The sequence below is a fragment of the Ovis canadensis genome, chromosome 10 (assembly GCF_042477335.2).
Source record: "Ovis canadensis isolate MfBH-ARS-UI-01 breed Bighorn chromosome 10, ARS-UI_OviCan_v2, whole genome shotgun sequence".
NCBI lineage: Eukaryota > Metazoa > Chordata > Mammalia > Artiodactyla > Bovidae > Ovis > Ovis canadensis.
Genome location: NC_091254.1, coordinates 64,894,176 through 65,470,891, shown reverse-complemented (window position 1 = coordinate 65,470,891; position 576,716 = coordinate 64,894,176). Strand labels below are relative to the sequence as shown.

At 39.6% G+C, this 576,716-nt stretch overlaps 5 protein-coding genes, 1 non-coding gene and 1 pseudogene across 70 annotated transcripts in view; 4 read left to right on the top strand and 3 right to left on the bottom strand.

Annotated features, from left to right (window-relative positions):
• The window catches only part of LMO7 (LIM domain 7), a 219,173-nt gene extending 15,519 nt beyond the window's left edge, over positions 1 to 203,654 (bottom strand). The window contains exons 1-25 of one of the 50 annotated variants that reach the window (XM_069601802.1): positions 203,606 to 203,654; positions 128,630 to 128,700; positions 114,700 to 114,769; positions 88,075 to 88,181; positions 53,813 to 53,843; positions 52,708 to 52,821; positions 50,401 to 50,460; positions 48,540 to 48,738; positions 42,599 to 42,851; positions 41,974 to 42,207; positions 41,361 to 41,639; positions 40,637 to 40,837; positions 39,054 to 39,776; positions 38,008 to 38,037; positions 29,099 to 29,216; positions 25,899 to 26,041; positions 24,193 to 24,619; positions 21,562 to 21,870; positions 11,290 to 11,404; positions 10,039 to 10,200; positions 9,073 to 9,260; positions 8,012 to 8,072; positions 6,357 to 6,413; positions 4,456 to 4,481; positions 3,496 to 3,600 (exon numbers count right to left, since the gene is read on the bottom strand). In XM_069601802.1, coding sequence (XP_069457903.1) covers positions 3,496 to 3,600; positions 4,456 to 4,481; positions 6,357 to 6,413; positions 8,012 to 8,072; positions 9,073 to 9,260; positions 10,039 to 10,200; positions 11,290 to 11,404; positions 21,562 to 21,870; positions 24,193 to 24,619; positions 25,899 to 26,041; positions 29,099 to 29,216; positions 38,008 to 38,037; positions 39,054 to 39,776; positions 40,637 to 40,837; positions 41,361 to 41,639; positions 41,974 to 42,207; positions 42,599 to 42,813 — 3,393 coding nt within the window. In that variant the 5' untranslated portion in view covers positions 42,814 to 42,851; positions 48,540 to 48,738; positions 50,401 to 50,460; ... (4 more) ...; positions 128,630 to 128,700; positions 203,606 to 203,654. The other 49 variants (XM_069601778.1, XM_069601785.1, XM_069601780.1 and 46 more) reach the window with 49 other exon arrangements.
• Positions 203,655 to 223,152: 19,498 nt separating this feature from the next.
• LOC138931601 (large ribosomal subunit protein uL11-like) lies at positions 223,153 to 226,806 on the top strand (annotated as a pseudogene).
• Positions 226,807 to 235,197: 8,391 nt separating this feature from the next.
• On the bottom strand, positions 235,198 to 347,611 carry UCHL3 (ubiquitin C-terminal hydrolase L3). 2 transcript variants are annotated; one of them, XM_069601772.1, is made up of 9 exons: positions 346,730 to 347,611; positions 287,771 to 287,943; positions 273,472 to 273,600; positions 270,841 to 270,997; positions 270,407 to 270,492; positions 268,557 to 268,604; positions 241,058 to 241,133; positions 236,033 to 236,091; positions 235,198 to 235,408 (listed from the first exon to the last, which is right to left on the bottom strand). In XM_069601772.1, exons 2-9 carry the CDS (start codon positions 287,825 to 287,827, stop codon positions 235,325 to 235,327), a joined length of 696 nt encoding a protein of 231 aa, XP_069457873.1. In that variant the 5' UTR covers positions 287,828 to 287,943; positions 346,730 to 347,611; the 3' UTR covers positions 235,198 to 235,324. The 2 variants fall into 2 exon arrangements, with proteins under 2 accessions (XP_069457873.1, XP_069457872.1); XM_069601771.1 differs by lacking the exon at positions 346,730 to 347,611 and having other exon boundaries at positions 287,771 to 288,232.
• Positions 288,214 to 316,055, top strand: COMMD6 (COMM domain containing 6). Of its 4 annotated transcripts, none has more exons than XM_069601777.1 (5): positions 288,214 to 288,343; positions 290,960 to 291,000; positions 306,660 to 306,812; positions 310,789 to 310,869; positions 313,406 to 315,615. In XM_069601777.1, the coding sequence occupies exons 3-5, from the start codon at positions 306,687 to 306,689 to the stop codon at positions 313,454 to 313,456; spliced, it is 258 nt and encodes an 85-aa protein (XP_069457878.1). In that variant the 5' UTR covers positions 288,214 to 288,343; positions 290,960 to 291,000; positions 306,660 to 306,686; the 3' UTR covers positions 313,457 to 315,615. The 4 variants fall into 4 exon arrangements, with proteins under 4 accessions (XP_069457878.1, XP_069457875.1, XP_069457876.1 ...); XM_069601774.1 differs by lacking the exons at positions 288,214 to 288,343; positions 290,960 to 291,000 and adding exons at positions 293,136 to 293,912; positions 294,001 to 294,012; XM_069601775.1 differs by lacking the exons at positions 288,214 to 288,343; positions 290,960 to 291,000; positions 310,789 to 310,869 and adding exons at positions 293,136 to 293,912; positions 294,001 to 294,012 and having other exon boundaries at positions 313,406 to 316,055.
• On the top strand, positions 328,202 to 331,009 carry LOC138446636 (2-iminobutanoate/2-iminopropanoate deaminase). The gene has a single exon (XM_069601773.1). The coding sequence runs from the start codon at positions 330,098 to 330,100 to the stop codon at positions 330,509 to 330,511; it is 414 nt and encodes a 137-aa protein (XP_069457874.1). The 5' UTR covers positions 328,202 to 330,097; the 3' UTR covers positions 330,512 to 331,009.
• Positions 345,491 to 566,675, top strand: TBC1D4 (TBC1 domain family member 4). 12 transcript variants are annotated; one of them, XM_069601756.1, is made up of 20 exons: positions 345,491 to 346,804; positions 473,491 to 474,078; positions 476,461 to 476,550; positions 480,117 to 480,221; positions 490,816 to 490,948; positions 497,328 to 497,419; positions 497,690 to 497,800; positions 502,179 to 502,298; positions 512,506 to 512,580; positions 515,260 to 515,486; positions 517,228 to 517,392; positions 527,491 to 527,648; positions 529,908 to 530,117; positions 533,594 to 533,752; positions 537,963 to 538,121; positions 543,848 to 544,092; positions 549,694 to 549,853; positions 552,549 to 552,718; positions 558,363 to 558,539; positions 564,199 to 566,675. In XM_069601756.1, exons 1-20 carry the CDS (start codon positions 346,307 to 346,309, stop codon positions 564,430 to 564,432), a joined length of 3,876 nt encoding a protein of 1,291 aa, XP_069457857.1. In that variant the 5' UTR covers positions 345,491 to 346,306; the 3' UTR covers positions 564,433 to 566,675. The 12 variants fall into 12 exon arrangements, with proteins under 12 accessions (XP_069457857.1, XP_069457858.1, XP_069457860.1 ...); XM_069601759.1 differs by having other exon boundaries at positions 345,904 to 347,186; XM_069601763.1 differs by lacking the exon at positions 345,491 to 346,804 and adding an exon at positions 414,853 to 414,872.
• Positions 398,730 to 398,801, bottom strand: TRNAC-GCA (transfer RNA cysteine (anticodon GCA)). The gene has a single exon. It is a non-coding gene; the product is annotated as a tRNA-Cys (tRNA).
• Positions 566,676 to 576,716: the final 10,041 nt, after the last annotated feature.

Below are 576,716 nucleotides of genomic sequence, written 5' to 3'. Positions count from 1 at the left end.
TTCTCCCGGCAATCTTGATTCCAACTTGTGATTTATCCAGCCCAGCATTTTGCATGATATACTCTACATATAAGTGAAATAAGAAGGGTGACAATATATAGCCTTTTTGCGCTCCTTTCCCAATTTTGAACCAGTCCGTTGTTCCATGTATGGTTCTAAATGTCGCTTCTTGGTCTGCACACAGGTTTCTCAGGAGACAGGTATGGTGGTTTGGTATCCCCATCTCTTTAAGAATTTTCCACAGTTTGTTGTGATCCATGTAGTCAAAGGCTTTCATGTAGTTGATGAAGCAGTAGATGTTTTTGTGGGACTCCCTTGCTTTCTCCATGATCCAATGAATGTTGGCAATTTGATCTCTGGTTCCTCTGCCTCTTTGAAACTGAGCTTGTACATTGGAAAGTTATTGGTTCACATACTGCTGAAGCCTATCTTGATGGATTTTGAGCATAACCTTGCTAGAATGTCAAATAAGCACAATTGTACAGTAGTTTGAACATTCTTTGGCATTGCCCTTATTTGAGATTGGAATGAAAACTGATCTTTTCTAGTTCTGTGGTGCTGCTGAATTTTCCAAATTTGCTGGCATACTGACTGCAGCATTTTTACAGCATCATCTTTTAGGATTTGAAAGCTCAGCTGGAATTCTGTCACCTCCACTAGCTTTGCTTGTAGTAATGTTTCCTAAGGCCCACCTAACTTCACACTCTAGAATGTCTGGCTCTAGGTGAGTAACACCATCACGGTCATCTGGTCATTAAGATCTTTTTTGCATAGTTCTGTTCTGCTTCTGTTAGGTCCATATTGTTTCTGTCCTTTAATATGCCCATCTTTGCATGAAATGTTCCCTTGGTATCTTCAATTTTCTTGAAAAGATCTCTAGCCTTTCCCATTCCATTGTTTCCTCTATTTCTCTGCACTGTTCACTAATGAAGGCCTTCTTATCGCTCCCTGCTATTCTCTGGAACTCTGTATCCAGTTGGATGTATCTTTCTCTTTCTCCCTTGCCTTTCACTTTTCTTTTCTCAGCTATTTGTGAAGCCTCCTCAGACAACCTGTTTGCCTTCTTACATTTCTTTCTCTTTAGGATGGTTTTGGTCACTGCCTCCCTCCTCCACAATGTTATGAACCTCTGTTCACAGTTCTTCAGGCACTCTGTCTGTCAGATCTAATCCCTTGAATCTATCTGTCACCTCCACTATATCATCTTAAGGGATTTGATTAAGGTCATACCTGAATGGCCCAGTGGTTTTCCCTACTTTCTTCAACTTAAGTCTGAATTTTGCAATAAACAGCTCATGATCTGTGAGCCACACTCAGCTCCCAGTCTTGTTTTTGCTGACTATATAGAGCTTCTCCATCTTTGGCTGCAAAGAATATAACCAATCTGATTTCAGTATTAACCAACTAGTGATGTCCATGTGTAGAGTCACCTCTTGGTTTATTGGAAGAGGATGTTTGCTATGACCAGTGTGTTCTCTTGACAAAACTCTGTAATCCTTTGCCTTGCTTCATTTTGTATTCCAAACTTGCCTGTTACTCCAGGTATCTCTTGACTTCCTACTTTTGCATTATAATCCTCTATGATGAAAAGGACATCTGTTTTTTTGTGTTAGTTGTAAAAGGTCTTGTAGGTCTTCATACAAATGGTCAACTTCAGCTTCTTTGGCCTCAATGGTTGGGGCACAGACTTGAAATACTATAATGTTGAATGGTGTGCCTTAGAGACGAATCAAGATCATTCTGTCATTCTGTCATTGCCTCCAAGCACTGCATTTTAGACTCTTTTGTTGACTATGAGAGCTACTCCATTTCTTCTAAGGGATTCTTGCCCACAGTAGTAGATATAATGCTCATCTGAATTAAATTCACCCATTCCCATCCATTTCAGTTCACTGATTCTTAAGATGTCAAAGTTCACTCTTACCGTCTCTTACTTGACCACATCCAACTTAATTTGATTCATGAATCTAACATACCAGGTTCCTATGCAATATTGTTCTTTACAGCATTGGACTTTACTTTCACCACCAAACATATCCACAACTGAGCGCTGGTTCCACTTTGGCCCAGCCGCGTCATTCTTTCCTGTTCAGTTCAGTTCAGTCGCTCAGTCGTGTCTGACTCTTTGCGACCCCATGAATCGCAGCACGCCAGGCCTCCCTGTCCATCACTAACTCCCAGAGTTCACTCAGACTCACGTCCATCGAGTCAGTGATGCCATCCAGCCATCTCATCCTCTGTCGTCCCCTTCTCCTCCCGCCCCCAATCCCTCCCAGCATCAGAGTCCTTTCCAATGAGTCAACTCTTCACATCAGGTCGCCAAAATACTAGAGTTTCAGCTTTAGCATCATTCCTTCCAAAGAAATCCCAGGGCTGATCTCCTTCAGAATGGACTGGTTGGATCTCCTTGCAGTCCAAGGGACTCTCAAGAGTCTTCTCCAACACCACACTTCAAAAGCATCAACTCTTCGGCACTCAGCCTTCTTCACAGTCCAACTCTCACATCCATATGTGACTACTGGAAAAACCATAGCCTTGACTAGACGGACCTTTGTTGGCAAAGTAGTATCTCTGCTTTTGAATATTCTATCTAGGTTGGTCATAACTTTCCTTCCAAGGAGTAAGCGTCTTTTAATTTCACGGCTGCAATCACAATCTGCAATGATTTTGGAGCCCCAAAAATATAAAGTCTGACACTGTTTTCACTGTTTCCCCATCTATTTCCTATGAAGTGATGGGACCAGATGCTATGATCTTCGTTTTCTGAATGTTGAGGTTTAGGCCAACTTTGTCACTCTCCTCTTTCATTTTCATCAAGAGGCTTTTTAGTTCCTCTTCACTTTCTGCCATAAGGGTGGTGTCATCTGCATATCTGAGGTTATTGATATTTCTCCCGGCAATCTTGATTCCAGCTTGTATTTCTTCCAGTCCAGCGTTTCTCATGATGTACTCTGCATATAAGTTAAATAAGCAGGGTAACAATATATAGCCTAGTAATTGTCCTCAGCTCTTCCCCAGTAGCATATTGAACACCTTCCAACCTGGGGAGCTCATCTTCTGCCATCATATCTTTTTGCCTTTTCATACTGTCCATGGGATTCTCCAGGCAAGAACAGTGGAGTGGGTTGCCATTTTCTTCCCCAGTGGACCAGATTTTGTCAGAACTCTTCATTGTGACCCCTCCACCTTGGGTGGCCCTACGCAGCATGACTCATAGCTTCATTGAGTTATGCAAGCCTCTTCAGGCACGGTGATCCATGAAGGTGGCTAAAAATATACCCAGGGACTAATAAATAATTTAAAAAGGATGACTCTAGAAATTTTCAAAAACAGAAAAGTATTTCATACAAAACATGCTACATATCAAAACATTTGTTAATTATGTGGTTACCGGCTTTTCGTTTTTCAAGCTGCTTCTTAATACCAGTTGCCACTGAGCAGGAGACGCTCTTGGGGCAAATGTAGTTCCTGCTGATCCACCCTACTTTGCTCTACCTGCAGCAGTCGGTCTTGCTCCTTCTGCCATCTCTCCTGCCGCCTCCGTTCCTCCTCTGGATCCCAGGCCCAGCGACTTGGGGCACTAATGGTTGGGACTGGAAGCTGCCAGGTTATAAGAGAAGAGGTGCAAACCAAGAAGAATATGTTATTTCATGAAGTCATCTACTGAAGTACTTTTGCATACATGAATTATTCAGATCACCCTTGGCCTATGCTGTACCAAAGGAGAATGGGCTTTATATTTCAAAGTATGTCTCTTAACACAAATGGAACTCACCTAAGAAACAGAAAGAGATTCACCAACATAGACAACAGACTCCTGGCTGCCAACGGGGAGGGGGATGGGGGAATGGGTGAGTACTGGATTGGGAGTTTGGGATTAGAAGATGCAAAGTGTTTTATATAGAATGGATAAACGACAAGGTCTCAATGTATAGCACAGAGAACTATATTCAATATCCTGTAATAAATCATAATGGAAAAAATATAAAAAAGAACATATATATATATAACTGAATCACTTTGCTGTACACTGGAAAGGAACACAATATTATAAGTCAACTATACTTCAATTACAGAGAAAGCAATGGCACCCCACCCCTGGTGGGCTGCAGTCGTGTCCGACTCTAAGCAACTTCACTTTCACTTTTCACTTTCATGCACTGGAAAGGAAGGAAATGGCAACCCACTCCAGTGTTCTTGCCTGGAGAATCCCAGGGACTGGGGAGCGTGATGGGCTGCCATCTATAGGGTCACACAGAGTCAGACATGACTGAAAATGACTTAGCAGCAGCAGCAGCATACTTCAATTTAAAAAAAGGTCTTTTCATGTTGGAAAAGTCATTCCTGGATAAACTCTCACGCAGCTTAAAGTAAAAATAAGTGATGCTACTGTGCACTAGTTCAGTCCCACCCAAGCCTCCTAGTTTATTCCAAAGCCAAACAAAGACTACTTACATCAGGAACCACAGAATCGGAGCTTCCTGTGTTACAGCATGTGGGCAAGGAAAGAATAAAAAAACAATGTAAGTCTTCATTTCTATGAAATAATTCCCTTCAGAAAATCGTATCACTAAGCTGGTTCTATGCCAGTATACTAAGTGACATCAGTTGTTTTCAAACAACAGTAAGCTTCTCTCTTTAGTTCCATCTGCTTGTCACTTATCTTCAGAATTCAAAGCCAGTGAAAAAGATCAACAGTGAATGCCCAAGTTACAGCCCAGCTTGAGGTGCTAGGGCAGAGATACAGGTATATTTCTAAGGGGCTTCAGGGTTCTTTTATTAATAGGGTGAATAATATTCTCATAGCCTAATAGAAAACATTGAATTTCAAATATTACAACATCTATAGAACCCAACTTTTTACTTGTTGCTATTAATTACTCTGTGACAGGTGTAAGTCACATTTTTCAGGGCTTATTGCCAATGAGCTACTTTTCTGAAATAAGTCACCAACAAACATGTTCATGAAATATTTCCCTTTCCTTGCCTATTATTTGAAACACAAAGATTCAGACTTCACATGTAAACTTATGAGCAGAAGGTCGTTCTTTTTATTCTTAGGGAACCTACATAACTGTGTTTGCCTGAATATAGTACAATGATTATAAACATGTAAGCAAATTTCATGAAATACATTCTCGTATTATAATTTTTCATTTTTCCTGAACCCTCAGCTGTCAGATTATTCACTTACACAACAAAATTTTACAGAAAACCGCTTTGAGATTTAGGAAAATACTCTTCCCTAAAATAGTCTGTTGAAGAAAAGGGAGTGAAAATTACCATGGAGAAAGAAAAGGAATTGCTTTATTTTAGCCAATCTGAACTAGGAGTATCATATGGTTTCAATTAAATTACCACAGAAAAATCAGAGTTGAACAAAAAATGTCAAACCCACTAAGGATACTGACACAAATAGACCCTTGCACGTGCATAGCTGGTAAGCTAGTTCTATTTATGATTGAAAAGAGATCTTAACTCATCAAAAGTGCCTACGAGGAGATTAACACAAAATACACAGATCCAGTAAGTATCATGTTATAAGGCATGTTTGTAAATATTATGGACAATCTTAAAAGTAAGAAACAATGACATTTTAGATACCAACAGCACACTCCCTATTGACTGTGCCATTGCATCTCAAATGTTGGATATTACTTTTAAGTTCTCGATTGCAAAACGCAGAGTTCAAACTGCATCCATGAGACAGAGCAGGAGAGAAATGTGAACGGGGAGGAAAAGCCACATGCAAAGCACCCTGTGAAGCAGCACTGCCCGACTACACCAACACAGGGAATGTCAAAGCACACTCGCTGACAGGCGTGTCCAAAATTTACTTTTAATTTACTTCAACGTCAACATAGCAGTCCTAGTAACACTCCAAAGTCATCATCCTAATAGCACTCAACGATTCTGCTCTTTATTCAGAGCATTCTCCATAACCCCAAATTTGATGTTTTAGGAGTTGGCCAGTTGCATGTTGGTGTAATCCAATAGTACGCAATTTGTAGGAAGCAGTAAAGCATACATGACATTTCTCATTTTTCACTGTCACCCAGTGGCAAGAAGTGTGTGTTTAAACAGCATCTCAATTTTTTTTTAATTAAAAAAAAAAAACAAACAAACTTCAGAGGTATACAAAGGACACGCAAAGACCCATTACCACAGAGGTAGACCCATGAACTGTAAGAAAAGCCTGATGACCCTAGGGAAAGAATGGAAATGGGTTATGTTGCTTGGTCATAATGATGGCCGAATTGAAGAGGCTCAGTGCCGAGCACCACAGACTATCAGGAGAGAGTGGAGAGTGGGAACAATTCCATGAAAGTACATGAATTGTTAGCGTGGCAGTTTACCTTGTTCAAAAAACTGTGATCGCCTTTTTAAGTTTTTCAAAGAAATAGGTTCAGAGGCTAGTTGAAAAATACAAAAAACAAAAAAGTACATCAATATCATGTCATTCATTTTAATCTCTCACCACTGGAAAACTAAATGATACTTGATACATTTTTCCAATCTGTAGCAATATTATTTTTCAAGTGACAAAACTGATAGCCATAGAAGATAGGGGTTATTTCAATGCACAAAGACACACATAGTTTTAGTAGTCTATAACTATGTTCAAATTAGTAACAGGAACTAATATTTTGATTAATAAATTTTAGCAGCTAGCATAGTTTCATAGAAGCCGAAGTACTATCTTCCACGCCAGATCACACAGCTTTAGAGAAATGGAAATTAAAATTTTTTGCTTAAGCTTATCAATTAAATTCTCAAGTACAAGAAGAATTGCTTGTAACTAAGAGTTGCATAATACGTAGAAGTTTTTAAAAAGGAACTAAAAAAATGGATAGAACAAGAAAATAAATATCCAGAGAACAGTTTTTTTTTAAGCTATAATTAAAACATTCTTCTTAACTAGGCTTCTCTGGTAGCTCAGACAGTAAACAATCTGCCTGCAGAGCGGGAGACCTGGGTTCAATCCCTGGGTCAAGATCTCCTGGAGAAGGGAATGGAAACCCACTCCAGTATTCTTGCCAGGAGAATTCTATGGACAGAAAAGCCTGGTGGGCTAAGTCCACTGGGTGGCAAAGAGTCGGATACAACTGAGCAACAGACTAACTATTTTGCTCTAATTTCCAAGATCTTATAGCCATAACTTTAAAAAGGAAAAAAGCAAATGGAGTCACTTCCAGATATCATAAATTAAATACAAAGATAATCAATAAAGGAAGGGAAATTCATAAACTTGGTTTGACTTTGACATCAGATATTATGAATTGACAAATGCAGACTCAAAATCACCAAACCACTGAGAAAACCCAGCCCTGTGCCTGGCAGCCTAATTTCATGCTAAGAGAAGCTTCAACTTCTTTGGGTTTCTCCCTGCCTATATGGACTAGATCTTTCTTATTTCCTTTGTCTGCCTAAGGCACAGCACACAGAATGTGGTGGCTCAGCTATTTGCAGATAACTGAACAGGAGAGGAGAAGGAAAGGAGTGGTAACTCCATACTACAAAGTTTCCCTAGATGCTGTATGGCTGCTTTTTCATTACAAATGGGTATTTTTTTTTCCTAACAATCGTTATTTCCACTGGCATTTCCCTATTTCTAGGAGCTTCCAAGCTTAACCCCTTGACAACAATTAAGGGGGAAAGGAAACCTCATGCATTATTTCATATTTAACTAAGACTCCTCTTGCCAGCACACCGTAGCAAGAAGGTTGACGGCCTCCAGAAAACCAGTCTTTCTTATTTGGATTAGACACATAGGTGCTCAGAGCTCCTGCAGAGGCTGCCAAAGCTTTGTTTGCAGTTCCTGGACTATTCAACATTGGAACTCAACGCCCTTCCACCTGGCTGCAATTGGATCTGTATGCTACCCTTTGAGTTTCAACTTGCACTGGATCAGTTTTGCTTTCACTCACAGATATTAATTTTTATAATAGCAGGACTTGAGTGTAGTGACTTTTCCTATATTTTAAATGTAAGTTATAACGGTAATGTTTACCTTTTGATTCAAAAGTACTGCTTTCATCACGAATTCCATTGATTTCTTTTGATTCAGTATTCTAGGAAGGATAAAAATGGCAGTTAACATTCTCTCCAGTTGGACACTGGGCTTAAATAATCCATTTCTCATCAGTAGACATATCTGCTAACAAGATGAACTGTTCAGGATATTAATATATTTCTTATAGCCTTTTACATATAATAGAAATGTAATTTTTTCATTGTTTTTTAGGAGCTGTGGAAAATTAATGACTAACTGCAAGCATGAATAGCTTCAAATTCGACCAGTCATTAATTTTCCAAGAAACATGATGGGCTAAATAACCATTTGTCCATTTGCTTTATGTTTGTAAATAAGCAACACAGTCATATAGAACCCTCTAACATTTAAACCTTTCTTATACAGGTTGCAGAATCTCCTTATTAGACAAAAGGAAGCATCTTGGGATGACAACAATTATATCTAGGGAGTCAATGTACACACATTTATTTGAAAATTTAAATTTAATTATTACTTTGATACTTAGAAAAATGCTTACATTCTAATTAATCAATTTTAATCAATTAATGTAACTATGCATCTCTTAACTACATATGTAATTCTACCCATCAAATTCACCCATACAACAACTAAAACTGCTTCATGAGGTTTTTAAATTGCACACAATTACTATACTTATTTTACCAATAAAGACTAAGGAAAGCATAGAAAAGTTATAGCATATAATTCTACATAATTAACTTCTTCACATTCACAATGATCTAAGAGATGGGTATAATGATGAACGGTTGGTAAGAAACACCTACAAAAGATCACTGTGGGATCTTTAGATTATTTTCATTATATAACTCACTATTACTCATAATTATTCATGAGTAATGCCTTATGATTTTCAAAGATATATTTTACTCTCATTACTATAAATTACCTTATTAATTATCTATGTTTTTAAAATAGCATCAAAATTGTTCAAAGAAAGTAAACTCCTCCCCCACCTCCAACACACTTCCTATAGTTGCTTTGGTCTACCCAATACTAACACTTCTCAAAATACTTACAGAACTCTGAAGGCTTTCTGAGAAATCGGTTGTTATTGACAGATTTGAAGCTTTGTCTGAGCTGTAAATTCCGGAAGTGGCATCAATCCACTTTGTTTCAGGTGAACCTATAATTTTGGTAGCCATACTGGTGAGATTGAGGGTTTTATGCCGTGTAAATGGCAGGGAAGTCTGGTCTTTGCCCCAATCTGATTGTCACATGAAGATCAAGAAATGAGTACACATAAATGTAGAAGTGGAGAGAACAAAGTTACTGAAATGTACACACAAAACATACACACACACAAGACAAATAAATCAGACAGTATGTGAAAGAAATGAAGAGTTTAAGGCCTTTTACCACCAGATAGCCTTCCAAAACCAGGGGGTTAGAGCATGTTAATAATGAAAAGACTGGCAAATTTGCTGAATCTTTCTGTAAAGCAGGACTGGATATTATATTTTGATAACCTAAGTTGGTAGGTCTGGGAAAGCTTAATGCCCTTCCCCATCTAACCTCAACAATTAAGAAACGCAGTGATGAAATGTACATGGAAACTTCCTTGAGAGTCAACAACTGGGATACTGACCTACTGTGTTCTTTCTTACACCAGTTACAGTCAGGATGCTGTAGAGGAAGTGAAACCACGGTGTAATTCTTAATATTCAACATCAACATATAACTCCCAAATGCAGACACAATTACAAGAGCCTTCAGTTGCTATCTGCATTCAAAGCCAGTTCAGCACATCGATCAGTCAATAAATCATGTAGAATTCAGTAAATTTGCTAGTGAAGTTTTCAGACAGAACATCCAAAGAAATATCATTCAAGACATTTCAACATAACCACAAATATCTTTCAGCCAAAAAACAAAAAAGTGAAATGGAGAGAGAAAAAAATGTTATTGAAGCAAGCTGTTATAACCACTTGCCAAAGACCAGCTCCCAGTTTAGAAAGCCAAACACAGTGGGATAACCAACTCACCAGACTTTCCATAGCGCCTGATATCCATAACTAGGCTCCCAGTTTCCTGGGCCTTAGCCATGGTTTCCTCCCACTCTTTTGTGTCCTTATATGAAAACCTGGTGTTGTTGATAGCAATAATTTCATCATCTACCTGTAGCTGAGAAAATTCTGCTGGGCTACCTAAATAAAGCAAAATAAATGAAACCACCAATGAAAAATAAAAACATGTTTTACTAGTCACTGCTCATTTAAATTAAGGAAAACAATGACTTCTTAACCTCATCTAAGCATTTCTCATATCTTTCAGTTGCAGAAGAGTCACAGAATTTCTTAAAGTTATCAAATATTTGAGTAGCTACAAAATTACAAGGCAACCAAAGGCATTTTTTTTATTCTATGGTATGTATCTTTCTAAGCATTTAAAGGAGAAATGATAAAGTCATCTGTTCAATAAAATTGCTTTATTAACCTAAGAAGAAAAAATTTAATTATGTTTAAATTAAAAACATAAAGTATATATTGTACTTTAGCTGAGCTTCCAAAGCCAGATGCGCTCTGGAATGGGGATGGAAAAAAAAAGGTCACTTAAAATGGCTTAAAATTACTACCTATCAGTATCTAATTAAATCAGCCTTGGAATCTCAAAGAAATAACCAGAGTGAGTATGCATTTTTATATAGCTAAAACATTCAAATGAGGAACTTTTGTATTGAGGAACATATTGTATATACAATAGCTTTCATTTTAATTTCAGGTCTTGTAATATTTTGCCAAGAGTTCCTGGGCCTAATTTGGAATAATCCTGGGTGGAGGAGGGGCAATCCTTTTTGTAAAAGTCCTGAAACATCCTCCGGGGTCCATGGGCAACAGATCCATTAGATGCTCAGAAAATACTGATGATATATAGCACCTATGTACCCACCACAAACACAAGGACAGTTCTTTCTGGATCTTCAATTTAGTAGTTTGCTAGTATTTCCAAATATTAAGTCTAAAATTTTGATACATGAATTCTGTAACACTCACAAAATTACGACTCAACACTAAAATCAACTAGGCAAGATCAACCAATATGTAATTCATAACTCCTTCAGTCTCCAGGAAGAAGACATATCTCTTCACTTTACTGCTGCATTTTGCATGCGTGTTTTCTCCTCCCCTTTCAAATAAGCACATTTCTGGGCAGGGGGAGGGCGTGGGAGGGGGACACTGAACAGCAAAAGACAACAAACAAGAAAACACCACAGTAGAGCAAAATCTATGATTTACCTGCTTCAACTGATGCTACGAAGATCCTGGAAAAAGCCCATTTTACTGTAAACCCAAAGTCAAGACTGCTCCCAGGCGTCTGGTTTATGCTGATTCTCATATCACTGAACTGATCCTGAAACAAACATGAAACGGTGGGATCAAGTGTCCCTGGCACCCACATGGAGGAAAGTCTATCTGCCAAAGAAGGGAGGCTGTGTGCAGGGCACGCTGGAGTTATTTCATGATAAACCAGAAACACCATTCTTCTCCCCCTTGGGTTTGGTAAAACTTTCATTTATATAAATATTTCTCAGTTTATTATTTTCTGCTAAAATAAGGGAAAGCTTCATATCTATGGCTATTGTTCTTTGCATGAATACTATATGTCAGTTGATTTATATGATAAAGCTTAGGCTTTTGCTCATCATACACTTAAAGCCTCAGTTATAGACCATTTGTTGTTACCCAGGAATGGAGTTGACTGAGAAGATATGGCATATATATACATACACACATATATACACTACACACACACACACACATATATACACACACACATATATACACACACACACAATGGAATATTATTCAGCCATGAGGAAAAGGATATCCTGCCATCTGGAACAATATGGAAGAAACTTGAGGACATTATGCTAAAGTGAAGTAAGTCAGACAAAGGAAGACAAGTACATGTGATATCACTTATATGTTGAATCTCAAAGCCAAACTCATAAAACAGGGAGTAAAGTGGTGGTTACAAGGGGATGGGGGTGAGAGGAAAGAACAGATGGTGTTTAAGGGTACAAACTTGTAATGAACAGTAAAATGAGCCCTAGAGATCTAATACACGGTATTGTGACTATAAATAATATCTTATTATAATCAAACTTGCTAAGAGACTAGAATTTCCAGCCATAAAGAGAAAAGCTAATTATGTAATGTGAGAGATGTTAATTATCACTACAATGGCAATCACATTACAATATATAAATGTATCAAATTAACATGCCGTTCTTTCAAAATTTACCTATTCTATCTCAAATACAAGGCAACAAAATGCCATCTTTGAAAACGCAAAAAAGATTTAAATCACTTATTTTTAAAATTCCACCATACTTTAAAAAACCACCTCCAGCATTTAACATATTTAGCTGAATAATTTTGAGGGTTTGTAGACCCAAATTCAGCAACCAGAATCACTTTTCTAGGAGTGGTACCGTTCCCTAATAGGCATCTCTAAGTCTGCCAAGACATTTTTGCTTCCCCGACTGCTTCATGACGATGTAGTGGTAAAAGCTACTTATGCTGCAAAATGCAGAACTAGGTCAACCCCAAGAAACCACTAGTAAGATGCCAAGAGGGCCCCTGAGACAGCATGAGCTCCAGGCCACAACCTCCTTGAAGTAACAGCAGCTCATAAGCACAAGAGCCTCTTGGACAGCTGGTAGACCTTTATTCCCATCTCCACTACAGTCCACAGCAACAAATTCTCAGTTTCACGGACTTCAAGCCATTTTCCAAAAGAAATGCTTTCAGTTTTACAGTATACTCTGTTCGTGAAAAATTTAATTAACTTCCATAATTTATATTTTTTGTTTGGGGTAAAGACCAGACATAAATTTGAGCGTTTGCTTCCCAGATCAGTGTTTCCAGGTCTTTGATTCACAATTATCAAGAACTTAGACTCAATTGTTTAAAAAGAAAAATTCCTCTTAAAGTTGCTTTATTTTCCAGGAAAAACCTATAACTTCTCAATTTTAATTTGGCAGTTAAACCCAGACCTAGGACCAGTGGGCAATTCACAAATTTTTGTGCCTTTAAAATAAGTTTAATAGTCAAGTGACTACATTCTAAGGAAAACTGTGATATTACATATGAATTAGAAGGAAGACAAGAGAGGCACTGAATAAAGGATCAAGAATTTACTGTATTATATAGACATGAGAAGTAAGTGCTATAACAATATACACTTACTCATTTGTTCAACATACATTTATTATGCATCTATTCTGATTAAAACACTTAGGAAATAAAGACGAATTAGGCATAGTCCTGCTGTTGCTGCTGCTGCTACGTTACTTCCGTCGTGTCCAACCCTCAGCGACCCCATGGACTGCAGCTTTCCAGGCTCCTCTGTCCATGGGATTTTCCAGGCAAGAGTACTGGAGTGGGATGTCATTGCCTTCTCCGAGGCATAGTCCTAGGTCTCAAGAAATAATTACTGACTTTTCAAGAGTGGGTACAGAATTTTTTAAGAAAAAAAAAAACAGTGTAGCTAATAATATAGAAACTTTTTTTTCATCAGACATCATATAAAGCGGTTGAAATTTGGGAACTGAGATGTAGGTAGTAAGAATACTCATTAATGATCAGCCTGATGGAAACCAATCTCTGGAATATAATAAAACTCTGCTATGAATAGAAAAACTTACTGGTTAGTTCTACTTCTTAACCAAAACTACCACACACTTAAATTAGAGATGACTCAATGAAAATAAGTGGTCATCTTCACCACTCTTACCCCACTCCACTCCATATTCTGACCTAAAGCCAATTAGAGTGCAGAATCTATTGCTATATAAGGCCACAGAGACAAACCATGGATTAGAAATTCCAAGATACTAACTCAGGTTTTTTACATCTTGAAGAATAAGAGACAGGACAGAGATTCAATAAATAGCTCCAAACTACAATAAAGAATTCTTTGTGGGCAAGAATAAGTGAATAGTATCCTGTTTGGTGGAACAGGATAAAAGAGAATGAGCTTAAGCCATAGATGGAAGAGCCTCACAATCCTATTAGACCAGAAGAATTGTCTTCTAAAGGACTGCTCTTACCCTGGAGCTAAATCTCTACTTGAACATAATAAAAGGGCAAATGACCACCTCTCTGAAACAGTTAACAGAGGAGTCAGCCTCATTGTGGCCACAGTCTGGCAGCCTGTTCTGTGGGTCCTGGAGATACACACAAAGGAGAGAGAACCAATTATAGGTCTATTTCTGTCAACAGCCAGGTAGCCTCAGGCATTTCACTGAGTCTGACAGAGACTTTCCTCTCACAATGGCATTAATTTTTAAGCTTTCTGTTTCCAAAACCCTATTTTCCCATGCAGACCATCTTCCTCTCAAAACCTATACAGAAAGGATTAAAGTGGGTGGTCGCGGTTCGAGGAAAGGGCCCCATAGTCCCCTCTTGCATGGCTTCCTCCTATGACAGTCACTGTGGCATGTCTGTGGAATCCTGGGTTCTTGAATTAGATTATCCTTGAGACTTTTTGTAGGTAAGGTGGCTTTCCCTGGTGGCTCAGATGGTAAAGAATACGCCTGCAATGTGGGAGACCCGGCTTTGATCCTTGGGTCAGGAAGATCCACAGGAGAAACGAATGGCTACCTACTCTCTATTCTTGCCTGGAAAATCCCATGGACAGAGGGGCCTGGACGGTTATAGTCCATGGAGTTGCAAAAAGTCAGGCATGATTGTGCAACTAACATACCTCTATAATTACAGTCAAGCATAATCCATTCAACTCTGATTTCACTTAGGATTTGTGCCTCCTGGTTTTTCTCATGAGAAATATGCCATGTGAGGATTCTACAAAGGGTCCAAGTTTCGCAAGATGATGTGGGAATTTCCTTTTGAACTGGATGGAACCAGGAATATACATTATTGGGGGAAATCTAGAGTGTTGATGACTGATAAAGAACCACGCCAACTGGTGACAGTTGCCTATTTTGGAAAAGATAGAGTACAATTACCAACATATCAGCATCTAAAATAAAAATAACTGTCCTCAATTTAAACAGAAATATACACTTTTTAATTTCTCCTCATTCTTCTCAACCTCTTAGTCGTCTGACATTCTCTAGAATTTTTTATTCACTATTTTTATTTTTGCCTGTGCTGGGTCTCCATTGCTGTGTGGGCTTTGCTCTAGTTGCTGCAAGCAGGGGCTGCTTGAGTTTCTCTTATTGTGGAGCATGGGCTCTAGGGTTCCCGGATTTCACTAGTTTTGTCACATGGGCTCAGCAGTTGCAGCTTGCAAGCTCTAGAGCACAGGCTCAACAGCTGCAGCGCACGGGTTGCTCTGGGACCAGGTCGAACCCATGTCTCCTGCACTGGCAGGAGCCACCAGCAATGCCCAGAAATACAGACTTCAAGCTGAGATTTGTAAACAAAAATATGATTACCTGGCATAGCTATGAGCAGATTTTTATGAAATCTAATAAATTAACAGGGCTTCCCTGATAGCTCAGTTGGTAAAGAATCCGCCTGCAATGCAGGAGACCCTGGTTTGATTCCTGGGTTGGAAGATCTGCTGGAGAAGGGGTAGGCTACCTACTCCACTATTCTTGGGCTTCCCTTGAGGCTCAGGTAGTACAGAACCCACCTGCAACACGGGAGACCTTGATTCGATCCCTGGGTTGGATTCTAGTATCACCACAGATGGAAAGTAATGAACAGCAGGGTCAACCTTATATACTAACAAGTCAGATGGGCATTCTCAAACTTTTCTGATCAGATAAACATGTTCACTTAAAGAGAGCTTACTTAAATCGATAAAATAAAAATACACTAAAAGTAGATTTAGGCTGTAAAATCATAAATGACAAAGGAAATAAACAATCTTTGATGTTGGCTACACGGTTCTTTCATGTCTTTTTTCAGGGTCTTAGTGGATGAGAACATAGTGAAAGTCGCTCAGTCGTGTCATGGACTATACAGTCCGTGGAATTCTCCAAGCCAGAATATTGGAGTGGGTAGCCTTTCCCTTCTCCAGGGAATCTTCCCAACCCAGGTCCCCCACATTGCAGGCAGATTCCTTACCAGCTGAGCCACAAGGGAAGCCATAGTGAGTAGCCCTCAAATCATGGCACAGCTCCTCCTTCACTGAAGATGAGTCTATATCTACCTTCTCCCCTTCTCCATGACCCACTCCAAGGAAGCAGGTGATCCTGCCAGCTCTACCACGTGACTCAGCCCATTCCCAAGCTTCTCTCTTATTACCTACCAAATCCATTTTCGGCCCTCATCCCATCAGGCACTGCCAACTCCTCTTGCTTTCAGGAAACAACCTTCCATGTCGCCCTCTTGCCTTTCTCCTCCACCCCTCTGGCCCCCTCCTGCTTTCATTAGCGTGCTCCTCTCCTTTCCAGTTTCCTTTGGTTGCTGCTCCTCCTCCCTAGTCAGTCTCCCACTTTCTTGACCACTTGTTTTCCTGAGTAAACCTCATGCGTCGTCATCAACTATTACCTAAGTCCAACACAGTCAAAATTATATTTATTCTCTTCCTCCCTAAACTTGCTCTTCTACCTCTTGTTTTTCACATATGGGTTAATTACATCACTATTCAACCAGATGCCCAAGTTAGAAATAGCAGGTTCTTTCTGGGCCTCTTCCTCCTTCCTCCCCCTAACTGCTCCCCAGGCTACCTCTACACAATGGGCCCCCCACAATCCATCACACACATGCACTTAATAAAGTGTTAGCAAGTCCACAAGCCATAAATCTACCTTGAATATCCCATCCTTCCATCCTCCTTTAAGCTCATCTTAACTCAGGTCATAGTTTCCCTCTAAACTGCCATGGGTAACCTTCTAATTGGCTCTCCTGCCTCCAGCCTTTCCTTCCTCCCATCTTCCCCACAGCTGCCTGAACTTTAGTTACAGAAAATACCAATTATTAGATCACACTCTATTTAAAATTTTCTGGTAGCTCCTTATAACCTACTGTGTAGATTTCAAAGTCTGCATCTCAGAATTACATTCAATTGGGCTAAGTTTTAATAAACATCTACCTTCTTTCAAAGTAATTTTAAGAATGATTTTCTGTTTATGAACCAGAAGATATTTCAGTCCACACTGGCTCTAAATTCTAAACACATGGCGATGTTAAAATAAGTCAACATTTGGTGTTTTAACTAGAAACAAGGTTCTTTTCCAATTTAAGCATGTCACATTTCAAAAAAATAAATTAGGGTCAGAGAAATTGCAACTGTGGCCTAAGAATCTAACCAGCCTGGGGCATGTTATATAACTTTCAAATCTCAAGTATTTCACTGGTAAAAGTGAGGATAATACCACATACTTTGCTAAATTATTGAGGGGATTAAATGAAACATTTAAAAGGTGCTAAGGCACATAGGTGATGCCTATTAATCATCTTCTTTTTCCCATGGAAACAATGCTATACATGGTAATATACGCTGCTTAGGCAGTTTCCAGAACAACAAAAGAAATTCCTATTTAACTCTCGCACACATGGCTCCAAAGCTACTATGATAGAACTCAGTCAGCATTCAGCAAATACTTACAGGTACAGGCACTGCACTAACAGTGAGCAAAATAGACTCGCTTCCCACCTTTAGATAGATTAGGGTCCAGTGAAGGTGACAAGCAGGTAAGATGAACAGGAGGAAGCTGTAAGAAGGTTAAAACCTGGGTACTCTTAAAAGAGGCACTATTGTAGACTTGGGCATCAGAAGTGTAAAAAGCTTCCTTCCCTCCACATGTATTTATCATCCTGATTCTGGGTTCTGATCTAATAATCTGGAGCAAAGGTCCTGAAACAAGGATTTGGTTGAGATTTGAGAGCAGAGGGCCAGGACAAGACAGAAAACAAAACAAAAACCCGGGCAACACCCTTTTGCGGGGGAAAGGCACATATGCAAGGCAGTCGGAGCAGGCCGGAGGACTCTGGGAGCCGCACTGCTTCCTCTTGCCCTGGGTTCCCTTGAGAATTGCCCTGGCAGCCTGGATTGGCAGGGAAGAAGGAAAAGGAAGCAACCCCTAACAGAAGTAGAGGAGAAAGGGAAAGAGAGCGAAATACAACTCCAGATCAGCAATGGAGATGAGAAAGAAATTCCTGAGCAGATTTTTAAAAAGGTCACTACGTTCTTCCTTTGTTAAGTCTTTGCTCTTTATGCTATGAATTCCCTTCTTACCATAATTCTGTGACAGGCTACTAGCCCATTTCTGCCCTTAGATTTCACCTCCTTAAAATAATTTTCTAGAACATCACAGTGCTCACAATCCTATAATATCACTTAATCCTAAAAGTCCCACATTAAAGAACCTATAAGGACCTAAATTACCTGCTGGATCAAATTCATACTTCAGTCTAGTCATCAAGGCCTTGAATGCAATTCAACTCAGTAAACACTTAAGTGACAACTATGGGTAAAAGCCGAAAAGTGAAAAAAATGAAAGTGTTAGTCACTTAGTCACGTCTGACTCTTTGCGACACTGTGGACTGTAGTCTGCCAGGCTCTCTGTCCATGGAATTCTCCAGCCAAGAATACTGGAGTGGGTAACCATTCTCTTCTTCAAGGAATCTTCCCAACCCAGGGATCAAACCAGGGTATCCTGCATTGCAGGCAGTCTGAGCCACCGGGGAAGAATACCAGTGAAGAAGAAAACACATGGACAAGAAAAAATTCAGTGAATGAAACTTTCAAGGGGGAAAAATTCAGTGAATGAAACTTTCAAGGGTGAAAAATTCAGTTCCAACAAGGGGGAGGAAACAGACATCTTGACCCACGAAGGAACCAACCCTCTGGGCTTTGAAGGAACAAAAGGACTTCAAAACACGGAGATGACTGAAATGAACATTTTAAAATAGGGCAACAATAAGAACAAAAATATATGTGATGTGTTCATGAAAGTAAATGGTGTGTTTCAGAGAAGTCAAGCAGTCTCATGTGAAGAGCTTTCAGCTACTTCCCCTCTCTTTCTCATAACACAAAGTGGTGTAGGCAACCTTGAGTCAAATGGCCTAAGTTCAAATCCTGACTCCATCACTCCATACCCTGTGTGGACGTGGAGAAATGTCACGACCACTTCATGCCTCAATTTCCACAGCTACAAAACAGCAATAAGAGCTTCATTGTGAAGATTTAATAAATCATTCCGTGCTAAGCCTACTGACATGACAAGCATTCAGTAAACATGAGCTGTGCCAGGGCTACAAAGAGAATTTGGGACCAGTCATGAGGGACCCCAGTGTTCTCCAGTGCTCTGAACTTCACAGAAGGAACCACAGCATGCCACTGGGGGCTTTCAAGCAGAGAAATTAGCCAGTCCAGCCTGGCATCGTGCAAATTAATCTGGGGCCAGCCTTGTGTAGGATGCATAAAGATCTGTGACTATTTTACAAAGTGTTTGCATTAATGAGGGAAAGGGCCGGAACTAGGGTAGCAGAAGCAAGGATAGAAAAGGGTAACAACATCGAGAGAGATGCTGTAGAAAGACAGGAAAGGATACTGCCCGCACACGTGTAGTAAAGAAAGAAGACCTGAAGAACACTCTTTTACAAAGCTACCAAGGTGTCTACCTGAAACCAATAGAATACTGCAAATTAACTACACTTCAGTTAAAAGAGAAAGACATCTCAATGTTCAGCCAGACACTACTTTTTATTTTTCTCTACTCTGAACTCCTAGAACTGGATAATTTGCAGGCATGTTGCATACACCCATACCATACTGGTCCTAGGCTGTTCTGTGCATTCCCCACCCTTTGCCCAGGTCAGCAAGTGCCTTCTGAGTGATAAGAGCAGGGCAATGCTACACAAGTCACTTTCCTCGGAATGTGGAAGTGGACACACCAAGCATCTCTACAACAGGCAAGTAAGTGATAGTATAACATAGACATCTGGTCAAGAATTCCAATTGCTCCACTTATTCATTCAAGCCTAATTTTGCCTGGTAGCATTCCACTTCAAGTTGGGTGACTAAAAGGCATAAACACGCTAATGATGAAACCTGAAACCATGCCATGGTAACTCAGGTTCCTCTGAACTGCTCTGACCTGGAACACACACCCACACTTTTTTCTTAATCCATGGATGCAGCTAGTCACCTGTTACCCTGAGGGAGCTGCCATCACTAAGCACACAGGACAATAATCAGGCTGCTTCATGGGATTTGCTATTTGAAAAGAGGAAGGCAAACAGGCAAGTCCATAAAACAAAAGGCACCTTGCTCTCTCTATTATTCACCCACTGGCACCTTATGATCCCCAAGTATAACAGAGGCTATTCTTCTCATCCATTGAGACTTATGATGCTAATTACATATTCCCAGTTCTTTAAAATGGAAGTTAAAACATAACAACCAGTCATTTTTTAGCAACCTGAAGAAATTGCTTTAGATACTTTTATAAATACGGATAGAAAAACTGGAAGAGATATACCTAAGTGTCAAAGAATCTCTCTAAATGACGGGATTACCAAACCATTTTTATTGTGTATATTTTCCAACATTTCCAAATTTTCTCAAGCACAGAGTTTTTTATAATCATGAAGAGATAAGCTTACTCTAAACTTGTAAAGCTTTGCTGTAGTGATAAAAATGAATGATACTAAAATACACTATGTCATATTTTACACAAAGATATTTCATTAATATAACTTAGGCCACGTTATATACTTGATGTTGTGCCTTGGAAAATATACACTCTAGTAAGGTACCTTTAGGCTAGACTAAGTCACAGAGCCATAAAAGCACCTCCACACTAAAGGCTTCATACAACTCTCAAATTGCTTAATGAAGGCTTTTTCCAAAAGAGAAAAGTTTCTTTCGGTTCTCTAGACAAGCAACAGGGCCTCCCAGGTGGCGCTACTGGTAAAGAACCTGCCTACCAATGCAGGAGACCTAAGAGAATTGGGTTGGATCCCTGGGTCAGGAAGATCCCCTGGAGGAGGCAATCCACTCCAGTATTCTTGCCTGGAGAATCCCATGGACAAAGGAGCCTGGCAGGCTACAGTCCATGGGGTTACAAGAGTCAGACACGACTTAGCAACTAAACCACCACCACCACACTTTTCATATGGTAGAAAAAGAAGTGCCATGTCCTTACAGGCCAGTCCCTCTCATACGTATCAATTTCTCCTTGTGGTTAAGTTCACTTTCCTGAGAAGTGGCTTTTATTACCCATTTAACTACTAGACCTGCATCTAAAACCGCCTGAGTAACCCTTGCACCTGAACCTGGACTGATGAGCACCAGCAGTGCAAGTCAACAGCTGCTGAAGTGGGGAGTAGGGAGCGAACCCAGCCTAACCAGAGGGAGACTGGTCCTAAAAGTCTCCATACACCCATATCAGAAGGGTCTTCTGGATCCATCACAGAGCTGGAAGAGATCTACCTCCTCCAAGATCTGTTAAAAAGAAAATGCAACATCAATTTCTACATTATCAGTCAAGACTGTCATGCCCAGAGGTGAGAAATATGGTTTTCTGATTTAAATCCTTTAGTTTTTAGCAGCAGGTTATTAAAAGGCCTTTCCAAACTCACCTGTGACCTGGGGACCTCTGCCTGTGGCGAGCTTCTCCCTTCTCCAAGCTCAGATGTTAAATCAGGGCTAGATATTGAAGACAATGTGTCTTTAGAAGTGGCAGCCTGATCCTGGGAAAGAGATGAGTAGGGGGGTGTAGGAGAGGGCAACCGCATCACACTTTCTCTGGGCGCTTCGGCCTCTCTTTCACTGGATGAGCCGGACGCAAGCTGGCTTGTGTCAGGTCTTTGCACAGAGATGCTGATCGAACTGCTCTGGGTTCTCTTAACGCCTTCTATGTCTCCATTATACTTCCAAGAATCATCCATCTAAATAAGAAACATCATTGTAAACTTGCTGTTCTGTTAGATTTCTATTTTAAAGTATATACATTAGATTAATATTTTAAGGTAACAAAAGTAACATATAGCTCCCACAGCAAAGTAGCTATTACTAAAAGGCTGGAAGAGCATGTTCTTTGACACTAACAGATATGCACATATGAAGTGGGAGGAACAGCTGATTTTATGGAAGTGTTTCTATTATAAACAGACCTTTAAAACATGCTTTGCTCATTTATATTACTCCCAGTCAAAAGACAGAAATCTAAACTAGTTCAGTTGAATACTCCACACTATGGATATCTATAATTTATTCACTTGATTATGCTTCAATGTCATTTAAAGTGTGCCCAAGATATTACATATACCAGCATGTTTATTTTTATAGCATAAATTCCTAAAGGTAAACTTAACCAAAGAATATATGTGTAATATAACTTTTGTATACACACACACACACACATATATATATTTTTTAAAACTGTAACAATGCACTCCCAAATTAACGTGTAAGAATGTCAGTATCTCTGCATCTTTGTCAACACCACACATTTTGAACGTTTTAAATCTTTGTCATCTCATGGGTAAAAAGCTGTACAGTTCATGCTTGCTCTAATAAGACTACACAAGCTTCTATGTGCTTTATGTAACCAACCTTTCAAAGTCCCTCTCCCTTGAACTGGCCATTCATTTATATATCCACTTTTCTACTATTTATCTTTTCCTTATCAATTTGTAGGAACATTTTAAATCTTAGGGATATTAAACCTATATATCAAATACATTTTACTAATATTTTTCTGAGCCTATATAAATGTAGTCTTTTGAATACATTAACGGTGTCTATCATATAAATTTAATGTTTATGTTGTCAAATATGTCTGTGTTTACTTAATATAATGGTCAGGGGTTTTTCTGGTTAGTTTAGGCAGGCTTTGCTCACTTTGAATTTTTTTAATCAAATCTTTTCTCTTAGATTTTTAGGATTCTACTTGGCAGAGGTAAAAGGAATTTGAAAACCAAAGCGCTCAAGACCGTCCTGCTTCCTTTCACATAATTCAAATTAATACAGTCACTTTCAGGTACATGGCACTGCTTCATTCTCAGAGTAAATGATTCTATATTCTTTAAAACCCCAATAAAATATGTATTTTTTGAACCATGAGATACATTTTAATAAATACATTTAAATGTATCAAGTTCTAATGAAGTGGGAAATGAGGATACACAGAAAATTTGGGCATAATCACCTAAGAATATTTAGGTTAAACCGCATGAAATTGCTGTTTTATAGGTCAAAAAGAACTAACTACTGGCAACTTCATATAGTACAACCTAACACTTCACAATGGGGTTCCCAGGTGGTACAGTGGTAAAGAATCTGCCTGCCAATGCAGGGGGTACAAGAGACTCTGGGTGGGGAAGATCCCCTAGAGAAAGAATTGGCAACCCACTCCAGTATTCTTGCCTGGAGAATTTCACAGACGGGCTACAGCCCATGGGATCACAAAGAATTGGAAGCAACTGAGCACACACAGTATTCAAAATAGATACATCTGAGAAAATATGACACTAAAAAGTAAATGCTCCAATGCATTCCTTTTTATAGCTGAGTAATATTCCACTGTGTGTGTACCACAGGTGGATGGAACTGGAGCCTATTTACAGAATGAAGTAAGTCAGACAGAGAAACTCCAATACTGTTTCCATATATGTTAATGCATATATATGGGATTTAGAAAGACGATAACAATGATTCTATATGCAAGGCAGCAAAAGAGACAGATGTAAAGAACAAATTTTTGGATTCTGTGGCAGAAGGTGAGGGTGCAATGATTTGAGAAAATAGCATTGAAACACATATATTACCATATGTAAACAGATGAACAGGGCAAGTTCGATGCATGAAGCAAGGCACTCAAAGTCGGTGCTCTGGGAGGACGGGGAAGGAGGTGGGAGTGGAGTTCAGGATCGGGGGACACATGTACACTGCGGCCAATTCATGTTGATGTATGGCAAAAACCATCACAATATTGTAATTACCCTCCAATTAAAATAAATTCTAAAAACTGAAAAAAAAATTTTTTAAGTAAATGCTCTGCCTTAGGATGTAGTTTATTTTTTAAAATGTGTCAGTTCTCCTTTCACTGAATTTGAAATTTAAACAGTTCTGCATTGTTGCTGTATTTTAAGTATTAAGTGTCTACTGAATCTAAAACACTTTACATATCTAATATCTCTAACAGAAACCTCCGCACAAATTCACCAGTGTTTTGCACTTGAGAACAGACCAAGGGAACACACGTTTACCGTGTACGATCTCGGGAGTGATGAGATTCCCCTTGACTGAGAGCCAAAAGGTCTCGGTGTGACCACAGAGGTTAACCTGGCCGCATCGGTTTTCTGGTAACTTCTGGGGAGAGTTGCTGAAACTCGAGTCAACTCCATCTGTGTATTCAGTGAATGCTGAGACGACAAAGAGGCTGGGCGCTGTTCTTCCACAGGGCTTCTAGAAGGAAACCGAACTTCAGCTGTGACCTCCCTTTTTGCAAAAGTTGTAGAATCCTGCTTAGGAATTTCTGTCGGATAAGCCGTTCCTTTCTCCTCTGCTCTCTCACTCTGGGAATAGGCTTCTGGCATAGGCAGCAGAGGGGGAAGCTTTTCTTCATTCAATCCATCATCAAAAGAATACAGCCTCCTTCTCGATGTAACTGTAGACATCTGATTTTGGGATTCCCTTAGCAGAAAGAAACACCATAACCACAAAATTATGCTTTTGACACCCAGAGGTGGAGAGACATGTTATTTTGGTCATAACATAAAAAAAGGATAGGAATAAAAAGATGGCTGACTTAGTATAATAATGTAATAAACAGAATGTGAGAAAAAATACTCGTGAATTTTTCAACATCACACAAAGAAGGATTAAGAGCTTGATTTTTTTTTTTTCCCTTAAAGAGGCTAAGAAAAATCTCTGAAGTATTTGCAATTGTAAAAGGATTTTCACAGGAAAATAAGAAAATTTTAAATAAGAGATTATTCAAAGTTCCATAACACACTTTAAAGATAACTGACAACCAATTTGAACCCTCCAAAGATGCAGATTTCTTAACAGAGTTGAGAGAGTTCCTGTATACAATTTACAATAGTTTTGTAAAAATAGAAGGCCACAAAAGATTCAGACTTTCAATAAGATCAAGTTAGAAATCAAGCTGATTTCATACAGCTTGGTAGAATCTGCATAGACAGTTATGGCAGATTAAAAGTCACCATTTCTATTTTCAGAGAAATTGATCAAACAGTCTCTTGGCTATTATTCAGTAAGGAGTACATCCCAAGCCAACTGCATTGCATTCAAGTGAATGAAACTGTGTTTACCATTGTCTTCTAGGGACAAAGGAGCTTTGTTTAATTCTACCTGACAGCACCTTTCCTTTTTGACATCCTCCTTAAAGCATATTTGCCTTCTCCCTGACCCATAAATATCTCAAGGTTTCATGGAGCAACTGCTCCACAGGCAAGTTTAACTGGACCTTTATCCTGTTATGTTGCAAAGCAAAAGATAAACCCCTACAGTGATGTTTATATAGTCTTCCTTTAAAAATACAATTTTAATTGCACCATGCCAACATGAAAAAGAACTTTGTTACATTTTACACAATTTAGTTAAGAATGAGAGCCATTTTTTTAACCATTCCATTCTTAAATTTACTTTAAAAGGAGGAAAAAATTGTTTATTTTTGCAAAGATAGCCAACATCAGCCAATTCTGCATGTGAATATACAATGTATAAGGAAGGCACAACGAATGCCACTTTTAAGTACACCTTTCTTTCATTAATTCAAATCAGTACTTATTACAGCAGTACTTTGCTTTTTCACTGCAGAGCAAAACGCTCAAAGGTTTATGCATATTTGATGACAGTCTAATACTGGTGCATAAGTACAGCTCACAATACTTACACAAAATATCTAACACTGGTTTCCCCAACCCTGAGATGCATTTGGTCTCATTACCTGTCCTGCAGCATTTCGTTAAATGTCTTAGATCTTCTCTCAGACTTCTCAAGAGCCTGCTTCTCAATCTCCTCCCTCTCCTCCTTTTTCTTCTGCAGATCCGAAGTGTAGCTTTTCCGACGATCTTTCCATTTTGCAAGGTCCTGACAGAGAAAAATCACGTTAGCCCAGGCACACCTGAATTTCTACACACCCTTTCCAGCAGTGAGCGCGCGCCAGAGGATCCCATTACGTCGCTAAAACTATTCACTCCAACTTGATACCAAGGTGCCCTAATTTTGCTTTTTATAGCCAGCGTTTCTGTACTGAGCCTTTATCTCACACTTCTGTCTGAAAGCCCTGACCTAGTAAGATAGACCCCATTTTTGTTTTCCCAGGTAGTGCCTGCCTTGTTGCCCATTTCACAAAGAATGCTAAACGCTTGTAATTAGATGCCAGGTCAGAAAGGTCGGGAACTGTTGCAAATTTATTTTCATCTCACTCCAATCATCTGGTTTTTACGTGAAATGATGTGTTTCATTAGTCAAACTAGAACGGAAACATGACTGTAACATGGCTAAGTATAGAGACACACATTAAACAAATACAGAGGTCGGTCTCTACTTGGAGGCAACAGGGCCACAAACACACAGACGAATAAAATGTGCTTCCTCTAGAGGAACTCTTAGTCCAGAAGGGAAAGACAGACAGGTAAATAAAGTTCAACAATGAACGTGAAGAGATTGCATGAGAGAGTCAGGGGTGTATGGAGAGAGTGGTCAATTCTACCCTGGGAAGGGAGGGCCAGGTGTGGAAAGGCTTTAATGGGGAAGCCAGACAGAGGATGACATGGCTGGATGGCATCACTGACTCAAAAGACATGAGTTTGAGCAAACTCTAGGAGATACTGAAGAACAGGGAAGCCTGGCGTGCTGCAGTCTATGGGGTCACAAAGAGTCGGACACGACAGAACAATTGAACAATAAAGACTCAAGAATATGATTTCGAAGCAGTTCAACTCCCCGTAAGCACAGGGCGATAAGGAAGATCACACAGGAAGCAGTGGCCATCTTTTCCCATCCATCCATCCAGGACGCATCCTGGGAGTGACCCCCGGGACACTCAACCTGATTCATCTTTAAAATTAGTCCCGGTGGCCTAAGCTGGTTCTGACATTCAGGGGGTTAGGACAGTTTGGATGGTACCAACTTCACTGTGCCACCCAGAGAAGTCCCACGCTGAGAACTGCTAGCGGTACTGCAGCCTTATGCAAAGTTCCAGACTTAAAAAAAAAAAAAAAAAAAAACCTCACCCCCCAGGCACACAAAACAGGTTTGGTTTACACCCTTTGGGAGCAGGCAGGGCCATTCCTGCTTAGAAAAAAAAAAAAAAAGGCCTGAAATCAATATGAACTGTTTCCAGAAAGAACAAAAGCAGTGCACATCAGTCCCGAAGGACTGAAGCAGAACTAGCGTGAATTTTCATCTGACTTAACCTAAGGGATAACCCCTCCATATCTCTCACTTTCATCTCCAGTTACCATGTATTTTGGCAAACTGCCACTGAATTTCTGTTTCTTGACAATGACATTGAGATCCCCAATAAAAGAAGTGGAATTTCGAAACATAGCTAAGGCAGGGGTTTCATCTTTGTTACTTAATATTTAATTCCTTTGAAAATTAAGATTTACTATCTCTGACCCTTCTGTTCATACTACCACTCAACCCTCTTACCATTAAAGTTGTGCTCAGATTTCTTTGGGTCTGCTATATGTAATTTATCTATCATAATTGTTTACACTCCTTTGCTGGGTGCTGTGCTCAGTCGCTCAGTTATGTCCGACTCTTTGTGGCCCATGGACTGTAGCCTGCCAGGGTCCTCTACCCACAGAACTCTCCAGGAAAGGATACTGGAGTGGGGTGCCATTTCTTACTCCGTGGGATCTTCCTGACTTAGGAGATTGAACCAAATCTTTGTATCTCCCGTGACTCCTGCATTGGCAGGCAGATTCTTGACCACTAGCGCCACCTAGGAAGCCCCTTAGACTCCTTTGAGAGTGAATTATGAAAGTGAAAATCACTCAGTAGTGTCCAACTCTGCGATCCCATGGACTGTAGCCCACCAGGCTCCTCTGACCATGGGATTCTCCAGGCAAGAGTACTGGCGTGGGACATGTCTCCTGCACTGGCAGGGAGGTTCTTTACCACCAGCGCCAGCAGGGAAGCCCGTAAATATATACAGTGTATATGTGTGAGTGAAAGTGAAAGTCACTCAGTCGTGTCTGACTTTTTGTGACCCCATGGACTGTAGCCCACCAGGCTCCTCTGTCCATGGAATTCTTCAGGCCAGAATCCTGGAGTACCATGCCCTCCTCCAGGGGATCTTCCCAACCCAGGGATCGAACCCAGGTCTTCCACATTGTGGGCAGATTCTCTACCATCTGAGATACCAGGGAAGCCCAAGAATACTGGAGTGGGCAGCCTATCCCTTCTCCCAGGGGATCTTCCTGACCCAGGAATCGAACTGAGGTTTCCTGTATTGCAGGCAGATTCTTTACCAGCTGAGCTACCAAGGAAGTCCTACACTCCTTTGGCCTGTAACAGTTGATCCTTTGAAAAAAGGCACAGCTCTCTTCTGCCAGGGACAAAACTAAAGATTAAATCTTTATCCAAACAGACATCTGGATATACATCAGCTCTGTGAAAACATCTTATTTTGATTCACATTCAATAACTCCTTTTTTAACCAAAATAGTACTGAATTATCATTCACATTTTCCCCCAAACCATCTCTATTAACTCTAAGAACACTTTCATCTCTCCCTGCTGATCCCCAGTCTCTGTGCTCGTCCCCTGCTCCCCCTAAACCATAAGCAAAGTCTTCCCTTTCATGAGCATCACTAACAGTCATACCCCAGATGCAACCACCAGAGCAAGTAAACAAGACCTACACTGCAATGAAGCAGCTTCTCATTTTTGAGAACCCACAGAAAATATCAGAAGATAAGGAGCTTCTGTGTTTCACAATGGCCTTTAAGATACAACAAATGGAGCAGAAGGGTTTAAAACTCTTTTTTAAAGGGAGTTTGCTCATATTTTCTATGGAACTGTAATCCGCCATCAAGAAAAATCGTCCCTTGAGTATACTGACTGTCTTCTTGGAGAAGAAAGAAGAGTCCAATAAACATATCCTCCCCATCTCCCAATAAGCAGCATACTCACATCCTGCCATTTCTGGTCCTGTTCTTTTAACTGGGACTTGATTCTCTGCATCTCCTCGTAACGTAGCTGACGCAAGCTCTGGATATCCTCTGCGCTGACATCACTCAAGGACTTACTCCTACGACAAAAATACTCATAGTAATCAAGGTTCGTGGGACCGGATTCAAGGTTAAAACTGGAAGGTTGGGCTTATATTTGGAAATTCCATCTACAGTTCTGCGGTACTACCTAGATGCTTTCGTGATATCACAGAAATAGCACTACAGAGATAAATGGTGTTTTTCCAAAACGCAGAAACAAGAGCCTAGCACTCCAGCGAAATGTGAATTCTTTCACAGAATGGCTAAATGAACCCTGAACCATGCTGAAAAAAATAATCTGACGTTCATATTTAGGGGAGTCGATGCAAAAAAAGATTACATTAGAGAAAAAAAATTATTAGTCCCTAGATTCACCTGTCTTTATCTCCTCCAGAGATAATCTCTTAAGGTTTGGCTGCCTTTTCTGAGTACTTATTAAATTATTTAAAGATTACCTGATATTTTCTCCTCAAGTTCAATGTCATGAAGACATGTGCTGCTGCGGCTGCTTCTCAAGGGTTCTATAAAGACCTGCCCCACCACTGCACCGTGCCTGGTCTCAAAGACCACAGTGGTTTCCAACAGCCAGTTACTATATAACCTTTATTATAGTCTTCTTTGGTATTAAGGCAGTTTTTGTTTTGTCCACGTGTGACTGCTGCCATGAGGATGTAACGTGGATTAGGTCTCAAAGAGCTCAAACCAGAGTACTTTGTTTGAGTAGAGTGGGGTGTTGCCCAGAAATGTGTGCTATACACACATCAAAGGAGGGGGAACTAAAGCAGACCTCCTGGAAAGAGAGGTCAGATCTGCATACTAAGGAGTGAAGAGACACGAAGCCTGAGTGTGAGGTACCCAAAATGTTCTTTCCTACCACTTCTGCTTATATTTCATTGTAACTGACTCACCTTTTAGTTGTTTAAATAGCTTTGCATCTCTTTCTTGGGCCTCTAAATTTGCCTTCCCCAAGATTTTGCCATCACCACACTTTTTTAATAATACACTTGCCCAGCTAGCTCAGGAATTCAATAACGATCTCTATGCCAGTGACTCCCAAATCCATAGCCTAGGACCAGTCTCTCTGAATCAATCCCAATTGCTTGTTAAATAAACATCTCTGCACGGATGTCCCCTAGGAATCTTCACTGTAAAAGGATCAATAGGAACAGTATCTAGAAAGAATTTTGTTAAGTGATAAGTCATATGACTATAAACACATGGTTATTTGGCTACATGATATAGCCAAAAATTTTATCTCCAAACCTGCTTTTCCTCTTGTTAATAGTGTTACTTGCCCTCCAGTCATTCACATTTAAAATCAGAGAGCCATTTTTCACCTTTGTCTCTCCCTTCTTTAAATGTTCAATTAGTTACCAGGTCCTCTTACTCAGTGTCTTTTTCTTTCCATTTCTGTTGCCAATACCCTAGATCAGAGCACAATCAACTCTTACTCAGACTTTTAAAAAAGCTTCTTAAATTATCACTCAGCCTCCAGATGCAGTGAAGGTCTTTCCTGAACTCTCCCCTTCAACTTAAAAGCCCTTTCAACAGTATATATTCCTTTTTAAATGCCACTCATTCTTCAGGATCCCTGTGAGACCATAGTCTGGTTGTGTGTGTCTGTGCGTGCTCAGCTGATCCAGCTCTTTGCACTTCCATGGACTGTAGCCCACCAGGCTCCTCTGTCCACAGGATTCTCCAGGCCAGAATACTGGAGTGGGTTGCCATTCCCTTCTCCAGGAGATCTTCCCATCTCAGGGATCGAACCTGGGATTCCAGCATTGCCAGCAGATTTTTTTTTACCATAGTCTGGTTGGATGTATGCAACTATTCTCTCTGCCTGGAAGTCTAATGGGCAACTCAAACTTCACTGAACAGACCAAGACCACGACTACTTATCCTACAATCCACGTTCATCCCATAATCCATGCATCTCCCATCTTCCTCATTTCAATAAAAGCCAACTCCATCCTTCCAGTACACAGGCCAGAAATCTTGGAGCCTTCCCAGATTCCTTCTTCTCTCACATGTAACTGATCCCATTGGGAAATTCTGCCCCTCTACCTTCTAAATGTATCTAGGGGGTAACCACTTCTCACCACCTCCATCTTCACTACCCTGATCCAAATCATCCTATCTCCTGCCTGGATTATTAGAATCATCAGCCCCCTTGCTTCCACCAGGGTGTATTCTCAACACAGCTCCTCTGTCCATGGGATTCTCCAGGCAAGAATACTGGAGTGGGTTGCCATTCCATCTTCCAGGGGATCTTCCCGACTTAGGGATTGAACCTGCATCTTCTGCGTGGCAGGTGGATTCTTTATCACTGAGTCACCAGGGAAGCCCACTTAACGGGGTATGACTATATAAAAACCTGATTTGAGACTATAAATTCACTTAAGTTGTAACTGCAAAGAATCAGGCTATATGAGCTAATACAAGACAAGACACTAAAAAGATTTTTTTCAGCTCTAAGATATGAGGGGAATCTGGATGCCCAACACATGAGGTTACAGAAATTCCAGAACAAAATTGGAAACATCAGTATTTTAAGTAATATTTTGGTGGGAGGAAGGCCGACCAGTCTCAGCAGGTCCAGACCCTTTCAGTCCTCACCCTCCTTCACTGGGAAACTTTAACATGTGTCTTTTCAGAAAACACCGTCATTATGGGGTAGAGGCTCATCACCCTCCTGGGGAGCCCACAGCACAGCCTGGCACATAGAAAGTGTTAGGTGCTCAGTTGTGTCTGATTCTCTGTCATCCCATGAACTGTAGCCCGCCAGGCTCCTCTGTCCACGCATTTTCCAGGCAAGAATACTGGCATGGGTTGCCATTTCCCTCTCCAGGGGATCTTCTTGACCCAGAGATGCAACCTTCCTGCATTGCAGCAGATTCTTTACCATCTGAGCCACCAGGAAAGCCCTCAGTGGTCCCCTATATAAATAAACGAGCCAAACATTGGCCGGAGTAGACAGGTCCCTGTGGAAGGCAGGAATGTGAGCCCCCTGTGTTCCCTGGGATCAAGTTACCTCAAGAAAGCCTGGCACATTCCAAACAGGCTGTGGCAGGCACCAGAATGAGACAGGAAGTGAGACCCAGCAGAGGGATCTAATTTTCACCGCTCCCTCTCTCCCCACCCCTACCACCCTCTGAACATCATTTAACTCTTCATCTCAGTTCCTCATCTGGCTAAACCAGGAAGGAGTTGCTGGGAAAAACGGGTCAGTTTATGTTGATGGCATTTCAAAAACCCATCTGGTGCTACACACCAACTGTTCTTATTAAGGCAAATATGATCATGAAAGATCTACTGAAAACTGACTCCCAAAGCAGTTTCAAATTAGAGAGGTCACCCCAGGCCCCACTGATAAAATCGAGAACGTTTTGAGTGTAGAAGCCTTTCAGCCAGATCATGAAGAATTCTTTCCTTCCTTATCAGAGTTAACAGCATAATAGCAAACTTCTGAGGGCTTACTATGTGCCAACAAGACTGCCCAGCAGTCTCCATCGATCACCTCATTATACAAAGCCCTAGTCTGATTTTACCAACTCAGGAGCTGAAGATCCTTGGGAAAACTACAGAGTCTATTTCTCTTTCTCCACGTCTCTAAAATGCAACCTAATACATACCTGACTACCTCCCCAAAATAAGTCCCATGGATATTCCCAGGAAGATTGTTTGGGAAAACTATAAAGGACTACACAGCCCTAGTATGTTTTATATCAGTAGAATGAATTACTATTCACTGGCAAATCACAATTCTCTTGCAATTCATTTACCTCTGTATTTCCTTATTTGGAAAGACTCTGATTTAGAACTGCATTTGGACTTCTTCCAAAATATACAGGTCTAACATGCTGCATTTTCAGGTGAATAATTTTTTTAAAAAAATAGCATAGGGTGAAGAGAGAAAGAAGGGGAAGTTTACAAAAAAGGGGAGTAGATTATAAAACAAAGTCACTGAACCTTACTCTTTTTTCCCCACAATGCTGGGACTAGGGTTACAATGAGCATTTTTCTAAAGAAGTCTCAGGAAATTTACAGATGAATATCTAAGAACTAAGGGATCAAAAAGGACTGACATGTAGCAAAATTTCCTAAATATAAAATCACTGATAATCTTATATTGTAAACAGCAATTCCATGATACTTAGTTTTGGGTCCTCCACTTTCAAGCAAAGATATGAATATATCTATTTATGTACCTCTAAATATATTTCCATTAACTGTTGCAGGAATTCTCTGAACACAAATCAATAGTAAAACCTGGGAAAGAGACTTTAGAATTATCATAAATTATACTGATAAGACAGGAGCAGGAAATGGCAACCCACTCCAGTATTCTTGCCTAGAGAATCCCATGGACGGAGGAACCTGGTGGGCTACAGTCCATGGGGTCGCAAAGAGTTAGACACGACTGAGTGACTTAACTTATACTGATAAGACAACATACAAGACTTTTCCTTTATAGGTGTAGAGTCTATTATCAATGTTTCTCTACAGCAGTACTACTGACATTTTGGGGCAGAAAATCATTTGTCGTAGGGGGCAGTCTTGTGTATTGTTGAACATACAGCAGTGCATCAGTAGCAACCTTGCCCCAACCCATCCCACGTGACAATCAAAAATGCCTGCAAACATTGCTGAATGTCTCCTGGTGGCAAAATCTTCAGAAAGTAACTCACATTGACTAGGTTTTCCCTTCCTGCTTGTTGTCTTAAGCGCCTTTATTGCTGTTTGGCTGCTCAGTCGTGTCTGACTCTCTGCAACCCCATGGACTGTAGCCCACCAGGCTTCTCTGTCCATGGGATTTCCCAGGCAAGAATACTGGAGCGGGCTGCCATGCCCTTCTCCAGGGGATCTGCCCAATGCAGGGGTCGAACCCAGGTCCCCTGCATTGCAGGCAGATTCTTTCACTGCTCAGCCATCAGGGAAGTCCAGGTACCCTTACAGTTCTCCAGAATTTTTTTTTTTTTTGGCCAAAACCCGTAAGTAAAATACACATGTCTTAGTTGTCTTTGATTATAACTTCACCTTGAATCACTGTTCATTTCCTGTTGATACTGGCAGTAGATGCCATGGCTTAATTAATGACATTACAAAATTACAGCTATATACCATTACGAATTTCTTTGTCGTTAACAGCTTCTGCCAAGAGGCATCATAACCAAATTTTCAAATGTCATGGAACCATATGACAAGTCATGCAACACAAAAGCATACGTGAGAAAATGACAGCCACATACAAAGCATCTTACTAAAAATAAAGTGACAAGTGTTCAATGCCAAATAAAAAAGCAAGCCAGAAATAAACAATCTAAGGCTGGAAAGGGTGATGCACATTCTCTTTAACTCTTTGGTTCTCAACAAAAAGAAAGCGTTCATGTTACAGGCAGTTATTTTCCATCACAGGATATGGAGCAATAATGATTTTTCCAGGTAAGTATTCCACGCTGGAAAACATGCAAGCTGTCCAGAGAAATATCACCCAGAAATATCACTTGTTTCATGTCTATAATCATTTACAAACATATTTATAAACATGAGACAAATTCTAGGCTAAAAGTCTATCAGTTGAGTTCAGTCACTCAGTCGTGTCTGACTCTTTGCGACCCCATGAATCGCAGCACACCAGGCCTCCCTGTCCATCACCATCTCCTGGAGTTCACTCAAACTCACATCCATCGAGTCAGTGATACCATTCAGCCATCTCATCCTCTGTCGTCCCCTTCTCCTCCTGCCTCCAATCCCTCCCAGCATCAGAGTCTTTTCCAATGAGTCAGCTCTTTGCATGAGGTGGCCAAAGTACTGGAGTTTCCGCTTTAGCATCATTCCTTCCAAAGAAATCCCAGGGCTGATCTCCTTCAGAATGGACTGGCTGGATCTCCTTGCAGTCCAAGGGACTCTCAAGAGTCTTCTCCAACACCACAGTTCAAAAGCATCAATTCTTTGACGCTCAGCTTTCTTCACAGTCCAACTCTCACATCCATACATGACTACTGGAAAAACCATAGCCTTGACTAAATGGACCTTTGTTGACAAAGTAATGTCTCTGCTTTTGAACATGCTATCTAGGTTGGTCATAACTTTCCTTCCAAGGAGGAAGCGTCTTTTAATTTCATGGCTGAAATCACCATCTGCAGCGATTTTGGAGCCCCGAAAAATAAAGTCTGACACTGTTTCCACTGTTTCCCCATTTATTTCCCATGAAGTGATGGGATTGGATGCCATGATCTTCGTTTTCTGAATGTTGAGCTTTAAGCCAACTTTTTCCACCCTCCTCTTTCATTTTCATCAAGAGGCTTTTTAGTTCCTCTTCACTTTCTGCCATAACGGTGGTGTCATCTGCATATTTGAGATGATTGATATTTCTCCCAGCAATCTTGATTCCAGCCTGTGCTTCTTCCAGCCCAGCATTTCTCATGATTTCTCTGCATATAAGTTAAATAAGCAGGGTGACAATATACAGCCCTGACGTACTCCTTTTCCTATCTGGAACCAGTCTGTTGTTCCATGTCCAGTTCAGTTCAATTTAAATTTTTGTTTTCATCGCAGATCAACTTAAGAAAAAACTTGTAACAGAGAAAACTTTTTAATCCCGAATAATAGATTTTTTATTGCAAGTGGTTTAAAATGCACCTGAGTTTTCTGAAGACCTATCTGTATTACTTTTCCATTATTCGACAAGTCATGCATTATTCATTGGTCTCCATTTATAGACAACCTCACTTTATTTGTGTTATCCTGGCAGTTAGCTGCATGGGGAACAGCATTTAAAACAAATAGTGTACTATGCAAGCAGCAGTCTTGAAACAGTCTACAGAAGGCATTTGCTGCTGCTGGCTAGGGCCCAGAAAAATCCTTAAAGCTTGCTGAGCTTCGGCATTTGGATTTCTCTCTTCTTTTCTTAAACCAGTCGCACAATGTGTCCCTAACGGGGAGCATGTACAGTCACTGGAATAGCTGTACAGGTTTACATTTCCATCAAGTACTTGAACTCAGTGTATTCACATTTCCTTCAAAAAAAAGCAACCTGCTTACATTATAAAGTCTTATTTACCAATGAAAATTCTTCTGAAAGTTATCACTCAAAGTGCTTGATGCTGTAAAGATTTTTTTATCTGTTACAGCTTTCCCATGATGAATTGAGATTAGCAGATGCTTCAGTGTCATGCTAAAAATTGCCTCGTACACCCTCCTGATGGAGATGTTTTAAGCACACATGAGGAATCAGATAGGAGATAATGTATCTTTGCAAGGCATACTGAAAACATGCTTGGAGCCTGATTTTCAACATCAGTGGCTGAGAATTACTGGCAATTAGTTGCTCATTGCTCCATTATGTCCTTGACATCTAGAATGGCTATACTGCTTTGTATAGTGATTTTAGCTGATTTAGTTGATTTTAGCTCCTTATCATAAAGGAAATCAACCCCAAATATTCATTGGAAGGACTGATGCTAAAGCTGAAGCTCCAATAATTCAGCCACCTGATGCAAAGAGCTGACTCTTAGAAAAGACCCTAATGCTGGGAAAGATTGAGGACAGGAAGAGAAGGGGATGACAGAGGATGAGATAGTTGGACATGAGTTTGAGCAAACTCTGGGAGATGCTGAGGGACAGAGAGGACTGGCATGTTGCAGTCCATGGGGTCACAAAGAGTCAGACACGACTGAGCTACTCAACAAGTGATTTTGGTAACTTCTAAGATCTCTATCAAAATTATCCAAAACTATCAAAATTAGAGAACCTTTGAGATGAAGTAAGCTCCAGTAGGGGAAGATACTTAGCTCCTAAGGCTTAGGCAGATTAAAATATTTGTCATACTTCAATTTTCTTCTTGATCAAAAACTATTAGCAGTTGGGTTCACAAAGTTACAGAAAGTTGATATAAAATATTAAGATATAGTCACCTGGGTATTCTGCCCTAACAGTGAATGAGTCTACATTGGTAGTGCATGTGAAAAGTTAAAAAGTATTTGTTTTAATTCTGCTATTCAAAAAATGGGAAATATTTTCAGAAGGTTGTTTGTATAATATTTTATGTCTGCCAGGTGACAGAGTCAAATGATACAACAGTCAACCCCTTTATATCCAAGAGGACTGGTTCTGGGAGCTGCATTCCCAGATATAGAGGGTCAACTATAGAAAAAAAACTGGGAACAGCTTTAAGTATCATCCTTGTAGCTTACATGGAAACTACCAATATTTTAACTTTTGCAGCTTTGGAAGTCTGATTTGGCTTTATAACACAGCTATATTATAAAATTTTACCCTAGTCAGGAATCTTGAAAATGTTTGCAAATCCTGGAAAATAATGCCACTCAGCATCCCAACTAAGGAGGCTCTCCTTGAACTAAGAGTACACAGATAATGCCAACCACATGCCTTCTAACTCAAAGTGAATACCAATACATTTTTTCCATTCAAGATTTTCTAAAATATAGTTATGTGGGCTTCAATATCCAGAAATGAGAGGTTTGGCCTATGTAGCTATCAGATACCAAAATAAATAAACCTAATCTCAGGTATGTGTTTTTATGACTTTTAATCAACTCTTTAGAGGAGAAAAAAACAAACAAACAGGATTTGAATTTTCAACTTCTAATAAACAAAATATTGCTGGCATACAGCATTGCATGCACTGGGTACTCAGGCAGAAATATGACCATTCAGTTGCAGAATTAGGAAAAATTTCCCTGCTTTAGGTCTCATGCACAGCACAGACATTCCCATTTAGCGTCATGCCAGGATAGAAGTGAAACGACATACCACACAAAGGACAAACAATATGTAGATTTTTTTACTGTGAACCGCAAAACTTACCCGTTCTCACCATAAATCTTTTGAAAGAGTCTAAGAAATCAGAAAACCAAAAATTAAGTCATGTTTTTCTAGTTGTGTTAGTTTCTAAATATTCAACATCTTCAAGAGTCTAATTAGAGATGGACAAATCTCAAAAGGTTGCTTCTTCAGTCACATTCTTGATCATGCCTCAAATTCTCATTGATCTCATATCTCAAGGAATTCAGATCAAGGTAAAGAATTTCCTGTTTTCCTTTGAACCAAATGAACAAATTCATCTAGGAAACAAACAAAAACCTTCCTGTGCCAGGAACTAATAAGAAGTTAGATTTAGGTCTACCAATTTCATTTAACCCATTATTTGTCCATCCCAAAGTTCCACAAACTGAACATTCATCAAAACTTGGCAAGTTGCATAACATATAAATGCAGACTCATTATCAAAATGGCCATAATTACATACATGTAAAGTGTAGCAGACAGCAAATGACATTCATGCACTGTAATAAAATTTGCACTGAACTTTAAACCATCAATGTAAAAAGTCGCACGTCAATAGTCTAAGAAGCTTGGGTCAAAATCAGACATCAAAATCAAGTTAAATGAAACTTGCAATGCCATATTTTAAGGGAAATTTTTACACCAAAAATCATGTAGTCTGAAATACAAGAAACAGATAAAACCAAACTACAACCAGAGTGTTTCAGAAATGCCCGGACATGAGAATAAAAGTCTTGTAAACATAATCAGAAAACAGCTTTGTGAAATGTCATATGGCAGAAGCATATCATAGTCTTCCCTCAAGGCCAAGGGCACTGTTTGCGGATACACACCTTCTTAAACAGGTCTCAGAGAAGTGATTTTGAGACGTGCAAATATGGAATTGCACTTTTTCCACACAACGACTAGATCTGATTTTTCTCAAAGCAATATCAACGCTTTAACAGGATGCTTCAAAACAGCTCATGACATGCAGACTTGGGCAATCTGATGCTACTTTATCACACAAGGAAAGTCACACAAGACCATCCACGACAAGCATAATCCTTGCAGAAACACACTCTGACCTCTCCACCATCAGCCGCTTCCTGTGCCTAAGCCTGCTGGCCTCTCGGATGGACTCCCACTTCTGTAAGTCCGCCTCGCTGCAGGGACCAGGGGTGAAACTGACGGGAGGGACAGTGGTTCCCAGCTTCCAAGACTGGATCTTACGAGCCAACATGTCGTCTTTCTTCTGCCTACAGGAAGGAACTAACACTCTACAGCTAGTACTTTTTTCTTTCGAGGGGCATGTCCTTTCAAGCACACAGAGAAATTTTGCTTGAATTTCTGGAGGAAGCATCCAGGGTTCAGGCAATGGGACTGGCTGGTATCTATCAGGGCCTCCTGACAGAGGCACCTCTGTCTTCTGTGCTGGAATGCGGCGAACAATCATATCATCTTTTTCGAGGTCCGGAAGGACAAGTTCCCCTTCCCTACACTGCAGGATTATATCTCGCTCTACAGGATCGTCTTGCCCAGACAGACTTCTTAAGTCTTCGAAAGCCCGGAGAATACATGGGTTTGCATGGAAAGCCCTAGTCTTTCTGACAAAGAAGTCATCATTCTCTAAGTCGGGATCCAGGACTGGCATCTCCAGGGCATCTCCCGGTCCACACCCTGGTGCATAAGAGAGGTTCCTTCTGCGTGTTATGAGCCGGGGGCCAGCCGTGGGGTCGATTTTGGTATTTGTTTCAGAAGACAAGATGTCATCAGAATATGTCTGGAGGGCCTGAAGTAATAAAAACTGACTAAAGCATAGGAAAGAAAAAGGAAGGGAGAATCTTATTAAGTTTGGGGAGAAAAGGTAATTAGCAGCAAACCAAAAACTAGCTAGTCCCTGTGGGTGAATTATTTAAGGGGGCCATGGGAGGGATTCTAGCTGTGAAGTAAGACCAGCATTTAACGCCATCACCCATGATACCATTTAATGAAATCAGAGCAGAGTCTACTTCTCAGAAAAGGTGGATATCATTGAGGCCAAGGGATGGCGCTAGAATGGGAAGAGAGTGAACCTGCCTGAAACACACAGTGCTCCATCCACCCCTTCCTCATCCCATCGGCCACAATGGTCTGACTCCCTTCCCAGAGAAGCAGCGACGATCCTGAAAGGTTTCCAGAGCTGAGCAATGAATGCTTTATGCAAGAGGCACTGGTGGTCAGCTGAAATTAAATTCAATGCTCTGAAGCTTTGTTTAAAAAAAATCTGTTGAATTTCTTCTTTGCATTTTCTCATCAGTCTTGCCTGCCCCAGTGTCTGCCTACAGGTTATTTCCTTTCTCCACAACTTCACACATAGCATAGCTGTATAATTAGGTCAGCAGTCTAAAAGGCCTTTTTAAATGGTTTTCAACAAGAACTGATGATGCCATATGTAACTCTGTACTATTAACATGATTGTGCTAAAGAACATTTAATCCTATTAGACGTTCAAGCTCACACACTCGCACAGAAAGCATGATGTTATATGTTACGCTTTCATAACTCAGTATTAAGTGAGTGAGCGTCCATGATTCAGCTCATTACGGTCAGTGGTTAATGGGGCAGTGCAAGCTGGCACAGGTGTCACAGGCTGGACTCTAAGCAGGCGGGCTCATGCAGGCAGGTACACCTGGGCTCATCTGAAACACCACGGGTTCTCCTGGCTGCCTGGGGGTCCCAGGAGTTTCTGGCCCGTTTGGTAGCCAGTTCCAGCAAGGGTGAAGGTCTTTGACAGTTGCTGTCTAGCCTATGGTCTGCTTTTTGTATTCTACTAAAAATGGTGGAGCTTCTGTCAGAGCCTGAGTCCTCATCATCAGAGTCTGAATTCCTTCTACTTGGAGTAACACAGAGAAAGGAAAAAGAAAAGACAACAAAGAGTGATGTAACTAAAAATACTGTCCAGCTCTGGCTGTTTAGAAGACTTTTTAAAATCTAGATCCTTAAATCTAAATTTAAACCGGTTTTTTTTCCCCTCAGTGAACACGTTTATAGATGTTGCTGCTAAGTCATTTCAGTCGTGTCCAACTCTGTGTGACCCCATAGACAGCAGCCCACCAGGCTCCCCTGTCCCTGGGATTCTCCAGGCAAGAACACTAGAGTGGGTTGCCATTTCCTTTTCCAATGCATTAAAGTGAAAAGTGAAAGTGAAGTCGCTCAGTCATATCCAACTCTTAGCGACCCCATGGACTGCAGCCCACCAGGCTCCTCCATCCATAGGATTTTCGAGGCAAGAGTACTGGAGTGGGGTGCCATTGGAGGGAAATTAATCTCTTTCGTAAAATACGCACATAGAATGCACCCTGTCAGGGTACCGAATGGACACTGGAATGAAAGAAACATGCACAAAGACAAACCTGAATCCCTGAAATTCTTTATACCACGGTTTGTAAGTTTCCCTTTTTATACGTTTCCAGTTCACATCCTCTGGGATCCAGCATTTGGGGAGAAACTGATCAAAAGCATTCCCTGGGCTTGGCATGACTGGGCTTAGCTTTCGCACATAAAGATCATCCTTTACAGTGTTGGGAACGCTTGTCTTGTTTTCGTTCTCTTCCAAATAACAAGAGGAGTCTGAAGTTTCTTGTACTGTTGGCCAATTCTCCACGTTCGTGCCCCAAGTTCTCCTCTCGTTACTGTTCAAAACATCCAACCAGTTAAGACACTGCGTGAGCAATTTGTGACACAGAACACAAGAGGCATGCTTTCTGTCTCACAAAGTTCACACTGTGAATGCAGCCAATTCGTTTCCATTCTCATCATTCTCATCATTCCAGCCCCTACAACAAAGTTAAGGCATTATAACAGCATCTCATTTTAATTAGAGAAGAGCTTGATATACAAGGGCCAGAGACACTTATAAAATGTGTTAAAAAAGAGAGAGAAATCACAAACCATCTGGGGTGTTACTTTATGTATTAAAAATCAACAGCACAACAGGCATTCCAATCCAGGAGAAATTTTTCTGACCTCGTCAGTTTGTACAGCCCAGTGGTTAATGGGTCAGGAGGAGAAAAGATGGGTGAACAAGATTTAGGAGAGATGAAACTCTCAGGCCTCTTTTTCACTTGGAATCTACGGTTGGCTAAGTCATCCCAAACTACATCCGGCAGCCTCCGTTCCTCCTCCGAGTCCGATCCACTTTCAGAACCATACACCTCCTTCGGATAGGAAGCTGGATTCGAAAAATCACGCTCTGCTCTGCTGATTTGATGGGAAATTAAAGAATACTTTTTGTGTTCACTGAGCTCCATCAACACAGATTTTTTAAAAAATGGAAACAAGCAACACAGCAGAGTTCACAATGAACAATGTAAGTCATCCAGGAAGCTGAAAGATAACCAGTGAGTCAAAGGCAAGCATCTAAAAAAAGAACCAGCAAATCATATGCTGACATTCTAAAACGGAAGAAATCTCTTCAAGATATGGATGACTAAAAACACAGGTAAGAAAAAGAAAGATTTTCATTAATGAAGTTTTATGTTATCTATGAAATACATTTTAAGGATTATTCCTTTTACCAAATTAAACATCCCAGCAAATTCCCCAAGCCAAATGAATTTTCAAACTCAGTAATCAGCTCACATCCCAGTACCTTGGAAATGTTCCATCTGCTTCTGTGTAGACGGCACTTGCCCAGCTTCGTCTGTTATCCTCATTTTTGTCCAGCTTTTTCTTCCTCAAAGGTGCCGGCACGTACGATGGCTGTTTACTCTTGCTGGGTAAAAAGCGATTGAAGGGTAAGGCAGACTTGGGTTCAATAGCCGAAATCCTTCTATAGGACATATCATCTTTATTATGGTCCTGCATTTTGAATGTAAATTCAGAATCTGTGTCACTTTCACAACCTATTAACAACAACAACAAAAAAAAAGGCACAGGAATTTGCTTTAGTCTCCAGATTTTTCATCTAACTGAAACCCACACAGCCTGCCTGCTTTGTCTTTCCCTTGGAAACCCAGGGCTCTACTGCTCACTGTGGGGAATATTTTTAGAAATTTGTCACGAAGTTGTGATAAGACCCATTAGGAGGAACTTGCTTTGCATACTGGAGGTACGCACAGTACATTCTTCCACTGGTACACATTCTAAGTAGAAAAAGTTCCAGTTTATGGCTGAACCCCTTTTCTACTCAATCTTCTCATGATTTTTTGTTAAAGTTGTTGATGGAATATATGTAGATATCGTGTAGCCACAGAATCAAAGATGCCTAACATGAGATCTGAACAGAATTCAAGGGAACCTCAGTCATTTAAAATAAATTGTGCCATCATCCAAAATTTCTGTGAGGCAAGAGACCAGCAAAGACAAAGAAAAGATACAAAAAGCACATGATCACAAAGAAGATTGACAGATACATATGAGACCCTTACGAGCAAGAATCACACATAACATACATGGTTGGACCAAATGACTCCTGAAGTCCTAAAGGAGTATTAAGAGACCAACCACAGAACTCAAGGCATCTTCTGACAGTGGTCACCAAAATATTGGGAACCTTCTATTTTGACTCCTTATCATTTATGCACATATCTGAAAGAATACAGTTTGATACACCTCAAGGTCAGATAACTACAAACACTACTCTGTTCTCAAAAAAAAAAAAAGCCAGTCTGTCCTTTTAAATACATGGGAAGAAATGAAGGTACAAAACATTATAGATACAGCTGAGCTGTCTCCCTTCCTGCCCTTTTTTTCCTGCCTCTGTGTGTTTTGTGAAGGAAATTTGCAAATGCTATGGTCTTCGGTAGATTGGTAGCTGAGTACCTGGGAGCCACCTGCTCTTAGCAAAAGAACACTTCCAGGCTAACCTGAGCCAAAGGCAGTCTGTCCTCTCTTCCCTGGCTGGCAGGAGTCTGCAGTGAGCAACACTGAGAGAACCCTACAGGAAGCAGTTGAACACATAGCTAAGAGACCTTGAGACCAGAACAGGGAAAGGAGAGCCATGGCAAAAAGGGAGGAAGTATAACCAGGTGTCACCAGAAAGATTAACAGTCAATAATCTGGTGCTTTGTTTTTACTGCCTCCTAAATGAATACATTTTTTTCTAAGTAAGAGAGAAATGTCAAGATTCTTACTAAAATTTTCAACATGTAAAATTTTAAGTATAAAGATAGTTCTACTTTGGAAATTTTTTAAGTTAATTTTTTTTTTTTAGTCCACTACAGTATGCTGGAGAGTAGGCAAATATTCTTGATATGGTAAGAGATATGGATGAAAACTATCACCTGTCCCATCAATAAACAAAGGATGTTTCAGCCATCAAGCTCTCAGCACTGCAGCCATCCAGGACTGTGTGCCCTGAGGGCCTTCAGGGTGGATTAAAAACAGGATACTAACCCTAGGTCGGAGAAGGCAATGGCACCCCACTCCAGTACTCTTGCCTGGAAAATCCCATGGGCGGAGGAGCCTGGTGGGCTGCAGTCCATGGGGTCACGAACAGTCTGACACAGCTGAACGACTTCACTTTTACTTTTCACATTCATGCATTGGAGAAGGAAATGGCAACCCACTCCAGGGTTCTTGCCTGGAGAATCCCAGGGACGAGGGAGCCTGGTGGGCTGCCATCTCTGGGGTTGCACAGAGTCAGACACGACTGAAGCAACTTAGCAGCAGCAGCAGCAGCAGCCCTAGGTAGTTAAGTGCTAGTGTTGAAGGTGTTAGTCACTCTATTGTATCTGACTCTTTGTGACTCCATGGACTGTAGCCCGCCAGGTTCCTCCGTCCATTGAATTCTCCAGACAAAAATACTGGAGTGAATAGGCATTTTCTTCTCCTGGGGATCTTCCAGAACCAGGGATTGAACCTGGGTCTCCTGCATTGCAGGTGGACTCTTTGCCATCTTAGCCACTAGGGAAAGTGCATATAAAAGAAACGATTACAATGAGCTCAGTCTCCAGTATCTTCCTATACATAGAAAACCTTGAAATTCATTAACCTGAGATGTCTGGTTTTTCTTTAATTAATAGTAATCTTTTGATGTTCTGACTACCTGGGTGTTTTGGGGCTTTTTTGTTTTGTGATTGCTGCTGCTGCTAACTCGCTTCAGTCATGACCGACTCTGTGCGACCCCATAGATGGCAGCCAACCAGGCTCCTCCATCCCCGGGACTCTCCAGGCAAGAATACTGGAGTGGGTTGCCATTTCCTTCTCCAATGCATGAAAGTGAAAAGTCAAAGTGAAGTCGCTCAGTTGTGTCCGACTCTTAGCAGAAACTCCTCTATATCATGGCTCTTCCCTTACCTCTTCAGAGCAGTCCCTCAGAGCTATCTGAGAGGCTGTCTTCAGGGCTAAGTCCTCAACAAGTCTGCTAAATAAAACATAATTCTCAACCTTTAGATTGCCCTTTTTTTAATCTGTCAACAGAGGCTTCCTATACTATAACTTAGGAATATGACTTTGTAATTCATTAACCTAAAAATATCAATCTTATCATCAATATCATTGATCATCAATTTGGGACTACAATCTGGTGTAGGTAGCAGAATTTCAACAGACTGATCAAAAAAAAAAAAAAAACAAACTTTTATCATCCTGGAGGGCTCACAAGATTTGTTTTCTTCCTTCCTTAGTTGTAATTACCAAGTCTTCACGTCCACCCTCTTCAAACAAGGTTTGCAACTCCTTTCCCATGATCAGGAAGCAATGTGACAGTAACCCTCTGCTTTTCGTCACAGGGAGCAGGCACCCAGCCCAACAAGTGTCTGAGGAGAAGGCTCACACCACTGAGCCACTACATGTGAACTGACCAGAGGCTATAAACTCCCACACGCCTTCGATGCATGTCCCTTTTATTATTGTTGTGAAGTGAAAGTCGCTCAGTTGTGTCCCACTCTTTGTGACCGCGTGGACTACATATACACAGTCCATGGACTTCTCCAGGCCAGAATACTGGAGTGGGTAGCCTTTCCCTTCTCCAGGGTTTATTATTGTTGGCCAGATATAAATCCAAACAAAGCATGTGTTAGGTTCTTCAGTTCAGACAAAGTAATATAGTAGGTTGATAATTTCAACCTCTGCATTCACAGCTTTACTCACTCAGATGAATTATGAACTCAGATTTATTTCCTTTAAACTATCTTAAGAGTCATCTGGGCTACGAAAATGTTACACCAAGATCACAAACAGCCAACAAATACAGCAGTAATTTAAAAAGTTCACTTAAATAGCTATTCACTTTTCTTTGTTGTTAACATTTTTTGAATTTTAATATATTTTTATTTTTTATTTTTAATAGAAAGATAATTGCTTTATAGTGTTATGTTAGTTTCTGCTGTAGAACAACAGGAATCAACCATAAGTATATATCCGTGCATGCTCAGTCCTATCAGTTGTGTCCGACACTTTGAGGCCCTATGGACTGTGGCCCGCCAGGCTCCTCTTTCCATGGACTTCTCCAGGCAAGAATACTGGAACGGGACGTGTCTCCTGCATTGCCAGGTAGGTTTTTTACCACCAGCGCCACCTGGGAAGCCCATGCACGTGAAGTCGCTTCAGTCATGTGGGAAGCCCATGAGAGAGAGAGAGAGTGTGTGTATGTGTGTGTGTGTGTGTACATACATATATCCCCTCCCTCTTGAGCATCCCTCCTACCCCGCTTTCCACCCCTCTAGGTCATCACAGAACATGGAGCCGAGTTCCCTGTGCTATTCAGAAGCTTCCCACTAGCTATTTATTTTACACATGGGAGTGTATCTATGTTAATGCTACTCTCTCAATTTGTCCCATCCTCTCCTTCCCCCATCCCATTCACTTTTCAAACTTTTAAAAGCTATCACTATTCAAAAAGCTAAATAATTTGGAGTTACAATATCTGCTGATTCATTTTACTTTGGAAAAACAAATTCAGTGTATACTGCTTTTATGTAAATTTAAATTAAGTAAACAGTAGTAATAAAAGGTGAATTCTAGCTCATGATTGCATGCTGAAGCATTTAGAAACAAGTGTAATGTATTCTGAAGTGCCTTGAAAAATAAAATGGATAATTAATGCCTAGAGAACAAGAGCTTGGTGTGTAATAAAGGCAAGCATGGTAAATGTTATGATAGAACTAGGTGGCAGGTAGGAGCATGCTAAGTCATTTCAGTCCTGTCCAATCTTTGGGACCCTATGGACAGTAGCCTACTAGGCTGCTCTGTCCATGGGATTCTCCAGGCATTGCCATGCCCTCCTCCAAGGGATCTTCCCGAACCAGGGATTAAATCCATGTCTCTATGTTTCCTGCATTGGCAGGCAGGTTCTTTACCACTAGTGCCACTGAAAAAGCCTGGCAGGTACATAGGTAGGCATGTAAAATTCTTCCAACTTTGCTGATGTTTGAAAATGTTCTATAATAAAAGCAGGAAAACATTTAAAATAAAAATATAATCAAAATAAACAAGCAAAGTGAAATCTCTAACAATCCAGCACAAACTCACAACCAGAACTCTCAAAAGTTTCATGTTGCTGGTGGAAGCACAGAAATAGTTCAAGACACTTCACTTATGGTTTCAATCTAGTCAAATCTGAATCACAAAAGGTTTACAGTCAGGAATTTCTGATGCCACCCAACAGCCATAGGAAAAAGACTTGTATTTAAATAACAGATTTTACATTGGGATTTTGAAAGAAAACTCCTTCCCACAACAGAACGACTTTCATTAACACGTTCCTTTCATACTTATTCTGGGTTGACTCTGACCATGACAGAAGCAAAGGATGCTTTCTAACACAATGCCAGTGTTGCTCCTTAATCAACCAAAGTTTAGCATAATATTCTATCAAGACAGACATCAATCACTTCGTTTCTCGGGTAGAGATAATTATTAAAATAGTTTCCTGTTTTTTCTTAGAAGCTTTTTCTTTTTATCTTTTGCCAAAAAGAAAAGGGAAGAAAGAAGCTTATTCAGGAACTAAAACACACTTCTACAGAATCTTATTTACTTTCTTTTCTATGTCTAGATATATCAGTTATTAGGCTTCAGAGGCAGAGATTGTTAACCCTGAATACGGAGGAAAAAGAATTAGGATAGACTGTCACTTATAAAACAGGTCATAGTTAACTGTCTCTTCCCTTTTGTTTAGTCGCTCAGTTGTGTCTGACTCCTTTGGGACCCAGGGACTGGAGCCCTCCAGGCTCCTCTGTCCATGGGATTTTCCAGGCAAGAATCCTGGAGTGGGTTGCCATTTCTTCTCCAGGGATCTTCCTGTTCCGGGGACTGAACCCACATCTCCTGAATTGGCAGGCAGATTCTTTACTGCTGCCCTAATCCCCTCCAAAAACAGATTTTGAAAAAACGAAACTATCACCCCTCAAGTGGCAATATAGTGAGGAAGGAACAAGAGAGAGAGAGAGAAAAGGAAGGAAGGAGAGACCTAAGGAAGAAAGGAAAGACAAGACACTCTCAATTCTATTCCAGTCTCCACGATATATACTTCCTGGTGAAGTGACTGTCTCAATAATTTTCCCTCCATTTTTCTACTCTCTCCCATTCCCATTTTTATCTCAATACAGTAAGAAATAAAAATAACCTCTCCAGTCCAAAATGCAACTCACCTTCACGTGCTCCCCTCAACGTGATATCAGAGGAGCAGCTTGTGAATGACCTTGATCCCAAAGAGTCCAAGCTCTCAAACGAGTCCTCCCTCTTACAGTTGTCTGGAGAAGCCAGAAGCTCCCCGCGCTCAGGGCCCCAGATGTCGCTGTAACCACTGTCCCTACCACTCCTCTTCAGGCAGCTGGACTCTTCAAGTGCCTACAGGGCATTTGTTCAGGAATAGTAAGTGAGCAAAACTTCCAAAAATGTCATCAGTTATGGCGTCTTTGTTTGCATAGCTCAAGTCATGCTATCTCTGATTAGATGAGGCAATGAGATTTCCCAGTGAAATGTCAGAAAAAAATTTGATAGAAATCAGAATATAAATCTGTAAATGTTTTCCCATGACTTAATACTTTAGCACTCATGTGACAACATGGAGGTAACCAATATTATTTAGTAAGGTAATAGAATCTATTTAATAATGAGGAAATTTTCAGTCAAAGAACAGCTAATAAGTAGAGTAACATTCAAGAGCTAAAATCAATTCCTGTTTAGTTTTCTAGCAATAAACATAAAAGGAGGCAAAGAGAAAAGTCAACCTTAATTTTGATATTCAAAAGGAGAAAAGAATAAGATTGTATTCAGCCTACCTCCAGGAAATATTAGGGGTCATTTCTATTGAACAAATAAAAAATACATAACAAAGTTCTTCCACAAAAAGAAAAGTTTTAAAAGAGAGAGGGGTAAGAATAACAGCTATGCACTTCACAAACTTGTCTATTTTCACAGATTATAAAACTAGATTTGAACCAAGGAAAGCTCACTGGTTACAAAACTAGATCTGAAGAAAGCAGGCTTGTTTGTTGATATATAAAACATTTCCCCTGTATCTAGATGAAATATTTGGCTCCTGTATCAGTTATATAGAAATAAAGTAAATGTTATTAACCATAGGTTTGTAAATCATATAGAACTTACTAAATAAGCATTTTTAACTAACTTTCCTCTAAGAAAGTTAATAGCAAAATACAATTGGACTTTTAAAAATTAGCATTTCAGTAGAATTTATAAAGCCTTTAGCATAGTAAAGGCTTAATAAACATATATATATATATATATCAGTGAATAGTTAGCAACTCTATAATTTTTTAATACAGCAGAGGTAATTTTGTTACTACAGTAACAAAATTATTTTTTATTTATTATTATTTTAAATATTTATTTTAAATAATTATTTTTTAATTTAATTATTATTTTCAGATAATGATACTAATACAGAGATAAGAATTCCTAGGTTCTTTAACAATCAAATGTAATATGTGAACCTTTCATTAAATCATTATATAGACAAGAAGCTATGAAACAGAGTTGGGAAACAATTGGGATGTTTTGAATATAGACTGGACATTAAATAATGGGGAATATTCATGATTGTTCTTTGGTCTAGGAGACACTATAGATATACAGAAAAATATTCTTACTGTTAAGAACAGCATACCGAGTATTTAGGAGTAAGCAACCTGAAATCTATATGAAATAATGGATAGATACCTAAATAAAGCCAATGTGGGACATGCTTAATGATTAAATCTGGTGGAAAATAGGTGGGTATTTGTTACACTACTCTTTCAATTTTGAATTATGAAAATTTTCAACATGTGGAAAAAGTTGAAGAAAAAAGGTTTGTAATGAATAATTAGCAGCTGTCTAGGGCATACTTTTGGCTAAGACTGAATGTCAATTTGTGGTTGAACTGTGTGACAAGTGTTTAAGTGCCAATAAGGTCCAATAGATTTATTTGAGATTTTATATATTTTATCTGCCACACACACCCTGGAATTAGACTTGACATCTTGTCATGCAAATGCAAGCGCCTACCTTGTACTCTATCTCCAAGCAGATGAAGAAGCTGGGACCACCGTTGGTGTCACCATAATACTTTTCAAAAAATATAAAATTTAAAATTCTAAGTAAATCTTTAGATTCATCAGGTTTCTTAAACACATATTTGTTGAAGCCTTTGAGTGCAACACACAGGAAATGATTTTTGACCTAGTAAGTGTTAAAAGTTAATGATGATGTGCCACCATAGTTGTAAAAGAACTGGCGTTTGGCCCTGTTGCCTGGTTCCTACCCCTATCCCCACACCAAGGACTTTTCTCTGACAAGTCACCTAAAGTGAGTCACCTACAACTTATAGGATGACTCAAGGTCAACAGTTTACTGCAAGAATTTAAAAAAAAAAAAAAAAAAAACCACACACTTAATTTTTTTTGGCTGCACTGGGTCTTCATTGCTGCACTCAGGCTTTCCCTAGTTGTGGCGAGTGGGAGCTATTCTCTAGTTGCAGTGTACAGGCTTCTCAATGTGGTGGCTTCTTCTGTTGTGGAGCATGGGCTCCAGGGTGCAGGGGCTCAGTAATTATGGCACATGGGCTTACGTGCTCCATGGCACGTAGAATCTTCCCAGACCAGGGATCGAACTTGTGTCCCCTGCATTGGCAGTGGATTCTTAACCACTGGACCACCACAGAAGTCTCTGCAAGTATTTTTCTTTATTCATATTTTAGATTGGACATTAAGCATAACTATTTAAGGGAGAAAAGTTTGATGAACACAACAATTTTAACAGAACAGATGCAAAACATATACTGACATATCTCTTAGGGCTCTCCACCCGCCATAATAATGGAATGGAACCACAGCTTTAGCTTTGCCTATGAAAACTTCTTTGTATATCTACTCTGGTTTTGACACTGGTGGCAGGAAACAAACTCAAGTAAAGCATTCCCAGCACACTCTACGAAGGTTACTGAACCTGAGTCACACTGCCATAAAAAGAACCAAAGGCTGTAAAGAGAACACTAATGCAAGGGCCAAAGTCCCATGTTATTTTTAACTGGATGTTTTCTTAGCTGAAATAACTGTAAGGCAGACTCTGCTCATGCTCGAAGCCCCGCCACATTCATCCTTCTGAGCCCTGCCCTCCACCATTGCACTGACCTACTTGTTCATCTGTCTGCATCAAACAATTGTGCTCTAAGGATGGTTCATCTCCCTTGTGTGAGTGCTTTCTCAACACCTCATATCAGGCATGATATTATCTCAACAATTATCTGAATTAACTGTTTTAAGAATTTTAAATAGGATATTATCAACTCCTTACGATTTAAAAATAAAAATCCAGAAGGAATACACTAATCTTCAAGACCATAAATTCATCTCTCTATAATATATATGGCTGGCCTCAGGCAAAACTAAAGACAAGAGTAGTTATAAGGCAAAGACATCATTTTCATCCTGGCCTAGAATGTCTATTTTCCAATCATAGTAACTAGCATTTATTATATCCTTACAATGTACCAGAGACTAAGGCTAAATGCCTGATGGGTACAGAATCATTTACTGATCATAAAGACCCATCAAGCAACTACTATTAATTAGATGGTGACAAATTATTTTGATGACATATTTTCTTCTGAATACTGAAGATTCTCCTACAGAAATACCCCCATGGCGATTAGTTCTCCCATTTGATCTTATGAATGAAGATCTGGCCAACTCTGGTTAGCCTTGGCACTTGACTCTCTTCAAACAGTCTTTAAACACTCAATATTTGCAACACTGATTCCAAACTATGAAGGACTAGAAATGGGTTTAAAACCGAAGATTCTAACTTAAAAATCTTATCAAGTTTCATGTAACAGCATTTACTACTCTTTAGAAAACAGACGTAGCATGGTAGAATTGTGAAGATATTGGAATAAGTACATTAGAGATATAGTGACCCATGGCAAGACAATAAGATAAAGAAACTGAGTAACATACACACATTTTAATAGCCTGAAGCAGTTACAGGTCAAGTTCATAATTAATATAGAAACAGTTGGGTTATATAAAGTGTTGAAGAAAGAAAGTTAATGAGTATCTCACTGAGTTACCTAAAATTAAGAAATAAATACCTGTACCTATATTATATATCCTGGAAACTGGTCTGAAATACTCACTCCTTGGTGGTGATTTATGAAGTCAGCAGATAAGTAACAATCCTCTCTAGGCATCCCCATCAGAGCCACCATATTTTGTAGAAAAAGTAAAAGAAGGCAGAGGGCATGAAAACAAGAGAAGAAGGGGAAGATAAGAACTATTAGTTACAGTAAGTGTCTCATATAGATAGTTTCCTTACCTTAGTCAGAGCTTGTCCTAAAAGATTCTCAAACGCTTTCAAATTAAGACAGGGACCATTATAGTAGGGGTTACTTTGTGCTTTTCTCCCCAGCCAGTACAAAGTTATCAAAACCTTAAAAAAAAAATAATGCCATGAAACAATAGATGAGTCAATTTAGTAATTAACAGCAAGCTCAAATGCAAGTGAGCACTAGATAAAAGACCATACGTAGCTATCATTGAAAAATAGATTTCCTTTTAAATTACATGAAGGAGAAGGGTCATCAAAAATGTTATTCTTCTCTGAGCACATTCTCACACCAAAAGCTTAGACCCTCCAACAGGTATTTGTACATTCTACCAATACACACGAAGCAGGAAAAAATTCACAGGAAGAAAACATAAATTAAACTTTTCAGACAATATTTTTCCAACAAACTTACAGACTAAACACTTAAAACCAATAATTCTCAACTTCACATTTTTAAATAAAGCTGTCACATTTTTAGAAATTCTTCTAATATGCAGCATACTATAGACATGTCTACACTGGCTAATTCCTCAGAGTTCTTAAACATTTGTGTTTTTCCTTAAAGTCTGATTTTGGTGGCTTCTGACTTACTCTCCTAAAAATCCTATAGCCTGTTTATCTGCCTTTGCGTGCATGCTAAGTCGCTTCAGTAATGTCCAACTCTTTGCAACCCTATGGACCACAGCCTGCCAGGCTCCTTTCTATACAGGATTCTCTAGGCGAGAATACTGGAGTGGGTCCCCATGCCCTCCTCCAGTGGATCTTCCTGACTCAGGAATCAAACCCACATCTCTTGCATCTCCTGATTTCACAGGCAAGTTCTTTGCTACTAGCGCCACCTGGGAAGCCTTTATCTGCCTTTACCACATTACTAACAAGTTAGGACTCACTTCCTAAATTTAACCCACCTTCTTGTACTATGAGGTCAGAGAATACACATTTCAATCATATTTAAGCGTATTTAGAATTTGTTTCTAACAAAAATTCCATTAGAAAAAGGATAGAGAATATATCAGATATTTTTAGTTCTCACTACCTTATTACAGAACATGTAAGAAACCATTTATAATGTTCCATTAAATATGTATCTTACATTTTTCACTCTCCTATCAGTCTCTTCTTGCCTGTAAAGAAGAAAAAAGAAAATATTCATTAAGTAATATCTGTGAACCTGAAATTGTTAATTATTAACTAGAAAAAAACTCATTTGTATTATAAAGTTCTATGAATATTAATATCATCTGGAAGTTCAGAAACTTTACAGAGTGTATTATCCATCAGAGGATTTTTCCATATTCATTTATTTCACGGAGTATAATGGTCAGTTTTCTATTAAAAGCAAGGTTGTCTTTTTTTATTTCATTTATTACAGCTTGATTTATAAAATGTACTATTTGCATTTTTAAAATTTTCATTTTAAACAATGTTTAAATTCAACCAAAAGGGAAAAAACATCAACATATGGTCATGGCAGAAAACGATCAGGAAAGGCAAAACATGTAAACAGGAAAAAACAGAAGTAATTTTGCATGGAGTTCTCTTTTCCATTGTGCCTGGTGGTTTTTCACTGAAGTTCCCCAGAGAAAATTGCTGAGAGACCAAACCCCTGCAGATGCTAAAAAGTGCAATTTTTAAAATGCCATAAATCTCTGCCTGTATTATAAGCATCATGAGCTTACCTGGTGGCTCAGAGGGTAAAGTGTCTGCCTGCAATGAGGGAGACCCAGGTTTGATCCCTGGGTCAGGAAGATCCCCTGGAGAAGGAAATGGCAACCCACTCCAGTACTCTTGCCTGGAAAATGCCATGGACAGAGAAGCCTGGTGGGCTACAGTCCATGGGGTCGCAAAGAGTCAGAAACGACTGCGCGACTTCACTTTCACTTTTCATAAGCATCATGAGTCCTCCCCCCCACTCCTATAAAAAGGCATGATATTTATGGGAAAAGTTAAAGAAACAGATGTCAGCACAGTGTGGAAGACAAATACACATGAGTTCATTAACAAACGGGTCACTCTAAACTACTTTCCAGAGACTTAAGCAGGATCATTGCTGGTTCAGGAGAGATACAAGACCCTGAGCTAGATACCCTTCAATGTCACTTTCCAGTCTAAGAGTCATAGTAGTATACTTACAAGAAAAAAAAATACACACACACACACACACACACACACACACGCACGCACACGCACACAGGCTTTCTTGGTGTCTCAGAGGTAAAGATTCTGCCTGCAATGCAGGAGACATGGAAACGTGGGTTCAATCCCTGGGTTGGGAAGATCCGCTGGAGGAGGAAATGGCAACCCACTCTAGTATTCTTGCCCAGAAAATCTCATGGAGAAAAGAACCTGGGGGGCTGCAGTCCATGGGGTTGCAAAGAGCTGGACATAACTGAAGGACTGAGCACATACACACACACAGTGTGTGTGTAAGACATAGAAAACACACACACATAACATATATACACAGGGAAACAAAGGGGAAGAGAATGAGCTCATCAGTAGAGACAAACATTTAACTTAGCTTTCAAAGAATCCATGAAGACAACTACGACCATTCCTTCCCATACAACAAACATGAACTGAAGTGAACCTAAGAACAACATGCCACTCCTGTCTACCACCAGAACAGCGTCACAAAAATAAAACTCATGAGCTCTCACCCTACTGTGGAAACATAAATTCGTATAACTACTTGAATACACTTGGTAGCATCTATTCAAGCTGAATATATATGCATATTCTATGATCTAGTAATTCCACTCCTCAGTATATATCCAGCAGAAATACTTACAGATATTCAGCAAAAGTCACATATGAGAACCTTTGTAGAAGCACCATTCATAATAGAATGAGCTGGAGCTACACTTAACATGTTTAAGAGCCGAATGGATCGATTATGGAATATTCGCACAATGAAATATTCTGTAGCATTGAGAACAAACAACCTGCAGCCATACGGTTCAATCTCACAAACAACTGGGAATCAAATGAAGCCAGATAGAGCACAGACTGTATTATCCATTCACGTCAAGTACAAAAACAGGCAAAACAAAGATAAGATGTTAAGATTCAGTATAGTGTTCACCACAGTAGGGAGGATGGAAGTGACTGGGAAAAGGTGACGCACTTCTGGGAGCCAATTATTTCTTATATTTTGATCTGTTTGATCTAGTTCTTATATTTTGAACGCACTGCCCACCTATGTGCATTCCATCTCTAAAGTTTGGAAACTGTACACTCAAAATACACATATAGAAATAGATACATATTTCAAAAAAGCAAATACATTTCACAGCCCAAGTACTTAAACCAGAGCTTATCTCTTCAGTAAAAAGAAAATTATAGTGTAAAAAAAAAAAAAAATCAACATTTCCAAAGAAGTAGGGGGAAAAAAAAATCACCAGAAAGCAATAATAAAAATAACAAAGGTATAAAATATATAGCCTCCTTTTCTATTAATGGCCAACATACACACCTTAGACATTAATCAACGCACAAAGAACCACCAACACTCAACACAAAGCATATACTAGGCTGAAAACCACCACACTATTAACATTCAATGCAAAGCACCCCACTTTTCTCATAAGCACCCTGAGGGCAGAAGGAACAACAGAGCTCTCTCGAACCCCTGACCTCCTTTCCACACAGCCTTCAGCTTTCTAATCCAACACACTCGTTGGCTTTTTATTATGATAAAGCAATAATTGTAAACACAGGGTATGGCCTATTTGGGAATAAACACAATAAACCGTGACCTTGGCACTACAACCTTTCCCTCATTTCACATTCCTGTCTGAACATGAGCATTTATAACATGCTCTTGAACACGGTGACACACAGGCCGGCCAAATTGCTATTCTATCACTGAAATGTAATGCCAGGAATTCAAGTAGTCAATGATTTGCAGGAGTCAATAGAGGCCAGCTTCTGATACACAACAAACACATCCCACTGCTTGGAAGTCGAAAACTAGGCAGCTCCTTTTGCCTGCTGTGGCCACAGGGCACAACCCCAAAGCCTTTCAAAGAGAACAAGCGTGAGAGCTGAGGGGAAGCTTGTGGTATCAGCCTCTCCATGCACCATCCAAGATGCTGCCAGCCCAACAGAACCAAAAATTAGACAAATCCGATCTACAAATAGACTAATCCCTTATAACAGATATTTCAACTGTTGACATGGTATATATATATAACATGGATAGACCTAGAGTCTGTCATACACAGTGAAGTAAGTCAGAAAGAGAAAAATGTCATATATGAACGCATATATGTGGAATCTAGAAGCACAGTAGAGATGACCTATTTGCAGGGCAGGACTAGAGATGAAGACATAGAGAATAGACAGGTAGACGCAGGGCGGGAAGGGAGAGTGGGACAAATTGGGAGATTATGATTGACATATATACACTTCCATGTAGCTAGTGGGAACCTGCTGTCAGGCACAGGGAGCTCAGCTCAGTGCTCTGTGATGACCTACAGGGGTGAGATGGACGAGGGGGCAGGAGGGAGGTCCAAGAGGGAGGGGATATATGTATACAAAGAGCTGATTCATCTCACTGAAGTGAACACATTGTGTTACTTTCATAGCAGAAACTAACAAAGCAATGTGAAGCAATTATATTCCAATTAAAAAAAAAAAAAAAAGGAGGATGGTCTTTGGGTCAGATGTAAGTCCCAAGAGCTATGTTCATCTTGGCAATTTAACTCTTGATGCTTCAGTTTCCTTCTGGAGAATCTGGAAATAATGGCCAGTATTTCAGGAATTCATCAGAAAAGTACCCGGGTACTCAGCAGAGTCCCTAGCCGTATGCTAAGTGCTCACTGAACACCAGTTATCACCAGTCTATAAGCTGTGTGAGGGAAGGGATCATCTTACTTACCAAGCTACCCACAAAGGCTTCCTAATGAAGCCATGCTGGACCGCAACCTTTAAGTTGCAACCAGCCTGCCTGACATTCCCCATCTCTCATCCCTGCTTAATTTTTGTATTATAACCATCAACTGCATGCATTCATTTATTATCTGTCTCTTTATCATCCAAAAGGGTTTTTTGTGATTTTATTTATCATCATACCCCAAGTGTCTTAAGACAGGGTCTACCACCTGACAAGGACATTAAAATACTTTTATTAAAAATGTCTAGCACGGTGCATGGCACACAGTGCTTAGCAGCAGTAATCTGAACACATCTTTTTAGGTTACAGAAATGTAAGTTAGCAAGAGAAAGCCTGAAATGATAAAAGCTCAGGAAAATTCCTATGTGATGTTAACAGTTAAATTGCATTAGCTTACTTACAATACCCAATTTTGACTCCAATTGCCCTGATGTTCATAACTGTGCTTCTTTGTAAAGTTACTTTCTTTAAAACTTCAATAAAAGGAATTATTTATAATCATAGATCAGTAACCTTAAAAAGGCACCGATTCAAAAACAAAGAGGAGCTGCAAAGTGCGGAGTGCAGAGATTAAGCGCTAATCTCTGTGATATAAAAGCTTTCCAGCAAAATTCTGAAAGACAAAGGCCAAAGAACCTAAACCTTCCCTGACACCCAAATTTACCATAAAAAGGGACAGAGATGAAACATTAATAGTTTGAAAAATTACTATGTTGAATACTTCTCTGTGTATTATATACTAATTTAAATATTGTGTTTAATACTCTAGAAATGGCCAAGTATAACATAGATACCATCTTCCACACTGTTAATGGAACAGCTCTCATCATTGCCTCACTACCCAGCAAACGACCAGAAGACATGTGCTAATCACAGAGCTCTGAATTTTCTGCCAGAGGCCAGGGAGAAGAGAGCCACAAAAGCTCAAGAATGCCCATCTATGAACAAGATCCATCAGTAACCACCTTATCCTAACAGTTTCAAGGTAAATATAGAACTAGGAAGCTCTAGGTCTGATGTTTTCTTTACTCAAGGCTATTTTAAGATGGAGGAGCCTAGTAGGCTGCAGTCCATGGGGTCACTAGGAGTTGGACACGACTGAGAGACTTCACTTTCACTTTTCACTTTCATGCATTGGAGAAGGAAATGGCAACCCACTCCAGTGTTCTTGCCTGGAGAATCCCAGGGACAGGGGAGCCTGGTGGGCTGCCATCTCTGGGGTTGCACAGAGTTGGACACGACTGAAGCGACTTAGCAGTAGCAGTACAAATCATCAATCAAGAAGTATCCTATCTGGGGCCTCCCTGGTGGCTCAGTGGTAAAGAGTCTGCCTGCCAATGCAGGAGACACGGGTTCGATCCCATATCTGGGAAGATCCCCTAGGCATGGACCAACTAAGCCTGTGTGCCACACCTATTGAGCCCTCCTGGTGCAGCTACTGAAGCCTGTGTGCCCTAGAACCCAAGCGCTGCAACAAGAGAAACCACTGCAATGAGAAGCCTGCTCACTGCAACGAGAGCATGGTCCCCACACGCCACAGCTGGAGAAAAGCCCATGCATAGCAACAAAGACCCAGCACAGCCAAAAGTTTAATACATTTTTTAAAAAGGAAGAAGTACCATATCTAAGGAAAAGACTAGGGAAATAAAATTCCTTTGGATGCTCTGGCTTCCATCAGGAGACCCCATGCCAGGCAGCTCACCTAGGAGGGCAGGCTCTGGGGTCAGACCTCCTGCTGTGATTTCTGGCTCCACTTGTAGGAGCTATGAGAATGTGGTCAAGGTATTTAACACTGTGTCTCCATAACCTCACCTGGAAACCACACGCCCGTCTCACTGGGCTGAAAAGAGACATCTGGGAAGTATTTAACCCGAGCAGATCAAGGAAAGGAGACACTTCAAGCCTACCCTCCAGTCATCCATCTCAACCACACAGTGTGGTGGGGGGGAAGTGACTGGGGGACAGGCACGTTCCCCACACGTTTTTCCCCTAGAAGAGACATTTCTGTGAAGCACAATTCAAGACACTCTTTCATGATCTGCTTTCCTTTCCCTGTTTCTCTGAAAGCGTTGAACAAGAAAGTATTTCAAGTATAAGGTCAAATAAAGAGCAAGGCAAACTAGCGTGGCATTACTGCTGTTGGCCAAACATCCACACTGGCCCCAAGCCAGCCCTACTCACCCGCCCTCTATCTACCAGGGACTGCCCAGGCCAACACCCTTCCATTTTCCAAAAGGTCAAAAATCTGAGGGGGAAAAATGTGTGTATGTGGCCAAAATATATTTCCCTCATATCTGATACCAAAGTTTGGGGACAGAGTGTTAAAAGGTGAGATTCTCCTTTTATTATAATTTGGTACAGCCAGCTATACTCTAGGACTTCATTAAAAATATTTTCAATACGTTCTGTTTCCCCAACAAGCCCACAAGCATGCACCCACCTCAGTCTCTCCAGACATCTCTCCTGCGGGACTGTAGAGAGCTAGGACCATATCTGACTCATGGCTGTACCCCGGAGGGGTCAACCACAGGCCTGGCTGAGAGCCGCCCAGCATTCAAATGTTCACATATAAGTCACCTAAGCTTCCTTGGTGACTCAGTGGTAAAGAATCCACCTGCAATACAGGATATACTGGTTCAATCCCTGGATCAGGAAGATCCCCTGGAGAAGGAAATGGTAACCCACTCCAGTATTCTTGCCTGGGGAATCCCATGGACAGAGGAGTAGGCTACAGTCCATGACTCTGCAAAGAGTCAGACACAACTGAGCAATTAAACAACAACAAAAAGTCACCCAAAGCCACTCACAGAGCCAGTCCAGCAGATCAAGGACAGACAGGTGGAAGAAACTGTCAGCCCCAATGAGATAAAGCTTCACAGAGCTTACAACCAAATCCCATCTTCCATATTTTGCTGCATCTTTTCTTCAAGGTACTGACTTCTCACTGGTAGCACTGCAAGACTCACTCTTCTCATATTCTGCCCCAATCTCAATCTCAAAACCTCCTAAACCCTGAATTCTCTGTGCCCCAAAACCATCCCTCCTCTCAAATCCCAGCCCCCTCCCTGCCCACCTCAACCTCAAACACAGCTGTCTTACTGAACCATCACACACAGAAGCGTGTGATTGAAACCTCGTGCTGGAATTTCTGATAGAAGATCTTTGCTTCTGGTACGATGGGAGATTTCCCTACATCCTGACAGGAGAGATGAGCAGTGTGGTACCACCATCCACTACCTCCAGCTTCTCTGACCACAAGGATTCAACAGGAGACACATGTATAATTTCCTACCCGACCAGGTCTCCTCCCTGCCACACACATCCCCCGCTCTTTCTCTCCCTAGTCCTACAGTCCTGATGATCCCCTTTTCTAAGCCTCAGATAAGCCTCTACCTTTGTTCCTCAGAACAACTGCAACTCACTGGGGTGATTATGCCCCCAGGCATCCACTTCCTGAGGCCACTTCCCAGGGAAGGGCGTGGACCCAACCCTTAGAGTCAGCACTAGCCCTGCCCTGCCCTGCCCTGCCCTGGGCAGCACCAGCTGACCTGGTATGCTGCTGGGGAAACGGGGCTGACAGAGAGAAGCTGGCCTCGCATGATACTTGGTCCTCCTCCAAGCCACCAAGTTATCCGTGCCCTCCAGCTGTTGCTTATGAAGTCTGGCCACCTGTTCACAACTTTTTTAAAAATGGCAAGAAATGAGGCCCTGAATCATGATTTCCTAAGTGGTCACCAGTAGAAAAAGTGTGTAGGCTGTATCTGCTTTCAATCTGTCAGATATGTGTGCGGCGAGGCAGCAAGCATGTGTGTGGCTGGGGGAGATGGCTGAGACCATTCAAAGCAGATGCTCTTCTCATAATCGTGGTGGCATCGTTTTCTATAACAGGACAGGCTGCCTCCAAATGGAGGGGAAAGACGGACTTCTTCGGGTTGTTCAGGATACTGAGTGAAATCTGAAGAAGCATAGTGAGAAAATGGGCTTCCCGGGTGGCTTAAATAGTAAAGAATCTGCCTCAATGAGGGAGACCTGGATTCGATCCCTGAGTCAGGAAGATCCCCTGGAGAAGGAAATAGCAACCCACTCCATTATTCTTACCTGGAGAATTCCATGGACAGAGAAGCCTGATGGGCTACAGTCCATGGGATTGCAAAGAGTAATTTCTAACACAGCTGTATCTGAGGGAAGAGCCTGTTTTTATTCCAAATGAAGGTTTTTAGGAATGTACCAGGTAATGGCTCCTTTTTGTATTAACAGACATTTTTATTTATGGGAGCTCATCCACCGCATCCCATAAAATCTTTCTCTAGTGACCGGCAAATACAAGGAGGAAGAGATGTGTGGACAAAAGTTAGAGATGAATTCTTAGAATACTGTATTCTTTCCTTCTCTCTGAAAGTAAGCTGCATTTTTAAAAGTGAAGTTGAAACTCTTCCTTTCCTCCCACCTTCATCCCTAAAACTGAAACTGTATTCCATTTGACAATCTTCCAGTAAGGTGACACACACGTGACTCATAGCTTTTGACCTGCATGGCTACAGAATGAGCTCTACCTGACTGTGGCAACTATAGAAATGGCACTTGAGAAAATAACACCAAATCTGGAGATAATTAGTGAGCACGAATAGATAAACTTGATGATTTCTGTACTTACCTATGTGAGAACAAACTCTTGGAAATTCAACAGTTTTTGCCCTAGCAACTGTAATGCTTATTCCAAACATGACAAATGAGTAAGTACCAGCTCGTTAAAAATAATTTGTTATTAAATTTCATGCCCCTCCCACATGCTACTAAGAATAGCTATGTTTCACTTAAAGAGAAAGAGGGAAAAGAAAAAAACGTGCATTCGAAGACACCGGCACACATTCCCCCTGAGAACATGAAACTGAACAGTGCTGCTGCAGGAGCTGAAGGGGGCGGGGGTTTGCTTCTCTCTCAACCACAGACTGTTTGCAAATCTTCATTTCTACTGTTTTGGAATATGTTTGCTATTATATAAAACTGATTTCACAATTGAGACTCACACATGCATATCTCCAGTTAGATGGTAACCCAGAAACAGACAATTCCTGAATACAGAATTTAGTGTCCATGATGCATGCTCTTTTTACTAAATGGAGTTATGTCCTTCAACTATATCGAAGAATTATATCAAATGCATTCAATTATACCAAATATATATCAATACTGATACTTATCAATTATAGCAGAGGCTAGAGCTGGGTATCAATTACAGACCTACCCATCATTTTACTTTTGCAGGTAACAATGCCAGGTAGCAGCAGTAATGGAAACAGTGGGTTTGGTTTTTAGACATGGGAGGTCTGAGACACATTACAGACAAAACAGAAATGGGAAGCAACTGGTAATTAGACATACAAGGAGGATGTTCAAGCTAGAAATCTAAGTTGGAGATATTAATATAATCTGGGGAGTTGTCAGTATAAAGTATAAAGTCATAAAGCTACAATGAGACAAGTATAGCTAGACAAGAGGTCTAAGATTGATTGAGGTCTGAGAAACCTAATGCATAAGGGCTAGAGGCAGAGGAGAAACCAGCAAAGCAAAGAGAAGGACTAACCAATGTGATGGGAGCGAATGCCAGAGGGAAGGATAGACAGACAGAGGGAATAGTCCAAAATGTTATTGAGAGGGAAATGAGGATGAGTGTTAGGGAATTACTGCTATATTATTTTCTTAACCCTTATAATATCTTACACACATATACACAATTATGAAATTACTAATTATTTCATTCCAAAGGAAGAAAAAGAATGAAGTATTAACATCAACAAAAATCGCATCAAAACCACTAACATTTCTAACGAGACAATTTAAGAGAATACTGAGCTACATGGCTCAGGTGCCCTTGCAGACTTTTAAGTTCATGCTCTGTAGAGCCAATAAGAAAAGTTCACTATTGTTATAAATCTTCTATACTGGAACAATAATGTGCCAAGTGAAGAACTTTTCAAGTCAGTATTTCTCAAACTGTGTACCATGAAGCAGGAGAAACTAGCAGACTGAATGGAGCATAAGGTCAAAACTTTTTGCCAAGTGTTGCATATTCTCTTCTTAAATGTACATAATAGAAAACTGAAGTTCTGGTAAGTCCTATAACAAGAGATCCATTTTACTTACACTAAGAAAAATTTACTCTGTCACATTTTTTGGCACAAATCTTAAGGGACTCTGATATTGATGAACTATTTCCCAACTGTGTTCTGTTTAACTCCACTTCATGCTTAATTACATCATCTATATTAATAATAATTGCCTTATTAAGCACTTTATACTAATCATTATCTTGACCATACTGCATTATCTCCTTTAATCCGCACAATACTCTGATGATTTACAGAGTAGAAAACTTGGACTCCAAAGGCTTAAAGACTTTCCTAAAGTCACAAAGCTATGTAAGACTTGATGTGATCCATCATTTTCATAGACTGAGAGCCATGAACTAAGATCCCTGACTTAGCATTAGTATAGTCACCTTTTCTACCTTAATATATTTTTAATAGCTTGCTTCTTTCTTAATCCTAAAAAATAAGTCTCTCTGTAATACCCTGAAATATAAATGTCTCTCAATATTCTCTCCAAGTGTTGGCTCAAAATCTATCTACTGCATTAACACTTTCTTGCCTAAATCTGTCCCTCAAAGACAATGGCAAAAGCTCCCCAGCTTTTCTGGCAAAATCTAGATAGGTATTGTACTATCTTGAATATACAAGCCATTATGGGATTCTGCAGATAGAAAATTGTCAAAGCATTTTCTAAAATTCTTCTAAGTTAATGAAATATATCACAATAATTCTCAGAGAAATGCAAGGCACAGATTACCTGTTCTTACCACAGCTAAGCCTTTATGAGTATGGTTTCTATAAGGCAAGTATCCATCAAATATAAATAAAAAGATTATAAATTAAGCATAAACAAGATTAAGTGGGAAAACATTTTGGTTAATTTCCTGAGGTATATTTTCTGACCTAAAAAAAAAAAAGCAAAAAAGAGAACTATATCTACCTTCAAATTTGTGAAAATTAAACAAAAATATTTGAAGTGCTTAACACGCAAATACTTATTTTCTTTCTGATGAACATAAAAGCATAAGGTGTAAATTCTTATTAGTAAGTTATTACATCATTACACCAATTCCTTAGCTGTAGTTTATATTAAATGTGCTATATGTATATAACACAAACCCACATTGTCAAGGAAGTGTATTCCAAACTACTGATTCAACTACACATTCAAAAGTCTCCATGTTGCTTATATGTAGATTATTCTCACCCCTATAGGTGAGACTTGTTTCAAAACTTTAATTTCCACCATGGGAAAAACCAGTACCAGGCCCCCCCCCTCAAAAAAATCTGTAGCCCAAGTTCATCATAAATCACTTTTTTAAAAATATGTTTATTTATTTTAATCGGAGGCTAATTACTTTACAATATTGTATTGGTTTTGCCATACATCAACATGAATCCGCCACGGGTGTACACGTGTTCCCCATCCTGAACCCCCCTCCCACCTCCCTCCCCGAACCATAAATCTCTTTTGAACTAAATTTTGCTTGTCCTAGATAAGCCTCTTTTATCTTAGGGTTTAAAAAAAAAAAAATCACCAAATTTCTCACAATTTTATCTAACCCAAAGGTTCATAGGGGCAACATAAATTTAAAACAGTTTCTTGACAATATTACCCTTTTGAACCTTACAATTCTTCTTTGTGGGGGATTATCCTGGGCATTGTAGGATGTTAAACATTTTTGGCTTTATTCACTAGATACCTCCCCTCACCCTAGTCAGTACAATCGGAAATGTCTAAGATGTTACCAAATATTCCCCCCAGGGGAGGGAGGAAGCAAAACTGCCCACAGTTGAGAACCACAGTTCCACAGATCCACAGTTTCAGAGGATCTAAGAATTTAATGAATTCCTCTTCATAAAGTATACTTAAGGTTCCATAGGCCTTAAATTAGCTGAAACCAAAACCAATCTATCTCACTGGTAGACGTAAATGAAGTATAAGGAATGGACTAATTGTCTGAGACAGATAAAATATTAAATTGAAAACATATTACGATTCTTCCTTGCAATTTGTATAAAGCTGCCTTTCATTAGAGAGTTAATACCGTGCATTATTTTAAATTTTCCATTTACACCTTCCATTGATGTGCCATTTCCTTCTTAGTCTTCCATATAACACTTCAAATTTCAGATTATCAAACTATCACCAATCACTCTGTATGAGTCACCGAGAAAGAATGGACATGCTTCAAAGGAATACTATAATTACTTCCAAATTCAGATTAATATAACCCTGCCTTCTTCAATTAACTTTCAAGTTCGATACACATTCAATCCCGATGTCCTTCAGAGCAGTTTACATTTCTTACAATCAGTTTCAATTTTCCCACTTTATTTGTGAATACCTTTCGAAACTTCCAAGATTAATGAATCTAATGAGTTTTTTCTTGCTCTCTCTGCTTTCCACTACATTCAGTCTGAACCAAATTCAAATAATACTTCCCAGGCAACTTTTCTCAGATATGCCCTTTATATTCTCACTGGCATTATCTCAGCCCAGAATTTAAATTTAATGTCTTTTTGAGTGCCTGTATCATCTAGTCCCCAAGCCTATTCATCCTTTCACGTGCTCTGCACTGATGAAGGGTACCAAATTTCAGAGCCAGAAACCTAAGACCTAAGCCAAACAACATCTCCCCCAAACTCTCACTTCCCCACCAACCAAATCCTATCAATTCTAGCTCCTAAACCTCTCTGTGGTGGTTGAGTCACTAAGTTGTGTCTCATTCTTGAGACCCCATAGACTGTAGCCTGCCAAGCTCCTCTATCCATGGGATTCTCCAAGCAAGACTACTGGAGTTGGTTGCCATTTCCTTCTGTAGGAGATCTTCCCACCTCAGGGATCATACCCAGGTCTCCTGCATTTCAGGCAGATTCTTTACTGACTGAGCTAGGAGGGAACCCCTCTGGAATTCACCTTTTCTCACTCAGGTGTATTTCTCTTTGGTCTTCACCCACCGCTCCTCCTCCTCCCCAGAGATTCCCGAAAAACCCTCTTAAAATAGAATCCTCTCTCTGTCTCCTATTGTGAAATTCTTTTTTCTTATGGTTTATTTCCTCAAGTAAAGTTCAAAATATGGCATTCACATTCTTCGTCTGCCCTCTCTCAGCCAGCACATTTATTGACCTGCCCCAGCATAAGCCCAACACTCTTTCTATAAAACGACCCTGGCACTCTCTCAGCCATAAACTCTCCCACCTCCACATAAGAGATAATAGGAGGTTTCGCTACCTGGAAGGCCCTTGACTGTTCTCCATTTGTGAACTGATCGTTCTTTCAGATTAAACTCAAATGTCACCAGTCTCAGAAGCTTTCCTATCTTCTAGAGGCTTCTCTCATGTGAGCCTGTGGGTACTTCCATAACTCTAAAAGTGTCAGTTGCTCAGTCAGGTCTAACTCTTTGCAACCCCATGGACAATAGCCTACTAGTCTCCTCTGTCCATGGAATTTTCCAGGCAAGAATACTGGGGGAGGAGAGAGGGGTGGGGAGGGATGGGGGTTGCCATTCCCTTCTCCCAGAGATCTTCCTGACCCAGGGATCAAACCCACGGTTCTTTATCCAAGAATGCAGGTGGATTCTTTACCATCTGAGCCACCAGGGAAGCCCAAAGTAAAAGTGCTAGTCGATCAGTCGAGTTTGATTCTATGCGGCCCCATGGACTGTAGCCCACAAGGCTCCTCTGTCCAGGGAATCCGCCAATCAAGAATACTGGAGTGGGTAGCCAGTCTCTTTTCCAGGGGATCTTCCTGACCAAGAGATTGAACCAAGCCTCCTGCACTGAAGGCAGATACTTTACCATCTGAACCACCATGGAAGCTCTTAAAGCACTCCATTAAATTCTCTTCCCAGTCTCTCCCACAAGACTGTGATCTTCATGGATTGTGAACTTCATGAATTCAGAGACAGAATTCTGTTCATCTCTGGCTAAGTACTTAAAATACAGGCACTAAAATACCACTAGGAAGAAAAGACTAATCTTCAGCCTCTTCTAAAAATCTACCCTACCATCACCTAGAATCCTATCTAAGGGGCCATTTTTGACCACAACGTTTACTCCCTCTCATTCCCACTAAATCCTAGGGCTCTCCAGGCTTTATCTTGAATTAATTTTAGTTACATCTCCATTTCCATCTTTCAGTCATTTCCTATTGCATCCTGTTCTGACTTTAGTCAAACAAGTCTAACACAGCAGGACCAGTTTACCCTCACTCCAGAGCTAAATATATTCTATTCCTTCAACCTCAAATGCCCAGAAATTGTCACATATTTAACTCTTAAATGTCAAATTCCAGGAAACTCCCATAGGACAATGCCATGTCTCTGAAACACTTTAGAGATCCAATAGCTCCTACAAATATAGAGCCATACCATTATTCATCCACTTATATCCATTACTGACATTAATATACTTTGTATATTTGTCTCACTGCCTTCAAAGTTACCTTTGAGGACTATTTTCCCTGCATAAACATCATTCATATACAGCTGACCCTTGAACAACACTGAATATGTAGTACTGCTCAGTTCAGTTGCTCAGTCGTGTCGGACTCTTTGTGACCCCATGGACTGCAGCACACCAGGCCTCCCTGTCCATCACCAGCTCCCAGAGTTTACACAAACTTATGTCCATTGAGTCAATGATGCCATCCAACCATCTCATCCTCTGTCATCCCCTTCTCCTCCTGCCTTTAATCCTTCCCAGCATCAGGGTCTTTTCAAATGAATCAGCTGTTTGCATCAGGTGGCCGAAGTATCACATGTTAATTTCCTGGTTTTTTTTTTTACAACATAAAATTTCTTTATATACTCAGAATTGGATTAGATGTTTCAAGCCTCATTTAATTTTTTTAATCACTCATAATTTATTTCTTATATTTTATAATTTTATTTTTCCTTTGTATTATAATCATTATCTACCTCTCTTTTTTATAATCTAAGTGTCAAAATGAACCTGGCAGTTATCATATTAAAACACAATAACTATATATTACTTTTCGGAGAAGGCAATGGCACCCCACTCCAGTACTCTTGCCTGGAAAATCCCATGGATGGAGGAGCCTGGTAGGCTGCAGTCCATGGGGTCGCTAGGAGTCAGACACAACTGAACGACTTCCCTTTCACTTTTCACTTTCATGCATTGGAGAAGGAAATGGCAACCCACTCCAGTGTTCTTGCCTGGAGAACCCCAGGGACGGGGGAGCCTGGTGGGCTGCCGTCTATGGGGTCTCACGGAGTCGGACACGACTGAAGCAACTTAGCAGCAGCAGCAGGATATATTACTTTCCTTTAGTATGCAAAATCCTTGGATGGTACGGAAGTTGCATTCTGAGGTATATCTACGCCATTTTGTTTTTGATGCATGGGAAAAGTTGCTCCAAAAACTGATATTTTTCTAGTCATTCCCTATATCTTCCCTTTATGATACATTCTTTTAGGTTAACAAGCGAAGTCTCTTAAAATGTAAGTACTCCAGAAGGAATAATATATTGAGATGCCTATTTACTAATTTAGTAATGAGCCTGACAGCTGATTTAGAATAAAGCTGACAGTGTCTAGTTCTCTGATGGACCCCGAGGGTCTCTAAGACAACAGGTATATACCCAGAGGTAGTTGTGGGAATCAGTAGGAGTGGGTTGAAGAAAAAATGTTTTTTGTCCAGGGCTGGTATCATATGTTATATTTTCCCCATGCTCATCTGTATTATCTACTCCATACCTAATGAATCAGCAACTCTGGGGTTAGGAATCCAGGAATCTAGGTTCTCCAGGTGATTCTGATGCATACAAGTGATTGAGAGTCACTGCCCCAGAAATATACCAAAGTTAAAACTACAGCTTAACTGAAACTATAGCTTCAACTAGTTAAGCTACTTCTCTGAAAAAGGAAGTTCAACGGAAACATAATTCCTCTAGCCTCACCCAACTAGAATTAAAGACAAACAAAAGCACAAAGAAACTCAGAGTTAAGTGAAAAGCCTGGAACTACTGCCAATGATTTTTCAAGTGTTGACTGAAAAACCTCAGTGTGCTTCACTGGGCTTGGGTGGGCTTAAGAGAGCACCATGAAAAGGCATTCAATTTCCTGCTGTCACTGCTCACTAAGTTTGGGTCTTAGGATGTCTTGGTCCAGGGATCTAAAGAACAGGCAAGATCCCTGAGTTCACTACTTAACACTTCATGAGCACAAACATTCCATGGGATCCAGAAGAGAACACCCAAACATAAAAACACATCATGACCACAGAACGGAATGTTTCAAGAAGCACAGAAGTGATTTCTTCTGTAAGTTTTCTGAAAAGTCAGCCACTGCCACTTTAAAGGAATGAATGCTATTCAGAAAGTTAAAATAAGTTAACTTTGTTACAGTCATCTTATAATTTCCTTATAGTTTCATGCATTTCTGTTGTATGTCTCTGAAGAAGGGTAATTGATGAGAAACTAGCCTAAATGTTATTTTTTTTAATCACCTAATCTCTAATTTGTTTTCCCCAGTTAACAAGGAGGTCTGGATTAAGTATCATTGGAATAATTCATCTGGTGAAAGATTAAATGACCATGACTCTAAAGTCACCTTATTAGAAAATCCTACACACAAAATTATAATACCAAAATAGCTTCCATAAAAATAGCTATGTATATTAGACTTGTAACACACCACCAGCAAACATCAACACCAACCAATTTGTTGAAAACAGGCACAAAATATAGATTAAAAATGAGGAAAGGCTGCACAGACAAATTGCCACTGGTAAATTTCCTTCTCTATTTCTAAATATGAAAATCTGATTCTAAATATGAATTCTATTCTAAATGTGAAATACCGTGAACATATTGAGGTCTGCTAATTAAAAGAAGGTAGTTGTCCTTAAAAATATAAGTATATCTGTTATTTTATTCAAGTTACTAATTCTGAAGTAGAATAATAGGCTAAAATATAGATAAAGTATCAACTTAGTAAAGAAAATAACTCACTGAAATAAGAAAAGGTTAAAGCTAGGTGAAATTACTTTTTATTAACTTTTAATTTTATACTGGAGTAGAGGATAGCTCAGTTATTAAAAATGTCAGTCAGTCTAGAGATCTGCTGGTACATTATGCCTATGGTGATGATTGAGTCACTCAGTTATGTCAAACTCTTTGAGACCCCATGGACTATAGCCCACCAGGTTCCTCTGTCCATGCCTATAGTTAACACTGTCTTGGGGATTCCTTGGTGGCTCAGTGGTAAAGAATCCTCTGGTCGATGCACAAGGCGTAGGTTCAATCCCTGGGTTGGGAAGATTCCCTGGAGGAATCATGGCAACCCACTCCAGGAATCTTGCCTGGGAAATCCCATGGACAGAAGAGCCTGGCATCCTACAGTCCACATGTTCACAAAGCGTTGGACATGACTGTGCAACTGAACACACACGCATGCATGGAAGCATTTAATCATCTGATCAAAGCAACCTACTTTGAATTCAAAACCATATAAAACCTTAAGAACAAAAACTAAATCATCAATTCATTTGTGAGGGTGAAATCTAAATGCAAAGACACAAGCTGCGCCAGCCAGCAGCCTGTCAGATGGGGGGCAGATGCAGAAGAGGGGAGGCCTCACGTGCACAGACACAGAAGCACCCCAACCTTCAAAGGTCAATACGCCTCCCTTCTGACACCTTACTGTGAAATACACTAAAGCTTCAATCACTGAACGTGTTTCAGGAGATAAGCTTACCACAACAGTTTCTGAGTCTAATAGAATGTAACATTAATCCCAACAGCTAGTTTTATTAGATTTAAAATCTACCAAACATAGAACTTTATCTAAAAATATGCTTAAAATACCGTATCAAAGAGAACCTTCCAAAGATGATCTCTCTACACCCTGACTTATTTTGTCTGATAATCCTATCACATCTCCCGTTACCTTACATTTCTATGCATTACTGTCCTTGCTATTAGAATTTATGCCGAAGGTGGGCAAGACTTTGTCCTTTTAACCACAAAACTAGATCCTGAATCCCTAGAACAGTGCCATGTCCACAGTAAGAAGTCAATAAATACTTGTTAAACTCATTCATTTATCCATCCATTTACTGAATCAACTTCCCTGGTGTTGAACCTGTCCTAAAATACTGATAATTTTCCAACCTTGATGAAGAGAAGTGAAAACAGTTTGGTTATAAAATCTTGTCAAGCTGAATCAGATGTTTTGTAGACTATGTGGGTTTGTTTTCCAATGCTGTTGTTTGGGAATAGGGTTTGCATTGGTGGGGGAAAAAACAGGGAGGTAAGTACATGTTGTTATATGAATTTGGATGCAGTGTACCTGAAATAATCTTTTCTAAGGGGGTTGCAGATATTTTTGTCTGGAAGAGTTGCTTATAAGAGATGCAGAGCTTAGATTTAAAAGATATTGAACAGATAGAAAAGGGACAACTTTTGCTCATGTTGTAGGAGAATGTACAGAACAAGTGAGTGGAGTTAGTTGTGGCCAACACCGGGCCCAGACTGTGACCACCACACAAACAGGGTTATTTACGATTTATCCCAAGCCCTGGACACACAGTGATGCTCGACTGTCTAAACTGATTTGAATATGCAACTGGCTCCAGAGGCCAAGCCCATGATGTTTATCTTGCGGGCATGACATTCCCACTGCCCTTACTCCAAAGTAGTTCCTAAGGCAAAAAATCAGCCTAACATTTCTGGAAGGCGCTAGAGAAAAGAGATTTTGGAATTCAAACAAAATTCCCTCTTCTTGCTGGAGTTTAAAATAAGGAAAAAAGACCATAATTTCTGATTAAATGCATTAACAACTCTTACATTTCCATTTGGATGCTCCACTATCACGCCCAACGCAATGTGTTAAAACTTCATTATCATCTTGTCCCCAAACTGCCTGCCTTTCTGCTAATAGCTGCACAAGCTCAAAAACTGGTCCTTCTTTTTCTTTCGCTCTAATCAGCCCCATCATGTCTACTTCAAATATCTACTCCTCATTTACATTTTCAGTTTTCAGCAGTTGGCATCCTTATGAAACAGCCATGTATGCTAAGTCGCTTCAATCATGTCTGCCTCTTTGTCATCCTACGGACTGCAGCCCGCCAGCTCCTCTGTCCGTGGGATTCTCCAGGCAAGAATACTGGAGTGGGTTGCCGTGCCCTTCTCCATGGGATCTTCCCGACCCAACCTGTGCCCCTTAAGTCTCCTGCATTGGCAGGCAGGTTCTTTACAACTAGCGCCACCCGGGGAAGCCCCAAAATACCCATAACCACTGAACTCCCAGGAAAGTCCCAGAAGCAGAGATTCAGAAAGATGGGGTAATGGTGTACAGATAAAATGGACTGCCTGAGAACTGACTAGCTTGGAGGCTGGGATAGATGTCAGGAAACTGTTGCAGTTCATGGGTGTTCTGCAACAATGTCCTGACATCTCCCCCAACCTCCATGCTAGTCAGTTCACAGTCAATCCACTTTACATTCTACTTCACTACCCCATCTTTCTAAATCTCTGCTTCTGGGACTTCCCTGGTGGTCCAGTGGTTAAGACTCCATGATTCCAACACAGGGGGCGTGGATTCAATCCTTGATTGGAGAAATATTAATAGGGTCCCACATATCAAGTGGCATGCCCCAATTTTTTAATTAAATAAATAAATCTCTGCTTCTGACATCGTAACCTTCTGCACCAAGCTTTTGTTAATAATCCCACTAAGAGTTCAAGCTTTCCCAGCCACAATAGTCGAAGTACCACTCAAGCTAGTCCCAATGGACTTGTCATCCTGCCTCCAATCAGCCAACCTAGATTAGAAATTCATGCCTCACACTCCCAACTCTCCCCCTAAACAAGTACAGACCTCAAGAGTGGACGTCTTATTTAACTTTACTCATTCCTTTGCATCTAAAAGGCTCTCTGAAATGACGGATTAGAACTCTTCTCTGCCTTTGGATTAACAAACCTTTTGCAGCCTTCTCCCACCTCTCTTATCTTCCAGATCCACACTCAAGCCTTATATCTCCCCTGCTATCTTTATTAAACCCTCACTCCAATATGCTATCACTATCATTCATTGCATAAATCCTTTGTTACTCAGAGTGTGGTCTTCATTGGCATGGCCTGGGAGTTTGCTAAAAATGCAGAATCCCAGCCCTGTCCCAACCTAATGAATCAGAATCTGCATTTGACTCCAAGGTGTTTTATACACACACTGAAATTTGAGAAGCACCAGTTTAAAGCACTGTAACTCATTCAAGTCTAGGTAATTTTTCACACATATCTTCTAAAAATTACAAATTCTTCTGTATCCACTGAACTTCCTTCCTATCCAACCAACTTAATAGACCTTGTGTCTGACAGATACATATTAACACATTAAAAATTCACTTGTGTGATCATCCTCTGTCTTTCATTAGGACACATTTAGAGGTGTGTGTGTTAGTCACTTAGTCGCGTATGACTCTTTGTGACCCCATGGACTGTAGCCCATCAGGCTCCTCTGTTCATGAGATTTCCCAGGCAAGAATACTGGAGTGGGTTGCCATTTCCTTCTCCAACATTTAGAGGTAGAATTATTACAATTCTGGGTTTGAATCCTAATGAAGTTTCCTACTCGTGCTAAGGATGTGACCTCGAATGAGCCACCAAACCTCTCAGATTTCATTCTGTAAACTCAGGCAATGACTCTTTATACACAAGGCATTAAGCCAAGCATTCAGGTGCTATTTTCTTTCCACTCTCCTCCACTCCCTCTCTTATAAAGCAGTACTTTATCTCCTTTCACATAGTCAGTAGTCTTAAAACAAGTGCTTTCTATTATTGCAACTAACTCATTCCACTAGTTATTTAAAAGGAAATACTCCTATATTACCATATGTAAAACAGACAGCTAACTGGAATTTGCTGTATGATTCAGGGAACTCAAACCAGAGCTCACTAACAACCTAGAGGGTGGGAGGGATGTTCAAGAGGGAGGGGACATGGGTAAACCTATGGCTGATTCATACTGATGTTTGGCAGATACCAACACAATACTGTAAAGCAATTATCCTTCAAATAAAATAAATATTTTTTAAAAAAAGGAAATGTATCCTTGTTTTCATTCTACTCCTGTATCTCTATCTCGGGTTACTATGACTTTCATCTATCTTTGGCCCTCTAAAACATCACAATATAAAAGTTTAATAAATATTTCTCCTTATGAATGAAAGGTTTACATTCAACAACTAGCAACAAATAACTTCTAATGACTTGGTATAAGAAGTGACCCCTCCATTTGTTGTAAGTCTTAGTAAAGGAATTCTGAAAGTGTCTCGGTGCTTGAGTCATCTCTTGGACTTTACTTTTTTGAGTCACTATCTGATCCTCCAGGAGTTTCATCTTACTGGAATTAGCCTGTGCTATTTATTGTAACACTTGGTGCTCTGTCTACCACCTGTTTCAAACCCTCCAATCACCACACTGATAGCATGACTTTTGGCAATGTACTCAAGTAATTCTTCTTTAATTCAGTAAGCTAGGTAATATGACTGTGGTTGATCTTTTTTGCTTACAGTTTGAGCTTTCAAACAAGAGTTTCAATTATCACTAAGGTTTTGTATGAGATTTAATATAAAATGACCTAAGCTCTAATAAAAAATGTATATGTAAACAAGCACACACACATACACACACACATATATATATACACACACACATATATAAATAATTTATAAGCACTTATTCCCAGCCAAAGATGTTTGGATGAGGGAGTTGTGGCTTAGTTTGGTTTGAACAAGTAAAATGAAGTATCAAAAACTGGTGAATAAATAATTTTCTTTTAATTTTGTTTTTACTTTATTTTACTTTACAATACTGTATTGGTTTTGCCATACATTGACATGAATCCACCACTATTTATAATAATTTCCTGCCAGTTGTATTTTAAAGATAGGCCTCATGCCACTGCTATAAAGGTCAAAGTGTGGTAGTATGATCCCAAGCAATTGAGATTAGTAAGGTTCTACAATCCACAATCTTTGACAAGAATGTTCCACTACCACGGCAAATACAATTGAACATTTATAACTATTCGTGTCCTTGGAAGGAAAGCTAGGACAAACCTAGAAAGTATATTATAAAAGCAAAGCCATCACTTTGTCAAATCAATGGTTTTTCAAGTAGTCATGTATGGATGTGAGAGCTGGACCATAAAGAAGGCTGAGTGCCCAAGAATTGATGCTTTTGAATTATGTGCTGGAGAAGACTCTTGAGAGTCCCTTGGACTGCAAGGAGATCAAACCAATCAATCCTAAAGGAAATCAACCCTGAATATTCACTGGGAGGAGACTGATGATGAAACTGAAACTCCAAAACTTTGGCCACCTGATGCAAAGAATTAATTCACTGGAAAACACCGTGATGCTGGGAAAGATTGAGGAGAAGAGGGCAACACAAGATGAGATGGTTAGATAACATCACTGACTCAATGGACATGAGTTTGAGCAGAATTTGGAAGACAGTGAAGGACATGGAAACCTGGCGTGCTGCAGTCCATGGGGTCACAAGAGTCGGACACGACTGAGCGACTGAACAACTACCACCTGTGTGACAATCATAAAGCCTATAAAGGCATTTATGTGTACCTATCAATAAAATTCAAATACTCCATTATTTCTCTACTAGCCAGGGTGTAAAGACCATACATGTAGCATATTTCTTCTTTTCTAAAGCACACATGAGTCCATTCAACATTCCTAAATTATATGAATTCCTAAATATCACTGATTTTAGATTTGATGGCATATAGCAATATATTTATTTGAAGTTACTTAATTACAAACTTGGGGAAATTTTTAAATTATAAATATATTTGCCATGTATCAAACAAGATAATATCAATCATACACACAAATCCATCTGGGGTATAGCCCCCCTGGTTAAACAGCAACTCAATTCCAGTCCCATAACACTAGAAAGAATATCAGTAAGTTTTTAAAGGCTGTTGAAGTCTGTTTCAACAATAGAGAGGAAGCAGTCCAAGCATTGTAGGCTAAGACACCCCCTGAATTTAAATCCTAGCTCTGTTATATGTCCAGGACAAGCTAACCAACTTACTCTTCTGACTCTTCATTTCATGTACCTGAAGCAAAATGGAAATAGCTGGCTAAGCTGTTACTAGGTTAGAAATAACTAATGTAAAACACCTGACAGACAGATATCATCCTCCAGTATGTCTAAACCTAGACCTAATGGAGTAATCTGGAAATATTCTGGATACTCTAGTAGAGTGATACTCCCACTTAGGTGATATTCATCAGTCCAAATCCATTGTTCCCTCAGAGTTGTACACTGTAGATCATTGCAATGCTCCTTAAGACACAAAAGCAAACGTTAAGACTGAATGAGGCTTTTGTCATCGTCCCCATTTATGGTTCTAAGAATGAGGTAGTAGGTCTTGCTTCTCTTCTAGCCAGCCAGGACTCAGGGTTCATACACAGTGCCTATTAAATAGCCAATGGATGCTGCTGACAAGCCACAGATACAAGGCATACAGATGAGGCCTCGATACCCCTAGGCTAAGCCCCATACACCTGCCCACCCACCACCTTCAGCCCATCAGGATGGCACTTCTAGCTACCCAGCAGCAGACAAGTCTGATTCAAGGCTTACATCAATGGGTGTCATTCTTTAACGGAATGTTTCCCCCATGCCTCTTTCTGATAAGCAGAATGAAAGAGAATGGAAAATATAAGAAAGGACATAGAGTTCTATTTTTTAATCTGGGGTTGGCATGACAATGGAAACGCCATTGGACACCTATATTTAATCCCACTATTCCTATTTCTCCTCCAAGACAGGGACCAAGCCCTTCTGATGAAATGAATTCTTCACCAAAATAAGCAAGGGTCTAGGGACCCTCATGGTCTGGTGCCTCACTCTTCAAAGCCTTTTACAAATGTTCACATATGTTCTTAGTGTGTGTGTACATGTGTGCTCTGTCGTACACTTTTGAGATGAATACACATTATACACAAACTAAAGCTACCCACCTAATAGAGAATTCTTCTTCTCAATATTCAGTCAAAAGAAGTCTAGTAGCATGTCAACCAAACTGTCTACCCAGACAAAGATTCTCTTGAAGATTATTTCCACATCTCAATAAATGTAATAAAAAGTACAGAATAAAAGCATTGCAAAGTCTAGCAGCCATCAACATTATTATAAAGCAATGAAATGGTGAAATGTAATAACAGGGATACTTGATATTTAGAGATTTCTCCCCAAATTGCTCAAAATACACAGCACAAACCCTTATTAAACTAATGGTGGCTGATGCAAACAGAGCTAATTCAAAGCAGCTGCTTTTCCCAGGCCACCAAGATCTCCCACTTTTTCCATTTTTAACTTAAGAAAAACTGGTTTACCTGAAGTGTGTTCATTCAAACTATGTTTTTAATCTACTTCTCTTTGAATGGAATATTATTACACTATCATATGCATTGAAAGTGGCAGGTGCACTTAAATTTACACAGCAGGTGTGTGCTGTTTCCTTAAAGGTTTCTCAGTAACACTTTATGGCAAATAGGGAAAAAATGGAAACAGTGACAGTCTTTATTTTCTTGGGCTCCAAAATCACTGCGGACAGTGACTGCAGCCATGAAATTAAAAGACAATTGCTCCTTGGAAGAAAAGCTATGATAAACATGGATGGAACGCTAAAAAGCAGAGACACCACTTTGTCAGCAAAGTTAAAGCTATGGTTTTTCCAGTAGTCATGGACAGGTGTGAGAGTTGGACCATAAAGAAGGCTGAGAGCCAAAGAACTGATGCCTTTGAAGTGTGGTGCTGAAGAAGACTCTTGAGAGTCCCCTGGACTGCAAGGAGACCAAGCCAATCAATCCTAAAGGAAATCGACCCTAAATATTCACTGGGAGGACTGATGCTGATGCTGAAGCTCCAATACTTTGGCCACCTGATGTTAAGACCCAACTTACTGGAAAGGACAGATTGAGGGCAGGAGGAGAATGGGTCGACAGAGAATAAGATGGTTGGATGGCATCAATGACTCAATGGACATGAGTTTGAGCAAACTGGGATACAGTGAAAAACAGGGAAGCCTGGCATGGGAAGGCAGGGAAGCCTGGGGCAGTCCATGGAGTCTCAGAGTCAGACATAGTTGAGCAACTGAATAACAACAGCAACAGTTTTGGAACATGTTAAGTTTACTGCAAATATTTGGTCAATAGTGTCTAAAGCGATGCTATTAAGCTCTTAAGAGAAAGTGACCATCACCCTGCCTCCCAGTTCAGTAGGGATCCTCAGAAGGTGTATCTCTGAAAAACGGAAATACAGTCCATCAGAAGCCAATCCCACCTGGGATGTCTGCTCAGCATGACAAATTATACCAGGGCAATTACCCCTAAAATGTAACTACTCCATTTACCTAAACTCTTTAAAATAACCAGTAAGTGGTCAATATACAACTTTTATACCCATTCAACATTTGATAGCAACAGTCTTCATTTTAAAAAAAATCAAGTTATAACATTTATGTTAAAGCCTCAGCATAAAGGTATACTTCCTACTTTCTTGACACATTTCACCATGTACGACTGGGAGTAAATAGTAACCAAGGTTTAACCTCACGGGGCTTTCCTGATAGCTCAGTTGGTAAAGAATCCACCTGCAAAACAGCAGACCCCAGTTCGATTCCTGGGTTGGGAAGATACACCGGAGAAGGGATAGGCAACCCATTCCAGTATTCTGGCCTGGAGAATTCCATGGACAGAGGAGCCTGGCAGGCTACAGTCCATGGGGTTGCAAAGAGTCAGACACGACTAAGTGACTTCACTTTACTTCATGACCTCACAAATAGTGGCTATTGCTATTTATGACTTTTTTGTGCCCAGGTTAAAACTATAAATATTTTAGATAATATAATCAAGACCTTTAGCTATTAGTACAGTAGCCTTTTCATGGACAGATGGGAGAGGCCGAAAAGGAGCAACCAAGATTTCTGAGTGAAAACATGACTGCAGTGTGCATTTGAGTTCTGTAAACAGTATAAACACTTATCTTCCCCCCTAAGAATTTCATAAACCCAACAAAATTTTAGAGAATTAAAGAATTTTAAAAATTTAGAGAATTAAAGAGATTTACACAAAATCTCTTTTAGAGAATAGCATCTGATCTTGCCTATCCAAACGATAACCACCTCTCTTCTCCCAATGACCAAAACATAATTTTCACAGAAAAAAAGGAAAAATGGGATGAAAAAATTAAACTGGTAAATAAAGTAAAATTTTGGACTTGGATTTGTGTTATAGACAGCTTGTGGTTTTATCATTTTTTTGTTTAAATATGAAAACACAAACTTTTTAAGAAAAATCCAAATCAAACTAAGACATTTTAATATTTCAAAATATACACAGAAAACTTTTTGAAGTCTCAGAAAGTTAATAAAATTATGTCGATTCCATATAAACAGGAGCAAGAATAAATAACTTAGATATATTGTTCTCTGCTTTCCAGCTTTGCTATTCTAACAAAACAGACTGTACAAAGTTGACTAAACATAAATGTCAGAAAAACATCTGTTTTAACATCTACTAATTGAAAGAAAAGTCTAAAATGGCCAAAACTCTCATTAAAAAAGCAAAGAACCTACAGCTAGTCATCACAATTTAAGTACCTGAAGACCAGATTTTTCCCTCTATGTTCTTTTACAAGGCACACATATCTTCATCGGATCAAGAATCCGAATTATGAAAATGATCACAATTGATAATTCAATACCGTTTACTGACTACTACTATGTGTGAAGCACTGTACACTTTACATACGTGATTTATGAAAATCACTACAGTGTCCTTGCGGGATAGGACTATTCCCCAAACAGTATTATTTGGTAAGCTCCAGGATGTTAGCAATTTCATTTGTCTTGTTCACTAAGAAGCAAAGTGATCACAGGGAGGAAAAGTAACCTGTCTAAGGTCATTCAGCCACCAGGTGACTAAATGTGCTGTGTGCTTAGTCGCATCTGACTCTTTGCAACCCCAAGGACTGCAGCCCGCCAGGCTCCTCTCTCCATGGGGGTTCTCCAGGCAAGAATACTGGAGCAGGTTCCCATGCCCTCCTCCAGGGGATCTTCCCAACCCAGGGATCAAACCCAGGTCTCCCGCCCTGCAGGTGGATTCTTTACCATCTGAGCCACCAGGGAAGCCCTGGTGACTGAATGGGATGGGATTAAAACCATGGCAGGCACCTAAATTCCTGCTTTTGTCTAAGATGATTATCTATTCATGAGAACTGATGCACATCAACTGAACTTCTGTTCCTTCCGGGGTAAGAAAGAAACTCAGCCTGGGGTATATTAGAAACAATTCAAATGAACTGCCAAGAAATCTTCATGTTTCTGTGTGCTCCTATTCTTCAGATGGTTTTTTCTTATGCCAGAGTCAAAGGTAATTTGTGACGTTTTTCACATTGGCCTTGACGTTAAATGCTAGGCAAAGGTAAGAGGTACCAAGGCAGATAGCTTGACTTTGGAAGAAACAAGGTTTATTGCAAACTCGGTGGTAAAGCTTCTCATTAAATTAACTTCAATGACTTCTCATAAGTTACCTCCACTATTGATTTCTGCTTTTAAAAATTTCTATTCCTGACCCTTGAACTTCCATAAGATATCAAAACTACCTATGTAACCATTATCTTTTTCCACCAAGTCTTAAGCACGCATTTAGAGTGGTGATGATATGAAAACATTAAAATGTTTCTAAACCTTCATATAAATATAAGCATGGAACAGCTCTCAAATGTCAGAAAAAACAATATTAGTATTTATCATTTGACATCAGCATAAGAATTAAAATTCCACCAAATACTTTGGAAAGCACATGGTCCAAAATCCCAATTGTGGTTTTACTCACACAACTGAGAGGAAATACATATACTTCTTTTAAACTATATAAGTTTGAAATTATGTTGTAATATTCTGGAATGATAAATAAAAGGTAATTCATCTCAAAAGTTTAGTGACGGCTTTGCCAGATCTGCTTTGCAATTTTGAAAGATGAGGAAGACTTAGCTAAGGACAATTCAGTTCTCATCATCAAAGCCTGGTTTTAAGATTTCCAGGACGTGTCCATAATTAAAATCTGATTCTCAAATAAGCATTAAGCATTCAAATAAGAACCTGAAGGAACTAAGGAGATTAAAGGGAGTAAGTAAGGCATTATCTCTGCCCTCAAATAGTCTCAAGTCTAAGGAAAACTAGATCTAGGTAAAAACAAAAAATACTTTGAAAGCCCAGATTAGAAATCAACATCAGCTTCAATGAGATGTGTTTCTTGATTGAAAAGTGGAAATAACTATTCATCTCTATAGTTCCAGGGAGCCCTGTGCATTCAACACAATGTATTCTAACTGAACTCATGAGGACATTCCCTTGCTTATAATGTGAACCCCTCTAAGGGCATGTCTCCACTTTATTTATGTCTGTATAAGTACCGGCCAGGCTTCTCAGGTGACTCAGTGGGTAAAGAATGCACCTGCAATGTAGGAGACGTAGGAGATGCAGGTTCGATCCCTGGGTCGGAAGGTTCCCTGGAGGAAGGCACGGTAACCTGCTCCAGTATTCTTGCCTAGAGACTCCCATGGACAGAGGAGCCTGGCGGGCTACAGCCCATGGAGCCACAAAGACTCAGACAGGACTGAGCAACTGAGCATGCACACAAGTACCAGCCACAGAGAAGATACTGAATCAATGCTTGTTGTAGGACTGGCAAGAGAATGAAACCAAAATTTCCCCTTACTGGAGTAACTGCTACTTTCTCCTCTGTAGCTCCAGAAAGTGTGTAAGCACACGTACCTTTCATGTACATACTTCACTCCAATCATCAGTTAAATCAGACCAGGTTATAGCATGAAAACTGGGGGAAACACGCACTTAACATTTCTAGTGACTGGTGAAGCTCTCATTTTCAAAAATGACTGACAGGACTACAGATATTACAGTGCATGTTGCTGTAAACATTTGATTAATTCTATACAGGCAGTCCTACAGATAATTAGGTGAAAGAAGAATCTCTTCAACAAAAATATATCTTTGGTCTAACCCTTTGGAGGACCAGGTTATAAAACAAATGTGATCTGATTGTGGAAGCAAATTTGACCATCCTCCCATGAACTGACTCAAGACAACTGCTAATCAAGATGAGCTACCAAGTGAGATTCTTTGGAGCCATGAATTTAGGATGGGTTACTTTTGAAGATAAAGATCCTAGCCATAAAATTCTACAACATGAAGTCTCATACAGCAAGCCAAGACAGAATCAAGCTCCATGGCTTTCTGGATTTGAGGGAGTGAGGAGCTGAGGGAGGAGAGTTGAAATCCAGAAGATATGTTGATCTATCAAAGGAATAAATTAAGAACCAGAAATGGAAAGAAACAAATAACAGATAAAACTTCCGTTATTCTACCATTTGCCCCTGCAACTCATATTCCAGCATCGTCTCTGTGACTAAACAGAATATTAGATATTCAAACTTTGCAATCAAAGATCATTTGAAAATGTGACTATGTATTTTTGCTGCTAGCCTTAAACAGGACATTGGCAATACAAAAGAATCAATGTCCCCCTTTCAGAAACTACCTAACACCAGAGAATGAATGGGATAGAGATGTGTACACTGCAGTAAACTTCCTTTCTGTTTTATTCTAACTACTTGGTAGGAAGAGAGGGAACATTTTTAAATAGTGACATGAATCGACAGGTGGAAGTCTCCATGCTCAAGTTACAGATCCAAGTTTGGATACCATTAAGGTTGCTTTTTTCCTTTTTGTTTCTTTTTTTTTTTTAATAGATTAAGATATTGAGACACTCATTTGAAAGACACAGCCCCGGAAAAGTAGTAAAACCAGGTTTAAATCAGAAAAAGTTGAGAATTTTACAATTCAAAGTAGGTATATTTTTACTTACATGAATAAAAACTTTAAATAAATACACATACACATTCATCTCAAGTCCAATTTGGCAGACTATAAAAGAGAGACATCTGGGAACTTGATTCCTAAGACATGACTTTATAGTATTGCTGCAAAATCAAGCACCCTTTTGAAGCTTTAGAGAACAGTTAAATCCCTAAAATATCATTCTGAGCCTCCTCTATTTTCACAAGGGAAATATGCTAACACTAATCTTGCTTCCAGCTACTGTTCCTTTGGCAACTAGCACATGTAAAAATAACAGATTCTTGATTTCTCCACCCTCCACTTGATAAACAGGTCTTCAAAAAAAAAAAAAAAAAACTCAGTAACATTTCAAGTCACATTTTAGACCTAACATATCAATGTCCTAAATAAGAGTGCATACCAAAATATACTTTTTTTTTTTGCATGACTAAAATATTATGTTCCAAAGCTTCGCCATCTTCTAACTGTATTATGAACAGAATGTATCTAAGGAAGTGTGAAAAACTGGGTTGGAATGGTAAGGGGGGCAGAAAGGAAAAAAAAAAACATTTATAATCTGTTCCAATTCTCAGTTTTAAAAATTTCAATATGGAATTTGGTTAGACCAATGGTTTAGATACAGGACATAGTTGGAGTCAAACTGCTAGACACAAAATTAAAACCTTTAATGTTCAACCCTACCTTTCTGACAGCTTCAGCTCCTACAATCTAGGACGTCGGGGCTACGGTGCTGAGGTGCTTTCCACAACGAGTGATCTCTCTTTGGCTCTTAATGTCCAGATGCTACCACACAGCCCACGGCATCTGCTGTAGGCACTCTCCAGTGTGTGTGGCATGCCTCCTGTCACTGTGCTTGCCCTTCAGGAGGCCTTTTATAGAAAGTGTGCAGAGATGGCTCTGTGGGGGTCATACCCTCTCTTCTCTGCAGATTATGTGTGTTTCTAAGCTCAGTATGGATAGCTTGGAAATGGTTAACAACACAACGCAGTTAATCATTGGTGGAGAAGCTAAATTTCATGGCCTCACTACACATATCAGCTAGGATAGGTTCAACCTCCATCTACCATCACGGATAAGTCATCAGTTTGCCTACAATACTTTTGGGGAGAAAAAGAAGTGAAGACAGACCCTATCCATCCAAGTCAGTAACGTCAAAATTAAAAGTATCAACTGACTTTTGCATATATGTTGCCCCAAAATAAGTGGAGTAATTCAAACATATTTGGAAAATTCAAACTATTACTTCCTTCAAATAAGATAATTCAATTCAAAAATTAATGAGTATGATTAAAGAAATATAGAGTACCCTAGCTTGTTTGACTAGTGAGAATTATTACAAATTAAACACTAAATCTCAAATTATGGGAAAATAAGATTTGTAGTTAGGTTCAGATTATTGAAGTGAAGTTATTTAACAGCAATGAGTCTTCAATTGCTTCTGTTCCTGCCACTCATTCTTACTACACACAACTCTCCTAGGCTCTGTACATCATCTATGCTGTTAATCACTATTGTCCACTAACACAAAAAAAAACTCTCACCTTTGCCAACATGTAGGTATGGACTGTCCTTTCCTATCTGCTCTCAGTATGTCCTGCAAACATGTATCTTAGATTATACTTGCAGCAAGACCGACAACAGGTCTGTGAACTGTGAATGCAGTATCTTAGGGGTTGAATTTTGATAGAGCATTTAAAATAATAAATAGTTTGCCACATTTTTGTTAATTTTAATGTATGCAGAAGAGCAAGATAATGTCCAAGTACTGCATGGTCCAATTTCAACAAACCTTTCCTTTAAATAAACAAACGTACTAACACAGAAATACCTGTCATTATATTCATAAGTAAAGTAATATTTCAGCTGAATTGAAAGTTTATCCTTCCTGCCATACAATTACCTTACTGGCAGAGTAGAAATCTACAAATTCTAAATCAGGGCCTCTCAACCTCAGCACTACTGATATTTGGGATCAGAAATTCTTTGTTATGGGGCCTGTCTTGTTAACTAAAGGGTATTTAGCAGTATCTCTGACCCCCTAGGTGGCAGTAGCACCCCCCTCACAGCTATAACAACCAGAAGTATCCCCTGTGCCATGCTTAGTCGTTCAGTCGTGTCCTACTCTTTGTTACCTTATGGACTATAGCCCACCAGGCTCCTCTGTCCATGGGATTCTCCAGACAAGAATCCTAAATTGGGTTGCCATGCCCCCTTCCAGGGGATCTTCCCAAACCTGGGATCGAACCCAGGTCTCCTGCACTGCAGGCGGCTTCTTTACCATGTGAACCATCAGGGAAGCCCAAACGTCATCAAACGTCCCCTGGGGAGCAAAAATGCCCCCAGTTGAGCACCACTAGTCTAACCAACACCAAGTCCTTTAATCTACAGTCAGTATAGGACAAGATCTTTGACTTACAGAAGCTGCCACGTTACATAAGAACTGAAACTAAAGAGAAACACATTAATTACTGTTTCGTAAGGAATTATTTGCTTTCCTACACACATGCTTCCTTTTATACAAATGCTATCTCAGGGCATAGGAGCTCTGACCAACACGTTTAGATGAGCCATTCGCCAGCTTTCTCAGGTCTCCACCCTTCGCTTCCTTTGCAGCAGCCCCGTGGTTGACCCTTGTGCTCTTCGGTCCAATAGCACGGCACTGTCAGGGGCGATGCTCCTAATTCGAAGTCGAGCTCCCCACATAGGCCTTCTCGCTAGGACTCCTTGGACACCTCTTGCTTTTATGGACTTGCAGTTTCCACTGAAACAAGTTGTGCTGCATACTTCCTACTACGGCTGTAACTATGTGACCTCTCGGTTTCAGTTTGTCAGTAATTTAATTTCACTGAAGGCTGAGCCCAGATACTGATTTTGCCTTAACACTTTAGAGGTGGCGTCTCATGAGACAGGCTGCAGGCAAGTCTTGCTCAGGGCACTTTTGAAATTAGAAGCCAACAAACATGTTTGACTTAGTCCCACAGCCTACTTGAACATTGGCTACAGAGGTTCAAAACAGTATGATTTTGAGAGGGAAAGACATTTCTTCTTCATGGACGGCAACAACGGAAGAAAAACACTTTCAGAATCAAAAATGTCTCTGCCCATCTGATAGGTGTTATGACAGAAAGGCGATTAGGAAAAATAAATTCATCTATATAGTTATTGTTCACGGAAATTAAACAAGACCTCAAATACTGCAGAAGTAAACGTGCCAGTTTGACGATGAAACTTAGGATCTCTCCACAGTCTTCGAGTTAGTGAGAAATCCTGACAGACTTCCCTGCTATGTACATTACTGCTGTGCCGTTTAGAAATGCTTATTCAACAGAACTAGAAGCACATAGATGCAAAATGGCCTGTTCATTTAAAAAATATATGGTTGCTTTTAAAAGATTAATCCTACCCGGATTTTTAGCTTATACTGCTAAGAGACAATATATACTATAAAAGATACTTATAGATGGCGTTATTCTTCTTTAGGAAAAAAAATTGGTCATATTTAATATTTTGCAGACAATTTTTTAATAACTTTAAAGCTCTCACAACAGGGCTACTAACCATTCAAACTCAACTCTGAATTGGTAAAAGCTAATTTTTCCATTTCTATGATTTCTATAGATAGAATAAAGGTGTTTGTTTTTCCCCTTGGAAAAAATGCTAATGAGATTTAAGAGCCACGATAAGGAGGAAGTCATTATTACAGAATTAAATCATTTTCCTGTCACACTTATCTAGTAACACAAGCTTATTCTGATTCACTGAAAGCAAATTTAGATTTATAAGAAAAAAATCTTACAAGAGTTTAAAACCAGATTCCTGAAACCATATACTCACACATAAACAGCATTTTCCATCTAAAACACAACACAAACACCTGCACACGTTTTCACACACATCCCCACTTTCACTTTCTCATCCATACTATTAAAACAGTGGGAAAAAAAGTTCATTTTTAGAAATCAGACACAATTGACAAAATTCTTCAGTGTTGCATGTTGGTCCCAGGCGCTGCTGCTTTCCAAATATTGTCTCTTTTCTAACTATCCCACTCTCATTTTTATGTTAGCAATTATGTCTTAATTTCAAATAATTATTTTCACTCTGTAAACTAGACTATAACCTCTCCATTTTCTTTATAAATATAATAAGCCTCCTCACCATTAGCAACCAAACACAACCATGTTAGACAGGCATTAAAATACAAACTACCATTTCAGTTAATATAGAGATTTAAAATAATAACATATCATGGTCTCAATTACAGACAGCTTCACACTCACAAAGCTATTTCTTAAATAGTTTGTTTTGGAATACAAACAGAGGAAGACAAGGAGGTGATTTTTCAGTAAGAAGAACTCTCAGAAATTATTCACACCAGCTACAAGCCCTAAAAAATAAAAACAACATATAATAAACCAGTGAAACTTACTTGACAGTGACTCGATTTGATAAATCCTGTAGATCCCCAGGATGGAAAAGCTGGGCTTCTTTCAATCCAATCTGTTCACAAGCTTTCAAAAAAACGTTTATATTATCCTGTGAAAAGAAGTGGAAAGTGACTGCTTAGCTGAGCTCTCTCTCAGACAAAGGTTACCAATTTTTATGATATAACTTCCCAGCGTCAAAGTCCAATTATAGCTGGCAAAAAAAAGGAGGAAGAAAGGCCAATGCATTCACGTATTTAAAAAAAAATTATACTAATCTGTGGGCATGTACAGCCTTTCAGTTTTCCGGAGCATAAACGGCAGTGTTCTCTGATGCCAGGCATATGCCGTTCCTGTGATCTTTGTGACTGGCACGTTAAACATTACCTGTTAGAGGACAAGTGCCTGGCCACCGAGCAGTAACCTACACTTTGATGTCAGGTCTGCTCTGCAAACAAACGCCCTCTTCCCAGCTTTGCACGACAAGCTTCACCACTCCTCTTTAAAAATAACTCCAGCTACTGACATTCACCCACCCAGAAACTGTTGGCAGGGAGGAAGGGAGAGGAGGAACATTCTGTTTCTATGATTACAAATTACAGAACGACTGTGGAATACCACACCTGGAGTCTGGGTTTGGTTGCTGAGCCGGCTCTTGACAGACAGCGAAACCGCACTCTAGGACCCGGGAGAAGCCTAGTGTTCATTGGCTGAGCCGCAGGGTCGAGGTGTGGTCCTTCCTCACGCCCTGCACCTGCCTCAGGAGTTGCCTCCGCAACCTGAAAATCTCGGTGGCCCTCCTATCTAATTTCAAAACTCAAATCCTCCATTCACAGACCCAGGCTTCTGGTTCACGTCAACGGCCACACCCACACTAACAACAGGGACACACGCTGGTCGAGCAGAACTGGCTGGAGCTTCTGTCTGTACTCCGCATCGGGAAAGAAAACCCTTGATGGGGTTGAACTTGGGCTGTGGCCATGGGACTCTCCACCTCGGATTTGTTAGGTTCTCAGGCAGCAAGAGACTGGCCTCCTAAGACCTCTCTGCCCTCCCTGACAGGTGGTCATGAGGGAACTGTAAGGGAGGCAGCTCCCAAGAGGAGCTGCGACGTGGAGACCGGCAGTTACTCTTTCCCATGTTGGGAACTCAGGCCAGGATGGCAGAGGAGGGGGGAATCATAGACAGGGAATGGAGGACAGTGAAGAGGCTAAATTCAATAGCTTGGATTCTTGAAGAGTGAGGGGATTTAGGGAAAGGGGAACAAACGTATGGCAGAGGAAGGCAGTGCTGTTAGGGAACTCAGGGACAGTATTAAAAAAAAAAAACAACCCTGTTTGTAATGGCAGGAAATTATTCTAGTGTATTATCAGTAAAAGGCAGCGTGAATGACCTAGCTGAAGGCTGCAATCCATGATTCATTTTAAATAAGAGGTCAAAGATTAAAGGAACTTAATTCAAAAGTTGAACAGCTCAATGGAAGGCATTCAATCTGACTTTGGCCAGGGCAGGGGGGTGGGAAAGGTTGTTAATAGTAATGTATTGGCAACATACCAAGGGGGCAAAAGTGATTATTACATTACATTCACATAACTTTTAAAACCTATACAATCTAATTACCAAACAATTCAAATTAATGGTTCTAAAACTGATCCTCAGAGAAGCAGACAAGAACAAATGATTTGGGGGGGGTGGGGGGGGGGGGTGTTAGTGTCTCAGTCTTGTCTGACTCTTTGTGACTCTATGAACTGTAGCCTGCCAGGCTCCTCTATCCATGGAATTCCCCAGACAAGAATATTGGAGTGGGTAGCCATTCCCTTCTCCAGGGGAGCGTCCCAACCCAGGGATCAAACCCAGGTCTCCTGCATTGCAGGCAGATTCTTTACTATCTGAGTCACACAGGAAAGCCCCTACAGAAGTAAATCTCACTTCAAAAAGGAAAAATAATTCACTAGGAGTCTTCCCACAAATTCAATTTGCTTCTGAATGTTATAAAAAAAAATAAGTTAAATTGGAAGTAAACACATTGAGCTGACAGCCAAAACAATTCTTCACATATTTTATAAAAACATAATAGCATTCATCCAGTTGACAGAGTGGTAAAAAACAGATAAAGCCACACATACCTCAAAACCCACCCAAATATTTAGAAAGAAACCACTTAAAAACAAAAGGGACTATATTTCGTTGGAGACAAAGAAAAAACATATAATAAATATGATCAAATTCTGGTTCTAAGTAAAGCCTTTACATTAAAAAGCAGAATCTTTTAAACAGTTCAGTGATGCTCACGTTTTAAAAAACAATTTTTTTTATGAACAAAGTCTCAAATGGCCTATGCAGCAGGAACAGGTTGTACGAAGATCAGAATTGTAACCTACATTGTGCTTGCTGGACTTGAGCCCGCTGGTAATTTAGTTTTTGTAATTTCAAAGGACCTAGGCAGAGAGTTGCCTAAGGGGAGAGAGAAAATTATTAAATAAAATTTTCATGTCTGTTGAAACATCAAGAAGCCACACCCAGCTCAACATATTAAAAGAGAAGGATTTAGTCATTATTTAGTGGAATCATTTTCCCTTGAAACTAGTAAAGATAAATGCAAGTTAAAACAAAGGGCAAGCCTAAAATGAATCTTATCTCATTGAACTGGTGGCCAGCACAAGTTAGCTCTGCCACTCACCAACTGTGTGGCTTTCAGAAACCTTAGTCAATCTTTCTGGCCCCATTCACTTCATCGGTGAAATGAGTGAGTTGTGAATCTGTAACCCACTACACCAAAGGCTTCCCAGGTGGCTCAGTGGTAAAAAATCTTCCTGCCACTGCAGGAGATGTAGGAGAGATGAGTTCGATCCCTGGGTTAGGAAGATCCCCTGGAGAAAAGCATGGCAACCCACTCCATATTCTTGCCTGGTAAACCTCATTGACAGAGAAGCCTGGTGGGCCATAGTTCATGGGGCCACAAAGACAGGCATGACTGAACCACTGAGCATACATCCAACCCATTACCAAGGAAAACACCTCTCTTGCAAGGGGAGGGAAGCCCAGCTCTCCCCTAGCCCAATCATGCATGCAAATATCTCACAGTGTAACTTGCATAAAAATCTCAAGTCAAAAGCCTGAACTAAATAACTGCAATTCCTACCCTATGAGGACCCAAAGTAGCTTCACAAAAATAGAAACAAATAAATGATCCCTGAAAATCTGCAATAGCTCGTCTTAGTTTAAAATTTTTCTATGACATGAATAAAACCAGACAGTATATAAACAGAAAAGGTTATTTTCCTAAAGATTTTCATATTCTCTTCAATCCCTTTTCCACCCCCTTAGTCCTAAATTATAAGGGCAGTCATAACAGACATCGGGTGAAGGGAGTCCAGGCAAATGGGAGATTAATGAATTAGGAATGGTACTCACTAACAACTGAGGCAGGAGGCGTACTCAGTCACTTCAGTTGTCTGACTCTTTGCAAGCTATAGACTGTAGCCCAATAGGCTCCTCTGTCCATGGAGTTCTCCAGGCAAGAATATTGGAGTGGGTTGCCCTGCCCTCCTGCAGCGGATCTTCCTGAACCAGGAATTGAACCTGTATCTCCTGCACTGCACGAAGGTTCCTAACCCATTGAGCCAGCTGGGAAGCCTGAGGCAGGCAAGATGATGAAGCTACAAAAATTTACCAAGATTCCTAGGTTTCTATGAGTCCAGTGTAATACCTCTGTTGGTTATCTACTGCTTCACGGCAGATTATCCTAAAACTTAGCAGCTTAAAATCACAGATATTTATGATTTCACATAGTTTCTGAAGGTCAGGAATTTGGGGGTGGCTTAAGTTGCTTCCCTGATGGTTCAAAAGGTAAAGAATCCACCTGCCTATGCAGGAGACACAAGAGACATGGGTTCCATCCCTGGCTTGGAAAGATCCCCTGGAGGAGAGCATGGCAACCCACTTCAGTGTTCTTGCCTGGAGAATCCCAGCAAGGACAGAGGAACCTGGTGGGCTACAGTCCACAGGGTCACAAAGAGTCAACACAACTGAGCGACTAACACTAATTTGCATGGTTCTGGCTTGGAGGTCTGTCATCAGGTTGACAATAAGGTCAGCTGGGGCTACAAACTGAAGACCTTCTGGGGCTTGAAGGAGCCACTTACAAGGCAGTAAATCAAGGCTGGCTGTTGGCAGGAAGCCTCAGCTCTTAACCAAATGGAAAGCTCCAGAGAGCTGCATGACCGAGTGATCCCAGAGAAAGCAAGACGGAAGCTGTAGGTTTTCATGACCAAACTTCTTATACTTCAGATCAGGTTACATCAGTTCAATTCAGTTGCTCAGTCATTTCTGACTCTTTGCAACGCCATGGACTACAATGCACCAGGCTTCCCTGTCAATCACCAACTCCTGGAGCTTACTTAAACTCATGTCTATCAAGTCGGTGATGCCATCCAACCATCTCATCCTCTGTCATCCCCATCTCATCCTGCCTTCAATCTTTCCCAGCATCAGGATCTTTTCCAATGAGTCAGTTCTTCGCATCAGGTGGCCAAAGTATTGGAGTTTCAGCTTCAGCATCAGTCCTTCCAATGAATATTTAGGACTGATTTCCTTTAGGATGGACTGGTTGGATCTCCTTGCAGTCCAAGGGACTCTCAAAGAGTCTTCACCAACACCACAGTTCAAAAGCATCAATTCTTCAGTGTTCAGCTTTCTTTATGGTCCAACTCTCACATCCATACATGACTACTGGAAAAACCATAGCTTAGACTAGATGGACCTTTGTGGGCAAGGTAATGTCTCTGCTTTTTAATATGCTGTCTAGGTTACATAGGTCAGCCCTAGTTAAGGTAGGAAGGACTATACAAGGCCATCAATAGCAGGTGGTGAGAATCACCGGAGACCACCTTGTGGATTTGATAACACAGCTCACATTCTGGCCCCAAGATTCATGTTCTTCTCACATCCAAATACACCAACTCTCTCTCAAGGACCTAAACATTCTCATCCTTTGATAAGGTGACCTCAGAGTCCAGAATCTCATCATACAAGTCAGATCCAGGTATAAAGGAGGCTCCTCAGGTGTAGTTCCTTCAAAACAGCCCTTGAATATAGTTCTCTCAACTTGAATGCCAGGAAACTAAAGCAACAAAGTTACTGCCCCACACACCCAACACACAATGGTGGGACAGGTGTAGGATAACCAGTAAACTCTCTAGTTTAATGTGTGCCAAAATGAAAGGCACACTGATCCACAGAAATTCTGAAATCCTGCAAAGCATAGGTTGGTGGTGCTTCCTTAGAATTCAAGGCTGTGGAATATTTCCTTCATGGTTTTTTGCTTCACTCTCTGCACACTTTGTTCCACCTTAAAAATTATCTTTTCCTTTCCTTGGAAAGTAGCTCATGTTTGCAGATAGGAATTTTCTCAGTCTGCTCCCCGACTGTAGAAGTTTGGGGGATCAAATGTCCCTGTATTTTGTAACCTTTTGTCCCTTTCTAAGTCTGTAAAGTTCCTGCAAATACAATTCCATCAAAAATACTATATGTCTTCTGTGAATCTTACTGGATTTCGCTCCATTAGTCAAAAGCACACAACCACAAATCCTTACACGAGAAGCCCTTTCGTATCTTAGTCTGCTGAGATGACTAAGGGACACCACCCCTTAAGCTTCTTAGAAGTCCTACTGCTAGACTGAATAGATTTCCAAGGCTCCATGTGGGATCTTTCTAAGATCTTAAAGGATTTAACAGCCACACTCTCTCAGCTTCACTTTTAGAATACCTTATTTTCCCACCAGTGTTCTGAATTTGATCTTTGCTGAAATTAATTTCTCAATTTTTTCTGAAAAAAATCATGATTTATAACATAAAAAGCCTGATAATTCTCAAAACTAGCAATTCCTGTGGCCCCTAATGTTTATCATTCCACCCTCACTTTCTCTCTTACATTTTACTATAATCAGGAACAGAAGGCCAGGCAGCACCTTAACACTCCACTTGGAAATCATTTCAGCTGAAGGACCTAGTTGATTAGGCACAATTTATAGATATAAGGGACTATCAGGTGAGAATCATTAGAACCACTTTAGAAGCTGGTGACAATACTCTTATAATAAAGCGCACAGACTAGACATTAATCTGGAGCAGAAAGATAAACTGTTTTAAAGATGGTAACTTTGAGATATCCCTATCAAGATTCCCAGCTAATAGTAAATTGGGTTTGGAGGTCATGGGAAGTTTGAGCTTAAAACATGGCTTGGGGAAATCAAGCACACATTAGTAGTAGCTGAAATTAAGGATATGAATGAGCCGTCTTAGGAAAGCAAATGAGGATTCATAGTCAGACACCAATATTTTTAAAAGTTTAGAAAAGGAAAAAAAAAAAAGCAATCAGAGAAATCAGAGGAAAAGCAGAAGTAAACAGAAGAAAGGACTTCCCTAGCCATCCAGTGGTTAAAATTCTGTGCTTCCACTGCACAGGGCATGGGTTCAATCCCTGGCCAGGGAACTAAGATCCCACATGCTATACACAGTGCAGGCAAAAAAAGAAAGGAAGAGAGAGTTTCAAGATGAAAGAGTCATATGGTCAAATGGAGCTACGAAAAGTTTCAACAAGGCAAGAATGGAAACTATCCAAAGACTTTGACCATCAAATGGAGGATCCTCAGTCAACATAAACTCCAGACGTTTAAGGAATAAATAAGTGAAACTGAAGATTAGCCTGATGCAAAGACGGACTCATTTGAAAAGACTCTGATGCTGGGAAAGGTTTAAGGTGGGAGCAGAAGGGGACAACAGAGGATCAGATGGTTGGATGGCATCACCGACTCAATGGACATGAGTTTGAGTAAACTCTGGGATTTGGTGATGGACAGGGAGGCCTGGTGTGCTTCAGTCCATGGGGTTGCAAAGAGTTGGACACGACTGAGAAACTGAACTGAAGATTAGCCATTTACTATAGAGCAAGAATCATCCAAAATCTCCCCTTTTCAGTGCCAGCAGACAGTCTTGTCTTTCATTCAAGTTTCCCATCACCCCTCCCAAAGCTACCATCTCCCAACCCTCCAATTTAGGACCCTCCAGTGCTCTGTTTCTGAAAGGAGATGAGTGGGAAAAGCAGTTCTCACGCTTCTTCTCCTGGACCCAAATATAGGACCATGTTGTACTTCCTCCCAGCATTTTCCAGGCTTAAACATGAACACAATTAGACATTTCTGTAGAGTCTATAGATCAGATCAAATCAAAGGAGATCAAATTCCTTTCTAACTGCATTATAAATCCTGAAAAGAGAGTTATGAGAAAGTAACATGAGGCCAACATGAATTTTCTAACAGCGGATCCAAGGGTAACACAGGACTTTGTAACACTTCCCCTTAGAACCTTTCATCTCCTTTTCCTTCAAAAAGCACTTATCCAGTAACATATTCTCATGTCATCTAAGGACGTTCCTGTGTTCTTTTATCAGAGGTAATGGCAGCTGGGGAGCATGTCAGGAGCCCAGAGTTAAATCAATCATATTTTAGCAAGTTCTTATCAGTCAATATTTTGCTATTTTACTGTTTTCCTCCTCATCCCACACCTCCACTCCTCACTCCCAGTCCTCCCCATTAAAAGATAATTTCTCTCTAGGTACATACCCTAAATAACTGATTTTCAAACAAGTACAGTATATGTACATACACACTGATAGCAGCACTAGTCACAACAGTCAAAAGGTGGAAACAGCTAAAATGTCAATGAACAAATAGATGGATAAACAAATTGTGATACATCCATACAATGGATTATTCAGACATAAAAAAAAAATAAAAGTACTTACACATGCTATAGGGTGGGTGAACCTCCAGAATACTGCACTAAATAAACCAAAGAAGCTAGACACACAAGGATCACATGGTCCATTTATATGAGGTACCCAGAATTGATAGAGCCAAACAGAACAGAGATAGAATGTAGATTATTGGTTTCTGGGGGTAGAGAGGAGGGAAAGTGAAATGGAGAAGAAACAATTAAAAAGTAAGAGAGTAATGGAAAGTCTTGGTGGTTGTGCAACACTATGAATTTACTAAATGCCACTGAATTGGTAACGTTAAAATGACTAATTTTATATCATGGGAATTTCACCACCATAAACCAAGGTGTAAAAGGTGCTTCTGCAAACTCTACCCAATACTCTGCAATGGCCTATATGAGAAAAGAATCTTTAAAAATGTGGATACGTGTATATGTATTAACTGATTCACTTTGCTGTACACCTGAAACTAATGCAACACTGTAATCCAACTATACACCAATAAAAATATAAAAATAAAATAAAAAGGTGTATTAGCATTTATATCTGAATTTTAGAATCACCTTGTTAATTTCTGACACTTGTTAACAATGCCAGAATGTTACCAGGTATGTGCCAAGAAGAAGTTGTAACCATTGCTGGAAATTGAAATTTATTCATTCTAAAGTCTATGCTTTAGAATAACAGTCTCCTATCACTCACATCAGAATCACCAGAGAGGCAGGCAGAAAGTAACCCCTCAAGTTATGCTGTGCTAAGTCACCTACCGTCACGTCAGACTCTTTGCAACCCTATGAACCATAGCCCAACAGGCTCCTCTGTCCATGGGATTCTCCAGGCAAGGATACTGGAGGGGGTTGCCATTTCCTTCTCCAGGGGATCTTCCCAACCCAGGGATCGAACCCAGGTCTCCTGCATTGCAGGCAGAGTCTTTACTGTCTGAGGCACCAGGGAAGTCAAGTGATGCTGAGGCACCAACAAATTGAAGAAGAGCTGACCTAGACTGTAGATACTCAATATGAAGTCCACAAACCATAAGCCTTGGCATCACTTGGGAACCTGTTAGAAATGCAGAAATGCTGTATCTCCACCCCAGCTCTGAATCAGATTCCATATTCTAAGACACTCCTCCAGGTGATTAGAGCCTTTGTAGACAAGTTTTCTGGCAAATAACAAGGAAGCAACTTCCAAATATGATCTAAAACAGTTTTTCCTTAGTGTGGACATGAATCACCTAGTGATTATAGAGATCACCATTAGACTGCCACCAAAGTGCCTGAATTCCATTTTTATGATACTCTAATCATCTCATGCGCTAGTAAAGTAATGCTCAAAATTCTCCAAGCCAGGCTTCAGCAGTACGTGAACCGTGAACTTGAACCGTGTTCAAGCTGGTTTTAGAAAAGGCAGAGGAACCAGAGATCAAATTGCCAACATCTGCTGGATCATTGAAAAAGCAAGAGAGTTCCAGAAAAACATGTACTTCTGCTTTATTGACTATGCCAAAGCCTTTGACTGTGTGGATCACAATAAACTGTGGAAAATTCTGAAAGAGATGGGAATACCAGACCACCTGACCTCCCTCTTGAGAAACCTGTATGCAGGTCAGGAAGCAACAGTTAGAACTGGACATGGAACTACAGACTGGTTCCAAATAGGAAAAGGAGTACATCAAGGCTGTATATTGTCACCCTGCTTATTTAACTTATACGCAGAGTACGTCATGAGAAACGCTGGACTGGAAGAAACACAAGCTGGAATCAAGATTGCCTGGAGAAATCTCAATAATCTCAGATATGCAGATGACACCACCCTTATGGCAGAAAGTGAAGAGGAGCTAAAAAGCCTCTTGATGAAAGTGAAAGAAGAGAGTGAAAAAGTTGGCTTAAAGCTCAACATTCAGAAAACGAAGATCATGGCATCTAGTCCCATCAGTTCATGGGAAATAGATGGGGAAACAGTGGAAACAGTGTCAGACTTTATTTTGGGGGGCTCCAAAAATCACTGCAGATGGTGACTGCAGCCATGAAATTAAAAGACGCTCCCTTCTTGGAAGGAAAGTTAAGACCAACCTAGATAGCATATTCAAAAGCAGAGACTTTACTTTGCCAACAAAGGTCCGTCTAGTCAAGGCTATGGTTTTTCCTGTGGTCATGTATGGATGCAAGAGTTGGACTGTGAAGAAAGCTGAGTGCCGAAGAATTGATGCTTTTGAACTGCGGTGTTGGAGAAGACTCTTGAGAGTCCCTTGGACTGCAGGGAGATCCAACCAGTCCATTCTGAAGAAGATCAGCCCTGGGTGTTCTTTGGAAAGACCAATGCTAAAGCTGAAATTTCAATACTTTGACCATCTCATGCGAAGAGGTGACTCATTGGAAAAGACTCTGATGCTGAGAGGGATTGGGGGCAGGAGGAGAAGGGGACGACAGAGGATGAGATGGCTGGATGGCATCACCGACTCGATGGATGTGAGTTTGAGTGAACTCCGGGAGTTGGTGATGAACAGGGAGGCCTGGCGTGCTGCAATTCATGGGGTCACAAAGAGTCGGACATGACTGAGCGGCTGAACTGAACTGAACTGAATCATGATCAAAATTATTTTAAAGAAACTCCCAAGAAGCACAGTGACAACAGTGTATCCAAATTTGCATTTTAAGTATGGTTTCCATTAAGAAAGTAGTTTAGTCAAAATTTTGATCAGCTGGCCCGAGCTTTTTTACATTGTTATGGAAAACTCATCCTGTAGTTTATGGCTTTGTTAATAAACATAAGCAGTGAAGTAGCACATCTACAATTTCTGTCTTTAACATGTAGGTAAATACACAGAGATCCAGCTTCCATACTTATTTGTAAAGAAAGTAAGCAGCTGGTCTTTTAAACTCTCCTTGGGACTTTACTTCTCTACAATGAAAAAGGCTCAGTCCTTTGCTGATAAGAAAGGAATTGAGGACAAGGAGAGCAGTAGTCTTGTCACATGTGAAAATAGGACCCAACCAGGAATGCTTAATAGGAACTGCCGAGGGACACTGAAGGCCCAGGAGATGATTTACGATAACTATGTCAGCAGCTTGGTGAATTGATTTTGCTTCAGCACTGCTTGGAGGCACAGGAGCAAAGCCAGACTGAGAGAGACAGAACTAAGAGATGTAAGTTAGGGCTGCACCAGGTTAGAGGGATAGAGGGATAGAGGGCTGAGTGCTTTAGGAAAATACTATTTATTGAAATGCTTAATCTACTCGGGGTATGATTAACTACACAGGAGCAATAATAGGCTTTGTCAAACTTCAGCATGAATTAAGATATAGTCCTGCATATTACCCAAACTAAATTTTACACCAAAAATGAAGTAATTCTAAGACTTACCTACATTTAGGAAAAAAAAAACAAACTGTTGACATGGATGCTTAAGAAGTTCTGTCAGCAGCTCATACCAGTCAATACCAGAAAAAAAAAACTTAAAAAGTGGGAAAAAGACCTTGTATTACTGTTCATCATGCTCACAGCACCAACTGTCTCACTGTTCACACTGTGCCCACTGTTCGCAGAAGCTAGGGTAGGTAAGGCAAGAGGTAAGCGGCTGGAAGAAAACTCAAGGAGTCGTAGGAATTGCAGACACATTTATTCTCTCCTGGCTGGTGCAGCAGCCGTAGCACAGACACGCTGTATTCTCTCCTCTCATGGTTGACCCAGTGGACGCAGCCACGAAACAGCCACATGCGGCCTCAGTGTGGCCACAACGCAACCTAACCACAATGCAGCCCACCAGGGCCTTCAGGCGAAGCTTATGTATGCTTACAGACCAACAGGAGCCGGTAGCCAAGCAAGCACCTTGTGACACACACATATGGAGTGCTGTAAGTGATCCCAGCTAGTGAGAGCGAGAGATCATGAGGCAAGAGGGCCTGACCACGCCATCTTGGCTAATTTGCTCTTTTGCTCCAGACCTAAACAGACGTTTCTCCAAAGAAGACATGCAGATGGAATACAAACACATGGGAAGATGCTCAGCATCACTCATTATCAGAACAATGCAAGTCAAAAATACAATGAGATATCAACTCACAATGGTCAGAAAGGCCATCATCAGAAAGTCTACAAACAAAAAATGCTAGAGAGAGTATGGAGTAAAGGGAACCCTCTTGCACTATTGATGGGAATGTAAATTGATACAGCCACTATGGAAGAAGAGTATGGAGATTCCTTAGAAGTTTAGGAATAAAACCACCATGTGACCCAGCAATCCCACTCCTAGGCATATACCCTGAGGAAACCAAAATTGGAAAAGACACATGTATCTCAATGTTCAGTGCAGCACTATTTACAATAGAACACGGAAGCAACCTAGATGTCCATCAACAGATGAATGGATAAGGAAGCTGTGGTATGTATATACAATGGAATATTACTCAGTTATAAAGCGAAACACAGTTGAGTCAGTTCTAAGGAGGTGGATGAACCTAAAGCCCATTATACAGAATGAAGAAAGTCAGAAAGAGAAAAACAAATAACATATACTAACACATATGTATGGAATCTAGAAAGATGGTACTGATGAAATTACTTGCAGGGCATCAGTGGAGACACAGAAATAGAGAACAGACTTATGGACATGGGTTGGGAGGGGAGGAAGGAGAGGGTAGGATGTATGGCAAGAATAACATGGAAACTTACATTACCTTATATAAAAGAGATAGCCAATGGGAATTTGCTGTATGACTCAGCGAACTCAAACCAGGGCTCTGTAACAACCTAGAAGGGTGGGATGGGGAGGGAGGCTCAAGAGCGAGGAGACATATGTGTACCTATGGCTGATTCATGCTTATGTTTGGCAGAAACCAACACAATTCTGTACAGCAAGTATCCTTCAATTAAAAAATAAAGACATTCAGATTTATTAAAAAAAAAAAAGTTCTGTCAGAGAACAGACTGGTGGAAAGAAGAGGGACAAAATGGGAATAGAAGAAACCAGTTCTGCCTGCAAGTTATCCATGTTGTATGTTTCAAGCAAAACAAGTAATTGCTTACAGAAGCCTGTCATAATGATGCCAAAACACAGATTTTATAAATCAATAAAGCACATTTAATGGAGGAAAACTACACAGTAACACTTTAGAGGCTGCTGGGGAAGAATTGGTGTTCCTTCACTGCAGCTGACCCACCCCCTTCAGGGACTCTCTTACAGGGGATGCGTCTGGATCATTAGCCCTTGTTGAAGTCTCTCCAGCCTCAGGGACTCCCTGCTTTATTAGGCTGACTCACTTTTAGTCATTTCTATGTCAAAAATGCCCAAAGACTTCCTTGCTGTAATTGTAAAATATTGATCCTAACTCTGCCTACATAATGCAATATAAATTTCATCTTGCTTCCCCACAATAGCCCTTGAGCTCTCCTGCCTCATAAGTCCACATGGTCCCCCCAACTCACATTTTCTTATTAAATATCCCTGGTTTCCTCAACATCTCTGGTCCCTCACATGACATTTTTCAGTTCTCTTATTATCCCAACTGGCCCTTCACTAATAGCTTATTTCCCCAACAACCTCAACTTCTCATGAAAAGAAGCTTACATCTTATTGTTCCCATTTTACACATGGTGAAACTGAGGTTTAAGAGATATGTGACTTACCTAGGTCATCCAGTAAGTGGTAGAGTTGAGATTCAAACCAAGCGGTTCAACTTAAGTCCATACTCTTAACCACTGTATTAAGTTCCCACTAATGCTGTGACAAATTACCATAATTTAATGGCTTAAAACAAGACAAGTCTATGATTTAACAATAGCAAAGGCTAGAAATTCAAAATCCGTCTCCCTGGACTAAAATCAAGGTGTCAGCAGGGCTGTGTTCCTTTTAGAAGCTCTGGGAGAAAATTATTTTCTTTTCCTTTCTGAAGCCCATTTCCTCCATCTTCAAAACCAGAAGCATTGGGCTAAGGCTCTCTTCCGCGACCACCTATCTGCTTCTCACTCCACATTCCACTTAAAGGACCCTGGTGACTACAATGCTCCCCCCTACCCCTGGCTAATCCGGGCTCCTCTCCTGCAACCCTAATTTCACCCTAATCCCCCCTCGTCTTGCAGTGTATTCACAGATGCAATGGACTAGACTGTGAACACCTTTGGGAGCTGGTCTGCCTACAACTACCATGCCTCCTTAAAGACAGGTTCCTGCGTGCTCCGACCTCCCTTCTCAGCATGAAGCATCTGCAACTCAAAACGAGACTCCAAGTGTGGTTAATTATGACCAGAAGCCATCACTTGAAAGGTCATTAATAACGGTCATCTGGTAAAAGGAAGATAACAGAGTGATTGTGAGGATGGAGAGAGGAAGTAGACATGGATTGTCACAGTTCCTAGCACTGAGGAAGTGCTCAGTGAATAGAGAGAAATTATCCAATTTCTCTTGCTACATACAGGCCGTGGCTACTTTGTATTGTGGCTTCTATAGTATACTGTCAGCTAACTGAGATCATGGGAGTTCAATGAAGATCCCCTGGAGAAGGAAATGGCAATCCACTCCAGTATTCTTGCCTAAAGAGCTCCAGGGACAGAGGAGTCTGGCAGGTTAGAGTCCACAGGGTCGAAAAAGAGTCAGACACGACTTAGTGACTGAACAACAGGAACAAAACTGAGACCACGCTGTGTTGGCCAAGAAGTTCATTCAGGTTTTTCCAAACGATCTTACAGAAAGATCAGAACAAACTTTCTGGCCAACCCAATACAATGGCAACAGCCAGCTGATAATGACATCACAGTTCACAGGAAGATGATTTGTGAATTTTAACAGATCAGGAGGCTAGTCTAATTTAGAATAAAAATGAGGTGGATGTAAAGAATCTGAATCGAAAATCATGTGACACTATTAGTGATGTGTCATGGCTAAAAGAATAAAAAGGATGATTCTATTTGTAGATAAAATGAAATCACTGGATTTATGATCGATTTTCTTCAACTAAAATAGTTGAAATGTATTCCTGACAAAATATCCTTTTGGCGACTGAAACTCATCTGAATTGTTTTTAGTTTTAGATTTTGATACCCAGTACATGATCTATGTGTTATTGCTCCAACATCTATAAACTAGACTAAATAAATTTCCCATGTTTTCATCCCACATTTAAAAATAAAAAGAGGACAAGTATAAGCTCTAAGGCAAGCTGCCAGAAACCTCTGTCCAAGTTTACATGGATTTACATCTTGGTCCTTAAAATTGAGCATTTTTTTCTCAACTATTTAAGATTTTGCCTACAGATATTATTATCTTGTCTGCTTTTCCATCAACTCTACTGAGGCCACAACAACAGACACACTGCAGGAATTAAGACAGATATCTGAAAGGAAAAGGATGGTATGCTGCTGCTAAGTCGCTTCAGTCGTGTCCGACTCTGTGCTACCCCGTAGACTGCAGCCCACCAGGCTCCCCTGTCCCTGGGATTCTCCAGGCAAGAACACTGGAGTGGGCTGCCACCTCCTTCTCCAATGCATGAAAGTATGAATAAGCAAAATATAAATGACTAAAATAGGCATAATGTCAAGGAGATGGCAAAAGAGAAGAAGGAAACCAGAGATTCTTATCCTGTCTACAGGTTACCCCATATAAAGGTTGCCTTGGGGAAATGCAAGCCTGTTACCAGATTCATTGAAAAACCAGAGACTGAGGGTTTTATCTAAAATCTGAAGGTATGCAAATGTTGGTTTAAATTTTTAAAACAAGCAGAAACTGTGAAAGTAAAACAACACCCATCATGGGCTACTGTATGACCTCTAGTGAGTCTCCTGGACCCCCTCCCATGGGACCAGTTCAGTGACCTGTTGCTTTAGAACATTTGTTTATGGTGGACAAGGCTGGCTTCTAGTGATGATCTTCCTTCTTATTAAATAATCACAAACTATCCCTTTAGTTATCTTTTCTATGATGTTGCTAGGGAATATTTGTAGCTGTGTCCCAAGTTCCTAGAACAGTACCTGGCACAGAGTAGGTGTTCACTAAGCATTTTTAGGAAAGGAGGGATAAGTCATGGGCCTAAACCCCATCAAGTAACCAATGCCCTGATACCAGTCTTACACCTGGGTTCCAGTTCTTATCGTCATCATTGGTTCTTCCCTTTCCAATTTCTATATTTAGAAGGTGCCTAAAGAGAAATGTTTGAAGTGTTTTGTGTCTGAATAAAACTGTCATGTATGACATAATCTTACTCTGAATCAATTTTTTTTTTTAACTCTACAAGTTAATTACAGGGCTGCTTTAGGAATTCTAATTCATTAATGTTTTGAAAAAAGTTGCCCTCAAGGCTGAAAGTTGGCACATAAATGTTCATCTTAGACTTAAAAACAAGAAAGTTTTGGAACTCAAGGGAAGTGTTCCTAAACTTGTGCCAATGCCATGACTAAGAGATTATGGCTAGAAAGAAAACCGGAGTTTCCTGACTTACAGAGCTGCATCATTGTGAGGGCATTGTAACCAACTTCAATGTTGACACTATGTTTCTACTCTTGGTGGTAATTATCCTCAACTAGGAGTAAGAGAGAAGTAGAGTGGCAAGGAAACTTAAGGAAATCTCCTAAAAATACTTTATAACTAACTTAAAATCATCACTGACTTAATTACATGCCATTTACAAGGAGGTATTAAGGCATCTGGATAAAAAGTGAAAAATGTGAAAGTGTTAGTCTCTCAGTCATGTCCAACTCTTTGCAACCCCATGGGCTGTGTAGCTCACCAGGCTCCTCTGTCCATGGGACTCTATAGGCAAGAATACTGGAGTGGGTAGCCATTCCCTTCTCTGGGGGATCTTCCTGATCCAGGGATCTAACCCAGGTCTCCTTCATTGCAGGGAGATGCTTGAGCCACCCAGGAAGCCCAGGAAGCATCTGGATATTTAATATCTAGTATTTGTTACCTTGAAGACATCCAATACAATCAGTCTGTTTTCTCAGACCTGATAATTGGATAAACCATTTCAAAATACCAATGGTGATACAGAGAAATTCCAGTAAAAGACACATTAGAAAAAAATATTTACATTAAAATACAGCCACAGGAAAGATCATTTTAAAGGTACAAAGTGATCTTATTTTCAGTAAACAGCTAACATTTATGCTATGATTTCTTACACAAGTGTAACAGTAAAATAAAAATGGTAACACTATGGTACGCTTCTACATCTTTCTTAAGAAGTAAGAAAAAGTACTTTGTTATTGGTGCTTTGTTTTTAAAGAAAATAGTGAGGCTAGCATGCTAGTAAAATAAGAACAGTTTAAATATTGGTGTTTGAGACATAATCACACAGCTTGGAACAGCAGTTCAAATTCCCTTTGAAATAAAAACAAATGTTTAAAGTAGATTTAATCAGGAGACTACAACTGAGCAGTTGTAGTCAAGCTTATTGATATAGTTTAACCTTCACTGTCCCTATTAGGAAATGAAAGTAAAAAATCTTTTAACTCAATAAAACCGCAAGGTCTGATCCAACATATATGCAGTTGTTCCAAAAAAGTAATAGGCAAGAAACGGCAATTCTTAGAAACATCTAGCCTTCGTTATTTATCAACTGTGTAAAAACTAAGAGTGGAGGGAAGAGTTAGGGTTACAGGAGGGGACCCTCTTGTTCACCCTTATCCACTTAAAGATGGGGATCATGGCGATTAGAATTAGCTCAGCATGAATGCTGCTCTTATTGGCTAAATCATCAAATTAGCAAGGATGAGTGACTCAAAAAGAATTTGCTTGCTGGAAGCCTTTCCCAAATTCACTAGGTGGAAGATCTCCTTCAACAAATCTACAAAATCAGCAATAAAATTCAAGACCAGAAAATAGACACTACAGATGTTACCATGAAATAGTTACTTTATACTGGCTTCCCTGGCAGCTCAGACAGCAAAGAATCCGCCTGCATCTCGGGAGACCTGGGTTCAATCCCTGGGTTGGGAATATCCCCTGGGGAAAGGAACAGCTACCCACTCCAGTACTCTGGCCTGAAGAATTCCAAGGACAGAGGAGCCTGGCAAGCTACAGTCCATGGGGTCGAAAAGAGTTGGACACGACTGAGAAACTTTCCCTTTCACACTATCTTCCCCTCTTCCCATGCTACAGCTTGTTATCACTGTTTTGCATATCAACATCCAAATATTTTCACCAATGGTCCTTATTACCAACTAGAGAGATATTCCCTCTGAGATGCAAATTGGGTTTGACCTAGTACAGAGCAACCCTCAATAACCATCTTTCAAGCAAGGCATATATTTACACTGGCTACTCATCCAAGTCACATTCTAATATTCCTTGAGTACTTTCTCTTCAACCATACAAAATGTATTCTTCCCTCTTACCCAGAAAAGTACCACACTTGAATGAAAATAGTAATTATATTTGTACTTTTTACATTATTTCAACTTGGAAAAGAAACAGAAAAAAAGCTTTTTTTCTCCTGAAAATACTCTGTCTTGAGGTCTCACATTTTGGTCTTATTTGTAGAAGGAGCTCACAAACTCAGAGTCTCACAAGCCTCCTCTCTCCCAATTCTTGGGCTTATTTTACTAAAAATTATTTTAAATGGGATAAATATAGTAGTCATTGCTTGAGAGTAGTTTTTAGAAAAGTACATGATAAAACCTGGATAGGAATATTTTAATTTTATAGCTGATTCCTCAGGTGAATTTTATATTATACCTGGAAGAGAATAACTAGATGTTTCAATAGTGACTTTGGCATAGACTAAGCTGTACTACTTTGCTGACACCCAGGTACAGGAGAGTGAAGATGAATGAATCAGAACTAATGTTACACAGGTATAAGAGCAATAACCAGTAATAACCTTCCAATAAATGGCGGTAAGAACAGACCCATAGATTTGTCTTATTTCTTAAAATAACCATTATGAAGGCGGGAGAAAATGACACGTCTAATAGCTTAAGCTAGCTGGCATCTTTGCTCATGTGCTATGGCACCCCACTCCAGTACTCTTGCCTGGAAAATCCCATGAACGGAGGAGCCTGGAAGGCTGCAGTCCATGGGGTCACTAAGAGTCGGACACGACTGAGCGACTTCACTTTCACTTTTCACCTTCATGCACTGGAGAAGGAAATGGCAACCCACTCCAGTGTTCTTGCCTGGAGAATCCCAGGGACGGGGAGCCTGGTGGGCTGCCGTCTATGAGGTCGCACAGAGTCAGACACGACTGAAGTGACTTAGCAGCAGCAGCAGCAGCAGCTGGCATCTTTGCTCATGTGCTGTATTCTATGGCGTTCCTAAACGAGGAGACAATTTTCCCCAGCCTCTATAATCAACCTTACACATTTCTACTCTTCAAGAAACCTGAAAGAATAACCCTTTAGAGCAAAGACGTTCAAACTGAACCCATATTTTTCATGCAAGCCTAGATATACTGAGAATTTCTCTACTAAGTCCACTGATGGACAGAAACATTCAAACAAACAAACGATTCATAGTAAAGTTTTCTAGGATACTATTGCTTTCAAAGGGAAACCTCAACTGAAATGGCAAGTGCAAGATCAATTCAATCTACAGTCAGCCAGCAAGCTAGCCCATGTAAAAAGGGTAGAGTTTACTTTCTTGATTCTTTACTTAAGTGATTCTCAACCAGGACAAATTTACCCTATAGGGGTTACTGGCAATGTCAGGAGTCACTTTTAATTGTCATAACTGGGGGGTGGAGGGCACAGTAATGCTGCTCAACATTCTACAACGCACAGGACAGATGTCTACAACAAAGAACTGCCCAGCCCCAAATGTCAATAATGCCGAGGCTGAGAAACCTTGCTTTAGAAAATACTAACAAATCATCAGGCGTCCAAGATGACCAGAAGTCTTATGGTTAATAACTTGCTTGATGTTTTCTACACATATTGTATTTCATGCACACTAATGCAACCCATAGTAAAATATTATTCTGGTTCAATGGTTCTTTTCACTGTCAGAATATCTTGCCTGTTTTTCAGGGTTTTCTTTTGAGGTGGAGTTTTTTAACTCTCAAAGTTTTTGTTTTGAGTTTCATTGATTTGAACACTCCCACATTTAACACCAGCTAACTTTTTGGAAGGCTGAAACTCTGGGGTTAGAATTTTTAGCATGGCTTTGTAAAGAACAAAGAGAATTTAAATGATAGGAGGAAATTTATTTCTTTACAAAACTCAGTCAAGCAAGAAAAGCCATTATCTCTAGAAGATGTATGAGACTATAATTACTGCCTTCCTCAAGAAAAAAGAAATAATCATCTAATCACATGACTGTTTTAAGCAAAGCAGTTGATATATTTCTACATCATCTTAACATCTCCCTCTGTTGTCATTACTCAGGAGATATTCCATGTGTTCTGCACAGGTCCATCTGCCATGAACGAATCCACTGCCTGAGCTTCATAGCTAAATACATATGGCAGTGGACATGGAACGGATAAAAGTCACAGCTGAAGAAAGGAGAGTAAAAAAGAAGTCATGGAAGGAGGGGGCTTGAATACTACACTCACACAGCGTAACAAACCCTTACATAGAAATTGTGTAATTATTTCTGTATTTGACTTAACTTGGTATCTACCCCACACAAATCTCATTTACAGAAATCACCTCAACCCATACACCTGAACTGAAAAAAAAACAAAGGAAATGAATACTCTTGACCACAGCCTAGTTAGCCAAGACCACTCTCTCACTCAAGGAACTCATCTACCAGTCGGCCACTAACCCATGATATCTGTAGCCAGGAAAGAAAAGGTAATTGTGGACTCACAGATTCCAAAATAAAACTTAAGGTTACCAACGGGAAAGTGTGAAGGGAAGGGATAAATTATGAGACTGAGCAACATACAACACTATTATGTACCAGAACATGAATAAGGACCTACTGTATAGCGGAGGGAGCTCCACTCAATACTCTGTAATGACCTATAATGGGAAAAGAGTATAACTGGGTCACTTCGCTCTACACCTGAAAGGAATCAACGGTGTACGTGTACTCTGCTCCAATGAAAAGAAAACAAAAGGTAATCTGATCCATTCAGACTCTTCTCTTAGGAAATGCAACTAAGGGATGCCATTTGCTGTCAGAAAAGAAACAGAAAAAAGTAATCATGTGGAATGCAGCTGCCGTGGTTATGCCTGAGCACTAGATTAATAAGAGTCCTTTGGAAAATCCTTAAAATAAAACACTCTTCATCTCACTTAGCTTGAAAGTATCTCTGCTCTTAGTTACTAAAAGAAACATTAGCTACATATAAAACTGGTGAATCTGATTAAAGTCTTGGGATGTATCAGTGTGAAATCCTGGTTTCAATATTACACCACTTATACAAGATGTCACCATGGGGGAAATGGGGTGAAAGGCACAGAGGACTTTCCTGTACTGCTTTTCTGGCAACTTCCTTTGAATTTCAAATTTTTTTTAAAAATCTCAAAATTTGTTTAAAAAAGCAAGTATTGACTAAAACATTTATCTATCTGTATTAGTTTCCTAAGGCTGTCATAACGAAGTACCACAAACCAAGTGACTTAAAAAAAGAGATTTACTGTCTCACAGTTCTGGAGACTGCCGCTAAGTTGCTTCAGTCGTGTCTGACTCTGCAACCCCATAGACGGCGGCCTACCAGGCTCCCCCGTCCCTGGGATTCTCCAGGCAAGAACACTGGAGTGGGTTGCCATTTCCTTCTCCAATGCATGAAAGTGAAAAGTGAAAGTGAAGTCGCTCAGTCATGTCCGACTCTTCGCAATCCCACGGACTGCAGCCTACCAGGCTCCTCCATCCGTGGGATTTTCCAGGCAAGAGTACTGGAGTGGGGTGCCATTGCCTTCTCAGGTTCTGGAGACTGGAAGTGGAAAATCAAGGTATTCACAAAGACATGATCCCATGAAACCTGTAGGAGAATCCTTTGCCTCCTGCAGCTTCTGGCGGTTTGCTGGCAATATCTGCTCCTCCTTCACTCCAATCCTCAGTTGCCACACGGCTTTCTTCCTGTATGTATCTGCCTACATAAGGTCATCTTCATAAAAGGATGCCAGTCATATTAGGTTAGGGTAATGCCTACCCTGATTCACTATGACCTCTGTCCCTATACTCCACGTAACAACTCTATTCTCAAATCAGGTCACATTCTGAGGTACTGCAGCTTAGGACTTCAATATATAAACATACCATAGAGATATTGTGGGTCAGGTTCCAGACCACCACAATAAAGCAAGTCATATGAATTGTTTTCTTTCCCAGTGCATATAAAAGTTATGTTTATGTAGTCTATTGTAGTCTATTAAGTGTGCAATAGCAATACGTCTAATAAAACAGCCTACATGCCGTAATTAACAAGTGTCATATCGCTAAAGCATGCTACCCATTATTTGAGCCTTCAGAGTCATAGAATGTAACATCAGGGATCACAGGTCACAGATCACCAGAACAAATATAATAATAGTAACAAAAAAGTTTGAAATACTGCAAGAATTACCCAAACATGACCTAGAAACATGGAGTGAACAAATGCTGTTAAAAAACGGTGCTGATAAAACTTGTACTATTCAGGGTTGCCATAAGCCTTCAATTTATTTAAAAAAAAAAAAACAAAACTGCAGTATCTGCCAAGTGCACTAAAGCAAAGCACAGTGAAATGAAGTTTCCCTGTAATGTGTCTTTCTTTGGAGGACACAATTCAACCTATAACACTATTCCATCAAAGACCTAATTCTAGGGACTTCCTTGATGATCCAGTGGTTAAGAAACCACCTTGCAATGCAAGGAACATGGGCTCGATACCCGGTCGGGGAACAAAGTCCCCACATGCACGGAGCAACTAAGCCTGCATGCCACAAGTACCGAGCCCGTGTGCCCTGGAGCCCATGCACCACAACTAGAGTGTCCAGGCACCATAACAGAAGATCCCACGTGACACGACAAAGATCCCACACGATGCAACTGAGACCTGTTGCAGCCAAATACATTGTTTTTGAGAAAGACCTAATTCTAGAGCCTATTACTTCTCACAATGGATATCTTGTTCATTTACTCATTCAAAAGAATTGTTGATCTGCTGTATGTACTAAAATTACTAGTATGTAGACTCTGGCCCAAATTTTATACCCTTCTTCTATAAGTGTCCAAAACTAAGGCTTCTGACATACTATTTTTGAGGAATTATTAGAGGTCAAGCCTCCTAGTCCAAACACAACTGCTCATAGGTGTTTAGCAAATGTAACTCTACTATAATTCTCTGCAGCATGTTCATTATCTGGTGCTTCCTTGCTCATTTGTTAACTCATTTGCCCAATCCCAACTCCCACACCGGAACATAAGCTCTTTGGGGGTAATGTCTTTGTCTTTGTTTCTCCCATATATCCCTATGAAAGGGAAAGTTGCTCAGCTGTGTCCAACTCTTTGCAACCCCATAGACTATATAGTCCATGGAATTCTCCAGGCCAGAATACTGGAGTGGTAGCCGTTCTATTCTCCAGAGGAGCTTCCCAACCCAGGGATTGAACCCAGGTCTCCCGCTTTGCAGGTGGATTCTTTGCCAGCTGAGCTACCAGGGAAGCCAATATATTTCCCTATACACTAGAAAAATTCTTACCTAATAGGCACCCAAGTATTTACTGAAAGAATGAATGTGATACTAAAGAACATTCACAGACCAGACTATCTATATATCATCCCTTCCCATCCTCATAACAACCCTAGTAGGTAGATGCAGGGACTCTAATTTACACTTGAAATTAAGGCTTTAAGAAGCTGTGACAGGAAAAAAGCATCCTGACACATAAGTCTGAGAAAGAGTTAAATGATGCATGATAATGACTTCAAACCAAATGCGCTTAGCTCAGTTCTATGGCTCTGGTCACTCTTTATGCTCCTAAACCCAATTAAAAATACTCAGTGTCCTGTAGTTGTGAAATTACTCTATTAAGTGTACCAGAAATACATTTTGCTTTAGTTCCTAGAGATAAAATCCAAAGTAGATAGAATTTCTCATACTTGAAATAGAAATACTTGGCGAGATCTTCAGATTTAAATGTAAAATACATTGGTGCTTTCATCTAACCCTAGACTCAGAAGACGGCATAAAACTTCTAGTGGCCAACCATAATAAACCACCACCGCAATTCAAGTGTTCCAAATATTTGAGGTGTTTGGAATCAAAGGTTAATTTTATTGAAAATGCATGTAATTGATCCAAGAAATGACAATTTAAAAATCTAAGCATTGAACCATCTGAGAATAACTCAAACCATCTGAAAAGAAAGAGTACTTTCAATACAATTCACACTTTAAATTTTCATAGAAGTTATTTCATAAAAGTTATTTCCATATAAAACATTTTATTAAACAATCTTTCTTTCTGGAAAGACTTCAGAAATCAAAGCTCTTTTTTCCCTTAAATAACATCTCTGACTTGCTATATTACTAGAAGTAATTCATGCATATATGTATATTGCAATATATGCATATATATTACAGTATTATACCAAACTTGAAACCAATAAAAATACCCTATCAATTGCCTAGTCATGACAGAAGTGGAATAGCTACAACTTGGTAAGAAGAAAGGAATTAATATTTAGCCCAACTGCTCTGGGAACTTTACATATAGACAGCTGACATTTGAACAACCCAGGATTGAACAGCAGAGGTCCACTTACACCTGGATTTTTCCAGTATATTAGAAAATTGTTTGGAGATTTGTGACAATTTGGAAAAACTCAGACAAACCATGTAGCCTACAAATATCAAAAGAGAAAGAGAAAAGCATATCAAGAGTGCATAAAGTATACATAGACACTGTCCTTACATAGGCATAAGGTGAGTGGTATTTAACATAAAATTATGTGTTAGTTTTCTTACTGTTTTATAACTTTGCTTTCAAGGAATTACATTACAGTACAATATGGCGCTCTCTCTCTCTCTCATGATTGGAGAAACTGCATATCAGACTATCACAAGTAAGTAGATTTTTTAATGTAACAATGTTTCTAATACTATATCATGAATATGACTGTAATACTGTATGTCATAAAACTTGTATAATGATTTATTCACTAGTGTTTAGGCTTGGCAACTGTAAAGCAATCATAGTGCTATTTTTTGTTATCAATGCATGAATGTGAAAGGGTTAAATCTCTCAGCTGTGTCCGACTCTTTTCAATCCCACAGACTGTAGTCCACCAGACTCCTCTGTCCATGGGGTTTTCCAGGCAAGAATACTGGAGTGGGTTGCCGTTCCCTTCTCCAGGGGATCTTCCCAACCCAGGGATTGAACCCAAGTCTCCTACATTGCAGGCAGATTCTTTACCGAGCCACCAGGGAAACCCAATGCATGACTACACCTAAATAAATATCTTTTTCACATTACCTTCTGAATTTGATGTCTAGCATTAGTAATATGTATACTATCCATGGTGGTTTGTATCATGTGAGATAATATTGATGTACGTACTGATAGACAGATGATCCATCTTGTAAATGGATGATGTAAACTTATGGTATCAATAAATACAGTACAAAACTGTAAATGTATTTTTCTCCTCCTTATGATTTTAACATTTTTTTTCTAACTTCCTTTATTGTAAGAATATAGTGTATAATACATATAACACAAAAAATATTTGCTAATCAACTATTTGTGTTATCAGTAAGGCTTCTGGTCAACAGTAAGCTATTAGCAGTTAAGTTTTGGCAGAGTAAAGTTCCATGCAGATTTTCAGCTGCATGGGGTGTCAGCATTCCTAATCCTTGAATTGCTCAAGGTCAACTGCATCCTATATTTCAAAAGAAAATAGTAATTTTGTGATTTTTTCCAAAGAAAAGAACTGTACAACTCTTCTTTCTTTCTCTCCTAGACAGATATTTTCTGCCATCAACTTATTCCTATCAAAATTCTGATGAGATCCTCAAGCCAACTGCAAACCCAGACATTTTAGTACTGCTACCTTTAATCTATAATGCCTTTAACATCTGCAAATACATGGACGGCCAAACAGAAGGTGCCTGAATGTATTATAAAGAAACTTGACTACTCCAAAGATAACATATATATTATTTACTTCCAGTTAATAGCTGTCTTAAACTTCAGTGTTTTGTAAAGTTAATTTTTTTTAACCAGACTCCTATCATTAGCCTTGATTCTTTGGGATTGCTAACATTTTGAAAAATATCCCTTATCTGTCATTACAAATTATTTATCTCCAGAGATATAGACCACCTTACTATTGATCTCTCAAGGGTCTTGATCCAGTAGAGAATTCATACACAAAATTCTGAATTTAAAGCTAGAAGGAATCTAGAGAATCATGAATAGCTATCTTATGGAAAATATTACTGACGCGAAGCAGAAGAAGGTGACTCACCCAACACCACACAGGATGTTGGTAGGAAACCAAAAGAGCGGATAGGTCCAAATACCCTCGAAGACCTGAGTGCCAAGTGAGGGCAATGCCTAAGCACAAAGCCCCTGAAATGTAACAATGCATCAGTTTTAGACAGTTTCCATAAACTATGGTCACCTAGCAACCAATGTATGGAAGCTGATTTTTTTTTTTTCCCTTCCCCCACCAGAAGCTGATATTTAAAAAGAACACGATCCTCAACAAATGCAATCTGTGGAACAAATGGGCCAAGAAAGAGGACATAGGAAGTCCAAGGGCACAAAACGTAAAACAAAGAAAAAACTAAATAAATAGAATAAAAGCTTCATAGGAAGAACAGAAACAGAAGAGAAACTAAAGCTATAAGGAGATCACGAAAAATACTTTTCTTGAGCAAAAGACTCCAAATGTGATTTCAATGATAATTCCAGATAAGAGAATCTGTTTATGCCCATTTTTTTTACAGAGACAAATCTAGTTTTGAAGAAAATTTATTACTTACCAAGCCTGCTATAGGTGTGGAAAGTCTGTTGATCTTCTTAATGACCCCAGGTTTCAGCTTATTAATCAAACTGGAAGTAAATAAAGAAACAACATAGGCAGTTACAAGAAAGCCAATGTTAGTTTCATGTTCTTTACAACATTTTCAAAAAACATACATGTCACTCATCCATTTCCAATATTTCCTTCAGGCCCAAGAAAAAACAACCAACCAAGAAAATACACCAAGAAACAAAAATCAGCACTGTCAACAATAGCGAATAGGTCTCTGCTGCTAAGTCACTTCAGTCATGTCTGACTCTGTGTGACCCCATAGACGGTAGCCCACCAGGCTCCCCCGTCCGTGGGATTCTCCAGGCAAGAACACTGGAGTGGGTTGCCATTTCCTTCTCCAATGCATGAAAGTGAAAAGTGAAAGTGAAGTTGCTCAGTCGTGTCCGACTCTTCGCAACCCCATGGACTGCAGCCTACCAGGCTGAGCATATAAACACACTTCTGCATTGAAGGACATGTCCTTAAAAATAGCTCCAAATTTGTTAAAGAAAGGTAATCTTTGATTCTGTTTCAACAGTTTATGAATCCCTTCAATTACAGCTTAGTTCTCTTCAACCTAAGAATACCTTTTTCTATTAATCATTTGTACTGATTTTTTTCTTCAAACTTATCCATGTTTTAAAAGGTAGCTACACATGCATCCATTTCCCCCCAAACTACCCTTCCATCCAGGCCATCAGATAACATTGGGACAGATGGATATGTGTGCATATAAGGCTGGGTCCCTTTGTTGTTCACCTGAAATTGTCACATTGCTAATTGGCTCTACCTCAATACAAAACACAAACTTTAAAAATCAGAGGGGAAAAGTTGCCTAAAGTAAATGGAAGCTACCAGTCGACATCTAAATAAAGGAGAAATTTCAACCCCAAATAGGCATATTCACTAATATCTTAAAATATAATTGCCTTCTTAATTATATATTTTATTTAAAATACAGTTGCTGTATAATTTTTACATAGGAAAATTCACAGGAATTTCACATACAGAGCTCCATTTCAACTGCTAATTATGATACTGATGAACACATTCAGTTGTTATCTGTTTCCAAAACACTAATGAAACATTAAGAAGTCAAAATATATTATTTTGCTTTCATCACTGCCAATTCTGTATGGTGTTTTCATATCTGAGCCTGATAATTACAGTTTATAGGCATCTTGTTAAGCTATATTTCACATATATTTTTCTTGAGTATATGCTGTCTCTAATGAAAGAATATTCTAGAATATAAAAATATTAATATTTTTATTATTAAAAAATAAATTTAAAAAATAACTAGATAAAAAGTAGCTTAAAAACCATGTCTGGGATTTTTTGTTTGTTTTGCCAGATTTAAAGGGTGCAATGGAATTCATTCAAGCAAACAACCAACTAGTAGTCACTGGTAACTCACTCAAGGCTGCTGCTGCTGCTGCTGTTAAGGCGCTTCAGTCGTGTCCGACTCTGTGAGACCCCACAGACGACAGCCCACTAGGCTCCTCTGTCCTTGGGATTCTCCAGGCAAGAACACTGGAGTGGGTTGCCACTTCCTTCTCCAATGCATGAAAGTGAAAAGTGAAAGGGAAGTCTCTCAGTCATGCCCGACCCTTAGTGACCCCGTGGACTGCAGCCTACCAGGCTCCTCCATCCATGGGATTTTCCAGGCAAGACTGCTAGAGTGGGGTGCCATTGCCTTCTCCTATGATTGCTTTATTATCACCACAGAATGACTGGGTAAAAATTGAATGCATCAGAATGCACCCAAATAGGATAACAGTTACCTCAGAATCTAACATTGAAAAGGTTTCTGTTGCTGTTACAGAATCTGCAAAGATATCTGTGAGTCTCTAGATTCTGAAACATTTTTAGAACTCAGCTTTGACACCTGAAATTTAAGAGTACAATTTTGGGTTCTAAATCTAGATTTTTGTGAATTCTATTTTTTGTTGCAGTGCCCTGATAACACTGTCAAGCCATGTAGAAATTTAGTACTATAATAGTGCTTTTCTACTATGGTTAGCCTGTTTAATCAATCATTAATCATTGCCAAGAAACTATAATTTGAAACAGTGATTTTTCTATTCAATAATGCTGCCACCAAAAAAAAAAAAAAATTCTTTATTCTGTAACAAAGCTCCAAAATGAAAGCAAATATAGGAGAAAGAATCAAACATTCTGCATTTACTGGTCTCCCTTTCACAATGGGCAACAGAAAAAAAAAAATCTGACACTTGTGGAATGTCACTCCTTCAACATTCCAGAGATTTATATATACACTTGAGTGTGCTAAAAATAAAAAAAGACAAAAGTCTCAATTTAATGACCTTCAGAATGTTGTTCGACAGGATTCAAAATTATAAAACAGTGGCTTATGAAGACTTAGTCTGGTGAACAAAAGCTGTTTTTCTGTTTTCATACTTTCTTCACACAGAGATCTTTAGACAACTTAACATAGATGACAGAACCACCCTTCGACTACAAGCATTTCCTAGAACTGTTCCTCTCTGACTCCTCATTTCTTATCTGTGCGCTGAAAACCATGTAGGAAGGAAGGCTTTCTCCCTTCATGGTCACAGTATTTTCCTTTAATCACTAGCTGAAAAGCTAAAAAGAATTGAGCAAGTTTATAAGAAATGACAACTCCAATTTAATTCTTGTAGTTGTTCCCTACGAAGCAAGCATTTCTTGAATTCTATGACTGGTGGGTTTTTGCAATGCACAGTACTAACACTGAAACATCACTTAACAGAAACACAATTCTAGCATAGTGTCAATCAAGAAAGCCACAGTAGTTGTTGATGGCTGGTTTGGCACTATCATACAGGAACTTGACTCTTAAAATGTAATCTTTCTGAGATATAAAAAGTTAGACACCAATATGAGCTGGGGCAACTTATAAAATGTCAGGGAAGTCTGACATCAGTTGTCCTTATTAAAGGAACAGAATCATAACTTCCTCCTCCACCCATTTGAGTCACTGGTGACATTGGCCAGAATAGTCAATTTACCTGTTTACGTCACTTACCATTTTTGTATTACTGTGTTAGTAATATCAAGAGAATTTTTTAAGACAGTTTCTAGAATGGGTGATAACACAGCCTATTCTCAGTTAAGCCAATGGAAGGAAGAAAGGAATAGAAGTCAAGGAAAATAGCACAGATAAATGATGTCACCCAATAATGAGTTAATGGACTCCTCCCTCAGCAAGTTTCAGAGCTATTACTCAGCAATAACATACACCCAGTGGATTGGCGTCTTCCATTCCTGAGCATCCACATATGTGTATAAACATGGACGAAACCACAAAGAAAAACACCACTCTGGATAACCTGCAAACTACCCTCTAAAATATGGTGTCACTAGAGGAAATGCAGTTTTACTTTGTCAACTGTTAAAATGTTAAGTGTCAGTTCTAAGCACTAGAGTATGGAGATAATTCTCATACAGTTTCGGTAAAAAGCAAACATCCAATCTGATTGTGAATTGTTTGCAATTATTTTCCTCTACAACTAAAGGAAGAACTTCTAGGATATTTCTTCTGGGATGAAAAATAGGCTTCATGAAATTTAAACTGCTGTGAAATTTAAGTCTATCTAAATGAATAGGGAGGGCACAGTCTTACAATCAAATAAAACACACATGCCATACGAGAGGATACTACTCTCTTTCACAGATAGAACTTCTTTGCACACCAGTGTTAGTTGCTCAGTCATGTCTGACTCTTTGTGACCTGATGGATTGGAGCCCACCAGGCTCCTTTGCCCATGGAATTCTCCAGGCAAGAATACTGGAGTGGGTAGCCATTCCCTTTTCCAGGGGATCTTCCCGACCCAGGGATAGAACCTGGGTCTCCATTCTTTATTGACTGAGACACCAGGGAAGCCCCTTTGCATAATAAGCATTCTTTAATTATACATGTGGAATTCCTAAAGGCAACACTGACTTCAGGTCACTGGCTCTATTCAGGAACCAAATAACATGCTAACCTTCAAGCTACCTCTGTGCACAAGGAACAACAGGCAGTCAAGGGATCACTTTATTTGCCTGTACCCCTCTTATCCCACCCCTCTAATCCTATGTAGAATCAACTCCCCAAGCTTTCATCAAGCCATGGCATAAATATGGCCATGTGTTTTGCTAGCATCCACAGATTTGCTCTTTTCAGAAGATGAAAATCAGAACACCTTGAGGTAAAACCAGGAAACACCTATTCACTTTCTATCTCCCAAGACAGAACACTCCCACAAGAAGGCGTGATTCAGCTCTTTTCTCTAGTTTTAGCTACTGCCTTTCCTCCTCCTCCCCAAATGTACCGCTCCCCCCCCTCCAAAGGAGCTGACTTACAGAACAGATGTGAAGAAGCTGCCTCTGTTCAGAAACCTCGCCACCAGTGAATGTGGCCTGACTTTAAATATAAAAGTCATAGGTGACACTCCCAAGAAAACTGCACATAGAGCTCAACTTGGCGTCTGGTTCAGTTATTACAGGCTTTCAGGAGAACTAGAACGTGATGCCCTCTGTCTCTTGGACTCCAGGAACTAGTTCCAAATGCCAAACCTCATTTCCCTTTTATTGGGAAGCTCTTGGGCAGAGGTAGAAAATCAAGAGGCATCTTGTGACTTCCTATTTCCAAAGATTTTTCCAAATGTATTAGAAAGACTGACATCAAAGAGCATATCAATGCAATGAGAATGAACTTCTTAACCTTCAAGTATTTGGTTAGTTGTTCACACATACATATTTCTAACCTTTCTATTGGCTACATTTTCTAAATATATATCCCCATATGAGTCAAACTTTTCCTATCAGTATGCAAAATATTTGTTTAAAAGATATGATAAAAATATTACATATTTCTTGACAAATTAAGGAGCAATGCCTTGTTTTATGTGTTACGCATCACTTAATCATTTGCCTCGGTTTCTTCTAGAGGCAGACTGTGCTCAACAAACAAGTGTCAACTAAAGACAGAAAACCAAGCAGTGAAGCTGCTAAGAGGACATAAAGATGTCCTCTCAGTCCCAACACATTTCCTAGGACTTGTCAAGGGACCTGGCATCATCAAATATTTTATAAATCCACAGTCTAACTTCAAACACAGAAATCTTTCTGTGAATGATTCAAAACTTCTATCTTCTTTGTAGAAATGAACTTGGAAAAACTTTTTTTTAGTTTCACTCAAATGCTAAAACTGATTTTGTGCTTTTTCCAAAGAGGACACCTCCCTTTATTATTTTCTTCTGTTGCCAGATGAGTTAAACCGCATTGTTCTCTCCCAATTGTCAAATGCTGTTCAAGAGCATAAGCTATCAGTTATATATTAATTTAGAGTGGCTACCTTGAGTAAATTTCTTACCAAGATTTTTAATTAATTATCTCCAGCTAAATTCAAAAATTGTAATGTTTTGAAAATAAAAACCACCTTGAGGAGTAATCACACATTCGTGGCAAAGTGTATGCAATTTAACATTTTTAAGTTAAAAGGCATTCAATACAAAATTCTATGATCACTTTAGTATTTTCAAAGACTGGTAGTAAAGTTAATTTACTACCAGTAACTATTAAGCAACTTTAATTTCTAGAATTCCTGTGGTAGTAATTTTGAAAACTGCTGAGTCAGGATAGAGTACAAATAATGGTTAACAATATATGCTAAGATGGCAAAGTGCATGGAGCAGCAAGAAGTGAGTACCAATGCAACTGATAATCATCATTTCAGGGTGACAGGACTTTCTTTTCAGCCTCACTGTGATGCCTGAAGCATCCTCAAGTGAGTCTGGCAAAGCTTGAGCGTTCTGAGGGCAGAGTCCTCTTATTTTTGGCAAACTCAACAGAGCACTAATGGATCTCACTGAGTGACAGACATTTGCCAATATCACAGTGATAGCAACAGGTGTCTAGAAGGAGGACTCTGGGTTCCTGTACTGGTTTTATATTAAGTAACATCACAAATTCTGCTCATCCCTTTATGTCAATCAGAGGATTCTCATAGTCAAACTTAGGTTCCTTCCAGTGTTTGCCTCTGTAAAAATGCCTGGATGTGTGTCTGTATGTATATCTTTCTCCATGCTGCTTATCGTTCCTCACATTCTATTTTGAGATTAAATCATCAGTGTCAAGCTCTTGGTATTGTCTGTGTGTGTGTGCTTAGTTGCTCAGCTGTGTCTGACTCTTTGTGACTCCGTGAACTGTAGCCCACCAGGCTCCTCTGTCCATGGGGATTCTTCAGGCAAGAATGCTGGAGTGGGTTGCCATGCCCTGCTCCAGGGGATCTTCTGAACCCAGGGATCAAACCCAGGTCTCCCGCATTACAAGCGGATTCTTTACCATCTGAGCCACCACAGAAGCCACCAGGAATGGTCTAGAAAGGAATCTGGTAATATGAGCCAATTTACTTTGGCATCAGCAGGCGGCACTCCTGTGCCCACCCCATGGCATGAAGGATCAGTCACACTGTTTCCCGGTGCCTGTCGGCGGCTCACTGCATCATCTCTCCAAATGCTGTGGCTTTTATAAGCACTGCTTGCCAGGGATGGAAAAAGTTGTACCAATGTTTTATGTACCACGTTTTAGATACTGAAGCTCTTTTTAATATTTTCCACTATGAAGAGTCTTTATGAATATCTTCTTCCCCATGCCCACCAACAGTATACAAGGGTTTCTCAAATCATAGAGTTTACCATTACATTTTCAACACATAAAATGAAAGTCTCACGCACTTCTCTAAACAATAAACCATGTTCTAAACTTTTTCACTACTGCTTTATCCCACAGTTCTGACTTTCTGACTGATGATTTTCAGTACGTAAAAATCTTAGAGATCAAGTCTCTCATATAAGGCAATGACTCTACTTTTTAATTGATGTGATATCATTATATACTTGCCCTTTCTGCAATATTCAATCCCCTTTCTTAACACTTCTCATTGCACAGACCAGAATTCCTGTACTTTCAACATTTACTAGCCAACACGTGGTTTTCCATTTACCTACCTGAGAGCCTTCAATGTATCAAAAAACTACTTCAAAAATAACCTCTCTCTGATCAAATAGAATATAAACTGTTTATATCACATACATTTAGCACATACATTACTCCCACTTATTTTCAGTAGAACAGCAGTCTCATTTTTCACCTCAGAGGCCCTGCACTGACATGTTATGTGCCCTCCCCTTAGTAATTTATATTTAGGGTGAGAAAGCCCTGTAGATGGTACATGTAAGCTCATGAAACAGGACCAAAGCTTTCAACCTTCAAGGTTGAGGCCACAATGTTTTAAAAACTCCTGAAAATTTTGCAGTCCATCTGTATAATACAACTACCATTTGTTGTTCAATCACTCAGTCAGGTCCGACTGTTTGAGACCCCAAGGACTGCAGCACACCAGGCCTCCCTGTCCTTCACCAACTCCTGGAGCTTGCTCAAACTCACGTCCACTGAGTTGGTGATGCCATTCAACCTTCTAGCCCTCTGTCACTCCCTTTTTGTCCTGCCTTCAATCTTTCCCAGCATCAGAGTCTTTTCCAATGAATTGGTTCTTTGCATCAGGTGGCCAAAGTAATGGAGTTTCAGCTTCAGCATCAGTCCTTCCAATGAATATCCAGGATTGACTTCCTTTAGGATTAACTGGTTTGATCTCTTTAAAGTCCAAGGCTCTCTCAAGAGTCTTCTCCAACACCACAGTTCAAAAGCATCAATTCTTCAGCGCTCAGCTTTCTTTACAGTCCAACTCTCATATCCATACATGACTACTGGAAAAATCATAGCTTTGACTAGACAGACTTTTGTCAGCAAAGTAATGTCTCTGCTTTTTAATATGCTGTCTAGGTTGGTCATAGCTTCTTTTCCAAGGAGCAAGCGTCCTTTAATTTTATGGTTGCAGTCACCATCTGCAGTGATTTTGGAGCCCAAGAAAATAAAAGTCTGTCACTGTCTCCATTGTTTCCTCATCTATTTGACATGAAGTGATGGGACCAGATGCCCTGATCTTAGCTTTTTGAATGCTGAGTTTTAAGCCACCTTTTTCACTCTCCTCTTTCACTTTCATCAAGACGCTCTTTAGTTCCTCTTCGCCTTCTGCCATAAAGGTGGTGTCATCTGCATACCTAAGGTTATTGATATTTCTCACAGCAATCTTGATTCTAGCTTGTGTTTCATCCAGCCCAGCATTTCACATGATGTACTCTGCATAGAAGTTAAATAAGCAGGGTGACAGTATACATCCTTGACGTACTCCTTTCCCTATTTGGAACTAGTCTATTGTTCCATTTCCAGTTCTAACTATTGCTTCTTGACCTGCCTACAGGTTTCACAGGAGGCAGGTAAGGTGGTCTGGTATTCCCATGTCTTTAAGAATTTTCCACAGAAAAATTAACTACCATTACAGAAGTCAAGTTTTTAATTGACATTTACCAAGTTTACCTTCAACTGTAAAAACTAATTCTTTTTTTTAAAAAATTATGTTTTGCTATATGTGGAAATAAGTTATAGAAAAAAATAACTGTGAAGCTTAAAAAGAGAGCACACAGATGGCAACTGTAAAACACTACCATGAAGAGAAGGCAGTTTAAAATTATTTAATTTTCTTTATGAACTTGAGGGATTCCCAATACTTGCATCTCTGTTTACTGTATGTGGGTGCTAAGTTGCTTCAGTCATGTTCAACTCTTGGTGACCCCATGGACCATAGCCTGCCAGGCTCCTCTGTCCATGGGATTCTCCAGACAAGAATACTGGAGTAGGTTGCCATGGCCTTCTCTACGGGATCTTCCCAACTCATTTCTTTATGTCTCCTGCATGTGCAGGCAGGTTCTTTACCACTAGTGCCACTGGGAAGCCCTTGTTTGTTTACTATTGGGTAATCAAATAGTATAGAAACTTCAAAACTTGTATTACTTTAAGTGAAAAAAATAGTTCTTATTACTTAAATTTTAAATGGCTATAATATGGATCAGGGTCAACAGGTTGGTAAGTTGGAGAGCTGTATGAATGCAACTGTCCTCAGGAAATTCAAAACAGAAAGAGCTCTAAGAATAAAAGCCCTCACTTTTACAGATAGGCATTATACACAGCCCTGCGTAGAAGTTCCAAGAACCCTCTGATGTCACTTTCACTCAACATGTGCCTGTCTCCAACTCAAACAAAGGAAAGAGCTCTCTCACATGAATCAGAAGTGGCCAGGTTCTCTTCTTGTCTGATTTTTAAAACAATCACCTGAGTAGCCCGTAGTAAATTCACAGGAGTATTTTTTAATCATATTTTCCTTCTTCTTCTGAAAGTATCTTCAACAAAATCCTAGATCATTTCAGGAAGACAGGATAGTATTCACACAGCAGATAGAAACAGAAATAGGATTTCTCAAACTAATAGGTAAAAGTTTATTTGCTCCACTCTTTCCAAGCTGCAAATCAGGGAAAGGAAGGCCTGGCGACAATATGAGAAGAGTTTGCTCAATAATGTGAGCCATGAGTTCAAAAAGGCATCAATGTCTGAGTGGCTGACTTGGGATGGAGTAAAGACTTGGCGTAATTCCAGAGATGGGAAGTACAGACTGACTAAACAGAGACACGCCCAGTAAGATTACCTTCAAATACATCTTCTTACCTCATAAGGATCATAAAGAATGTTTTCATTTAAATATTTCCAAGATTGCTATCACAAGATGAGTAACTATGAAATTACTCACATCACTAGCTGGATATGCCCCAACTAAATACATTTAGAGAAGAGAAATAATACTGCAGAACCATGGAGTAAGACTGGATTGTGAATATTTTTAAGTATATAGTAAGGGAGTCTTCACGAACACTAATAAACACTGAAGAGAGGAGACAGATGAATGGACACTATGAATAAAATTCATAGAAAATTAGAACAAGGAGCTGAAATCACCTTTTAGACCCCTGTCAATCCTTTTGCTAATTAGAAAATCCCTCAAATTAGATTTTATTCCCATTTCACTGTTTAATAAAGCCAAGAGAGATTACTTGCCGAAGGTATACAGTAAAATCCAGGGATGTATTTTTTAGCCCTCCACTGATTGGATCCCACAGTCAATCAAATTAAATGATACTAAAATGATTTACAGAAGACACTAACTTCAATAGCCAATCAGATTAAAAAGCAATAAATGCACATAACTACCTTCATTACTCAGATGCGTATCTTGTCTGAAACCTCAGTGCAGCGTTTATACCCAGTTTAAACTATCTGAAATGTCAGTACACTGCCAGTCGGGAAAAAACTATAATGAGCTCATTTCCTCCAACTCTTGACTTTGATATTCCAGAATGCCAGTTCAAACTACTACTAAAGCATAAACGGCTGCTGACATTGCTAGATAAAATGTAAGAAAACTCTTTAATGGTGATAATGAACTCTTTAATGATAGTGTCTAGAGATTTTTAAAGAGGCAATATGCAGACCCTATATTTCAGAAGAATTGGTCATTTTTCTGGCAATGAACTAAACAGAAGTCAGCCTTTTCCTATAGACTATTTTAAAAATCTGAATTCGTTTTTTAAATCATATTTCAGCTAAAACTTGATATCTCAGATGGGTAAAATATTTGCAGAGACAGACAGTCCAATACATTTTGTTGCTGCTGTTTAGTCACTTGGTCATGTCCGACTCTTTTGCAACCCCATGGACTATAGCCCACCAGGCTCCTCTGTCCATGGGATTCTCCAGGCAAGAATAGTGAAGTAACTTGCCATTTCCATCTTCAAGGGATCTTCTTGACCCGGGAATTGAACCCACATCTCCTGCACTGGAAAGGGGATTCTTTACCACTGAGCCACCTGGGAAGCCCCTGCTATATTTACCACTAATTTAAAAGTCAAGGTTTATAATACCAGGCTTCTGAGGGGCAGGTTTTACTTTCCTCTTAGAAATTACAACTATTCAGGATGACGTGATCAAATAATGATGCTTAATCATTTTGTAGACCAACCAGCTAGGCTTTTCTTTAGTTATAAATTTATACAGAATATAATTACCTAGACTTTTTATCTACACTGGATCTATTAGATTAAAATGCATTCATTAACCAGGGTTATAAACAATGAAATTCACCAGTAAGAGTTTTGGGGTTTTTTTTAAACATCATGTAGTACTTTGGGATCTCATCTTAAACTAAAATTGCTGATTACCACAGTTAAATATTTACTTACACTACTCTTAGGAATATTCATTTAAGGAATAGTGAAGTGAGTGAAGTCGCTCAGTCGTGTCCGACTCTTTGCGACCACGTGGACTGTAGCCTACCAGGTTCCACCATCCATGGGATTTTCTAGGCAAGAATACTGGAGTGCCATTTCCTTCTCCTAAATAGATTGACTACTAATTTGGTAATGTACAAAACCCCAAATTGATGTTACTTCAATCAGGAAAAGAATGAGCTTCTGGAGGCTGTGAATTTAAATGACATTTTTAAAAACCAATGTATCTGCCTCTAAACATGTATCCAAATGTTTGCTGTGGCCATCAAGGTAGAACAATGTATTTAACCTAACAATGCTGACTGTCATCAAAACAGCTGTTTTTTTTTTTTAAAATCAACTTTGAATATCCTCACTGGTGACAATCTACTCAAATTGGATATATTTTTTGGAAATCACCTCAAGTAAATCAGAGCCCAGGCTGGTACATAAATTGCATTTTAAATAAAACACCCAAGTGTCACTATAAGTATGTTTAATGACCTAGTTCTGGAAAGTGATGCCCGCAAAAGGAAGATCCCTTAAAGTGTTGAGTAATAACTCATCACTGGAACTATAAAACCACAAAGTGACCTCTTTGAAAAGATCACCTATTTGGGTTGTTAGACGTGCACTCCTAAGTCTAAAAACACCTCTGTTCTCCATAGGTCGGCCTCCTGCTAAGCTAAGTCACTTCAGTCATGTCTGACTCTGTGCAACCCCATGGACAGCAGCCCACCAGGCTCCCCCGTCCCTGGGATTCTCCAGGCAAGAACACTGGAGTGGGCTGCCATTTCCTTCTCCAATGCATGAAAGTGAAAAGTGAAAGTGAAGTCGCTCAGTCGTGTCCAACTCTTAGCGACCCCATGGACTGCAGCCTACCAGGCTCCTCCATCCATACGATTTTCCAGGCAAGAGTACTGGAGTGGGGTGCCATTGCCTTCTCCTAGGTCTGCCTCCTACATAAACCCAACTACACCAATCCTGACTTACAGGGCTTACAATTGACATCAAAGTTATTTTTGCAGCAAGCTTCTAAATAGTGTACTCATAGCTAAGATTTCAGACCACATGTGTCTAACAGCCATATTTTCCCCTCCATCTTCTGAACACATTAAAATATATATAATTTGCAAACCAAGATAAAGTAATTTCCTTTGAATGATCAACTGAGCTGACCACATAGCCTACCAAGATTAAACACTATTTGGCTACAACAACTAAATGTGGCATCAGAAAAGGACAAGAAACCTCCCTTAAGCTTTCCCTGTGGCCCTTGTTCATATAACTGTCCTACTCTCTATTATGTAGAATTACATGAAATGGACATTTTCTGTAAGGCATTGATGGTTGAATATCAACAGTTAATAAGGTTCAACTTCACAACACTGGTCTAAGACAATGAAGTCTGAACACCTACCAACACAGCAGATGACAGAGAGACTTTTATCTTCATGGCCATCTACCTAGTAATAACTTGTATGTACATAAAGTTTGATAGTTTATAGAAACCGTGATATATGTATTGGGTTGGCCTAAAAGTTTGTTTGGATTTTCTGTAAGATGTTATGGAAAACCCAAACAAATATTTTGGCAAACCCAATATTATGGGAACTTTGTGAATTAGGCAGATCAGATGCTCTGATCTCCACTTTATAGACAAGAAAATAAGGCTCAGATATTGTCACTTGCTCAAATGTCTGAAAGTATGAAGCAAGGAATCAAACCTAGGCCACGTAACTCCTGATCCTTGCTGTAAACAACCTTCCTGTAAAAGGATAAACGAAATCATCTAAGTCTGAGCACATACACTCCCAGTGCACGCTTGTGGACAGATTCCATAAATACTTATGCCATAAGTGTCTAGATTGGAATACTTAAGTGCTTTCAAAAATGTGAGTACATACTTAAGTACATTCTTATACTTTATTTGCTCACATCTGCAATCTGCACCCTCACCCAGGAGTTCGTCCTTCCATTCCACAGCCTGCCTGCTCCTCCCTCTCAAAGGTCACCACCTGGCAAATTGTGCTCTGCCGCCACGGGGGAACAAAATATTACATTAAACATATACTTTAGGCTCCATACCATTAATCACGGCACAAGCCTCTTAGGATAACCAAAGCTTCAGATGTGATTCTTAATAACATCATATTAATTGAATGAACGGCTGGCCCATAACTCAAATTGATTGTGGTAATGTAATGACTCCACTTAAAGCTCAAAGAAGAAATTTGCTATAGCCTAAATTTGTTCTATAATCATCACTATGTACTGATGAAGGAAACAAGTAACATATTAACTTCTAAACCAGGCACCTCCATGTATTAGAATACTCACAGCAAGTGAGCTGGTGCTACGTGATAAGGCTTTCTCCTCAACCACCCACCACTACTGGCCCACCAAGCAATAATAGAATCTTTCTTGTTTACTAATTTAAAATAATATATATTTCACTAATGCTATCTTTAGATACAGAGACTGATAACCCCTTCCTACTGCCTGGTACTGTGGGGGTGTCAATTTGCAGGGATCAAATCTCATTTGTTACCAGGAAAACATGTCAGTGACTACAGTGTCCACGCAGCAGGGGATAAGACAGCTGATAACATGCATGTGCACACACACACACACACACACAGACACACACACACACCTTTGCTTTTGAATTATTTTTTAAATGCTTTAAATACTTACTCACACAACAGAACACCATTCTCTAGAGAGGCTCGAAAATCCTTTGTTTCAAAATTCTTCTCTGTTACTGCCTGAAAGACAGATTTGGGGATTAATTTTCTCTTAATCAGGAATAATACACAAGTCAAACTCAGTATCAGATTATTTAATAGGCATCCAAAGTCATACTTAAAGAATGTGCAGATATCATCAAAAGTTGTTCCACACAGGAAATTGTACGTGCATTTCTGTGTTACAAAGAGAGTGGTTAACCACTTTAGTATGAACAAATATAAACAGAAAAAACCACAGCAAGTGTTCTTTATAATACTATCATTTTATGCAGAATAAACAAAACTTAGAAGCTTTATTTCTAGCATATTTTCTATTTTTAAAAAGCCTAAAAGCAACCTACCCTACTAAGGGTAAATAAAACCAAATTAAGGTATAACCTTAACTATACACACACATCATTAATTTCAATTCCACTCTGAAATCCTTCAAGTTTCATTACAAAGCTGTATAGCGGAGGGCAAGACTATCCTTAAACATCCTCATGAAATGTCCCTGATTTGTGTAAACAGCCATTTACTGTAATATCCTACGAAGAAAATCATTAAATCCTGACACTGGCAGACAAGAGAGAGAGGGGATATGGTATATACTTTACACAGACAAGACCACACTTAGGGCTTTTACATATGAGCAGACCATGCCTATGGTTACCAACAATGTTCTTAGTGAAACTGCTGAGAAAACGTCTACCAATTCTATCTTCCTCTGTCTTTTGAGGGTGAGTGGTTGGGAGGAAAGGGGATCCCATAGAGAGAATGTTCAGTTGCTAAGTCATGTCTGACTCAAGACTCCATGGATGCAGCATGCCAGGCTTCCCTGTCCTTCGCTATCTCCTGGAGTTTGCTCAGATTCATGTTCATAGAGTCAGTGCTATCTAACCATTTCATTCTCTGCTGCCCCCTTTCCCTTTTGCCTTCAATCTTTCCCAACATCAGGGTCTTTTCCCCGAGTCAGCTCTTGGCATCAGGTGATCAAAGCATTGGAGCTTCATCATCAGTCTGCGCGTGCTAAGTCACTTCAGTAGTGTCCAACTCTTTGCAACCCTGTGGACTGCAGCCTGCCAGGCTCCTCTGTCCATGGAATTCTCAAGGCAAGAATACTGGAGTGTGTTGCCATTTCCTCCCCCAGGGGATCATTCTGACCCAGGGATCGAACCTGGGCCTCTTATGTCTCCTGCATTGGCAGGCAGGTTCTTTACCACTAGCGCCACCTGGGAAGCTCAGCATCAGTCCTTCCAATGAACAGTCAGGGTTGATTTCTTTTCGGATTGACTGGTTTGATCTCCTTGCAGTCCAAGGGACTCTCAAGAGTCTTCTTCAACACCACACTTCGAAGGCATCAATTCAAAAACATTGGGACAACAGTAGAAAAGAAAATGGAAGCCATCCAGGGAAGGCTGCTCCAAGGACCTCCGAGGACTGGGACTCCAGCCAAGGGTGTTGGCAGACGCACCCCAGCAGCTGGGACAGCAGCGGCCCTACAGATGGACCCACCACCCAAAAGCAGAGGCCTTGCTCTACCACCACTTCGGGAAGAAACCCAATCTCTGAAGCCTGATTGGAGACTCCTCTGTCCATGGGATTCTCCAGGCAAGAACACTGGAATGGGTTGCCATACCCTCCTCCTCACTTAAAGCCCTCAGTGAACTATAAAGCTCCTGCTGTCCTTACTCACCACTGACAGCTTTACAGTCCACCTCCAGTCCTTGTATATCTTCTGTATCTTTTCCACAACACCCAGGAGTGCCATCACTACTCATAACAATGGGTAACTGACAAAACAATGGTTCTGTCTAACATTAACAGTAGTTTCTCATAAGCTGGTTCTATAAATAAGGACGGGAGCCTGGGTCAGAAGGTGACACATTCAGCTGCAGGAAGTAACAGATCCTTTCCTACAAAGGGCATTCTCTAAGAAGGGATACATCGCTGCATGAATTAAACATTTGCTGAGTGTCTCCGTTAGATGCACTTACCTGGATAGTGGGTAGAGACCTTAAAAAAAATGCAAGGAGCTCACAGCCACAGAAATGAAACACAGAGTTTAAAAGTGCATTAAAACATATCCAAATGGAACGGTATATTCCTTCAGGAGTAACCTCAACTGTCTCATGGGTTATCCCAGCTAACCTGTGAGGCACAAACTCTTCTGAATTTTCAAAAAAGATCCAAAAAACTTAAAGTGAGTACTGATCACAGCTAGTGAAAACACAGTAACATCTCATTTATCTGGGAACTCCTGCGTGTGTGCTAAGTCGCTTCAGTCGTGTCCGACTCTTTGTGACCCTACAGATTATGGCCTGCCAGGCTCCTCTGTCCGTGGAATTCTCCAGGCAAGAACACTGGAGTGGGCTGCCATACCCTCCTCCAGGGGATCTTCCTAACCCAGGGACCAAACCCACAGTCTCTTATATCTCCCGCATTAGCAGCTGGGTTCTTTACCACTAGCACCACCTGTGAAGCCCTGGGAACTCCTACCCAAAGCTAAAAAACATGAAAAAAATCTCAGGAATAACCAAAGCCAATGTCAAAGTCCATTCTCTCTAGTCAGTCACAGGAAAGCCCCTCAGAGCTACAAATTCTTAATTATCCACCACTGAAACTATCTGTAGGTTATGTTCCTAAATCAAGGTAGATTAAAGGCAGTGAGGGAGAAGGGAAAAGGGTTGCGCCCCACAGACACAGAGAGAGCAGAGTGACAGTCAACAGCACTGGATGGGCCAGTCGCGAGGCAGTGTAGTGAGTGATGAAATGGAAGGAGAAAGGGCTCAAGCCATACAAAAGCATATTCAAATCCCACTTTCATTATCGTGTAGCTGTGTGATCTTAAGCAAGTTAAATCACCTCCATGAACCCTAGTCTGCTCATCTGAAACTGGATAAATATCACCTATTTGTTAATAATGGCCAAGATGCTGTGCAATCAAGTACCTAAGGGTGGCTCACAGTGGTATATGCTTAACCTCATTACATGCATCAACCTTCAAATAACACCCAGCAACACACTGCAATAATTAACCCTCAAAAGAATACCTCTGCTGTACAGACAACACTGAGTTAGATTCAGAATATTAACAAAGTATACATAGAGATATTCAGAAAACCCAACTATCAGAGTGGTAAGTTTCTCCAAAAAGACAACAGAAAGGCAAAATCATAGTATGTAGCAGATTTAAGAGCATCTCCCTCCATATGTCAAAACATGAATGTACTCCTCTTTCTACATGCACATGTGCACGCATGCTCAATTATGTCGGACTCTTCGCCACCCGTGGACAATAGTCCACCAGGCTCCTCCGTCTATGGAATTTTCCAGGCAAGAATACTGGAGTGGGTTGCAATTTCCTACTTCAGGGGATCTTCCCGACCCAGGGATTGAACCCATGTTTCTTTCATTTTCTGCATTCTGCAGGTGGGTTCTTTACCACTGTCCCACTCCAGAAGCCCACTCATTTATAGATACTTAATCAAAATCTAAATAGTGATATAAGACCTGATTCCATTTACACTATATTTACAAAACTAAACAGATTCTTAAAAGTTTATATTTTGAGGACATGGGAATTTGGCATGCTCTATACACTACTGAGCATAATATAAAATGACACCACTATTCTAAAAGGCAATGTATGAAATGCATCTGACATCTTAGACATGGCTACTTCGGGGCACACTATGTGCAGATCTGGGAATTTATACTAAGACAGGTAAGGACAGGTAAGGACAAGAACTCAGAGACATCTGCAGAACTGCTTCACAGCATTTTGCAGAATAGCAACAACTAAAAACACTCTGAATGCCCAATAAAAAGAAATTGGATAAACTGTAATATAAACATAAAACAAAACTGCATGAAACTTAAACTCATGTCAGAAAAGTATATTTATCACTTATAAAGAATACATAACATATTAATTATAAGGCAATTTGTGAAAAAAAAGGGAACCCTCTTACACTGTTGGTGGGAATGCACACTAGTACAGCCACTATGGAAAACAGTGTGGAGATTCCTTAAAAAATTGCAAATAGAACTGCCTTATGACCCAGCAATCCCACTACTGGGCATACACACCAAGGAAACCAGAATTGAAAGAGACAAATGTACCCCAATGTTCATTGCAGCACTGTTTATAATAGCCAGGACATGGAAACAACCTAGATGTCCATCAGCAGATGAATGGATAAGAAAGCTATGGTACATATACACAATGGAGTATTACTCAGCCATTAAAAAGAGAATCAGTTCTAATGAGATGGAGGAAACTGGAGCCGATTATACAGAGTGAAGTAAGCCAGAAAGAAAAACACCAATACAGTATACTGACACATGTATATGGAATTTAGAAAGATGGTAATGATAACCCTGTATGCGAGATAGCAAAAGAGACACAGATGTATAGAACGGACTTTTGGACTGTGAGGGAGAGGGAGAGGGTGGGATGGTTTGGGAGAATGGCATTGAAACACGTATACTATCATGTAAGAAATAAAGTGCCAATCTATGTTCGATACAAGATACAGGATGCTTGGGGCTGGTGCATGGAGATGATCCAGAGAGATGATATGGGGTGGGAGGGGGATTCAGGATTGGGAGCTCGTATATACCCGTGGCGGATTCATGTCAATGTATGGCAAAATCAATACAGTATTGTAAAGTAAAATAAAGTAAAAATAAAATTTAAAAAAAAAAGCTCAACATTCAGAAAAAAGAATACGTAACATGTTAATTATAAGGCAATTTGTGAAAAAGTACAGAGTATGATCCCAATTTCTATAATTCTATGCATATGTAAATATGTGTATATAAATATGTGTACATTATATAAATAAATATAGAATGAAAATATTAACAGTAATGATTTCTAAGTTGTAGAATTATAGCTAATTATAGTATTTTTTTCTTATGTATATATGACCAACCTAGATGGCATATTAAAAAGCAGAGACATTACTTTGTCAACAAAGGTCCTTCTCGTCAAGGCTATGGTTTTTCCAGTGGTCATGTATGGATGTGAGAGTTGGACTATGAAGAAAGCTGAGCACCAAAGAATTGATGCTTTTGAACTGTGGTGTTGGAGATGACTCTTGAGAGTCCCTTGGACTGCGAGGAGAGCCAACCAGTTCATCCTAAAGGAGATCAGTCCTGGGTGTTCATTGGAAGGACTGATGTTGAAGCTGAAATTCCAATACTTTGGCCACCTCATGCGAAGAGTTGGCTCATTGGAAAAGACCCTGATGCTAGGAGGGATTGAGGGCAGGAGGAGAAGGGGACGACAGAGGATGAGATGGCTGAATGGCATCACCAACTTGATGGACATGAGTTTGGGTAAGCTCCAGGAGTTGGTGATGGACAGGGGGGCCTGGCATGCTTAGATTCATGGGGTCGCAAAGAGTCGGACACGACTGAGCAACTGAACTGAACTGAGCTGATTCTGTAGTAACCACAGTGTTTCTTATGCAATAGATACACAAATTAAATTTTTATGACATTCAGAAGAAGTCAGATTCCATCAGGTTTAGGTCAATTTCTTGTGTCTCCTACATTTTAATGATAAAGAAAAGGACACCAGCTTTCAGGTAGGTAATTTTTCTCATTATCTATGAAATGCATACAATCTGGACGTTTAATAATCCTTACCATTCCCCTTTCACTAGTAAGAAGGTTGAGGTTCAGAAAGTTTAACTTTCGAGAAAGTTACAGAATCATCCACATGGAACAGACACCAAAAACCAACAGTATTTTACAAGAGCTCAGTAAGAGAATGTCTCAACTGCATCAGACACAAGAGTATTCCTAAACTAAAACAAATTAAGTTGTCTTCCATCTGTGTGACTTCAAAAATAATCCCTCACTGTTAAGGGTATGAAGAAGTTAACTTAGTAAACAAAAAATGTTGAATTAATTTTTTCAGTGTTCCTGAAAATAAGAGACTTGTGTCTGAACACATAACGATTGTGCATATGTTTGTGTGTGTGTGCATGTGTGTATGAGAGAGAGAGAGAGAAAATGTACTCTAAATGTTAATAAAATGAAAAGTTATCTGTAAATGGCTTCAGCATTTCTCCTGACATTTTCATGAACATGATAAAATGCTCATACTGTATATACTATCTACCTCAGCCTCAACAATGAAAAACATCTGAACACTGTAAAGTAAAATTTTTCATTAGCAGTTTACATATCCATATAAACACATCAAGACCTCTCCTAAGAAATTTAAACAAAAAGTTCTTCCAAGAGCTTTAAACTGAAAAGAGAAATTCATACAAGGGATTTTCCGTCTACAGCAGCTGCCTGGATCACACTCCTTAAGAAACACGCAGAGAGGCCCCTACCGTGGCCAGGTAAGGCCAGGGTGGAGCCCTGGAGCTTGTGAAGCCCCACCACCACCGCTTCCTACTTGTAACCCTGGACCAGGGAGCTTAACCTCTTTGTTTTCTCACAGATGCAGTACAAAGTACCTAGGTCACAGGGTTGCACAGAGAATTAAATGGATTACTGTTATGACTACTGTTATGCAGCCCTCAGCGCTTGCCCAATTCAGGAAGAGCATTCACCAATGTTAGTACAATTAGCTATTACAATGCATCTGTACAATGAAGATAAAAAGTTTCATCATAGCAGACAAAGAAAAAAGTCCATGTTGCCAGAAGTAACATATTTTACTTAAAAGTACAAAACTGACTTTACCACATTATAAACCTCCTCTAGACTACCTTCTATATCCTGGAAACTATTAAAAAAAAAAAAAATACAGAGATCTAGAAAGGACCTCAAAATAGAGTCAAGGCAGTTTTTTGGACACCTCCCCCAAAAAAACAAAACTGAAATCATACTTTAAAAATGTGAACCATCTATATTTGAAGAATTCAGTATGCTAAAGGCAGTTACAAAATCTTGAAAGAGAAACTGGTAGTTCTAATCCAACAATTACTCACTGTGTTTTTCAATAATTTTGAACCACACTCATTAGCCAGCTATTTGAGGTGTGATACATTTTATGTAACGAGGCTGTGATTCATAGGACTAAATAGAGACCACCTGTTTCCCAATGAGCTATCAAAAGTCAACACAAACAGGAGTAATCACTATGTCACCAAACGGCCACACCTTCTCTTCTATAAAAACTTGTTTTCTTCCCTCTTCCTTGTCCCTTTCCGTATTTTCCTAAAGAAGTTAAAACAAAATCATTACCACTTGAAATAAGCAAAAACATATAGCAGATTTCATCTAGGTAGGATTCAATCCTGGATCCATCTCACACCACACACTTCTACTGTTATTGCTCAGTCCTGTAATTTTCAAAAGGAAAGATGTATTTGCCATACCTATTTTAGAGCCTATAAATGATATGTGAAAATATTTGACCCCTTCAAAAAGAAAAGGGGGAAGAAAAGGACTACACACTACAGTCAAGGCCAGTGCATCTTGGAGCTGTGTGTCCCTGCGTGGTGAATGGCCAGCCTGCTGGAAAGAAGTTGAGAAGTGACAGGGCCAAGTCTGAGGTTCTCGGGTGAGATGCTTCCTGTGAAGTTATAATTACTCCCCCTGGGCATGTTAAGGGCAGAACAGTGTGGCAGAAAGCTCACTCTGCATAAACACCACAGCCAAACCTGTCCTACCACCTGTAGCCTCCAAAGAAACCCTTGATAGGAAGTTTTTTTGTTTTTTAGGTATTTATTTATTTGACTGCGTTGGTCTTGGTCACGGCACGTGGGATCTTAGTCCCCTGACCAGAGATCAAACCTGCGTCCCCTGCATTGGAAGGAAGATTCTTAACCACTGGGCCAACAGGGGAAGTCCTGATAGGAAATTTTTAAAGGGCATATGTTGTGGAAGAAAATACCTACCAACCAAATACATCCTCAATAAGTGCTGAGTTGTCAAATGTCAAAAAAGCCATTTCTTTTGCTATGAAATATATTTGCTAAACCAATGAGAATGATCTTCATACCCTTTACTGTTTTGTTTGGGGCTTTATTTTAATCTTCTTGCTGGATGAGCTTGCCCACCAATATATAAGCACCAAGTTTCTCTACAGCTTCACTTCTCAGTTCTGGTTCTGACCATGAAATCCAGATGTCTTAAATCCCAAACATTCTGGGAACTTCTAAAAGACTACTTCATATCAGATTGGTTATCGGCAAAATACCCATTAACACAACTCAGCAGGTACTCGCCTCTTTTAAATTTTTCAGTTCCTTTCAAGTAGCCATTTAAAAGATGTTTAGAATCCCCAAAGCACTCTAGACCACGTTTTTGTGTGAATCGCAGTGCAAAAACACAGTGCCCATTGGAGGTTGTTTTAAAAGAGGGGAAAGGATGTTTGCTGACAAAAAACTAGCTGATGAGCTTCAGCTGGGCTCACAGTTGATTCCAAGGTAAGTTACTTACTAATTAATCGGTCATCTATTAGATCAAGAGATTTAAGATACACATATGATCATCATCAGTCAACCATATTCATGTAAGTCATGGCAAAAACCAAACAACAACAACAACAAAAACCCAAGGAACACAGCATCAGAAGCCTCTGTGGATCACGGGAACCACATTATGGAACAATTCACAAACAATGGGTCCGCCTTAATTGCTCCATTTAGGGACAGAATCTAGCATCTACCTTCCAGTGAGAGCGCCCTTACAGGGTGTGGTTTCCAGAGACATGCCCCAGGCCAGCACACATCAAGAAGCTGCTGTTTTCAGTCTGAGAAGCTGCCAAAGAGATAAAAACACCCTTCCCTCCTTTTTCCACCAAACTTCATTCATAATATAATATAATCATTATATAATCCCCATGACACCACAAAACAGGTCCCATTTTTACAACGAATTCCATGAGACGTACATATTACTTATGACTCAATAACTTTGACAAACCTCATTGTCATGCTAAAAACCTATAAATGCAGGGATTATGGCACACAGTTGAAAATATTAGGAAAAAACTAAACATAATTTAAATAGATAAAAGTGTCTACCTCCTAGCTCTTTCCTTGCCCAGAGTAAAATTATTGAAAAGGTTATTCACAATTTTAGAGAAGACAATTCTTCCCAAAAGAATGGGCTCTGTCCTTTTTATTTTATTGGCGTATAGCTGACTTACAATGTTAGTTTGATTCAAGTGTACAGCAAAGTGATTCAGTTATACACATGCATATATTCATTCTTTTTCAGACTTTTTTCCCATACAGGTTACTACAGAATATTGAGTAGAGATTCCTGTGCTATACAGTAGGTCTTTGTTGGTTACCTGTTTTATATATAGTAGTATGTGTATGCTCATCCCACTCTCCTGATTCTATCCCTTCCCCTGCCACACATTTCCCCTTTGGTAACCATAAACTCGTTTCCAGTATCTGTGAGTCTGGGCTGTGCCCTTTTTAAACTACCCTAATAAAAATTTGAAGTCTGAGAAGCTGACTTCAAACTGTGGTGTTGGAGAAGACTCTTGAGAGGCCCTTGGACTGCAAGGAGACCAAACCAGTCAATCCTAAAGGCAATCAACCCTGAATATTCATTGGATGGACTGATGCTGAAGCTCCAATACTTTGGCCACACGATGAGAAGAGCCTACTCATTGGAAAAGACCCTGATGCTGGGAAAGATGAAGGCAGGAGGAGAAGGGGATGACAGAGGATGAGATGTTGGATGGCATCACCAACTCAGTGGAAGTGAATTTGAGCAAACTCCAGGAGATAGTGAAGGACAGGGAAGCCTAGTGTGCTACAGTCCGTGGGATCGCAAAGAGTCGGACATGACTTAGCGACTGAACTGACTGAATAAAACTTTGAAGTCAGAGAAGGTGAGATGGGAGTCAGACTCTCTTCGCGTAAATAAATGAAGTCTCCCAATTTCCTCAGCCCTCAGTCTTCTCAGCTACAAACGAGGTGCTAGGATTACAACAGTCAACATTTACTCTGTTTACTTTCTGCACAATCTCCCTTAGTCTCCATAGCAACCCAACGTGGTGAATGCTTTTACCCCATCTTGACATGAATAAGTTGAGTTACACTATGGTAGGGACTTCCCAGGTGGCACTACAGTGGTAAACAGTCTGCCTGCCCATGCAAAAGACTCGGGTTTGATCCCTGGGTCCGGAAAATCCCCTGGAGAAGGAAATGGCAATCCACTCCAGTATCTTTGCCTGGGAAATCCCATGGACAGAGGAGCCTGGCGGGCTACAGTTAGTGGGGATGCGAAGAGTCAGACACAACCGATCATGCACACAGCACGAATGCTTACGCTGGGACCTAGGCTGGTCCTTACGTAACAGGCAGGGAGCATCCTCTGAGTGTCTATGGAAGCACTGAGTGAACTTCACAATGTAATTAGGAACCTACCAGGCCCACCCAGCCTACTCTGCACACTCTCAAGGGCAGGACTGTCTTTCAACTTCTCATTGGTTGAAATACAGCTTACACATACTAGTTACTTATGTTAAATCTAATTACTCTTGCAGTGAATATTCACACTACAAATATTTTAGGCAAGGAAGAACAAGACCCCCCAGAAGGCATAACTGATGGTTAAACTTCAAGCGTCTACGGGGTAGAGGGGTAGGGAATGGCTGTGTTTTAGAAGAACTTGCCTCAGTTCCCACAATCACTCACCCTAGTTTCAGCAATAGCTCAAGAACACATGCAAGAGTCTATAAAAGCGTATCACTAGTGATACACGTTTTTAAAAAGGAATATTCTTAAATGAAAACCTCAGTGTTGAGAGCTGTTCACCACTGATTTGCTACATAAAATTTTTCCCAGACTGAAGAATACATTAGAATTCAGATTTCCATTTAAGTAATCTTTCTTAATTTTAACTAAAATGCTAAGAAAGTATTTGGTTAGTCACTCATTCAAAAACCATGTAATGACAACAGCTATGCACATACCTGGCCTGGTGCTTGGCACTGGGGATATAAACAGATAAAGCAATTCTCGGAAATTTCTCTTTAAAAGTCTAACCCTGTTTTGAAATATGTGGTGAAAGTGGTATTTTAAGCCTAGGCATCTCTCTAAAATGTGGTTAACCCTTTAAATTACAGCAAGTTCTTGGTTAGCTTATATTGTATATTCAGCATTGCTTCAAGTGACATAATTCACAAGTCACTGGCCTCTCTTAAGATCTGGCATTGTTCTACACAGTACCCTGACATACACTAGGACTCTTCTTTACCAATGCTAATATCACTTGATAGCAAAACCAAAGCCAGCTCACCGTCTTCCAAGGTACTGGTATGAGAACTGCACAGATCACAGAATTCTAAATGGAACCCAAAAGGCTCACAGTGGTAGAAAATCTAAATATCTAAACATTTTCCGCCCCACTGCCCACAGCAAGCCCTCGGTCTCAGCGGCTACTGTAAATTAAACGTCTCCACCCCACTTCTCCTGGGAAGCTCCCCAAGTCATCAAGCAGTCAGAAAGGGAAGATGAACAGCAAGTACACAGCTCCTGGTGTGACCCTGGATAATTAAAAGCCAACCATCTTCATAAACACTCCAAATTCTCACTCGATCACCATTAGGCCAAATGCCAACTACACTCAGATTCTGGGGGGGAAGGCAAAAAAAAAGAATGAGTTTAACCATAAGTTCTGGTCCAGGAGACATGGCCACTTACCAATACCATTACCAACTTACAGCTTACAGTCTCCAAATATTTTTGCTAAGCCAGAAGTATTAATAAACCACAAATGGAAAACAACTGGAAAGAACTAAATAAAACCAAGGGAAGAAAGTTTGCTCCAGGGCTGACAATTTATGAGCCAGGTTTCATCTAGATACGAAATCCAAGACAATCTGAGCCCTATTAGCAGCTAGTTAAAGTCACCAAAAACCTTACACACAAAAATGTGCTCAAGTTTTACAGCTATACTTTGTCCTGTTAACAATCACAAAAACTACTTCTAGAGAATAAAGTACATTTTGTCTATAAATACCAGCTCATACTCCAAATTTATGCTGTGGCAGACAATAGGGAAAATACTGTAAGAGAAAGAAAGTTTACCAAAAGCCTAGTCTGGGGCAAGAATTATTTTTTTCTCCTAGATCAAGGAGTTTTTGAATAAATAACACACAAGGTACATGGAGATGTGAATATCCACTATCAGGATATTTTAAGAAGAGTTCAAATGCTTAATATAATCATGGGTTCTCAAGAGTCAAGAGACATCATTGTTTTGTGTAGAAATGTCTCACGCACATTAGCAAGTCTCAACAATTACCTGCTTATCTCCTGGTGAATTATTATGAGAGTCATGACTGTGGGAAACATTCATTCTGGGAAACAGTGTGTCTGTATTACAGGTAAGAGTCACTGCTTATTTTACATGAACTTCAAATGGGTAGTTACACCCCTGAGACCCAGGATATACTTTACTCCCCAGTGTAAGTTTGGCATGAAGGGATGAACTTGAGGTGACTGAGATACAGGAACTGTCTAGATGATTCTTAGTGGATTCCTACTGCAAGCTAACAACGTCAGCCTTCTGGTACCCAATCGTCAGCCTTCTGGTACCCAATCGTCAGCCTTCTGGTACCCAATCGTCAGCCTTCTGGTACCCAATCGTCAGCCTTCTGGTACCCAATCGTCAGCCTTCTTTCCACTTAACAATGAACTTCTAAGAAGAAAGAGATAATTACAATCCAATTCTTAGGTACATACTTGAGAGGAAATAAAACCACATGTCCACACAAGGAACTTGTATATAAATGTTCACAGCAGAATTATTCGTGTTAGCCCCCAAAATGAAAATAACCCAATTCATTAACTGATGAATGTATAAACAGAAACGTGATATAAACCATACAATATAATATCATTCAGCCATGAAACAGAATGAAGAACTGACATATCTGCACCATGGACAAACCTGGAAAACACATGAAGCTCACTGAAAGAAATCAGACACAAAAGACCACATATTGTTAGATTCCATTTAAGTGACATGTCCAGGGTAGGCAAATCCATGGAAACACAGAGGACATTATGGTTACCAGGGATTAAGCAAAGGGAAGAATGGGGGTGAGTGCTAACGGGTATAAGATGTCCTTGGGGGGGTGAAGAAAGGGACAACCGAGGACGAGATGGCTGAACGGCATCACTGACTCGATGGACATGAGTCTGCGTGAACTCCGGGAGTTGGTGATGGACAGGGAGGCCCGGCGTGCTGCAATTCATGGGGTCGCAAAGAGTCAGACACGACTGAGCAACTGAACTGAACTGAACTGGGGGGTGATGAAAATGTTCTGAAATTAGGCAGTGGTGAGGGTTGCACAATTCCTTGAATACATTAAAAACCAATTAACTGTATACTTCAAGAGAGTGAACTGTATGGTACATGAATTATATCTCAATAAACATGTTCTTAAAAACCTCAATGAACTGTACACTTAAAAATTAGCACATTTTATTCAAGTTTAATAAAGATGGCTTTTTAAAAGGCCTTCAACACCATCTCACACCACATACACAAAGAAAGTTCAATCTAAGTTAACTATTAACTTGTTTACTATCTTCTTAAATGTTTACCCACCTTAAAAAAATACTTATACGTAATTTCATAGGAATAGGTGTAAATTTGCAAAGCGAAATTTTCATCTTTCTACCTCACATACAGAAATGTTTTGACTATGGTATTTCATTTTATATATCTGCACCTTTCTATTTTTAAATGTGTCATCTTTGCAGTATCACTAAACAATTTCACAACACTAAGTTTTAAGTGCATTTATGGCTTTTTTTTTTTACATATATAGTTCACTTTACTTAAATGATTTCGAAACAGAAAATATATGTAAGGTGTGATAGAGAGGGCCACAGCACCTCCACATTGGCTCGTGTTGTGAATTAATTACTCCCTCCCCACAACAGAATGGGTAAGAAATCAGTTTTCTTTAAACAACTTGTAGGAACAAAGCTTCTCTTGCATTCTCTTTAGGGCCCTAATATACCAGTAAAGTTTCCAGATTATCTCAAAACTAGATATTGCTCAGGGTTCTGTAACATGTCTAATGATCAGTTTAACATATCTGTGGCTGAGTAATAACTTTAGTATTTTATTGGACTCATTCAAGACTACAAAAATTGAAGCACTGAGAATAATTTCTTTAACACTACAATTGGCCCAGGAAACCCTGGGAGACAGTGAAGGACAGGGAAGGCTGGCGTGCTGCAATTCATGAGGTCGCAGAGTCTGATATGACTTAGCGACCGAATGGCAACAGCTGGCCCTCTGCACCATGGGTTGGGAATGTGGAATGCACGAATACAAAGGGCCGGCTGTACTAGGGCGTTTTATCAATATATGTGGGACTTGAGCATCCCGGTATTTCGGTATCACCAAGGGATCCGAGAACCAATCCCCCGCAGTTACCAAAGGACAACTGTATTCTGGTATTAATGACATGTAAAAAGACTGATATGAATGTCCCCGGAGAGGATAACAGAGACTCTGCCTGCACCAATGAACGAGATTGTCTTTCTCAAAAACAATATGGCTGACGTTGAGAGCTCAGTGTCAGGAAGCATGCCTGACCCCCTCACACCATGCTGAAGACTCCCCTTTCCCCCACCGCACCTTCTCCTCCTGGCTGCCCATGACGTTCACACCACTGCAAGCAAGTGCGTATTTGCCTTTGTGGCTCCCCTACTGGCCTAAGTCCCTATAGGAGATATGACAGTCGAAAGGCTGACTCCAACCTGAACCCGTGTTTTGTTTGGCCCACGCAGAATGTTGAAGTTGGGAAACAGGAAGCAAAGATCTGCCTTACCAGCTTCTCTCTAAAAAGAAATGATCTGGCCCCACAGGGCATGCATTAACTCATAGCCACAGCTAGCTGTCCTGAATTAATGATAGGCAGCCTGGGAGGGAACACTCCGCAGACAGCCACAGACCCTACCCTCCCATCTGTTATGGCCACCCTTCCTCGCTCCACTCACCACCTGGCTGGCCCCGCAGGCATGTCAGTTTGAAAATATATGGAGCTTGCTTATTCATTGTATCCTCAAGGCCCAGCATAACTCCTGCCTTGTAGGAAGGACTCTCATTTGCTGCCTCAATTTGGTGTGTAGAAGAATCACTTGCAGCCTGAAAAACAATAGGGGTCTTGGGACTTTCTCTAAGGGGTGATGGTTCAGTCGCTCAGTGATGTCCCACTCTTTGGGACCGTATGGGCTGCAGTCCACCAAGCTCCTCTGCCCATGGAATTTTCCAGGCAAGAATACTGGAGTGGGTAGCCATTTCCTTCTCCAGGGGAACGTCCTGACCCAGGGATCAAACTCAGATCTCCTGTATAGCAGACAGTTTCCTTCATTGCAGGCAGTCTCCTGCACTGCAGTCAGATTCTTTACCAACTCAGCCATCATGGATCCCGATTCAAACAGTCTGGACAGACATCCAGCAGCCCAACTCTTTCAGAAGCACCATAACTGAGTCTTGCTAACAATGCTCTCTAATAAATACCTCTTTAGCGTTAGGTATCTCGAGTTCTTGTGTCTTGATTTGCTTAAAGAATTTGGAAACCAAGCAGGAAATCCGTTCCTGTTCTCTTCTACCACCTGCTGGCGAGTTTCTGGTACTGCAGAGGCATAAACCACTTGAGAAGTGAAGTCGCTCAGTCGTGTCTCTTTGCGACCCCGTGGACTGTAGCCTACCCGGCTCCTCCGTCCGTGGGATTTTCCAGGCAAGAATACTGGAGTGGGTTGCCATTTCCTTCTCCAAAACTGCATTTAGGGGATTCGTTTTCTATTTTTAATGGCTAGATCCAAGTACATTTTTTAAAGAAATTCAACAAAATAGCTTAAAAATATAACACCAAGCTACATTTGGTGAAAACAAAAAAAGACAAATATCTCACAATCTTATTTGTCAATTGAACCTCAATATGACTGAGAAACCTGTGTGCAGGTCAAGAAGCAACAAGAACTGGACATGAAACAAAGGACTGGTTCAAAACTGGGAAAGGAGTATGCCAAGGCCGTATATTGTCACCCTGCTCATTTAAAAAGCAGGCATAACAAATTGAAGATGTGCCTGAATGCTCACGCAAAACCAAATGCCTGAATATTCAGGCAAAACCAAATGCCTGAATGTTTAGACAAAACCAAATGCCTGAATGTTTAGACAAAACCGCGCAGGGTTCCTGGCAGAGGGCAGCTGGGCGTGACAGAATGTGTGGGAGGTGAGAGGGTTAATCTGGAAAACTTCTCCATCGTGATTACTTCACCTCCTCGAAACTGTGAGGCCTGATCTGCCAACCACTCCCTCCAAATTCTTCAGGTCACCCGCTCAGTGTTCTTCCTCCACCCCCTAAATTCTGCTCATTCAATTACAAACACCAAGCAGGTAGCCCTGTCCTTCCCCCAAGCACACCTCCAGCCTCACTTTCACGTCTCCCTTGCCTTTCCTCCTGAGAGCCCTTCCTTACAACACCACACAGCCTGCATGGAAAGCAGACCTGACTAAACAGCCATATCCCACTTCTACTGAAATCCTGATACCAGGATGCCCAGCTGACCAGACTCAAAACACGAGCATGAACCTTCAGTTCAGTTCAGTTGCTCAGTCGTGTCCTACTATTTGCGACCCCATGAATCACAGCACACCAGGCTTCCCTTTCCATCACCATCTCCTAGAGTTCACTCAGACTCACATCCCTCGAGCCAGTGATGCCATCCAGCCATCTCATCCTCTGTCGTCCCCTCTTCCTCCTGCCCCCAGTCTCTCCCAGCACCAGAGTCTTTTCCAATGAGTCAGCTCTTCGCATGAACCTTCCTGTCCCTCAAACCCACATCATTCTCTCCACCCCAGTTCTGGGCTTCTCCTCCGGCAGATGTAGCATTTCAACAACCAACTGATCACCCTGACTTAATCTGCCCCTTCTCTACTCTGTACTTCAAAGGCTACCTGTCTATCATTCCTTAAAAATGAAAAAGGGCTTGATCACCCAAAAAACCACTGCTCAGAATCTTCCAAAGGTCCATTTGACCTGTAGACTAAGCCCACCCTCTCTCCCTCCGGGTCTTTCAGCCCTGGATTCTCACACACGATTCCTTGATTCTGCTGTTCACTCACTCAGTCGTGTCCGACTCTGTGCAACTCCATGCACTGCAGCAGGCCAGGCCTCCCTGTCCTTCATCACCTCCTGCTGCTGCAGCTGCTAAGTCGCTTCAGTCGTGTCCGACTCTGTGCAACTCCATGCACTGCAGCAGGCCAGGCCTCCCTGTCCTTCATCACCTCCTGCTGCTGCAGCTGCTAAGTCGCTTCAGTCGTGTCCGACTCTGTGCAACTCCATGCACTGCAGCAGGCCAGGCCTCCCTGTCCTTCATCACCTCCTGCTGCTGCTGCTGCTAAGTCGCTTCAGTCGTGTCCGACTCTGTGCAACTCCATGCACTGCAGCAGGCCAGGACTCCCTGTCCTTCATCACCTCCTGCTGCTGCAGCTGCTAAGTCGCTTCAGTCGTGTCCGACTCTGTGCGACCCCATAAACGGCAGCCCACTAGGCTCCCCCGTCCCTGGGATTCTCCAGGCAAGAACACTGGAGTGGGTTGCCATTTCCTTCTCCAATGCATGAAAGTGAAAAGTGAAAGTGAAGTCGCTCAGACGTGTCCGACCCTCAGCGACCCCATGCACTGCAGCCCACCAGGCTCCTCTGTCCATGGGATTTGCCAGGCAAGAGTACTGGAGTGGGGTGCCATTGCCCTCTCCATGGAGCATGCTCAAATTCATGTCCATTGAGTTGGTGATGCCATCCAACCATCTCTTCCTCTGTCATCCCCTTCTCCTGCCCTCAATCTTTCCCAGCATCAGGGTCTTTTCTAATGAGTCAGCTCTTTGCATCAGGTGGCCAAAGTATTGGAGTTTCAGCTTCAGCATCAATCATTTCAATGAATATTCAGGATTGATTTCCTTTAGGATTGACTGGTTTCATCCTTGATTCTATGTAAATGCAAGAAATCAGCATCCTTTAATGCTTCCATCCCTCCCTCACAACAACTCAGAGTATGCTCCTCCACTGTCTTCTCCAAACACCACTACGCCAGAAATTTTCCTTCTCTCTACTCTTCTGGGAGATCGATTTTCTGAGCCACTAATTCAGGAGTTACCCCGTTCTGCCTCATGTCACCATCACGTGGTCATCTGCTCTTCTGCCATAGACTGAAACTTTATGGAGGTCAAGAACCTCCATCCAGGTTACACATCTTCTCCTGCCTGACCCCACTGTGTGATGTGCACAACAGAAAAAAAAAAAAAAAATCTCGATTCATTTCTCTAAAGGTCCAAAGTGAATATTCGTTGGAAGGCTAGATGCTGAAGCTCCAACACTTTGGCCACCTGATAAGAAGAGCCAGCTTACCGGAAAAGACCCTGATGCTGGGAAAGATTGAAGGCAAAAAGAGAAGGAAGTGGCAGAGAATGAGATGGTTAGATAGCATCACTGACTCAATGGACATGAATCTAAGCAAACTCTGGAAGATAGTGAAGGACAGGGAGGCCTGGCATGCTGCAGTCCACAGGGTCTCGAAGAGTCAGACACGAGTGAGCGACTAAACAACCACAACAACAACAAAAGGCCAAAAGGAGAAAAGTAAAGAGAAACTGCTGCGTGAGCTACACAGAGAACGTTTAGTTCAGATTCAGAGATCACAGCTCAGCCAAAAATGATTCTAACTTTCTGGGAAAGATTTTAAAAAGTAGATGTGATGAGAGAAAGATGAAGGCACTCACTACCTGGCAGCCATGGAAAGTGGGAGGAGACAGGAGAGCCGATGAGCCTCCCTGCCTCTCAGGCCATGATCCAGAAACCAGAGTCACAGTTCAGACAGATGGTACCTACGCCGGGGAAAAACACCTGAGAGCTTCTGGCAGCACACGAGAGCCTAGACTAATGTCTTGAGGGGAAATGGAAAAGCCAAAAGCCAGCGTTCACTAAGATCTTCCTCCCCTAACAGAGAATAATGACAGTCATCATACATCTTGGAACAGAGAACGGAATCGGAAGATGGAAAAGCTGGAGCAGAAGGAAAACAGATTCAGTGTCGGCAGGGACGGGGGCAGGAGAGCGCATGAAATAATGATCACCCCAGCCTGAGGCTGAGCCAGATGGCAGCCACGGACAATGGAGACCCACGCAGGCCGCATGAAATTTTGATGAATTCCTTCATGGCCACACCACGAAAGCCCATATTCCAGAAAGAGGCTCAGAATAGAACAAATGTCAGACTGGAACAAAAAGACTAAAATCGCCTGCATTATTTACTCATCTATATTTGGACATTTTTCAAAATGTGGTTGTTTAATAAGTGCTTTCACGGATGAGAATGGTCACTGCTTATGACACAAATCCTGCTTCTTTTTTGAAGCCTAAGCTGATGCTCCAGGCCACTGTGATGATTGTATGACCACAAAAGACGAAGTCATAGAGCTACCCACTCACTTGATCCAAAACGAGAGCCAGAGTCATGGATTAGGGAGAACCATGCTCTCCCATGGGCTTCCCAGCTGGCGCTAGTGGTAAAGAACCCTCCTGCCAATTCAGGAGAGGTAAAAGATGTGGCTTGGATCCCTGGGTCAAGACGATCCCATGGAGGAGGGCATGGAAACCCACTCCAGTATTCTTGCCTGGAGAATCCCAAGGACAGAGGAGCCTAGCGGCCTACAGTCCATGGGGTCACAAAGAATTGGACGCAACTGAAGAGACTTAGCACAGCACACATACTTCTCCACACCACTTTCTAGCATCTCAACCTGAGAAATCATGCCAAGTTACAGCTTCTGTAAAGACATACTCTGAATCCTCAACGTGAGCAGACCAACGTACAAGAGTATGCACAATGCCTGACAAAGTCTAGCTTGTCTAAGCAAGGCAAGATGCTTCGGAATTGCATCCAGTCCAAGTCTAAAGTCAAAATAAGGCTGGAGGTCACTGGTCTTGCCTGCTGTTGATAAAGCCTTGATGAAATTAGTTAAATCTGGAGAGGTTTTTTTTTTTTTTTTCCCCAGGAAGATATTGTGGAAAAAGGCACAGCCATGTGATAACTGGTGTGAAGTGATGTTCCAGGTTGAAAGACCTAAAAGTTGACTGGAAAACCCAGAAGGAATACTGAGTAGGTATACATGTGTGCAGGATCCAGAGGTAACTGGAAAAGAATTGAGGGAAAATCAACCCTCCTGCAAGTCCTGGGTAAATAACCTCTAATTAAGAGATACTGAGTAATGCACTTCCCTGGGGGTCCAGCGGTTAAGACTCGGTGCTTTCAATTCAGGTTTGACCCCTGGTCAGGAAACTAAGATCCCACATGCCGTGCAGAGAGAGAGAGAGAAAGAGACACTAACAGAACTAATGATTCAGAAACTAGCTGGGAAACCTGGAGTGTGTCCAGGTCAAGACTGTTTGAGCAGGCTGTGGTTTTCCCAGGTAGATGTGAGAGGACAAGAAAGCAAGTCTGAAGACAACCTCCCATGCAGACTACACTAAGCAGGGGACAGAAGCAGAGACAGGCAGCTGGTAAGAAGGAAGAAAGGGGTTTGAAGTTGAAAACCTGTTTTCAAATCAACAGATTTAGTTGCAGCTGTAAGGTAAGATGTTGGACAAGCTGTAGAGTAAGACTCGGGGATGTAATAACACGAAAGTGCAGCCCTCCCAGGAAATAACGAGATCCAGGATGAGGACATCAAAGAAAGTGGCTGGAGTAGAAATCGAAGTCATGGGCTGGGCAAGTGAGAGAACCTAATGGGCCCTCCCAGTCTACACTGTTTTACCCAGCATGATGGCAGGTCAGGACAGGAGGAAAGCATGAGTCAGGTGCTCAAGTCTCCACTGAATAAAAAGGAGCAAGTGAAAGGTCAGAGGTCAACCGGTAATGAGCAGGAAAGATATGGGACAGTCTAAGGTACAGATATTTCATGTGAGCATTTCAGCCTAACCATCTGAAAGTGGCCACCTCTTCCAGCCCTGAGGTGTGGGAGAGATGGCAAACTCCACTGAGAAAAGCTACTGAAAAAGAGAGGCCTGGGTTCCTCTAATGGTACAGAGGTAAAGGGAGGGTTTAGGGGTAGGGTAAACATTGGCAGGTTTGCCATAAAATTGCTCCAGGGGACAGAGTGGAAAAGTCTGGGAGGGAGCAGGGCACTGGACCAAGAAGACAAGCACTGGGCGCCATGACCAAAGCCCCTTCATCTTGGTCATACGAAGGCTAAGGAAAGACACATGAGCTTAGTTGGCTGTAGGGAAGACCTCAGTGTGATACTAAACATTTCTGTGTTACATTTAAGAGTAAGTAACTCTTGACACTAAGTCAGGCCAGGACCATACAGATCCTGCAATTTTTTCTTATCATAAACCATCCTGCATTTTGAAACTACACTGAACAAACATCCTCTATTTAACACACACCCAGAAGATTGATGGGATGAATATTTCAAACATGAAGTCACTGGTCTATAAACAGAGAGCTATTTTGGCTATATTCACATTACCTGAAGCAAAACTAATTTTTTAAAGCTTTTCAAAAACATTCTTCTCAGTCACAGTTTGGTTTAGAAAATCCTTCTAGTTTTCTTTAACATGTACATTCCAAATGGACTTGTCAAAACTTTTCATTTATTAAAATCAAATCTCCAGTTTTTAACTTTAAATATTTATAAATACAACATATAGATGATCCTTCACATATTCTGAGAACTTCATTGAAGCATTATCAGAAAAACTAGCTATAATGATTATTCAGCCACTAGAAATAACTGTTCATCACTGAACAAAGAACATTCAAGGTACATTCAACAAAATCAATGTACTTTATGAATCTACTTAGTACTATGTTAAAACAACATGAGAGATAAGATAACTTATTAACTTAATTTACTGAAAAGTGAAAGTGTTAGCTGCTCAGTCATGTCCAACTCTTGCAACCCTGGATTGTAGCCTGCCAGACTGCTTGCCCATGGAATTCTCCAGACAAAAATACTGGAGTGGGTAGCCATTCCGTTTTCCAGGGGATCTTCCCGACCCAAGGACTGAACCTGGGTCTTCTCCATTACAGATTCTATACCACCTGAGCCACCAGAAAGTCATTCAGTCGTGTCTGACTCTTTGCGACCCCATGGGACTATGAAATTCTCCAGGCCAGAATACTGGAGTGGGTAGCCTTTCTCTTCTCCAGGGGTTGCCAGGTCTCCCACGCTGCAGGTGGATTTCTTTACCAACTGAGCCACAAGAGAAGCCCAAGAATACTGGAGTGGGTAGCCTATCCGTTCTCCAGTGGGTCTTCCTGACCAAGGAATCGAACTGGGGTCTCCTGCATTACAGGCAGATTCGTCACCAACTGAGCCACCAGGGAAGCCCTTAAACCAGAGGTGGACAAACTAAGGTCTGTGGGCCAACCTCAAGGCTGTCAACTGTTTTTATAAATAAAGTTTTATTAGAACACAGAACACAAACCTCAATTGACTGCAATGAGATTTCTCACTATGGTGGGCAGAGAGAATCAAGTAGTCCTAACAGAGACCCGTTACCTTATTACCCATGAAGCCTAACAGGAAATTAAATATGAGCTTGGGCTCCTGGTGACAGTTCCAGAGGGCCTGCCAGGAGGCCCAGCGTGGGTGGATTAGGCCAGAGAAGACCCCAGCCAGGCCCATACTTTCCTTAGAAGAGGCAGCTTCTAAGGAAAGGGTTTTTCTGTCCCACCCAAGTGAGCAGGTAAGGATGTTCCCACTGAGAAAATGGACTACATCTTTAATCAGTGAACCCTGGAAAAAACAGTTCATGGAAATGTCAACAGTCTAGAAATCCCTGGAGAACCTGGCCACTGAGAGCTGTGCCCAGCAGGGAGTCTTCCCCTATTGGGAAGAGACGGAAGCTCTGCCCCAGAGCTTGCAGACTTCTGGGTATGCAGCCAGCAAGAGATGGAGAAGGAGATGGCACCCTACTCCAGCGTTCTTGCCTGAAGAATCCCAAGGATGGCGGAGCCTGGTGGGCTGCCATCTATGGGGTCGCACAGAGTCAGAGACGACTGAAGCGACTTAGCAGCAGCAGCAACCAGCAAGAGAAGGTGTGTCTGTTCTAAGAGTTACTCTCTTAAAGACTGCTTCTTCCTGACCCAAGTTAAGTGATGCTATATTAGACCCTAAAGAAGAAACCTGAACTCACAGGAAGAGAAAGATCAGATAATTAGAAAAACAAATTCAGATTTTTCCTTCAGAGGGACCAAAAGCTGAAACAGAGCTCCATAAAAATGCACACACAGTGTGCCTTCCTGGCATTTTCTTTAATAGGTGGAATAAAGTTCAAGAATTGCATAAATAACATTCCAAACATAAAACCCAAACCTCAAGATTGGGAAGAAGAAGATGGAGTAGACAGAAACTCTCCAGAAAAGATAAACTGAAGAATGAAGAGGCATCTTGTTGGGAACCATCTTGAAATAGAACCCAATGGAAGGAATACATTTAGTATTTTGGAGACAGTGATAGGTTTGAAGACAAGAAAAGAAAAATGATAATAAGTAAGGCCTTCAAAAACAATGACCAGGTTGTGGATGACTGGACTATGGAAAAAGCTGAGAATCCAGCAACCAAACAACTAGAGGAGAGCTTAGTGTGAAGCTGTCAGAGCCACTGTCAGACATAATTCTGTAAAAGTCAAAAACGATGCTGCAAACTCACAGGTTGTTTGAAAAAAGTATAAACTGGTAGGGGTTTCCCTGGTGGCTCAGGGGTAAAGAGTCCTCCTGCCAGTGCAGGAGACGCAGGTTTGATTTCTGGTCCAGAAAGATCCCACATGCCGCAAAGCAGCTAAACCCGTGAGGCACAACTACTGAGCCTGTGCTCGAGAGCCCGAGAGCCGCAACTACTGAATTCATGTGCGCCAACTACCGAAGTCCACGCACCTAGAGCCCACGCTCCACACGGGAGAAGTTACCACAATGAAAAGACTGTGTGCCACAACTAGAAAGCAGCTGCTGCTCGCCACAACTAGAGAAAGCCCATGCAGCAACAAAAACCCAGCAGAGTTAAAAAAAAAAAAATGTTTAACTTTTTTAAAAGAATAAACTTGTATGGGGAGGTGGGGAAACTAAAAGAATATGAAACACATGTCACTTGGCCCGCATCCTTCCCTACATGTGTGAGCTCCATGTGCTCAATTTACTGAAAAGATTTCCCTGCTTGAATTAAATGTGTCAGGAAATTGACTGAAGTAGGAAAATAACAACCATAAAATTTGGGATCTAATCATGGAATCTTTTCACTTTTTCTCTAAGGAGTTTACAAAAACGAAATGAAGCTTTCTGTTATTTGTATAAGAAATTTAAGCAGACATATGGGAAAATGATACACTTGTATATCCCTAGAGTGTAAAATCCATTTTAGTTTTCATCCATTTGTTATGGCATAGTCAATGAGCTTCCCATACTCTAACTCAGTTTAACAGTACTTATTCTGAAATTCTGTATTGTCATTTGTTTATAATGGGTTAGTCATAATTGGATGAATCTCAGTTGATACTGTCTTTGTAAATGACTAATTAATGTTCAAAAAGTAACAATAAAATTTTTATTGGCAAGGTGTAGTTAATATTTCAATCACATGGTAAAAAGCAGTTAATTTTCATGTTCCTTCAAATAAAATATTTCAGTAAAAAAACAAAAATATAATAAGTGCTACATAGACATGTGTGCTGAAAACTGGAATAACTCCACTTGGGGAGAAAGGAAAAAACAGACAAAAAATGACATTTTGTTGGAGCTATTCAGGTAGAGAAAAGGTAGAGAGTGGGACGAGTATAAAGCAGTACTGTTTCTTCACTCCAGAGGCCACTCCCCTTTCACACAGTCCTCAGTGATAGTATCTGAAAATATGAAAGTGAAAGTGCTAATCGTCAGTCACATCCAACTCTTTGTCACCCCAAGGACTGTAGCCCACCAGGCTCATCTGTCCCTGGAATTGTCCAGGCCAGAATACTGGAGTGGGTAGCCATTCCCTTCTCCAAGGGCTCTTCCCAACTCAGGGTAGAACCCAGGTCTCCTGCCTTGTAGGTGGATTCTTTACAGTCTGAGCCTTCTTTTCTTTTTTTTTTTTTTTTTTTTGTCCTGTAAAATTACTTTATTTTCTGCAAGGTAAACATTTTTCTTAGGCATTGTTACTAGAACAACCTCTTTGTAGGGTTTTATAGTTTGGAATAACTATATTTTTGAAAATTTTGTATTTTATAGAGTTGTAATACAAAAAATGACTTATAGGCTATATTTTTCAGGAAGAAGTTACTAGACTATATTCCTATTGAAGAAACTTTCCTATTTAAATCTATGATATGGAATGAAAAGATGATTCAAAAGTCTTCTGATCAAAAAACTTGATCAGAAATAATAAGGGCTTCAATAGAGTTGTTGAATAAATACTGCCCTCTGGTGGCTCAAAAGTGCCATCCCCTATCAGGGCTTTCTCCCAAATTACTCAAATTTTATAATACTGTGTTCTAAAAATTTCCAAGCTCTCTTCCTTCAAAAGTTATAAATCCTTTATTCCAGTCACTTAAGGTTTCAATCTCACATGATAGCCTAATGTTACTGACAAAACAAATCCTAATACAGCCAAGGTTTAGCCCTTTCCTATAACCAGTATTCACTTCACAGAAACATATCCTGGAAAGTCACTGATAGTAAGTCCAGAACAGGAAGAAGAGCCTTCCTGAAGACAGGACCTGTAGACTGTCCCTCATTCCTCAGGGGCTGGTCAATTGCACACATAACCTGCTTTCTCCTAAATGTTCCTCTGGTTCTTTCCCTGTGAGAATTTACTTTCAGGTATTGTTTCCACAAATTTTGCCTAGATCCTTCTGTACACCTTCCATTAGTCTGTCCTATGAAATATAAAATATATCAAGGCATTTTACCTCTCACCGGGGGTGTAAAAAAAAAAAAACAAGTATGAGGGAGATCTTGATCGGCTGGAGCCTCCTTTCTCAGTGAATTAATACACCTGAGTAGCCACTCTCTCTTCCAATTTATTACCCCTTATTTCATATACATAATTACAGCTGATTAAAAAAAAATGGAGGCCACTCCAGTGGCCCAACACACATCACAAACCTAGATCCAAGTCAGATTGCACTTACGGAAAACTGCCAAGACACCGAACATACACCAGTCACAATCCTCCAGTTCGGCTCGGTTGGTTCACCTCACCCTGGAGAACAGGACCTGTTAGCCTTCCCAGGAACTCCCTGGCCACCTGGTCACTCACGCTCCAAGCTGCTGCCTGTAAGGTTCTCAGCGACTGTTAGTCGCTCAGGCATGTCTGACTCTTTGCGACCCCACAGACCGTAGTCCGCCAGGCTCCTCTGCCAACACACTTTCCAGGCAGGAATACTGGAGTGAGTTGCCATTTCCTCTCCAGGTGACCTTCCCGACCCACGGCTTGAACCTGGGTCTCCTGCCTGGCAAGCAGACTCTTTACTGCCTGAGCCACCAGGAACTCTTGCCCAAATGCCTCAGGAATGGTGCTCTACTCCTTGTGGGGCCTTGTACTCCCCCAATCCATGGATTACCCTCCCTTGAATAAAGATATCAAACTTGATACTAAATTGTCATTTGTCACAACTCACAGACACTTCTCCTCTATATCCAGGCTATTAAAAGCGTCCTCCAGTTTCTCTCGCTGTTGAACATTTGGGTCTGTCAGCCACCACCACAGGCCACAGAGAGTTATGCGCTCAAAGGTGAGCCAGAAAGCACGGCTTTCACTTCAACATGTGCGTCATGAGCCATGCTGGTGCAAACCATGAACAGCTGAGTTCTGAGTGAGTCTCCATAGGACAAATCCAGCAAGTATTCCAAGGCTCTGCGGCTTCCTGTCCTTGACAGGGCCTGGAGGCCACTCAGAGTGGGCAGACCAGAAGATCAAAATGCACTGCCAGGCTTTCATCTTTTAATTGGTCTCTTTCTCTGCTTTGCTTTTGGAAGACAATAGTGTGGGATGAGGCTTTAGTTTCCTTCCTCTTTACACAAACACGAGTTAACTACAGCCATAAGGGCTGCATGCCTGTTAGCTTAGTCGCTAAATCACGCCCAGCTCTTCAGGACCCCATAGACTATAGCCTCTCAGGCTCCTCTATCAGATTTTCCAGGCAAGAATACTGGAATGGGTTGCCATTTCCTCCTCCAGGGGATCTTCCCAACTCAGGGATCAAATCCTCGTGAACCCCCATCTCCTGCCTTGGCAGCTGGGTTTTTACCACTGAGCCACCTGGCCAGAAGGGATAAGAATACTCAAATCTGTGGTGTGACAGCCCGGTTCCCAGGGGCCAACAGGGTTCACAGAAACTGCATACCCAGGTTACTCCAAGTTCAAATTTGCCTTTATAGGATGTTCACTAAGTCTATGAAAAATGAAATGGAGGCAAATTCCATGGAAAATCTAAACCAAAGGGTACTCAGGGGCAAAAATCTTTCCTGTAATCTAACAAATTCTAGGAAAATTACCTGTGGAATAACAGATTGGAAAGTTACAGAAAGTGCACTTAAATTTTCCAATTATCACTACTTTTACACAATAACTTACAAATAGCTGAGACAAGTAGAATTTACTAGAATTGATCCAATAAATCACAGTGTCACAGATGATCAAACCTTCAAGGAGTGGCTAAGATTTCCTAATAACTGACAACCAAAGCTCTTTGTAAATTATAAGTCACTATATATATGAGGATAAAACTAAGGCTCTTCACTGAAAGAAATAAAGAAAAGTAAAATGGTTAGTGAAGAATGGACAGTATATAGTACTAAGCACAGGCTTTCAGTCAGATGCCTGTTGTCCCATTCAGGCTCTGCCACTCTCTAGCTAAGTTATGGAATAGATAAGTCTCTACTTTTTCTCTTACTGAACCAAATTTTCATAAGAAGGAGGGCCAACTCCTATCCTTCCTGTAAGACTTTCTGCCTTCAATGGTAAAAAAATTTTTAAGAAAAAAAATAAATAACTACAAATTTTCAATGTGACTAAATTTGGATACCTAGAAAATATTCTTTTCCTCTACTCCATAGTACTAATAGATATATTTGATACATTAGTGGATTTAAAAGAACTGGAAAAGAATGGAATAGATGAACAGGAATCTATTAAGAAAAATAGAAGTATATGATCGCATTAAATAAAAGGATGACGATAATTAGTGTTGTGACACAAATTCTACTCTTGGAAAGATACCAAAAAAAAAAAAAAATCAAATCACTGGGAGAATTTTTACAAGACACAACTGATAAAGGAATTCTATCTAAAATATAGAATGCATGTATGCACAGTCATGTCCAACTCTTTGCAGCCCCACAGACAGCAGCCTGCCAGGCTCCTCTGCCCACGGAATTTTCCAGGCAAGTATACTAAAGTGGGGTGCCATTTCCTGTTCCAGGCGATCTTCCTGACCCAGGGACTGAACCTGAGTTGCTTGCATCTCCTGCATTGGCAGGAGGATTCTTTCCCACTAGTACCACCTGGGAAGCCCAGATTATAAAATGCTAGAAATCAATCTATTACATAGTTTGAATAGGAAAAAAGAGTCCAAAATAGCAGCGGCTAAAAGACAAATAAAGGAAAAAGCCCAAGAAAATAGAACAAAGGAAGTTCCGAGGACCAGAGTGAGAACCTCAGGTGAAAGAGGAGCCAAAATTGAGCCTCTCGCTTCTCTTCACTTCGCTTCTTTTGGGTCAACCCACTCTCATGCCTTGAAGATGTATTTTCCTTTGCTTGCCAAACAAAACTGAGCTTTAACACCAAGCTGTAACACTGGTCCATACATTGTTTCAAATTTTTGCTGCAGCAAGACAGAACTGAGGAAATTACACACTCCCCCAACAAACCCAATTTAAAAGATGGGCCAGTCTGAACACCCTATCAAAGTGTTTGTTATGTATCGATGGCAACTAAGCACACAAAAAACGCTCAACATCATCAATGTAATAAAGAGAAAGATTCACTGTGGAAAACAGTTTGTCAATTTCTGATAAAGTTAACATACAGTTACAAGAGGACCCATTAATCCCGAGCCTCAGCATTTACTCAAGGAAAACAAAAAGCCTGTCATGAATGTTCACCATGGTTTTATAACTGCCAAAAACTAGAAACAACCCAAATATCCTTCAAATGGGAATCGATAAACTGCAGTACATGTGTCCCCGGAAAACCACTCAGCCATGAAAAGAAATGAAATACTGATACAAACAACATGAATGAGTCTCAGATGCATTATGCTAAGCGAGAGAAGTATGATTCCGTGTATGAGATATTCCCAAAATGACAAAACCATAAAACCCAGCACAGCCAAAATTAAATAAGTTTATATGAAAAAAGAAAATATTCCTTAAGAAATAAGGAATTAGGACTTCTATTAGGACACACAAATCTAGCTGACTTCTACCTAAGCGTTTCAACAAATTCAGTAAATTTGGCTGAATAATATTAAGTGTATTAGATAAATATTATAAGGTAAGTAGATAATATTAAGTATTAATATCATTAAGTAATAAACTTAATATTTATAGTTATTCTGTATGTTTGTTTGGTTTATTCACTAACATATCCCAAGCACCTACAAAGGTCACTAGCCCTATTTACTGAATGAATATTTAAACAAAAAGCAGCTTATAAATATCAATACAAACCATATCCCCAGTGTAGTCAAAATTTAACTGCAGATGCTAGTAAAACTGAATGATAATGGTTAATCCTCCCAGAAAATAACTTCAGTTTTAAAGAAACATTAACTAAATGAATCTCTAATTAACCAAAAGTATTAGAGTAGATTGTTGTAGAAAGGACTTTCTGAGGTCTGTACCTCCCACTAGTGGCCATGCCATTACTCGAAACACGCAAATCTTTAGTAGTGTTTAAGGTATGTATGACTAGCCATGGCACTTCTGAATCAAACAAAATCACAGAAAACAATCCAGGAAAAAAAACAAAAACTAATGGGTTCATTGTATACCATAGACAAGGCCTTAAAAGCCTTTTCTAAAGAAGAAAGATAAGTTGCTTTTATCTTGGACACAAAATAAATACTGAACAACCAGGATTTGATCCAAAAGCAAAACTTCATAGCTTTCATATCAAAATCTTCAATTATAGACTAAAAGTAGTAAGTCCAATTTACAATGTTAACCATCTAATAGGTTAAAAGCCCTTGAAAAAGGCCTATGGGTAATCACAAAGAATGACCACCTTATTACAAAAAACTATTACCCCCGAATAGTTGTTTTTTGTTTTAAAAACAATAGTAGGGGAGGGGCTGTCCTCAACCTCTGTACCTAACACCCCTCTTGGCGGCTAAAAGCTTTAATAATGCAAAGTCTTCTCATCTTTGTTAGCTAGGGAAACACGGTTTAAGTTTCACATTCAGTGGGTAGCTGCTGTGGAATGCATTAAATAAGGAATGTTTTATCCAGAGGAGAAAAACCTAATCTTCAGGTGTGGATTGATACAAAGGGAGCGCCATTCACGGAATTCAGGAGAATCAACACCTCAAAAATTCCTGCTCCCTGACCTGGTGTTACATTACCTGCTACACTGCATCTAAAGTTCACTCTCCCCCTGCAGTCAAAGATGCAGAGAAGGTATCCATATTAATGTAAGGAAACCAGCTTCCAGTGCTTGGCTCCTGTGTGTAAAACTCAGAGAGAGCAGGGCAAGTGCTGAAAAATCTATTTCTGTTAACTATAATTCCGTTCGCCATCAGAGAGATCAATGACTAGCAACAATCACTGTTCTATCTAGTCAGTCAAATATTCAGTCTCGAGTAAGTCACATACTTAAAAATTAATATGCTGTACTTGACAGCATAAGATTACTCATCCATTCCATTAATATTTACGGATGGTCTTCTCTGCTCCAGGTAGGATGCTTTTAACAAAAATGTGACTACACTCTATACATGCGACCTTCTAAAAACATGTGGAGCGGTGGGGGGGGGGGGGGCGGGCGGCGGGGGGCGGGGGGCGGCTTCCCCATGGCTCAGAGGGTAAAAGAATTCACCTGCCAATTCAGGGGACACAAGAGATGCATAGTCAAGCCCTGGGTTGAGAAGATCCACCAGAGGAGGAAATGGCAACTCACTCCAGCATTCTGGTCTGAAAAATCCCATGGACAGAGAAGCCTGGTAGGCTACAGTCCAAGGGATTGCAAAGAGTCAGACACAACTGAACAAGTGAACAGAGAGAAAAATATGTGCAGTGTTAGGGGAAACGTCGTAAATTTTCCCCTGCATTTTGTTTATTACTTTGCTTCTTCCAAGAAAAACTATATAAATGACATCCGCGTGTGCGTGTTTTACAAGAAGGAGAAATTGATGAATAGAGAGACCAATTTATAAAATGTTCTTCCATTTTCTGTTACAAGCCTCTTGTCTCACTGACCACTTTCTTCAACTAAGTAAATAAGTCATTCTTTGCTTGAAGAATAGCATTCCAGCCATGAATGGTTGGGTAACATTTAGACACAGAGCTCTCTCTCTTAGAAAGCTCACCCACCACCTCCTGAGTTTGCCTCTAGCAACAAAGATGTCTTCGGATTTGTCTCGTTGGTTCAGACTTCCATCAACACCACAAAGGAGAGAATATATTCCAAAGAGTGTGTTTAAGTTTATCTTTGGAACTAAAATGAATGCTAAGATTAGGAGAGGGGAAAGGATATATTAACCTAAAAAAGGGCCTGACTTTGTAAACAAGTTGATTTAAATATTGCTTTATGAAAGCATGTGTTTTATAGTCATGGGACCTAAGGTAAACCAGTTTACAAAAGACTTTAACTGAAAGAAAATACAGGATACAGATTTTTTTTTAATTTTATTTATGTATTTACTTTTGGTTGCACTGAGTCTTCCTTGCTGGCTGACTGGGCTTTTCTCTAGTTGTGTTGAGTGGGGGCTACTCTTAGCTGCCATGCTTGGGTTTCTCACTGTGGTGGTTTATCTTGGTGTAGAGCCCAGGCCCTAGAATGCAAGGTCAGTAGTTGCGGGGCATGGGCTTAGCTGCCCCATAACATGTAGAATCTTCCCAGACCAGGGATCAAACCTGTGCTCCCTGCATTGGCAGGCAGATTCCTATCCACTACGCCACCAGGGAAGTCCACAAATAGGTTTGAACATTCTTCTGTTATAATCTAACCTGAAGATAAAATTATAAACAGCAGAGAAAGGGAGTTGAAACCATATATTCACCACAACTATTTGCTGCTGCTGGCAGATTCAATCCAGTAATTTTGGTAAAAGATTATTTGCATTTTCTTAATAATTCAACCTTTATTTTTTAAATATGGGTTACTATTTATTTCATTACTCTAATCAGGATATTGTTTGTCAGCTGAAACCAAATAGATCAATCCTTTGAAGGGATTTTCTCTGCCTTTCAAAACCCAGGGTACAACCTAGCGAGAAAATGGACATATTAATATTGATTTGAGATGACTTCATATTTCAGTGTAGATCTGTGAAGACCCAACTGCCATGTCCAATTTGGGGAAGGCCAATATATTAGGAATAAAAACTAAGAATTCAGCCCTTCTGTTTAGCTGCATTCTTCCATTGTATTTCACACTCTGCTTTAACGTTGCCAACATACACAGAAGCACTCTGACCTCTGCTGCCAGAGACAGGAATTTTTTCAACAAGTTTTTTATTTCAGTTGTATTTCTCTGTAAAGTTTATATTTGGAGAGGGCAATGGCACCCCACAGTATCCATCCTCAACGTATCATCCACAATCATTTCCCCAATGGCCTACAAATGCTGGACAACTGCACTTTATACCCTCACCCAGGCAGGAAAAGAGGGAAATAGTAAAACCAAAAGGTTAGTTTATCGGCCTGTCCTTCTTTACCCCCAAGAGCATAGCTCTCCTGGAAGCTCCACCCTAAAGTCACCTGCGACACATGGACACTCTAAGCACAAGAGTGTCTGAGAAGATAAATCTTTTCATCTGGATTTACTAACATTCTCACAAATATCACCGTTCAAAGGGTGACAAGAGAAGAAAGGATATCAGATAGACAACTTGTAATATTTGCCATAGGTGGATCACATTTTAAAAAGTGAATTCACCTAGGTAACTATCTGAGGGAAAAAGAAAGTTAGATCTATAGCTCAGGCCTAGATCAATGACTGTAAAGTCTAAAAGATCTACAAAATAATCTAAAGAAACTAGGAGATTTTTGTACTCTAGGAATGAGAAAAGTGCCTATAATACAAAACCAAAAAAGATTAATAAACTCAACTATGTATAGATTTAGTTTATTCATAGAAAAACAGTCCAAACACAAGCCAGCCTGAGAGCATACACACACATACACACAGTAAAAACACCTGCAACTCATCCTACACAGAGAGCCAATTTCCTGAATTAAGAGTTCTTACAAAAAGGACTCTAAAGACTTAATAAAAAGCTACAAATTGCTCTTAATATGAAAAGATGGTCGGTCTCATCAGATTAATGCAAAATCAAAACTGCAAGATACCATCTTCATCTTTCTAACTAACAAGAATAAGAATAGTGGAAACTGTTCTGCCTGACTGGTGGAAGCGTAAACTGGCAGACCCCTCCAGAGAGGAAAACCAACAATTTATGGCTGGGAACCATCCTCCAGTTATAACCACATACATGCAAAGTGACATATTCCCAATATCATTCACAGAAGCCCTGCTTATAATTATAAAAAATCAGGAAAAAATTAAGTATCTATCAAAAGGAGACAAGCTAAATAAATTCTAGTCCTCTGGTCAATAAAATACTACAATTAAAAATATCAGATTTTGCAACTATCAAAAAAAGTTTTTAAAGCCCTTTATGTGCCAATATGGACTTCCCCAAATGGTGCAGCAGTAAAAAATCTGCCTGCCAGTGCAGGGGTTGCAAGTTGGATGCCTGGGTTGGGAAGGTCCCCTGGAGGAGGGCATGGTAACCCACTCCAGTATTCTTGCCTGGGAAACCCCATGGACAGAGGAGTCTGGCAGACTACAGTCCATGTTGAGGCAAAGAGTTGGACAGAAATGAGCCACCAAGCATACACATGTACAGGTTCCAATATGTAAGAGCAGTCAGGCTATTCCGTTAAGCACCAAAATCATGGAACAAAGTATGTGTATACTATGCTTCCATTTAACTTGTAGGAATGAAGCATGTACAGAGATTATCCAAAGCATTCAGGCTTCTCAGAAGTCATGTGAATATTTTTTCCACTTTCTCAACAGGCAGTGACCACTCAAGGTGATATGCAGTTTTCACAGAGGTGAGGAAGGCGGTGGGCTGGCTCTGGACCTGAAGCTTCTAAGCTGATTTATTTTACTCCTTGGCTAAGAGAGTCTGGGAAGGGAAGGGTCCAAAGTGTTGTTACTCCAAACTTAACCAACTGCAGATTCATTTCTTAACAAGTTTCTAGTTAAGAATTGAATGTTCTAATAAGAATTGATTATTGGTGGAGAATTTGTTGTTCAGTCGCTCATTCGTGTCTGACTCTTTGTGACCCCATGGACTGCAGCACACTGGCCTTCCCTGGTGGAGAATTAACTCCCATTTAATCTTTGATCAACTTTTTTCACCCTTATTTGATATTAGAAGTACAGTGACCCTGGATGGCTTCATTAGGGCTGGAGGGAACAGGAAGAATTCATGTGAAGGTAGCTGTCTTGGGTGAGGAGGGCACCCTAGGAGGCAGGAAAATATTCTACTTCTCAGGGCAGAACATTAAAAGAAGCTGTAGGAATGAACCACAAAACCTACTTTGCAGGTTTCCATTAATTGAAGGATATCCAGATGAATTCACAAAGCTGCAAAATCTCAACTTCCATACTTCAGCTGACCTTTCTCTTTTTTTATTTTTCTTTATTTATTACTGGTTACACCGGGTCTTTTTTGCTGTGTGAGGGCTTTCTCTAGATGCGGCCAGCAGTGGCTTCTCTTGTTGCGGTGCAGGGGCTCTAGAGCGCAGGCTCAGCAGTTGCGGCACCCGGGCTCAGTTGCCCTGCGGCATGTGGGATCTTCCCGGACCAGGGATGGGACCTGTGTCCCCGGCATTGGTAGGGAGTTTCTTAACCACTGGGCCACCAGGGAAGTCCCAGCTGACTTTTCTGATTCCCACAGGAGTTCAGCCTGGTGTCCCTCCCATCTAATCAATCTTCTGTCCAATTAAGAAAAGAAGCCCAAAAGTGGGAGGAGGGGAGCGTGGGCAGCGGGTATCTATTCCATACTTCTGTTTTTCTCCTGGACAGATTTTTTGAGGGTCTTTCCCTATTCTAGGGGCTTACAAAGGGGAAAACCTTAGGAAGCCAAACCTATGGTACAGAGCAACCTGGAATCCCCCCAGGGACCTGAGAGCATCCAAGGAGAGCTGTAAGGGAAACCGGGCGCAGAGATGCTCTTGACACCCTTGGCAATTTGACCACTGTTTCCACTGGATCGTGGTCCTATCCCATATCCTGCAATCGATGCCAGTGCCATTAACTATATGCAGAGCATAATAAAAAGGGTGACAGGGAAAGAACACCAAACTAAAGAGAAAAGGAAATCCTGGTTGTCATAGAGCCCATAATCTCTTTGGGATCAAAAGTTATGAATGTATGTATGCCAGCCCACACAACCAGTCTCAAAGGCTGGACAGCAGAGCAGCTGTTACAAACTGAAAAATCTCAGGACATAAGCACAAAGAGGATAGTGTGGCAAGGGGCCTGCAACAGATGAGGCCAGGCGGGGCATTGCTATGCTTTTCTTAACCTTGCTCCCCTCTGTCAGGCAATCTCTCCTCACCTTATCATCCAGATTTCCAGCAAGAGAATTCCATACTCCCGTCCTTACTTCTGCCTCTCCATCTCGGATTCACTTCTCAGTGAACTCCGATGCGTCTTCCACCTGCACTCTGAAATCGCTCTAAATCCTAGTGAGCTCCAAATTTGTAGATTAAACAGACATTCTTCAGTCATTTCCCTGAACTTTAATTTGACACTGCTTCCTCTTATTTTTATTGAACTACAGTTAATGTACAATGCTGTGTTCATTTCTGCTGCACAGCAAGGTGACACTGTTGTACATACATACATTTTTATATTCTTTCCTATTACGGTTTATCTCAGGACACTAAATATAGTTGCCTGTGCTATCAGCAGGACTGTGTTTTTATCCATTCTATATGTAATAGCTTTCATCACCTCATCTCAACCTCCCAGTCCATCCTTCCCCCACCTCTCCTCCTCCTTGGCAACCACAAGACTCTTCTCTATGTCTATGAGACTGTTTGCTTCATAGATAAGCTCATTTGTGTCATATATTTTAGATTCCATGTACAGGTGATAGTGGGGTATTTGCTTTCTCTTTCTGACTTACTTCACTGAGTATGATAATCTCTAGGTCCACCCATGTTGCTGCAAGTGGCATTATGTCCTCCTCTTTATGGCTGAATAGCATTCCATTGTATATACCCGCCACATCTTCTTTACCCATTCATCTGTCAATGGACATCGAGGTTGTCTCCATGTCTTGGCTATTGTGAATAGTGCTGCTATGAACATAGGGGTGCAGGTATCTTTTTGAATTATAGCCTTGTCTGGATATATGCCCAGGAGTGAGACTGATGGATCATATGGTAATTCTATTTTAGTTTTCTGGAACCCCCATACTGTTTGCCATAGTAGTTGCACCAACTTACCAACTCCCACCAACAGTCCCCTTGTCTCCACACCCTCTCCAGCCCTTATTGTTTAGACTTTTTGATGATGGCCATTCTGACCAGTATGAGGTGGTACCTCACTGTAGTTCCGATTTGCGTTTCTCTAATAATTACTGATGTTGAGCATCTTTTCATATGCCTATTGGCCGCCTGTAAATCTTCTTTGAAGAAGTGTCTATTTAGGTCTTCTCCCCCTTTTTTGATTGAGTTGTTTGCTTTGATATTGTTCATTTCAACATTTTATTACTTGCGGGTCACACACCTTCCTGGAAATATGATGAATGCTATGAACCCTCTTCCCAGAAAAATCCTACACATACACACACTGCAGAGAGTCCAGAAACAACCTGAAACTTAACCTTGGACCAAATGGATCAAGAGATCCCAGGTTAAGAACATGTGACCACTAGCTTGGTTTCTCTAACAACTTTTCCTTACAAATTACAGTTGACTTTTGAACAACTCAGCAGCTGAAAATCTGAGTGTAACTTTATAGTTGACCCTCTGTATCCACAGTTCCACATTCACAGATTCAACCAATGGCTCATGGGTCATCTAGTACTCTAGTGAAAATTTAATGAAAAAATTCATGTATAAGTGAACCCATGCAATTCAAACCCAGGTCATTCAAGGGTCCACTGTATTCCACTTACACTTTGAATCTTCTATTTCCCAGAGTCATGAATTATGGTCAATCTTCTCATTCAGAACTCCTACTTGTTCAATCACTCAATCTCAGTCATCACTGGCATCTTTAGAAGTCCTACACCTGTATCTCCAGCCCAAGCCACTCCTCGAAGAGTCACACTTCCATAACTACCACTTCGTAAATAACTCTCCTCTGGTTAACATCATACTCAGTGTGACCAGAATCAAATTCATCATCCTCCCCTCACTTCCCCACCTCCCACTTAATTAGGCTGTCTTTCTATAATCTCTCTTTCTCAATAAATAATACCAATACATTATCACAATTCCATTTCTGAAACAGCCCAGGAGCTCCTATCAGATCGACTCTCCCAGAGAAAAGAACTATAAACCTAGGACGGATGCATTTTTTTTAATGTTCTGGGGAAGAAATGAAAACGAGCAATTACTGGCAGTGAGTTGACATGCGCAAGAATGAATGAACTACACTAGATGGGGAGAGGCCCGAGTCCGCGCCATGCACGCGCGTAAATTCCAGTAGAAAATCCACAGTCTCACTGGGCTTCGGAACTAGAGGACACAGCCCAGAACAACCGCAGTCCCTAGAAGATGAGAGGAGAATTCCAGGCCATAGGGAGCTAGAGAAAGGAAGCATAAATACCACCCCCCAAAGCCCTGGAGGCCCCCAACCACAGATGTGCAGGGATAGCCCAAGCATACAGACTAAGGGGGAGAGAGCTGAGCTGAGACTTAAGTCTCCACCACCATACGTAAAACAGAATTTAGGGTCTGAGTCCAGGCCAGTGAAGTACCTGAGTGCTTGCTCATGCTTAGTCACGTCTGACTCTTTGCAACGCCATGGACTGTAACTCAACAGGCTCCTCTGTCTACAGGGTTTACCAAGCAAAAGTACTGGAGTGTGTTGCCATTTCCTATTCCAAGAGCTCTTCCCAAGCCAGGGATCAAAACCTGAGTCTCCTGTTTCACCTGCATTGGCAGGCAGATTCTTTACCACTGAGCCACCTGGAAGACCAATGAAGTACCTGCTTTAAGCATAAAAGTAGAATAGAATAAAATAAAAATACCATTTCTTGGAAAACATGTAAGAGAACTGTGAATTCCCTCAGCTTATCATTTATAATATCCAGGATGCCGTCCAAATTAGTTGACCGAAAAACACCAAGAGGGCTTCCCCGGTGGCTCAGTGGTGGGGAGTCCACCTGCCAATGCAGGGGACGTGGGTTTGATCCCTGGTCCAGGAGCATCCCAAGTGCCCCAGAGAAACTAAGCCTGTGCACTACAAATACCAAGCCTTTGATCTAGAGCCTGGGAGCCACACACACCAAAGCCAGCACACCCTAGAGCCCACGCTCTACAACAGAAGAAGCCACCACGATGAGAAGCCCAGATACTGCAGCCAGAGAGCAGCCCCTACTACCGGCAACTAGAGAAAACCCTGCCCAGCAACAAAGACCCAGCACAGCCAAAAATAAACATTTAAAAAAAGAAAAGCACCAGGAAAGAGGCTCTCATTCCCAAAGGAAAAGATAATCATGCGAGAGTCTAAGATGCTTCAGATATGCTAAAGAGCAAGCAAATCTTTTAGGTCCAATCCTCAGGAACAGAGAGGGAAAATGCTAATAACAATGAACAACAATCTATACAATCAAATAATCATGACAATTAAAGAGAAATTGAAATGAAAAATAAAAAATAAAGACGCACTGATGCAAGATGACAGAAGAGTCAGTGAACCTACTGAAGATATGCTGAAGACAAAGCAATGTAAATGATTCAATCTGAAGAACAGAAAGATAAAAAGTTGGGAAAAAGTGATTCTAGGAACCTAAGGAACATTATTAGCCTATGCTCCAGAAAAAAGAGAAAGAATGGAACAAGAAAAATATGTATATATACCTGATAAAAGGCCAAAATTTCCTCAAAAATGAAGAAATAAGTTTGGTGATTCAAGAAGATAAGCAGATACCAAGCAGGGTAAATACAAATAAAACAATACCTTGGCACATCAGAAACCAACTGCTAAAACCTAAATATAATCAGAAAATCCTGAAAGCAAGCTGAGAGAAGTGAGACAGTGCTTCTAGGACTACAATGATTCGAATTACAGTTCACTTCTCATCAACGTCAACAAAAGCCAGAAAACAGTGAAACAGATCTATAGAATGCTGAAAGAAGAAAAAAAAATTTTTTTAAGCCTGTCCACTCAGGTAATCATATTCCCGGCTGCCAGCACCCCGCATCAGAAACCCAGGAATGAGGTGGACTTTCTTCCTCATCCCCACACCCTCTCAGGACCACTGAGTCTACTTCCTTTGTTGCTGCTGCCGCCAAGTCGCTTCAGTCGTGTCCGACTCTGTGCGACCCCGTAGACGGCAGCCCACCAGGCTCCCCCGTCCCTGGGATTCTCCAGGCAAGAACACTGGAGTGGGTTGCCATTTCCTTCTCCAATGCATGAAAGTGAAAAGCGAAAGTGAAGTCGCTCAGTCGTGTCTGACTCTTCGCAACCCCATGGACTATAGCCCACCAGGCTCCTCCGTCCATGGGGTTTTCCAGGCAAGAGTACTGGAGTGGGTTGCCATGCCCTCCTGCAGGGGATCTTCCCAACCCAGGGATCAAACCCATGTCTCTTACATATCCTGCACTGGGTAGCATCTAGAAAATTCTTAGCATGCTCTTGAGAGAATTAGGGTGAAAGGGGCAAATAAAATCTTACTACTGTTGTATAGTTTATGCTTATTTTTTACAGTTCATTTTTTAATAGTTTTGTACTTGTAAATTCTCCACAAAAGAATCTCAGGGACCTGCAGGGGGTCTCAACCCACACCTTGAGAACTGCTGCTTCAAAGGGTTCCCTCTGGTGTCCAGATGTCCCTGAAAGCTCCAGCTAAACCAAGCTTCCAGGAATTCCCTGAGTACACCACTCTCTCATGTTCTACTCACCCTGTTCCCTCTCCTTAGAAGAAAAGGCTTTGAGTTCCACATTTCCCAAATAACATCTACCCATGGACTGGGATTAAGTATAGCCTGTTTCTAAAGCATTTCTTAATCTCTCCCCTACAGTTTGATTTTTCTGAATGTTGAGTTTTAAGCCAGCTTTTTCACTCTTCTCTTTCACTTTCATCTAGAGGCTTTTTAGTTCCTCTTCACTTTCTGCCGTAAGGGTGGTGTCACCTGCATATCTGAGGTTACTGATATTTCAATACCTCAGAATTTGGGGACAAATGTGATGGGTAACAGGAATCATTTCTGATGGTGGAGGAACAACCCTCAAAATGCCTAGTTAATCACATTGGGTTACCAGGAAAAAATTCTAAGATGATAGATGAAGAGCTAAGATGGTCTAGCTGTCACGGAGAAACAAAAAAGCACTCTATGTTTTTCATATAAAGTTTACAAAATAAACAATGAAAAATGTTGAAGAGGGAAGAAAATATGAGAGGGACCAGCAACAGAGTTACAAGTATAGCCAGTCCTCCTTATCCACTGATGAGGAACCCAAGGACGTGAAGGGTGGACTGTACCAGGAGACTTTATACAAGTCATTTAAGCGTGTGTGGATTTGGGCGGGGACAGTGGTAGATGGGGAGAAACACAGGGTTTGGGGAGGGAGTAAAACCAATCTGTAACACACCCTTGCTTGTCAAGGAGGGCAGATGCAGAGGAGTGCAGTTCCCAGGCCTGGTAAATTAAATGACCTAAAAATGAGTCCTCTCTTAACAGCCTAGGACTGTTCAGTAATTTCTATTTGTAACTGAATGGACATGAATATGAGGAGAGAATGAAAGAACCAGTGCACTGCCTCTCCATCCCTGTGGAAGGCTGGGTGATCGTAGGAACACAGTGAGGCCCCAGGGATGCAGCAACTGGACACCATTCCAGGTGATCAACAATATTAAATGCTTTCATCCATTCTTCTATCGATGGACATTCTGGTTGCTTGTATGTCCTGGCTATTGTAAACAGTGCTGCAATGAACATTAGGGTGCACGTATCCTTCTGCATCACGTTTTCCTCCAGATACACGCCCAGGAGTGAGACTGCAGGGTCATACGACATCTCTAAGGCGTGGTACATATATACAATGGACAATTACTCAGCCATTAGAAAGAACGGAGGGTGGGAGGTAGGAGGGGGGTCCAGGATTGGGAACTCATGTATACCCGTGGCAGATTCATGTCAATGTATGGCAAAACCAATACAGTATTGTAAAGTAAAATAAAGTAAAAATAAAAATTAAAAAAAATAAAATTAAAAATTAAAAAATAAATAAAAATAAAAAGAATGGAATAATACTATTTGTAGCAACATGGATGGACCCAGAGGTTGTCATACTGAGTGAAGTAAGACAGAGAAAGGATAAATATCATACGACATCCTTCACATGTGACATCTTAAAAGAAATGATACAAATGAACTTACTTACAAAACAGAAAGAGACTCTCAGAGAACAAACTTAAGGTTCCGCAGGGGGAAGGATATGGAGAAGCGAAAGTTAGGGAATTGGGGACGGAAGTGTACACACCACTATATTTACAGTGGATAACTAACAAGGACCTACTGTATAGCAGATGGAACTATGCTCAGTGTTATATGGCAGCCTGGATGGGAGGAGACTTTGGGGGAAAATGGATACATGTATGTGTATGGCTCGGCCCTTTGCTATTTATCGGAAACTACCACAACATTGTTAATCAGCTATAAATGTGTACAGAATTGTCAACCCTAAAAAATAAATCTTTTCAGAGTAAATAAATCACATTTTACTCTAATTAGTTGTGTCTAACACAGTAAGAATTAAGTCATAAATTACTTTCAGATTTTTATAATAACTAAAACCAGGTAAATAAATGTTCTTCTGTTGAAACCAATATTTTTCAGCTATCAATTTCAATCATGAAACATAAATTTTTCCCAAAACACTATCAGTAGAAACACATATATCTATTGTTACCTTCCAAAGATATTTAGAAATATTTTAAAGGACCAGAAGTTATCTAAGTGAAAATCAACCTTGTAATTGGATTCCATATGTACCTTGCTTTTCATTTGGTAAATGTTAAGTTCAAGACTGAATACATGAAGAAAAAGATATTATTTCTGAGTTATATTACTTGATTTTATGTAAAAAATTCATGTAAATGTTTCCAATTTTATGAGAAGTGATACATAAGTATTTTTATCTTAAACATTTGATATAAAAACCAAAAATGATCCCCAAACTAAAGTATACCAGTATTCACCATTAGTGCTGATTTTGAAACTTTAGAAGTTTTTACTTAAACATTTATAAGTCTTGTTTTGATTCTTAAAGACAAAAGCAATAGTTACAACTGTAGTACATTGAATTTTATGTCACTTTTTTGCATTACACTCCAGGAAGAAGTAGAGAAGGCAGTGGCACCCCACTCCAGTACTCTTGCCTGGGAAATCCAATGGATGGAGGAGCCTGGTAGGCTGCAGTCCGTGGGGTTACTAAGAGTCAGACACGACTGAGCGGATTCACTTTCACTTCTCACTTTCGTGCGTTGGAGAAGGAAATGGCAACCCACTCCAGTGTTCTTGCCTAGAGTCCCAGGGACAGGGGTGCCTGGTGGGCTGCTGTCTATGGGGTCGCACAGAGTCAGACACAACTGAATCGACTTAGCAGTAGCAGCAGCCAGGAAGAAGAGTTTTTGTTGTAGCTTTTACCTTTCAACAGAATACAATGTCCTTATTCTGTGTTCCTCACCATAATAATTTGTAAATAATTAGCTGAAAGACAATTAAAGATAAATCTAAACCTATTAGAGCTTACAATTAGCATTTGACCCCAAATGAGCTAAAACTGGTAGGACTAGCTCTACCAAAACATTAACCAAGAAAGGGAAATAAAAAAATACTGGCACTTTATTATAGTAACTTCAGTATTATTATGTATACCATTTTAAATTCATATTCCTTAAGCTGATAGTTTAAAACATTAAAATTTCAAAATCTTAATTCAAAACTCTATTTTAAACCATGTTGGATTAAAGAAGCATGTAATATGAAAAGGAATAAAAATTATGCCTGAATTTTGAAAAAATTATGAATCAATATTTTGTGTAAATCTAAATTTAAAATATAGATACCTCAGAGAAAATCCATAGATGGGCTTCCCTGATGGATATTGCAGAGAAACTCCTTAGATATAGAAGTCTAATGCTTAGCAATTGAGACAGTTTAAGGCCTTTCCTATGGTCAGGTAAACTGTATACAGGGTCATGAAGGACATCTCAAAAGCTTATTAGCAATTGTCAACACTCTTGCCCCATACAAAACAAGTCATCTATCATCAGTATTAGCAAATGAAAAACTCATGTGTTGGTCCCCTGAAAGACATTATTTAGCTTAAGGATGCTACAAGTGCTCCTTTAAACTCTCAGCATTAAACAAAGTAAAAAACTGTCCAAATGGGGGAGGAAGGGAGATTAGAGGTATAATTAAAAGGAATTAAAAAGAGGTCCTCTCCTTCGTCAACAGGGCCAGGGCTTGGTTTTATTCCCTGAAGCCAGTGCCTTTCCTCCCAGTGATATATATGTCTTCTTTTTTCCAGGTACACATCAGGAAATCAATAATACTCACTGAGTTAAAATTGAATATTTAAAAACTTTACTTCAACTTTTAATTAATGACTAGAATAACCCGTAGGAAAATATTCTCAATCCATAAATGATATTAGGATTAAAGTCAGAGGCCTTCAGCTCCACCCTTCAGAAGCTATGTGTAAATTCTTAAGCGAGCTTCAGTGTCCTCACCTGTAAAATGGGAACTTCATCTGTCAGTCCTAACAGAAAGGGATCAGATGAGGATCAGAAGTATTAAAAGGATCAGATGGATCAGATGAGGACTGGTAAGCTTCAGAGCACTAGCATCAATATGAGACATGTGGGCCTGGGACACTTAAATCAACACTTTTGCTCTCATCATCATCTTTTAGGAGTTAATCATTATCTCCTCAGGGTAACTGTAAAAAAACTAATACTTGAAGAATGTAAAGGTAAATGAGAAAGACAAAAAAGCAGCCGAAAATTACAGTCCTTGTGAAATGATCAGTTTCTAAAAATACCATCAGTACTACAGAGAAGAATGCTGGGAACATTAAGAAATCTAGTTTAACACATGATTAAAGGTGAGTCAAGGTTGGGCTTGAGTAGCCATTCAGTTACAAGCGTCACTTGTCACATAAAAAGGAAGCTGAAAGCCCAAAGAAGAAAACTTAAACTGCCAGGTAAATAAGAATCTGAGGCTATAAATTCCATATACAAAACGTCTGTAATTTACAATTTCTAGTAGTAAAGCACACCCATTCAAAAAAAAAAGATTGTTCAGCTGTAAGGTACAACCCTATGTAATTATGACAATTTCACAGTGTAGAGGGGATGCTTAAGAATCTTTAATAAAGCACAGGATTTTATGGGATATAAAATTAAAACCTCATATAAAACTTGCTAAAATATATATAAAATAGAGCAAAGTGTAGAAAGAGGGCACAGATGCACTCTGAACATGACATATAGCAACTTCTTTTATGCCTCCTGAGCTTCCCAACAAGAAGAAAAGAGAGACCGGAAGTGGTGACTGGAAGTCAGCCCAGGTTCCAAGTCACTGCTTATCCATTTGTGTGCTCCTAGCGTCTTAGTTACCCTTTCCGGAATTTCGCCCTTTTTCTTACTTCTGGTGTCCGCATCTTCCGCATTCCATAGAAACTACAGTTGAAATGGCTCTCTGCCTGAATCATTTCATCCTCCAAACCCTATGAAGCAGGTCTGACTACTGTTTTACAATAAAACTAAAGCCCAGCGTTCAGTAACTTTCTCATGGTCTCACTTAAGCAGTTTAAAAGCACATGTAAAGTTCATACATGTGAATTTTATTCTTGGCCATCCACTGTCAGGAAGCTAGCTTTTTTGTCTAAAATTAGTATGTGACAATATTTAATAAGGCTTCCCTGGTAGCTCAGCTGGTAAAGAATCCGCCTGCAATGCACAAGACCTGGGTTCAATCCCTGGGTTGAGAAGATCCCCTGAAGGAGGAAATAGCAACCCACTCCAGTATTCTTGCCTGGAGAATTCCAGGGACAGAGGAACCTGACAGGCTACAGTCCATGGGGTCGCAAAGAGTTGGACACAACTAAGCACAGCACAATATTTAATATCTCAAACTTTTTGGTACATATCATATATATATACAGTACTATGGGAAATACAAAGGTGAAAAAACAGGGTATCAGCCCTTCAAGTTCCCACATTAGGATGGGAGTGGAAGTCAAGCAAAAATCACTAATTTAAAAGAGAATGACCCAGATAATCACGATGGTGTGGTCACTCACCTAGAGCCAGGCATCCTGGAGTGTGAAGTCAAGTGGACCATAGGAAGTTTACTATAAACAAAGCTAGTGGAAGTGATGAGGTTCCAATTGAGCTATCTAAAATCTAAAAGATGATGCTGTTAAAGTGCTGTACTTAATACATCACTAAACTTGGAAAACTCAGCAGTGGCCATAGGAGAGACAGAGTTTACTTTTATTTTCAATCACAAAGAACAGCAATGCCAAAGAATGCTCAAATTACCATACAATTACACTCATTTCACATGCTAGTATGGTTACGCTCAAAATCCTTCAAGCTAGGCTTCAGCAGTTTATGTACCAAGAACTTCCAGATGTACAAACTGGGTTCAAGAAAGGTAGAAGAACCAGAGACCAAATTGTCAACATTCATTGAATCATAGAAAAAGCAGCGGAATTCCAAAGAAACATCTACTTCTGTTTCACTGACTACATGGAACCCTTTGACTGTGTGGATCACAACAAACTGTGGAAAATTCTTAAAGAGATGGGACTACCAGACCACTTTACTTGTCTCCTGAAAAACCTGTATGCAAGTCAGGAAGCAGCAGTTAGAACCTTACATGGAACAACAGACTGGTTCGAAATTGGAAAAGGAGTAAGACAAGGTTGTATATCATCACCCTGTTTATATATGTGCAGAGTACATCATACTCTGAGTACACAGAGTACACAGAAATGCTGGGCTGGATGAACTACAAGCTGGAATCAAGACTGCACAGAGAAATATCAACAACCTGAGATATGAAGATAACATCCCCCTAACTACAGAAAGTGAAGAGGAACTAAAGAGCCTCTTGATGAGGATGAAAGAGGGGAGAGAAAAAGCTGGCTTCAAACTCAACATTCAAAAAACTGAGATCACGCAGGAGACGTAAGAGATGATGCGGGTTAGATTCTTGGCGGGGAAAGATTCCCTGCAAGAGGATATGGCAACCCATTCCAGTATTCTTGCCTGGAGAATCCCATGGACAGAGGAGCCCCGTGGGCTACAGTCTATGGGGTTGCAGAGTCAGACGCGACTGAAGTGACTTAGCACACATGCACACTACTATATATAAAAGAGATAACCAAGGAGGACATACTATAGCACAGGGAACCATACTCAACATTTTGTAATAAACTATAAGGGAAAAGAATCTGAAATCCAATGGAGCAGGCACACAGGAGAATAACATGTAGGAGGAAGAATTACTGCTGGAAAAAAAAAAAATCAATACTTCTTAGAATAAGGAATCAGAAGGAAAAAGAAGATTAAACGTTGAAATACAAGTTTGCAACCCTGACTCCACTGGTGGGGACACCACACGCCCTTACTGACATTCTAAATTCCATTGACAAAGTACCTGTTATCAGTGAACCTTGCTCCTCACCTGCAACTCCTGACAAGGCATCTCTTCTTACCACTCAGGAGGGAGACAAAAATCTCAAAAACTCCAGGGAATGGGTTTCTAAAGGTGGAAGTCATTACAAACTAATGGAACAGTATTTAGGAAACCAAGGTACCTTCTCCTCATGGCACGTGGCCAATTCGACAACCTCCAAAGACCCAAGTGCCCCTCCTTCCCTGGCAAGCGAAGGTCTCCGAATAAAAGCAAAAGTAGAGACTAGAGAAGGGGCAAGAGACACGGAGTCTCCCAGGGCAACAACTGAAGGCACCGCGCCCCAAGAGCTGGCAATTTAAGAAGTTGGGAAAAGCACGAGTACAAGCCAAGAAATAAGAAGTAAGACTGCTATTAAAGAGAAGGGCAGAAACAATGAAGTGGAAATCCTATCCCCTGCAAGCACACCAAAAATAGAAGTAAATAAAATCAAAATTGGTTCTTGGAAATGACCAATAGGATACACATACCACTGGATAGTGCAGTGGAATTTTTCATTTTATTTTAAAAAGATAAACTACAATAACCAAAAGACAGACTAAAGTGGAGCAATAAACAAAAATCTAATATAATGTCAGCTTGTTCACTTTTTACCTCTCCTCACCAAAATGTCAGTAAGCCCCATGGGCTCATGACTTACACCTACTTTTTTGTCGCTATGATGGTTTAGTTGCTAAGTTGTGTCTGACTTTTGGGACTCAATGGACTGTAGCCTGCCAGGCTCCTATGTCCATGGACTTTTCCAGGCAAGAACATTGGAGTGGGTTGCCATTTCCTTCTCCAGGGCCCAGGGATCAAACTCTGGTCTCCTGCATTACAAATGGTCTCCTTGATTACAAACGGTCTCCTGGATTACAAACGGTCTCCTGCATTGCAAATGGTCTCCTGCATTGCAAATGGTCTCCTGCATTGCAAATGGTCTCCTGCATTGCAGGCAAATTCTTTACTGACTGAGCCATCAGGAAAGCCTGAAAAGAATAAACTGAATTCGCATTCGCACTCCTGTGCATCCAAGCATGCTAAGCACTTCAGTCACGTCCAACTCTTTGAGCCTCTATCGACTATAGCCCACCAGGCTCCTTTGTCCATGGGATTCCCCAGGCAAGAATACTGGAGTGGGTTGCCATGCCCTCCTCTAGAGGATCTTCCTGACCCCAGGGATCAAACCTGCATCTCTTGCGTCTCCTGTACTGGCAGACAGGTTCTTTACGACTAGCAACCTGCTTGTTGCTATTTCCTATTAATTGTATCAGATGGAATATAGTCAGTGCTCAGTAAACATTTTTTCAGGGAATACACAAAGTTTTTTAATGGGTATTATAAATTGGAAACTATTAATTACAATGTAAAAATCTAAAAAGAATTGATAGTTTCCTGAAATCTTATGAAATGCCAAAATAAAATTCAAGAAATGGATTTTTAATCAGTTCCTCCCTGAAATGTACCGTTTCTTAAATGGTCCAAAATAGGACAGAAAAGTGCATTAAAGGAACAAAATATAATGACCATGAAAAATTTAAGACAAAATTGAAACCCACTAAAGCTTATTTTTAAATGACACTAATCAAGGTTACCTGTGGGTGACAAAAACTTTAGTAATAATTTCTATCCCTAAACAATGATGAGCTCCTATGAATTGGATATTAATTTTACTTTTTCTTAAAATATAAAATTCTTTTTGAATTTTATGTGTGTGTGCATATATACATATGTGTGTGTGTATGTAATTATACCTGCCTACCAATACTATTTTAAATCATCAGAGGACAAGTTTGTTTTTCTCACAAAAGGTGACAGAAGAGGTATTTGAAACAATACATCAAATTTCCCTAATATATTTCTTTGGTGTACTATGCATATCATCAATTAATGCATTTCCCTCTCCTGATAATACACTTAACCTCACCATAGAGATGCTGGGTCATCCGTGGGTGATTCATGTCAATATATGGCAAAAACCACCACAATACTGTAAAGAAATTATCCTCCAATTACAATAAATTAATTACAAAAAATAAAAGAAGAGAAAAAAGCAAAAGAATACTTCATGCCATTTAAAAATAATATAAAATTCAAAATTTCATGTGCATAAGTAAGGTTTTATTGGAACACAGTCATACTCATACATTTGTTTCATAACATATATAATGTTTAGAACATATAAACACGTTTATACAATTTATAAACATATATATTGTTTATAGCTGTTTCTGCAATCTGAGTTGAGTAGTTGTGACAGAGATCATATGGTTTGCAAAGCCTAAAATATTTACCCTGTTTACCCTATTTGGTGGTTGAAGGCAAGACTTGGAGCATTGGTTTCCTGTGGCTTAATTTCCAAAAAATCACTAAAATGTTGAATGCCAATATACTTTACACCAAAAAAAAAAAAAAGAGAGAGAGATACTGGGTCATCAATAGGGAGTTGGTTTATACAAGAAGATAAGGCTAGGGAATCAAGCAGGATTTCAAATGTGAGCCAGTCTCACTCTTTCCTTTGACTCTTGGAGAATATTTCTAGGTAATTATACTACCAGACACACTGTATTGCCTTTGAAATAGACTATACCCTCCTCACTCTGTTCCCCCAACAGCGCCCAGAACATCAAGCTGCTTCCAATATGTGCTGCTCAATTTGCGATTGAGCTATCTATCCCAACTATCCCAACTCTAACTTCCAAACACAGCTCTCTGTAGGGAAAGAAATAAGAAAAATAACAGCTAAGCATAAATTTTTAAGGACTAAGTGTAATTACAGGTTTTAAAAACCACACAATGACAAAAAACACTGGCGGGGGTGGGGGAGGGAGACTATACTCTAGAACAGGATTTCTTGACACCCATACTGCTGGCATCTAGTGTAGGGGCTGACTTGTGTATTTAGGATACTTAACAGCATCTATCCTCAGCCCATTAGAAGTCAGTAGCATCCCACCCCAGTGACAGTCAAAACTGTCTCCAGACATGCCCAAATGTCACCTGGTGGGCAAAATCACGCCCCCCCCTCCCCCCCCCCCCCCCCCCCCCCGCTGAAAATCAGTAACTCCAGAAGAATGGGATTATCATTCTGGTCCCAAGCCAACACAGAGCAGTGTAATATTCAAGAGGGATGCCTGACTCCTTGGAATATTGACTCAAGAAGGGAAAAAAGAAGGATCCTGAAGTCTAATCTTCTTCATACGGTAGTCCTTAGGCTGCCAGTGTGCCAGACCTGAACTAAGCTTTCCCATAGCCAAAAGAATTGAGGTAACCTTTCCAAGAGCCACATATTTTACAACCAAATGAAAATTGTTGGCTAGGATTTCTCTCCAGTGATTATAAATGTCCTATAGTCTACTAACCACAAGCTAAACATGGCATCCCTGAAACCATAACTATGACAACCACTTAGTATACGAAATCTGCCTGCATTTAATCCAAAGTCATAATTTGAGCGAAAATGTTACAGTCCAGATTTTGAAATGCAAAAACATCTTTATGCGCTGAAAAATGCTGAAGTTTAAAAACTTTTAAACCTACTGTGCAGAAGAATAACTGCTTGGGATTGCTTAATAGATGGCCAAAACCTGATAAACATTAATAATGCATCTACAGAAAGCCTAAGACAGTTTTAAATAGAGTGGAGGTGGTAGCGTATCAAATGCATATAAGTAAGTGTGATAATTAAACATAAGGAATAAAGTTTCACTGAGCTGAATAAAATATGATATTTTCTGACCAAATATTACTAGAAAAAAATATAATCAGCTCCCATACAAGAATTGACGCTTTCAAACTGTGCTGCTGGAGAAGACTCTTGAAAGTCCCATGGTCTGCAGGTAGGTCAAACCAGTCAATCCTAAAGGAAATTAATCTTGAATATTCACTGGAAGGACTCATGCTGAAGCTGAAGCTCCAATACTATGGTCTCCTGATTCGAACAGCTGACTCAATTAGAAAAGACACGGATGCTGGGAAAGCCTAAAAGCAGGAAGAGAAGGGGACGACAGAGGACGAGGGGGTAAATGAAATCTATGCTGGTTAGCTTGTTTGCTCTCACTCCCACCCCAATCTATTCTCCGGCTTCCCCCAGTCTGATTACACCCGCCTCCTGTCCCCAAGAACTGCATCATCTTGGCTACTGAGCCAACTGGTCTGATTGCATTTGTCCAATGGAATTATCAGATGAAGGAGACAAATGATAACAGAAAGATCAGGGTTATTTTTTTCCCTATTCCCTCCCACAGCCTCTCAAGAAGCTTCACAACTAAAATGCAAACATGCCTGCCCTCCTCAATGGCCCCAGATTTGTTTTAGTGATTTCTGGCAGCAATATTTCCTTCTCTCACCTTTTCATCCACCTTTGCTACCTTCTGTTCTTTGACATCTTTAATTGGTTCCCCTACCTCTTCCTACACATTTGTAGAACTTGCCTTCTTTAAAAGCTCTTCCTTTGAATTGTGGGAATTGTGACCTGTTTCCTACTAGAATCCTGATGTACATTCTAAATTTCTTATTTGGAGAAAGGGTAGGATAGTGTACCAATGATGAAAATAAGAAAGGGGTATTTTTCATATTAAAAAAAAAAAAACAAGAGCCAATGTTGTGTTATGATTCCATCACATTCACCATAAAGAGAACACTATGGTTGCAAAGAAAAGGAAAAGTACAAAATGAATTTTAATGATTTGCTCATTTTAAGAAGGCTTCTCAGGTCACACTAGCAGTAAAGAACCCATCTGCAAATTCAGGAGATTTAAGAGACTAGGGTTCAATCCCTGGGTTGAAAAGATCCTCTGGAGAAGGGCACAGCAACCCACTCCAGTATTCTTGTTGGAGAATCCCATGGACAGAGGAGCCTGGCAGGCTACAACTGAAGCAACTGAGCACAAATGCACACTAAGATCATTCTGCATTATATGATTAGTAAAATCTAACCTAAAGTTTACATTTCAGTAAAATATAAACATCTCTAACATTCCTAGTGTCAACTTGTGAATTATTTATTGACTAATGATGCCAGAATTACAGGTCTAGATTCACTGAAATAACAGAAAACTATTTACTGGACTCTGTCATTAGAGACTTGAAGTACACTCCCTTTAACCACAAAATACCAGCACCATTACACACTGTTTCCAGTTGTACTGATGGCTTTCCTGCTCTTACTCAGCATTTTTTCCTCCAGAAGTTACCCGGCTAAGTCGCCAAGTCTCAGGTCTCGTTCAGTAAGAATTTATAGTACAGTATTGTGTGTAAAACACTCAATTTGTTCAACATTTTCTTCTTTCAAAAAAATTCTACTGAGCCATCATTACAGGTCCAGGCACTGTGCTTGGTCCTACGTGGTTTGGCAACTCCTCAAGAAGCTTACCCCATGGTGCACAGCATGGAGGCCATAATTAACGACACTGTGTTGCATATTTGAAAGTTGCTAACAGAGTAGATTTTCTAAAAAACATTTTTTTTTACAAGGACCGTGTTTAAAGTCCTTATTGAATCTGTTACAATATTGCTTCTGTTTTATATTTTGGTTTTTTGGCCGCAAAGCATGTAGGATTTTAGCTCCCAGACCAGGGATCAAACCCACACCCCCTGCACTGGAAGGTGAAGACTTATCCAACCACTCTGCCGCCTGGGAAATAAATCCCTAAGTGAGTAGATCTTAAAAGTTCTCCTCGCAAGAAAAAATACCTGTACCTATGTGAGGTGATGGATGTTCACTAAACTTACTGTGTTGATCATTTCATAAAATACCCATATATAAAATTGTTGCATTGTATACTTTAATATGAAGTTATGGTAATTATACCTCAATAAATCTGGGGAAAATAAATTAAATATTCAATCTATATTAGCTTGCAGCAAAGACAGACAAATAATCATCACAAGTGAAGGGCTGTTCTCATTTTGGGAAACCTTCACATGAGGGGTGTCACTGGAAGAAATTGTGATGTTGCACACAGAAGGACAGAAGCCAGGAAACCTTGCTCTTCCCCGGGCACATTACTCGGGCGCTACTGATCTTCAGTTCTCTTATTTGTAGGATGCAGTTGTTTGAAGTGACTGGAACCTAGTACTCAATATATGTCAACTTCTTTTCTCTCCCTTGAAGGGCCAGTTTTTCAGAGGTGAATGAAAGAGTGTGCATAAAAGCTGGGGCTGTGGAAGGCACAGATGGGGCCACGATTCTGTCTCTGAACTGACTGCTAGGAAGATGAAGCTTATAAACTATTATTATTGCAGATAATGGAACACACAGCAGAAACTGCAACTCATCTGTGGCTTTAGTTTATCTTTCTTATGCTGATTTTCTGCCTGTCCCACATTCACTACCCCTTTAATTGTGATTTAAATTTTGTCTCATTACAGTGTATGTATAGAGGTTTTTTTAAATTTACATAAAGTGACATCTATTTTACCGGTATGAAACGCATCTAGGCAGGTTTCCGATTCAGGATGGTTGCGTAGAAGGACGTGTTCATCTCCTCCTGCAAGAGCATCAAAATCACAACTAGCTGTTGAACAACTATCGACAGAAGGACAGTAGTGTAAGTGTGAGTCGCTCAGTCAGGTCCGACTCTTTGTGACCCCATGGACTGCAGCCCACTAGGCTCCTCTGTCCATGAGATTTTCCAGGCAAGGATACTGGAGTGGGTCGCCATTTCCTTCCCAACCCAGGAATCGAACCCGGGTCTCCAGCACTGCAGGCAGATCCTTTACCAACTGAGCTACAAGGGAATTCCCACTGGAATCCACCAAAAAAAAGAAACCACATGTCCAAAGACAAAGAAGCTTCAAGGAGATGGTAGGAGGGATGCAATCGTGATAAAATCAAATCCCATACCCACCAGGTGGGCAACCCAAAATCTGGAGGATAATAATACCAAAGAAGTTCTCCCGCTGCTGTGAAGGTTCTGAACCTCATGTCAGGCTTCCTAGCTTGGGGATTCAGCAAAAGAACTAGGGATCCCCAGAGAATGTGATTTTGAAGGTCAGTGGGATTTGATTTCAGGACTTCAGATCATGAACTCCTTATTACCAAATTCAGACTCAAATTGAAGAAAGTAGGGAAAACTGCTAGACCATTCAGGTATGACCTAAATCAAATCCCTTATGATTATACAGTGGAAGTGAGAAATAGATTTAAGGGCCTAGATGTGATAGAGAGAGTGCCTGATGAACTATGGAATGAGGTTCGTGACATTGTACAAGAGACAGGGATCAAGACCATCCCCATGGAAAAGAAATACAAAAAAGCAAAATGGCTGTCTGGGGAGGCCTTACAATTAGCTGTGAAAAGAAGAGAGGTGAAAAGCAAAGGAGAAAGGAAAGATATAAGCATCTGAATGCAGAGTTCCAAAGAATAGCAAGAAGAGAGAAGAAAGCCTTCTTCAGCGCTCAACGCAAAGAAATCGAGGAAAAGAACAAAATGGGAAAGACTAGAGATCTCTTCAAGAAAATTAGAGATACCAAGGGAACATTTCATGCAAAGATGGGCTCGATAAAGGACAGAAATGGTATGGACCTAACAGAAGCAGAAGACATTAAGAAGAGGTGGCAAGGATACACAGAAGAACTGTACAAAAAAGATCTTCACGACCCAGATAATCATGATGATGTGATCACTCATCTAGAGCCAGACATCTTGGAATGTGACGTCAAGTGGGCCTTAGAAAGCATCACTACAAACAAAGCTAGTGGAGGTGATGGAATTCCAGTTGAGCTGTTTCAAATCCTGAAAGATGATGCTGTGAAAGTGCTGCACTCAATATGCCAGCAAATTTGGAAAACTCAGCAGTGGCCACAGGACTGGAAAAGGTCAGTTTTCATTCCAATCCCAAAAAAGGCAATGCCAAAGAATGCTCAAACTACCGCACAATTACACTCATCTCACATGCTAGTAAAGTAATGCTCAAAATTCTCCAAGCCAGGCTTTAGCAATACGTGAACTGTGAACTCCCTGATGTTCAAGCTGGTTTTAGAAAAGGCGGAGGAACCAGAGATCAAATTGCCAACATCTGCTGGATCATCGAAAAAGCAAGAGAGTTCCAGAAAAACATCTATTTCTGCTTTATTGACTATGCCAAAGCCTTTGACTGTGTGGATCACAATAAACTGTGGAAAATTCTGAAAGAGATGGGAATACCAGACCACTTGACCTGCCTCTTGAGCAATCTGTATGCAGGTCAGGAAGCAACAGTTAGAACTGGACATGGAACTACAGACTGGTTCCAAATAGGAAAAGGAGCACGTCAAGGCTATATATTGTCACCCTGCTTATTTAACTTCTATGCAGAGTACATCATGAGAAACACTGGACTGGAAGAAACACAAGCTGGAATCAAGACTGCCAGGAGATATATCAATAACCTCAGATATGCAGATGACACCACCCTTATGGCAGAAAGTGAAGAGGAACTAAAAAGCCTCTTGATGAAAATGAAAGAGGAGAGCGAAAAAGTTGGCTTAAAGCTCAACATTCAGAATACGAAGATCATGGCATCCGGTCCCATCACTTCATGGGAAATAGATGGGGAAACAGTGGAAACAGTGTCAGACTTTATTTCTTGGGGCTCCAAATCACTGCAGATGGTGACTGCAGCCAGGAAATTAAAAGATGCTTACTCCTTGGAAGGAAAGTTATGATCAACCTAGATAGCATATTCAAAAGCAGAGACGTTACTTTGCCAACAAAGGTCCATCTAGTCAAGGCTCTGGTTTTTCCAGTGGTCATGTATGGATGCGAGAGTTGGACTGTGAAGAAGGCTGAGCACCAAAGAATTGATGCTTTTGAACTGTGGTGTTGGAGAAGACTCTTGAGAGTCCCTTGGACTGCAAGGAGATCCAACCAGTCCATTCTGAAGGAGATCAGCCCTGGGATTTCTTTGGAAGGAATGATGCTAAAGCTGAAACTCCAGTACTTTGGCCACCTCATGGGAAGAGTTGACTCTCTGGAAAAGACTCTGATGCTGGGAGGGATTGTAGGCAGGACGAGAAGGGGACGACAGAGGATGAGATGGCTGGATGGCATCACTGACTCGATGGACATGAGTTTGAGTGAACTCAGGGAGTTGGTGATGGACAGGGAGGCCTGGCGTGCTGCGATTCGTGGGGTCGCAAAGAGTTGGACACAACTGAGCAACTGAACTGAACAGATAAAGGTAACTAATAAAAAGTAGAAATATTTAGGTGAGCTTCCAAGAAAATTCTGTTTTATGACACTAGCAGCACTTCCTATGGGTCTTCCACATGATCTCCTTAAGGCACATCATAAACTTGTGCTCCAAAATGACCCACCCAAACGTAATTTTCCCCCAAATGCTCTAGTTGCACAAAGGATTTAACATCACATCAGCCATTACATGCACAGAGAGGGTGGCTGTACCTAAACTGAATAATGAAACCTTAATTTTAAATGACTTGGTAATAATCAAGAAGCCAGAAACTCATCTGGAGTTTATTAAGCCAAGAAGATTCATTTCCTTACACAAAAAGGATTACTGTAAATTACAGTGTGGTTGTCAACCACATTCTTTTACCAGAACTAAGGCCAAATTTCAAAAGTATCAGCTATTTCGCAAGTGATACCCTTCGGGACTTATAAGCATTTTCCAAGTCTAAAAATGTTCGCAAATTGGCTTAAAAACAATCAGTTGCATACAGTTATCATTTGAATATAACATCTAAAATGCATTTCCTTTCTTCATGGAAATTATAAAAGCTTCTCTTTTCTAAAATAGCTCATTAGGCTCCTTTTTAGGAAGACATCAAAAACAATGTCTTTATTGGAAGGGTCTTACAATTGAATACAACAGAAAAGCAAAATTAATGACATGACTCAAAGACACACACACAAAACATAAAAAGTAACTTGAAGGATTAAAAAGATGCCTGAAGAACAAAGAATAATTGAAATAACAGTGATGTATAGAGGTGGTGCCAATGATAAAGAACCTGCCTGCCAATGCAGGAGATGCAAGAGACACGTGTTCTATTCTTGGGTTGGGAAGATTCCTTGGAGTAGGAAATAGCAACCATTGCAGTATCCTTGGCTGGACAATTCCATGCACAGAGGAGCCTGAAGCGCTACAGTCTATGGGGTCGCAAAGAGTCGGGCATAACTGAGCATGCACTGGCCGCTGCCCCTGCCCCACTCCCACTTCATGTATAGAGACTTGAAAAAATAATTTATATGAAAAGAAGCTTAATGCAAGTAATCTACATAACCTACTCTCTGATCTGAAAATAGAAGCCGAACAGAAAACAGCAGTGAGAACAGAACACAAGGCAGTGTCTTCAACAGCACAATTAATATAGAATCTCTTCTTAAGCTTGAAAGGTCTCAGGCAAGTTGATCAGTCTTAGATTTATACTCTAAGTCCACTGACAGGAAAGAATCAGAAGCAAACAAATGCTAAAATGTACAGAGTCCCTAGAAAGAAAAAGATGACAGAGTATCACCAAGAAACAGAATTTAGGAAATTCCCTGTGGTCCAGTGGCTGGGACTCCGCACTTTCACCAAGGGCCTGGGTTCAATCCCTGGGTGGGGAACTGGGATCCCACGAGCTGAGTGGCACAGCGCAAAATAAAAGGTAAAACAAACAAACAAAAACACAACTCATTACTTGTAAGGCATGTGTTCATTCTAACTTCAAATCCTTATAAACGAAAGGATTTTTATCACAGCTTAAGAACATTACAGAAGGGACTTAATAAAGACTCAAGTTTGAAAATCAAAGGTCAGAATACACAGCAAGTTATCTAGATGCATTGTGGGATTCACACATGCAGGCATCCATGTGCTCAGGCGCACACACATATCTGTAAAAATTAGCCATTCTAGGAAACAACAAACAAAAAAAGATATCAATTAATCACCTAATTTTTAACTATATACAGATGTGCATGTATGTGTGCACAATCACTCAGCTGCATCTGACTCTTTGGGACCCCATGGACTGTAGCCCACCAGGCTCCTCTGTCCATGGAATTCTCCAGGCAAGAATACTGGAGGAAGCAGCCATTCCCTTCTCCAGGGGATCTTCCCAACCCAAGGATCAAACCTGTGTCTCCTGCATCTCCTGCATTGGCAGGCAGATTCTTTACCATTGTTTCAGAAAAATAAGAACAAGGACACTTATTATCTGTTGAGTACCTACATATCTTTGTTTCCTTTTTTTTCTAAATCTTATGCCACCTTGCAATCCTCATTTTATAGCAGTGAGAACTTAGCCCTAGGGATGCTACGCATCCTGTCCGTGGTCACACATTTTATCTGGACCTGCCACATATGAGGTATGCCTGGACAGTATTATCCCACACTCTGCCCCTCTCGTCACTACAGCACACTGAACGCAACAGAGGAACAGATCCAACATGCCACAAATGTACCCCTTCATGGCAACAATGTGCCTCTCCAAAAGCTTAAAGAAGCTTTATTTTTTTACTACCATCTGTTTCTGATTAATATCACTTCTTAGAGTCACTAAATCAAAACTATTAAGATATATTTATTCTAAATACTATAAACAAACTATCTTCACCAAATTAATATCAGCTCAAAACCCCAGGGAGAAGAGAGATACTTTCCCTGTTTAGGAAAGAGAAGAAGATTAAATTCAGAAGAAGATTAAAACGGCTTCCAGATGATCTCCAGCACATCAAGGGCACAGACTTCTAAAAGACAGCTGTGTACTTCAACTTTGGTACTTTATGGGGAGACCAGGATGATGCCTTCAGACCTGCTGTCCCAGAGTGTACTCCCTTAAGTATGAACGGTTTGTACCTCTGCTATACGTAAGCTGGGGGTAGGGAACAATTTTGTTAACACGAATGAAGAGAATATAGATTTCCTGGATAGCTCTTCCTACCTCTGCTTCCAGGCATGCCTGCCCCCATACCAAGACTTTCCAGAAAGATTTCCTGAAACTTCATTTGGCTCCCACACTAACATGCCGAAGCTCTATTTTCAACAAGTGAGAGATTTCTCTTGCCAAATTCAACGGCCTTGTTCCATTTTCTTTTCCCTTGATCACTTCTTTTAGTCCTGAACCCTGCTGCTAATTCTCTTCTATCTTTCACAGAACCAACACTTCCCTTAGGATGCCTAACACACCCCTGGTTTTCTGCCCAGCATTTTGACCACAACCTCTCTCCTCTTCCTTTCCTCTGAACAGAAGACATTTACTGCCAGGATACACACCTGGATCTTCTAGGTGATATGGTCATTCCCTCTTCTGGTCCCATCTGTCCCCTGGGTTCCAACATCATTTGGAACCCAAGGGACAGAATTTATATTAAATTCTGTGGCATTTATATTACAAAATGTTAATTCTTTATCCTCAGCTTGGGCTTGACATTCTCACTACCTTCAAACAAGCACCTTCCACGCTAAGTAGACTACAAGCTTCACTGTCCTGCCAACAGAACAATCCAAGGGGACCTTGCCCATGCCAGAGCCACTGCTGCTGCTAAGTCGTTTCAGTTGTGTCCGACTCTGTGCAACCCCATGGACTGCAGCCCACCAGGCTCCCCCGTCCATGGGATCCTCCAGGCAAGAGTACTGGAGTGGGGTGCCATTGCCTTCTCCAGAGCCACTGCAACCCAACTTAACTCCCCTGTACACCATGTTCCTCCCATCATCTCTCTGGCCCAACTCAAGGACCTTCTCTAAGAGCTTCCAAATTGTTCTCCCATCTCCCCAGAGATACGCTATACAACACGCAGGCATTTATCCCCATGCTGCCCTGGAACTGTCTCTTACCAGCCAGGATGAGCTCCAAGAAGTACCACTAAAGTCAGTACCCCGTACCCCACTTCCTCTAGGCATACAGGTGCATGCATACACACGGTCTCTAAGCCCGTCTCATCTCAACACAGGAAGTTACTCAACAGTACATATTCACATCTTAGTGTTAATTCACACTACATTTATATTAAGTCTGAGCACTTTCTTATGCTTTTTAATTGTGAAATAAGAAAAACACGAGACAGAGGCAGACATACAGAGCAGTACAACAGCATGTACATGCCATAACATTAGGTCCAACTACAAAAGGGGGAGAGAAACAGAGGAAGATGAATGAAACAGTTAGGTTTTTCTGTTAGAAAAATCTAACTTCAAACACTGGTTCTATCAGTCCCAGACATGCTGGGAAAGACACTTAACTTCTTTGAGCCACTCTTTTCTCATCTGAAAAATAAAATTATATTTAACAGCTGGTCACTAGACTTGTGGTGGTGATCACGTTGTAGTGTATACAAAGGTCAAATTATTATGCTGTCCACTGGAAACAGTTATCAAAATCATATTTATAAAATAAAGCACTATCACTGAATTCACATGACAGCTAGGAGGAATAATTTTTTTAAGTACATTAAGAGAAAGTCAGTTTGCATCCAACAGACAGAAAGTTTCAGCTTCCCTTTTGCCCTCAAGGTCTGAATGCAGTTCTTTGGAAGCCTGCACTCCTCGGCTTTACGCGCCATTACAGAGTGATTCCTAAAAACTTGGTATTAAGCGCAGTGCTTGGGAAGTATGAAGTAGATTGACGTTTGAAACTGGGCCAAAAGGAGAAGTGTTCTCATTCTCAAATTTGTAATTACTTTCTCTTGTTTCCAAACAAGGTAAAGCTATTTTCAGCCTGTCTCCAGTTCGTTTCTGCAGATAGTCCATGCCCAGGCAAGAGGACACCAGTCAGGGAGTTGTAAGACTTTTTCATGACCAATACCTAAAAGTTTCATGATGATGCATTGTCCCCAGGGCAGGATATTCAGCTGAGGAGGCTCACCTGACAATTTTCTAGGATGTTTATTACCTTATGATACTTGCTTACCTTTGGGCATCTTTACAATTGGTTGAGCAAACTCAATTTCTCGTGGTTGAAACTTGCATTTTAAAAACATGCTTTGAACTTGCTCAATCCAGAACTGAACTTAAAAAAGAAAAACAAAACCAAAAAAACCTTAATATAAAATCAACCTGTCTTATTGAGTGAAGAACTGCCAGAAAGCCAGTTATATCAGAGTTAGAAAATATCATACATAAAGAATTAAGACACTTGTTCATTCATCCATTTATTTTTCCATTTATTGACTGCCTACTAAATAAAATACTCATATTCTTATAGGAGTAACAGTCAAGTCAAAATATATATCATGTAACAGCAAGTGATGACAAGTGCTATGAAGTACAGGAGTATGGAGTCACAAGTGTGATTACTGTAGAGAGAGGGAGACGAGGAGGAGGCGGTGTCATTTAAACCGAGATTTAGGTGAGGGAAATATACTCATGCAGAAGGAACAGCAGTGCAAATGTCCTATAATAAAAAACCTCTGCACATCTGAGGAATAGCAGGAAAGCCAGGATGATTGGAGCATGACAAGCAAGATGGAGAGTGAGAGCAGAGATGAGACAGGCACAAAGCGAATATGTCTTGTGGGGCCCCGGAGAACAAGGGTTAAAAATTCAGATTTTGTTCTCAACATAATATTCACTATGGAGGGCAGAGAGGGAAGAGCTGAATTTAAAAAAAAAAAATCTCTGGTTCACATTTTTCAGGAGGAACCTGGCTGTTACTTTGGAAAAAAGCAGGCAATGATGGATACAGTAATAGGTGGGCAGATTCTGGTGTATTTGAGGATATGAGCCACTTGGATTTCTTGTCAGCCTGGATGTGGGGTGTGATCAAAATAAGCATCAACAATGACTCTGAAGTTGGGAACCTAGCAAGCGGGTGACCAGTGGTGTCGTTTACTAAAATGGGAAACACTGGGGGGATGAGAAGGCAGTGGTTGGGAGGGAGAGAAATTGAGACTTTTGTTTTGAACCAAGCGTGATGTGCCTATTTGACCTACAACTGGAAATCTTGAGTGTGTGTGAGACTGTGGGTGTGTATATGTACACATACATGTATGAGGTGGATGTTAGAGACAATGGTAGGGTCATGGATATATATGTGGAGGCTATCAGCACACAAAGGGTGTACAAAGCTATGGATCCGATAATACCCGCAAAGGAGAGGTTGCAGACAAAGAAGGGATGACACGAAAAGATGAATGAACCCCAGGACAGTCTAATATTTACTCGACGAATTAGGAGTCTACAAAGGAAAACCAGAAATATCAAGTAAAATGGGAGAAAAACCCAGAGGGCAATTGCAGAAAATGTTGCAAGAAGCAAGGTGTGGTCAACTATGTCTGATGCTCCTGATAGATGGATGATATTTTTACAGGAAACAGGGTAAAATTCCAAGTTGATCAAAAAACAGCGCTCAAGAAATAAAGGCAAAAATGCTTATTTTCTCCTTCCTCAGGGAGAATGAGAGACTTTAAAACAAAGAAGAATTCCAGAATCAAACTTTGTTACAAGGTTGGTAACAACTGCCCCTCCTTTCAATATTATGAAATGGAGTTATAATGAAATAAATCGGGTATTCCCTTCCCAGCTCAGACACCTAAGTCAAATTTAAATCTAGTCAAAAATGTGGAATCTTTTATCATGATCTGTGCTTCAGTCCTTACAAGGCTAAAACATTAACTAGAAAGTGCCCTTATCAAAGGGCTTCCCAGGTAGCTCAGTGGGTCAAGAATCTGCCTGCAATGAAGCAGACGCAGGAGACACAGGTTTGATCCCTGGGTCAGAAAGAGCCCCTGGAGGAGGGCACGGCAACCCACTCAGTATTCTTGCCTGAAAAATCCCATGAACAGAGGAGCCTGGTGGGCTACTGTCCCTGGAAGCGCAGAGAGTCAGACAGAACTGAAGCAACTGAGCACACACACATGCTCATCAAAAACCATGACATATATCTCAAAGCACTATATAGTAACAGTCTGAACAACTGTAGCTATACCATGGGCTACTTAAAATCAGGCGTCAGAAAAAATTGAGACTTTTGTAAATTGTTTAGAGAAGAAACTAGTTAGATATCATTTATCTCCTCCTCTAACTTAAAGTATAACTTCATGTCATGACATAAAAATCTTTCCCTTTTTAACACTTTAAAGGGCTTATGAAGCATCTATATACACCAGAGGGCTTCCCTGGTGGCTCAGGTGTAAAGAATCTGCCTGCCAGCACAAGAGACACAGGTTCAATCCCTGGTCCAGGAAGATCCCCTGGAGAAGGAAATGGCAACCCACTCAAGAAGTGTTCTTGTCTGGAAATCCCATGGACAGAGAAGCCTGGTGGGCTATAGTTCATGGGATTGCAAGAGTTGGACACTACTGAACAACAAATAACATATGCTAGAACATACAAACTAAAGTCTGTAATTACTCAATCAGCAATGCTGTGGCTTAAAGCAATGTGTCTATCAGCAATGCTGTGGCTTAAATAATATTTGATCATGAGTTTTCCAGGCACTGACATCACAAGACAGAACCTGTTGCGTGTGCAGGACTTGTCAGAAACAGAAAGCAGCTAATCTCACAGCTTTAGATGGAATGAAGACCGACAGCCCATTCCCTTCCTGATTCTAAATCCTTCACCACGATTTACTGACCGGTGGCCTCGTGAACAATACAGTATACTCGTTAAGAGTCAGACTGCCTGGTTTCAAATCCCCAATCACCATTTACTAATTCTAGTGTTTCCTGGAGCAAATTATTTTACCTTTCATCCTTCTTTCTCCTCATCTGAAAACACACCCACACCTTTGGGAAATAATAATCCTTCATTATAAGACCATGTAAGTATAATGCTCTAGCCACATGTCTGTCACATGATTAAAAAAAAAAATAGTGGTTGCTTCAATGGTCAGTTACTCACCTACTCTTGTAAAACCTTCACTAGGAGGCAACCCACCATTCAATTCAGTCCATTCTGGTGTAGGACTGCTCTTTATTTATAGAAGGTCTTCAAAACACTTGCACTGAAAGTCTCACTGTGCCCAATTAGTTATTACCAGTTCTGCCCTCTGTGTGCATGCTCAGTCATATCCGACTCTTTGCGACCCCATGGACTGTAGCCCACCAGGCTCCTCCGTCCAGTGGATTTTCTGGGCAGAAATACTGGAGTGGGTTGCCATTTCCTACTCGAAAGGATCTTCCCAACCCAGGGATTGAACTCACGTCTCTTGTGTCTCTTTCAGTGGCAGGTGGATTCTTTACCATTGCACCACCTGGCCCTCTGAGCCCAGAGAAAACTTTCCTAATCTCTCGCCTTAAGACAATCCTCCATGTACTTAGAGACAGATGTGATGTCTATGGCTATGCACCACCATCTAAATGCACATAAGCATCAAGTTGATCATCCCGTACTCAGGAACTGCTTCCCTGGTAGCTCAGACGGTAAAGCATCTGCCTACAACGCGGGAGGCCTAGGTTCGATCCCTGGGTTGGGAAGATTCCCTGGTGAAGGAATTAGAACCAGGTTTTGAGAAGCCAACTGGGGAGGATTTCACACTTCCTGAAAAAGCTGTTAAGGGGGCCGTGTGGCAATTCATCTGTAAGTGGCAGAGGGAGTGTGCTCAACCTCTGTTTCAAAGCTGTGCAGAGATGACAGCTATTATCCTTAGAGCTTTGGGTACATTGAGAGTGTTTTTAAAGAAACATACCCAACAATTACCTTCAGCAAGAGTAAACACAGATACACATAATTTATCATTTTCTTCAGCTCAAATACATTACTGACAGTTGACAGGTTTAAGGAGGTCTCCAGACATCAATTAATCAGTCAACCCTTTGATTGGATGCAAAATTTCATTTGTTCAACAAGCACTTGAGAGCTTTCTGTCTGGAGTGGAGGCAATGGGAACAATACAGGAAATTCAGTCTGCAGACAGCAACAGATGAAATAGTTAACCTACACTCTATTTTCTCTGAACTAAAACAGTCTAACTAAAAGGTAATTGTGTTGATGTTGCTTAGTTTTTCTTAACTAACATTTTCAAAAACAGTGCTTTTCTAAAACTCACATGCTGTTGAGAAGTGATTTTTTTTAACTTTTTATTTTGTATTGGAGTATAGCCGATTAACAATGTTGTGACAGTTTCAAGTGGACAGCAAAGGGACTCAGCCATACATATACATGTATCCTTATGTATCCTTTCTCCCCTCCCATCCAGGCTGCCACAGGAGGAGAGATTTTACAAGGAAGGAGGCAGTAAAAGGAATCAATTAGTCTCAAGAGAAACCCTTGACCACCCGAAGCACCCTTGGCATCCAGACAGCGAGCGGGCGAGTGCTGCCCCAGTGGGTTGAATGAAGCGCATACTCCCTGCCACACACTCCGGACATTCTCCTCTCTCATCCTCAGAGAAGCTTTAAGATTTTCTGTGCTTTGCAAATGGCTGAAGCAACATCAAGGTGCCCTGCTTCCTCACAATGACAAACTGTTCCAATTTTCATCTCATAACTGGAGATGAGATGGAGAACTCGAAAGGTCTCTCCAAACAACCAAAAGCAAAGTGAGACCATCAGGAGATACTTCCCCGATGGCCCTACCATGCCCATGACCCTAGAGACTCACCTCAGGAGGCCAGGGGCCCTATGAGCCTCTTGTGACCTCCTTTAGAGAAGACAGAACCCTCCTTGCTTCAGTTTCACCCTTCCTCACTGGAAGAAACCCAGTGAGTTATCTGTTAGATGGGGCTTCCCTAGCAGCTCAGATGGTAAAAAAAATCTGTATGCAATGCAGGAGACCAGGGTTCAATCCCTGGGTCAGGAAGCTTCCCTAGAGAAGGGAATGGCAACCCACTCCAGTATTCTTGCCTGGAGAATTCCATGGACAGAGGAGCCTGGTGGGCTACAGTCCATGGGTCACAAAGAGTCGGACACGACTGAGTGACTATCACCTTCACTTTGTCATTACTGGTTAGATAAATATCATTAGCGATCTGAGAAAAAGCAGAACATACATCCTTCATCTATTTACTTAGACAGAAAACGCAAATGACAACTTCAATTCTGGTCAGAATAAAGAGAGTTTGGGGCCCCCTACCCCTGCTCATGGCTGCAAATTAGCACAAAGCTTTCAGAGGGTCGTGTCTGTCTCTGCGACCCTGTGGACTATAGGCCACCAGGCTCCTCTAACCATGGAATTTTCCAGGCAAGAATACTGGAGTGGACTGCCATTCCCTTCTCCAAGGGATCTTCCTGACCCAGGGGTTAAACCCAGGGCTCCCACATTATCAACAATCAAAAAATCATTCATTGCCTTTGGCCCAACGAGTTCATTTCTCTAGCTGGCTCAAGAGCACTCTTTTTATGAAAGGTGCAAGTTCCTGGTATTTTCCCCACTTTAAGAAGAGGTCCATTTCTAGTTTTCAGTATACCGGTACCTTGAAAGGAATCAGGATGACTGACACTGCTAGAATCCTCCCAGCTCCTCAGGAAATATCTTGTTGTATGTGTTTATACTTTCCGGAATCAAGCGATTCTAACAGCATCTCTACCCTGGTTCCTATTTGTGTGAATCAGTTCCTTCCCAAGAGAATTTTGTGAGCACCCTCAATCTTTTCCACCCCTCCGGCCCTAAGACTCCTCCTTATTTGCTAAATAAAGGTGTGTGTAAGAAACAGTAAAATGCTGCGTAAAGAATAAAAAACAAATTGACATCAAGACACCTCTTGGCTACTTACAACTGCCCTGAGAAATCTTTGATGTTAGAAATCAGAAGAGTGGAATGATAAAGCCCTTCTGCAAGGAAACCTTCCTGAGCTATAAAAATACTTGATAACATCATTAGGTTGCTGGGCATGGACCTATACATTTGACCAAAGGTAGAGTCTGCAACTCTGGGCTTCCCAGGTGGTGCTGGTGGTAAAGAGACTGCCAGCCAACGCAGAAGACTTTGGAGGAGGGCACGGCAACCCACTCCAGTGTTCTTGCCTGGAGAATTCCATGGACAGGGGAGCCTGGTGGGCTACATTCACAGGGCTGAAAAGAGTCAGACACGACTGAGTGACTAGCACACACATACACAGCCCAGCAAATACCTGGTACAAAGTAGGCACATCAAGGGCATTTTTGGATAATAAAATGACTTAATGTAAGTCCCCATGAGGGAAACCATTAACTAGAAGGCAGGAGTAGAGTGACCTCACTCAGGAACAGGGCTGGGGCAGAAAAGGAAATAGTGAGTAAACAGGCAAGCACACACTGGCACCCAGAGGAAGGCACATTGTGTAACTGCTCCCAACCAACTGCCAAAGCGAAGAGCTCAGCTTCAGACACTGGGAGAAGAAAGAATCCCAGTCCTTCGGTTCAGCTCAGCCCAGTTGCTCAGTCGTGTCCGACTCTTTGCAACTCCATGGACTGCAGCACACCAGGCTTCCCTGTCCATCACCAACTCCCGGAGCTTGCTCAAACTCATGTCCATTGAATTAGTGATGCCATCCAACTATCTCATCCTCTGTCATCCCCCTCTCCTCTTGCCTTCCGTATTTCTCAGCATCAGGGTCTTTTCCAATGAGTCAGTTCTTTGCATCAAGTGGCCAAAGTATTGCAGCTTCAGCATCAGTTCTTCCAATGAATATTCAGGGTTGATTCCCTTTAGGATTGACTGGTTTGATCTCCTTGAAGTCCAAGGGACTCTCAAAAGTGCTCTCCAACACTACAGTTAAAAAGCATCAATTCTTCAGCGCTCAGCTTTCTTTATGGTCCAACTCTCATATCCATACTTGGGTAATGGAAAAACCATAGCTTTGACTAAATGGACCTTTGTTGGCAAAGTAATATACTGTCTAGGTTAGTCATAGCTTTTCTTCCAAGGAGCAAGCATCTTTTAATTTCATGACTGCAATCATCATCTGCAGTGATTCTGGAGCCCAAGAAAGCAAAGTCGGTCACAGTTTCCATTGTTTCCCCATCTATTTGCCATGAAGTGATGGGACCGGATGCATGATCTTAGTTTCCTGCATGTTGAGTTTTAAGCCAGCTTTTTCACTCTCCTCTTTCACTTTCATCAAGAGGCTCTTTAGTTCCTCTTCACCTTCTGCCATAAGGGTGGTATCATCTGTTTATCTGAGGTTATTGATATTTCTCCCGGCAATCTTGATTTCAGATTGTGCTTCATCCAGTCCAGCATTTCACATGATATACTCTGCATAGAAGTTAAATAAGCAGGGTGACAATATACAGCCTTGATGTACTCCTTTCCCAATTTGGAACCAATGTGTTCCATTTCCAGTTCTAACTGTTGCTTCCTGACCTGCATACAGGTTTCTCAAGAGGGAGGTCAGGTGGTCTGGTATTCCCATCTCTTTCAGAATTTTCCAGTTTATTGTGATCCACACAGTCAAAGGCTTTGGCATAGTCAATAAAGTCTGGTCCATAGGTTTTATTAAAGCCACAGCCTTGGGAATTCCCTGGCAGTCCAGTGGTTAAGATTCTGCACTTCCAAGGCAGGTTCAATCCCTAGTCAGGGAACTAAGATCCCACATGCCATGCAAAGTGGCAGAAAAAAAAAAAAAAATTTAAAGCCACAGCCGTAAGACTGTACTTTCACTCAACAAACATTTATGCAGCACTGAATCAAATCTTCAAGAAAAAATGTTGTTCCCGCCTTCAGTTAACACATAGTCTAACATGGAAAAATGGATGTAATTATACCACAGAGTACAGAAAGAGATGTCTACATAATAGAGACGAGGAAGAACGGAGTGGGATGGAGGCTTGGTAGCCCAGAAAAGGCCTCACACAAAGGTCAACCATAGACCCCAAGTATGGGAGATTAAAGAGGTGTACTGAGTATTCCAATCACAACAGTCTGAAGGTGAGAAAACAGCACCCTGAGCAAGGGGAAACACAAGCAAGGATTAGGGAACACTTTTAATAAGAATCTGCCTACAATGCAGGAAGGAGACCCAGGTTCGATCCCTAGGCCAGTAAAATCCCCTGGAGAAGGGAATGGCTATGCATTTCAGTATTCTTGCGTGGAATATCCCACGGAGAGAGGAGCCTGGGGGCTATGGTCCATGGGGTCACAAAGAGTCAGACATGACTGAACAACTAACACACAACTTCTATACAGTCAGCACCTCATTCCGCTGGCCTAATCACCACTGGAGGCTGAAAGAAAACCGAGGCCTACAGGATTTGAGAAGCTGAGCCATGATTTAAAGATTTAATTTCAAAATGGTGCTTTTTTTCTCTTTTTTCAATTGAGATTTAATTGACATACAGCTTTGTATAGGTGAAAGGTGGATCCCCGAACAATTTGACATATATTGTGAGATGAATACCACCGTAAGCTTAGTCAACATCCATCTCTTCAAATAGTTACAGAAAAGCTTTTCCTTGTGATAAAAACATTAAGATTTACTCTCTTAGCAACTTTCAAATATGCTATACAGCAATGTTAATTATAGTTATCCTGAATTGGATGAAAGCGGTCAAAAGTTACAAACTTCTAGTTGTAAGGTAAATAAGTTCTGGGGATAAATGTATAAATCTGTGCTCTTAATCTCTATGCTATCTGGCAGTTATGTAAATAGTAACGTACAAAATGAGCAAAAACAAAGACATAAAGCCACAGACCAGACTGTAAAGGGCTGTGGAAGCTACATTTCACAGCTTAATATATATGCAGACTTTAAAATCTTTTCATGCCTCCTCAGAAAAGAAAAATCAAAATCAAGTTATGTTCTGAAAAACTAATTCCAGTTTCAACAGCTATAATAAGAACTGCTTTCTAACATTTAAAATTTTAAACAAATTTTTATCATCAGAGTCTTTTCAAGTTTAATATCTGTCCATTGAAACTGTATATTATTACCAGAAATGCTTCTATGAATTCAGCTAAGATTTTCAAATGCATGTTTACATCACTTTACATCCATCTGAAAAACAACAGTACAAATCACGAGAACCTTTGTTTTGTCTGCAGACAACACTACTATGCACCGAGGACTCAAGTGCACTCAGCAAATCCTTTCACACCAGACCACAGATGGGAAACCACCAATAGAAGGGAAACAGCTTACAGAGAAAAAGAGGGAAATCACTTAGGCGAATTATGTAACTATCAGTGGGAGACCCACAGAGCGCCATTCTTTAAAAATTTAGCACTAAATGCAAACAAAAGTGATGACCCGCACACGATCCCTAAAGGACAGAAATGAACAGGTGGAGAAACAGACCAGCTGGAAGTAACTGGGGAAGGATTCATATTCTGGTGCCAGGCGTGACAATGAGCTCAATTGGCATCTCTTTGGTCCTTCTACAGGGTGACAGTGATACTGAAAATATCAAACCCAGAGATAACAGGACTGGCAGGGGAGCGGGAAGGTGTGGAATTAAACTAGCCTGTTCTGCTCCAGTCATAAAAATTACTACTGTGTTTAAACCTCAACCTAGATAGGAACATGAAAGTCACATACTGGAAATGTGTAACCAACCAATGCAGTGAGCAATAATGTTCAGTTTTCAATCTCATTGGTATTTTGTCTGTTTATTACAGGGTTTTTAATGCTCCTCCCCCCACCACCACACAAAAAGACAGAGGCAACTATTTGGTACAGAAAATTAAAAGGTGCTGCAGAAAAGGACTAAAATTAGAGGGTCTGGAGTCCATTTTCTGCCACTTCCTCTCCCACTCCATGACCGTGCTAGAATCAAGCTTCCCCTTTGCCATCACCTCCAAACCATTACATTATTTGGCTTTCAATGACTGTTTAATCATAAACTAGCTCGCTACATTATTAATATTCCAAACTGCATTTTCAACCAGATAATAATCCAATATCATGATGCTGAATTATCTTAGAAGGTTATGTTCCTACATTTGTTATTTCAAATATGAAACTAAACAGTATATATACACTTTTAAATAGCAAAGAAAAATTTGAAATAAAGAGTCATAAAATAACAATAACTGGCAGAATAAGAAGCACTAGTCCTCACCTTACCCTTTCTCCTCTTCCTCCCAAAACAAAAAAAAACGATTTTAATTTTGGTTGCGGGAGTCATACATTAGTTATTTAAAATTGCTGATGGAGCACGGAAATGGCAAGGACATACCGGCATGGACTCTGGTTATCTTTCAAAGATTTACAAGATTATTGGAGTCTTTTGACCTTGGGCTAGTCAAAGCTGCAGCTGAAAATAAAGGTAGCTGATTAGGTCATATTACGTACAATACATATAATATGTATATTATAGTATTGTTGTTGCTGTTTAGTTGCTAAGTCATGTCTGACTCTTCTGCTTCTACTCTGCTTCTGACTCTTCTTCTGTCTACTTCCCATGGACTGCAGTCCGCCAGGCTCCTCTGTCCATGGGATTTCCCAGGCAAGAACACTGGAGTGGGTTGCCATTTCCTTCTCCAGAGGATCGAACCCATGTCTCCTGTACCAGCAGCAGATTCTTCACCACTGAGCCACCCAGGGAAGCCCAATATATGACAGCATATATCAAGGATATAGTTATTTGTGTTTTATATGTACATACCCCACTCCAGTACTCTTGCCTGGAAAATCCCATGGACGGAGGAGCCTGGTAGGCTGCAGTCCATGGGGTCGCTAAGAGTCCAATACAACTGAGCGACTTCACTTCACTATACATAAATGCATATATATGACACGATTTATATAATATAATAATACATATGTTCCTATATGTGCATTATGAATATATACGTATGTGTGAAGTCGCTCAGTCGTGTCCGACTCTTTGCGACCCCATGGACTGTAGCCCATCAGGCTCCTCCCTCCATGGGATTCTCCAGGCAAGAGTACTGGAATGGGTTGCCATTTCCTTCTCCAGGGGATCTTCCCGACCCAGGGATCGAACCCGCGTCTCCCGCATTCCAGGCAGATGCTTTTTACCTCTGAGCCACCAGGGAAGCATGCATATATATGAATGAAACATGTATGCTTCAGTGTATGTAAAGTACAATATAAATGGAAAAACGGAGCAAGAATATTAGTCAGCAGGAGAAAGATTTACACTATAATAGTCCACGCTTTCCAAAATACTTTATATACTTTGCAATCAATATTTTATTTTCAAGTTAGCAGTTCTCAGAGTTAAGATGTTATGGCAATGAGACAGTCATTCATCCTGCTTCTTTTGGCAAGAGCAATATTTTAAAATATGTAACCTGGTTGTAATGACAAAGCTAAGAGGAGGGATACATTTGGACACTAACTGAAGAAATAACATAAACCTAGCAGTGAACACTAAGCCGTCACTTCAATGTCCCAAGTATACCAAAAGTATAGGTGAATATGTAATTTATTCACATATCTTCAGAGAATGTATTGTACTGCCTTGCTTCCTGGGGCCCTAGAAAAAGAAGTCGATTTTAATTTCATAAGAGTTAACCACATTCAAATTATAAGGCAAAGCCTTTAGAAACATTCAGTTTTCTGTTAAGGAGGAACAAAACACTTTACCAAGTTACCAAATCATTGCTGACAAACACTTCGGGGGGAGTGGGACGGGGGTTGGGGAGATGAGCACGTTCACCATGTTCATGAGATACCTTCTATCACAACACATCACCCCAAAGTTTATTACAAATTTCTCACAGAAATCTTATCCAATTACAAGCAAGTTATCACCAAAACAGGAATGTTGAGATCTCGAAATCTTTATACTGAAAAAGAAAAGGATGTGAAGTCATCAATAATCACACTTAAGCAAACACTGAACTTGCAGGTGCAACCTCCACACTGGAGCCCTGTCTGGCCAAAAATGTATCCCATATTTCTTCCCTTCTCCCTCTCTACATCCCTAACACTCAAACGCAAGTTTAACTTCTAAAATTATGCAGTACACATACTGCTAATGGAAAACTACCTTTGAAAGGCTTGACTTGTCAAGGTTTATGAATGGGGGAAGTTATTTCTCTTAACTACATTGCTGGAATTTTTCCACTCTCATTTCAATTCAGAATACAGTGTTTATTCTTCTACCAACCTCCCCATGCCCTCGCCTCACACCTTTAGGTCACCTTCAAACCAGCTCAAAGTTTCAGTACAAAATGATGGCAAAGCTAATTTCTTAGACGTCCTCCACCGACTGGCTAGGTGGTAGTGAGACATTCACTTTCCTTTAGTGTGAAAACCATAGCATTTAAAGCTTATTCTTTTTTTTCCCACATACACTTAATTCTTTAGGAAGAACTAAATTAAGGTACTGTTTGCTTTGGGATTCTTGAATATGCTGTCTTTCCCATGGAAAAATCTTTAATCCTAATTTGAATATTTAAATACGTTGAATAGCTCAGCACCTGGGTTCAATAACCCCTAAATAACTGCCAAGCTGGTAAAGACAACACTTCTCTAACAAGCAGTGGTTCCTGATTTACATCTGCTCGGAAAACTTCTCCAGCATCATTATAAAAGTCATCTTTGATATCCAAAAAAATAACGGCTAGAAGTCCTAGTGTTAACTTTTCAGACAGAAGTAACCCTAAGGCGCTGATCCTGGATATTCCAGGAGACCGTCTCCTTTTAAAGGCAAAAACTGGAGTGGAAGATCTCCTTGAGGCATAGCTGGGTAAATAACCACCCTTGAGTGAGTGATTTCAGAAGATCTTAGTCTTATCAATGCCGACTTAGGAAAGCCTACGCGCCCTAAGTTACACAACCTGGGCCCCGGAAGCTACCTCGGAAAAAGCATCGCTCCAGGGGCGCCACAGGTGTCTTACGGTCCTCCATCCGAACTCCCATCCGACACACAGTACTGCCCAAGCTGGTGTATTTCAGGCGGTTCCATGTCTAGCCACCGCCAGAAAAAGGCACCCGAAGACCCTGAGCCTTCTCCGCCCTGCAGAGACATCCCCGGCATCCTGGCGCGGACGTGGGATGGTCCGCAGGGATGCGCGGTCCCAAAACCCCGCGGGGCCCTGGCAGAGGCGCTCCGGGGAAACTCAGGGAAACGGTTGTGGGGAAGGCAGCCCTAAGCTTCGCTGGACGTTAAATGATGAGACACGGAACTCGGAAAGTCCTTCGAACTACGGCGCGAACCAGCCTGACGCAACGCGCTGCGCCCGCGAAGGTCTGGGGAGACGGCTGAAAGTTCAGTGGCAAGAGCGGCCAACTCTTGCGGAAAGGAGAGGAGAAAAGGCACTCACCTCCACCCATCGCTGGGCCTCTGCGAACGCCAGGGCGCAATCGGCCTCCGCCTCCTCCATCCCTTCCAGAATTAGGGGGAGAGAGAGGTGGTGGGTGCGCAGACAGGCGGCAGTGCCGCGCACGACGGGCCAGACGCCCCGGCCTCTCTCCGGCTGCAAGACGCCGGGGCACGCTGTCTCTCCCTTTGTTGCGAAGTTGTTGAAACTTCGGCAAAGTTTCGAACCACAAGAACTTGAAGACGTGGCTTTCTCCAAACTTTCGAAAACGCCGCGGGGACCGGACAGAGCGCGGGAGGCGGGGAGGGCGACCGGAGGAGGCGCGCGGCACCAGACCCGAGGGCTGTTTCGACTTCAAAAGTCGCAGCGCGGCCACCGCCCTCCCGGAATGCCCCGCCCCGGCCCACCCCGCGGCCGCCCAGTCGCCGCTTCCGTACCCCCTCCGCTCCCCCACCCCCACGGCGCCCCGGGGCTCCCGGCCGCAGCCGCCTTTGTGGTCGGACAGTCTGGGCTAGGGGATGCCACCGTCCTCCCAGAGGCCGTGGCCCGGGCCACGCTCCCGCGCCGCCCGCCGGACCGCGGGCCCCCATCCTCTCCCCGGAGGGGAGGCGCCCCCGCGCCCGCATCCTGTCCGCATCCTTCTCGCCTCCGTCCGCCTGGCCGCCTTCCCTCTCCCGGGGACCCGGGAAGCGGCGCCCCCACCGCTCGCGGCCGCTGACATACCAGGAATAGCTGCACACAATTGCACCTTTCCCGGCCAAGAACGTCCCCCGCGATGGAGCTCGGCCCGGCCAGCCGCCCTCACCTGCTCCCGCTCCTGCCGAGCCCGCCGGGGGCCCGCCCCGCCGCCAAGTGCGGACAGCCCCTCCCCCAGGTCTCCGCCCCCTTCCGTGGCCGGGCCCTCCTGGCGGCAGGTGAGGGTACTGGCCCTAGGCACGTGCGGCCCATTGCCCCCAGCCTGGGCCCGCCCCGCCCCGCTCGGCGTCCAGGTGGGCAAGGAGGAAGGTACCTGCCATTCCAGTCCCGGCCCTCCGATAAGGGTCCGAAGAGAAAGAAAGTCAGCCCCCACCCTGAGGTCAAACCCGCCATCCTGCGTGGTTTGGGAACACGCCCGGAGCAGTAAGGTGATGCGTCATTCACCATCCGCAGGGGCCCTGGGTAGGTGCGTAGGTCTGGAGGTAGGAGGCTCAAAGGCTGGCGTGTGTGGATTCTTTTCATACTCAAATCAGATCTCCGGAAAGGAACCTGCTTATCTGTCTAGGCTCCCTGGAACCTCGCTTCAAGCTCTTGCCCTGTCCCGGCCACACACTGATGGTGTCACGGTTGGAAGGTGATCGACTTCTTATTCCAGCAGAGGAAGCAATCCTTTTATTTTTCTTCCTGGGGGATCGTTTACTCTATATGATGAAAAATGACGTCAAAGAGCAAAGAGACTAGCTTAATGAATAACTAGGATCTATTTTTGCCTTATTTACCTTTTCTACCTTATTCACCTTTTCTACCTTATTCACCTTTTCTACTGAAGATACATTTCCTACTTAAAGAGAGAATTATATTTCACCCATAGATAGAATAATAGACAACTCGTACTTTAAAGAACACTTTTCTGCATATTATCATGTTCACACTTAAGTAAAGCTAACCATAATCACTTAGTATTAATCTACACCCAGTCCAGACTCAAATTCCTCCAATGGATTCCAAAATGTCTTTTTACCACTGACTTAGATCAGAACCCAAACAATAACCACATATTGCCTTTGGTTACCTCTTTATTTTTTTTTTTTTTTAACCTAGAATAGCTTTCTACTTCTCTCCGACTCCACCATCCACCCCGTTTTAGAAGGACATTGCCTTAAGGAAACCAGTCAGCCGCCTTCTAGTTTTGTCTGATGGCTCTTTTTCGGGTGTCTTCACAATATTTCTCTTCCCTCAGTATTTTCTGTTACCTAGACATTAGACCTAAAGCTGGGATTAAACTCATTTACTCTTCTGAATAAAGATTTCACCAGCATCCTTCCAGATTTAGGTGACTTCTAGAGGATGGGGTTTGTTTATTTTCATCCAACATTTTTTTCACTGGCATTGTCTGTAATCACTGGGTCTGTTTAGAAGATCTCACCAGTTGTTTCTGCAAAAGTGAAAAACTATTGGCTGGATCATCCCCTTGCCTCCTGAGGGCACCATGATCAGAACAAACCCAATGAGGATGAAAGGATTAAAGAAACTAGGAAGAAATGTCTTTCTGGCTACTTAAGACCTTAACCAAAAATTTCATTTGGGCTTTTCATAATATCTTATGGGAAAACCCAAATGAACCTTTTAGCCAACCCAATATTAAATATTTAGCAAGCACCTTATATATGCAATGTGCTGTTTATCATAAGAGATACAAAAATTTTAGACGGTGAATGCTATGGATTTCCAAACCAATAGAAAGACAGACATTCTGCAAGCTTCATGAGAATTACTATTACTACAGTTATTACACATATATATGTATATAAATATATGTGTGTGTATATATATATGTGTATATACATATATATATATATATATATCGGAGAAGGCGATGGCACCCCACTCCAGCACTCTTGCCTGGAAAATTCCGTGGATGGAGGAGCCTGGTAGGCTGCAGTCCATGGGGTCTCGAAGAGTCAAACATGACTGAGCGATTTCACTTTCCCTTTTCACCTTCATGCATTGGAGAAGGAAATGGCAACCCACTCCAGTGTTCTTGTCTGGCGAATCCCAGGGAAGGCAGAGCCTGGTAGGCTGCCGTCTATGGGGTCTCACAGAGTTGGACACGACTGAAGCGACTTAGCAGCAGTAGCAGCATATATATATATATATATATATATATATATATATATATATATGATACCATTTAAAGCTCCTGCTATGTCAGTTGACTTTCAGCGATGGGGGAAGCAGCCCAGGATGGCAAGAGGTGCAGAGGCTTGGGAATCTGGATGACTAAGGTTACCAAGTTACCAAATTCTCTGAGCTTCAATTTGCTCACCTGAAAAATGTGATGAGAATAACTACTTCAAATGTTTCTTGTGAGAATTAAAATTATGATGTTATATGTAAAAGCCCAGGGCATTGCTTGGCATCAAGCAGGCACTTAGTAAATGATGATTATTTCCCATTCATCTCTATCAGTAGTGTGTCAGATATGAATTTTTCCTAGTAAGTGGGAATTTCATTTGTTTGCTCAAATACTCACATGGAAAGAGCTATAGGGTATTACAAATTCTGTTTCAAGTCAGCTCAGGCACCAGCCATTTCTGTCTCTTTATTGTTGCAAATTTGCAACTCAGAAGACCCAAATCCAACTCTTTGCCGTCTATGGGGTCGCACAGAGTCGGACACGACTAAAGCGACTTAGCAGCAGCAGAGAAAAAGGACTTAAAATTCATAATGACAAAACATCATAAATATTATTTATTTTCCAAAAGAATTTGAAATACCTTTCAATATTTAAAACATGAAACAATACAATTGTCATGTTCTTATACATTAGTGGTGAAATGAACTGTTGATAGGAGAAAGTGACCATCTTTTTGGAAAGTAATTTGGCAATAAATATTAAAAATTTTTAAATGCCCTTGCTCTACTGCAGCAATTCTACTTCTGAGAATTTATACTAAGGATATGGGTGAAGACATATGCATAAAAGGAGCATCCTCAGGGGACACATAGAGGTGCTAGCCAAATCTCCCTCTAGAAGTCCTCCTCGGCTGCAGAGCGCAGCCTCACCTGAGGCCATGCCCAGTGAAAGTGGCCCCAGGACTTGAAGTTATAAAAAGTCAGGTCATTTCCACCCAATTCGGGACAACTCTGATGGGCCCTTTCAATATAAGTGAGGTCTGTTGAGGCTGTCAGGCTGTGTCAGAGTTCAGCTTCTCCCTCACCCATTCCTGTTCCTTCCCTCTTCACTTCCCTGGCGTCAGTCCCTGATAACTATCTTATGCTTCAAATGGCATTTCTGTCCATCTCTGGAGGACTCAATCTGTGATGGCATTATGCATGATTTGTTAGAAATGAGATCCTCAAAGCAATCTAAACAATAGGGATGGTGGAATAAATTATGGTTTTTCCATAGAATGAGACATTGTGCAATCAGTGAAAATGTAAAAGGATAGTCCATGACACAGAGAGATGTTTAAAAATATATTACAAAGGATACATGTATATGTATGACTGGGTCACTTTGCTGTACATCTGGAACTATCACAATATTGTTAATTGGCTATACTCCAGCATAAAATAAATAGTAAAAAAGAAATACATGCTGATGAAATATATATATATTACAAAGTGGGGGGAAAGTCATCTATAAAGTAGTCAAATCTGTGATTGTATTTTTCTTTTTTCTCTTTTTTATGTTTTAAATTATGAAAATATGATAACACATTTATAGGAGACTTAGAAAATACAGAAGAAAATTACATATAGTTCCACTATAAATTTCAATTTCAATTTTTTCTCTTTTTTATGTTTTAAATTATGAAAATATGATAACACATTTATAGGAGACTTAGAAAATACAGAAGAAAATTACATATAGTTCCACTATAAATTTCAATTTTTTTTTCAAATCTCAATTTTTCAAGTAGAGAAATTAAGAATTTTAGTTGGAGTTTCATTATCAAACTCTCAAAACTTATTAGAATGAATACACAAAAAAGTAGAAGGATATAGTAGACCTGAAAAGCATTATGAACCAATTCAATATAATTAAAAGAATCTACCTGCAATGCAAGAGACCCGGGTTCGATCCCTGAGTTGGGAAGATCCCCAGCAGAAGGAAATGGCAACCCACTCCAGTATTCTTACCTGAAGAATTCCATGGACAGAGGAGCCTGGTGAGCTACAATCCACAGGGTCGCAAAGAGTTGGATATGACTAAATGACTAACACACAAGATTAATACAATTTACACAGAACAGTAGGGTACAAATTCTATTCAAGCTCCCATACACTGTAAACTAGTAGACAAAGGAACATATCCAGGGATTAAGACCAGGTGCAAAAATTTCATGGTCTAAAGGCAGTGAAATCATACCTTTAGATGACTCATGTAAGAGTCTATTTTCTTATATGATTGCATTTTCTTTTGTGATTTTCTGTTTTCTTATGTGATTGCATTCTGTATGCAATTTTTCTACGCAGAACAATTTGGAAGAAACCTCACCCCCCCAAAAAAATAGAAGTTTCCTGATGGCCTAGTGGTTAGGATTGCCAGCTTTCAGTGATGTGACCCAGGTTCAATCCTTGGTCAGTGAACTGAAATCCAGCAAGCCACTCCAGTATCCTTGCCTGGAGAATCCCATGGATGGAAGAGCCTGGTGGGCTACAGTCCATGGGGTCGCAAAGAGTCAGACACGACTGAGCGAGCTCACTTCACTTCATTTCATGTATGTTGTTGTTCACTCAATCGGTCATATCCGACTCTTTGTGACTCCATGGAGTGCAGCACACCAGGCATCCCTGTCCTTAACCAGCTCCTGAAGCTTGCTCAAACTCATGTCCATTGCGTCGGTGATGCCATGCAACCGTCTTATACTCTGTTGTCCCCTTCTCCTCCTGCCTTCATCAGGGTCTTTCCTAATGAATCAACTCTTCACATCCAAAGTATTGGGGCTTTGGCTTCAGCATTAGTCCTTCCAATGAATATTCAGGACTGATTTCCTTCAGGATTGACTGGTTTGATCTCCTTGCAGTCCAAGGAACTCTCAAGAGCCTTCTCCAACACCACAGTTCAAAAGCATCAATTCTTCAGGAGCAGAGACATGTAAACTACTTTTATAAATGAAAACATTTGTCTGACACAAAGATTTTCCAAAACTGATTTTCTGTCTCATCCTACAGGCTTCCCCTTGCTTTCCCTGACTTGTAAATGGTACCACACCTGAAATCTGGAGGTCATGCTGGACTTCCTCACCTCTCACCTCCATGTCTGCCCCATCCCCATTCCTGTCCTTGCTGTCTCCTCAGTATCACTCCATTTGGCCCCTCTTCCCCATTCTCATTTCCACTTTAGTTCATTAGCTCTCAGCTAGCTTTCAGGAAATGTATGACCTTTCTAAAATTCAATCTTATCATGCCACCCAATTAACTCCTGCTTCTAGGACTCCCAGTTGCCAGCTTAGGGGCCAACTTGATGGTTGCCATCACGATGGTTGCCATCACGTCGACATCATTCAGGACTTGCTACTGCCCTCTTTCTAACCATGTGTCCTGACCCATGTTTTTCTCTTTGTGAGAAATGTGCCTTTCTCCCTTCCTTTTCCTGCCTTTCTCCTACATATTCTTCCAGGCTCAATTCAGACCTCTTCCTTCTGAGGATCCTTCCAAAAATCCTTGCAGATCATCTTGGGCTACATTAGGTACGTCTTCTTTATGTCATCATAGCCCCTTCAGTCACAAGGTTGAACAGTAACTCTGTGTTATGAAAAAGGGAGGAGCAGGAGAGCACTGGGCTGAACAATGCCTGGGGCAAAGATTGTAAGCATGAAGGGACTCTGTGGCTGGAAATTCTTGCAAGAAGAGACAGGTACAGTGGAAACTCTTCTAACAAAATAACTGAGCTTTGTATTCCAGCTGGGTATGTTTCATAAAAATGTCACATGTTTTCCTCATAGAACCATGAGTAACTTAGGAGTGCCTGACGCTGCCTGACATGTATCTGGTTTTCAACAATTGTTTATTGACTGGTGTGTGTGTTGGAGGGGGGTGTATAAAAGATATAACTCTTAATGCACAGAAGTAAGCAAACATTAATAGGAGCAGAGTAGAAAATACCAATGATTACTAAAGCTTATCTAAGGTTTGGTTTTTTTTTTTTTTTTTTCAGTAGGATTTCTCAACAAGTGTACTACTGAGAATCTGGGCTGGATAATCCTTTGTCATAAGGGACTGTCTTGTGTATGATAGTATATTAGCAGCATCCCTGGCCTCCACCCACTAGGTGCTAGTAGTGCCTCTGTAGATGTGACCATCAAAAACATCTCCAGACATTGTCAAATGTCTCCTGGGGAGAAACCAACACCAGCTGAGAACCACAGCTCCTCAGGGAGAGACTGACTTTGTCAGTTAATGCTTTGGTTCAGTAGATGGGTAACTCAGATCCAAGTGTTTTGAAGCAAGTGGGTGGCGTAGAGTAGAGAGGATTTAGATGAACTGGAGAAAAGGGAGTTACTCTGTCCTATGGAAGAAAAAGAGGCAGGGGAGCACTGGGCTGAACAATGCCTGGGGCAAAGATCATAAAAATGAAGGGACATTGTGGCTGGAAATTATTGCAAGAAGAGACAGGTACAGTGAAAACACTTATAAAATAACTGAGCTTTGTATCCTGGTTGGATAAGGTTCATAAAGATGTCAGCCCTTACAGGTTCAGATAGCCAACATCCAAATTGCAAGTATATTTCTCATGCTTATAAAACACTTTTACTAACAGGAAGAATCAGTACTGGAAGGTAGATTTAAAACATATTAAATATGATGAAATCTTCTCTGTTTGCAGATGATACGTTCTTACATAGAGACGATTCTAAAAAATCCACTAAAAAGCTTCAGTTCAGTTCAGTCGCGCAGTTGTGTCTGACTCTTTGCGACCCCGTGAATCACAGCACGCCAGGCCTAATAAAATTATTCAGTAAAGCTGGATACAAAATCAACATATAAATATCATTTGCATTTCTATACACTAACCACAAACTATCTGAAAAAGAAAGAAAACAATCCTATTTATAAAACAATAACATACTTAGATTTAGCCAAGGAGGTAAAATATCTCTGTACTGAAATTTACAAGAGACTGATGAAAGAAATTAGAGAAGACACAAATTCTAAATGAAAAGATATCCAATGATCATGGATTGAAGTGACAGTCTCTCAGTCATGTCCGACTCTTTGCAACCCCATGGACTATGCAGTCCATGGAATTCTCTAGGCCAGAATATTGGAGTGGATAGCCTTTCCATGGATTAGAGAATTAATATTGTTAAATGTTAATATTACTCAAAGTGACCTATATGGATTCAGCGAAATCCCTATTAAAATCCCAATGGCATTTTCCACAGCAATAGAAAAAACAATCCTAAAATTTGTACAGAACCACAAAAGATCCTTCATAGTCAAAGCAGTCTCAAGAAAGAAGAGCAAAGCTGGAGGTATCACACTTCCTGATTTCAAATTTTATTTCAAAGCTATAGTCATTAAAATAGAATGATACTAGCATAGAAACAGACACATAGGCCAATGGAAGAGAATCAATAGCACTGAAATAAACTCACAAATATATAGTCAAGTAATATTTGACAAGAGAGCCAAGAATACTCATTGGGAAGGTAGACTCACTTCAATAAATTGTGTCGGAAAAACTAGACATTCACATGTGAAAGAATGAAATCGGACCCCTATTCTATACTATTCACAAAAATTAACAGGAAATAAATGAATTTTAATACCAGAAGCCATTAAAATACCTAGAAGAATAAATAGAGAGAAAGCTGCCTGACATTGGTCTTAGCAATGATTTTTGGATGACACCAGAAGTACAGGCAACAAAAGCGAAAATAAACAAGTGGGATTACATCAAACTAAAAAGCTTCTGCACAGCAAAGGAAACCAATAGCAAAATTAAAAATTAAGCTACAGAATAGGGAGAATAGTGACAAACCATCTATTTGATAAGGGGTTACTATCCAAAATATATAAGGAATTCATACAGCACACACACAAAAATCTGATTTAAAGAAAAAACAGTTTTCTGAAGAAGACAAATGGCCAACAGACACACAAAAAGATACTCATAATCACTAACCTTCAGGAAATGCATATCAAAATCACAGTGACATTACACCTGTTAAAATGGCCATTATCAAAAAGATGAGACAAGTGTTGGCAAGAATGTGGGGAAAGGGAACCCTGTACAATGTTGGCGGGAATGTAAATTGATACAGCTACATGTGGGAAATAGTATGGTGGTTCCTCAAAAAATTCAAAACAGAACTACCATACAGTCCAGTAATTCCACTTTTGAATGTGTATTTTCAGGAAATGAAATCATTCTCTTGAAGAGTAACCCCGTGTTCCTGGCAGCATCATTCACAATAGCCAAGACATGGAAACAACTGAAGTGTCTATTTTCAGTTAACTGGGTGAAGAAAAAATATACATATAATCTTAAAAAGCCAAACTCATAGAAATAGAGACTAGAAGGGTGACTGCCAGGCCAGTGGCTGATGGAAATGGACAGATATTGGTCAAAGGATAAAGACTTCCAGATTTAAGATGAATGAGTTCTGGGGATTTGATGTACAGCATGGGGCTTCCCTGGTGGTTCAGACAGTAAAGAATCTGCCTATAATGCAAGAGACCTAGATTCAATCCCTGGGTCGGGAAGATCCCCTGGAGAAGGAAATGGCAACCCACTCCAGCATTCTTGCCTGGAGAATTCCCTAGACAGAGGAGTCAGGTGGGCTACAACCCATGGGGTTGCAAAAATTTGGACATGACTGAGCAACTAACATTTTCACATGGTGACTATAGTTAGCAATATTATATGCTTGAAAGTTACGAAGATATAAATTAAGTGTTGTAACCACAAAAAAGGAAGAAATGGTAATTACATAAAGTGATGGAAGTGTTAACTAACCTTATGGTGGTAATCATTTCATCATTACATGTGTATCATATGTTGTACACCTTAAGCTTACACAATGTTATATGTCAATTATATCTCATTAAGTTCATGTAAAGAGAAAAAATATACATATATAATGATAAAGTATCCCATCTTTACCTATAAAAATACCTCCTTCAGTGTCAGTAATTAAAGGATTACAGATGTCAGTACTTCCATAATAGTATTCAGAAAGGTAGATTTCATTCTATATTTGGAAATGGGAGCCAGTGAGAAAAAAGTAGACACAGTGCTACAGACAACGTTTAAGAAATGAAGGTAAGAGGGAGGAATGTAGATGTGCAGGCAGCAGAAAGGGAAAAAACCCTAGGCGAATCTCATATCACGCCTCCAAAAGGCAGACGAACGTTGAGGAAGGCTTCAGTACGGTTTTTATTTTAATTGGAGTGTAATTGCTTTACAATGCCGTGTTAGTTTCTACTATAGAACAAAGTGAATCAGCTCTATGTAAATAAATATTTATCTCCTCCCTCTTAAGTCTCCCCCACCCCTCCATCCTACCCCTGTAGGTCATCAAGGTGACTGAGCTGGACCCTCGTCACATAAGATGTTGATGATGAAGAGTCTTCTGCCCAGTAGATGAAGGCAGGGGTCCTAAACATGTCTTTTGAATCTGCTAGATGAGATGGACAGACCAGAGAGAAGCCCTTGGTACTTACTGACTTTCCCCTGTGTGCACAGACAGCTCTTTAGGAGACCAGCAGAGATGGTAGCTTTCAAAACATGGGGCCAACCCCATAATTTGAAGAGTAGCTGGTTATTTTCTTCCTACTATAAAGATCTTAAGGCTTTGGGTGGTTTTTTTTTTTTTTCCAGCATCTACAAAAGTTTCCTATCATTGAACTCAAAGTATTTAACATAGAATCTAAGACTTCTTTTTTTGTTGTTGTTAAGGTCCTGCATTCTAGCCAGATTTGCAAAACCGCACTATAATTCTCTAAGTGATAGCAGTAAGATCAAAAGGACTTACCCTAGAATTAGCTTTAAAATAAACTATTGGGGCTTCTGGGAAAAAAGAAGAAGAGAATGCCTGTTTACTAAACTTCTTTTCCTGCAACCTAGTGGAATAAGTAAAATGAACTCTGTTTTTCCCTAAAGGGATATATTTAGTAGTGATAGTCAAAGTTAAAAATAGTCAAGCCCTGTTTTCTCTAAAACATTTTTTTGCCTTTTTGTTTTTATGTTTTGGTACGAAAGTTCTACCTGACCTCTCATTAAGTTTACTTGATCAGAGGAACAGCCTTTTTGTTTGTTCAGCTTGTTCTGCTAAAAAGCAGGAAAAAATTAAGCACGACATTTACTGTACTATTAACTTAGAATTGTAATAACTATTTGCATTTATATTTTGAAATATAAAATATTTCATTTTATCTTTGCAGGAGGGAACAGCCCTCTATTATAGGAAACTGATAAAAATTCAAACTCTATTTTAAAAAGTGTCTTTAATTGCTTAAATACGTTTAGAAGTCTTTTTTACGTTTATTTTGTCTGCACTGGGTCTTTGTTGCTGCGTATGGACTGTCTCTAGCTGCAGTGAGTTGGGGCTACTCTTCATTGCGGTGTGCAGGCTTCTCATTGCAGTGGATTCTCTAGTTCCAGAGCACAGGCTCTAGAGCATGGGCTCAGTAGTTGTGGTGCTTGGGCTTAGTTGCTCTGTGGCATGTGGAACCTTCATGGACCAGTGATCCAACCCAGGTACCCTGCATTGGCAAGCAGATTCTCACCCACTGTACCACCAGGGAAGTCCCCCCAAATTTTTCGTTCTTCCTATTTCTGTGAATAGTGTATAGACATCGATTGATATGTTAGCTTCACAGAAGAAAGGATTCCAAAAGTATAAAATAGACTGGCCTGGGGAACAAGAGACCCAAATTGTGCTCCCAGATTCTCCCTTAGTAGTCATCAGAGAGTCAGTGGTGGGAGAAAGATGATCTCCAGCACACCTCACTCTCACCTCCGTGCAGAGTGAAGAGATGTTATAAACAGCTATGAAATGAAGCCGTTGGCTATTCTTCAGAGTTCCAGCACAGCCGTGAAATCTCAGTCTACACAGAGGAGAGTCAGGTGTTCCCTCAAGGGCTGGAAATAGCCATGGAAGAGGCCAGCCTTGACTCAGCTCCTTCAGAAGGTCCTTTGTGAAAGAAGGCAAAGGGATTTCCTTGAATGTAGACATCAGTTTAGAATGCTCACAAGGGTCTCTGAGGTAAATCGTCAGTCTACCAGGAGTTCTTGGACTAAGAATGGTCCATCCATGACTCTACCATGGACACTTGCAGACAGAAATATACCAGTCAGGCCAAACTATTTCAATCCTATGTAACTGAAGCTTACATATATATATATATATATATATATATATATATATATATATATATACACACACACACACACACACACACAGATGCATATATCCATAACACTGGGGTTTTCCAGAAACAGGGAAAGAAGTCACCTATCTACTGCTCCATTTCTGCTTAGACCAGGAATTGGTGGGTAGCGGGTACTGGGGCAGGAAACACTAAGACAAGACTTTACATGGGCTTCCCATGTGGTGCTAGTGGTAAAGAATCCGCCTGCCAATGCAGGAGACACAAGAGATGCGGGTTCCATCCCTGGGCGGAAAGATCCTCTGGAGTAGGAAATGGCAACCCGCTCCAGTATTCTTGCCTGGGAAATCCCATGATCCCATGGACAGAGGAGCCTGGTGGGCTACAGTCTGAGTGACCTAGCATACACAGAACTTTACATATATACACACACAAACACAGACACACATATATCCCCATAGATTACACACATCAGATATCTTCTGTTGGATCTTTGAATAAATAGAAGTAGTGATCAGGAGTCTATGGCTCTGTTATTTGAAAAAGTATTATAATAGGTGCCATTTTATTTTTTCAGAGATAGACCTCTGGTCATGATCTAGGTAATAAAAATGGGGCGGGGGGGAGTCTCTGCAACTTTGCTGTGTAAAATGTAGAATGCTGTTTTCTACCATCAGGAAAAATTATTCGCGAGATGTATTGGCTTTCAGTTCAGTTCAGTTCAGTCGCTCAGCCGTGTCCAGCTCTCTGCAACCTCATGGACAGCAGCATGCTAGGCTTCCCCGAGCTTGCTCAAACTCATGTCCATTGAGTCAGTGATGCCATTCAACCATCTCATCCTCTGTCGTCCCCTTCTCCTGCCTTCAATCTTTCCCAGCATCAGGGTCTTCCCCAATGAGTCAGTTCTTCATATCAGGTGGCCAAAGTATGGAAGCTTTAGCTTTAACATCAGTCCTTCCAATGAACACCCAGGACTGATCTGCTTTAGGATGGACTGGTTTGATCTCCTTGCAGTCCAAGAGACTCTCAAGAGTCTTCTGCAACACCTCAGTTCAAAAGCATCAATTCTTCAGCATGCATCTTTCTTTATAGTCCAACTCTCACATCCACACATGACTACTGGGAAAACCATAGCTTTGACTAGATGGACCTTTGTCAGCAAAGTAATGGCTTTAGAGATGTATTTCCTTTCTAAAATATGCACTTAAGTGGTCTCGTCTCTGAGAATAATTGTTCAAACTTGGGAGATCTTGTGTGAGTGTGTGTTTTACCCAAAAGGGACCCAAAGGAGATCAAAAGACATCAGGAGGAGTTAGCTTATTTCCTACTGGCCCAGAAACCTCAGTAGAAACAGAATTTGTTATGCCAACAGCCATCCTGTATTGCTCTGTTAGAAATATTTATCACCATCCCCACTACTTTCACTACAAACCAAACCTTAGAAGATGTATTTTTGTGTGTCTTCTGGTGTCTAAGGATGTCTAGTGAGTCCTAGTGAGAAACCAACTCACATAGGTAATGAGTGGAATATTCTAATAATACCCATAGGTAATAATAGTGGAATATTCTTAAGCGGGCATGAATTTGGCCTTGGGAAATATTAACATTTATGAAAAGTATTTCTCCAATAAATGAGAACAGGGTAGACTTTGAGGTAAGGCAGAAAGGCTGGGAAGCTGAATAAACCTATAAAGTGTTTAACTTCCAGAAGCATTTAGGTTCCAGAAATAGTTGTATTCAAAGTATAGGTTTAAGGCAGTGGTGAACATTTTTATATTCTAATTCTCCTCTGAAGTGTGGAGACCTTCAGCAAAGTTGGATACACAGCTTTGTTAGTGGTGTCTTGAGGGTATGGTAATGCTCTGCATGAGGCCAAGTGCTACTTGGGAAAGGTGAGTGTCTGGTATAGTTGAGAGACTGAGACAGGCAGTGAGAATTCTGCAGAAGTATACAGCTGAACCAGAGAAACCTGGAGATATGTTCACTCTTAAGAATCCTTGGAGGATTTCCCTGCTGGTCTTAGTGGCTAAGACTCCTTGCTCCCAATGCATGGGGCCCAGGTTTGATTCCTGGTCAGGAAACTAGGTCCCACATGCTGCAACTAAGAGTTCATAGGCCATAACTAAGACCCAACATAACCAAACAAACTTTTTTTTTAGTTTTTGAAAAGAATTCTTGGAGATATTTGGGGAAGCTGAGATGGTCATTCAAGGCATTGTATTTGAAAATTAAAAGAGCTGTAACTTCCAAAGATCAAAGATTTAGGAGTACTCAAGAGTTATCTGGGGATCATATGCATTTATAAACTGATTTTACTCTCCTAATGGTGGAATAGGCCAGAAGAATGGTATTTACCTATCACTTCACTTTCTAAAATCTTATTAATCATTATACCATGGCCAAATTTTCAATAGCTTTTATTTTCCTATAACATATATAAAAACAAATCTAAATTGATAAATACCAACAGCCAAACTTTTCACTGTTTTGAAAGAAAAGTTTTATTTGACAACACATGCAATAAATTACCAATTTAATTATGTTAACGAGTTAACTTTTTCTGATTCTGCCTTAGAAATTAGAGAAAAATTTTACCTTAATAGGATTTGTCCTTCCAGAATTTCTTTTAATCTCCAAATTGCTATGCTCCGAGCCCGTATCTCCGAACCCACCAAGAGAGCAAGTCCACCACAGTAATGCAAAAACAAGAAGGGAGTTTATCTCTAGCACGCTAGGGCTCAAGTCTCATCCCACACAAGGGAATCTGACAAGAGCCCCGAACAAAGGAGTATGGCGGCTTATATACAGGCAGTTCTTTGTCTCAGTTACAGGAGTAGCTGGCGTTACATGATTGGCCAGGCAGGATGAGCGCATATCCTGTCTCTTTCTGGTAAACATGACTCAGGTCCTAGAGACCGTCGTTTGGTCCCTAACATTCCCCCCTGTCCTTAGATCATATAGAGGAATCTTCCTCTCGGTCCTGAGACACAGTTTGATATTGTTGTCGAAGCACAAACAGCTGTACTGTATTTATGCGTTCCTTTACAAAGGCTACAAGTCTATTGATAATACATGGGCCGAAGGTAAGCATTAGTAAAAGTACCAGCAGGGGTCCTAGCAAGGTGGAGATTAAGGTAGTCAGCCAAGGGGATTGTTGAAACCAAGATTCAAACCATCCCTGTTGAGCCTCACGTTCTCGTTTACATTGGGCTAGTCCTTCTCTAACTTTGGCCATAGATTCTCTAACTATTCCTGTATGATCCACATAGAAACAGCACTCTTTTCCTAGGGCAGCACAGAGTCCCCCTTGTTGCAGAAAGAGCAGATCTAATCCCCTCCTGTTTGCTTTTTTCTGGATTGAACCTTATTCTGACTTGTGTATAACTGCAACTTTTACAGCTAAAAGTGGGATCTCCGAGGACCCTAGGGAGGGGCTTGGCAAATGAAAAATTAAGTAAATCTCGATTTCCTATTTCCCAGCGCCGAGGTCCATCATTAGAAGTAACACAATCCCAAGTTTTACAATGAGTCTTGTGCTCCCCCCCCCACAAGTCTTTCAGTCATGTCTGGGTGTGCCTGGGCATGCCCAGAACCCTTGTTCTCGAAGATAACCCCTAGCCCAAGGCACATTTACCATCGGCTTAAGGTCAAAGTACAAGTCTGGCCACCATGTGTTTGGTGGATGTATTGCGGTAGTGGAGTTTAGCACCTCTCGTGTTAGTCCATTTTGCAGCTTCCAGGTGATTTTGACGGGTTGATGCGGGTTCAGACAAGTGCAAATGCTCACATAGTTGCCGTCCCAACTGAGCAGGGAGTATCAAGTAGCCGTCTGAGTCTCAGTACCATCCATCTTTATCTTTTTGAAGGTTGGTGTGTTTTTGGATCCAAGCAAAGTCTGTGGATGAATACTCAGGGGTTGGGGGCAGAGTTCCCATACCTGGAGGTGGAAGTCCGATCGCCAACACAGGGGTGATGAAATCTTTATCAGCTACTTTTCGAGCTGCCAGGTCTGCGGCACGATTCCCTCGTGCCGTGGGGCTGTCACCCTTCTGATGTCCAGGTACGTGTACTATTGACACAGCCCGAGGCATCTGTACAGCCTCTAAAAGTCTACGGATTTCAGGCAAGTTTTTAATTTCTTTTCCTTCAGCTGTCAAAAACCCCCGTTCCCGATATATCGGGCCCTGGATGTGTACCGTGCCAAAAGCATAGCGACTGTCAGTGAAAATAGTTATTTTTTTTCCTTTGGCTCTCTCTAATGCTTGAATCAGGGCAATTAACTCTGCCTTTTGTGCTGAGGTATCCAGGGGAAGGGCCTCTGCCCATATCGTCTGTCCAGAGTCATCTACTACTGTGGCTCCCGCCCGTCTCTGTCTATCTTTTACATAACTGCTGCCGTCTGTGAACCATTTTAGCTCACTGTTATCCAGTGGAGTATCGGTTAAGTCCTTTCACATTGCTGTTACCCTGGCCAGTATCTCATCACAATCATGGAGGGGGCTATTTTCCCCCGGATTGGGCAAAAGAGTGGCCGGATTTAGAGTGCAGGGCGTTTGGAAATGAATCCGTGGGGTGTCAAGTAGCAAGGCCTGGTAGTGTGTCAAGCGGGCATTAGAAATCCATTTACCTGGGGGTTGCTTTAAAACTCTCTCTATGGCATGAGGAGTGTAGACCAAGAGTCTCTGTCCATAAGTCAGTTTATCAGCATCGTGGACTAAGAGCGCGATGAAGATCTACCATGAAGCCAACCAGTTTTCCCTCCAGATTTATAGTTACCCAGGACTTGGGAAGGGGCTTCGAGCCCTGACCCCCCTTGTCGCTATCTTCACCCGCATAGAGGATATGACTGTCTGGAGAGGGAGTCTCATTCTTGGGGTTCTTGGGCCCCTCTTTTAGATTTTTACGGTTTTTTTCAGCTCTAAATTCTCTCTCTTTCTTCTTTTAATGCAGTCCTCTCTCTCTTCTGGGGTCTCTCTATGATTAAAAACTTTCTCGGCTGCCCTCACTAGATCTTGCAAGGATTGTTCATTTAACCTCTCTATCTTTTGTAACTTTTTTCTAATATCAGGGGCTGCTTGATTTACAAATGCTAACATAACTGCTGCTCGTGACTCATCTGCCTGTGGGTCCATAGGGGTATACTGTCTAAAAGCTTCCATTATCTTTTCCAGGAAGGCTGCTGGGCTCTCATTTGGCTCTTGTCTCACTGGATTTATTTTGGCCAAATTAGTTGGCTTTCTGGTGGCCGCTCTAAGGCCAGGCATGGGAGTCTGATGGTACACTCGGAGACGCTCCTTACCTTCAGCACGTTTGAAGTCCCAGTTGGGTCACACCAAGAGGATCCCCTCCTCAATGAGGTTAGGCTGTATTGTGGGCCTCCCATCCACCCCTGGCACATTTTTCCGGGCTTCTGACAGGATCCATTCGTGCTCCTCTGTAGTAAAAAGTACCTGCAACAGTTGCTGACAATCATCCCAAGTGGGATTGTGAGTAAACAGGATAGACTCTAAAAGATCAATAAGACCCTGCGGTTTTTCAGAGAAGGAGGGAGTCTGGGTTTTTTAATTGTACAAATCACTAGTGGAGAAGGGCCAATACTGATATGTCCATTCTCCACCCTCTCTGGCTGGCCCCGCCTGGACTGGAAACGCACGAATGGTGGAGGAGGGAACCTCCAGGTCTTCTTCTGCTACGCCGGCCATTTTTTTTTTTTTTCCTTTCTCCGAGTTCCCTAGGCGGGGCCCCTTTTTCTGGGAGGAGCTGAAGGCTTGGTTCTCTTTTTGGCTTCTCCCGATGAAACCTGTGGAACCTGTGGAAGCAAGGGCGGGGAAGAGGGAAGGGAAGTGAGGGGCTGAAAAACAAAAGGTTTTAGCTAGGCCAGGGGGTTTTCCACCAGGTCCTGTCAGACCAAAATGTATGGAGTTTGGTCTGGCTGGGTGTCCTGAAGGGTAGGGGGCAAGCACCTTCTCTCTGACCGCTTGAATAGTAGGCAGGCTGAAGGTGCCTTCTTGTGGCCAGCTGACATCAAAAGCAGGCCACTTGGCAGAACAAAAAGTTACTAACTTGCTTTTTTTAACCAGCAATGATAGATTCTGTGCTCTAGACTTGAAATCAGAGAAGTGGTTAATCATAAGAGATAAAGGAGTAGAAGTTGTTTGTCCCATGATCACAGAAAAGTACCCTGGGAGCCAACAGAGCACACAAAGAGCAACGCAGACACCACAAATAGACAAACAGATAACAAACGCAAGGTGGCTACCGACAATGCACTCAATCTTACCTGCAGGATGTTCACAGAGCCAGCCGCCTCCCCAGCACAAAACTGGGCCCCAGCCTTACGCTGGACTTAATCCAGTAACCAGAGCCAGCTGCCTCCCCAGCATGAAACCAGGCCCCGGCCTTACGCTGACTTAATCCAGTAACCAGAGCCAGCTGCCTCCCCAGCACGAAACCAGGCCCCTGCCTTACGCTGACTTGCCTCTGCACTTTACAGCCAGATGCCTCCCCAGTACGATACAGGGCCCCAGACTTAATCTGGGCTTCTGCAACGTTAGCACCTGTGCTCAGAGCTCTTATCTCCTAATGAGTTTACTCCCTTCTACCAGGAGAGTTGTCCTCCCTGGTGGGACAGAGATCCCGGACGAGCCCCCAAATGTTATGCTCCAAGCCCGTATCTCCGAACCCAAGAGAGCAAGTCCACCACAGTAATGCAAAAACAAGAAGGGAGTTTATCTCTAGCGCGCTAGGGCTCAAGTCTCATCCCACACAAGGGAATCCGACAAGAGCCCCGAACAAAGGAGTATGGCGGCTTATATACAGGCAGTTCTTTGTCTCAGTTACAGGAGTAGCTGGCGTTACATGATTGGCCAGGCAGGATGAGCGCATATCCTGTCTCTTTCTGGTAAACATGACTCAGGTCCTAGAGACCGTCGTTTGGTCCCTAACACAAATTAATAACTGCACAAAAATTCATGACTAAGAGAGTTAAAACATTAACACGGGTAAAAAAAGAAAATTAATTAATCAGCATATATTTATTGAGCAACAAAAAATATTTATTGAGTTGCTAGCTAGCAGAGATACCAAGATACATAAACGCTGGTCCCTCAAAAGTCAAACACAAATATGAACCTGATAAAATACTAGGAGTATTTTGACTTTAAGTCAAATTTTAGAGATAAGATTATTTCTGCTCTTCTAGTGGCTTGTAGAAATTTCACATCATTTGCAAAATAATTGCAATGTAATCCCACAAGAAAAATTCTTTGCCAATGAAGTGTTTTGTTCTTTAAGCCCTCACTGACAGAAAAGTTTACTGGATGCTAAATTAAAAGATCAGGAGCTATAAATTTTCAGATCTACTTTTAATTGCTATCCTGACATATTTGGCCAACACAGTGGAGAAAATAAATTCTTGTGAATAACTAAATTTTTCGAATCAGACACCAGTATCCTGCATGTTTATTGCCATATCTGTTGGATAGATCTAATGTCAAGTTAGGACAGTGGTTGTAAATTAACATGACACCCACCATAAACATCCATTTCTAGTCTGATCCTTTTGAAAAGATCCCTGGGCTTATAATTCTTAAAGTTTTTAAAAGCATGATTAGAGTAGGAGCATGAATTATGAAGGTAGTACTTAACAGACAATTATAAGATTTAGAAAAAGAACAAGAAAAACTTTTCAAAGTGAAAGTTAGTGAAAGCGAAAGTGAAGTCGCTCAGTCATGTCCGACTCTTTGCGACCCCGTGGACGGTAGCCCACCAGGCTCCTCCGTCCATGGGATTCTCCAGGCAAGAATACTGGAGTGGGTTGCCATTTCCTTCTCCAGGAGATCTTCCTGACCCAGGGATCAAACCCAGGTCTCCCACATTGCAGGCAGACGCTTTAACCTCTGAGCCAAAGTAAAGTTAAGCAGGATCTTAATAACACTGGGCCCACAGACCTCAACTAAAACTGGCGTCAAGTAGCTTGGCTGACATTTCTGTGTTATGCACCGAGCCCGTATCTCCAAACCAACCGAGAGAGTGAACAAGTCCAACGTGGTAATGCAAAGGCAAGAAGGGAATTTTTATTTCTAGTGCGCTAGGGCTCAAGCCTCATCCGACGCAGCGGAATCAGACGAGAGCCCCGAACAAAGCAGTATGGCAGTTTATATACAGTCAGCTCTTTGTCTCAGTTACAGGGTACTTGGCGATACCTGATTGGACAGGCAGAATGAGCTCATGCAACGCCTGCCTTATGCTACCGCATATAGAAAATTTTCCTTATTTGGTTAAGGAATGTTCTTCAAGAAAACCGGAAACATGACTCAGGTCCCCGGCGCTGTCATGCACCTCATTGAGCCGACCACCCTGCCTAACATTCTGCATATCTTCATCACCTTGTACATGAAAGCATGCTACCAACTTCAATACTTATTGTAGTACATTAATATCTCCCACCATCCGGGCATATTCTACCAATGCAAGAGATCAACGATGATTATAAGATTGATAAGGGAGAGCGAAACATTTGCAATATTGTGAATACTAAGAATAAATGTTCTGGTAAAATGTGCCTGGGGATAGTCTGGAAAATTGACTTAAATTTATCTCAATAAATCTCAACTTATTTATTTTTTTAACCTTCTATGAACCTCCTTTTTGCCCTCTGCATGTGTTTCCTAAAGAAAACCAAATGAAAGAACTTTCCAGGAGGTCCAGTGGTTAACAAACCAGGGGATGCAGGTTTGATCCCTGGTGAGGGAACTAAGATCCCACAAGCCACAAGGCAACTGAGCCCACGTGCACCACAATGAAAGATCCTGCATGACGCAACAAAGATCATACAACAAAGACCCAGAGCAGCTAAGTAAATAATTTTTAAAAAAATTTTTTTAAGGCCTAGTACTGAGCGTTAAAAATAAAACAAATAAACAAAAAAACAAATGGAGACATTCCTTCTTGGTGCTTTCAAAGCAACAAAGAAAGAAACTATTACTTTCTGTACTTCGGGCTCCCTCCCTGAGATCCAGCCAGCCCACACAGACCCGGCCCCAGCCCCGGGACAATGATCAGTCACCTTCAAATTCCCAGAGCTCAGAACTGTGTTCTCAGCATAGGAAGTCCAAGTGTGAAAAGTGGAAATATTGTCTATACACATTTTCTTCATAAGAAAGTGAAGAAGTGTTAGTCACTCAGTCGCGTCTGACTCTTTGTGACCCCATGGACTATGGCTCACCAGGTTCCTCTGTCCCTGGGATTTCCCAGGCAAGAATACTGGAGTGGGTTGCCATTCCCTTCTCGAGTGGATCTTCCACACCCAGAGATCAAACCCAGGTCTCCTGCATTGCAGGAAGATTCTTTCCTGTCTGAGCCACCAGGGAAACCCTTTCTTCATAGCAGTTGTAATTAGAATTAAAATAGGTTTATATCATAACCTTATATTGAATATATTTTGTTTTGTCACTGTATTGAAATTTGTCAAAATTCAAATAGCTGTAAATGAAGAATGAATAATAATAACTTGAAATGTTGAAATAATTAATTAAGGTGATTTATCTTCTGTAAACCTAGCTATCAAAGAAAAACAGCATTCTTTTGGCCCCTAAGAATAAAAGATGCAGATAAAAATGTTTTCTAATGAGCAGTATGCCTAGTCTTACAGGAAAGGCCAAAATTCCAATCAACCTTGCTAAAATTGCATGCCTGCTAACTTGAGCTATTTTGAGATATTTTTTTAAGTTAAACCATGTCCGAGTTACAGAAGAAATATGCACAGTTCTCTTGTGCATAGAAACAAAGCCTGATCTGTTCATTCCACCTTGTTATTTAAATTCTTTGAAAAATTAGATGAATCTGATAATTTATGAAACCAACTTTGAAATTATATTCAATGCAGGCTAATGCACTTGTGGAGTGATGTGATAATAATAGCCACCACTTCTTGTGTGCTGGTCTTTATGTATTATTGATACATAAGTAATTCTCACAAAGAGACAGAAGAAAAAGAAAATTGCATGAAAGTACTCCTACTTAAGATGTTAATAGTTTGCCCAAAACCACTCAGAATCAGAGCCAAGAATCAAACTATGTCTAACACCAAAGTCTGAGCTCTGTTTATGAAGCAATGATATTTAGATAATTGTTAGTGATCCTAATAATGTCTCATTTTAAAAATAGTAGAACCATTGCATTGTATGCCATAACCTCAGTATCTTGCTGTCCATCAAACATTGTGAGAACACTGAAATTCGAAATTATTAGATAGGGAATTTAGAAAGGAAAGGGTACTAACTGGACATTAGAGGGGGAAAAAAAATCTCTCTTAAAAAAGTTCCATAAGCTGGGATGTTCAGATCTCTCTGCTCCTCCTCCAACGTTCAGCTCTGCATCTGGGCTCTAGAATCTCCCTTCTCAGTGAGGTCCTCAGACCAGCAACCCAGGTGCTCGTTAGAAACAGACAGTTTCAGAATCTGCACTTTAAGAAGATCTAGGTTCTCATATACTCACTAAAGTCTGAAACGCTCTGCTGGATGATACACGTCTTATCCTCCCCCACCCCTCATCTGTCCCCCAGTCATCCCATTTCTTTGCTGTGTTGTCAGTTTCTCTCTGCTGTTTTTGTTTCCTCGCATAGAAACACTCTTATAAACAACAGCAACAAAAAACAACCCTCTCTGATCCTGCCTGAATCCAGCTATGACCATGTTTTGCTTCTTTTCTCAACCAAGTGCCTTGAAGGTGGTGTCTGTGCCCCCTAAATCCATATTTTCACCCTCTGTTCATATCCCAACCCACTGCAGGATGGTTCAGTTACCTCCTGGATATAACCTGGCATCTACTACATGCGAAGCACTGAACCAGACTCAGGATAAAATGATGTGCAAGAAACACTGTCTTTGCCTTCAAATGAGTATCTTCAAAATTGTTTTGACATAGATCACCACCGACTTCCTAAATTGCCAATTTCAGTAAGCACTTTTCTTTCATTATTTAGGAGACTCCAGTTGTCTTCCTAGGTCAAACATCAAACAGATTTTGTATTTTGTTAAATGCAAAACAATACTACTCCTCTCACTAACTTTTTTAAAGGAAATAGCTATTTTAATCGAAATGTTATCTGTTAACTTATAAGGTGTTTATTTTTATTTTAAAATACATTAATATTCTTAAAATTATTACTTAAATTTATGACTTACAAATCAACAGATATAACTTATAAAGTTCCTCTGGGCTTTGCACTTTCAGCTCAGAGGAGGCCAAGGTACAACTTTCTTCAGTAGTCCGGAATCTGGGTTCACCTGACACCAGCCGCCTCTGCCATACTGCCTAAGCATGTGTTAGTCGTGTCCACCTCTTTGCGACCCCATGGACAGTAGCCTGCCAGGCTCCTCTAACCATGGAATTCTCCAAGCAAGAATACCAGAGTGAGTTGCCATTCCCTTCTCCAGGGCATCTTCCCGACCCAGGGTTTGAACTTAGGTCTCCTGCATTGCATGCAGATTTTTTTCCAACTGAGCCACCAAGCCCAACAAGGTCAAAGTCATGTACCTGTGGTATGCCAGTGGGGAAGTCGGTGTCGTGTCTGCCCTGGCCCCCTGGGTCTGTTTCCAAAAGAGGTTGATGGTGACACCACCAAGGCAACTGGTGATTGGAAGGGTCTGCGGATTAAAATGAAAATGACGATTCAGAACAGACAGGCCAAGCCTGAGGTGATACCTTCTGCTTCTGCCCTTATCATCAAAGCCCTCAAGGAACCGCCAAGAGACAGAAGCAGAAAAACATTAAGCACAGTGGAAACATCACTTTTGATGAGATTATCCACATTGCCCAGCAGATATGGCATCAATCTCTACCCAGAGAACTAAAGAGATCCTGGCAACTGGTCAGTCTGTGGGCTGCAATGCTGATGGCTGCCACCCTCACGACATCATAGATGACATCAACAGTGGTGCGGTAGAGTGCCCAACTGGTTAAGAACTATGAAGAAAAGAAAAATTATTATTTTTTCAATAATAATAATAAAAATAAAATAATAAATAATAATAATAAATAAATAATAAAAAATAATAAAAAAGACAACCAGTGGATTAAAAAAAAAAAAGTCCTCTGGGCTCCTCAAAATTTTTAAGTGTTAAGGCTTCTAAGACGAAAATGTTTGAACTGGATCCCGTTTTAGAACCAGGTTAGTTGCTCAAAAAATCCTTAATATCTACATAGCAATCAACTATGGAATTATATTGGAGGGGCATGAATAAACCAGCCTAAGCATTTTCCCTCCTATTTTTATTAATTTAGCTAAAGAAGCCACTTTCTCAAGGCATTCCATGTACCGTAAGGAAACACTAGATGACTGCTAGCCTTGGGAAACTAAGAGCCTCCACTGGAATCTTTGTATCAGATGAGATACATGGATTCTGAAAATGGAAAAAAGCGAGGTAAAAACAAAAACAGTAAGGTTAATGGCTTTAAACACTCTATGTTGATTTTGCCCACAAGTCATACTTTGTAAAATTCTTAAAATAAATCAGCACTGCTGTACTCTTATCTTGAATACTTCATATGTAGCCGATTATTAAGTCACACCAGAATATAGCTGTGAGAGCAAATATTCACATATTAAAATAAAGAAATATTTAAGGCATGTGTATTTTGTTTATAAAAGAAATCAGTTCTTCATAAGAATGCATCTTTTAAATTACACCCAGACCACAAAATATTCTTTGGTCTCAGTGGTTAAAATAAAAAAAGATGAACAGTGTAACCTTCCTATCAACTGTATACACTATTATCAAATGTGTATACTTGTATAGCAGTGGTGGAGGATGGGAGGAATGTCTGCCTTCAAATACTTAGTATGCAGGGCAGAATAAAGAAAAATAACTTTCTACTACTGAACTCTAAGGAAAATTCAAATGCAGTTTTTTGTTCATCTTCTAATACAGGTAAACTCTCAACACACAATGCAACTTTTCAGCAGATAGGTTTTACAACATTTTAAAATAATAGTCTAAATTTACAACTTTTGCATGTGCTTCAAGGCTTTCATGTTTTGTTGTTGCTAAATCATTCAGTCTTATTCGACTCTTTGTGACCCCATGTACTGCAGCATACCAGGCTTCCCTGTCCTTCACCATCTCCTGGAGTTTGCTCAAACTCATGTCCACTGATTCATTGACGCCATCCAACCATCTCATCCTCTGTCGTCCCCTTCTCCTCCTGCCTTCAGTCTTTCCCAGCATCAAGGTCTTTTCCAATGAGTTGGCTCTTTGCATCAGTTGGCCAAACTATTGGAGCTTTAGCTTTAGCATCAGTCCCTCCAATGAGTAGTCAGAATTGATTTCTTTTAGGATTAACTGGTTTGATCTCCTTAAAGTACAAGGAACTCTCAAGAGTCTTCTCCAATACCACAGTTTGAAAGCAATTCTTCAGTGCTCAGCCTTCTTTATGGTCCAATTCTCACATCCATACATAACTATTGGAAAAACCATAGCTTTGACTATACAGACCTTTGTCGGCAAAGAAATGCCTCTGCTTTTTAATGTGCTGTCTAGGTTGGTCATAGCTTTTCTTCCAAGCAGCAGGTGTCTTAATTTCATGGCTGCTGGCACCGACAGTGATTTTGGAGCCCAAGAAAAGAAAGTCTGTCACTGTCTCCATTGTTTCCCCATCTATTTGCCGTGAAGTGATGGGACCAAATGCCATGATCTTTGTTTTTTGAATGTTGAATTTTAAGCTAGCTTTTTCACTGTCCTCTTTCACTTTCATCAAGAAGCTCTTTAGTTCTTCTTCTCTTTCTCCCATAAGGGTGGTGTCATCTGCATATCTGAGGTTGTTGATATTTCTCCCGACAATCTTGATTCCAGCTTGTGCTTCATCCAGCCTGGCATTTCACATGATGTACTCTGTACAGAAGTTAAATAAGCAGGATGACAATATACAGCCTTGACGTACTCCTTTTCCTATTTGGAACTAGTCTGTTGTTCCATTTCCAGTTCTAACTGTTGCTTCTTGACCTGCATATGGATTTCTTAGAAGGCAGGTAAGGTGGGCTGGTATTTCCATCTCTTTAAGAATTTTCCAGTTTGTTGTGATACATATAAAGGCTTTAGCATAGTCAAGGAAGCAGAATTTTTTCAGAATTCTCTTGCACTTTCTATGGTCCAATGAATGCTTGCAGTTTGATCTCTTTCATGTTTAAGATACAAATAAACTTCAGGCAATTTGTTTTCATCTTGTCCTCACTGAACATGTGCAGGACAGAGCTCCTATCCTTTAGCTCTTAAGGAATAGACTATTGAATTTAACTGTTATTTAAATACCAACTATGTTTATATGTCATAAAGGCATAATTTCAAATGAACTAAAATGTATCATTTGTATCATTTGAGATTTATTCTTGAACATATGGATTTTTATTTTAATTCAATTACACTCATATCTGTTTTATAGATTAGAATGGCTTTACTATATATTTCTATCCATATTAAAATCATATTAAACCATTCATCTTGCAAAACAGCTTTTATTATTATGTGCATTTAGTGCCTCTAAATCAAGGATTCCCAAACATGCTATCAATTAGACAGGAAATTAATGCTCAAAACTTATAGCATTTGTTGTCTACAAAGCCTCCTGTATAATATCCAGGCATGGAAGACCTCTTGGAGGAGGGTATGGCAACCCACTCCAGTACTCTTGCCTGGAGAATCCCATGAACAGAGGAGCCTGGTGGTCTATGGTCCATAGGGTCGCAAAGAGTCAGACATGACTGAGCAACTTAGAATGTACACATGCAATGCATGTAAGGGGTCAAAATTTGAAATCAAAAGAAACAATGGGGCACTTCCTTGATGGTACAGTGGTTTAAAATCTGCCTTGTAATGCAGGAGACATAGGTTTGATCCCTGGTTGGGGAACTAAAATCCCACATGCTGTTGGGCAACTAGGCCCATACACCATCACAACTACTAAGCTGGTATGTCACAACTAAGACCTGAATCAGCTAAACAAATAAATATTAAAAAAAAAGAAACAATGGAAATGACAAAACTTATTTTCTGCTGTCTGAAAACTCAGTATATTCCACATTTGGTTTTTGATAGTAATCTTGTTGAGAGCATAAGGAATCTAAGATTTTACTAGAGAGTTTCATAAGATTAAAACATTACTAACATTTACACATGTACAAGTCCATCTAAATTAGCTCTAAAAACCTTTACAATGATTACACACTTTTCAGAGTGGTTTTACTTTAACTTCAGTCAGGGATTTTCATAATGTGCAGAGAATTTTAGACCAAAGTTAGTTTCCTATTCAAGATATGAATGTGTATGTACATATATACATGCACATATGTATATATATACATACATATATACACATATATACTTAATTCCCAGATAATTTATATACACCCATGGAAATACACCTATATATACATATACATATAAACTTTCCCTAGAAGAAATAACTTCTATCAATAGAAAAGTATTTTTTAACAGTAGTTAAAAGTATTTTTTAAAGTAATTAAACTATGCCTCTTTGCAATTTTCTACAAGCATCAATATATGTCTCTTAAGCCTATAGATACTTCTTTTGAAAACTACAGTAGTAGTTAAACATTAATGGCTAAAAATCTCTTTTAAACTATATTATTTTCATTAAATGAAATAAACAGGTTTGTTGCACACAGCTCAGCTATAACACTTAGTTAACAAGCTCTGTCTGTACACAAATCTAAGATGGAAATTAAATGTAAATCAGATTTGTTTAAATAATTTTTACACTGAATTAAAGATATAATTTAATTACATATAATATATAAGGTTTTCATTTAAGATATAAGGGCTTCCCCTGTGGCTCAGCGGTAAAGAATCCACCTGCAAGGCAGGAGATGCAAAAGACATGAGTTCAATCCCTGGGTCAGGAAGACCCCCTGGAGAAGGAAATAGCAACCCACTCCTGTACTTTTGCTTGGAAATTCCCATGGACAGAAGAGCCTGGGCTAAAGTTTCAATCCTTGGGTCGGGAAGATCCCCTGGAGGAGGGCATGGCAACCCACTGCAGTATTCTTGTCTGGAGAATCCTATGCACGAGGAGCCTGGCAGGCTACAGTCCTTAGGGTCACCAAGAGTCAGACATGACTGAAGCAAATGAGCATGCACACACGCAAAGTTTGATTCACCATAGAATACAGATAACTTTTGTTTTAGTCACAAATGAACACAAAATATTAGGAGTTAAACCTTGTAGAGTTCATAAATTTCCTCTGATTCATTAATTTAAAGCAAATCACTATGCCTAGTGAAAGGTGATGTTTAGTCAGCTCTTAAATGTCCACTGAGAAAAACATTTAAAGTTTCATTTTAATCTCACTTCCCCAAAACATATTGTGGTCCTTAACAGCAACATGCAGAAATGACTCATAACTAGACATACAGTCAACAGACACATGAAGAGGTGCTCAACATTGCTTATACTGCTGTGCTCAGTCATACCTTACTCTTTGCGACCCAAGGGACTTTAGCCCAGGCTCCTCTGTCCATGGGAATTTCCAAGCAAAAGTACAGGAGTGGGTTGCTATTTCCTTCTCCAGGGGGTCTTCCTGACCCAGGGATTGAACTCGTGTCTTTTGCATCTCCTGCACTGGCAGGCTGCTTCTTCACCACTGGGCCACCTGGGAAGCCCAGGGAAATACAAATCTAAACCACGATGAGATATCACCTCATGTCTGTCAGAGCGGCTACCATCAAAAGGACCACAAATGACCAGTGTTGGTGAGGATGTGGAGAAAAGGAAACCCTCATACACTGTTGGTGGGAATGTAAATTGGTTGTAGTCTGGAAAGTGCATATGGAAAACAGTATGGAGGTTCCTCAAACAACTAAAAATAGAACTGCCATATGATCCAGCAACTCCACTCCTGAACATATAGCTGAAGAAAACAAAAACACTAAGTCAAAAGATAAATGCACCCTGCTATCCATAGCAGCTTTATTTACAGTTGCCAAGATATGGAAACAACCAAAGTGCATATCAACAGATGAATGGATAAAGAAGATGTGGTATCTTTACAATAGAATACTATTCAGCCAAAAAGAATGAGATTTTGCCATCTGCAACAACATGGATGGACCTAGAAGGTATTATGTTTAGTGAAATGTCAGACAGAGAAAATCAAATGTTCTATAACTTATATGTGGAATCTAAAAAAATAAAGCAAAGGAATGAATATAACAAAACAGAAATAGATTCACAAAACCAACTAGTGGTTATCAGTGGGGAGTAGGAGAGGGAAGGGAGGAGGGGCGAGATAGGAATAAGGGATTAAAAGATACAAACTATCATGTATAAAATAAATAAGCTCTAAGGATATACTGTACAGCACATGAAATAGGACAAACATTTTAGGATAACTTTAAATGGAGTGTAATCTATGATTTTGAATCATGCTGTACACCTATAACACGCGTGTATGCCCAGTTGCTCAGTTGTGTCCGACTCTGCAACTCCATGGACGGTAGCCCACTAGGCTCCTCTGTCCACGGGATTTCCCAGGCAAGAAAACGAGAGTGGGGTGCCATTTCTGATTCCAGGGTATCTTCCGAACCCAAGGATCAAACCCATGTTTCTTGCATCTCCTGCATTGGCAGGATCTTTACCACTGAGCCACTTGAGAAGCTCCACACACTTAAAACATACTGTAAATCAAATATAACAATAAAAAACATTAAGATTTTTTAGTTAGTGTTCAACCTAGAAAACTTTGAGAAACTACATACATTCTTGCTAATATGTCATTAAGAACTAAGAAATTATATAGGAGAAACCCAGCAAGGCCAGAGGCAGAACACTGCTTAGGAATGTTTAAAATATTTAAGATGATATACAAGACAAATGTGAGTACCAAATGCAAACAGTATAACAAGAAAAACAGAACACTTGGTTGTTATTGGCATGACAAAGCATCATCTCTATATACTACCCAGTTACAGAACTGTTCCCGATTTTTTCTTCATCCTTACTGCCAACATTTCATTCAGGCCCTCTTCAACATACATGGGTAGTACATTTAATAGACAGGTCCAAAATGACTTATAGTCTATTTTTTTCTAATCTGGTGCTTCCCAAACTTATTATGACTCACTCAGGGATCTTAAAACACTGGTTCTGATTCAGTCTCACAAGTTCCCCAGGTAATGTTGATGTAACCACACTTTGAATAACAAAGATTCCATGTACTCAACAAGCCTATTACTTTAAAAAAAAAAAAAAAGGTATTTTTTTGGTTGTCTGGTCTTAGTTGCAGAAGGCAGGAGCTTTTACTGCAGCCCACTGACTTCTAATCATGGCACGCAGGCTCAGTAGTTGGGCACCTTGTCTTAGCTGTTTTGTGCCATGTGGGATCATAGTTCCCTGAACAGGGATTGAACCCATGTCTCCTCCATTGCAAGGTGGATTCTTAACCACTGGACCACCAGGGAAGCCCCTATTACTTTTCTAAGTTGTACCATTTGTTTAACATATGTATTGCAAAATCACTACTACCATAGTGTTAGCTAACACCTGCATCAAGTTACTTAAAATTTCCTTTAAAATTAATTGGCATATAGTTGGTTTACAATGTTGTATTGGTTTTGCTGTACAGCAAAGTGAACCAATTATATACATATACATATCCACACTTTTTTAGCCCTTTTTTTGGCTGCGCTGTGCAGCATGCAAGATCTTAGTTTCCCAGACCAGGGACTGAACCCTGCCTTGGGAGGGCAAAGTCTTAACCAGTGGACCATCAGGGAAGCCCCTCTGTTTCATAGTTTTAAAACACGACTTATCTCATGTTACAGCCTCAGGAATCTACCCCAACTCAGTGAAGCATGTATAAACATCTACCTTCAACTTTATGGGTTCAGAACCTTATTATGGATCAATTTGATCTGTTTCCTAACTGCTATTCTCATTCCAGTTCATTTCTGTTTTTGTTTCTGCCATTTTTGTTTTTGGGGGTAAAATATATATACAATAAAGTAACAATTCAATGAGTTTTGCTAAATGTATATACCAGTGTAACCAATATTCTCCTAAAAAGATGGACCATTACACCAACCCTGTGTGTTGATCTAACTCTACAAATACCTTTCCACCTTCCCCCTATCCTTTTAAGTTCCTTATTAAAAACACATCCAAATTTACCCAGATATCTCAATCTAAATTACTACTAATTTTAAGACCCTAGCCATCATCATCTGTCATTGAACTAAAGCAGTGGGCTTCTCACAAGTCTCTCTCCTTTTCTTACCCCCTCCTCTCAATTTATTATCCACAAAGTAATCAATGACCTAAAATTCTAAACCAAATCAGGTCACTTTCCTGTGTACAACTCTCCAGTGCCTTACCTTCACACCTGTGCTACGTCCAAATGCCTTTTCCTGTATTCCTGTATCACTAAACTCTCCAACTCTGACCTCATCTCTTGGATTTCCCCCCTTATTTTCAATGCTTTGGTTATATGAATCTTTTTTTTTTTTCCTGGTCCTAAAACCCAGCGAGACTTCCCTGCTTTAGGAACTCTGCAGTAAATAGTCCCTCTTCTCTTCCCCACCATCTTTCTATGACTAGCTATGTTTAGCTGCTCAGATCTCAACTTCAAAGTTACCTTTCACGGAAGCCTTCTCTAACCACAATAACCTAGAGGATTCACTCAATCACTAACACAAATCCAACTTTTTCTGTATAGCTATTATTACTGGTATGTATCTTATTAATGTGCTTGTGTGTGTTTGTGTGTGTGTGTGTGTGTGTGTGTGTAGGTTCAGTTGCAAAGTACTGTCTGACTCTTGACAACCCGATGAACTGTAGCCTGCCAGGCTCCTCTGTCCATGGGATTTTCCAGACAAGACTACTGGAGTGGGCTGCCATTTCCTCCTCCAGTGGATCCTTCCAACACAGGGACTGAATCCGTATCTTTTGCCTGCGTCTCCTGTGTTAGTAGGTGGGTTCTTTACCACTTGAGCCTCCTAGGAAGCCCCATTAATGTGCTTATCATTTGTCTGCTCTCACAGGAACATAAGCTTCATGACTATGGAACTTGCTATAGTGTTCACTGTTAACTACAGCCCCCAGAACAGTATCCAGCTCATTACAAATAGATGATAATGTTTGTTAAATAAATATGTATGTTCGTACTGTGCATATGGAAATTGTGCCTGTGTACCAATAGAGACTCTCCTATGAAATTCAAAGAGAATAAGAAAGATATTGCTAGTCATCCAACAAGGCAAATCCTTCACAAGAAAGAAAGGGAAGAAAAGAACTGCAGCTTTAATTTGGGGCAAAAAATAATATAAAACACAGATTAAGTCAAAGTTTAGTTCACATAAAGTTTAATCCGTCAAGTTAATGAAAATATCAAAATTTGTGAGTTAGTGTCTGGCAGAGGACATTTAATTTTGTTGCAAATAATACAGTATTTGGTGTTTCCATTCTGGATGGGCTATGCTGCAGAAAGAGCAATGGCATTGAATCTCAGTTCATCAGGGTCACGTTCCATAAACTTCTTGCAAACTTCTATGGCATCCTAGAGGGAAAAAGGATACATAATCTTTCAGTTTAAAAACATGTGTTTTACTTACAAATGATAAATAAAATGCTTCATAGCTTCCTAATTCATAGTAATTTTATACTGCAGACTTCTTCTCTCAAATGCAAAATAACTCAGAGGACACCAGAAAAGTGAATAGCTGGTGGCCTAATTTGCTTAGTACAGAAGTATGAGATATGCTAAGTGTTCCTTCTTAAAAGGCTTTTAAGAAGGTTTTAATCTGAAAATTACATGTTTCATAGATTATAAGCCATATAATTTCTTCATAAATTTTAAAATCTTTAAAATCAAGAAACAAATGATGGTACCTTGGATTTAATGAAACATGGAATATGATGTGCAATGCTTTCAATACTACTCTTGTGGTTTTTTTTTTTTTTTTTTCAAATTTGATACTTGTTTACACCAAGAGTTTTCCAAACCTCTTTCATTGGCTGTAGATTTTTAACACTAGTTCAAATTTTTCTTTTTGGATTTTTTTCCAGAAAGCCAGGACAAGAAGATATACAGAGAAAAGTTATACCAGTTCTCTTTAGAGATGTTTTAAAGATAACAAGAATATTAATGAACTGAAGGTGGGCCAACAGGTTTTACTGTTACCTCTAATAAAGTTTCATCACTAGTTTCCCCATGGTTAATTGGAAATGGTTTTCGTCCATCTGTGGAAAAATAGACAGGTGAATGGTTAGTTGTTTGTATAGGATAATATGCTTTTTAATAATATGAACAATTAATGACATTTATTTCATTTAGAAATTTTTCCAGCTGACCCAGAAATATCCTTTATCCATGCTGTTTTGTTCTATGTGGGATCTAATCAAGAATCACATATTTTATTTAGTTGTCCTATCTCTTTAGTTACCATTAATTAAGAATGACAGGATAATGTATTAATACTTTCAACTTCCATTTTCCTCTTCCCATAGTGAGGCAAAAGTTAAAAGATAAAATAATATATCCTAGAACAAACCCTTTAAATGTGCTACATATGAATATTTTTAACACTAATGGTTATTTAGAACGTTGCTTACACGTTTGAATGTCTAACTTCATAAACAGATGCTATTAGGAATAAACACTATTGGCTTTAATTTCCTAAAAAGAATACTCAAGACTAATGTCAGCTTTTTAAAATCAGAAATATAAGAAATTTCAGGACTTCCCTGGTGGTCCAGTTCAGGAGGCCTGGGTTTGATCCCTAGTCAGGGAACTAGATCCCACAAGTTGCAACTAAGAGTTCATATGCTGCAACTAAAGATCTGGCATAGCCAAATAAACATTTTTTTAAAAAAGGAAGTATAAAAAATTTCTTTCTTCACTTTAAAGCCTTCTGATAAAGGCTCCTAAGTAAAACTGACATTTATACCAATGAAAGGGAACCCCTGCAAGGTTTATATATTACTACTACTAACCATGTACCAAGGTAGGAACACAAAATAACAATGTAAATAACCTAGGATTATTTTATTGAACACCAAGAGTATTATCACCTTGAATAAAGTAGTACTCTTGCAACACTATGAAAAAATGAAAAAGTTCAGAATTACATAAACTCATGCAAACCCAAAGTTAACTGATACTCTATATCCATAATTTCAGATGTTTTATAAGTGGCACTTCGAGTTCAAGCCATAAAACACAATCACCTCTATCATTTCATGGCTTCTAAACACAATAAAAATTTTTGAATCAATATGCATACAGTGATAGACCTGGACTAAAAGACACTACTTTTAAAGAAAAATATGAATGAAAATGAGCCAAACAAACCAAAAAGCAAAACAGGACAGTTATTAAATTCAGAGAAATAAAAAAGTGAAAAAGAAAAGTACATTAACTATGGCTCACCTGAGAAAAACATTTCTGTAGTCATAAAAATCTAAACAACTATATACTGTATAACACAGGGATCTATGGTCAATATCTTGTAATAACCTACAATGAAAAATAATCTGAAAAATAATATATGTGTATATGTATAACTGAATCACCTTGCTGTGCATCTGAAATACTATAAGTCAACTATACTTCAATAAAGTATACATATTAAAAAAAAAGAATCTAAACAACTGTAACAACAGGAAAAAAATAAGTATGTATTTTGTGATTTGGAGACAGAAGTAGGTAAAGAGTGACAAAGGAAATAGATTCTTATCTTCATTGTGGGAGGCCAAGGAATAACAGTTAGATACCCTCCCTCTCCAGCCAGGATGAAATAATGTACTGGACTAGGTTTTCCACTGAAAACAACTAAAGACCTGGACAAAATACCTGAAATGGTTGTTTTATAGACTGGGAAATATGTAACTCAGAACTGTGAGGTAAGCCTAACAGTAATACTAGCTCTCTGCCAGTGCATGAGAGGGAGACCCAAGCAGCCTACAGCCACCTTAATTAGGAGACCAAAGCAAAAGAGGGCAGAGTTTGAGGGGCGCAGAGTTCAAGGAGGCCGAGGCGGTTGGAATCTGCACAATGCCAGGAAGAAGGTAGCTACACTCTTGGGAGAGCTCCGGCTATTTGTCTGGGCCAGGCCAGGATCAGGGGGCCAGGTTGGGGCGGGAAGCAGTGTGTCTGGACTGGAGCTTTAGGCTGAGCAGCCAAGAGCTTGTTTATATATCAGGGAAGGCTTAAGTCAGAAAATACATAAAGGACAATGAGAGCAAGATTTCCCCTATTCAGAAAAGGAAGTCACAAATATGGTAACACTAGCAAAAAAGGTATAATATTAGCTTAGAATTAGAAATGTAGATGTAAATAAACGCTCTTTAATATAGAGAAACATATAACTAATTGATTGTGTGTCCATGTATATTCTTATTCACACATAGGTGTCTATTTATATAACACATACAAGTATTTACTAGCTCTGTCCTCAGAAAGCCTGAAAGTGACAGCATCTTAATACAACAAGCACCCAGATCTTGGTTCTAATCATCATCTTCCAAAAGAAAGAACCACGGCTCCTTGGAGAAGGCTTAGGCATGGAATATTAAAGATGAGCCAGGAAATGCTGTTCTACTAGAAAATCAGAAAGAGCTCAAAGAATGACAGGGACAAATTAAAAGGACATATGCCAGGAACTACTTGAAGCCCTAAGGACAAGGACGGGATAATAAAAGAAACATGAATAACTCAGTCCCTTCCATTAGTTAACCTTACAATTAGGTACAGAATGGACATATTAAATGCTATCACTACCCTCTGTTATATAATGGTCCTGCAGAGAGTCACCTGTACCGTGTCTATAATCATACAGCCTTATTTTAAAAATTAAAGGCATTCAGAAATAATTTTTTCCTTAAAAATCATATGCTGTTCTCTTAACCACTATTTTCTATGAACTAACTCAATACTTCCCTTGTTCAACATTCCTTTTAAATTAGGAATTTGCATCAGGGCTACCACCAATTCCCCTTGCAATGAGTCAGTAACTGTCCATTTTAACTTGTCTTGTATTAATATTTATCCCTATCCTCTATGACATCTCAAAGATTCCCGCTATTCTTTAGAGCCCGGAAATTCTTTTAAACTCATTTAAAGAATGTAATTCCCAAAGGGCTCTAATTCTCTGTCAGCCACATTGATCATTCTTCCTGCTAAAGAATACTTGAACCAAACAAGACCTTAGTAGTTCTGCCTTTCTTTTCTGATGTTCTTACTTCAAGCCAATTTTAAGATCCTTTCATGTTGATCTTGGCGTGCTACAAAAGAGAACCATTCCTGCATATGTAGCCAACCCTTGATATATGTCTTTCCTTCCACTGCCCTTTAGCCTCTGAGCTCAGAGAGCCAGCTCATCAGTCAAACTGGGTTTTCAGACAATGTATTCCTTCTCACTGAGATAATCACAGATTTTTTTCTTCTAAGTATCCTTCACTGTTGTTTGTTCTATTATTAAGCCTCCCATTCTGAAAGTCATCATTACATTTTTATAATCTCTGGTTATGGGTCATATTTATCACTCCTCTGGCCTTTCCTAAATCTATGAGAATGTGTCTGACCAGTCTCAGCACTCTCTTTAGACCTCCACTTCTACCAGTTAGTCTTTAAAAAAATATATATATAAATATATATATCTTTATCTTTATTATTTCTTTTGGCTGTGCTGGGTCTTCGCTGCTGTGTTTCTCTAGTGGCAAGTGAGGGCTACTCTCTAGTGGCAGTGCAAAGGTTTCTGTTGTTGAAGAGCAGAGGCTCTAGGATACTAGGCCTCAGCAGTTGCAGCACATGGGCGCAACAGCTGTGGCTCCCGAGCTTAGGAGCACAGGCTCGATAGCTGGGGTGCATGGGCTTAGCTGATCTGCGTCATGCGGTATCCTCCCAGATGAGGAATGGAACCTGTGTCTTCTGCATTGGCAGGTGCATTCTTTACCACTGAGACACCAGGGAAGGCGTACTAGTTATTCTTTAAGAGTGGAAACTAGCTTCCAGCAATCAGACATTTCAAATCCCCGATTGCTATTACATCTTATCTTTATGTAAGTTCCAGAGACTGAATTAAGAAAGCATACTGTCTAAATTGCCCCGCAGGTCTCGGATACTCCTGTGACAATGACTTCATTTTAGCTTGATTTCCTACTCAAATCACTGTACTACTGTGGATGATCCACGGCTGTACACTTCTTTCCTTTCCTTGTCCCCTTTAACAGAGCCCCTTCTTTTAAATAAAGTATATGATTCTGTTCTGTATTCCAAATATAAAATCCATCTAAATTTCATGGATCACGTTTACAGTCACACTCAGAGTCCTTTCTGAACTTTTCTGTCTTTATATAGGAAAAGGAAATCGTGAAAGTGTAAAGTTAATATTTACCAGCAAATGAGGAGAGAACTAAAAATCATGGTATCCAGAAACTGAAAAGGACTTCACTCTTTTGTTTTCTTTATTTAGTCTTTTTTCTAATCTAAGAAGTTTTCATAGAGGGCTCATAAGTACTGTAAGTATTATGAAAGAATCATAACAAGCTTATTCTGCTTGAATGACCCTATTAAAATTAGAAGAATCTCTAAATAGTCCCTGAAGTAGTCCATTGATATTTATACTTTTAAAAGATAAATGCAGGTATAGGCCAATACCAAGTAATTAATCATAGGGACTTTGACACATGCCTGAAGGAACTGTTGCCAGAAAACATAGATTCCTGTAAAGTCTTTTGAAAAATCAGATATGATACAAAAGCATGTTACAAAAGCTTAAACACTAGTGATACTCATCACTGAATATACACAGTAATCATTATGAATAACAAACTATGTTTTAAAACTAGTTTCAGGATCAAGAAACTAATTTTAAATGGTCATCCAAGATGTTGCTGATACCAATTCAAAAATTTAGTAAAGAATTCTGAAGTGATTATAGGAGTTTCCTATAATAATTTTTACTTGCCTGTTTTACAAAGGTGTTTGCAAGCTTTCTTGAATTATATTAATAAGTCACTTGAAAAGTAAAACACTTTTACTTTTTCTAGTAAGAAATCTTAAGCAGAAAACTGTTATTATGCCAACTCAGTGCTGAAAGGTAATCAATTTAAGTGAACACAATAAATATCAACAGTCATGTTTTTATAAATACAGATTTTCCCATTTACTATTTTTCTCCCCAGGATAAATTAAAATAGTTCTTACCTAATTCATAGAGATGCCCATCTACATGAACTAATGCAATAAAATGAAGATCTACTTTTTCATCTATATTTGGTGCCTAGGAGGGGAAAATACATAGTATGTATGTTAGTAGTCAAAACAAATCAATCAACTTACATGTAAACACATATAAATAATATTAAATGACATGAAAAACATTTATAACAATATGATTCAAGGCTTAGTCTTTGATATGGTGGACAGAGAGTGAACATGCCTACCTTTATAACAAATGTGTTCACCTATCAACAAGAAAAACACTGACTCAAAGTACATCTCTCTTAATCTCAACTGACCTAAAAACCCAAGGTTTTGTTCACTTTGGAAGCCTCAGCCCCTAGCACAATGCTTGCTACACAGTAGATGTACAATGTATATTTGCGAAATGAAATGAATTCACAAACTAATTTGTCTAATTTTTGAAATTTTAATAAACTTTTTAGAAATAGCATAAAATGAGTTAAAGAAACTCTTTTCAAGTTAAATTTGAAGACATCAAGAAAGTGAGTTTTTTCCCTTAATGATTTAACCTTAATAATCTCATTTTTTGAATAATGCAATATAGACTTAGAATATTTTTTATTCATCCTAGATTCAAAAATCTAACTGGTTTGAAATGTAATATAATCACTGCTAAATGCAAGTACAAATTTTAGAGGTAAAAGTTTTAAAGAGGCATAAATCAAATTATATCTCATATCATTTAATATCCAGTAAGTAACACAAAGTATAGGACTGATGCTGAAGCTAAGGCTCTAATACTTTGGCCACCTGATGTGAAGAGTCGACTCACTGGAAACACTCTGATACCTAGAAAGATTGAGGACAGGAGAAGGGGACAAGAAAGGATGAGATGGTTGGATGGTATCACCAACTCAATGGACATGAGTTTGAGCAAGCTTCAGGAGTCAGTGAAGAACAGGGAAGTCTGGCGTGCTGCAGTACATAGGGCTGCAGAGAGTCAGACACAATGACTGAACCAGGCAAAATTAACTTTCACTAACTTTGTTAACTCAAATTTTTATTTTTCACTCTCAAATAATTATATAATTTTAAGTTTTAAGTAATACAAAGTTCTCAGATACAGAAATTGAAAGGTACAGAATAAACATTGCTAACCTGGATTTACTGGGTGGGTACTTATTTGTGTCTAACTCTGCGACTCCATGGACTGTAACTTGCCGGGCTCCTCTGTCTGTGAGATTTCCCAGGCAAGAATACTGGAGTGGGTTGCTAATTTCTCCTCCAGGGAATTTTCCAAACCCAGGGACTTAACGCACATCTCCTGTGACTCTTGAATTGACAGGTGGATTCTTTAGCACTGAGTCACCTGGTAAGCCATCTTGGATTTACTGGCTGCTTCTCAAAATATTTACAGATAGTGACTCATCTAAACTCACATTATTCTTCAGAGATTACTTCCCTCAAATTGCGAATGGGTGCAACACAACATACATTGCTGTGGCAAACTAGCTCTTCTTAAATTTGACTTAGAGCTAAAGAATTCCACAGTTGGTAGGAATCACAGTTATGTAGGATTACTGTTGTTCTGATACTAGACTGCTCTTGACTGCAGCCCCATTTGTGACAGCCCCGCCAACAACAGGGAACTGCCACTAAGTTTTCAGGTAGTCCATTCCAGTTGGACAGTTTTGTTAGAATTATCCCACCTACTGAGGCAAAAAATGTTTCCCAGTATTTTCCACCATCTTAAAAAAGACTAATCCTTCTTGAACATGGTATTTCTCCAAACACTTAGATAGTAATAATGAGTTTCCTTATTTTACTGGTCAGAGAATCAAAAATTTTAGTGATCCCTCAAGCCTAGTACGCCCATTTTAGCAATGACCAGAGAGAACCCAATTTTTCAAGGGTAAATCTAGGCAATTCTACAAACTATAAATTCAATTCTGTACAAAAACACTAGAAAGAATTCCTTATACAATCAGGCCCCAGGAAAGGGGCTTGATTTACTCCTTTTAAGACAGAATTCTCTAATAGGACATCAAGTATTTTAAACTTTTAGGCTATTATGTTTTTTAAAATTATCACTTATTTTTACACCGTCTCTTACGAATAATATCTCTTATATAATAGCTTCTGTTTTTCACATTTTGTCAGTAAATACAACCATGCTAGAGATAAAAGTAATACAACGGGAATCAGAGACCCGACTATGTACTCAACCCCTCTGAGCACTGGGTTTCTTACCCATTTTCAGGTTTAAATGAAATTCTTGAAAGTACTTTGTTAACTGTCACATGCCATATAAATATTATATATTATTATAATATTAACACTACATTATCACAATTGTAAGAAATCACTAAATCTAAGTGACTTAAAATTGTGAGTCATTGTACCTTTTATCCAAAAGTGCATACTAAAAATCCAAACTGCTAAAGGTATGAAAAGTCTTAAGCCATTATAAAAGATAAGAAATGCTCAAAACTTCTACCCTTCTCACAAAACCTCAGTACCTATTACAAGCCTTTTCCCTTGGACAGCTTCAATTAATCAGGGTCTGAAATCTATACTTATCCAATTGCTTAAGCAGTACTCCACTAGAAGCAAGAACAATCAGTAAAAAACAAATTCCAGATTAGCTCATCTTTGCCTACATTTTTATATATTATTTTTACAAAGTTTCTTAATTTAGAACACAGTTCTTACTACCATGAAGAATCAAAAAGTGGTGTGACAAATCAGATAGAAAATTAAATACTAAATAGAAATTTAAAAACTAAACAGACATTTCAAATGATAACAAATAGCTTAAATTTAATTTATAATTGTGGCACTAAATATACACCAGATATTGTTCTAAGCACTTTATAAGAACTGACCAATTAATAGTCATATGGACCCTATGAGGTAAGTAATACAGTTACAACCACTGTACTCATCATTGTCATACAGGCCCTATGAGGTAGGTAATATAGTTACATCCACTGTAAGTAAAGTCACTCAGTCGTGTCCGACTCTTTGTGATCCCGTGGACTGCAGCCCACCAGGCTCCTCAGTCCATGGGATTCTCCAGGCAAGAATACTGGAGTGGGTTGCCATTTCCTTCTCCAGGGGATCTTCCCGACCCAGGGATCGAACCCAGGTCTCCCGCATTGCGGGCAGACGCTTTAACCTCTGAGCCACCAGGGAACTCATTGTCATATAGACCCTATGAGGTAGGTAATATAGTTACATCCACTGTACTCTCAATCGACTTACAGAAGCATTAAGTAACATGCTCTAGGTCACAAAGCTAGTAAGTGATAGAATCTGGCTTCAAGTCCTGGCAATGTCATTCTACAATACACATTCTTAGTCACTAGGCTATGAAAACACTTATGAAGTTACAAAGCAATGATTAATATGGAGCAAACATTAATATTATGTAGAAATATAAAACTGAAAATGTCAATCTTTATGACATATTCACTTATATTTAGAATATTTTTAAGTACAAAGGGATTTATTCCTATTTAGAATAAATTGTGCCCCAGTAAGAGTTTATAAATTAGGGTTTTACTCTGATCATCTGATTCACTTGCATCTCTTCCTACTGTGCCAGTGTATGGCATGGTAGGAAAGCAATAAACATCAGGTGGATAAATAAATAAAAATGACAAATGCATGTTTGTGACCCAATGAGGACAATGAAATAGAGAGATACCAGTCTGTTGATGAAAGGCTATTTTGGTGACCATACTGGTATCTGATGGGAGATGTTTAAGGAAAAGTGCCAAGACTCCACTTTCTAGGAATAGCTCTAAAACAGTAAATAAGCAGAAGGAAAGAATGTTTGACACCAATTTTTAATTTTTTTAAGCATTAAAGTATGTATAATCAGACTACCTCTGGCTTCACAAGTCACAATGATTTCCTCAAGTGTTAAGTTTCTTATAAATGCACGGCATACATCAAATCTTTCAGATGCAGCATTTCTAGGTAGGCTCTGCTCATTACCATTTTCTAAAACATCAGAAAGAAAAGAACTATATAGTTGCCTAATCCTGCATTTTATTTCAATTATGATAATTATTAGACTTCCATCATCAACCTCAACATTTAAGATAATTAGCACAATTACAAGAACAAATGTACTTTTTAGCAGTTTGCTAACATTACCAACTTAAGAAGGAGAAATTGTGAAATTTGTGGGAATTTTATGTCAATTCACAAGAAAATCTTCACCTCCTGCTTGAGAAAAGATCTTCAGAAACTGAATAGGCAGGGAAGATTGGATTAAGATTAAACCAAGTACCTGAGCCACCTCAGGGAATAAAATAGTTTAGATGAACACCCTACACCATGAAGGATTAGATTAAGGACAGAGTAAGTAAAAGTAACCCCAGAGCATGACAAGAGATTAAAGTCATGTTCAGAAAGATGAAAAAAAAAAAAAAAAGTAAGAGATGGCAAAGAACTCAGAAGGTACACAGCATTTGTTGACCTGAGTCAACTAAATGAAACTGGAAAGATGAAGGGGTAAGAGAATACATATTCACTTGAACAACTGACCGGAACTTAAACATTATCATGAATGTCGATCAGCACTCATCAAAAGACAGGCACCTTTATGCTGGCAGGATATGGAGCGGAAAGATGGATGTTCATCAAGGCACTGGTCGAAGTCAAGCTGAACTGCAAAGCATAGAGGTATGCTTGCAATCTTATCAGGGGAGAAAAAGCTCATGGCTGATGAACCAAGAGAAAAGCACTCTGAAGACTGAAGAAATTTAAGGGAAAAAATGGACTACCCCTGTCACTGGAAGAAGAGATGGAAGATTGACTACACTTACAACAGAATGGAGACCCAAAGATGGCAGACGTAAGAAGGGTCGCCAGCGACGAAGACGAAGAGATGGACTGGTAGCCTTTGCAGGGCCTACATGGCTACGTTTGACCCAGGGCAGGGATGCATGGTGACACAATGATGAGGCCTTCGTTCTGCAGTGGCTAGAATGAGGCTGTGATGAGGATGGCGAGGAGGACTACATAATTAAAAAAGAAAACACTTTACTTAGACCACGTCACTGGGAGGTCAGTTATTCTTAAAAGCAACGTATGGTCAGACTTCGATTTATATGGTCTAGTACCTTTTAACCAATCATAATCTAGAAAAGGATTGTAAATGAATATTAGTTAAACGCATATAAAGTGGAAATACATAACCACAGTATCAGGTTATATTCCACAGCTTCTATTCAATACACATCTGAAATATTTACATATTCTCATTTGTATAGCACAGATTCATGGAATTAAAGCCACTAATATGGAATTATTACAGCAAATTCTTTTAAAAAAAGAACACACACACAAAACACGTAACACATACAAAGAATTACATGTAAAAGAAAACTGCATGGTGATAGGCACTGGTAAAAGATTTTCTTAGAAGGAATAAGTGATAAGAAAAAAAAAGCCACTTCAAAACCCCTCAGAAACAGGATGCCATGCATAAATTATCCTCTTACTTATGCTGAGAAGTTAAATAGAAACTATCATGGCTTATTAGCCATCTTCTAGTTATGAGGACTTTCCTGGTGGCTCAGACGATAAAGCATCTGCCTACAATGTGGGAGACCTGGGTTCAATCCCTGGGCTAGGAAGATCCCCTGGAGAAGGATACGGCAACCCATTCCAGTACTCTTGCCTGAAAAATCCCATGGACGCAGGAGCCTGTTAGGCTACAGTCCACGGGGTCACAAAGAGTCATACACAACTGAGCGACTTCACTTTAGTATTAGTTAAAATATGCATCATTTATTTTGTGCCAAGCATCCTTTTAAGCACTTTACATGAATTAATTCATTTAATCTCCCAGTGACCCATGAGATAGTTGTTATAATTATTTTCATTTTACAAAAGAGGAATCAGGACAAAGAGGTGAAGTAACATAACCCAGGTCACACTGCCAGGAAGTAGCAGGGATGGGATTCAAATACAGGAAATCTGGTTCTAGAATCCAATGATCTTAATCGCCAGGGTGTACAGCCTAAGTGGCCAAGAAAAAGATTTTAATACTAATTTATTAGACTAGTTTCCTAGGTGTAATCCTCTTAAAGTTAGATTTTTGGGAAACATCCTACCAAACACTGCTGTACCACAAAAGGCAAACCCGACCCAAGATTTCCCATGAAATGTACATGCTGAATAGTAACTAACTTATTCATGGTAATCCAAATGATAATTTGACAACTGTCACCTCCAATAAATGATACCAGTACATGAAACTAAGTTTAAAGCAGTATGATAAAGTTATAGTCACTAACAACCATAGTGAGAAGTAAAAAGGGTAGTGGTATAAATTCCCTGGTGGCTCAGAGGGTAAAGCGTCTGCCCGCAATGTGGGAGACCTGGGTTCGATCCCTGGGTCAGGAAGATCCCCTGGAGAAGGAAAAGGCAACCCATTCCAGTTCTCTTGCCTGGAAAATCCTATGGACGGAGAAGCCTGGTAGGCTACAGCCCATAGGGTCGCAAAAAGAATTGGACACGACTGAGCAACTTCACTAGTGATAATGGGTTTCACTAACCAAGACTTATTCTCTTAAGGAAAATGAAGGGGTTTTCCCTGAATGATTTCTAAGATTCTTTCAACACTAAAAATTCTATGATCCTACTTAGCACTTTTGATCCATGTAAACAATACAACAACTTAAAGCTATCATTGTGATGAGGGTTTTAAACTTGTTTGTGAACACTGTAGCTGCTCATAATAAGAATCAGTTAGAAATACACAAATGAATGCTTTACTTGGCTCTTCATGGGAACAAAGGTGTATATACTAAAGTGTCTGCTCTCACAAACAGTCTGAGGCCCAGATAGGCTGCACACACAATGGGCTGCATTACTATTATTTATTGAGTGCTTACTGTGGTGGCTCAGACAGAAAAGAATCTGTCTGCAGTGTGGGAGACTCAGGTTCAAGCCCTCGGTCGGGAAGATCCCCTGGAGGAAGGCGCAGGAACCCACTCCAGTATTCTTGCCTGGAGAATCCCACGGACAGATTAGCCTGGCAGGCTACGGTCCATGGGGTCACAAAGAGTTGGACGTGATTGAGCGACTAACACTTTCAGTTTCATAGAAATAAAAAGAGTATACAGGAAGCACCTAGATCTACCTATGACATTTTATCCCAATTTCCTTTACCATCTGTACCTACACTCTCTCTTCCTGTCTCTCTACACAGTTCTTTTTCTTTCCTGCACCATTTGAGGGTAACAGCAAGATCCTACTGTAGAGCCCAGGGAACTCTATTCAGTATTCTGTAATAAACCATAATGGAAAATAGTTAGAAAAAATATATATGTGTAACTGAACCACTTTGATGTACACCAGAAATTAACACAGCATCATAAATCAACTAATATTCAATTAAAGTAATATTTTTAGTATGTTTTCTATTTTTCTTGGTGACTTCCTCTTTGATCTACGAGCTACTTGGAAATGTGCTGTTTAATTTCTAAATATTTGGAAATTTCCTAGATACTTTTTATTGCTATTAATCTCTAATTTAATTCCACTGTAGTTAAAAAACATTCTTCGTATAACTGAAATTTTAAAAAAATTTGCCAAGATTCTGTGACCCAGAACATGGTCTATCCATGTGCACTTTTAGTTATCTTTTAGAACAACTTAAAAAACACAATATATATTTACCTTCACTTGTTCCATTGACAGTGCTCTCATGTGTGCCTCCAAGATGTAGTGCAGGTAAGCTTGTAATGAATTCTCTCAGTTTTTGTTTGTATAAAAGACTTTCTCCTTTTTTTTGAAAAATATTTTTGTTTCAAATACTTCTTTTAGCACTGTAAAAACAATTTCATTGTCTGGCTTGCATAATTTCTGAAGACAAGTCTATAATTATTAACTTTGTTACTTTGTATCTAATGTATCTTTTTCCTCCTGCCACACTGAACATTTTCTACTTATCTGGGGTTTCAAGCAGTTTGAATATTATGTATCTCAGGGTGTGTGTGTGTGTGAATATTATGTATCTCGGGGTTTGTGTGTGAATATTTTGTATCTCAGGGTGTGTGCATGCGTGCGTGTGTGTGTTGTGGTGGGTAGAGGTATTTATCCTACTGCTCCCTTGAAAATCTTGAAGCTGTGGTTTGATGTGTTTAATTAATTTTTGTAAAACAGTTGGCCATAAACATATTTTTCTTCTATTATATGCCCACTCTTCACACCCACCATTCTCTTTTGCATCTGATTCTACTTATACATATTAGATCATCTGAAACTGACCCAAGGCTTTTGGATAATCTGGGAGTTTTTTCTTGTTTGTGTTTTTTTACCTCCATGATTTTTAATTTTCATGATTCAGTTTGGGTTCAGTTCAGTTCAGTCACTCAGTTGTATACGACTCTTTGCAACCCCATGGACTGCAGCAAACCAGGCTTCCCCGTCCCTCATCAAATCCCGGAGTTTACCCAAACTCATGTCCATTGAGTCGGTGATGCCATCCAACCATCTCATCCTCTGTCATCCCCTTCTCTTCCTGTCTTCAATCTTTCCCAGCATCAGGGTCTTTTCAAATGAGCCCGCTCTTTGCATCAGGTGGCCAAACTATTGGAGCTTCAGCTTCAACATTAGTCCTTCCAATGAACACTCAGGACTGATCTTTAGAATGGACTGGTTGGATCTCCTTGCAGTCCAATGGACTCTCAAGAGTCTTCTCCAACACCACAGTTCAAAAGCGTCAATTCTTCGGCGCTCAGGTTTCTTTATAGCAACTCTCACATCCATACATGACTACTAGAAAAACCATAGCCTTGACTAGACGGACCTTTGTTGGCAAAGTAATATCTCTGCTTTTTAATATGCTGTCTAGGTTGGTTATAACTTTTCTTCCAAGCAGTAAGCGTCTTTTAATTTCATGGCTGCAATCACCATCTGCAGTGATTTTGGAGCCCCCCAAAACAGTCTTCTGTTTCCCCATCTATTTCCCATGAAGTGATGGGACCGGATGCCATGATCTTAGTTTTCTGAATGTTGAGCTTTAAGCCACCTTTTTAACTTTCCTCTTTCACTTTAATCAAGAGGTTCTTTAATTCTTCTTCACTTTCTGCCATAAGAGTGGTATCATCTGCATATCTGAGCTTATTGATATTTCTCCCGGCAATTTTGATTCCAACTTGTGCTTCATCCAGCCCAGCGTTTCTCATGATGTACTCGGTATATAAGTTAAATAAGAAGGGTGACAATATATAGCAGTGCCGTACTCCTTTCCCTATTTGAAACCAGTCCTTTGTTCCATGTCCAGTTCTCACTGTTGCTTCCTGACCTGCATACAGATTTCTTAAGAGGCAGGTCAGGTGGTCTGGTATTCCCATCTCTTTCAGAATTTTCCAGTTTGTTGTGATCCACACAGTCAAAGGATTTGGCATAGTCAATAAAGCAGAAATTTCACAATTTATTTTTACATTTACTTCACATATTTTCTTCTACTTTGTTGAGGCTATTGGCAAACCCATTAAAGGCATTCTTTGTCTCTGGTATTGTGCTTTTCATTTCTAGATTTCTACTTGATTCTTTCTTATAGCTTCCAACTCTGTTGATATTCCCTATCTGTTGGTACATACTGTCTACCTTTTCTACTTGAGCCTTTAACATATTAAAATAAACTGCTTCCCAGGTGGCACTAATCATAAAGAATCCACCTGCCAATGCAGCAGACACAAGAGACACACATTAGATCCCTGGGTCAGGAAGATCCCTGGAGTAGGAAATGGCAACCCCATCCAGTATTACTGCCTGGAAAATCCCGTGGACAGAGGAGCTTCATGGGCTACAGTCCATGAGGCTGCAGAGAGTTGGACACAACTGAGTAACTAAGCACATGCAGTAGTGAATAGTCATACTAGTTCATATGTTCATTAGTCAACAATATTAACAGCTAACATTGAGTGCTTACCATTGTATACCAAATGTTCTATATAGATTCTTCCAATGATCCCACTAAGGTAGAAATTATGATCATTTCTATTTAAAGATGAAGATATGTGCTTCCCTGGTGGCTCAATGGTAAAGAATCTGCCGGCCAAAGCAAGGGATATGGATTCAATCCCTGATCCAGGAATATCCCCCAAGCCATGGAGCAACTAAACTTGTATACCACAACTATTGAGCCTGAGCTCTAGAGCCTGGGAGCTGCAACTATTGAAGCCTGTGTACCCTAGAGCCTGGACTCCACAACGAGAGAAGCCCCTGCAATGAGAAGCCCGCACACTGCAGCTAAAGAGTAGCTCCTGCTCGCTGCAAATAGAGAAAAGCCCACGCTGCAACGAAGACCCAGGACAGCCAAAAATAAATAAATAAAACTATCTTTTAAAAAAAAAAAGCAACTCTAAGGGGAACTTCCTTGGTGGTCCAGTGGTAAGGACTCTGTGCTCCTAATGCAGGGAGCTCGGATTCAATCCCTGGTCAAGAAACTAGATACCACATGTCGCAGCTAAGAGCCAGTGTTAAACAATGTGCTTTTTTTTTTTTTTTTAAAGAAAAACTGTTAAAAAACAATAAAGATGAAGATACTATTTTTTCCCAAACACGATCAGATTATCTATGGGTAATTTTAGCCCTTTTTGTTCATCATGTTTTCCATATACAAGAGAAAGGAAAGAAAGAAAGATAGGATATGTTCAAAAGCACAGCCTTCTGAGTAAGTTTCATACACCAAAGTTCACGAGTGTATGCATCTATTTCTATTGGCAAGTATTCTACAGTATCAAATACATTACTATATTATGACTGTCTTACTTGTAACTGCTTTGTGATGCACTTAAGAAAATCTTTTATCTACTATCATATTGCTAGCATACTAAGTATTGTTTTTGTCAGTAAATGACTATGTTGAGATATTAAGCATTAGAACCAATAATTTTAAATTTTTACTCATACTCATTTCTATTGCTTAAAACTATAGGAATACAATATATACAAATTTTCTCCAACTGTACAATTTATAAAGATAATTTAATTCGTAATACAGACATAATAGTGTACATCATAAATATTTTCAATTCCAATGAAAAATTTATATGATAATTCACAAAGGACATTCAAGTAATATTATTTTAAGAGATGAAATGACTTTGATATGAAGAATGCTATTAAGGTATCTTAAACTTCATAAGCTCTCTCTTAGAATTACAAAGATTAAAGACATATTCACCAACTTTTCCATTGTAGTATTAGTTACTTAAGCAATTGCATTGACAGCTAAGTCAGCTTTGCTTTCAAATATGAAAATTTAAACTGCCAGTAGAATCTTCAAAATAAATATCCAATTTCCTTTCCATACTAATTGGAAAAGATCAGACACTGATAATTTATTCTTGAGTCTTTCAGAAGATTTTAATCAAGAGCTCACTTTCTGGAGCATCTGAATAAAAAACTCAATTCCTCAGTTTTTCAGCTCTGGTAGAGGAATCTGAAATTGTTAAAAATTATGTACTTCATTCAGTTCAGTTCAGTTCAGTCGCTCAGTCGTGTCTGACTCTCTGCGACCCCATGAATCGCAGCACGCCAGGCCTCCCTGTCCATCACCAGCTCCCGGAGTTCACTCAGACTCACATCCATCGAGTTAGTGATGCCATCCAGCCATCTCATCCTCGGTCGTCCCCTTCTCCTCCTGCCCCCAATCCCTCTCAGCATCAGAGTCTTTTCCAATGAGTCAACTCTTCGCATGAGGTGGCCAAAGTACTGGAGTTTCAGCTTCAGCATCATTTCTTCCAAAGAAATCCCAGGGCTGATCACCTTCAGAATGGACTGGTGGATCTCCTTGCAGTCCAAGGGACTCTCAAGAGTCTTCTCCAACACCACAGTTCAAAAGCATCAATTCTTCGGTGCTCAGCCTTCTTCACAGTCCAACTCTCACATCCATACATGACCACAGGAAAAACCATAGCCTTGACTAGACGGACCTTAGTCGGCCAAGTAATGTCTCTGCTTTTGAATATACTATCTAGGTTGCTTGTAACTTTTCTTCCAAGGAGTAAGCATCTTCTAATTTCATGGCTGCAGTCACCATCTGCAGTGATTTCGGAGCCCCCCAAAATAAAGTCTGACACTGTTTCCCCATCTATTTCCCATGAAGTGATGGGACCGGATGCCATGATCTTTGTTTTCTGAATGTTGAGCTGTAAGCCAACTTTTTCGCTCTCTTCTTTCACTTTCATCAAGAGGCTTTTTAGTTCCTCTTCACTTTCTGCCATAAGGGTGGTGTCATCTGCATATCTGAGGTTACTGAGATTTCTCCCGGCAATCTTGATTCCAGCTTGTGTTTCTTCCAGTCCAGCGTTTCTCATGATGTACTCTGTATATAAGTTAAATAAGCAGGGTGACAATATACAGCCTTGACATACTCCTTTTCCTATTTGGAACCAGTCTGTTGTTCCATGTCCAGTTCTGTTGCTTCCTGACCTGCATACAGATTGCTCAAGAGGCAGGTCAGGTGGTCTGGTATTCCCATCTCTCTCAGAATTTTCCACAGTTTATTGTGATCCACACAGTCAAAGGCTTTGGCATAGTCAATAAAGCAGAAGTACATGTTTTTCTGGAACTCTCTTGCTTTTTCCATGATCCAGCGGACGTTGGCAATTTGATCTCTGGTTCCTCTGCCTTTTCTAAAACCAGCTTGAACATCTGGAAATTCATGGTTCACATACTGCTGAAGCCTGGCTTGGAGAATTTTGAGCGTTACTTTACTAGCGTGTGAGATGAATGCAGTTGTCTGGTAGTTTGAGCATTCTTTGGCATTGCCTTTCTTTGGGATTGGAATGAAAACTGACCTTTTCCAGTCCTGTGGCCACTGCTGAGTTTTCCAAATTTGCTGGCATATTGAGTAGAGCACTTTCACAGCATCATCTTTCAGGATTTCAAATAGCTCAATTGGAATTTCATCACCTCCACTAGCTTTGTTCGTAGTGATGCTTTCTAAGGCCCACTTGAGTTCACATTCCAGGATGTCTGGCTCTAGATGAGTGATCACACCATCATGATTATCCAGGTTGTGAAGATATTTTTTGTACTGTTCTTCTGTGTGTTCCTGCCATCTCTTCTTAATATCTTCTGCTTCTGTTAGGTCCATACCATTTCTGTCCTTTATCGAGCCCATCTCTGCATGAAATGTTCCCTTGGTTCTCTAATTTTCTTGAAGAGATCTCTAGTCTTTCCCATTCTGTTCTTTTCCTCTATTGTTTTGCATTGATCGCTGAAGAAGGCTTTCTTATCTCTTCTTGCTAGTCTTTGGAACTCTGCATTCAGATGCTTATATTGTTCCTTTTCTCCTTTGCTTTTCGCTTCTCTTCTTTTCACAGCTAATTGTAAGGCTTCCCCAGACAGCCATTTTGCTTTTTTGCATTTCTTTTCCTTGGGGATGGTCTTCATCTCTGTCTCCTGTACAGTGTCACGAACCTCGTTCCATAGTTCATCAGGCACTCTATTATATCTAGGCCCTTAAATCTATTTCTCACTTCCACTGTATAATCATAAGAGATTTGATTTAGGTCATACCTGAATGGTGTAGCGGTTTTCCCTGCTTTCTTCAATTTCAGTCTGAATTTGGTAATAAGGAGTTCATGATCCGAGCCACAGTCAGCTCCTGGTCTTGATTTTGTTGACTGTATAGCGCTTCTCCATCCTTTGCTGCAGAGAATATAATCAATCTGATTTTTGTGTTGACCATCTGGTGATGTCCATGTGTAGAGTCTTCTCTTGTGTTGTTGGAAGAGGGTGTTTGCTATGACCAGTGCATTTTCTTGGCAAAACTCTATTCGTCTTTGCCCTGCTTCATTCCACATTCCAAGGCCAAATTTGCCTGTTAGTCCAGGTGTTTCTTGACTTCCTACTTTTGTATTCCAGTCCCCTATAATGAAAAGGACATCTTTTTTGGGGTGTTAGTTCTAAAAGGTCTTGTAGATCTTCATAAAACCGTTCAACTTCAGCTTCTTCAGCATTACTGGTTGGGGCACAGACTTGGATTACGGTGATATTGAATGGTTTGCCTTGGAGATGAACAGAGATCATTCTGTCGTTTTTGAGACTGCATCCAAGTACTGCATTTCAGACTCTTTTGTTGACCATGATGGCTACTCCATTTCTTCTGAGGGATTCTTGCCCGCAGTAGTAGATATAATGGTCATCTGAGTTAAATTCACCCATTCCAGTCCATTTTAGTTCTCTGATTCCTACAATGTCGACATTCACTCTTGCCATCTCCTGTTTGACCACTTCCAATTTGCCGTGATTCATGGACCTGACATTCCAGGTTCCTATGCAACATTGCTCTTTTCAGCATTGGACCTTGCTTCTATCACCAGTCACATCCACAGCTGGGTTTTGTTTTTGCTTTGGCTCCATCCCTTCATTCTTTCTGGAGTTATTTCTCCACTGACCTCCAGTAGCATATTAGGTACCTACTGACCTGGGGAGTACCTCTTTCAGTATCCTATCATTTTGCCTTTTCATACTGTTCATGGGGTTCTCAAGGCAAGACTACTGAAGTGGTTTGCCATTCCCTTCTCCAGTGGACCACATTCTGTCAGACCTCTCCACCATGACCCACCCATCCTGGGTTGCCCAGCAGGCATGGCTTAGTTTCATTGAGTTCGACAAGGCTGTGGTCCTAGTGTGATTAGAGTGACTAGTTTTCTGTGAGTACGGTTTCAGTGTGTCTGCCCTCTGATGCCCTCTTGCAACACCTACCGTCTTACTTGGGTTTCTCTTACCTTGGGTGTGGGTATCTCTTCACGGCTGCTCCAGCAAAGCGCAGCCGCTGCTCCTTACCTTGAATGAGGGGTATCGCCTCCCGCCGCCCTTCCTGACCTTCATCGTGGGATGGCTCCTCTAGGCCCTCCTGTGCCTGCACAGCCACCACATCACAGTTCAAAAGCATCAATTCTTCGGCGCTCTGCCTTCTTCACAGTTCAACTCTCACATCCATACATGACCACAGAAAAAACTATAGCCTTGACTAGACAGACTTTAGTCGGCAAAGTAATATCTCTGCTTTTTAATATACTATCTAGTTTGGTCATAACTTTTCTTCCAAGGAGTAAGTGTCTTTTAATTTCATGACTGCAACCACCATCTGCAGTGATTCTGGAGCCCCCAAAAATAAAGTCTGACACTGTTTCCACTGTTTCCCCATCTATTTCCCATGAAGTGATGGGACCAGATGCCATGGTCTTTGTTTTCTGAATGTTGAGCTTTAAGCCAACTTTGAGTACCAATAATATCAACGTCTGCCAGAACATTAACTGAACCCATGCCCCCTCTGCTTACTGTGAGGGTTTGCAACAGTACAATGTGACTTCATACATACCACTGCCCAGGCAATATAAACCTATCTCTTCATTACAGTTTGGAAAATCCCAGAATAGCCTTTTCAGAAACTCTAGGAATTAAAACCTTTGTTCTCCATAAAGAACTCTGAGTTTAACAAACCATTTCTGCATAAACAAATTAGATATAGACTTTCGAGATTTTAATTTAACTCTTCTGATTATGACTTAAATCCTCTAAGTTTTAAAAAAATTACAGTTAGCTCTTTGGATACAGTCCATAAGCATCATGACTGTGTTAGCACTTTTCAGAGGCACAAGGGCTCAGTTGACTTGCCCAAAGCATGTAAGTAGTGACCGACAGCAGAGGCAGAACCTATAACCCTTGACTCATATTTCATTGTTTTCATCACACACAAATCCACCCACCTGTCAACTGCCAACTATCTTATTTGTAGAGGCAAACCTATTACTATCTCTATCTGTATTCCCAATCAATGGCTCAAATCTTTCTATTTTCAAACTTATAGTTCAGTTCAGTGGCTCAGTCGTGTCCTACTCTTTGGGACCCCATGGACTGCAGCATGCAAGGCTTCTGAGAATGTCCATCACCAACTGCCAGAGCCTGCTCAAACTCATGTCCATCAAGCCAGTGATGCCATCCAACCATTTTATCCTCTGTTGCCCCTTTCTTCTCCTGCCTTCAATCTTTCCCAGCATCAGGGTCTTTTCAAATGAATCAGCTTTTCACATCAGGTGGCCAAAGTATTGAAGTTTCAGCTTCAGCATCAGTCCTTCCAATGAATATTCAGGACTGATTTCTTTTAAGATGGACTGGTTGGATCTCCTTGCAGTCAAGGGACTCTCAAGAGTCTTCTCCAACATTGCAGTTGAAAAGCATCAATTCTTCAGTGCTCAGCTTTCTTTATGGTTAACTTTGATATCCATACATGACTAATGGAAAAAACCATAGCTCTGACAAAACGGACCTTTGTTGGCAAAGTAATGTCTCTGCTTTTTAATATGCTGTCTAGGTTGGTCATAGCTTTTCTTCCAAGGAGCAAGCATCTTTTAATTTCACAGCTGCAGTCACCAACTGCAGTGATTTTGTAACCCAAGAAAATAAAGTCTTCTGGCTGTTTCCATTGTTTCCCCATCTATCTGCCATGAAGTGATGGGACCAGATGCCATGATCTTAGGTTTCTGAATGTTGAATTTTAAGCCACCTTTTTCACTCTCCTCTTTCATCAAGAGGCTCTTTAGCTCCTCTTCACTTTCTATTAGGGTGGTGTCATCAGCTATCTGAGATTACTGACATTTCTCCCGTAATCTTGATTCCAGCTTGTGCTTCATCCAGCCCGGCATTTCACATGACGTACTCTGCATAGAAGTTAAATAAGCACGGTGACATACTTGACATACTCCTTTCCCAATTTGGAACCAGTCTGTTGTTCCATGTCCAGTTGTAACTGTTGCAACTGTTGCTTCCTGACCTGCATACAGATTTCTCAAGAAGCAGGTCAGGTGGTCTGTTATTTCCATATCTTGAAGAATTTTCCATAGTTTGTTGTGGTCCACAGAACCAAAGGCTTTGGTATAGTCAATAAAGCAGAAGTAGAGGTTTTTCTGGAACTCTCTTGCTTTTTCCATGATCCAGCGGATGTTGGCAATTTGATCTCTGGTTCCTCTGCCTTTTCTAAATCCAGCTTGAACATCTGGAAGTTCACAGTTCATGTACTGTTGGAACCTGGCTTGGAGAATTTTTGAGCATTACTTTTCTAGTCTGTGAGATGAGTGCAATTGTGCAGTAGTTTGAACATTCTTTGGCATTGCCTTTCTTTGGGGTTGGAATGAAATCCAATCCTTTTCCAGTCCTGTGGCCACTGCTGAATTTTCCAAATTTGCTGGCATATTGAGGGCAGCACTTTCACAGCATCATCTTTTAGGATTCGAAATAGCTCTACTGGAATTCCATCACTTCCATTAACTTTGTTCATAGTGATGTTTCCTGAGGCCCACTTGACTTCACATTCCAGGATGTCTGGCTCTAGGTGAGTGATCACATCATTGTGGTTATCTGGGTCATGAAAGTCTTTTCTGTATAGGTCTTCTGTGTATTCTTGCCACCTCTTCTTAACATCTTCTGCTTCTTTGGTCCATACCATTTCTGTCCTTTATTGTGCCTATCTGTGCATGAAATGTTCCCTTGGTATCTTTAATTTCATTAAAGAGGCTTCCAGTCTTTTCCATTCTATTGTTTTTCTCTATTTCCTTCATTGATCACTGAGGAAGGCTTTCTTATCTCTCTGTGCTATTTTCTGGAAATCTGCATTGAAATGGGTATATCTTTCCTTTTCTCCCTTGCCTTTAGCTTCTCTTTTCTCAACTATTTGTAAGCCTTCCTCAGACAACCAATTTGCCTTTTTGCATTTCTTTTCCTTGGAGATGGTCTTGATAATTGCCTCCTGTGCAATGTTAAGAACCTCTGTCCATAGTTCTTCAGGCACTCTATCAGATCTAATCCCTTAAATCTCTTTGTCACTTCCACTGTTTAATAGTAAGGAATTTGATTTAGGTCATACCTGAATGGTCTAGTGATTTGCCCTACTTTCTTCAATTTAAGTCTGAATTTTGCAATAAGGAGTTCAAACTTATAATTAGTTCAGAAACAAACAAACAAACAAACAAATACCTGGGTCTTAAAAGGTCAGGTTACTTTCCCTTCACAGTTAATGCGTATGTCATTTTGTATGAAAAAATGAGTCAATTACTCTATAAACTGTTTAATAACCACAAAATTAGAAATGCCATGGAGAGTTGAAAAATATTTCAAGCTTTTAATAAAAATATTTTCTTTCGAGTGTGTGATTTAAAAAGTCAAATTACTTTTCCTTCAGTTAGTATACATGTCTCTGTGAGCATGAAAAATTAAGAGATTACTCTTTAAAGTACTTAATAATAACTAAAGAATTAGAAATGCAATAAATGCTAAAAAGAAATGATATGGACCTTTTAACAAAGGGGGCAGAGGGTCGGACTAATATTAATTCTCTATTAAGAAATCAACTGATAGTTATCTTAAGTGCTTAAATCTAAATTATTCTAAAACGTTAAAATAAAGTAAGTAGATTTTTGGCTTACACCCAAAACGTTTTCCTATTTAAAAGGGCAACCCATTATTAAGAAAAATATCATCATAACCATGTAATTTCCTAAATATAAAGGGATCATTGGTTGGTAGACACTTTAATGACTATTTTCCAAAATATACATAACATAATTACCAAAGGACTGGTTAGTTTCTGGATAAGATTTTAGATTTAACATAGGGAAAAATCTACTACTGACTAAGAGCTAACTTAGCTATAAGGGCAACAAAGAACAAAGTATTCGGCACAATGCCCAACAGTCATTCATAATTCATTACATAGTGGTATTAAATTATTAGCTGTATCTAACCTTGCTTTTAGGACAAACTAAAAATTTAAAAAACCTCACTTTGTTTTTGTTTCTTTTAGCACTTTTGATTCACCAATACATTTTGTTGCCTTAAGAGCATGGGCAGTACTTACAAGCTGTGTGACTTTGGCAAGTTAATAATTTCTTAGTCTTCCAGTCTGTAAAATGGGGTAGTATCTAACTTTCGGAACTGAGAGGATTAGAATAGGATACACACAGTGCTGATTATAACGCCCACCACTTTAGATGTATTTAGTAAACGGTAACGATCGTTATAAGAAGACAGACATACTTTTAAAAGCAATGAGATTGAAGAGAATATTTGGAAAATGATATGTATGTCAGCAGTCAATTTTAATTGCATTCACCCATAAATGACCCAAGAATAGTCATGACTGATACTGTAACATCCCAAAGTGATTCCCAGTGTTTCCAGCAACCCTAGGTATCTCATGGTGAGAATCTTTTGGCTTGAATACCTACCTACTAAATCACACTTTTAATTGACTTGTTGATAAAATATGTACTTAATCATGAAATTAAATTTAAGTTATTTCCAGAATAGGACATGTCCTTTCAAACTTTAAAGACACCACTGAGTCTAAAAAATGGCACATGGAAAGGAAAAAAAAATTAGGAACTTCTCTAGGGCTGCCAAATGCCACGAAAATAAGTAAAATTATAAAGGTGGCCATATGTTTATGACGGTATATACACATACGTAAAACTTTAAAAGTTTAGAATCAAAATTATAAATTAACCCCAAAGGGATTCCTGTAGACTTGAATAAATTTCAGTGTAATACATTGAATCACACTAAATTTGACGTACAAATTTAAAATAGGATTAACTAGATTCATGAAAAAAATGCAAATTTCCTACAAAGTATCCATGTTCAATTGGCAAAGAAGTCAAAGTGAAACATGAGCTAGATATCAAAATACACAAAATATGCCTACTTGTTCCATGGAAAAGGGCAAATGTCTTCATTTTGCTCACCTAATAAATCAAAATACCCACAGATTTCTGGATATTCTTTAGAGATTTGTTTCTCTTACTGGTTTAACAACTGTATTTTCTCACTTCCATTTACAATTATCCATGTCAGAAATCCCTATCAATATAATGACCTATATATATTACATTAAACTCAAGCTTAGTTAAGCTGACCAGACTAAGTCCCAGAAATTCCTTTTTTTTTTCTACAATTTGAGAGTAGCTGCAAATAAAACTCTTACTGACTACAAACAAAAACAAATAAATCTCAAAATAACCGTTTGTTTTGGAAAGCTGAGGTTTAAAATCAAACAAACAGAAGAGCCCCCCATCCTCAAATACAACTTCAACTCTATTTTTATTGTTGAAGACGTTTTTAAATAGAAGAGTTACTTCTAGTCAGGTCTGGAAGAGTAAACTGACCAAGTTCAATATAAGTTCAATACAAGAACTTGTGCTCGATTAATCGTGTTCGATTCTTTGCAACTCCATGGACTATAGCTCGCCAAGCTCCTCTGTCTTTGAAAATTTCTATGCAAGAATACTGGCGTGGCTTGCCATTTCCTACTCCATGTAAGAACTTACTTTAAAGTAATAATAGTAATATATCTCCATTCCCAAAGCCCTGATACTGGAGAAAAAAAAGATGATGCAGACAGCATAAAAAAGAAAAACAGACTACTTTAACTCATTTGAACAAAATACTTGATAACCTAAAAGAAAGGGGAATAAAGTGTAAACAGGACAGAGTAGTAACTACATTCTGACCCTTTTCATAACAAATTTAATTTACTTAACCATCGTCTATTTTCACGTGATATTAGATAAAGAAGAACTGATTACATGAATGGAGGCACAATATCACTGTGTGAAAACAAAAGACCAGAAAAAAGAACCATTTCAATATCTCCCCCCACTATGACTAATTTTAATTTATACTTCCACCTTCAAATTTAGCTCTCCCACTCAACTCCACACATAATCTAAACTGGCTTCTATTCAGTAATGATATACTGAAAAAATGATAACAGAAACAGAGAAAAAGGCAAAAGAATATGAAATTACAAGTTCCAGAGCATTTCTCAATTTTAAGAACGATATAAAGTTCATGTTTGAATGGAATAAAGAAAATGGGATATGGGAAATAAATGGGGGGAAAAAAAGAGAGATCAGAAAGATGCAATTTCAGATTTCTTGACAAAACTATCCAGCTTAAAATGCATGATACTTTTCATCAGAATTTCATTTACTGTTCCCATCTGATTCTCCCAAGACAATCAGATATTTAAATTGTACACTATATAAGGACTCAATTTTTTCCTAATATTTTCAGTTTTTTTCCAAAGTCAAGGAAAGAAAATAAATCCCTAAAAAAGGAAAATAAATGTAAACATCTTGACTCTTTGTAACTCTAACATAACCAAAATAATGAAAAACTATATTTCAGAGTAAAATGAAGTGAGGCAAATAATTCTTAAACATCTAATGAAGAAAAAACTTGACACAGTCTCTCCCTGCATTGCACACAGTCTGCACTGACTGGGCCAAAAAAAGCCAACTACATACACAGACATGCACAATTTATCTTGAATTGTGTATACATATACCTGAAATCAGAATTTACCCACTGCTTACCCAATAGTCAAAAAAAGCTTCTAAGACAACACTCACCAAAATAAATTACATTTACAATTTAATTTCATGGTTGAAATTCATTCCAGAAACTTTTAAAACAACAGATCTTCAAATGATCTTAGCAATCAACCATATTATTTCCCTCTATTAAACAAACCAAAACTTAAAAACAGAATTCAACATGGGCAACAGCTAATTCTGAGACTATCTCCACTGGAATCAGAGATCCTTGAAGACACAATTTGCATCTTACTTATCGCTGTATATATAGTTTCTAGTACCATACTTAGCATAGTAGGTGCTCAAAAAAATCACTTGGTCAATCAAATGAAAGAAAGAACAGTAATTTCATATTATGTAACAAGAACTTTAAAAACATTCTTCCCTTTGACTCAAGATAATTCTACTTACAAGAAATAACCTTAAACAAAGGACCTAGAATGAATACAAGAACAAACAAAGATATTCAATGAAGTTATATTTTTAGCTTAAAAAATTGAAGATAATCTAAATATCAAAAGTTAAGGAAACTAGAAAGTAAATTATGATTCATTCACATGAGAGTACACTGCCATGAGGAATTATTTATAAAGAGGGTTTTGATGAAATAAGAAAATACTCATGATAAAATATTAAGAAAAAAATCCCACAAGTGTTTGATCCCAACTGTTTAAAAAAAAAATACCTAAGAAAAGATGTGAAGGAAATAAACACAAATATTAAAAGCACTTTTGCTACATTTTCCACTTTTGCTACATATTGGCCAGTTTATTTAAATACATAGATAAAGCAACTGTGCCAGTTTCTATTATTTTTCAATATTACTACGTATTTGTATGGAGGTTCCTGGGCAATACAATAAATTTGTTTTTTTGTGTGAAAAGTTAAACAAACAATAAATTATCAGGAGATGTCTACTCATACCTGGGCTGGCTCCAAAATTAATATGGACAATCACAAACGTTAGAAATTGCTTTACCCATGAAATAAAACTGGTGTTTGAAGGCAAATAAAATACTCTTTTGGATTTTTATTTTCTTTCCTTTACATTTGACTTGCAAGTTGTTTCCATTTAGCATCGCTGATATTTCTTCACAATTTAAAAAACACTTAATCTCCTCATATCCTGCTGTTGTTCTTTTATTTTCCCAATCTCAAGTGAAACATGAAAGCAGTAACTTTCAGTAGAAGCTAATGAAGCAAAAATAAGGTGGGGCTACTGTCCAAATTTCTGGATTAGCCAAAATCTGCTGGACAATCATGATGGGATGGGAAAAAACACACAAGTAAACAACTACTCAGTGGCCACATGTTATGGCCTATCTTCTAAAAGGACCTTTACTGATGTCTCAATTAGTCTATAAATCTCTGTATGAGATAAGGTTCCTACCTACTCCATTCCCATGAAAACGTTCTGAAAGAGACGATCAATGATGTCGATTGTTATTACACTGCTGTCACCAGCTCTTCTATCCACTCCTTTAACATGTAGGTGCCCTAGGGGTTTATTACGGTTCACACTATTCTCCCTCGGTAGAATTCTCACGGTTCTAACCACTTCCAGACAAGATATTGGGTTAGTCAAAAAGTTCATTCAGGTTCTTCCATAAGCTGTTACAGAAAAACCTGAATGAATTTTTTGGCCAACCCAATACAAGACACCAGGTATCTCCCTGGAGCTTTAGACTCCACATTTAACTTCTACACAGGTGACCCGTTAAATCACTTTAAATTCGATATGCTGAACACTAAACACCACTTTTGGTGACTTGGCGTTGTTTATAAAATTAAAGCCACCCCCTGATCTGGCTTCACTCTACTATTCAGCTTCATCCTCTGCCATCCATATTTGTTTTTCTGAAAGCCGAGTAAAATAAAATTACTACCTAGTATTTATTGAAGGCCCATTAAATACCAGGTACTATTCTAAGCACTTTGTATGATTAATTCATGAATCTGCACAGCCAATTCCATAAGGTAGATGTTATTATTTTCATTTTATGTTGAGGAAAGTATCTTGCCTAAGCTATCTACATCCTGTGCTCCTTATTTTATACCGTGCAAGTTTTCATAAATGCCTCTATACATCAAGCATTGTCCTGGAGATTCAAGGTAAATATGACAAAGATGACCCATATTCTCATGGGACTCATATTCTAGTAAATATATGGAATAAACAAACAAACAAAAAAGTACTGTAGACTTTAAAATCCCAGGAAGAAAGTCAAAAGGATGTTATGACAGAAAATTCACTGAGATGGTCCTACTTAACAGTAATGAAAGAAAGCTTCTCCGAAAAATGACTTTTAAGGTGAGACCTAAAGGATGAGAGGGTGTCAACTATGCAAACGGGAAGATACATCCAGACAAAGACTGGGCCCTTACAAACACACAAAAATGGTGTTAGGGACTGAATGGCATTCTCCTGAAATTCATATGCTGAAGCCCTAATCCCCACAGTGATTTTGCTTGGAGACAGGGCTTTTAAGGAGTGATTAAGGTTAAATGAGGTCATAAGGATGAGACCCTAAACCTACAGAGCTGGTATCCTTATGAAAAGAGGAAAAGACATTAGAGACTTCTTTCTCCAAATGCACAAAACAGAAAAGCCACTTAAGGACACTGAAAAGGTACCATCCGCAAGGCAGGAAGAGAGGCCTCACCAGAAACCAACCTTGATGGCACCCTGATATCGAGTTCCAGCCTACGGAACAGTGAGCAAATAAATTTCCGGGACTTCCCTGGTGGTAGAGTGGATAAGAATGCACATGCCAATGCAAGGGACAAGAAGATTACAGAGCCACTAAGCCGCAGAGCAACTAAGCCCGAGAGCTGCAGCTACGGAAGCCCGTGTGCCTAGAGCCTGTGCTTTACAACAAGAGAAGCCACTGCTAGCTGCAACTAGAGAAAGCCCTTGGGCAGCAACGAAGATCCAGTGCAACCCAAAATTTTAAAAATAATAATTAACTACTTTTAAAAAAAGAAAGAAAATAAGCTTGCTAAGTCATCCAAGTCTATGGTAGTTTGTTATAGCAGTCCAATCAAACAAATACAAATGGGAAAGACAGAGGTGCTTTGTAGGAAATGATAAAAAAAAAACCAGTGTACTGGAATATAGAGAGCAATGGAGATAATAAGATGTCAAAGACTCTTATGTCCACAGATGGTAGATGAACCAGAAATAAAAGATCATAAAAACTGTCCCTGGTGCAGGCGTTTTAAGCTGGCTGATACTAAAATTCAGAAATGTACGGTATGGGTTTTTGTTCTCTCAGTGACTGTGAGTCATTGACATATAATGACTAGAATATAATAATCCATAGTCCATCTTGGAATGCATAAAACAACCCCTACAATAAAGAACTGAACTCTTCACAAAATGTTAACAGTGCCCTGTTGAGGAATAGTGGCTAATAGTATGTTTGGTTTTCTTAGGGAGTACAGAAGACCAAGAGTTAGCCTTTTTTGGTAGTTCTTAAACCACTAAGGATAGTTTTGAGCTAATTCTGGAGAATTAATAAATATGTGTTGTGCCTATGCAAAGGAATCCAACAATTATTCTAGGTCTAAGGGCCAGAGTCAGGAGATATGACACCACATTTCAGAGCATATAAGGCACCGCTGGCTTGAAACTCTATCAATTTATGTACCACTAAAGAAGGTAATATCACCAAATAAATTATGACATCAATGGTAAGATACACCATAATTTTAGAGCTACTGAAATATGAAAAAATACACATCTTAAATAAATGAAAAAGAATATGAAAATAGCTAAAATCCAAATACTAAAAGTCATATAAAAAAGCCCACAGAAGGCAAGAAGTTTCGGTCTAGAGAAAAAGATGTGAACATCATCTAAAAGGAGGTATTAAAAGTCGTAATTTGGATAAAGGCCAAAAAGAAGGCAAGAAAGGGTACTGTAAAGACAACTTTTAAAGCAAACATGTATTAAAGTATTTAATTGCTTTATTACAAATAATGGTTTTCATTTTATGATAATCTCATGCTGCTCTTCATCGCATTGCTAATTTTAACACTACAAATTTACCAACAAAAAAGCAAAGCACACTGAAGATTAAGAAAATGCTCAAGATCATATCGTTGTTGTTGTTCAGTCGCCCAGTCATGTCTGAGTCTTTGCGACACCATGGGCTGCAGTATGAGATCATATAAAGCAATACAAAAAGCAGAGCATCCCATTCATTTCAAACCTGGTGGTGAAATCACCTGGACATGCCCTTTGGGTGTGTGCATAAACTTAGTCAAAAAGACAATGGTTCAGGGGCCTCCTGGTGGCTCAGTTCCCCCACTTGCTCCAACTAGAGAAAAGCCCACACAGCCACAAAGACCCAGCACAGCCAAAAATAAATAAACAAAATTTAAAAAATAAAAAGCAATGGTTCACACCTTTGAAAGCAGAACCTGAGAGCAACCCAGAAGGTATAATATAATTATAGGGACATAAATTCCTAGGTTTATGTTTATTTATGTTATTATAAACATTCACAGTTAACAGAGCTATAAAAAACTGAAGTCATATCATAGTATCAAACTGTTTCCTCCTTCAAAAAATTTTTTTTGAAGATCATGGGAATATTTATGTTCAATACTCTTAAATCAGTAATTTTTAAGTATTTTTAAAGCATAGAGGTAATGTTATCTTTGTAAATGAAAAAGCATGGTTCCAAGTCACACACGGGATAAGAAAGAAGAAAGTCTATAATTCTCTGGTGTTAACACTTAAATGTTTTATAAATACACTAAATGTAAGTAAATTTTATTCATTTTGACTGAAAAACCTGCGGATAAACCTCCCCTAAGAGTGGGAGAATGAGGTTTGTAGGGAAGAAAAAGGAAAAATGGAAGGAGAGAATGAGGGAAACCCTCAGGAAAAAGAGACCCTGTGAAAAAAGGGGCAAGAGAAGCAGCGGAAAGGTGACCTAGCTCAATAAATGACTAGCTAACAGAGTAGACATGGTAAAGTTCATTACATTGCCCAGAACAGACTTGCCAAGTAAAGCGAAGATTGCAGTTTTTTGCCAGAAACTGAGCCATGATGACTCAGAGTACATCAAGAGAAATGCTGGGCTGGATGAAGCACAAGCTGGAATAAAGATGGCTAGGAGAAATATAAATAACCTCAGATATGCAGATGACACCATCCTTATGACAGAAAGTGAAGAAGAACTAGAGAGCCTCTTGATCAAGTGAAAGAGTAGAGTGAAAAAGCTGGCTTAAAACTCAACATTCAGAAACCTAAGATCATGGCATCTAGTTCCATCACTTCATGGCAAATAGATGGGGAAATAATGGCAACAGTGACAGACTTTATTTCTTTGGGCTCCAAAATCACTGCAGATGGTGACTGTAGCCATGAAATTAAAAGATGCTTGCTCCTTGGAAGAAAAGCTATGACCAACCTAGACAGAATATTAAAAAGCAGAGACATTACTTTGCTGACAAAGGTCCATCTTATCAAAGCTATGGTTTTTTCAGTACTCATGTATGGACGTGAGAGTTGGACTATAAAGATGGCTGAGCGCCGCAGAATTTATGCTTTTGAACTGTGGTGTTGGAGAAGACTCTTGAGAGTCTCTTGGACTGCAAGGAGATCCAACCAGTCCATCCTGAAGGAGATCAGTCCTGGGTGTTCATTGGAGGGACTGATGTTGATGCTGAAACTCCAATACTTTGGCCATCTGATCCAGAGAGCTGACTCATTTGAAAAGACCCTGATGCTGGAAAAGATTGAGGGCAGGAGGAGAGGCGGACGACAGAGGATGAGATGGTTGGATGGCATCACTGACACAATGGACATGGGTTTGGGTGGATTCTGGAGTTGGTGATGGACAGGGAGGCCTGGCGTGCTATAGTTCATGGGGTCGCAGAGAGTCGGACACGCCTGAGAGACTGAACTGAAGTTCATGTTCATGGTTGGTCAACACATATTCTTGGGCTACTTCGTGACTGCTTTTACATAATCAAATGCCCTCAAAGGAAAAAAAAAGTCCAAGCAATTTTCCAAAACTATGTGTCATACAACAATACTGTGATTAAACTCACACGTGTCAAGAAAAGTTTTGAAAAATGTGAAATACCTCAGTCTGACCTTCATGGGCACTGGTCTCATGAGTAACTCGAATGGCCTGTAATATAAAGTATTAACAGGAAAAAATTATTATATTCAACTTTTTGAATGAAAACAACAATGCTAAATTTTAACATCTAAAGTCTTGTTAAGAAACAACAGACTGGAGGAGATTTCTGGAACAGTTTAACACTAAATATTTAAGAATGACTTCTGAGTAACCAAATGAATTGCTTTGCTTTCCAACCCACAAATCTCCAAAGCCTCAGGAAACTGAGTATCTGCTTATTTGCAACTGCCAGTGGTAAGTGGGGGTTATTTACATTGTTTAACTGTTAGAACTAACATTTAACACTTTATTCAACTGAGACTAGAATAAAGTAAGCATCTCACAGATAGAGACTGAAAAAGCTTAGTTCATCTGTTCCTCCAGGTTACATGCTATTATTCTGCAGCTCTAGCTCTATTTATGCTTAATCATGCAGCTTCAGTCAGCACTTTAGAAATGTGGAGCAAAAAGCATGCATTTATCAGAAGCTAGAGATTTCAGGTTCCTGAACTTGAAAAAAAAATGTTCTTATAATATCCACTATTAGCAGAGATGAAGAGAAATGGACAAAGAAGTAAATTACAGGTGAAAGTACAACCTTTATGAATGGCAATTTGGCAATAATATCAAAGCTTTAAAAAAACATGCAATCTGTTTGATCTATCAATTTCTTTTCTAGTTTATATATTTAATTATAACTCTATATAATCATATATAACTAATATTTGCAAAGATTTAGCTACAGTGATATACCTTGCAGTATTTTTTCAAATGGTGAAAAAAGATGGAAAAATATTAAACTTCTGGCAATAATTTATTAGTTAAATAAAATACTACACAATGGAAAGCTAGGCAGCCATTAAATGATGATGTCAAATATATACTTACTGGTATGTAATACATTTGTGATAAGTGAAAAAAGCAAGTTATAAAACAATATTACAGTGTGATCAAATTTTGTGTGTATACTTATATATTCCCTATAAAAAGTATTAATGGTGGCTACCTCTCACTGGTGACTTTTACGTTGTTTATTTTTATGTAAAATAAAGATGTTTCATGAGATCTGCAGGTTTTTTAAAGAAAAGTAACTTAATCAATGTATATGAGAATGCTAAAACAACATAATCAAATCAATGGATTTACTGGGCTCAAACTGCATAACAGATCGTTTTAGCCAAGTAATTTGTACACAGTACTGTTTACAGTTTCAAAGAATGTACAATCCACTTAATAATGTCAGTAAAAAGTAAAAAGCCTTCAATAGCAAAATAGATTTCAAATATAATAAAGGTAAATACCTCTCGAAAAAAATTCTATGATATGGTATAATCATTTAAAACTAGACTATGTGGCCTGTATCCGCACACATGAAAAAATATTACTATACTGATAAAATAGCTAGAGAATGTTCTGACATCTGCCATTAAACCTTTGTTTTTTCCATTCATTGGTCTTCAGCGGTATTCCAAATTCCCAGTGAAAGACACACAGGGTATTGCCAAACACGTTCTTTACCACAGGAAGGGAATGGTAAGGAATGGTCAACTATAAGATATTTTATAAATTTGTAAATCAAACTGCCTTTTTTCTCTCATTCAGCTCTGCACATAGAAAAGAAGTGACAATTTACCAACATTTATGGTTATTTCAGATAGTGTTACCTGAAAAGTACAAAAGGCCTTTTTTAATGGATACGACCAAATCCTTAATTGCTCAAAACTGTAGTTTCAAGACAAACTCCCAAACAGAATCTATAATTTCACAGAACTTTGCCCACAAATGAGAGCAAGGCAGAAAAAGGTACCGACGTCATAGTTCTCCAGGTATCTGGCTCGTTCTTCAGGGCTCATTGATGCAGACTCCTCCAGGAATTTTTTCAAGGTTGATCCAGATTCTGAGAATTTTAAAGATGATAAAACTGAAAAGGCCTGGTATCTCAAAAAGACTGAGACGTGAAAATACTAGAAGCAAGCTAAACATTTTTCAGGTTAAAACCCTTTCATTGGTAAGGAATGTAAGATAAATGACAGGGCTTAAACCTCTGTTTATCAACAATATAGAAGAATCAGAAGGATTAATATTTTCCCTAATAGGAAATATGTACATTCCCATTATAAAAGAAAGAAGGGAAGAAAAGCTTTATTTACTACTTTGAAGAAAGAACTAGAGCACCACCTACTGCTCAATAAGTTAACTTACAACTTATGGAGGGGGAAAAGAGCGGTAATGAAAAACTGTTTACCAAAGTGCATCTTGTCTTTATTGTTGGCAATAGCATGGATTAGTCCAATTGTCCCACAGGCATTGCTGATTGTTTGCTTCATGAAATACACTGACGATGTAACATCTTGTCCCCGAGATTTTATTTTTTCCTCTTCTTCTGTTCTGAATACTTCATACTATTAAAAACAAAAAAAGGTCTACATGTAAAAAATAATTTATTAAAAGGACTCTAATGTAAATTTGGAAAAACTCTAGACATCAGTGGAGATATAGTTAACATGGCATATCTTAATGCAACACAATAAAGTATTTTAAAAAGAATAAAATGGATTTACATATTGAGACTCAGAAATCTGTCCATTATTATAGAGTGGTTTTAGGTCAGTATATATTAATCTGATTCTCAATTATGTTTTAAAAATATTTATATATGCATTGAAAAGTGATAAAGGATATAAAAAAACGTAACAGAGGTTATCTCTGGGCTCAGATATTACTGGAGAATTTTTATCTCCTATTTTTCACATTTCTGTATTGTTATACCATATTAACAAAATTTATACTACTTTTATAAGCATATGATATTCATAACATTAACCATTATCTATAACAACTGACAGTAAAAACAATACAGTACAATTAGGTCAAAAGTGTGTGCTCTACATCTGACTGCCTGAACCATTATAAGCTGTGCAACTCCAGCAAGTTATTTTTTCAATTGTAAAAAGCATTAAAAATAATGAGGTTAAAAAATGAGTGAGGACAGAATAAAACATTGTAAATCAATTACACCTGAAGAAAATGAATTTTTAAAAACTGAGTGAAGAGAAGGAAGAGAATAGAAAGATAATTTATTGTTTTGATGTTTTCCTGTAATTTTCAGATTTCAATAGAGTAGGGAGTCTTACTATATCCCACAAGCAACAGGCCACATCTGGCCCACTGCCTGGTATCACAGATAGAGTTTTAGCTTTGTATTGTCTATGGATGTCTTTATACTAAAAGGCAAAATTAAATAGTTATAGCAGAGATTATTAGGCTTGCAAAGTTACAAATATTTACTAGCTGACCCTTCACAGAAAAAGTCTGCTGACCCCTGCAATAACAGAAATAAATGATGTCTATTAAAAACCCATAATTAAGGAACTGCTTTTAACAACAAATGCACCTATGCCTTAAAAAATAATTTCTGTGAATGTGCTTCTAAATCAAATTTTAAAATATTTTCTGAATAAATTCTGAACCATTAATTCAGGCATATAGCCCAACTGATAAAATCTGAAAGGTTCAATATAGTAAGGTCTTGTGTTGAAATGTTTATACAATCCTTCAGTTTAGACTGTTATTATTGTTGTCTAATATCCGTTCTCCTTGGTGACAAAGCAAAATGAGATTTGATAACTTAAGATTTAATGTTTAGAAAAAAATCCTGAAATGACACAGAGCAGGTATAGCAGAAAAGGAAAAGCAATTATGGCAGACTACAGTGAAAACATAGAGTCAAGAGACAACAAAAATATTAATGAGAGAGAAATGAATTTATAGCTTCTTCACCTGTGATTCATTGGCTGGTAAGCACTACAACGAAACATATTTAAAACACTGTAATTGACTTTATTTAAAGCATAATGAGGTATCCATGACAGTTCCTTTTCTATTAGTATGTTGAAGCCATTCACAACTACATGATCAGTTTCTAAATTAAAACACTGTATAGCTCCTAAAATATCCATAGATATCCTGTGACTTTATTATGTCACTTATTATAAGCTGAAAGAGGGATCTACCAAATTGCAAGAGAGACCAAAAAGTGGCTGATGCCACTATATTCTCTACTTACATAAGTAAGTATAAATACTTACTCATTTCTCTCACATCTTCCCAAGCATTTACTTCATTTTTTACAATGCTGAGCTCATCCTATTATCTCGAAGTTTAAAAAGAAAAATCAGAAGGCTATAGTCTCAAAGTCATTTTAAAATGAGCTTAAAACTTCTGGCTCCAATAATATGAACATCTACATGATTATCATTCTAGAAGAAAGGCTGAAACAGAGAGATCTGAATTTGGATACAGAGATCTAAGAATAGCTATTTAGAATCCCCAACACATTCTAAATCTGCCGATTAAACTGTATTTTAAGCTTAGAGATTTCCACCCAAATCAAGTATTTTCTGAAAATAATGTAAGCCATGTCATTAGTTATATTTACCTCCTTAAAACAAAGATTTGTTTATACATATGTGTGTTTTAAAAATTTACATATTTTATATACAAATTTTCACTAATTTGAATAGATATTTTGTATTCATATATTTTCTAAGACAGATTTAAGATTATCTATTTCTAAAGTATATACATCAAAATGTGATTAAATGTCACACCAAAACAGGTGAGATGCCTGCTTAAAAAAAAAAAGAAAGAAAACTATCCAAGTTTAAAAGACTAACCCAGGGCTTCTCTGTCAATCTACAAATCAAAATCTAAATACATCTCTTTAATAAAATTAGATTTTTAAGATGTCCCCATTCCTAGATTTCCTTATTTTATGCAAGAATAGAATTATTTGTTCTTAAAGAAGAGCATAGGTTTAACTCAACACTGAAAAAGAACTCTGCATTTCCCAGAAAATCTCTTACTTAACAATTACCTTTTCTGTAATAGGGAAGAGAAGTAACACTGCACATACTGGTCTTGGTACCATGCTAAGGAGTTCAGGATCCATTCCATATACATCAACAAACTGCCAGTTAGGATGCAGACCTAATTGTTTGAGAAACTGGGAAAAGAGGACAAAAAATAGGGAAAGTTTTTTTAAAAACAGGGAAATAACCAATGTGTATATACTATGTATCTGATATACAAAAGGGAATGGAAGGTACAAATATTACTGATGTTCAATAAGAATAAAGTAAAGCAGGTTCTTCATGAACTATGTGAGAAGAGAGCAAATTATTCATTCACTTAACAAACACCTGAAATTTATAATTTATTAAGCAAAACTCCTCGCCCCTACCCCCAAAATCCATTACTTTGGGACTGAACAGTCAGGACTTCACCAAACATATACAAGGTGGCTTGGCTGATATCTTAAAACTCATTCTTAAAACGGACTTTTGGACTCTGTGGGAGAGGGAGAGGGTGGGATGATTTGGGAGAATGGCACTGAAACATGTATACTATCATGTAAGAAACGAATCGCCAGTCTATGTTCGATACAGGATGTTTGGGGCTGGTGCACAGAGATGATCCAGAGAGATGGTATGGGGTGGGAGGTGGGAGGGGGGTTCAGGATTGGGAATTCATGAACACCCGTGGTGGATTCAAGTCAATGTATGGTAAAACCAATACAGTATTGTAAAGTAAAATAAAGTAAAAAAAAAAAAAAAAAACCAACTCATTCTCAACATTTGATTTTTAAGGAAATGCATCTAAGTTCTAGTATATAAAGACTTATTTTAGTAGTAAATCAGCATAGTTTATCCTAATTATAAAAAATGATGCTTAAAGACAAATGTTAGATCGATATCACAAGTTTTATCAATGAGCAAAAGAGTATATAAAGCCAAAAAAGTCCAAGTGAATTGTGTGAATACCAGAAAGTGCTTGATATAAAGTCACCTACTGGCTCTCTGACTTCCAGTACACAATGACACCTACTCAACTTCACTGTCCCGCTTACATTTGATAAAACAACTGTAACAAAAGAGGAGTGGTTTCTTGACTCTTGGAGAATTCACAGGGAAATAAAATATCAGACCCTAATCTACTGCAGAGAGAAAAAGAACATAATAATGAGAATGATGTCAATTACACAATAAACTCATATGTCTGTATGGAAAGAAACTGGTGATTTTTAAAAATGCACTATCACAAAATAAATTTTACATGACAGAAATAAAGGAGCAGAGGAAACAAGAAATGTATTAAAAATGCATCATTATACCCTACCTCAAGAATACATTATAGTATCTACTGGTTTAACATTATTGGAGATTTAAAAATAAAAAAGTGCTTTGGGTATTTCTCCTTGAAGAACAATCACAGGTACTTAGATGATAATGAGACTTTGCAAAACCAATGGAAGCCATGCCCCATTACATGAACAGTGTTAGGCATCTCACAGTAAGGTTCTCCAAGAAATGACTTTCCTGATCAAAGGATGACCACCGTCCACATCCCTCCATCTCTTGGCTTGTAGAAGAAACACTACTTAATGATAATATGGTTGGTCAAAAATAATGTCCTTGATATGTTTAATAAGAGACATAGTGAATTTAAAAACTTCTCTTGGCAGAATGTGCTCAGCATCCATGGATTCATTAACACCCTCTGCAACAGTCTGGGGCCAGAGAAATAACAGACTCCTCTAGCTAATACCAATTCTTCATCTGATTCTTATTCATGATTCCAGACTTTAATAAAGTTCAATAAAGTATTCCAAACTACTCCCTCTCCCTCCTCCACTGTCTCTGAAATTCTTAGTCTATGCCCTCAATATTCAATTCTATCTAGAAACCAAAAAAGGACTAAAATTGACTGCAGAGCCCAGAAAAGGAACTACGTCTTATTCATCTTTTTAATCTCATACCATAGACACTCAAGTTATGTTTATGGAACCAGCAACAAATTTGCTGAATTTGTTGAAAACTGTATCACTATTTTAATTTAGTCATCTGTATGTCTGCATATGTCTGTTAAGCTGTCTTAATAATGAATATTTAATATATATTTGGTTTCATTTGTGCCAAGTTAAAGAGGTAGGAAAGATACATTTGGCTTCTAATGTGAAACCAGGCATTTATTTTATCAGCGCCACACACTCCAGATACCAAATACTGCCTGCACAGAACTGACAGCTCTAAAACGCACATGGTCAAGGAAAACTATCATAAACCCTCATAAGATAATCTAAATTTATTGGTTAATTTTATGTAACCCCAAGTCATATTGCTATAAAGTTATAAAATAAAATGTACATGTAAGACAGTAAATTTTCACATCTAGAAGGGAATGGCAAACCACTTCAGTATTCCTGCCTTGAGAACCCCATGAACAGTATGAAAAGGCAAAATGATAGGATACTGAAAGAGGTACTCCCCAGGTCAGTAGGTGTCCAATATGCTACTGGAGGTCAGTGGAGAAATAACTCCAGAAAGAAAGAAGGGATGGGGCCAAAGTAAAAACAATACCCACCTGTGGATGTGACTGGTGATAAAACAAAATACGATGCTGTAAAGAGTAATGTTGCATATGAACCTGGAATGTCAGGTCCATGAATCAAGGCAAATTGGAAGTGGTCAAACAAGAGATGGCAAGAGGGAATGTCAACATTTTAGGAATCAGCAAACTAAAATGGACTGGAATGGGTGAATTTAACTCAGATGACCATTATGTCTACTACTGTGGGCAGGAATCCCTCAGAAGAAATGGAGTAGCCATCGTAGTCAGCAAGAGTCCGAAATGGAGTACTTGGATGCAATCTCAAAAACGACAGAATGATCTCTGTTCATCTCCAAGGCAAACCATTCAATATCACGGTAATCCAACTCTATGCCCCAACTAGTAATGCTGAAGAAGCTGAAGTTGAACGGTTCTATGAAGACCTACAAGACCTTTTAGAACTAACACCCAAAAAAGATGTCCTTTTCATTACAGGGGACTGGAAGGCAAAAGTAGGAAGTCAAGAAACACCTAGAGTAACAGGCAAATTTGGCCTTGGAATATGGAATGAAGCAGGGCAAAGACGAATAGAGTTTTGCCAAGAAAATGCACTGGTCATAGCAAACACCCTCTTCCAATAACACAAGAGAAGACTCTACACATGGACATCACCAGATGGTCAACACCGAAATCAGGCTGATTATACTCTTTGCAGCAAAAGATGGAAAAGCTCTATATAGTCAGCAAAAACAAGACTGGGAGCTGACTGTGGCTCAAATCATGAACTCCTTATTGCCAAATTCAGACTTAAATTGAAGAAAGTAGGGAAAACCGCTAGGCCATTCAGTTATGACCTAAATCAAATCCCTTATGATTATACAGTGGAAGTGAGAAATACATTTAAGGGCCTAGATCTGATAGATAGAGTGCCTGATGAACTATGGAATAAGGTTCGTGACATTGTACAGGAGACAAGGATCAAGACCATCCCAGTGGAAAAGAAATGCAAAAAAGCAAAATGGCTGTCTGGGAGGCCTTACAAATAGCTGTGAAAAGAAGAGAAGCAAAAAGCAAAGGAGAAAAGGAAAGATATAAGCATATGAATGCAGAGTTCCAAAGACTAGCAAGAAGAGATAAGAAAGCCTTCTTCAGCGATCAATAGAAAGAAATAGAGGAAAAGAACAGAATGGGAAAGACTAGAGATCTCTTCAAGAAAATCAGAGATACCAAGGGAACATTTCATGCAAAGATGGGCTCGATAAAAGACAGAAATGGTATGGACCTAAGAGAAGCAGAAGATATTAAGAGGTGGCAAGAATACATAGAACTGTACAAAAAAGATCTTCACAACCCAGATAATCATGATGGTGTGATCACTCATCTAGAGCCAGACATCCTGGAATGTGAAATCAAGTGGGCCTTAGAAAGCATCACTACGAACAAAGCTAGTGGAGGTGATGGAATTCCAGTAGAGCTATTTCGAATCCTAAAAGATGATGCTGTGAAAGTGCTGCACTCAATATGCCAGCAAATTTGGAAAACTCAGCAGTGGCCACAGGACTGGAAAAGGTCAGTTTTCATTCCAATCCCAAAGAAAGGCAATGCCAAAGAATGCTCAAACTATCACACAATTGCACTCATCTCACACACCAATAAAGTAACGCTCAAAATTCTCCAAGCCAGGCTTCAGCAATACGTGAACCGTGAACTCCCTGATGTTCAAGCTGGTTTTAGAAAAGGCAGAGGAACCAGAGATCAAATTGCCAACATCTGCTGGATCATCGAAAAAGCAAGAGAGTTCCAGAAAAACATATACTTCTGCTTTATTGACTATGCCAAAGCCTTTGACTGTGTGGATCACAATAAACTGTGGAAAATTCTGAGAGAGATGGGAATACCAGACCACCTGACCTGCCTCTTGAGCAATCTGTATGCAGGTCAGGAAGCAACAGTTAAAACTGGACATGGAACAACAGACTGGTTCCAAATAGGAAAAGGAGTACATCAAGGCTGTATATTGTCACCCTGCTTATTTAACTTATATGCCGGGTACATCATGAGAAATGCTGGACTGGAAGAAACACAAGCTGGAATCAAGATTGCCAGGAGAAATATCAATAACCTCAGATATGCAGATGACACCACCCTTATGGTAGAAAGTGAAGAGGAACTAAAAAGCCTCTTGATGAGAGTGAAAGAGGAGAGTGAAAAAGTTGGCTTAAAGCTCAACATTCAGAAAACGAAGATCATGGCATCCGGTCCCATCACTCCATGGGAAATAGATGGAGAAAGTGGAAACAGTGTCAGACTTTATTTTGGGGGGCTCCGAAATCACTGCAGATGGTGACTGCAGCCATGAAATTAAAAGACGCTTCCTCCTTGGAAGGAAAGTTATGACCAAACTAGATAGCATATTCAAAAGCAGAGACATTACTTGGCCGACTAAGGTCCGTCTAGTCAAGGCTATGGTTTTTCCAGTAGTCACGTATGGATGTGAGAGTTCGACTGTGAAGAAGGCTGAGCGCCGAAAAATTGATGCTTTTGAACTGTGGTGTTGGAGAAGACTCTTGAGAGTCCCTTGGACTGCAAGGAGATCCAACCAGTCCATTCTGAAGGAGATCAGCCCTGGGATTTCTTTGGAAGGAATGATGCTAAAGCTGAAACTCCAGTACTTTGGCCACCTCATGCGAAGAGTTGACTCATTGGAAAAGACTTTGATGCTGGGAGGGATTAGGGGCAGGAGAAGAAGGGGACGACTGAGGATGAGATGGCTGGATGGCATCACTGACTCGATTAACCTGACTCTGAGTGAACTCTGGGAGTTGGTGATGGGCAGGGGGACTTGGCGTGCTGCGATTCACGGGGTCACAAAGAGTCAGACACGACTGAGCGACTGAACTGAACAGTTAAACACTTTAGTGAAAAAATCTGGACGAAACTGGCAAATTACCTTGAAGGTGTACATTTATTCCATGCCAGCCAAAGCTAAAGAGTATAAATATTACCAAGCTCCAAAGGAGGCAGGTTGTAGTTAGAATGCTAAGTATTTGACTGAAGATACATTAATGATTAAATTAAATATATTAAAATGATTAAAATTTAACTGGAATCATATTTCTCCTTAACTTTTTTCTCATAGTTAATCAAATAAGATTGATTAAAAGAAGTTCAGTTTAATTTGTATATATGAAGTACATCAATGCAACCTTTGTTGAAGATATTATTATGAGTCAGACTCACCCAGAAGTCATCACAAGCACAGAACGAATACTGTGCTGTGCTTAGTCGCTCAGTCGTGTCCGACTCTTTGCAACCCCATGGGCTGTAGCCAACCCAAGAATCCTGGAGTGGGTTGCCATGCCCTCCTCCAGGGGATTATCCCAACCCAGGGATGGAACCCAGGTCTCCCGCATTGCAGGCAGATTCTTTAACGTCTGAGCCACCAGGGAAACCCAACAAAAAGAATAAAAGCAGCTGTTTACAGTAACTACCTCTGGGCAGTGGAAAAAAAGTAGGAAAAAGGCTTTCAACTTTAACCTCTCACTTTTTAAATAACAGAGGTATCCTACTTCTATTATTTAAAAAAAAAAAAAAAAGAACCTACCTGCAGTGTGATAATCGAAAACAGAGAAAGATTAAAAAGAAATTCTCTGAATTAGTAAATATTAACAGCAACTAGAGTGGATAGATTCAACAAATTTGTTGCTGGTTCCATAAATGTAACTTGAGTGTCTGTGGTATGAGATTAAAAAGCTGAAAAAGATGAACTTAACTTTTTATTTTCCAGTATTTTCAAAAAGTGTCATTTTTCCAAAAGTTGGATGTAGTTTCTAAGATAAAATCTACGGAACTGATACACATTTATCGTCTTTAAATTTACAAAACTGAAAGAAAACAAAATACCAGTAGTAAAACTACTCCAAAAAACTCTCTTCAGACTACTCACAAAGTATTCCACGAGCTACAGGCACCTGCACAGACCTCTGTACACAATTATTAATAGAGAACATCCTATTTGTATCAAGTATAATAAAAGGATTTATAACTGCTAACATTAGTCTTCTGGCTTGTTTAAACACTGGATAATAAAATAAAAAAAAATTCTGACTGACTAGCTCACTGAATCTTCATAATGCCACTAATGTTTGGCTTATCAAGAAAAATAATTAATAGATAACGTGCCCCCAAAAGATCTTGGTTAACTCATTCTTTTTAGGCTTTGCGCTAAAGAGAGTATTTCCACTAGATGCAGAGTTCTTTCAATTATGTCAACATTTTTAGAGAGTATCCTGTAACAGAAACTATGCTAGGCGCTTTAATGCACTTCACTTTTACCGCAACTGGCAAAAGAGGTATTCTTACACCCTTTCACCAACAAGAAAACTGAGCCTGGGAGATTCTGTGACTCTGCAAGGTCATGTTGCCAGGACTGACACACACAGCTCTGGACGCTCTGGTACTTATTTACCTGTCTCTCACGGCTTGAAGTAGCTTTCCGTACTTGGTTCTCTAACCACAGCCACAGTGAACTCTCCTCCAGTTCTCGAAGGGTTGACAACCATCATTTACCTTGTTTTTGCATGTGAACTGCACTTCTCTCTGTCGGAAAAACTGTTAGCCTCTCCTTGTCATTTTTAATGAATTCCTCCTTATTCTATAGGTGACAGTCAGGTCAGCAAAAACTCTGATTACATGTATGTAAAAAAGAGAAAAATTAAATCTACCTTTCTTTTAAGTCTGTTCTAAGCCACTTGCTTTGATCTCTAATGGCAGTTCAGGACAGCAATATATTCTGCCTCAATACTAATTTACTAATCTTTTGGGTTATGACAGAAATTATACTTATCCAGTAATTGTGTGATATCACCACTAGTAAAAATATACTAGTAAGAACTGCTGGATGTTACGAGGACTAGGAAAATAACCAAGAGTTAAATGAGAAAACAATGGTTCCTAAAGTCTGGAAATGAGTAAAATGAATTTTAATAGGTATTCAATAAACAAAGAATAATAAAATTAGTTAAGTACAGAACGGGAAAAGAGTAAAAACATTTTATGTGGGGACTCGAAAAAGGGGAATTTAAGTTTACATCACTGCAGGCTCAGTATGGAGGGACTACACAACTGTCAAAATAATGACGCAATGTTGATCTGGTTTAAAAGTTGGATTACTCAGGATAATGTAGTAATCCACTATTTCAACACAGACTATGCAGAGTGAAATATGAATCAGCTCTGAGAGGCCTATTTTATGAAGGATGACGACAAACAGAAGCAGGCTCAAGGAAAGGTGACCAGGAATAATAAGTTTTTGGAAGACATCACAGCTGGAGAATCTGGGCATGTTCTGAGAAGACTTATTATAATCCTTTGCCCCAAATACTTTCAGTAATATCACAAAGGAGCAATTAGATTTATTCTGCATGATTTCAATGGGAGGATGACAAACAACTGGAGGAAGTTACAGAAGAGCAGATTTTGTTTCAATATAAAGAAATATAATTCTTCTAATTATGTATTATACATTATTCTCATTATAATAAAAAAAGACTAAACCACTTCAGTGAGATAGAATACTATCACTGAAATATTCAAGGAAAAGATTCATGACCACAGTAAAGGTAATCTTAAGAAAGATTTTCTGGAGCACAAAACCAGCTATATAAGATTTAGTCATTCTTCCACCCAATAACTATTTGTTGAGATCCCTCTATGGGCCACACATCACTCTCAGTACTTCAGACTTGTCCTTTCTCTCACAGAACTTATATGCTAAGGGTGGGATACATACAATAAACAAGCAGACACAAAAACAAGATAATTTTACAAGGTGATTAAGTATTATGAAGAAAATAAAACAAGAGATAACATCAGTAGAGACTCAGGATGGGTGGTAGGAGGAGGAAGGGACAGTACCTGAATAATCAGGAAAGACTTATTGAGGAGATAACTTTAATATACAAACAACAAGAAAGAATCAGCCATGAAATGACCAAGATAGTAATGATTCAAGCAAAGGATGAGCTATACGAAGACTGAAGCAGTAACAGGCTCGGCACTCAAACGCTGCAGCCCAGCAAAAGTGGGAGACAGGCAGACAGTACCTCCCCATCAAGTCAGAGTAGGCAGCCTGAATGTATTCTAAGGGCAAGCGGTGGAAGGCTGTTTTGTGTTTTGAGTGTTTTAGGCAGGGAAACACAAGTTGTGACTTGCATTTTTATAAAATCTCCTTGGGTAAACACTGGGAACGGATTTTAGGGCAGCATATGGAGAAGCAGAAAAACTAGTTAGGAAGATATTGCTTTGTTCAGACTGAGGTTCAAAGTGGCTTGGGATGCAGCAGTAGAAATGAACAGAATGGGCAGACAGGATAGATTCTGAAAAAAGTCTACCAGAATTGCAGATCATTGGATCTGAAAGATTAGGAAAAAAGAAAAATTCATTTAATCCTTACAATTTTGCAAGATCGGGAGAGGTGGTGAGAAACTAGGGCTTCCCAGGTGGCGCCAGTGGTGAAACACCCACCTGCCAGTGCAGGAGAGACCCAGGTTCCATCCCCGGGTCACGAAGTTCCCCTGGAGAAGAGACAGACTACCTACCCCAGTATTCCTGGGCTTCCCTGGTGGCTCAGATCGTAAAGAATCCACCTGCAATGCCAGAGACCTGGGTTCGATCCCTGGTTTGGGAAGATCCCCTGGAGGAGGGCATGGCAACCCACTCCAGTATCCTTGCCTGGAGAACTCCATGCACAGAGGAGCCTGGCAGGCTACAGTCCACAGAGTTGCAAAGAACTGGATATGACTGAAGCGATTTAGCACCCATGAGAAACTAAGAAACTGAGGTACAAAGAGGTTAGATAACTCCCCATGATCTCAGAGCAGAGATTCAAACCAAAGAAATTAAAATCAATACATGAATGGCCTCTCTAAATTAGTATAGCGGTGAAGAACAATCGATGACATTAACTTGAGCACTGGCTAAATGGCACTACCCTGAAAAGACTAGGGAAGCAGATTTGGAGGAGAGATGAGAGGATATATATCCAGATTTCTTTTTCAGCCATGTTAAATTTGAGATACCTATATCTAAATGGAGATATCAAAGTGGTGGCTGAATATGTTAGTTTCCAATTCCATACAGAAGTCATGACTTGGAGTTACACGGGATCAAACATGTGACAGCGGATGATATCAATGCTCTACAACAGAAAAGATTAGCAATCTAGACAAGGCTCTGAGGAAGTCTTCAGAAATTGGAAGGGACAGGATCCAGCAATGGCACATCTAGGAAGCAGCCAGAGAAACAGGAGGCGAGCAGAATTACCACAGAAGCCAATGGAGTGGGTACTCTACCAAGTGTTGCTGAGAGATCGAGAAAGTGGTGAGAGAAAAGTGAATGCTGGATCTGACAAAGCAGTGATTAGTAAACTTGAGAAAAGTAGTTATTGTGAAATGGTGAAGACAGGAGTGAACACAGGAAAAATTTGCAGATAAAAGTAGCAAGAGCATCTGTGGACAATTTTTTTGTGGAAATTTTACAAAGAAGGGAAACAGAAAGGAGATAGGAGCTAGAGGAGGACAGGGTAACAAGTATGTTTTTCCCAAGAAGGGAAACCCCAACTAACAAATGTTTGCACGTTCATGGCAACTATCGAGCACATGACTTCTAATTCTCTTTCCAACACTAAGCAACTTAAACTAAATACAATAATAAAGTAAATTTCTTTTCCTTCAGCCTCTTCTTGGGCTTCCCTGGTGGTTCAGCTGGTAAACAATCTGCCTGCAATGCAGGAAACCTGGGTTCAGTCCCTGGGTCTGGAAGATTCCCTGGAGAAGGGAAAAGCTACTCACTCCAGTATTCTGGCCTGGAAAATTCCATGGACCGTATAATCCATGGGACTGCAAAGAGTCAGATAAAACTGAATGACTTTCACTTTCTTTCACTTTTGGCCTCTTCAGTAAGATCCACAATTAGGAACATTTCTAGGAAACTGTCATATCAGAAATCAATGGGTCTAAAACACAACAATATTCAAAATTATAAACTGTGGCCATGTAATACTCAAATCACAAAACATAATCAAGATAAAAATCTAGTGTGATCATAAAAGTAAATGCTATGATTACCCATAGCACAGAATTGTCTTCGTAAAAAATGTTATAATTCCTGATGTTTAATTACTTGTAACTTTACACTGGCCTCAAGCTATTAGTTCTGTAAATGCATATATAAACAGAATAGAGCTAAGTTTTTTAAATGATTTTTTTCTGTCATTGAACTGATTTTATTCTAGGTAAGTTCTACCTAGAGTAAGACAAAATATCCTGAGAAGAGATTGATAGCACAGTAAGCAATAAAAGAAATTACTACTTACCACACCTACCAAGACATGTGGTTGCCAGTTAATGTGCAACAGTTAATAATGATCTTCATATAGTTGACATGTGTTAATCATTCCTATACAAACTAGTCAACATTAAAGTGTTTGCTGACACTGAGTACAATGCAACCACCAAATGGTAACAGAGTGAAACCAAGATAAGTAAAAGGCCCAGGGTTCCATTAAACTGAGGAAATAAGAAAAGGTGGGGATGGACATAGTTGTTGAGATTAATCTGTGGCTGTGAGTTAATTCAATTTCTATTCATTTTTAGATTCTCAGTTCTGCCACTAACACAAAGAGAATAAAGAAACAACTACAAAACTTTTGGTTAAAGCTGATCACTTTTTAGATACTTGTCCACTCTCCCACTAAATGTGCATTACTTCTTTAAATAATAAATTTAAAACAAACGTAATCACACCAAAGTATGCCAGAAATTGTACAATCATATACTAATAATATCTTTCTCTGTTTATGTCACTCAGAATGGCCTCCTGTTACCATTCAGGGAAAATGTTTTTCCTGATGGTCTTCATCACTGTACCATTAATTTTCTCCACAGCACTTATAACAATCACAGTTTTCTTTTTTTTTTTTTTCACTTACTTGTTTATTGTCTGTCTTCCCAAAGGACTGAAAAGCAGAAAACCATAAATGTTTTCATCACCAAATATAACCAGCTCCTGCTCAGATACCTGGTATTCCAAAAGGTGTCCCCCAAATATTATTTAATTTATGTGAATAAGTGAATGGATTTCATAGTCTACCAAGATCTAAGTTTCCAGTTATAAAAGCTTCCATCTTATTAAGGTAACAATATTGTCTAAAAATGATTGTTTTTAAGTCTGTTGATAGTTAATAGTGAGCCAGCTTTACAATACCAGAATAAACAGTTCTTAGGATATACTATCCTTATTATATATTGCCGCATTCTCTTTGCAAATATTCGGTAGAGGATTTCTACATCCATGTTCATGAGGGATATCAGTCTGCAGTTTTTCTTATTATAGCTTGCCTTGCAATGCTGGTCACAAAATTAGTTGGGAAGTGGGCCCCCTCTTCTATGTTTTTGTAGGACTGGTATTATTTCTTCCTTAAATGATAATCTCGAGAGACAGAGAAGCCATTTGAGAAAATTCAACATTGATCCATGATAAAAAAAATCTCAGCAAACTCAGAACAGAAGGGAAATTCGTTAACATAATAAAAAATATCTACCAAACCCCTACAACTAACATATCTGAAGATAAAAGATCAAATGTTCTCCCTCTAAGATCCTGAACAAGACAAGGGTGTCCTCTCTCTCTCCATTCTACTCAATTTTGTATTGAAGGTCCTAACCAGTGCAACAACAAGAACGAATAAAAGGCATTCAGACTGAAAAGGGAAAAATAAAACAGTCTAATCACAGAGAATATGACTGTCTATTTAGAAAATCCCAAAGCATCTACCAAAAACAGCCACTAAAGTCAGTGAATTTAGCACAGAAGTAGGCTACAAAGTGAATATGCAAAAATAAATTCTATTTCTCTATACAGCAATAGACAACCAGAAAATAAAATTTTAAAACAGTATCATTTACAGTAGTGTCAAAAAGTCATTAAATACTTAGGTATAAACAAACAAAAAGTGCAAGACCAACATGCTAAAACAACAGACTACTTTTGAAAGAAATCAAAAAAGACCCAAACAAATGATGAGATGCACTATCTTCATGAAATGCGAAACTCGATACTGTTAAGATGTTAATTTTCTTCAAAATGTACCTATAGACTTAGTTACACATTCACCATCCAAATCATAGCAGAATTTTTTGTATAAATTTCTTAATTTACACAAATCTTTCCATCAGCTTTTCAGCTGATTCTAAAATTTATATTGAAAGACAAAGAAGCTAAAACAGCCTAAACAATTTTGAAAAAGAGTGAAGTTTAAGAATTCATACCATTTATTTTCAAGATTTACTGTAAAACTACAATAATGAAAATGGACACATAGATCAATAGAACAGAGTCCAGATATACGGCAAATTGATTTTTCACTAAAGCTATAGAAAAATTGAGGGATTAGGTCTGAAAGATATATGTTTCTTTCCTATGGCACTAAATCAGAAGTTAATACTAACTTTTTTGGCCTCAAGATTTTTCTTAACAAAAGCATTAAAATGTTGTGTGTGTGTGGGGGGGAAATGAACAACAAATGCCAAAGGGGGTAAAACAAAAGAAAATTAACACTGATTGGAAAGGCCACCTTAATAATAACATAAAAGATATATGCTGTGTTCCAAGCTTTGTACATTTCTAGATTAGTAAATAAAAGTCGACGCACAAATGATCATTTCAAAAATGCAAAATAAAGCTGAATTAAAAAATAAAGGGTTTGTTGACCACCCTGAGATAAAGCATTCTATCTGCTTTCTTTATATAAGGAATTTTCTACAACCTTTCAAAACCAAAAACTAACGAAGTACCAAAAATAATGAATCATTATTCCTTGGTGATGAATAGGAAGGTTAAGGAGGTGGAAAACTGTACCATATGATAAAATAAGAGAGCAGTAAAAAGTAAACCTGCTGTTGAGAATGAAAAAGAGGATAAGACAAAATACACCTAAGCAAATAAAAAGTTTATACCTGGTAGTATTTATTGTCCTTTTAATCGAGTAGCTGGGAGAGGTTCCCTCTTCCCTCCCCATCCAACACCCAAACGAATTTAAAGAGTTGAAGGTGGCAAAGATGACGTGGGAACTGAGCTTTCCTATGGCATAAAAAATAGAATTCCACTTTTAAGGAACTGGAAGAGAAAGGGGGTGTGGTAGAAAAGAGAAGTTGACTTGATGGGGCAAGAGATGACTGGAAGATGGTTTCACGGAGCAGGTGGCGCAGGAAATTACAAGGACTGGGTGGGCGAGTTTACAAAGCTTAGAGTCAGGTACTGTAAGGGAAATTAGTCACCTGGAAGGTATAGGGGTGGGACAATTATGGATTCGGCACTAGCAGGAGGCAAGACTTAGAAGGAAGAGAAATAGGAATACAGGGTGAATGTTCCTCAAACATCTGACCCCGAAATCCCAGGAAACGTGATGACGGGGAATAGGACCAGAGACAGCTGGGAGCATCTTTCCAGGAACCAGGTGGGATGGAGGCGGCCATAAAAAAAAAAAAAAAAAGGCAAGCCTAAAGCTGAGCAAGAGGAACCCGCACGACGTTAAATCCCAGACTCCAAGGGAGTGCGGGGCTGTAGGCAGCCAGGGAGGGCTCCCAGGTCCCGAGCGACAAGACACCTCACTCACCTGGTTGGTGACCTGAAAACGAAACAGAGAACACGATTTAGCGACAAACTGCCCGGGACGAGCTGCAACAGCCCGGTCCCCTCCGCCCCTGCCCGCGGCCTTAGGCCGAGACCGGAGGCGCGCTCACCTCGGGATTGGCCTCCAGCGGCAGCCAGCGTTGACCCTCCATGGCCGCTCCGCCCGGCCCCTCTCCAGCTCTGACAGCCGCCGCCGTCTCCGCCGCCGCTTCCGCCCCCGAGGCCCTGACCTGGGACTGTCCAACCTGCGCCCCCCGGGAGGGGTGTCCTAAGACGAAGAAAAGTTTAATGACACTCTAGGTCCTTGTTCGCTCCCCATAGAACCATAATTGAAGGCTTAAATTTTAAGTTAAGAAACGATGAGATATTAAAAAACGTGAGCCAGCTTCCTATTGCAGAAGGGAAAAGAATCTTAGCTCGCTCCACAGCTCGCTCCCCTCACGCTTGGACTCTTCCGAGCTCAAGCGTCCGCTCGCGTGCCACGCATGCGCCAAGCGCGAGTTTAGGACCTCGTGCTCGCCGGCGCCCTCCCATTCCTGCAGTCGGCCCGCGGCGCCAGGGGACGTGCCGCTAAGTCCTATTCATCGAGGGAGGAGCCGGGCACTGCCCACCAGGAGGCCCCACAGCCAGAGGGAGACGGAGTCATGCCAAGAAGCTCCTTTACCACGGTACAGAAGTGATGTCTTGGCCTTGCCTGCTGTTACAGAGTGGAGGATATTTGTATGTACCTACTGACTCGATGGACGTGAGTTTGAGTGAACTCCGGGAGTTGGTGATGGACAGGGAGGCCTGGCGTGCTGCGATTCATGGGGTCGCAAAGAGTCGGACGCGACTGAGCAATTGAACTGAACTGAACACAGTTCCTTTTGACAAAAAATGTCGAGTACCTATTATGAATCAGACGCTGTAACTAAGTGTTGGATACAATAAGCTGAGCTTACCATAGCGTGAAAGAAGTGGGCAAAAGAACGAAGAATCACAGTACATGTGATACGTGTGTGATAATGTTAGCATAAGGTGGATGAACCTACAGAAAAAGGCAGCTAAAGGGGGAAGGGAGTGTCCAGAAGGCTTCCTGGAGGAGATGGACAGCTGGAGTGAGCCCTTAAAAAAGTAGATGTTAGCCATTCAGAGAGGAGGGTGCTCTGAAGAAGGGAGAGTGTGTACTGTGGCTACATACAGAACCTCCAAAACTGAAGGGCAGTGGTTAGAAGTGACGCTGGGGAGAGAGGCAGGGACTTCCCCGGTGGCTCAGATGGTAAAAGAATCCGCCTGCAGTGCAGGAGACCAGGGTTGGATCCCTAGGTCTGGAAGATCCCTGGGGAAGGAAATGGTAACCCACTCTAGTATTCTTGCCTGGAGAATTCCATGGACAGAGGAGCTTGGCGGGCTACAGTCCATGGGGTCACAAAAGAGTGGGACAGGACTAAGTGACTAACACGTTCACTTTCAGCTGGTCCAAACATCAGGGCTTCATTCTGAAAACAAGGGGGAACCTCTGAAGGATTTTAAGAAGGATTTTCATCTCTCTTTTCGGGCTGTTAATTCCGTAAGGCCTGAAGTACTGTCTTTTTTTTTTTAAATTCTTCACATTGTTTTCCCCAAAGCCTAACCCAATGCCTGATACACAGTAGATGCCAAATAAATATTTGAGGAATGAATGGAATAATCAGATATGCAGAAATGCTATTTTCAGTAATGTGGGAAATTTGCCAGAGTAAAATGATGAGAGACTTAACTAAGACAGTAGCCATGGAGACGGAGGGGCAGACACAGATTAAAGAGATTCTGTTGGAAGGCGGTATCCTTCTGTTGAGCCGTGGTTGTCAATGATGACACCAGAGGTCTGACCTGGGATAGAGTGTATTACTGCTGCACCCAAGAGACGAAAAGCAGGAAGATGAGCAGTTAGGGAGTGGGGAAAAGATTATTACATTGAGTTTGCCTTGCTTGAGGAACTTCCAGCTCTCCCACCTATGTTCTCCTGGCCACCATTCTTCAACTTCCAAGGAATTTCCAAGAGTCCTCGTTCTCCTTATCGATCTGAGATACTGTTGCTATGTCCACCCAGTTGCGAGTTGTTAAATCTGAGATGCCCAGCTCTTGATGAGCAGCCACAGTTGCATCATCACTTCAGTTGCACAGCCAGGCTCTTAGTGGCATGCCAGGGGCTGTTTGTCAAATGACTTGTTGTCAGGGGAATGATGTTGTTCCGGAATCGTGAGGTCCTGCACTCTGACTCTCCTTTTATGGCTTGCCTAGGACTCCTGGCAGCATGTACCTCTCTAGTGCCATTGGATCTGCTGAGACATAGGGTCAAACAGCAGCTTGCATTCCAGCATGGACTTGCTGCAGAGTATTGTCTTGCTCAGGGACCTATTCCAACTGGCAGCCAGCCATATCACCCATAAATGTGTTACACCTGTATTCCCAAATGAGGCATTTGCTGCCTCCAAATGCCAGAAACCCACCAAGTGCTCCGTTTTTGCCCGTTAAGAGAAATTGCAGGGTGCAGTAGCCAGTCCTTCACCTTGAAGAGGTTGTCCTCTTATGCCCTAGGCCTTTCGACCCATAAAAACTTCATGTAGTAGCCTCTGAAGTTTGTAGGATTTAACTCCCAGCCTCTGGCATGTATGCATGTATCCATAAGGCCAGTACTTTTTAAACTTGAATATGCATACAAATACCTGGGGAATATGAAATGCAAACTTTGATTCAGTTAGTCTAAGATGGGGCCCATGATGTATTATTGGCCCCCATGTTTGGGGGTTTTGTTTTCGTTTCTTTAAATGGAAGTAGAGTTGATTTACAATGTTGTGTTCTGTTCTGGTGTACAGCAAAGTCATTCAGTTATACATATATGTAAGGCCCCCATTTAAAAATTCTCCCTTTATCTATACCCTTTGCCATATAACATTGAAGTGTTTTCCACTAGGAGCAAAGTAGTGTCAATTCTCATTATTCATAGGTTCTGTGTTTTGGTTTATCTATTTGTCTACATTTATTTGTAACCCCCACATCACTATGCATGTCACTTTCAAGGTCATTTACAGACACGCCTGGAGTAGCAAAAATATTGAGTTCCCAGCTGACGTCAAGCAAGTCTGTGCTCTGCCATCTTGTTTGAAGTCTTGTATTGGCAATGAATCCTTTATACAGTCTATTTAATGCCATATATATATGTATATATATATTTGCAATTTTGTGCTTTTTGTTGATGATTTCACTGTATAGAAAGGCCCCAAGCATTGTGCTCATGTGCTGTTTTGTATTCCCACACACAGGAAAACTGTGACGTGCCTTGTAGAGAAAATACATATATTAGGTAAGTTCCTTCAGGCATGAGTTATAGTGTTGTTAGCCCTGGGATCAGTGTTAATGAATCAATAATGTAGATTAAATGTGGTGACTTTAAACAAAAATATACATAAAATGTATTGATCGGTTGATTAAAATGTGACCAGAGGCTCACAAGAACTTTTTCCCACAAGGAGCAATGGTTTGACATTTACTAACTCAGTGTTTGTGGTTGCTTTATAATGAGAATCAACTGTATATCTCCCTACTTCTTGACTTTGAGTTCAGCCATGTGATCTGTTACAGTCAATGAAGTGGAGAAGAAATAATGGTATTCCAGTTCCAAGTCCAGGCCTAAATAAGCTTCTGCTTGCTGTTTGTACTTGTATCATCACCTGGAGCAGAATGAGCTTGGGCCAGCCTGCTGGTTCCAGGAAGAGAGTAATAGACACTTGGAACACAGCAGAAGCACCTCAGCTGAGCCCAGCCTCCACTGGCCAACCCACTGCTAACCCCCAAGACATATAAGCTAAATAAATGTTTGCTTGTAATATGACATTGGGAATTTGTGGGGGTGGTGGCCCCAGGGTTTATACAGCAACACCTAATTGCTAGATCTGCCCCAAATTTTCATACTCAAATTCAGGGGAGTAACCAGGTGTCAGTTGATACAGCTGCCCCAAATTCAAATAACCAAATAAAAACATGTAGTTGTTACCTCCAAAAATGTTATTTCCAACTTGACTATACTCATAGTCTTATTTTTCCAGAAACTATTAAAAATTCAGCAGCTTCTATTCAAACACATCAGGAAGTTTTTGACAAATTGATGTTTGATGTCTTAATAAAAGCATTTGAGACCCTAAAACTGCTCTTATTTTGTCAAGTTCTTGTATTCTGAGGGATCTGGCAACTTCTCCAACCTTGAACTGAAATAAGCAACCTTTTTTTTTTTTTTAAATTATTTTTTTAGTTGCAACGTGTGGGATCTAGTTCCCTGACAAGGGACCGAACCCAGGGCCCCTGCATTGGGAGCGAGGAGTCTTAGCCACTGGACCACCAGGGAAGTTCCCAACCTTTTTGTTTTATTTACTTAAGTCTACTCACGTTTTTGGAAATTGTAATTTGGTTGATTTGTAAGAAGACGTGGAATTTTGGTCCTTCTTCCAATAACCCATATTTGCCTAGTGGTGTAAGTTTACAGCCAACCTACTGTTCTCTTTCCTGCTTGGTTCCATTCCTGGTAGCTTTCTGTTACGCAAATCACAGCATAATTTTTTAAAAGACATTTCACATGGTGTTTGAACATAGTATGTACACAGCCAACAATACCCATAATTCAATAGAAGTGTTGAATGGCTATAACCAAGTTCATGCACACACCTACAAAAACAGCTGAGTCACACCTGCTGCCTGGCTATCTGCCATTGTAAGGAGCCATCTGATGCAACGTGCAGTATGATTTCTGAGGAGTCAAATGAGAAAAAATATGCAGCTAACAATTGATGAAATCCGGGATTTCAACACCTGACTTAATCAAATAAGTTTGGCAAAGCAGTCATAACTAGCCCAGGGAATCTTCTAAGACAAGGCTCCACCCGTCTTTCCCTAGAGCTATTGGAGAGGGTGTTTCTCTGCACACCTGTAACTTATTCATGGCACACCACTATGATTACTGTCTTATATTATTTATCCCAGTAGGAATATGTCCAGCTTTCTTTATGTGTAGAGACCCTGTCATATGCCTTTAGCCTGTGTTTCATTGCCAAGCAACCATCCTAAAACATAGCCTTTTTGCAATACTCAAGCATCACGGACTCGATGGACGTGAGTCTGAGTGAACTCCGGGAGATGGTGATGGACAGGGAGGCCTGGCATGCTGCGATTCATGGGGTCGCAAAGAGTCGGACACGACTGAGCGACTGAACTGAACTGAACTGAAGTGAAATGAAGTGAAGTCGCTCAGTCGTGTCCGACTCTTTGCGACCCCATGGATGGTAGCCTACCAGGCTCCGCGATCCATGGGATTTTCCAGGCAAGAATACTGGTGTGGGCTACCATTTCCTTCTCCAGGGGATCTTCCCAACCCAGGGATCGAACCTGGGTCTCCTGCATTGCAGACAGACGCATTTTTGGCCTCATTTGTCGGCAGTACGGATTAAAAAGTGTACCCCCAATAAAAAAACATGACTAGCGTAACATTATCATGTTTCTATAAGCCAGGCATTTAATCTATCAGGTTTCCTTTTTTAAAAATGAGACTCTGTAAGGGCTGATGCTGAAGCCGAAACTCCAATACTTTGGCCACTTGATGCGAAGAACTCATTTGAAAAGACCCTGATACTGGGAAAGACTGAAGGCGGGAAAAGGGGACGACAGAGGACGAGATCGTTGGATGGCATCACCGATTCAATGCACATGAGTCTGACTAAACTCCGGGAGTTGGTGATGGACAGGAATGCCTGGCAGTCCATGGAGTCGCAAAGAGTTGGATAGGACTGAGAGACTGAACTGAGCCCGCATTGATTTCTAACCAGTCTGCGCCGCCACAAGTCTGCGCTTGCGCAGAGGGCGCTGTGGGCGGCAGACAGGATGAGTCCATGTCTATGGGATAGGTAGGGGGCTGCGGCATCCTAAAGATAGTCGCTCTTTCCCTGCACAGGTTATATGCCAAATATTAAAACCTTTTCCTTTACATTATTTTCTTTATTACTGTTCGGCTCCATAAAGCTGATGTCTTATTGAGACTAAGGAGAATAATACAAAGATGTTTCTATCCTCCCCCCCCCCCACGTACGCTGCGTGGGCCGGCCTCGAGGGGCGGGGAGAGGAAGCGGAAGTGTTTGTGGCTTCTGGGAGCGTCCACTGGAGTGCATGGTGGGAACCCTGAACCGTGCTATGGAGGAGTCCAGTGAGCCCCAGTTGGATGCTAAGTCCAAGGTAAGGCCTGGCTTGAAAGGAACTGGGGCAGCGGGCTCCGAAGCAAGAAAGACTGTTCCCTGAATTGTGTTTTCTGCTTCCATTTCAGGTCACCAACCAGGTGAGTGAGTGGCCATCCAGTCCCGTCCTCCGCCTGGCTCTGCTGGGCAAGGGACGGGAGACTGAACCTGACCCTTCGCCCGCCGCCGGCAGCTGCGGGACGATGCCACCGTGAGCCTTTCCTAGCACCCCCCTCTACCAAGGCCTGTGTCCACGAGCCCCTGAGTTTCGTCCCGCCTTCCTGATTGCATCTTCCACTTTGCTCCTGAGGTTGTAGCCACTAATCTTCCCCCAACCACTCCAGCCCGAAGAGTACAGACCAGATGTTAATCTTCCTTGATTAAGTGCCGTTGATTCGACTCTAGGTGCACAGTATTTGGGCATGTAATATATACAGAGAAGAGATTGTTAAAATTTACAAAGATAGCACCGCAAACATTTTCTTAGCCCTTAAAAAGCAGTTTGTTGAAGATGAAGAGTTTACCTCTAACCTTTCAGTGTTTGTATTTTTTACGCTTGGGATAAGAATTTGAATTTTTAAGCATATCTTAGGACGGTTACTTTTTTGCAAGAGTTCCTGTCTTGTTTCAACTAATAAACTGTTTTTAGCAAGTAACCTGTAACACTACCCAGAAGAGTACTAAAACTACCCAGAAGAGTACTAAGAGTATTTTAAACATATAAGTTACCCACGACCACACAAATATAAGAAAGGGCTGAGATAAATAAGCAGAACATAGGGACTGAGAGATGTCCACTGACTGCCCTCTGACATCTGGCTCCAGCTGATCTTGCTGTTGTTTTTGAGGATTCCTGAGAGACTGGGGGAAAAGCAGATAGTAATCAACAGGGGGCTTTGGTCAGAGTTATTGCTTAATAACTTTAATTCAGTCTGTCATAAATCATCTCAACCATTTTTTTACGTTAAGTCCTATGTTTATTTGAGTAAGGTATCCTAAGACTGAAGTATACTGGATTACAGAGTTTTAAACATTGAACCTTTTTTTTGAGGGGGGAGGGTGAAGGGGCAGGTGTGTTTGAAACAACACATTTATTCTTATAGTGCTGGAGAGCAGAAGTTCAAAATTATCAAAAGGGAGGGGATATATGTATAATTATGACTGATTTGCATTGTATGGCAGAAACCAACACAGCATTGTAAAGCAATTTTCCTCCACTTAAAAAATAAATTGAAGAAAAAGCTCAAAATTAGTCTCATGGAACTAAAGTCAAGGTACCAGCAGGGCTGTATTTCCTCTGGAAGTTTTAGGGGAGAATCTGCTTGTCTGTTTCAGCTTCCTACATTCCTTCCCTGTGGCCTCTTCTTCCATCTTCAAAGTGCATCCTTCCGGCCTCTGCTTCTGTCATCACTTGTCTTTCTGCTTTCATCACCATGTTGCCTTTTTTGATGCTGACCCTTCTCCACTTTCTTCTAAAGCGCAGCTGGATAATCCAGAAGAACCTTCCCACATCAAGATCCTAAATTTAGACATATCTATAGAGTCTGTTTTGTCATGTAAAGTAACATATTCACAGGTTTCTGGGGATTGCAATGTGGACATCTTAGGGGACTGTTACTCAGTGTGCTCCACATCCCTTCATGCATTCGTTCACACATTATATGATTGTGCATAGAAAAAGCCAAGATAAATTTACAAGTAGATTATTAGAAATGATATTAGAGTTTAGGAAGATGATTCAGTGTTTTTCTGTAGTTCAAAGACAGAGTTGAAAAATATTTTTGAAAAGATGTCATTTTTAACATTAGTCAGTCATAAGTGCTTTGAAATAAACCTAACCAAAGATGTTTGAACTTTTATGAATAAAATTATAAAAAGTGACTGACTTCTGGTTTCTGGTCCAGTGTGTAAGGAGTTTGGAAGTCATCACTCTGCTTTAAAATAGGTGAAAAGCTGAACAGACTAAAAAATGAACAGTTCTTGGATTTATCAGAGGAGTGAGGTCACAGGGCAAACTGCTGTCCCCTGAATTGGAGAGATAGGTGAATACAAAGAATCGCAAATTGCCACAACACAAACCGCCATAAAATCCAGTGCCAGGGCAGGAAAACCCAAACTGTAATTGATGAATTCCTGGAAGGCTCAGTGTAGACAGTTCAGTCGCTCTTTGTGACCCCATGAATCGCAGTATGCCAGGCCTCCCTGTCCATCACCAACTCCCGGAGTTTACTCAGACTCGTGTCCATTGAGTCAGTGATGCCTCCCAGCCATCTCATCCTCTGTCGTCCCCTTCTCCTGCCCCCAATCCCTCCCAGCATCAGAGTCTTTCCCAATGAGTCAACTCTTCACATGAGGTGGCCAAAGTACTGGAGTTTCAGCTTTAGCATCAGTCCTTCCAGTGAACACCCAGGACTGATCTCCTTTAGAATGGACTGGTTGGATTTCCTTGCAGTCCAAGGGACTCTCAAGAGTCCTCCAACACCACAGTTCAAAAGCATCAATTCTTCGGCACTTGGCTTTCTTTACAGTCCAACTCACATCCATACATGACTACTAGAAAAACCATAGCCTTGACTAGACATACCTTTGTTGGCAAAGTAATGTCTCTGCTTTTGAATATGCTATCTAGGTTGGTCATAACTTTTCTTCCAAGAAGGAAGTGTCTTTTAATTTCATGGCTGCAGTCACCATCTGCAGTGACTTTGGAGCCCCCCAAAATAAAGTCTGGCACTGTTTCCACTGTTTCCCCATCTATTTTCCATGAGACCAGATTGCCATGACCTTAGTTTTCTGAATGTTGAGCTTTAAGCCAACTTTTTCACTCTCCTCTTTCACTTTTATCAAGAGGCTTTTTAGTTCTTTTTCACTTTCTGCCATAAGGGTGGTATCATCAGTATATCTGAGGTTATTGATATTTCTCCCGGCAGTCTTGATTCCAGCTTGTGCTTCTTCCAGCCCAGCGTTTCTCATGATGTACTCTGCATATAAGTTAAATAAGCAGGGTGACAATATACAGCCTTGAGGTACTCCTTTTCCTATTTGAAACCAGTCTGTTGTTTCATGTCCAGTTCTAACCGTTGATTCCTGACCTGCCTCTCAAGAGGCAGGTCAGGTGTAGACAGGTGTGAGTTAAAATGTTACCCCACCCCCTACCCCCAGTTGTTAGTGGGACCTCACACTTCTGTTTTACCTCCAGTATCTCAAATGGGATATTTTTATTCAAAGTTCATAATGTGTTTTTTGATATGTTTTAAAATACAGACAAAATGGTTATTTGTATTTAGTAGTATTGAAAGGGGAAAAAATCCTTGACATAGCGATAAGTCATTTCTATTTGTAGTATATGCTTTTTCAGTGTACCAAATATAGCTCATTTTTAGGACTAATACTAAATTCCTTGAACTATAATACCTTCTGTCTTTAAATATTTCTCACCAATACAAGAATCAGCAAGATTAATTGGGACCACATGTCCAGTGAGAGTTCACACCTCACATACAGTCCATCAGCAAGCATTCCCTCTTACATTCTCTAAATTTATCTCCCCTTGCTGCCACCATCTTCTTGCGTAGATACTGTTGTTGTTTAGTCACAAGTCATGTCCAGCTCTTTGCGTCCCTGTGGACTGTAGCCTGCCAGGCTCCTCTGTCCATGGGCTTTCCCAGGAAAAAATACTGGAGTGGGTTTCCATGTCCTCCTCCAGGGGATCTTCGTGACCTAGAGATTGAACCCATTTCTCCTGTATTACAGGCAGATTCTGTACCACTGAGCCACCAGGGAAACCCCTAGCTACTACATTTGGCTCACGGTTTAGTCTTTTTGTTTTCCTTCTTAAAACTTGCATGTGCTCTTCATCAATCTGGAGGGACTTTTGCCATCTAGACCAGGTCTTTTCCCTTCTTGAAGCCAATTATAAGAGAGAATTTCTGTCTCACTAGAAAAAAGTCTTACATATGCTCCTTGGCCTAAAGGCTCTTCAAACAATGCCTCTTGGTCTTTTCCACACTCTTCTAGCTCATGCCACTCCAGCCTCGTTCTCCAGGTATCCATGTGGCTTTTTCCTTCACTTGACGCAGGTGTCTCCGCATTCAGAAATTATCTCCTCATAGAGATCTGCCCCAGGCTGTAACTAAATAGCCTTCCTGGTCACTCTGTCCCCTTATGTGCATTTTTAAAACCTCTTTTGGGACGTCCAGTGATTAAGACTCTGAGCTCCCACTGAAGGCGTGCAGTTTCCATCCCTGGTTGGAGCACTAAGAGACCATATGCCAGGAGGTATGGCCAAAAAAATTATTGTTTTTCACACTCATTGCCACCACATCATATATGTATTTGCTTATTGTCTGTCTTCTCAACTAGAATGGAAGTTTCTGAGGTCAGGAACTCTTACTTTTTTAATAGTCCCAGTGCCTAGAACATAGTATTGCTATTGTTTCCTAAATACTTCACTGAATATTGAGGCATAGAGACATAGTAACTTGTCCAAAGCCACATGGGTAGAAGGATGCAGAGGTGAAATTCAAACTCAGGTCTGTCGACTTGAGTCTGAACTTGTTAAATTTAACATACCATCCCATCTTGTCCAGCACCAGAAGGTCTAAGGTTACTCATTGCTTCACATTCCGATACTTAGAATCATTGTTTTGAACTAATTCACGGTTCCCTTCTATAGATGTCTAATTAGAACTCCTTATAAATGAATGATTGTTGCCACATTTTATTGCTTTCCTTCTTGCTAATTTTATAGTATGAATCAACAGAAGGATGTGTATTGACACATGGCATCTAGTGCCATTTTCCCTCTTCCTATTTATGAGATGCGTATGCGAGCTCAGTCGCTTCAGTCATGTCTAACTCTTTGTGACCCCATGGATTCTAGCCCCAGGCTCCTCTGTCCACGGGATGCTCCAGGCAAGAATACTGGAGTGGGTTACCTTTCCCTTCTCCAGGGGATCTTCCCAACCCAGGGATCGAACCTGCATCTCTTGAATCTCCTGCATAGGCAAGTGGGTTTTTACCACTATCGTCACCTAACATAACATATATGAGACGATGACTTAAATTTTTGTACAGTTTGTGTAATAATTTATAAAATGCATGACTGTTCTTGTTCTTCTGTGTATTTTGTTGGGACCTGCAAGTCACATGAGGATGTGTGAACTCCCTTCAGGGATTTTACAGTCTAGTAGATAGTGGGGGAGGGAGACAGATCCACAGATGAGTACTGTTCAAGGCAGAATGTTCTAAGTGCTGTGGTGTAAAAAGTGACATGAACATTCATAGAAAGGTTGAGTAAACCACGAAGGACTTCACAGAGCAGGGAAAACTGGGAGGCATTTTGAATTTTAGATAGACCTTTGAGAGTTGTATTCTAGAGGAATGAGCAGCATGAACAAAAGTGTAAAGACTGAAAGATAATGTAAAGAAAGGATGCGGTCCAGCTTGAGCACGAAAGTGATTTGGGACTGTGCTGTGAGGGGACTTAACTGCCAAGGGAAGGGTTCTAACTAGTTCTCGAGGCAGTAGGGTTTTGACCTGCGATGCTAGATGTGGTTCCTTTATAAGTAGTGTTTAGAGTCTCCTCTGGATTGGAGCTGAGAAAGACCAAAGGCAAGAAACTAATTAGGGGGCCGCAGTAAAATTGAAGGCAAGCTTTTATTTTTTTAAAAAAAGTCATTTGTTTATCTCATTTTTGGCTGCTCTTGAGTCTTCATTGCTGTATGCAGGCTTCCTCTAGTTGTGAGTGGGGGCTACCCTTCCTTGCGGTGCACAGGCTTCTCATTGCACTGGCCACTCTTGTTATGGAGCACGGACTCTAGGCACGCAGATTTCAGTAGTTGTGGCTCGTGGTCTTTAGACTGGGGCTTAAGTAATTGTGGTGCACGGGCTCGGTTGCCCCATGGCTTGTGGGATCTTCTCTGAGCAGGGATTGAAGCTGTGTCCCCTGCCTTGGCAGGTGGTTTCTTAACCACCGGACTGCCAGCAAAGTCTGAAGGCAGGCTTTTTAAAAAACTTTGTAATGGTGAGATTGGGAAGGAGGGAGTAAATATCAGTGGCATTGACTGAAATCAGATCTTGAGTACCTAGGAATTCGTAAGTGTTTTGTGTTGCAGAGAGAGAAAAATCAAAATTAACTGAAGTTTCAAGCCTGAGCCACTTGGAAAATAGGTCATTAAAACATTGTTTTAATTATTTGTATTTGCTACAGTTTCTAAAAATGAATAGAGTTAAGATTAGCTAGTTTTGAGATTTCATTTTTGATAAATCATCATATATTGTAGTAAGTTTATTAACAAAGCTATTTCCAGCTAGTTGTGTTTGCTCTGTTTGAGTTATCTGTCACCACATGACAAACCACCCCAAACTTAATGACTTAAAACAGCTGTTTAATTGTTTTTCATGAGTCTGTGGGTTAACTGGGCTTAGCTGGGTGCTCGTTTCTACGCCTTCTCAGGTCAGCTGGGACCTCAGTCATCTAGGAGCCTAGTTGGGCCAGAAGTGAAGAGGTCTCACTCACGTGCTAGTCACGACCTGGCCTGAGCTGATCATAGGCATGACTTGGCTCTTCCTCATGTGGCTGCTCACGTCATGATGGCTGGGTTCCAAGTGGGTAGGTCCCAAGATCCAGCATTCCATGAAGAAGGAAGCACACGCTTCCAGTTCTCTTAAGGCTCAGGCTCACAGGTTCCAGAGCACCTCTTCTGTCATATTTTACTTGTCAAAACAAGCACAGGGACAGCTCAGATTTGTGCAGGGAGAAAATAAGTCCCCCTTCTTGATGTGAGGAGTGATGTGTACTTACAGAGAGGAGTGGCATTAGTTGTTGGAAACTGTCTTTGGAGATCATTTGCCATATACCCCTGAATTTCTAAACATATTAGTTCAACAGATAACTTATTGGAACATTCAGTTTATATCAGATCAGATAATGTTATAGTAGATTCAGTAGTAACTAGATTGATAAGGCCATTTCCCCCTGTGGTGACATAGGGGATGAACCATAATTACCATGATTTTAGAAACTGTTCTAAAGGCTTCCCTGGTGCTCAGCAGTAAAGAATCTGCCTGCCAGTGTTGGAGACCCAGGTTCAATGCCTGGGTCAGGAAGATCCCCAGGAGAAGAAAATGGCAACCCACTCCAATATTCTTGCCTGAGAAATCCCACAGACTGAGGAGCCTGGTGGGCTAACAGTCCATGGGGTCACAAAGAATTGGACACGATTTAGCAACTAAATAAAATCAATCAGTCCTATGAAGAAAATCAAAGCATGGATGAAGGTGCTGCTGAGCAAGATGAGAAAGGCTTAGCAAACATTGTCTACTTAGGCTAGAGCTAATAATATTCACAGGTGGCTCGTGGCTACTGTATTGGACAATTCAGGTCTAGCATTTAGAAGATGCTAAACATTCTTGCCCCATCCCAGACCTGTCTGCTTTTCTTTACTTATTAGAACTTTATGTAATTCTGAATCATTGTCTTGTTGCAGCTAAGTATTGATCTAATGAAAAGGGCTGGGATATGGAATCAGACAAATTTGGATTTGAATACCAGCTCTATTAGTTTTGTATCCTTGGATGAGTTGCTTAACCAATCTTTTCCTTAAGTACTTTAGAGAGCAGTTAATGTGTACAGAATACTTTCCATTTGAAAACTTCCATTTAAAAAAGGAGAGAACATATAAGTGTGTATTTTGTGATTCTGGCTATAAAACTTGCATACAAAAACTGGGAATGAGGACATAGGAATATGACGATAGTTTTTCAGATAGCACAGTTTTGCATGATTATTTTTTAAATTTTCTCTTAGGTTGTATTTTGAAAAATAAAAGGTAAATTTAAACTGAAATGGTCTTAAAATTTTTTTCTTTGTACACAATTTTTATTGCGATGTTTTTATGTTATTGATAACTTCAGCCATAATTTCTTGTTATTGTTCAGTTGCTAAGTTGTGCCCAACTCTTTGCTGCCCCATGTATTGCAGCATGCTGGGCCTCCCTGTCCTTCATTATCTCCTGAAGTTTGCTGAAACTCATGTCCATTGAGTTGGTGATGGCATCCAACCATCTCATCCTCTGTCAACCCCTTCTCCTTTTGCCCTTAGTCTTTTCCCAGCATCAGGGTCTTTTCCAATGAGTTGGCTCTTTGTGTAAGGTGGCCAAAGCACTAGAGCTTCAGCATCAGTCCTTCCAATGAATATTCAGGGTTGATTTCCTCTAGGATTGACTGGTTTGATTTCCTTGCTGTCCAAGGGACTCTCAAGCATCTTCTCCAGCACCTCAATTCGAAAGCATCAATTCTTCAATGCTCAGCCTTCTTTATTGTCCAACTCTCACATCCATACATGACTACTGGAAAAACTGTAGCTTTGATTATATGTTCCTTTGTAGGCAAAGTGATGTCTCTGATTTTGAATATTTGAATATGCTATCAAAGTTTATCATAGCTTTTCTTCCAAGGAGCAAATGTCTTTGAATTTCATGGCTGAGGTTACGATCCACAGTGATTTTGGAGCCCAAGAAAAGAAAATCTGCCACTGTTTTTATTTTTTCCCAAACTATTTACCATGAAGTCATGGTGCCAGTTTTTTGAATGTTGAGATATAAGCCAGGTTGTCAACTAATAGTGTGACAGACTACAGCTAATTTCTTTTTATTTTTTTAATCTTTTTATCTATAGTTGAATCTTGATTTTTTGTCTTTGTATTCGTTTTACTTATATATATTCTCTCTCTCTCTTTTTGTTTTTTTTTTACTACTGGGTTTTTCTGTATTTTTTTTTTAAATCGTTTCCTTCATTCTATAAGAAATTTGAACTATATTGCTTTATTTTTAATATTCTCCACAGCCCTGTTTTTTTCTTTTTTTCTTTTGAAAATCTTCTCTGCAGCTAATTCCTATTTGAGGCTCAACACACTTCTTAGAAGTCTTGTTTTTAATTTGCATGTAAATATTCAGTCTAGAATTTGAGAAATTCTCATCCCATAAACTTAATCCCAGCTGTTTTCCCCATGTGAAAAGCTCTTTTCCCCACAGTAAATGACAGCTGTCCCTAATTTTCCCATCTGCCGATTCCACCATCGTAATGGTCAGTGAATTCCAACATTGTGTTCTTTAATTGCTGTTCTGCTTGAAATGTTCTGGATAATCCAGAGTTTTATTTCACTTTTCAATATTTTACTCTATCATTTTATTGTGGACAGTAAAAATATAACTTCTTGCATCGATGAGTTGTATGGCCAAATAAATTTAAAAAATGATTGGTTAGGTTTCTGAATGTCACCATCTAACTGATGTAAAATGATATCTCTAATCATGAACTCCCTTGAAGTCTGTGCTGAAATTTCTAGCTGCTTAGTGAACATTCCTATTGAGATATTCCTTATCCCTTTTTTTGGTGTTAATTTTATTGGTTATGGTTGATTTACAATATTGTGCTTTAGATGTACAGCAAAGTGATTAAGTTATATATACATATACATATATTGTTTTTTAGATTCTTTTCTTATATAGGTTAATTATCACGGTTTGATAACACTTTTAGACTTAAAATATAAAAAGCCCTGGTTCCTATATGATATATTCTTCAGGCTCAAACCTTTATAGTTGTGTTTGATACCTCCCTTAACCCTGCAAACAATCATCAAGACCTGTCAAGTCATTCTTTTATCAATAAGCCTAATCCTACGTGTCACCACTGTAGTTCCGGTACAGAAAACCTTGAACCTGGATTACTATGTTCTCCTGCCACCAGATGAATATTTTTAAATCAATACTTTCATGCTGTTCTCTGTACTCAGAAACTTTTAGTGAGTACTTGTTGCCAATTGGAGAAGTTTAAATAACTTGACATGATAATGTTTTTCATAATAAGATAAAATACAGTTGACCCTTGAACAGTATAGGGATTAATCAATATGTAATTTATAGTTGGTTCTCCATATCCTGGGTTCCTCTGCCTATATGTGGATTCAACCAACTGCAGACCGTGTAGTACTCTGCTATTTACTATTAAAAAGCATCTGTGTGTAAGTGGACCCCTGCATTCAAACCCACACTTTTAAAGAGTCAACTGTAACTTTTGAAAACTTATACAGTTTTGCAAAAAGTTATGGCTTCTTGATTCTTGAACTTTTGTCAGCTTTATTTTCCATACTTTCTTATAAGAACCTTTCACTTGAAGACAGATAAATGCCCTGCCCCTTAGCCACGTATCAACTGTCTTCATTGGTAGTTGGTTCAACTTAATATTTACCAAGCATTTGTTCTTTGCTCTATGTATATTTAAGGAATATATAAAACATTTTTTCCCTCTCATTTTCAGTTCTGTTATTCTTCAGACATTAACTTTATTCCCACTAATGCTTTCCTTTCAATAAAATTTTCCTTTCAACCAGAAATGTGGAGCTCACTGACATATCCTCCCCTTCTTCTGCTACATGTGCAAGGGAACACATATACCAAAACATACATAACATATGAATTATTTAATGAATAATTTTACTTTTTCTAGTTGTATTGAGATATAATTGAAGTACAGCTCTGCATAATGACTTGACATACATACACTGCAGGATGATTACTATAGTATAGTTAATCAACCTCATCTTCTCAAATAGTTACCGAAAAAATGGGTAATTTAAAGGTGAACATCTGTGTAATTACAGTCAAAATGCAAGAAATACAACAGTACAAAGTACAGCTACCTTTCCCTGGTGGCTCAGAGGTAAAGAATCCCCTTGCAGTGCAGGAGATGTGGGTTTGACCCCTGGGTCAGGAAGATCCCTTGGAGAAGGGAATGGCAGTCCACTCCGGGATTCTTGCCTGGAAAATCCCATGGACAGAGGAGCCTGGCAGGGTACTGTCCATGAACTCACAGGAGTTGGTCATAACTTAGTGACTAAACCACTGCCACACAGTACCCTAGAAGCTCACCATATGCCCCTCCCCGATCAAATATCCTCCACTTTCCTCCCTGGAGGTAATGATTATCCCTTTGTGATAATCATAGCCTTGCTTTTTTCCACAGTTTTGCCATCTGTATACGTATATGTAAACAATATCATATTTCCTTTTTTTCAAGTTTTTAAGTGAATGGAATAATGAAATTTTTGACTTATCTCAAGATTTTTTGTGTTAAGGGTAGCTGAAGTTCATTCATTTTCATTGCTCTGCAGCATTTCATTTATTACTGATGAACATCTGAGTATCTGTAGTTTAGGGCTGTTTTTAATATAACTTCTGAGAACTTTATTATATAAGTATCTTGTTTTTCTAAGTTTTATCCCTAGTAATTGACTCACTGGATCTCTGGACATGTATAACTTTAAGTGAAGCTAATTTTCTGAAAGACTGGCCCAGTTTAGACTGCCATCAGTGCACTGTGACACATCCTTCCATGCCAGTTTTAGAATCGTCAAACTTAAAATTGTGCTGTTTTGGTGGGTGTGTAGTGATATCTCTTTGTGGTTTAAATGTGCATTTTCCTGTTTCCTTTCATATATTTATCAGCTTGTAGTTCTTTTCTTGTTTACCCATTATCCTTTCTCTATTTTTGTATGGGAAACTTTTATTTAAAAAGGACCTGTACAGATCCTTTTTACTTATCAAAGATGTTAACCTTTTATCAGGACCAGCCTGGCCTTCATACTGTAGTTGATTTTGTCTAAAGCCAGTCTGAAGATGGGAGGAAAGTTTGGTCCTTATGGTAAACCCACCTTTAAAAAAATTTTATTAATAAGTAAAGCTGTTTGCCCAGTAAGCATTCATTTGGTCACAAAAGGTATTGGTCAATAGGTACTTTTGGTAAGTGCCTACTGTATCCTACTTATCTGCCTAAGCTTTGGGTACAAGATACAAAATTTTCTTGTATACTGTCTTAAGGTTTGAGCTCTGTATTGAGGGCTGCATTTATCCAGTCCTGATTTATGTCATGGAAACACTGAGCAATCATTGAAAAGAATTAGCTAGAAAGTATTGAGGCAACCAGTAGTCAATAAGCATGTACTCTTTGGAGTCAAAAAGACTTTGGTTTCAGCTATGAGTCTGGAAATGTGTGACCTTGTGCATATTATGTCAGCTCTCTGAAATTTAGTTTTATCACCTGCAAAATGGAAATAATAGATTATAATGTTATGATGATTCAGTGTGGCATTTAATGCATGTAAACTGCCTAGCACATCACCTGCCAAGTATCCGTCAGCAGTGATGAAATCTAAAACCACCTTCCCCAGTATTCATGCTAGTGTAAGGTTTCAGGTCAAGGACTGAGATGAGGAAGGAAACGAATTGTTCTCATGTGTGCCTCAGTCAAATATGAAGATGGTATATAACTCACGTTCCACTTTAGGACTTTCGGGTTGTGAAATGCAGGAAGGACATATGTGGAACAGGAAAATGAGATAAAAGATGATTCAAAAGTCCCCTTAAGGACAGAAGCAAACTGAAAAACAAAGGAAAATGATATGGACACGTCTACCTCCATTTCACATCTGGTGGAAAATTTTGTTTTTGTGTTTTCCCTTTTGTAATTATGACAGTGTTGTTGTTTTCCAACCCTGTTTGTGTCCCTTTGCCTCTTTCCATGTTCATTTGATTATTATCCCCCTAACAATATTAAGTTGAAGACATTTTCTTTTATTATGATTGGCCTTGAAATTAAAACTTGAATTCGAGAGCAGTAAATGTGAATAAATATCTGCATTCAGGGCAATGTTATAACTGGTGTATTATTGTGAACTCTTTTATTACAGCTCATAGATTTTCAGTGGAAGCTGGGTATGGCTGTGAGCTCCGACAGTTGCAGATCTCTTAAGTATCCTTATGTTGCAGTGATGCTCAAAGTGGCAGATCATTCAGGCCAAGTGAAGAACAAGTCCTTTGAAATGACAATCCCACAGTTTCAGGTTTGTGATATAATGCATTTGGTTTTAGCTGTTATTCTATAACTGCTGCTTAAAAAGATACATAAAATCATTTTTAAGAGAAAATTTTAACTTGATTTGCAATTCTTTTGAGTGCTTTACATTTATTAACACATACAAAAGATCTCAATTTGTTTTATTTTGGAATTATTAATATATTTATTTTCAATATAACATTTGAATTTGTATACTTTGACACTCCATCACTTCCGTAGTACTCATCTGTGAGTGTATTTAAGAAATTTGCATCTTTTCTAGCAGGATATTTACTTTGTATTTAACTGTTATATTCTTCTTAGGCTTAATATTCAAGAATGATAAAGCTAAATTAATCTTACCTTTGAACAGTATTGACCTTGAATTTTCTGACTAATAATGTTTACTAAATGCAGATCAGATCACTAATACTAGTACTTGATAGCTAATTTTATCTGCTAGGGTTTTGAGTAACCTAGTAGTTTATATTTAGAATCATGTTATATATATTATTTTTAGTGTGTGTGTGCACATGCACACTTAATTGCTCGGATGTGTCCAATTCTCTGTGGGCCCATGGAGTAAAGCCCACCAGGCTCCTCTGTGCATGGAATTCTCCAGGCAAGAATACTGGAGTGGATTGCCATTTCATCCCCCAGGGGATCTTCCTGACCAAGGGATCAAACCTGTAACTGTTAGTCTCTTGCATTGGCAGGCGGATTCTTTATCACTGCACCACCTGGGAAGCCCATTATATATATTATTATTTCACCTCTTTTCTGTAAGCAAGAAAGGGAGAAAGAAGGTAGATGAGAAATCAGATTTTCTTTTCAATGCTTTGTCTTTGGCTAATTTAACTGACCTTAGAGTTTTGTTTTTGTTTGTTCATTTTGATACCTATGGTGAGTGAATAGATATGAATTCTTACTTATAGCTCTTCCTACTCTAAAAAAGTCAAATAATCTAAGAAAGGCCACCATGATTAATGAAATGGAAATGTAATGAGAATTCTTTATAAAACTGAAAATATATTGGTCCCAGACTTCTTTTTTTTTCTTCTTGATATATATATTTTATTGAAGTATGGTTGACTTACAGTGTTTCAGGTACACAGCAGGAGGATTCAGTTATACATATACATATGTTATTTTTGAGATTATTTTCCATTATAGGTTATTACAAGATACTGACTATTGTTCCCTGTGCTATACAATACACCTTTGTTGCTTGTTGTATATCTGCTGTTTCTTTTAAATTAGAAATCTAGCATTCTATTCATACAAAATCAAGTGGAATCAAAATGTCATAATTTTTTTGGACAAAATTTATGTTTTCTAAAATATACGTATATTACACCTACTATATATATATATATATATAATGGCACCCCACTCTAGCACTCTTGCCTGGAAGATGCCATGGATGGAGGCGCCTGGTGGGCTGCAGTCCATGGGGTCGCTAAGAGTCGGACACGACTGAGCGACTTCCCTTTCACTTTTCACTTTCATGCATTGGAGAAGGAAATGGCAACTCACTCCAGTGTTTTTGCCTGGATAATCCCAGGGACGAGGGAGCCTGGTGGGCTGCCGTCTATGGGGTCGCACAGAGTCGGACACAACCGAAGTGACTTAGCAGCAGCAGCATACACATATATGTATACAGAAGCTTTTCTACCACACTTGATAAAGACTTGAGAATGAACTTCAAAAAAAAGAGAGAGAGAGAAAAGTTGGAGACATTGGAAAGCATGAACTAAGTGAAATGGGAGCACTGAATATGGAATAGGAAAAATGGAACTAACTAGGTAAAGATAAAAGATCATCATATAGTCCAGTTGTTTTTATACATGGCTGCTCATTAGAAACATATCTGGGGTTTTGAGGAAAAATAGTAATACCTGGGCATTTGTATTTTTTAGCAAATTCCAAGATAATTCTCATATGCATCTGGATTTTAAAAAGTGATTACAAATTTTTCTATTAAATAGCAATTTTGGTGATACAGAATTCTATTTTTTTCTGTTGACCAGTCATGATACAATGGTATTAAGTGAGTAATAGTTACATAATCATAGTAGTAAAAGATGTTTATCTGTTTTCACAATCAAAAGCCAGACAAAAAATAAAAAGATAATTACAGTTGCAAGCCATAATGGGAACATGATTAATCTAACAGTATAAAATAATTATATATACTTTAGGGGGTCAAGCAGAGTGATGTGGTAAGTCGAAGTGCATACATGCATATGTTTTCATCTGCCTGGCCAGTCTTTGTCTTTTGGTTGGTGCATCAATCCATTTACATTTAAGGTAATTATCGATATGTATGATCCTATTTCCATTTTCTTTTAGGTGTATTTTCTGTAGGTCTTTTCCTTCTCTTGTGTTTCCTGTCTAGAGAAGTTCCTTTAGCATGAAAAGATGGTTTGGTGGTGCTGAATCTCTTAACTTTTGCTTGTCTGGAAAGCTTTTGACTTCTCCATCGTATCTGAAGGAGAGTCTTGCTGAGTATTCTTGGTTGTAGGTTCTTCCCTTCCATCACTTGCAGAGTTTCTGTTGAGAAATCAGCTGACAACCTGATGGGAGTGCCCTTGTATGTTGTGTGTCATTTTTCCCTTGTTGCTTTTAAAATTTTTTTGTCAGTTTAATAACTGTGTGTCTTGGGGTGTTCCTCCTTGGGTTCATCCTGCCTGGGACTCTCTGCCTTTCTTGGACTTGGTTATTTCCTTTCCCCTCTTAGGGAAGTTTTCAGCTATTATCTCTTCAAATATTTTCTCAAGTCCTTTCTCTCTGCTCCTCCTGAGACCACTGTAATGCGAATGTTGGTGCTTTAATGTTGTCCCAGAGGTCTCATTATTTTTTTTTTTCATTCTTTTTCTGTATTCTGTTCTGTGGTAGTGATTTCTGCCATTCTGTCCTTCAGGTCATTCATCCGTGCTTCTGCCTCCATTACTCTGCTCTTGATTCCTTCTACTGTGTTGCTCATCTCTGTTTGCTCTTTAGTTCTTCTGCATCTTTGGTGAACATTTCTTGCATTTTCTCTGTTCTGTTTCTGAGATCCTGGATCATGTTCAATATCATTATTCTGAATTATTTTTCTAGAAAGTTGCCTATCTCTACTTCATTTAATTGTTTGGGGGGTTTGTATCATGTCCCTTCGTTTGGGTTATAACTCTGCTTTTTCATCCGGATTAACTTTCTGTAATGTGGTTTTTGTCCTACTCACCATGGGACTGTGGTTCTTCTTGCTTCGTCTGTCTGCCCTCTGGTGGATGAGGCTAAGAGGCATCTGTACGCTTCCTGATGGGAGGGAGAAGGTGGGAAAAACTAGGTCTTGCTCTGGTGGGCAGGGCCTTGCTCAGTAAATCTTTAATCCAATTATCTGCTGATGGGTGGAGTTGCACTCCCTCCCTGTTAGTCATTTGGCCTGAGGCGACCCAGCCCCGGGGTCTGTGGGCTCTATGGTCTCTATGGTAGGGTTAATGGCAGCCTCCAAGAGGGCTTATGCCAAGGGGGACATAAGGCCAGGAAGGCCTTAATCCTAGAAGGCCAGGATTGCTGCTACCAGTGCCTCCATCCCTGTGGTGAGCCATTGCCAACCCACGCATCCACAGAAGACTCTCTGACACTCGCGGGTAGTTTTGGTTCTGTCTCCTATGGGCTTGCTGCTCCTTTACTCTGGGTCTTGGTGTGTAAAAGGTTTTGTTTGTGCCCTCCAAGACTGGAGTCTCTGTTTCCCCCATCTTACAGAAGTCCTATAGTTAAATCCCACTGGCCTTCAAGGTCAGATTCCCTGGGAATTCCTAGTGCCTTTGTCAGATCCCCAGGCTGGAAAGCCTGATATGGGGCTCAGAACCTCCACAAGTGGGAGACTCTCTTTGGTATTACTGTTCTCCAGTTTCTGGGTTGCCTACCTGGTGGGTGTGGGACTTGATTTTATTGTGATTGAGCCCCTCCCTCTGCTTCTTTGTCTTTGGGTGTAGGGTATTTTGGTGTGTCCCAGCATCCTCCTGTTGATAGTTTCTGAACAGCTGGTTGCAGTTTTGGTGCTCTTGCAAGAGGAGGTGAGCGCACGTCCTTCTACTCCACCGCCTTGAACTGGAACCCCAGACTTCTGTTTTAAGAAAATCTCCTCATATACCACTCAAGGATGCTTTTCTGTAATTTCTTTATTTTCGCTGTTGCCCGGGCTTTTCTCTGTTTGCAGCAAACGGGGGTAGATGCAGTATATGGGCCTCTCTTGTTACGGAGGACAGGCATGCGGGCTTCAGTGGTTGCGACACACGGACTTTGTTGCTCCAAGGTGTGTGGGACCTCCCTGGACCAGGGATCGAACCCAGGTCTCCTGCATTGGCAGGCAGATTCTTTACCACTGAGCCACAGGGGAAAGCCCTCTGGGATACTTTTGATTTCTTTTACAAACTGTATTTTCCCCCAGCTTTATTGAGGTAAAATTGACAGAAATTGTATACATGCAAGGTATACTGTGTGATGTTTGGGTATATGTTTACATTATGAAAAGATTCCTACTGTCAAACTAATTAATATATCCATCATCTCACATAGTTAACATTTTGTGTGTGTGTGGTAAAAACTTGAAATCTCTTCTTTAGCAGATTTCAAGTATGTAGTGATTATATTAACTGTGGCCAGCACCTATGCCTTAGGTCTCCAGAGCTTACTTCCCTTGTAACTGAAAAGTTTACCTCTTGACCAGCATTTCCTCATGTCCTCTACCTTCCCAGCCTTGGTAACTGCTATCTATTCTCTGTTACCCTGAATCTCACTTTTTTTTTAGGTTCCACATATAAGTAAGATCATGTAGTATTTGTCTTTCTGTGTCTGGCTCATTTTACTTAGCATATTGTCCTCCAGGTTCACCCATATTGTCAAAAATAGCACAACTGCCTTCTCAAAGGATGAATAATACTGTGTATATATACACACCACATTTTCTTTATCCATTCATCTGTCACTAGACACTTGGGTTGTTTCCATACCTTGGCTATTGTGAGTAATGCTGCATTGAATCTGAGAGTGCAGATATCTTTTTGAGGTAGTGATTTTAAGGATTTTCTTTCCTTTTCATTTCTTTCTCTTAGAACTGATATGTCCACTTTAGAACGAAAAAGTGTCATGCTTCAACACTGTTAATGTGAAGTGGTGTCTTGGAAGCAGTTAAGACTAGGTTGAAAAGAAAGAAATGCAGTGTATTGTGATATATGAGTAGCCTTCAGCTGAATATAAAGACCAAATCCACTTCAAAAAGTAACACAGGTCTCAGTCCTTTTGTAATTTATAATACTGGCCTAATTCTTATTTTTCTTTGCTGCATTTTTGCTCCCAGATTCCACCTCTTAAAATTTTCTCAGGAAAAAGATCACAAATGGGACAGCTCTTTTAAAGTTAGTTCTTACATGCCTGATAGCTAACCAGGCAGTCAGAGCCTGTTAGTCCCATTACAAAACTGTGGATGAAGGAACATTCTTTGAGCTTTTGATTAATATCTTTTTAGTAGCTGAAATTGGAGAAGGCAGTGGCAACCCACTCCAGAACTCTTGCCTGGAAAATCCCATGGACGGAGGAGCCTGGTAGGCTGCAGTCCATGGGGTCACTAAGAGTTGGATACGGCTGAGCCACTTCACTTTCACTTTTCACCTTCATGCATTGGAGAAGAAATGGCAACCCACTCCACTGTTCTTGCCTGGAGAATCCTGGGGACGGGGGAGCCTGATGGACTGCCGTCTGTGGGGTCGCACAGAGTCGGACACGACTGAAGTGACTTAGCAGCAGCAGCAGCTGAAATTATGATCATCAGTATATGTTTTTGAACAAATGTTTACTTCCTCCTTCATAATAAATTTACGCATGAATTAAAACAAAATACAGATACTCTTTTAAGAAGCAAAATAGAGGATTAAGTCCAAAGAAGAGGGAAAATATGAGGATATAAATCCAGGTGGTGCTAGTGGTAAAGAATCCTCCTGCTAATGCAGGAGACGCAAGAGATGCTGGTTTGATTCCTGAGTCAGAAAGATCCCCTGGAGGAGGAAAGAGCAATCCACTCCAGTATCCTTGCCTGGAAAATCCCATGGACAGAAGAGCCTGGCAGGCCCTAGTCCATGGGATTGCAAAGAGTCAGACACCACTGAGCACACACGCATATAAGCTGCTATCAGTGTTGGGTCTCTCTTATTGTAATTGACAAGACAGCCTCTATCAATCACCCTGAAATGCAGTCTTTCACTAAATTAAAACTGGTTCAAAGCCTGGGACCCAATGTATCATTTTTTAAAAGTCTATTATTTATGACAGTGCTGGACATTTAATAAATTTTTGTGGTGTGGTCCTAACGAACTTTGTTGGATGCTTTCAGAAAGTTTATTTATGAGCTAATTATTCAACCCTACAGTAGTATTTTTGCTTGCACCAGATTACACCTTTTGCTTCTTATGGTAAGCTTTGAATAATAATAGTTGAGGATTTAACATTAAAATGCAGACTTAATAAGTTATAGACCCTCTGCTGGACAGATATAATTAAAAGAACTAAAGAATCCTCTAAAAGCAAAATTAATATTGTTTCCCCCTTTCTCCTCAGAATTTCTACAGACAGTTCAAGGAAATTGCTGCAATTATTGAAACTGTGTGAAAACTGATTCTAAACCGAAAATAATCTAAAATCACGGACTTCACTTTCTGCAACAAAGCTGCTTAAGGATCGAATGATATTTATTGAATGAAAATTATACTTTTGGTTTTCCACTTTTTAAAATAATAATAAAAAAATCAGACAAACAGGAATTACAAAGTGGTGATTGATGCACAACTTTGTGAATGTACCAAGAACCACTGATTTGGATAGTTTAAAGGGTAAATTCTGTGGTATGTGAATTATATCTGAATAAAAAAAAATCAAACAGTTGAATAATAGTAAAAGCAACACAAGTTTATGTATTGAACCAACAGTTTTAAAAATTACTGGTAGTGTTACCCATTTTGTAAACAAGCTCTTACATAGATGCCTTTACATACAGTCTTATATATAAAGTATATATAAATGGCAAAAATAGTATTTGATTAGGATAATGTTACTTTACAAATTCAGTTTTATAACATTCATTTGCTGTGAAAGCAGTTAGTGAGAAGAGTGAGGCTGCTGCTTCTCAAAAAAATTTGAAATCAGGTTAGGATTGGTCATTGCTCCCTTATATTAGCCAAGCATTCAGATATTTCTGTTATTAATATTGTAGAAAGTTCAAGTATATGCAGACATAGAAAGATAAGTTTTATTAAGAATTTATATACAACTGAGTTAACCTGGTAACACAGATTATTGTGTTAGGTGATCTCTTGAATTTAGATTTGTAAACCAGTTAAAATATTTTATAAAACCACAACAGTTGACACTATATGGCATTTCTCAGTTAAACAGATCACTGGAATAGACTATGTGGCCTAGAAATAGATCAAGACATTTGAGACAAAGATGGTATTTCAGTTGGATGAGAAAACAATTTAATAAATGATACTAATAGTGACAGCACATACAAAAGTAAATTTCAGATGAGTTAATGATTTAACTATAAAATACAAAAATTAGAAGTGTTACAGAATATTTATGTTAATTTTAAGGCTTGGGAAGACAGCAGTTCCACAACTGTAATATAAAACAAATATATCTGAAATATAAGAATTAAAAAATCACATGTGAGAAAAAAATGGGTCCTAAACAAAAGACCCACTATGTTGATGTGTAAGTTAGCTCTTAGTCTACAAACAAATTTCTTTAAATATTTGAAGTAAAAAGATATTTTTATATAAGAAATGAGATGTTCACTTAACTGTGAGAAAGACTGAGGGAATAAGGAGAAATTATTGCTAGCTTTTAGAAAATACAGTAGTGCAGGAATTTCAGGGAAAGCCCCTGCCAGTACTCTCTGCACAATGCAGGATGTCACCTGGAAGCCACTATACAGGCCATTTCTGCCATCTGTCAGGATGTTCGAATGAAATAAAGGCTGCCTGCTTTCTTCACTCTTCTAGTTTCAGTGAGAGTGCCTCTGATTGGTGGAAGTTAAACCAGGATCCTGTTGACACAGGAATCTGGTCAATTGAGTTTCTAGTCTTTCAGCACTAGAAAGGAAGGGAGATTTAGAAAAGTAAAAATGGTGCTGAGTATTCGTACTCTGCTGATAGGAGTTGTTATGGTCTTTTTTGCAAAGTGATGTAGACACACACGTTATGTAGAAATTTCACAACTCCGAAATTGCAGTTGAGAAATACATCCTTTGGAATAAAGCCACTAATCTATATAAAAACATTTGCAAATTTGTCTAAATGTTCACCCAGTTCCAGTTTGGGCACACAAGAAGGCTGCATTTTCCAGCCTCCCTTGCAGTTAGTTTGGGGCCTCTGATTGGGTTGTAGCCAGTGGAATCTGGGGCAGACGTGTCCCAAACCACATCCAGTTTTTGTCATAAACCTTTCTTTGGCCTCCAAGCTTTCTCTCATGTTGGCTGCTGGAAATGAAAAAATCTGAGATAGTAAACCCATAAGATGGATCCCCTGAATCACGACTGGAGGCACACTCATGGTAACAGCCTGACTTGCACCAGGCAGTGATGTCAGCTAGAAACAAACTCTTGTGGTAAGCTGGTGAGATTTTTAGAGTGTTCATTACAACAGCAAGTAAGCATAAACTTGAATAACGATATTTGTATGAAGATTTTTATTGTAACATTTCCTCAAGCAGTACAAAGCAAAATGAAGCAGCGACTGTCTATAATAAAGAATAAATGGTTGAATAAATTCATTGTATCTCTGCTCTAGCATACCACTCACCTGCCATTATCAATATGTATTGACAATACACCTGCTGTTAACACATACAGTTATTTCATAAAACCGTGTAAAATGTGCTCAATATATATTTGAATTCTTAATTGAAAATTAGGGAAATCAAGGAAAGATGTTTACCAGATTGTAAGCATTGATGGAGAGGGCATATGAAGAGGGAGAAGAAGAGCAATTAAAAAATTAACTTTTAAGTTCATATTGCATTATTGAAAAATACCATTTTATTAAAAAAATACTTGAGGGACTTCTCTGGCAGTCCAGTGGTAAGACTCCATGCTCCCAATGCATAGGGCATAAGATCCATCCCTGGTTGAGGACCTAAGATCCAGCATGCTACGTGGTGTGGCCAAAAAATAAAGACTGAAAGAAATTGTTAAAATACTTGATAAAAATGTTGGTTTTTATGTATGCTTCTGAAAAGTCCTTAACAGTTCTTTTCATGGTATAATGTTGTGTCTTTAACAAATGTGTAGTGCATCCCCAAACCAGGAGACAAACAGGCCTCGCTGTGCTATAGAAATGATGACCCCAGCTGGGGTCTGACATTTTGGCTGGCACCACTGCAGGAAACGTCATTTCTACCTCTTACCTTTGTTTCCTCTTCTGACCCTCCCTGCTGGGAATTTTCAGTCCACTTCACACCCTGTCAGCATACCCGCAGGTCTGTTAACGTGAATGCATTTTCTTGGTCCTCTGCTTGGTAGCACACTAGTGTGAGGAGCCCAGGTCTACTGCCTGTGGCTGCCGATCCTTGTACTCAGACCCCACCAGCATGAAGGGTTAGCTGACTGGTCTTTCGTGGCTTACCAGCTGCCCACAGATGTACTCCGTTACCCACCCTTTGCGAGGTAGCACACTCAAGATCGTAGGATTGCGAGACGGCAAAGCCCTTTTCTGTCCCTACTTCTGTCTTTTCGGGTACCAACTTCATTTTGTTGTTCAGTTGCTCAGTTGTGTCCAACCTTGTGACCCCTTGCAACTGCAGTGAACCAGGCTTCTCTGTCCTTTACTGGAGTTTGTTCAAACTCGTGTCTGTTGAGTCATGATGCCGTCCAACCATCTCATCCTCTGTTACCCGCTTCTGCTGCCCTCTGTCTTTCTCAGCATCAGGGTCTTTTCCAATGAGTTGGCTCTTTGTAACAGGTGGCTAAAGGGTTGTAGCTTCAGCTTCAGCATCAGTCCTTCCAATGAATATTGAAGCAACTTCATTGTACCCGCCCGCCCCCACTCCCCCAAAATCAGAGTAGAAACCTGCCTGCCCAATCTGAGTTAAAACCATACACTTGACTTCCCAGACTGTGCTTAAAATCTTTCCATCGCCCACCCACTCGAGTTTAACACCTTCCACTCCTCTCCCACGCTCATTCTTGGTGTTTCAAGGTTATGTGCAAAGAGGCCCAGAGTAAGCCTCTAATCCAAACACTGGGTGATGAATTTAATGAGAATAAATTTAAATTGCATGTTTAAATTTATCTTTTGAATTTCAAAGGCAAGTGTTTTTTTTCCCCCCCATAGTACAGTTTTTACACTTTTCATTGAAAACATCCATTTTGCTTATTATGAGTTTAAGGAGCTTCAGTGGTTAGCCTAGGAATTAACCACTGTTTGTAACATTTCTGTGGGAAAATGTGTTTCAGGTTTCAAACACGACTTAAATGTAAACTTTTGGAAAATCCCTCATCCTCCAGTTAGAAAATGTATAAATCATTTAATTTCCAAAGAGAAACAGATTATCCCCAAGCTCATTAAGTAAAACCCAAATATTTTCTTTTTGTCTTTCATTTCTACTAAGACAGGTTAACATACACACCAGATTTATGTGAGCAGAAGACAAGACAGTTGAAACTTCCATCATGCTTGTGCTTTGTCTTTAAAAGTGCTTAAGCAGAATTATCTTTTCAAATAATTTTAAAAATTTTTTTTTATTAAATTTTAGAAAAATTGCAAAGATAGTATAGAGAGTTCCCGTATACTCCACACCATTTCCCTTAATATCTTACATTCAGTTCAGTTCAGTAGCTCATTAGACTCTGCGACCCCACGAACTGCAGCACTCCAGGCTTTCCTGTCCATCATCAACTCCTGGAGCTTGCCCAAACTCATGTTCATCAAGTCAGTGATGCCATCCAACTGTATCATCCTCTGTCATCCCCTTCTGCCTTCAGTCTTTCCCTGCATCAGGATATTTTCCAATGAATTAGTACTTCGCACCAGGTGGCCAAAGTATTGGAGCTTCAGCTTCAGCATCAGTCCTTCCAGTGAATATTCAGGACTGATTTCCTTTAGGATTGACTAGTTTGATCTCCTTGCAGTCCAAAGGAAGCCCTAATATCTTACCTTAGTGTGGTACATTTGTTACAATTGAGGAACCAGTGTTGATACATTAGGTTTCCTTGGTTTATACCTAATATATTTTTCTACTCCAGGATCCTGTATAGGACAGGATATTATATTTAGTCATCACTTCTCCTTAAGCTTCTCTTGTCTGTAACAGTGTTTCAGATTTCCCTTGTTTTTGTTGACCTTGGCAGTTTTGAGGAGTACTCAAACTGGTCATGGCTTCCCTGGTGGATCAGTGGTAGTGAACCTGCCTTCCAGTGCAGGAGACATGAATTCAATCCCTAGGTCGGGAAGATCCCCTGGAGAAGGAAATGGCAACCTACGCTAGTATTCTTGCCTGGGGAAACCAATAGACAGAGGAGCCTGGCAGGCTACAGTCCATAGGGTCACAAACAGTTGGACACGACTTAGTGACTAAACAACAACATATGCATATAAAAACATAAAAATAAAGGGAATGAAAACCAAAAGCAGGGTCAGTGTTTCCCTCTAGTTTTCAAGCTAGAAGATGGAGGCAGGGGAGAAGAGGAACCAAAGTAGATGTAAACTGGTCATGCCTAGTTGTTCAGGTTGGGAAGTAAGTTCATGGTCTTCATTATGTCATTAAGTCAATACATAAATTAAAATTTGTAAAAAAAAAAAAAAGCTAGATTTAGAACAATGATGAAAGTGTGCCACAAACCAAGGACTGCAATTAAATGATTAATCCAGTATTCAAGTCTGCTTCTGAAGTAATAGCAAGCAAACAAGAAGTAAACATATGATACACAGCATTTTCTAGATAATGTAGGTGGGTCTATTAGGCCAACATCTCAAGAAACTCCATCAGTTCAATGATCTTGCCTTAGAAGGAATGATTCATGCTAACCAAATTCAGTGAAGATGAATATATTCAGTGAAGATGAGTGTATAACTCAAAATATTTATTGACACTGAAAATATAATGGCTAAGTAGTCTCTAGTATTCATTCACCAAATTTTTTTTTATTGTTTATTTCTCTTTGGTTGTACTGGGTCTTCACTGCTGCCTGCGAGCTTCTCTAGAGGAGGGCAGGGAGTCCTCTTGCGCTATGGTGCACAGGCTTCTCATCGCGGTGCCTTTTTGTGGACCATGGGCTGTAAGTGTGCAGGTTCAGTAGTGGTGGCACACGGGCTTAGTTGCTCTTCTAAGCACATGGAATCATCCAGGGCCAGGGATTGAACCCGTGTCCCCTGCATTGGCAGGTGGATTCCTTTCCACTTTACCACCAGGGAAGTCCTCATTCAACAAATGTTTCTTGAATATTAGCAAACTCACACTTTGCTAATCACTTGACATATAGTGGTGAACAATTTTCACAAAGTTTATAATCTATTGGGGGAAGTCAGATAGTTAATAATTAATAACAAGCATTACTGGATCAGCCTCTTCCACAGTATAGTAGAGTGGAGAATTTATTATCTGTTCTTTAAAACTGAAGAAATTGAGTTAGTTATGTGACCTTGGGCAGGAGATCTTCATAACTCCTGGCAGGATTTCATCACTGCTGTGGATCAGGGGAGCCGTGTCTCCCATTCATCTTTCAAATAAGTAAGTAGGCAAGCAAGTAAGACGGAGTTTGTTCCTTATGTTTTCCTGTGTCTGTTCCACCAGTGTGTGTTGGGTGTGGATGGGGGCTGGGCAGATATATTGGCTTTTGGTTCCTACATGGGTCTGTATTTGGATATGATGGAGACAACTTTGCTCCTATAGCGAATCTGCTCTTGGATAAAGATTTTTTTGGGGGGGGGGTCAATTTTCTGCTTTATTTGTCCTTATATGGGCAGTAAGTGGCAGGATTTATATTTCACACCAAAAATTGCTGGCTTTCAGCTGGCTGCTGCTATTGGGATTGTAATGGCTGCAGTGAGCATGTGTGTTCCTGAAAGGGAGATGGGAAAATAGACTATTGGTCTTATAGAAACAGAGCTCCTTTACCAGATAAAGTTCCTCCCCCAGCTAAAAGCCAAATTGAAACCAAATGGTGATTCTCTTACTACCTGGAGAGTTGTTGAAGAGATGAGCCTCCTTAGATGACTTCATCAGGTTGAGCGCTGGTACTTCTCTCTGGTTTATTAACCATGGTTACTATGTTCTTTATGGGGCTTTCCAGGTGGTGCTACTTGTAAAGAACCTGCCTGGAAATGCAAGAGACTTTAAAGATGCAGGTTGAATCCCTGGGTTGGGCGTGGAGAAGGGCATGGCAACCATTCCAGTATTCTTGCCTGGAAAATCCCATGGACAGAGGAACCTGGTGGGCACATGACTGAAGCGATTTTGTGTGCACGGATGTTCTTTGGTTTACTCATGAAATGAAGAAATGACTGAAAAGAACCTGTTGGCCTTCAGTGTCTTCTGTGGTAACCAGGAGTCAGCATTTGAGACTGAACTTCCATGTCAAGCAAGTCCATGGAAAGAAAAGAAATTCTAAATTGGAAATTCCCCATTTTCACTGCATCTTAGTCTTCACGATGATCCTTTAGTAAGCTAGTTACCCGTGGCTTCAAATTCAACGTTGTTCACAAGAGGCTGCACTACTAGAGATTATAAGAACTAAAAAAAGGTAAGGAGGGGAAGAGCCACATGGATATTATGGACACATGTAAAATTAGTTGTATATTGACTAATTTTCATTTACTGATATTAAGGGCTTACCCTTTTTTCCCCACTATTTTTTCTTTGGATGTATTGCGCATTCAGTATTCCCTTCCTTCCTGTATGGTTTATCTAAACTTTTGAAATGTCTGGCAATTATACTTGCAATGAGAGAGAGAGAGAAACACTGTGGAAGTTAGGACACATAAAAGATGAGTAGGAAAATGGTGGCACAGTGGGAAACAATTTGCTTGCCAGTGCAGGAGACAGGGGTTCAATCCCTGGGCTGGGAAGATCTCCTGAAGTAGGAAATGGTAACCCACTCCAGTATTGCTTGGAAAATTCCTTGGGCAAAGAAGCCTGGTGGGTTACAGTCCACGAGGTCACAAAGAGTTTGACACAACTGAGTGACAGAGCGTGCACACACACACACACACACCGGAAAGCAGTATAGCTGAGTTCAGTGCAGAGAATCATACATATAGGGCACTGTCCTGTACAGTGGCCTAGATTAGGTTGCAATTAGCATATTGAAAAGCAGAGACATTACTTTGCCAACAAAGGTCCGTCTAGACAAGGCTATGGTTTTTCCAGTGGTCATGTATAGATGTGAGAGTTGGACTGTGAAGAAGGCTGAGCGCTGAAGAATTGATGCTTTTGAACTGTGGTGTTGAAGAAGACTCTTGAGAGTCCTCTGGATTGCAAGGAGGTCTAACCAGTCCATTCTGAAGGAGATCAACCCTGGGAATCTTTGGAAGGAATGATGCTAAAGCTGAAGCTCCAGTACTTTGGCCACCTCATGCGAAGAGTTGACTCATTGGAAAAGACTCTGATGCTGGGAGGGATTGGGGGCAGGAGGAAAAGGGGACGACAGAGGATGAGATGGCTGGATGGCATCACTGACTCGATGGATGTGAGTCTGAGTGAACTCCGGGAGTTGGTGATGGACAGGGAGGCCTGGCATGCTGCAGTTCATGGGGTCGCAAAGAGTCGGACACAACTGAGCGACTGAACTGAACTGAACTATTAGTTTTCAAAGTTAAAAAACAAAACAAAACAAAAAACCCCAAGCATTTGTGAGAGACATGGTTAGATAAAAGTAAAACACAAAGTTCAAGATAAGCCTAAATAGTTAAAAGAGATCTGAATTTTGTCCTTGGGTCCTGCCTGATACAGAGAGCAGTAATCATGGGTGACTTGCTCTGACAATAACTAGAAAAAAAAATCCTTATTAATGGCTTGCAACATTGTAACCAAAAGCAGAACAAATTATAATTACAATTGTTACGTATGTCTTGATTTACAATGCTTAGGAAATACTTAAATATTCATTGGTAATGCATTTAGAAGCTATTTCTCATATTGGGGTACAGATTACTAATTCTCAGATTAAGTGGTTCTTTCCAAAGTAGATTAGGGGATTGTTTGGGGTGGGGGGGTACTCAAGACTACCTTCAGTTTTAGTAATTCATTTGGAGTAATCACAGGACTCAGCATATAATCATACCAGCAAACCAGCAAAGTGAAAAGGCACGTGGGGCTAAATCTAGAAATGGTTTGCTGCACCTTTAGTTACTTTTAAAGTATATATATATTTTTGAAAGTGTTGCAAGCTTCCCAGATTCCTTCCCCAGTGGAGTCACACAGGATGTGCTTAATCCCTCACCCAACAAGTTGTGTCTAATTGTATGAAACAGTGCCAACCAGGGAAGCTCATTAGAGACTCTAATCCTAGATTTTTTTTTTTACTGGGAGCTTATCATATGGGCACCCCTGCCTGACATGTATCCAAATTTCAAACTCCCAGAAGGAATGCAGAGGGTTGCATAATTATATTGTTTGTAAAAACAGTTGAGACACAGTGAACTGCTCATATCAGTCAATGGTGGGAATTCTCCTCGAATCCAAGTTCCCAGATGCCAATGAAGGGCCAACCCTGCCAGCTGTAACTATAAGCAGTCAGGAGTGCTATGTTAACTCTTTTCTGCACAGGCATAAGTGAACTCTTCTAAAAATTCTAGAGGTAAGTTACTAAATAACTTCTTATATATTGCCTAAAGAAATAATCTAACTTTTGTGAGCATTCATTAATATTAGTATTAATTCTCCCCAAATGAATGATGCTAGTATAAATTTAGCCTATTCATTCTACTATTACTATGCACGCTAAATCGCTTCAGTCGTGTCTGACACTTTGCGACCCTATGGACTGTAGCCCACCAGGATGCTCTGTCCATGGGATTCTCCAGGTAAGAATACTGGAGTAGGTTGCCATGCCCTCACCCAGGGGATCTTTCCCTCCCAGGGATTGAACTCTCATCTTTTAGGTTTCCTGAATTGGCAGGAGAGTTCTTTACCACTAGCATCAGCTGGGAAGACCTTATTCTACTATATTTATCAAGAATTTCAGAATTTAAGTATTAAGGTTTTCAAATCTGAATAAGAACTTATTTGCCATCATTTAAATGGAATTTTACTATTCTATGTGTTATTTTCCAATTAAAGGTGCCGATTTGACTAGTTCTGTATTTGACAAGGGGGATATTCCAGCCATTGATGTAACCATTTCATAGCACACAGAAATACTGAATATTATGGATTGCATAGCTTGATTAACTTGATCCTGATTTATTCTCTTTTGAATTCCAAGTACCCCAGGAGAAGGTAGCTATTAATCTTCAGCTGGTTCCTGTTTCAGCATATGAAGAACGTTTGTTAAAGAAAAGCACTTACATATCTCATTGTGTTTCACATTTCTGTGCCAAGGGAAAGGGCAAAGAAATATTTCAGATGTGCTACTAAAAACTGTTATTATTAAGGACATAACTGCAGGATATAGGTTGATTTCAGATTCTGACCCATGATGACTAAGCAACAGGTTTGAGGAATGCAGGCAGATATTAACATTCTGGCCCATAGGAGTTTACAAAGAAATGGCAGGGCATGTGGGAAACCCTGGAGAAGCAGACTGCCTCCTCCCAACATGCGCAAACCCCTTCACACTGTAGAAGCAGTAACTTAGTTTGGGGGATGAGAAAAGAGGGTATTTTTTATTTCTTGCTAAAAATGCCACTCGTAGATGGGTGTGAAAAACCCCTTGCTTTTAGTGTAGACATCTAACCATTCATCATTCATATATTTGGTGTCTCCTCTGGAGCACACATACCAAGAGTCAAGGATACTGAGGAGAATGACATTGGTCATGCCCTTGAGATAAGATTTCCTGTGGCAGTGATTTTGAAATTACAGGGTGAGTAAAAACCAGCTGAGGAGTTTGTTTCTACCCATAAGCATTTAGATATTGGAGTGTAAGTGAAAGATTAGCCATTTATTAATAATTGTTGGAGTTGGATTATACCATTGTCCTTTTTATTTGTGTGAAAATTTCCATATAGATTTATGTTTTATTTTTAAAATTATATTATGTTTAAAATTTTTTAATTTTATAAAATTATATATAATTTATAATTTAAATTCTATATAATTTATAATTGTCTTACATTTAAAAATCATATTTTAAAATTGTATTTTCTTTTTAAAATTTTACTTTAATTTAATTTTTATTTTATATTGGAATATAGTTGATTTACAATGTTAGTTTCAGATGTACAGCAAAGTGATTCAGTTATGCATATATATATATCTCCATCCTTTCTCAGATTCTTTTCCCAAATAGGTTATTACAGAATATCGAGTAGAGTTCCCTGTGCTATACAATAGGTAAGCTGGGTTTTTTAATATCCTGATAATTTACCTTGTTTTACTAAAAAATTTAAAAACATTAGCATTTTTAGTCCAAAAATATACTTGTTCTTACTTCAAGATGGGAGACCAGGATATACCATAGAGCAATTTTTATCATACAGCTGGCATAAATCATACATACTACTATAATTAAAGTATACTTTCAGCCAGATAATGTGCTTTTTATATTCTGATTAGTGATATATGAATTGGTAAGCAGCTTGCTCCATAATAGGCAGTAAAAGATGCTTGTTTGATGCTAACAAATTTCTAAAAGTAGTTTTATATACAAATCATTTGGAAAAACTAATTTGACTAAAATATTTAAAACATTTGAAAAGAAACTGACCATAAGACTGAGGGATATGTTAAGATGAACAGAATAAATAATCTAAACATTAAAACTCTCCCAAGTCAAGGTATACATTTGAAGACAGGAATCACACTCTAATATATGTGAAACATGAATAAAATTGTAAAATAACAAAATAAAATGATCATCCTTTAAAGTGCCTTATTATAAACTATGTAATCATTAAAACGTCAAACAATAGAACTGAATATTGAGTGAATGAATGGCTAAATAAATAAATAGGTGGTTTTTCTTTAGCCTCAGTTTAAGAGTCACACATCTAATTATCCAGCAGAAATGTGCTTTTGAACTCCATAAAACTTATCAATTTGAGAGTCTTTTAAAAAATTAGCAGGGCCCAAAATAATACATGTACATTCTCTCATATCAATAATTGACTAGAGCTGAATGAAACTACCGCCTTTGTTTGCTCAAGATGACTTTTCTCTGCTTTTACCTTTTCTTTGCCTTCACTGCTGTTTTTCTGCTTTCTCATTGCCTTCTTGCTCAATGAAAGCTACCATGTGCTTAATTTGCTATTTCTATCAGCACCGCACAGGCATGTGGCAAACACAGAATTAGCCTAGAAAATAATGGGCTAATTTGATGGGCCAGATGAAAGAAAGGGCAGACAGAAACTCAACAAAGGTCTCAGCTTCCTTGCTTTATAATTCTGGATTCTGCATTTGCTATTTTTTATTTTCTCTAATGCTAATTTATGTTATTCTTTCATAGCTTCTATACTTCTCTTAATTTCTTTTAGCTTGTTTTGAAATATTAGATTTTACAGTTTCACATTTGGTCAGCATGTCTTTTTGAAGTGTTTTTGTCATGGTTTGTGAAGATTTTATTCTGCGCCTTCTCTTTTTTCTGATGAAAACTTCGCATGAGATTTGTCCAGTTTTTTCCTTTGCTTATTTTGAAAATAAGTTTTTCCTTCTTTTATAAGAGATGAGGTCCAACGAGACAGATTTTCTAGCTTCCCTGTTCCAGGACTTCTATTGTTTTTGCAAAGTAATACGAAAATAATAGCCTTTTTCAGTGATCTGCCTCTCATTGCCTTTTTTTTTTTTAATAAGGAAGCAATGCATCATTTAACAAGGGAGAATTACTTTAAAACAGGGAGTATCACAATGAGTAGCTGAGAGAAGAGAGGAATTTTAATCAAAGGTACAACTGAGTTTAATGATCCAAAACAGATGACTAGTTCTCCTCTAGAGTTACAGCCATAACTGTAAAAAATGCTGCGTGGTCTAAATAACTTTTTCATATACATTAGAGCAAAGTGAAGGAAAAATTTTGTAGCTATATAATCCAGAGGTGGTCTCACTCCTTCTTGGAGTGTTTTTAACTTTTCAGACATCATTTTTTCTTTCTTCCACCTCCTCCCTCCACTTTTGCTTAAAATAAATTTCCTAAGCCACGTATGCCAGTGTTTTCTCTTTCATAATCTCAATACTAGATTATCAGTTATTTGGCAAAGTTTTTCATGAAGCTATATATATTATCCAAGAATTTATGTTGCATTCTCTAAAATTTTGTTGAGAACTGACTTAAAATTGCCTAGTTTCTAAAAAATACTTATATACACATTGTTAATTAGTTCAGTTCAGTTCAGTCACTGTGTCTGACTCTTTGTGACCCCATGGATTGCATGCAGCTTCCCTGTCCATCACCAACTCCGGAAAGTACTCAAACTTATATCCATCGAGTCGGTGATGCCATCCAACAATCTCATCGTCTCTCGTCCCCTTCCTCCTCTCCTCTTCAATCTTTCCTAGCATTAGGGTCTTTTCCAATGAGTGAGTTCTTCGCATCAGGTGGCCACAGTATAGGAGTTTCAGCTTCAGTATCAGTCCTTCTAACGAATATTCAAGACTGATTTCCTTTATGATGGACTGGTTGGATCTCCTTGCAGTTGAAGGGACTCGCAAGAGTTCTCCAATACCACAGTTCAAAAGCATCAGTTCCTCGGTGCTCAGCTTACCTTATAGTCCAACTCTCACATCCATACATGACTACTGGAAAAACCATAGCTTTGACTAGACGAGCCTTTGTTGGCAAAGTAATGTCTCTGCTTTGTAATATGCTGTCTAGGTTGGTCAGAGCTTTTCTTCCAAGGAGTAAGCGTCTTTTAATTTTATGGTTGCAAGCACCATCTGCAGTGATTTTGGAGCCCCCCAAAATAAAGTCTGTCACTGTTTCCATTGTTTCCCCATTATTTGCCATGAAGTGATGGGACCAGGTGCCATGGTCTTAGTTTTCTGAATGTTGAGTTTTAAGCCAACTTTTTCACTCTCCTCTTTCACTTTCATCAAGAGGCTTTTTAGTTCTTTTTCACTTTCTGACATAAGGGTGTTGTCATCTGTGTATCTGAGGTTATTGATATTTCTCCCAGCAATCTTGACTCCAGCTTGTGCTTCATCCAGCCCGGTATTTTGCATGATGTATTCTGCATATATGTTAAATAAGCAGGGTGACAATATACAGTCTTGATGTACTCCTTTCCCAATTTGGAACCAGTTTGTTGTTGTTCCATGTCCAGTTCTAACTGTTGCATCTTGACCTGCATATAGATTTCTCAGGAGGCAGGTCAGGTGGTCTGGTATCCCCATCTCTTGAAGAATTTTCCATAGTTTGTTGTGATCCACACATTCAAAGGGTTTGGCATAGTTAATATAACAGAAGTAGATGTTTTTCTGGAACTCTTTTGCTTTTTTGATGATCCTGCAGACGTTGACATTGGCAATTTGATCTCTGGTTCCTCTGCCTTTTCTAAAACCAGCTTGAACATCTGGAATTCATGGTTTACATATTGCTGAAGCCTGGCTTGGAAAATTTTGAGCATTACTTTCCTAGAGTGTGAGATGAGTGCAATCATGCAGTAGTTTGAACATTCTTTGGCATTTCCTTTCTTTGGGATTGGAATGAAAATTGACTTTTCCAGTCCTGTGGCCAGTGCTGAATTTTCCAAATTTGCTGGCATATTGAGTGCAGCACTTTCACAGCATCATCTTTCAGGATTTGAAATAGCTCAACTGGAATTCCATCACCTTCACTAGCTTTGTTCATAATGATGCTTCCTCAGGTCCACTTGACTTCACATTCCAGGATGTCTGGTTCTAGGTGAGTGATCACACCACTGTGGTTATCTGGATCATGAAGATCTTTTTTTGCAGTTCTGTGTATTCTTGCCACCTCTTCATAACTATAATTGACATGTAGTTTATGTCTGTTCAACTCTTGTGTTGGACTGTAATATTTACCTGTATACAGATTTAGGAGTTCCTCTGACTATTGTAACAAAACTGCTTATCTTATGACTGTTTTCTCTTTGGGGACATGTTAGGCTTTCTTGTTATATCCTAATAAAGGTTCCTTGTTGAGGCTGTTTGCTAAGGTCATACTGATGTAGATTTCAAGCAGCATCTCCTCTCAAAGGGACAAGTCCTTTCCTCTGTCAGGTTCCTGGGAGAGTGGAGGGATTGAAGGCCTTAGGACTTAAGCAGGTTAGATGAGCAAGGGTGTCAGTGCAAAGATGACTCAAGTTCCATGTAGAGACTCAGTAGACAATGAAGTAGGGTTCTGTGCCTTCTTACCAGGTTTCCCTGATAGCTCAGTTGGTAAAGAATATGCCTGCAGTGCATATTCTGGTTCAATTCCTGGGTCGGGAAGATCTGCTGGAGAAGGGATGGGCTACCCAATCCAGTATTCTTGGGCTTCCCTTGTGGGTCAGCTGGTAAAGAATCTGCCTGCAATGTGGGAGACCTGGTTCAAACCCTGGGTTGGAAAGATCCTCTGGAGAAGGAGAAGGCTAACCCACTCCAGTATTCTGGCCTGGAGAATTCTGTGGACTGTATAGTCCATGGGTTCGCAAAGAGTCAGACGTGACTGAGCAAATTTCACTTTCATATTTTTCCCTGCCTTCTTAGATCTTGTGCCCAGTTTGATCCTTTGAAGACTGGCAGGTACCTTGTTGATAGGGTCATATCTGGCTCAGCAGGTCTCAGAATTGTAATAAGCTATAAAAAATGTCCTCCAGTGGAACCATGATTGCCCAGGTTAGGAGGCAGAATGGTCCAAGGTCATGAACTAGCTCTGTGTATCTGTGTGTGTGTGTGTGTGTGTGTATGTGTGTGTGCTCAGGGTCACTCAGTTGTGTCCGAGTCTTTGCCACCCCATGGACTGTAGCCCACCAGGCTCCTCTGTACATGCAATTTTCCAGGTAGGAATACTGGAGTGGGTTGCCATACCCTCCTCTAGGGGGATCTTCCTGATCCACGGATCAAGCCTGAGTCTCCTACATTTTAGGCAGATTCTTTACTGTCTGATCCCCCAGGGAAGCCCCCAGGGTGCTATCAGTATCCACCAAATCTGATGGAACAGTGACAGGAACAAAGGAGAGAAAAAATACTGAAGACTGTGGCCAAGAATTTCAAGTGAGGGAGGAGCAGGGAAGGATGCCAGGTAATGGTGAGTTCACCGGATGGGGCCCTGAGGCTCTGTACTGGGAGCATGCACTGGGCAACCCTTTTCACCAGCCACCATGCACACTGCAGAGGCTGGCAGCTGCTTAAAGGGGTTTCTCTCTGAAGCATCCTTTCAGAATACTATTCAGAAACCTTTTTCATTCTTCACAGTCCTTCCAATCTGCCACCCTCAGATTTTATCTCTCAAATGATTCATCATTAATTTCACAGAGAAAATAGAAACCATCTAATAGAACTTTCTCAAATTCTGACCTCACATCTACCAAATGACGTGCGTCTACAACTGTGTCCTCCTTTTCTGCCTTTTTGATGGAAGAGATTTCATGCCTCATATCTACAAATAATTCCTTCACTTGGTTACTGTCTTAAATACCTCCCTACTTATAAAGGAATTCACTCGTTTATTTAACAGATACCTACCAAGCATCTACTTTGTAACAGATGCTTTGTTCCATTTTTTGAGTAACTCTTTTCTCTTCTGTATATTCAGCTTCTCTCACTCCATTTGCTTCTTCCCAGTAGTATTTAACTGTGCTCAATAGTCTCAGTCAAAAATCAACTTAACTGAACCAAATTGAAAATCATCTCCTGTCTCCCTACCCCCTTCTTCAGCTCCTAGCCTTTTTTCTTTTCTGCACAGCCAAGCAACCTCTAAAATTTTGTCTATACTTAGTATTTTAATGTCTGCATCTCTCATTCATTCTCCTGCTCTTACTAAAAGTACATTTTCTGTAGTCACCAATAACATGGCATTTATTAAATATGGAGGGGAACCATTCAGTCTTCACCTTATTTGATCTGTATGTACCTTTTAAAAATGTGGAGGCGAAACGCGAGCGAGAACCGTGTGCTGCGTAGTTGTTTCCGAAGGGCAGCAAAGGAAAAGGGTTAGCCATGTCGTCTTTGGTCAGAAGGATAATCAGCACCGCGAAAGCCCCTGCGGCCATTGGTCCCTACAGTCAGGCTGTGTTAGTCGACAGGACCATTTACATTTCAGGACAGCTAGGCATGGACCCTGCAAGTGGACAGCTTGTGCCAGGAGGGGTGGTAGAAGAGGCTAAACAGGCTCTGACAAACATAGGTGAAATTCTGAAAGCAGCAGGCTGTGACTTCACGAATGTGGTAAAAGCAACGGTTTTGCTGGCTGACATAAATGACTTCAGTGCTGTCAATGATGTCTACAAACAATATTTCCAGAGTAGTTTTCCAGCAAGAGCTGCTTACCAGGTTGCTGCTTTGCCCAAAGGAGGCCGTGTTGAGATCGAAGCAATAGCTGTGCGAGGACCTCTCACGACAGCATCACTCTAAGTGGGCCAAGTGTTATTTAGTCTGGAAATTTAATAGTATTTTTAAACTAATGGCTTAATCCTTGTTGGAAAGTATTAAGGTTGAAATATCTGAAAATATTATGGAAATACCATATAATAAGGGAAATGATATGAATTGAAGATTAATGATGAATCTAGTTACTAATATTACAGATTATACTTCTGTAACACTTGTATTGCTGGATGTGGGAAAACAGACATGCCTTACTGAGTTAACTCAGAAGAATAAAAGTTGAAGGAAATAACATGTAGGAAAGATGAGCTTCTGTGCCTGAAAAGTAAGAAAAAGAACACCTAATTCAACTAAATCCTATTAATTTAATGATGGGAAGTATTTCATTATGTCAGATATGTGATTTTTGCTTGAATAAAACTCAAGCATTTAAATTTGAATGGCAGAGATAAAGGAGAAGAAACTGGACCAAATTTTATATAGATAATATTTTTCTAGTGGAAATAAAATAGCATGCAGATTTTCCTTGGTGTGATTCCATTCACTGATTTTTTTTAACAGTTTAATGTATGCATTAAATTACATTACCTAAATAAAAAAAAAATAAAAATGTGGACCACTTTTTTTTTTTCCTGGGTTTCCATGGGAAACCACTTTCTTCCTATGTCTCTGGTTCATCCTTCTCAGCCTTTTTGCATGCTACATTTTGTCTGTATTTCCCTTAAATGTTGATGTTCTTCAGGGTTTCCTACACATCTTTCCTTCTCATTGTCAGCCCTCTCTGTTTGATGTCATCAGCTCTTCAGACTGAAATTATCATCCAGATCATGTAAGAAAAATGCTTTGATATGTGTTTAGACATGAAGTTGTTGGGATCACAAAGCCTGTTTTGTGTAAATAGGTCTATAAGGAGAAAGCCAAAATAAATGTTTTAATGAATCCCAATTAGCAATCTATTTCATGCCAATTAAATACCAGTGAAGTGACAGAGCAGTTATTAGGTTTATTGTTAGTATCTTAAGGTTTATTGTTAGTATCTTAGGCGTCACAATGCTGGGTATGTATTACAAAGTTGGTGTGTAGAGTCAGTTCTTACAACAAATATTCTAACAGATACAATTTCATGTAATACTGATGTAATTGATAAAGGTATGAAATATGAAAAAGAAACTGCAGTATCTATTGTTTTGAGTTAATGTTACATTCTGAAGAAGAAGATGACGATCGTAATCCTTTTGTAATTAAAAATAGCATATCACAAAATGGTTCTTTTTGTCCTGAGCAAACTGCCCAGTGATTCATATTTATGATACAGAACCTGCATATATAAATTGGACATGGCCTTCTCCCCACTTGGCTAGTGCTACATCCTCTAACATTTTTGATATTTGAATTATAACCGCTTGCCTTCTGCCTTGGAAAATTGTCCTCTGTGAGGATTGTATCACTTGCGCCCCTTTGGCTTGTCCAGGGGCATGTATACCAGAGGACAGCAAGATCAGGGCATTTCTTCTCTGCTCGCTCCCTTCTCTATGCTGTATCTTTGTCAGTAGCTGCTCTCCCCACCCCCAGTAAGTCCCCTACATGTGAACCTTCAAGTTGTGAAATTTCAAAGCCTCTAACATGCATTAACATGTCCAATGCCATGCCAAAGGTGAGTGACATTGCAGCTCGCCCTCCATCTCCTGTTGCTGATGGTCTCAGCTCTGCCGTCTCCCAGTCAGTCAGTAACTCTTGTCGGGTTCACTCAGTGCCCGTCCCTGTATACCAGCTGTTGCACTGTTATTGTTGTTTAGTTGCTAAGTCTTGTCTGACTCTCTTATGATCCTATGGACTATAGCCCACCAGGCTCCTCTGTCCCTGGGATTTCACAGACAAGAATACAGGAGTGGGTTGCCAACTGTACTTCTCAAGGTACTGTATTGTAAGATTAAAAAATTTTTTTAAAAATTTTTTAATGCATTATTTGTGTGAAAAATATTATAAACCCATTACAGTACAATACTATATAGCTGATAGTGTTAGTTGGGTACCTAGGCTAACTGTGCTTGACTTATGAACAAATTGGACTTACGAGCCTGCCCTTGGAGTGGAACTCATTTGTGTGTAGATTTACTGTATAGGTTCTGCTGGGCAGTGCTCCCTTCAAGTTCCATTAACACCATTTGCTACTCTTGATTTTTCAGTCATAGGTGCGATATGGGTTCCCCACTGCTGTAAGTCTCTCAGGGCCTCAGTATTCCCTGTTCTCAGTTTTGCCCACACCTTGTTACTCCTTTCACTAAAATCTTATTTGAATCCGTCAATTTTTTTCTTTCTAGGACCTGACTGATAGGACAGTGTTGTAAAAGTAGCCCAGTGCTCCGTGTCCTCAAAAGCACTTGTGTCAGCGATTTTCTGCTTCTGTTAAAGATTCTCACTGAATAACATTCGTGATGTGGGGGTTCCAAGATTTAGCCTATATTTTAACCACAGCTGAAAGCATGGATTTGTGATTTGTTACTTCATACGGGCTGATGAGTCTCAAATTTATATCTCTAGCCCAGATCTGTCTCCTAAATTTCAGAACGAGATGTTCAACTCCTCTGATTTCTCTGTTCTGATAACCCACAGATGTTTAAAATTCCAAATGCCCAATTGCAGTTCATCTCCCCATATGCCCCTTAAGCAACTTTCTCAGCCTGTTCCTGTATGCATAAAGTTAGGAACCCAGAAACTTCTTTATGATCTGAATAGTCATGGTTCCTGTTAGCCCAAGCTTGCAGTACTTTTGCTAGTACAGTTCCCTTAAGAATATTGGGAGTTTCCTATACACCAGGTGAAAATCCACTCCATGCTCTAGAAGCCAAAGCCACACTTGTTTTCAAGACAGTCTTCTGTATTTTAGACTAATTTACTTTGGGATCAGGCTTTTGTGGACCTACATCTTTAAGCTTTTGAGAAGCCATTTTATTCAGCCCAAGAAAGCACCAATTTAGATTGCTTAGAAGTCTTATAAAAGTGTCTTATAACTGATTTTATCCTTAGGTCATGTTTTAATTTGAAAATCTTTTATTTGCTCGAGAAACTGAAAATAAGAGTTTATACTCTTGACTAATTCTAGCTCCCCCTACAATCTATTTAAATTCTGCTTACAAAGTGGTCAGTTGTTTCCTGAGCCTATCTATGTCTTTCTTGAAGCTCCTTCTACTTCTGCTAGTATGAACACTCTGTTTTCCTCTTTGAAACCTCTGCTCAAATCCAGAAGTCCACCACGTTATTGGGTGGACTATCTTTCAAGTTACTGCAAGTGATACTTTTAGCTTTATATAACATAGGTCACTGGTTTTTAAGCTTCTATAGCAGTTTCTTGCTTTTTATCCCCCTAGTCTCCTGAAATTGTTTTCTTGCTATTATACCTGCCTCCATTAACAGTTTCCTTCCCATCTGCCTCATGGCCTTAGAATCAATGTCACATGTTTTAGAGTTTTCTTATGGCATGATCTCAACTCTGTATACTGTATAATGTTGTAGTTGCTTTTCCTTTGCCTGCCTTCCTCATGTGAAGATGGCAACTATGTTTCCAGTGCCTGGACCATAGTAAGTTTTCCATAAATATTACTTAATAAGTAAATAAAGTATTCTTAATTGTTAAAGACCTTTTAAAGGCATCTTTGCTGCTGCTGCTGCTGCTAAGTCGCTTCAGTCGTGTCCGACTCTGTGCGACCCCATAGACGGCAGCCCACCAGGCTCCCCCGTCCCTGGGATTCTCCAGGCAGGAACACTGGAGTGGGTTGCCATTTCCTTCCCCAAAGCATGAGAGTGAAAAGTGAAAGTGAAGTCGCTCAGTCGTGTCCGACTCTTAGCGACCCCGTGGACTGCAGCCTACCGGGCTCCTCCATCCATGGGATTTTCCAGGCAAGCGTACTGGAGTGGGGTGACAAATCTCAATTACCCAATTCTTCAGTTGCTAAATCGGGTCTGACTCTTTGCGACCCCACGGACTGCAGCATGCTAGGCTTCCCTGTCCTTCATATCAGTTCAGCTAGTTTCTTTCTTTTTTTTTTTTTTAAGATTTATTTAATTGTCTAATTTATTTTTGGCTGTGCTGGATCTTTGTTGCTGTGCGAGGACTTCCTCTAGTTGCAGTGAGTGGGGGCTACTCTTCCTTGCGGTGGGCGGGCTTCTCTAGTTGTGGGGCATGGGCTCTGGACTGAGGGTTCAGTAGCTGTGGGGCACGGATTTAGTAGCTCCACAGCATGTGGGGTCTTCCTGAACCAGGGGTCCAACCCACGTCCCCTGCATGGGCAGGCAGAATCCTAACCTCTAGACCATCAGGGAAGCCCTCTTGTTCAGTGAGCGTCTTCTTAACTGTTTTCTCTAGTATAGTATCTGTTTGAGTACAACCCGTACAAATATGAGTAATGGCCCTTGTTTGAACCAAAATTCTCCTACTTACAAAGCATGACCCTAAAAAAAAAAAAAAATCAATGTTTGTATGACTGAGTTTTCTTATTTGTAAAGTAAGGTTGATAATAATTATCTCATATGATTTTTGTGAGGAACCTGGGGTGCAGAATTGAATATTCAACAGGTGATGGCTATTATTATTACTTCATTTTTAGATCCAAGCATAATAAACTTGTAACAATGGCTGTTTCCAGAAAGAAATAGGTATCTGGGGAAGGGAGTGGAAGGGAGACTTACATTTTGGTGTATTTCTCTTTTTATACTTTTCAAACTCTGTACCCTCTATATACATTACCAACTCAAAATAAAGATTGATTTTAAAACTATTACATGTATATTTGTTCATTTTAATCTCTATATTAGTGGCTTGATTGATGCATTTTAAAATCAGCAAGGAAAATGTGGAATAATTTCCCATGATAGATTTAAAATAGATTTATTTTTAAGCTTTTTAGGGACCATTAGAAATACTAAAGGGGTTCCCTGCTGGCTCAGATGGTAAAGCGTCTGCCTGCCATGCGGGAGAGCTGGGTTCGATCCCTGGTTGGGAAGATCCCCTGGAGAAGGATATGGCAACCCACTCCAGTACGCTTGCCTGGAAAATTCCATGGACAGAGGAGCCTCGTAGGCTACAGTCCATGGGGTCGCAAAGAGTCAGACACGACTGAGCAACTTCACTTTCACTTTCACTTTCAGAAATACTAATTAAACAGGAAGCATTTTTACAGGGGACAATTTTATTGCAGCATCAATACTGCAGCATCAATAACATCCATGTAAATCCATGTAATTCTGAAGAGCGTAAATGTGAAATTTCACTCAATAATTAAACAGTACATAGTGCAGGAAGTGATTAATCTCTCCATACTAGAATTGTCATTCAAATAGTATTTTGTAACTTGACTTCATATGTTTGGCTGGTGTGGAGCTGTCTGGTCTGAAAATGTGCATTAAAACAAATGCACATTTGTTTTTTTAACAAAAAAACATTTGTTCATTTTAACCCTATGTTTCTTTCTTTTCATCCCTCAAATGGTTTTTATGATAACAGAGTTTTTCAGACCACTTGAGGCACTTTGGAGTTATGCAATAAGACAAAAAATGGGTATTGTAAAATTATCCCAGCCTTATGGTAGAAGAAAAAACTGTTTCCTCTGCAGAAATTTTTAACTTCTGAAACTGATTCTGTTCTTTGGCATTCAAGAGAGCTCTAAACATGTTCCTTCACCAGACTTTATTAGTCACCTTCTGTGTGCCGAGCACTGTGCATTTGATTAGCAATCTTTTGCTATGCATTGTGTTCATTTTCTACAACATTATTCTCATTACTCACTTATTTGATACCTCAATTATCTAATTAAAAATGTTGCTTTTATAATTCTTGCCATTCATTTATCTATCAAGAGCATTAAGAAGTAGCACTGGTATTTAGGGTGTAGGCTGAAGTAAATGAATAATTATCTCAATTTTTGTGAAGACATCTTAAATTATATTAAAAGACAAGGTGCAGTTAATTTCTTTGACTATTCCATGAGCATTTGGAAAAAAACCCAACTGTATTCTTTTTGTTATGTTCCAAAAAGATAATGATAAACTGGGAGAAATATAGAAAATGTATGTTGAACAAAATTTTATGCTTCCTAATATGGGGAGATTCTATGATTTGGGCCTAATTTTAAAAATAGGCAAAAAAGATGATCACCAAATCTTCTAAAAGAACATAGATGCTCAATAGATATGTAAACATTCTTCCTTGCTATTCCTTTCTATTATTTTCCCATTCCTTATATTCCTGATTTCTAGGCTTAACTTTATTCCTTCTTTACTTATTATTTCCTTGGGTTTTTCCAGAACATTTTTCTTGTGTTTTTTTTTTTTAAGTTGAATTCTTAGTTCATTTATTTTCATTTTTTATTTTGATAAGTATACTTTAATCAATACATTTATGTGTATTCTATAAGTTTTGACAATTTTTTTAAACTTAATTCTATACATTTAAAAATTTCTTTTTAATCAGGATTATTTAATGCCATGTTTCTTACTTTCCAGATATATGGATTTGTAAACCTATGTTCTCAATTTCTAATTAACTTGAATACTAATCAGAAAACATATTGTATATAATAGCAATCCTTTGGAATTTATGGGCTTCCTGGGTGATGTGGTTCACAGTCATTTTTTAGCTATTTTCACAGGTGTTCTATTAAAAAAATTTGTATTATCTATTCATTTATTCATTACATATATTTAAACTGTAAATCATATTATTAAAATTTAGAAGTTTGATTATATTTAGTTTAATTTTATACTATTGGAGAATGATTTGTTAAAATCATTATTTTTTTTCCTGTCATTATTTTTGATGCTGTTTTTTTGTATCTGACAGCAATTTAGGGTGTAAATGTTTAAGTATAGTATCATCTTAATCCTTATACTGGCAAATATTTCTTCATGACCCCCTTCATTACATTATATTCTATTTAATCTGACACTGAAACCACAACCCTGATTTTCTTTTCATTCATGTATGCCTAATATATTTTCTTCTATTTATTTTCAATTGTTTGAATATCCTTTTGTTTTAAAAGTGATTCTGTAGACAACATATTTCTGGATCTTTAAGTCTTTATCTTTTGATCTATCAGAGTAACTAACTTACATTTACTATAGTTACTGTATGGAGTTACTGTAGCCAAACTATTTTAAGTTTCCTAATTACCACATTTTAATTTTGTTTCCTTTCTCATCTTTTCCTCTTTTTATTCCCTTTCCTTTCCTACTAGATAGATCAATATTCTACTGACTTGAAAACCATACTTTTTATATCTAGTTTTCTAGTAACTGTCCTTTATTTATTTCCTCTCTCTTCATCTCTATCTCCCAAATTTGGGAAAACTTTTTTTTTTTTTTTTTCCGGTATGAAGAGCAGCAGAAACTGACTCTGAGAGCACATAGTATTCAAAATCTTTTGCCTTTGCCAGGTTCTTAGCTTTCTCTTTTCTTATCTGTAGTCTGCTGTGTCATCGTTTGCCTGAATAAGCAATACTTAGGTTGCCTGGGTTGGGAAAGGTCACAGGGAACAATAGGGGAAAGTCCTGATAGTATCTGAAATTGTTATTCAGTCATAAACACTTGTACTCTGCTTACTATTTCCAGTCAGAATGCTGCCACAATTTTGGAGGGGAATTCTGTTATTTTCTAGTATTTTTAATTAGCTGATGGATATAGTTAGTACATTTACCTGAAATTAGCTAATTAAATCATTTTGGCATATTGCCTCCGTGATATTAGAAATCCCCTCTTCAACTTTAGATTCTTAAATTCTCATCTGCCATTTATTCATTTATTCACTCAATATTTCAGTTCAGTTCAGGTCAGTTGCTCAGTTGTGTCCAGCTCTTTGTGACCACATGAACTGCAGCACATCAGGCCTCCCTGTCCATCCATCACCAACTCCTGGAGTTTACCCAAACTCATGTCCATTGAGTTGGTGATGCCATGCAAACTCATCCTCTGTTGTCCCCTTCTCCTCCAGCCCTCAATCTTTCCCAGCATCAGGGTCTTTTCAAATGAGTCAGTTCTTCTCATCAGGTGGCCAGAGTATCAGAGTTTCAGGTTCAACATCAGTCCTTCCCATGAACACCCAGGACTGATCTTCTTTAGGACAGACTGGTTGGATCTCCTTGCAGTTCAAGGGACTCTCAAGAGTCTTCTCCAACACCACAGTTCAAAAGCATCAATTCTTCTGTGCTCAGCTTTCTTTATAGTCCAATTCTCACATCCATATATGACTACTGGAAAAACCATAGTCTTGACTAGATGGACCTTTGTTGGCAAAGTAATGTCTCTGCTTTTTAATATGTTGTCTAGGTTGGTCATAACTTTCCTTCCAATGAGTAAGTGTCTCTTAATTTCATGGCTACAATCACCATCTGCAGTGATTTTGGAGCCCAAAAAAACAAAGTCAGCCAGTTTCCACTGCTTCCCCATCTACTTCCCATGAAGTGATGGGACCAGATGCCATGATCTTAGTTTTCTGAATGTTGAGCTTTAAGCCAACTTTTTCACTCTCCTCTTTCACTTTCATCAAGAGGCTCTTTGGTTCTTCTTCACTTTCTGCCATAAGGGTGGTGTCATCTGCATATCTGAGGTTATTGCTATTTCTCCTGGTAAACTTGATTCCAGCTTGTGCTTCTTCCAGCCCAGAGTTTCTCATGATATACTCTGCATATAAGTTAAATAAGCAGGATGACAATATATAGCCTTGACGTACTCCTTTTCCTATTTGGAACCAGTCTGTTCCTTTTCCAGTTCTAACTGTTGCTTCCTGACCTGAACACAGGTTTCTCAAGAGGCAGGTCAGGTGGCCTGGTATTCCCATCTCTTTCAGAATTTTCCACAGTTTATTGTGATCCACACAGTCAAAGGCTTTGGCATAGTCAATACAGCAGAAATGTATGTTTTTCTGGAACTCTTTTGCTTTTTCAGGGATCCAGCAGATGTTGGCAATTTGATCTCTGGTTCCTCTGGTTTTCTAAAACCAGTTTGAACATCCGCACGTTCACGGTTCACGTATTGCTGAAGCTTGGCTTGGAGAATTTTGAGCATTACTTTACTAGCGTGTGAGATGACTGCAAATGTGAGGTAGTTTGAACACTCTTTGGCATTGCCTTTCTTTGGGATTGGAATGAATTTATTAAGACCCTAATAAGTGTCATCTACTGCAGTTTCAGCTGAAATAAAATACAACACAAAACCAATAATCCTTTCTCTCAAGATGCTCTCTTCATGGGGGTGGGGGACACAGACAAATCACCCAGTAATTATAAATGTAATAAGAGCTACAGTAGTAAACACAGTAAAAACAAACAAAAAAAAAAAAAAAGAAAGAAAAAGAAAAGAGGGCCACTAACTCTGACTGGGGAAGTAAGAAATAACTTCACAGAAGACATGACTCTTGACTTGGGTCATGAACAATAGACGAGTATTTCCGTTGTGAAAGATGACAGAAATTCAAGTTGTCGGCTGCAGGAAGCAAGGGCAATCAGGGAGAAAAAGAAGCTTATGAAGCCCCATGAAGAACTGAGCATGTAATACATTGGGAATTGAAGGATTATTTGGCTGAGGGAATGGGGGGACCATGGGCAGCAATTATAAGACTGGAAAGATTTGAGCTTTAGGAAATATGTATCTTCAGTTAGAGATTTTTAAGCAGGGAAGAAAAAATAGATGTCTGGGGAGGACACAGAATGCAAGAGAGAGACAGAGAGAAAAAAAGAGCACACTAGTGCTTGGAAGAAAGGAAACAAGCTCAGAGGTTGCAATGAATCTTTCCAATCTTTTATGCTAGCTTGGGCTCTTGTAATTCTCATGTAGTACAATTTTTAAACTAGGATTTGACTGAATGTTACAACTTCTAATCAATGCTGAAAACATTATAATATTGGGATATTAAAGGAGCACTTTAAAAAAATATATAAAGTACATTTTCAGATGGGGCTATTTAGTAGATACTTCTTCAGATTGTCAGATGTGCTTCTCATGAACATATGCTTTGGCCTTTTTGAGGGGTAGCAGTGGAAGAGGAAGGGTTGGGGTGTCAGAGGATGATTTATTACCTCACCATTTAGTAAACATCATATACCTGCAGATTTTTGGTATAATAGCCACCAAACATTTTAAATTGTATCTTCCTCCTCTTGTCCTTTTCTAAATTCCAGTGGTCAAATTATAACTGAACACTTTTTAATGTGCATACAATTTTCTAAGTTTCTGCAGGTGATACAATGATAGTAAGAAAGTAATAGTTTACCATGTGGTTCATTCATGCAATAAACCAAATGTATAAATGATAATGTGTGTGTGTCTTACATCGCTTCACTTGTGCCCAACTCTGTGCGACCCCATGGACTGTAGCCTGCCAGGCTCCTCTGTCCATGGGGATTCTCCAGGCAAAAACACTGGAGTGGGAAGCCATGCCCTCTTCCAGGGGGTCTTCCTGACCCAGGGATGGAACTGGAGTCTCTTATGGCAGATGGGTTGTTTACCACTAGCGCCACCTGGGAGCCCATAAACGGTAATAAAGCAAGTTATATAAGATAAGATATCTTATATATCATAGTATAATAACCTTACTGAATAGGATAGAATAGATTACAACAAGGTAACAAACAACTCCTCAATCCCAGTGGCTTAACAAAGCGAAAAAAGTTTATTTTCCCACTCATAGGAAGTGTGCTGTGTTCCTGGGAGGTTCTCCAGGACAGCTGTCCTCCATGTGCTGATGCTATGATCACAAGGAACCTCCATGGTGGACATTTCTGCCATGATCACTGAAGGGGAAGAGTCGGGCTGGACAGCAAGAGTGAGCTGGGACCTGGACTACTGGCCATAAATGCTTCTACTCAAGATGTGATCCAAGCCACTTCTGATCACATTTTCCTGCCAAAACAAGTCTTATGATTTTGCCTATCTTCCTATTGTCAGGATACAGAGAAGATCAGATATTGGTAAACAGTAATAATGCTCATTAATGCCTGATAAGATAAACATCACACAAAAAAGTCACAAAGAAACGGCTGAGGGCATGCCAGAGAAGGAAGCAATCACGCTTAGGATGTTATGTAATAAAAGACAGTTCTTCTATGTTTCTGTCAATAAGTAGATGTTGTTTATTGCATCGTGTTCTTTCACCAGTAGGAAATGGCCTGCCAGGGCTCCAAATTCAATCCTAGCTCCCAAGCTTGTTGATTTGATAGAACCCACAAGACTTCTGTGCTTTCCCCAGATCTCTGTTCTTTTCTTTCTCTTTTATAGATCTCAAATATGTGGCCTAGGAAATGGATCTGTATAAGAGTTTCTGATAAGGTTCTAGAACGTTTTAATCACATTCTAAGAACTTTTCTCTGCTTCTTGAGACATGGTTCTACTTTGCACAAAGGCGTGGTGGTGTGAGTAAACCAGCTGAGTAAATCTAACCCATTAATAATGTCTTTATCTTGGAGCTTAAATTTTATTTATGAGAGCTATCAGGGTGCACCCAGAAATTCAGCATAGGAATAATAATTGATCATTGTGATCCTACATAAAGGATAAAAATAGTTCCAGAACTTTACAGAAAGTGAGAATACCATTAAACTGAAAAAAATAATGAGAGAGAGAAACCTAGATTTTCATTTTTCCTGTAAGTTCTTTGGAGAAAATTGAGAACTTTCAGTGTTTTTCCCACTTCTTTTCTTTTTACCTCTTAATTATAATTCAGTGAGTGAAAAGAACAAAAGTCCAATTTTCTTTAAAAAAAGAACCTTCATATATATGGAATTTAGAAAGATGGTAACGATAATCCTCTATGCAAGACAGCAAAAGAGACACAGATGTATAGAACAGTCTTTTGGACTCTGTGGGAGAGGGCGAGGGTGGGATGATTTGGGAGAATGGCATTGAAACATGTATATTATCATATGTGAAACAAATTGCCAGTCCAGGTTCGATGCATGATACAGGATGCTTGGGGCTGGTGCACTGGGTTGACCCTGAGGGATGGGATAGGGAGGAAGGTGGGAGAGGGATTCAGGATGGGGAACACATGTACACCCGTGGTGGATTCATGTCAATGTATGGCAAAACCAATACAATATTGTAAAGTAATTAGCCTCCAATTAAAATAAGTAAATTTCTATTAAAAAATTAAATAAAGATAGCCAGACTTAAAAAAAAAGAATTTTTTTTTTAATAATTAGAATGGTTAGATTTTCCCTGAAATGTTTTTTGTGTTCCCTGGAAATATATTGACATATTACTGCATATAAAATGGTGAGAAATCTCTGTACTAGCTCTGAACTGGGTAGATACAGTGAATAAAATGGAACTTTTCCATATTTTAAGAAATCGGCTGCACTAAAAGCTACAAAGATGCATGTTTGTCTTACCATGTTACATCTTAAAGTGAAATTGGAGTTAAAAATACTTTATTGTGACTGTGTTTGCATGCAGTTTGCATGCAACTCTGTTTCCTTTCAGAGAAGTTGTAAAGCAAAATAAGTAGAGGGAGATTTTTAAAAAGATAATTCTAAAATACTATTGACAAGTAGTGCAGGTGGCTTCGACTTGAGCAGTGACTGTTGATCAGCCATCCTAGGGCAGGTGGGGGGTGCAGTTCTGAAGAGGAGGCAGGAACTATGTTCACCTTGGACATGGGCTAGGTAGAAGCATGGGTGGAAGTGGCAGTGCTGGCCCTATAGGAAGATTCGGAGCATTTTCTGCTTTGTCATCAACAGGCTGCTGGAGGATGTCATGGCTTTCACCTGAGAGCATGTGAAAGCATATCTGAAGACTAGAACCAAGTTCTGGTGGATCAAACCTGGGTCTCCTGCATTGCAGGCAGATTCTTTACTGTCTGAGCCCCCTGGGAAGCTGCAAGATGAACAATAAAGTGTGCATGTTAGTGGCTCAGTCACATCCAACTCTTTGCAATCCCATGGACTGTAGCCCACCAGCCTCCTCTGTCCACAGGATTCTCAAGAGTACTGGAGTGGGTTGCCATTTCCTTCTCCAGGGATTGAACCCAGGTATCCTGCATATTCTTTACCATCTGAGCCACCGGATGGACAATACACTCATCCAGATAAAAATGTTAGGGGAGACCTCGGAGGAGAAAGTCTTGAATCACCTTCAGCATCCTAGTGGGGAAGGTGATGAGAGCGTGGGCTGTGCCAGAAGTGAGAGGAGAAGGCCAAGGGAATGTTGGTGGAGCGGGTCTGGCAGGTAGAGAAAAGCAAATTGTCCTGAAGGAGGGTTGACGTTTACAGCTGTTGGACTGCACTCAGTTAGTAAGAATGGGTTGACACCTGGAGGAAACTGAAACAGCTCCTCATTTTCTCTATTCTGTTTTTATACGTATTTTTCTTTCACTCATGTAACAGTCTCCCCTGGGCTTCCCTGGTGGCTGAGATGGTAAAGAATTCACCCACAATGTAGGAGACCTGGGTTCCCTCCTTGGGTTGGAAAGATCCCCTGGAGTAACCCACTCCAGTATTCTTGCCTGGAAAATTCCATGGACAGAGGAGCCTGGCAGGCTACAGTCCACTGGGTCCCAAAGAGTTGGTCAGGACTGAGCGACTAAACACAAGCACAGTCTCCCCTAGGGTCAGTGATTGGTGACCTTGATATGGGTGTAGATTGTCAAATGTGTTTGGTTCATAAAAAATAACTTTTGTTTGGAAAATGCTCTCACAAGGGAAACAGGACTTAATCAAAACTTTTTCTAGTTTATTTTTGTAAGTTTGCAGTGTTTTGAAATGTTGGGCAAGGCCTTGTATTTTGCTGTTACCATGTGACCAGATTGTTTTCTGGAATTTTGAAGACTTGGGATCACAATCTTCCAACTTCAGAGGTGCAGTGGAAGGCACTACTTGGAGGTAGTAGGTGAAGAATGTAGGAACAAGACTGCTTTGGATAAGACTGGGAAAAACCAAAAGACAGATGGACATGGAACATGGAGGGAATATATTTTGGAACTTGAATACCTCTGTGAGAGAAAGGAAGAGAGCAATGTTTTGTGGCATATTGTCTTGTGCACACTGTATAACCTGTCAGGTGTGTTTATTTAGACAACCCATTCCAAACAGATATGGGGTAATAATATTTAAGCATTTTGAGTGAGGGGAAGTAGGTTGAGGAGGCAGCAAAGATATAATCTTACAATAACCCTCTCTTAGCTCCTTCCTTGGTGGCTCAGGCAGTAAAGAATCTGCCTACAATACAGGAGACCTACGTTCGATCCCTGGGTTGGGAAGATTCCCTGGAGGAGGACATAGCAACCCACTTCATTCTTCTTGCCTGAAGAATCCCCATGGATAGAGGAACCAGGCGGGCTACTGTTGGGTTTGGGAAGAGTCGGATGCAACTGAGTGACTAAGGCAACGCTGACCCTAAAGGACAAAGCAGTTTGAACAGGGAATGATGGAGTACACTTTACTTATGTAATATTCTCAACACAATAGAGACGTTAAGAGAATAGCATCAAAGAGAGAATCTACCAAGAGCCTTAAGAAAGGGAAAAGCGTATCAGAGCCAACAAAGTTCCTTCTAGGTCACCAGGGTAGTAGATCTGATTAGGGCTTGAGGTCAAAATCAAAGGTGTAACAAGTGTTCATTTCCTTTGAAAAACAAAGACCTAAAAAACCTTCCTTTAAAAAAAAATATTCTTTGTTCAGATGACCAAAGCCCCTGTGTGTTAATAAAAGAATCATAAATAAATTTCTTTTGAAACGGAAAAAAATTCATCATAATTTCGTGATTTAAAACATGAGTGTTTTTTTGAGATTATTAGGAAATAATCAGAAATCATGTAGACTTTAGAAGGAATTGAAACCAAGCAAATATGATTACTTGAAGGAAAAAAAAAGTCTTAGGGTCCCATTGAGAATGGTCCCCTCTCCAGGGGGCAGCAGAGACGCCCAAAAGAAGACGAAGATCTCGGCGACCCGAGAGAGGACGAGTTGGTAGGGGCAGGGCCGGCGCTGGGGAGCAGAACTGCTGCCCGAGGGGCGGGTTGGAGGAGCGGTCGGGGACCGCGGCCGGAAAAAGAGGCAAAGAGGTGACTTCTCAGATAAGCTTTCAGAGACGACGCTCTCCGCCCGCCCGCCCGTCCGGAGGCGGGGTGGCAGCCGGATTAAAGAAGCAGCCAGCCTGGAAGGAAGGAAGAAGCGAGGGAGGGACGGGAACAGTAGGAGGAGGAGCAGCGAGCTGGGCTGCAGCGACCGGAGGAGGAGCGGCCCCGGCGAGGCCACGTTTCGTTTTTGTTATTTTCCACCGAAATAGTTCTCGCAGGCTCTCCAGGAGGACAGATCGCGCCGAAGCCCGGGGGCCCCGACCTTCCAGGTGACAGCCGGTCACCCTGGTAGGAATCAGCTCCGCCCCAAGTCACCCCCTCCCGCCCGCCCACAGCCGGTTCCCCGCCCAGCCTCCCCGTGCCCGCCCGCGGCCAGCGGCGGCCGCAGCGGCTCTGCAGCGCCGGAGAGGGCGGCGAGGGCCCTCGGACCCCGCGGAGCCGCGGACGAGGAACGGGGAGGTCTGACCCCACGCGCGAGCCCGAGGAAGGAGGATGGCGATTTAACTCGCCCTCTTCAGCCAGTCCTGCTGCCCGGCGCTGCCCGGGTGCCCGCCGCCAAAGCCCGGGAGCCGCGCCCGGAGAAGTGCCGCATGGGGCAGGGCCGCTAGGGCGCGGAGTTCGGGGTCTCGCCGAGTAGGGCGCACGGCCCGGCGCAGCAGTTGGCACAGTTTCGGCGGCGCCTTCAACGCGAGAACTGGGGGGCTGGGGGGCGCGGCGGGCCTCTCCCCCCGCCTCCGTGCCCTCCTCGGGAGGAGTGAGTTATGGAGCCCCCCAGCTGCTTTCAGGATGAGCCGTTCCCGCACCCCCTGGAGCCCGAGCCTGGCGCCCCGGCGCAGCCTGGCCCCGGGAAGCCGAACGACAAAAGGTTCCGGCTGTGGTACGTAGGGGGGTCGTGCCTGGACCGCAGGACCACGCTACCCATGCTGCCCTGGCTCATGGCCGAGATCCGCCGGCGCAGCCAGAAGCCCGAGGCGGGCGGCTGCGGGGCGCCGGCGGCCCGCGAGGTGCTGCTGGTGCTCAGCGCGCCCTTCCTGCGCTGCGTCCCCGCGCCGGGCGTCGGGGCCACTGGGGGCTCCGGCCCGACGGCGGCGCAGCCCAACCCGGCCGTGTTCATCTTCGAGCACAAGGCGCAGCACATCTCGCGCTTCATCCACAACAGCCAGGACCTCACCTACTTTGCTTACCTGATCAAGGCGCAGCCCGACGACCCGGAGTCGCAGATGGCCTGCCACGTTTTCCGCGCTGCAGACCCCAATCAGGCAAGACCGCGCGGCTCCGAGGCCCCGGGGAGGGTCCGACACACCCGGGGGGAGTGGCGGGGCAGCGGGCGCCGGTACCCCACGTTAAGGACAGGCTCGGGCCCCGCTGCTGGCGCGCGCCCTCCACGTGGCGCACTTGAGCGCAGCTGGTCCCGCTCCTCGGACCCCGAGTCCGGGAGCTGGCTTTTGGGTGCGGATGGGGCAGCGGGAGCAGGTGACCCGCAGGAACGAGGACGAGAGAGGGAGGCTGAGTGGCTTCGAGACGGCGGAGGAGCTAGGACGATGCGGGGAGCAGCGCACGTCCTGGCAGGATCCCGATGTCTTGGGGTGTGACTGGAGAGACGGCATGCCCGGCCTTGGTCCAGTGTGTGAGTGCGTGCAGGTGTGTGTGTGTGTGAGTGTACGCGGGAGAGGGTTGGGTTCCTAAAGGCCCCCGCACTCACCCTGGGTCTTGGTCGAGTCCTGTACCTTAGCCCCTTGATGGTTACATCTTCATCACAATAACACCTGCAGGTCTCCGATGTGGGAAGATGTTTCAGAGCCGGTTTAGGGAGAAGTTACTAGACGTTGTCAGATTGTCAGCAAAATACGAACCTGCGTTTAGATGTTGAGCGGAAAGGCTGCTGCTTCTTCTTTTTTTTCCCTTTTTGCCGTCTTTTACACACTAATTGGAAACAGAATCAATACCCACTTGGGTGATTTAAAAATCAGTGTCTTAGAAGAGGCGAAAAATGTCTTTTCTAATATAATTTCTCTAGAGTTTACGAAATCGAGGTGCCTGTTACCAAACAGTACGTTTTTACTTCCTTAAGAAACGGACACAGTCCTTTTTTTCTTCTGGAGAGAGATAGTTAAACAGTTTTTACCACATTTTGGTTGTGTCTTGAAAAAGAGCACCCCTCCCCCCCTTTTTAAACAAATGTGTAAGGAGGTTTTTTTTTTTTTTTTTTGCCGTATCAAAAGTCCCTGAGATGCTGTCATTTTTGAGTTATTTATTTGTTTGGACAAAGTACTTTAGATTCTTTGGGAAAATAGTGATGTCTAAATATAAATCAATAAAGTCCCAGTTGTACTCTGTGGCCAGTTTCTTTAGCAGCTGGCCAATTAATAGTCAGATGAGAAAAACATTCTATAAGTAAGGCTTTAAGCTTTGAAAATTCATATGATACTAGAATATATGAATTTTCAAAAATTAAAGCGTCTAGTATCTGTAACAGAGAAGGAAATGGCAACCCACTCCAGTATTCTTGCCTGGAGAATCCCAGGGACAGAGGAGCCTGGTGGGCTGCCCTCTATGGGGTCGCACAGAGTCGGACCAGACTCAAGCAACTTAGCAGCAACAGCAGCAGTATCTGTAACAGAAAGACTGTCTGTTTAATAGCTTTCCACAAAAGGCCTATAGTTCAGCTGAAGAAAATAAAAGTTCAATATCTTCTGATTCCATCAGTTACTTTGTAAGCTAGTTTAATATGCTCAGAACTCCCAGTGTGAAGAGAGCGATTTTGATTTATGGGACCTCTGTTACATTATGGTAAAATACCTTATTACAGATGATCTCAGAATCCTAACCATGATTAAAATGAATTTCATTTCATACTTATGTGTTCAAAATTTATTTTTAGCTGTCAGTTATGTTGAAGTTGGAGGGCAGCATGTTCTTTATTTCTACTGTTGTAGTACTGTATTTATCACTATCTTTATTGTTTTAAGATTTTTGGGTTCTATGAGTAAGATGGAAGTAGTGGCATTTTTCTAGGACTTTAAGGAATATTTCAAGATTCTTGATGGTTCTTTTCTTCAGGTCTGAAGCATGACACATCATTGCTAATTTCACTGATGGTCAAAGTTTGTTTCTGGGTTATAGCACCTTAAATTCTCAACAGTAGCTGTTGAGTTTTCCCTGGACTCATTGAAGTTCATTTAAAATATCCCATTTTATTTACCTTCCTTTTTGTATTTAGATTTGAGAGGCTGAATGTGCTGTCACATTACAAATAATAGCATGTGTAAGCTTATGTACCTGCTATGTAGGAGCAGTGGAAGCCAAATGGCTTTTTGATGAAAGAAGAAACAAATTTTTCCTGTTTATTGTCATTTCCTAGTTGAGTCTTTGATCTAAAGATGTAGATTACTATTTGCTCCAAACCTAGAGAGCCCCTGGCAGAGGATCATTAATTTGAAAGGCCAGATGTTGTCTACTTAAGAATTATCTCCAGCCATAAATCAAGGGTTACAAACCTCAATGGCTGGGAGGATGGTTGAGTGAGGTCCATGGAGGACTAAATAGGGAAGTTCTTTCTCAAGGTGCTGCTCAGCTCCAGATGGAAATTACATTAACAGAATATAAGCTCAGTGTTGACCAAACTTCTGATTTCTCAAGAGAAAATGGAAATTTGGATTTTTACATATGAGTCCACATTTTAAAGTATTAGCAAGTATTTTAAACATTTAAGAATCCTATCTGGGCTAAACAAAACACATCTGAAGTTTGGCTTCAGAGATCTAAGGGCGGCCACTTTTGATCTTGCGCATAAATATTTGCTGAGTGGCCAAGTGCAGTCATTAGATACTGTGTGCTCTTTGTCACATTTCCTTTTGAAATAGTGAGGAGAGTTAGAATGATTTGGAAGGCAGAATTTATAAGTCAGACTCCCAGTAGTGATGATTCCACAGTTGAACTTGTTTGAGGATGAATTCATCACATTATTTCCATCCAGCAGTATACCTCATATAGCGTAGAATCTCTGGATTTTTCTGAGCACCTATGAAATGAGAAGGAAGAAAATTTGCTGTTTGCTTTGCCACTGAATTCTACATTTGAAGTAGAGACTTATTTGTTCTTGTTTAGTCGCTAAATCATATCTGACTCTTTTGCGAGCCCGTGGACTGTAGCTTGCCAGGCTTCTCTGTCCATGGGATTTACCAGGCAAGACTACTGTAGTGGGTTGCCATTTCTTTCTCCAGGGGATCTTCCCAACCCAGGGATTGAACCTGCATCTCCTGCATTGACAGGCAAATTCTTTACCACTAAGCCATCAGGAAGCCCCAGAGAATTATTTAGCTGGACTTTAAGATTATGGCTAAATCTCCTAAGTATTTTCTACAGTCCCTGAACAAAATATAGAAGGTAGCCTGGAGCAGAAGTCCTGCAAACATCCCCAAGTAAACTAGCCTCTGCTTTGTCTTTCTTGCCCGTCCCTTTTCTGAAACAGACCTGTCTGTTGGATGCCCATATAACTTATTGTTTAATGTAGGACAATTTTATGAGAAAGGAGGTGTCGTTAAACTTACACTGGCATAACAACTATAAAACTGGATTGTTTAGGGCAAACAGGAACACTGATGACCATAAATAAATGGAAGTTTGTGTTTCTGCCAAGTCACGGAAATGGAGGATATGGTTTCTGTATATAAAATGATGATGTTTTGCAGCATATCTACTCACACATCTTTTTGGGGGTGGATCTCTTTTTGAGGGTGACCTCAAAGATGGGAGTGCTGTGTGTATGCGAGTCGCTTCGGTCTATTGTGGGGAGTTGCCAAAGTGATGTGCCCTCTGGCTCCACACCTTCCTGGTGGGTAAGAGTTAGCCTAAGGATGCTAAACCTTAGCCTGGAGGAGTGCTCTGCCATAATGCTCTGATGCAGAGCTATTTCTCCCAGGTGCAGAGGTGTGGGTTGGGAGCAAGTGAACTAGTTCCAGTTCAAATATATGCCAATACAGATTGCTTCCCATTTATTCAAGCCTGTGTAGTCTTGTATGGGAGGAATGTCAGTCAGCATGCATCAGCCAAGGTTGGGTATTTGAAAAGTGCTTAACTCTGCATAACTTAAAAAACAGTTGCACTGGCATAAATTGAGTCTTAGACTTAAAACTGGTTGGAGAAACCAAGAATCTCTGATTCTATACCTAAAATCTTGGAAGGTCACTAATATTCTTCAAAGTACTTGCCTTTATCTACTTTCAGAAAGAGCCTGAATGTAGCATTCAGAAAATACTACATATTTAGCATTATCTCCATTTCCCCCATGAAAAAGCAGAACTTGTTTTATGTTATATATATATATATTTATATTATAAATAAGAATTGTTAGTGTTTAATACTCTTGCCTGGAAAATCCCATGGGCGAAGGAGCCTGGTGGGCTGCAGTCCATGGGGTCGCAAAGAAGCGACTTCACTTTCACTTTTCACTTTCATGCACTGAAGAGGGAAATGGCAACCCGCTCCAGTGTTCTTGCCTGGAGAATCCCAGGGACGGGGGAGCCTGGTGGGCTGTGGTCTATGGGGTCACACAGAGTTGGACACGACTGAAGTGACTTAGCAGCAGCATGACGCTTGTTAGAGATTGCATGTGTTATCATTTGCATGAGACTCAATAGCATGTGTTTCAGATTATAGAATGAGTAGTTGTTTAAAACACAAAAACATGATTGCTGTAATTTTCATTGATTTCGTTTGTGTATATATTCCTTGAAGCTCACAAGAATGTACTTTCAAAGAGATTTTACAAATTGTGTTCTTAAAATTAAAAAGTGAACTTGACATGGTTTATTTTCAACTCTAAGTTCTCTAAGCCTGTGGGTTTGTTGCTTCTTTTAAAATATTTAGTATTTTCTGAACTTTGCTCAGATAACCAATTTTTACCCATATATTTTCAAAAGATCATTTTTATTGTTGTCAGAGTTGAGGATCAGTGGCTCTGGGAATATATAAGCAAGGAAACCAAAGAAATAGAAATCTTGAAATGTTCACATCTCTCTCTATACTTTCCAAGTACTTTGTGCTATTCTAGACAGGTAGATTTCTTCCCTCGTGTTTGCTCTAGTCACTTTTGTTGTTCTCTCCCTTTCTAATCTGAGGTGGATCTAATCTGCCTTGGCTTTGTGGTAGGATTGTGACTACCATATCTAGGGGAAAGGTAAAAATGTATACCCAGAGACTCCCACTTGTGAATGGCGTGTTATAGTGAAGATGGTGGTGTTTGGTATCAAGGCTTGTTTATCATAAACCAGAGGTTCTCAAACTTGAGTGTGTGTCAGAATCACCTGGTGAGCTTGTTCGAACAGACTGGTGGCCCTCAGCCTCAGTTTCTGATGTTATCAAGTTCTCTGATGATGTCCAGACTCTGGTCTGGGGACCACGGTTTGAGACCCACTGCCCTCAGTGATTCTGTTCATCTGGTTGGGTATATAATCCTTTCTATTCTCTTGGTTATTTTTGCAGCTATTCTCAAACTTGCAAGTTCAGGGTGAGTGTGGAGAGGAATAATATCTACAGAAGATTTTTAAGAAACTCTTCATTTTATAGCTTAATAGCTTTGCATATTTTCTTTGCTGCTGCTGCTGCTAAGTCACTTCAGTCGTGTCTGACTCTGTGTGACCCCATGGACGGCAGCCCACCAGGCTCCCCCATCCCTGGGATTCTCCAGGCAATAACACTGGAGTGGGTTGCCATTTCTAGATAGACATTATTCTGCCAGACATGCTGAGACTAGCCATATGTTTACTGAAAACATTACCTTTCAAGCCAAAGTTTTAGGTTCTTCAGATGGCATAATCAATTTATAAGGAATATATTCTAATGTTTAATTATGATAAATTTTTGTAAAAACCAAAGCTTTATCTATTTGAATCTGCGGAACTAACATGTAAAACATCAGTATGTGTAATATACTGTCTAGTAAGAAAAAAAAATCAGGCAAGAAGAAACAGAATTGACAGTTTGGTGAAAAAGATTATGACTACTCTGAGTGATTATTGCAAACTTTTCTTTTCTCTCCTTCTCCTTCCTCCTCCTCCTTTGTCCTTTTTAAATCTCACCGCTTTTGTTTGTTTTGTTAAAATCATCTAGATAGTGATTTTAGACACCCATTTCTTTTGGGCTGTGTTGCCATGTTGTGGTGGCTTCCCAGGTGGCGCTAGTGGTAAAGAACCCGCCAGCCCAATGTAGGAGACACAGGTTCAATCCCTGGGTTGGGAAGATCCCCTGGGGAAGGGCATGGCAACCCACTCCAGTATTCTTGCCCGGAGAATCCCCATGGACAAAGGAGCCTGGTGGGCTAGAGTCCATGCAGTCGCACAGAGTTGGACACGACTGAAGCAACTTAGTATGCACCACTGCATGCCGTGTTTTTACTTAGATATATCCCCCTGTAAAATGAGGGACAGATCAATTATAAACTAATTTTTAGTACATTCAGAATTATTGACCAGATAAAGGATTTTGCTTGAATTATGGTCTATATAAAATATTAACACAAATTTAGTAATTCATTGGGAGGCATCAACTAAGCATGCCATTGGCTTGCTACTTTAAGGGTGTAATGTGATTACTAACATACACCATAGTATGTCTGTCTAAATAGCTTTTTAATGCTTAAAAGCTAACCTTTGTTGAGCTCTTGCTGGATGATGTTACTGCCCTTAGTGCTTGTCCTAGGCTATCACATTTTATCTTCACAATAACAGTGTAAAGTATGTATCAGTCTCCCTCCCATTTTACAGATGAGAAAACTGAGCTAAAGAAAGTTTAAATATTTCCCTAAAGACACAAAGCTTGTAATGGTAGAAGCAGTTTTCAGTCTGTGTGAATAGTTCTCTTATCTGCTACTCTAAAAATCTGATTTTAGTTGTTAGTGATAGGAAACTTTATGCTATCACTTTTCCCCCATTTTAAAAAATATATAGTTGTTTTATTTTATTTTGTTTTCTAGTTTTATTGAAGTATAATTAACAAGCAAAAGTGAAAGTGTGTTAGTCGCTTAGTTGTGTCTGACTGTTTGTAACCCCATGGACTGTAGCCTGCTTGGCTTCTCTGTCCATGGAATTCTCCATGCAAGAATACTGCAGTGAGTGGGTTGCCATTCCCTTCTCTAGGGGATCTTCCAGACCCAGAGATCAAACCGGGTCTTCTGCATTGGAGGCAGATTCTTTACCGTCAAAAATTGTACATATTTAAAGGTATAATGTAGTGTTTTGATATACATATCAAATGGAAGGATTACCACGTCAAGCTAGTTAACATATCCATCAGCTCAGATAGGTATTGTTTTCTCTGTGTGTGTATGGTGAGAAAACTTAAGATCTACTCTTTTGGCAAATTTCAAGTCTACAATATAATATTATTAACTATAGTCACCATTCTCTCTATTAGATATTCAGAACTTTCTCATCCTGCATAATTGAAGTTTGTTTCCTTTGACCAACATCTCCCCATGTCTCCCATCCCCCAGCCTCTGATAACCACTATTTTACTCTCTGCATTTATGAGTCTGACTTTTTAAATTCCATGTATAAGTGAGATCATGCAGAGTTTGTCCATCCCTCCCCACCACTTTTTAATTAAAAATCTCCACATTTAAATGTTTTCATTAAATTTGTAAAATAATAATGAAATGCTAAATGCATGCTTGGATATAGTTTTGCCAGTGTGTATTTTTGTTTTAATGGAAAGTGAAAAGTTGTATGATTTGTTAGACTGGTGAAGCTGAAGTCTAGTCTTTTACATTGTGTCTTTAAGAGTGGCAGGGAAGTAAACTGTGAGAGTCTTGTTTGCAACCCTGTAACTACTTTGACCTGAAGTGTTAGTTGCTCATTCATGTACTACTCTTTGCGACCCCATTAGGAGGCTGTCTGTGGGGTCGCACAGAGTCGGATACGCCGGAAGCGACTTAGCAGTAGCGGTAGCAGGAGTGTAGCCCACCAGGCTCTGTCCTTAGAATTCTATAAGCAAGAATACTGGAGTGGTTGCCATTTCCTTCTCCAGGGGATCTTTCCAACCCAGGAATTGAACCTGGGTCTCCTGCACTGCAGGCAGATTCTTTATGGTCTGAGCCACCAGGGAAGTCCTGATAACTACTTTAGTTTAGAATAAAGATTCTTTAGGATATGTATTTAAGAATGGGTACAACCATGTGTTTGTTTTATTGACCCTTAAAGGATATAAATATTGTAAAGTATAACAAAGTAGAAAGTATAAATTATAAAAATGTATTGTAATATCAAAGTATATAATTATAAAGTGTGAAATTATAAAATAGTCTGCCTGCAATGCAGGAGACCTGGGTTCAATCCCTGGGTCTGGAAGATCCCCTGGAGAAGGAAATGGCAACCCACTCCAGTATTCTTGCCTGGAGAGTCCCATGGATGGAGGAGCCTAAGGGAAAGAATATGTAAATTTTAAGGTTACATTAATCCCAGTGATCTGATGGGCTGATATATGGTTTTGCAGGAGTTCAAGTAGGGAAAGGTGGTTCAAAACAGCATTCATGGGTTCACAGTAACATCAACCTGCTGAACCCATGGTGTGGCAGCCAGTGCCCAGCCAGTGCCATAGGCATGCGTTTGGGAAAATAACATCGTTCATCACATTGAATTTAGCTCATTAGTGTAATTGTTACTGGTTTTATACTTGTGTTCGTGGGTATTTTATAAGTTGGCTTTGGTTTGAAAATTGTTTAAAAGCTAGAGCTGTGTCTAAAGTTTATGTCTAGATTTTTGTGAACATGTTTAAAGTAACAGTAAGATAATTACATTAACATCTTAATTTATATTTAAAAGTATTCTAACAACCAAAGGTTAAGTTCAGAAAACTCCTGGCTTAAACTTTCAGGTGTTATTTCATATGACTGCAATCATCTATGATCCTATGACAGAGAGGGAAAAAAGTATGAGATTAAAATTTTGGTGGGTTTAATTTCAGATAATCTTATCACAGGTGTTTGCAGCTCTACAAAAAAGATGCAGAGGTATTCTTCTCCAAATTACTGATCCCTTTCAAATTTTATTTCTTGTAAGAGGTTGGGTTGGAAAGAGGATCTCCTAGTAATGGGATCTTCCTGGTTAAATATAGAAGCCTAAATTTGCTGCTTCAGATCTTTTATTTTGTGGATGCCCTTAACTAGTTGGATAGTCCTCACTTTGGAACTCTTGAGAATTTTTACAGGAATTTCTATAATTGTCAAAGTTAGAACACGAAACTTTGTACTGTCAGTATTATATAACTTCTGAGTAGTTTGAAATCAATTTCAGATTGCAAGTCAAACAGTGTTTCTGGTTGAGCAAATCAAGTAATATTTTATATCTCACAATTGTATCTTCACTCACATTTTCCATAATAGGTTATACAATGTAGACAGATACATTTATGGCTTAGGGTTTTACAAAGCAACAAGCAAATCTATCTTCTGGCCTCAGACAGCTCCCAGTTTTTTCAATTCACCTCTTGCCCTGACTTCAGCCATTTAATTCTCATTAGCTAGGCAGCTCGAGGGATTTTCTTGAGTTTATCTGAAATTAAACTGATGGCTTTCCTGCTTGGTTCTGCAAGTATTTCTGTTCCTTAGATTTCCAGTAACATATTCTTAATACCAGGCTTCCTAAGAGGTGCTAGTGGTAAACAACCTGCCTGCCAGTGCAGGAGATGTGAGATGTGGGTTCAATTCCTGGGTCGGGAAGACCTCCTGGAGGAGGGCATGGCAACCCACTCCAGGCAAGGCAAGGTCTCTTGCCTGGAGACTCCCATGGACAGAGGAGCCAGACTCGGACAGGACTTAAGCAACTTAGTACGCACGCAAGTGCTTTATACCTGGTGGGATTCCCCAGTACTGTGTGTTGCATGCGCCGCACCCTCCACTTTGGAGACTACCCAGTGTCTACTGTTGGACTCTTTAATATTGTGCACTGCCTGTTTGATTGAATTTCTTTCCACTTTTGGAAGCTAGTCTTCCCCCTTCTGAGGGATGATCTGGTTGTCTGGTCCTTACCACTTCCTGTTGGTTCCCTCCAAAGCTATTAGCCATTATTTACTGATTTTATTTTGGTTTTCATATGGAATTTTGCTAAGATCTATTGGCAGGAACATAGTCTAGTGGTGATAGGTAGTAGGCATGATCCCTCTATATTCACCCATAATTCTATATCTAATTTGAGGAAGGTTCAATAGGCTGAATTCAGAAAATTAGATTTTTGTCTAGTTTCTAATAGTACTGATAAAGGAATATGAAAGTGGGTGGTGTTATATTTTATTTTTCGACAGCCCTTTATATTTTAACTTCCCCCATTGATCCTCAATTCAAACGGCCAAATTGTTCTGTTAAAATAATAATGGCATTTGATAAAATTGCCTGCTCTATATTCCTTTAAAAAAAGTGTGTTAGTTATAGCAATAACTAATAACTAATATAACTAGCCAATACCACTAACCAATAACTAATATGACATGTGGAATCTGGAAGTTAATTGATATTAAACTTTCATTTCTGTTGACAGTTAGGGTGAATATATGTTGAAATTATATTGTTCATTTTAATAACTGGAGTGTGAACATGACCAATTAAATCTAGCTTAATTAATATATGAGGTAGTATTGAAATTCTTTGGAATAAAAGTATATTTAAAACAAAAATTTCAATTTCTCAACTACTCTTACTTAAGCCCATCTTGTAGTTTAACAGAGTTTGTTATCTCTCTTTTGCTTGATCCACCACAATTATCCAGTGTTTGATTCTATCTTTGGAAGGTATGCTCTAAACTTCTAGGAACCATGTTAAAAAATAATAGATATATATTCATGATAATATTAGCTCTAAGCAGTATATATGTATTTAGTTTCTTTTTCAATCTTTGACTTTTTTTCCCTTTCTTTTCTATTTTTTAAATTGTGAAAGTATGAGCACATTTAGTGGGAAACTTGGAAAATACAGAGCCAAGTTACATATAGTTCCACTATATAATACAAATATTTTTTTAAGTAGACAAATTAAGATTTTTTTAGTTGGAGTTTCAATATCAAACTCAAAAATTAATAGAATGGACAGAAAAGGAGAAGGTATAGTAGACCTGAAAAGCACTGTGAACCAATTCAACATCGTTAAGGTGTAGACAGTTTTCACACAACAGCAGGATAAAAATATGTTTGTTTTCTTGACTGGAGGGTCTCAAACTTAAGCATGCATTACCTAGAGGATTCATTTTCATGCTGATTGCTGGATCTCCATCCCCAGAGTTTCTGATTCACTAAGTCTGAGGTGGGGCGAGAATTTGCATTTCTAACGATTCCCCGGTGACACTGATGCTGCTGGTGCAGAACCACACTCTGTCAACCACAGCTCTAGACTGGGGGGTGACACACTCTTCCCTTTGTTTTTGGAAACGCAATTTCTGTGAACACCACCCCCCCCCCCCCCGCCCCCAACTCATCTATTTATATATTTATTGTCTATGGCTGCTTTTGTTCTGCAGTGACAGTACTGAGTGTTTTTGACAGAGACCCTATGGCCACCAAGCCCCAGGTTTTTATTATCTGGCTTTTTATAGGAAATGTTTGCTGACCCCTTCTCTAGCAATCCTGTTAAAAATAGGTATTTTTATCTCCATTTAATAGATGAGAAAACTAAGTCAGTAATTTTCCTAAGGATGCAAGGCAGCAGTAGCAGCCGATCTGGATTTCCGAACCTCATGCCTTTTCTGAAGCCCACTTTGTAAAATTTTTTATTGATGGCCCTTAAATGTGTCCGTATAGCTCAGAGTGCCAGCTTCTTTCAGCATTTACATGCTTACTTGACATCTGCTTGTGACTATGTAGTTGCTGATACTTATAACCTGGGAATTATATTTGAGTCCTAGTTTTCACTTCCCAAGGACAGTCCTCATGAAGGACAGTCCTCATTGAAGGAAGTCATCATGTTGATTCTGCTTTCAACACTGACTTTTTTTAAAAAATTTTTGGTTGCACTGGGCATGTGGGATCTTAGTTCCCTGAACAGGGATGGAACTGTGTCCTCTGCAGTGGAAGCCCAGGGCCAACCACTGGACTGCGAGGGAAGTCCAAAACTTGGTTTTTAGTATGTCCATGTCTCTCCAAGACCACTGCCACCACCTGGGTCTAATTCTCATCAGGTCTTTCTGGGATTATTAGACTCCTCTCAACTATTCTCCCTGCTCTACTCTTGCTCTCTTATCAGTCCCTTCTTCAATGGAAGCACAGACCAGACCAGATTTCCTTTGTGCTCAGAGTAATATCCAAATTCTTCTCACGTCATCCTGCCTGGCTCCGCCCCTTCATCTCCCCTGTCCCTGGCCGCCCCCTCAGTCTCCTCTTGGACTGCCCCTCTCCACATGCTCCCTACATTTCAGTCATCCTTAGCCAAGTCCAACTGAGATCACTGCAGAGTCTCTGCAAGTGTGCTTTCCATTCTTAGCCATTCTCAGGTTTCAGTTCTTTGCTTGACTCGCAAATAACACATCCTCAGATTGGCCTCTGACAGCGCTCTATCTAATAAAGTCGGTAGATATCTCAAATTTTCACTTCTATCTCAGCCCTTTATTTGTTTTCCTTTTGGCATTCACACATTTAATATTAATTTAAAAAACATTTTCTCTGAATACTGTCACCACCTCTAGAATGTAAGCTCCAAAGAGACAGCAATCTTGTCTGGGCATGGTTGTATCCTCAGATCTGCTGCTGCTACTAAGTCACTTCAGTCGTGTCCGACTCTGTGCGACCCCAGAGACAGCAGCCCACCAGGCTCCCCTGTCCCTGGGATTCTCCAGGCAAGAACAGTGGAGTGGGTTGCCATTTCCTTCTCCAATGCATGAAAGTGAAAAGTGAAATGGAAGTCCCTCAGTCGGGTCCAACTCCTAGCAACCCCATGGACTGCAGCCTACCAGGCTCCTCCGTCCATGGGATTTTCTAGGCAAGAGTACTGGAGTGGGGTGCCATTGCCTTCTCCGATCCTTGGATCTAGTCTTATAGTAAAAGTTATTGCTAACAAGTTGAAATTAAGCAGAGTAAGAATTGGCCCCTACCCTCAAGGAATTTAAGTCCACTGGTGAGAACTTAAAGTCTCCTGGCAGTAACATGCATGTGCTCTCATACTTGTTGCTTTTCCTTAACTTTAAGAAGTGTTGATTTTATTGGTTGCACAATATTATTTTTCTTATTAATACTTATAATTTTAAAGACATCATACTGCTTATAGTATTAAATGTGGTTTAAGCAGATATTTTTGAAATAAGCAAATATTTTTTAAATAAGTAAAATTATGCAGTTTCTGAAAACAAAATTGTAAACTCATTTGAGATGGACCTTTCCCCTCCCACATCAAAACACAATAATTTTAGTGAGGCTGCCAACGTGAGAAAACGTGAATGTTTGAATAACGTGAATCAAACCTTCAGGCACCTGGAAGATGATCAGCAAGAGTGGTGTTGGGAATACACCCTTGCAAGATTTGGATATATTTTAGTTTCAGTTCAGATGTTATTTAGGCTTCTCCATGGAAATAAGGTCTCATTTGGAAGGCTATTTATTTTCAAAATACTTTGAATGGCTTCTGTGTTTTACTCCCAAATCTAAAATAGACCTTTTAAACCTTATCCTTAAAGGGGCAGGGAAGTGCTTAAGAGGTGTCTCAAAAAAAAAAAATTCTTTAAGTCAAAAAAGTTAAGTGAATGAATGACAAGAAGACACCAGGGTAACCAGGGATGGGAAAGAAAAAAAATATGGCCCATGTCCATGGTGAACTGTTGACCAATAATAAAATGTATGATTTGTATTTTGGATTTCTTTATTTGCTTAAATAGCATGTCCTTGTGACAGAGTGGTGTTGGCTTGTCTGTCTGTTTACTTCCTTTGTATTCTTTTTATCTAATGTTTATAATACGAGCCGTTGATAGGTTAGCTTTAGTTTTCAGTGGCTACTGAGGCATGTACCAAGCTACACATAAGGTAGTATTCATGCTTGGCAGCCGTATCTCCATGGATTGGGGGTCAAGTTTAAAGAGAGAAAAAAATGACACAAGGAAAGATGATCTTATTTTTCCAGGAAAAATTAAAAGTGCCAAAGTTATTTACCTTTATAGAGATGCCCGTCTCTTCTCTTTCTCATTCCTTCTCTGCCTTCAGGCATAATCTGTCCACCCATGAGCATCTCTGCATTTTTTTTTAACGTTTGGTCCCTTGTATGGGGTAGGAGATGCCTCTGCTTCATTGATGGAGCCCTGTGTATTTATTGAATGAGCATCTCTGTTTTGTCGTTTCCCTTTTTTTAAGTGATGGAGATGATCTTTGAAAGCCAACTCTTCATTAGTAGGCGTGGCTTGAAGACGTAGGTCTTGCTGATGGTGCATTTTTCTTTTCTGTTTCTGTTCTTTTAGCTGGGGGATCTTAGTTCCCTGACCAGGGGTTGAAACCATGCCCCCTGCAGTGGAAGTCAGAGAAGGCGATGGCACCCCACTCCAGTACTCTTGCCTAGAAAACCCCATGGACAAAGGAGCCTGGTAGGCTGTGGTCCATGGGGTCACTAAGAGTCGATCACAGCAGAGCAACTTCCCTTTCACTTTTCACTTTCATGCATTGGAGAAGCAAATGGCAACCCACTCCAGTGTTCTTGCCTGGAGAATCCCAGAGACGGGGGAGCCTGGTGGGCTGCCGTCTATGGGGTTGCACAGAGTCGGACACGACTGAAGTAACTTAGCAGCAGCAGCAGCAGCAGCAGTGGAAGTGCAGTGTCTTAACCCCTGGACCACCAGGGAAGTTGCTGATGGTGCCTTTTTTTCAAGATAGCACATGTAGCTGCTTATTATGGCAAAAGGCAAACATGTAAATAGTTTAATAGCAGGTTTGCCTATTTAGCATGTTGTTTTTCTTTGCTCCCAGAGTGGAAGAAAAACTCACAAGCCTATTCTGAGGAAGGAGAGGCTGTAATGTACATACTAAGCTTGAAGGCTGGTGCTTGTTGGCAGTGGATTCCTTTTACCCTGCTCACATTACCCCTATTTACTTAGGAACCAGGAAGATGGATAGCTTCTGTGTGGATGTGGTTGTTCCAATTTATTGTTTCTCTGGAGACCTTGTTTGCTGTGATCAGACAGTGATTTTTTTTTTTTTTTTGAGAGTGGAATCATTTCCAGACATTGACAGTGGGAACTGACATGTGTATGCCCTGTAATTTTTTCTTATCTGTTTACATTTTCCAGATGAATTATTTTTAAATGTCATGCTGTCACCATGAAAAGGAGTTAAAACAAATGGTCTGCAGATACTCAGTTATCCCTAAATCAAGTGGAGACTTTGAATAGCTTACTAAAATTATTGACTTAAAAAAATGTTGAAATGTCCTCAGTAGCTGATACTACAAAGGACTTTGTGTATGTTTTCAGTTCAGAGGTCTTACTCTTAATGAACAAAGTGTTTGTCTAATGCAGGTAGGCTAAACGTGGGGAAAATCCCATCCTTTACTCAAATCATTCTCTATTTTGGACATGTTCACATATGATCTCTCTCAAAAGAAGTGACTGTCTCCTACTGGAGTTTTCACTTGCTGTTTGGTGACTTTGCAAAGAAGAAAAGATTATTGACTCTGTAGGTGTGACCGTGTGGAACAGAGATAACAGACCTTCAACTAGAGAAGGCAGACTGGACCCAGGAAATTAAAGCTCTGGGCTCCACTCTTCTGTGATTAATCATGTAACACGAACACTCTGTTAATCTAGTTAGTTAGTGTTAGTCACTCAGTCATGTCCAACTCTTTGTGACCCCATGGACTGTAGCCCGCCAGGCTCCTCTGTCCATGGAATTCTCCAGGCAAGAATACTAGGGTGGGTTGCCATTCCCTTCTCCAGAGGATCTTCCCAACCCAAGGATCGAACCCAGGTCTCCTGCATTGTAGGCAGATTCTTTACCATCTGAGCCACGAAGGAAGCCCTCTGTTAATCTGGATCATGGCTTTACCACTTGTTCTTTTGTCCATCACCCCATTCACTTACTTCTCTCAACATCTATTCATTTGTTCAGTTATCAGGGGAATTGAATGTTTCCTGTGTGCCTGGCATTCCATTGAGACTGATCTATATAAAATAAACACATTCCCTGCTTCATGTTTCTTAGAGTTTTGTGGAGGAGTCAGACAAAACTGTGAATAAAGAGAATAGCACATTGTAGTAGCTGAGTGCCTGGCCTCTGGAGTCTGATCACTGAGACTCAAAGCTCTACCGTCATTGGGCTCCATGCTCTGGGGAAGTTCCTGCCTCTCTCTCTATCTTGGTCTCCTCATCTGTAATATGGAAAGCGTAGCATTGTTGTGAAAGTTAAATGAGTCCATTGATAAAAACTGTTTAGAACAGTGCCACCTCAAAGTACTCTGTAAATGTTAGCTGCTGCTGCTGCTACTGCTAAGTTGCTTCAGTGGTGTCCGACTCTGTGCGACCCCATAGATGGCAGCCCACCAGGCTTCCCTGTCCCTGGGATTCTCCAGGCAAGAACACTGGAGTGGGTTGCCATTTGCTTCTCCAATGCATGAAAGTGAAAAGTGAAAGTGAAGTCGCTCAATCGTGTCCTACTCTTAGTGACCCCATGGACTACAGCCTACCAGGCTCCTCCTTCCATGGATTTTCCAGGCAAGAGTACTGGAGTGGGGTGCCATTACATGTCCACAAGTGTCCAATTTCGAAGGTGATAGAGTCTATGAAGGCAAAGACTATGGTGCTATGAGGGAGTAAAAGGAGGAAACTTTAGATTGGGTTGTGAAGTAGATTCTCCAGCTCTCTTTTCCTAATCAAATCTTATAATTCTCTTAAGCTCCCTCTGCCGCTCAGCCCATGTGCTACAGAAGACTGGTCTCCTCTGCAGCTCTAGGATTTGTCCAGGAATCTGGTACCTGGAGAAGGGAATGGCTCTCCGCCCCAATATTCTTGCCTGGAGAATTCCATGGACAGAGGAGCTTCATGGGCTACAGTCCATGGGGTCACAAAGAGTCAGACATGACTAAGCAACTAACGCTGGTCCAAAGCCAATTTATAAGCTTGTACCTGGAGACCTAGTGGTCCCAGGGAATGCACCCATTTGTGCCAGGGCAAAATGAGAGAAGTCCTCTCCTCACTTGTTGTGTGCAGAGTTAAAGCCTGGAACTGGAACTGGAACTGGAACTGCTGTTTCACTGCCAGAGTGATGGTGATACAGAGGAAAGTGCTCTGGAGACATCTGGGAAAAACTGTCCCTGGACTCTGACAGGAACAAGCCTGATAACCACCGACTTAAGGATGATTTCCAAGTTTGCTGACTCTATTTTTTTTTTTTTTAAATTTTTGGCCTTACCCATGGCTTGTGGGACTTTATTTCTCTGACCAGGGATCACAGCTACGCCTCTTGCTTTGAAAGGCAGAGTCTTAACCCTTGGACCACCAGGCTTGTCCCCTGACTTTTTTTTTTTTAACTAATGGGTGAGTTTGTTACCATTTACAGATAAGAAGAAGGCTGGTTGGAGGAACTGAGGAGAAATAGGTTTTAGGTCAGAAATCCTATTTGTAAAATGAGAAGGCTGGAATGTTAGCAGTGATTTGCACACCTTTTTCTGACCGAAGATTCCTAAGAGAGATGACATCCTTCCATCAGTATTTGTGATTTCTAGACCATTGGCAACCATTTTGACCAACATTGGGTCTGATCAGAATCTCAGCAGGGGTTTTAAAGGGTGATCTGAGGATGTTTTTCAACCCAGTTGCACATGGGAACCTTGTGGGGTGTTTAAGAGAACTATACCATCTACTAGATTCTTAGTCTCCTCTCCAGAAACACTGCGTCAGAATCTCTAGGGTGAGACCTGGAAAGCTATTTCAAAACTGCAACTGGGGAGCAGACAGCTTGGCACTTACTGCAGCTTGGATTTGGGGAGCCTCTGCTTTAGGGGGTGCCAGGTCCCTTCCTGTATGGCAGGGGTCCCAAACCAGGAAGTGGACTGCACAGCAGGAGGTGAGTGCTGGGCTAATGAGTGAAACTTCATCTGTAGTTACAGCTGCTCCTCATCACTCGTATTACAGTTCTGCCTCCTGTCAGACCAGCAGCAACATAATAAATGCCCTTGAATCATCCTGAAACTCTCCCTTCTCCCCTTGGTCCTTGGAAAAATTGTTTTCCATGAAACCAGCGCCTGGTGCCAAAAAGATTGGGGACGATTGCTGTACAGGGTTTTATTTTTAAATTAAATTTTAATTGGAAGATAATTGCTTTACAATGTTATGTTGGTTTCTGCCATACATCAACATGAATAAGCCATAGGTATACATATGTCCCCTCCCTCTTGAACCTCCCTTCCACCTTTCACCCCATTCCACTCTTCCAGGTTGTCACAGAGCACCAAGTCTGAGCTCCCGGTGTTGTACAGCAAATTCCCACAGGTTATCTATTTTAAATATGGTAGTGTATATGTTTCAGTGGTACTCTCTCAGTTCATACCATCGTCTTCTCCCACTGTGTTCATAAGTCTGTCCAGGGTTTTTGATGACAACTCCAGGAACCAACTTCAGTTAGCTTAAGCCCAGGAAATAGCATGTACTGTAGGGGTGGCTGCAGCCCAAAATGCCTCAGCTGCCATCAGGACACTATTGCTTCTTGATACTACCTTTAGTCAATTTGTTATCATGGTTTCTGTCTAGAGTGAGAGTCAAAACACTGCGTCTGACTGCTGGCGATGTTGTGAGTATATTAATAGTTGCCAGATGCCTAGGTGTTTGATTGATGGTTATTAGAGCATCTGATACTTGAACAGCAGTTACAGATATCACTTCACGTATCAGTAGCTGGGCAATTCCATGAGAAATCAGGTGGCAGATCAACCTCCAGTCCGCAGGCTGTGCTCTATAGTCACTGTGTGGACATTATTACCCATGCTCGGCCAAGTTAGAGGATAGAATAGCAGTGGATGATGCCTGTTATCAACAATGAGAGAGGGGCTTGGAGAAGAAATGAGTCAAGGACACACTGAAGCACAATTAGGTGCTGTGTTATAAGCAGTGGGGGGATGAGATGTCTGGGAGTGGGTGAGCCCATGGAGAGGGTCCTGGCTCCAGAGCTGAGACAGGGCCCCCAAATGCAGAGATGCTCTGCAGAAAGCACTTTCTCTAATTAATGTAATTAAAGCTTTATTTATGGTCATTTGGGGCTGCACTGACAGCCAGGCAGTTTGCCCAAGGCAGCAGTGATTCTCTCAGCTTTGGAACACGATGCTTCAGGCATTTTGGGGGCGATTCAGCTCTAGTTTGCCACATCTTTTTTTTTTCCCCCTCCCACATCTACTGTCACAGGATTATGAGTGGCAGAAGGAGAACATTTAATCCTGGAAGGAGGCATCATATTAACTCTTCTTCCTCCTAAGAGAGAGATTTCTACTTTAACTTCCCCAGGAGGAAAACAGGTTGTAAATACAATAATGTTTTCTTTGCTTATTTGAGATGTTGGTAATTGTCTTAAGTGTCATATTAAACTTCAGAACATTGGACACATACATGTTTGTTCCTCTGGCTCCAATTTGCTCTCCCTAATTGAGCTGGCTTTTATATTTAAGCATTCTTCCATTGGAGAAGAGCAAAAACAATAATGGTGTCGGTGAAGGATTTTTAGAGCATGATTTGGGGTTATGTGTTAGACAGTGGAAGCCGTGAAAATTTCATAGTTGTCAGAGTTTTAGTTTTCTGGCCACCACCATTGTTATCAGCTCCAGCAAGGCCATTTACAAATATTGGTTGAGGCTAATCAAGTGTAAGGTTAGTGTGTTAGTCACTGGGGATAAAAGGTTTAAGTGATTTCTGCAGAAAGAGATAAACAGATATGGTAGCATAAGCTTGTGTTGATTACCTGGGAAAGCTCCTCAGAGAATACACAATTGTTGGGCCTCTCTGTATCCCCTGATATGAGATGAGCAGTTAGTCTCCAGGAATGCAGAAATTTCAGGCCTTAGTTCTAGAATTTAAAAAATGGCAAATAATAAGAGAGAGGTTGTTTTTTTTTTGATGCATTTATGTTCCTAATGAAATGTGATTGTTAATTTGAGACTTTTTAAAGTCAATACATCTATGTAGATGTAGCAATGAAGAACTCAGTGATTAGGAAATTTTAATGACAGTGATTTTTTTTGTCATTCTTAAATTTCTATAAAGAAGGTGGCATTTATGGGTTTAATCAAGTAAAAAATTTGTTTAAATGCCTTTATGGTGATTTCCAAGAGCATTTACATGCTCAGAAATGTAATCACACCACTTTGAAAGCACAGCTTGGTAGAGCTACAAAGTGTATAGCACCTCGTACTTTTTGAAACTGTAATATTAAAGAGATTGATAGCCTCATTATATATGGAAATGGGAGCTCAAGACTGTATGGTAACAGAAATCCACAGACAGTCCTTCACTTGGAGTCCTTTCTGGAATGTGGTGAGGAACAAATAAGCATTGTCTTTAAGTCCTTTTTCTTGTGAGCTATCACTTGCATTTCTTTTCTTCTTGTAGATTCCAAGAGGTGTAAAAAACATTAAAAAAAAAAAGTCATAGTAAGGTGATAATGAGCTCCTCATTGCTTTACTGCTTACTTTTTGTGGTACAGACACTCACTGGCCCCCAAACACAGAGCAGAGTTTTATTTTTGTGGAATCTTAGTTCCCCAGCCAGCGATTGAACCTGGTCTCCTGGCAGTGGAAGCTCAGAGTCTTAACCACTGGACTGCCAGGGAATTCCCATACAGCAGAATTTTAGATGCATTCTTTTGTAAGCTAGTGACTTAAGAGATCACTGATGGTATTGAAGGTGATGATGAAAAGTCATGTTGATTACTCATGGAAACACTGAATGGATGTGGCTTCATCTTCTAGAATGCTAGGGTCTAGTCCCTAAGACTCTAGTCATCGATGGGGTAAATTTGGTCTGACTGTTGACTTCAGTCCTTGTTTCTCTCCTTTTTGATGCTTAACCCAGTTACTCTGAGAACACCCACACTCCTTAATGTGGCTTCCCTTCTGCCCCTTCCCCCGGCTCCCATCCTATACCTCAGCTCTGTCTTCCAGCCTCTTGACATTTTTTACTATTCCTCTTGCCCACCTGCCCTTTCACATCTCTATGTTCACAGACTGGTCTTTTTGTTGGGAATGTCCTCTTATCCACTCTCCTGGTAGTGTGGTGTCCTAATCATCACAAATGCTACTCATTTCTGCTATAAAATCTTTGCGGTCAATCCCCAGCCCCCAGGTCAAGGTTTCTTCTCCCTCTCTGACTCCCACCCTTCTGTATGATGAAAGTTATCTTACGTCCTCAGTGTTCATTTGCAAACCCTTCTCCACTGCTAGTTTGTAAAGGCATTGAAGGTGGAGACAATGCCATTTTCCTACCTTTAGCATCTGACACAATGACTCATATGTATTTCACACTCATTGTATGCTCTGTTGAAATGATTTCAACAACATATGTACTTTTTGTTGTTGTTCGAAGTGGTCGTTTCCTGAGTAGAACTGTGCTGTGTATCCGTGTATCTAAGAAGTGTGATGGTTGACCAGGGCCTTAGGGGTTTATGTTGTAATTGGACGAGAAAAGACACAAAGGAAAAAACATTAAATAATTAAAGACAGCGAATAGTACTACTTTTATTTTACACAAAGAACATGGAGAAAGCATTTAGGTCCTCCACAGAGAACTGGGTAAAAGATGTTATATTTTATATAGAAGAGGAGAGGTGTGGGGAAGTGAAATAGAGACTGTGCATGTATTTTGGAGGAAAAAAAAGCAAGGAAAAAAGGCAGTGCCAGAGCCCAGAGACCACAGGGAATGAGGAGAGCTAGCAAATTCTTTCAAGTCTTTTCCCTTTCTATAAAGTAGGAATAATATTTGTCCCTCTGTCTCAGAATTATGAAAAAGAAATAAGATGGTTCATGTAAAGCAAGCAGCAAAATGCCTGCAACAGAGGAAAGGTTCTCATGATAGTAATCCGTTATTATGATTGTGATTATAGTTGTGATGATGATTAGTTTGGAGTGGCCAGGCATAAAAACACACCTTTATGAGGGAACCGTAGGAAACTAAGCCAGACAATCTGTCAGAAATGCAGTTAGAGAAATAAAGGCAAGATAACAGGTCAGGGATCAGATGTCTGGTGTGAGGAAGAGAAAGCAGAGAAATGTGAAGGGCAGATGAGAAGGGAACACAAAGAACCGGTGTAAAGAAGACAACCTTGAAGCTAAGCAGTGCTTGCCCCAGGCTGGTTAAAATAAAAAAAGATCTACTTCCTGCCGGGATGGGAGCCCATCACTGAGCGTGCCCAGCCAGAGGGCCTGCTGGTAGGAGTAAGTGTCCCAAAAGGAGTGAACAGGTCATTAGGGGCACTTGTGAACAGTGGGGAGTTGCTGTAAGGGCAGATTGTGACAAGAGATAGTGGTTTGTTGAGACAAAAAGATTGGCCAAAAGGTTTATTGGAAACGGGATCCCAGTTTAAGTTTACATGGGGCTTTCTCTAGAGCTCAGTAGTAAAGAATCTGCCTGCCAATGCAAGAGATTCGGGTTTGATCCCTGGGTCGGAAAGACCCCCTTGGAGAAAGAAATGGCAATCCACTCCACCGTTCTTGCCTAGAAAATCCCATGGACAGAGGAGCCTGGTGGGCTACAGTTCATGGGGTTTCAAAGAGACGTGACTGAGCGACTGACCAGCAACCCAGGGCTTTTTCTTTCTGCTGCTCTAGGTTTGAAAGGCAAAGTCTTGCAATCCAGAGATGCCATCTGTCTCCTGGGCCCAGGGGAGACCTCAGCCATTGGTTTGGTCTCTCTCAAAATATTAGGCAGCTCCTATGTCTGGTGTTTCAGCTTTGTGGTGGCGGTTTAGTCGCTAAGTCGTGTCCGACTCTTGTGATCCCATGAGCTGAAGCCTGCCAGGCTCCTCTCTCTGTCCATGGGATTCTCCAGGCAAGAATACTGGAGTGGTTTGCCATTTCCTTCTCCAGGGGATCTTCCCGACCCAGGAACCAAACCCAGGTCTCCTGCATTGCATGCAGATTCTTTTCAGCTTTAGTATATCTTTATATTATTTTATTTTACTTTACTTTATGTTTTTAAGTATGAGCTAAAAAAGAGAAAGCCTTATTTATTATGCTTGTGGAAATGTTGAGGATTTTTGTCATGCAGTATAACCAAAACATTTTCTACCTAAGGTGTATACAGAAGTCTTAGAGTATGTTTCCAACTTGCATGTTTATAAAAAATCACCTGAGGTGCTTGTTACACAATTTGGTTTCTAAGCCTCACCCCAGACCTACCTTATTTCTAGTGAAAGCATCTTGGGATGCGTGTTGATAAGCATCCCAAATATTTCCTCTGATCAGGCAACTTGGATAAATATCGCTTGTGACAAATGGAAGTCTTTTGAATTCCCCTGTCCTTGTAGGTCAGGGATTCTAGTTTTCATTTTTAAGTCATAGTCTGATTGTACTCTGATTCAGGCTTTGAGAAGTCATAAGAAAAGTTTACTATATTCTTCTAGTTAGACAAGGAATTAAACAAAATGCTTCTCAACTGGGGCGGGGGGGGGGGGGGTAGTGGATTTTTATCCCTCAGGCAGCATTTGGTGATGTCTGGAGGCAGGTAGCTCAGTGGTAAAAAAAATCCACCTGCCAATATGGGAGATGCAGGTTTGATCTTCTGGAGGAGGAAACGGCAACCCTCTCCAGTATTCTTGCCTGGAAAATTCCATGGATAGAGGAGCCTGCTGGGCTATAATCCACGGGGTTACAAACAGTTAGACACGGTGAGCATGCATGGCACGGAGGCATTTTTGTTTGTTATACTGGGGCTGTGGGTGCTATCTGTGTGTCTGTGTGTGTGTGTGTGTTACATCACTTCAGTTGTATCTGACTCTTAGACCCCTTGGATTGTAGCCCACTAGGCTCCTCTGTCCATGGGATTCTCTAGACACCCACAATCTACACTGAACAAAACCTCCTCCCACAAAGAATTATCTCATTGAAAATATCCGTAGTGCTAAGGTCGAGACTCTCTTAAGGTCTATCTGTATTAATTAAATTAAATTAAACTTAATTTAATTAAAGTCAATTAATTTAAGTCTTAAGTTGGGGTATAATATATATCTTCTTTGATCACCATCCATATTAAGATGTAGAACATTTCTCCATAAAAGACTATGTCAAGTAAGAGTAAAGCTGAACACTTGCTAGACTTTGAGGTAGGTCCACCTCAAGGCCCTTGCTTTGTAAATGGATATGTTAATGGTAGTGGAGTCTTTTTTCTACTAAATCATACTTTTTTTACTAAATCATACTTCAAAGATTCCTTTAAAATGGAATCAGAATGTAAAAGCACTTATGAATTGGTTTGACTGTCAAGTCATCCTAAAATTTTATAATTTTTCTCATTTGCCTTTATGGATGTTTCTTCTGTACCTGATTTGATAGCAGTTTTTTGTTTCAGAGACTTGCCTCAGTCCTGTAAGACATCTTTTTTTTTTTTTTCATTTAGAAAAAATTTTATCAGTTTTTATTGTAATTACTTGAATATGATTACAGTTGCAGCTATTGAATAGCTGTACAGTGAGTACAAACAGGACTGGGGACAAACACAACAGACTTATAAGATTTAACTAGGGGCATGGGTTAAACCTCTCACAGAGAAGGCAATGGCACCCCACTCCAGTACTCTTGCCTGGAAAATCCTGTGGACGAGGAGCCTGGTAGGCTGCAGTCCATGGGGTCACTAAGAGTCAGACACGACTAAGCGACTTCACTTTCATTTTTCACTTTCATGCATTGGAGAAGGTAATGGCAATCCACTCCAGTCTTCTTGCCTAGAGAATCCCAGGGACGGGGGAGCCTGGTGGGCGGCCGTCTACAGGGTCGCACAGAGTAGGACACGACTGAAGCAACTTAGCAAATGGGTAAGCTTTCCTGCATGGAAGATGGGCCCCTAAATACTAGTTGGCCGGGGCTGTGGGCACATGGGACTTGCATGTTTTACAGAGGCACTGAAGGTAAGGGTTAATTCATTAACTTATTTACGGGAAGATTGATTGAGAAAGGTCCTTCAGTTTTCAGTGAGTTATGTAGTTTGAAAGACAGGATGGGAGAGAGAGAAAACCAGGTATTTTGATCTTTTTGATTAATTACATAGAAACAGTCTTTACTTTCTCTAATTTCTCTAAATTAGACAATGAAAATTTAAATTTGGATTTTTCACCAGTTCATATTTTCTGAAAAGAATCAGAAGTAGATTAAAAAAGTAACCGTATATTTAATTAGGAAAAACAGGTGTTCATGTTTGCATTTTTCCTAGATAGTAGTTAATTTTCAAAGTAGAAGGAATAGTTTGGGATTAGATAGATGAATCTGACAAATATAAAAGACTATATTTGAGTACGTTTTCAATGTAATTATGTAAAGTACCTTGCAGATATATTTCAAAAGCAAAATATATCTTGTAAAGATGTGTGCCTTTAGGTCAAATCGTTGTAAACCCTGGGAAAAAGGACCAGGGACTTGCAGCCTCTTGTCAGGTCTTGCTTGTCTGTATTTGGAGTTAGCCTTGTACCAACATGCCAGATTCCACCCATAAATTCTATTGAAAAGTGGTCTGCCAATTTGAAGCTGCCTGTTGCTTAATAGTCTAGCAGCTTCTTTCTATATGTTTTCTATAGAAGCTGAATACATATAGCAAGATAAAAGTCTGTGTTTAATTTTGGAAATGATAGTATCTGTTACTTAAAATCCTTAAGTTAAAAGTTGGAAGCAATTTTTGCATGAAGTTTTAAGTCCACATGAATAATGTTTTTGTATATTGTAGAAGTCTTATAAAATATTTAAAATGGAATATCTGCTAACATTGGTATCAATTTTAAAAACTAGAAAGTGCCATATTAAATAAGTAGATAGTTTAAGCTACACTTTGGAATAGTAGATTATATACTTTAAAAAATCACAGTTGAGATTTATTTTATGATGTACTTTTAGAAATAACTGTGTTTATAAAATATTCCTTTTGTTTTCATTTTTGCATTATTTATTGCTGGCAATTCCAAGCATCAGAATCCCCTTATGATTTTTTTCTTGTTAACATTATTAAATGAGCATCTTTTAAAACAGAAAAAATTTTTTTCTCCCTAGTGGAAGCATAGGCATTACTATATTTATAATTAATATTATGGCAAGAAAATTGAATAACTTGGTTTAAATATGTCTGAGTGGAACTCAATTATTTGGCAGTATTTGGTCGGGAAAACAGGAATTGGTGCACAATCCAAATTTGAGTTTTAATTGTATAATTTATTGTGTTGAAAATAAAAGTTATGATATATGAAATGTATTACTTATTAGAGATTCTTAGGGAATTCGGATTTGAAGAACCAACAAAATCTTGTAGCCAGCTTAACTCTAAGTATGCCTCTCTATGCTTAAGGATATTTGGAAACAAAAACTGGTCTACCTAAAAATCTTATTTATATTATTCATAAAGCAATGTAATATCAGATTTAATTAATTCAGAAGTCTTTCACTGTGACTAATTTGTGGCAGGTGCATTGGAGATATGAATAATAAAACTTGTGCAACTGGTAAAAGTTTTAATACATTTGAAAATAATTTTCTTGAAATTTTGCTTTTTTAATAGAGGAGACTGTAATTTACTAATGCCAGTATTTTCATAATTCTCATTTTATGTGTTCATTAAACCTGTGTGTATTGAACTGGTACTTTTACATCATAGTGGTCACAGTTGCCATTCATTTCTTGTGCCTTTTCCCCTTGTTTTTTCTTCATTGTTTTGTGCTGTCAGATTTGCCATCTTTCCTCTAGAGGTGTACTTCATTTAATGCAATAACAATGTTCCTAAGACTCTGCTGCGGTCGCTTCAGTCGTGTCCGACTCTGTGCGACCCCATAGACGGCAGCCCATGAGGCTCCCCCGTCCCTGGGATTCTCCAGGCAAGAACACTGGAGTGGGTTGCCATTTCCTTCTCCAACCCACTGGAGTGGGTTGCATGAAAGTGAAAAGTGAAAGTGAAGTCGCTCAGTCGTGTCCGACTCTTAGCGACCCCATGGACTGTGGCCCACCAGGTTCCTCCGTCCATGGAATTTTCCAGGCAAGAGTGCTGGAGTGGGGTGCCATTGCCTTCTCCGAAGACTCTGCATGTATCATATTTTAATATTCAGTTCAGTTCAGTTCAGTCACTCAGTCATGTCCGACTCTTTGCAACCCCATGAATTGCAGCACGCTAGGCCTCCCTTTCCATCACCAACTCCTGGAGTTCACTCAAACTCACGTCCATCAAGTCAGTGATGCTGTCCAGCCATCTCATCTAATCAGAGTCTTTTCCAATGAGTCAACTCTTTGCATGAGGTGGCCAAAGTACTGGAGTTTCAGCTTTAGCATCATTCCTTCCAAAGAAATCCCAGGGCTGATCTCCTTCAGAATGGACTGGTTGGATCTCCTTGCAGTCCAGGGGACTCTCAAGAGTCTTTTCTAATGCCACAGTTCAAAAGCATCAATTCTTTGGCACTCAGCTTTCTTCACAGTCCAACTCTCACATCCATACATTCCTTTATAATTTCAGAAAGAATTGTCAAGCCCTTTAGTGCTAAACCTTTTGATAACACCCCTTGGCTATTTCTGTCATTTTTAACATTTATATATGTTATATTTTTTCCTCCTGGGAAATTACAAATGAAAAGGATAATATTGGTAACTTTACTTTCTTCTGCTATGTGTTCAGAACTCTGATTTACATCCTGAAACATAGTTATGTGGCAATACACAGAGGATTGTGTATTGGGGTGAGCCAGGGAAGCTTACCCAGTTGTTTAGAGTTTTACTTGAGTCTTCACTATATAGGCATGAATAACTGAACTCAGTCTCCAGCCCCCTCCCCTCTTAGGTTATCACAAAGCACCCTCTAATTATGTGACTGGTCCTTCTCATGAGTCTTCTTGTTGGGTTTACCACCCACCACCTTAGAAGTGTAAACTATCGAGTAAGGACTGAAGGACCCACTGTGAATAACAAGGATACTCCTATCACTTGGGAAACTCCAGGGATTTAGAAGCCAGACAAATTCTTATTACAGACTTTTCGATTCCCCCGAAAGTATATGAGTAAATCACTTAACTTGTTTGAGTCTCAGTTTTCTTGTCTGTATAATGGAGGTAATAGGACTGTTATTAGAGAAAAAGCAAATTGCCTTATAGTGTCTATAAACAAGAGGTACTCTATAAAATTATAATCACTATTATGTGCACATTTGCACTGTAATCAGTGCTCTTTTTAAGAATCAATAGATAATTTTTAATTGTTATGTGTAAACATACAGCTAGGTCTGTCTTTGTGTAATTTGTTTCCTATTTGTAATATATATATATAATCTATGTTATATATTTTACATGCTATATTAAATATGTAAATATATTAATACTTATGCAGCATGTTTTATATTATAATGTAAACATATAGTTAGAAATACATATAAAAGTGAAGTGAAAGTGTTAGTCACTCAGTCATGTCTGTGACCCCATGGACTGTAGCCCACCAGCCTCCTCTGTCCATGGAATTCTCCAGGCCAGAATACTGGGCGGGTTGCCATTCCCCTCTTCAGGGGATCTTGCCGACCCAGGGATCGAACTTGGGTGTCCTGCATTGCGGGCGGTTTCTTTACCATCAGAACCACCAAGGAATATATACTAGAATGCAACTTAGAATGTCTGGAGTTACTCGGAATGTACTATTATCTGCTCAGAAGTGGGTGATCTGATTACCTTTTGTATCTCTTTCGTAGAATATTTGAAGTTTATGACCAAAATACCCAAATTAATATAGGAAAGCTCCACATGTTCAAACTATGAGCATATGATATAAGCATATATTTAGGAAACTATGAGCATACATTTCTAAAACTTGTCACATTGATTGGCAAAGCTGAATTAAAATACCAATTTAAAAATGAACTATCATTTCAAATCTTATTATCTGTAGCAGTAAAAATAATAACAATTGGTGATTTGTAGAAAAATCATCTTTGTTTCATATTTTTCTAAGAGCTATTAGGAAGTCAGTCCTGAATATTTATTGGAAGGACTGATGCTGAAGCTGAAGCTGAAGCTCCAATACTTTGGCCACTTGATGCAAAGAAACTGACTCCTTGGAAAGGACCCTGATGCTGGGAAAGATTGAATGCAGGAGGAGAAGGGGACCGCAGAGGTTGAGATGGTTGGATGGCATCACCAACTCGATGGACATGAGTTTGAGCAAGCTTCGGGAGTTGGTGATAGACAGGGAGGCCTTGTGTGCTGTAGTCCATGAGGTCGCAAAGAGTTGGACATGACTGAGTGACTGAGCTGAACTGAAGAACTATTAATTAATTTTTTCTGATTAAATATTAATCTACATTCCATTGCCTAACCTGTCTATAAAAGTTGTTGCAAATTGCCAACAAGTAATTTTCACCAGCAAAACTGGTTGAGGTTAAACTATATCTTAAAACACTTCAGTCCTTCATATGTGTGTAAGGTGAAGAGAAGTAATTATCTTGATCACAGGAGATAACATTTTAGTTGTGGTTTTCCAGAAATGTCATATGAAAGTCCTTTTTCTGCTCATAACGTGTCTGCTTCAAGTTTTCTATGTGGCCTGTGGTTTTAACTCGAGGAGGACCTCCAGGGCTATACTGTCTGGAGGTCTTAGACCCCTCACTAATTATCTTCAACTGGAGCAGCTGGTTTTATTTGATTTATGTACTGGGATTCTATGAAAAAATCTTTGAAAAAAAGAATTCATTTGAGCCCCCAAAGCAGGCTCATTCAGAAATTGCTGGTCCAAGAGAATGTTTAAGGCTTAACATAGACTGAGCAACTGAGAATTGTAGTGGAGCATAACAGAGTAGAGGGAGGGAGAAACAATACTCAGGGCAGAGAACAGGTTAGTTTTCTCTCCACACACCGCAGTGAAAATGGGAAGAAGGTAGTGTGATTATTTGGCAGCCAACCATATGCTACTTGCTGGGATTATGCTATACTCCTTTTTAGTTAAGATAAAATTTGCAGAAAATAAAGTGAACTATTTTAAATAAAATGCCTAATTCAGTAGCATTTAGTACATTTATAATGTGGTGCAACTGTCACCTCTGTTTTCATCACTATGTTGTATATTAAAATTTTATTTATACTGATCTTCCTTCTTAAAACTTTCTTCTTTCTTACTGAGCATCCCTGGTGGCTCAGCTGGTAAAGAATGCCTGCAATGCAGGAGACCTGGGTTCGATCCCTGGGTTGGGAAGATTCCCTGGAGAAAGGAAAGGCTACCCTATCCAGTATTCTGGCCTAGAGAATTCCATGGACTGTGTAGTCCATGGGGTCACAGAGTTGGATATGACTGAGCGACTTGCACTTTCTTTCTTAAAAGCGCTAGGAAATGACATCTAGTAAAGACTGTTAATAAAACAGAAGTGGACAGTTGGAACCAAGGAAAGGAGACCGAGGCTAATGTGTAATTTACAGGTGTTAATGTCATGTTTATTCAGTGTCAGGGTTGATTCTTAGGCTTCCCAGCAGCAGAGCAATAAGGAACATCTGATAAGTAACCTAAAAGCAGAGAAAAATGACAGCTTCTCAGTGGAAACAGTTTTTCTCAACACTGGGTTCTAAATGAAATTTGTCATTTGAGACTTCATGTGACATTGGAGCGACTGCAGTTTTACAATGGATACGGAAGCATTTTAAATATGACTTTTTGTGAAATCACCTTCAATAAAAGCTAAGGGCACATTGTTATTCTGTGAGATGATGGTAGGAATTTAGGTATAGCAGAATCACATGTATTTGGCTTCTACTTGCTTGATCTCCAATTAGTTCAGATACTTAAAAAAAAAACAAACTAGAAAAAGGCCGAATGTGAGGCCTTAAAAAGATCTCTGTCAGTAGGTCCAGAGGGGATGGGAGCCTGGTTGGGCCAGGAGTATTTTTGTTGCTTTCTTTTTTGAAGATGCATTTGTTTGTTGCCCTGGGTCTTTGTTGCTGTGTGTAGACTTTCTCTAGTTGTGGCAAGTGGGGGCTACTCTTGGTTGCGGTACGTGGGTTTCTCACTGCGGAGCTTCTCTTGTTGAGGAGCACTGGCTCTAGAGACATGGGTTTCACTAGTCCAGGCTCCGGGGCTCTAGGCTGCTGGCTCAGTAGTTGCGCCCCACGGGCTTAGTTTCCCTGCAGCATGTGGAATCTTCCTAGACCAGGCATTGAACCCATGTCCTCTGCATTGGCAGGCAGATTCTTAACCACGAGACCACCAGGGAAGCCCAGAGGTAGGTGTTAAGTGAGTAGTAAAATATAGTTTCAAAGCTAAAGTCTTTTTTTTAAAATGAGGCATAGATGATATAAAGTATAAACCATGCTGTGCACAAATTTATACTATTACTGCACATGGTTCCAGAGGTTACTTGTTTTAGCCAATGGATGTGGTGTGTGGCAAACCTACAAGTAACTGGGATATATTACAGGCAAAAATTTCCTTATTTACATTTGGTAAATTTAAATTTATCACTAGCAGTGTAAGCATGAAAGAATTAGAGTAGTTTTGATTGGTTCTATACACCTACTTTTAAGTTGCTTTTCCTAAAGTTTTGCTAATTTATAGTACAACTAGGAGTTTGAATCCAGTTTCATTGAATATTTTTGTAAGCACCAAGTATGATCATTAAGACTTTTTTCTAATTTAATACAAAAAAAAAAAGATTTAGAGGAGGAAACTAAAGGCCATGGTAACATAGTGACATCAGACCTAAGCTATACATTTTTTACTTCAATTTTATTTAAAAAATTAAGTCTATAAAATGTGGAAGAAATAATACCATTGACACAGTATCCCTTCATGTAAAGTCACCAGTTTTTAACATTTGGGGACCTTCATATTACTTCCTTTACTAAATGCTGAACCATTTGAAAGTAAAATGTAGACATGGTATGTCAGCATGTATTTTTTAAAAACAAAGACATTTTTAGTCATTGCACAACCACCCTATTGTCATTATAGCTAAGACATTTAGCACTAATATAATAAAGTTAACTGTATACAGTTTGTCTTCTAATTTTTTCAGTTGTCCCAGAAATGTCCTTTTCCAGTTTTCCCCAATCCAAATTCAAGTAAGGAGCATACCTGGCATTTGGTTGTCATGCCTTTTTAGTCTCCTTTAATCTAGAAAAGCCCCTGCTGCCTTTTATCTTTCATAATATTGATGGTGTTGAAGAGTACAGGCTAGTTTTCATATAGAATGCCTCCAGTTTGGTTTTGTCAGGTTGTGTTTCCTGTTAGAGTCAGATTAAACATTATAACTAGAATGTTGTATAAGTGAGACTGTGTTCTTTCCATTTCATCGCACCACAGAGACATTCAATGTCTTTTGTTGTTTTTGGTGACACTGCCTTTGATTACTAAGTTAGGGAGTATTGCCAGATCATTTACAGATGCAATTGTAAATGAGGTTTTTTTTCTTAATTTCTCTTCCAGATAGTTTGTTAGTGTATGTAAATACAACTGATTTATATTTCTGGAAACTTTACTGAATTCATTTATTAGTTTGATTTCTTAGTTTTTAAAAAACACTTTTTACTTTATATGAACATATTAATTAAAATAAGTATTTGATTTATGGTTCTTGGCTAAATAGTTGAAGTACTAAAATGTAAATCATAAAGCATGTGAAATGAGTAGGCTTTTTGTAGAGAAGCCAAGTGTTTTGGTAATGAGAAAATAAGATAATAAACAGGCAGTTTTCTCCAGTGAGCTAAAACACTTTCCCAGGTCATGATTAGTATCTAGTAAACTTTATCAAGCTACCTCCTCGTCTTTTAAAAACAAACTAAACCAGTCTTTAAAGATGTAACATATTATGTAAATTTTAGCACAAGGTGCTCCAATTATGGCTCCTAAAATGTGAAAATGTCACTCATATCACAGCTTGTGAAATTCCTATCTTTCATAAGAATTTTGCATATGCATTGGCATATTTGAACTAAATACATACAATTATATATACTATCTGATTATAATTAGGTACCAAGTTCATTGATATTATATAAAATTAACACATATAATATTAACCTATATATTATATCATAAATAATTTTTAATTTTAACCCCATGGACCGTAGCCTGCCAGGCTCCTCTGTCTGTGGAGTTCTCCAGGCCAGAATACTGGAGTGGATAGCCATTCCCTTCTCCAGGGGATCTTCCCAATCTAGGGATCAAATCTGGGTCTCCTACATTGCAGATAGATTCTTTACTGTCTGAGCCACCAGGGAAGCCCTGATATTAATATATATATGTATCATAAATAATTTGTAATTTTAACTAAATGGCTGATGATATAGTAATGCCCTGTTGCTGTTTAGATTATACAAGTATGTCCATGGTGCTACTACACTGGATGACCTTTACTGTTCTGGTTTGTTCTAAAATAAAGACACTAGTCTTTGACTTAAGTATCTTTCATTAATTCTAAGATACCTATGTTCTCCCCACTTTAATATCTCTGCAATCTGGATGTGTCTTACTGTCTGTGGCATCTTAGATTTGATTGTATGTATTAGTCGCTCAGCTGTGTCCGACTCTTTGAGACCCCATGGACTGCAGCCTGCCAGGCTCCTCTGTCCATGGAGTTTTCTAGGCAAGAATACTAGAGTGGGTAGCCATTCACTTCTCCAGGAGATCTTCCCGACCCAGGGATTGAACCTGGGTCTCTAACATTGCAGGCAGATTCTTTATCATCTGAGCCACCAGGGAAGCCTGGTTAAGGACAGGCTTATTATTAAGAATAATAATTATAGGAAGGTGAGATTACTGAAATGATTTTCAAAGCAACCACGACTCAGGATTACCTGAAATAACTCTTCAAAAACGGAAGTTTCTAGACTTTCAATCTAGCTTATTGAATGAGCAGTCATTGAACTAAACTGCAAGTATGATAGTAAGATGGCAGCAATATTTGAGAACTTTCTGGGAAGCAGTGGTAAGTTCCATTCACCACTTGATGGCACTTTTTCAAGGCTTGAAAACTTTTGTGCCATCAATCAACATGCCCTTGCATGTTGTGTGTTAATAAATTGTAAATTTGCCAATCCAGACTTTTTTCTTTGTTTTTGTACCAATCATAAATCCAAAATTAGATGAAGTGAATATTGGCAGTATTGGATATTACTCTGGGTGAGTAGCTGCTGTGAGCCTGCTGGTTTTAGTGCTCATGTTCACTGATGGTTTAACAGTTTAGAAAGCGTTATGCATATATTATGTCATTGGATGCTCGCAGTGGTTTCTGGGAAAAATACAATAGTGACTAGATGTTGTTATACCTTTTGGTACAAATGAGGCAATAATATGCTCAAGGTCCATATCTAGTTCATACGTCTCTACAAGAAGTCCACTGGGCAACGTGGACCAGGAAGTGGTCTGTTCTGCACATTTCAAGATGTTAATTATTCTGTATCAGTCTACCACAGAAACTAAAACAATATTGTAAAGCAACTGTACTCCAATGAAAATTAATAAAAAAGATAACAAAACTAAGATTGTTGCCATTTTGAGTAAAAATAAAGTTACTCAGTAACAACTTGAGCATTTTCCAGAATATTTTCCAGAACAGTGGTGTGTTCTATGTGCTGTATGGGACACAGAGAACTATAGCATATACCTGAAGATTCTTTCAAATTCTGTAAAGATGTAAAAGTGAGAAATAGCATTATCTGTGTGGTTATATCAAAGAAATATCATTCAAAAATTGTAGCTTCAATATAGTATGAGGAAAAAGCATGGATTCACAGAACTTTGTTGCCGACATTTAGCTCTTTCACTGGTTAAACATCTCTGACCTTGAGCAAGTGACTTCTTTCTGAGTGTTGTTTGAAAAATAGAGAAGATTGTATCTATTCACAGATTTTGTGAGGATTAAATGAGATCATGTACAAAAAGGAACTGCAAAATTTTCTGGTTCATTTCATAGGAAGGAATCAGTAAGTGGTTGTCATTAATATAATTTCCTTCCAGTAATGAAATATTAAAAGTCATAATTAATTCACATTATAAATTAATATAATAACACAATACTAACACAAAACTTAAAATTAGGTTTATAAACAAACATACAGACTGCAGGGATAAAATGATCAACCCTAGAACAAGATACATTTTATTTTATTTTTTTCTCCTTTGAGTTGTGTTACAGGTCTTTAGAAGGCTTTTAGAAAAGCTGTGGAATACACTATAGTTTTTTTTTAAACCCAAGATTCCATGTTCCATCAAGGTATTCATGAAATAAATGAAACATGCACAAAACTTGACTTCTTATTTACAGTGTGAAATTATTAAACTTTTAAAGCCTTTTCTCATATTCTTTTGCACTTTATTATTCTCTTATAAATTGATGATCACAGTATTTCTTTATTTACTAAGGAGAACCATTGATATAGCAGCTAAATATTATTTTATTAGCAACTAAATATTATTTTACTTCCTTGAGCATTTGGGAGTGCCTAAAATCTGTGATTACTTTGCCTTTGTTCTCTGTTACTCTAACAGCTAGTGCTTTTTTCAGGTGTTCCTTTTTTTTTCCTAGTTTATCTGCTTATAAATGCTTTACACAAACTTCAAAAGTTACCCCTTCATGCTTCCATGTGTGTGCTAAGTCACTTCAGTTATTTTTAACTCTGTGTGACCCTATGGACTGTAGCCCATGAGGCTCCTCTGTCCATGGGATTCTCCAGGCAAGAATAGTGGAGTGGGTTGCCATGCCCTCCTCCAGGGGATCTTCTTGACCCAGGGATCGACCCAAGTCTCTTAGGTCTACCTGAAGTGGCAGGCAGGTTTTTTTTTTTTTTTTTTTTTTAATTTTATGACCAGTGCTGTCTTGGAAGCCCTGTCATGCCTTATGTCCTAATTCCCTCCACCTGGATTTCAGAGTTAGTGGCCTGAAGTGCTTGACGCACCAGGTGAATACATGTCTTACCTTTAGATTCATTTTTCCTGGTCTCTGTGATTGCTGATGGCTATGCAATACAGGAGACCTGGGTTTGATCCCTGGGTCAGGAAGATCCCCTGGAGGAGGAAATGGCACTCCAGCATTCTTGCCTGGAGAATCCCATGGGCAGAGAAGCCTGGTGGGCTACAGTCCATGGGGTCGCAAAGAGTCAGACATGACTGAAAAACTAACACGTTCACACACGTGATTCTAAGTAGGGCAAGTTCAGTTCAGTTCAGTTGCTTAGTCATGGCCAACACTTTGTGACTCCATGGACTGCAGCATGCCAGGCCTCTCTGTCCCTCACGAACTCCTGGAGTTTACTCAAACTTATGTTCATTGACATGGTGATGCCATCCAACCATCTCATCCTCTGTGATCCCCTTCTCCTCCCACCTTCAATCTTTCCTAGCATCAGGGTCTTTTCCAATGAGTTAGTTCTTCACACCAGGTTGCCAAAGTATTGGAGTTTCAGCTTCAGCATCAGTCCTTCCAGTGAATATTCAGGACTGATTTCGTTTAGGATGGACAGGTTGGATCTCCTTGCAGTCCAAGGAACTCCCAAGAGTCTTCTCCAACACCACAGTTCAAAAAGCATCAATTCTTCGGTGCTCAGCCTTCTTTATAGTCCAACTCTCACATCTATACATGACTACTGGAAAAACCATAGCTTGACTAGATGGACCTTTGTTGGCAAAGCAATGTCTCTGCTTTATAATATGCTGTCTAGGTTGGTCATAGCTTTTCTTCCAAGGAGCAAGTGCCTTTTAATTTCATGGCTGAAGTCACTATCTGCAGTGATTTTGGAGCCCCAAAAAATAAAGTCTCACACTGTTTCCATTGTTTCCCCATCTATTTGTCATGAAGTGATGGGACTGGATGACATGATCTTGGTTTTCTGAATGTTGAGTTTTAAACCAGCTTTTTCACTCTCCTCTTTCACTTTCATCAAGAGGCTCTTTATTTCTTCACTTTTTTGCCATAAGGGTGGTGTCATCTGGGTATCTGAGGTTATTGATCTTTCTCCTGGCAATCTTGATTCCAGCTTGTGCTTCGTCCATCCCAGCATTTCACATGATGTACTCTGCATGTAAGTTAAATAAGCAGGGTGACAGTATTCAGCCTTGACGAACTCCTTTCGCCATTGGAACCACTCTGTTATTCCATGTCCAGTTCTAACTGTTGCTTCTTGACCTGCATACAGATTTCTCAGGAGGCAGATAAGGTGGTCTGGTATTCTCATCTCTTTAAGAATTTTCCAGTTTGTTGTGATCCACATAGTCAAAGGCTTTAGGCATAGTCAATAAAGCAGAAGTAGATGTTTTTCTGGAACTCTTTTGCTTTTTTTGACGATCCAGCGGATGTTGGCAATTTGATCTCTGGTTCCTCTGCCTTTTCTAAATCCACCTTGAACATCTGGAAGTTCATGGTTCAGGTATTGTTGAAGCCTGGCTTGGAGAATTTTGAGCATTACTTTGCTAGTGTGTGAGATGAGGTCAACTGTGTGGTGGTTTGCACATTCTTTGGCATTGCCTTTCTTTGGGATTGGAATGAAAACTGACCTTTTCCAGTCCTGTGACCACTGCTGAGTTTTTCTAATTTGCTGGCATATTGAGTGCAACACCTCACAGCATTATCTTTTAGGATTTGAAATAGCTCAACTGGAATTCCATCACCTCTATTAGCTTTGTTCGTAGTGATGCTTTCTAAGGCCCACTTGACTTTGTACTCCAATATTTCTGGCTCTAGGTGAGTGATCACACCATCATGATTATCTGGGTCATGAAGATCTTTTTTGTATAGTTCTTCAGTGTATTCTTGTTACCTCTTCTTAATATCTTTTGGGAGAGACTGACTTTGAGGGAAATTGGGTCTTGTTCTGATAGGGCAAGACTCCTTGGCAAATACAAAGTAGTTTCAGGGATGAAGTAGAAGAAGAAGGCGTCTCTCTGCTCTGTGAGGGATGGAGCCTCCCTGGGGCTTCTGATGAGCTGTCTTTCTTTCACCTTAGATGAGAATCACCAATGTAGAAAAAAGAAAGAGCAACAAGTGCTTCTGCTGGTTCAGTTATGACTTCACCTCTAGAATGGTGGTTGAAAGGCAGAGCTTCATAAGTGCTTGGTTGACCTCTAATAGGGAAACCCAGCTCTCCCATAATCTGGAAATGCTGTGATGAGAACTTTCCCAACCATTTCCTTGATCTTGCTTACACTTGGTAGTGTGCTTTGATTTATATATAATTATGTTTTTGTTTCATGTTACTACTTTCAAATGATTCTAACCAAAATACTGAAACATTTTGTGAATTCATATGGAAGTACAAACATTATCTTGTTAAAAACCAGACATCTGCCAAATCTAACTGCCTTTGTGTCTGTTATTCTAATTTTCATATTCTTTTAGTAAACTTTAGAAACTCTGGCGGAACTTGCCTTTTAATTTCTTGATGGTTAAACTTAACAGGAAACAAAGCTGTTACAAAGTTATTTGCAAGTGACAAATTGTGGCCGCTGTATTTTCTTTTTCATCTGCCCACATTCAACTAGGGGCCCCTAAGCCTAAGTAACTAGTTATTTACATAAGCCCAGAGAAGTTATGATGATATTTATAAAATAAACAGAGAAGTAATTACCTGTAGCAGTTTATCTGCAAAGGTGCTCTCCATCAGGCTGAGTGTTGCTGCTGTTTTTAGCAGAGATCAGGACACCAGCAAAGGGGCCTCCCTGGTGGCTCAGATGATAAAGAGTCTGCCTGCAGTGCAGGAGACCCGGGTTCTATCTCTGGATCGGGAAGATCCCCTGGAGAAGGGAATGGCTATCCACTCACTCCAGTATTCTTGCTTGGAGAATCCCATGGACAGAGGAGCCTGGTGGGCTGCAGTTCATAGGGTTGCAAAGAGTTGGACACGGCTGAGAGACTAACGCTTGTATAAGACCCCAGGAAACAGTTTTCAGCGTTGGCAGAATAGGGAGTGTGCACTGTTTTCTGTGTTTCTTTTTTTTTTTTTCTGTCACCTTTCACTCTCCTTTCTTCATTTCCACCCCCCTCCCAAATCAGTCATACTTAAATCTAAATGTTAGTTTTACATTATATTCTCAAACCAAAAATAAAGTGATTTTACAGTTGTTTTCAATTTTGAGGTATTCTAGTATTGTTGTATTTTGCTAGTGATGATCATTAGACTCTTCATTATAGTAACAGTACATTAGGATTTTCATTATAAAAACATTGGTTCTAACAACCACAATGACTAACATTTATTAACATTGATTACATGTTAGATTCTCTACTAAACATTTTATTTCATTCTAAGACTATTCTGTGGATGGGTTTTATTATTAGCACTGTTTCACAGATGAAAAAACTGAAGTTTTAAGAGGTTAAATGTGAAGTGGCATTTGGTAAAAGCCAAATACCACTTCCTCTTCAAGACCTGACATTTTTGTTTTGAGGTTACTCATTATTTCATTGAGGAAGTTCCAAAAGTATCCAGGTATAGTATATATTGTGATGTTTATGAAGTATTCACATGTTTTTTGAAATCATTATTTGGGTAGCCTTAAGATGGAGATTTTAATAATTATTAGCTATATTTAGTTCTGTTCTCTTTGTCACGTTGATTGAGCTTAAAGATTGAGTGTAGCTACACTGCACTGTTAGGTACCTGTTGTGTAAAGGAGTCTTGTTTATCTTTCTATGAGTGGAACAGACACAAACTGTATCAAGATCAGATTGTGATGGTTGCTGTAGTTTGGGGAGGGGGGGTGTATGGAAATTGCTTTGGGAACAGAGAGAATGTGATGATTGATTTTTACTGGCAGGATGGGGGAAGGCTGTAGAGTCTGTCTCTGTATTTAACTGATCTTGTTAAAGCTTGTGATTTTAAATTAGTTCAAATTGTCACGACTGTAATTTTCCAGCAAAGTCGATGTTGAACGTTATCTGTGCACTGTGTTACACAGGCCTTCTTGAGTTATGGCAAAGAAAAAGGTTTATTTTTAATCCCTTCAGAGAGATTAAAAAATATAATGCTTTTAAGGTACCGCTGTGTGTGTGGGGAGCTATTTAAATTTTTTTGTGAGAAAGCAGTTACCTCCGTTTTTGAGATTTATTGTGTGTGTGAGTGAAGTCACTTCAGTCGTGTCCTACTCTTTGCAACCCTATGGACGGTAGCCTGCCAGGCTCCCTTGTCCATGGGGTTTCCTAGGAAAGAGTACTGGGAAGCACCTTGAGATTGATTAGCTTTTGACTTTTGAAAAGTAAGCACATTATAATCATTTCTTCATATTAATTTGTGGTTCCTGTGGAATGAATTTGGTGCCTACTCTTGAAAATATGATTTCTAGATGAGTCCCCAGAGATACTTCCACTGTATCCATTTTGTATATTGTTGTGTATACAGAGGTATAGTTTTTTCTTTTCTTAAAAGCACTGATTATGTCCTAGTCCCTTTTTTTTTTTCAATCACCTAGCACTTAGCAAAGCACATGGTTGATAGAAGGTAATCATTTGATCACTGAATGTTTGTGAATGAATATTAAAATATGGTAGTTACAAACATAGGTTCAGGCTTCATTGTACATTTCTTGCTTTTAGGCTAGACTTTACACTTTCAGAGCACATGTTGTTTTCTTTTTTTTCCTTCTAAAATTTAATTCTGCCAGTCACTCTGCTACTTAACCCCCCTATCTAGTTTCTCATTACCTGAAATGTAAGTCCAAGTTTATGCATGGCTTACAGCCCACTTCACATGGGACCTGGCTCAGCGTAGCCTCAGACTTTCTCAAGGGACCTACTCCTTCTTGGAGATTTGAGTTCAGTTCAGTTCAGTTCAGTCGCTCAGTCGTGTCTGACTCTTTGCGACCCCATGAATCGCAGCATGCCAGACCTCCCTGTCCATCACCAACTCCCGGAGTTCACTCAGACTCATGTCCATCGAGTCAGTGATGCCATCCAGCCATCTCATCCTCGGTCGTCCCCTTCTCCTCCTGCCCCCAATCCCTCCCAGCATCAGGGTCTTTTCCAATGAGACAACTCTTTGCATGAGATGGCCAAAGTACTGGAGCTTCAGCTTTAGCATCATTCCTTCCAAAGAAATCCCAGAGCCATTTCATTTGTGTACTCCCCACCCTCAGTGGAAATGTCCTTCTCTTGTTTCCAAAGTGCTTATAATCTTATTGTAAATGTTCATTCACTTGTGTGACTTTTTGGAAGTACTTGAAGGTGAGAATTTCTGCCTTGATATATTTATATTGTACATCTTCTAAATACCAGAGTTTGGCAAGTAGCGGATCAAAAAAATGCTTGTCTAAAGATAGTGAACTGTCCTCAGAATTCCTCATAAAATCAGACATTAATCTGAACATTTAGCATATTATTTTCTAAGTAGTTTTGAATGTTGTATACATACAAGTTTATTTCATACTAACCATTTGTAGGTAATTAAAAAAAATGATTCTGTTTCCTATTGCTATTGTTACCAATTAATGAAAACTTAGAGGCTTAAAACAGCACAAATTTATTGAATTATACTTCTGGAAGTCAGAAGTCTGAAATAGGTCTAAGAGACGAAAGTGTTGACAGGGCTGCTTTCCTTCTGGAGGTAGAAGAATCTGGAAGGAAGTATCTGTCCCTTGCCTTTTCCAGCTTCTGGAGGCTGCCTGCATTCCTTGGCTTGTGGCTCCCTTCCAGCCATTGCATCATTTCCACATCTGTTTCCACCCTTCTGTCTCTTTGACTCCCTTGCCTGTCTCCTTCCCTTATAAGGACCCTTGTGATTATATTAGTCTCACTGGGATAATCCGGGATAATCTATCTCAAGATCCTTAATTTAATCACACTTGCAAAGTCCCTTTTGCTTTGTAAATTAATGAGGATTACAACATGAACATCTTTGAGAAGAGGCATTATTCTGTCTATCACTGGTTAAATTCTCTTAAAACCTAGTTTTCCTAAACAGGCAATAAAGCAGAAATAGTAATTGACAGAAAGAAGACTAGATTCAGAGGTGGATTCTAAGCAACCACATGTGAAGTCTTTATGCTGAGATTTAGATATAGTCAGCAGTTTACAATTTCTGTTAAACATTCTCCATGTTAGGCAACCTTATTATTTTGTATATATATTATCTTTGAGTGAGTAAGTAGTATAATTTGTTTATTGGAACAATCAAGCTTATTGGTTTTCAGAGTTCCAAGTAGCATATTCAGGCTGATGACACCATATTAAATATGAACTGTTAAAAGTAAAAAACATAAATTTTTATCACAATACTTCGCCTTAAATGAATACAAATCAGCATAAGATACTCTAAGAGCTAAAATTTATGTGTAAATTTAGCATGAAGATGGCAAATTTCACTTGAAGTTTCCATCAAGAAACTGGAATTAGCTCTTGGGTGAGGAACAAGACAATTTTTCTAGAGATTTTCTCTTTGGGAAATATATTTATAGAACGTTCAAAGAGAAGCATTGATTGTTATGTTGCTTTAGCTCATTTATAGCGGCAGAAGCTAAACTCTTTGCTCTCAAAATGTATGGTGCATAGAATGCTACAGCATGTTAAATATTTGGTACTAAAAAATGTAGCTCTCCACCTAAATTACCTCAAACCATAAATATTTTTATCTCATCCTATGCTCTTCTTTACTAGATAGGCACATAACTGTGGGAAACTATTTCTACATTTTCTAAAATATGAATCTAAGGGAATTGGATTAGCCACTGTTTATCTGTAGTAGATGAAGTCAGTATTAAACTGCTACAAAGAGTAAGTGAAGAGACTTGCATGCTTTTGGATGAAAATCATAACATTGAAAAATGTTCTGGAATATTTTACTGATTATAACTTGGATATTGAGTTATGTGGCTTTCCATGTGCTTTTAGATCTACCATTGTTATAGAATTCAGTTACAAGTTTGATGGCTGTGCTTCCTAAAACGTTAGGTGCCAGGGAGGATGTTGTTGGGTTTGCCCCATTTTATATACTGGGGTGGGGCACTTTCATTTCCCCACCTTTAGGCAGTGACAAGTGACTAGGCTTTCTTAAGGTGGGTATTTTAGGAGCAGCTAATATTCAAAGACATGTTTCTAGAGAAAACAGAGTGTCAGCATTGCTCAAAGAAATTGGAATGTGTTTTTCTGTAATGGTCAAATTAATAGAGGTGCTTATCTGCTTTATTCTTTATCAGTTGTAAGTTTCCAGTAGTTCCCAGGAAATTTTAATGAACAGAATATATACAACTTCAAGAGAAAAGTCTGACTATGAAAATTCAGAAGGTGGGAGTTATCTTTTGAAAGAGCAGTTCACCATCATTTTAACTATTGGATAAAGCAGAGTGACAAAAAGTTTATGATGGTAAATTGGAATGTGATGGGAAAGTCTACCGATTTTCTTTTTGCCTTGCTATGCTGTGTTCAGCTGTGTCTGACTCTTTGCAACCCTATGGGCTGTAGCCCACCCGGCTCCTCTGTCCATGGGATTTTCCAGGCAAGAATACTGAAGTGGGCTGCCATTTCATTCTTCAAGGGATCTTCCCGAACCAGGGATTGAACCCACGTCTCCTGGGTCTTCTGCATTGCAGGTGGATTCTTTACCACTGAGCCACTGGGGAAGCCTTTTGCATATTAGTTTAGCTTTTTTGAGTATCTTCTAGGCTAACACTATTTCCCACAAATTGCAAAAACTGAAGATATATTTTCTCTAAAATTATTTAGAAATGATTTTAAAAATCAGGTTTATAAATGATTTGTAGCACCAGTAGAGACTCTTTAGGCAGACTTCTGCCTGCAACCAAAGTTACAGTATCTTCCAATAGTTTACAGGGAATAATAGCGATTTATCTGTGATTAGGTCAGGATCCATGACAGCCTGCTTGGTTTGTAGAGGAGTTAGCTGCTACTGGTGAATTAGCTATTTTCTGGGCTTCTGTTATCCACTGGAGAACTTTTAAAGACACCAGTTACTTTTTAGTGCATCAAGTCTGAAAAGTTGCATATTGATGTTTTGTGGAAGAGTTAGAAATAACTCCACATTTTTTATTGACTCTAATGAGAGTATAACTTCAAGGAGTTTGCTTGAAGGGAGTAATATTCCTGTGGACTTAAGGAATGTGTGTACTTCAGCCAAGTGAAGTAGAACTTTTAAAAACTATTTTTTAAAAGTTTTTTGTTTGTTCTGAAATAATTTCAAACTTATGGGAACATTAAAAAATTGCAAAGAACTTTCCTATTTTGCTCAGATTTTCCACTTATTAACTTTTTGCCAAGTTTGCCTTATAATTCTCTCTTTATATATTTTAACATTTTTTATGACTTTTGAACTATTTGAGAGCAAGTTGCCCTACCCAGTTAATACTTGTGTGTTTTTCCTAAAAACAGACATGCTGATATAACAGAAGTACTAGCATCACTCTCAGGAAAAACCATTGATCTATCATTTCCATTTAATCTGCAGACTTCATTCACATTTCATCAATGATCTCCATAATACCCTTCATAGGTCCAGGATCCAGATCTAATAGCTCTCTAGTTTCCTTCAATCTGAAGTAGTTCCTTAATCTTTTCTTCTCTTTTCTCATCTTGACATTTTTGCACAGCATTGCTTACTTTTCGAAGAGTCCAGTTATTTTGTAGGATGTCCTTGAATTTGGACTTGATATTTCCTCCTGATTAGATTCAATTTATGCATTTTTGGAAGGAATACCACAAAGGTGTGTCCTTACCCAGAGACACAGGATGTTGATTTGTGCTGTAGATTTGGTGATGATAGCTTTTATCACTTGGTCAAGATAGTGCCTGCCAGATTTCTCCAGAAAGAGAATTTTGTTAAGAATTTGTGCTTGTCAGTTAATCGTTAGTATTTTGTGAGGACATGAGTTTGAGCAAACTCTGGGAGATGGTGAAGAACAGGGAAGCCTGGTGGGCTGCAGTCCATGGGGTCGCAAAGAGTTGGACATGACTGAGCAACTGAACAACAACAAATTTTGTGAGGAGATTCTTTCCAGATTCTTATGCCCTAGCTTTCATTGATAACTTTTTAAAAAATTAAATTAATTTTTATTGATGATTCTCACCTGAATCCATCACTACCATGATGGTTGAGAAATGGTATTTTTTAAATTCCATTATTCTATCTTCTGGAGTTGGCATTCTGTATCAAGTTGAGCTATACTCTATCTGTTTGTCTGTCTGTCTATCTATCTATCTGTATCTTTCTATCTTTCTATTTTTCTACTGGCGGAAATTCATGGATTCCTATTTTGGACAAGGGGCTATAATCTGTTACTGACATTATTGTTTTGGAGATCAACTTGTCTCAGATTTGACCGTTACAGCTCCTTCACACTGACTTCTATCTCGTTTTCGATGCCCTCATCATTCTTTGAATGTTTTATTCTGATACGGAAGCACATTTCAGGCTCATTTACCCTGAAAATCAGCCATTTCTTCAAGGAGCCCCAGATTCCTGTAGTGGAGGATGGTGTTCAGAAATCAAGACCTGGACACTTGGTGTGCTCATTGTTCCTGGGCATCTTAGCTTCTAGGATCTCTCAGCCTACAGACTTATAAATTATATGTATGTATGTATTGTCTTAGTTAAGTTGGGCTATTATGACAAAATACCACTGACTGGATGACTTAAACAACAAGCATTTGTTTCTCAGAGTTCTGGAGGCTGGGAAGTCCAGGATCCCAGGGGCTGGTAGATTTGGTGTCTGGTGAGAGCCCTCTTCCTGGTTTGTTATATCCTTACACGGTGGATGAGGAGAGAGGGAGCACAAGAGAGGGTTTTCTCTTTCCTTTTAAGGGCACAGATCCCATCATGAGGACTTTACCCTCATGACCTCATTGGCACTTAACAACCTACTAAAGGTCATATCTGGAAAAGGTCAGTTTTCATTCCAATCCCAAAGAAAGGCAATGCCAAAGAATGCTCAAACTACCGCCCAATTGCACTCATCTCACATGCTAGTAAAGTAATGCTCAAAATTCTCCAAGCCAGGCTTCAGCAATACGTGAACCATGAACTTCCTGATGTTCAAGCGGTTTTAGAAAAGGCCGAGGAACCAGAGATCAAATTGCCAACATCTGCGGGATCATGGAAAAAGCAAGAGAGTTCCAGAAAAACATCTATTTCCGCTGTATTGACTATGCCAAAGCCTTTGACTGTGTGGATCACAATAAACTGTGGAAAATTCTGAGAGAGATGGGAATACCAGACCACCTGACCTGCCTCTTGAGAAATCTGTATGCAGGTCAGGAAGCAACAGTTAGAACTGGACATGGAACAACAGACTGGCTCCAAATAGGAAAAGGAGTACGTCAAGGCTGTATATTGTCACCCTGCTTATTTAACTTCTATGCAGAGTACATCATGAGAAATGCTGGGCTGGAGGAAGCACAAGCTGGAATCAAGATTGCTGGGAGAAATCTCAGTAACCTCAGATATGCAGATGACACCACCCTTATGGCAGAAAGTGAAGAGGAACTAAAAAGCCTCTTGATGAAAGTGAAAGTGGAGAGTGAAAAAGTTGGCCTAAAGCTCAACATTCAGAAAACAAAGATCATGGCATCTGGTCCCATCCCTTCATGGGAAATAGATGGGGAAACAGTGGAAACAGTGTCAGACTTTATTTTTGGGGGCTCCAAAATCACTGCAGATGGTGACTGCAGCCATGAAATTAAAAGACGCTTCCTCCTTGGAAGAAAAGTTATGACCAACCTAGATAGTATATTCAAAAGCAGAGACATTACTTGGCCGACTAAGGTCCATCTAGTCAAGGCTATGGTTTTTCCTGTGGTCATGTATGGATGTGAGAGTTGGACTGTGAAGAAGGCTGAGTGCCAAAGAACTGATGTTTTTGAACTGTGGTGTTGGAGAAGACTCTTGAGAGTCCCTTGGACTGCAAGGAGATCCAACCAGTCCATTCTAAAGGAGATCAGTCCTGGGATTTCTTTGGCAGGAATGATGCTAAAGCTGAAACTCCAGTACTTTGGACACCTCATGAGAAGAGTTGACTCATTGGAAAAGACTCTGATGCTGGGAGGGATTAGGGGCAGGAGGAGAAGGGGACGACAGAGGATGAGATGGCTGGATGGCATCACTGACTCGATGGACGTGAATCTGAGTGAACTCTGGGAGTTGGCGATGGACAGGGAGGCCCAGTGTGCTGCGATTTGTGGGGTCTCAAAAGAGTCAGACATGACTGAGCGACTGAACTGAACTGAAAGGTCATATCTCCAAATACCATCACTTTGGAAATCAGGGCGTCAACATAGGAAGTTTTAGGAGATGCAGTTCTGTCCATAACATGCATATACATTTATATACATCTGTTTCTGTGACTGGACTTCCATCGTAGCTCAGTGGTAAAGAATCCTCCTGCCAATGCAGGAGATGCAAGTTCAACCCCTAAGTTGGGAAGATCTCTTGGAGAAGGAAATGGCAACCCATTCCAGTATTCTTACCTGGAAAATCCCTTGGACGGAGAAGCCTGGCATACTACAGTCCATGGGATCTCAAAGAGTTGGACATGACTTAGTGACTAAACAACAATTTCTGTGGCTACATATTTTTTGTCTGTTAAAAACTTTGAGTTTTTAACATTATTAAAGATATTTACTAATATTAAAACCATGTAGTCACACAAATACTTCCAATTCCAAGCCAACACTGCAGATTATTCTATACCCCGCTTTAATTTGTTACTCCCTTTTTCATCAGTGGGAACCTTGTCTTTCCTTATCCTCAACTGTTAATATTCTCAAATATTTACATATTTGCTTAATCTCCCTGTATGTAACAAACCTTCCAATTGAGTTGGCTGCTTTCTTCATCTTTACCATGTAGTCCCCTGATCAGATGTAATACGTTTTTGGCCACAAACAGACCGGCTGAAGCTTCAGCCTCAATGAACATGTCAGATATGCCAGCCAAGTAGATGATCATCCTGGCAACTTCACATGGATAGGCAAAGCATTAGGAATAAGGTATTATCTCTGTTTTCTGTGGCAAGTTTAAACTTGTTGCATTGAGAAACTTAATCTCATATTTTAAAAGTAAGCAATAGAAACAACATGATACCCTTGTGATATGGTTTATTGCTTGCCTTAACATTTTAATCTCATATTTAAAGGTTGTAAAGACCAAATTAGAAACCCCTGTTAGAGTTTTTATTGATGAAATCTTCTTTTGAAGTTAACATAAAGGAATCATGTCTGTATTTGAAGAGGTTTTGATTATATCAGTGATATCAGACTATTTTTTTTAGGTGTTGTAATTGTGTATGTTTTCTCTCTCCTCTTTATGTGGTAAATGTAATTACAAGTATTGAAAGTAACCGTTTATAGGTCTGTGAAGTTCTCTGAACTTTTTCATTCTACTGATTAAAAAGTGTACAGTGTCTCATATCCTTTCTTAGACTGAATCTGCATTATTAAAGGGTTTTGCAATCTTATATATTAAATATCTTTTAGTTATCTGTTTGAAGCTTTGTAATTTGCCAGTGAGTCTTTTTTACCTTTTAGTATGCTTCTGTGTAAGATAGTATTATATATGGTATACAAATGAGTCAAATCTATTAGGAAAGATCTATCTCTCTTAATTTATTTACTAGATTAAAGAATGTTCTTTGCCTTTATGTTACACTCATACATCTCAATGTTTGTAAAAGAGGAAAAAAATCTTGGCATTTTCATTTCTTAACAAGGAAAGTTGATTGTTTTTATTTTATGACATACTGTGTGTGCATGCAATGATGAAAATATTAACACAGAAGTGGGAACAGATTGTGGACAAAATCTATAAGTTCTTTAAAAATTCTATTTTGCACTTTACTTCTTATCTAATGTCTGCATTGACCTGACAGGAGGTACCGGTCTGTGGCCCAGAGGCTGCGGACTCCTGTTACAGGTTAAGTCTTCAATCTCAGTTTTGTTGTTGTTTAGTCGCTCAGTCGTGTGGACTCTTTGCTGTCCCAGGGACTGTAGCCTGCCAGACTACTCTGTCCATGGGATTTCCCAGGCAAGAATACTGGAGTGGATTGCCATTTCCTTCTCCACAATCTCAGTTTACCTAGCATATGGTTGGTATTATCATTTTCCATTTACGGATAACCCATCTCAGTTTACTTGTCCATAAATGGAAGATGATAATACCAACCATATGCTATGTTTATGAGGAGGTAGAAAGTATGTCCAACTCCAAAGCATCAGTTACCCTCTTAAACAGTTTATATATTAGTGTCATCTTTTGAATTGTTTTCTCTGTGCCATTTTCGTTTTTATCTGAGAGTGGCTGTAAATGCCCACACCTCCCCAGTCCAAACTTCAGCTTCCCATATAGTGCTAACTGAGTGCTGGTACCTCTGTCTTCTTTGTCTTCCCTAATGCTCTTCTCTGCCTCATCCATGATATTCCATTTCACTGGGTGGTTGTTGACAGTCCTGTTGTGTTGTGGGCATTGTTTTCTCTGTACAGGGCTGCAGTCCACTACAGAAACCCATGCCTCAGAACATGTGGTTTTAGTGAAACTTGCGGTCATGGTTTCTCCTGGCTCCCAGACTGGAGAGCCTCTTCTGTGCAGATGGCTCACTTACATCTTGCCCACAGCTCTAGCTCTGGGCATGGGCCAGACCAGATAGAACTCTTCTCTGGATATTTCACATGCGAGTCCATGCTTTTCTGTGACAGGACTGGAAGGGGCTCCTGCAGCCAAGAGGGAAGGAAGCCAAGGATGGCAAGAGAATGGAGGATCCCTGGTTTCAGCTGTCTATAAAGCCAGTTCTTCACTGACCCTTTCTGGTTAAACAAAGAAAATGAGTTCTCTTTATTTGCTTAAGCCAGTTTAAATTGGGTTTCTGCCACTTTTTACCGGAGAATATTTGCCTGGAATCTTTCTCTCTCCCACTCCAGTCGACGACATTTTACTCATGCAGTAGGCTCACTTCAGGCTAATTCAGATCTTCGAAAAAGTCCACTCTTAACCCTGAGACTGAACCAACTTGCCTTTCTCTTTTCATAGTTCCTCTCAGTACTGCTTTCTTAATGTTTTGCATATTATTTTGGAATTTATATGTGTACAAGTTTATGTTTTCCACTGTATTCTGTTCCTGGAACATAGTCTGAAACCTTTAATACCAATTCACATTCAGGTACGCTGTAAATTCTTAAAAAAAAATTTTTTTTTAATTCACTGAATGACAAGGGAAGGATTTGCTGACTGCTAATTATATGTGGGATTTGATTGCAGAACTCCCACAGGACTGGGGGAAACAGAGACTCTTGGAGGGAACAAACAAAATCTGGTGTGCACCAGGACCCAGGGGAAAGAAGCAGTGCCTCTGCAAGAGACTGAGCCAGGCCTACCCGTGAGTGTTTGAGGGTCTTCTGCAGAGGCGTGGGTCGGCAGTAGCCTGCCATGGAGCCGGGGGCACAGCCAGCAGCAGTTCTGGGCATCGTGTGTTGTCATAAGTCCTTTTTGGAGATCGTCAGTAGCCCTACCGTAGAGCTTATAGGCTCCTGGACTGGGTCACCTCAGGCCAAATAACTAACCAGGAGGGAGCACAGCCCCACTCATCAGCAGACAATTGGATTTTATGCAGATAATTCCTTAATAAAGATCTTTGGTAACAAGAATGAAACTTAAAATGCCTTTTGTTTTTATCTTTACAGTTGTTGCCTAACTCTGAGCATTAAAGTAATGATGATCATTTAGAAAATGTACCAAAAATCTTCCTATAATCCTACCGCCCATATGCTTGATAGTCTTATGACATGTGTTTCCTCAGAGTTCTCAAGGCTGAAAATTGCATAATAAAACCAACATCCAGATTGCTCATAATAATTGGTACATGTTACTTGCTTCTACAAATCAACTAGAAAATTCTATCAGTTATAATTTCTAGGCCATCTTTTATAATTGATTGTTTAGAAGTGTTTAGGAAAGCTGTTCAAAGCCCATTGCAACCTCATTTCCCTTTTATTCTGCCTGGAACACCCCCAGAATTAGCTCAGCTTAAGCTTGCTGTGGGTGTTTGCCAGTGTTCCCTAGGACCTGACTTTGAGTCCAGCCCATTTTAAGCCACAAGGCTTTGCTACACCTTGTTTTTGAATGAGAATCAGCAAGGATTTTCTCAGTTACATCAACAGAATTGTGGGGAGTAGTGTGGGAAGGCAAGTTTGAGCAAACACACCCAGGGAAGGAACCCAGTTGGCCGTATTAAAGGGAGGCGTGGGTGGACAGAGATGGGGTTGCTATGCCTTGAGGGAGCGTGTGTTCGCATCCACTCAGATCAAATGGGATCATAAAGGAATGCAAGATTCGAAACAGAAACAGCCATCTGTGTGTATGATAAACATTTGGTAAGTTGTGATTTCTCCATCTGCCTCCTGATGAGCTGGGGTACTAGGCTGGTGTAAGACAACAACACTTCATCAGAAAAGCCCTTGTAATGACCTCTTTCCTGAATTCACGTGGTGACTCTGATTCTACCTGGAAAAAAGATGGAGCCATAAGAAATAAAAGAGATTTGAAGTGTGTGCTTAGGTGAGGTGAGGGAACAAATTAGAGAAATGGCTTCTTTAGTTTAGAATTCACAAAATCCCATTTATTTCATTTTGAAGCAATGAAACCACACTAAATTAAACTCCATTTGCAGACTAGGAAGTGTTCAGTCTTTAAAGACATGTGTGTTTCACAGTGAGAAAGGAATGTCTTCCAACTTAAAGTGTAATTTTTGTCATCTCTTCATCCAGATAATAAAATGTTGTAATTTCCAGTTACAGAGTAAATCTGTGATAAGATATAACTACAGATACTGTGAGAATGTTCCCTGTAAACTCAGATTCTCCACTGTCACATGCCTTTGTTCTAATTTTATTTTCACCAGGGTGCTTACTCATAGAATAATGAATAAATTGTTTTGCTCAATCTTTGTCTGGAGATTTAGAGTGAAGTACCTTTAGCCAACATTGAACTAAGTACCTTTAGCCAATATGAAACTGAAACTGAGGTCGCTCAGTCGTGTCCGACTCTTTGCGATCCCATGGGCTGTAGCCTACCAGGCTCCTCAGTCCATGGGATTCTCCAGGCAAGAGTACTGGAGTGGGTTGCCATTTCCTTCTCCAGGGGATCTTCCCAACCCAGGGATCGAACCCGGGTCTCCTGCATTGCAGGCAGACGCTCTACCGTCTGAGCCACCAGGGAAGCCAATATGAACTAAGACTAATTTTAGTTCTTCTCCTTCTCCATAAGGGTATTTTGGGAGAATGAAAGTGAAAGTGGATGTGTTAGTCGCTTCATGGTGTCCAACTCTTTGTGACCCCAAGAACTGTAGCCCACCAGGCTCCTCTGTCCATGGGATTCTCCAGGCAAGAATACTGGAGTGGGTTGCCATTCCCTTCTCCAGGGGATCTTCCTCACCCAGGGATTGAACTTGGGTCTCCTGCATTATTGCAGGAAGATTCTGGTATTACTATCTCAGCCGCCAGGAAAGCCCCATTTGGGGAAAGTTTATTGTATAGATTACAAGTTCTTCAGGACTACTCCATTCTCTGGGTTCTCACCCTTTGGTTTTTCAGGGGTTGTCTTTGCATTTCACAGTTGTCTTAGTGCACTCAGGATGCTTTAACAAAAATCTCATAGACTGGGTAGCTTAGAAATAACAAACCTTTTTCTTGCAGTCTGGTCCCTGTTAAGTCCAAGATCAAGGTGGTGACAGATTCATTGTTGCCATTTCCTGGCTCATAGGTGTCTGTCTTCTTACTATAACCTCCCAAGGCAGAAGGGGTAAGGGACCTCTCCGGGTTATCTTCACACATGAAGGCAGAGCCTCATGAGGGCTCATCACTTCCCAGATACCATCATGTTGAAGGAGCAGGTTTCAACATACGAATTTGGGGAGGTCACCAGCATTCAGTTTTATAGCAAGTATATTAAGGTTCCTCCCCCAACCCCACCATTTTTTCTGGTTTGGCCCAGGGATTTTCCTTTTTCATTTTGAGGGCAGTTAACCATAAATAGATTTGGGGATCATTTAAATTGATAACTTTATTTTACCAGGGGTTTCTTCTGAAGAAAAATTGTCTAGACTTTATTATCTGACAGAACTATAAACTCCTGCGCATGTAAGTCCTGGCACATTGCACCTCAGTTGTTTCGCCTTGAAGCCTTGGATTTGCAAGGTCAGACCAGAAGATCCTGAAAGTGCTGGGTTAAGTCTGGATCATTGTTTTATAAACACAGCCCAGAAGTTCTGTTCCATGGCAGGACCTTGGGTTTACTAACTGAGCTGTGCAACTGGATTCTTTTTTGTGATCAGGTGGAAGTAAGGTTTGCTTTCAGTGATGGAAAGGGAGGTTTGCTCTATCTTCTTATGGAAGATATCCTCCAGAAGATAAGAGATAAGATACCTTATGGAAGGGGAGGTTTCCTTTATCTTCTCTGGGCTGTTGATTTACATACTGACTGACTTTAAAGAGTAGGGTCAGACATTTATAAACTTTTAACTTTGTGTGCTATGCTACTTGAAAGAAAACATCATCAAACCTAAGGATATCATAGACAAGAAATAGTAATGATGACTTAGACATCCCATATAAAATGTTAAAAGATATTGATTCTTTTTATTATGATACTTCACTGACTTTATAGATTCTTACTGCGCCGTGTGGTTTCCCTGAATCTATTTGCTCTACTTTTATATGTTTTCTTTAGACATTGGCATGGGATAACAATTTAGTAGTTGCTGAGGCATCAAAATTGGAGTATTTCTCTTTGACAGTCTGTCTTAATCTGCTTTGACTCTAGAAAGAAATGAAAGTAGTAGCTAATATATTTGGATATGATTTTTAAAGCACCTTTTTATAAGTCATGTCATATGAATCTTTCAACTGCCAGGTAAGTAGTCATGACGAATGTCTTTATCTCAGTTTTATAGATAGGAAAATAGATTTTGTCTGAGAGTTAAATTTCATGCTGGAGATCACACAGCAGCTTCAGTGATAGAGTTGAGATGAGAACACAGATTTCTTGCTTGGCTTGATTTTTATCTTTCAATCACTGATGTTCCCTCTACAATGGAGACTATTCATTTTATAGAAAGATATTCAAGGTCACTGTAAATTGCTATGTAGGATTTCTTTAAATAACCAATTCCCATAAACATTGATAACTTGATTTATTGATGTTTGATTAACAGAGTGATGAATTGTTTTCACATTGGAGTTTTAAAGGCAGTGTTGATGGCATGATAGTGAAAATGTGTACCCTTTCTTAAGCAGGGCCTCCCACTCAATCTGGCTTTTAAGATTTTTACCTAATGAATGAAGTAATCAGGGGATGGTGGTAGGAATCCTGATGCAGGATTGTGGAATTCTGGTGTGGCATCTGTAATTGCTGTATAGCTTTAGAATTGCATTGTTCCACCTTAAAAGAGTTGTCTCTGAGATCTGTCCCTTGACCACCTCATTTGTTCACTTATTGATCACTTTAAAAGACATTTAGTTTTTTTAATCTGGTAATTTCTCTAATCAATTTTGTATTTTCTCTTAGGCTTATTTGTAAAAAAAAAAAGGGGGGGTGGGGAACTTTCTTAGTTTCTTTTTAAAATTTTTATGTTATTTGGGTATCGTTGATTTACAATGTTGTGTTCATTTCTGCTGTATAGCGGGGTGGTTCAGTTATATATATGTGTGTGTGTGTGTGTATTCTTTTTCATGTTCTTTTCCATTATGGTTCATCACAGGATATTGAATACAGCTCCCTGTGTGATACAGTAAGACCTTGTTTTATATCCATTCTGTATATAATAGTTTGTGTCTGCTAATCTCAAGCTCCCAATCCATCCCTTCGCCACCCTACTCCCCTTGGCAGCTGCAAGTCTGTTCTCTATGTCCGTGAATCTGTCTCATAGATAAGTTCAGCTGTGGCATGTTTTAGATTCCACGTATAAATGCTATCATGTGGTATTTGTCTTTCTCTTTCTGACTTACTTCGCTTAGTATGATAATCTCAGTTTCTTCTTTAGTATGGTCATTTTCTCTTGAGATTGTCCTTTCTAGTTATCATAGAGTTCCTCTTCAGAGTATGTAAAACAATAATTAATATTTTAGGTTGCTCAGAATACTCTTAGATTACTATTAATTACATTTTACAACCATGAATGTCATACTTATGGTTAGTGAGCCCTCCTGGAAAAGTCACAAAATATCTCAGTTTCAAGAACTGAATTTTTATCACCAGACAGATAATTTAAACAAAAGTAATACTTAAGAATATGTATCAAAATTTTATTGTCCTCAAACATTTTAGTTTGCTTTAATTTTGCACTGTTATAGTTTCTGATGTATTCTATATATGTTTTATTAAGATGAAAAATGGTATTAGAAAATGAGCATTGGCCATTGAACAGAATAAGAATGATTAGATTTTATGTCTTGTGTACAGTTTTTGTAGAAACCAGACTAAATTCTTGGGCACAGTGAAATGGAACCAATTCTTCATTGGTCAAAAGGTGAAAAAAAAAAAAAGACATTTATAGCCAGTAACAAAAGGGAACCTGCCAGTGGAGAGCTGGCATTTGAAGGGACGCATCTTTATTCAGCTGTCTGGAATCAAATCCAGGTCTCCCGCATTGCAGGAGGATTCTTTACTATCTGAACCACGAGGGAAGCCCTAATTGATAATTAGTATTATATAAATTGGCTTCCTAATTTATAGGGAAGCTAGTGGCTCTAGCTTACTAGGTGGCACTAGTGGTAAAGAATCTGCCAACAAGTACAGGAGACATAAGAGGCGTGGGTTTGATCCCTGAGTGTGAAAGATACCCTGGGAGGAGGGCATGGGAACCCACTCCAGTACTCTTGCCTGGAGAATGTCGTGGACAGAGGAGCCTGGTGGGCTCCAGTCCATAGGGTCACAAAAAGTCCAACATGACTGAGGCGACTTAGCACAGCACAGCATTATATAGATTATAGGAATGCAGTATAGTGATTTGCAGTTTTTAAAGGTTATATTCCATTTATAGTTATTATAAAATGTTGGCTATATTCCCATTGCTGTACAATATATCCTGTAGCTTGTTTTATTTATGCGTAGTAGTTTGTACTTCTTAATCTCTTACCCCTATTTTGCCCCTCCTCTCCTGCCTCTCCCCACTGGTAACTACTGGTTTGTTCTCTATATCTCTGAGTTTGCTTGTTTTTAGATCTAGCCACTAGTTTATTGTGTTTTTTTTTTTTTATTCCACATATAAGTGATATCATACATATTTATCTTTCTCTGGTCTGATTTATTTCACTTAGAATAATACCATCAATTTCATTCATGTTACTGCAAATGGCAATATTTCATTCTGTTTTAATATTCTACTGCATATATGTACTTAATCTTTATCCATTCATCTGTTGATTGACACTTAGGTTGCTCTTATACCTTGGCTTCTATGAACTATTTTTGAAATAGTATTTTTGTTTTTTATGGATATATGTGCAAGAGTGGAATTGCTGGATCATATGGTACTTCTATTTTTAGTTTTTTGAGAAGCCTCCATGCTGTTAGACACAGTGGTTGCACCAGTTTACATTCCCACAGTGTAGGAGGGTTTTCAATTCTCCACATGCTCACCAACATTTGTTATATGTGTTCTTTACTCCATGTGATGGTACATGATGAAATGGTGAAATGATATAAAGATGTATGCATATCTGCTCTTTTTCATCCATGACCTTTGATAATGGACATTATAATATGAGTAAATGTCTTATGCCTCTTTGCATTGTTTTCCTCTATGTTTATGTATTTATATGTGCATTCCTGTTCCTGAGCATGCATCCACACACATGCAAAGGCACACAAAATGCTAAGTTTGAGAAAATTACTGCTGTAATATTTTTGATATTCACAAACTATGAATAGGGACTTGATGTCTGTTGTAGTCTTGATCCTTTTTCTCAGTTCCGTTCAGTCACTCATGTCTGACTCTTTGCGACCCCATGGACTGCAGCATGCCAGGCTTCGCTGTCCATCACCAACTCCCAGAGCTTGCTTAAACTCATGTCCATTGAGTCGGTGGTGCCATCCAACCATCTCATCCTCTGTCATCCCCTTCTCCTCCTGCCTTCAATCTTTTCCAGCATCAGGGTCTTTTTCAATGAGTCATTTCTTTGCATCAGGTGGCCAAAGTATTGGAGTTTCAGCTTCAGCATCAGTCCTTCCAATGAATACTCAGAACTGATTTCCTTTAGGATTGACTGATTTGGTCTCCTTTCAGTCCAAGGGACTCTCAAGAGTCTTCTCCAACACCACAGTTCAAAGGCATCTATTCTTTGGCTCTCAGCTTTCTTTATGGTCCAGCCCTCACATCCATACATGACTACTGGAAAAACCATAGCTTTGATTAGATGTACCTTTGTTGGCAAAGTAATATCTCTGCTTTTTAATATGCTGTCTAGGTTGGTCATAACTTTTCTTCCAAGAAGCAAGTGTCTTTTAATTTCATGGCTGTAGTCACCATCTACAGTGATTTTCAAGCCCCTCCCCCCCCCGCCCCCACAAATGAAGTCTTTCACTGTTTCCGTTGTTTCCCCGTCTATTTCCCATGAAGTGATGGGACCAGATGCCATGATCTTAGTTTTCTGAATGTTGAGTTTTAAGCCAACATTTTTGCTCTCCTCTGTCACTTTCATCAAGAGACTTTTTAGTTCCTCTTTGCTTTCTGCCATAAGGGTGGTGTCATCTGCACATCTGAGGTCATTGATATTTCTCCCAGCAATCTTGATTCCAGCTTGTGGTTCATCCAGCCTGGCATTTTGCATGATATACTCTGCATATAATTTAAATAAGAACGATGACAATATACAACCTTGATGTACTCATTTCCTGATTTGGAACCAGTTTGCTGTTCCATGTCCAGTTCTAACTTGCTTCTTGGCCTGCATACAGATTTCTCAGGAGGCAGGTCAGGTGGTCTCGTATTCCCATCTCTTTATGAAATTTCCACCGTTTGTTGTGATCCACACAGTCAGAGGCTTTGGCGTAGTCAATAAAGCTGAAGTAGATATTTTTCTGGAACTCTCTCACTTTTTCAATGATCCAAAGGATGTTGGCAGTTTGACTTCTGGTTCCTCTGCCTTTTCTAAATCCAGCTTGAACATCTGGAATTTCACAGTTCACGTACTGTTGAAGTCTGGCTTGGAGAATTTTGAGCATTATTTTGCTAGTGCATGAGATGAGTGCAATTGTGTGGTAGTTTGAACATTCTTTGGCATTGCCTTTCTTTGGGATTGGAGTGAAAACTGCCGTTTTCCAGTCCTATGGCCACTGCTGAGTTTTCCAAATTTGCTGGCATATTGAGTGCAGCACTTTCACAGCATCATCTTTTAGGATTTGAAATAGCTCAACTGGAATTCCGTCGCCTCCACTAGCTTTGTTCATAGTGATGCTTCCTAAGGCCCAATGATTTTGTATTCCAGGATGCCTGGCTCTAAGTGAGTGATCACAGCATCGTGGTTATCTGGGTTGTGAAGATCTTTTTTGTACAGTTCTTCTGTGTATTCTTGCCACCTCTTCTTAATATCTTCTACTTCTGTGAGGTCTATACCATTTCTGCCCTTTATTGTGCTCATCTTTGCATGAAATGTTCCCTTGTTATCACTGATTTTCTTGAAGAGATCTCTGGTCTTTCCCATTCTATTGTTTTCCTCTATTTCTCTGCATCGAACACTAAGGAAGGCTTTCTTATCTCTCCTTGCTCTTCTTTTGAACTCTGCATTCAAATGGCTATATCTTTCCATTTCTCCTTTGCTTTTCGCTTCTCTTCTTTTCTCAGCTGTTTGTAAGGCCTCCTTAGACAATCATTCTGTCTTTTTGCATTTCTTTTTCTTGGGGATGGTCTTGATCCCTGCCTCCTGTACAGTGTCAGGAACCTCCGTCCATAGTTCTTCAGGCACTCTGTCTGTCAGATCTAACCCCTTGAATCTATTAGTCACCTCCTCTGTATAATCATAAGATTATACATTTGATTTAGGTCATACCTGAATCGTATGGTGATTTCCCCCACTTTCTTCAATTTAAGTCTGAATTTCACAGTAAGTAGTTCATGATCTGAGCCACAGTCAGCTCCCGGTCTTGTTTCTGCTGACTGTATAGAGCTTCTCCATCTTTGGCTGCAAAGACTATAATCAATCTGATTTCAGTATTGACCATCTGGTGATGTCCATGTGTAGAGTCCTCCTGTGTTGTTGGAAGAGGGTGTTTACTATGACCAGTGCATTCTCTTGGCAAAACTCTGTTAGTCTTTGACCTACTTCGTTTTGTACTCCAAGGCCAAATTTGCCTGTTACTCCAGGTAGCTCTTGACTTCCTACTTTTGCATTTCAATCCCCTATAACAAAGAGGACATCTTTTTTGGATGTTAGTTCTAGAAGGTCTTGTAGGTCTTCATAGAACCGTTCAACTTCAGCTTCTTCAGCATTCCTGGTTGGGGCATAGACTTGGATTACTGTGACACTGAATGGTTTGCCTTGGAAACAAACAGAGATCAGTCTGTCATTTTTAAGATTGCACCCAAGTACTGCATTTCGGACTCTTTTGTTGACTATGATGGCTACTCCATTTCTTCTGAGGGATTCCTGCCCACAGTAGTAGATATAATGGTCATCTGAGTTAAATTCACCCATTCCAGTCCATTTTAGTTCACCGATTCCTAAAATGTTGATGTTCACTCTTGCCATCTCCTGTTTGACGGACCTAACATTCTAGGTTCCTATGCAATATTGTTCTTTACAGCATTGGGTTTTACTTCCATCACCAGTCACATCCACAACTAGGCATTTTTGCTTTGGCTCCATCTCTTCATTCTTTCTGATGTTATTTCTCCACTCTTGTCCAGTAGCATATTGGGTACCTACCAGTCTGGGGTGTTCATATTTTAGTGTCATCTCTTTTTGCCTGTTCATACTGTTCATGGGGTTCTCAAGGCAAGAATACTGCAGTGGTTTGCCATTCCTTTCTCCAGTGGACCACATTTTGTCAGAACTCTCCGCCATGATCTGTCTATCTTGGGTGGCCCCTACACTGCGTGGCTCATAGTTTCATTGAATTAGGCAATGCTGTGGTCCATGTATTCACTTTGATGAGTTTTCTGTGCTTGTGGTTTTCATTATGCCTGCCCTCTGAGGGATCAGGATAAGAGGCTAATGGAAGCTTCCTGATGGGAGAGACTGACTGAGGGGGAAGCTGGGTCTTGTTCTGATGGGCAGGGCCATGCTCAGTAAATCTTTAATCCAATTTTCTGTTGATGAGTGGGGCTGTATTCCCTCCCTGCTGTTTGACCAGAGACCGAAGTATGGTGGAGGTAATGAAGATAGTGGTGACCTCCTTCAAAAGGTCCTATGTGTGCACTGCCACACTCAGTGCCTCCGACCCTGCAGCAGACCACTGCAGACCCACGCCTCCGCTGAGACTCTGGGACATTCATGGGCAAGTCTGGATCAGTCTCTTGTGGGGTCACTTCTCCTGGGTCCTGGCGTGCACAAGGTTTTGTTTGTGACCTCCAAGAGTCTGTTTCCCCAGTCCTGTAGAAGTTCTGTAATCAAATCCCACTGGCCTCCAAAGTCAAATTCCCTGGAGGTTCTCAGTCCCTTTGCCAGACCCCCAGGTTGGGAAATCTGTTGTGGGTCCTAGAACTTTCTTAACAGTGCAAGAATTTGTTTGGTATAATTGTTCTGCAGTTGGTGGGTCATCTGCTCGGTAGCTCTATGGTGGGATTAATGGCGACCTCTTCCACAAGGGCTCATGCCACACCCAGGACTGCTACACCCAGAGTCCCTGCCCCTGCGGCAGGCCACTGCTGACCCATACCTCCACAAGAGACACTCAAGCACTCAAAGGCAGGTCTGGCTCAGTCTCTGTCGGGTCTCCTGTGCGTACAAGGTTTTGTTTGAGCCCTCCGAGCGTCTCTGGCAAGTATGGTGTTTGATTTTAAGCACAATTTTGCCCCTTCTACCGTCTTTCTGGGGTTTTTCCTATGCCCTTGGATGTGGGGTATCTTTTTTTTGGTGGGATCCAACATTCTCCTGTTGAAGGTTGTTCAGCGGTCAGTTGTAATTTCGGACTTCTCACAGGAGAAGATATCTGGCCTCCTCTTGGTCTTTCCATTGGCAAGCAAATTGTGTAAACCCCTCAGAATATGACTTTACCCTTTTCTTTCTGCCAGTTCTCCCCAAAGCTCTGAGAATCGGGGTGGAAATGAAACAGAGTGAGATCTTGTGGGACTCTTCAGGTACAAATCCTTTCTGTGTCCCACTTTTTATTTGCAGGAAAAAGACTTCAGCCTCCTTAAGCTTCCTTGAGTTCCTTTTTCTAGTGGGTGATTTTATGACATGAAGGCATGGTGTGGTAGTTTTGCTTTCTCATTGATGCTTAAGAATGAAAACCCAAAACTTTCTCACACAAAGCTAGGATTGTCACCACTTTGACTCCACGTAACGGTAATCTGGACGTGTAGTATGGGAGATTTGATGATAGGTGATTCAGCAGTGGCAGTTTCCACAGTTAATGTATTCTTATCTTTAGGATGCTTTGGTTTTTAGCTAGTAGGGCACCAATCATCATTATTTTTCTTAAAGTTAGCAACTAAACACCAAAGCTGTAATGGTTGGAAATATGGGAGCCATAGGAAATGTGTGATGAAAAGGGTCTCAGTGACAACTTGTGTTCTCCTATTTACTTCTCTCTCCATCTGCCCTGTGTATGTTTGTGACAGGCTCTGTTCCAAGAAGGCAAAGACGTTGTAATACTGCCTCATGTGCTGTATGATTCCGTTTCAGAGTGAACCAATGAACTCATTCAGGGAACTGTGTCTCCAAAACTACTCTGGAATAGAATTGTTTCTCATTTGCCTATTATGTTTTTGTTTCTGTGCTGTTCAGTCTTTGATTCTATACACAGAGTGACTTAGCGTCTAAGAATATTAGTGTTCTTTCAGTTCAGTTCAGTTCAGTCGCTCAGTCGTGTCCGACTCTTTGCGACCCCATGAATCGCAGCACCCCAGGCCTCCCTGTCCATCACCATCTCCTGGAGTCCACTCAGAGTCACGTCCATCGAGTCCGTGATGCCATCCAACCATCTCATACTCAGTCATCCCCTTCTTCTCCTGTCCCCAATCCCTCCCATCATCAGAGTCTTTTCCAATGAGTCAAGTCTTCGCATGAGGTGGCCAAAGTACTGGAGCTTCAGCTTTAGTTGAATGAAATGGTTACGCATTAATTCTTGACCTTTTTTTTTTTTTAAAGAAAACTCTCTTATAGATTCAGATCAGTAAACACCATTCCAGTTTTCCAATAGTTGTTATTATATATATGATTTTAAAAAGTAAGGGTAGAGCAGAAATGTGCTGGAGGGGTATGCAAAACACATGACAGATTCCTAAGTAAATTTTCAAAATTTCCTCCTTAAAAAGTCTGATTCGGTAGTTAACATCAGACCTTAGTGTAGAATGGTACAAAACAGATGTATGTTTGAGATCTGTCTCTTGGGGTGAAGCTTTTACACTGTAACGTGTGAGCTTAGCTTGTTTTCCTTCTTGTCCTCCCCCGCCCCAAACCCTCCCAAACTATAATAAACAGTACTGAGGTACTCCTTTAATAAAGGCTGCATTTTAACAATCTTTGGGTTTTATACCTATAGAGAATACCAAGTATTAAAAACCAAGTTTTATGTTATTTGCTTTCTGACTTTATTTTTGTGGTTCATACTTTTGTTCAGATCTTTTTCCTATTGCTAAAGAAGGAAATGGCAACCCACTCCATTATTCTTGCGTGGAAAATCCCATGGATGGAGGAGCCTGGTGGGCTATAGTCCATGTGATCACAAAGAGTCAGATACGACTAAGTGACTAACGCACGCGCGCGCGCGCGCACACACACACACACACACACACACACACTATTAGGGGTGTATTCTAAGTTACTTCAAAACTATTAGGGGAGTGTTTACCAAAGTGCATCAGCAATTGATGAACAGTTCACAAAATGGATTATTAGGAGAAACATAATTTAGCATTTTCTTTTTACTCTTCTAAGCAACAGAAAGTTATTTAAATTGTGAATAAAGCACTGTTGTAAATGCTATAGTAGATGCAAAGATGAATGAGACCAGTGGTCCCACCCCTTATGTGATCATCAACTCTGGAGGAGAGTGATGTTTGTGAACAATTTGAGAAGATGAATGTGGGAGTAAGGGCAAGTGAGGTCTCTCTGCAGCAGGGGCCAGGCTCAAGCCTCAAGAGTGGGAGACAGCAGTGTGAGGTTGATGGGCTACTTTGAAAGATTTGTCTTAATAATGTTGATATACATGGTACTTCAAAGTTAGTGTTTGCCGATGTTCACTCTTTCTCCTTTTGTTTAAAGATTTTTGATTTGGGGATGTTTCCCCTTTCATGTAGTTTTTGGACAATCAGAAGCCTTTTGTGGTTATTACCAGACATGGAGTTGAGCAAGACTGCTTTCAAGCCTGTGTAGACATTTGTTCCATGAGGTAAGAACTTGAGCCAGTGGCTGAGTAGTTCCTAGAATCTCAGCTAGTGTTGCTCGGAAATAGATTTAGATTTGAGGTGACAAAGAAAAGCATTATTTGATTTATATGTGTTTATTCTAATATGTCTAGAATCACAGGGTTAGCAGTAGCCAAACATAACAAACAAAAAAGCTTAACCTCCACTCAGTTGTTAGCTGTATGCCTGATGCTTCTTGTGAAATCATTTAGGGACAGGAGTCAATCCTGTGTTAGTTTTGAAAAAATGACTTGCCTTAAGCAAGATCTAAAATAATTTTTAAAAGGTCATTGCGAAAAAGCCAATATAATTAAAAGATTTAAAATTCATTAAATGACTATGTTCTTGGATCAATGTTTTGTAATTAAAAAAAATTAATTTATGTTGACAGAGAATAAAACCTGTGGAATAAAAATTAAGTAAAGACCTGCTCCCAAAGGAATTATACTAGAAAAGTCTTAAAATGGAGACTGAATAGAAGTAGCTATGGTGTTACTAGATCATGTAAGTTTTTGTTTATGGTTTCACAGAGAAACCTTCCTTCCCCAGCCTTCAGTACCTAGAATTGTAGAGTAAATAGTGTCTGGAATTGATTGATGTCTTCACCTGCTTGGGTTTATTCCCCCTCCAACTTAGTTATTCAGTCTCCTCCTTGACTTCCCTGGTGGCTCAGACAGTAAAGTGCCTGTCTACAATGCGGGAGACCTGAGTTCGATCCCTGGGTTGGGAAGATCCCCTGGAGAAGGAAATGGCAATCCACTCCAGGACTATTGCCTGGAAAATCCCATGGACAGAGGAGCCTGGTAGGCTACAGTCCATGGGGTCGCAAAGAGTCGGACACAACTGAGCGACTTCACTTTTCTTTTTTACAGTTTTATTGCCTTTTTATATATTTATTTTTTCAATTTGAAAAGAAAACCCTCTCTCTTTCATAAATTGTAGCAAGTTACTAGTCCTAACAAATCACCTCTTGTTTAAAACAGTGCTTCCTTGTGTTCTTACTGCTGTATTAACCAGGGGGAAAATATACATGTTATTGTGTCCCTTTCTTTTGGAAATCAACTATATGGAAATTTACTGAGATATTTCCCTAAAACTTACCAGTTAGCTTTAAACAGAGAGGAGACCCTTAAATATATAGATATCCATATAAATTAAGCAGTAATATAGGTAAAATTACAATAAAATGGTAGCAACTTTCTCTTGACTGAAGACAAATACCAGCTGCCTGTGTAGATCTAGTTTGTGATTATTACTTGGGGCTAATGTTTTTAGTTTCTAATTTAGACTGTTATTGGTTTTTGAAACTTTCCCTCCCAAGATTAGCTTTGGTATAATGCCATTATAATACATTTTCTCTGTCAATTAGGTCATTTAGTCTAACTAGGAGAGATTGCAGCTCTAAAATTGGCCTGACTTTTTGAAAATATAATTTGAGTTAAAACTATAACGTAAATTAAAGGAAAACTGGTAAACAGATGGTGGCTAGACCTACAAACTGGTGGAACACTAAAGCAAAAATTATTTTAAAACCTAAAAATAGTTGACCGAATTCTGTATTTTCCCTTATAGACAAAGTATCACATTAAATATCTCCTATTCTGTGACATTTAGAAATGCATTGAAGATCCCTCCATCCTTATTTTTATTAGAAAAGACTATTTTTCTTAGAAGACACATTACATTGATGTTAGCTTTAACATAAATGCCCAGAAAAGGTCCTTTTCACTGTCTTCCTGGACAGTTAAGAAAGATAACTGAATAAATGTGTAATAGAAGTATAGCAATTTTTAAAAGATGGATTTAAATATTGGAAAGGATTGAACTTTTGAAAGAATTTTCTTTGATAATGAAAAATATACAGTAGAAATTCTCAATATTTTCAAAGGAACTTCTGATTTTTCTTCTGATCCAAAAGTAATTAATTTTCCATTTGAAATGATTAATGGATCTTGGCTTTATAAATAGATGATAGATAACATACTATCAAAGGGTATTTGAAGATGGAGATAAAGGAAATTGTTATCTGGCATTGTTTGTTACAGCTTCTCATCTTGGTTATGAAAGAAAAAGAATGCTCTAATATTATCCTGTAGTTGTCCCAGAAGCAGTGGCTTTCTGATTTCAGGCCTGAATTATTTTGACTTTTTCCCCCTTAATACTGTATTTTTCAGACAGCATCCCAAGGAACTCTCTGAGGTCAGGGACAGATGGATTCATCTTTGCTCAGTAGTTCACAATGGATGTAGATCAGCAATATTAACCCCCTAAATGTTAACAGCGGAAACAGTGTCAGACTATTTTTTGGGCTCCAAAATGACTGCAGATGGTGACTGCAGCCATGAAATTAAAAGATGCTTACTCCTTGGAAGAAAAGTTATGACCAACCTAGATTGCATATTCAAAAGCAGAGACATTACTTTGCCAACAAAGGTTCATCTAGTCAAGGCTATGGTTTTTCCAGTGGTCATGTATGGATGTAAGAGTTGGACTGTGAAGAAAGCTGAGTGCCGAAGAATTGATGCTTTTGAACTGTGGTGTTGGAGAAGACTCTTGAGAGTCCCCTGGACTGCAAGGAGATCCAACCAGTCCATTCTAAAGGAGATCAGCCCTGGGATTTCTTTGGAAGGAATGATGCTAAGGCTGAAACTCCAGTACTTTGGCCACCTCAGGTGAAGAGTTGACTCATTGGAAAAGACTGATGCTGGGAGGGATTGGGGGCAGGAGGAGAAGGGGACAACAGAGGATAAGATGGTTGGATGGCATTACTGACTCGGTGGACGTGAGTCTGAGTGAACTGCGGGAGTTGGTGATGGACAGGGAGGCCTGGTGTGCTGTGATTCATGGAGTCGCAAAGAGTCAGACATGACTGAGAGACTGAACTGAACTGAACTGAAGTGTTAATAAGGTCTTTGTGTATTACAATGTGTTTTAATGGCTCAGTTGTGTCCGACTCTTTGCAACCCCACCGACTGTAGCCCACCAGGCTTCTCTGTCTGTGGAATTCTCCAGCAAGAATGCTGGAGTGGGTTGCCGTTCCCTTCTCCAGGGTATCTCCCTGACCCAGGGATTGAACCTAGATCTCCTGCATTACGGACTTCCCAGGTGGCACTAGTGGTAAAGAACCGCCTGCTAGTGACACTGGTTCGATCCCTGGATTGAGAAGATCCCCTGGAGAGGGGCCCAGCAACTCGCTCAAGTATTCTTGCCTGGAGAATCCCATGGACACAGGAGCCTGGTGGGCTGCAGTCCAGTGAGTTGCAAAGAGTCAGACTTAGTACGCACCCGCGCTCCTGCATTATAGGCAGATTGTTTACTGTCTGAGCCACCAGGGAAGTATTACAGTGAAAGTGAAGGTGAAAGTAGCTCAATCGTGTCCGATTCTTTGCGACCCCATGGAATATACAGTCCTTGGAAATCTCCAGGCCAGAATACTGGAGAGGGTAGCTGTTCCCTTCTCCAGGGGATCTTCTCAACCCAGGGATGGAACCCAGGACTCCCACATTGCAGATGGATTCTCTACCAGCTGAGCCACCAGGGAAACACAATAGGTGTCATTAAAAACAGCCCTTAGTATACAAATATATGTATGGCTGAATCCCTCAGTGTTCACCTGAAGCTATCACAGTGATTGTTAATCAGTTATACCCCAATTCAAAACAAAAAGTTAAAAAAAAATAGTCCTTTGTTTACTAACTGTGCATTTTAGTACACAGTCTTTATAACCCATGAACCTATGCTGGGGGCTTCCCTAGTGGCCTAGTGGTAAAGCATCCACCTGCCAATGCAGTAGATGGGGGTTCAATCTCTGAGTCAGGAAGGTTCCCTGGAGAAGGAAAAGGCAGCCCACTCTAGTATTCTTGCCTGGGAAATCCCGTGGACAGAGGAGCAGTTCGCAATGAGTCGGACACGACTGAGCCACTGATACTTTCATCTTCTCTTTTGCTAAAAATGTTGTCAAAATACTTCCTTACTTGTTTTCATTTAAAAAAATGTTTTACTTGTTTTTAATAATAAAGGAAATGAGGCACATTTCTAAAGCCCACAATTGCTGCGTTGAAAACAAGATTTATTAGAGAAGTTCTATTTGTCTAGTCTATGATATGCTGATTTATATCATGTTTTTCTTCCTTGACACTACACACAACCAATGGAATAGCTGTGCTCCTTTGAAGTGTAATTGTTCCTAGGAAAAACAATTATTCTACAATCCTTGTTATAGAACATTTTGTAATGGGAAAGTATGTATAAATATACTCCAAAGAAATATTTAGCAACAGGGCTTCCAATTCTACAAGAAATCCCTGAAGACTCTATACCAGACCCTCGGGGGTTGCAAAGATGAGTGGAACTCAATGCCTATCCTCAAGGACTTTGGTCAGCTTATTTGGGGATAAGACCCCACAGTTAGGGAGACTGAAAATAGGGTCAGAGAGGCCAAAACCAATGACAATCACAGACCAAAACCGATGATGAATCCAAGGATGGAGAGATGGTATGTGGCCAAATAAAATGGCCAGAAAAAACTTTGTGAAGTCAAGGGTTTGTTTTATTGTCAGTGTTCTGAGGCATCATTTGTGCCCTTGAAAGATTTGCAGAAACATCTCTGATGCTTCTGCTGTGCTGTGGTGCCCAGCTGTTCCTGTAGCTCATCATTTCTCTGAAAGAAACTTGGAAAGCCAGTGTGACATGGCCGCCAAGATGTTCTTCATGCCTCATTTGGGGTAAGTGGGTAGGGTTTCTGTTGAGAGGTAAACATCTAAATTTTGAATGAAGAGAGAGTTTTATTTGTTGACTGTCTGAATACCTGAGGTTGGGCTCTTAATAATGGCCAAGTGTGTAAGCCTGCCTAAATCATTCCTACTTTGATTAACTTCTTGGCATTTTCTATTCCCTCAAGTTCCGTGTTCTATTAATAACTAATGGCCTTGTTCAGCTCCTGCATGTGCTACATTTCTTCGCTAGAAGTTGTTCACTCCTTCCTGAACGATTTCTTGCTTTCTTCCTGTTCCCATGGCATCTGGGTACTTCAGTCTATTAGGTGTGACTTGTTACTTTGTCATCGGATAGAATTCACAAGGATTTCACAAGGCAAAATTGTATGGGGTTATTTGAAACTTTCCTTATTTCTGATTATGTTCCAGGGAGCTTTAATAGCTGTCTGGTTAAGATTCCCGCTTATCTTCTTGAAACTAGAGAGGTCTGCATTTCAGATTGTTTTTAGCACTTGTAAATTTCTCATTTACTTAGCTCATCAAATCCCCCTTGAGACTTGGGTAGTTTCAAACTACAGAAGGAAGGCTACACATGTAGATTTTGTGACTATGTATGTACTGCAGCAGCACTTTGAAAAGAAATTCAGACCTTTTAAAATTCAAAACTTATGCTCAAAACCAAGAATTTAAAATCCAAAACTCCATGCTTAGGATTTACGTGTTATAGATAGGGCCTTGTGGTTGCAGGGCTGGCTGCAGCTGGTGAGGAGTGGCTGGCAGCCGTCAGTCAGTGGAACTTCCTTCTCTGGGATCAAGTGTTTTCGAAATAAGACGAGTCCCTTTTCCTTTTTGTTTCCTGCTGCTCCACCCAGTACTCATCTCTCACTCTTTTTGGAGGAATTCTCCAGATCCAAGCTCTTTGTCATTCTCTGGTGCTATCCTTTCTTCTAAAATGTTTTACAAGCCATTCTTTATTTTCCCCCTCTTCCTTTGTGTTTATTAATGCAGTCTTCCCATTTCTGCCTCCATGAAATCCTGCTCTTTCCTTTAAAATCTAGCAAAAAGCCTCCTCCTATATGAGGTCTTCTAATCCTTTCAGAAAATGTAATCTCAAAATGGCATATTCTTTTAGTGCTTATCTTATGTGGTATTCAGTGGTTATTTGTATATATCTTATCACCCCTGAGGACAGCCACCATATCATATAATTTTTAAAATAATCTTTATAGCATATAGCCTGGTATCAAGCCAAGCACTCAGTAAAGATTTTTGAATTTAATGCAATTTGTGAATCCCAAATGTACCACCACCCGTAAAGCAGTGATGGCTGGGAGGCCAGTTAATATATGATGCCTGCCAGTCTCATCCTTCAGCAGATTGTAAATTGTTATTCACCCATTTACCACCATGTGGTTCTCATTCATTTCCTTCATTTGTTTATTTGACTGCACTGGGTATTAGTTTCAGCACGCAGATCTTTGATCTTCAATGGGCATGCCAGTTCTTTAGTTGCGGCATATGGGATCTAGTTTCCTGACCAGGGATCGATACTGAGCCCCCTTCACTGGGAGTTGGGAGTTTTGCCACTGGACCACCAGGAAGTCCCTCATGTCCTTAAAAAATTTTTTTTCAATTTATTTTTGGCTGTGCTGGGTCTTCGTTGCTGCATGTGGGCCTTCTCTAGTTGCAGCCAGAAGGGGGTACTCTAGTCGCAGTGCATGGGCTTCTCATTGCAGTGGCTTCTCTTGTTGGGGAGCGCGGGTTCTAGGGTGCACGGGCTTAGTTGCCCAGCGGCATGTGGGATGCTCTCAGACCAGGGATCAAACCCATGTTCCCTGCATTGGTAGGCAGATTCTTAACCACTGGACCACTGGGAAGTCCCCCTCATTTTCTTCTGTAATGTAAGAAACAACATCTGTTAGAGTATTTGGAAGAATACTTTTCCTCATTTAATATTATTTTAAATAGCTTTTCCCATATAACATCAGTTCAGTTCAGTTCAGTCGCTCAGTCATGTCCGACTCTTTGAGACCCCACGAATCGCAGCATGCCAGGCCTCCCTGTCCATCACCAACATCAGGGGGGTACTTAATCTGAACTAAGATGTTTGTCTTCTGGTCTGTTTTTTTCTTAAAGCTGGTAATAGGCTATAAGACTTCAAATTTGGTAGAATCTGTGATTTAAGATCAGGTTAAAACTGGATAGATGCATTTTTAGGTAGCAGTCCAAGGAATTAGGGGGGTAAGAATGTTGCAACAACTTCAACAATTTTTTTTTTTAATCCAGCACTGAAATTGGAAGAGGTCAGAACTGTAAAGGGGCCAGATGATTGCTTAAAAACACCTCTTAGATTGCAACAGAACTTGACTAGCAGAATAAGTTCCATCCAAACTTTCTGAAGCAATTATCTGAGGGAATTATAAAGTCAGTTGCATAGTAAAGGGGTTCCTTGGGTAAGGTTCATATTCAAATTTGAATTACTATAAAAATGCCTTGAGTTATTTATACTTATTATATCCATTTGTGCTTCTGAGAGAGAGTCAGGGTGGGAGGGAGGGAGGGAGGGAGAGAGAAAGAAAGAAAAGGAAGCCTGATTGTATTCTCTGGAGCTTGGGGAACAAAGAGGACCATGTAATATTTATGCCAGAGGAATCTCAAGGGAAGAAGCTGGCTGATGGAGATAGTGGCAGAGAGTAGAGAACAGTGGGTGGGGAGTCTGTTTTCTCACTGACAGTGGGCTGGAGATATTCCATGGAATTGTAAGTGACCATCCAGAGAAGGTATGCTGGCGTTGGTCACAGATGGGTCAGGGAGCCCATATGTAGGTGGAGGAGACATCTCTGGGCATCTGAATGGCAAAGCAGTATAGGTATTTGTAGGGCAGTTAAGAATTTCTCTGGTGGCTCAGATGGTAAAGAGTCTTCCTGCAATGCAGGAGACCCGGGCTTGATCCCTGGGTCAGGAAGATCCCTGGAGAAGTGAATGGCTGGACTTTCTCCATGGACAAAGGAGCCTGGCAAGCTATAGTCCATACGGTCACAGAGAGTCAGACAGGACTGAATGACCAACACATTAAGACTTTCTCTGCCTTCCCCAAGGGGGTTGCAGGCAGCTGCACAGGAGCCAGCCAAGGAAAGCTGCTAGTCAAGGGAAGAGAAAACAGCAGGTCTGAGCCAGGGGAGGGCGACACCCTACTTTTGAATGAAGTACGGAATTTGGTTTCTATGTGAATTGAGACTTTTAGAGACTTTTCATTATCCAACAACACCTGGCACACAACTGTGAGGCCTTAGATTTAAGGAAGATTCAGAGGAAGATTCAGCCTGCCTGAATAGATTTGCAGGGCTCCTCTGACCATGGGATTCTCCAGGCAAGAATACTGGAGTGGGTTGCATTTCCTTCTCCAGGAGATCTTCCCAACCCAGGGGTTGAACCCACGTCTCCTGTGGCTCCTGCATTGGCAGGCGGATTCTTTATCACTGAACCACCAGAGGGAGGAAAAGTTGCTTTATGACTTTTGTGTATTGTAGTTTGTGTCCTCAGTCTTATCTCTTCTCCTGACATTAAAGTCCTTGAGGGTGAGACCTTGGAAATTAGAGAGAGTTGATGTCTTTCTGGAGAAGGAAATGGCAACCCACTCCAGTGTTCTTGCCTGGAAAATCCCAAGGACAGAGGAGCCTGGCAGGCTGTAGTCCGTGGGGTCGCAAAGAGTTGAACACAACTGAGTGACTGAGCATGCATGTCCTGATGTCTTAGTCCCCAGGTCTTAGTCATCTTTGTATATTATGCAAAGCTTAATGTACCCATTTGTTCAATATGTATGTATCGAATGAATATTTGGTTGTGAGACTAAAGCAAAACATGACCTTTAAAAAGCATAAAAGTACAGTGATTTTTTAAAAAGAATTTTAAATTTTAGAGTTGTTCTAGATTTACAGAAAAATTACAGAGATAGCACATAGAGTTCATACATTCCTCATGCTCAGCTTCTCCTTTTGTTAACATTTTATGATTTTAGTATGATATATTTGTCACTACTGATGAATGAGTGATTGCTTTTTATATGTGCAAATTCTGCTTCTTACAGTGGGAGGAAATAAAGGAAAACATGCCATAGTATTTATTGCAAAGAGTAGTCATTTTGATTTGTGGATCAAGGGTTTATACCAAGTATTTGTTAAACTTCTTCATGAGTTTGCTTTATATAAGTAATGTGCTTCCTAATTTCAGTTATAAATCAAAATATATTGCAAAATTCCTAGCAAGTCATATCACTCAGTCCCTTGACCCTTGAATTTCACAAAGTAGTTATGCTTTTCTTTAAAATGGTTAAGGAGGAACTTGATATTTATTTGAGCTGTCATTTTCTTTATCCCATGATGGATTGCTTCCTGTTGCTGCCAGAAATAACATGAATTAAAAGTTAAGATTATTTTTGGTTCAGGTGGTTATATACCAAACCAAAAATATCAGGAGATGATCGAGTAAAACTCTTTAACCTAAGAAATTTTCCTCCTTGTAAACCAGCCTTAATATTTTTGATCCAAACAAATTGTGTGATCTTCCTCACAAGATAATTGGAAAGAAAAAGTCATTTAATGTAAGAAAAATGTTTGAAAAACAAAAGTCTAAAATAAATTCAAGCAACAGAATGAATTTTGTATTTATAATGTGATACACACTTTGCTGTTTGCCAGGACTGCATTTGGTTATGTTATTTTATTTTTTTGTGTTCACACAGTTTAAAGCATTAAGGAAAAGAGTGCCAAGGTTAGAAGTACTTTCAAATGGTATGTCTATGTAAAAATGGCTTGATAAACTTGTTTTTGCAGAATGTAGTGACCTCTGAGGGAAATTTCATCAATCTAATACTTTTCCCATTGTTAGCCATTCTCAGCATTGTGGTAGTCACTGGGTCTCTTATATCATAACTGCTACCAGTGCTGGTGACTGACTGCGATTGAATGTCTTATGTCTCTCCAAACTCAATATGTCTAAAATGAATTCATCTCTTAAAGTTTTGATTATTTCTTCTGACATCCCTCTTTCATCTAAGGTAGAAATTCAGTGACCTCTCCTCAAACCTCATACTTTACCATGATTTTCTTTCTTTCCACCCTTTCATTCAAACATTCTTCACATATTGACTTTGAATAGTATTTGTATGCATTTCTTCCTTTCTACTACCAAATCCTTAGTCGAGAGCTGGATCACTTCATATCTGGATTATTGACATAGCATCCTAACTAGTCTAATTGTGTCTATTTTCTCTAAGTACTTCCATCATTTCAACATACTGAAAATCTTTCAGTGGATGCTTCTTCCTTCTTCTAGAATGTGATATGGGCTTCCAGTCTGATTTTGTAGGCAGTTCACCTCTTAGTCCACTTTATTGAGAACTCTTCTTTTTCCATGCCCGTGAGTTTTTTCATATGTAGAAGGAGATTTCAGTGCTGTTTATTGAGACTTTCTACAATGAACTAGTGTTTGTTTAATAAAGTCAACTCTTTTAACAGCATCATCCAGGACTCACTTGGACTTGTTCACTGGCTTAGGTGTAGAATCCCCCTTGTCTCACATAAAAACCTGAGAATATACTCAGGCAAGCTGACTGATTTATCCTTGCTGTGCTGTGCTTAGTCACTTCAATTTCACCTGACTCTTTGCAATCCCAACTGTAGCCCTCCAGGCTCCTCTGTCCACAGGATTCTCCAGGCAAGAATACTGGAGTGGGTTGCCATGCCCTTCTCCAGAGGATCTTCCTGACCCAGGGATTGAATACAGGTCTCTTTTATTTCCTGTATTTCATGCAGATTCTTTACTCACTGAGCTGACTGGGAAACCACCCTTAGTCTTCTGAAAATTTTTAGGATTAAGTAAAGTTAATATTGTCAGTAGAGGTAATACTTTTTGAGCCCTAGGGTCTTAAGAGACACTGTTAACATCCTGTGCTTGGGGCTATTACTACAGTATTATACAACAATTCCAGTATTGTTCTTTCTAAACACTTTCTTTGTTCAAAATGTCCCAGCCTCTGAAGCATTTTTGGAAAAGTCCTTTCCCTCAAATGTTTGTAAGCTTGAGAGGGATCCTAAAGGCCTCATAGGGCTAAGGTTTTTGTTGGTATATCATATCAGTTCAGTTCAGTCACTCAGTCATGTCTGACTCCTTGCGACCCCATGAATCGCAGCATGCCAGGCCTCCCTGTCCATCACCAACTCCCGGAGTTCACTCAGACTCAAGTCCGTCAAGTCTGTGATGCCATCCAGCCATCTCATCCTCAGTCGTCCCCTTCTCCTCCTGCCCCCAATCCCTCCCAGCATCAGAGTCTTTTCCAACGAGTCAACTCTTTGCATGAGGTGGCCAAAGTACTGGAGTTTCAGCTTTAGCATCATTCCTTCCAAAGAAATCCCAGGGCTGATCTCCTTTAGAATGGACTGGTTGGATCTCCTTGCAGTCCAAGGAATTCTCAAGAGTCTTCTCCAACACCACAGTTCAAAAGCATCAGTCTTTGGTGCTCAGCCTTCTTCACAGTCCAACTCTCACATCCATACATGACCACTGGAAAAACCATAGCCTTGACTAGACAGACCTTCGTCGGCAAAGTAATGTCTCTGCTTTTGAATATGCTATCTAGGTTGGTCATAACTTTTCTTCCAAGGAGTAAGCATCTTTTAATTTCATGGCTGCAGTCACCATCTGCAGTGATTTTAGAGTCCCCCAAAATAAAGTCTGACACTGTTTCCACTGTTTCCCCATCTATTTCCCATGAAGTGATGGGACCGGATGCCATGATCTTCATTTTCTGAATGTTGAGCTTTAAGCCAACTTTTTCACTCTCCTCTTTCACTTTCATCAAGAGGCTTTTTAGTTCCTCTTCACTTTCTGCCATAAGGGTGGTGTCATCTGCATATCTGAGGTGATTGATATTTCTCCCGGCAGCCTTGATTCCAGCTTGTGTTTCTTCCAGTCCAGCGTTTCTCATGATGTACTCTGCATATAAGTTAAATAAGCAGGGTGACAATATACAGCCTTGATGTACTCCTTTTCCTATTTGGAACCAGTCTGTTGTTCCATGTCCAGTTCTAAGTATTGCTTCCCAACCTGCATATAGATTTCTCAAGAGGCAGGTCGGGTGGTCTGGTATTTCCATCTCTCTCAGAATTTTCCACAGTTTATTGTGATCCACACAGTCAAAGGCTTTGGCATAGTTAATAAAGAAGAAATAGATGTTTTTCTGGAACTCTCTTGCTTTTTCCATGATCCAGTGGATGTTGGTAATTTGATCTCTGGTTCCTCTGCCTTTTCTAAAACCAGCTTGAATGTCAGGGAGTTCATGGTTCACGTATTGCTGAAGCCTGGCTTGGAGAATTTTGAGCATTACTTTACTAGCATGTGACATGAGTGTAATTGTGTGATAGTTTGAATATTCTTTGGCATTCCCTTTCTTTGGGATTGGAATGAAAACTGACCTTTTCCAGTCCTGTGGCCACTGCTGAGTTTTCCAAATTTGCTGGAATATTGAGTGCATTGATATATAATTATATCAGCTATAATACTGGTAATGTTAATTGGGTTTTACAGAAGACCTCACATTTCCTACCAAGTGGTAACAGTTTCATTTTGTTACATTACATTGTAAAGGTGGGAAGAATGATAGTGTGTATTTTATTTACTCTAATTATCTGCATTAAAATTTGAGTTGTCATGTTTACCATCTGCTTGCCTTTTGGGCTCAGTAAAGCAAAGTAAAGAACAGCTTTGAAGAAGAATATTTGAAATACTTGCAAAATACACTGCACAACATTAGGGTACTTTTGGCTTCTTTATCTCTGTGGACTTATATAGCCTTTGCCACTTGGAGTCATGGTCTGTGTGAAGTGTCTGGCATTTGAGATTGGTGAAAATATTTTATATCTATGCTTAAAATATAGGTTGTGAACTTCCCCTTTCAGTACTTTTAAGGCAGTTGATTTCACTGTTAATTTCCATGTGGTTGTTCTGAAACAAAACAGGGGTTTAATTTTTCGACTGCACATCATGTAATAGTATTCTTCGTGGTGTGCCATGACCCATCTTCTTAAGCAAATATAGCACGTGTGGAGTTTATTTATAGTTTTGCCCTCTAGTCTTCATTGGCTCCTAGTTTATTTGGGGTATAATTCACTAGGGCTATGGGTTGCAGTTGTTAAGGAGTCAGCTGAGGAGGAGGAGACAGAAGGCACATTGTCCTACTGTGTATAACACTGAGGTGTGTCCACCCTTAGATTGCTATACACATTAAGGGAGGGTGTGGCTTCAGCAGACCGTAGAGGAAGACAGACTGAACAACTTTGAGTATGAAAGGGTGATAGAATATAGAAAAGTTTTGAAAATGTATTAAATAGAGCTAATTGGAGCTACCATTTATTGAGTGATTATCACCAGCATACACTGTGTTAAGGGCTTTATGTATATCAGCTTATTTAAAGCTCACAACAGTATTCCCAGAGGACTTCGATTTCCTTTGAACAAAATAGGCAACTGAAGTTTAGCTGCTACTGCTAAATCGCTTCAGTTGTGTCCGACTCCGTGCGACCCCACAGACGGCAGCCCGCCAGGCTCTGCCGTCCCTGGGGTTCTCCAGGCAAGAACACTGGAGTGGGTTGCCATTTCCTTCTCCAATGCATGAAAGTGAAAAATGAAAGGGAGGTCGCTCAGTTATGTCCGACTCTTCACGACCCCATGGACTGCAGCCTACCAGGCTCCTCTGTCCATGGGATTTTCCAGGCAAGAGTACTGGAGTGGGTTGCCATTGCCTTCTCCAACTGAAGTTTAGGACTGTGGCAAATAGGGATAAAGTAAACAAGAATGAATTTGGAGAACAAATATCAAAATCCTGAAACTGAGGAAATTTTTAATAAATTCTGTGAAGTAGATTGGAACATTTAAAAGTTTTGCATCAGATTCATTTCCCCCAGAGGTGACAGAACAGAATAAGGATAAATTGACAGTAGTAACTTAACATCCTAAGATTAGAAGGGACTTTTATAGCTATCTGGAAAAGGGGGTTGTAAAATTCATTAATTGATGTTATACAGATATCTAAAAGATGGATTACAGAGAACATTTATGCCCTTTTTGAAGATGTTTCTAGGCAGCAGAATATTAGTTTGTTGAAGAGATTTATGGTTTTGTCCCTTAAAGCTATATTTAGGAGTTTGTTTATTTTACTGTGAAACTTCACCAAGGATTAGTCTCAATCAAACTGCACCTCAAGCTGGAGTGAACTAACCAACTTGTAAAAATTCAAGAAGGGCTCAAATACTTTAAATTATCTATCAGCTAGAGTATTTGGAAGGAAAAAAAATTCTAATGAGTATTTTTGAATGAATCCACAGTGGAAAAGAATCAAATGTTTTCTAAGACTACTGAAATCAATTTCTACTAACTGAAATTATAGTCATTTTCTTAGTCTTAAATTGGGGCAGTTGACAAACTTGCTTGACAGAAGTGAAAAAACACTTTAAAAAATGAATTAAAAAAACAGAAACAAACTGTACATATTAACTATAGAAAAAATTTGGAAACAAATTTAGCAATGATGAAAAAATTTCCCATAATCTACCATTACTGTAATATGAATGTTGGTAAGATTCTGTTTGTAGATTCATTAACTGTAAAAAAAAACCACATATGTGTATAATTATGTACACACACATGGATGTATTCAAAGTAAAACATCTAATAAAAGTTTTCTTGAGGGTAAGACTGATAATTTACCAGTAGCTGTTTCTGAAAAACTAATATATTTGGATGCAAGGGAGTGAGAAATGGAGAGAGAGAATCTAGAGTTTGCTCTAGGTGAAATGATTAAGACCAGAAATTTCCATCTGGCAATAAACAAGCCAAAAATGATGTTAAAAAAACAATTACATTTACACTAGCATGAAAAAGAACAAAATAGAAATAAATTTAGGAAAAGAAGTACAAGTCTTGTTCATTAAAAACTACAAAATGTTATTGAAAAACAATGAAATCTACTAAATGGCAATTCATCTTTGTTCGTGGATTGGAAAAATTAACACGGCTAAAATGGCATCCTCAAGTTGATCAACATATTCAATGCAATCATATTTGGAATCCTGAGGGCTAGTTTGTTTGTTTGTTTGTTTTTTTCAGAAATTGGCAAACTTATCCTGAAATTCAGGAGACCTAGGATACTCAAAGCATTAAAAAAAATTACAAAGTTGGAGGACTCACATTTATCAGTTTCAGAATACAAAGTTATAGTAATCAAGACAGTGTGGTACTCACATCAAGATAGACATATGGATCTATAGAACAGAATTCCAAGACAAGAAATAAACTCTTACCTTTATTGTAAATTAACTTTTGGCTAGAGTGCTAAAAGAATTCAGTGGGGAAATAAATTATCTTTCCAACAAGTGGCGCTGGAAAAGCTATATTGTTGTTGTTGTTTTAGTTGCTAAGTCATGTCCAACTCTTTAGTGACCCCATGGACTGTAGCCACGAGGATGAACTTGCAGCTATTTCACACACTATCCAAAAATTAACTTAAAGTGGATCATAGATCTAAATATAAGAGGTAAAACTATAAAACTCTTAGAATAAATGTGGGAGCAAATCTTCATGACCTTGGATTCAGTCAATGTTTTTCTAGATATGGCCTCCAAAATATAAAGGTCAAAAGAGAAGACTAAGCTGGACTTTATCAAAATTAAAAGTTTGTACACTTTTACCTTCAAGAAAATGAAAGGACAATGCATAAAATGAGAGAAAATATTTGCAAATCATATGTCTAAAGGGACTTATAACCAGAATATATAAAGAACTATTATAATAGTTCACTCAATAATAAAGACAAATCCAATTAAAAATGGGCAAAGTATGTCAATGGCATTTTCCCCAAGCAGATATGCAAATGGTCAAATGCTCAGTGTCTTTTGCCATTATTGAAATGCAAATCAAACCCACAGATTATTACTTGACACCTACCTGAACAGCAATGACAAAAAAGACAGACAGTAACAAGTGTTGACAAAGAAGTAGTCATTGAAACCTTCATACACTCTTGACAGGAATGTAAAACATTAATCAAACAGCCACTATGGGAAATAGTCTGGAATTGCTCAAAAGGTTAAAGATAGAGTTACCATATTACTCAACAGTTCCAACAGAAATGAAAACATAGTGTATGCAAAACTTAAAGATGAATGTTCACAACAGCATTGTTCATAGCAGCCAAAAAGTGTAAACCCCTCAAATGCCCTTTAAGTGATGAACAGAGAAACAAAAGTGGTATGCTTATACAATGGAATATTATTTGGCAATAAAAAGGAATGAAGTTTATGAAAAACGAATACATGCTACAACATAGATGGATCTCAAAAAATGCTAAGTGAAAGGAACCAGTCGTAAAAGACCATATTGTGTAACAACCATTTATGTAAAATAATCAAAACTGTGAATAGAGAAAACAGTGGTTTCTAGGAGTTGGGTGAGAGGAGGAAGGCTGAGGATTTGGAAGTGTGACTGGTAACAGGTACAAGGTTTCTTTCTGGGGTGTTGAAAATGTTCTAAAATTGGGTAATGGTGATGACTGCAGTGAAAGAAGAGAGTGAAAAGCTGGCTTAAAACTCAATATTCAAAAAACTAAGATCAGTCTCATCACTTCATTGCAAATAGATGGGGAAACAATGGAAACAGTGAGAGACTTTATTTTTTGGGGCTCCAAAATCACTGCAGATGGTGACTGCAGCCAAGAAATTAAAAGATGCTTACTCCTTGGAAGAAAAGCTGTGACTAACCTAGACAGCATGTATAAAACCAGAGACATTACTTCGCTGAAAAAGGTCCATCTAGTCAAAGCAATGGTTTTTCCAGTAGTCATGTATGGATGTGAGAGTTCGACCATAAAGAAAGCTGAGTGCCAAAGAATTGATGCTTTTGAACTGTGGTATAGTAGAAGACTCCTGAGAGTCCCTTGGACTGCAAGGAGATCCAACCAGTCAGTCCTAACGGAAATTATTCCTGAATATTCATCAGAAGGACTGATGGTAAAGCTGAAGCTCTAAAACTTTGGCCACCTGGTGCAAAGAACTGACTCATTGGAAAAGACCCTGATGCTGGGAAAGGAGGAGGAGAAGGGGATGACAGAGGATGAGATGGTTGGATGGCATCAGCAACTCGATGGACATGAGTTTGAGCAGGCTCTCGGACTTGGTGACGGACTGGGAAGTCTGGCATGCTGCAGTCCCTGGGGCTGCAAAGAGTCAGACACGACTGAACCACTGAACTGAACTGACCTGATGACTGCATAACTTTGTAAATACACTAAAAATGTATGAATTGTATGTTTAAAAAGGCAAACTTTGGGATATGTAAATTATGTATTCATAAGACTGTTAAAAAATGCAGTAGCTTATTTTGTGAGATTTCCTGGCTTATTCTCTTCTTTTCTCTGGACTTTCTCTCTCCTTTTCCTGTTCTACTCAAGTTTCGTTTCATGTCTAGCAGTTTCTTGTCAGTCTGAGTCCCCATCTTGAGTGTGAGTGCTGAGGGGAGCAGTTTCCAGAGTTTAGCCTCTTAGACTGGGCCATTGGCTTTCTCATTCATCTGTTTTTGGAGTAGCCAAAAAGCCTTCCAGTTTCAGCTGCTGCTCTGACGTTGGCCAGCCAGGCTTTGTAGTAAGTACCTGTTGGTTCCTCTGGTTCTCAGGCTCCTTAGTCACCTTACTGCTTCACTTTCTTTCTTTCTTTCGAGAATCTGGGACTGTGCAAGTCTTGTGGTTGCATGTGATTCCTACCAAATGATTTGTATTTGGGGATTCAAGAAGATACTCTCTCACCTGGTTTTGCTGTAGATGTTGTCCGGGGGTTTTGGTTTTGGTATCAGTTGTTCTGTTTTCATGTGGAGATTTGGGAAGATTCAAAGCTTTGCTTCCATTGCTATGACTAACATTTTTTTAGAATTCAGAAATGTAAACTTTCTGACTACTTGAGGAAGAGATTTGGAAAGAATTAGTATGGCAAAAACAGGACATCCTCCTGGAGATTTAAATATCCTTGAAGAAAGAGCCTGTGGCTCATTGGCCTTCTAAATCCAGCACCTAGCACAGGCCATGGCATAGGATAACACCCAGATAAACATGGGTTGAGTGAATAGAAGTGCAGAGTGATGAACGGCTTCTTGAAGGAGAGCACGCTAGAATTCGTAGCCAGCACCCTCTTACCAGTGCTGACAAATGGGGGCCTGTTTGGATGGCTTCCTCTCCTTACACATGTAGATCAGAAACATGTCTGAAGCTTTGGGCAGCTATTCAACTGCATTACCTGTTTCAGTTTATCAAGAACTATTGAGAAATGATAAGAATTGTAAGTTTTCAATATGCTTAGGGTGTTGATGATCTAGGTTGCCTGAATTCTAGAAGTACCTGAATGAAGGTGTTAGATCCTTCATTGCCCCCAAGGTGTTGGGTCTCTGTCCCAGAAGTCTTAGATTCCCTTATGTCTTTCATAGCCTTAGATTCATTTTCTAACCCTAGTAAGTGAAGCCGCTCAGTCGTGTCTGACTCTTTGTGACCCCGTGGACTGTAGCCTACCAGGCTTCTCCGTCCATGGGATTCTCCAGGCAAGAATACTGGAGTGGGTTACCATTTCCTTCTCCAGGGGATCTTCCCGATCCAGGGATCGAACCTGGGTCTCCCACATTGGAGGCAGACGCTTTACCCTAACTAACCTTTCTTGTGGGTAAATAAACCACATGTATGAGATAGTATCTTGCCATGCAGAATCTGTTCAATCTGATACAGGGGAAAACTGCCTGATCTTTCCCGAGCTCTCTGCTTCTCTAATAAATCACTGTTATTTATTTTATTCTCCTAGGAACTTTGAAAACTTAGTAAATAGAGCTATATATCTTAAAAATAAGAATTTCCTCAGGTCCCATCATTCTTCTGAAATTTCTGAGTTGCCTTGGGCTGGCCATGCCACGTCTTTCCCGAGTCTCTTAGCCTCATCACCACTTACTTCCCAGGGTTCCATTTTCTTGGTACTCTGTGTTTCACTACATTTAGTTTGATGAAATTATGCTGAGATGGAAATGGAGTTTCAAGGCATAAAATGTGCTGTTTGTTATTTGTGTTTTTACAAAGACATGCAATGCTTTAACTCAGAGAAGTTGAGTTGAGTAGAAACATGGATACCTTTGCCATTTTTCAAGTCCAGATGATGTCCGATGATCTTCGACATAATAAAAAATGTAAAAAATACAATTACAAGGAGCACAGCATTCACTGTGAGTAGCTGTGAAGATGATTACTGTTACATCTCTGAGTTGGACTCTTGAATAGGTTTCTTCACAGATTCTCTTGAGATATGTGTATCAAATCAGCTTATTAAAAAACGAAGGAACATGTGGGCATCTTGCCTTAACAGTTGGCTGCCTTTAGACACTGCAGCTGTTGGAAAGGCCTGAGTGAACTAATTAAATTATGGCTAGTACTTGCCATGAACACCCTTCTTAAAATACTGGTGGTTGGGAGAGAAAGATGTGCAAAGAATACAGACAGCTGCATTTATTTTCAATTTGAAAAAGGATCTAAACACACAAAAATGCCATTTACATTCTTGGAAGTTGAGTGAAGAATTGTAATCTTCGTATGCCATTTCTGAAACTTTTTGAAACTTCCTTCTTTTGGTTTTCTCTTTGCAACTCTGCCCAATTTTGTATATGGTGGTTAGTTTAACTCTTTAAACTGGTGAATTTTTGGCTTAAAGCTTCCCTATATTTTAAAGTGGTTTTTAAAATGATAAAAGATGCTTATGGTAAAGTTGATATAATATGAAAAAGTGAAATGAAAGTGTTAATCATTTCAATTTTTCATATTATATAAACTATCCATAAGCATCTTTTATCATTTTTAAACAGCATTTTAAAATATAGAGAAGCTTTATGGTGAAGTTTATATAATATATCAATGTATCAGCAGTAAGAAAGCCAAAAATCAACTTCCCTTTTAATTCTGTTTTCCTTCAGGAAGTTGCAGACTGATGCACACCCTTCTAGGCTTAAAAAATACATATATGAAATTGATTTGACATTTATATATTCTATTTATAATAATTGTGCCTACCATTTACACTGTTCTGCAACTTGATTTTTTTCACCTAATAGTTCATGATCTTTTCTCCACATAGATTAGAATTTAATGGGCTGAGTTCTCCCTTTTCATATACATAATGGTATATTGCATGTTGCCCTATACATAAGAAGATGTCAGAAAGAATGACAGCCCTACCCAAACAGTTTGCCCTTCTCTGTCTCTAGCCTGAATAGATGCACCGGTACCTAGAAGTCATTCAACAGCTGTCAAATCAATTACACGGCTTCTGGTGACAAGAGGAGAAACAGCAGCTGGTAGACAAGTGTAGCCACCCATTTCTGAGCATGGGAGGAGGGACAGCAGATGACATATTTCTGCTATTGTTCCATTTTTAACTATATGATTTCTTTTTAGGTATTTCATTTTATAATAATAAAAATGGTTTTAGTGAAGCATTTAAAAAAGTGATTTAGGTCAATGATGGAAGAAAAAAATTACTCATAGACCCTCATTACTCAACTTAATTATTGTTAAACATTCTGGTTAACATTTTGTTATATTTCTTTTTTCCCATGTTGTCTCTTAAATGTGTTGTTGGAAACAGTACTTTCCTTCTGTGACCTTTCTCTTCAAAACCCATCATAACCATGACAAAAAAATAAGGAAAGTCCCAGTTAAGGAATATTTTACAAAATGCCTTGTATGTCTGAAAACTATAAATAACAAGGAAAGTATGAGATACTGTCACAACCAAGGGGTGCTTAAGAAAATATGACTACTAAATGTGATGTGAGATCCTGGAACAGAAAAGGACATTTGGGAAAAGCTAAGGACATCTGAATAAAGCATGTAGTGTTAGTCGCTCAGTTGTGTCCAACTCTTTGTGACCCCATGGACTATAGCCCGCCAGACTCCTCTGTCTATGGGATTCTCCAGGCAAGAATACTAGAGTGGGTTGCCGTGCCCTCTCCATGGAATCTTCCCAACCCAGGGATTATACCCAGGTGTCCCACATTGCAGGCAGATTCTTTACCATCTGAGCCACCAGGGAAGTTCCTGAATAAAGCATGGACTTTGGTTAATAAAAATGTATCATTATGGGCTGAGTAATAGTGATAAGTTCACCATGCTAGAGGAAGATGTTAACCACAGGAGAAATTGTTTTTAAATTATATGGAAAGCCTTCATATTACCTTGACATTTTTTCTGTAAATCTAAAACTATTCTAGAATAAAACAAACAAAAAAGAATTATATTGTAATGGTACCATGTATACAGTTTTGTATTCTACTTTTTCTTACTGTGTCATCTTTTCAAAAACTAATGATTGTTTTTATTACTCAGAATGAATACACTATAATAGATAAATTATCATCTATTTCTTTCCTGTGGGATATATATATATCATATAAATTGTTTCTAATAATTAGTAATGCTCTGATGAATGGCTGTATCATTTGTTTATACCTTGTTCTAAAAGGATTTTTGAAAAAATAATTTATTTTTAAGACAAATTTAATAATTTTCAGAAATATTTCTATATTTAATTTGAGATGGTGGTGGCTCGATTCCTAAAAGTGGAGTTAAAAAGTTAAAAAGTCAAGTTGTATGAAGGTATTAAATATTTTGCCCAATTGTTTTATGAAAGTCTATTCTTATTTATAGTTATACCATCAAGGGCTCATTTTACTGGATCTTCTCCAGCACTGTGTATAATTTTTTTAAATAATCTTTTCCAAAACTAACATCTTCTTGATTTAATCTATATTTCTTTACTTTTCAATTATCTTTATTTTACCACTTCTCCTAAGAATAATCTGCTCATGATTAGAAAATTGGCAGAAGACCTGAATAGACATTTTTTCAAAGAAGACATCAGATGGCCAACAGGCACATGAAAAGATGCTCAACATCACTAATCATCAGAGAAATGCAAATCAAAACCACAATAAGATAGCGCCTTGCACCTGTCAGAATGTCTATCATCCAAAAGACCACAAATAACAAACACTGGCAAGGTTGTGTGGAAAGAGAACCTTAGATTTCTGTTGGTAAGGCTGTAAATTGGTGCCATCACTCTGGAAAACATTATGGATGTTTCTCAAAAAATTAAAAATAGAGCAACTATATGATCTAACAATTCTGTGATTGGATATGTCTGAAAAAAATGAAAACATTACTTCAAAAAGATACATGCACCCCAATGTTCATAGCAGCATTTGCTTACAATAGCTAAGATATGGAAACAACCTGAATGTCTATCAGCAGATGAATGGATAAAGAAAATATGGTGATATACGTAGTGGAATACGACTCAGTTGTAAAAGAGAATGAAATTCTTCCATTTGCAGCAACATGGATGGACCTAGAGGGTATTATGTTTAGTGAAGTCAGTCATGCAGGGAAAGATAAATACTGTTTGTTATCACTTAGATGTGGAATCTAAAACATAAAGCAAATGAATGAATATAACAAAACCAAAACAGACTCACAGAGAACAAACTAGTGGTTACCAGTTGGAAGAGAGAAAGGGGAAGAGGTAAGATAGGAGTAGGGTAGAGGTACAAACTACTAGGTATAGAAAAATAAGCTACAGGGATATATTGTACAGCACAGGGAAATGTCAATATTTTATAACAATTTAAATGGAGTATGATCTATAAAAATATTGAATCACAATGTTATTCACCTGAAACTAATATAAAGTAAAGCAACTATACACCAGTAAAAAAAGGATTATACATTCATATCCTTTGTCCTATTTGAATATGTGTTTTTCTTCTCAATTTGAGTTCTTTAAATGGTAAACACAACAAATTTAACAGAAAACACAGAAAGATGAAGTATTAGGTTCTTTTATAATGTCATAGTACACCTAGGAAGAGGAAAAAGTATAAATTCCCATGATAAAATCTAATGCAATTGAAATTGGTATCATAAGAAAATAGAAATGATAGTAATCAAATCATATTATAAATCTAAAACAGTGTTGTATATCAATTATATCTCAACAAAACTAGGTAAAAAGCAAATAGTAGTAAGTAGTAAATTACTTTCTTTGTATATATTAATTTTTTTGCAACAACATGTGAATTTTGAAAATGTTGGCGTATTTAGCAAAATTATTTACACTTGTCTTTATTCATTAAGGTATCTACCAGATCAAAATTAGTGAAAACTTAATAAATTGTGAACATGGTAATGTGCAAAAAAAAACAAAAACAAACCTCACACAACCCTCACTGTCTTTCAGAATGTATTTTAAGCAATATAAGTAATGGATATCATAATAAAAACATTTTGTTTAGCAATGATAAAAGCCAGTCGTTAGTGAACATTTTTATTACTACCCGTGAAATTAGAACTAATAATTATTTTCATGCTGTTTCCCCACCAAAAGAATCTACACATTTTTCTCTGAAAAATAGTGATGATGTGAAGCTGAGGATGTGGTGGACAGGGAGGAATTAAAACTGTTGATTTTGGATCTATGATACCTGGCCAGGTACAGGAGTAGGTCGTCATCCATGGGTGAAAGGCAGTTCAGTGTTCTGGTTTGGTTTATTTTGGACCTGCATTCCTGGAGAAGCCCTGAAGAGAGGGGCCCTGGAGCATGGGAGCTGTGTGCTCTTTCCTCATGACTGCAAATGCCAGAAATTCTGTGACACTGGACTGTGCATTCCATTCACCCAAGGCCCAGTGGCTGGCATGCTTCACACTTCCTCTGCTTTTGGCTGGAGACAGAAGTTCAGACATCTTGTGTGTGTAACTTTACCTCTCTGTGAGTTCTGTTTTTCTTTTTTGTTCTTAGGCAGTGTATGTTTTTAGGTATAAAAGTGTCCTGTATCTCTCTCACTTTTACATTTTTTGGGTCAGTTGATTGGGGTACCTTTATTCTGTGCTCATCTGAATTAAAATTGCTATGTAAAATGACTTACAGAAATCTTTTAACCACAGATTATAATATTTTGTGTGTGAGTATATGTTTACTCCTAGAGGAGGGCATGGCAACCCACTCCAGTATTCTTGCCTGTAGAATCCCATGGACAGAGGAGCTTGGCAGGCTACATACAGTCCATAGGGTTAAAAAGAGTCAGACACAACTGAATCGAGTGAGCTCACATGCATGCGTTTACGAAAGAGTGGAAGACCACACGGAAAATGTTTTTTAAAGTTTTAGGTACCAAATAAAATATATAGAATCAGGTAGGCAGATGACCTTTAAAATAGAAAACGTGATGAGAAAAGTGAAGTGAAGTTGTGTCCGACTCTTTGCGACCCCATGAACTGTAGCCTACCAGGCTCCTCTGTCCATGGGATTTTCCAGGCAAGAGTACAGGAGTGGGTTTCCATTTCCTTCTCCAAGTTTACCTTTAAATATTTTATCCCTTTCTTTGCTGCCATTACCTGAGAATGGAAGCATTTTATTAGAGTCATTATTATGTAATGAATCTTTCTTACATTGAAAGAATGCTGAAACGTTCTATTCAATCTTTTTGAACTTTTAAACCAAAGCTTAAGGTCAGAGGAAAGTATAGCTGTACATGTGGAGAGAATGGGGGTGACAACTTTGCAGTCTCCTACAAGCTCTAAATGTTTTTGAAGCTTTGCTTATGTTAAGAATTAATGCAGATTTTAGTCTATTTTTTAATACATCCTATTTATTTTCATATAAAAATGTTTTAAATTGCTTGCTAATAAAATTTTTCAACCCCTTCCCTCCAATCTATAGGTAGGAAACATTCTGCTAGAATTCATGTCATGTATATCCTTGACTTTGGGCACCCCTTGACTGACATCATCCATCCTAAAGGAGATCAGTCCTGGGTGTTCATTGGAAGGACTGATCCTGAAGCTGAAACTCTAATACTTTGGCCACCTCATGCAAAGAGTTGACTCATTGGAAAAGACCCTGATGCTGGGAGGGATTGGGGGCAGGAGGAGAAGGGGAAGACAGAGGATGAGATGGCTGGATGGCATCACTGACTTGGTGGACATGGGTTTGGGTAAACTCCAGGAGTTGGTGATGGACAGGGAGGCCTGGCATGCTGCAGTTCATGGGGTCGCAAAGAGTTGGATGCAACTGAGCGACTGAACTGAACTGAACTGACATTGTTAGACATCTGTTAGACATCCTACAGAATATGCATAGCTTTGTTTAAGTAACTTTATAAGAGATAGAACAGTTCAAGATCTATATGTTTTTGGAGGTGCTAGTCTGAATTTTTATGTGAAGTGTACTTTTGAGCAAAAGTCCACAGATTCGCATAATTTGAGTAATACCTCATTGCTTCATATTCCCTTTTATTAACTCATTCATTAATTTCACAAATAGTCTAGTCTCCAGGACTGAAAAAGCATCCATCTTCATGGAGGTTACAATGTAGTTTTATTTATGACTTCAAGTTTTATGGACACATTCTAAAAGTAGTTTGAATTTCTTGCCTTTACTTTCTAGGAGTTTAAAAAAACAGTAATGTATAAAAACATCTTCCTTAATCTGGCCAATAAATATGCTACATTCTGTGGGTAAGAAATTGCAGATTAATCTTCAAATGCTACTAACTATTTTTAAGAAGAAAATGTCTCCTTGCCAGAGTATTATATTTTTAAACTTTATACATAACTTTTGATGGAAAAGAATTGATTATGTCTCTGAAGTTAGAATATTGTGTTTTTTCTGATTGTACTTCACTTTCAGCTATTGAAATACTGCCTAATGTCAAGATCACTCAATGTCATGTACTGACTTGGAAATATTTCTAGAGGTGATTCTTACCTGTGAGGTATGTGACTCATAAACAGTCATGCGTGCAAATTCCAGCAGGTACCCTCCCCTACTCTGCTCACCGGATCATCGTGAGGGCGACCATGAGAAGGAAGCATGGGCTTTGTGAAGATAACAGGACAAAGTAAAGGGGGAATTAAGAACAGATAAGGAGAGCTGATCCTGGAGACAAGCAGGCAGGAGGGTAGGGCTTGGGGCCAAGGAGAAGGATGGTATGTATAAGCTCCCCATTTTCTTTCTTTCTAATTTCCAAAATTCAAGTCCATGGGGTTGTAAAGAGTTGGACACAACTGAGCGACTGAATAGCAACAACAGCAAAAGAATTGGGGGAATTACAGCATACAGAGATGGAAAGTGAAGGAGAAATCATCTAGTTCTTGTCTAACACTAATGTGTATATCAGTTCAGTTCAGTGGCTCAGTTGTGTCTGACTCTTTGCGACCCCATGGACTGAAGCATGCTACGCTTCTCTGTCCATCACCGACTCCTGGAACTTGCTCAAACTCACGTTCATCGATTTGGTGATGCCATCCAACCATCTTATCCTCTGTTGTCCCCTTCTCCTCCTGCCCCCAGTCCCTCCCAGCATCAAGTCTTTTCCAATGAGTGAGTTCTTTGCATCAGGTGGCCAAAGTATTGGAGTTTCAGCTTCAACATCCGTCCTTCCAGTAAATATTCAAGACTGATTTCCTTTAGGATTGACTGGTTTGATCTCCTTACAGTCCAAGTGACTCTCAAGAGTCTTCTCCAGTACCACAGTTCAAAAGCATCCATTCCTCTGTCCTCAGCTTTCTTTATATCAAAGTCTCACTCCATACATAACTACCGGAAAAACCATAGCTTTGACTAGATGGACCTTTGTTGGCAAAGTAACGTCTCTACTTTTTAATATGCTGTTTAGGTTGGTCATAGCTTTTCTTCCAAGGAGCAAGTGTCTTTTAATTTTATGGCTACAGTCATCATCTGCAGTGATTTTGGAGCCCAAGAAAATAACGTCTCTCACTGTTTCCACTGTTTCCCCATCTATTTGCCATGAAGTGATGGGACCAGATGGCATGATCTTAGTTTTTTGAATGTTGAGTTTTAAGCCAACTTTTTCCCTCTCCTTTTTCACTTTTACTGTGTATGTAAAAGAAGCTAAAGTCTATTTCAAGTGATTGCCAAGTTCATAGGGTTAATTGGTGGCAGCCTATCTAACATCTGTGGCTTCCCTGGTGGCTTATGATAAAGAATCCACCTGCCAATGCAGGAGACATGGGTTTGATCCCTGGGTCAAGAAGATCCCCTGGAGAGGGACATGGCAACCCATGGACAGGGGAACCTGGTGGGGTTACAGTCCATGGGGTTGCAGAATCAGACATGACTTGGTGACTGAACAACAACATATATGCCTCCAGATTCCAGAACCTATGCTTGGATTTTTCACACTTGACTTATTCTGTTTCTGGAGTGCTCATTGCCTGTGGGAGACAATGGGCCGTGGAGCTGAAGAGGTGGTCTGATTCCAAATTGTGGAAGGTTTTGTATGCATGCTGAGATGTCTCTTATGTGTGCGGGAGAGCTAGTGATGATTTTAAGCTCAGGTGTGACATTAGATTTGCATCTAGAAAGACAATTTGACTGTAATTTGGAGAATGATTAATGTCTAGGGTGGTGGTGAGTGATAAAGGGATATTAGAAAGTTGCTGGAGTAATTCATTCAGAGTGCTTAGACTGAATATAAATAGTGGGAGTAAAGAGGAGGGTGAACTTGTTAGAGCAATATTGGGGAGGTAGAGAGAGAGAAATTAATGATATTTTGTATATTGTTGGTGATTGTTGCTGTTCAGTCAGTAAGTTGTGTCCAGCTTTGCAACCCCATGAACTGAAGAGTGAAGGGAGAGGGAAAAATTAGACGTTTTTTACTTTCTTGAGTGCATAACAGGTCACCTTAAAATTGGCTTAAGCCGATACCTATTATGTAGTTGTCACTATTGCGCAGTTTGGGCAGGACTTCGTAAAGATAGCTCTCGCTACTCCATGTGGCGTCTGACAGAGTTGGAATCTTCAGCATGGCTTCTTCCCTGTCTGGTGCCTCAGCTGAGGTCACTGTCAACTTGGAGTTGGCCAGGAATCTCTCTGTGGTGTCTCCGCATGGACAGTTTTAGCCTCCTCATAGCGTGTCAGCCTCATGGTAGTCTGACTTCTTATATGGCAACTATTTTTTCATCAGCGTACAAAAATAGAAGCTGAAGGCTTTCTAATGCATAGGTTAATGCATGGGTTTAGAAATCTCAGGACGTTATTTCTACTGCATTCCATTGGTTAGAGCAGTCACAGGTCCAGATTTAAGACTTGGGAAATAGCCCCATGAAATAATTTATGGACATATATTTAATCCACCACAGTCTGAATTCTGTTCACAAATTATTTACATCCTTTGACAGGAAAAATATACTCACCCATTTCTAAGATGCCCAGCAGTCTCATTCTATCACAATAGATAGAATGTTGTGATTCAGACTCAAATAGCAGAATCTTATTTGCTAAATCATGTCTAGGTGCAGATGAAGTGTGTTGGGTATGATTTCTCAGATGCAGAAAGCTGTGAACTAAGAGAAGTTACCTGGTCTTCTTCTCCAATATAAAATGAATTTGACTTATAAGTGGTATCATATAGTATGTGTCTTTCTTTGTAAGTCTTATTTCACTTAGCATGAAACCTTCCAAGTCCACCCATGTCGTTGCAAATGGGAAAATTTTATTCTTTTTTAATATATTCATTCATTCTTTTTTATATATATGTTGCACTCATAGGAAATAAAATGCAAAAATGTTTGAAGTATCCCCTTTGTCTGTAAGAATCTCTTTGTTTTTTACCCTGGTGAGATAAAGGGAAATTGTTCATAGCTTGTTTCAAGACAGTTTGTCTCTGAACTTTATCTTTAAAAAAAAAATTGATTAATTTATTTTAATTGGAGGCTAATTACTTTACAATATTGTAGTGTTTTTTGCCATACATTGACATGAATCAGCCATGGGTGTACATGTGTTCCCCATCCTGAACCCCTCTCCCACCTCCCTCCTCATCCCATCCCTCAGGGTCATCCCAGTGCACCAGCCTCGAGTACCCTGTCTCATGCATCGAACCTGGACTGGCGATCTGTTTCACATATGCTAATATATATGTTTCAGTGCTGTTCTCTCAAATCATCCCATCCTTGCCTTCTCCCACGGAGTCCAAAAGTCTTTTCTTTATATCTGTGTCTCTTTTGCTGTCTTGCATATAGGGTCATCATTACCATCTTTCTAAATTCCATATATATGTTAATACACTGTATTAGTGTTTTTCTTTCTGACTTACTTAACTCTGTGTAATAGGCTCCAGTTTCATCCACCTCATTAGAACTGATTCAAATGCATTCTTTTTAATAGCTGAGTAATATTCCACTGGAGAGGGCGCAGAGAGAAGGGAACCCTCTTACACTGTTGGTGTATGGATGCTAACTATGGAGAACAGTGTGGAGATTCCTTAAAAAACTGGAAATAGAACTGCTGTATGACCCACCAATGCCATTGCTGGGCATACACACCGAGGAAACCAGAATTGAAAGAGACACATGTACCCCAATGTTCATCACAGCACTGTTTATAATAGCCAGGACACGGAAGCAATCTAGATGTCTGTTGGCAGATGAATGGATAAGAAAGCTGTGAACTTCATCTTTTTAAAGCATTTCTTTATCCATTCATCTGTTGATGGACTCAGGTTGCTTCCATATGTTGTCATTTGTAATTAATGTTCTATGCGCATTAGGGTACGTGTATATTTTCAAATTAGTGTTTCTTTAATGGTATTTATTAAAATTTCTATGTCAATTCTACAACCTTTGCCTTTTAAAAATCTCTTGTCTTCTACTTCTACTTTCTAGTTTCTGGTGTCTGTACTTTTTTATGTTGATAAAATTGATATCATTACAGTATGATGTGCCCATAGTTAATTTCGTGCTTTGTTTTTAGATTGATTCTAAGATTTGATCATTAGTAATAGGTCATGCTGTTGTAACTCTGTAAACATTCATCAAAGCATCAGTGTGCCATGATTATACGTCTTTTGTTTTCTAGCTTTTTTTTGTTTGCTTCTGTTTTCCCAGAATCTCTACCAATTTTTTCTTGCTCTCTCTGCTGTAGTTTATATCCTTAAATTCTTCTAACATTTCAAGCCTGCTAGCCAGCCTGAAAGCCCTTCCTTTCCTAGGTACTTCTCACCCAGTATAGCTCTCTGCTATCCTGTTCAGTGGGACTGATGGCACAGGTGCCTGTGGCACAGCCCTTGAGGTTGGAGTCACTGTTTCCTTCATCCCGTGACTTCCTGTTTCTTATTTTACTGTGTTGTGTTGTTCAAGCATATTTTAAAATAGCTTCTCCAAAACATTTGTATGGGTGAACCTTCTGAATCTTTTTTGGGTGGGTGGGGATCAAGACATATGATTGAGGGGCCTTGGGGGAGGGTTGAAGGACGGGGAAGACAATGAGATCCGATGTCCTCCAAAGCTGGGATCTTTCGAGATTCACAGTTGCTGAAAACCCAACTCTTTTCTCATCTGAAAATGTGTCTATTCTTTGACAAGAATATTTTTTCAACACTGTAGAAAAAGAAATATCTAAGTACTCAGAACACTCTATGCTCTAAATGCCTTGCAGTTATGCTCTTAATAAATATAAAGGATATGCTACTTGGTTTTGTGTTTCCCCCCCAAACTCCATGTTATAATTGTTTGTCTATTTCATCATTGTTTAATTTTTCTTTTTGGTATTCATATTTTTGAATTGTAGGAATTGCATTCAGACATTCGTTGTTGTGTTTATGTATTGATAACTAATTCTGTTAGATGACAAAGTTGTGAAAATTTTTCCTGTATGGAAATCATTCTTGTGAAGCAAATAGATAAGCCTCCTTTAGGGGGGGAAATGCCAAAAGGTTTGAAGTATCCTTTTTCAGTCTTTATTTAAGAATCGCTTTACTTTTTTCCCTGGTGAGATAAAGGCACATTGTTCAGAGCTTGTTTCAAAACAGTTTGTTTCTGTAGATGAACTTGAACTTTATCTTTTTAAAACACAGTTAACAAGATCTGAAAAGGTTTCTGAGCGGTGGTAGTGGTGCTGCTCTTGGGTCAATTCTATTATCCCTCCTTTGAAAACAGCTGTTCAGATAGTAAAAAGGTTGAGATATAAACTCCATTAACAGCATTCATGTCTGCAAGAAAAATGCATTTTATTGTTTTAGTATAGTGACTGGAACTGTCTGTACCGAATTTTTTCTGCACCTGTGGAGGTGTGAGATTTGAAGCTTGTGATTTATAATGAAAGAAACTGGATTAAGCATTTACCCTTTACCTAGGTTATCAGCATGGGAAATAACCCTGTGGAAAACATTGCCTGAAAGCAGGAACTACATTAATAGCAGGTCATGAGACAAACAAGGTGCCCCGTCGGAAAGTGTAGAGCCAGTGCGTTGCAAAAACAATCTGATCCTGTACACAAATGAGGAAACTTAAAGAGGCCAACCAATGAAAATGGAAGTAACACAAAAATTAATCGGATCTGGAGCAATCCAGGATACATACCAAGGTGTTATTTATTTTATTTTTTCTTTAGTGGATTGTGAACTGCTTTAACTGTTTGTAGGTTTGCTATTTCTAGTAACTCATCATATAATACAAAGACTCTTTATATGCATAGCCTTTAACAGGATAAGGGGCTTCCCTGGTGGCTCAGATGGTAAAGAATCTGCCTGTAATGCAGTAGACCCAGGTTTCGTCCCTGAGTCAGGAAGACCCCCTGGAGAAGGGAATGGCCACCCACTTCAGTATTCTTGCCTGGAGAATCCTGTGAACAAAAGAGCCTGGTGGGTTACAGACCATGGGGTTGCAGAGTTGGACAGGACTGAGCAGCTAACACTTGATAGGATAAAGCTATTTTTATTATAATGTTGGAGGAATGCATTTCATATTATGACTTCTGAACTTCACTACTCACAAGTGTGAAAGAAGTCTTATAGTGTGCTGTGCTTAGTTGCTCAGTTGTGTCCAGCTTTTTGTGACCCCATGGATTGTAGCCTCCTGGGCTCCTCTGTCCATGGGGATTCTCCAGGCAAGAGTAAAGGAGTGGGTTGCCATGCCCTCCTCCAGGGCATCTTCCCAAATTAGGGATCAAACCCAGATCTCTGGCATTACATGCAGTTTCTTTATGATCTGAGCCACCAGGGAATCCCAAGAATACTGGAGTGGGTAGTTGATCCCTTCTCCAGGGGAACTGCCTGACCCAGGAATCCAACTGGGGTCTCCTGCATTACAGGCAGATTCTTTGCTGGCTGATCTACCTGGGAAGTGCTTTATAGTGAAGAATTAGCATTTTACACATCATTCCTGGTTAAATATTCTGCAGAGATGGGAAGCAGGCACTGGGGAGAAATAGCAGTAGATGAATCCCTTTCTGGCCTAACCTTACCCCCTGCCTGGTTGACACCAACTGATATGTGTACCTCCTGGGTTCCCGTCTCTTTGGATTGTATTCATTTATTTTAAAATCTGTATTTATTTATTTTTGACTGTGTGGGTCTTTGTTGCTGCGTGGGCATTTCTCTCTTTATGGCGAGTGAGGGCTGGTTGCACTGCGTGGGCTTCTCATTGCCGTGGCTTCTCTTGTTGCAGAGCACAGTCTCAATAGTTGTGGCGCACGGGCTTAGTTGCTCCACTGCACGGGGGATCTTCCCGGATCAGAGACTGAACCTGTGTCTCCTGCATTGGCAGGCAGATTCTTTACCACTAAGCCACCAAAGAAGCTCTCTTTGGATTTTAGGAAATTTATACTTTGTCCTTTAACTTCCCTCACAGGACTACTTTAATACATAAAGGAATGACAATATTTTTTCAGAAAATATATTAAAATTTGATAAATTCGTTTTTTAATTCACACACTTCTGTGTGCAGAATCTCTGAGTTTAGTGCCTCTCCTCTGTAAATGGTTTTTTGTGTACTTGGCAAGCTTTATACTGACTCTAATAACACAATCATTTTTTTTCCTCCTGAGATAATCATCTTTTAAAACTTATTCTTTAAAATTGAGGTAACATTTGTTTATAACTGGATGCAATCTTTTTGAGTATGGTGATATTTCCACCCACTGTACACTTTGCCAAATCTAACAAGAGTTTTGCACATAGCAACTGCTTGATACTGTTTGTTGAATGAAATTAACTAGATATAGTCCTATTTCTATTGTTGTTTCTCTTCAATTCAAAGTCTACATTATGTTTGTACAGTAAAAGCACAGTAGTGTTGCTTCCAGGGTTCAGAGTCACTGGCAAAACATATTTGATTTGACTTATACTGAGAAATAAAATAGGAACTAGACAAAACAGCTAGCTACACTCTTTTTAATTTTCTTAAAAAGATTGGCTGGCAAATCTGGCTTCTATTGTATTTGAAATATGAAACATAATTATTTGTGTTATTTAGTAATACTCTAGCAAGTATTTGACATATAGGTGATTCTTGCTGAGCACTCATTTTTTCTTTTTTGATTTTCTAAACTATTACGCTTGAAACATCTAACAAACTGATTTCATAAACAACCAAAATTACCATTGTTCTTTTCATGAATGTCAATGGTTTTGATGACCTTCTGTGTTTGATGACGATGTTTCTTTTTCAGAGTTGATAAAGACCATGGCAAGATCTAAAATCTGTGTAATCTAGATGATGATTCTGCTAAAGCTAGGTTAATGAGTAAGAAAATAATATGGTGGTATGAATTTGAGCTCAAAATAAGTTGGTCTGAGATGATAGTAAACTTGTGTTTACTTCTCAAAGTTAATTATAACGTGTTGTCCTAATAAGGTAATTTTACAAGTCAACTTAGAATTAATTGAAAAGCACTTTATAAGGTATTGGAATGTCTACATTTTGTAGACTTGGCCTGTTCATAGCAACCAAATGGGTGCTAGTGGGCATTATATTATCTGGTGGATCTGATCAGCTAAGCCTGTCCCTCAGTTGATATTTGTCAAAATGTTTGAAACAGGGCCTGGCACACAATAAGCCTTATATACTTTTTGTTATATAAATATTGAAAACCTTAATTGCTGTAGTTAATGGGTGGTTAAGTATAGCATTCCAGAGACCAACTTAGTAGGATGAGGGTCAAAAACTCAGAAGGCACAGGTTTCAGGAGTAAGCAAGAGGTGATGGCCTCTGATGTCCAAGGTGTGTGTGTATGTGTGTGTTTCTGCCTTCATCAGCAATGTGTTCATTCATAGTATGGGTGGCAAGGCAGAATATAAAGGTGCAAATATGCAGATAGGTGATTAGATGTGGAAAGAGGAACTGGTGAAAGCTTTTTTGGATATATATACAAAAATAATATGTATTTTGTCTATTTATCTATCCATCTATCTACACACACACACATACACACACTCACACACACTCACATACACATATACAATGATTCCGACAAAACAAGTTATAGAGAAAGATGAGGCTTTGTCTTTTGATAACTGCTGACTCATATATTAATACTGTAAGATCTGCTGTAATTTTCTGATCTCTTTGTAAATCTCTTTGAAGTTAACATACAGCATCCTTAAACTTTCATTCCAAGCCTTGACTTCCTTGAGGAATATCTACAACCCTGGAAATACATCTTATGGTTTCAGCTGTCAGAAAGACAGGATTCAAGTAGGCAATATCACTTTCCTGTTTTAAGTATGAGAAAAAAAAAATCTGTAATATTGGAATCTGTCCATTAAAAAACCAAAATATTTGAACCCAGGATAGATGATGAGAAACAATGGCTACCATTTAGTGAGCACTTATGTGCCAACCATATATATTCTCTCATGTAATCCTTACAATAATCATTGGAAGCAGGTCTCATTAAGCAATTTTATACATGAAAAAAGGTTAAAGTTCTAGAGAAGTTAGTAATACATTTGTATAAGAGCACAGAGCCATAAATCGGAGAGCTGGTATTGGAGCCTGTTTGAACAATTTTGGAAGGCATTAAAATTTGATTATAACCCATATGCAATTCAGTGGAGATAACTTAGGTTTAATGTTTTTATACTTTATTGCTGTGGGCATGGTAGAATATTAACTGTGATTCTCAAATGTGGTTGTGGATCTCTGGGTTCCCTGAGATGCTTTCAGTGGGTCAGCAAAACTACTTTCATCATAACGTTAAAATGTAATGTGTCCTTTTCACTATGTTACCATTTGTACCACTTGTCTGAAAGCAGTGGTAGATAAAACTACAGATGACTTAGCATGAATCAGTGTAGTGGCACCAAACTTTACTAGTAGTCATTATATTTGTCACCACCAAGAATTCACAGTAAAAAAAAAAAAAAAGGTCAGGTTCATTTGAGAATATCCTTGATGGATCAGTAGAAATTACTCAATTTATTGAATTTTGTCCATTGAGAACACATCTTTTTAATACATGTAACACCATAGGAACTGCATACACAAATACCGTGGTTGTCCAGAGGAAAGCATTTGTGCATTTGTATGGGTTGTATGGTGTGCAGAATAATGACCCCAAATATTTTGGTGCCCTATGCCTCAGGACCTCTGAATATATCACCTTAGGTTGAAAAACTGATTTTGCAGATGTGGTTAAGGTTAAGGATCTTGAGATGGGGAGCTTATCCTCAATTATACAGGTGGGCCCAGTATAATCACATGTGTCCCTAAAAGCAGATGAGGAAGGCAGAAGAACGGCTTACAAAGATGCGATATAAGAGGGACTGGATCCCTGTTGTTGGCTTTGTAGGTGGAGGAAGGAGCCACAAGCCAATGAGTGGGATTATTCATTATTTTTAGTGAAATTACATCATTTAAGTTCATGTGCAAATGATTCGTTTTTATTTTAAATGTACTTTATTTAAATGTATCTAATTTAAATGTGATTTTAAATGTATTTTAAATGAATTAAAAATATTTAATTTTCTCAACTGTAATTTTTTAAATGACAAATATTAACATAATCACAAGCACAAAAGTTCTTTGAAGTCTCTCATTTTAAAGAAAGAATTATTGTTCTAGAGAGCACTTTAAAAAGGATGATAAAGATCTATAATTATTGACATGAAAAATGGTTAGGGCATGTTTTCAAGCACAAAGGAGGTCACAAAACTGATGCTTTGAACCATCCTATTTATTCAAAATATTATTCCTTAATTATATGTTCATAAAAGAGATCTGGAGGATGTTCACTAAAATTTCATTCATTTTTGGATGAGTTTTTTCTCATTTGTACTTATTTTATTATTTTACAGTGAGCATGTATCATTCAAAAAACAACAAAGCTATATAAACCCACATTTTATTATTTTACAGCAGATGTTTTATAAAACCATATTCCTGACCCAGGGATCAACCCTGGGTTTTCTACATTGCAGAAGGATTCTTTACCATCTGAGCTGCGAGGGAAGCCCAATAGGAAAACCATATAAAGCATGTATAGTGTGTTTGCAAAAACTGTTCTTATAGTGCATTCTTTTTAGACATGCTAAACAGTAGTTGTGGTTTGTGGTCCAAATTTATTGCCCTAAACTTTAATGTAGTCATTTGAATCTACATGTTTAATTAAGGTGGTATTATTGGTAGCTTGACCTAGTAGATACTGATATTAGATATTTGGTAATGTGATTGTACATTAGCAATTTTACTAACCTTTTTGTTTTCTGTCTAGTATTTGTGGATAATCCTTGCAAGAGGGAATTAGACTGATGATGTTGATAAAAACACTGCAGATTGTTTAAGATCATAGCAGGTTGCAGCGACTTTGTAGTGTATACAGTTAATCATAAGAAACCCAGTGTTTGATATCAACTTAGTGTTATCATGAAATCACCTTTGATCTTATCCTTCTCTCAAGGTTGGAAATTGTTATCTTCACTGTCTTGATCCAGTTAGCATGATTTAGAGTGTGGGTTATGTAAATCTACAGAATCTAGGACAGTTTCTTATCAGTAAAATGAGGATAATAATAGAATTACCTCCAAGATGGTTGTGAGGATTAAAGGGATAAAATATGTAAAGCATTTAGAACAGTGCCTGGCATATAACAAGTACTTGATAAAAGCTACTGTTTTCTAGAAAGTGCACAAAATAAGTAGGAAGCAAATAGTACTTACAAAGAGCTGACTTCTCCCAATATTCATTTGCAAGTTGTTCCAGTATTTACTTTAGTGATGGCTATGCAAAGCCTCTTATCAGCTTTTCCTTTTAGAGTGGGCACCTGCTTTTAGAGTAGGTGGCATTCATAATTTGATTACTACTGTTTCCCCAAGTGAAGATACTCTGGTTTTGAGCAAGAACTTATTTAGTATTCTGATTTAGGAAGGCGGGCACAACCACCATTTTTTCTTTGTTTGTTCATTCATTTGTACACTCACTTTTGCAAATATACATTGAATGTGACCCATAGGGTTTGTGCTAGAGACAGAGAAAAAGGCATGAGACACATCTGGGCAGAAGCCATTGTTAAACTAAAAATGATACGTTAAGTGTCTTTCAAGGGGGACACAGTGGATGCTGTGGGCAATTTGAAGGGCTGTGTTATGGCTACTGGGCTCTTGGGCCAGGCACCCATTGGAAAGGGCTCTGAGGGGAACTTTTCTCCAGGCTGATTGTGTTAGTCAGAGGGGAATGCAGGCAAAGGACCTCCCAGGCTGAAGAGCAGCATAGCTTTGTTCTTGGTCTCACTTGTTCCAATTCTCTGAGGACACCTTATCTTTGCTGATATGGCAGTTATGCCCTAGAGGCAATGTGCAGGGAAGATTTATTTGTGATGCTGCTGTGTTCTTCACATTCTGTTCACTGGGCTAAAAGTCAGCATTTGTGTTTATCCAATATTTATAGGTCATCAAAATCTTTAGGAGTATTTCAGAAGGGCAAGGAGGTTTCTGAAAGATTTTTCCTTAGGTTCTTTTAACCATACCATAACTTGAGGGTTTTTTTAAAAAATATATAACTTAGAGATTAATTGTATTTCAGAAATGTTGCAGAAATGCCTCTCTTAAAATATTTTTTTTTTCCCTCAATCAGTCCACAATCTCATAGATGAATCACAAGAAAACCATTCAACTGGCATCAGTATAAGAAAATATTTTTTACTATAATTGAATTTTCATAAACATGGGCTCATATTCTTATCTTTCGCAATCGTATGTCTTTTTACTGGTTTTTTTTTCCCCTTTCATCTTTTCATGTTGACAAGCTGAAGTAAAATTTTCAAGAAACTGGAGACTTCCTGCTAAGTTGGTTTGAAGCAGTGCTTCAGGGGTGTCCAGGAAGGAATATAACTCACTGGAGATAAGTTTAGAAGTGACTTAAGAGCTGGACAGCAGGAGAAAGAACAGTTCAGGGAAGTGGACAGACGGTGTGTCCAGGAAATAGATTATGAGACAAGAGAGAGTTTTAAGCAAGGAATTTCAGAATCTTGTAGGAGACACATGGAAGAAGACAGATTACATACGAGTCTTAATGTTAAGTACCATGAGGGTAAAACAAAGTGTTCATGCAGTTTATTCAGTAGGTATTTATTGAGTGCCTACTGTATGCCATGAGTGGGAGGGAGATAATTTCTATTTGAAGAATTCAGGATAGGCTTTTGATAGAGTTTGTAAAATTTAACTTGAATGGTATACAGAGGACAGAATTCTAAGGCAGTGCTGTTCAATTGAAATAAAATGAGTCAGCTCTTTGCATCAGGTGGCCAAAGTATTGGAGTTTCAGCTTCAGGATCAGTCCTTCCTATGAACACCCAGGACTGATCTCCTTTAAGATGGACTGGTTGGATCTCCTTGCAGTCCAAGGGACTCTCAAGAGTCTTCTCCAACACCATAGTTCAAAAGCATCAATTCATTGGTGCTCAGCTTTCTTTATAGTCCAACTCTCATATCCATACATGACTACTGGAAAAACCATAACCTTGACTAGATGGACCTTTGTTGACAAAGTAATTTCTCAGCTTTTTAATATGCTGTCTAGGTTGGTCATAACGTTCCTTCTAGGGAGCAAGCATCTAAATTTCATGGCTGCAGTCACCATCTGCAGTGATTTTGGAGCCCCCCAAAATAAAGTCAGCCACTGTTTCCACTGTTTCCCCATCTATTTCCCATGAAGTGATGGGACTGGATGCCATGATCTTCGTTTTCTGAATGTTGAGCTTTAAGCCAACTTTTTTACTCTCCTCTTTCACTTTCATCAAGAGGCTCTTTAATTCTTCTTCACTTTCTGCCATAAGGGTGGTGTTATCTGCCTATCTGAGGTTATTGCTTATGTTATATACCTGAAACTAATATAATATGTTAATATATCAATACCTCCTTGCTCATAACATTTGTTTGATAAAATTTTGCTGAGTCAAGGGATTTTAAAAAAGAAGTAAAAAGAAATAGATGAAGTTAGTTTTAGTAGTATACTTTAGTATATCTAAAATATTGTAATTTCAGCACATAATCTGTATAAAAATTATTAATGAGTTCTATTACATTTCTTTACTGTGTACTTGAAATGTGCTATGTGACTGCACCAGTATAATATGAAAGGGGTAGGTTCAGGTTGAAATAAGATTTATATGGTTATTTTGTGCATTGGTGCCCCCATTCCTCCCTCTTAAGAACTGTAAAAGTTGACTTTGAAACCACCAGCCAACATGGTTCTATTTGGAAAAAATATTTATAAATTTCAGTGTTGGCTTTGAATGGGATTTACTGTCATGGACATCAGAAGTGCTCTGTTATCTTTGAGTGAAAAGCTGTAATCTCATGATTGTCTTGGAGGGTTGTTCAGAAGATTTTCTGCTTCTTCCCTTTGGAAAAGTTTTGAAACACCTTGTCCACTCTTAAGTATGCATTTCTTCAGTTTTGACATAAGATCCTTCTTTTCAGAACTGTTCCATGATTTAAACACTCTGACCTAGCTAACCTCCACTTTTCTTTTTTGATCAGCTCTGACTGATGCCTTTTTTCCTGATGAATCATTGACGATTATAATAAGAATGCAGATTGTTCCTGATTTCTATTCTCTTCTTTTTTAATAAATAGAATTTTAAACTAGGTATGTGGCCATCCAGAAGCAGGACTACATTTCTTAGCTTTCCTTACTGCTATAACTTTCTCTAGTTTTGGCCAGTGGGGTGTAAGTAGATTGTTTCGAGGGGGCAACTTCCTTAAGAAACCTTAAGAGTGTCCATTATATTTGTGTGCGTGTGTGTGTACATACCTCTTGCTCTCTTTTTCTGTTATTTACTCCTTACTTCTGCTTGCAATACAGTTGCCACTGTTTTGGACAATGGGGTTGAGTCCCCCAGGGCATAACAAGAAGCTAGAAGGAACCTGAGTCTTCGATATTTAATGACACAATGTCAAAACAAAACAGCCTTGTACTGTCAACTGACTTTTTATGAGAGAGAAAAAAATTTCTGTTTTGTGTAATCAACTGTTGCTTTGTGTTTCAGTCATAGCAGATGAACCCCATCCTAACAATTGGGTTCAATAGATTATATGTAATATTACCAGCTTTTTAATATCTATGTTAATGTATATTCTCATAGACTTATATACTAGTCAGGACTCCTAGAGACAAGGGTGAATTCCATGGACTGTATAGTCCATGGAGCCACAAAGAGTCAGACACAACTGAGTGACTTTTGCTTTTCACTTTCCCAAGTGGCGCTAAGTGGTAAAGAACCCACCAATGCAGGAGATATAAGAGACGTGGATTCAATCCCTGGGTCAGGAAGATCTTCTGGAGGAGGGCATGGCAACCCACTCCAGTATTCTTGCCTGGAGAATCCCCTGGACAGAGGAGGCTTCCATCCATAGGGTTGCAAAGAGTCAGACATGACCAAAGCGACTTAGCATGCATGCAACAACACTTTAGTCACATCTCCAAGGATGTCTACAGCCTGAGACCCCAGGACTCTCTCTAAGTCTTGGCTTTAATTCTGTTTTTCTCTAGGTTTCATTTTGTGTTCAGTTCAGTTCAGTTCAGTCGCTCAGTCGTGTCAGACTCTTTGTGACCCCCTGAATCGCAGCCCGCCAGGCCTCCCTGTCCATCACCAACTCCCAGAGTGAACTCAAACTCACACCCATCGAGTTAGTGATGCCATCCAGCCATCTCATCCTCTGTTGTCCCGTTTTCCTCCTGCCCCCAATCCCTCCCAGCATCAGAGTCTTTTCCAATGAGTCAACTCTTCGCATGAGGTGGCCAAAGTACTGGAGTTTCAGCTTTAGCATCATTCCTTCCAAAGAAATCCCAGGGCTGATCTCCTTCAGAATGGACTGGTTGGATCTCCTTGCAGTCCAAGGGACTCTCAAGAGTCTTCTCCAACACCACAGTTCAAAAGCATCAATTCTTCGGCACTCAGCCTTCTTCACAGTCCAAGTCTCACATCCATACATGACCACAGGAGAAACCATAGCCTTGACTAGATGGACCTTTGTTGGCAAAGTAATGTCTCTGCTTTTGAATATGCTATCTAGGTTGGTCATAACTTTTCTTCCAAGGAGTAAGTGTCTTTTAATTTCAGGCTGAAATCACTATCTGCAGTGATTTTGGAGCCCCCCAAAATAAAGTCTGACACTGTTTCCACTATTTCCCCATCTATTTCCCATGAAGTGATGGGACCAGATGCCACGATCTTCGTTTTCTGAATGTTGAGCTTTAAGCCACCTTTTTCACTCTCCTCTTTCACTTTCATCAAGAGGCTTTTTAGTTCTTCTTCACTTTCTGCCATAAGGGTGGTGTCATCTGCATATCTTAGGTTATTGATATTTCTTCTGGCAAACTGGATTCTAGCTTGTGCTTCTTCCAGCCCAGCGTTTCTCATGATGTACTCTGCATATAAGTTCAATAAGGGTGACAATATACAGCCTTGATGTACTCCTTTTCCTATTTGGAACCAGTCTGTTGTTCCATGTCCAGTTCTAACTGTTGCTTCCTGACCTGCATATAGGTTTCTCAAGAGGCAGGTCAGGTGATCTGGTATCCCCATCTCTTTCAGAATTTTCCACAGTTTCTTGTGATCCACACAGTCAAAGGCTTTGGCATAGTCAATAAAGCAGAAATAGATGTTTTTCTGGAACTCTCTTTTTCCATAATCCATTGGATGTTGGCATTTTGTGTTACTCTAGACTAATTTCCTCCAGTGAAGGGATATGGCCACCTGTTTTACCAGACTAACTTCCTCAACAGCTCAAGAACTCACATGGAAAACAGTTGTATGAATATCTCACCTCCTGTTTGAGAAATACTAGGGAGTTACTCAGATTGACCTGACTTGGGTCACGTGCCCAACCCTATATCTGTCACTGGATCCACTGAGATTAAATGCTCTTCACTGTGGTCTGCTTTGTGGGGGGTTTGGAGATTGGGCTCGGGAAGGGTGCAAACATTGATAGCATCCACTAGAACCATTTTTTCTAAATTGAGGTGGGTGCTATTTAGATAAAACAGTGCCTATTTCAGCTGATAAATGATAAGAATCATCTTTTTTTTGAAAGCCATCACATGTATGAAAAATGAGGACTAATAGTATGAGGACTGCTAGTTTGCTTTGAGTTTGCTTTCTGACTTTGAAGTTGTGAATTTTTGCAAGGTAGATCCCATGGAAAATTTTAATGAAAAATAATTCTGGCCAATTATCACAGTATACAAGCTAATTATTAGTTGCCACCAAACAGATTTCTTTAATTTCTTTTATCTGCAGTCAAGTTGATTATAATGTCAGCCACGAAGCATTGCTGTAAGTATTAATCTTTTTGAAATAGATATGAAAATGCATTTGGGATATTAAAAAAATTAAGACTATTATCACATGAAGAATATTTCAGTGCCAAACCTTCTATTTAGAATTCTCAAATGAGGGTTTCCTTCAAAGAATTACTATTTACCAGTTAAATGTTTTACATACATGAAATCTGGTAAGTGAAAATAATTTTGGGGGTAGAGGCTTTGAGTTACCAATGTTTACTTGAAATCGTAACAAATTTATGAAAGATCAATTAATTGAAAGGTAACAGTGTCATGTGATTGAGTTCTGAAGGGGAGAGGAGATATCTGTATACAGGTCATGTCCAGGGGTGGGTAGGACTGTGCTTCTGCTGGGTAAAGGCTAATCATGTCACAGTGCACTCATCCACGTGGTTTCAAGTAATCTGGTGACATTTCAGAGACCTCAAAGGTAAACAGTTATGTTTGGGGAGTACTATATTTGTTAATCTGATTTTAAGTCAGATGCCTGTAAGGTGCATAGTCAGAAAGTGTTCCTTTTCTAGGTCTGAAAGACTCAAGCTTTTCATTGTTTTCTGCAATCAAAGATGGCAGGATGCTGGAGTGGTTTGCATCCCCTTAATCATTACATGAATTTGAGCAAACTTGGGGAGACAGTGAAGGACAGGGAAGCCTGGCTTGCTGCAGTCCACGGGGTCACCAAAAGTTGGACATGACTTAGCGGCAGAACAACAGCAATCATTATATGGTTTCCTTTGGTATCGTTTAGGCAGATCACACAAAGAAGGGCAAGGGGGAGATCTTTGATATTTACTGAACAAAGAAGCGTATCTTTAAACAGCTTATATCAGCTCTGAAAAAATTTTTTTTTCTGGTACAAAACTTTTCTAGGTACAATCACCATGTCCTTAACAGAGAAAGAAGGAATGACTGTCCCAAAGGCAAGTCTTGATGCAAGATTTTATTGTACTAATTTTTCATTTCTCCGAGAGAAAGAGTGCCTAATGACGCTCTGTTTTCAGGAGTTTGCCTCCACTGGGAGGGTTGGAGAGCAAAGGGAGCGTTCCAAGATGTACAGTTGCTATGCGGAGAGACAGTTGCTATGTGGAGACATGCTTTTCCTTTCATCCACGGAGAGGACAAGTCAGATCAGAGATCCAGCATCTGGTTGCTTATTGTTTTTGACTGTGCTGGGTCTTCCTCACTGTGCACAGGCTTAGTTGCTGTCTGTGAACTCAGTTGCAGCATGTAGGATCATAGTTCCCTGACCAGGGATAGAACCTGGGCCCTCTGTATGGGGAACGTGGAACTTTAGCCACTGGGCCACCAGGGAGGTCCCCTGGGTGCTTGTGATTGCCTTTCCTTCCAGCCTAATTTTGGAGAGTAGCAAACATACATTTTCCTTTTTGTCCTTGAATAGCAGGTGTCTAGGACTTTTTCTTCTTTGTGTAAGGAAGAAATTCGCACATTTAGGGGTTAATGATAAGGTCTACAAGTCACTGATGCCTCTGAACACAAGTTCAAGAATGTTGGATTATTCTCCTTCGCAAGATGCTCATTCATCACTGCTGTGGGGTATAAATATCTGAAGTAATAAGGAAGGCCAGGACAAAAATAGGTTTCTGAGAAACTCATGACACTTTTTGCTTTTTGATAACATTACAGCTTTATCGTTTAATCTCAGCTGGAGCTGGTCCCGTCCAGGTCCCTCTGGGTTTAACCTCTTGTCTCTGGCCTCTTTTCCAGAGTTCGTTCTGTTTCACAACCCAGCATTGCTCAGAAAAGCTCTCTTCTCAAGAGTTCAGACGTTTCATAAGTTAAAACTACTTATCAAGTGTCCAGCTTTAGCGTTTTGTTTAGATGACTATACTTTCATATGTTATGATAAAGAACCAAGACATATCTTTTTTATTAGGTTTATTATGTCCTGTTTGAAAATATCTAACAGATTAAATGTTTTGAAGGGTTGATATTGACATACTCTAATTTTTTCAGTTTATTAACTTATTAATATATCTAATCAGTTAAAATTCCAGTTAATTTACTAGCCAGTGGTTAATATTTTAAGACTAAAATGAGAGCAGTGGTAATAAATGGTATTTCATAAACAGTGGTATTTTCCAGTATTATAAAAAACTTAAAATTTTTTCCTTTGTTTTTGGCTTAGGTAAACTAGTTCGTGAGGGAAAGCTCCCTCTAGTGTTTATTGTAGTAAACACAAATGATGTTGAACTGTGTACTTTTTGAAAACAGATTTTATTTCTTTAGGGTAATTTAAAGATTTGCAATGTAAGGTCCAGAGATTCCTGTACGCCCCTGCCTAACCACATTCATAGGCTCCTCCCTGTCAGCATCACTTATCAGAACTGTCCGTTTGTGCCTACACTGATACGTCATAGTCCCCCAAGTCCCCAGTTTACCTTAGGCCTCACTCTTGGTGTTGTACATTTCAGGTTTTGACACATTTATAATGACATACACCCACCATTGCAGTCTCACACAGAGTATTTTCACTGTTGTAAAATTCTCTGTGCTTTGTCTCCACTATCTCCATTCCTGCAACCATTGAAACTTTGTATTGCCCCCATAGTCTTTGCCTTTTCTAAAGCATCATATAATTGAAATCATGCAACAGGTAGCCTTTTCAGATTGGCTTCTTTCACTTAGTAATATGCTTTTAAATTTCTTCCATGTCTTTTCATAGCCTGATGGCTCATTTCTTTTTAGCCCTGAATAACATTTCAATGTCTGAATGTACGACAGTTTAATTTATTCATTCACCTACTTAAGGACATCTTGGTTGCTTCCAAGTTCTGGTAATTTTGAATACACCTACTTAAAACATCAGTGTGCCAGTTTTTGTGTTGGTATAAGTTTTCAATTCCTAAATACCAAGGAGCAAGGTTGCTGGATTGTATAGTAAGAGTAGTCTTGTAAAAAGAAACCCAATATATTGGATTTCCCTGATGGCTCACTGGTAAAGAATCTGCCAGCCAATGCAGGAGACATGGGTTCGATACCTGGTTCATGAAGATACAACATGCCCTGGAGCAACTAAGCTCACATGCCACAATTATCGAGCCTGTTCTCTAGAGCTGAGGACCTGCAGCTACTGAAGTCCGCACCCTGCCTGGAGCCTGTGCTCCACAACAAGAGAAGCCAGCACTTTGCAACTAAAGATTAGTCCCTGCTTGCTGCAGCTGGAGAAAAGCCTGCACAGCAACAAAGACCCAGGGCAGCCAATAAATAAGTAAAATTATTTTTTAAAAAAGTATGTTTCGTTTTGCAAGAAATCACCAAACTCTCTTCCAAAGTGAGTGAACCATTTTTCACTCCCACCACCAGTGTATGGAAAGTTCCTTTTGCTCCATATCCTCATAGCATTTGGTGGTGTTAGTGTTCCAGATTTTGGCCATTCTATTAGGTGTGTAGTGGTATCTTGTTTTCATTTGTATTTCTCTGATGACATATGCTGTGGAGTATCTTTTCATAATGCGTATTTGACATCTGAATATCTTTTGGAGGGAGATGTCTGTCAAGGTGTTTAGTTTATGTTTTAATCAGGTCTTCTTTTATTGTTGAGTTTTAAGAGTCCTTTGTATATTGTTGACAAAGGTCCATCTAATCAAGGTTACGGTTTTTCCAGTAGTCATGTATGGATGTGAGAGTTGGACTATAAAGAAAGCTGAGTGCCAAAGAATTGATACTTTTGAACTGTGGTGTTGGAGAAGACTCTTGAAAGTCCCTTGGACTGCAAGGAGATCCAACCAGTCCATCCTAAAGGAAATCAGTCCTGGGTGTTCATTGGAGGGACTGATGTTGAAGCTGAAACTCCAGTACTTTGGCCACCTGATGCAAAGAGCTGACTCATTTGAAAAGACCCTGATGCTGGGAAAGATTGAGGGTGGGGAGGAGAAGGGAACGACAGAGGATGAGATGGTTGGATGGCATCACCGACTCAATGGACATAAGTTTGGGTAAACTCTGGGAGTTGGTGATGGACATGGAGGCCTGGTGTGCTGCCGTTCATGGTGTTGCAAAGAGACATGACTGAGCGACTGAACTGAACTGAACTGTGTATTGTGGATAACAAGACTTTATCAGCTGTGTCTTTGGCAAAATGTTTTCTCCCAACCGGTGGCTAGTCTTGCAATTCTCTTAATACTGTCTTTTATAGAGCAGAAGTTTTAATTTGAATGACATCCACCTTATCAATTTTTTCATAGATTGCATCTTTGGTTTTGTATCTAAAAAAGCATCACCCTACCCAAGGTCATCTGAGTTTTCTAGATTTGAGTTAATTTTGTAGAGTGTAAGGTCTGTGTCTAGATTAATTTGGCATGTAGATGTCCAGTCGTTCCAGAACCATTTGATGAAGAGACTATCTTTGCTCTGTTGTTCTGTCCTCTGTCAAGGTTCAGTTGACTATATTTATGTGAACCTATTTCTGGGCTGTCTATTTTGTTTCATGAACCTATTTTTCTACTCTTTTTCTAATTCCACACTGTCTTGAATATCATAGCTTTACAGTAAGTCTTGAATCCAGATACCACCAGTCCTCCAACTTTGTTCTTTTCTTTCAACTTTGTGTTAGCTATTCGGAGTTGCTTGCCTCTAGATATAAACTTAAAATAAGTTTTCAATATCTGTAAAATACCTGCTGGGATTTGATTGTGATTGCATTGAATTTATAGATCAAGTTGATATCTGGACAACAGACAGTCTTCCTACTCATGAATATGGAATATTTTTCCATTTATGTAGTTTTTCGCTGATCATGTTCATCAGAGTTTTGTAAATCTCATATAGATCTTATACATATTTTGTTAGATTTATACCTAAGTATTCATTGTTGGGTTGCTAATATAAATGATATTGGGCTTTTAATTTCAAAATTCACTTACTCATTGCTCACATATAGAAAGCAGTTGACCTTTTTACATTAACCGTGTATTCATGCAACTTTCTTTTTTGACTGTACCACCTGGCCAGTGGGATCCTAGTTCCCCAGCCAGGGATAGAACTTGCATCCCTAAGATGGAACTGCTGAGTCTCAATCACTGGATGCCAGGGAAGCCCCTTGTGCAACCTTGCTATAATCACTTATTAGTTCCAGGAGGGTTGTTTTTTTTTTTTTTTTTTAGTAAATTTTTATTTCATATTTTCTGCAGACAATCATGTCATCTTAGAACAGTTTTATTTCTTCCTTTCCAGTCTGTATACTTTTAGTTTCCTTTTCTTGACTATTAACAAGGACTTCTAATATGATGTTGAAAAGAATGGTGAGAGGAACACCCTTGCATGTACTTGATCTCAGTGGAAATGCCTTGAGTTTCTTACCATTAAGTATGATCTTAGCTGTAGTTTTTTTTCTAGATCGTTGAAGAATTTCCTTCTATTCCCTATTTGCTGAGAATTTTTACCATGAATGGGTGATGCATTTTATCAAATGCCTTTTCTGCTTCTATTGATATGATCATGTGATTTTTCTTTTTTAGTCTGTTGATGTGATGTGACATTAATTGATTTTTTTAATGTTGGACCACCTACATACTTGGTCTTGGTGTATAATTCTTATTATACATTTTTTTTTGTTTCGCTAGTATTTTGTTAATTTTTGCATCTATATTCATGAGAGATATTGTTTGTAATTTTCCTATGATGTCTGTGCCTGGTTTTGATATTAGGGTAATGCTGGCCTCATAGAATGAGTTAGGGAGTATTTTCTCTGCTTCTATCTTCTGAAAGAGATTATGGAGGATTGGTATCACTTTTTCTTTCTTAAGGGTTTGACAGAATTCACCAGTGTATCCATCTGAGCCATGTGCTTTCTGTTTTAGAAGATTAGTAACTAGTTATTCCATTTAGGCTTATTCAGATTATTTATTCTTGTGTTTTGGCAGATTATGTCATTTAAAGAAATTTTCCCTTTCATCTAGGATATCAAATTTCTGGTCATGGAGTGGTTCATAGTATTCTTTTATTATGCTTTTATTTTCCATAAGATCTGGAGTGCTGTTCCCTCTTTCATTTCTAATATTAGTAATTTGTGTCCTCTCTCTGATCTTAGCCTTGCTAGAGACTGATTGATTATGAGCTGTATATTTTTAAAAGTGTCAGCATTAAGCAAATAATAGGACTGGTTTAATGAATAGAAAATCTTCTGCTGAATAAACACATAGTGGGTCAATCTTGAAAGTGTTTTGTGATTGGGTGGAAGGTTATGCTGCATTTGAAAGTGTATTTCATAATGTCAGCATAAGTAAATAAATAGCAACTTTTCAGGATTGTTTCCTAGAAGCCTCATTCTGTTTTTCTACAGTTTAAAAATGAAAGATTAGCTTTCTTGATGACATGGTTGTAATAAGTTTGATTTTCTTTCATTGATGCCTTTGCTTGTTTCACCTTTTTTGGTCGTATCTGTATAAATATCCACATCTGAAGAAAAGAAATATAAAGTTATTTTTCACAAGTGATACAAATATTCTATATTCACACTGTGTTATTCTTATTTTGGTAAGGTATAGAACATTTTTTTCCCCTACCACATGCAAACCTTTTCCAAAATTTATTTCTTATACATGTATACATGCCTGCTCAGTTGCTTCAGTAATGTCTAACTCTTTGGAGCCAGACATGGACTGTAGCCCACCGGGATCCTCTGTCCATGGGATTTTCCAGGCAAGAATTTTGGAATGGGTTGCCATTTCCTCCTCCAGGGGATCTTGCCAACCCAGGGATCAAATATGCATCTCCTGCACTGGCAGGTGAATTCTTTACCACTGAGTCACCTGGGAAGCCCCCTGTTTTTATACAACTGTTACTTGTATGGGTTAGCTCCTCATCTCATCCTAGGCAGAAAAAATAGTTAACCTGTATTATTTCACTTCAGGGTACAAAACCCTCTCTTCTAATTTCTGGTTGATTCCTGAATTTCATCTAAGATACTTGAGTTCTCAAGTTAAACCTTCAGTTAAATGCAAATTTCTCCATGAAAGAGCTGTAGGAGTCACGTTTCTACATCATCACAATACAGAAAGGGTAGCCTGAGAGTTCTAAAGATAACATCACTTCACAGTTTTGCCCCCAGTAAGCCTTGAATTAAATGATTACTGATCAATACTTATTTGATCTTCTTCTCCTCCTTACCTCAGCTGATGATCATGCTTTCAATTTTCCTAAGAAATTAAAGCATTCAGAGGTGAAATTCTCCAAACTCTGACCTCTATGTCTTCCTCTATCTGCACCTTTTGAGATGAACTAGCCATTCCTTGGGTCAGTTCAAATTCTTCCGCTGATTCTCTAGATTCAGTCCCTTCTTGCTTACTTAAAGATGTTGCTAGCAATTCTACTCTCATTCTCCACATCATCCATTTCTCCTTCACTATTGAAAATTGAAGGCTTCCCTCAAGGCTCAGACACTAAAGAATCTGCCTGCCAGCGCAAGAGACCCAAGTTCAATCCCTGTGTTGGGAAGATCCCCTGGAGAAGGGAATGGCTAACGATTCCAGTATGCTTGCCTGGAGAGTCTCATGGACAGAGGACTGGCGGGCTACAGTTCATGGGGTCTCAAAGAGTCAGGCACGACTGAGTAACTAACGCATGCTGGAAATTCTGTATTGAATATTGTCGTTTCTCCCATCTATAAGAGAACCCTCTTTGGACTCACTTGTACCTCCAGCTACATCCCTAAAAGGTTGCCCGTACCTAATGTTTGGATTTTGTTCCTGAAATTTTCTTTTGAACCTACTCCAGGAAGGCTTTTGCCCTCAGTTCAGTTCAGTTCAGTTGCTCAGTCGTGTCCGACTCTTTGCGACCCCATGAATTGCAGCACACCAGGCCTCCCTGTCCATCACCAACTCCCAGAGTTCACTCAGACTCATGTTCATCGAGTCCGTGATGCCATCCAGCCATCTCATCCTCTGTCATCCCCTTTTCCTCCTGCCCCAATCCCTCCCAGCATCAGAGTCTTTTCCAATGAGTCAACTCTTCTCATGAGGTGGCCAAAGTACTGGAGTTTCAGCTTTAGCATCATTCCTTCCAAAGAAATCCCAGGGCTGATCTCCTTCAGAATGGACTGGTTGATCTCCTTGCAGTCCAAGAGACTCTCAAGAGTCTTCTCTAACACCACAGTTCAAAAGCATCAATTCTTCGGCGCTTAGCCTTCTTCACAGTCCAACTCTCACATCCATACATGACCACAGGGAAAACCATAGCCTTGCCTAGACGGATCTTAGGCAGCAAAGTAATGTCTCTGCTTTTGAATATGCCATCTAGGTTGGCCATAATTTTTCTTCCAAGGTGTAAGTGTCTTTTAATTTCCTGGCTTCAGTCACCCCCTGCAGTGATTTTGGAGCCCCCCAAAATAAAGTCAGCCACTGTTTCCACTGTTTCCCCATCTATTTGCCATGAAGTGATGGGACCAGATGCCATGATCTTCGTTTTCTGAATGTTGAGCTTTAAGCCAACTTTTTCACTCTCCAATTTCACTTTCATCAAGAAGCTTTTTAGTTCCTCTTCACTTTTTGCCATAAGGGTGGTGTTATCTGCATATCTGAGATTATTTATATTTCTCCCAGCAATCTTGATTCCAGCTTGTGTTTCTTTCAGCCCAGCGTATCTCATGATGTACTCTGCATATGAGTTAAATAAGCAGGGTGACAATATACAGCCTTGACGTACTCCTTTTCCTATTTGGAACCAGTCTGTTCCATGTCCAGTTCTAACTGCTGCTTCCTGACCTGCATACAGATTTCTCAAGAGGCAGGTCAGGTGGTCTGGTATTCCCAGCTGTTTCAGAATTTCCCACAGTTTATTGTGATCCACACAGTCAAAGGCTTTGGCATAGTCAATACAGCGGAAATAGATGTTTTTCTGGAACTCTCTTGCTTTTTCCATGATCCAGTGGATGTTGGCAATTTGATCTCTGGTTCCTCTGTCTTTTCTAAAACCAGCTTGAACATCTGGAAGTTCATGGTTCACATATTGCTGAAGCCTGGCTTGAAGAATTTTGAGCATTACTTTACTAGCATGTGACATGAATGCAATTGTGTGGTAGTTTGAGCATTCTTTGGCATTGCCTTTCTTTGGGAATGGAATGAAAACTGCCCTTTTCCAGTCCTGTGGCCACTGTTGAGTTTTCCAAATTTGCTGGCATATTGAGTGCAGTACTTTCATAGCATCATCTTTCAGGATTTGAAATAGCTCAATAGGAATTCCATCACCTCCACTAGCTTTGTTCATAGTGATGCTTTCTAAGGCCCACTTGACTTTACATTTCAGGATGTCTGGCTCTAGATGAGTGATCACACCATTGTGATTATCTGGGTTGTGAAGATCTTTTTTGTATAGTTCTTCCGTGTATTCTTGCCACCTCTTCTTAATATCTTCTGCTTCTGTTAGGTCCATACCATTTCTGTCCTTTATCGAGCCCATCTTCACACGAAATGTTCCCTTGGTATCTCTAATTTTCCTGAAGAGATCTCTAGTCTTTCCCATTCTGTTGTTTTCCTCTATTTCTTTGCATTGATCACTGAAGAAGGCTTTCTTATCTCTCCTTGCTATTCTTTGGAACTCTGCATTCAGATGCTTATATCTTTCCTTTTCTCCTTTGCTTTTCACCTCTCTTCTTTTCACAGCTATTTGTAAGGCCTCCCCAAACAGCCATTTTGCTTTTTTGCATTTCTTTTCCACGGGGATGGTCTTGATCCCTGTCTCCTGTACAATGTCACGAGCCTCATTCCATAGTTCATCAGGCACTCTATCTATCAGATCTAGGCCCTTAAATCTGTGTCTCATTTGCACGGTATAATCATAAGGGATTTGATTTAGGTCATACCTGAATGGTCTAGCGGTTTTCCCTACTTTCTTCAGTTTAAGTCTGAATTTGTTAATAAGGAGTTCATGATCTGAGCCACAGTCAGCTCCTGGTCTTGTTTTTGTTGACTGTATAGAGCTTCTCCATCTTTGGCTGCAAAGAATATAATCAATCTGATTTTGGTGTTGACCATCTGGTGATGTCAATGTGTAGAGTCTTAAGCCTCACCAAAACTTTTCTTGTCAAAATCACCTACGATCTCCTAGTGCTTACTCCTTCTTTCTGGGAAACTTTTCCTACTTGGCTTCTGATTACAGTACCATTCTTTTCTGGTTTTATCCCAGGCTCTCGCTGTATTTTCTTTACTTATATTTCTCCGTCTCCCAAACTATATGCATTGTGCGTCTCACAGCTTGGTTCCTGGAGATATTACTCTTGTGTCTAGCTCATCAAGTCTCTCTTCCTCTTGCTCTGTCTCTCTGTGTCATCTGTGCTCACTTTTTTGATTAACTCCTCTAATCTCATGGCTTTCATTGCCATTTATATGCATTCCAATTTTTCTTTCTCAGTTCTGTCCACACCCCTGAGCTCCAGACATGTATACTCAACTGCCTACTGGCATCATGTAAGCTTTTCCAAAATTAACAATCCAAAATGAAGCTCCTACTTCTTAAGCCACCCCCATCCCTCATCCTGTTTCACGGCGGCTCCATTTTTCTAAGTCCTCTGGCCAAAACCCATAAAGTTCATGCATGCCTCCTCTTCTTTTATAGTCCATCTTAGATCCATCAACAGATCATGTAGACCATGGCTTTAAAATGATCTTTAGAAGCCTGTACCTTCTTACCCCTTCCCTTGCTGTTGTTCTTGTGTGAACCACCCCTGGCTCACCCTGAGAGTGGTAGGCTTCTGCACCCCCCCCCACCCCCACATCCTTTCCATCTATTCTCCATACAGCAGGCAAAAAATAAAAAAAATGTTAATCTCTCAGTCATGTCTGACTCTGTGACCCCATAAACTGTAGCCCACCAGGCTCCTCTGTCCATGAAATTCTCCAAGCAAGAATACTGGAGACAGTTGCCATTCTTTTCTCCAGGAGATCTTTCTGACCCAGGGATCATACCCCGGTTTCCTGCATTGGCAGGTGGATTCTTTATCATCTGAGTCCGGCAAAGGGATTCTTTAAACATGTAACTCAGCACTCTGCAATGGCTTTCTGTCTCACCAAGGGGTCAAAGCCAAGTCCTTTCAAGGCCCTGCGGGATGTAGATGCCCTCTGCTCCCCACAAGGGCTTTCAGTAATCTTCTGCTCCCTCACCCACATCCAGCCACACTGACTCCTCACTCTTCCCTGAACACACCAGACAAATCTCTGCTTCATGGCCTTTGTACTTGGTGTTCTATCTGCCTGGAATGTTCCTCCCCCAGATACCTGTGAGGCTCTCCTTCTTGCTGACTTCAGCTTTTTACTCAAATGTGTTATACAGATTCTTTTCTTTAAAGTTGCAACTATTCTGATATCTCCTCCAAATTTTCTGTACCCTTTTCCTTGCATTATTTTTCTCATTGGCAATTTTCACTATCTCAGATCCTTTATGATTCACTTATTTATTCTATACCCCCTACTACAATTTAACTTTCATAAAGGGATTTTTTTTGCAGCAGCAGCAGCAGCTTCTCACTTCCTCCATCTCCTTGCACAGCACGTCAGACTTACATGTTAGATTTAATTAAACATTGTTGAATGCTTTCACTGTCTCAGCACTGTGTCAGGCACTTTGCACATTTAGTTTAATTTTCCCAGTTTACCTTTGAAATAAACATTGTGATTCTCATTTTTCAGATGAAAAACCAAGAGACTATGAAAGATATGGCATCTTTTCTACAGACAGTCATAGCTACTAGAATGAGCTTTAAACGCTAGACCTCTAACTGCCTGTTATGTGCTTTTCTAATATGCTGTGCTACGGACTAATCTACTTTTAAAAGAGTGATGTTGTTTTTGAAATGGAATTTGAAAAGGACTGTCCTTGTCTATCCTTTGCCATCTAACTTCTCACCCATCCCATCTTCTGTCTTATTTCCCTGTTTATTTATTCCCTGTCTTATTTCCCTAAAGTCAGCCACTACTAAGGATATTCCATTCTCTTAATCAAAATCATGAGTCCCTGCAGGGAGCTCAAACTGGTGCTCTGTGACAACTTAGAGTGGTGGGATGGGGTGGGAGGTGGGAAGGAGGTTCAAGAAGGAGGGGACATATATATATACTTATGGCTAATTCATGTTGGTGTATGGCAGAAACCAACACAATATTGTTAATTATCCTTCAATTAAATTAAAAAATATATCTGTATAAAACATGAGTCCTTGGATTTCCCGTGAGTTACCCTTATTTTACATCTGATCACTTTTTCAAATTTTGAATGGTCATAGAGGCACAAGTCATATCTTTTGGGGAAGGAATTCAAAGATATGCAGTGAGACAGAATGGAAGGGGAGCCTTTGGTAGGAAGTTTAAGGACTTTCTGTCTCTGATGCTTGAGCTAATGCAGAGGCCGCCAGGAAAGCAGCAGAGAAGAGATGAGCCAAAAATTCCATTTGGAGCAAAGGAACTGAGAATATCTAAGAACCAAAGTCTAGTCTGAGAGGAAACTGCCTTGGCTGAAGCCCAAGATTCCAATTCAAGCAACTTGTCTGACTGCTGTGTAAATGGTAGAGATATTCTTGCTTTCTTTGGCTCCAAAGAGTCTCGTTACTTGTAATCTCATTATTTTCTTCTTTCTTGGTTTAACTTTTAATGTAAACCGTTTGTTTCCACATCTGTAAAACAAGATAGTAGGGACTGGTGATTCCATAAGGGACCCTTTAAGTTTAAAATTCTGTGATTTTAAAATTACTGCATTTTTCTATTCAATTTTGATTCTAGACCTAGTGATAATCAGATACCTTTTTTACTGTGCCAAATTTACCGTAGAATAATAACATATATTTAACCAAATACAAAGAATCACTGAAATACTTTTGGATAAAAGTTAAAATGGTTTAAAAATCAATTTTATTTCTTAGTGAGATTATCAGACAATCTCACCTTAAGAATGATAACACAGACTGAGCAGCCTTCCCAAGTAACTGGAGCTGGAACATCTTCATGGGTTCTTCAATAATGGTGATTTTTTCCCCTTGACGTAAGTAAGCTATTTCAGGGCACATATATAGCTTCCAAAATTACTTTCCATTGGTTGAAGATGAAGTTTTAAAAGCCAAACAGAAATTATGATATTTAATGACCAAATTAGTCTTTTCTTAAAATGCTGAACTAATCTTAATAGCTTCTTAAGTAAAACAGAATTAGAAAGGAAATCTACCTGTTCCCTAATGGCATATACTAGTTTCAAAGCAAATGCATTTTCTTTTCCTTACTGTCTCTCTTTGATTGGGACTAGTTTAAATGATCAGTTCTTCTCATTTGTCAGGTTTTTGCAGTTTACTTGAAATGCTTCCTCGTATTCTTCCTCATCTTTTCTTAAATACCCTTCCCCTATTTTTTGTGAGGGCTTCCCGTGTGGTGCTAGAGGTAAAGAACTCACCTGCCAATACAGGAGAGACATGGGTTCAATCCCTGGATCGGGAAGATCCCCTGGGGAAGGGAATGGCAACCCACTCTAGTATTCTTGCCTGGAGAATTTCACGGACAGAGGAGTCTGGTGGGCTACAGTTCATGGGGTCATAAAGAGTCAGATATGACTGGAGAAACTTAGCACACACCTCTTTTTTTGTGCTGACAGAAATCTTGCTGTGCCTACTATAGTTATTATAATAATGAATCAAACAGCTAAGATCATTTTAGTTGTGAAAGAATTTACCCAGTTATTTTCTTTACTTTGAATATTTTTTTACTTTAAGAAGCTTATTTTCATATTCATATTTGTATCCACTTTTTAAATGTTTGCTGAAGTTCATCTGTTTATCAGTGAATTCTATGAGGAAAGAAGACACTGTAGATTAATTTTCTCTTACTTTCATAATTAAAAAGCCTTGGACACTTATGGTTATTTAAATAGCATAAGAAAGACAATGGTACTCAAATTTTAAATGCTTCTTTTTAAAGAAAGCTAGAGAGTCCATTCTTTAGCCCTGAACAATCAGTGTGTTTCCTGACTGCACAGTCAGGAAATGCTTTACTTTTGAAGCAATAACGGTTTTTCCCGGGAAGTTTTATAATTGGCTGCACAGTGATAACGTGGACTTGAACAAATACAGCAAAATTACTGCTGGCTTATCTAGAATGAAAGAGAACTTCTTAAGTGTGACAGAGTACTACTACTGAGGATTCTATCAGTTTGGCATATTCGCAGCTCTTGGAGAACTGCTCCAATTTTCTGCTGGCTTCCTGACCAAAGGTATCTTTTCCTTTGTGTTTTTCAGTATCCAGATGATTTTTCCCACCCCTGGGTTTGCTTAGGCCATTAGACATCAGCATTGGGTGGCTGTAGAATTTATTTTATTTTGAAATTAAGTGGAGAGTTACTTTAACCATACCATTGGATTTCTTGGAGTATGATAACTAATTATGGTAATTAATTAATGAGAAACAACAGTCTGACATCCAGGGACCTAGTGGCAATTTTTTTTCTCTAGAGTGAGGAATTGCTTTAATGTCTGAATTTTGATACTTGAGGTTATATCCTTTTTTTCTCTTAGAAATTATACTTCTAATAAATTTCTATTTTCTTTTAAAAATTAATTTATTTTAATTGAGGATAATTACAGTATTGTCATGGTTTTGCCACACATTGACATGATATCACTGAAAATGTAAGGACAAAACACTGGCTAAAGGTGGCACCGTGCTTTTTCTAAATGTCATGAGGCATTTGAAAAAAGCCCAATTTATTTTATCACCTGTTGAATTGCTTATTGTCTGTTAATGGAAATGAAGAATGTCAATAACTTACAATATTTCTGGCTTAATGACAGAGATGATTTTCCATCTCCTTTTAATGTATATTATTTTGTTTCTATATGGCATCAATGCAAAAATGAGCCCATAGAAATCTGGATTTAGATGAGATCTTATTGAGCATCTATCTAGTCTTCCATTTTACTGGGGAGGAAATTCAGGTGCAGAATGACACAAATTCCTGGCAGATCTGGGATAGAGTATAAATCTCTTAATTCCTGGGTAGAGGGGTTATTCATTTTTTAAAAAATATTGTTATTGTGCGCTGCCATACAATAAAACTTTTGCCATGAGTTGGCACTGAATCTGCATCAGACTCTTTGCAACCCTATGGACTGTAGCCTGCCAAGCTCCTCTGATCATAGAATTCTCAGGGTAAGAACACTGGAGTGGGTAGCCATTCCCTTCTGTAAGGGATCTTCCTGACCCTGGGATTGAAGCTGGGTCTTCTGCATTACAGGCAGATTCTTTACCATCTGAGCCACCAGGGAAGCCCATAAATCTTTTAATTCCTGAGTAGAGGGATTATTAATTCCCTTTTAAATATTGTATTTGTGTGTTAAAATTATGTGCTGGCATAAAATAAAACTTTCTCCTTGAATTGGCATTGAATCTGCATCAGACTCTGTGACATGTAGACAGATTCTAAGCAGTGGTGTGTCCATGACAAGAGTAAGAATACCTAGAGTTATTCTTTTAACGAGGTGTCTCAGCATCTGGAGACATTCCTGCCACACACATTCCCTTCCTCACTGGAGCGAGCATTGAGGAGAGTAGAAAGCGTCAGCTCTTCATTTTGGGGAGTGCCAGGTTTCTCATGAATTAGCAACAGGAATTTGCTAAACCTATCTCAGTCCTGGAGAACTTTCATCAGGGTTCTTGGTAGTTGTTCACTATTTGTATGCTTCTGTTTGCTGACAGCTGTCAATCAGTTTCTTCTGAGCATGAAATTCTCTCCCAATGGTCACATGGGAAAAAACTCTAGGTAAGACACAAAGTCATCCCAACTCAGTCTTTCACTTAAGGGCTTATAGTATAATGTTAGAGAGAAAAAGAGATGTTGTAAGATGCAATACATGCAAGGAGTCAAATTCATTGAAAAGCACATATAAATATAAATATATGTCAGTTAATACTCAGTGGTAAAAAAATCCTCCTGCTAATGCAGGAGACATCAGTTCAATCCCTGGGTCAGGAAGATCCCTTGGAGAAGGAAATGGCAACCTACTCCAGTATTCTTGCCTGAAAAAGTCCATGGACAGAGGAGCCTGGCAGGCTACAGTCCACGGAGTCACAGAGTCGGACATTACTGAGCACTCATGCAACATAGAAGAATACTGTTTTCCCAAAATGTCTTGGGTACGTGCAAATACTGGAGAGAAATTTTTTTCTCTTGTGTTGCTTCTGATTGATCTCTTAAATAAATGTCTCAGCAGAAAGTTTCCGTGGTCCTCTGATAACTCTTTTCCTCACCAAGGACATTTTACTGTCCTTGCTTTATCAGTGTCCCTTTGGTATGGGTGCTGATTGTGTAGGCAGGGGCTGTATAATGTTAACTTACATGTGTGATTACACTTAGAAGAAAAAATAGAGTGGAATGTTGTTAGATCAGTTTCATAGTTAGAGCCTCTTTGCAGCCCAGGTCATTGAAAGTTGCATTTAGTCATGATCTCAGAGAGGATATTAAAGGCAACTAGAATCTATGTCTTATGGTGCAATTAATAATTCAGATTATTGGAGGGTTAAATTACTTACTCAGCTTAGTCAAAGTGATAAGCTTTGCTTCTATCAACTGAGTCATTAACTGGATTATATTTAGACGTTGAGCTTTTACTTGCGGTCACGGGGAAGTGTCCTGTGGGACTATAGAAATTCAAGCACTAATCAGTTCTTCACATAATATCTCTCAATATAATAGTAGAGAAAAAGTACAAACATATAATATTGAAGAACTGATACAACTAAGGTCGAACTGACTATATTTTCAGTCTCAGTGATAGGATATAACTCTAATCATCATTAAAATATTTGTCACAAGATAAAAATTCTGCAGGTTCAAAAACATCCTACAGATAATATTTTTCTTATTATGCACTCCATAGAGAGACTTTGGAAATTTAAGTGCACTAGAGCTGCAAAAGGAGAAGGAAATGGCAACCCACTCCAGTGTTCTTGCCTGGAGAATCCCAGGGACGGGGGAGCCTCATGGGCTGCCGTCTATGGGGTCGCACAGAGTTGGACACGACTGAAGTGACTTAGCAGCAGCAGCAGTAGAGCTGCAAAATCGGATGAAAAGTATTAGATAAAATATGGTTAGTGAGGAAGGAGGGGTTTTGCCTAACCCACTAGAATCACTGTATAGACATTCTACAGGGTTGAATGTCTAGGTCAGTCTCCATAGCTTTGGTCCTTGACAGATACTAAAACAAAAAGAAAATGACAGAGGGCTAAGGCTGCTGATCATGTGTTAGTATAAAGCATCTGACTTCCCTGGAGATAAGTCAAGTGTTCGGGGTGAGTCACTGAAACTATAGCATTTGGACTTTATTCTTTCCTAGGAAATATTCTGCTAGCAAATGGAAAGTCTTGTAATTTTAAACTGTGGATACTCTGGCCATATATCCCAAATAATTATGTGAAAAAGAAGAAATTCTGGTTTTAGAATGGTTGCTGGTAGATTTAAAGAAATACCATGTGTGTCTGAAGGTGAAGCAACCCTGCATATAAAATGATCTCTGTTTCCCAAAGGTAAAAATTACCAGAAAAGGTTTTCCCTGTCCCAAGTCCACATACTGAGGATCTACTTTATATTGAAACTTATTCTAGGCTATGGGGATACAAGGAAAAATGTGGGAAAAAAACCCAGAAATCACCACCCTCCTAACGGCTTACATTCTAGCAAATCAATTACACAGAATGTTCAAAGGGGTAAGTGCTATAGAGAGTAATAAAATGCGGGAGAGGGGGTGGAATTCCAGGGGAATGCTGGCTGTCAGAGCATGTGTGTGTGTTTTTTGGGGTAGGGGACAGATGCCACCTCAAGGTGACACTAGAGCATGGATTTAAAGGAGGTGAGGAGTGAACTGTCCAGTTATCTAGGGGAGGAGCTTGGAGTTCAGAGACCTTCAGGGAAGAGTGTGCCTGGCATGTCCAAAGAGTAGCCAGGAGGCCAGTGAGGGAGAGGGCTGGGAGGAGTAAGGTCCAAGGAAATGGGTGAGGATGAAAAGATGAAATGCAAGTTGACCATCTAAAGGTCACACGGAGGATGTGTAGCCACAGTGCACATTTAATCTGTTTGTCATGTGCAGAGAGTGAGAGCCCTGTAGGACACTGTAAGGATTTTGTCTTTTACTCAAGAAATGGGGAGCTTGGAGGATTTGCAGATGAGCACCACGACAAGTTTAAAAAGGATTCTTTTTACTTTTGAGAGTACATTAAAGGGGGCAAGGGATACCAGTTAAAAGACTACTGCAGAAAACCAGATGGGAGATAATGAGTTGTATTCCATTTTATGTGAATGTACCACCTTTGGGCTTCCCTTGTGGCTCAGCTGGTAAAGAATCCACCTGCAATGTGGATTGACCTGGGTTCGATCCCTGGGTTGGGAAGATGCCCTGGAGAAGGGAAAGGCTACCTACTCCAGTATTCTGGCCTGGAGAATTCCATGGACTGTGTAGTGAGTTCATAGGGTCACAAAGAGTCTGACTGAGTGACTTTCAATTCACTTCAATTCAATTAGCTCAGTGATAAAGAATCGGCCTGTGAATACAGGAGATGCAGATTCAATCCTTGGGCTGGGAAGATCCTCTGGAGAAGGAAATGGCAACCCATCCCAGTATTCCTGCTTGAGAAGTCCCATGGACAGAGGAGCCTGGCGGGCTACAGTCGATGGGGTGGAAAAAAAGTCAGACACGACAGAGTGATTAAACAGCAACAGTACCACCTTTAGTTTATCTGTTCACTTTTTTCCTTTCAGTTTTATTGAGATATAATTGACATATAGCATTGTATTTAGGTCAAGGGGTACAACATAATGATTTGATACAGTATATACTGCAAAATGATTAACATAAGTTTAGTTAACACCACTCACCTCAAATGGTTACAGATCTTTTTTTCTTGTGAGAACTTTTCAGATCTACTCTCTTAGCAACTTTCAATATACAATATGGTATTATTAACTCTAGTCACCATGCTGTACATAATATGCCAAGAACTTACTTTTCTTGTAACTGGAAGTTTGTACTTTATATTTTCAACTTTCTATTGAGCTTTCTATTTGTTTTCATATCCCAAAATATTTTGTTCATCTTAGATTTTTTAAATCATAGCTATTTAAACAATATTTGATTGAGTGACTTAGCTTCTTGTTCAAGTCATATAGTTATATACATATACTTTATTTATTTATTTTTTTAAAGGCTACCCAGTCTAGTATTCTTGGGCTTCCCTTGCGGCTCAGCTGGTAAAGAATCCGCCTGCAATGCAGGAGACCTGGGTTCGATCCCTGGGTTGGGCAGATCCCTTGGAGAAGGGAACAGCTACCCACTCCAGTATTCTGGCCTGGAGAATTCCATGGACTGCATAGTCCATGGGGTTGCAAAGAGTCAGACACAACTGAGCGACTTTCACTCACTTTCACTAGGTTAACTTAGGTTGTTTCCATGTCTTTACTATTGTGAATAATTCTGTGATGAACATGAAGGTATAGGTATCTTTTTGAGAAAGTAATTTTGTTTCTTTTGAATAGATACACAGAAGTGGAATTGCTGGATCATATGATAGTTCCATTTTTAATATTTTAGGAATCTCTATACTGTTTTCCATCGTGACTGCACTGATTTACATTCCTACCAACAGTGCTCAACCGTTTCCTTTTTTCCATGTACTCCCCAGCGCTTGTTATCATTTATCTTTTTGGCAGTTATCTTTCTATCAGATATAAGCTGATATTTTATTGTGCTTTGCTTTACATTTCCTTAACAATTAGCGATCATTCACTTGTTGATGAATATTTGAGTCATTTTGATTTGGGGAATGTTGTGACAAAGGCGTCTGTTAATATTTGTGAACAAGGCTTTCTGTGAACATATATTTTGGGGGCTTTCACCTAAATCTCTAGGAGTGGAATGGTTGGGTTGTGAGATAGATCTGTTTAACTTCTAAGCAACTGCCAAATTCCTGAGGTGCTTGTGCCATTTTACATTTCTGCACACAATGTATGGGCGTTCCAATTGCTCCATATTCTAGTCGGTACTTGGTCTTTTTGATTTTAGCCATTCTAATAGGTGTGTAAAAGATAGTATCTTTCTATGGTTTAAACGTGCATTTTCTCTGATGGCTAATGCTGGTGAGGGGTGTCTGTATTTTAATCTCTTCATTCAGAAAGTAAATTTTAGTCTTATTGTTGGAACTTCCATTCCTTTCAGCTGAAGCTCATAATAACTTAATTAGTTTATCTCAGTGGTGGTTGGTACTTTAACCATGTTACGCTTTATTTATTTAATTTAATTTTAACCTTTTGCTCCTTTTTGTTGTTGTTCAGTCGCCAAGTAGTGTCTGACACTTTGCAAGCCCGTGTACTGCAGCATGCCAGGCCTGTGTGTCCCTCACCATCTCCTGGAGTTTGCCCAAGTTCATGTCCATTGAATCAGTGATAATAATACCTTTTAGAAGTGCTCAAAGGCTATATTGTGGTAATTTATTAAAGGTTGCAGCGGCTTGTGGAGTCTCATGGCTTTGTTTTGGGGGAATGAATACATTTAAAAGGGTAAATTATAAAAGTGATAAAAATTTTCAGTCTCATCTTTATATCACTTAATCCGATAGTGTAATTTAAGTTTATGCTTTGTCTTGTGTACTTAGCTGATCAGTCATGACCGACTCTTTGTGACCCCATGAACTGTAGCCCATCAGGCTCCTTTCTCCATGGGGATTCTCCAGGCAAGAATACTGGAGTGGGTTGCCATTTCCTCCTCCAGGGGATCTTCCTACCCCAGGAATGGAACCCAGGTTCCCCCGCATTGCAGGCAGATTCTTTACTGACTGAGCCCCCAGGGAAGCCCATGCTTTATCTTATGTAGGGTCTATTACTTTCAGTATTTTATCACTTACCATGAGAATGCATTCCGTGTGATAATAATAATAGTTGTTCTGAATTCTTTTCCAGGTTCCTGATGTTATCAGCAGCATAAGGCAGTTATCGAAAGCTGCCATGAAAGAGGATGCCAAACCCAGCAAAGACAACGAGGACGCCTTTTACAACTCTCAGAAGTTCGAGGTCCTGTACTGTGGCAGGGTGACCGTGACCCACAAGAAGGCGCCGTCCAGCCTCATCGACGACTGCATCGAGAAGTTCAGCCTGCATGAGCAGCAGCGCCTGCGGCTCCAGGGCGAGCCGCGCGCGGGGGACTCGGGCGAGGACCAGGCGGGATCCGAGGCCCGAACGCCGGCCTGCCCCGCCGACGTTCTGTCGGAAGAAGGGGCTGGCGTCGCCGACACCTACCCGGTCTTCCCTGCCGCGCCCAGCCAGCCTGGGCCATCCAGCTCTCGAGTCTGCTTCCCTGAGAGGATTTTGGAAGATTCGGGCTTCGATGAGCAGCAGGAGTTCCGGTCTCGGTGCAGCAGCGTCACGGGGGTCCTGCAAAGGAAAGTTCACGAGAACAGCCAGAAGCCGCAGCCACGGCGGAGGCACGCCAGCGCGCCCAGCCACGTGCAGCCCTCGGACTCGGAGAAGAACAGAACCATGCTGTTTCAGGTGCTGTCCTGGCCGGCGGCTCTCCCGGTGTTTCCCCCTCCTTTGCTATAGCCGGAAGCAGCCCAGCGGCCAGCTTCTCCCTGGTCCTCAATCTGGAAGCATCCAACTCCTGTCATGTCCCCCAGGCAGCAGAGAAGGCAGATTGGAGAAAGAGCAAAGGACAGTAGTGAAGGGGTGAGAGACAGACGGGGAATGTAAGAGAAAAGGGAGCAGGGCAAGGAGGGAAAGAGAGAAAAGCACTTGAAGGAGCATCAGGGAAAGTTGGTTGGGGAAATTAGCAGAGGTTACCCAGATGGCGCTAGTGGTAAAAAAAACAAACAAACAAAAAACAACCCGCCTGCCAACGCAGGAGACCTAAGAGACGGGGTACCATCCCCGAGTGGGGAAGATCTCCTGGAGGAGCACATGGCAACCCACTCCGGGAGTTTTGCCTGGAGAATCCCATGGACAGAGGAGCCTGGCAGGCTACAGTCCATAGGGTCTCAAAGACTTGGTAACTACTGAAGCAACTTATCAAGCATGCCATCTTAGCATCACCAGCGTTTGCCTTAGGTTGATTCTTCACTAGGGCCTCCCAGAGGGCTCGGTGGTAAAGAATCCTCCTGCCAGTGCAGAAAACACAGGAGATGCATGTTCAATCCTTGGGTGGGAAGATTCCCTGGAGTAGAAAATGGCAACCCACTCCAGTATTTATGCCTGGAAATCCCATGTACAGAGGAGCCCGGCAGGCTGCAGTCCATGGTGTGGCAAAGAGTTGGACATGACTCAGCACATATGTGATTCTTCAGTAAATGTTGCTATTTATTGTTATTATTTTTTAATGACTGCAGAAAGTCAGAAGGGTTTGAAGATATGAATCTGGGAGAGTGTGAATCTTCTTGAAGGAGAGAGAATTTTCTAGAGAGAAAAAAAGAAAAGTCCAGAGACTCATGGTTGTATCTTCAGATGAGGATATACCAATTTACTCTGTCATACAAAGGAGAGGTTTAGGAAACATCACAGGCCTGATTATTGGATCAGTTGTTAAAATGATTGGGCACAAGCTATATTGTAGGTGTAAAACATGATTCTTAATTCTAATGAGTAGTTTTTGAAGTTGTACAGGGTATAGAAAGTGTCCAGTTCCACTTGAAAGAATTGAATTCCTAACAATGCCCTGTAGAGGTTCTTTAATTAATCCTCAGCTTTGAGGATTAGAGTTTTCCTCAGATTTGAGTTTTCTTGAAAAAGGAGTGACGGTCCTTTTATCCCATTGCAAAGAGTCCTTAAGAAGGAAATCGCACTGTGTACCTTGGTAAATAGTCCCAGGATGTAATATTTGCTTTATCAGAAGTTCATGGTTGTTTTGTTCTGTTTTGTTCTTGATAACTTGAGGCATGTGATTAAAGTGTCTATAGTCTTTTCTTTGGTAATATATTAACGAGTTTCTTCTCTTTTTTCTAAGCTTTTTTTTTTTTTTAATGTGAATGATTTTTAAAGTTTTTATTGAATTTGTTACAGTATTCCTTCTGTTTTATGTTTTGGCTTTCTGACCGCAAGGCGTGTGGTATCTTAGTTCCCCAACCAGGAAGCAAACAAGCATCCTCTGCTTTAGAAGGTGACGTCTTAACCATTGGACCACCAGGGAAGTCCCCTGAGTTTCCTCTCTTGATTTGTTCTTTTTCTTAGCTAGCCAGAGTCCATGTTGTTAATTTTTTCCTAAATGGTTGTTTATTTAAAAATTAAAAAAAAATTATCTGCCCAATTGCAAGTATATCTTTCTGTTGATCCTTTGTGAGAAAGCAAATTTTAAATTATAATTGAATAATTGGTGTTTTTAGAAAACATAAAGTGAGGAAAGGTTGCATATTTTTTGAAAAGACAATTTCTAATTTGGAAAACAATGGTTTCTTTTAAATTAAGAGCAGCTTATTTCATGAATTCTAGATGAAAGGAAGAAATGTTTTCAGATGACTGATAACTGAGGTTGTAAATTTGATGGGGTTGGGTATTGACACTGTGTTTTCCTATACAGTCCATGGTATTCTCCAGGCCAGAATCTTAGAGTGGGTAGCCTTTCCCTTCTGCAGGGGATCTTCCCAACCCAGGGATCCAACCCAGGTCTCCTGCATTGCAGGTGGATGCTTTACCAGCTGAGCCACAAGGGAAGCCCAAAAATACTGGAGTGGGTAGCCTGTCCCTTCTCCACTGGATCTTCCTGACACAGGAATCGAACTGGGGTCTCCTGCATTGTAGGTGGATTCTTTACCAGCTGAGCTACCAGGGAAGCCCATATATCTTGTATAGAGCATTTGAATCTGTATTATTGGTCAAATATTAATTGTAAACTAAGATATTAGGTTCTTGGTAAGTTGAAATTAATTGGAATGCTTTATTTTTAAGGTTGGACGGTTTGAGATTAACCTTATCAGTCCGGACACTAAATCAGTTGTGCTTGAGAAGAATTTTAAAGATATCTCTTCTTGTTCCCAGGTATGTATTGAAGTAGATTATAGTATTTGAGGAAACCAGTTAAGGCTTGTTTCTCAATTAACCATAAAATAACTGGGATTGAATCCCTTCTAATGTTATTTATTTTTTGAAAACTTATTTATTTAGTTGGAAGCTAATTACTTTACAATAATGTGGTGGTTTCTGCCAAGTGGATTTATCTTCAGAGTGTTCATGTGTTTGGGTCCAGGTCTCTCAGTATCATAATATTTTGCGCTCACTGTCATCAGCCCTGTCTGCTCGTAGCATCCGTTCATCAAAGGGGTGAGTGGAGTTTTTGTGGTGGTGAGTTCTTTTGGAAATATCTTCTCAGTTTTCCTCAGAATCTTGGGCAGTGGGTTTTGGCATCACTGAGTCATGTTTGCTCTTTATACCGTAATAGGTAATAAAAGGAGAACTAGTGCTTTCGAGTTTGTTGTTATAAATGTTAAAGTTTGAAAAGAAGGTTTGTGTATGTATCGTTGGCCTTTTACTTATTGTTAATTCTTATGTTGTGTATATGAAAGTTTTAAAAATAATCAATACAATTATATGTGCTTGAGGTCATATCAGGCATAAAGTAGTATTCTAAGTACCATAGTAATATAATAATTTAGTACAGTTATCCAAAAGTTAGAGCTGCCTAACTATATGGCAAACCTAGGAAGATTTTCTGAAGAGGTTGGAATGGAGGGAATATCTAAATCTGAATATGGAAAAGTTAAAAATGCAAGGATGCCTCTGAGGAGGTCCCTGGAATAGAGAAGCAATAACTTATTTCCTAATAGGTGTACCTTAGATGTACCTTCAGGGTCTTGGGTCTTGCCAAGGCCCTTTCCTGTATTTTAATGTTGAAAATCAAGGCTGCTTATTTAAAAATTTTTTTTTTGAATTTTGGAGTTAGCACTGCCATAGGTAGGATGTTCAGATATTCTTCTGTTGGAAAATGATAACCTTTTGTACATCTTGTTAATTACTCTCCTCAGACTCAGCTAATGTCGTTTCACTTCTAGCGTTTTATTTTAATATTTGTGCTATTATATGGAGACCTAAAATTATGTTCTGAAGATAAAAGCTTTCTACTCTAATAATTGAGAAAGGCAGCATCTGACTCGGTGAATATATTGAAAATTTCTAAATTCCTATTTAAGGGACAAAAGCTGGGATTGGGGGCAGGAGGAGAATGGGACGACAGAGGATGAGATGGCTGGATGGCATCACTGACTTGATGGATGTGAGTCTGAGTGAACTCCGGGAGCTGGTGATGAACAGGGAGGCCTGGTGTGCTACGATTAATGGGGTCGCAAAGAGTCGGACACGACTGAGTGACTGAACTGAACTGAGCTGAAGCATTCTTACAACGACATGTTTCCTTGGGATCTTTGCATGATCATAAGGTCTGTGAGGGTGGGTGTCTTATGCTGTAGAGCATCAGAGAATAAGATGTGTTAAGACAGAGCTTAATGCTTGGGTGTTCAATAAATGTTGAATGAATATTTCTGTGTATTGGGTCTTATGTCCAGTGTTGAGGAGAGAGTTGTGTGGAAAGCTGTGTATTTCCTGTTTCCCAGAGCAAGAGTCGCCATTGGAAAAGGCTGTGCCTCTCTCTAGCCCCACCCCAAGTCTTGCAGGAAGAAAACTAGCAATGCTCATTGAACATTTAAGGGAAAAAAAAAAAAATGAAAAAGAAGGAAAAAAGAAGCAGCCAAACCAAATATATAAACTGGCAGTTCAAACAAGATTTTTCCTTTTCCTTTCTTTTTTTTTAAAGCAAGCTTTGTAGTGACATTAAGAATTAAGAAAAAGAATTGACTGAAATATGAGGAAGTTTTGTGTAAAGGCCTTTGATCAGAATAATTGTCAGGTTAATTTCTGCCACTCACTGCGTGGCCAACTCCTATTGCTTTTCCATAGAATTGCACTGATAGAGGGTGGCTGCATTTGGGAACAGGCATACTTTTAAACACACGACATGATGTGACTCTTTGCGACCCCATGAACTGTAGCCCATCAGGCTCCTCACATGTACCCCTACGTATGTTTCTTTCTTCAAAATCAGTAGGACTGGATTTTTGGCAAGCATGAGGAGTAAGGGAGTGGTTTTCTTTACTGGAACATTGCCACTGCCTGAAAACTTGGTGAGCTGGTGAGGTACTATGCATTTTTCCCATTTAATGCCAAGTTAGTCAAAGATTTTTTTTTTAAGATGATGCTATTTCTCCATTTTATTTTATTTACTTATTTGTATTTGGCCGCACTTTGTAGGCATGTGGGATCTTAGTTCCCCGATCAGGGATTGAACTCATGCCCCATTCAGTAGAAGCACAGATTCTTAACCTGGATCTCCTGGGAAGTCCCAAATGAAAGAAATTCTATAATCATGAATGAGTTGTATCAGATGGAATTTACTTTCACCTCATGGACTGTATAACTTAATTCCTCCTATTAACTTTTCTTTTTATAGAGTTGATTTCTTTTTTCCATATCCGTTGGATAGGTGAAGCTTATTAATACAAGAATTGTGGTTACTGTTTATCAAACATGCAAGGAACTAAGATATTTCTTAGTTCTGAATCTCAAAAATTTTGGGGAATAGGTGCCGTGACTACTATTTTATAACGAGAAGTGGAACTTCCGAGATACTTTTTATCAACACATCACAATATCTTATACCTAGTAAATTGCTTGAACCAAGGTGGAAGCACAAATCTGACTCCAAAGCCTGTTTCCTTTTCCCTGGAATTTAAGTGATTGCAGGACAACTTAAAATTTTTGGTTTTCCTGACTTTTCAAAGTACCGTGCTTTCTGTTAAAGTACCAAGGTGCTCAGTTCAGTTCAGTTCAGTTGCTCAGCCGTGTCCAACTCTTTGCGACCCCACGGACTGCAGCACGCCAGGACACAAGGTACTACTGGCTGCTAATTGGTGTGTATGTATTCAGGCTGATTGAAGTTCTCAAATGATTCAGAATTTCTTATAAAGTGTAGCTGAGGTTATTTAGTCTGTGTTCAGAAAGTACAGATTTGTGAATTTGAATCATTGACATCTGCAGTAATTTCTTTAATGTATTCATCTTCTAACAGTTGTGACTCCTTGAATATCTATAAATAGATAAATGTTCTAGTACTTCTAATGCATACTTTAGGGACTTGCATGCCATTTCAGTAGAGTATTGTCAGTTTTATGATTCTTAATCTCAAGTAAATAAGAACAGGGTTTATGATGAATCATCAGACTGCTTGCTCAATGACGACCAATAAATTGAAAACTCCGGTACTGCCAAACACTGGGTGGTGGTTTTATTACAAGAGACAATGGATCGTGCCATCCTGTTTTTCCTTCTGTGGCCCCGAGTTACAGAGTGTTTGCCAGAAACAAAGCAATCTGAGCTGGTTTCACCCTTCATTTTATGTATCAAAAGTCTGCCTTATAAGTTTGCTCTGACATTATGTCCCCTATCACAGTGCTGTGAAGGAGAACTTTCGTGAAAGTGTGAAAGCACAGAACTGTTTCCATAGTGTCGGTTAAATGGACATAATCTTATAAACTCCCCACTTCTTCCCTGTCTAGGGTATAAAGCATGTTGATCACTTCGGCTTTATTTGTCGGGAGTCCTCGGAGCCTGGACTGAGCCAGTATATCTGCTACGTGTTCCAGTGTGCCAGTGAATCTCTGGTAAGTGGGGTGACTGCTGTCCACAGGCTCCTCCCCAAACCTCTGACTCCTGGGAGACTTGTCTCTAACAGACCCAAGCCTCAAGGAATGGCCATCAGTGGAAAAAGAGGAGGGCAGCCGGAAATGAGGCAGAACCACAATAGAAAAACAAAACCAGATTATCTTGGCAATTTTTCAGCCTAGATAATTTTCTTGAGTTTAACAAATCCAGAAATATTACTGGGAGTATTTTTCAAAGGTGGTGGTTCTTGTTGTTCAGTCGCTAAGTCGTGTCCAACTCTTTGAGACCCCATTGACTGCAGCATGCCAGGCCTCCCTGTCCCTCACCATCTCCCGGAGTTTGCCCAAGTTCATGTCCATTGAATCGATGATGTCATCCAATCATCTTATCCTCTGCCACCCTCTTCTCCTTTTGCCTTTCCCAGCATCAGGGTCTTTTCCAATAAGTTGGCTGTTTTTTTAAAAGGTAGGAAAAGCCTGATCGTGGAAGCAGAGTGGTTACTTTTTCCATTGCTCATGTAAGAAGATAAAGAAGACCTTTTATTCTCTCAGTTGCTCTAACATCTCAGAGTAGATAATGCTTATTTCAATAGGATAGACAGCGATTTTGTTTTTTTCTCTGTATTTCATCAGCCCCTGTCCTCATTTTAAAAACACTTTATGGTCTTTTTTTAGCCTTGATTTTCTTTCTTTGGAATTTGGAAGCTAATTTTTCTCTCCAGTATTCTCACTCCCTCTTTAATGGGAACAGTTAGAATTTTTGAAGAAATATGTAAGACGAAGTTGGAAATGGTTCTGAGTGACTAAAAATATGTCAGTATTTTCCCCTAAATTTTTTTTACGTATTCTTCCACTTGAGTTACCTCTCCTAACCAATTTAGCACAAATCTTCAGATGTATACGTGACCATTCTTGGAAGCACAGCATTTATTAGACGTACATCTTCCCCCTCGATTTTCCCCAGGGAAATACCACCACTTAGAACAAAGTAAGCCAGACTGCATTCTCTGCAACTCCTTAAAGCATGTTGCCATCCTCTTTGCTAACTCATTTGTAAAACTTTTTGTTTTGTGTTGGGATATAGCTGATTAACAATGTTGTGATAGTGTCAGGCAAACAGCGAAGGGACCCAGCTATACATATATGTGTATCCATGCTCTCCCAAACTCCCCTCCCATCCAGGCTGCCATATAACATTGAGCAGAGTTCCCTGTGCTATACAATAGGACCTTGTTGGTCATCCATTTTAAATCCTCTCTAGTAACTCTTGCCTTCCATGTTCCCAGCGTGGACACTGAGTTGAGGAATAATAAAGAAATGGAGATGAATTGGTGCCAAGACAATTTCTGTCTAGGGAATGTAGCATTCACCAGTTTTTACCCAAGAGGGATCCTTTTAAAGTTTTGTTCTCACTTTAGGCAGTTAGCCATACCAATGAAAACCACATGTTGATAGCCACGTGGCCACTGTATTATATAGGTTTAGTTTGGGGCTTGGGATAGAAATTAAGGAGTTATTGTATAAAGAATGATTGAAGGTATGGGGGTTGATGAGTATGCAGGAGGAAGGAAAAGAGAGAAGGCTAAAGAGAGCCAAGGACACAATTCTGGAAAATGCCAACTGAATAAGACTTAGGTAGAAAATGAGAAGGTGGGGTAATCTTGCCCCTTTTCCCACCCATCCACTGCCCCACTTGCCCCTCTTCCTTCCTTCCTCAGTCCCTCCTCCTAAGACTGATTCTTCTTCCATTGCAGAGCCTTGCTCTCCTACCCTTCCAAAACCTGTCGTATTTTGTTTTGACTGTTCCATTTACACAACTTCCATATTTAGAAATCATAATGCATCCTTTTGCACCATCGATATCCACCTGTTTACGAAATCCTACAAACCAGCAGTCCCCAAGCTTTTTGGTATCAGGAACTGGTTTCATGGGAGACAGTTTTTCATGGATGGGGGCTGGGATTGGTTTTGGGATAATTCTTTAAGGACTTTGTAACTGGGAGATATATGTATAATTATGACTGATTTTCATGGTTGCATGGCAGAAACCAACACAACATTGTAAAGCAATTTTCGTCCAACTAAAGAAAAGGAAGGAGCATGCAGTCTAGACCCCTCATGTGTACTTCACAGTAGGGTTTGTGCTCCTGTGAGAATCTAATGCCGCGCTGATCTGACAGGAGGCAGAGCTCAGGCGGTAATGCGAGTGATGGGGAGCAGCTGTAAATACAGATGAAGCTTCGTTTACTTGCCCACCATCCACCTGCTGCTGTGAGGCCCAGTTCCTACCAGGCCATGGACCGGTATCTGTCTGTGGTCCCACAGCTGGGGACCCTTGCTATAAACTCAAAGGTAGAATGTCCCTTATGTCCATCTTGCTTTCCTTTTTCTCTCTGTCTGGTATCTAAGTCTGGGCCTTCTTTAGAAAGACAATTGCCTTCGTGTCCTAACTAGTCTTCCTGCCACTGGTTTAATCTGTCATCTGTCTATATCCTACCTTACGTTGTAGTTTTTTTTCTCAGAAAATTTTCTCACTAAGGACCAGTTTATGCCTCCTTATTAAGAGAAAAAATCTACATGGTCTAGCATGGCAGAAGGGCCTACCTCACGCTTCTCCAGTCCCCCTGAAAGCTCTCCCTCTCACTGCTGTGTCCTCCCACGTGCTGTCCTCTGCGCTCAGCTGTCTCTAGGCCAGACTCCAGAGGCTGCTGTGACGACTGATGTGAGGTTGCGTTTATCTGGCTTGCTACTGAAGCCACAAATGGTTCATGCACAGGACACATAAGATCAGGGAGATACGTGGGTGGTGCAGCTCACAGAAATGCTGCTGAAATTCTGAGCCAACTGTTGGCTGCGTGGAGTGAGGGGTCTGCCTGTGAGAGGAGGGCAGAGCCAGGGCTCAGTGCTTTCATACCATCGGGTGGGGAATGCGACTGTGTCAGCCTTGAGGGTCCACCCCGCTACTATACAAGGAGACTGTGTATGTTCTTTCCGTATCCATTTTCACATTCTTTTCTCGCCTGCTTCACTGGATGGGAAGCAGGCCTCCTTTGCTCGGCTCTGACTTGAATTCCTTTCCCCTTCTTTTCTACTGTGTACTTTTTAGGACTCTGTTTAAAGATAAACTCCTAGTAACCCCTTTTCTGACACCGTTTTCCAGGAATTGACCCCTTTCCTTGCTTTGTTGTCAGTGCTCTTGCTGTGCTTTGTTCATAGATCTCTAACAGTTCCTGCAAATCCATTATCTTGTGTGTTTGTTCACATATCTTTCCACCCCACTGGATGGTGAATCCTACAAGGTTAGGCTGTCCTTACTGTTGTATCCCCCAGTAGTTTCTAGAAGAGCAGGGGTTGGTAAGTGTATTTTCAGTGATAGAGTGTGTTACTCTTAACTTCAGGTAATCTTTTTATAGGTGCTGGTTGATCTCTGATGAGGGCTTCCCTGGTGGCTCAGATAAAGAATCTGCCTGCAATGCAGGAGACCCAGGTTTGATCCCTGGGTTGGGAAGATCCCCTGGAGGAGGGCATGGTAACACACTCCAGTATTCTTGCCTAGAGAATTCTATGGACAGAGGAGCCTCCTAGGCTACAGTCTATGGGGTCGCAAAGAGTTGGACACAACTGAGTGACTAACAAAAAGAACAACAACAAATTTCTGATTCCTGGATAACCTCCACCAAAAGGAAAACTGTAAAACCTTCTGATTTCTAACCTCTTTTACAAGTTTTGTTTTGTTTGTATTTTTTAGTGTTTTTATTTTCCCCTCATGTACATTGGATGAGTTTTCAGAACAGGTAGTCAAAGCTGAAAGTCTAGGAACATGCTGCATTTTTCCGTCTTGAGAAGTTCTGTGGCTCAGGCAACAGCCAAGACTGGCTGAGAATGTCTTCATGTTACATTGAAGTTGCATCAGAATATTAGTGCTGGCATCATTATTCTTTTTTTTTTTTTTTTTTGGCATCATTATTCTTAAGAAGGGGCCTATGCTGGAATCTTTGAAATCCTGTTCACTCTTTTTTATCAGTAACCATCTTAACTGAATGGTGAGGCATCAGAATTGCAAGCTACAGGAAAAATTAAATATAAATTTCCTGTATAAAGGAGGATGGTTCCAGCAGCTGACATATAGAATAGAACAGTCAAATATTATATAGGTCTAAGCAGTGTTATGATTGATGTGGCTTGGTAGTTGTGAAAGACAAAATATTGCAAAACTGTACATGCTGACTTATCTACTCTGAGCACAGAATATGCAACTAGCTTTTTCTCTTGTTTCTTTGTAGAGATTGTTATGAATTGATTAACAGTACAGTAAGTCCCGCACGTATGAGTTTCATTTTGAGAGCGTGTTTGTAAGTCCAATTTGTTCCTAAGTCCAGCAAAGTTAACCTATGTACCCAGCTAGCACAATTGGCTATATAGTACTGTACTGTGATAGGTTTCTAATACTTTTCACACAAATAATACATAAAAAACAGACAAAAACAATAAAGAAAACACTTTTTATCTTACAGTGCAGTACCTTGAAAAGTATAGTAGTACAGTATAACAACTGGGACATGGGGGCTGGCATCTAGTGGACAAGCAAGAAGAGTTACTGACTGGAGGAGGGAGAGGAGGTGGGAGATGGTAGAGCTGAAGGGTCTTCAACAATAGGAGATGGAGGGCAATCTCAAATTTCACTCATGCCTCATGCTGATGGCACAGGTTCTGCTTCCTTGCTGGATTCAATTCCATCTACCCTCTTGAAAAAACAATCCAGTGATGTCCAGGTATTTGCTCTTTTTTTTCTCACCACAGATAACACAGTAACACTAGATTGCATCCTGATCGGCTGCTGCAATCTTTGTGTACCGGTCTATGTTTGAGTGCTGGGTCTCAAAAACTAACAGTGCCTGCTCAGATAAAGAAACTATCCTTGCCATTTCCTGTGTCATGAATCTCTTTGGTTCTTCAGTGACTTCTTCTTCCTTTCGTCTTTGCCTTTTTTCTGGGCCTCCAGTTCTATCAGGTCTTCATTAGTAAGCTCCTCCTGTTGCTCACAACAGTACTGTGCAGTAAAGTACACAAAAGCACAACCACTTGTAGAGGATGGACGCATGTGACAATGTACGCCAGGCATGTGTGCTAACTCAACGTGATTTGACACATGAACGCACGTTCATGTCTTTGAAAGTTCCCAACTTGAAGGGTTCCTGTATAGGGGACTTACTGTGTAGAGGTCAGATGGGCCCTGGAGGGTTACTCGGGAAGTTTAGATGCTCAGTGCTCCTCCCTCCCTCCTTCCCTTGCTTCCTCCTTCCTTCCCTTCCTTCTTTTGTAAAATAACGCAAAGCAGGTGGCTTAATCTTGTTTAACCACATTTGAGATTTCTGGAAAATATAATTTCTGCTTTCTCCAAAAGTGGTTTAAAAGGTATGAAAAAAATGGAAGTGACTACTGTTCATAGACAGAAAAAGTAGAACTCCTCAGATCCACAGATCCACACAATAGTATCCAGGGAAAGTAAAACTAGTAAAACAAAGCAACACCCCCCCCAAAAAAAAAATCAACATTACCAAGACCCAGGCTTTGTGTGGGGTTAAGAGTGTAGATTTTCCCAGAGAATTAGGCTAGATAATCTTTTGAAGTCCTTATATATTCTGTGATTCTCATTCTTAAATGCCATATAGAACTTAAGCTTGGTAGGGAAATGTTTATGAGCATTATCTTCATTATGGAATTTCCCCTTAATATCATAAATTAGCTTTCTTTGTTCCATCTCATAATTTTCTCTGGAAAGTTAATATTTCTGATGGTCACACTAAGAATATTTTCTTTTTGTTCCATATGGTTGATTTCTCTTTACTCATTCCTTTAGTGTTAAACTTTTAACATTTCCTAGGATTTTTTGTTGTTGCTGAATCTAAACTAAAACAATTAAGTTATTCACAGTGCTAATTTAATTTCCCGGAGTTTGAGCAAACTCAGGGAGTTGGTGATGGACAGGGAAACCTGACCTGCTGCAGTCCGTGGGCTCTCAAAGAGTTCGACACGACTGAGCGACTGAACTGAATTTAACTTCATAGTACTAATTTAACTTTTAGTTGCTCTGATACCATCATAGAATTTATAAACCATCTATAAAATGGTAGATTAAAACAAAGTAAAACACTGAAAATTTTACAAGTAAAATTTTAGTAATATTAATGCCTGGGAGAAATCAGTAGCCACATTTCAGTCACCATTGAAATGATCTCGTTTCACCTAGAAATGGATTAAAAAATCATGAAAATTCAGTATTTCCATTGGAGACCTTTTACATTATTACTAAATAACAAATAATAAATGTACCTGAAAGTTAAACAGATGACTAATTCCTTCACTGCCTTAAATAAATGAGAAACAAGAAAACAATGGTAAATATCCATGTAAGTCATTGAAATTGCTTTTGAATACAATACATAACAAGGCAAATGAAATGAAAATGCAAAGTCACTAAAGCATGTAGTGCTTTTATTTTTAAGCATTAGAAATCTTAATTTTTTTAAATTATAGTATAAAAGAGCAGATTATGAATACTTCATTTTTTGTACATAGATGATGTAAAGTTATTGATGAGCTTCTTAAAAAGTTATAGTAAAACATAGCTGACTAATCACTGGCTACTTGGTCCTTTAAGCAATATCAGAAGAATAAAGTGTCTTTTAAAATTTTTTATTGGAGAATAATGGCTTTACGATGTTTTATTGATTTCTGTCGCACAATAATGTAAATCAACTATATATATACATATATCCCCTCCCTCTTGAATCTCACCCCCATCCCACCCCTCTAGGTTGTCACAGAGCACCAGGCTGAGCTCCCTGTGTTATGTAGCAATTTCCCACTAGCTTTCTATTTTATCCATGGTATTATATCAGGTGGCACTAGTGATAAAGAACCCACCTGCCAATGCAGGAGGTAAGAGGCTTGGGTTTGATCCCTGGGTCAGGCAAATTCCCCTGGAGGAGAGCAAGGCAACCCACTCCAGTATTCTTGCCTAGAGAATCCCATGGACAGAGGATCCTGGCAGGCTACATACAGTCCGTAGGGTCACACAGAGTCAGACATGACTGAAGCAGCTTAGCATGCATGCAGGCATTAGATTTCAGTGCTACTCTCTCAGTTTGTCCTACCCTCTCCTTCCCCCACTATGTCCAGGTGAATGGATAGAGAAGTTGTGCGACATATATATAGTGGATTATTACTCAGTCATAAAAAGGAAGAAAATCTGAGTTAGTTGAACTGAGGTGGACAAACCTAGAGCCTGTTATACAGAGTGAAATAAGAGAAAAACAGGCATTTTGTATTAATGCATATATATGAAGTCTAGGAAAATGGTACTGATAGAGATACAGAGAATGGACTTGTGGATAAAGTTTCTTTTTATTCCAGGTTCTTCATACACTCAGATGCAACAGTGAAGTAACTCCTTTAAGTAATAACTTTTTCTTACACCAGGCCATAAGGGAAGGGAGAAAAAGGCCTTTTAAAAAGGGCTTATGTGTACGAGGGTTCTTTTTCCTCAACATCCTCTCCAATACTTGTTATTAAATATTTCTTATCTTTTGGATAATAGCTATTCTGATATGTGTGTGAGGTAATATCTCAATTGTGGTTTTGATTTGCATTTCCCTAAAAATTAGTGATGTTAAGCATCTTTTCATGTGGCTGTTGGTCTTTTGTTTTGGTAGAAATATAAACTGGTGTTGCCACTATGGAAAACAATATGGAGATTCCTCAAAAAATTAAGAATAGAATTATCATGCGGCCTAGCAATTTCTGGGTATTTATCTGAAAAAACTGAAAACACAAATTTGAAAAGATATGCACTGCTCTGTTCATTGTGGTATTATTTACAAGAGCCAAGATATGGTATCAGTGGAAGTGCCCATCAATGGATGAATGGATAAAGAAGATGTGCTATCTGTATATATATGTGTGTATATATATATATACACACACATGTATGTGCTGTGCTTAGTTGCTCAGTCATGTCTGACTCTTTGTGACCTCATGGTCTGTAGCCTGCTAGGCTCCTCTCTCCATGAGATTTCCCAGGCAAGAATACTGCCATTTCCTTCTCCAGGGAATCTTCCCAATGCAGAGATTGAACCCAGGTTGCCTCCATTGCAGGTAGATTCTTTACCATCTGAGCCACCAGGGAATATATATATATATAATATATGTATAATGGATTATTATTCAGCCATATAAAAACATGAAATCTTGCCATTAATGACACATGACTGGACCTAGACCTTGAAGGTATTATGCTATGAGAAATAAGTATGATTTCCCTCATATGCAGAGTATAAAAAATAAAACAAAAACAAACACATACACTCAAAGAGCAGATTGGTGGTTACCAGAGGGACCAGGGGTGGGAGAGAGCAGAATGGTAAAGGGGTCAACTGTATGGTGACAGATGGAAGTGAGACTTTGGTGCTAAGCACACTGTGTATACAGAAGTTGAACTAAATGCCGTACTGTGAAACTTAAATAATGTTGTAAACAAATGTTACCTCAATAAAAACAGAACAAAACAAAGCATAGTTTATAAAGCATGTGAATGGTTTTGAATATCAGAGGTAGTTTGGATGAGGCCCTGGTACTTTACAGCTCCCCATGCAGGTTTTAGACTTTGACCTCAGTTCTACAGTGGGTGAGAAAACTACACTTTACTCTGATGATTGTGCCACAGAGGAGGAAACGTGGCCTGAAGTTGGCTTAACAATGCCTGGAGGATGAGCTGTTGGTTGACCTCCAAGAAACAACCAGGAAATCAGAATGCTAGAGTCCAACTTCTTGACTAAGTCACTGGAAGAGCAAGGAAGAAACAGGCTGGCAGTTTTCAAGCTCTTGACCTAGTGGAGAGACCCAGCTATTAGACAGGACGATGTCAGAAGTTCTTAGTGTCACAAATCAGAAGCAAAATGTTAATATTAATAAATAGAAGCCATAGATAAAAGACAGGAGTTCTCATCACAAGGACAAAAAAAAAATCTGTTTATTTAATCTTGCATTTATGTGAGATGACGATGTTCACTAAACTTATTGTGATAACTATTTCATGATGCATGTAAGTCAAATCATATTGTACATCTCAGACTTATACAGTGCTGTATGTCGATTATATCTCAGTAGAACTCTAGGAAAAAAAACTTCAGCAGCCTTCATAGAATTTCCCCAAGATTATTATTGTTTTTTAATTTTTAAAAGGTATATTTATTTTTAATTGGAGGAAGATTGCTTTACAATATTGTGTTGGTTTCTGCCATACATCAACATGAATTAGCTGCTTACTCCTTGGAAGAAAAGTTATGACCAACCTAGATAGCATATTGAAAAGCAGAGACATTACTTTGCCAACAAAGGTCCGTCTAGTCAAGGCTATGGTTTTTCCAGCGGTCATGTATGGATGTGAGAGTTGGACTGTGAAGAAGGCTGAACACCGAAGAATTGATGCTTTTGAACTGTGGTGTTGGAGAAGACTCTTGAGAGTCCCTTGGACTTCAAGGAGATCCAACTAGTTCATTCTAAAGGAGATCAGCCCTGGGATTTCTTTGGAAGGAATGATGCTAAAGCTGAAACTCCAGTACTTTGGCCACCTCATGCGAAGACTTGACTCATTGGAAAAGACTCTGCTGCTGGGAGGGATTGGGGGCAGGAGGAGAAGGGGACGACAGAGGGTGAGATGGCTGGATGGTGTCACCAACTCGATGGATCTGAGTCTGAGTGACCTCCAGGAGTTGGTGATGGACAGGGAGGCCTGGCGTGCTGCAATTCATGGGGTCTCAAAGAGTCGGACACGACTGAGCGACTGAACTGAGCTGAACTGATAAATATCTTTTCTCCCTCTTGAACCTCCCTCCCACTTACCATGTTATTTATTGAGCTGGTTTCTCCCAGAACTTTGGTTAAACACATGTTCAGTTGTTGCACTAAGAATGATCCAAAAGGATAAAGTCAATAAGATACCTATTAACACAAGTGAATGTTAGATTTATTTTGTTGCTCCCTATGCATTGCAGGCAAAACTTCCAAAGATATCTTTATCTGATAAGCTTCTTTAATTAAACAAAGAACTTAGATAACCAACAATGACCTACTGTATAGTACAGGGAACTCTACTCAATATTCTGTGATAACCTATATGAGAAAATAATCTGATGAAGAATGAATATATATATGTATAACTGAATCACTTTGCTGTCTACCTGAAACAAAACTAAATCAACTATAATTCTATAAAATTTTAAAAAAGAAAACAAAGTTCTGATTTACTATCATTTAACTGATAGCATAGTACTCTGTGGGATTCAAAAACAGCATTCAAGTAACAGGTCAGTATTGTGGTACTACACATATTAAAATAGTCTTATTTCATCCAGTTTCCAATTTTATGTATAATTAATTGAAGGTCTAACTTCAAGACAATGTTTTCTCTCTATCATCAAATTACATTATTAAGATTTAGTAGGCATCAACAAAGCCTCACATTGCTATTGGGCTTTTAATATGTTACCCTGAAGGCAAACGTTTGCAGACCTGGCCTCTGTTTTTCTTGTAGGTTGATGAGGTAATGCTGACTCTGAAACAGGCTTTCAGCACGGCCGCTGCCCTGCAGAGTGCCAAGACCCAGATTAAGCTGTGTGAGGCCTGCCCCATGCACTCTTTGCATAAGCTCTGTGAAAGGATCGAAGGTATAGTATAAGTTGGCCTTGGCAGACAGGAGTTTGCTTTGGCGTTGAGGAAGTGAGAAAGTTGCTACTGTTGTTGAATGCTTCATTGTTTCGAGGTGAACCAAGAGCCCTAAGAATCATTTCTCACATCCAGTCAAATTTGTGAGGTCAGTCTCTCCTAGGTGCTTGGCTCTTTTTCCTTTTTTTTAATTTTTTAACTTTTTTTCCAGAGGCAGACTCCAGGGAGGAGCTTGCATTTCCCACAGTTCTTAAGACTCTACTGTGTGCACAGTGGGAACTGACCAAATATTTGTTGAATGAATGAAGAGAGGCAAACCCTCCCAGAATGTTGATTATAGATTTTTTTCTCTTCTCACTTAATGATGTGTTTTTTTTCCGTAAAGGTTTAGAACAGGAATGAAAGTTTCCTAACTTTTGAGGGACATTTGAAAATCACCCAGATAATAGACATGATGTCATAAAGCAAGTTAAAAAAAAAATGGGTTTTGAAGAGTGAGAGGGGCATGAGGAAGAGGTGATTCTAACTCAGTTTTCCTTTCTTCTCCTTATCCCCTAATAAAAAAGGTTGAAAGCTACTGCACCTGAGAGGACACACAATTTAATAGACACTTGTTAAGTATCTGTTGGGTTGGCCAAAAAGTTTTTGGCAGATTCAAGTTTTTCTAAATCTGCTTATGGAAGAACCCAAACAAACTTTTTGGCCTACCCAAAATCGTGTTCTGGGTAGTGTGCTCAGCACTGGGGATGCAGAGATGATTGAGATGCAGACTGTGCCTTCAGGAAGTTTATAGTCTGAAGGGAAGGCAGGCTTGGGAGCAAGTAAATGTAATTCAGTATGATAGATGTTAGTGTTGATGGAGAGAGGTTGAGCTATAGAATAAAGCAGAGAATGTATGAGCCATAATAAGTGTAAATTGTGATATCTGTTAAGTAGGCAGGAAAATCATAGGCACATGGCAAAATTTTTTGAATTTCCACTCACCTGTGTGAATAAGGACTATTTAAATGTAATAGTCAAATTAAAAAATTTATAATATTTTATAGAACATGCCTTGTTTTCAAACATATGTATAACCTTTACAAAAATGGAACAGTTTTTGGTGTATGGTAAAGGGAATATAAGTCTGGGGAGAAAAGTCTGAGTGATTCAAGAGATGGTGTTGGATCAGTTTGCCATCCAAAGAGACAAAGATTCCTTCTATGTATCTACTGAGAATACATTCTAGAGGAATCAAAGTCTTCAATGTAAACAAGCAAAATACTAAAATCATTAAAATAAAAATATTATTTAGTCCCTAAACAAGAAAGCCTTTATTAAGACACAGAAATGCAGAAACTACCAAAAGAAGACATTGACAGATTTGATTTCATAAAATCTTAACATTTTTACAAAACAACAAGTGCTTACTTGGAAGTTAAATGATGAGCAACAAATGAGGAGATAGCAGATTGCTGTTCGGTATTTGTGAGGACTGTTATTATCTGTAAGAAAAAGATAAAAACACCAGTAGGAAATTATGTAAATCATATTTTTAAAAAAGCTCCTTTAAAAATTTTAGTTTTAGAGACCTTTGTAAAGAAAGAGAATGCAAACTATACATCCAGAATTAGTAGGGCCATCCCAAGATCTTGAATAGACTGAAATTTAAGGTCCCCAAACTTCAAGGTATGTGTGTATCTGAAAGGAGCAAAGGAAGGGTTCATATTGACTGAGAAAGATTCACACAGATTCTTTTCCTAAGGCCTTGGCTAACACCTTCTGATACAATTTTTTACCCTTGTCTTTGACATTAGACTAAGAGAACATAAGATAGGGCAGTGCTCTGATAGTAAAAATGAAAGGAATAACAGTAAGACAGATACTCTCATAAGACTTACTGTGTCTCAGCACTATTGTGGTTTCCATATCTTCGACCACTTCATCCATATAGAAATCCCACAAGATAGGTGCTGTTTTTAATCCTCATTTTACTCATAAGGAACAGGCACTGAAATGCATAGTGGGTAATAACTATCACATCCTCACTGCTTAGGAGGGGCAGAATCAGGATTTGAACTTGTTCGATCTGATTCCACAGCAACTTGATGCTTCTTTCTGGAAGAATATCAGAAAGCAAGGATTTTCAGGATCACACTGTCCTGAAGCCATGGCATCAGTGTGTTTCCCCAAAGGCTTTTTTCATCGGGGCAGGATAACTGTGGATTCTGAACTTGTGTTATGTACAAAGTATAAAGCGGGAAAAAGGACTGTATTCAGATTCAACACAAATTAATATGAGTAGAAAATGAAAAAGATAGGAGTATATATAAGTATTTAGGAGTATCTAGATATTAGTATTTCATGTAGCTTACTCAGAATTATAGAGTCCTGTCAATACATTTGGCTGCATTAATATGGAGTTCTTTTTGTGCTAAAAAAGAAAGAAAAGGAGTAGATACGTATGCCAACATCATCTATGCCTATGTTAAGGACATAGACCAGGAAGAGTAGCATAGTCATGTTGGTGGACCAGAGTGAATCCAGGAAGCAGTGTCTGAGGGCACCATCTCTAGGACCCATCCTCAGCACGTGAAACCAAAGTGATGCTGAGCATTGTGGAGATGGAACAGTTATCCTCAATCTTGTTTTCCTACAATAACTTGTGTGAGGGCTAAATAATATACTTACCTCTCAGGACTGGTTAATTCACTAATCAGTGATTCCAAATTGGAAGCCAAATCAAATTCAAGGCAGTGTAGGGGGCATGCATAGTTTGAAAATAAATAATATATAGCTGTTTGCAATTCTTCCATTGAAATAAAAGACTGAGGAAACTTCCTGGGCTATAGATTTAGTTACATACTTCAAGTAAATACCCTGTTTACTTTTCTCCTTTTTAATCTTTTATCCTCCTACACATGCTAATAACATGCTGGAATAATAACCAACATAAAACAAACAAACAAAAAAACCCCACTCATGTGAATCAGTTTCTTAATATACTGCCTGAGGAGACTTTGCCAGCAAATAATAAGCTGTGGTAGTGTGTGACATCACACCATCAAAATGAATTTTAGTGTTTCTGAACAATAGAACAATAAAGTTTTTAAAATTTCTACACAACAAAGCAAAAACCCTTAGCAATATCAAAAGACCAAAATAGAAAAAAACTTAAAAACCAAACTGGGCAAAATATTTGCAACTCATGTCACAGACTAAGCTTTTAATTTATCAAAAAAGTAAAGAGCTCTCAGAAATAAACAACAAAATATAAAAAAAAAAAACCCAAATGAGCAAGGGGCTTTTAAAAATATAAAAAAGATGTAGAGCTTGATATAAAATAAGAGATAATTATATTAAAATAATACTGAGACACCATTTTTCACCAATCAGATTTACTTAATATCCACAAATCAATCAATGTAATTCACCACATTAACAAATTGAAAAATAAAAGCCATATGATTATCTCAATAGATGCAGAGAAGGCCTTTGACAAAATTCAATATCCATTTATGATAAAAACTCTCCAGAAAGCAGGAATAGAAGGAACATACCTCAACATAATAAAAGCTATATATGACAAACCCACAGCCAACATTATCCTTAATGGTGAAAAATTGAAAGCATTTCCCCTAAAGTCAGGAACAAGACATGGGTGCCCACTGTCACTGCTACTATTCAACATAGTTCTGGGAGTTTTGGCCACAGCAATCAGAGCAGAAAAAGAAATAAAAGGAATCCAAATTGGAAAAGAAGAAGTAAAACTCTCACTGTTTGCAGATGACATGATCCTCTACATAGAAAACCCTAAAGACTCCACCAGAAAATTACTAGAGCTAATCAATGAATATAGTAAAGTGCAGGATATAAAATCAACACGCAGAAATCCCTTGCATTCCTATACACTAATAATGAGAAAGTAGAAAAAGAAATTAAGGAAACAATTCCATTCACCGTTGCAACGAAAAGAATAAAATACTTAGGAATATATCTTCCTAAAGAAACTAAAGACCTATATATATAGAAAACTATAAAACACTGATGAAAGAAATAAAAGAGGACACTAATAGATGGAGAAATATGCCATGTTCATGGATCGGAAGAATCAATATAGTGAAAATGAGTATACTACCCAAAGCAATCTACAAATTCAATGCAATCCCTATCAGCTACCAGCGATATTTTTCACAGAACTAGAACAAATAATTTCAAGATTTGTATGGAAATATTTTAAAATTTAAATATTAATAATACATTCTGTTGGTGATGGACAGGGAGGCCTGCATGCTGCAGTTCATGGGCTCGCAAAGAGTCGGACACGACTGAGTGACTGAACTGAACTGAACTGAATGTGATCACAGATTTTCACAGCATTCTGTTGTATATTGCACAAAGAAATGTAGAGCTGAGAAGTTTCTAGAAGCTTTTCTTCTTTCCGGTTCTCATTATATACCACACAGTGGTTTAAAACAGGTCCAGTGGTGGCCCTATACATGTTCTGCACACCATGATAGGAATTCTAGTTTTTTTTTTTTTTTAAACAATACATATTTTGTGGTAAATCTCTCCTAGGGATTTTAAAGTGCAGTCTACCTTTAAGAGTCATTAAATATGAATAGCTGGATATCCTCTTTCTAATCACAGTACAATAGCAATATTATAAGTGACCCCTAACTATGTAGATCTGTTTCTTAAAAATGGATGATCAGGCAAATCATTATTAATATGAATTTCACTTCCCCCTTTAAAAAAATTAAAACAAAAATGTTTTTATGGAAAAGATGTTTGCTCGAGGATTTAATCTAAGTTATGTGTAGAAGTGCAACAGATATATGAATAACATGATATAAGAATATAAACATTTTATTGGGAAAATTGTAACACTAAAAAATGTCCCTAAGTACTAATGATGTCCTTGAAGTTTCATTACCAAGACCTGCATAAAGGGGAGAGCTTCCTACCTAATAAGCTCCAGCTCTGTTTTTTAATATTAGTGGTTATTTTTTCTTTTTTGAATGTCCAGTTTTAAGCTTAGAGATTTTGGCTAAGGCTAATAGTATCCTAAGAGTTTCTAGGATGGCTAAGTTTGTTAGTACCTTCAGTGGTGTCTGGTTAGCTGTCAACAGCTAACCATGGCAGCTATTTTTCATGGCAAATAGATGGGGAAACAGTGGAAACAGTGTCAGACTTTATTTTTCTGGGCTCCAAAATCACTGCAGATGGTGATTGCAGCCATGAAATTAAAAGATGCTTACTCCTTGGAAGGAAAGTTATGACCAACCTAGACAGCATATTAAAAAGCAGAGAAATTACTCTGCCAACAAAGGTCCATCTAGTCAAGGCTATGGTTTTTCCTGTGGTCATGTATGGATGTGAGAGTTGGACTGTGAAGAAAGCTGAGTGCAGAAGAATTGATGCTTTAGAACCGTGGTGTTGGAGAAGACTCTTGTGAGTCCCTTGGACTGCAGGAAGATCCAACCGGTCCATCCTAAAGGAGATCAGTCCTGGGTGTTCATTGGAAGGACTGATGCTAAAACTGAAACTCCAATACTTTGGCCACCTCATGCGAAGAGTTGACTCATTGGAAAAGACCCTGATGCTGGGAGGGATTGGGGGCAGGAGGAGAAGGGGACAACAGAGGATGAGATGGCTGGATGGCATCACCGACTCGATGGACTTGAGTTTGAGTGAACTTAGGGAGTTGGTGATGGACAGGGAGGCCTGGCGTGCTGGGGTTCATGGGGTCTCAAAGAGTCGGACATGACTGAGCAACTGAACTGAACTGAACTGAGACAGTTTTTGTTAATAAGTCTGACTTCAAGATCACTCATAGGGGTCATTGCTTTTGGTGAGGAGATTTTCCATTTAATTATTTCATTGCAGTGTTCCAAGGTTTGTTGTAGGCAGGAACACAACTCCGTGAGAAGGTTTAACTTCAGAGCCTGCTGGTGAAGGGACTACACACACACACACATACACACACACACACACACACACACACACACACACATATATATATATACACACACATATTTATGAGTGGTAAAGAATCTGCCTGCCAGTTCAGGGTTCAGTCCCTAGGGTTAGTGTTTCTGGACATGATCACAGATTTTCCCAGCATTTTGTTGTATATTGCACAAAGAAATGCAGAGCTGAGAAGTTCTTAGAATTTTTTCTTCTTTCTAATTCCCTGGGTCAGTCCCTGGGTTGGGAAGATCCCTGGGAGAAGGAAATGGCAACCCATTCCAGTATTCTTGCCAGGAAAATCCTATGGACAGAGAAGCCTGGTAAGCTACAGTCCATGGGGTCGCAAAGAATCAGACACAACTGAGTGATTAACATATGTATCTCTTTGGCTAGAACCTGTTTAACATGAATCCCCATCATTTCCCTTAGGACTCTACCCACCAAGAGCCAAGCTGGTAATACAGAGGCACCTCTCATCCTTGACAGATAACGAGCAAGCTGACATCTTTGAACGTGTTCAGGTAACATGATTTATAGTCCTCACAAATAAGATATAAAGAATGAGAACTGGATCCTGATTTTTGAGTTTCTTTTTCCATTTCTCTATCTGAAATGAAAGATGGGTATCCCACTATATTCTCTGATAGTTACTAGAAGCCCCTTTTGTTCCTAAGAGCAGCTAAGTGCTTAGCTTTATTTATGTTTGTCTACCAGACAGATAAAATTAAATGAGAATAAAACAGTGGATGTTGTCTTCCCATAATGTACTGTTGTTGGTCTGTCTTCAACAGAAAATGAAGGCAGTCAATGACCAGGAGGAGAATGAACTTGTGATTTTACATCTGAGGCAGCTATGCGAAGCCAAGCAGAAGACACATGTTCATATCGGGGAAGGCCCATTGGTGAGATGTTTGCTCCCTGACTGATTTTTGTGTTTTTCATATATTCAGTCAAAATTTCATAAAAGTTGTAAAAGGAGTTTGTTTGCTTTGTGTTCTCATCTTTAGGGTTAAGCCCTAATCATTCTTTTCCTCCTAGCATCTCAGAAATTTTATAGTAAATTTTAGCAAGCATTGGCACATGGAGATAAAATTTTGATGCTTTTAAAATGTAAAAAAATTGTGAATTTTGATAGAAAACCAGTAATAGCAAATGCTCATGATTTAGAATGAATGTGTATATTTTAGTAATACTAATCCATTATTTTATTTCAAATCCATATGAACATCTTATTTCATTAAAAACTTACACAGCCTTGAGCAATATTAAGCAAACATGCAAAGAAGAAGTAATGTCATGGAAACGGTGCTCCTGATTGCAAACTAAGGGATGATATTTCTGTGCACATGGTTTAGAATGTGTTCTCAGCTGCATGTAGATAAAGCAAGACCACTGGCAATGACATCTAAGGAAATTATGACATATTTACCTCAATAACACTAATTCAGGTTATATTTTTATTTCATTTTGTTCAGAACAAATCACTTGCCATGTGATAAGTGATTCCTTAATTATTTATTGTACAAGTACTTCTAGAGGACCTTCTACGAGCCAAGCTATATGATAATGTGACAAAAAAGACATCAATGATGATGCAGCCTGCAGAGAGGAGCTCAAATAATCCAAAGGGAATGCAAACCTAAATATTAAAAGTGAAAAGTATTAGTTGCTCAGTCCTTTCTGACTCTTTGCAGCCATAAATATTAATAGATACATGTAGTACAGGCAACAAGATAGCTTTTTAAAAGAATGTGCAGTGAACATGAAGTGGCTATGTGTTTGCTTTGGAACCAGAGCAGGGAGTGAGGGTAGAGGAAAGCATGAAAGAATTGGAGAGGAAGAGATTTTAGGGGGAGGGTGGGGCTGGAATTTTAGGGGAGATAAAATTTTCTAATCAGAACAGTTGAGGATTTGTGTTTTAAGAAGGAACACTGAGCAGTTAAGTGGTAACTTTGTGACCATGAGTGAACATACTCCTTGCAGGCCCTCCAAGGACATACTGGCTTTTTAGGGTTTGCTTGAGGGGCAGGAGGAGGAGGGGACAACAGAGGATGAGATGGCTGGATGGCTTTACCGACTCGATGGATGTGAGTTTGAGTGAATTCCAGGAGTTGGTGATGGACAGGGAGGCCTGGCGTGCTGTGATTCATGGGGTCGCAAAGAGTCGGACACGACTGAGCGACTGAACTGAACTGAACTGGGGATTGATGGGGGATAAGGCTGGAGGCTAAGCAGTGGTGAGATGATAAAGAGCCTTAAGTGCTATGCCTGACTTTGTCATTGAAGGATTTCAGGTAAAAGCAAGAGAAAATCAGATTTGTACTTTAAAGAGATAACTCTTCTGTCATAGTAATGGTCGGTTTGTGGGGCTGGTTGGTGAGTGAGGGGGTTACCAGTGCCAGGACTGAAATAACATTTTTGAATTGGGAGACTCTGGTAATAGACTATGTGAGAAATGATTCATTTATCAAGTACATACTATGTACTAGGCAATAGAGATGAATAATGACAGCTCTTTTCTGACCTCTAACTGTTAAGAAGGAAAAACCAACATGTAATCAAATGAAGTGAAGATGGAAGTACAGTGTGGTTAGCACGGTGATATATAAGTATGTTCTAGACAGAGATAGCACTGGGACATAAATAGATTGAATGATTCTATCTTGAAAAATTTATTTTGTCTTAGAGGCTAAACTGGAGCCCTAGAAATGTAAGGGAGGCACTGAGTCAAGAGCTATTTGGGAAGCATAATCCTTAGGACTTGCTGACTGATTGGATAGATACGTTTAGGATGGGAAAGGGTCTTGCTGGGAGAGACTTCAGGGTTTCAGATTTGGAAGAACTGGGTGCAGTAGCTAAGAAATACACAAAGAAGACAAGAGTAGGGCAGAAGATGGAAATAAGAAAGAAAAATTCAATTTTGCAAGTGTGTTTGAGATATAATTAGAAAATGGATTTGGTGCTCGTAGAATTTGAGTTGACATTATTAATACAGAAGACAGTGAGCTTTGGCACAGGTTTGAAGTCAAAGGCGGGTGTTCTGAGGGATACCCACATTTTAGGCAATGAGTAAATTAAAATGGAGCCAGTAATAGACTGAAAGGGAATAATGAGGTCGAAAGATTTATTATGGTATGACCAAGGTAGGAGCAAAGTTCAAGTAAGATCAGTGATGTCCAGTGACACAAGAAGGTCAAGAAATTTAAAGGGTAAAATCTGTTAATGGGTTTGCTTAAATCAGTCATTGATGGTAATAGTCATGTTGACCAGAAGGCCAAAGGCAGTATGTGAGTAGTGACACAAATTTTCTATATGATGGAGAGAACTCAAGGTCACAGAGGAGGTTTTAACAATTTATGTATGTTTTCCTGCCAGTATACTTAAATTACTTCCTCTTGCTCTCCTTTGCTCTTTCTTTTCCTTTCTTCCTTCCACTAGTATTCATTGAGTGGGCTTCCCAGGTGGTTCAGTGGTAAAGAACTTGCCTGCAGTATAGGAGATGTAAGTTTGATCCCTGGGTTGGGAAGATCCCCTGGGGAAGGAAATAGCAACCCACTCCAGTATTCTTGTCTGGAGAATCCCATGGACAGAGAAGCCTGGCAGGCTACAATCCATGGGGTAGCAAAGAGTGGGACATGGCTTAGAGACTGCTGCTACTGCTACTGCTGCTGCTAAGTCGCTTCAGTTGTGTCCGACTCTGTGCGACCCCATAGATGGGCAGCCCACCAGGCTCCCCCAGCCCTGGGATTCTCCTGGCAAGAACACTGGAGTGGGTTGCCATTTCCTTCTCCAATGCATGAAAGTGAAAAGTGAAAGGGAAGTCACTCAGTCGTGTCCCACTCTTTGCGACCCCATGGACTGCAGCCTACCAGGCTCTTCCGTCCATGGGATTTTCCAGGCAAGAGTACTGGAGTGGGGTGCCATTGCCTTCTGTGGCTTAGAGACCCAACAACAGCAAATTCACTGAGTAGCTGCTCTGTCAGGCACTGCGCTCAGTGACAATACGATTTCCCTATTTCAGTTGTGTCATTCATCCCAAAGCCTTAGAATAATGAGTATCCTAGTCCTTATACACAGCCAGAACCCAGTCCAGCCCTCATTCCAATCCACTGTTTATCAGTAACTCCTTAGAAGATCCTGTGGCACCAACTCTACTACAGACCTCTGTTGTCTCCTGTGTAGACTGTGCTGAAGCCTCCCATCTGATCTTCCAGTCTCTGATTTCCCAGTCCTTCGGGTGACTTTTGAACACTCTTTTCACATAAATCTTCTCCAAACATTACTTTCACAGTGATATTCTTCTGCTTATAAATTGTAATCAGTGATTCTTCCTAATTACCCAGCATTTAAGATCAAGGTTTTATCTCCAGCTTCACTTTCCCACTTTCCACTCACTTCCTTCTGTTGCAGTCAACTATCTGTACTGACATCCCGTCCTGTGAGCATCCCAGCCTTTATGATTTTGCCAGCATCATTCCCGGTGTTGGGAAAGTCTTCACCCTTTTTTTTTTTTCTGCCCACATTAAATCCTGTGTATCTTTTTCTTCCTAACCATTGAGAGCCACAGCTCATGGTTCCGTGTTTGATATTTATGTGTTGCTTCTTTTCACTGTTACATGTGAGGCTATTTCCTCCACAGGCAAAGGACAAAGTTTTCTCTTTTGGAAGTTTTCTGGCATGAAGAACCATGTGATATACATAGTAGCTTTTTATGTCTGTATAGGATAAAATATTTAGAGAATCTCAATTTATATAATGGACATATTGTAGGTTCTCATACAGCTTAGTACTATCAGGGAGTACTTGTTGACTGAAAAGATAGATGACCCACTCGCAAATGAAAAGCGAATTATAACAAAGGCATTAGCAGAATCCAGCTTTACTAAAAGATTCTTTGTTCTTTGAAAACTGTTTCTTGTGTTTTCCTTGGTAATTTGGATATAAAGTATGCAATTTGGAAAAGCATGAATATAGTTATTAATCAAAATAACAGCAGTAAAAGGTGACATCTTTAGTTTTTGTTAAATGCAGCAAGAATATATTAGCAGAGACGAAAGGCATAAATGAAAGATATTATTTCTATCTTTTTTACTACTTATAATATTAAACCCATTTGCTTATAATCTGTGTGCTTATGATGTAGAACCTAAATTATTACTTCTTTAATAGAGCTCCAGAAGAATTTTTGTGGTTTTTAATGGTTTAATCATAAGCCTGTCTTTAAAGCTTCATTTAACCTTGAGTTTTTCCAAACCAAAATTAATGTTTTTCTTTCCATAGACTATTTCAAATAGTACAATCCCGGAAAATGCGACAAGCAGTGGAAGGTTCAAACTTGACATTCTGAAAAATAAAGCTAAGAGATCCTTAACTAGCTCCCTGGAAAATATCTTCTCAAGGGTAAGATTAAACTGAGGCTCTTCAAGATATTATGTGTTGTCTAATTACTCTGCTTCATTCTCAACTGGCTTACAGAAGATTTCCTTAAAAAAAAAAAAACTACTAAGATAACTTTAAGTTAGTTAATGCTTATTTAAAATAATCTCTCAAAATAAGTTTTATTCTCAGATCTCGATTTATTCTTGTGCATCTTCTGTCTGAATTTGAACCGCAGTCATTTAGTAGTTGAGATATATGTATAGTAGAGGGGAAATAGAATACTGATGTCCAATCCTGTATGAACTTTTTATCATTTTTACCATTTAGAGTTATAATGGGGGTCTTTCTTTTACTGATTCTTAGGAGCTGAGAGGGAATGCTGAAAACTTTTAAGCATTTCTAGATTCCATATATATGCATTAAACATTATAGTTGTCTTCCTTTTTCTGACCTACTTCACTCTGTATGATAAGCTCTAGGTTCATCCACCTCATTAGAACTGACTCAAATGCATTTCACTTTATAGCTGAGTAATACTCCATTGTGTATATCTACCACAACTTCTTTATCCTTCCTTTTTCGATGGACATTTAGGTTGTTTCTATGGAAAGAAACCATCCCAATATTATAATTATCCTCCACTTAAAAATAAAATGAAAAAAATTTAGCTGTAGTTTAACAGAAATGTGTGTATTCTTAAGTGAATTTATTTATTCTGTTTAAAAATAGCATAGTGATTTCTCTTCCCCTTCATTTTCGTCTTCCTGAACAGTTCACTCCTGAAGCTACTAGACAAGACATAGCAAGGTGTATGTCTTGGGTCTGTAAGGCAGAGGAGACACAGTGGCTCAGGGCAAGGAGACAGCCTGAATGGGTGCTGTGTGTGGTGGTGGGGGTGGGTGGCCCAAAGCAGCGTGCAGAAACCCCAGTGTGATGAGGAGGGTGTCAGCCTGTGGGGGCAAACTGGTTTCTACAAGTGGAGCATGAGCAGGTGAAGAGGGTGCCCTGGAGCAGGATGCCTCAGCACGGGGTGTCAGAGGCAGAGTGGAGGGGAGAAAGCATTCCAGGTACCCAGTACAAGGATGGTGCCTTGTGTGGGGCTGCTGGAGCTGGGTGAGGTGAGGAGAGGGTGAGGTGCCAATTGTGCAGATTGGTTACATACAGGGAACTGACCAAATATGTAAATGTTGAGGGATAGTGGGATTCTGGGAGAAGGGAATTACAAAGTTAAAAGGGGAGAGGGAATTAGAATGAATTCTGCTGCTGTTGAATTCAACTCAGAGGTAGCAGTATGGAATCTTGGTTTTTCTGTTTTGAGCAATAGGATAACGTATACACATATTATACACATACATATAATATGTATGTAATATATGTATTAATATATGTGTTTGTGTGTAAATGTGTGTATATAGTCCACTGATAGGCACTGGGAACAGCTTTTCTATACATGTCAGATAATAAATTAAGCTTGGTTGGGTGACCAGGTTAAAGTCTGTTTGGGTGACCAGATTTTTGATTTAGGACTTGGATTTCGGTTTCTGTACAGAAACAAAGAGGGAACCAGGATCCTGGCAGAAATGGCTAGTTCCAGGACTATATGGAAATTACGAGAGAAGTCCAGAGCACCTTGGCATTCTAGATAATAAAGAAGTTGTCAAAGAGAGATGGCAGGATGTCACAAAGACATAAACACCTTGAAGGATTCCAGTGGTGACATCTGAGACAATTTGAGCGTCACAATAATTGACAGTGACAGACAGTAGCCTGTTGTATAATAGGAAGGTACTAAGGCGCTTAGTCGCCCACTTGTGTCCGACTCTCAGTGACCGCATGGCCTGCAGCCTGCCAGGCTCCTCTGTCCATGGAATTCTCCAGGCGAGAATGCTAGAGTGGGTATCCATTTCCTGTATGAAAGGAAACTGAGTCTATTCAGATGTGAAAAATAAATTGACAATTTGATCATTATGAGGATATTTACTGGATAGAATGAATACCTAGTAATTACAAAGGGGAAAATAGTAACTTTATGGTGAAAAAGGCTGACAGGCATCTTCTTAATCAAATGATAAATTGAACGTCATCAACAATGGACAAAATTAAAATCCTATGCTACAAAGAATACGGAAGCACTTCTGTGGTATTCCCGCCAGAGGGGCAATACTTTAATCATGAGGAAACATCAACAAACCCACTTTGAGATACAGTCTACAAAATAACTACCTGTTATCTTCCAAAGTGTTAAAGGTAGGAAAGTCAACATAGCAGTGCATTGGAACAGTGACTTCTGATGTCTGGTATTCTTATTTTTATTTCTCTGCTAGAACTCAAAATCCTTTATGGGTATTTCTATTAATGATGGAAGTCTTCTAATTTTAACAAAAGCCCTACAGCAGTCATGGTCATCTGACAATGCTGTTATTTTATTAGCAGAAAATAGAACCTAGGAAAAAGCCTCTAGAAGATTAAGCAGAAGTGTGTTAATGTAACTTCTCATAAAACTTCCTTATCTCCTTGTCGTCAACATTTATAAATCAGTTAGGTTCTTTGTTTCTCTCTCAGTCCTTCCCTCTCTCCTTTTCTCCCTCTCTCCCATAGTATTGAGTGAGAATTTTAGTAGACTGATCATTTATGGGGTAGTCAGGGATCTGAATTCAAGATCTTGCCCAAGCGCATTTTGTATTTATGACCTTGGACAAATTATTTACCTTTCTAAACAGTTTTTTCTCCACTTGTGAAATGGGAAAACATTTCCCATCCATTCTGATTAGGGTCCATTGCCGTGAGGATGAAATGTCAGTATGTTAGGAAAATGTCACACTGTGGATATGAGGTGGTACATACAGCAGTGGTAAGCCCTGGAACCTGTCACTGACAAATGACACAAGGATATTATCCTACCGAGTACCTTGGCATTCCGCACAGTACTTACGTGACACACTTTGAAGTGCCCCTCCATAGCCTTGATCAGCTGTAATGAATTTCCAGCAAGGGCACTGCCAGTCTATTCTGGTCAAGGTGGGTACTGTAGCTTTTGTGTCTCAGAGTGCTGCCAAATGCCATAAATTATGTGGCCTAACAAGGTCTTACTTGCAACATATGCAGAAGAATGGACTTCTTGGAAAGGCTGGCAGCTAACTATGTTGTTTCAGAGGTTACACATGGAAAATGGGTTTTGCCTACTTCTAAAACTTGTCAGTTTATTTATTTTTTTTCTCTCTGAGTGATATAGTAGAAAGTTGACCCTCCAGTCATAGTTTGGCTCATAATTGCTGCTATTTTTAAATGTTGGAATATTTCATTTAATGAACTATAGCTGTTTATGAAATAGGATACATTTGCAAAATGCTTTAAAGCTCAGTTCATAAACAATTAAAAAGTGAGTCCAAAGGAAAAGGCTTGACACATCTGTTACTAAATCATAATGTAGTAAAACTGAAAAAGCTATCTGTTCAAAAATGAGAGGATGGAGTCTTACATTCTTGTTGTTTGTTGCTTTTTCTCAAATTGAAGTTTTTCAAAAGAGGAATATTTACTAGTATATTAATTATTATTCCAAAAGAGAACTGTCTATTAATATAAAGTGTGAGTTGGAAAAAAGTCCTTATTTTATGTTTTCTTCAGAGTAATAACCATTGTCTTTATTTGTTAAAATGTGTGAGTTAACAATTGTGGTAGAGTAAATTTTAAAGTAAGTTTATTTTTCTTTGTGTTTAAGAAAAATTTATGGATAAAACACTCCTACAAGTAATATGTGTGGCAGTGTTTTTTTAACGATGGAAATGGTTTGATATCCATCTGAATGCTTTCTCTATTGTGAACAAATAGCCTGTTTGAAATAACGAGGCCGGTTGGCATATAAGTAGCAGCTAAAAAAGTAGCAGAAAGCAACATGGCCCGTTTTCCTTGCCCACAAACTTGAACCCCATAATTTATCAGCCACATTTATAGTTTATCATGTTATAATATAGAACTGAAGAACTGAAAGAGCCTTGATCAAATTCTAGGACATTTACAAAATAACACAGCTAATGTAGGCTAATTGGTTTTATTCGTAATTTTACTTTTCACAAAGCTCTATCTTTAGGAAATAGTATTGAGCTCAAGAGCCTCCCTTTAAAGTTGTCTTCCCTGAATTCAAATTGCTGCTCAGTTTTTTAACTGTGTAAATGTTGGCTACTTCAGCTACCAGAGCTTCAGTCTCTTTATCTATAAAGTTGAGCCAAATTAAGTATCTACTTCATTAGAACTGTTGTGGGGATTAATGAGGTAATGCCTGATAGAATACTTTACATAATACATGGCACATGGTAAGCATTTGGTAATATTAGATGCAGCTATTAGTTTTATGATTGATATAGTTGGTATTGACAGAGCCACCAGAGATAGAAAACTATAATTGATATATATACACACACATATATATGTGATATGTATACACATGAGAATAAGTATTGCTTCTATGAAACAAGAGGGCCACCATAAATACAAGAGTCAGTTAAGAACAGGATAGAACTTTTATAACTTTCTGATAGTGAACATAAAAAGAGAAATTCAATAGAAGGCAATGAAACTAAGTTGAAAAAAAAATCTTGCGGAAAGTAAAGCAAAATGAGAAAGAAATGGAAAATAAGAGAACAATGTAAACAGTTAAAGAATCTGTCTGGAGGTCCAAAAGCCAAGGGGTAGGAGTTCCAGAAAGAAAATACATGCAGAAATTTTCATAGAAATCATTGAAAAAATTTCTCAGAGCTAATGGACATGTTTCAAAATTTAATGAAGTGAGGAAATACACAGTAGAAAGACTGAACAAAGCCATGCCAAGGCAATTCATTGTGAAATTTCATAATGCCCAAGGGTAAACTTAGATTCTCCTCCATAGAAAAATAACAGGGTCATAAGGGTCAGGTCACAATGACATTAGACTTCTGTACTAGAAAACACTTGAGCACTGCTAACATAGCCTGAAGGAACGTTTCCAAGCAGAACTGTATATTCAGCCCAACTATTAGTGTAGTATAAATAAAGAACAAAGGCATTCACAGACATGTGTTTATAAATTAAAAAAAATACTTCCCAGTCTCCCTTTCTCAGAAAGCACCTGGAATCTATGTTCTGCTAAAATGAAGAAGTAAGCTGAAAAAGAGGAAGACATGGCCCAGGGAAACAGAAATTTCAACAGAAGATAGCATCAGAGGAAATTTCTAGGTTGATAGTGAAGGAGAATACTGGAAACATCTATTTGGCAAACCTGAATTTCTACCAGTCCAGACTGGGACAGAAAGACAGAAGTCTCAAAAATGGTTTGCTCAAAGCAAAAGAAAAAATGTAATTGACGCATTATGTGATGGATGCCCATAATGTGGTTGTTGGTGCTATTGCCTCAGTTGTGTCTGAATCTCTGTGACCCTATGGACTATAGCTCTCCAGGCTCCTCTGTCCGTGGGATTCTCCAGGCAAGAATACTAGAGTTGTAACCATTCCTTCCTCCAGGGGATCTTTCCCACTCAGGGATTGAACCCATGTCCTTTGCATCTCCTACACTGGCAGCCGAGTTATTTATGACCAGCACCACCTGGGAAGCCCTGACGGTGATAAATAAGTGATAAACAAATAAATTAGTAGTAACAAATTAGTGATTACTCAGGTAGTTATGGGGCTTCCCTGGTGGCTCAGATAGTAAAGAATCTGCCTGCAATGCAGGAGACCTGGGTTCAGTCCCTGGGTCAGGAAGATCCCCTGGAGAAGGGAATGGCTGCACACTCCAGTATTCTTGCCTGGAGAATTCCATGGACGGAAGAGCCTGGTGGACTACAGTCCATGGCATTGCAAAGAGTCAGACACGACTGAATGACAAACACTTTCACTCGTTTCAGGTGATTTTCTGAAAAACAAATTGTACAAGATGTGAGTTGTATTAATAGTGAAATATATATGTAGCTCAGGTGCAGACAATATTTACAAGGTCTAAAAATCTAAGAACCAAATATTAGTTTAACTGAAACTTGTGATCGAAGTCTACTGGGAAAAGAAGGGAAGAGAGAATTGTGTATGGTGACGGGTAATGAAGGACTGATGTTGAAGCTGAAACTCTAATATTTTGGCCACCTGATGTGAAGAGCTGAATCATTTGAAAAAACCCTGATGCTGGGAAAGATTGAAGGTGGAAGGAGAAGGGGACTACAGAGGATGAGATGGTTAGATGGCATCACTGACTCAATGGACATGAATTTGGGTAAGCTCCGGGAGTTGGCGATGGACAGGGAGGCCTGGCATGCTGCGGTTCATGCGGTTGCAAAGAGTTGGACATGACTGAGCAACTGAACTGACTGACTGAATGAAGTTAGAATTCTAAAGTCTCATCTTCCAGAGTAGGAGGTCAATAAATAGTGCCTGAAGCTCCAATACTTTGGCCGCCTGATGGGAACAGCTAACTCATTGGAAAAAACCCTGATGCTGTGAAAGATTGAAGACAGGAGGAGAAGGGGACGACAGAGGATGAGATGGTTGGAAGGCACCACCAATTCAGTGGTGAGGGACAGGGAAGCCTAGCGTGCTTGGGGGTTGCAAGTCCATGGGGTTGCAAAGAATTGGACACAACTTGATGACCGAACAACAAAAGCATTAAAATGAACAACAGAAGCATTAACATAAATTTAATTTCAAGTGCTTACTTTTGAAGAATGGGATTCACTGTGTGAGAGACGGATCTGGTGATTGTCGTTTATCATTACAAGTTTTATAGTACAGTTTGACTTTTTTTTGGCCATGCTGGGTCTTCGTTGAAGCACATGAGGGCTTCTACAATTGTGGCACGTGGGTTTAGATGCCCCTTGGCATTGTGTATCTTAGTTCCCCAACTGGGTATCCAACTTGTGTCCCTGGCATTGGAAGGTGAATTCTTAACCATTAGACCACCAGGGAAGTCCCTAGTTTGACTTTTGAAACTTTGTGCAGGCATTACTTTGATTAAAAATTAAAGTGAAGCTTAATGCCTTTTCCCTCCCCACCAAATGAAACCCAAGAATGTTTGGAGACACTCTTTAGTGTTGTAGAGCGCTATAAAAATACTGGGTGTTTTTTCATTGTGCAGAGTTACTGTCACACTGACTTGATGTATTTCTAGTTACTCTTTTCAGAACTTTCCCAAGTTATGTAGAACTTCTTAGTCTGTTATTTTGTCTCCTAAGACCTTCTATGTGATGTGGTTCCCAACCAGCCTTTCCATCTTCTTTTCTTCAATACTTGGCTTCAGTTTCTTCCTCCGTAAAGTGGGGGAAATAGATGAGATGATCTTTTTGGTTCTTTTCTTAGATCATCTGTGAAATCCATATGAAGGAACTGTGTAAAAAGAAAGTAAAGAACCAATTCACCAATACCGAAGCAGACTTTTATCTAGTCTTCTGGAGAGAAGTGCTTTCCTGAAGTAGTTTTGTTTTATGGAGTAATGAATGAAAATAAATCCATACATTTTAGGATGCATTTTCTTTTTTTAACCTGTGCTTATTATCATCCTATAATGTAAGTTATGATCTAGCTTATAGGAAGCTGTATGTAATAAGCCATTTTCTTTATAACTGTTGTGGTTTGTTGTGCTTTACTTTCCATGTGTGTTTACCTGTATGTGACGTCACGTTCATGGAACTCTCTCATCATATATGTGAATAATGTTTAACCTTGTAACCAAAGTCACTTCAGTAGCTTGGTCTGAGTATTTGGTTATCTGATGGCTGATTTAGAAATAATGGAAATAGATGGTGAACAGTTCTATTTACCATGCTGGAACGGCTGTTAATCAGTTCAGTTCAGTTCAGCTCAGTTGCTCAGTCATGTCCAACTCTCTTGCGACCCCATGGATTGCAGCACGCCAGTCTTTCCTGTCCATCACCAGCTCCCAGAGCTTACTAAACTCATGTCCATCAAGTCAGTGATGCCATCCAACCATCTCATCCTCCGTTGTCCCCTTCTCTTCCCACCTTCAATCTTTCCCAGCATCAGGGTCTTTGCCAGTGAGTCAGTGCTTTGCATCAAGTGGCCAAAGTATTGGAGTTTCAGCTTCAGCATCAGTCCTTCTAATGAACACCCAGGATTGATCTCCTTTAGGATTGACTGGTTGGATCTCCTTGTAGTCCAAGGGATTCTCAAAAGTTTTCTCCAGTACCACAGTTCAAAAGCATAAATTCTTCAGCGCTCAGCATTCTTTATAGTCCAACTCTCACATCCATATGACTACTGGAAAAACCAAAGTTTTGACTAGATGGACCTTTGTTGGCAAAGTAATATCTCTGCTTTTTAATATGCTGTCTAGATTGGTCATAACTTTTCTTCCAAGGAGTAAGCGTCTTTTAATTTCCTGGCTGTAGTCACCATCTGCAGTGATTTTGGAGCCCCCCAAAATAAAGTCTCTCATTGTTTCCATTGTTTCCCCATCTATTTGCCATGAAGTGATGGGACCAGATGCCATGATCTTAGTTGTCTGAATGTTGAGCTTTAAGCTAACTTATTCACTCTCCTTTTTTCACTTTCCTCAAGAGGCTCTTTAGTTCTTCCTTGCTTTCTGCCATAAGGGTGGTGTCATCTGCATATCTGAGGTTATTGATATTTCTCCCAGCAATCTTGATTCCAGCTTGTGCTTCATCCAGTCCAGCATTTTTCATGATATACTCTGTATGTAAGATAAATAAGAAAGGTGACAGTATACAGCCTTGTTGAACTCCTTTCCCAATTTGGAACCAGTCTGTTGTTCCATGTCCAGTTCTAACTATTGCTTCTTGACCTGCATACAGATTTCTCAAGAGGCAGGTCAGGTGGTCTGGTATTCCCATCTCTTTTAAGAATTTTCTACAGTTTGTTGTGATCCACACAGTCAAAGGCTTTGGCATAGTCAATAAAGAAGAAGTAGATGTTTTTCTGGAACTCTCTTACTTTTTCAATGATCCAGCGGATATTGGCAATTTGCTTACTGGTTCCTCTGCCTTTTCTAAATCCAGCTTGAACATCTGGAAGTTCATGGTTCACATACTGTTGAAGCCTGGCTTGGAGAATTTTGAGTATTACTTTGTTAGCGTGTGAGATGCGTGAAATTGTGCAGTAGTTTGAGCATTCTTTGGCATTGCCTTTCTTTGGGATTGAAACGAAAACTGCCCTTTTCCAGTCCTGTGGCCACTGCTGAGTTTTCCAAATTTGCTGGGATATTGAGTGCAGCACTTTCACAGCATCATCTTTTCGAATTTGAAATAGCTCCACTGGAATTCCATCACCTCCACTAGCTTTGTTGATAGTGATGCTTCCACTATCCACTTGACCTCTCATTCCAGGATGTCTGGCTCTAGGTGAGTGATCACACCATCGTGATTATCTGGGTCATGAAGATCTTGTCTATAGTTCTTCTGTGTATTCTTGCCACCTCTTCTTAATATCTTCTGCTTCTGTTAGGTCCATATCATTTCTGTCCTTTATTGGGCCCATTTTTGCATGAAATGTTCCCCTGGTATCTCTAATTTTCTTGAAGAGATCTCTGGTCTTTTTCATTCTATTGTTTTCCACTGTTTCTTTGCATTGATCACTGAGGAAGGCTTTCTTATCTCTCCTTGCTATTCTTTGGAACTCTGAATTCAAATGAGTATTTTTTTCCTTTTCTCCTTTGCCTTTCACTTCTCTTCTTTTCTCAGCTATTTGTAAGTCTTCCTTAGATAACCATTTTGCCTTTTTGCATTTCTTTTTCTTGGGGATGGTCTTGATCCCTGCCTCCTGCACAGTGTCAGGAACCTCCGTCCATAGTTCTTCAGGCACTCTATCAGATCTAATCCCTTGAATCTATCTGTCACTTCCACTGTATAATCATAAGGGATTTGATTCAGATCATACCTGAAGGTCTAGTGGTTTTCCCTACTGTCTTCAATTTTAGTCTGAATTTGGCAATAAGGAGTTCATGATCTGAGCCACAGTCAGCTCCCAGTTTTGTTTCTGCTGACTGTATAGAGCTTCTCCATCTTTGGCTGCGAAGAATATAATTAATCTGATTTCAGTATTGACCATCTGGTGATGTCCACGTGTAGTCTTCTCTTGTGTTGTTGGAAGAGGGTGTTTGCTATGGGCAGTGCTGCCAACAAATTTGAGTGAACCCCAAAGGATGGATTTCATACTAACACAAATTGACAGCTGCCTTTTATAATTTTAAAGTAAAAATTCAAACCATGTGAATGATTTAATTTTACTCTTCACACAGGGAGCTAACAGAATGAGAGGTCGGCTTGGAAGTGTGGACAGCTTTGAACGATCTAACAGTGTTGCTTCAGAGAAGGTACGCAAGTGGAGCTCTCCTTTTTTCTGCTGTTTTAACTTGGCAAAAACAAACACTAATATGGTATTATGCTTGCTTAGTTATTTTATTATGAGTCCTTTATGACTTCTAAAAAATAACTCATGAGCTTTTATTATTTCAAAGAAGATTCTGTATATTAGCTCCTTTCTCTACAACTTGAGATTTGTGAGTTAAGTTTTATTTGGGGCAAAATGAGAACTGTAGCCTGGGAGGCAGTATCTCAGATAGCTCTGAGAGACTGCTCCAAAGCAGCAGTGGGGAAAGTCAATATAAGGTTTTGGTGAAGGGGGAGTTCAATACCATAAGCACTCATTTTACAAAAGGGTTTTTGTTAGTCAGGAGGATCTGATGTCACCATGAAGGGATTTAGTGCTTCTCTAGATATGAGGAGATGCAAGGATTGAGATAATAAAATCTGTTCTAAAAACATCCCACTATCTAAAGACCTCTCCCACCAGATTCCCTGGAGCACAGAGTACCTTATTCCACCCTGGACTCCCTCAGGGGCTGTTGAAGGTCAATAGCTATAGCAGCATGGGGTTCAATCTCCATCTGTTCTCCCCTTCTCCTCCTGCCCCCAATCCCTCCCAGCATGAGGGTCTTTTCCAATGAGTCAGCTCTTCGCATGAGGTGGCCAAAGTATTGGAGTTTCAGCTTTAGCAGTGAATGAACACTGTTTCTAATGAACACCCAGGACTGATCTCCTTTAGGATGGACTGGTTGGATCTCCTTGCAGTCCAAGGGACTCTCAAGAGTCTTCTCCAGCACCACAGTACAAAAGCATCAATTCTTCGGCTCTCAGCTTTCTTCACAGTCCAATTCTCACATCCATACATGACCACTGGAAAAACCATAGCCTTGACTAGACAGACCTTTGTTGGCAAAGTAATGTCTCTGCTTTTGAATATGCTATCTAGGTTGGTCATAACTTTCCTTCCAAGGAGTAAGCATCTTTTAATTTCATGGCTGCAATCACCATCTGCAGTGATGTTAAGGCTTAGATATGGTCAATTACATCCTCCAACTCCATTGAAGGCACATGCACGCACACACACACACACACAAAAGCTGCTAAATGGTCATACTAGTAGAATACAGATCTTTGACCCACTGGGGTCATACCAGTGATAGGTTGGTTGGGGTTACCTCCAATTTATTAACATGTATGATGTTAAATTCATGGGAATCCCAGGTTAAAGCTTTGTATCCATCCCTGTAGATATCAAGGCCATGAATTAGTACCACAAATCCACTGAGTTCCATACCAATCACTCTCTCTAAGGGTAATAACAGGCATAGTTCATAAAGTACCCAGCCTTGTCTCATAATTACTAGACTGATCATTTTTAGTATGATTTAACCATTCCCAACATAGAGGAGCCTTTAAACTTACATGACCATAGTCTGGTGTTAATCATGAATTTAAGGTCATACATCTGAGATGCTGCCTCCTGGGCTGCAGTCCTCATTTTGCCCCAAATAAAACTTAATTCACAACTCTCAAGTCTACATCTTTTTTTAGTCGGCATTTCTATCTGTTCCACTGAAGCTTTCTCTTGGTGGGACAGAACACATTATTGGCTGACTAACTCTGTTCTCTCAGGCTTTTGACTGTTTGGAGATAGTATATTTTGGGGAACAGTATTGAACAACTATTGATCCAAAGCCCTAGAAAAAGGAACCATATAATTGCTGTACTTATAGGGCAATCTTTTTAACCTTTGTTCTCTCCTCATATTACTTCCCCCTCCTCTATGTTTAACCCTTTTAACTGCAACATTAGGCTCTTCTTTATCTCATAGACAATTCTGACTAGGTTTGGTTTCCTGTTTCCTGTAACATGTAACCTGAGGCAGATGCAACCTATTTGTTTTTAATGGAAAAATACTAAAATATTTTCACTAAACTTTTTGTCGGTAGAATTGAGGACAGTTATGAGTCCATGAGCCCTAACCCGTGTTTATCAAGCTACAGATTTCTACAGCGGAGCCTGTTCTGGAGAGTATAAACAGCATACTTGTCTAAATTGAAAGATTTATGTTGCCGACCCATGCAGTATGAGAGGCATTCCGGCAGAGCTCACTTTTCATTCATTTCCTGTTTTTCATATCTTTAAAAATTTTTTTACCTCAGGGACCACGTAGTTAGAAACATCCACTTTGAGGAAAGATACTTAACAGGCTTTATTTTATTTTCCTGACGTCTTTGCCATGAGACTTGGACACTTAAGCGTTGTTATATTGTTTGACAGTACAGGAAGTGTGCAACAGAGATGTCACGGAAATCAGTAGATATGTTAATACAGACTCCACCCTCTTTTGGTCAGGATCTCTTTTCATCTTTCTGGTAACAAGGAGTACAGTAGCTTTGTAGCATTTTACCAGAAGGGGTGACAGGAAAGAATACCTTTTCTTATCATCCCTTTCACTTTCTGGCCTATCTTTAAGGATGCTGTCTTACAGCTGCTTATCAGAAGAAATGGGCTGTGGTGATAGTGATTAGGCTTCAGCATGGATTGAGTAAAAAAAAACAAAACAAAACACAACAGTTTGTCATGACTCAGGAGGCAGAAGAGACACTCTGTCCCTTTTGAGCTGTGTCTGAACAGGTCTGCCATGATCCATGTAGGAAAGAAACGCCTGACTTTTTGCATTTCAGGACTACTCTCCAGGAGACTCTCCGCCAGGGACCCCGCCAGCTTCCCCCCTGTCCTCAGCTTGGCAGACGTTCCCTGAAGAGGATTCTGACTCCCCGCAGTTTCGAAGACGGGCCCACACATTCAGCCACCCACCTTCAAGCACGAAGAGGAAGCTGAATTTGCAGGATGGGAAGGCCCATGGGGTTCGCTCCCCTCTTCTGAGGCAGAGCTCCAGCGAACAGTGCAGGTGAGTCCAAACCTCTCTCCAGAAACTGAAACCAGATTCTCCTGTCCCTGTGTTCTGACCACTGTGGAGTCAAGAGTTTTTGTGACTTCCTGCTGTAGCCAGTGTTTAGTTTTCAGGGAGACCAGAAAAGTGAATTAAATGATCAAAACCTTTGTCCCTAAGGGAAGCAGGCAAGCTTTAAGGCATCCCCAAAAATCAGGGTTCAAATATTTTGGATGCAAGTATTTTTTTTCCTAGAAAAAAATGCAGAAAACAAGATATCATGCCATTGTTTTATCTGAAAAACCTGCTGACAATACATGTTCCTCAGTGTCTCCTATGAAGGCATTCATGAAGCAGCAAATTGGAAAATAACATAGCTGAGCTTCCTGTAAGCTTACAATGAAAAACACAAAGAGTCACTCATATTACCTTTATGCATGGGGTAAAATTTGGCTGTTATTTAATTTCATAAAAATTATCACCAAATGTGAAAATTGTTAAAAGTTTTATCTAGAATAAAATGATGTTTATAAAGAAGAATGCATATACCATAATTGACATGAGCATCCATTAGAAATTAACTCACATGATATTTAGGAAATACTTTAACAAAATAATTTAGCATTTGATAAGAGATAATAAAATTTGCAATTGTAGAATGATTATACTTCTTATTGTACAGTACAAATCAGAATTTATATCCAAGGACTAATTTTGTTTCTCTTCTTTACCTATGAGTTTGGTTTAGGAAATAGTTTGATGGGAATTCCAGTCAGAGGGAAAAAAATAAAATCAGAACTCTAAAAAAGAAGATTAATTTTTAAATTAGTTGCTATTTACCAGCATTTCTTTTAAAAATATAATTGAATTCTCATTGTTTTAATAATTTCATATTATAAACAAGGAATTTAAGATATATAAAAATAGTAGAACTAATTATCCTCAGATTTTTCTTTTATGAAAAAGAACTAAGTATTCATGTATATAGCAAGCATTTTTTATGATCATTTATATTTAACCAAGGCATTAAATATCTTTTTCGAGGAAAAGTTATTTTCAAGAATTTAAAATATTAAAGGATAAATGATGTCTATATTTTCTTATGTTTTCCACATTTTGTAATGTATATACTCAAAGAATTTCTGTCAATATGAGAAGATGCTATTTATATCATGGTAAACATTTGCTATGAAAAGAATCTTCCGGAAAAAAATCTTTGTAGGTGACTTAAGGATTCAGATAAAACCATGGCTGCACAATTCTACAGGCTGCAAGAAAGAACATGGTCATTAACATTCATTAAGCCAACGATATTATGATGACTCCCAACAACCAAACATGTTGATCTTAAATTTTTAGAAGCGTTTATATCTTTAAAATAATTAAGTCTTTGAACTACTGATAATCAGTTTTTCCTTCTGGAGCTTGTTTCCTGTAATTATTTGTGCCTTCCTACTTTTTCCCCTTGAAGGATATTTTGCAAGTCAAAATAAACACTTTTTGTCCTAAAATTGTTAAGAGCATGTTAGAGACAAACACATATGCTGAGAAACACTGCATAGATGAGGAATTCAGTTTGTGAAACAATGAACCAGGTCATCATCATCTAATAGAGAACTGCATGCATATAAATTTTTTCCATATAAATTCAGCCTTGATGACAGTGATAGCAAGAACCTGTGTATGTGCTATTTCATAGTGAATGAAGATTGTTCCAGAATATAACTTAAGACGAATTTGCTGTATTTTCTGTACTCAGCATCCTTCCACCAGCTCGGCGCATGCACAAGGAGTGTAATTCTTCCTCCAGTCTTCCAAGTCTTCACATTTCCTTCTCTGCCCCTTCCTTCACTGCCCCCTCTTTCCTGAAAAGCTTTTACCAGAATTCAGGTAGACTATCCCCACAGTATGAGAATGAAATCAGGTGAGATCAGTGTCCTCTGTTTGCAAAGCAACCTTTCTGCAGTGATATACTGATATGTTACTAAAAAGTGGTGAATTGATTTGAGTGACATGAATGCATCTGTGTGTTGTGCCTGTTCTAACCAGTTTCTAATATATTGGTTCCAGTTCCAATTAATTTGAAGAAAACCTTTACAAACAAGTATTTTAAAGCTTTTAGATGACATGATTATCTTACTTTGTGGACTATATTTTTGTACTCTTTGTGTGTTTCTTTGCCTTGGGCCCCAGAGTCTGAGCTTTATTTTGTTTGGGGCAAGACCTATGCAAATATATACTAAGCAAACCTCCCCAGTCATGTCTCTCTCTTTTTTTATTTTTAGCTTCTCTGGACATATAAAGTCACTTATTTAAACAGCTGTACTAACGTAATGGATATTATATATTTTTATTATTAAGTATATAGAATATTTCCTAGGTGTTTCACTGGTTTTTCAATGACATAGACTTACTTTTCTGAATCTCAGTGTTAGTCACATAATGGCTACAGGATCATATTGATAACAGCTCTTTCTGGCAGCATGAGGGATCTCTTGAATTCTGTAGACATTCAGTTTTATTTGTCCCCCAGTATTGAAAATGTATAACCTATTAAATCCTGTTCCTTGCTGTTATAACTACACAAAATTAAATGTGGTGATTTTTTTTGAGAATTACCATTAGATAATTTTTGAAATTCTGAATTCTTACTGATCTTGCAGGTTCTCAGTGGGATATTCTAGCCTTTGGAAAGCAGTGGATTAAGCTAGAAATTATCAAGGGGTTGTTGTTGGCTTAGAATTTTCTGAGATTCATTTTTATTTTTACGTGTAGCTTGAGCCATTCTTTTTTCTTGCTGTATAGCATTCCATTTAATACATCACAATTTATCCATTCTCTTGCTAGTGGATATTTGGGTTGTTTCTATTTTTTGATAATTGATAATTCTTGCAGTCAAGGAGAGGGATACATGCTGTCAACCAGCCTGCGTGCCACTAAAATCTTCTTGGGTGTTCTTTTGGCCTCCTTTCTTTTAGACATAGGGAATTAAAAAAGTTAGTATAATTAGGCAATGTGCATTAACTTGTTAAATTATAATAACCCTTGAATTATCTCTGAATGTCTTTTGTCCATGTATGTCAAGCTCTTTTCATCCCAAGGCAGGCAACTAATATTGGATTAATAAAATTTTGAATCTGAACTGTCCTTTGAGTTAGTACAAAATTATGCTGAAATATTGAGTTTCTATTGAAGAAAGTTGACAAAGAATTGATTTTAAAAGGTTTTTACAGGCTCAACCTTATGTGAGAAGAAGAAAACCATAACAATTGCATTATGTAATGGAATATGCAATGAATTTAGAGAACTGATAGTTTAGATAATTGAGAACTGAGAAAACATTTTACACGTTAACATTAAAAATTTCAGTCTACCTCAGCTCTATAGTTCTATCTATATAGCACTTTCAGTGACACCCATTTTCAGGTTCCTGCTGTTATGTTAAGGAGAACATCTAGAGAATTCCTGTTTTCTTCCAGAAACAGAACCATGTCTGAAGGTGACAATTAGAGACAGCCACCAAGAAGGTTAGGATTAGCTGTGAATAGGTTTTAGAGTAAAAAAGCAGTGACTATAAAAGATTATTATAGTTGTTAATTTCTGCTGAGGTGTATGTATTATTCTTGTGCCAAGCTTACCTTAGCCCACTACACCTCATTCTCATAGGAGAGTATTGAAGTCAGAGGGCAAATATTTAATTTTGCATTGAAAAAAAATGTACCTCTTTGTGGTGATCTTATTTTAAATGCTATATTTAGACATATGGAAAACTTTTAAGTTTATAGGATCATTAAAAACAGCCTATCTTCTGAAATTTGTAGTGTTTTCTTGGTTCTGAGGAATTCTAAAAAAATCAGAGTTGCACTTTCTGGTATGTTTTTGTTTCCTTTTTGTACAGTGTTTTGTAATTTGACAGCTTAGAATCAATAGGCCAAAAAGATACTTAAAATTTCATTAACGATTATGCCAGGTGTAAGCATCTGGCTCCATGGATTATCACAGTGAACATCCCACATCACCCCTACTCAGTCAGCACATGGAATGCTGCCAGCACCCTGGCAGCTCCTCCCATTTCCCCACCCAATCTCTACTCCTCATCCTGACCTCAGGTACCACAGTTTAGTTTTGCCTGGTTTTGGACTTTCTATAAATGGAATGATACAGCATAAATTCTTTTATATCTGGCTTTTTTCACTGGTAGAGAATGCAAATGCAGGAGATGCAGGAGACACAGGCTCTATCCCTGGGTTGAAAAGATATCCTGGAGGAGGAAACGGCAACCCACTCCAGTATTTGTGCCTGGAGAATTTCATGGACACGGGATCCCAGTGGGCTACCATCCATGGGATCACAGAGTGTTGGACACCACTGAGTGGCTGAGCATGCATGCACGCTCCCTGGATATTATCCATGTCCACATTGGTACATACTTGTGCATTGTTAGTAACTATCTACGCAGTAGCAAAATAGTGGGACAGAATTCACTCTTCAGAGGTTTATTTCAATTAGTCAGTCACTTTGACATAAATTTACTACAGCCTTGGAGAGAGATTTTTTTTAATTAGTATTATAAAATAGCTTCAGATTTATAGGAAAATTGCAAAAGTATTATAGAGAACTGCTAAACCTTTATCCATATTCATCCATTTTTAACATTTGCCACATTTGCTTTATCATTCTGTCTGTTTCCATGTATACATGCATATGTATATGCATATATATTTTGTTATTCTAAGCCATTTGTGAGTAGATTGCAGATAACATGTCCCTTTACTCTGAATCCTTCAGTGTGTGTTTGCTAAGAATGAAGATATTCAAGAGTGTGGCTTTAAGCCAGGAATTTCTGAACTCTACATCTCTCATTATCACTAGTTTCAGAGAAAACATCATATGCACACAATTACCATGATATCTGCAACTATTCAAAATAGAAAGGGAGAGGTCCATAAAACTATGGAATATACTTTTCCTTTGAGTAGCTCATATCTTATTAGAGGCATAGTGTGGATCTGTAAATATTTACAGACTTCCTTGGTGGCTCAGACGGTAAAGCGTCTGTCTACAATGCGGGAGACCTGGGTTCGATCCCTGGGTTGGGAAGATCCCCTGGAGAAGGAAATGGCAATCCACTCCAGGACTATTGCCTGGAAAATCCCATGGACCGAGGAGCCTGGTAGGCTACAGCCCATGGGGTCGCAAAGAGTGGGACACAATTGAGCAACTTCACTTCAAAGTATAGAGTAGGTTAACACATAGGTTAACAAATACTATTTAAAGAGCATGAGCATTTGAAATTTGAAATTCAGATTAGGCATCCTTCTCCAGGACCACTACTTTTAATTATTAAAAACATGTAGATTATTGTTGTTAAGCAGGCTGAGAAAAAGAAGCCAAGATACTTTTAATATCGGTTTACTTAGAAGTAGGTTCATTTGTACAACAGTGAAATGCTAAAGGAAAGGGAGTACATATATGTTTTGTTTTACCTTACTTCAAGTTAATTCTTAAAAATTTAATATTATTTCATTGTGTAGTAGCTGAAATATAATTATGCATAATCTGATGGTATATTTACATAACGTCCATTTAGCAAATATAATATATCCTTTATAAACAAACATCTGTTTCCTCCTTATTGTTGCTTCTCAGCTTTTGAGCCTATATTTGAAAAATTTATATTGAAATTCACTGGTCAAATGATAGTCATTTTATCTACTTCTAAAAGTTTTCAGTGACAAAATAGGTTTTTGCTGACAAGTACTTTGTGGTGTAGTTTGGTTCTATAGTTTTCTCATATTATCTGATAAAAATAGTGTAATTACTCATGGTACAATATTGAAATTATTTGTACTTTATTGATGTCTTATGGGAATGCCTTTTTATCCTAAATCCTGGTTTTGGACATCACTCTCTTTCTGTGCTAATGCCTTTCCTTGTTTTCCTGTGGTACTAGACAAGACACTGCTTCAGAATCAAGGTGATTAGAGGTCTAAATATTTTCATTTACAAGTTTATTAATTCTTCTAACTGATTATTACCATTCACTTAAAAAATCAGTTTTGGCTGTCTTCTCCATGCATGCCATCCTTCCGGTGATGTGAGGGGTATATAGTAGGGGGAAAATGACTCCTGGTGTAATCGAAGATTATGAATGATCATATAAAAGATTGATTGTAAACAAATACTGTTTCTACTCTATTCCACACTGACATTTCCTTAGGACTCTGCTGTGGTCCTCAGTAGAGATTAATTCAAATTTGAAACTAATGGGAGTAAGTGAATTTGCTAGTTTGGAGATATATATGTACATTTAAGGAGTTTATTTCAAATCCCAAGTAGATGCAGAAATAAGAATCCTAAAAGAAATCAAATCTGGTTTTCACTGAAAAATATTCTTAGTCTATTTCTGTTCATCTTAATTGCTGACACATGGGTTACTTTGAGACACTGCTGTGGCCTTCCAGACCTCCCACTGGGCTGGACACAGGAAAACACCTACTTCCTTTTTATGGAAGTCTGACCACATCTGTGATGACATTTCTTCCTCCTGACACACATGCTTTTTGTGGTAAATGTCCAGAATCACTGCTGAATAGCTTAACTGAAAATGATTATTCTTTCCTAGTTTCCATGCTTTGCTCATATCACAAGCCCAGTGGAAAACAGACATTCCTATCTTCCTGTTGGGGTCACTGACATTTAGATTTCTTTCTAATGGGAGTTAAAATCCAGTATAAAAGATTGGGCTAGCATGAGATGTACAAAGAAAAAAAATTATTTGGGGCCACATTGATAAGATAAAAAGTGACTAAGACTTGTAATTGACCTACATTTTTTAATGGTTGCATGTAAGACCATTTCAGTAATATTTCTTATCTACTTCCAAAAGCCCAACAGAAATGTTAAGATTTTCTGTGTCCTTCTAGAAGGTTCTACCATAGGCATGGAAGTAGGTCTGTGTTTTACCTTAGGGGTCATCTGGCCTATTATTTTATATATGGTTAGACTGAATCCCAGAAATGTTTAATATCTTGCTTGATATAGTTTATATAACATTAAGTTATAAGAATGTGAGTAAGCAAATGAGCTCCCTAGAGATATTTAAAATTCCAATGCAAAGAACTTAATTAAAAAATTTTTTTTCACTCAGTCTAGAGTTTAGGAAATAAAATTCTTTGTTCGTGTTCTTTTTTTGTTTTACACATTGATGAATCTATCTGATTTGATTCAGCTTAATTGATTTCCACTCGATTGGCTCATTCTCAGTTTTATTTAATTAGTAAAGATATTCCATAGAATGATAGATGGGTACCCAGTTGAAACCAGGGCTTACATAAGCTATTAGTCCACCTAAAGTAATTATGAATTAAATCGTACTATGGGCCTTGTGGGAAAAACTCTCAAATTGCAATACCGTGTTATTCCACTGCCTTTCTTGAGGCATCTACAAAGAGAAAGCCTTTTCAGATTTCTGTTAAATGGTTTTCTTTTTGTTGTTATTGTTTAGTGGATTAGTTGTGTCTGACTCTTTTGCGACCCCATGGACCTACCAGGATCCTCTGTCTATGGGATTTCTCAGGCAAGAATACTGGAGTAGGTTGTCATTTCCTTTTCCAATATATGTTGGTATATATATTAATGTGTTTTCTATTTGATCATCCTATTTAAAAATGAAAAAGTGTTTACATTTTGAAATCTAGTGGTTTCAAAAGAAAATGAAGTGAGACATTTACATAAATGAACACATAATATAGTAATACTCTATAATAATGTAAAATGACATTATTCCATTAAAAAAAAAAGGAAAGAGAAGTGCTGACCTGACCTAAAGACTTAATACTAATTACAGACTGATTTTTTACCCTAGAAATACAGGGGAACCTGGGAGTTCTAACAGCTTTATTTTTATGAACCAATAGGGCTTTGTCTGAACTAATGCAAAGGGTATTTACCTTGACATAGTAAACTATAGAGCCTAAGTGTCTGGATTCTGGATTGCCTGGGTTTGAATCCTGACTCCCCCACTATGTCCCTGAGACTGTTGGCAAATGACTTAGCTTCTTTCTGCCTGTTTTCTCACTAAAAATAGGAATTGTAATACCATCTACCCCATAAAGTTGCTGTGAGGTTGAAATGAGTTCATACTTATGAAATGCCTAGAACAGTGCCTGGCACATGGTATGTCTATTTGTTTTAGCTTTATTATTACTATAAAAAAATACATGTTATTTTGTTCTTAATTTTACTCCAAAGGTGGACATTACCTAGGATTACTTAAAGGAGAAACTGAAGTGAAAACTAATATTGTAGTAAAAAAAAAAGGCAAAAAACAAACACAAATTAAAAATTTCAAACAAAAACTTACCCCCTCAGCCCGGTGAAGTTTCCAAAGTGAGAGAAAGAATTTTTTTTAAATATTTTCTTTTTACTTGTGGTTTTGGTGACATATTTAAGGAGGCTTAATCTAACTCAAAATCTTGAAGATTTACTCATATATTTTCTTCTATGAGTTTCATAATTGTTTTACATTTTTTAATTGAAGGATAATTGCTTTACAGAATTTTGTGGTTTTCTGTCATACATCAATAAGAATCAACCATAGGGAGATTAAGAATTCTGATGCACACGGTATTGATTCTTAAAATTACTGCCTTAGGAATGTTAGGTTGCTGATTAAATCTGAATCAAAAAGTAAAGTGCCATAAGCTGCACGTACAGACTGCCTGTTGAAACCCTTTTCTGAACCCAGACTTCTGGATACACGTTTTTCTTAGTAGATGAAGCACGGAAATTTTTGCCTTATCTTGGCCACCAAACTGCTTTTTCAGGATGTCGTTTTCTAGTACATGATAAAGGGTCAATGGTCTGTTATATAAGTTCTTCCTTTTCATATAACATTATCTTATATTTTGACGGTTAATTTTTGGCTTATTACTGGCCATTAAATTCCAGACAAATGAGGAAAATGTGTCTTTTTGGCAGTTTGTTTAGATTACAGAATTTTAAGTTTTAGATATTATGAAATTTTCAAATTTGTAACAGCAAGCTGATATAAGGGTGCGTTATACACCAGTTTTATAACCTATTCCCCCAAATTTGTATATTTTACAGACAATAATGAAAATGACATGGGTTCTTCTCAATTGTACTTTTAGTACTACCCAGACACTTGCTTTGTTATTAACACTGAATTTGAAAAGATCTTTTTAATTCCAGTATTAAAATACAAAAGTTTCAGAATCCCTTTGCTTTGTTTTATTCTAATTTTGCTGTTAGATATACTAAGCATTAAAAGAAACTACTATTTATTGAACATTTATCCTGTGAGGCATTGAAATTGTTGCTTTTACATAAGTCACTTAGCTTCCTAGGATTAACTTATAAATTGGATACTCTTATGTCAATGTGTTACTATCTGGAAAAAAAGGTGCCTTATGTTGTTTATTATGTATTGTCATTGTTAGTACATTGACACCTTAGTCTGTGCTTTTGGGAAATGAAGCTATTAGAACTTTTTGCCAGAAAAACTTGAAAATCATGACTATCATGACTATCAACAAAATATTTTAAGAACGTAGATCTCTTATTTATTCCTGACCTGTCAAGGAATTTATTCCTGACAAGCCAAGCCAACATGAGTTTGATTAAACTCCGGGAGATAGTGAAGACCAGTCCCTGGGGTCACGAAGAGCTGGAGACCACCGAGTAACTGAACAACAGCAGCAATATCAATGTATTCCGCAGATATTTGTTGAGTTTGTTGTTCAGTTGATAAGTCGTGTCCAGTTCTTTCGGAGAAGGCAATGGCACCCCACTCCAGTACTCTTGCCTGGAAAATTCCATGGACAGCCTGGTAGGCTGCAGTCCATGGGGTCGTGAAGGGTCGGACACAATTGAGCAACTTCCCTTTCACTTTTCACTTTCATGCATTGGAGAAAGAAATGGCAACCCACTCCAGTGTTCTTGCTTGGAGAATCCCAGGGATGGGGGAATCTGGTGGGCTTCCGTCTATGGGGTTGCACAGAGTTGGACACAACTGATGCAGCTTAGCAGTAGCAGTCCAATTCTTTGTGACCTTGTGGACCATAGCACTCCAGGCTCCTCTGTCCATGAAATTTACCAGGCAAGAATACAGGAGTGGTTTGCCATTTCCTTCTCCAGGGTTTCTTCCTGCCCCAGAGATCAAACCCGCATCTCTTGCATTGGTAGGCGGGTTCTTTACCACTGAGCCACCAGGGAAACCCCTTTTGTTGAGGGCTTACCATTAATTACCAGTTGCTATACTAGGAGCTAGAAATACATCCTTGAATCGGGCATGTAACACATAACTGCCAAACAGTTATACAAATAGTGTTATACAAATGAAGATACAGGGTACAGTTAAGAATGCTTCTTAGGATATAGCTATTATATATAGAACTAATTATAGTTCTCAAAAGGAAAATATTGAATTAAGGCTTTCCAAAGGGGAAGTAAAGGTGGACATATTCAGTCAGTATTACAGAGTGGTGAACTGTGGACTCATATTAAAGTTATAACATTATCCAGGATACATAATAAAATGGGCTTGACTCTACTGGGATGTGCATCAGCTACTTCCTGAAGTATCATGGTTCAGCATGTCACTTGCTGTCTGTGAAGTAGCTCAAAAGTATGTCTTTTTCCTAACCTTAATTTACCTAATCTAGAAAGACAGATCAAGATTAGAAACAACTGAATGACCTGATAACTGTTAGTATGGATATGCAAAGCAAATACAAATACGACAGACAAGGGCTGACTGGCTCTTCTGAATTCTGATTGTCTCAGCCTTAGGGAGTTCCTCTGAGTATGTGAGTGAGGTGGTGGCTTTTCTAGCTGAGTTTTATTTCTGCACTAACTACTAACACTGCTTAGTTCCATCAGAAATTTCGCACCTTCACTTGTTGGAATCACCACATGCAAATATTGTTCATCATTCTCTCAGGAAGCTCAGAGACTTTAAAATGTAAAAAAGCAAAATATTCCCACCACCATGAGTGGCAACAGTTATTGCATGGTGTTTCAGCTGCTAACATAATTGGTCTCAAACGTTAAGTTTGAGTCATAATGACCTTCTTAAAAAAAAATGACCTTTTCCTGCAGATAGCCCCAGCAGAATTGAGAGTACTCTTTTCTAGAAAATAAAATTCTTAGAGCAGACCAGCATTACTGTATGTTCATATTACAAACCATTAAGGTAGAAAGATGTGACATCCCCCAACTGCCTACCTCACCCCTGCCCCACTAAGAAAGTTACGGAAAGTGATTCTGGGGTCAAATAATTTAAGCAAGTTAGGGAATTTCTGTATCCTATTTGCCTTTGGTGAGTCACAGTGCATGCCTGCATACTGTGGTCTCTAAGAAGTCCTGCTCTAAAGAAATCTGTTTAGTATTTTAAAATGCAACCTATCCAGTTGATTTGGCCACACTTTTTTCTTTAATATATCACTAAACAGTAATCCCAAGGTTGACTGTCCTGTCTTTGTTCAGGTTATTTTTTATCATGATCCAACTATTTATTGATGGTTAACACTTTCGAGATGGATTGTAACAGTTAGAGGCAACTAGAAGCTATCTTATCAGTCTGTTCTATAATAGCTATAAGAAAAGCTCTTTATGATCTTTTAACCAAGTATTTACAATGTTTAGAATATACTACTAATTAAAATTCTTTCAGCAAATGATGAGGTCATTAGTTAAGCAGCTTTTGCTCCTCTGTATAAGCGCTTCTATTGCTCAGGATAGAACTTGGAGTGGTTGGCTCCTATGGAAAGAGTAGAAACAGGTGAGCTTCTGATAGGTGGGCTGTGCCTGGACTGCACCTGTCCCGGGATGTCGTGGCCTGGGTGATCCGTGTGCCTCGCGATGCATCGCTCCATGTTGCCTGTGGCTTGTGCTTGCCCCTGGTAGAACTTGTGAATGCCTTGTGCTACCGTTTTGTTATGAAAGATCACGTTACGCAGTTTCCTTTACAAGTTATCTATTTCTGTGTTTTCCACAGTGATGGAGAGGGGAGAAAAAGGACCTCGTCCACCTGCAGCAATGAGTCCCTAAACGCTGGAGGAACCCCTGTCACTCCTCGCCGAGTTTCCTGGCGGCAGCGCATCTTCCTCAGGGTTGCCTCGCCCATGAGCAAATCTCCCTCCGCGATGCAGCAGGGTTCGTTCGCCAGTCGCTTACCTCTCACTACTGTCCTAGACTCGGCAGTGGAAGGCGATGCTTTTTGTACAAAGAGAATTAAATGATTACAGTAGAGAAGTAACGTCTCTTTGTTACCTCCGAGCTAGTGGATATCGAGATAGTCATGTATCATTAGAACCTGTTAGACGTACAGTGAATGCTGTTGAATGAAGGAAGGAATTTCCAAAACCTGTTTGGGAGCCTACTTCATCATGCAGAGGGAACTAAGAGTAGTGATAGAAAAGAAGTCAGAGATCTTTTTATTTTTGGAAAAGCAGCATTTTTTACGAGTCACACAAAACAAAGTCACATAGAAACACTGAACAATATAGAAGTGTATGTAGGTGCGCTCGGTAGACGTCACCCAGCAGCTCTCTTTCCGTATTAGACCTGTAAGAAATGAAAGCAAAATATACAAGGGGGCAAAGTAAGTGTAACAAAGAACAGAAAGATTTAACGATGATGAGAACACTAAAATAATACTAAAGAGAATTTGAGAGAGAAATGAATAAATAACTTTCATGGGAGATTTTAACATACTTCTCTCTGAAAATTAAGTGTAGAGAAATTAAACATAGATAATACTTGAGAAACACAATTGAACAAGCTTGATCTGATATTTGTATAGAACCTTGTCACCTATAGAGAAAATTTATTTATTTTCAGCACACATGGAATAGTTGTAAAAATTATTTATGTACTTGGCTGTAAAGATTTTTAAATGAATTCCAGATAACCTTGATTATTCATACTATATTCTCTGATCACACTGCAGAAGGATAAAAGGAAGGAAAGGAGGAAAGGAAGAGGAAGAACTAGAGGATAACTAAAAAATTTCATGTGTTTAGAAACTGAAAACTGTTTTCCTAGAAACTAGAAAATATGATTGGATCCCTATGTGTCAAAATTGAGTGGTATTTAGAGGGCAGTTCTAAAACCAAGAAAGCAAAATTCAAATGTACTAAGTTTTAATTTCATACAGTAAGATTTTTTTAAAAATTATTAAGGAAGTAAATAATACGAGTAGTGAAGTGAAGTGAAGTTGCTCAGTCGTATACAACTCTTTGCGACCCCATGGGCTATAGCCTACCGGGCTTCTCTGTCCATGGGATTTTCCAGGCAAGAGTACTGGAGTGGGCTGCCATTTAGGGAAGAGGTCAATTAATAAAGAAAACAACCCAAGAAAACAACGTTTCTAGAGGCAAAATTAACTCTGCTGGGGTGGTCAGAGAATGTTTTTCAAAAAAAGTGAAGTATTTTATTTAAACTCATTGCTGGGAGAAACATCTTTTGAAAAGAGGGACCAGAAAAGCGCTAGAGTCATTGCAGAGGACTTTGTGGGTAAGGGAGTCATGAGAAAATCAGCATCGTGAGAACAGAGAATGGAGGATGGAGACGAGGTTGGAAAGATTGAGGCCAAACTCTAAAGCGATCAATGTGCTATTCCCAGGAGTTTGGACTTTGGCATATATGCAACCACTGAAATGTTTTAAGACACAGAATCATGTTTGTTAATAGGAAAATAAATTGGCAACCGTGCAAAAGATGGCCTGGAATGGAGGGTGAGAATGAACTCTGGAAATTGGGTAATAGTGTTGCAGGGGCTTCCTGGGTGGCTCAGTGATAGAGAATCCACCTGCCAACTCAGGAGACATGGATTCAGTCCTTGGGTCAGGAAGATCCCCTGGAGAAGGGAACAGCAACCAACTCTGATATTCTTGCCTGGAACATCTCATGGATAGAGGAGCCTGGAGGGCTATAGTCCGTGAGGTTGCAAAGAGTTGGACATGACTGAGTCCCTCGTTTCAGGAGTGAGCAGAGTGTTCTGAGCCAGGCTGTGCCCAGAGTCACTCAGTTGTTTTTTGTTTTGTTTTGTTTTGCACACTCAGAGACTATACATAGATGTTGTCAATTGCAGAAGTGTTGAACCCTGGGAAAGGCCAGGTCATTTTGGAGCACCTATCTTATAGGTCATTTTGTGCGGAAAGAAGAAGTAGTGACATCATGCATGCTTTCATTTCAGCAGAGGGAAATCTGAAAGGGGAATTCAGTCTAGTGAATTGACTCAAATCATTAGTTCCAGAAACGGAGAGTTTGGGGGGGGGGCGGGGCGGTGGGGGGAGCTTTGTGTACGGCTTTAAAGGCGGAACACAGAAGGAGAGAGTGTCGAGTCCAGAGAGGACTTGTGTGGTCTGGGTTACGACTTTGGAATGCCTCTCACTGTGTTCTTCTCTGCAGATGGCCTGGACCGGAGTGAGCTGCTGCCACTGTCCCCTCTTGCTCCAACCATGGAGGAGGAACCGCTGATGATATTCATGTCTGATGAAGATGACCCAGAAAAGGGTGAAGAGAGAAATAAGTCGGAGGAACTGAGGTGTTTGTGGAGAAAAGCTATACACCAGCAGATCCTGTTGCTTCGAATGGAAAAAGAAAACCAGAAACTTGAAGGTTAGCTATTCAAACGGGGCCAAAGGGCATGATATGATACTGTAATTTAAAGGTGTAGTTTGTTAATACTCTCCCCCACACTCATTCTCAATCTGTATACACACTTTTACTAGAATAGCTACTGATGAGTTCGTGAGGTCGTCATGACAGGGGAAAGGTTAGCCTAAGAAATCTGTATTTCTGTTTGATAGATTTAAAACATCAGATGCCTTTTGAGTATATTTGGGTGATAGAGTAATAGAAGGTAATAGAATGTATATAATATGAAGTCAGTGGCTTTAATATGACTAAAGTTTAACATCTTTGTGTATAATTTAAAAAAAGACTTAAACATGAAAAAGTAAATTCTCTTCAAGCTTCAGGTCAACTATTCATAATATGAGAAATATTCCTATTTCAAATAAATTATATTGTATCCAATTCAACTAATTATCTCTTGACAAATCAGAAGTGCTATGTTTTGTTACTGTTTTATGAATTTTCTATTTAAAAATCATATTGAAGTCATTAAAATTTTAATTGGACAGTTTATAGCAGCTATTGTACTATTCATAGTGCTTGACTATTAAATTTATGAATACCAAATGCATTAGAATGTGTTTTCCAGACTCTGAAATAATGATGACATTTACCCTAGTGCTGATAGAATCACACACAGGGAGATGTGTAGACAGTACCAAAATCTGAAAAATGTTTTAAAGCCCTTATCTTGGGCAAATCACTTAATTTAAAGGGCCTTTTTTTCACATTTATAAAATGAATGGTTTAGCTTATGTAGGCCTTTGACTTTTAAGATTAATGGAAAATTACAATCTAGGTTTTTCTCTGACTTGCTTTTATTGTTGTCTTTCAATGAAGCTTCTTTTAGTATAGGCAGGTATTCACATTTCTGTGTTCAGCATCTAAAGATTCCTCTTACTATATCTATTGTTCCACTAAATCTTTTACTTTTTAGTTTGCTAGGGCACAATTTATTTTTGCTTAACACTATATTCTTAGCAGAATGAAAAGTTTATAAGACTTTTATATATCTTTAGGAAACAAATCTTTTCTTTCAAATTAAAAAAGCAATTAATTGTTATTAACATAGCTTTTAAAAGTTTGATGTGATAAATAGTATGCCCACTCAAGCTTCCATAGATTTTGAAAGGAATTTAATTTGTGTTTTTTGTAGTTGATTATATCTTGAACTAACTCATAAACAGAAGAGGTTGAAGATAGATGGTTATTATTTTCTTAAAACATGACATTGTATTTCATTAACAGGAGTATGTGCAGTAGAGTATTATATTAAATATTAATGGATAATTTTAGAATCATACACTGTTTGAACTGGAAATGACCTTGGAGATTATTTAGTTCCATTTTTCATTCTGCAGCTGATTTAGTGACTGGCTTGGGGATGCTAAGAAAATTAACCTGAGGTCAAACAGTGTTATACTGGCAAACAAGTATGAAAATTCCAGTTTATTTACCACAGTTTTTAGGCTTTTTCCCAGTACACCATATTGTATTTCTCAAATATATAGTTAATATAAAGAAATGGAATGTTTTACTATAAATGACTGCATATTCTGTGTGTTATATATGGCTGTATAAATTGACAGAATAAGAGAAGAGGTGACATTTAGAATATATGATCAGAAACCTTTGTCAGTTCTGTTTTTATTTCTGTACTTAAGGAACAAAGACCAAAAAAAAAAAAAATAGCTTAACACATTACAAATGTTAGCCAATGGATAAGCATTCTTTCATAGTTCTCTGTTCTTTCCTGGGTAACCAGGGCAGATATTAATTGTTCTTACTTAGCACTTTATCCTCAGGGTGTAGATGATGGTTAGTATTATTGTAAGTGAATAATGATCCAGAGAAGGTTGGAGAAAAAAAATCTGAGGAAATAATATGGTTCATCCATTATGAAAAATATAATTCGTAAAGTTATATGTTGGATTATGTTAATTGTTAGCTTTCTCTATGATAATCCTAGAGAAATATAAAACAAATTGTTGCAGTTCAGTTGCCAAGTCATGTCCGACTCTTTGCAGCACCCCAGGCTTCCCTGTCCTTCACTATCTCCCAGAATTTGCCCAAGTTCATGTTCATTGAATCAGTGGTGCCATCCAACCATCTCATTCTCTGTTGCCCTCTTCTCCTTCTGCCTTCAGTATTTCCCAGCATCAAGGTCTTTTCCAGTGAGTCAGCTGTTCGCATCAGGTGGCCAAAGCATTGGAGCTTCAGCTTCAGCATCAGTCCTTCCAATGAATATTCAGGGTTGATTTCCTTTAGGATTGACTGGTTTGATCTCCTTGCTGTCCAAGGGACTCTCAAAAGTCTTCTTCAGCATCAAGAGTTCGAAAGCGTCAGTTCTTCGGCAGATATTGAAAAGCAAAACTAAACTATGCTAGAAAGCCATCTAGTGGTATCTAGGAGGAATTTTTGATAGTTTGATTTATCTTTTGATTATGTGTTGACTTTTAAGTAGAAATTTTTACTGCCCTGCCAGAATAGTAGTCTATTATAAGATGGTTTAATTCTTTTGAAATGGCTTCAACATTAAGTAAAGAGTAATACTCATTCTGCTATTTTTGTGCTGTCGAGGACTTTGGATGCCTGACAGAGATTTGTGTTGCAGGAGGTAAGCTGACTGAGCCCTGGAGCTTCAGTGATTACAGATTACACTTAGCGCTTCCGTTCCATGTGGTCCTAATGAGAGAGAAGAAATATGCTTCCGTGTTTTTTCACCCTTCTCCCCTTTTGGAATCAATTCTTCAAGATAAAGCTGAGGTGTAGATACTGGTTGCTTTTATAAACATTTCTTTTAATGAACTCTGGGCTTAGATTTTAGACAATCAAGTCAGAGAAAATTTTGTATTATTTTGAAAAATGAAAATGTTAACTTCAGTGAAAGGGACTTTCCTCTTAAAGATTAATAAAAATGGATGCAGGAATATGTAACCTAGTGTCTGTGTGGCTAAAGACAGTGTGGGTAACTCTGGAAATAATTATAAAAATGTATCAGGCTATCATGATCAAATATTTATCAAATCAAGGTTAGCCTGAGGCATTATTCTCTTATAGATATAGGATATAAAATATTAACATTTTAACGGTATTAACAATGAAACCGCCAACTGTCACTTTTGTAATTATCTATCGCATTTGTCAAATATTTGAAATTTCTAGCCTGGAAAACATGGTTTGTTTTTTATGCCTAGGAGACTTGTCATCTGTAAGATATAGAGTAAAACCTCCTTAGAAGTTATTCCTGTTTTTCTTTTTTTTTTTAATACATGAAATGACTCAAAATTTGAGAACTTTTCATGTATCTTCCATTTTTTACAAAAATTTTTATTTTGAGAAAATGTTACTGGTTGATTCCTAAAAGTCATATGCTGAGGTTTTACAAAGGCAATAAAACATTACAAATTCTGTGTTTTACAACGTATTAGTCTTAATGCAAACTCTTTCTTTCTTAGCAAGCAGAGATGAACTGCAGTCCAGAAAAGTTAAATTGGATTATGAAGAAGTTGGTGCATGTCAGAAGGAGGTCTTAACAGTCTGGGATAAGAAGTTGTTAAACTGCAGAGCTAAAATCAGATGCGATATGGAAGATATTCATACTTCTCTTAAAGAAGGTATTCTGGATCATCTTAATCATCTTTTTTTTTTTTTTTTGAAAAGTTTCAGAGATTGTTTTGACTCATCCAGTGTAAGCATAATTTTCTCTTTGTCTTTACCTATTAAAAAAAAGGAAAGTAGTTTATTTCCTCCTGTAGTTAGTGACTATGTTGATAGGAATGTGGTGCTAACGGCAGTCCTATCCCTGAGGAGATAGCAGGCACGTTTTCTACAGTTTCCTGCTGCTTCAGTCAGCTGGTTTCAACTCAAGAGTTATCAGTTACTGAGGAAAGAGCATGTGCATTAGTACAAATCTTTGATCATATCCATAAAAATATCTCGAACTTATAAACTTGACTCATTCCCATTATTTGCTCAGAAGTATTTATTTATATATATATGTTCACCTACATGTATGTGTTTATACAAATCTATATTATTAGTTAGCAATCAGTTGTCCTACCATCTATTTTTTCTTTTGTTTATTTTTGGAACATTGCTTTTATTCAGCCTTATATTGCACTGCCACTTTGTCATATAAAATGACTGACATATAAACATCTTAAATTTAAAATTAAAACTAACGTGTGAATTGCTTATTTGCAGTTTCTGTGACTCAGATTCAATATATTAAAATGAGAATCTCTGTGACCTGCTGGGCATAAAATAAAGATTCCAATGTAACTTGATCATGAATCTTAAAAGCCTATGATAATGTGAAGCTGTTGCATAATTAAGTTAAAATTAAGATTAATTTTGTAAGATGCTGTGCTTACAAACCTGGTACCTGTTCTTTTCCCTTGAAGATATGGAAATCCCAGAGATTTCCACTGAATGCATTGTTTGGGAGACAAAATAGTGGCTAATCAAATGTGTGTGAGATGTAGATGATACTGTTCTTCGGTATGACTTACAGAGATGTTTTAGAGGTGCTCATCTTCCCATTTCTTATAAAACAGAGTTGAAACTTCTTAGCACTGTGCCCAAAGCTCTCCTTGATCTCTCCTTCTTTCATTTCTCATCTCATTTTCTACCTTTCCCCACCTTGTAGCCTGTGCTCCGAAGATGCTAACTAATTTGCATCCCGGTATGGCACAGGCCATTTCTTTCTTTCTTCCTTTTTTTTTTTTTTAAAATAAAGATATTCTATATTTTTTAAAAGCTTTGTTTTTGCTTTTCGTATTAACCCTTAGTCTTTTTAAAAAATAATTTTTATTTATTTATTTTTGGTTTCGCTGGGTCTTCATTGCTGTGCACAGGCTTTCTCTAGTTGTGGTGAGCAGGGACTATTCTGTAATTGTAGTGCATGGGTTTCTCATTGTTACGGCTTCCCATTGCAGAACATGGGTTCTAGGGTACTGGGTATCAGGAGTTGTGGCATATGGACTTAGTTACCTCTCAGCACGTGGGGTCTTCCTGGACCAGGGATCCAACCCACATCTCCTGCATTGGCAGGTGGATTCTTAACACTGGACCACCAGGGAAATCTCACTGGCTCTTTCTTGATTAGATGCTCCAGCTTCCCTTCCCTCCTTCTTCTGTCCTCTCTACCTTCTCCCCATTTCCCAGCTCCCCTTCTTTCCATCACATCTTCTTCTCACTCCTCCTTTATGCCCCCTTTCTCTGCTCCTCTCAGGGCCTCCATACATTCTTCTTGCCAAAGTCATTGCTGCCTACACTCCCAGCCTGGAGAATCCTGTTCTCCCTCAGCTCTCAGTTTAAATACCATTTCCTCAGAGTGCCCCCTCCGCCCCCCACCAACCCCAAATAAAATAGTTTTGCTGTGTTATTCTTTCTCATGATTTTTTCCCTTTAATTGTCCTTCCCATAGTTTATAATTTTGTATCTATGTGTTTATCTGTTAAATGTTTTCTCACCATCCCCCCCCATACTCCTAACACCTAAGACAGCATCTTACATGTTATTTACTAGATGAATGAAGGTGATGGTGAAGTCGCTCAGTTGTGTCCAACTCTTTGCGACCCCGTAGACTGTAACCTACTAGGCTTCTCCATCCATGGGATTCTCCAGGCAAGAATACTGGAGTGGATTGCCATTTCCTTCTCCAGGGGATCTTCCCGACCCAGGGATCGAACCCGGGTCTGCTGTATTGGAGGCAGACGCTTTAACCTCTGAGCCACCAGGGAAGCCCTAAAAATGAATGCATGAGTGAGACTAATGAATGAGACTAATTTTCCTGAGAATGGATTTATTCAGCTCTCAATGATGAGGTTTCTTCAATGCCCTGCTCTATTCTCTGCTATATGTTAGATGCTCAATAAATATTTAACTAAGGTGAATTACCTGACTTCTCTGGTGGTCCAGTGGTTAAGAATCTGCCTGCCAGTGCAGGAGCACAGATCTGTCCCTAGTCTGGGAAGATTTTACATTCTGTGGGGCGACTATGCCCATGCACCACAACTACTGAGCCCACGCTATAGAGCTAATGCTCTGCAGCAAGAGTAGTAGCCACAGTGAGAAGTGCACACACTGCAACAGAGAAAACACAACTGTTTTCTCGCTGCAGCTGGAGAATGCCTGCATGCAGCAATGAAGACCCAACACAGCCAAAAATGAATAAATTAAGTGAATTACCTTTTTGGAATTGTTATTGGATGGTTAACATAACAGCCCTCTCCTTAACAGTGATCCATTTAATGGGCTAATGAAAGTTACCCTCTAAAAATGACTTTTTATGTAAGATCATTCATTCATTCAACACATACATAAGTAGCAAGGTATATTCTTGGATTTCATCATGCAGAGATGAAAATATGCTGATTATTCTCAGGGAGTTCACCGTTTAAGTGAGGAAACTAGACAGATATACAGTATAGCACTAACTGTAATCCAATATGCTAATATTACAGTCTGAGTCACATAGTATGTGAGAAGGGAGTCTTACTCCTAGAGATGTTAGGGAGAGTTTCTGCAGAAGAATGGCATACAGGCTCATTCCTGAAAGACAAATGGAGATATACTAGGTGATCAACTGGAGGAGCTTGGAATTCCATAAAGGTAACAGTAGAAACAAAAAACTGGAGGTCTGACAATAACCATAAGCTTCTTGAGTATGTGAATACTTAGTGTATACTTAATATGGCAGGGAATGGGACGTAATGGAACTAAAAATAGTAGTTTCAAGGAATACCCTGTGGAGGACCTTATAATTCATGTTCAGGAGCCTGGAGTGTAGTTTTCGGACAAGAATACTTTCAGCTTCTGCAGACTGTGACGCTGCATTCCAAAAAGATTAGTGCCGTTAAACCTTCCTCTACCCAGCTAGAACTCAGGAACCTATCCCATATCTAGTCTTCTTGGACTGAAAGCAGTGAAATAAAATTACCTTTCCTGCAGAGAATTGAATTATGTCCCTCCCAGTGCTTTACTTCATGTCCCTTAGCATAAAAAACATAGTTTTAACATACTTTGAATTGCTTGTTTTTGGTTTTCAAGCACACTGGAGTTACTATTTCATTATATATGAATGAAGGAAGCGTATAGGCTAGCTACTTTCTTCTCAAAGGCTAAGTGACATTCTGGAGCACTCCCTTTGTATTGTATTTACCATTTTTATTTCATTTTTTTGTGGACCATAAAAATGCTATTTAATTCTCTTTTACAAAGTTACTTTTTAATGACAGATATTTAGAAATCAGAGTATGAATATTAGCATTTGTTACTAGCTTCAAACCAAATAAAAGGTGAAAATAAGCAGTCATACATTTCAGTATTTTAGAATTTGGCCTCTGAAACTAGAGTTTGGATTCTCAACTGCACTAGCTATGAGAACCTGGGAAGTGACTTAGCCTCTTTCTGCCTCAGCTCTGCCATCTGTAAAGTATAGATAGTAGTAATTACCTGTCTCATTAAGCACCTGTGAATAGTTGAGGTGCAGTTTCTGTAATTGCAATGCTTAAAAGCTACACCTCCTCAATACATGTTGTATTAGGCTCTCAATCAGTAGTGGCTGGTGTTCTTGTTAATATTGCCATTATTTTCCTCATTATTTTAGGGTTTCTTTTGTAAGGCAGCAGCTAGAGGATTAAACCTGTCAAAATATGCTTGCATACTGTGTGGTTAGCATGGGACACAGGACACGTGTATGTATGGCTGTGTGTGTGTAGTAGTATGGCTGCCTATTTGAAGCATTATAGTTAATCAATTGTGATTTAGGAACATCACTCCAGTCTTCAAGGCCTTGCTTTCTCATCTCTTTGATTGCAGGTGTTCCCAAAAGTCGACGAGGAGAAATCTGGCAGTTCCTAGCTTTGCAATATCGTCTGAGACACAGATTGCCTAATAAACAACAACCTCCCGACATATCCTATAAAGAGCTTTTAAAACAGCTCACGGCTCAGCAGCATGCTATCCTCGTGGATTTAGGTATGTCTGCCGTATTGATTCTAATTTATGAAAGTAAACAATAGGTCCTTTCATTGAGTTTTTTTTTTTAAATTTTGTTCTTGGTGTTGATAAAGATAATCTGTTAGTCTGCAAAGTTGCTGACTTTGTTCTTTCCTGAGGGCATATCGGCTTTATGTCTGGTTGAAGATACCCTGAATGCCTGCATGTGGAGTGAAGTCTTTATCCTCTACTTGTACTCTGAAAAGAGTCATCTTGTATTTGAATCATTAAAAAGGTCATGTTCTCGGGTGCTCTCAGTTCTTATTTTTTGAACAACTGACTTTTCTTTGAGATAGACAATTATTATTTCCGTCAGCAGTGGTCTTGAAATAGGCTAGAGCAGGTTTAAAGGGGCACCAGAAAATTTAACAAAGTCTACTAGGTATTCCTGGACATATTGCTGAAAACAAGCTTTTGAATAAGCCTTTAAAAAGCAATACAGTATGTGGTTAGGTTGTGGAAAATCATGAATACATCTTTGGAGGATGAAATAAGAATTAACTGTCCTACTGTTTTGTGAATTTCCAGCATTTATGGCAGCATTATAAAGTCACCCTTTAAAAAGCTGAGTTTCAAATAAATTATGGAAAGCAAAATGGTGTAATAATTTAAAAAATAATGTCTCTAATTTTTCTCTAAATTAATGTTACATTCTATTATTTAAAAATATGCAACTTACTGAATTAAATTGACATTGACATTTGAATTATCTTATATATATCCCTAAAAGTTGATTTATTTAAGGTGGCCAGATATGTCATTTCAGCCCATATGGGAAAACAAGGGATTACTTTACATTGAGAGGTCACTTCATTTCAGGTTGTATAAAAATCACAGGGCAAAACTGACTTCTGCTCCTTTGGATGACAAACAACTTCTGTTGGGAAAAGGCCAATTAAGTTAATATTTTTTGAGCCCAGTAGAATTGAAAAGGAGAATTTTACTGAGAAATTGAAAACTTCATTTTTTGTCCTAATGTTACCACTGAACAGTAGTTTTAGGCAAATTACTTTGCTTCTGAGTTTCAATCCTCTCTCTTAAATGAGGACAATGAACCAGTCAATCACTGTGAATCCCTGCAGATGTGTGGTTCTGTGACCGGAAACAGATAATGAGTCTAGAAATTGGGATGTCAAATTTAGAGCTAGTCAAGATATCCTAAAAGATAAGGAGATGATGAGATCATGTTACAGGGGAAAAAAAAAGCCTGGTCGGAAAAAAATGGAACCAGAATTAATATCTTGGATAGACAGTATATTTATAGTTTTCTGTAGCAAGCATTTTAAGTGAAAAAGTAAAATGATAATTTAAAAAATTGCTTATTTGACTTTGCTCATAGTCATCTGTGTTTCCTTAGCACGTTCTTGTTAATTTCTCATATCTTCCCCTTTATTTGCTCTGCAGAAATAATCTTATCAGTTCCTGGGTGTGTGTGTGGGAGAATCACTTTTAAGCAAATCTGGTGGAAAACATTAAAAAATCTGGCCTTCTTACAAGTTCTAACCGTCAAAAGTAATCATTGCACAAGGAAGCTAATACTCCCTTCATTTTCATGACACAAGGAAAGTCCCAAACCACTGTATACAGCTTTAGGGGTGAAGATGGGTTTGTTTCAGTGTTTAGTACCAACTTTTTAGTGATCCAGGACTAACTTGCTTGCTGAAGCATCTCTATGGTAATTTTGTACACAGAAGTGAATTTTAGAGGGGAATTTATTTTAAATCAGCTTGGCCCTTCATTATCCTTGACCTTCTTGGATTATACTGAAAATAAAAGAGGTCTGCATGGCTCATGGATCAGTTCAGTTCAGTTCAGTCAGTCAGTCATGTCCGACTCATGGATGGAGGTAGTTTAAGAAACAGAAAGCCTTTTATTTCCAGAATTCTGGGAGGTGGATCATAGAGGATCCTGCTGTGATTTATGTCTGAGAGTGTTTTGCCTATGTTCTCCTCTAGGAGTTTTATAGTTTCTGATCTTACATTTAGATCTTTAATCCATTTTGAGTTTATTTTTGTGTGCGGTGTTAGAAAGTGACCTAGTTTCATTCTTTTACAAGTGGTTGACCAGTTTTCCCAGCACCACTTGTTAAAGAGATTGTCTTTACTCCATTGTATATTCTTGCCTCCTTTGTCAAAGATAAGGTGTCCATATGTGTGTGGATTTATCTCTGGGCTTTCTATTTCGTTCCATTGATCTATATGTCTGTCTTTGTGCCAGTACCATACTGTCTTGATGACTGTGGCTTTGTAGTAGAGCCTGAAGTCAGGCAAGTTGATTCCTCCAGCTCCATTCTTCTTTCTCAAGATTGCTTTGGCTATTCGAGGTTTTTTGTATTTCCATACAAAGCTTGAAATTATTTGTTCTAGTTCTGTGAAAAATGTGGCTGGTAGCTTGATAGGGATTGCATTGAATTTGTAAATTGCTTTGGGTAGTATACTCATTTTCACTATATTGATTCTTCCGATCCATGAACATGGTATATTTCTCCATCTATTAGTGTCCTCTTTGATTTCTTTCATCAGTGTTTTATAGTTTTCTATATATAGGTCTTTAGTTTCTTTAGGTAGATATATTCCTAAGTATTTTATTCTTTTCGTTGCAATGGTGAATGGAATTGTTTCCTTAATTTCTTTTTCTACTTTCTCATTATTCGTGTATAGGAATGCAAGGGATTTCTGTGTGTTGATTTTATATCCTGCAACTTTACTATATTCATTGATGAGCTCTAGTAATTTTCTGGTGGAGTCTTTAGGGTTTTCCATGTAGAGGATCATGTCATCTGCAAACAGTGAGAGTTTTACTTCTTCTTTTCCAATTTGGATTCCTTTTATTTCTTTTTCTGCTCTGATTGCTGTGGCCAGAACTTCCAGAACTATGTTGAATAGTAGCGGTGAAAGTGGACACCCTTGTCTTGTTCCTGACTTTAGGGGAAATGCTTTCAATTTTTCACCATTGAGGATAATGTTTGCTGTGGGTTTGTCATAGATAGCTTTTATTATGTTGAGGTATGTTCCTTCTATTCCTGCTTTCTGGAGAGTTTTTACCATAAATGGATGTTGAATTTTGTCAGAGGCCTTCTCTGCATCTATTGAGATAATCATATGGATTTTATTTTTCAATTTGTTAATGTGGTGAATTACATTGATTGATTTGCGGATATTGAAGAATCCTTGCATCCCTGGGATAAAGCCCACTTGGTCATGGTGTATGATCTTTTTAATGTGTTGTTGGATTCTGATTGCTAGAATTTTGTTGAGGATTTTTGCATCTATGTTCATCAGAGATATTGGCCTGTAGTTTTCTTTTTTTGTGACATCTTTGTCAGGTTTTGGTATTAGGGTGATGGTGGCCTCATAGAATGAGTTTGGAAGTTTACCTTCCTCTGCAATTTTCTGGAAGAGTTTGAGTAGGATAGGTGTTAGCTCTTCTCGAAATTTTTGGTAGAATTCAGCTGTGAAGCCATCTGGACCTGGGCTTTTGTTTGCTGGAAGATTTCTGATTACAGTATCAATTTCCATGCTTGTGATGGGTCTGTTAAGATTTTCTATTTCTTCCTGGTTCAGTTTTGGAAAATTGTACTTTTCTAAGAATTTGTCCATTTCTTCCACGTTGTCCATTTTATTGGCATACAACTGCTGATAGTAGTCTCTTATGATCCTTTGTATTTCTGTGTTGTCTGTTGTGGGATCTAATTAAAATTAAAAGCTTCTGCACAACAAAGGAAAATATAAGCAAGGTGAAAAGACAGCCATCTGAATGGGAGAAAATAATAGCAAATGAAGCAACTGACAAACAACTAATCTCAAAAATATACAAGCAACTTCTGCAGCTCAACTCCAGAAAAATAAACGACCCAATCAAAAAATGGGCCAAAGAACTAAATAGACATTTCTCCAAAGAAGACATACGGATGGCTAACAAACACATGAAAAGATGCTCAACATCACTCATTATTAGAGAAATGCAAATCAAAACCACAATGAGGTACCACTTCACACCAGTCAGAATGGCTGCGATCCAAAAATCTGCAAGCAATAAATGCTGGAGAGGGTGTGGAGAAAAGGGAACCCTCCTACACTGTTGGTGGGAATGCAAACTAGTACAGCCACTATGGAGAACAGTGTGGAGATTCCTTAAAAAATTGCAAATAGAACTACCTTATGACCCAGCAATCCCACTGCTGGGCATACACACCGAGGAAACCAGAATTGAAAGAGACACATGTACCCCAATGTTCATCGCAGCACTGTTTATAATAGCCAGGACATGGAAACAACCTAGATGTCCATCAGCAGATGAATGGATAAGAAAGCTGTGGTACATATACACAATGGAGTATTACTCAGCGGTTAAAAAGAATTCATTTGAATCAGTTCTGATGAGATGGATGAAACTGGAGCCGATTATACAGAGTGAAGTAAGCCAGAAAGAAAAACACCAATACAGTATACTAACACATATATATGGAATTTAGGAAGATGGCAATGATGACCCTGTATGCAAGACAGGGAAAGAGACACAGATGTGTATAATGGACTTTTGGACTCAGAGGGAGAGGGAGAGGGTGGGATGATTTGGGAGAATGACATTCTAACATGTATACTATCATGTGAATTGAATCGCCAGTCTATGTCTGACGCAGGATGCAGCATGCTTGGGGCTGGTGCATGGGGATGACCCAGAAAGATGTTCTGGGGAGGGAGGTGGGAGGGGGGTTCATGTTTGGGAATGCATTTAAGAATTAAAGATTTTAAAATTTAAAAAATAAAAAACTAAAAATTAAAAAAAAAAAACAAACAAAAAAAAAAGAAGCAGAAAGCCAAGAATACTTGAAAAAAAAAAAACCCACAAACAAAAACTGGGGCATTTCCTGAATGATTGACTGTAAAAGAAAACAACCCAAAAAAGTCCCTCTTCTGTCATAATATAAGAAAAGCAGAAAGGAATCTGCTATGGACTACTAAGATTTCTTCTTAAATTATATGATACCGTCTGTAGAATTCTGATTTCAGTTGTTGTTCAGTTGCTAAGTTGTGTTCTAATTTTTGTGACCCCGTGGACTGTGGCACACCAGACTCCTCTGTCTTCCAGTATCTCCTGGAGTTTGCTCAAATTCATGTCCATTAAGTCGGGGATGCTATCAAATCATCTCATCCTCAGTCTTCCCCTTCTCCTTTTGTCTTCAATCTTTCCCAGTATCAGGGTCTTTTCCAGTGAGTCAGCTCTTTGCATCAGCTGGCTAAAGTACTGGAGCTTCAGCTTCAGTCCTTCCAGTGAATATTCAGGATTGATTTCCTTTAGGATTGAATGGTTTGATTTCAGTTAGTGGGTGGTTTCTATGTGAACTTAGAATTAACCTTGTTTTACAATCAGAATAAGTTTTATATTCTATTCCCTGAGATCTTTTCTGAATATGTCTTTGATTTGTTTATGAACTTTTTTCCCCTAAAAATAAGTGCTTATTAGCATCAGTTATTTGCTCCTCTATCATATACATGGAGATGGGGTGATCTCCATGTATATGATAAGAGGACTTGGGACTCTCTAGAGGGAGAAAGACTCAGTTAGAGGGGTAGGTACTCCAGGCGGTATCCAGTATTGGAAAAGAGTGTTGATTTATTCCTCAAAATTGCTGAATTGCAGTTTCACTCTGGACTCCAAAGCATCAGGGCATCTCAAAAATATTTTTCTTTTTTCTTCTGCAGGGAGAACATTTCCTACTCATCCTTACTTTTCAACACAGCTTGGGGCAGGGCAGCTGTCGCTCTTTAATCTCTTGAAAGCCTACTCATTACTGGACAAAGAAGTGGGTTACTGTCAGGGGATCAGCTTTGTGGCTGGAGTCTTGCTTCTGCACATGAGTGAAGAGCAAGCCTTTGAAATGCTGAAATTCCTCATGTATGACCTGGGCTTCCGCAAGCAGTACCGACCTGACATGATGTCGCTGCAGGTGAGTGGTGGGTCTTCACAAGAAATGGGTAAAAATCTTAGCAGAGCCCTCTTCTGATTTACAGTGAAGATTTAAAGAAATCTGGGCCCATGGTCTTAGAACTTGGATAAACGCAGAGGCATGTTTTAGTTCATGGTTTCAGTGTGGGATTTGGCGGTTTTGCTAAACCGGTAAGTGTATGACACCCATAGGCAGAGTAACTTTTTCATAGTTTCTGAAGCAGATAAATAAGCCATTTGCATGTGTCCTCAAGTCCCTATTTCCTAAGCATACCAGTTGCCTGGAGAAAGTATCATCTTTGCTCACTTTCCCTCACCTTATCAGTTGAAAAGAATCATAGATATTTTATTTAAAATCTAAAACTATAATGCCTTATTCTTTTGCTTTGAGTGCATCAGTGGCAAATATATATATCGTGTTTCTTCTCAAACTTTCTGTCTCCCTCCACCTTAAGAGCAGACAGGGCTTTATAGCGGAAAACGTGTTTGGCGTCAGTGGCGCTTTTTCACTCTGCTTTTCTTACATTCTGAAGAAGAACATTAAGATTTTTCAGTTAAGTAGTGTATTCACTGCCATTATTACATTTCAAACTTTCTGTTTATACATTTCTCCTCACTAGTTTAAACTTCACTTTCCTTAACTTGCTGTTTTGTAACAAAAAGTTCAAATTTTCACTGTAGATACGATATCTTAAACAACCACTACCTTGCAATTTAAAGCTTTCAGACATAAAAATATAAAGAAAGGCTTTAAAGAGAAAAATGTGTCAGGGTTCTCCTCCCGTGAAATGAGGTAGACATGATGCTGAGTTCGTCATAATATTATGCTTTAGATAAGAACTAAAATATTTTCAAGTGCTTTTAAAATATACTTTTTACTGGTTCCCAGTGATCAGTATTTGCATGTAGTATTTCAATCTTATCAATCCTTGGGCAAAGTGATACTTTATTTTCACTCTATGAATGTTATAGTAAGTGGTGTTTTCTTGAGAGGATGAGTAGAGAGGGAGTGCTCCATTTTTTTAATACTTCTTCAAGATGGAATTTTTGGCAGGGAGATAGGGTTTTGCTCTCAATGTTGGGTTTCAGCTGTCAGTTCTTATGAAGGGTATACAGAAATCCTGATTTCAGGGTAGTAAAATCAAATACAGTGATTCATGAAAGTGAACGTCTCTCAGTCGTGTCCAACTCTGTGACCCCATGGACTTACACAGTCCGTGGAATTCTCCAGGCCAGGATACTGGAGTTGGTAGCCTTTCCCTTTTCCAGGGGACCTTCCCAACCCAGGGATCGAACCCAGGTTTCCTGGAATTGCAGGTGGATTCTTTATCGTCTGACAGTTGATTCCTAGTTGATGACTATTCGTAGGTCTATAAACATTCCGCAAGTGAAATAGTAATGACTATGGAAGGTTTTATTTTTTACTTTATTTCTAAACAGTTTACTGTGCCATATTGTATAGGAAGCATTTGGTACCCTTGTAAGATTTCAGTAGCTTTGATTTTCAGAAGTAACAGTTTGGAATCTGCCATTAAAATTTCAAAGAAAGGAGTCGCATGGTCTTGATTCATAAATTAAAAGGGTAGATACAGACATCACTTTAAAAATGCAACCTTCTTCCAATTTGAAGAAATTCCTCATCAATTTGACATTATAAAAATTCATATACACTGGATTTATATGTTGATTTAATATGACCCGCAATTACCAAGAAATATTTCCTGTCCATAGTTATGAAAATGAAGATGTTTAAGAATCTTTGGGGACAGTGTTCTTAGAGGCCATGAGACTGGGAATCTTAACTGGAAAATAGAGCCTTTTGATCTGTAAAGTGAGATGCAACACTTTCCTACTTTCTAGAACAGAAAGTGTTTCTTTTTCGATCAGCATGATGTTCAGAACTGGAAGTGGCAACAGGCTTAGGATCACTTGATAGGAGTTCTGATTACCTGCATGGTGTGAGCTTGGGCACAGCAGTTCAGTTCAGTTCAGTTGCTCAGTCATGTCTGACTCTTTGCAACCCCATGGACTGCAGTACGCCAGGCTTCTCTGTCCATCACCAACTCCCAGGGCTTACTCAGACTCATGTCCATTGAATCGGTGATACTATCCAATCATCTCATCCTCTGTTGTCCCCTTTATCTCACCTTCAATCATTCCCAGCACCAGGGTCTTTTCAAATGAGTCCATTCTTTGCATCAGGTGGACAGACTATTGGAGTTTCAGCTTCAGCATCAATCCTTCCAATGAATATTCAGGACTGATTTCCTTTAGGATGGACTGGTTGGATCTCCTTGCAGTCCAAGTGGCTCTCAAGAATCTTCTCCAACACCACAGTTCAAAAGCATCAATTCTTCAGCATCCAGCTTTCTTTATAGTCCAACTCTCACATCCATACATGACTATTGGAAAAACCATAGCCTTGACTAGATGGACCTTTGTTGGCAAAGGAATGTCTCTGCTTTTTAATATGCTGTCTAGGTTGGTCATAATTTTTCTTCCAAGGAGCAAGCATCTTTTAATTTCATGGCTGCAATCACCATCTGCAGTGGTTTTAGAGCCCCGCAAAATAAAGTCTCTCACTCTTTCCACTGTTTCTCCATCCATTTGCCATGAAGTGATGGGACCAGATACCATGATCGTAGTTTTCTGAATGTTGAGTTTTAAGCCAACTTTTTCACTCTCTTTCATTTTCATAAAGAGGCTCTTTAGTTCTTTTTCACTTCCTGCCATAAAAGTGGTGTCATCTGCATATCTGAGGTTATTGATATTTCTTCCAGCAGTCTTGATTCCAGCTTGTGCTTCATTCAGTCCAGCATTTCTCCTGATATACTCTGCATATAAGTTAAATAAGCAGAGTGACAATATACAGCCTTGACGTACTCCTTTCCCGATTTGGAACCAGTCTGTTGTTCCATGTCCAGTTCTAACTGTTGCTTCTTGACCTGCATACAGATTTCTCAGGAGGCAGGTCAGGTAGTCTGGTATTCCCAGACTGGTATTCTATTCTGGTATTCTACTGTTGAAGAATTTTCCAGTTTGTTGTGATCCACACAGTCAAAGGCTTTGGCATGGTCAATAAAGAAGAAGTAGATGTTTTTCTGGAACTCTCTTGCTTTTTCCATGATCCAACGGATGTTGGCAATTTGATCTCTGGTTCCTCTGCCTTTTCTAAAACTAGCTTGAACATCAGGAAGTTCACGGTTCACGTATTGCTGAAGCCTGGCTTGGAGAATTTTGAGCATTACTTTACCAGTGTGTGAGATGAGTACAATTGTGTGGTAGTTTGAGCCTTCTTTGGCATTGCCTTTCTTTGGGATTGGAATGAAAACTGACCTTTTCCAGTCCTATGGCCACTGCTGCATTTTCCAATTTTGCTGGCATATTAAGGGCAGCACTTTCACAGCATCGTATTTTAGGATTTCAAATACATCAACTGGAATTCCATTACCTCCACTAGCTTTGTTGATATTGATGCTTCCTAAAGCCCATTTGACCTCACATTACAGGATGTCTGGCTCTAGGTGAGTGATCACACCATCATGATTATCTGGGTCATGAAGATCTTTTTTATATATTTCTTCTGTGTATTCTTGTCACCTCTTCTTAATATCTTCTGCTTCTATCATACCACTTCTGTCCTTATTGAGCCCATCTTTGCGTGAAATGTTCCCTTGGTATCTCTAATTTTCTTGAGATCTCTGGTCTTTCCCATTGTATTGTTTTCTTCTATTTCTTTGCATTTATCATGGAGGAAGGCTTTCTTATCTCTCTATGCTATTCTTTGGAACTCTGCATTCAAATGGGTATATCTTTCCTTCTCACTAGCAGGCACTCACCTTATCTGTAAAATGAGGAGGTTGAGGGCTCTTTCACCTATGGACAGCCCATCATATTTGTGTCCGCTGTTTTCTATGCTAAGTGTAAAGCATCTTTTTATCTGAAGTCTTTGGTCTCTGCTTCTCCCCGACTCTCTGCATCTCCCTTCCTCCAGTTCTGTCTCTTCCATTGGAAGATTTTCATATTATCTCTAAGGTAGAATTGAAAAATTGTTTATTATTAGCAAAGGGCATCTTGTTATGAAAGTTTCCTTGGAAGGAAGACTGAATTATATTTTATTTGTCAAAAGAAATTTCATGTAAATATACCTTGATGGAAGAAATATTCTTAACCCCCAGGTTAGAATGTAGGGAAAAAATAAGGTTCTACTAAAAAAACAAACAAACAAAAAAACACAACATATTGCTTCTGTGTTAAGATATTGGATGAACAAGGACAGAATGTTTTTGATGATAGGCTTTCTTTTTATTCTGCTATAGATGTCTTTGTTTTTTGTACTACCAACAACACCAATACTTAGAGCCCAGTATTTCTAGTTTCTAAACAGTGTGTGGCCTAATAGAAATAAATTTATGATGTTTTTCAACATGACTTAATGAGATTATAATCTCATTTTTTAAACCTCTTTGCTTGACTGCTGCTAAACTTATTTTATGACTTCCAGTGGCTCTTTTAATTCTTTCCTTTTACAGCTTGTGTGGAATCTTAGTTTCCACAGATAGGGATCAAACATTTGCTATATTTATGTATAGTACTTTGATTTTTAGTTCTGTGCTCTGAAAAACAGTTGATTTCATAATATAGTTGGTTATTTTAAGCCATTTTTATACTACTTAAGAATGATATTTTGATGATATCTAGAGAAAGAAGTTCTGCTAGATTTAGGAAAATGTTGAATGTATTTCACACCAAGAAGTTAAGCTGATATAATTGATCAAGGACTCATGACTCAATCTGTTACTCTGTAGATAAAATTTTAAATTAAAGCACAAATCATAGATTTGTTTATTATTTGCTACTGCTTTACTTTTAACTACCCACATGTAAGACTTTAAAAGTTACTATAAGCTGCCTTTATAATATTTTTTTAAATATGAATAACCAACTCAGTAGCTAAGTGAAATAATTTCTTTCAGTACTATAAACATTCGGACTGCACTTTTTGCTTTAATCTCCTGTGTCAAGAGAAAATGTGCTGCTGGAATATCTTAGATATTAGAAATCACAGTTCAGATTTCTGGCTCCTTAACCTTCTAAGCCTGACAGTATCCTAGCAGTGCAGATTGCCTGGTGGGTTCTGTCATAAATCCAGTGCTGGACCCAGCAAAGAGAGACAAGGTCTTGCTTCTGAATTAGATGTGGTAGATTCTCTTGAATGGAAGCTTTTATGGAACTGGTCTGAAATTAGAATGGACCTTCCATGAGAGTCCTGAGCCAGGATGGTTCTGGCTAAATTCCAAAAGCCATACCTTCCTACAGGAGGAATAATTACCATTTCCATGTATACATGATGATACCAAAACACACGTGTTGGAGAAATGTGCTCTCTAGTCATAGATGGACTTACAGTGACTTGTTTTGTGATCTCAGTTAAATGAACTTGGATCTGTCAGCTTTAATATAATAATAAAACAATATTGCTTTTGTTTCTCTAATATACCTGAGTTAGTTATTAACTATTAATGAAATTAAACAGTATTTATTTTTTGTATACTCAGATAAATGCATAATATTTTATTTTTCTTCTCCAAATTAACTTTAGATTCAAATGTACCAGCTGTCCAGGCTCCTTCATGATTATCACAGAGATCTCTACAATCATCTTGAAGAAAATGAAATCAGCCCCAGTCTTTATGCTGCCCCCTGGTTCCTCACATTGTTTGCCTCTCAATTTCCATTAGGATTTGTAGCCAGAGTGTTTGGTAAGAGACGCCAATGATTAATTGGAACAGCGTTATTTATTCCAAGGGGTATACTTCTAGCCATAAGGTGCTCCAATTGTTTTATCTAGCATCGTGTCACAGAATCACAAATTGCTAATGGAATTTAATAAATGTGCCTGGCTCCATTCTGAGAGCAATTTGAAACCATTTTAGTCTTAAATTGAAATGCAAAGGGAAAGAAGAAGAGTTGAGCTCCTGTATTTGAGTAAACTATAGTGGAATTCTTATTTTCATTTATACCTAAAAAAATCACAGTGTAATTAAAAAAAATATGAACTAAGGAATTCCACTGTATAATTTTTTCAGATATTTATGCACATCTTTCCTATCTTTTTTGTTTTTCCTTCCCCGTTGTCCTCTTAAACCTGGATTCAAAGCACAGAGAAACAGCATGTTCTCTGATTGGGTTAATGGAAGCAACCTCTTTCAATGTTGTTTCTAATGGCACTTGTTAATGTGACTTTTTATTGTTAACAAGGTAATTGGAATTCCTGTTTTATTGCTTTAAGTGCCCTCCTATCATGCCAGTACAGAGGTGGTGCCCATCTCTAACACTGGGTGCGCAGCTGGTTGGAACCAGGGCAAGTTGTTGAGTTGCTGCTTTGCTCCACAGTGTAGTAAAAAGAGAGTGTGACACAGCTTACGTTACCTTATGAGGCTTTTAAATCTATCACACCTCTTTAGTTAGGTTTGTCTAAATCTGTCATTTAAAAAGCAAACCATCTTTTAAAAAACTACTCTTTAGCAGAGGTTTATTCTAATGTTGAGAGCTTGATGACCTCAGAAGAGGCTTCCAGTTTTTCTGTTCCACTCATCTATCCGGTACCTGTGGTGCAAGTAGACAGTATTTATATCTTTGCTTTTGCTAAATTGGAGCTTTTGGTCAAATTTTAAGTATTGGCCTGATTGTAGGTCATTACCAGGATTGAAAAAAATGAACTAAAATAGAATAAAGAGAATATATCAGTTATAGGGAAATAAAGTTATTTGGAGAAACTTCAAATTTGAAGATATATCCTCCTCCAGGGTATCTTCCCAACCCAAGGATTGAACTCAGGTCTCCTACATTGTGGCCAGATTCTTTACCATCTGAGCTACCAGGGAAGCCTGAAGATATAGTAATACATGTAATATGTATACATAACACCAGATTGCCGTCTATGGGGTCGCACAGAGTCGGACACGACTGAAGCGACTTAGCAGCAGCAACACCAGATTACAGTGTACTGTGTCCTTCTTACTAGGGGCTGTGGCTTTAAAAATTAGACACTGCATTAGTGCTGATACAATTTGTAGACAAAGTGCAGCAAAAGAGTAAAACAAGGATGCCCAGAATCAAATATTTACCAAATTTCCATATTTTTATTGAGCATACACGATTGCTTTTTCTCCAGGGAAGTTTGCTTTGGAGCTTGGGTTTCTCTTTATAGGTCTTCTATAAATCCTTTCATTTATATATGTCCTTATCAGGAAATAGCTTATCAGATCTAAAATGATATTTAGGGTATCTTTCTCTGAATTACCCTAGGAAGCTTGATATCTGAATTCAGGAAACATACCTCCCCAGTCATCTGTTTTCTGCTAAGAGAATATGAATGATGCTGTCAGCAAAACAGTAGCCACTCCATTCTTAGAACTGAGTGAAGAAGAGACTGTCAGCAAAGGGAAAGATGTGTGAGCAAGAAGAAAATGACCCTGTTTGAAGTGATTGTTTCATGGTTCCCTCATTTTTAACAACCCCCTCTTGTTTATTACTGACTACAGAATGGCATGGATTGAGAGGAATGCGCATACAAAAGTATTTAGTACTTTTCAAAACTATTGTGTGTTTACATCTGTTTGGAGCAAAGTTCAGAGTTAGGGTGAAGCTCTGGTGGCTCAGACGTAAAACGTCTGCCTGCAATGCAGGAGACCCAGGTTTGATCCCTGGGTCAGGCAGATCCCCTGGAGAAGGTCATGGCAACCCACTCCAGTACTCTTGCCTGGGAAAATCCCAAGGACAGAGGAGCCTGGTGGGCTACGGTCCACGGGGTCACAAAGAGTTGGACAGGACAGAGCACCTTCACTTTCACTTTCAGAGTTAGGGTAGCCTTTTTTTTTTTTTCTATTCAGATTTAGGTTATACCCTGATTTTGATTTTTCTTTTAAAGTTTTTTTTTTCTTTAGATTTTTTCCCTAGTACAGGTTTAATTACATATTAACTGGTTCTTGTAGTTTTATATTATGGAAATGAGAGTTTAAATAATCCTAAACTATTGATTATATTGACTTGTTTTTGTATTCTCCTCATGAAGAAAATCTAAATATCAGTCTCTGTTAAGTTTTGCAACTGCTGCTGCTGCACTAAAAATTATAAATACGTGGACAAACAAATATACAATTTATCTTTTTCTTTTTACATTGACCTTATCTGAGGTTCCTAAATAAGTAAGAAGAATAGTTAAACAACTGATTATTTGTTTTTGTCATATTATTATTTAATTCAAACTAGGTTATTTTGACCAGTTTTATTTTGTAAAATATTCTGTGGTTTTGTTGCAGTAGTTAAAACAACCACCATACACACACACACATACACACACCATGCAAAAAACCACAATAACACACAGAGGTCACGTTTTACAATAGTAGAGGCATCATTTTGATCATGAAAATTATGTATCTTTTTTTTCAGATATTATTTTTCTTCAGGGAACTGAAGTTATATTTAAGGTTGCCCTAAGCCTGCTGAGCAACCAAGAGACGCTCATAATGGAATGTGAAAACTTTGAAAATATTGTTGAATTCCTTAAAATCACTCTCCCCGATATGAATTCATCTGAAATGGAAAAAATAATTACCCAGGTATGATTTAAATGGTAATAATAAGGTATAAGATTATATAGCAGTTTCTCTACTAATTATATTATTAAATGTTTTGGCATAAACATGTGTTTTGCTTGACCATTTTTAAATCTGATCAGATACATTTTACCTAGAAATGAAACTATGGTGTAATTTCTCCTTGTCACATTGTGTGGCTGTGCCCAGGCAAGGTGATTCAGTCCTTGCCTGTGATGATTCATAAGTTTTTCAATTTAGATCAGTGGTAAGACTGAAGATAGAGCTTAGAGAGTTCAGTTCAGTTCAGTTGCTCAATTGTGTCCGACTCTTTGCAACCCCATGAATCGCAGCACGTCAGGCCTCCCTGTCCATCACCAACTCCCGGAGTTCACTCAGACTCATGTCCATCGAGTTAATGATGCCATCCAGCCATCTCATCCTCTGCTGTCCCCTTCTCCTCTTGCCCCCAATCCCTCTCAGCATCAGAGTCTTTTCCAATGAGTCAACTCTTTGCATGAGGTGGCCAAAGTACTGGAGTTCCTTCCAAAGAAATCCCCGGGTTGATCTCCTTTAGAATGGACTGGTTGGATCTCCTTGCAGCCCAAGAGACTCTCAAGAGTCTTCTTCAACACCACAGTTCAAAAGCATCAATTGTTCAGCACTCAGCCTTCTTCACAGTCCAACTCTCACATCCATACATGACCACAGGAAAAACCATAGCCTTGACTAGACGGACCTTAGTCGGCAAAGTAATGTCTCTGCTTTTGAATATGCTGTCTAGGTTGGTCATAACTTTTCCTCCAAGGAGTAAGCGTCTTTTAATTTTATGGCTGTAGTCACCATCTGCAGTGATTTTGGAGCCCCCCAAAATAAAGTCTGACACTGTTTCCACTGTTTCCCCATCTATTTGCCATGAAGTGATGGGACCAGATGCCATGATCTTCATTTTCTGAATGTTGAGCTTTAAGCCAACTTTTTCACTTTCCACTTTTACTTTCATCAAGAGGCTTTTTAGTTCCTCTTCACTTTCTGCCATAGCGGTGGTGTCATCTGCATATCTGAGGTTATTGATATTTCTCCTGGCAGTCTTGATTCCAGCTTGTGCTTCATCCAGCCCAGTGTTTCTCATGATGTACTCTGCATATAAGTTAAATAAGCAGGGTGACAATATATAGCCTTGACATACTCCTTTTCCTATTTGAAACCAGTCCTTTGTTCCATGTCCAGTTCTAACTGTTGCTTCCTGACTTGCATATAAGTTTCTCAAGAGGCAGGTTAGGAAGAACTAATAAATGAATAAGCTGAGATGCACTTAGCTTTGTAGTATTGCTGTGTGTGTTAGTCACTTAGTTGTGTCTGACTCTTTATGACTCCATGGACTGCAGTCCACTAGGCTTCTCTATCCGTGGGATTTCCCAGGTAAGAATACTGGAGTGGGTTGCCATTCCCTTCTCCAGGGGATCTTCCCCACCCAGGGATCAAACCTGAGTCTCCTGCATTGGCAGGTGGATTCTTTACTGTCTGAACCACCAATTCTGTTTTAAAATATATGAGGAGTACACATGACAGGAATTAAGACTGGAATTAGACAGTCTTGGATTCATCAACTTCCAGATTTTTTATTAGTTGTCTGTCTTGTACACAGCACTCTAACCTTCTGAACCCTAGTGTTCTCACGTGCAAAATGGGACAGTTCTGACCCAAGAGATTTTGTGAGGCTTAAATGAGACTTGCTTTATTAGTCAGGGTCCCTTGCAGGAAACAGATTCTACCTCCAGCAACTCAAGGGAGGGTTTGATTTACAGGAGTGCAGGCAAGGTTACGGGAATAAGACATGATATCCAGGCACTTAGGAACCAGTGACAGAGGGAACTGTTCATATCCCTGGTGCTTCATGAGGAGAAGGAGGATATGATAGTGTTGCCAGGCCCAGTGAGTGCCAGAAGTCTGGAGGCAGGCTCTCTGGAGGTTGCTGTACTCTTGGTGAGCAAGACAGGGAAGGAGCAGGGAAGAAGTTACCAACCTCTTTCTTCTGCCCCTCTTGATCTCCTGATGACCTTTGCTATTGGCTATACCCAACCAGAAGTCATGAGAAATGCTGGGCTGGTTGAAGCACAAGCTGGAATCAAGATTGCCAGGAGAAATATCAATAACCTCAGATATGCAGATGACACCACCCTTATGGCAGAAAGTGAAGAGGAACTAAAGGGCCTCTTGATGATGATGAAAGAAGAGAGTGAAAAAGTTGGCTTAAAGTTCAAAATTCAGAAAACAAAGATCATGGCATCTGGTCCCATCACTTCATGGCAAATATATGGGGAAACAGTGGAAACAGTGTCAGACTTTATTTTTTGGGGCTCCAAAATCACTGCAGATGGTGACTGCAGCCATGAAATTAAAAGATGTTAGCTCCTTGGAAGAAAAGTTATGACCAACCTAGACAGCATATTCAAAAGCAGAGACATTCCTTTGCCAACAAAGATCCATCTAGTCAAAGCCATGGTTTTTCCAGTAGTCATATATGGGTGTGAGAGTTGGACTATAAAGAAAACTGAGTGCCACTGAATTGATGCTTTTGAACTGTGGTGTTGAAGAAGACTCTTGAGAGTCCCTTGGACTGCAAGGAGATCCAACCAGTCCATCATAAAGGAAATCAGTCCTGAAAATTCATTGGAAGGACTGATGCTGAAGCTGAAACTCCAAAACTTTGTCCACTTGATGCGAAGAACTGACTCACTGGATAGACCCTGATTCTGAGAAAGATTGAAGGCAGGAGGCGAAGGGTATGACAGAGGATGAGATGGTTGGATGGCATCACCGACTCAGTGGATATGAGTTTGAGTTCACTCCGGGAGTTGGTGATGGACAGGGAGGCCTGGTGTGCTGCAGTCCCTGGGGTCACAAAGAGTTGGATATGACTGAGCAACTGAACTGAACCAGAAATCAGCAGGAAGGAAAGTGTGAGGGATGCAGGTCAGAGGGGTCTGCCTCCTAGGGTACTGAGAATGGATGAGGGCAGAGAATGGAAGCAAACGGAGGGTAATCAGCATATCATATACCTAGTCTCTGATTCTTCATAGGGACCAGGTAAGTGGCAGTTATATATTGTTGTTCAGATGGCATGAGTATACTTAAGACCAGATTTGTAAATAAAGCAGTCATGCCTTATGAGTACTGACAAAATTTACCACTTTCCAAGAGGCCCTTGGGATAGCAGATAAAAGACAGAGTTTAGAGCAAGAGAAAGGGAGTCTGAGATCTTGTGCTGTTGCTGCGGGTGCTGCTAAGTCGCTCCAGTCGTGTCCGACTCTGCGCGACCCCATAGACAGTAGCCCACCAGGCTCCTCCATCCCTGGGATTCTCCAGGCAAGAACACTGGAGTGAGTTGCCATTTCCTTCTCCAATGAATGAAAGTGAAAAGTGATAGTGAAGTTGCTCAGTCATGTCCGACTCTTCGTGACCCCATGGACTGTAGCCCACCAGCCTCCTCTGTCCATGGGATTCTCCAGGCAAGAGTACTGGAGTGGGGTGCCATCGGCTTCTCCAAGATTTTGTGCTGGTGTTCAGCTGTCTACTAGCTGTGTGACTTTGGGCAAGTGAGGGCAACCTCTCTTGAGTCTCAGCTTCCTTCTCTACAGAATGGAAATAACATTGTTTTTAGGGGTAAATGTAACCAACTCAGTTGAAGAATTTTGTATCATTCTATACAAGTCTATAACAAGAACTCATTTTATTACATGTAAAACTTTCTTTCTACCACATGGTGGAATTAAAATCACAATCAGATTATTCTGTAAATACCTTTGAATATTTTTTATTTGTTAAGATGCTCTGGAAATAGAAAAATTTAAATTTTATTTACATATTCAGTTATTCCCTAATTCTTCAGAAATATCTTTTGGGGCTGGCAAGTAGTCAGAGATTGTGGTTTTAGAGAGAGATGAGGTTTGATTTGAAATTAGATCACCTCTCTTTTCTAAGATTAATGAGGGAATTGCTTAGCTTTGGAGATTATTACTATGGTTATTTGATATAAGTTATAGGCTGATAGATTTGGACTTGATATTAGAGATAACTTTCTAGCCAGTAGAATTGATTAACTATGGAATAATACTTTGGCCAGCTGATGTGAAGAGCTGACTCATTGGAAAAGACCCTGATGCCGGGAAAGACTGAAGGCCAAAAGAGAAAGGGCAGCAGAGGATGAGATGGTTAAATAGCATCACCAACTCAATGGACATGAATCTGAGCAAAATCTGGGAGATAGTAAAGGACAGGGGCACATAGCATACTGCAAAGAGTAGGACACACCTTAGCAATTGAACAAAAATGAACTGTTAATATTAAAGGAGACTTTGATGAGTTTTATTTACTGTAAAAATGCAAATAATGCAGAACAGCACAAAGAAGAAAGTAAAGTTACAAATCTCAATAGCTTGAGATTTAAAACATCTTAAACATCCTCTTACAATCTCTAATTATACTGTACATGCTGTTGTGTAATGATTTTTTATTAAAATATTTATAGAGTATTGGACATTTTTGCATGCCAATAAATATCTCAATGCTCTCATTTTTAAGGGTTGTATAGTATAGTCCACTGTGTTCATACTCACTGGGTAGGGGTAAAAAAAGATGCTTATTTAAAAAGAATAACAATATTGTCATGAAATATCATTTCAATTCTAAGATTTGAGTACCTCTAATAGTAGTAGTGCAAGTAAGTCAGTGAGATTTTTTGTGGTTTCTTCTCTCCCAACAGTGTTAGTGTGGATACCAATGCTTAAATGGCAGCTCACTTTCTCTTGCAAGTTTAGACTAAGGAGGAGTTACTTGTTCTCTAACTTTGAAGCAAACTGTCTTCCTAATGGGTGACAATATGGGAGAGCAGAGGCAGCTGCAATTAAACAGCTCTATACAGTGCCCAATTCCCAAGTGGCTCAGTGCTACAGAATGCACCTGCCAATGCAGGAGATGCGGGTTTGATCCCTGCGTCGTGAACATCCCCTGGAGAAGGAAATGGCAACCCACTCCAGTATTGTTGCCTGGAAAATCCCATGGACAGAGGAACAGTCCATGGTGTCACAGAGTTGAACACAACTGAGTGATTGAATACGTATGTATAGTTCCCATGGTGTGCAATTTTAAGATTCTCTCTCTGGTAGGATATGTTAGTGAATTCTAAGAGACTTGTATGGATTAGAAAATGGATGAAAATATTTAGTCCAAGCCCTTTCTACCTCCTTGACAAATAATTAGAAGGGCTTTTGATCTTATTATTATAGAACTGCCCTATGCAGTTTTGCTTATTAACCAGCAAAGATGATCTCCTTATCTCTTGTGTAAGGGTTACTCAGTTACTCATTTGTATCTGGTAGGCAACACTTTGGGAGGCCATTCCTAGATTATGTATATTTTAGTTGCAAAATATCTTTGGACCTTAACTTCTCTAGTGTCTTGGCCTTGTCATGAAAATGTTTCAATTGTATAGAAATCATCTGTTTGTCCTTATTTGACAGTCACACTTGTTACAATTCCCTTTGTTTGGTATGTCATGCTGTTCCTCATTAAGAAGTATTGGGAAATCTACATGAAGTACCCTAGATACACAGATGTATCTTTGTGTACATCCTGAAGGTCAGACTGACCCCTGTTTTCACTGCAGGTTTTTGAGATGGATATTTCTAAACAGTTACATGCCTATGAGGTGGAGTATCACGTGCTACAGGATGAACTTCAAGAATCTTCCTATGCTTGCGAGGAGAGCGAGCCCATGGAGAAGCTGGAGAGGGCCAACAGCCAACTGAAAAGACAAAACATGGACCTTCTAGAAAAATTACAGGTAAAGAGATGACGATTTGACCATAAAAGCTGTTGAGTGCCTCCTCTCCTGCATAGAACCACCCCAGGAAGGATAGATCTGTGGTATAGATTGAGCCATTGCTGACTGTTGACCTGTGTGTCAGATTGTGTCCAAGTGCCCTGGGGGCTACAAGAGCACAGGCTGATTTAAGTATCAGTTGGGAGAGAAAATCTCCTCTCACAAAATAATTAAATGGCAGTTCAGAGCAGAATCTGATTCGAAACTTACTGGGTTTTGAATGTTTGGTTTAAGTTCAAGTTGGGAGGGATTGACTAGAGGAAACTGGGAAAGCTCTGGAGGTCTTGGGGCTTGAGCTGGACTCTAGAGGCTTGGTGGGAGGAATGAGTGAGGAGTGGGGAGTGTTGAAAGCTAGATAATATGGCAGAACTTAGAGGAAACTTAAATCCTCTTAAGATTTACATTGGGGAGAAGTGGGGTAAACATGATGGAGGCGGATTTGTAAATAACTTTCAAGGTCAAGAAGAAGAACACAGCTTTAATCATGTTGAGAGAGAAATCTCTCAAAATTTTTGAACAATACTTTAGGAAGATCAGTCTGGAAAAACCTTGATGAGGACAGATTAGAATGGGGAGAGAAGGTAGGGAGACCAGCTAGCAATTATTTGTAGAAATCTGATTGGGGAAGATGAGAACTGTCTAGAGTAAAACTCACAGAAATGGAAAGGAGAAAATTGAATGAAAACAGGTAACATGTAATCCTTGCCATGAAGAAATTTGCAGCTGATAGCTTAATGTGTTGATCTCCAAAGAAGATTTAGCCAGGGCCCAGGCTTGATCCTTCAGGAGCTTTTGTATACCAGTTTTATTAAAGTGAAAAAGGGACAGAGAAAGCTTCTGACATAGACATCAGAAGGGGGCCTGAGAATGCCGCCCTTATTAGTTTCAGCAAGGGAGTTATATACTTTTTCAATTGGTTATTACAGTAAATCGAAAGAATGTCTCAAGGTTGTAAAGTTCCTACCAGATCCACTCCCACAATTTACATTTTAAGATAACAGGATTGGAGCTAACAATAGAAAGAAAGGTCTTACCAAACCCACTCCCATAATATGCATCTTAAAATAGCAAGATTAGTCAGAAGGTTCTTGTTAAGGAGAAACATGTCCTGAGCAAGATACATTGTTATATTGGCTAAGACAAAGCAATGTAGAAAAAAACTTTCCGTTCCTCCCTTTCTCCTTGAGAGCCTCAGACCCCTTTCTCCTTCTCTAAGGCCTAGGACCCTTCTTCCTCAAGGGTCCTGGACTCCTTATCAACCTGCCTAAGGATGAGCTCTCTCACAGTTACTTCAAAATATAAGTTCAGTTCAGTTCAGTCGCTCAGTCCTGTTCGACTCTCTGCGACCCCATGAATCACAGCACGCCAGGCCTCCCGGTACATCACCAACTCCCAGAGTTCACTCAGACTCACGTCCATCAAGTCAGTGATGCCATCCAGCCATCTCATCCTCTGTTGTCCCCTTCTCCTCCTGCCCCCAATCCCTCCCAGCATCAGAGTCTTTTCCAATGAGTCAACTCTTCACATGAGGTGGCCAAAGTACTGGAGTTTCAGCTTTAGCATCATTCCCTCCAAAGAAATCCCAGGGTTGATCTCCATCAGAATGAACTGGTTGGATCCCCTTGCAGTCCAAGGGACTCTCAAGAGTCTTCTTCAACACCACAGTTCAAACGCATCAATTCTTTGGTGCTCAGCCGCCTTCACAGTCCAACTCTCACATCCGTACACGACCACAGGAAAAACCATATCCTTGACTAGACGGACCTTAGTTGGTAAAGTAATGTCCCTGCTTTTGAATATGCTATCTAGGTTGGTCATAACTTTTCTTCCAAGGAGTAAGCATATTTTAATTTCATGGCTGCAGTCACCATCTGCAGTGATTTTGGAGCCCCCAAAAATAAAGTCTGACTCTGTTTCCACTGTTTCCCCATCTATTTCCCATGAAGTGATGGGACTGGATGCCATAATCTTCGTTTTCTGAATGTTGAGCTTTAGGCCAACTTTTTCACTCTCCTCTTTCACTTTCATCAAGAGGCTTTTTAGTTCCTCTTCACTTTCTGCCATAAGGGTGGTGTCATCTGCATGTCTTAGGTTATTGATATTTCTCCCGGCAATCTTGATTCCAGCTTGTGCTTCTTCCAGCCCAGCGTTTCTCATGATGTACTCTGCATAGAAGTTAAATAAGCAGGGTGACAATATACAGCCTTGACATACTCCTTTTCCTATTTGAAACCAGTCTGTTGTTCCATGTCCAGTTCTAACTGTTGCTTCCTGACCTGCATACAGATTTCTCAAGAGGCAGGTCAGGTCGTCTGGTATTCCCATCCCTTTCAGAATTTTCCACAGTTTATTGTGATCCACACAGTCAAAGGCTTTGGCATAGTCAATAAAGCAGAAATAGATGTTTTTCTGGAACTCTCTTGCTTTTTCCATGATCCAGCGGATGCTGGCAATTTGATCTCTGGTTCCCTCTGCCTTTTTGAAAGCCAGCTTGAAAATCAGGAAGTTCACAGTTCACGTATTGCTGAAGCCTGACTTGGAGAATTTTGAGCATTACTTTACTAGCTTGTGAGATGAGTGCAATTGTGCGGTAGTTTGAGCATTCTTTGACATTGCCTTTCTTTGGGACTAGAATGAAAACTGACCTTTTCCAGTCTTGTGGCCACTGCTGAGTTTTCCAAATTTGTTGGCATATTGAGTGCAGCACTTTCACAGCATCATCTTTCAGGATTTGAAATAGTTCAACTGGAATTCCATCACCTCCACTAGCTTTGTTAGTAGTGATGCTTTCTAAGGCCCACTTGACTTCACATTCCAGGATGTCTGGCTCTAGATGAGCGATCACACCATCGTGATTATCTGTGTCAAGAAGATCTTTTTTGTACAGTTCTTCTGTGTATTCTTGCCATCTCTTCTTAATATCTTCTGCTTCTATTAGGTCCATAGCATTTCTGTCCTTTATTGAGCCCATCTTTGCATGAAATGTTCCCTTGGTATCTCTAATTTTCTCTTCAAGATCTCTTTAGAATATAAACTATGTATTTATTTATCAGTGCACTCTTACAAATGTGATAAGTGATTTAGTGTAAAGTAATATTGCACATCTGTAACCTATATGGGGCCTCTCCAGGTGGTGAAAATGATGACATTTGCAGGTAAGGGTGGAGAAGACAATGGCACCCCACTCCAGTACTCTTGCCTGAAAAATCCCATGGATGGAGAAGCCTGGTAGGCTGTAGTCCATGGGGTCACTAAGAGTCGGACACGACTGAGCGACTTCACTTTGACTTTTCACTTTCATGCTTTGGAGAAGGAAATGGCAACCCATTCCAGTATTCTTGCCTGGAGAATCCCAGGGATGAGGGAGCCTGGTGGGCTGCCGTCTATGGGGTCGCACAGAGTCGGACATGACTGAAGCAACTTAGCAGCAGCAGTAGCAGCAATATTGCACATCTGTAACCTATATGAAGTATGCTGTAACCTATATGAAGTATCCAAGCCTCAAGGAGTGGGGTTTCCATGTGATCAGAGGAGTGGGAGGTGAGAAAGTAAAGCTTCCAGGGAGCCAAGAGGTAGAGGGTAGGGAGTGTGGGGAGAGGGATTCTGAGTTACAGCTTAAGTACCCAATGGCTCCTTGGTTTCTGCTTACCTGTCACTTTGTCAACACTGCATTTCTCCAAAGTAGGGAACACTAAAACCCTGTTTTGATGTGTGGTAACTCCTCTGAAGGATAGCTAGGAGAGTAATAGTTTAGAAATGAGGGGTTCCTAGAGTAACTGCTCCCCAAGAAGAAACACTGGCCTCCTTCATTTCATCTATATTAGCTCTGGCCCATAGAACATTTTATGTCTTTTTCTATTCAAAACAATGCCAACAATGTTGTATTAGTGCATTGCTAAAGATCATTTTTTAAACAAGATTTGTAAATAAATTCATCCATACCGTTTTTCTACATTCCACATATAAGCAATATTATGTGATACTTGTTTGTGCTCTTTCAAACTGACTTCACTCTGTATGACTGTCTCGAGATCCATCCACATCTCTGCAAATGGTACTATTTCGTTCCTTTTTGTGGCATTGTGTATAGGTGCCACATCTTCTTTATCCTTTCCTCTGCTGATGAACATCTAGGTTGCTTCCATGTTCTGGCTATTGTGAATAGTGTGCAATGAACATTGGGTTGTATGTATCTTTTTGAATTATGGTTTTCACTGGATATATGCCCAGGAGTCGGATTGATGGATCATATGGAGGCTCTATTTTTCAGTGTTTTAAGGAACCTGTATACTGTTTTCCATAGTGCCTGTACCAATTTACATTCCCACCAACAGTGTGGGAGGGTTCCATTTTCTCCATATCTTCTCTAGCATTTATTTACCAAATTATATCTTTGTTTGAGGTGTTAATTATATGAAAGTGAAAGTTGCTCAGTTGTGTCTGACTCTGTGACCCCATGGACTGTAGCTCCTCTGTCCATGGAATTCTCTAGGCAAGAATACCACAGTGGGTAGCCTGTCCCTTCTCCAGGGGATCTTCCAGACCCAGGAATTGAACCGGAGTCTCCTGCATTGCAGGCGGATTCTTTACCAGCTTAGCTGCCAGGGAAGCCCTCCGGCATTTATTGTTTGTAGATTTTGTGTGTGTGTGTGTGTGTGTGTGTGCGTGTGTGCGCGTTCTCGCGATGGATACCAAGGTGGAGGAGGGGGAGGGGGATGAACTGGGAGATTGGGATTGACATGTATACACTATGGGTACTGTGTACAAAATAGATAACTACTGAGAACCTACTGTATAGCACAGGGAACCCTACTCAGTGCTCTGTGGTGACCTAAATGGGAAGGAAATCCAAAAACAGAGGGGATTTATGTATATGTATAACTGATTCACTTTACAGCAGAAACTAACATAACCTTGTAAAGCAACTATACTCCAATAAAAATTTTTTTAAAAAGAAACAACAGTGTCTATTTTCAGAAAGAAAAATAAACAGGCTATTGTCCTTTATTACTAGGATGTTTCAGTGATGATTATTTGAACATTTCTTTATTTAGGGAAAGTGGGTTTGCACCTACTTTATGTTATTATGGTTTTTATTAATGGTTACAAATTTTTTCATTCGCAGTTCAATGTTGTCATCCCCTCTGGTCCCCAAGTTATGTGGGCACATCCAACACCTGTAAAAACTGATAAGATCCCACGTATGTGTTGAGCAAACCCTGTATTTCCACTCAGAGGGCAAAATACCCTCTTTTAACACCTTAGGGCAGTGTCAGGAATCTCCTGTTTTTCCCTGTCAGATCCCAGTCACTCGAGCAGAAGACCTGTGTGTGGAGTGAGTGCCCTCACTCCTGAGGGATGATGATTTAATATTGCATTTTTGGTGTATTCAGTGAAATGAGGTATATTTTGTTAGAACTCTAGTTATATTTTTGAGAACCATAAAAAATCGCCATGTCATGGATGGTTTCAGAGTATTTGCTTCCTATACTAAGATGTACTAAGTAATATGATATGATTAACTAATATATATAAGTTCTGACTGCTGCTGTGATAATGAACCAAAACCTTCAGATTTTTGATTTGGCGGATTTTGTGTTTCTGTTTTGGCCCCAAACAGATAGCTCATGCTAAAATTCAGACCTTGGAGTCCAACCTGGAAAATCTTTTAACCAGAGAGACCAAAATGAAGTCTTTGATCCGGACTCTGGAACAGGAGAAGATGGCTTATCAGAAGGCAGTGGAGCAGATCTGGAAGCTGCTGCCTGCAGATATTCTAGCCAACTGCGAACCACTGCTGAGAGACTTAAACTGCAACCCTAACAACAAAGCCAAGACAGGAAACAAGCCATGAAGACTTGCCACCTCAGCAGGACATGACCATTCAAGGATGCTACAGTCTGGAGGAGTCTGCATGCTGCTGGCCCAGCGCTGGCCACCAGAGCTGACAATCACTGAATCAGCTGTGAGCCCGTCAGAGCCAGTGGCCCTTGCTGTCCTCAGAGCATGCCAGTTCTAAACCATTGTACATATATAGACTGTTTTTTGCTGTCCTTGTTGACTATGTACATATATATAAAATGGACTTGAAGAGTTCATGCTTTCAGATAAAAGTAGATGCATATTTACAGCAATTTTTTTAAAAAAGAAATCAAAACTTCATGAAATCCACAACAAAGGGAAGTTAGAATGAAGTTCCCCTTGGACACATGTGACATCTGTTTGTCTTTGTAGTGAAACAAAGCTAGACCATCTTTGTATATTGAAATATACTTGAAAAAAATGAATGTATTTTTTTCTCCAAAGAATGGCATGTTTCACGCAGTGGTGGAGAGGTGGAAACATTTGTGTAACTTTATGTGCATCTGTCTTAAAATTTACTGACATTATATATATATGAGGAAAATGACTGATTGCCAGTAAATCTCCTCTGAGTTTTTCAGGAAAGTAGGGGCCTTCCCCTGCTGCCTGCTTTGTGCCAATGAGCATGTCGCATCTACATGCATTTTGAGTCTGGTCAGGCATTACTTTAGTTGTATGTAAGGAGGAAACAAGACAGTGGCTGAGTCTGCCCATCCAGCTCAAGGTGAAAGAGAACATTACTAATTTTCTAGTAAATTAGACCAGCGTTTTGTTAAACTAAACATGTCAGTCCTTAAAAATTAATTTAGGACCTAAAGTGTCTAGCCCTGGAGTAGGAAATGGCAACCCACTCCAGTATTCTTGCCTGGAAAATCTCATGGCCTGAGGAGCCTGGCCGACTACAGTCCATGGGGTCACAAAGAGTCGGACATGGCTGAGCGACTGAGCATACGTAAATTGTCAAGATTAACTTTCTACCTTTTTATTGAAATTTGTCCTGAATGAACTACTTGGTGCCATAGTTAGTGACAAGGATTTGCCATTTCCCACTAAAATGTGGGAACTCTTGTCTTAGTTCTCTCTACCTTAAATGGAGGGTAAGGAAATGCAATTATGATTGGTTTTCTAAAGATGAGATACTGTGTTGAGATACTTTTTTTTTTGTCAATTGACAGGTCTGATAAGGTTGTAATCATCCTCCCCTTCCACATGAGCGTTTATGAGAACTGTGGAGTGTTTAAAACAAACTTGAAATCCATGGGAAGGGAAGGAGAAAGCCTTTCTAAAACCTACAGTTCTGCATTTGGACTCCTGACTTTCTCAGTCTACAGAGAGATTATAAGAAGACATTCATGCATGCTGGGTGAATGGAAGGAAAGGGATTTTTAACTTACACATGGAATTTCTCCATTTCAGAGATGATTCTATGACAGTGCCTCGGAAAGTGGATGCAGCAATTTTGCCTTTCCAAACAATATTTTTCATCACTGCTTTTTGCAGTACTTGTATTATCAGTGATGGATTATCTGGGATAATTTTCTTCAAAGGGAGTTTGTTATATACAAGCTACAATGTATTACAGAGTAGAAAAGTAAAGCTCTAAAAGTTTCAGAAACGTTTGATGAATGGATAAGGATCTGAACATCCTCTCTCACCCCACAACCGACCAGCTACTCAGTGGAATGTAGTGTAGTGTAGTAAATGTAATGTTACAATCAGCACGCCCTCTCATCCAGGCAGTTTCTCAGAAGAAAATGAAGTCTTACTAGTAAAGTTAATGTAATTTCTAGATTCTAGAAAATGCTGACCTAATCAGTTGGGGCCACCAACTGTTTTGTTGCTTGGATTTCCCTCAGATTTCTCTATTTGTAGGAGAGGTATTTTCTTATGAGGAATATGATAAATATCATTGGTTACTGTCTGGTGATGAAAATTACCTGGTGTGTATGATACACAGGTGGTAGCCAGGGAACCTTCAAGTTGGGAAAAGAAACTTTTTCTTTCAGTTGTTTGGTTTAAATTTTATTCTGGATCTTCACAGTCAATGTTATCAGTTGTATTATGGTGTTCAGGGCTTGCCTTGGATGCAATATTTCTTTTGAAAATGAATTTTCTTTTTACTTTGTGATCTTTTAAATGTTGCACCAATTATGCTTCATGCATTGTTACATCTTCATTTGGCTAATGTAATGTCTAGTTCATTTCCAATAAATACATTGCTGCCTGTTTCCTTGACTTATTGGTTTTACCTTTGTAATAAGAGAGAAGACCTTGGTTAGAGTCCTTTACAAAATCTGCATGGGTTGGATTGTTGCTACTTAAAATTTGTTCACTGATAATTCTTTGAATCAGAGACAACAAAGATAATTGTTAGAAACATTTATGAAAGTACATTCAGTTCAGTTCAGTTCAGTCACTCAGTTGTGCCTGACTCTTTGGGACCCCATGGACTGCAGCACACCAGGCCTCCCTGTCCATCACCAACTCTCGAAGTTTACTCAAACTCATGTCCATCGAGTAGGTGATGCCATCCAGCCATCTCATCCTCTGTCATCCCCTTCTCCTCCTGCCTTCAATCTTTCTCAGCATCAGGGTCTTTTCCAGTGAGTCAGTTCTTCGAATCAGGTGGCCAAAGTATTGGAGTTTCAGCGTCTTCTCCAACACCACAGTTCAAAAGCATCAATTCTTTGGTGCTCATCTTTCTTTATAGTCCAACTCTCACATCCATACATGACTACTGGAAAAACCATAGCTTTGACTAGACAGACCTTTGTTGGTAATGTCTCTGCGTTTTAATATGCTGTCTAGGTTGGTTATAGCTTTTCTTCCAAGGAGCAAGCATCTTTTAATTTCATGGCTACAATGAAAGTACATCGTCCGTTACTAATTTTCAGCTGCTTTCCCAATGGAAACTTTTGCTGATAGGTATAAAAAGACAAAAGATAACCATATGGACAGATCTGCATTTACCCCTTTTGTTTTCTGTTTACCCACATAGATAGCAAGTGAGAGAAAGAGGATAAGAAAATACAAAACTAAAATTGAGTTAACTCCTCAGTAAAAAGATTAAGGGCATTTGTTGATAGATATGATATGAATGTGTTTATATAAAATAGGTATCATCAGAATATTTTCAAGTGTGTTTGTAATTCAATAAATGGATACTGTATCCTCTTGCTAACTATAGGACTAAAACTGTGAAATATTTTGCACTACATGTAATTAAGCATTTTGAGGAGTCAGTGTAGGCGTTAAGTATTAATAGAATGGTCCCTTAAATACTCTACCATGATGTATCAGTCTTATTTGCTGTGATATGTTGAGAAAAGCACTAGATTTAAGGTGGGGGTTGAGTCTTGGCTCTACCCCTTTTATTTTTTCACTCAACAAATAGTTTTTGTAAGCCAAGCTAGATGCTGAGTATTCAGAGGTGGAGAAGATACAGTCCTTGACCTCCATGAGCTTGTGATATAGTTGCAAGGAGTTAATTAGAAAACAAGAGAAGTTACACTATAACAGATATGCTGGGTAATCCAGACCAGACTCACTACAGGAAAGCTGCCAGGAGGGGCTCACAGGGCTTTGGAGTGGGTGGCAAGTCCTCAAAGGAGGTGATGCCTTCCCTGAGCCTGGAAGAGCCAGTGGAAGTGGAGTGGCCTCTGTTGAACAATAGATGAATGAGAAAGGATGGCATATTTCTGAGATCACAACTCATTCTTTAATCCCAAAGTATAGTTAGTGTTCCCATGGAGGTGGGGCAGGGTGGTGGTGGGAGACAAGTCTCCTGACAAGCAAGGGCTCTCATCATGAAGGTCGTAGCTATTAGATAGCTAACAGATATTTTAAAAGAGTTTGAACTTCACCTATTGAGAAATGGGAGCCATGAAGACCAGTAACCTGGCAAGTGACGTGCTTCGATTTGCTCCAATCCACCTAGTATATTTGGACAGAAGCTGGGCCCTGGGAAACTGCAGTTTAGTGAATGCATTCAAAATCTAGGCCAAACAAATAGTAAAAGCCTGGTCTGTGGCAGTGACCTTGGGAAAGAAAGTTTGATATAGTTGGTCACTGAAATCTGCTAGCTTTGTCTGCTAAATATTCATCCATTTCCCCCTGAAATCCCTGAAACCAAGGGTAGTCACCAGACAGATCTGTTATACTGTGCCCGTCTGCTGAGTTGCTTCAGTGGCGTCTGACTCTTTGCGACCCCAAGGACTGTAGCCCACCAGTCTCCTTTGTCCGTGGGATTCTCCAGGCAAGAATCCTGGAGGGGGTTGCCATGCCTTCCTCCAGGGGATATTCCCCACCCAGGGATCAACCGTGTCTCTTCTGTCTCCTGCTTTGGTAGGTGGGTTCTTTACCACTAGTGCCACCTGGGAAGCCTGATTGGTTAAACAACTTACTTTATAACAAATTTAACCTGCCTACACTAATCAAGGTAAATTTAATTGTTTTTAGGAAAACTTGCATATCCTCCAAGCATCAGGTAGCCTAAACAATATGACATTTGTGCAAACTCGTTTTCAGGAACTTTGAATCAGCTGTGTCCAGTTAGAGCTCCAGCTGCTTAGGACTTGCTTGGATCAGTGCTCCTCCAACTGGGCATGTGCTAGTATCAGATGGGGTGACGGCAACGGCAACCCACGCCAGTACTCTTGCCTGGCAAATCCCATGGACGGAGGGACCTGGTAGGCTGCAGTCTATGGGGTCGTGAAGAGTCGGACACGACTGAGCAACTTCACTTTCACTTTTCACTTTCAGGCACTGGAGAAGGAAATGGAAACCCACTCCAGTGTTCTTGCCTGGAGAATCCCAGGGACGGGGAAGCCTGGTGGGCTGCCGTCTACGGGGTCGCACAGAGTCGGACACGACTGAAGTGACTTAGCAGCAGCAGCTGCAGTATCAGATGAGTGACGTTTCAGAGGGCCAAAAACTCCACCCACAGAGCACCGGTGCCCTGTTAAGAAGCGTGCAGCTTAGCTGCGCCTGCGCAGAATGATAATTACTGCACGTTTTCCTTCTCTCCAGCTGGCTTTCCACGCTCCCCATGTCTCAGTTTCATCCTGAGCCCCTCACCTGCGAGGCACATTTGAGGTCTATTCTGCCATGTCCTCTTTTGGCTGTCTCAGGGACAAGCCCTTTCTCTGGTGCAAACCTCGGCGTTTCAGCGTTTGGCTGGCTGTGCATCCAAGAAGAATGTGGTTCATTGGCAACCCCATCGCTCTTGCAGGTAGGTGCCTTGTTCATGTCCTTGCTAGAGTTTAAACTGAGATCAACCTCCATTTGGAGGGGCTCCAGAGTCACAGATATTGAGCTTGTTGGTGTTTGTTTGATCCATGAGGAACCAGATATGCCACAAATCCTACGTAGAGGGTATGGCAAAGGGAGCCTGTCCGGATACGGGTTGTTACCACGTACCCGAACTGCGCTCACCTCGGGCAGAGGGACTTTCCTAAAACGTGACTCTCACCAAGTTTATCCTCAGTTTAAAACCCTTCCAAGGCTCCTCCTTCTCCCCAGGATCATCCAGTCTTTGAGGTGGCACGCTTGGCCTTCCGTGAGTATGTTCCTGTCACCTGTCCAGCTTGTCCTCTGCCCTAATCAAATGGTTAAGCTCCATCGTTTCCTGAACCAGCCACCCTTTAGCTTTGCACTGGCCACTTCTTGTCCTGGGTGGTCCGGAAGCGCTCCTTTCCCCCTGTACTCTGTCCGGCTCACTCCTTCAGGACACGTTCCCATCTGTACTGTGTTGTGGGAGGAACTGAACTCCCCCACTATAGACCAGGGTGTAAGGTCATTGGTTACCCTGAGGGTCCTGCTGACCTTCACATAGGACTCAGTGCCCCCAGAGGGGATTATGTATATATATTTTTAAAAAGTTAACATCATCATTACTCTGTTATTTAAAAAAAACATGTTAATGAATTTTCGGTCAGTTGAGAGGTAGGCTTAATATTATTTAGCGTTTGTGTTCCTTGGTGGTGTAGTATGGGTCACGTACTTTGCTAGATGTTAGAACTTCAAAAATGCCTCTCTTAGCTTCTTTGAGTAATTTCCTACTGACAAATTCACAGTTCCTATGGAAAAAAAAATCAGAATATATGGAATGATATTTCATTAAGTTGTAAGGGGACTCTGGTGCTTTATGTTTATCATAAATAGATGCTAAATGGGATGTGCTATAAATAATTTATGTCATATGCAGTGTATTAGACTCTACCTTAAACTTATTTTAATACATGCTACAGCTATAATAGGGATCTCACGTTGCCTAATTCAGGAAAATTATTTACCAGACTGTGATATGGACAGTGGTCCCTGGAGCTGTGTAATATAGCAGTTGATAAAGTGTATTAAATATTTACACATGTATGTATTATACTGAGAACTGAGATTATATACCCTGCACAGCTTATGGGCTACCTGAACATGATTTTACTATTGCATTGTTTTCATTGGCATAATTTTACTATTCTGGGAGACTCTTATTCAGGCAAATTAATTTATTTTTCATTACAGGAACTTCCCAAAAGACCCTTCAGCGTTTCAATAGAAAATTTATACCCTGAAACACTTTGAATTTCTTGCTTCAAAATTCTCACCTTGTTCTTTCACCAGTCTTAAACTATTATATCCTGATCTTTACCAGTCTTAATCAAGTTCTACATTGAAATACTTACCTGAAATTAAACTTGGCTTCTGAGATACAAACAAAGCTCTATAGAGTTGGTGTTCTCCCTTACTGTGATAATAAGCTCAGCTCTATTTATCAACAGGCTGTGTTGGTGAGATTTGGTAATATTATCTGTTCTATATGCATATACTCCATAATGCACACACTTTTAGTTTTCTCTCTATTCTTTTGTGTTGTATCTCATGCTTCATTTCTATTTTCTTACTCTGGTCCCCCTTTCCCTAAGCTGTGTTTTGTCTCATTTCCTGGTAATTCTCATCAACATTTCATACCATAATTGGTGGCTCCTGAGAATAGAACTAAGTGTTGACCTTCAGTACCAATAGTATAAAACAGAGGAAAAAGTTTGCTTTTAACTAAATATTTGGATGATATCCAGCCATCACGTCCTCTGTCGTCCCCTTCTCCTTCTGCCCCCAATCCCTCCCAGCATCAGAGTTTTTTCCAATGAGTCAGCTCTTCTCATGAGGTGTCCAAAGTACTGGAGTTTCAGCTTTAGCATCATTCCCTCCAAAGAAATCCCAGGGCTGATCTCCTTCAGAATGGACTGGTTGGATCTCCTTGCAGTCCAAGGGACTCTCAAGAATCTTCTCCAACACCACAGTTCAAAAGCATCAATTCTTCGGTGCTCAGCCTTCTTCGCAGTCCAACTCTCACATCCATACATGACCACAGGAAAAACCATAGCCTTGACTAGATGGACCTTAGTTGGCAAAGTAATGTCTCTGCTTTTGAATATGCTGTCTAGGTTGGTCATAACTTTTAATAAGCATCTTTTAATTTCATGGCTGCAGTCACCATCTGCAGTGATTTTGGAGCCCCCCCCCCCGCAAAAAAAAAAATAAAGTCTGACACTGTTTCCACTGTTTCCCCATCTATTTCCCATGAAGTGATGGGACCAGATGCCATGATCTTCATTTTCTGAATGTTGAGCTTTAGGCCAACTTTTTCACTCTCCTTTTTCACTTTCATCAAGAGGCTTTTTAGTTCCTTTTCACTTTCTGCCATAAGGGTGGTGTCATCTGCATATCTGAGGTTATTGCTATTTCTCCCAGCAATCTTGATTCCAGCTTGTGCTTCTTCCAGTCCAGCGTTTATCATGATGTACCCTGCATATAAGTTAAATAAGCAGGGTGACAATATACAGCCTTGACATACTCCTTTTCCTATTTGAAACCAGTCTGTTGTTCCACGTCCAGTTCTAACTGTTGCTTCCTGACCTGCATACAGATTTCTGAAGAGGCAGGTCAGGTGGTCTGGTATTCCCATCTCTTTCAGAATTTTCCACAGTTTATTGTGATCCACACAGTCAAAGGCTTTGGCATAGTCAATAAAGCAGAAATAGATGTTTTTCTGGAACTCTCTTGCTTTTTCCATGATCCAACGGATGTTGGCAATTTGATCTCTGGTTCCTCTGCCTTTTCTAAAACCAGCTTGAATGTCAGGGAGTTCACAGTTCACGTATTGCTGAAGCCTGGCTTGGAGAATTTTGAGCATTACTTTCCTAGCTTGTGAGATGAGTGCAATTGTGCGGTAGTTTGAGCATTCTTTGGCATTGCCTTTCTTTGGGATTGGAATGAAAACTGCCCTTTTCCAGTCCTGTGGCCACTGCTGAGTTTCCAAATTTGCTGGCATATTGAGTGCAGTACTTTCACAGCATCATCTTTCAGGATTTGAAACAGCTCAATTGGAATTCCATCACCTCCACCAGCTTTGTTTGTAGTGATGCTTTCTAAGGCCCACTTGACTTCACATTCCAAGATGTCTGGTTCTAGGTTAGTGATCACATCATCATGACTATCTGGGTCAAGAAGATCTTTTTTGTACAGTTCTTCTGTGTATTCTTGCCAGCTCTTCTTAATATATTCTGCTTCTGTTAGGTCCATACCATTTCTGTCCTTTATCGAGCCCATCTTTGCATGAAATGTTCCCTTGGTATCTCTAATTTTCTTGAACAGATCTCTAGTCTTTCCCATTCTGTTGTTTTCCTCTATTTCTTTGCATTGATCACTGAAGAAGGCTTTCTTATCTCTTCTTGCTATTCTTTGGAACTCTGCATTTAGATGCCTTTATCTTTCCTTTTCTCCTTTGCTTTTCACCTCTCTTCTATTCACAGCTATTTTTAAGGCCTCCCAGACAGCCATTTTGCTTTTTTGCATTTCTTTTCCATGGGGATGATCTTGATCCCTGTCTCCTGCACAATGTCACGAACCTCATTCCATAGTTCATCAGGCACTCTATCTATCAGATCTAGGCCCTTAAATCTATTTCTCACTTCCACTGTATAATCATAAGGGATTTGATTGAGGTCATACCTGAATGGTCTAGTGGTTTTCCCTACTTTCTTCAATTTAAGTCTGAATTTGGTAATAAGAAGTTCATGATCTGAGCCACAGTCAGCTCCTGGTCTTGTTTTTGTTGACTGTATAGAGCTTCTCTATCTTTGGCTCCAGAGAATATAATCAGTCTGATTTCGGTGTTGACCATCTGGTGATATCTGTGTGTAGAGTCTTCTCTTGTGTTGTTGGAAGAGGGTGTTTGCTATGACCAGTGCATTTTCTTGGCAAAACTATTAGTCTTTGCCCTGCTTCATTCTGCATTCCAAGGCCAAATTTGCCTGTTAGTCCCTGTGTTTCTTGACTTCCTACTTTTGCATTCCAGTCCCCTATAATGAAAAGGACATCTTTTTTGGGTGTTAGTTCTAAAAGGTCTTGTAGGTCTTCATAGAACTGTTCAACTTCAGCTTCTTCAGCATTACTGGTTGGGGCATAGACTTGGATAACTGTGATATTGAATGGTTTGCCTTGGAGATGAACAGAGATCATTCTGTCATTTTTGAGATTGCATCCAAGTACTGCATTTCAGACTCTTTTGTTGACCATGATGGCTACTCCATTTCTTCTGAGGGATTCCTGCCCGCAGTAGTAGATATAATGGTCATCTAAGTTAAATTCACCCATTCCCGTCCATTTTAGTTCGCTGATTCCTAGAATGTTGACGTTCCCTCTTGCCATCTCTTGTTTGACCACTTCCAATTTGCCTTGATTCATGGACCTCACATTCCAGGTTCTTATGCAATATTGCTCTTTACAGCATCGGATCTTGCTTCTATCACCAGTCACATCCACAGCTGAGTATTGTTTTTGCTTTGGCTCCATCCCTTCGTTCTTTCTGTATTTATTTCTCCTCTGATCTCCAGTAGCATATTGGGCACCTAATGACCTGGGGAGTTCCTCTTTTGGTATCCTATCATATTGCCTTTTCATGTTGTTCATGGGGTTCTCAAGGCAAGAATACTGAAGTGGCTTGCCATTCCCTTCTCCAGTGGACCACGTTCTGTCAGACCTCTCCACCATGACCCGCCCGTCTTGGGTTGCCCCACGGGCATGGCTTGGTTTCATTGAGTTAGACAAGGCTGTGGTCCTAATGTGATTAGAATGACTAGTTTTCTGTGAGTATGGTTTCAGTGTGTCTGCCCTCTAATGCCCTCTTGCAACACTTACCATCTTACTTGGGTTTCTCTTACCTTGGATGTGGGGGTATCTCTTCACGGCTGCTCCAGCAAAGCACAGCTGCTACTCCTTACCTTGGATGAGGGGTATCTCCTTACCGCCACCGTTCCTGACACACATCACGGACTCGATGGACGTGAGTCTGAGTGAACTCCGGGAGATGGTGATGAACAGGGAGGCCTGGCGTGCTGTGATTCATGGGGTCGCAAAGAGTTGGACACGATTGAGCAACTAAACTGAGCTGAACTGAACCATGGGTAAAATCTATAAATGTCAGTACCTGGGTATTCCAAAGAAATATCCCCTGAAACCTCATATAAGGAAACATGAGATCTTTTAAGGTGAAATCAACAGTTTTTGCTCTCATCTGTAAGGTTACTTTAGATTGAATAGCACTTGAATCTGAAAGCTTCAACTTCGATCTAATTGAATATAATTTATAGAGCTAAAGAGGGCTTTCCTGGTGGTTCAAATGGTAAAGAATCCATCTGCAGTGCGGGAGACATGAGTTCGATCCCTAGGTTGGGAAGATCCCCTGGAGAAGGGCATGGCAACCCACTCCAGTATTCTTGTCTGGAGAATCCCCATGGACAGAGAAGCCAGGAGGGCTACAGTCTTTGGGGTCGCAAAGAGTCGGATATGACTGGGTGACTAAGCACACACACGTATAGAGCTAAAGAATGATAGGATTAATCAGAAGAGGACTGATTAGTCTTGGAAAGACAGAAGAAAGAAAACCAAGCAGGTTTAGGCAGTCCAGAGGAGAGAACCTTAGCCAAGACCCCTGGCAAAGCTGTCCTTGTTAAAATGGACACAGCAAGTCCTGACCTCCAGAATCCTAGTGTTCTGGCTGGCTCTCACAAGTCTGTTCCCAACGTGAGAATGATGTGTCAGTGTTGGACAGAGGCCCCAAACGTACAGTTCATTGTACTCCCTTTGTTTGAATGTATGTCCTGAGAGCAGTCTTTCATTTATGATTTAGAGATTCAGAAGCCAGGCTAGTTACACAAGCACAGATACTGGAGCCCCTGCCAGAGTCTGTTTTTTTTATGTAAGTTAAAAACAGGAATTCTGCATTTTTAAAATTATAAAATACACATAACATAAAATTTGGCATCAATAATTTTTAAGTGTATAGTTCAGTGGCATGAAGTATTCACTTCCTGCCACCATCACCACCATCCATCCATCTTTTCATCTTGCAAATCTGAAACTCTGTACCTTTGAAATGGTAATTTTGCATCCCTCCTCCCAGCCACTGGCAACCATTGTGCTTTCAGACTGTACGATTTCAACTACTCTAGTACCTCACTTCAGTGGATTCAGTGTATTTTTGCTTGTTTGTTTGTTACTGGCTTATTTCAGTCAGCAGAATGTCTCCAAGGATCTTTCATATGTAGCATGCATCAGAATCGCCTTCCTTTCTAAGGCTAATATTGCATTGTATGCATGCACTACATTTTGTTTACCCATTTACCTGTCAGTCGATTGCAACCTGGGTTGCTTCTACCTTTGGCTATTGTGAGAAATGCTCCAGCGAACATGGGTGTATAAATCTCTCTTCGGGTTTCTGATTTTAAACATCAGTCTCAGGACTGAGCTTTTGGAAGTCCATCCATGAGAGGTGAATCTGTGGTTTGTGTGCTAATGAAATCAATTGCTGAACCTTCAGGGCCCTGAACTAGAGCAAACTCATTAAGGTAAGTGACGTGTTAACCATTAAATTTTTTTTATATTGAAATATTAGTTTACAATGTTGTTAGTTACTGCCGTACAATGAAGTGAATCAACTAAATGTATACATATATCTCGTCCCTCTTGGACAGTCCTCCCAACCCCCCATCCCACCCCACCTCCATCCCACCCATCTAGATCATCAGAGAACACCAAGCTAAGCTCCCTGTGGTATACAGCTATTCATACTAGCTATTAGTTTTACACACGGTAGTGTATATATCTACACAGTGTATATATCTAAAAACTAAGATCATGGCATCCAGTCCTATCACTTCATGGCAAGTAGATGGGGAAACAATGGAAACAGTTCACTTTATTTTCTTGGGGTCCAAA

Bases quoted from the DNA above. Each gene is read 5' to 3' on its own strand.
- UCHL3 (XM_069601772.1), bottom strand. From the start codon at position 287,827: ATGGAGGGTCAACGCTGGCTGCCGCTGGAGGCCAATCCCGAGGTGAGC. The intron at 270,998-273,471 runs GTAATTGTTAAG...TGTTTTTAATAG, and splicing joins TCTTCCCTATTACAGAAAAG to TATGAAGTATTCAGAACAGA. The intron at 235,409-236,032 runs GTAACAGTAAAA...TTTTCCCTCTAG, and splicing joins GTGATGAAACTTTATTAGAG to GATGCCATAGAAGTTTGCAA.
- COMMD6 (XM_069601774.1), top strand. From the start codon at position 293,847: ATGGTGGGAACCCTGAACCGTGCTATGGAGGAGTCCAGTGAGCCCCAG. The intron at 306,813-310,788 runs GTTTGTGATATA...CTTTGGGTGTAG, and splicing joins TGACAATCCCACAGTTTCAG to GGTATTTTGGTGTGTCCCAG. The intron at 310,870-313,405 runs GTGAGCGCACGT...CTTTCTCCTCAG, and splicing joins TGGTGCTCTTGCAAGAGGAG to AATTTCTACAGACAGTTCAA.
- LOC138446636 (XM_069601773.1), top strand. From the start codon at position 330,098: ATGTCGTCTTTGGTCAGAAGGATAATCAGCACCGCGAAAGCCCCTGCG.
- TBC1D4 (XM_069601756.1), top strand. From the start codon at position 346,307: ATGGAGCCCCCCAGCTGCTTTCAGGATGAGCCGTTCCCGCACCCCCTG. The intron at 530,118-533,593 runs GTTAGCTATTCA...TTTCTTTCTTAG, and splicing joins AGAAAACCAGAAACTTGAAG to CAAGCAGAGATGAACTGCAG. The intron at 544,093-549,693 runs GTGAGTGGTGGG...AATTAACTTTAG, and splicing joins CTGACATGATGTCGCTGCAG to ATTCAAATGTACCAGCTGTC.